At 43.5% G+C, this 576716-nt stretch overlaps 5 protein-coding genes across 7 annotated transcripts; all 5 read right to left on the reverse strand.

Moving 5' to 3' along the window:
- Positions 1-72725: 72725 nt before the first annotated feature.
- Positions 72726-222075, reverse strand: LOC140717281 (uncharacterized). The gene is made up of 17 exons (XM_073030716.1): positions 221653-222075; positions 193958-194248; positions 181901-182161; positions 180757-180873; positions 177752-177853; positions 174705-174818; positions 166339-166440; positions 165497-165601; positions 156927-157040; positions 154518-154592; positions 146742-146855; positions 130555-130647; positions 107361-107468; positions 94239-94331; positions 91201-91296; positions 74973-75019; positions 72726-74465 (listed from the first exon to the last, which is right to left on the reverse strand). Exons 1-17 carry the CDS (start codon positions 221930-221932, stop codon positions 74388-74390), a joined length of 2190 nt encoding a protein of 729 aa, XP_072886817.1. The 5' UTR covers positions 221933-222075; the 3' UTR covers positions 72726-74387.
- LOC140738393 (RLA class II histocompatibility antigen, DP alpha-1 chain-like) lies at positions 149384-150169 on the reverse strand. Its single transcript, XM_073065634.1, has one exon. It carries the CDS (start codon positions 150167-150169, stop codon positions 149384-149386), a length of 786 nt encoding a protein of 261 aa, XP_072921735.1.
- Positions 222076-242315: 20240 nt separating the features above from the next.
- LOC140717289 (uncharacterized) lies at positions 242316-408122 on the reverse strand. 3 transcript variants are annotated; one of them, XM_073030727.1, is made up of 18 exons: positions 407896-408108; positions 359827-360132; positions 354928-355218; positions 335742-335858; positions 332821-332922; positions 328892-329011; positions 317175-317276; positions 302962-303072; positions 300408-300449; positions 296600-296710; positions 291145-291219; positions 285628-285732; positions 274823-274915; positions 273476-273583; positions 268240-268323; positions 250569-250664; positions 243593-243639; positions 242316-243084 (listed from the first exon to the last, which is right to left on the reverse strand). In XM_073030727.1, exons 1-18 carry the CDS (start codon positions 407942-407944, stop codon positions 243007-243009), a joined length of 2037 nt encoding a protein of 678 aa, XP_072886828.1. In that variant the 5' UTR covers positions 407945-408108; the 3' UTR covers positions 242316-243006. The 3 variants fall into 3 exon arrangements, with proteins under 3 accessions (XP_072886828.1, XP_072886835.1, XP_072886843.1); XM_073030734.1 differs by lacking the exon at positions 302962-303072 and having other exon boundaries at positions 407896-408114; XM_073030742.1 differs by lacking the exons at positions 242316-243084; positions 243593-243639; positions 250569-250664 and adding an exon at positions 251531-253421 and having other exon boundaries at positions 407896-408122.
- Positions 408123-472047: 63925 nt separating this feature from the next.
- LOC140717301 (uncharacterized) lies at positions 472048-538823 on the reverse strand. Its single transcript, XM_073030755.1, has 12 exons — positions 538698-538823; positions 525908-526009; positions 524958-525062; positions 519234-519347; positions 511637-511708; positions 504102-504215; positions 496367-496456; positions 492682-492789; positions 486817-486909; positions 482893-482988; positions 474246-474292; positions 472048-473750 (listed from the first exon to the last, which is right to left on the reverse strand). The coding sequence occupies exons 3-12, from the start codon at positions 524989-524991 to the stop codon at positions 473673-473675; spliced, it is 846 nt and encodes a 281-aa protein (XP_072886856.1). The 5' UTR covers positions 524992-525062; positions 525908-526009; positions 538698-538823; the 3' UTR covers positions 472048-473672.
- A 3206-nt stretch (positions 538824-542029) lies between these two features.
- Positions 542030-574717, reverse strand: LOC140721234 (HEPACAM family member 2-like). Its single transcript, XM_073036090.1, has 5 exons — positions 574507-574717; positions 557980-558270; positions 548210-548470; positions 547041-547157; positions 542030-542139 (listed from the first exon to the last, which is right to left on the reverse strand). The coding sequence occupies exons 1-5, from the start codon at positions 574553-574555 to the stop codon at positions 542030-542032; spliced, it is 828 nt and encodes a 275-aa protein (XP_072892191.1). The 5' UTR covers positions 574556-574717.
- Between the last annotated feature and the right edge of the window lie 1999 nt (positions 574718-576716).

A 576716-nucleotide genomic window follows, 5' to 3' on the forward strand; every position in this document is an offset into this window, starting at 1 on the left:
AAAGCTATTGTTAGATAAGTCATCGGGACTGGACAAGATATACACCAGGCTGCTGTGAGAAGCAAGGGAGAGGATTGCTGAGCCTCTATTGATGATCTTTGCATCATCAATAGGAACAGGAGAAGTACTAGAGGATTGGAGTTTTGCAAATATTGTTCCCTTGTTCAGGAAAAGGAGTAGCGATAACCCAGGAAATTATAGACCAGTGAGTCTTACTTCAGTGGTGTGTAAGTTGTTGCAGAAGGTCCTGAGAAGCAGGATTTATGAGCATTTGGAGAGACATAATCTAATTAGGCATAGTCAGCATGGCTTTGCCAAGGGCAGGTTGTGCCTTACAAGCTTGATTGAATTCTTTGAGGATGTAACAAAGCACATTGATGAAGGTAGAGCAGTGGATGTGGTGTATATGGATTTCAGTAAGGCATTTGCTAACATTCCCCATGCAAGGCCCATTCAGAAAGGAAGGAGGCATGGGATCCAAGAATTACTTTGTGGATCCAGAACTGGCTTGCCCACAGAAGGCAAAGGGTGGTTGTAGATGGTTCATATTCTGCATGGAGGTGGTGACCAGTGGTGTTCTGGGAACCCTCCTCTTAGTGATTTTATAAATTACCTGGATGAGGAAGTAGAAGGGTTAGTAAGTTTGCTGGTGACAGAAAAGTTGGGAATGTTGTGGATAGTCTGGAATGTTGTCAAAGGTGATAATGTGGCATTGATCAAATGCAGAACTGGGCTGAGAAGTGACAAATGGAGTTCAACCCAGATAAGTTGAAGTGGTTCATTTTGGAAGGTCAAGTTTGCAGACAGTATATAATATTAATGGTAAGACATTTGGCATTGTGGAGGATCAGCGAGATCTTGGGGTCTGCATCCATAGGATGCTCAAAGCTGCTGTGCATGTTGACGGTGTTGTTAAGAAGGCGTATGGCGTGTTGGCCATCAGCAACCGTTGGACTGAGTTCAAGAGCCATAAGGCAATGTTACAGCTATAGAAGACATTAGTTCAATATCACTAGGAGTACTGTCTTCAGTTCTGGTCACCTCATTACAGGAAGGATGTGAATACTATAGAGAGAGTGCAGAGAAGATACACAAGGATATTGCCTGGATTGGAGGGCGTGCCTTATGAGAATAAGTTGAGTGAACTTGGCCTTTTCTCCTTGGAGTGACAAGGATAAGAGGTGACATGATAGAAGTGTACAAGATGATGAGGGGCATTAATCATGTGGATATCCAGAGGCATTTTTCCCAGGGCTGAAATGGCTAACATGAGGGGGCATAGTTTTACAGTGCTGGGAAGTAGGTACGTAGGAGATGTCACGATAAGCTTTTCACACAGAGAGTGGTGGGTGTGTGGAATGCCCTTCCAGCAAGGGTGGTAGAGGTGGATTCAAAAGGGTCTTTTAAGAGACTCTTAGATAGGGACATGGAGCTTAGAAAAATAGAGGGCTATATGGAAGGGTAATTTTAGCTTGTTTCTAGAGTAGGTTACATGGTCAGGTCAGCACTGTGGGCTGAAGAGCTTGTACTGTGCTGTAGATTTCTATGTTCCATATTCTATGTTTTTTTTAAAGAGTTTAGATTAATTTGTATTAAAATCTATTGACATAATTCCTCCCCATTTGCACCAACTTTCTGTGATTTATTGCTGCCCTGTTACAATAGCATTGTAAACTTGTTTGTGACTGTTTAAGATCCCATCACTGGACTCAGTCTGATGAAAAGTTGCAGTCACAACAGACTTGCCACCATCAATTCTCCAATCTGGTCAGTCGTATGCTTTCAGTTCCATCAGGTTCACCTTTGGGAGTTTATCAAGCAGCTTCTGGAAGTCCGGACACTCCCTGTATAACCTACAGTGTCTATATTGGGTCAAACCTCCAGCAGGTCTCCCAGTCCCCAGCTGTAGACTGTGGGGCTGAGGACGGCAGGTGCTGGTGTTCCATATAAAGCAGTTCACAATGTACTGACTGAGATACTCATTCCATTCCTGCACCGAGTAACATAGTGACCATTTTAATGTAATTTAAGAATATTTGTGCACATACCTTTAAGTGCAATCCAGCAAATGAGGGCAATGAGGATGAAAACAAGAGCCACAATGTTACAAATATTCAGGCGCCACCACCACTGCTTGTCTTCTAGAGTCCACAGGGAGAAATGAACAACAACATTAGAACTGTTTCAAACTGTTTCAAAACCGATCAACACAAACAGTTCTACATATGTTTCAGTGGACAAGTGTTCCAGATAACAGACATGGACTGGGATTGGTCAGGTTGGCTGCAATCATGAATGTCCTAAACATGAGACAATCCCACCAGGTTGGAAAAGGACCAGGTGTCAGAGCAATGCAGTGAGGGAGGTTCAGAGAGTTCACTCCACTGTCAGTGTGTGGAGATCCCCAGAGAGACTAGAGACCTGCAGTTAGTTCTAGAAAGAAAGGCAGGCAGAGCACCACCAAATGTGGTGCCTTATTCCTCCTTGCATGGGTTTTTTTTTATTTTTTAAATCATAAAAGAGAGATAGGGTCTAGCGGAGTGGCCATCATTGGAGCAGGGGCTAGAGTCAGAGTGGGAACTTAGAGGCTTCGAGGAAAAGAGGCTGAGGCCAAAGAATCAAGTAAGAAGGGTAGGTTTTTCCTTTCATTTTTGCTGATTTGGTCTTGGTTGCCCATTGTACAGTGCAGGTAGGATTGTAGATATGGCACTGGAATGCTCCTCCTGTAGGATGTGGGGATTCATGGAAGCTCATAGTCTCCCTAATGACTACACCTGTTGAAAGTGCAGCCAATTCCAACTCCTGAAGAACTACATTAAGGAGCTGGAGTGAGAAATGGATGAACTAAGGATCATCCGTGAAACAAATTAATTGATAGGTAAGAGTTCTGAGCAGGTGTTACACACAGAGTGCAAAATTCAGGGAGTAGATGGGTGAATACTAAGAGAGGTAAAGGGAGAAAGAAGACAGGGCAAGGTTCCCCTGTGGCCAATCCCCTCAGCAACAGGATACTCTGGATACTTCTGAGGGTGTTGACTTATCAGGGCAAGGCAGCAGCAGCAAGAACCAAAAACACTGTGGTTGGCTCTGAGCCTCAGTAGGTTACAGTGATGTCAGGCGGAGAAATAGTCAAATGGGACTCGATAGGGGAATAGATAGGAGATTCCACAGCAGCAAAAGAGACACCAGGATTTTGTGTTGCCTCCTGGGTGCTAGGGTCCAGGAAGTCTCTGAGTAGTTGTAGAATATTCTTGATGGGGAGGGTGAGCAGCCAGAGGTTGTGGTACATGTTGGTACCAATGACATAGGCAGGAGAGGGGTAGAGGTCTGCACAGTAAGTTTTGGGAGTTAGGAAGTAGCTGAAGAGCAGGACCTCCAAGTTGGTAATCTCTGGATTACTCCCAGTGTCACGAGCTAGAGAAGGTCAGAACAGGAAGATGGTGCAGATGAATGAGTGGCTGAGGAGATGGTGCAGGGGGCAGGGTTTCAAGTTCTTAGATCATTGGAACCTTTTCTGGGGAAGTTGTGACCTGCACAAGTGGGATAGTTTACATTTGAACTGGAGGGGGTTCAATATCCTGGGAGGCAGATTTGCTAATGCTATTGGGGAGGGTTTAAACTCGATTTGCAGGGGTTTGGGAACTGAAGTGAAGAGGCAGATAATGGGGCAGTTGGCGCACATTTAGAGTCAGCTTGTAGGGAGTTTATGAGGAAGAATAAGCAGATGATAGAGCAAAGATGAACTCAGCAGTTGGTTTGAGGTGCAAGGAGCATCGTAAACAAGGCACATGAACTTAGAGCCTGGATCAATACGTAGAACCATGATGTTGTGGCCATTACAAAAATTTGGATGTCTCACAGCAAGAATGGCTGCTGAGTGTGTTGGGCTTTAGATGTTTCAAAAAGGATGGAGAGAGAGGTAAAAGAGGTGGGAATGTGGCATTGCTAATCAGGGATAGTATCACCCCTACAGAAAAGGAGGGGTGATACTATCAAGGGATTGAGTACCATGTCATCGTGCGTGGAAATCAGAAACAAGAAGGGGGCAATAACTCTACTGGGAGATTTTTATAAACCCTCCAGTAGTAACAGAGACATTGAGGAGCTCAAAGGTGTCGGTGGTGAGAGGTGATGCTCTAATCCAAGGTGAAAATATGACAATATGGGGACAGGCAGGTCTGTATGAAAGATTGGGCATTTAATGGTACATGAAGGTAGAGGCTGCCCAGGAAGTTCATCACCACACCCAAGGGATACCTCTCCTTCACCAGATGTCTTTCTTCAATTCATCCAGGCTGTTGCTCTTGGGAAAACTACTTAGTGTCCAGCTTCAATTCCTCTCAAGTAAGTTGTGCTCTTGTCCATTGTGTTGCTCCCCAAACCTATTCCAACTCTCTTAAAACCCACTCCTGGACCAGATCCCTTCTCACGTCCCTTCCCACTGTATTTTCAATTCCCAAACATGAAAACTACTTCGCAAACATGAGGAAATCTGCAGATGCTGGAAATTCAAGCAACACACACAAAATGCTGGTGGAATGCAGCAGCTATAGGAAGAAGCACTGTTGATGTTTCGGGCTGAGACATAGACTGTACTTCTTCCTATAGATGCTGCCTGGCCTGCTGTGTTCCACCAGCATTTTGTGTGTGTTGCATGTCAACTATTTCTCTGTAGGTGTAGGTTAGGAACAGGAAGGGGTCAATAACTTTTATAGACCGCCCAATATTAACAGGGATATCGAGGAGCAGATAGGGAAACAGATCCTGGAAAGGTGTAATAATAACAGAATTGTCGTGATGGGAGATTTTGATTTCCCAAATATCAATTGGCATCTCCCTAGAGCAAGGGATTTAGATGGGGTGGAGTTTATTAGATGTGTTCAGGAAGGTTTCTTGACACAATATGTAGATAAGTCTACAAGAGGAGAGGCTGTACTTGATTTGGTACTGGGAAATGAAACTGTTCAGCCGCCAGATTTCTCAGTGGGAGAGTATTTTGGAGATAGTGATCATAATTCTATCTCTTTTACAATAGCATTGAAGAGAGATAGGAACAGACAAGTTAGAAAAGCGTTTAATTGGAGTAAGGGGGAATATGAGGCTATCAGACAGAAAATTGGAAGCTTGAATTGGAAAGAGATGTTCTCAGGGAAAAGTACGGAAGGAATGTGGCAAATATTCAGGGGATATTTGCATGGAGTTCTGCATAGGTATGTTCCAATGAGACAGGGAAGTTATGGTAGAGTATAGGAACCGTGGTGTACAAAGGCTATAATAAATCTCGTCAATAAGAAAAGAAAAGCTTACAGAAGGTTTAGAGAGATAGGTAATATTAGAGATCTAGAAGATTATAAGGCTAACAGAAAGGAGTTTAAGAAGGAAATTAGGAGAGCCAGAAGGGGCCGTGAGAAGGCCTTGGTGGGCAGGATTATGGAAAGTCCCAAGGCATGCTACAAGTATGTGAAGAGAAGGAGGATAAGACATGAAAGAATAGGACCTATCAAGTGTGACAGTGGGAAAGTGTGTATGTAACTGGAAGAAATAGCAGAGGTTCTTAATGAATACTTTACTTCATTATTCATTGTGGAAAAGGATCTTGGTGATTGTAATGATGACTTCAGCAGACTGAAAAGCTTCAGCATGTAGATATGAAGAGAAAGGATGTGCTGAAGCTTTTGGAAAGCATCAAGTTGGATAAGTCACCGGGACCAGATGAGGTGAGCCTCCCAGGCTGCTGTGGGAGGTGAGGGAGGAGATTGCTGAGCCTCTGGCGATGATCTTTGCATCATCAAAGGGGGTGGGAGTGGTTCTGGGGGATTTGAGAGTTGAAGATGTTGTTCCTTTATTGAAGAATCGAAGTAGACATAGCTCAGGAAATTATAGACCAGTGAGGAAAACTTAGCTCAGTGGTTCGAAAGTTGATGGAGAAAATCCTGAGAGGCAGTATTTATGTACATTTGGAGAAGTATAATATGATTAGGAATTGTTGGCATGGCTTTGTCAAGGGCAGGTCCTGTCTTACCAGCCTTATTGAATTTTTTGAGGATGTGACTAAACACATTGATGAAGGACGAGCAGTAGATGTAGTGTATATGGATTTCAGCAAGGCATTTGATAAGGTACCCCATGCAAGGCTTATTGAGTAAGTAAGGAGGCATGGGATCCAAGGGGACATTGCTTTGTGGATCCAGAACTGACTTGCCCATAGAAGGCAAAGAGTGGTTGTAGATGAGTCACAGTCTGCATGGAGGCCGGTGACCAGTGGAGTGCCTTAGGGATCTGTTCTGGGACCCTTACTCTTTGTGATTTTTATAAATTACCTTGATGAGGAAGTGGAGAGATGGGTTAGTAAGTCTGCTGATGACACAAAGGTTGGAAGTGTTGTGGATAGTGTGGAGGGCTGACGGAGGTTACAGCAGGACATTGATAGGCTGCAAAACTGGGCAGAGAAGTGGCAGATGGATGTTCTACCCAGATATGTGTGAAGTGGTTCATTTTGGTAGGTCCAATATGATGGCAGAATATAGCATTAATGGTAAGACTTGGCAGTGTGGAGGATCAGAGGGACCTTGGTGTATGAGTCCACAGGACACTCAAAGCAGCTGCGCAGGTTGACTCTGTGGTTAAGAAAGCATATGGTGTATTGGCCTTCATCAATCGTAGAATTGAATTTAGGAGCCAAGAGGTAATGTTGCAGCTATATAGGACCCTGGTCAGACCCCACTTGGAGTACTGTGCTCAGTTCTGGTTTCCTCACTACAGGAAGTATGTGGAAGCCATAGAAAGGGTGCAGAGGAGATTTACAAGGACACTGCCTGGATTGGGGACAATGCCTTATAAGAATAGGTTGAGTGAACTCAGCCTTTTCTCCTTGGAGCGATGGAGGATGAGAGGTGACCTGACAGGGGTGTATAACACGATGAGAGGCATTGATCATGTGAATAATCAGAGGCATTTTCCCAGGGCTGCAATGGTTGTCACAAGAGGACACAGTACTGGGAGTAGGTACAGAGGAGATATTAGGGGTAAGTTTTTTACTCAGAGAGTGGTGAGTGCACGGAATGGGCTACTGGCAATGGTGGTGGAGGCGGATACAATAGGGTCTTTTAAGAGACTTTTGGATAGGTACATGGAGCTTAGAAAAATAGAGGGCTATGGGTAATCCTAGTAATTTCAGCACAACTTTGTGGGCTGACGGGCCCGTACTATGCTGTAGGTTTTCTCTGTTTCTATGTTTCAGGAGTCGCTCAGCTCCTGATTCACACCTTCTGCCATATCACTGAATCTCCTGACCCAATCTAACTGCTTCATCAGTCAGTCTGCATGGTTCACCCACCATCTCAACTCCTTCAGGTCTAAGACTCTAGACATAGATATTTTTGGTTAAAAAAAACATTTAACCCACCACTGTGAAGTCCAGCTCGACCACAGGTCCGACTCTCCATCATGCAAACTGCTTATTCAAAGGTTATCCTAATGCAATTAGGGTCTAATTAATGACAGTCTCTGTATTTCACTCTCTTATAGTCTTCCAACAATAAGCAGAGAACTCCACTGACTCTATAGCTTCCCTCCCTTCCTTTTGCCCACTGCACCAACCTTTCTGAATACTCCTTGCTGTCTGGACATTGAAACTTTATTCCTCCATTGACCAGGGGTTCCATCCTTGTTCCGTGGACCCCTCAAGTCCATGACATAAAAAAAGCTTCAGAGCCCCTGCTCTAGACTCCAAAACTTTCTCTCTTCCTTCTCAACTTATTCTCAGAATTTGTTCCTGATTATTTCCAACTACCAGTGCCTAGTGTTAGTGACATTGTCAATAGTTCCATCTCAGGAATTTTCCCCGGATTTCAATCTCCCACCACTATTCCACTCTCCACAAAGAAAACCATAGTTCCAGGACATTACAGCCCCATTACCAACAGCTCCTTCACCTCCAAATCCCTGAACACTTTGATGTTTCCAAAATCCTTGGCCAACTTTCCCTCAGTTTTATGCTTCCACAATAGAACTGAAACAGACCACATCAGGGTTACAAATTATTGTGTGACCATGCCTGCAAATAACCTGCTCCTGCTAAACTCATCAACAGACTGTGATACAGGTGACTACGAATCACTCCATCAAGGTCTCGTCAATATAAATACACAGGAGGAGGGCATCCCCCTCCCCTACCCACACCTCCCCTCTCACCTGATCTTACCTATTACCTGCCAGCCTCTATTCCTTGCCCTCTCCCTACCTTCTTTTTTGGCTTCTACCCTTTCCTTTCCAGTCCTGATCAAGGACCTTGTGTTAAAACATTCACTATGTCTTCCCCGCCATAGACTCTGCCTGACCTGCTGAGTTCCTCCATCATTTCATGTGTGTTGCTCAGTTTCTGCCCAATCTGTTGTGTTGATAATACCCCCACCTGTTGCCTGTGTTGATCTTGCTCTCTCATCACCCTCAGGGTTTGCTGGCTCTCTCACACAGCAGATCAATATTAAAATGTTCATCCCTGCATTTCTCTGACCTTACACCTCATTTCCCCAGACCCAGTTCTGCAATTTCTTCATCCAAAGGCCTTCTAAATTACTGTATCTGACTTACGTCCTCCCGCAGGAAACTCCTGATTTAATCACTCCATCAATGCTGGGTGTATTTTGAGCTGCTTCTGTCTGAAACTATAAAGTTCCCCATAAACTTCTCCAACTTTTCACCTCCCTCTCCTTTATGCTGCTCCCTGAATCCAAGCTTTGTCCAAGACTGGAGTCACCTGGGCAGTTGTTGTTTTCTATGACGTGTTGACACATTTTATTTGATAATTTGTCTGTCAGTACCATGGACAAATGATGGTAGTTGTAGCTATTGCTACCATTTTTTGTACGATGATAGATTGTACGGTGAAGTTATTCTCAGAATGAACAGCCAGAAAGTTCTGGAATTAAGTAGCAAGGAAAGAGGAACAATGTCTGGAAACTGACAGTTTATAACCTGTTCTGGACTGGGACGTGGTGGTGTTCTCATGTTTTGAAAACACTGGTCAGAAAGATGTTTCTGAAGTAAAAAAATCTACAGATATTTGAAATTGCTGCCAGGGCAGTGGGAGGGAACACCCCCACCCCAAATCCTGGTCATTTAGGGAGGATTTCACCAACCTGCAGTCAGGTGTGAGGGAGCATACCCCACATATACAATTCTTTGCAGCTTTAGAGTAAGCTGTTGTCCTCTATCCCATAGTCCTCAGGATAAAGGGCATTTTTTCCTCATCCTCACCTCAAAGCTAACTTGCTGTTATATTATCATTCAACAGCATGACAGGTCAATCATGAATGAATTGACCCTCTCTCCTCAGGGTCACTTCTCCCAAAGTCCCCTCTGCAGTCGGGTCAGAGTTGACTCCAGAATGACTCCAGACATTCTATGTCACCACTTCATATCTCAACCTGTCAATCATGTAGCACAAATGCATTCTGGGTACCACAGCAATCCAGAGACTCTGTGGGGGTGGGTGGGGGTGTGGGAGGAGTTCATTTTGTCAACATGAGTCACTTGGTATTTCCGCTGAAATGCAAATTACACAATAACAGGTACCTGGAGATCCTTTCCTTGACCAGCACATGAATATAATAGCATATGCTGTAGAAAACACCAGTCCCACCATCAATGTAATGGCAACTCCTACATCCTCTGGTCTGAGGCCTGCAATTAAAAACAGTTGAATAACTGTATCTGTAACCAAATCAAGGTGATAAGAGGAGAGAATTCTGCCTCTTGAACAGAAGGCTGAATTCCAGAAGCAGGTGATTTAGTCTCTTGAACTGTCCATGGCTGACAAATGGGGATTGAGACCAGAACCCTTGGGATCCAGATAGAGATCTAGGAAATCTACACCACACTCACTCAAATGACAAAACTAAAACAGAGAGAATCAGCAGAGTCACGGGAAGGAATGGAGGGAGGGGGAAAGAAAATCAGCACCAGCAGAAAAAATGGTTGTTGTCAGGGTGTTCTGGAGCCCTGAGGGATGAAGGTCAGTAATTAATAGCTGCAGGTGTCCCAGTTCAGAGCTGCCATAGTGAATCCAATTGTTACAGGGGTGGCCAAAAACACATGATGCAGTTACCCTGCAGTTCCACTAGAGGGGACTGTTGCTCAGGGAATGACACCACATGCCACTGACATGGAAATGATCGGACTTGAGGGTGAACCACAGTGCCCAGTTACATTTGTACAGTGTGTGTTACTCCGTTTGCACTCCAGGAAAATTGATTCCCAGTTGTAAAACACTGGAACAAACCAACGTTCTGCAATTAAATTTCCTGCCCCAAGTCTCTCAGTCCCAGATGCCCTCAAGCAGCAGCAGGATTCTCTATCTCCCCTGTGACCTTTTATTAATTTTTTGTAAAATTTAACTATTTCACCCTTTATCTGTCTAAGATCCATTGAGCATAACTTTAGGTTCTGCAACTTCTGATCAGTAAATGTGCACAGGCCTCCTCAAAGACCAAATTCTCCTTCCTGTGATTTGGGACACAAATTGCTCTCTGTCTCCAAGTCCTAGCAAGGATTTATCAGAAGCCTGATGCCACATGAGCTTGTCTGGCTGTAGAGTGGCTTCTATTCCCAGTGCTCCAGTGATCTAGGCCCAAAGGTTACCAATCTTTTGATAACCTTTTACACGCTTCAGTGACATTTCATTGATCAATGACACAGTCCCCTAGGGGTATTGGATCTCCAGTGATTTGACCTAACTCCATTTAGAAAAAAAACTGATTTATAAATTTTAAGCCCCTTTTTTTAAAAAAGGTGTGCATTTGGTTGTTAAAAAAATAACTGCCACAGTTTTGACTATTCCCATCCATTAATCCCTGTTGATGATTTTATGTTGCTAACCACAAAACTGCTCCCACTTCTCCTTGCTTCATTTGGAAATGTGCTCATGCATTCTGTCACCCCTCCGTCAATCTGAGACAAGTTGTAATCCAAACACAAATCCTTGCAGGACACCATTAGTCACATTCTCCCAACATGAGCCACGTAATCTTCTGCAAATTATCCCCACACTCTGCCTTGTCCCATTGAGGCAACTGTCTGCTCAGGTCAACATTTTGCCTTCAGTTCCATGAGCATCAGTGAAATGCCATTAAAGTCTAAACCTCCAGCAGATCCCCCTGTGGGAAAGGACTTCAGCTGTGGGACTGAGGACTTCAGGTGCTGGTGGTCCTGGTAAAGCAGTTCACAACATCCTGACTGAGATACTCACTTCATTCCAACCAAACTCCAGAGAACCGAGTTAATCATTTACATGAAAATACAGAATAATATTTCAGCACATACCTTTAAACACCATCCAGGAAATTGTAGCAATGACGATGACAATGAGAAAACCAACATTATAGACATCTGTGAAATCTTTCAAAGTCTTTGGATAAATGAAAATTATTCTGGTTGAAGGCCATAGTAACTGATCTACACAGATTATTTAACATAAGCATCAATTTACAATGTGCTCTTGGTAATGAAGATGGACCCTGAGACACTCAGGCTTCTTAAACACTGGGAAACCCAACCATTTCAGAAATGGAGCAGAAATCAGAAAACTGGACTGAAGGAAGTCCCTGGATCACTCTCACACTGGAAACAAGTACAGAATTCAGTTAACAGAAAACCTCACAGATTCTCCACTTGTAGCACATGGAGTAGGTCGCATTCCTAGCGGCTCTCTCTCTTTTAATATATTTTATATCCCACTAACAGATCCCTTTTAGTTTTGATGATTCACTACTTCTACTGAAGGATTTATTATTTTTACTGATGGATTTACAACTTAATTACAATGGCCGAAAAAAGTCGTTCTGGTATTGAACTGCGTAGCGGCAAGACTTTCCCTGAAATGGAGCAAACGGAACAAACCAAGAAAACGGAGGAACCTATTACACTAGCGGGAATATTTTCTTCAATACAAGACATGAAGTCGGAATTCGGATCGCTTAATATTAAAATTGATAAGCTGGCCGGTTCAAACGCGAAGCTGGAAAAAGCTATTTCTACGATTCAAGACTCTCTGGAAAACTTGGACTCTCAACTTCAAACACTTCAGCAGACTACAACCCGAATCGAGAGCGAGCATGATTTATTCAAGCAAACTATTAAAGATCAAGGAATGAAGATATCTTCAATGGAAAAGAAAATCAATGAAATTACCTCGGAACTATCTAAAACAAAGAAAAGAATGGTTGATTTAGATAGTAGAGGGCATCGGAGGAATCTGCGTATTCTGGGACTGCCTGAAAATACTGAAGCTGACGATCTGTTAAAATTCTTTTCAGATATGCTGTACTCACTTTTCAATGAGACCCTCGAAACTAGCCCCTTAATTGACAGAGCTCACAGAATTGCATTTTTTCGGCGTTCAGCCGAATTACGTCCTCGAGCAGTTGTACTTTCTTTGCATTATTATACGACTAAAGAAGCTATTATTCGAGAAGCCAGAAAGAAACGGAAATTATTCTCAATTCAACACAAATTCGTATAGTCGAAGATTATCCACTCAAAATCTTTGCCGAAAGGAAGAAATATCGAGAAGTTATGAGTGAAATGTATAAATTAAATTTAAATCCCTCCCTTCACTTTCCAGCAAAGCTGATAATTTTTCCTGAAAAATCTCAACCATTGAGAATCTACTCTCCTCAGGAGGGATGGGAGTATATTAAAAACCTTAAAGCGAAGCCTACTGAATAAAATATTAAAAGTTACTCCGATTACTCAATAGGCAATTTTGAGGTATCTGCTGCATAAGTTGTTTATGGAGCTTTTGAGTTAAGTACATGTTATACTTTTTCATTCTCTGGTATGGGACTTGGTTGATTTAATTTTTTTAATCTTATTAATAATTAACACATATATAACTGTCTTGTAGGGAACCTTTATAGTATTGTAATTTAGTGGTCCGTGTAGGACCTGTTGTGTATTAACCTTTTTATTTATTTTATTTGCTTCAATACTTACAGTTTTAGGTCTTTATATATATATATATACTCATTTACTTCTCTTTTTCGAGAGAAAGAATTATAACATTATTTGCCCAGATTTATTCCTTCTTTTGAATATATGTTTAAGCTACTTTAGCTGATTCTAAGATGGCCATTGTTGATTATGTTTTTATTAATGTTAGACATAACATTATAGTAGTTGAATTCTGTTTGTGCCTTTTATTATGGCTATTTACCATGGGATTTTTGCTTTTTATTTATTATACGGAGCTGCAAGATGGAGACCAGCCTATCAGTTCCTTCATTTCTATCTATTGGGTGGCGGGAGGGGGTGGGGTCTATTAAAGTAGGTTCTTTTCTTGATCGGGCAGTTCTCTTGACGGATTTCTCTTTCGTAAATGTGTCACTCCTTCTGGTTGTACCCACGCCTATTGGTTTAATCTGTACTTGCGTAACATTTCTTTTATATAATATTAAGCTCAATTTTAAACATGGATGTTAATAAAATCAATATAATATCTTGGAATTGGAACGGTGTCAATCACCCCATTAAGCATAAAAAGATTTTTAAGAAATTAAAAACACTTAATGCTGATATTATTTTTGCGCAAGAAAATCATATACGAAAACAGGATGAGGAGAGGTTTTTCTGCTTCTGGAAAGGACCTTTATTTCACTCGCTGTCGGATAGTAAAACAAGAGGCGTTTCTATATTTCTTAGTCCCAAAATCCCATCTGTACACCTTAATACTACTAATGATTCGATTGGAAGATATTTAATTGTTATTGGTTTATTATGTGAGCAAAAAGGTAGCTCTGGTGTGTGTATATGCACCTAATGTAGATAATTCTGATTTTTTTAAGAAACTTTTTTCAGAGTTACCGAATCTCAATGAATATAAGCTGATCATGGGCGGTGACTTTAATTGTTGTTTAAATCCAGTGATTGACAGATCATCAACCAATCCGTCGCTTCCAAATGTTATGTACCCAGTAACTGGGTTTACAGACCCGCAGAAATAGAAGAATCCGTTGGAGTCTGGTGGTACCGAAAACTAAAGGTGTTTATTAGTAAACTACACAATACAGTATCAAGAAATGCAAATATACATATAAAACAGGTTAGCAATAATAAACATTAAAATGTAGGAATAATAATAAGCAATAATAAACAAGCTCGATCAATGTCTAGGGGTAAATGAATTGTCATAGAAGAATATAGAGTTCAGTTCAGTTCATGTGTGCTGAGGTAGTTGTGTTGCAATCATTGGAGAGAGAGAGAGAGAGAGAGAGAGAGAGAGAGAGAGAGAGAGAGAGAGAGATTGAGCAGCTGCAGGCAGCAAACCTTCTGCTGTGTTCTGATTCTGTTGTACCGTTGTGGTCACGTGGGTATGACCCTCCGTTCTCCGCTAGACCCTTCTTCTGTGGTGGACTCGTCACTCTGGCATGAGTGGACACACACAAGTCCCCACTGGCCCTGCCATCACACTGTGAGCTTTATTGACCAAACTCCTGATTCGGTCCTTGAAACCCCCACCTTCCTGTGGGTGCACAACACTCGGTCAGTGTCCACTGGTGTGTCTGAGTGGTGTCTCCTCACACCTGTCTTTTATCCCCATTGACGGGGTATCAGCCATCCATCAACTCAAAATGACCATGTCCATTAAATCAGGCCACTCCTGCTGTCTCCTTAGGAATGTTAACAAGCAAAGTAATGTCCTTGCAGCGAAAGGTAAACAATCCAGGCAAAAGCCATAATACATAAATCAAATGTCTCTCTCTCTTTTATCTGTAGCAGATGTCCCTGCCTCTGTGCTTCATCTCTCTCTCTCAGTAACAGCATAGTTATAGCAATAGTTCATAGTTCTCAAGGTGGGGTGGGGGGGAAATGGTTAACTCTTCACCCCATTTCCATCAGGTCTGTTCAGCACTCATAACACCCCCATCCATCAAGGAATTTTCACCAGGGTGAAAATTAACCAGTAAAGCACACTACAGAGTCTAATATAATACAGAAGTGGTCATTAACTACAAGAATAATACAGATATACTTTCAAATCAACACCTGGATAAACAATCAGTAATTAAATTGTCACTCCCCTTTACATGTTGTATTTTAATATTGAATTCTTGTAACAACAGACTCCACCTTAATAACAGTCTATTTTTATTCTTCATGTTAGCCAAAAATACCAAGGGGTTGTGTTCTTAGTTTAGGTGTATATTACAAAATGTGAACCAATACATGTGTGATTATAATGTAGTACATTATAGAAGTTTGTGCAAATACTAATCTATGTTTCACTTTTAAACTTAACATTCTTTCAATCTACTATGATATTGTCTTTATTATTCACATGCTTTGTCTAACAAAAAGTCAAATTCCTGTAAAACCAGATCCTGTTATTCAAAGAGGCATTTGGTCAACCTTTGCCTCTTTTCCACTTAACTCTCACGTGGTTAGCTTGCTCACCAGTGTGGAATAGGCCTTCCCAGACTCCCTTCACTGGAGCTATCTTATCACTAATGTTTTCCAAACTAAGCCCATTTGCTGAACTTCCACACCACTCATTTATTTTAAGCAGGTCATTAATTTTATCTTCAAGATCTTTACTTCTATTAGTTTCCAGTTTAACACTTGCAGGTGATCCCTCTTGGTCAAAACAACACTTCAAGTTCTGCCTTTCCAAATCACATACGTGAATAACATCAAGTTGTTTATCCTTAAATTTCAAAACAAACTGTAACAGACTAGCAGGCACCTTGTTAACAAACCATTGTTTAGGTAACGGTCCCTTCACTTTGATCAACAGTTCTGAAAACAAACCCGACTTTAAATTTTCCTTATTCAAAAGTTTAGGAACAATACTTTTCCCTTTTCCTTCAGTGCTATTCACGGTACCAGCTTTCATCTCATCATGAATCTTTAATATGAGTGACTGAGAATTCTCACTTTCCACTGGAGCCAAGGTTAACCCTTTCTTCACTGAACCAAGTCCATCAGACCCAAAAGGATTGCATTCCTTTTTAACCAAATCAGACACCTCAGACCTTTCCTGAGTCTCCACACAAGGTTCAGTACCCTGTGACTCCACATCCTTCACAACCTGAACACAGGCAAACGGGACATCTGCCTCTCCTAGGCTTTCAATACCAGTCCCCTTTTCAAATTCTAAGTTCCCCTGATCCTCCCAGTTACTCTCTGGGCAACTCCCATATGGAAAAAACTCAACCTTGCGGGTTAAAACAACCTCGTCTGCAAACCCAGCAGACTCCCTCAAGGTAGCGGCATCCTTTTCATCTAGGACTGCCCTTATATCATCGGGAACACACTTAAATTCTTCAACTACAACCAGCTTTTTTAAGCTACATAAATCACCAGCGTCCAACCCTGGACCTTCTAGCTGCCCCATCTGTTTCTCATCTTGGCTCTGTGCCTCCATAACCTCCTTCCTCACTCCAAAATGTTCACCTAGGGTTATCTTATGGGCAAGGTTCAAAACTCCGTTCCTTGACAACACTAAATCTGCTTTGTCTCCCTTACTTTCCTTAGCCCCACCATCCTTTTTCTCCTCATCCGGTAACCCCTTCTGATACAAGGTCGGTAAAAACATCTCTGCTAAATCAACCCTGGACTCATTTAAACTGGTTCCTGTCTCAGCCACCTTTCTAGACATGCTGCGAGTTATTGCGCATGCGGAATCTTGGAATCTATGGGCGGGTCTTCAGCACTCACAGGCTTGCTTGTCAGCTTCACTGCTGAATACACATCCCCAGTATCTCTCCAGATCCGCATGGGAACTGGGGTTTCTCCTTTCTTCACAGATACCATCCCTTCCAAAATAAACCTGTCACGCCCCTCTTGGCCTCTATCTAACCTCACCTTCCTCATTGTTCTTCTGACCGGCTCCATGCAGCCAGTCGGAGTTGTCGTCTTTCCCTTTCCTGTCTCCTTCTTCGGAGCAAAGCACTTAGCTGCTATATGACCAGCTTTCCTACAATTATAACACGTAAAGCTGGGAACCTTCTTGCCACCCTGCTTTTCCTCCTCCTTGCCTTTTCCGGTAGTCCCCGGCTTCTCAGATTTAGCTGGTGGGCTTTATCTACCGTTCCTACTACCCTTCTAGTAGCTCTTATTTGGGGGAAACTTTGTCTTGTGGGTTGAGGCATACTTGTCTGCTAACTTGGCAGTCGCAGACAGTGTCTCTGTCTCCTTCTCGTCCAAGTACGTCTTCATACCTTCAGGGATACAACCTTTGAACTGCTTAATCAGCATTAACTGTAGCAGTTTGTCATAATCTCCAATGACCACTTTTGAGGCACACCAACGCTCACAATACATTTGCATCTCACGGGCAAACTCTAAATACGTGCAGTCCCATGGCTTCCTCAAATTCCGGAACTTCTGCCGGTATGCCTCTGGAACCAATTCGTAACTCCTTAGTATAGCCCTTTTTACTTCATCATAATCTTTAGACTCATCCATAGACAATGCCGAATACACTTGCTGAGCCTTTCCCCAAGTACACTCTGTAACAGAACAGCCCATTTCCCCTTAGGCCTGTTCTGATTCAAAGCCACTTTCTCAAAATGGAGGAAGTACCTATCGACATCCATCTCCTTGAATGGGGGTACCAACTTAATCTCCTGACCAATCTTGAACCCCTGGTTTGGGTGTACTGCCTGGCCTCCTCCCTGCAATGCCTTAAGCTTTTCCAGCTCAAATTGCCTCTCTTTCCGTTCCTTCTTGGCCTGCAGCTCCAGCTTCCTTACTCAAAGCTTGTGCTCTCTCTTCTTTTCCTCCTCAGCCAACCTTAATTTTTCCATCTGTAACTAAAGCTCACTCTCAGTTGGTTTCCACTCAGGGAACAGTTCCAATGCCCCCGACGGGAACACACCTTGGGATACATAATACACAGCTATTGCTCTCTGTATTTCCAACTTTCTCATTGCCGGTTTCACCGCCGAGAGATTCAATTGTTTTGCAACACGCAACAATTCCACCTTTCTGGCATCCTCTAATGCCCCCGTAGTTGGTTCCTTTAAAAATTTGTCTATATCCATCTTTTCTGGTTTCCAGTCTGGTTATTCACACATCCAGAACAGATAAGGGACTTCTATCCCGATTCACCAACCCCCTATTATATTCAAATCCCGGATGAGCCCCCAATTTGTTACGTACCCCGTAACTGGGTTTACAGACCAGCAGAAATAGCACAATCCATTGGAGTCTGGTGGTACCGAAAACTAAGGTGTTTATTAGTAAACTACACAATACAGTATCAAGAAATGCAAATATACATATAAAACAGGTTAGCAATAATAAACATAAAAGTGTAGGAATAATAATAAGCAATAATAAACAAGCTCTATCAATGTCTAGAGGTAAATGACTTGTCATAGAAGAATATAGAGTTCAGTTCAGTTCATGTGTGCTGAGGTAGTTGTGGTTGCTGTGTTGCAATCATTGGAGAGAGAGTGAGAGAGCAGGAGATTGAGCAGCTGCAGCCAGCAAAAATTCTGCGGTATTCTGATTCTGTTGTACCTTTGTGGTCACGTGGGTATGACCCTCCGTTCTCCGCTAGACCGTTCTTCTGTGGTGGACTCGTCACTCTGGCATGAGTGGACACACACACAAGTCCCCACCAGCCCTGCTGTCACACTGTGAGCTTTATTGACTGATCGCCTGATTCGGTCCTCGAAGCCCCCACCTTCCTGTGGATGCACAACACTCAGTCAGTGTCCACTGGTGTGTCTGAGGGGTGTCTCCTCACACCTGTCTTTTATCCCCATTGACAGGTTATCAGCCATCCATCAACTCAAAATGACCATGTCCATTAAATCAGGCCACTCCTGCTGTCTCCTTTGGAATGTTAACAAACAAAGTAACATCCTTGCAGCGAAAGGCAAACAATCCAGGCAAAAGCCATAATACATAAATCAAATGTCTCTCTCTCTTTTATCTGTAGCAGATGTCCCTGCCTCTGTGCTTCATCTCTCTTTCTCAGTAGCAACATAGTTATAGCAATAGTTCATAGTTCTCAAGGGGTGAGGGAATGGTTAACTCTTCACCCCATTTCCATCAGGTCTGTTCAGCACTCATAACACAAATAAAGTGGCAGCTTGTATTAACTCTTTTTTATTAGAATATGGCCTTGTCGATATTTGGAGATATAAACACCCCAATGATAAACATTTCTCTTTTTTCTGACACGTCCATCATAAATATTCTCAAATTGATTACTTTTTTTTAGATACACGTCTGTTAAACTCCGTTGTTGAATGTGCGTATGACATCATTGCGCTTTCAGATCACGCACCTTTAAAGTTAACCCTTAAGCTTTCGGATAGATTTTTGAAAATCTCACAGTGGAGATTGAACCCCATATTGTTATAGGATCAGCTTTTGTTAATTTTATTAAGGAGCAAATGTCTATATTTTTTGAATTTAATACAACTGAAGGAATGTCAAATCTGGTTATATGGGACACCTTGAAATCTTTACTTAGGGGACAGATAATCTCATATTCAGCAGCCTTGAGAAAGAAAACTAAAGTGGAATTGTCAGTGCTTATTAATAATATTAAACAGATAGATAAAGCGTATTCAGTTAAACCTACTGAAGACCTTTATAAAGAAAGGGTCGAACTTCAATCACAGTATGATTTACTTCTGACCTTTCCCATTGAACAGCAAATTTTTAAATCTAAAAGTTTATTTTATATACATGGGGTAAAATCTGCTAAACTTTTAGCGTGTCAGTTAAAGGCTGGGATGGTCAGAAGACAGATTTTAAAAAATCACTGACAAGATAGAACAGAAACTTTAGATCCTTATGAAATTAATAAGATATTTATGGACTTTTATTCTAATCTTCATAAATCTGAATTCTCTGATAGTACTATGACTATGAATAAATTTTTGCAAAGGTTAAACATACCCTAAATTTTGATTCAAGATGCCGATATGTTAGATGCACCTATTAAACAAGAGGAGATAGCTGAGGAGATAGCCAAGGCTATATCCTCTATGCAATTAGGTAAAGTTCCGGGACCTGATGGTTATACGGTAGAATTTTACAAGACCTTTCATGGAATGCTTATACTACATCTTCGTCAAGCATTTACTGACTCTACATCCTCTGGGAACATTCCTAAAACGTTTTATGAAGCACTAATTTCATCGATTCCAAAAAAAGGAAAAGACCCACTGGAATGTGTCTCTAAGATTCTAGCAAATAGGCTTGAGACCATCTTGCCTAATGTTATCTCAAATGATCAAACAGGATTTATTAAAAATAGGTACTCACATTTTAATATTTGAAGATTGTTAAATATCATTGATTCCCCCTCAGCCAAAGAATCTGAATGTATTGTATCTCTGGATACAGAGAAAGCCATTGATAGGGTGGAGTGGCCTTATCTATTTCAGGTTTTGAGGAGGTTCAGTTTTGGTCCAGGATTTATTTCCTGGATTAAATTGATTTATCATGCCCTGGTAGCTGCGGTTTTAACTAATAATCAAAAGTCTCCTTACTTTAGATTATATAGAGGTACCCGTCAGGGTTGTCCCCTTAGTCCTTTATTATTTAATTTGGCTTTAGGACCACTTGCTATTGCTCTTAGGGATTCTAATTCTGTGCAGGGTATTAGGAGAGGGGATAAATTACATAAGGTTTTGATATATGCGGATGATTTGTTAGTTTACATTTCAAATCCTAAGAAATCTATTCCTTCTATGTTATATATATTTATGGAATTTGGTACTTTTTCTGGATATAATCTTAATTTACATAAAAGTGAATTATTTCCTATTAATAATTATTCTGATTATTATGATCAAATACCTTTTAATATTCCCAAAAAACATTTTACTTACCTTGGTATCAAAATTACAAAAAATCTTAAAGACCTATATAGGTATTATTTCTTCCCTTTTGTTGAATATACTCAACAAGTGCTTTCTAAATGGTCACCTATGTTGATGTCATTGATAGGTCAAATAAATGCTATAAAAATGGTTATTCTACTGAAATTTTATATATATATCAAGCAGTTCCCTCTTTGTTCCAAAAACATTTTTTGATAAAATTCTTTGATTTTATCTTATGTTTGGAATAATAAAAGCTCTAGAGTGAATAAACTTTTATTGCAAAAATCAAAAAAAGATGGAGGACTGGGTTTACCAAACTTTAGATTTTATTATTGGGTAATTAATATTCATTATATTACTTTTTGGATTTATGATATAGACGACCAAGTTCGCCTTTCATGGTTACAGTTGGAGGAAAATTCAGTAATGGGGTTTTCATTAGCTTCTTTATTAAGAGCTCCTCTTCCATTTTCACTCTCCAGAATAGGTAGATAAGCTCTTAACCCTACTGTTAAACATACTTTAAAAATTTGGTTTCAATTTCGTAGATTTTTTGAATTAAATGATTTTTTACTTTCTAGTAATATTTATTCTAATTTATTTTTAAACCATCAACTTTGGATAAGGCTTTCTTAACATGGAAAATTAAGGGAATAAAAATTTTTTAGATTTGTTTTTACAAGACTGTTTAATGTCTTTTTCACAGTTAATGGATAAATATGATATCTCTAATACACATTTTTTCAGGTATTTCCAGGTTAGGAATTTCTAACGTGACTTTTTACCAATTACCCCTTGGCCTGCTCTTCAAATTTGGCTTATGTTATTTTTCAGTTTAAACCTTTTCAAAAACGATTAATAGCTATCATTTATAAACAGTTAATGAATGCTCGCATGTTGCCTAATGATAGGGTTCAATGTACCTGGGAAGTAGAACTTCAACATTCACTTTCAGATAATCAATGGAGTAAAATTTATTATTTAGTCAATAATTCATCTATCTGCGCACGCCATATCTTAATTCATTTTAAGATAGTACAAAGGGCCCATATGTCCATAGATAAATTGGCGCATATTTTTCCGAATATGACCCTATTTGTGACAGATGTAACGCAGAAATGGCTACTCTAACTCATATGTTTTGGTCATGTGTAAGTTTAAATTATTTTTGGAGGGATGTGTTTGGAATTTTATCTAAAGTTATAGATGTGGATGTTCAACCCATTCCACTTACAGCAATTTTTGGGATTATTCCAGAGGAAGCAAGCAAAGTGTCTGCCTCGGCCCAACATGTGATAGCTTTTTCAACTTTACTGGCTTGGAGAGCGATTTTGCTACACTGGAAAGAATCTAACTCACCTACTGTTTTCTATTGGCTCTCCTCCATTATGTCATGTCTAAGCTTGGAGAAAATTAGAAGCCGGACATTTGATACATCCTTTAATTTTGAACAAGAGTGGCGACCTTTTATTCAATATTTTCACATGATTTAAGTTATTATTTTTTTTTTAATTCTCTTTGGGGAATATCCTTATCCATGAAGGTTCGGAGATGACTGGATGGATGTGTTTTTTTTCTTGCTCTCTCTGTTTTTTCTAATTTTATCCTCAATTGGACTGCCCAATCTGTCTTTTTCTTTCCTTTTTTTCTCTTTCTTTCTTTTGTTTTGTTTTTTGTTTCAGTTTAGTTACTGGGTTTTTTTTCCTTATCAATAAAATTTCCAATCTTTTTTTAATGATTGCTATGAGGAGTTGTAGTTTTTTTTATCATTGTATCTATAACAGCATAATATTTTACTTATTTGATTTTCATATTATATACTTTTTGTTTTTACAATTGCAGTTTATATGTCTTTTATATTATCTACTTGTTAAACTCCTCTTCTGATTTGTATATTCTTTATTTGGAAATCAATAAAAAAAGATTGAAAATGAAATGAGAAGTTTGAGAAATCGATGTTTATGCCATCAGGTTGCAGGCTATCCAAACGGAATATAAGGTGTTGTTCCTCCAACCTGAGTGTGACCTCATTGCGACAGTAGAGGAGGCCATGGATTGACATATCTTAATTGGAATGGGAAATTAAAATGGATGGCCACTGGGAGATCCCACGTCTGCTGGCAGACAGAGAATAGCTGCTCGGTGAAGCTATCTCCCAATCTACGTCAGGTCTCATCGATATACAGGAGACTCGGTCTGATCATGGAAGTGAACAATGTATTGAGAAACAAGGGTAGGTTATGCCATTTGTATCTGCTGTGTCAGCCCACAAGGTCATAGCTGTTGTTCTGATCATCCTCACATGAAACTGGTAAATTAGTTTATTATTGTCACAAATAAAGTGAAGAACTTGTTGCATATAATGTTCATACAGATCAATTCATTACACTGCGCACTGAGGTGTTACAATAACAGTGTCAGAGTAAAGTGTTCCAGAGAAAGTGCAATGCAGTGAATATGGTGAAAGGTCACAGCAAGGTACACTATGAGCTCAAAATTCCATCTTGTTATAAATTGGGAAATATATTATGTTTCAGTATTCACAATTTCTAATGCAATAAATATCCAGGACAGAGAATTCCAAATGTTTAAAGTCCTTGGAGTGAAGAAAATTTCCATTCTTATATGAAACAGTGTGCTCATTTTTACTGGAATGCTAGGTGTTTGATGAACAGAAAAGTAACAACATTAACCTGTGAACCTTCACTGGCATAGACCACTCCAGTATTCCAAGTCAGGCGATCTTGTTCAATTTCCTGTTCTGGGACTTCTTACACCACAACATGATTTCCCCGTCAGAAATCTCATGTCAATTCTGATTGTTTTCTAAACAATCTAATATTATATAATCTTCCAGGATTTCCCCCAAATACTGATTTCAGGTTAACAGATTTAAAACTTCCATATTTTCTATCTTGTTCCTTTGAGCCACATTTGCCTGCATCCATCCACAGAAGACATATTAGAATATATATTTACTTAAGTTGATCCCCAGAGGATCCACTGTCTCAGTTATCCAGCTCTTTCAAACCTTTGATTTTAGTTCAATGCAAGAAGCATCAGGAACAACGGTGATGAACTGAGAGCTTGGATACATACATGGAATTATGATGTAGTGGCCATTACAGAGAGTTGGCTGGCACCAGGGCAGGAATGGATTCTCAATATTCCTGGATTTCAGTGCTTTAAAAGAGATAGAGAGGGGGGAAAGGAGAGGGGGTGGCATTACTGGTTAGGAATACTACTACAGCTACAGAAAGTATGGGTAATGCAGCAGGATCCTCTTTTGAGTCAGTATGCATGGAAGTCAGGAACAGGAAGAGAGCAGTTACTCTGTTGGGAGTATTCTATATGCCCCCTGGTAGCAGCAGAGATACTGAGGAGCAGATTGGGAGGCAGATTTTGGAAAGGTGCAAAAATAACAGGGTTGTTATCATGGGTGACTTTAGCTTCCCTAATATTGATTGGCACCTGATTAGTTCCAATGGTTTAGATGTGGCAGAGTATCTTAAGTGTGTCCAGGATGGATTCCTGTCACAGTATGACAGGCCGACTGGTGGAATGCCATACTGGATCTAGTATTAGTTAACGAACTGGGTCAGGTCACAGATCTGTCAGTGGGTGAGCATCTGGGGGACAGTGGCCAGTGCTCCCAGGCCTTCAGTACTATCATGGAAAAGGATAGAATCAGAGAGGACAGGAAAATTTTTAATTGGGGAAGGGCAAATTATGAGGCTATAAGGCTAGAACTTGTGGGTGTGAATTGGGATGATGTTTTTGCAGGGAAACGTACTATGGACACGTGGTCAATGTTTAGGGATCTCTTGCAGGATGTTAGGGATAAATTTTTCCCTGTGAGGAAGATAAAGAATGGTAGGGTGAAGGAACCATGGGTGACAAGTGAGGTGGAAAATCTAGTCAGGTGGAAGAAGGCAGCATACAGTAGACAATAGACAATAGGTGCAGGAGCAGGCCATTCGGCCCTTCGAGCCAGGACCGCCATTCACTGTGATCATGGCTGATCATCCACAATCAGTACCTCATTCCTGCCTTCTCCCCATATCCCTTGTCTCCGCTATCTTTAAGAGCTCTATCTATCTCTTTCTTGAAAGCATCCAGAGAATTGGCCTCCATTGCCTTCTGAGGCAGAGCATTCCATAGATCCACAACTCTCTGGATTAAAAACTTTTTCCTCAACTCCATTCTAAATGGCCTACTCCTTATTCTTAAACTGTGGCCTCTGGTTCTGGACTCCCTGAACATCGGGTATATGTTTCCTGCCTCTAGCTTGTCCATTCCCTTAATAATCTTATATGTTTCAATCAGATCCCCTCTCAACCTTCTAAATTCCAGTGTATACAAGCACAGACGTTCCAATCTTTCAACACATGACAGTCCTGCCATCCTGGGTATTAACCTCTGAACCTATGCTGTACTCCCTCTATAGCAAGAATGTTCTTCCTCAAATTTGGAGACCAAAACTGCACACAATACTCCAGGTGTGGTCTCACCAGGGCCCTGTAGGAGCACCAGAGGGAGATGGAGAGCAGGCAAGGAGTGATTATGAGAGGGACAGAGAGAGAGAAAAGAAGAAAAAGAAAGGGGGGAAATAAATAAATATGGGATGGGGTAAGAAGGGGAGGGGGGCATTAACGGAAGTTAGAGAAATCAATGATCTTGCCACCAGGTTGGAGGCTACTTTGAAGGAATATAAGGTGTGTTTCCTCCAACCTGAGTGTGGCTTCATCTTGACAGTAGAGGAGGCCATGGATTGACATATCAGAATGGGAATGGGACGTGGAATTAAAATGTGTGACCACTGGGAGATCCTGCTTTCTCTGGTGGACAGAGCGTAGGTGTTCAGTGAAATGGTCTCCCAGTCTGCGTCGGGTCTCACCAATATATAGAAGGCTGCACCGGAAGCACCGGACGCAGTATACCACACCAACCAACTCACAGGTGAAGTGTCGCCTCACCTGGAAGGACTGTCTGGGGCCTGGGATGGTGGTGAGGGAGGAAGTGTAAGGGCAGGTGTAGCACTTGTTCCATTTACAAGGATAAGTGCCAGGAGGGAGGTCAGTGGGGAGGGATGGGGGGGATGAATGGACAAGGGAGTTGCGTAGGGAGCGATCCCTGCAGAAAGCAGAAAGAGGGGTGGAGGGAAAAATGTGCTTGGTGGTGGAGGTGGAGGTGGCGGAAGTTGGAGGTGGCGGAAGTTACGGGGAATTATATGTTGTTGGACCTGATCTAAGCTCATCCGCTTTATTCGTAATATTCCTTGCATCAAAATAGACACATTTTAAACCATCAGTCAGAGAGCGTCCCTTCTCTATCACCTGCCTATCCTCACTTTCACACTGTCTCCAAGCTTTCTCTATTTGTGAGCCAACCTCCCTTTCGTCCATCACTTCAGTTCAGTTCCCACTCCCCAGCAATTCTAGTTTAAACTCTCCCCAATAGCCTTTGCAAACCTTTTTGTACAGATCACAACTACCCCAGAAGAGGTCCCAATGATCCAGAAATCTGAATCCCTACCCCCTGCTCGAGAGAGGTGAAGAATGCTTGGAAGATTGATGTTATGGTTTCTTGGCAGTTAGTTTACGTTTCCAAGGACACTTGCCTGCTTGCAAAGTTCTTGCAGAGGGAGCAGGGTGGAGCAGGTTGATGGACAGCTGGTGTTCAGCATGCTGAAATAAATAGCAGGTCAGCTGCTGGACCCAGACACACACGGTTTTGGACACTGGACAAGCTTTGTTGTACCCACAGGAAGGTGGGGTTTTTGGAGGATCGACTCAGGGAACTCGATCAGTGGCTCTCGCAGTGCAGAAAAGGTGTGACTGGTGGGGAGTTATTTATGTGTCCAACCCTGGCCTGGGTTGATAACTCTACCACAAAAGAATGGTCACCTTGGTTATGGTCACAGTCGGTGACTTTAAAGGAAGAGAAGAGGGGAGAAGGTTTGAAACAGAAGAAACCCAGTGACATAGAGGTCACTGTTTGGACTCTCTCCTCTGTAGCCCGTAAGGGTGAGTTTGAGTTCCATTTGAATACGAAGGTGTGACTGTCCTGTAGTTAATCCACAGGAGTGGGTTCTCTGGTGAGGGGGAAACCTTTGTGATTACCACTTCTGTGTTCCCCTTGTTTGGGCGTGGTAGTTCACTGAAGAAAGATACCCCTGTGGCAAATCACTGTAGGAGTTACTTCGTATGTCGTGGAACTGGATAAGTGGCTATCACAGTTGTGTGTTTGAGGTAACCTTGTGGAATCTACCTGTGTATGATTATCCTGGTCTGGGTTGGTAGTTTTACCACTTGAAGATGGTACCTCAAGAATAAACTGCTGTTGGTGATAATCCATACGTGGATTCTGCTTGAGTACCCTGTGGCCACCACTTTGGGTGGACCCATAGCTGAACTTGGGTGTTGAAAGGAAATTCGTTGAAGATCACTGTCGGTGGTACTTTGTGTGTGGAGTGGAACAACTTCGGAAGATAAAACCTACTGTTATTGTTATTTTGGAATATCGACATAATTGCCTTCTCACAACATACACCTTTGGATTACAAATTTCTCTCTCTTCAACTCAACTAAATACCACAAACTGAACTTTACTCACCATCGTCAGACTGGATTCAGTTACCCCTAGAATTGAAGAAGCTTGGTTTTCCTATTTCCACACATATGTATATATATATCATTGCTAACGGAATCCCACGTGCGGAAGACCACGTTCTCCCAAGAAGCAGAATAAAGGCGACATTGACTATTGTCTCATGGAGACCACGTGAAAAGCCCTCGGGCAAAGTGGGCTGGTTGAGAGAGAGATCGCATTACCTGCAACCTGATTGACACCTGCGATCCCGTGAAGAAGTATAAAGGAGGGTCCGAGGGGGGGAACCCTCAGACGCACCAAGGAGACACCAAGGAAGCACGATACCGATTCCCGTGGAAGCGGGAAGCCATTTTGAAGGAAGCCACGTGCGTTAGATTCCAAATTTTGAATCTGTGGCTAGAACCAACGAAAGACTGCTTTTAACTAACAACGGGGAAGCCTGCTCCCCTGATTCCAAGGATTTGCTCTGCAAAGACAACGGGCAAGTGTTTATCCTTTCTAAATCATCTCTCTCTCTCTACAACGTGAAAACCCCAACGGTTCCCAAAAGGGAAAAGTCTGCAAACTTCTGAGTGACTCTTTATATTTCAATTGGACTCAGTATTACCCCTAGACAACTATAGAGCTTATTTCTGATTGATTATTATTACACTGGTGTTTTAGATTGAGTTTTGACGATTTATATGATCTGAATGTTTTGTATTAACCATACGTTTGTGCCCTTTTTGAATAAAACGTTTGAAAATAGTAGCATCCGACTCAGCTGATCCCGCTATCTTTGCTGGTAAGTTACCTGGTTACAGGGTTACGTAACGTTACGTATATGCAGGTGGTCACACCGGGGCCTCGGGAGACAGACAAGTGGGTCACAGTTAGGAGGGGGAAGGGGAAGAGTCAGGTACTAGAGAGTACCCCTGTGGCTGTACCACTTGACAATAAGTACTCCTGTTTGAATACTGTTGGGGGGGACAGCCTGCCTGGGGTAAGTGGCAGTGGCTGTGCCTCTGGCAGAGTCTGGCCCTGTGGCTCAGAAGCGTAGAGAAGGGAAGAGGAAGCAAGTAGTGATAGTGGACTCGATAGCCAGGGGGTCAGACAGGCGAGTCTGTGGATGCAGGAAAGAAACTCAGATGGTAGTTTGCCTCCCAGGTATCAGGGTCTGGGACGTTTTGGATCATGTACAAGATATCCTGCAGTGGGAGGGAGGACAGCCAGAGGTCGTGGTAACTTATTGGTACCAATGACATAGGTAGGAAAAGGGAAGCAGTCCTGAAAAGACTACAGGGAGTTAGGAAGGAAGTTCAGAAACAGGACCGCAAAGGTAGTAATCTCAGGATTACTGCCTGTGCCATGCGACAGTGAGAATAGGAATAGGATGAGGTGGAGGATAAATGCGTGTCTGAGGGATTGGAGCAGGGGGCAGGGATTCAGATTTCTGAATAATTGGGACCTCTTTTGGAGCAGGGTGTGACCTGTACAAAAAGGACGGGTTGCACTTGAATTCCAGGGGGACCAATCCCCAAGACATTCTTCAAAGTGACATTCTTCATTCTTCTATGTGAAGAGCAAGAGGATAAGACGTGAAAGAATAGGGAGGTATGTTTGCTGATGACACAAAGGTTGGAGGTGTTGTGGACAGAGTGGAGGGCTGTCATAGGTTACAGCAGGACATTGATAGAATTCAAAACTGAAAGCCCACCAGGAGACACTCATGGAGTGAGTACTGTTTCAGATTCGCTCCATAACCTTTACTTTTCTTAACCTATGATCATCATTATTTAACTTACTTTTACCTACACCAAAAGATTCTTGCTACTTTTTTGGACTTATCTTTAAGAGTGTACTGTGAATTTTGAAGAAATGAGTACAGAAATGGCTTTCAGATCTAAAGGGCGAGACCCTGGGAAAGATTCTAACGGCAACGGAAAGAAAAAAAAAGACCGATCCTAAGCACATTGAATTGACTTATGAAATGTTAGTGGAGCTCTTAAATGAAAAATTTGAAGAACAACGACAAATTTTCAAACAAGATATAAAGGCTTTTCAGGATTATATGGATAAGACTGATTCAGTAGTTAACCAGCAGCAAGCTCTAATCGCAACTTTGCAAGAGGACGCTCGGAAGCGAGACTTGATAATTGAAAAACTGGAGCAGAAATTATCTTCAACGATTAAACAGGTGGAAACACTTAAAGCCAAGAGCGTCAACTTTGAAAATCGGTCCAAAAGACAGAACTTACGCATACTTGGTCTCCCGGAAGGTATTGAACAAGGGGACCCCTTGAAGTATTTTGCTCAACTTTTAAAGGATGCGTTCCCTTCTGTATTCCCAGACAGTCCTCCGTTACTTGATCGCGCCCACAGAATTATGCGCCAATCATTAAGTTCTTCATCTAAATCACCCGTTGTAATTGTTCGATTTCATTATGTGCATGTCAAAGAGCAACTTATTCGTGTGGCTCGGCGTTTAGGGATGGTTAAATTCAAAGATTTCAAGTTTAGATTAGTGGAGGTTTTTAGCCCAGAAATAATGAAGGCAAGGCTTCTTTTTAAACCTCTGATGTCCGAATGTTATGAGAAAAATCTAAAACCAGCACTTTTATACCCTGCGAAGCTTAGAATCTCACCTCTGAATGCACCACGACGTGTTTTTCTCTCCACATCTGAAGCTCGAAGCTTTCTGGATGAGAACTACCCTACTGCTTCGGATTCTCGTCTCTAATAAATGAGTGATTTTGATCGTTACCAGATAGTTTTTGTTTCCAAAACCAGATTTTGTTTGTGGCTATTGGTGTAGGTTTATTCTATATTTTATATTTTAATTAAAGTTTTTTTTTCGACGTACTAATCTTTTTATTTTACTTACTTTAACCACTGTACTTTTATTTTTGGCCATTATTATTAACCCTTTGAAGGTGAATTTTTTTTAACAGTTTGATATATATCCTTTTCATTTTTTGTGTGACTAAGATGGCAGATTCTTCTCTAAAATATTTCTTGCTATTTTTTAGATTTTGCCATTTTTTTCTCTCGTCTTCTTCCTATAATGCATTTCTTATCACATTTTAACTTTTTGTTTGGGTTTTAACCCGATTTATAAGTTACTAGTGTTTATATTCTTTTTTTTACTAGCAATTATATTAAGATGTTTGTTTTAGTATAGTGATAATTACTTTTTTGGAGTTTGGGTGGATCTTTTTTTCTCTCCTTTATATATTTGGAGTTGCCTTCTGCTGACATGGGGGTAGATTTAGTATCATTCCTTTTTTTTCCCAGCCTTCTCCAGGCTAGGGATGAACTTTTTCTTTGTGGGTGGGGGGTGGGGGTCTCTTTTCTAAATCTATTGTTCTTTTTACCAGTTTTTTAAAGTTTTTTCATTTGGGCTTATTTTAAACTACTAAAATGTCCGCGATGTCATAACTTCCGGGACCGCCCCTTATTTTTGTTCCTCTTCCAGGTGCATGAGTTCATAATTTGGTTAACTCTTTATATACCAAAGGGTTGATTTTAGAAATATGGCTCAGACCATTAATTTTGTCTCTTTGAATACTAATGGCTTAAACCATCCGATTAAACTGAAAAAGATTTTCAAAGTATTCCAAAGACTGAGTGCACATATTATTTTTGTACAAGAAACTCATGTGAAGAAAGAGGATAATCAATGTTTTTTTAGGTTTTGGAGGGAATCAACAGTACATTTCGAATTTGAATGCCAAAGTAAAGGGAGTTTCAATTTTTATTGACTCCTCTATTGTATTTGTCCAACATGATATCTTTTCGGATCCGAATGGTAGATTTTTGTTAATTACTGGGTTACTTTTTAACAAAAAGGTTGCTATGGTTAATGTTTATGCTCCAAATGTGGATTATCCTGATTTTTTTAAAGTCCTTATTTACTTCTCTACCTAATCTAATTGAATATATGTTGTTAATAGGAGGTGACTTTAATTGTTGTTTAAAACCTTTGCTGGACAGATCTATATCCACTCAGACTTTACCTAATAAGTCGGCCACTTACATTAATTCTTTTTTGACTGATGATGGAATTTTCGATATTTGGAGATTTCGGCATTCTAAGGACAAAGAGTTTTCATTTTTCTCATGTTTATCATTCTTACTCGAGAATTGATTTTTTTTTATTGACTCTCATTTTATTCCATCTGTGATTGGTTGTAATTATGATATTATAGCTATCTCTGATCATGCTCCATTGAAACTTTCTATTAAATTTATGGATACAGCTTCTAGTGTTAGGCAATGGCGATTTGATTCTACCTTACTGCAAGAACCGGATTTCATTAAATTTATGAAGGAACAGATCAATTTCTTCTTTTCAACTAATTCCACGGATGATATTTCTTGCGGATGATATTTCTTGGGACACTTTTAAAGCATATATACGTGGACAGGTTATCTCCTATTCTGTTGGTTTGAGAAAACGTATTAAGAAGGAAACTCTTTTATTGGTTGATAAAATTAAAGAAACTGACAAGAAATATTCGACTGCTCCTAGTAAGGAGCTTTACAAACAAAGGGTTGAACTTCAAATGGAACACAGTTTATTACTTACATCTTTGATTGAAAATCAATTAATGAAAACCAGATCTGATTTTTATATACATAGTGATAAATCGGGTAAACTGTTAGCTAATCAATTGAAGAATGCTTTGGTTAAACGTCAAATTATTAAGATTCGTCAACAGAATGGTGAATTGACAGTTAACCATGATGAGATAAACAAATCTTTTCAAGATTTTTATACCTCCCTGTATCATTCTGAATTCCCTCATGATCATAATACCATGTATGATTTTCTTGGGAAATTGAATTTTCCAAAATTATCATCAGATGATCTTTCAATATTAGAAACTCCTATTACGGATGCAGAAACTAAAGCTGTTATTTCCTCTATGAATTCTGGGAAAGCACTAGGTCCAGATGGGTTTACAGTGGAATTTTTTAAGTGTTTTTCCTCTACTCTTTCTCCTTGGTTATACAGGGTTTTTGAAGAAGCAATTAGATTGGGTAAACTGCCACAATCTTTTTATACAGCTTCCATTTCTTTAATATTGAAAAAAGATAAATAACCTACTGACTGTGCATCCTATAGACCAATATCCTTATTGAATGTAGATTCCAAGATCTTTTCCAAGTTACTGGTGTCCAGGCTGGAGGCATTACCTCAAATTATCTCGGAAGATCAAACTGGTTTTATTAAAAATCGCTATTCTTTTTTCAATATTAGGAGATTATTGAATATTGTTTATACTCCTTCACGTAGCACCTCAGAATGTGTCATTTCATTAGATGCGGAGAAAGCATTTGATAGAGTTGAATGGCCTTACTTATTTACTTGTGCTTGAGAAGTTTAATTTTAGTCCGACATTCATTTCCTGGATTAAACTGATATATCATACTCCAGTAGCCTCGGTTTTTACTAACAATCAAAGATCTCCCTTTTTTCGTTTATTTCGGGGTACTAGACAAGGCTGTCCTCTTAGTCCATTATTATTTGATATTGCTTTAGAACCCTTGGCAATTGCTATTAGAGAATCACCGAACATTATTGGCATTACTCGTGGGATGGATATACATAAGTTATCATTATACGCAGATGATTTATTATTATTTATTTCTGATCCTGAGAAATCCATTCCTGCAGTTATATCATTTTTGGCTCAATTTAGTAATTTTTCCGGGTAGAAATTAAATCTTAATAAGAGTGAATTGTTTCCTTTAAATAGACAGGTTCCAATTTATGGAAATTTACCTTTTAAATTAGTTAATGACTCTTTTATATACTTAGGGATTAAAATTACTAAAAATTATAAGGAGTTATTTAAGGTTAATTTTTTACCCTTAATTGATCAGATTAAATGTTTGTTCACTAAATGGTCACCATTATCTTTATCTCTGATAGGTCGGATTAATGCTATTAAGATGAGTATTTTACCCAAGTTTTTATATATATTTCAAGCGATACCAATTTTTATTCCGAAATCTTTTTTTGCGAATGTTGATTCAAAAATTTCTTCATATATATGGCAGAATAAAAATCCTAGATTAGGTAAAAAAATATTTACAGAAGGCAAGGAAGGAAGGTGGATTGGCATTGCCTAATTTTAGACTTTATTATTGGGCAGTTAATATCCGATATTTGATATGTTGGTTAAACGATTGGGATTTATCTTTTAGCCCTCATTGGGTGAACCTGGAAACTAAATCTGTACAAGGATTTTCACTGGGTTCTATTTTAGGGTCTTCTCTTCCCTTTGTTCTTTCTAAATTGCAGAAATGAATTGACAATCCAATAGTTAAACATACTTTATGTATATGCTTTCAATTTCAGAAATTTTTTGGGTTGAATCAGTTTGTTTTAACTATTCCTATAGTATCCAATTTCTTTTTTTATCCTTCTATTATAGACCAAGCTTATTCAGCTTGGAAGACTAAAGGATTACTATGATTTTCCGATTTTTTTTTGGATAATTGTTTTATGTCTTTTGAACAATTATCTAATAGATATAATTTGCCAAGATTTCATGTTTTTAGATATTTACAGATTAGGAATTTCTTAAATACTGTACTTCCTACTTTTCCAAATCTTGAGTCTTCGGGTATTTTGGAGAATTTGTTAGAACTAAATCATTCTCAGAAAGGTGTAATATCACAACTCTACAATATGATTATGAAAATACGTTCAGAGCCCTTCTGTAAGATTAAAAATGATTGGGAAAGAGAACTTAATCAGAATCAGAATCAGAATCAGAATCAGACTTTAATCGCCAAGTACCTATGCACATACAAGGAATTTACTTCCGGCAGATGTTGTCTCTCTGCTCATAACAATAATAATGATAGATATAAATGAAAATATAAATTATACATACAGGTAGTGCAATCCAAGTAATAACCTTACTATCCCTATTGAGAATTGGGATAAAATTCTTCAGTTAGTCAATTTATCATCTATATGTGCTAAACATTCATTAATACAGTTTAAAATTGTGCATAGGGCTCATATGTCTAAGGATAAATTGGCTCGTTTTGATTCCTATATAAATCCTATTTGTGACAGATGTCATTCTGAGATAGCGTCTTTAACTCATATGTTTTGGTCATGTCCGCTTTTGAAAAAATATTGGAAAGACATTTTTGATATTATTGCCACAGTATTGAACATTGATTTACAACCTCATCCTATTACTGCAATTCTTGGTTTACCAATGATGGACTCAATCCATTTATCTTCTTCTGCTTGTCGAATGATTGCATTTCTTCCATTAATGGCTAGAAGATCTATTTTGTTGAATTGGAAAGAAATTAATCCCCCTACTGTATTTTATTGGCTTTCTCAAACTATGTTATGTCTAAATTTGGAGAAAATTAGAAGTGTTGTATTTGACCCTTCTATTAAATTTGAAAAGACATGGAGACCATTTATTCAATATTTTCATATGATGTAATGAGACCCTGTTCCAAACCTATTCGTTTTTCCAGTTTTGATTATACATATGTTGAGAGGATTGGAGTTGGCGACACTGATGATTTTGTATTTTTTTATAGATATTATAAACAGCCCATTTTTTAAAATTATTTTTTCTCTCTTTTTTTCTTCTTTTTTCTCTTTATTAGTTATTAGGTTGTTAGATTAGTTTTTTTCTAGCATATTTTTTTTCTTTTTCTCTTTTCTGTTTTTTTTTAATATATATTATGATATAACCTAGTTTTGCTTTGTTTATATGTTATTTGTATCATTCATGATTTGGGAAGACTTAATTATATTGTAACTATTGCTTGTGTATCCTTTCATGTTTAGCATAAATTTATAAGTTTGAATTCCCAATGTATATTGATAATAATAATAAAAAGATTGAAAAAGAATTCAAAACTGAGCTGAGAAGTGGCAGATGGAGTTCACCCAGATAACTGTGAAGTGGTTCATTTTGGTCGGTCAAATATGATGGCAGAATATAGTACTAATGGTAAGACTCTTGGTAGTGTGGAGGATCAGAGGGATCTTGGGGTCCGAGTCCATAGGACACTCAAATCAGCTGCGCAGGTTGACTCTGTGGTTAAGAAGGCATATGGTGTATTGGCCTTCATCAATCGTGGAATTGAATTTAGGAGCTGAGAGGTAATGTTGCAGCTATATAGGTCCCTGGTTAGACCCCACTTGGAGTACTGTGCTCAGTTCTGGTCGCCTCACTACAGGAAGGATGTGGAAACCATAGAAAGGGTGCAGAGGAGATTTACAAGGATGTTGCCTGGATTGGGGAGCATGCCTTGTGAGAATAGGTTGAGTGAACTCGGCCTTTTCTCCTTGGAGTGACTGAGGATGAGAGGCAACCTGATAGAGATGTACAAGCTGATGAGAGGCACTGATCACGTGAATCGTCAGAGGCTTTTTCCCAGGGCTGAAACGGTTGCCACAAGAGGACATAGATTTAAGGTACTGGGGAATAGGTACAGAGGAGATGTCAGAGGTAATTTTTTTACTCAGAGAGTGGTGAGTGCGTGGAATGGGCTGCCAGCAACGGTGGTGGAGGTGAATATGATAGGGTCTTTTAAGAGGCTTTTAGATAGGTACAGAGAGCTTAAGAGCTTAGTAAAATAGAGGGCTATAGGTGAGCCTTGTAATTTCTAAGGTAGGGACGTGTTCGGTACAACTTTATGGGCTGGAGGGCCTGTATTGTGCTGTAGATTTCTGTGTTTCTATGTTTCTAAATTTAATACTATTGGCCTGTGTTAGACCCAAAAAACTTAAACTTCTAACATTCTGAACCAAAAAGGTGATCCAGGCTTCCTCAGAGATGAAGTACAAAAGTCTCACGTCTTCTGGGATATGGGTTTCTATATAATTGTACATGTTGCCAATACCCAAAGGGTTTGTTTATTTATTGAGATTCAACATGGAATTGGCCCTTCGAGACTCACCACACAGCAATCCCCTCATTTAGTCCTCATCTAATCACAGGACAATTTACAATGACCAATTAAACTAACAATCAGCATATCTGTGGACTGTGGGAGGAAACCAGAGGACCCAGAGGAAACCCACGTAGTCACGGGTAGAACGTACAAACTCCCTACAGGCAGTGGCAGGAATTGAACCTGGGTTTCCTGTACTGTACTGCGTTGTGCTAACCACTGCTCTGTCATGCCACCCCAAGGTATATGATGTGTTTCAATTTCATCTTCAGCCTTTGGTAAATTTGATGTATATTATTATCAATAATTTGATTTGCCCATTCTATATCGAAAGACCCAAGTTCACTGTAACAACACTTTCACACATACTATGCCTCTTATTTCAGAATAGCATGCATTAGGTTAATTCCTGATAGGAGTTGGCTATCTTATCACCAATGGCTAACTACTGTATATTGCATCCATATTCTAAACATATGAGATTCTGCAGATGTTGGAAATTCTGAGAAATACTCATAAAATGTTAAGAGGAACTCAACAGGTCAGGCAGCATCTCAAAAGAGGAATGAACTGTCAACTTTTTGGGCTGAGAACTCTCATTGGGAATGAAAAGGAAGGAGGAGAAGCCAGAAGAAGAAGGTGGGGGAAGGGAAGTGTATAAGCTGAGAGGTGATATGTGAAGATGGGTGATGGGAAAGTTGGGTGGGAGGGGAAGATGAAGTGAGAAGCTGGGAGATGATAGGTGGAAATGTTAAAGGGATGAAGAAGAAGGAATCTGATAGGACAGGAGAATGGACCACAGGAGAAAGGGAAGGAGGAGGGGCGTTTGAGGGATGCAATAGGCAAACCATAAGCCATAGGATATAGGAGCAGAATTAAGCCATTTGGCCCATTGATAATCCTCCACCATTTCATCTCAGTTGATCTCCTTTTCCTCTTTGCCCCTATCTCCTGCCTTCTCTCTGTACTCCTTATACGATCAAGCATTTACATTCATAGATCAGAAATATAAGCTCAATAGTAACCTATGCATATTGACAGAAACACTCTTTCTGATTGCAGTGGTGGCTGCAGTATTCCTAGGCTATCAGAATTGTTGAGGAGAAACCACTGTAAAGACTACTTGGAAGGCTAATATAGGGTTGCGTTAATATGTAATTTGGATGTGCTGTCTAAAAACTAAGCTGAAGGTGCACTTATGCTACTCCAGGTCTGTAAAACTTCATGAACTGTGATTTGTCAGCATTTTTTTCTTTTTCAGATTTCCAGTATCTGTTGTTTTTGTTTTATAATTCCTGATTGACTGCTGGTACACTGCTGATGTTTAGGGCAGCAATGAAGGTCCTCCATTTCTGGTGGACTTCAGGGCTTCTTTAATTATGTCAATAGCTTCACCTCGTTTTTCACTACTGTCAGTCATGTAAGTCCTGGGTGGAGACGAGAAATACCAACGCACTCAGAGGTATAAAGAGTATTCATTGCCATGGTCAGATTAAATGACGGTAAGTTTCACGGACTGGATGGCCAACTACAATTTCCATTATTTTTTCTGTCCTTTACAGCTTCTGTTTCTCATGTCCTTATCAATGCTTTCAGCCATTTGCTGTTTCATATCTTCACCCACACTCTGAGCTCCCACCCATTCGACTGTCACTGTGCATGTACATCTGTGCACGGCCGCAATGAGAAACTTACTTGCAGCGTCAACACTGATACATAATATAACCCAGAGCTACAGAAACTACGAGAAGCTCCAAAGACCACATCCCTGGGAGGGGAAAAACATTTGCCTCGAAGGTTTATGATAGGCTAAAACCTGGGTACAGGTCAATGGACTCTGGTGAGCTGCTACCGGTGGTCTACACACCAGTAGGGGTGATGGGCTTAAGCCAAGCAGCAAAGAACCTTTCAGGAGATTTTAATATTGCTAGTTTGTTTAGAAGGTTTGAAAGTATGTTTCTTAAAGAGAGATCATAGGCGGCAGATTGCAGTGATAGTAGTTCAGAAGTGTAGCTAGTAGTTTTGTTACTTGCCTGCAAAATATCACCGTATGATAAAAGATGGAGAATGTACCAAGGAGAAGAACATGGAGGATAACAAGTTCAGTGTGGAGTGCACTAATATTCCAGGGCATTTTCAGATAAAGAAAAAAGTGGAACTGGGTCTCTTGAAGAACATTAAGGTTGATAAGTCCCCATGGTTTGATGTGGTGTACCCATAACCTGGAGTCAGGCAACATCTCTGGAGGGAAATGAACAGTTGACATTTCAGGTTAAGACCCCTTATTAGGAGTAGAAAGAAAGTAGGGAGAGAGCAGCTATAAATGTGGGGCGGGAGGGGTGGAGCAAAATCTGGAAGGTAAGAGGTGAATCCAGGTATGGGGGGTGAGCGATTGGCAGGTGAAGGAGGATGAAAAGTAGGAAGAGTTTAGAGATCGGCAACAACACTCATTCCAGGTCTGCACGGTAGGAGCTCTGAAGAAAGATTGAACAAATTAAATCTTTTTAGCTTACGTGGACATAGAATGAGAGGAGGTATGATAGAAGTGTTCAAAATCCTTAAGTGTAAAAGTAAAGTGGATGCCAGCTCCTACTTCAAAATTAATCAATCAGCAAAGGACACTGGACATAGGTGGAGAATGGTGAAAGGGAGATTTCATACAAACATCAGGAAGCATTTTTTGTTTTACAGTGAGCTGTGGACACATGGAACAAACGAACTAGTTGTGTAGTTGACAGTAGTGCATTCGAGACTTTCAAATCTAAACTCAATAGTTATTTCAACAAACCATGTGAATAGGAATTTGGTAAGCGGGTCAACTGGGCCTGTTCTTGTCAAAAACTTTCTAATGTTCTACTAATAAGAGGTGATGCACCATGGTCTGTGTCTAGCCTCCACAGGAGGAGGCTGCCTGGATAGCCCTTTGAGGAGATGACGGGCGGGTGCCATTTTGTCCCCAGGTGGGGCTGTAGTATTGAGTGCCGGAGTGGGAATGTCCCACCGGGATGTCAGTGTAAACCATTCCTGACTAAGTGTCTGTGAGAACCGTTCCTGTGTCCCGTCTGAGCGTATGTGTGAACCGTTCCCGTGTCCCGTCTGTGTGAACCGTTCCCGTGTCCCGTCTGAGTGTCTGTGTGAACCGTTCCCGTGTCCCGTCTGAGCGTCTGTGTGAACCGTTCCCGTGTCCCATCTGAGCGTCTGTGTGAACCGTTCCCGTGTCCTGACTGAGCGTCTGTGTGAACCGTTCCCGTGTCCCGTCTGAGCGTCTGTGTGAACCGTTCCCGTGTCCCATCTGAGCGTCTGTGTGAACCGTTCCCGTGTCCCGTCTGAGTGTCTGTGTGAACCGTTCCCGTATCCCGTCTGAGTGTCTGTGTGAGCTGTTCCCGTGTCCTGACTGAGTGTCTGTGTGAACCGTTCCCGTGTCCTGACTGAGTGTCTGTGCGAACCGTTCCCGTGTCCCGTCTGAGTGTCTGTGTGAACCGTTCCCCTGTCCTGAATGATCTGTGTCTAGCCTCCACATGACAGTACAGGAGGAGGCTGCCTGGATAGTCTGTTGAGGAGGTGACGGGCGGGTGCCATCTTGTCCCTGGGTGGGGCTGTGGTATTGAGTGCCGGAGTGGGGATGTCCCACCTGGATATCTGTCTAAACCATTCCTCTGTCCTGACTGAGCGTAAACAATCTCCTTACCTTTTGTGTTAAACACTGCCAGCGTGAAGAGAAGAGCGAGCAACAACATGTCCGAGCACCGAGCGGGAGCCGAAGTTTCCAGACAATTCAGGGAAGTTTCCAGATTCTCAGATTCCTGGACTTTGGACTCTGAACACTGAGACTGGGGGATGTGTGGAGAGTAAAATCGACAACAGCTTCCAATCATAAACATTGAACATTGAACCAGGGAGTGGTTCAGCTACCTGTGAAAATGAAAGGAAGGTAGACTCAGTCTGATTATGGAACTGAACAATGTATTGAGGAATAAGGGTAGTTTATGCCATTGGAATCTGTCATGTCAGTCCACAAGGTCATAGCTGAAGTTCCGATCACCTTCACATGAAACTGGTAAATTAGTTTATTATTGTCACAAATAAAGTAAAGGACTTGTCTCATATACTGTTCGTACCGATCAATTCATTACACTGTGCACTGAGGTGTTACAATAACAGTGTCAGAATAAAGCTTTACAGAGAAAGTGCAATGTAGATAGCAAGGTGAAAGGTCACAGCAAGGTAGATTATGAGTTCAATATTCCACCTTTTCATAAAACATCTTATGTTTCAGAATTCACAATTTCTAATGCAATAAATTTCCAGGACAGAGAATTCCAATTGTTTACAGTCCTCTGAGTGAAGAAAATTCCCATTTTTATATGAAGCAGTCTGTTCATTTTTACTGGACTGAGAGGTTTGAGAAACAAAAGCAGCATTAACCGGTGAACCTTCACTAGTATAGACCACCCCACAATTCCATGTGGGACAATCTTGTTCACTCATCTATTGAGGGACTTTTTACACCACAGCATGATTTCCTCTTCAGGAATCCCATGTCAATTCTAATTGTTTTCTAAGCAATCTAATATTGTATAATATTCTGGGTTTTTCCCCAAATACTGATTTCAGGTTAATAGATTTAGAACTTCCATATTTTCTATCTTGCTCCTTTTTGAAATGGGCCACGTTTACCTGCATCCATCTACAGAAGACATATTAGAATATGTTTATTTAAGATTATCCCCAGAGGATCCACTATCTCAATTACCCAGCACTTTCAAACTTTTGATTGTAGCTCGTGTACCCAATGGGTTTTGACTCATTAACTTCTTCAGTATTCATACCTATTACTCCATCAGATGATCCTCAGTTTGCTGTTTCTGGGACTTTTCTTTCATGTAGATGGACAGAAAGCCTTTGTTTGAATCAATGTGCCTTTTCTGCTTCCTCATGATACACTCAGTGGCCACAACATTAGATACACCTCTACGCCTACTCATTAATGTGAATATCTAATCAGCCAATCTTGTGCCAGCAACTCAATTCATAACAGACATGGTCAATCAGTTCAGTTCAAACATCAGAAAGGGGAAGAAAATATGATCAAAGTGACTTCCATCATAGAATGATCATTGGTGCCAGATGGGGTGGTTTGAGTATCTCAGCAACTGCTGATCTCCTGGGATTTTCACTCACAACAGTCTCTAGAGTTTACAGAGAATGGTGGGAAGAAAAATAAAACATCCAGTGAGCAGAGATTTTGGGTGAAATGCCTTGTTAATGAGAGAGGTCAAAGGAGAATGTCCAGACTGGTTCAAGCTGACAGGAAGGTGACAGTAACTCGAATAACCACACATTACAACAGTACTGTGCAGAAGAGCATCTCTGAATGCAGAACACATCAACCTTTGAAGTGGATGTCAATATGCAGCAGAATCCCCACCCCCAGTTCCACACCTGTACTTAATAAAGTGGCCACTGAGTGTAAGTTCTGTGTGTGTGATCATGGAGTGACTAATGTTCTGAGCTGCATATATTTCAGTGCAAGAATATTGTAAGAAAGGATGATGAGCTTAGTGCATGGAACCGACATTGTATCCATCAGTGCGGCTTGTTTGCAGGAGGGACAAGCTCAATGTTCCAGGGTTCCATTGTTTCAGATGTGACAGGAGCAGGAGGGATTAAAGGAGGAGGGGTGGCATTACCCATGAGGGAAAATGCAACTGCAGTGCTCAGTCAGGATGGACTGGAGAGCTCATCTAGTGAGGCTTTGTGGGCAGAAATGAGGAATGAAAAGGTATGACCATGATAATAAGATTATATTATAGAGCATCCAGCAGTTCACAGGATTTACAGGAGCTAATCACTTAATCAGAGCAGCCACTTGTTTGGGACAGCTCTTTTAAGAATAAAAACTAATCAAGAATTTAGCTGAGATTCCCTTCATTTTTTATGATGATCTAGCACCAGTCATGTGCACTTGCATGGCTATTAGACATTAAGCAGTGCTTAGAGTGAACAGTTTTTAAATAGCATCAATTGTGTGTGTCAGTTGCACTGGTGATTTTTGACACTGCTAGTAAGCAATTAAGACAATTCAGAACCTTTTTGCTCACTGTGGTTGCAAGCATTCAGGCCTGGAATGAAAATGAAACAATTTCACTTCTTCATTAAGTTAGGAACTATGAAGAATTTGAAGGCATCGCCAATTATCTTAAATGTTACAATGAAAATGAAGATGTGGAGGATGCAATTGTCAAAAGTATTGTATATGCACTAGATGTCTGCACTGATTTTGTTCATTGACAGTCAATCAGAAGATAATGGCAACATACTCAGGATGAATACCTCTGTTGGTAACTATTAGGAACCAATACACAGGTGTATAGTACTGTACTGGTAGTGTTCTAATTTCTTCTGTACGTTCGGAAGGTCGTGTGAGCTTTCATGTAGACCAAGGGTCCAGTGCCCGAGTTACAGATGAACTTCAACTTATGTCCACATTTGATTGTTTAAGTACAATGGGCCGGGGGCAGCAGATCACACAGCATTAACACCAACTGGCATTTGGGTGGACGCGACATCCCACCTTCACAGATTCGGCGGGATCAAAGTCGTATACAGTCTAGACATACGAAGCCTGAGAAAGGAGACTTTCTCGCCCCGGAATCCCGTGGCATTTCCAGAGGCGCCCAGTAAAACCGGCATTTCGTTGTGGGGGCTACGTCCTGGATTGAATTTGTTGAATGCTGTGTGATTACTCCAAGAATTGATTAAGTGGGTTTGTGTTTAAACTTGTGTCAAACTATTGTTCAGGAAAATGATTAAGATACGTGGTTATCGACGCCGCAGGGATTAAGCGTTGGTGCGAATTAAAGAGATTGGCCGTAACTATTGCTTGTGTTCTGAGCAGGGTGGATGTTCGCAGCCCAGATGAATGTTGATTAGGGTTTTAAGTACTGTTGGAGCATGAGGGAAAGTTACGATCGTGAAGCGGCAATTTGATCAAATGGAGGGGAAAGATGCGGTGTTAGTTCAGACCAGTGCTGACGTAACAGGAACGGATCTGCCTCTTACCATTGTTGGGGTCCCGGGAGAGGTCATCCATACTTTCAGAGAAGAGGGGAGTGGAGGTGAGGGTGCCCAATTGGAATTCATGTTTCCCATACCTGAGAGTGGGGATGTTAAAGAAAAGTTGCTCTCGTTTCTGCGGAGTGAGGGGAAGGAGTTGTCTGATGTGAGAGGTCTACTGATTCCTTCAGCTGTTGATTTAAATCCTGAGCTCATTTTGGCTATTATATCACTGGCTGATAAATGCAGAGGTGTACCTGGTGAGAGGCAAAGTTACTGCAGGCTGGGAGTGTTCTCTGGAGTCAAGCCCACACCCGATGGGGAAGAAGAATATGAGGCTTGGGCTGAGCAGACATCTCAGTTACGGGATGAATGACTGTGCTCAGATAATATGAAAAGACAGCGGCTGGTAGAGAGCTTGAAGGGTCGGCGGCTGATATAGTGAAGTTCCTCAAGGAAGGAAATCCATTAGCCATGTCAGCTCATTACCTACAAGCTCTGGAAGATACTTTTGGAAACAAGAGATGCTGGAAATCCGAGCAGCAGACTCAAAATGCTGGAGGAACTCAGCAGGCCAGGCAGCATCTATGGTAAAGAGTACAGTTGACGGTTTGGTTTCAGCCAGAAACGTCGACTGTACTCTTCCATAGATGCTGACTGGCCTGCTGAGTTCCTCCAGCATTTTGTGGAAGATGCTTCTGGCTCTGCTGGAAGTGCAGCCGATCTTTGGATGAAATTCAGGAACACATTTCAGGAGGAAGGAGGGTCGTTGTCTGTCCACATTTTCAAGCTGGAGAAGCTGCTGCCTTGTTGGTGCCGCAAAGGGAGCATTCAACTTGTCTGGGAGAAACTGTTTGATGATCGAGCAAGTTGCGAAGGGCGTGCTGTCTCATGTCATGATTGCTCGAAGTATTCGATTAACTCTGCCATCTTTTACCGAGTTACTCACAGAAGTTAGAGAGGAGGAAAACGTAATGGAGGAGCGGGAGGCTTCCGTCAGTGGGGCACAGTCCTCAATAGTAGCCTCTGTTGCTAAAGTGAACCCTGATGCCACAGACGCAGGGGTTACAGGACATTGGGAAAAATCTGAGAGCTGAGGAATTTCGGGTGATATCGGTTGGTGCTGTCACCAAGCCTGACACGGCCAATAGGAAGCTGGACTCACTGGTGGGATGTATCAAGGCGAGGGCGGCTCCTGAGTGGGGTCCCTTGACGAGAGAAGTGACCTGATACACTTGTGGAGAAGATGGACATTTCAAGTGGGAGTGCGAAGGACAGGAAGATTTTCAGAAAGTAAATCAGCGGTTATTCAAAAAGAGAAGAAAAGAATTAAAATTTCGTAGGGACCCAGTAAAGGAATGGACTAATGCTTCAGAGACTGTACATTCCTATCAATGTATCAAGGTAAATACTAAAGTATCAAACACTATTCCTGAAGGTTTAGAAACTCCAGGCTGTGATGTATCCATACTGATTGAAGGTGTTTATGCTGGAGCCATACTTGACACAGGTGCTCAAGTTACTTTGCTTTATAGGCAACACGAGTGAATCTGCAGATGCTGGAAATAAATAAAAACACAAGAACTCAGCAGACCGGACAGCCCAAAACGTCATCACTACCTCCTCCCATAGATGCTGTCTAGCCTGCTGAGTTCTGCCAGCATTTTGTGTTTTTACTTTGCTTTATAGATCCTTTTACAACCGTATTCGATGCATTTATCATTGATGCCACTCTGTGCCCTTGAGATTCGGAAGCCTAGTACTGATGAGTACCATTACGATGGTTACTTCTTTTTGAAACTGAAGTTTCCGGAAGCAGATGTTGGAGTAACTGAGATTATTGACACACCCGTGTTGGTCTGCCCGGATCTGATCGAAAAGGGTGGAGCTTCCATTCTTGTGGGGACAAATACTGTGAGAAGGCTCCTGGGAGCGTGCAAGGAGACAAATGGAGAGAACTTTTTGAAAACCTTGTCCATTCACCCTGTGTTCAGAGCCTAGGACTTGAATCTTATTAAACAGCTCACTGACTTTTAACAGGAAATGTGCAGAAATAAGGGAAATAGAATAAACACTTGGCCAACAGGGCTATTATCTAGAACTTTCAAACTAAAGTTAACAAGGGAACAGCGGCTTGGTGGTAGTAGTTTAATACTAAGTAAGAATCACATCTAACAGTGTTTCTAAATGGTTGTTTTCTTTTCCAGAAAGAGTGGGGAGCATTGATGTTGCTCTGGCTTTGATCAAGTCTCAACAAGACTGAAACAAGAGGAAGGGAGTTAACTACTGCTGCCATCAAACACTAATTGTCTGGACCACGTGTGATTGCCAGACCCATTCCCCAGACCGCCTGTGAGGGTGTGCAGACCCCGGGGCAGAGTCCTTGATTGTGATAAATCTCATGGAATGACAGAGCAGGTTCGAGTGGTGTAACCTACCCTTCATTCTGAATACACGGTTCATTTCACAAAATGAATCTATCTGGCTTTCACTTTCACCAGTAGCTGAACCGCTCCCTGGGTCAGTGTCCACGAGTAACAACCAGACTCAGGTTTAATATCACTGGCATGTGCTGTGAACTTTGTGTTTTTCAGCAGCAGTACATTGCAGTACATAGTCATAAAATTAGAAAAAATATGTGTAAAATAAGTGAATAAGTAGTGCAACATGAGAGGGAAAAACACTGTAAATGTGTTCATGGGTTCAATGTCTATTTGAAATCTGATGGCAGAGAAGAAGCTGTTCCTAAAACACTGAGTGTGTATCTTAAGGCCCCTGTACCTCCCCTTGATGGTCGTAACGAGAAGAGGGTATTTTGAGGGTTATGGTGGTTATCAATGATGGATGCCGCCTTTTTGTGGCATCACCATTTGAAAGTGCCCTGGATGCTGGAGCTGACTGAGTTTACAACTTTCTGCAGCTTTTTCTGATCCTGTGCAGCGGCCACTCCATACCAGATGGTGATGCAGCCACTTAAAATTCTCTCCAGGATGCATCTGTAGAAATTTACAATTGTCTCTGGTAATACACCAATTCTCCTCAAACTCCTAATGAAATATGGCCATTGTTGTGCCTTCTTTGTAATTGCACAATCTGTTGGGCCCGGGATAGATACTCGGAGATGTTGACACCCATGAACTTGAAACTGCTCATCCTTTCCACCTCCAATCCCTCGATGAGGACTGGTGTGTGTTCCCTTGACTTACCCTTGCTGAAGTCCACAGTCAATTCCTTGATCTTACTGACATTGAGTGCAAGGTTGTTACTGCAACACCACTCAACCAGCAGAACTATCTCACTCCAGTACGGCTTCTTGTCATCATCTGAAATTCTGACGACAATAGTTGTGTCATTGTCAAATTTATCAATGGTGTTTGAGCTGTGCCTGGCCACACAGTCACGGGTGCAGTGTGAGTAGAGCAGTGGGTGAAGTCTGTATCATTGAGGTGCGCCAGTGTTGTTGCTAGCGAGGGGGAGATGTTATTCCTGATCCACTCAGACTGTGGTCTCCCAGTGAGGAAGTTAAGGATACAGTTGCAGAGGGAGGTACAGAGGCCCAGGTTTTGGAGTTGTTTGATTAGAGCTGAGGGTATGATTGTGTTGAACACTGGTTGTGATCAACAAACAGCAGCCTGACGTAAGCATTACTATCCAGTGATCCAGGGCCGACTGGAGAGCCAGTGAGGTTGTATCTGCTGTAAACCTATTGTGGTGATAGGCAAATTGGAGTGGGCCCAGGTGCTTGGGCATGAGTTGATTCTAGCCATGACCAACTCCTCAGAGCACATCATCACAGTTGATGTGAGTGCCACTGGGCGAGAGTAACTGAGGCAGCTGGAGGTTTGATTTCAAAAGTTCCAAGATCTGCAGATTTTCTCATGTTTTGAAAACACCACAGGTCTACCCCATCAGTGAATTGCTCTTTGGTAGAGAAGCTGAAGGAGCTGGACTTGATGTGGACCATGTTGCTGCCTGCTACAGAGAGATGTCGGAGTTGGTGTGTGAAGGAGGTGTGCAGTCTAATAGTGAGTGATTGTCTTAATCACCTTTCTTGTTATTGCAGGACCTGTTGGACATTGGTAACGTGGAATGCTGCAAGTCTGGTTCACTGGTTTATTGGTGGGACTGATGGTGGGGGAGCTGTGTGACCTCAGTTGTAGTGAGAACCAGGCCTTAAGCCATCCAGGAGAGAGGCATCGGAGTTGGTTCGGAAGGCGGTGTGGTGCAGCTCCAGTGTTCGCTGGGCGAAGACAAGCTGGATTGTCTTCAACTGCAGACTGCTGCAACATTTATGGACTTAGGGACTTGGTATTGTATTTTTTTTTGAGTGACTGTACATAATGTTATATTGTATGTGCGATATGTGGCTTGTGCTTTGTGAGACTGTTGGTACTGTGTTTGGCATATTGGCCTGAAGAAACACTGTTTCGTTTGGCTGTATTTATGTGTATTCATGTATGGTTGAATGATAATTAAATTTAAACTTGGATCTCACAGGGATTCTCCAAATTCCTTCTCCTTGGATCCAGCACCAATCTGATTTTCCCTACCTAACTGGAAATTGAAATTCCCCATGCCCAAGGTAATGAAATTTTTTACATGTCTTTTCTCGCTTCCTCTGTAATTTGTACCCTACATCCTGACTGTTGTTCAGAGGCCTGTATTTATCTCCTATCTATGTATTTTTTGCCTTTGAAGTTTCTTAACTCTACTTGAGGATTCTACATTTTCTAGTCCTACGTCACATCACCTTTTAGTCTCTCCGATGTAACATTACCATCCACCCTGTTGAATATCATCTTTGGAAAACTTGCTTCTATGACTCTATCTACTCACCTGTGTCAGCATGTGGAAAGTTGCAGACCCAGAATTCCTTGCAGGACACTATTACTTACATCTTTGCAAGTTATCCTTATCCTCCGCCTCCTGCGAGTGACCTGTTCGTTCATGCATTGACCCAATTATCAATGTCTTCCATTTTGTGAAATTGAATTTACGATAGATTTATCAAATGCCTTCTATGTTCCAGTACACAATCTGATCTTTCATAAACTGCTACACTGAACCAAAGCATGTTGGTGTAGTTGTTCCAGAAAAAGCAGCCGACAATGTACTGACTGAGGTACTTATCCAGTCCAACATTCTACACTGTACAAAGTTTAGCGTTTTCATGTTAATAAGGAATATCTTTGCACTTATCTTTAAATATCCAGCAAATGAAGGCAATGAGACTGCAGACAAGAGACACAACGTTACAGATATTCAGGCACCACCCCCAGCGTTTGTCTCCTAGGTTCCATGTGGAGAAATGAACAACATTAAAGCTGTATGGAAACTGAAATAACAGATTGACACAAATGATTCAACACAGGATTAACACACAAAGTGTTGCAGGTTATGGAAATGGACCTCAGTTGGTCAGGTTGATATTGAGCCTCCTCAATACGATGCAACCCAACCATCTCACAGATGGGTCAGACGTCAGGGCACGGGGATGAAGAAGCTACGGTGAGCTCAATGACATGGGCAGGTGTGGAGTCACTGGGAGAGATAAAACTAGCTTGTTGTTGCTTCTGGAAACACATTTGATAACCTGGGGTTTTCCCTGTCTGCAGTCCAGTCTGATGTGCATGCCACTACACTGATGTTTCTTCATGTGCACATCCAGCAAATGAAATAAGAACCCATTGTCAATGATCAATTGATATGGTCTTGACAATAACTAATCCCAGCCTTGGGAGTGTAACTACATTGTTATTCTGTGAATACTGTTCAGAAGCTGAACATTGGAACATCACTACGCTGGGATGCTCCCCAGCATTGTGATTCAAACTGAAGCTTCCATATACGAGGAGCAGGCTGAAATGTAGAAATGGTTTGGCATTAGAAGTACACAGAGAGAGAGGGTTCCCAGGAAGTCCATTGATAACTGGTGAACCAGATCCAAAGAATCGATCAACACCAGGTCAAAGAGACATCTCTCTTGGAAAGGAATGAACAGTCAATGTTTCTGGCCGAGACCCTTCATCAAGACTGGAAAAAAAGATGAGAATCAGTGTGAAACACCCCGGTTTCCTGGGCTGTGTAAGTCTAAGAAAGACAACCTCTGGCCCCACCGAACTCATGAGATTGAGGCGTGCTTGATCCCACCCCAGACCTGTGTGGGTGTTGTGTCAATTACTACCCTGTTACAAATTAATGCCACAAAATAACAGACAGTACACTGCGTACGATTAAAGGAATCATATTTATGAATCTTAACTGAAGGGTTAATAAATAATAACACAAGGAGAAAAACCTATTCTAATTAAACAGTCAAATGTGCACAAGTTGGAGCTCATCTTGAACTTCTCTGTCACTCACGGGCTGGGCCCTCGGTCAACGTGAAAGGACACACACCTTCCGAACGTCGCTCGCAGTTCAACTTGAACAAACAGGTCTCCCACCAGATCGTACGCTATGGCTGGTTCTCCCCAGCATCTTCCCTCTTCATCTCCTCTTGAACAAAAAAAAACCCAAGCACAACCTTACTGTCCCTCATCAAGGAAATATCCTGGCACACATTTCACATCATCCCTTATCTTCAACAATGACCTAACCAGGCTGAAAGACGAATTGCCGAATGAAATACCTACAACAGTCACATTTTGCATCTGACTGTCCGCTATGTAAGGCGTAGACACCCAGTTATCAGCCAACTTCTGCTTCCTCCAAATAGATCAAATGCAGGACTTACAGTACTCTTCAACCTCAGGCTTCATTCGGGGCCAATAGAACCGATCTCGGACCAATCTCTAGGTCCTGTTATTAAAAAAAATTACTTATAATAATGATCAGTGAGGCACAGAGAGATCTGTATTTACTGACAAGTACCTTTATTGTTTAACAAGAACGTGAATTCATACACTAAATAACTTGTGTGCACCCCCGCTAAGTATCCCTGACTGTCCTGAACAGTCAAAGAATAGAAAAGGTATTACCCGGGCAAAGGAGTTTACACTGGCCAGGCGTTCCTCGTTGTCCCAATTCACTCACCACATGTTTCACACAGGGTTCCTCATGCTTGAATCTGCGATGGTTATTCTTCAAAGTTACCACTACCAGCACACATTTTATATCCACTTTTATATCCATTCCTTATCAATTCAAATATTGCATTCCTGTGTCATTGGCTACAAGTCATGTATCTGTCCTTTAGCAACTTGGTATTGGCTCTGCCCCAAGCCAGCATCAATTTATTGCCCTCTTCACATCAACTGACAGTCAATAATTTATAGCTCTTTGTTCTCAATCAGCAGTGAACTCGAATCACTTCAGGCAGACATCAACCTCAACATTCACAAACCTGCAAGCTATAGCCAACCAAAGAACACCTGATCTCCAGTCCAACAGATTATCTGAAGTATCATTGTGTCTTCTTTAAAACATTGATCAAGCTCAGCATGTCAAGCTCACAAAATGGAGAATAGAGTGTCTTCACAAAATGGCAGCCTCCATCCCCAAGCATGCGGCAGAAACAAAGACAAATAGTCTGTCTGCTTCCACTGTCCTTGATTCATTTGAATTGACTGATTTGTAGATTGTCATTCTTTCTGGCCAACAGTCTTGTCAAACCCCAAATAACCAGAATCATCATGAAGTGACTTCAACACAATCTTCTGATGCTTCTCAGACAAAACCAACTGGGAATGCTGAGTCCTGTGTGGAGGAGACGTGACCCTGTATAAAACCTGGTTCCTCAACTCCAGTTTGTTCCATTCCCTCATCAGTAGGGATATGGTAGGATGTTTCATCTTTTCAACTTGGACCATATCCCCTTCTGTAAAAGATGACCAAATGGCACCTATACAAGGGTTGTCTCACTGGGCTACTGCCAATTCCACAGGACTCAAGACAGGCACCTGCTTTATATCCAGAGCTGTCAAGTTGCAATAAACTTGGGGAATGGCATAACCCGAAGCTCCCAAATGGTCCACAGCTCCATCCTGCCACAGCCTTGCTGCTCATTTCCCTGTGGTAGAAAGCTGGCACATTGCTTTAACACCAGAGGCAGGAACACTCTCTCACTCTCCGTCCATTTCCAGCACCTCATGTGACCGTCGAGACGATGAATCCACATCAATGTTCTGATTCCCCAGCCGATATTTCAGGCTGAAATCATAAACAGATAATGCTGCTGACCAATGGTGACCTGTGGCACCCAACCTCACCAAGGTCAGGATTGTTGTCTGTCCTCACCTCCAACTTGGCATCATATAGATGGTCACATAACTTATTCACCACAGCCCAATTTGTGTGTAAGGTAGTTTTGTTCAGAGGGTGACAGACTCCAGATGACAAAAGCAATGGGTCTCAACCCTTTGCCCTGGTCCTGATGTAGAACACCCCCTAAACCCTCGGGGCTGGCATCGGTATGCAGGACATATGGCAACTGGGGGTTTGCAAAGGCCAACACAGGTGCTTTAGTCAGCAGCTCTTTCAGCAGCTGAAAGACTTCTTCACATTTGGCATCCCATCTTTCTCTGAAAGGCTCCAAGGGGCAGATAAACATTACCTTCTTCTCCTTTCGTTCTCCTCCCTTTATTCCCCAAGGGAGGGTAACCACACAGAAGCTAATTCAAAGGGTGGCTTACTTTGGAGTAATCCTTCACGAATCTCTGGTAGAACCCACAGAATCCAAGGGATGAGTGTAGAGCTCTCACATTCTTGGGTCTTGGCCGTGTGGTCACCGCCTCGACCTTGGACAGATACATAGATATTCCATCCTGAGAGACTATGTGCCTGACGTAATTGACTGACATCTTGCAGAACTGGCATTTGTCCAGTGACAGTTTTAACCCTTCAGTTTTCAGGTGGTCCAGCACCTTCATTAGCCTCATCTTGTGCTCCTCCAGTGTGGACTCGAACACTATGAGATCATTCATGTACACCAGTACCTCAAGCAAGTTCATGCCCCAACAGTCTTCTCCATGGCATGTTGGAAGGTAGCTGTGCTCCTGATATGTCCTGGGGCATTCTCTCAAACTGAAAGAATCCAAGTGGACATCTGAATGTTGTCTTCTCCTTGTCAGCTTCACTAATGGGGATCTGATAATACCCACTCCTTAGGTCCAGCACACTGAACCATTTTGCTGCACTCAGGCAGGCCAGAGCATCCTCGATCCGTGGAACAGTATATTGGTCAGGGACTGTACGTTGATTCAATAGACAATAGACAGTAGGTGCAGGAGTAGGCCATTCTGCTCTTCTAGCCAGCACCGCCATTCACTCTGATCATGGCTGATCATACACAATCAGTACCCCGTTCCTGCCCTCTCTCCATATCCCTTGACCCCGCTATCTATAAGAGCTCTATCTAACTCTCTCTTGAATGCATCCAGAGACTTGGCCTCCACTGCCTTCCAGGGCAGAGCATTCCACATATCCACCACTCTCTGGGTGAAAAAGTTTTTCCGCATCTCTGTTCTAAATGGCCTACCCCTTATTCTTAAACTGTGGCCTCTAGTTCTGGACTCCCCCAACATCAGGAACATGCTTCCTGCCTCCAGCGTGTCCAATCCCTTAATAATCTTATATGTCTCAATCAGATCCCCTCTCATCCTTCTAAATTCCAGTGTATACAAGCCCAGTCGCTCCAATCTTTCAACATATGACAGTCCCGCCATTCCGGGAATTAACCTTGTGAACCTACGCTGCACTCCCTCAATAGCAAGAATATCCTTCCTCAAATTTGGAGACCAAAAAAGATGAACAAGGTGAGAGGGAGACGAAGTGAAGAACTGGGAAGTTGATTAGTGAAAGAGATAAAGGGCTGCGGGAGGGGAATTTGATAGGAGAGGGCAGAAGACGATTGAATAGAAGGAATGAAGAGGTGTAGGGGCAGATGTGGCAATCGTTCTGCTTGTGAAGGGACAAGTGGACAAGGGAGTTGCACAGGGAGCAATCCTTGCGGAAAGTGGGGTGCTGGGGGTGGGTGAAGATGTGCTTGGTGCTGGGATGCCGTTGGAGGTGATGAAAGTTACGGACAATTATGTGCTGGATGCAGAGGCTAATGGCGAGTAGGTAAGAACAACAGGCCCTATCCCTGGTATTGTGGTGGGATGATGGGGTGAGGGCAGACATGCACAAAATGAAAGTGATGTGGGTGAGGGCAACATTGATGGTGGAGGAAGGAAAGCCCCTTTCTTTGAAGAAGGCGGACATCTCATTAGTTCTGAAATGAAAAGCCTCATCCTGAGAGCAGATGCCATGGAGATGGAAGAACTGAGAGAAGTGGATGACAATTTTTACGTGACAGAGTGGGAAGAGCTATAGTGCAGGTAGCAGTTGTATCAGTGAAATTATAGAACATAGAGCATAGAAATTTACAGCGCATTACAGGCCCTTGGGCCCACAATGTTGTGCCAACCATGTAACCTAGTCTAGAAATGGCCCAGAATTACCCAACCGCATAGTCCTCTACTTTTCTAAGGTCCATGTGCCTATCTAAGAGTCTCTTAAAAGACGCTATTGTATTCGTCTCCACCACTGTCAATGGTAGTGCATTCCACGTATCCACCACTTATAAAAGATCTTGATGGATAGACTGTCCCTAGAAATAGAGACAGAGAGATTGAGAAAGGGGAGAGAGAGATATTGGAAATAGATCAAATACATTTGAGGACAGGGTGGAAGTTGGAGGCAAAGTTGATGAAGTCGATGAGCTCAGCGTGGGTGCAGAAGGCACTGACCTGTTGGGTTCCTCCAGCATTTTGTGTGTTGCCTTGAATTTCCAGCATCTGCAGATTTTATCATGTTAAGGTATCCCCGCTGGTTTAAGAGTTGAAGGGTAATACACATTTTCCCCGCTATTTGAAAGTAGAGCATTCCTATGAAACATTTCATAAGCTGAAATGGAGTACAGCAAAGAAGCAATTACCATTAATTTATATGGGAAATTTTTTTGAGTGTTCCCAGACCCAAAAAATAACCTACCAAATCATACCAAAAATCGGCACGTGCACGCATGTGCACAGACCTGCCCATGCAAGGCTTCACGGTCATGATAGTCTTTCTCAGGGTAAACACAAGTTTAACATGGGCACCTTTTTTCTATATAAAGTAGAAATAATGTATGTACAGTGTAGTTTCACTGACCAGAATTGGGAAGATTTAGCCAAAAACCGATTTGTAGGAAAAAAATATGCGTGTATACGCATGCGCACACATCTGCCCGCGCAAGGCTTCACGGTCATGGTAGTCTTTCTCAGGGTGAACACAAGTTTAAAGTGGGCGCCTTTCTTAGTAAAAGCGAAAATCCTCTTCAGATTTCTTTCAGTTAGCCAAAACAGGTACAAATGTAGGTCTTTCATAAAAGCGAAGTGGTGTAAAGCGGGGGACACCTGTAACTGTTCCTGAACCTGGTGGTGTGGGTCCTGAAGCTCCGGTATCTTCTACCTGATGACAGCAGCGAGAGGAGAGCACGGCCTGGGTGGTGGAAGTCCTTGATGATGGATGCTGCTTTCCTGTGACAGCGCTCTGTGTCGATGTGCTCAACGGTGGGGATTCTGTATTACCTCCTTTCCAAGAGCAACATCAAAAAAGTCTCTGTATATCATTTATAAACACAGAACACACACACACATACACCTACCGCTACCCTCTCTACTCATTTGATTCTACCTATTTCCCTTTCAATCTCAATGTTTACTGACATTTTTAATAGTTTCTCCTTCAGGTGTTGTCATACCTGCTATTGAATCTCCATTTTCACCCCACTGTATGAAACAGATAACCACAGTCTTTGCAAGTTTCTGCTCCCATCATCATTCTCTTGCTGCTCCAAAATCCTTATTGTTTTTCAATTTTCTGATGTTCAAATCTGTCACTTTCCAACCCGACCACACGACAGTATCAGACCACATCAGGATTTCAAATTTCATTCCTCACTAAGATCCACGTACACTACATCAAAAGTGTTTTCCTCATCGATTAACTTGCATCTTTGCAATGTTAAACAAATATATTTTCAAGATCTACCCAATATATAGACAATTAAAACAATTGCTTCCCTAACCAAAAATTAACAGTGCAATGCATCTTAGCTCACAAACTGTGGAAGCCTGGAAACAGTTCTTCCCAAGTCTCACTCAAATAGAGTCCTAGGATGGCTATCCAGAAAGTTCCGGAATCCACGGGAACAGGGTACAGGTGTCTGTGAGGAAGGGTTCATAAATTCCAGAGGACAAGTGATCAGACTGGATCCATGCAGGGATAACAAGGTGACAGTCACAGAAGATTCCAGAAGTCGAGTGGTCATCACTGAAATACCAGAGTCCACGCAGGGATAACAAAGTGACACCTAAGTTCCAAGATCCACGTAGGGATATCACAAGGTGACAGTCACGGAGTATACCTTAACACAAGTGGTCGCCACGTAACACACCCGAATCCATGTATGGATCAACAAAAAGTGGTTGCCACAGAATACTCCAGAAATCCAAGTATGGATCATACAAATTGACAGTCACATATCCAATATGCACTGTATGCCACAAATTGTCACAATCTTCTGGACACAGAGAAATATTGGGAACGGCCACTGCTGTAGTGATCTCTTCAACTCTCTCCACTCAACTCACTCTCTCACCGGTAGCACAGAGTATATTGCATCGCTTAGCTGCAGAAATTTTCAGAAACCTCCCTGAACTGAATAGAAAAAGCCTACACTCGTTTTATATATGACCCTACCCCCACACCTCCTCCAGGTGCCCTCAATGATGCCCTCCCACGCCCCATTCAGGCACACCTAAATGACGCTTATGGTTAATCAAAACAACATTGTCATCTAACAACTCCCTGCAAGAAGGGAAATTTTGATCTGTAAGAGCAAAGTTTTAGCTACAAAGTACAACATGTGAAACAATACATATACAATTACCATATCTCACACTATGGATCAACATACCATATTGCAGGATCATAAATATCAGATTCCATTCAATCCTAATATTTTCCAAGTAACTCAACACGTTCAAGAGGCAATACAAGATATTATGTACATTAATCATCTCACTTCATTATCAAAAGTACATTGCAAGCTTAATACCTGGAAAGACAATCTGCAATTATATTATCTCTGCCTTTAATGTGAGTTATCGTGATATCATACTCTTGGAAAATCAAACTCCAATTCAATAACCTCCTATTTTTGTTTTTCACCTTACTCAAGAACACCAATGGATTATGATCTGTATTTACAAGTGGTTTCTGAGCTGTACAGATGTAAACATCAAAATGCTGCAAAGCCAAAACAAGTGACAATCATTCCTTCTTTATTGTGGAATAATTTCTTTGATGTTTATTGAGTTTCTTTGAAAAATATGCCACAGGATGGTCAATGTCATCATGATCATCTCTTTGTAATAACACTTCTCCTGCAGCCTCGTCACTGGCATCCACTGCTATGGAAAATGGCTTTTCAAAGTCAGGTGACCTGAGCACAGGTTGATGACACAAGATGGCCTTCAACTTGTCAAATGCCTTCTGACAAGGCTGTGTCCAAACAAATTTCTCACCCTTCTTCAGGATGTTAGTCAATGGAAGGGCAACATCAGCAAAGTTCTTACAGAGCTTGAGATAATACCTGAGGAGTCCTAGAAATCTTCTAAGAGCATTCTTACCAGATGGAATGGGAAACTCAGAGACAGCATGAACCTTTGCCTGAACAGGAGCCAACCTGCCCTGACCTACAACGTAACCAAGATAGGTCACAGTGGCATGGCCAAATTCACTCTTATCTAAGTTAACTGCAAGGTTGGCCTTTGAGAGCCTTTCAAACAGCTTTTCTACTGCAGAGATATGGGCTTCCCATGTGTCATTTCTTGTGACCAAGTCATCGATATAGGCGGCTGTGTGTTCTAACCCTTGAATTACAGAATTAATCATTCTCTGAAATGTTCCCAAAGCATTTTTCATTCCAAATGGCAGAACATTGTATTCATATAACCCAGGAGGTGTTACAAATGCAGACATTTCTCTACCTATGTCTGTTAATGAAACACACCAATACCGTTTTAACAGATTGATTTTTGTAAGAAACTTAGTTTTTCCAACCTTGTCTACACAATCATCTACTCTAGGAATTGGATAAGCATCCGTTTTCGTTATAACATTCACCTTTCTGTAATCAGTGCAAAACCTGATCCTACTATCTGGTTTAGGTAGCATGAGCTCAAATCTGAAGAAGAATGCCTAATAATACCATTTTCTAACATATACTCAATTTCTTGATCATCAAGTTTACACTTTTCAACATTCATACGATAAGGATGCTGTTTTATAGGTTTAGCATCATCAACATCTACACGATGTGAGACCACTGTTGTTCTTTTTGGAACATCAGGGAACAAATACTGAAATTTCATGATAACTGCTTCATTTGCTGTTGCTGATCTGGTTGTAAATGAGCCAGTTTTTCATCAAGGTTTTCTAAAATAATGGAATTTGGCAATCTAGCCAGAACGATGTTTGGTTTAAAGTGGCCTCAGAAGGGTCATCCAGAAAATCTTCAGAGAGCCCAGATCCGTCCTGCTTCACAGCAGCCGCTACAACTGCAGTTGGCATTTCATAGTACGGCTTAAGCATGTTAATGTGACAGAGCTGTGTTGGCCTCCTTCTATCTGGAGTTCTGACAACATAATCAACATCATTGACCTTGGAAACAATTTCATAGGGGCCATGGAATCTGGCCTGCAGAGGATTTGTTTGCACAGAGAAAAGAACGATCACCGTATCTCCTGGCTTAAGTGTCCTAGCCCTGGCTCTCTTATCATACCAGGTCTTCATCTTACTCTGAGCAGATTTTAAATTCTCCCTAGCTAGGTTACAAGCTCTCTGCAATCTGCCCTTGAATTTTAAAACATAGTCCAACAAATTTATATATAGGTCATTGCTGGTCCATTGCTCTCTTAACAATGCTAAAGGACCTCGAACCTGGTGCCCAAACACAAGCTCTAAGGGGCTAAAGCCTGGGGACACTTGCACAGAATCCCTTCCTGCAAATAGAAGCAAGTGAACTCCCTCATCCCAATCCTTCTCATTTTCAAAACAGAAGGTCCTAATCATGGTTTTGCGGGTAGAATGGAATCTTTATCAGCCCCTTGCAATTCTGGATAGTACGCAGAAAACGTAATCTGTTTGGCTCCCAGTACGTAAATTACCTACTGGAATACCCCTGACATAAAATTACTTCCTTGATCGGACTGGATTTCTTTTGGCAAACCAAATAGGGTGGAAAATTTTATGAGAGCCTTCGACACAGTTGGAGCTTTGATATTCCTGAGAGGTATTGCTTCTGGAGATCTAGATGCTGTACATATAATGGTTAGCAAATACTGATGGCCAGCTCTAGCCTTTGGCAATGGGCCAACACAATCCACAATAACTTTAGAAAAGGGTTCACCAAATGCAGGAATAGGCTGTAGTGGAGCCACTTAGGTGACCTGATTATGTTTACCACAACCTGACAAGTGTGACAAGTTCAGCAAGAGAGTCTTTACTCATTGGGGATTGCCAAGGAGTTTAGAATCAGATCAAGGGCCTCAGTTCACAGTAAAAGTGATGCAAAATCTGATGAGACTGTTTGGGGTAAAGCATAGGTTTCTTATCCCTTATTGACCCCATTCAGTGGAATTGTTGAACAGATGAACAGAACTTTAAGGAGAATGTTAGCTAAAATGGCTAAGCAACACAGGGCCACATGGGTCAATGTCTTACCCCAAGTCCTTGTGGTAATCCATACACTCAAGCTTCTTTTTACACCTTTGAAGTTGAAGAGCGGGAGAGAAATGAGAGGGTTAGAATTCTTGGTTGGGCTAGATTTATCGGAGCCTGAGTGTGATGGTATTGTAAAGGACAAGTGGGTGCAGCAATTCATCGACACTATAAAGGAAGCCCATTATGTTGCAGCTCATAACATGGGACGGACGAAACAGCAGAGTAAAGCTTATTTTGATGTGTGAACAAAACCGAGGGAGTTGGAGATAGGACAGAAGGTTATGATCTCAGTACATCAAGCAGGCCCTTTTACAACTTCGAGATTTGTGGGACCATACGATGTCGTTGACAGAGACAGTCCATCAGTTTATCAAATCCAAACTGCTCCAAGTAAGTTAGGTTAATATCATATTAACCATTTCAAATCACTTGAAGGTGGTCAATGCTCTTTAGTAGCTGAGCCCATAAGGCACATTGTCAATGAGATACTCTGGGCGGAGATGATGATACTCGTAGTTTTATTTTTCAGGCAATCAACGATGATGAGGATGGAGGAGTTGCACCCTCCATCCTCATCATCGTGAGTTTGGCGACCACTTCTGTTTGTACCCGGAGGTTAAGGTAGTCCACTTCATACTCGGTATCAAAAAAGGAGGGTTAAGGCAAAGCAATCTTTACAATTGTCTTAACCAAAGCAAAGACAATGGAGGAGAGAAGCAGATGTAAGATTGTGTTCATCCTCAGATACACTGGAAATACAACAGGGGATAAAAACCTTGAATTTAAGGGAGATATCAGATAATTACCGTAGATTCCAGACTACAGAGCGAACCTGATTAAAAGCCGCAGGTGTCCCACGTTGTAATATGAGATATTTACACAGAAAGATATTACACGTGAGGATTTTTTAACTTTTAATTAAATCCGTATGGTAACATAAACAAGTACATATTGCAAATGCTTTTTTTCGAACCGTGCCTGTAACACGGCTACTTTTAAATATACATACGTATCGGTAACACACAAATTACGTTGCGTATACTTTTTTACTGAACAGTGCACGAACAACATTCCAATATCTCCTAACGACTGGTAAAAAAATATATACTGCAGCCTACCAGGAAAAGTTATTGATCGCCTTTAACTTAAAAGCTGCATCATATGTTTGCAGCATTCTCGCGCGGGTCTAATGCGCTCACCCCCTCCTTTCCATTTATCGCAAACCGGTATTTTCCCCACAAGACGCGGCGAAACCGGATGTGACGTCATAGCATCCCGGGATGTAGTACAGAAAACAAATATACTTAAAACACTTCTAACTTTAACTAGAAAATACTAACAAATGAATTACTAAGCGAAAATATTATAAACTAAATAACTGCCATAAAGGCAGCACAATGCTTTTCTTCGAGTGTTTTCCATGTTGATGTGGGTGAGTACAAATGACTGATTTACAATAATTTAATTGTGAAAGTGCGCTTGATTTATCGTACAATTTCATTGGACCTCTGTGAACTACTCATCAATTTTATTGGTCTACTGTTACGAGGCAAAATGTTTTTGGCGGCATGAAAAAAAACCATGCATTAGCCGCACCGTAGTAAAGGCCGCAGTGTTCAAAGCTGTTCAAAGCGTGGGGAAAAAGTAGCGGCTTATAATCCGGAATCTACGGTAGGTAACTACAGAAACTGCTCTCGATGTTTTTATTTACAAGTGTTCGGAAGTGTTTGGTGTTGGAATACTACTAATGAGTGGCCTCATAATGATCGAAGACTCTATTGAAGATTGCAGGTACATGGAATGAATTTGTGAAGGACTGAGATGAGATTGTGTGAAGTAAATGAGACTGACTGTTGACATTTGTGGTTGAATAATGGGAATATTGGGAAAAGACGAGAGTACAAGGATGACAGTGGGACACCATGTGTTATTGTGAATGTAATGGCATTGCTGATGTGGACACAAATCAGAAATAAGATTATGGATTATCATGTGCCCAGGTAACTCAATCCCAGTGGATCTGGAGCTCTGAGATTTTCCATATAGACCTCACTCCATTCTGTGAATGACAACAACTGATACCACAACCATCACAATGCCAAGTGTTGCTATTGTTTTGTGTGATGAGGTTCCGACCTATAAAGAGTGTAAATTTTGTGCTTGTCATTGAAAAGGAGAATATTGGGTTTATCTGGAGGATTTAATTACAAACGAGTTTACAGACAGTGGGTTTGTTTCTTATGATTATTCTCTATCTATTCAACCTGTCAATAACCAAATATTTCATTATACCGCAGAGCGGGATTGAGTTATTTACCATAACGAAGCCGTTATTAAACAATGCAATGAGTTATCCAGGACTATTAAAGATCATGTGGGTTTAGTTAATGACGTTTAGCAGAATCTGTCCCTTTTGGGAGTGAAGTTTGGAACTGGTGTTTAAATGTTATGGGATACGTATTGCTTCACAAGTTCTTATAGTCTTTTTAATGGCAACTTTAATAACCTAAGTGTTTGCATTCCACATGCCATTCTGAATCTCTTTTTGGTGATTTTGTTTGTCTTCATACCATGAAGTTGTGTTTAAGTACCATCGATTGCTGTTAAATGCCTTGATATATGGTATGAAAGTGGGTAACTTTTTATCGTGTTTCCTCATGCTTTTAAATCTTTTCTGTATTATTTGATGTCATGAGTGCTGGTGTCCTTTTGTCCTGTATTCACTCAGACATATAAACAGTAGTGTGATCCCCGGAGTTTTCTGTGGATCAACAGGGGGAGATGGTGGATTTGAAATGCGGAAGAAAATGTCAAACACGAATGCGTCGGGGACAGATGCAGCTGACAGATCTAATGTCTTTGCTCCTGCCTTGTGCTTGGAAATGGAGCCTGTCATTTTGTGGAATTGTTTAACGTCCTCCAGTTTGCAGCAGTCACTTGGTTTGGTCAGTGTTTTAAAGAAGATATCATGATGCTTCAGGTAATCTGCTGGACTGGAGATCATTTCCAAATGAGAAGTTATTTGTGAGATGCTCTTTGGTTGGATACAACATGCAGGTTTTTGACTGTTGGAGTCAGTTTCTGTTTTGCGTGAATCAAGCTCCCTGCTGATTGAGAACAAAGATCCACGAATTACCATTGTCACTTGCTGGGAAGAGGGCATTAATGGATGCTGGCCTGGAGCAGAGCCAGTAAAAAGGTCAGACATGACGGAGGCTATGTCGACACTAGACCAGATAATTTTGAAAACACCGGTTTCGCGTAAAAATGATGGGTGTCCACACCAGGCATTTTTCAAAATACCTCCGTTCACATTAAAACGGGTATTTGGCTGAATCCGCTCCTACTGGGCACACACAGGACACATCTACATAAAACAAGCAAAGAGGAAACGGTATACTATTTCTGTTTCCATGGCGGCATTGTGCTATTTCCATTGGTCAAATACTAGAGTACCTACAATCACAGCGAAATAAAGTTTTCAACAACGTCTTCGAGGAATACAAGGAAAACCTCCACTGGAAAAAGCAGACCGGACTTCTTCGTTTGGACAAACGATGAAGTCGAGCTCCTTCTGCGAGTTGCAAACAACTACAAAGTCAGCAAAGCAGTGGACAACGTGAATCCGTCCCCCATTGTTGCTGTGGTGTTGGAGGTTGCGTTCAAGAAAACAATGAAATGCCGTGCTGCTGCCCCCATCTGTTCCGGCACATCATGACAGTGTTTTTAAAAACCTCTGGTTACCCCATACACACTACACCGCCCAGCCGGCATTTTCAGATTTACACACTCTGGAGAGCGTTTTAGAAAAGCTCCATTTTCTGGGGAGGAAAACGCCATTTCAGTGTGGACGGATGGTCAAAATGAAGAGAAAAAGCTTCGGTTATGGATTTATCTGGTCCCGTGTGGACATTGCCCAATGACACTGGAATGCTGCATTTGAATTGATAAGGAATGAATATGAAAATGGACATTTCAACTGCGTTATCGGCAATAACTCCAGCGAATAATCATCATGAGGAAGAATCTCCATTTCAGGCCTGGGAGAAGGAAGGATCGAACATCTGGCCAACAGAGATCCCTTATTTCAGTGTTATAAAATTGGAAAGGTTGTGTGAGTGAGAATTGGTGCAGAGGAAACAGTAGAATTCATGTTTTAGCCTGGGGTCAATATAGTTACATTGCTGCTTTGTGAGAGACAATAAGCTGCGAGCTTCGATTAATTACAAATTGTGTAGTGAGTTCCCTAACCTTGTTCAGTTGATGAACAGTCAACAATAGTGTGAGGCAACCTCTCCCAGTCCATCAGCGAAACAGTGAATATTCAGGATTAGGGAGATCAGGCCCCCTCAGAAATAAAACACAAGGTGAATTTTCAAATACAACAATTAGAAAAGCAAAACTATTGCTACCTTTTTCATAAGAAAGGAGGATGGAATACAAAATTAGGGTGGTCTTGCTACAAACGTGCAATGTTTTGATTGAATTGGTGAGAAGCATTACATTTATTTTGGCAAAAAGATAAACAGTGAAACAGGAAATAAACACAATGATAAAATAGCTCATTGATTTACAAATAGCATGTAATATTCACAGTGAGTAGACAATAATGAACGATTGTATGATTACACATCCCATGTCAAATTCATTCAGACATCCGCACACGGGCTAATGGACAGTTATTTTACAACTTACACTCGTTTGTCATCACACTTTATTTACTTGTGCACAAGGAGAAGAGCTCAGTCAGGGTCATTAAACTGTTCTGAAGTTTCAGCTCAAAATTGCTGATTTTGATAGAAATGTTGATGCAATAGGAGGGGTATTACCCGGAGTTTTAAAAACCTGTGGGTGGCGGTGTGGACATACGTCTCTACCAGAGGAGGTGTAAGGCACTCCTTACCCCCGCTGGCCTGCAGGTCACCCTTGGGCAAAGTGTAGCACCTGCTTCACCCCGGATCAGGGACACGTGGAGCCACGGGAGCAGGTGGTGGGTGGTCCTACGATCAGACGGTGCATATCACAAGCCCTGGTTACGCGACCACTGACGCCAGGCAGACAATCTCTGAAGAGTACTGATAATGGCTGGGGTCACCCTCTTGTAAAGACACTGCCCAGAAGATGGCAATGGCAAACCCCTTCTGTTGAAAATATTGCCATGAACAAACATGGTTGGAAAAACAAGGCCGCGAGAGAGCACGGCACATAACGAACGAACGATCTGACCCTGGGAAGTTGTTCCATCAGATCGAACTGTTAACACCAAGCTTCCCTTCTCCGTCCCCGTAGAGTCGCTGATGGATAATTCATAAATCCCACTGTCGTTGATCTGCAGGTCTCTCAGTAACAGTGAAGCGTTCTCCGGGAAAAGCAGCGCCCGGTGTTTATACGGTTCGGAGACAGTGATGAGCGATCTACCATCATTGAGGTGACATTCTTGCCCCGAGAAGCAGGTATATTCCACACATACACTAGCGTTCCCGCCTCTGGTCCATGTGATCCGCAGATACCCGTGTGGGTCCGGGACTGTGTAAGAGACGGGCAGGAGCACGGACTGGCCGGCGGTTCCATTCACTCTGTCCTGATGCACCCTCAGTGTTCGAGTGGCTGAGGGTGGAGATGGGAATTGTTGTAATATAAAGTGGCGACATTTAAGCAATAAATACAAGCATTGTTTGGGCTGCAGAGTGTAACTAACTCGAGTGTAACTAATTCTGTCCATATTTCACACATCTCACCACCGCGCTGTAATGATCTTGGACCCGCTGGGTTTAATGTGGGATCTTTCTGTTCTCCGGCCCATTGAGTCTGAGCCGTTCCCCAACAACAGTCCCAGTCCGGGACATCCAGCGTTACGATCCACCGGTCCCCGGGGAAGGACCAGCGGCGCGATAATTCTGTACCTTCCCGTCACCGTTAAACATTGACTGGTGGACAGCGCCGGGGTCGGGAGGTTGTGGAACAGGTGCGGGTCCATCCCGGGGAGAACCGGCTGCATTCCTGCCCCGGGATTACCCGGACAGTTCTGATTCAGCCGACAGCGATTCTGATTCGAATCAGACAGCACAGGAGGCCGATCGGCCCATGGAGCCTATTTGGAAAACTTTCCTGTCGCTATGTTATTGACACAAACCCAATTTCCAAACAGAACCCAAGTGCTGAACACACGGGAGTTATGGATCTGGTTCACTGAACGGGCGGATGATCCCAGATAATTCCTCAGACACGCCTACATCCCAAATAAACACTACAAGGCAGAATCACGATGGTTAACCGTGGGGATTCTCACCGGTAACAGCAGAGAGGTAAGCGAAAATAGCGAGACCGCACACTCCAGGAGCCTCTGTAAACCGCATGGTGCTGCGGGCTGTGTTAAACTGTTGAGGGACGTTGAGTTCACGGGGCGAATTTTCGGCCACTGTCAGTGAGTTTCACAACTCCACAGTGATACTCATCCAGTCTCGGGTCCCAGGAGCGGGTGGGGTCCCGGCCTCAACAACCCGACATTAACCTCCAACGGGATCCCACTACCAAGCATATCTTTCCCTCCCCCCCCCCCGCTTTCTGCTTTTTGCAGGGATCGCTCCCTACGCGACTCCCTTGTCCACTCGTCCCCCCATCCCTTCCCACCGATCTCCCTCCTGGCACTTATCCTTGTAAACGGAACAAGTGCTACACCTGCCCTTACACTTCCTCCCTCACCACCATTCAGGGCCCCAGACAGTCCTTCCAGGTGAGGCGACACTTCACCTGTGAGTCGGCTGGTGTGGTATACTGCGTCCGGTGCTCCCGGTGTGGCCTTTTATATATTGGTGAGACACGACGCAGACTGGGAGACCGTTTCGCTGAACACCTACGCTCGGTCCGCCAGAGAAAGCAGGATCTCCCAGTGGCCACACATTTTAATTCCACGTCCCATTCCCATTCTGATATGTCTATCCATGGCCTCCTCTACTGTCAAAATGAATCCAAACTCAGGTTGGAGGAACAACACCTTGTATACCGGCTGGGTAGCCTCCAACCTGATGGCATGAACATGTCAATGTTATGCCCCTCCTCCCCTTCTTACCCCATCCCTGACATATTTAGTTGTTTGCCTGTTCTCCATCTCCCTCTGGTGCTTCCCACCCCCCTTTCTTTCTGTGGTGAACTACATATACCTGTCTGGACATGCCCCCCCCCCCCCCGCTGACTGCCCCTGTGGATCCTCCCACAGACCCCTGTATAAAGGTGACTGGAGGCACTGCTCCTCACTCAGTCTCCAGGATGGTCTCTTGCTGCTGACAGTGCTTTTCTTCCAGTTAATAAAAGCCTACCTCGACTCACGTCTCCGAGAGTTATTGATGGTGCATCACTTTCTCCCGAGGCCTCCCGTCCCATGATCCTTTCCCTTCTCCAGCTCTGTATCACTTTCGCCAATCACCTTTCCAGCTCTTAGCTTCATCCCACCCCCTCCGGTCTTCTCCTATCATTTCGCATTTCCCCCTCCCCCCACTACTTCCAAATCTCTTACTATCTTTCCTTTCAGTTAGTCCTGACGAAGGGTCTCGGCCCAAAACATCGACTGTACTTCTCCTATGGATGCTGCCTGGCCTGCTGTGTTCTACCCGCATTTTGTGTGTGTTGTTGTTTAACCCTTTGATGGTTAGTGTTTTAACCTGTGGGGAGTGTCGGGACAAAACCGGCATCAGGGGGATGTCCACTTTCCGCAATCTGCGGGCCCCGCACCGCAGTCTCAGTGGAATAGTGGAAATGACCCGTGTCTGTGAGCTCCCACATCTCAGAGCGGACATTATCAACCGGGATCTGTCAACACTAACTTCCTTGGGACGGGTGCACTGATGATTCCCGATTGAAGACATGCGGTGGGTCAACATCTCAGTTCCATGGCTAAAGAAATTCCTCCTCATCTCTGTTCTAAAAGGAGGTCCTTGTATTCTGAGGCTGTGTAGACTCCCCCACTACAGGAAACCTTCTCTCCTCATCCACACTATCCACGCCTTTCAACATTACACAATGAGATCTCTCCTCGTTCTTCCAAACTCCAGTGAGTACAGGCCCAGAGGCATCAAAATAAAACGTCTGCCCAAAACGTCAGCTCCTTATTCCTCTCCATAAATGCTGCCTGGCCTGCTGAGTTCCTCCAGCATTTTGTCTGGATTTCCAGCATCTGCACAATCTCTTGTGTTTACCCTTGGCCCCGTCTACTATGATCCGGCATCGTTGGAAAAGGCTGAGACTGTGCAGTGTCCCTTGTTCCCGTCATTCACTGAATAGGTGCCGAGAGAACAGCTGACGGGGTCAGTGTGGGACAGACGTGCTCAGGTTTGTTGAAACTAAAACCATTTGTTACAACTCAGGCAATAGCTTTCCCCAAGAGTAAAATGGACGGGGCTTCGCAACTCCGCCTGTCGCTGAAAAATAGCTTCCATCAGCATGGACCCCACCATACAGGCCGTGCTCTCTTCTCGCTGCTGCCATCAGGAGGGAGGTACAGGAGCCTCAGGTCCCAGATCACCAGGTTTAGGGACAGTTATTTCCCTCAACCATCAGGCTCTCGGACCAGTGATGATGACTTCACTCAACTTCACTCACCCCAACACTGATCCTGAAACCTGTGGACTCTTCAAATCATGTTCTCGATATTTACGGCTTATTTTTATTTTGGCTTTTTTTATTTTTCTATTTCAACAATTAATTTTGTCTTTTGCACATTGGTTGTTTGTCCTGCTTTGTTGTGAGCAACTTTTCATTGATTCCATCGTGTTTCTTGGCATTTGCTGTGAATGATCACAAGAAAATGAAGCTCGGGATTGTTTACGGTGACATATATGTACTTTGATAATGAATTTACTTTGAACTTTGAATATGAAGCTCCCATAAGTGGTGGTCTCCGGGATGTTAGGGTTAATTCCCATCATGGAAAACGCCTGTGTGTGAGTTTGTTTAACATGGGGAGGCTGATGCAGAAGAACATAAGACCATAAGATATAGGAGCAGAAGTAGGCCATTCGGCCCATCGAGTCTGGTCTGCCATTCAATCAAGGGCTGATCCAATTCTTTGTCATCCCTACTCCCTTAACTTCTCTACCTACCCTTTGATGCCCTGGATAATCAAGAACCTATCTATCTCTGTCTTAAATGCACCCAATGACTTAGCCTCCACAGCCACTTGGTAACAAATTTCACAGATTTCTCCACATCTCTGTTCTAAATGGACGTCACTCAATCCTGAAGTTGTGCCCTCTTGTCCTAGAATCCCCTACCAAGGGGAAATAACTTAGCCATATCTAATCTGTCAATGCCTTTTAACATTCAGAATGCTTCTATGAGATCCCCCCTCATTCTCCTGAACTCCAGGGAATACAGCCCAAGAGAATCCAGACTCGTGAATCTTCCCTGAACCCTCTCCAATGTTGGTATATGCTTTCAAAAATAAGGAGGCCAAAACTGCACACAATACTCCAAGTGTGGTCTCATGAGTGCATTATGGAGCCTCGACATCACATCCCTGCTCTTATACAGTATTCTATATCTGTAGAAATGAATGCCAACATTGCATATGCCTTCTTCACCACCGATTCAATCTGGAGATTAACTTTCAGAGTATCCTGCACAAGGATTCCCAAGTCCCTTTGCATCTCTGCATTTTTAATTCTCTCCCCATCTAAATAATGGTCTGCCTGTTTATTTCTTCCACCAAAGTGCATGAGCATACACTTTTCAACATTATATTTCATTTGCCACTTCTTTGCCTATTCCCCTGAACAATCAAAGTCTCTCCACAGGCTCTTTGTTTCCTCATACATTGTAAAAAGCAGCAGTCCCAATACTGACCCCTGTGGAACTCCACTGGTAACTGGCAGCCAGCCAGAACAGGATCCCTTTATTTCCACTCTTTGTTTTCTACCGATTAGCCAATGCTCCACCCATGCTGGTAAATCCCCTGTAATTCCATGGGCTCTTATCTTGCTAAGCAACCTCATGTGCAGCACCTTGTCAAGGGCATTCTAAAAATCCAAGTATACTACATCTACTACATCTCCTTTGTCTACCCTGCTTGTAATTTCCTCAAAAAGTTGCAGTAGGTTAGTCAGGCAGGATTTTCCTTTCAGGAAGCCATGTTGGCTTTGGGCTATCTTGTCATATGCCTCCATGTATTCCATTATCTCAACCCTAACAATCCATTCCAACAACTTCCCAACCACTGATGTCAGGCTAACAGGTCTATAGTTTCTTTTCTGCTGCCTCCCACCCTGCTTAAATAGCGGAGTAACTTTTGCAATTTTCCAGTCATCTAGGACAACGCCAGAATCTATTGATTCTGGAAAAATCATTGTTACTGCCTCCAGAGTGTCTCTAGCTAATTCCTTCAGAACCCGAGGGTGCATTCCATCACGCCTAGGAGATTTATCCACCCTCAGACCGTTAAACTTCCTGAGCACCTTCTCAGTCATAATTTTCATTGCATATACTTCACTTCCTTGACACTCTTGAATGTCTGATATACATCAGGTGTCTTCCACTGTGAAGACTGATGCAAAATATACACTCAGTTCCTCTGCCATCTCTGCATCTCTCATTACAATATCTCCAGTGTCATTTTCTATTGGTCCTATATCCCTAAACACAATTTTACCCTTTATATACTTAATAAAGCCTTTAGTATATTAGTTCATTTCATAATTCATGTTTTTATTCCTAATAGCCTTCTTAGTTTCCTTCTGCAAGTTGTTAAAAGCTTCCCAATCCTCTATCTTCCCACTAGCTTTGGCTTCCTTGTATGCCCTCTCTTTTGCCTTTAATTTGGCTCTGACTTCACTTGTCAGCCATGGTAGTGTCCTTCTTCCATTCAAAAAATTATTTTATTTGGAATATATCTTTCTTGCACTTCCCTCATTTTTCACAGAAACTCCAGCTATTCCTGCTCTGCTGTCCTTCTTGCTAGTGTCCCTTTCCAGTCAACTTTGGCCACTTCCTTTCTCATGCCATTGTAATTTCCTTTATTCCACTGAAGTACCAACACATTGGAATTTAGTTTCTCCTCACGTTTCAAAGTGAACTTGATCATATTGTGATCACTGTTCCCTAAGGTTTCCTTAACCTTAAGCTCCTTTTTCAGCTCCCGATCACTGCACAACACCCAATCCAGCACAGCTGATCCCCTAATGGCCCCAAAACAAGCTGTTCTAAAAAGCCATCCGTAAGACATTCTACAAATTCTCTCTGCTAAGGTCCTGTACCAGCCTGGTTTTCCCAATCCAATTTCATGTTCAAATACCCAACAATAATCATGATATTGCCATTCTGACATGCCTTTTCTATCTCCTGCTCTAATTTGTAATCCACATCCCGGCTGCTGTTTAGAGGCCTGTATGAAACTGCCATTAGGGTCCTTTTACACTTGCCATTAGTTAACACAACCCACAGAGACTCTACACCTTCCGATCCTGTCATCCCTTTCTAATGATTTAATATTATTTCTCAGATACAGGGCCACAGCACCCCCTCTGCCTACAACCTATCTTTCTGATGCACTGTATATCCTTGGACATTCAACTCCAAATGGCAGCCATCCTTCAGTCAAGTTTCACAGAGGGCCACAACGTCATACTTGCCAATCTGTAGCTGAATTTCAAGATCGTCCATTTTATTTCTTATGCTGCATGCATTCAAATGCAACACTTTCAGTCCAGTATTTGTTGCTTTCTGTTTTAACTGCACCACTCCTCTATTGCCCTGTAACTCATGCCACTGGCTGTGATTGTGCCTCATCTCCTGCCTGTCCTTTCTATTATCTCTGTTGCACACTATCTTTGACTTATTTCTGTTTTCACCTTCCTCAGCCCTCTCAGTCCAGTTCCCATCCCATGCCAGATTAGTTTAAACCCTCCTTAACAGCTCTATTAAACCTGCCTGCTGGATATTGGACCCCTTTGGGTTCAGATGCACGGGCAGCTACCACAGGTTCATTGACAGATCAGGGTCAGGGCCCAGTGACTGGGACCCTTCACTGCTGCAGCTTTCACTGCCTTTGTGGAGTTTGATCTTCTGCCAGCTCCACCATTGAGGTCTTAGTTGGATCGTTCTTTATCTGGAACCTTCCCCTTGTCATCATCACTGTGGTGACCATACCAGGAGATAAATTCCAGATGGCATCGCTCTTGGGATCTCCATCACCAGCCTCTCCATGACAAGGTGACGATCCTCGGAGAAGGATGTTGTACTAACGAGCCGCTTGCCTCTCCCTCACACGTGGGACTGGCAAAGATCTCACGACCCTCTATGAACAAAGGAAGAGGTGCAAATTTCCCAGAGACTTGGCCTTCAACGCTCCTCAGAGTCCAATGAAATGGACTGCACTTATACAGCACCTTCAACACTAAGAGGATGCCCTGTTTGTAACTTGTGGGTCATTATAAATGTTCAATGAGATATAGACCTCGTGATAAAAACTCTAAATATCAACATGTTGAGTGTTCATTCCATTCCAGGAAAATGGCTAAATCCCTCCTTGTTACATGGACATGGGCCAGAATACAACGAGCTGTAGTTATAGTTTGAGCTGTTAGACTTGTTGTTTTATTTTCCTGTGTCCCACCGGGCAGGTATGCAGATTTCTGTTCAAAGTGGCCTCAGTTCAGCCCCATGAGAATAATGTGAATATTTTCCAGGATATTTGTAATATGATGTTTTATTGATCCCCACAAATGAGGGCAATGTCCGGGGACTGGGATGATTAAACTCCAACAACCACACCCACCTCCCTTTGTGTAAAGTGTGGTTCCAGCCAGTGGTTTCAATTCACTTTGTCTCAACTGTAAATGAAAATCTTCCTCCTGACCACACTGCAGCCTCCCAGACTCGATATTCAACATCAGACAGCCTGTTGTCTCTAATTCTCTCAGAACCGTCAGTTCTGCTGCAGCTCATCCATTTGTAACATTGACTCAGTTTTTCTCTCTCCATTAACAGGCCTGCTGGGCATTTCCTACGGCTCTGCATTTCACAACTTTTACATCCCTTTGTGTGTGCTCCTCTCCCTCACTGTAGAGTTTTATGTTCCTTTGTTCATGTTCCACCTCCCTAATAACTTCATTCATTACAAACCCAGTGACCTCATCTACAACGTACCCCACGAGAACTCTGACCCTTTGTTTTACCGACCCCTCCATCCTCTGTGTAATTTAAAACCAACCAGTTTTCAATCTTTCCCAGTTCTGACGTCCTCAACCTGAAACATTAATTCTGTTTCCCTTTCCACATTTCTGCCTGAACATCTGAGTGTTTCCAGCATTTTCTGTAGCATGGTAGCGTATTGGTTAGCACAACACTTTATAGTACCAGCAACCCGGATTCAATTCCCACCACTGTCTGTAAGGAGTTCGTACACACTCCCTGTGACTGTATGCATTTCCTCGGATGCTCCACTGTCCTCCCACAGTCCAAAGGTGGGAGGTTAATTGGACATTGTAAATTATCCCATAAGTAGGCTGATCCCATTAAAGAATTATCACCAACAGCAAAATAGAAGTGGTTTATTTAATCAGCAATGGTCATAAAGAGGCATCAGGCAACATGTTTAAAATATAAATGTACTCATGTACATACAGTATAGGATTAAAATATCCCAAAATCACCCTCAAATATAACATTCAAACTTATAGAGTTTTATTGCAGTTTCACTGCTCACTGTACAGAAATGGGAGGGACTTTGTGAGGAAATGCTGTACCTGGTATTGGTACTGGGGAAAATCACAATCTTTATGTGATTTCTGATGACAGCATCAGTGTAACAGCCAGAGCAGTTTTAATACTTGTACAAAATGGAAAGGATTTCTGGGCTTGGATTCACTGGTTTAGTCTGATACAACAACACAAAGGTGGGGTGGAGTCTACACACTGTCCTCAGTTTGACTGACAGCAGACAATCTGGACAGGAAAATGACAAATTTGATGTAGATCCCACAATGATTGCAAATGGGATCAGTGTAGATGGGCAACAAGGTCAGCATGGACTTGGTGGGCCGAAGGGCCTGTTTCTGTGCTGTGTGACTCTGTGACCCTTCTCAGGATGGCCCAGGAGTAATAGTTGGATGTTTGTCGATTGATGAAGAAAATGCTCATCACTGATGTGTCACTCTGAGTTGGATGATGCCGGCCTCATTATTATACTCAGGGTTAACGATCCGTGTATGAATGGGGATTATTGTCCTGAAACTGTAGCCGGGTGATCTCATTGCACAGATTCCAGTAAACAGGTGAACAGAGGAACTCCAGTTCCAACTGACTCCTGCGAGGGTACAAAGGGTAACTCCTGTAACACCGACGTGATGGAAGAGCAATGCCATGGCCGAGAGTGAAAATGGTGACATCGGGATGTTCAGTTTGATCTCTCTCAGCTGCCAGCACTTCACCTCTCTGCTACGACAGGGGAAGTCAGCCTCGATGGCACAAACAAATACAAGCAATAGGAAGTGCTGCTGCTTCACAAACAGATTGGAAATGATGGGAAAGGAGAGGGACTCAGAGAGACCTTGTCATTCTGGTGGGGAACATTAACCACAAGAGGTGCTTGTTGTACAAGGGGGCCTTGGTGACCCTCCAGGGCTCCAGCCAGGCAGCAGCAAGGAGTAAAGTGTGAGATGTGGTAGAGATCAGCAATGAATGATCCCGAGGCGAGGAATCAGAGAGGCAGTGATCTTGTCACAAAACAACAAATTTCATCTCATAACACAGTGACAATAAACCTGATTGTGGTTGTCTTCATCAGGCAAAGCAGTTCAGCTGTGTGTGGGAGCCTGCATTTGATGTCCCAGATTGCAGTCAGGACTGTCTTCTGAAGCACATATTATGTAGTTATTGCTCCTTCCAGAGATCTAAATCAGAGACAAACTCATAAGGTCTTGTGGACCGAGCCCCTCTGGGCTCCTCTTTCATGGTTCCTTAAAATGATTTCGGTGCCAGTGAGAATTTTGCCAGATGATCAAGGATTGAATTTCTCACCGGAAGCTGAGAGCTGAAATGAGTGCAGTGTTGTTCTCACTCAGGGTGAGACAAGTTACAGCTGCAGAGCACCATGTTCCCCACGGTTGGAGGGAAGGATTTTCCAGGCTCCGGTCTGCAGCAGGGACACAGAACCTGCCCTCACAGTCACCTCTGGAACTGAAGGCTGCCGTGTCCCTTCTAACTGACCGGATGATTTTCAGGTTCAGCTTCGTGATCTGGGCTGAGAGTTTGTAATTCCTGCATTTCTCCACAATCCTAAAATGGACAGAATGTGTTTGTTATACATGATGACAAATCTTCACTTTGTTCACTGAGATAAAGATGGGACAGAGTGATGGGCAGAGTGGGGGAGGGGTGAGGGACAGGACAGGGGAGGGGAGTGGTACGAGGGAGAGGCAGAGGTGACTAATTGGACATAACTGATGTTACAAAGGGGTCAGACAGAGACAACAACTTTCTGCAGAACCAGACACAGACTGGGAGAAATGGTGAATTTCCATAATTGTGTCCAAACAAGAATGTAATGAAACACTAAGGGATACTGTCCATTAAATTAAATTTAACCAGATATTATCGATAGTAACAGAGGTCATGATTCCAACTAACCCATGTGTCAATAAATGAGAGAGAGTGGCGTTATAAATACAACAGGAAGATTCCAGTGAGTTTATACATGTGTGAATTGAGAGAGGGAGAAATAACAGTGAACTTACAAACTATTTAAACACAAGAAAACTGCAGGAATTTATATGAACAAAATACCTGTTCTATTTCAGCACGGTTGTTCTCATTAGTTCCTTTGTTTCTGCCTGTAATGAATGAAATAATCCCTTATAAATTCTAATGAATGATATACATCGTTAAAGAATATTGTTGCTATTTTAACCTACCATTTATTCACGGCTGAGTCACAGATTTGTACAGCACAGAAACAGGCCCTTTGGCCCATCTCATCATGCTGTGCATTTTGCCCATCGACACCAATCCCATTTGTCCACATGAGGTCCATACCCTTCTAGGCCATGTCTATTTAAATGCCTCATCTGTCAGTGTGTTCTAGATGTCAATCACTCTCTGTTTAAAAATCCCACACATCTCCTTCAAAACTCCTTCCTCTCAGTTTAAACCCTGAAGTTGTTTTTGATACCCCTGCCATTCCACGGGAAATGATTTTCACTCTCTACCCCATCTATGCCTTTCACAACCTTGTATACTTATAAAGGTCACTCCTCAGCTGCCTTCACTCCAGGGAAACCAAGCCCAGCCGATGCGATCTCTCCCCAGAACCAAACTCCTCCAATCCAGCAACATCCTGGCGAATCTCCTCTGCACTCTCTCCAGTGCAACCACATCCTTCCTGTAGCGTATTGGAGTATAAAAGTATAAATTTTAAACTTGCTATTTGCTATGCATGTACCCAATTTAGTAGGAGAATGAAATCTTAAGAATGTAGAAGACAATGGTGTGTTAATGAGAGGTAGCTAAGAGATGTAGACTAGAACATGATTAAATCACGAAATCTTAAGAATGTAGAAGACAATGATGTGTTAATGAGAGGTAGCTAAGAGATGTAGATTAGAACATGATTAAGTCAATGGGTAGAAACAATAGTGGCAGGATGTACGTGTGATACGCAACTATAGACTATAGACTATAGATATGCTAATGCAACTGGACCAGGAGATTGCTATAAAAAATGCTATGTCCAAAGGATCGGTGGGCAATCAGTGACTAGCTCAATGACTGTCTCAGCTTTGATTTGCAAATTAAAGTTTAACCCTTCTTGAAGAATCTTCTGTGTCTCCTGGTCATTTGTGGGGCACGAGAAACCACGACAAAATTGGCAACCGCGGCAGGACCGGAAAGAGACCCGCAGAAAGGAAACGGCAGATTGGGGACGCTTCCCAGTCCTCTAGGGACCCCCACAAGGTTAACAGAATTAAGGGTGCACCCAAACAAAAGATAAGCGCTTTTTGCGACAATTTGGACTAAGAATTCTGTTGGCTTTGGGGAGGTCTTGGAGTCTCAGAAGTGTGGAACCACTGCCGAAGTGTCTCTCCGGTCCAAAGAATCTGGCAGAATTGGGGGTTAACAGGAGGCTCAGAGGATTGATCAAGAACACTGCAGTGAGGGTAAGTACAAATAAGTTAATAAGAAGTTAAGTTAAGAAAAATTCCACATGGTGTTGGTAAGTCCCTGTGGATACTGCTTCATATGAAATGAAGGTCTGAACGGGCAGGGAAAGGGAAAATAGAGTAAATCCCTGTGGATACCGCTTCATATGAAACGAAGGTCTGAATGGGCAGGGAAAGGAAAATAGACTAGGCATAGAATTAGAGTAAGTTAAGTTAAGAAAAAGTCCATGTGGTGTTGGTAAATCCCTGTGGGTACCGCTTCGTATGAAAAGAAGGGCTGAACGGGCAGGGAAAGGAAAATAGAGAAAATCCTCGTGGATACCGCCTTAAGAGATAAGGGTCTGAACAGACGAGGTGCAAAGAGAAAGTTCTGTGGGTACCGCTCTGAATAGAGGTCTGTACGGGCAGAACAGAATAGGAAACAAGGACAGTCCAATATATAGTTTAAAGCGCTGGTAGATAGATGATAGACTAGGCATAGAATTAGAGTAAATATTATCCAGTAAACGAACTGTGAATCTCTGAAATACCTTAAAAGAGAGAACAACGTGACAGGTAAAGGAACGGCAGTAGAGATTCTGAGCAAAAAATTCCCGATAAATAAATATGAGATCACAAAAACTTCAGAAAAATGGGAAAAAAGAACCAAAAACCTGGTCACAAAGTGGCCAAGAGAAGGAACGTTTGATGTAAGTTTGTGCGAAGAAATGGACTAATTAAAAATTACAAACCAAAAGATAATTCTAAGAAAAGAGGGCAAAAAAGAGAACAAGAAATGGAAGTGCTAAAACTCTTCAGAACGGAGGGAGAAAGGCTGAGGAGGACAGGTAGAATATTGATTACAAGCGAGGAAGACACTAAGGTGCTGGAGAAACTGCCTGTTAGAGAGAGAAGAAGGTACAGTGAGAAGCTGGCTTCAGATCCGTACCCAGATGTGAAAGAAGCAGAAAGACCCCCTCCCTATAATGAGGAAGGAACCCCTAAGCAGTGCCCCCTGCTGACGGGAACATTAAATATGCAGGGAGAAGTACAAGTTTGGGATAATGAGGAGGAGAAAAAACAATACGAGAAGGAAAAAGCGGCGATATGGAAGGAGATACAGGCAGAAAGGATAAAGATGGAACAGGTACAGAGAGAAATGGAAGAAGGGATTGAACGGATGAAATACTTGAGAGAGGAAAAGGAGTATGAGGAGTATCGGTTATACTATAGAAATAAACAGACTAGAGAAGAAAGTGGCTCATCAGGGCAGGAAGAGATGAGGCATTCAAGAAGAGGTGGAAAAAAGATAGGAGATGAGAGTCTTGGAGAAACACAAGAGAGAAGGGAATCAAGCACGAGTAAGGATCATGAGGAGTCCCTGCCACAGGTGTGCAGACATGGACAGGAAGAAAAAGGTGACTCATTGGAGGAGCAAGAGCTAAGTGGAGAGAGAGCGGATGTGAGAATTTGTGGGGAAGAGGTAGGAGGCAGAAGCCTAGAAGAGCAGAAGGAGGCGGTCGGGAGCGACTTGTGGAAGTAGAGAGAGAGCTAGATAAGTTACTGAGAGGGGATTGCCAGAGGAGATGCGAAAAATACTCCAGGGGCCAACCAAGTATTGAATCAGGACAGAAAGGAAGGACTCCACAGGGAGACCGAGGGAAGAAGAGGACCCTGGAGATATTTGTGTGGGAGGCAGTAAAGACATACCCTGAGACAAATGGGGAGTCAGGTGAGGAGGAGAGCCAGGACAGGTGGGAAGAAGGAGGAAGAATGATGCCGTTGTTAGTAAAAGGATCAGGATAAGTGCAGTATATCCCTTGGGGATCCCAGGACCTAGAAGGGCTGAAAAACACTCTGCCCAATCTACATGAAGGTGCAGGGAAATGGATTAGAGCCTTTGAAGAAGAAATGGCGGGACGATTATTGGCTATGGGAGATTTGAAGGCACTATTGATAAGGTTGATGGGAACCTCCAAATTTAACGAACTAATGGAAATGGCTGGCATAGTAAACTCAAATGACCCAAGAACTGATGGAGACGGGTTTGACAGAGTGAGGCAGAGGGTATGGCAGACCCTCAGAAAGCTTTATCCACCCAAAGTGGACCCCAAAGCCTTAAAAGGGGATCCACTGGGAGACACTGAAAACCCAGCAGCCTACGTAGAAAACCAGTTGAAAAGGTGGAGACTGGAGACTGAGCAAGAGGTGGAGAATAGCTTATTTATGACCTCACTGTTCCGACATAGCATTTTGGATGCAATGCCTCCACAAGTAAAATCTAAACTGGAGGAAGTGGTTGGGCTGACGTCAATGACCCCACAAGAATTTAGAGACCATGTAGTCCATGCGGTTGAGAAATACCGGAAAGACAAACAAAGGTTGGCTGAGCAGCAGGAAGAGGTGCAAAGAAAGTTAATACAAATGCAGCTCGAAGAACTCAAAAAGAAGGAAAAAGGGAAAAACAAAAAGATACTGCCAGCAACCACCGGTTCGAGTACAGCCATCGAACCGGACAAAGCACTGCTATATGGAGGGACTGATCATACTGTAAGACAAGGGCTGGAAAACCCCATGCCAATAATTGTCTTTGAGGGAGCATTCCCACAAATGCCCTATCAGGAACAGACTAAATTCAAACAGCCCAGACAGGACTGGAAGTCCCAAGGAGGGGGACAGAGGAGCTATGGGCAGAGGGGACCAGTGAGGAAACAGGGGGAAAGAGAGGTAGAGAGATTGTGCTGGGAATGTAACCAGCCAGGTCACATGAGAAGAGATTGTCTGTTTACACCATGGCCTGTCACACACCAGCAGGAACCGATAAAAAGGGAACCAAAGTTTAGCCAAGGACCAGCCCCCACAGGCCCAAGCAGACCTGTGAACCCCTATGCGAGGTATTAGGGGTGCCCCGAGAACTTGAGTGGGAAGGGACATTATCCAATGATAACAAGGGAGGCAGACGAGGAACCCATTGTTCAGGTTATGTTAGAAGGGCAACTGACACCAATGATGATAGATACTGGAGCCACGTACACTTGTGTACAGCCACAGAATGCCCTTCACCTTCCCATGTCAGGAAAGTTTATTAAGACGGTAGGGTTCTCGGGGAAAACACAGTTGACACAGTGCACGACTCCAGTGCGGTTGAGAATGGGAAATAAAGGAATTGTTTTGCCGGTGCTAGTATTTAAAGGGACTCCGATTAATTTGTTAGGCAGAGATGCCTTGTTGAAACTGGAATTAAAACTAGAATGCACCAGAAATGGGCTGAGTGTGGAAAGAGCAGGGGCTCAATTGATAGTGCAAGAAGACAAGAAGGCTAATGTCTTCTGGATAGGAGACATCACAGATCAGATTCAGGAAACCTGGGAAAAATGGAAAAAGGGCGTGCAGGTTATATTACCCAGGGCTGTAATGCCCAAATCTGAGCTACATTGTACAGTGATTTTTGATGAGACTCAGAACAGGGAGTTAGAGGAGAAATGGCACCTGGAGGCATGTACCCAACAGCACCTGGAAGGGGAGACTATGATAATTGGAAAGCAAGGGGCAGCTTTACAAGTTAAGTGGAACACCTTTTTAGAAAAATGGTACAGGATACCGGAGGCTGCGCCCCACGTAATGTTGTTGGTAAACAAGGGATATCAGTCTAAAGACTTAGGACCCTTAGTTAAGAGTGCTGAAACCGTAACAGTGTGGAGGAAAATCACCCCAGAGGTGTGGATATCAGAAGACAACAATTGCATTAAAATAATGGTAAGTGTAGATATGGTAGGGACAGTGAGAGAGGTCGAAATAACTCCCCACCCACACCTGCCCTTGCTGGGAAAGGAAAGAGGCCAGCAGAAAGATAAAAGGTTAGATGAGTTGCCGTCTATTCTGTGGTCACAGCATGACATGGAGGTAGGGAAAATAAAAACAGCTAGTCCGGTGGAAATAAGGCTGAAAAGGGGAGCAATTCCACCCAGGAGACCACAATACCCTCTAAGACCAGAAGCAGAAGAGGGAATCGCGTCGACAGTGCAGGGGTTGCTTGAAATAGGAGTGCTTAAAAGAACAAACAGTCCATGCAATACCCCGTTGCTGCCGGTCTTAAAAGCAGATAAATCTAAGTGGAGATTGGTGCATGATTTGCGAGCGGTAAATGATGTGGTAGAGGACTGGCCAGCGGTAGTCCCCAACCCACACACGCTTTTGACTAATGTTCCACCAGAAGCAAGTTACTTTTCAGTGATTGATTTGTGTTCGGCTTTCTTCAGCATTCCTCTAGCCGATCAGTCTCAGTATGTGTTTGCATTTACTTACAGAGGTGCTCAGTATACCTATACCAGAATGCCGCAAGGATTTAAACATTCACCACACATTTTTAATCAGGTATTGAAGGCAGACCTAGAGGGCATGCCATTGGAAAGTACATTGTTACAGTATGTAGATGACCTGTTGATTTGCTCCCACAGCGAGGAACAGTGTGAGCAGGACACTATAACTCTGTTAGAGAAGCTAGCGCACGGAAGACATAAAGTATCCAAAAAGAAACTGCAATTTTGCACGCAGCAAGTGGAATACTTAGGCAGGGTAATATCCAAGGGAGTGAAGGCGATAGCACCAGATCAGATTGAGGCAATAACTAAGGCCCCAAAACCCCAGACTATAGGGCAGATGATGACGTTTTTGGGAATGGCAGGGTACAGCTCAGATTGGATAGGAGAATATGCTGAGATTGTGGCACCTTTGAGAAAGATAATGAAAGAAGCAGGACATACAAATTTGAAGAATGGCTTACAGTGGAATGGAGAGGCGGAGATAGCTTTCAATACTATTAAGCAGGAATTGCAGTCAGCACCAGCATTAGCTTTGCCTGACTACAAGAAGGTTTTTCATTTGTATGTATCCAACCGACAGGAGGGTTATGTCACAGCGGTTCTAACACAGGAGACAGGCACAGGAAAAGCAAAGCAGCCGATAGCATACTACAGTATGAGACTAGATGAGGTGGCTCAGGGGTATCCACCCTGTTATCAGGGATTGGCGGCGCTGTACTATGCATATGGAAAGGCATCATCTGTAACCCTGGACTATCCTGTGACTCTGTACACACACTACAAAGTAGCAGAATTGCTGGAAAGTACCCCGTTCCTGCCCTCTCCCCATATCCCTTGACCCCGCTATCTATAAGAGCTCTATCTAACTCTCTTTTGAATGCATCCAGAGACTTGGATCCAATGCAACACCAAAAAATACAGAAGATGAAGAACACATTATTAATAATAAAAATTACAAAATAAATATAAATACACAAGACAGCTTATATAAATAGATTGATTACATGTGTATAAAGTGACACTGGGCTGTACATAATGTCAGTGATAGGAAATAATTGTTACGTACCCGTGGGTATCTTGTGACTGTCACATGACCATGATGTAATTGAGGCTTTGCTTGGCATGAAGTTATAGTCTTGTGATGGTGGAGTGATGTAATTTCCCGCCAATGTGAGGTCACATGATGTAATTTTCCCACCAGTGAGAGGTCATGTGATGGCCTGTTTCTACAGGGTGTAAAAGGAGAGCGCATTCCCTGTGACGTAGGTCAGTTCGTGGTTTAATTCGTCAGTGACTCCGTTCTGCTGCCTATTTGTTTTTATGATGCAGTTTCATTTTAAAAGTGGAATTTTTAATTTCTACTGTAAGAATCGTTGTGCCGGCAGTTCTGAAAATCACTGCCAGTTAAAGTCCAGACAGAGAGTGAAGAATTACCGAAGTTCGGGAAGCTGAAGTATCGAGGAAAGTTGATGTTGTTGGCGGTAAAACAGGTTCAACCTTATTTAATCTTCATACAAGGAGTTAGTAACCTGCAATCCAAGACAGCTCCTGCATTCTGAAAGCAGATTGAGCTGGATGCAGGGTTTCGCCAACGAAAGGTCAGTGCCTTTAAGCTGTTTTATTTCCTTCATCTTAAATCCTCTGGGCAAGGCATACTTTGGCTGGGATCAGCAGCAATGCCACGTAAGATAATTTATTACTTCAAGGAAAATATCTCCTAAGGGACTGTGTGAATCATTTGGACTTTTGCATTACTACTTTTAAAGAACTGTTCACGTTTCTCATTTTAAGAACTGTTCGGGCTGCCGTATAGCAGCCGACTTCCGGTTAAGTTAGTCGTTTGTTTACTTTTGGGTATTTTTTAGCAGTGTTTAATAAATGTTTTATTTGTTAGAAAAACCTGTTTCAATTCTATATTCATTGTTGCTGGATCATAACATAATAAACTAGTGGTGGAGTTAGCGAGTGGAGGTGTTGATCAGCCTCACTGCTTGGGGAAAGTAACTGTTTTTGAGTCTGGTGGTCCTGGTGTGGATGCTACATTAATGGACATGGACTGACATGTCGGATTGGAAATGGGAATGAGAATTAAAATGTTTGGCCACTGGGAATTTTTGCTTTAGGTGGATGGAGCAGAGGTGCTCAACGAAGGGATCCCCCAATTTACAACGGGTTTCACTGACGTAGAGGAGGTGAGGGAGGAGGTGAATGGGCAGGTGTAGTGTTGCCTCACTGGAAGGAATGGAGGTGAGGGAGGAGGTGAATGGGCAGGTGTAGTGTTGCCTCACTGGAAGGAATGGAGGTGAGGGGGGAGGTGAATGGGCAGGTGTAGTGTTGCCTCAATGGAGGGAATGGAGGTGAAGGAGGAGGTGAATGGGCAGGTGTAGTGTTGCCTCACTGGAGGGAATGGAGGTGAGGGAGGAGGTGAATGTGCAGGTGTAGTGTTACCTCACCGGGGGGAATGGAGGTGAGGGAGGAGGTGAATGGGCAGGTGTAGTGTTGCCTCACTGGAAGGAATGGAGGTGAGGGAGGAGGTGAATGGACAGGTGTAGTGTTGCCTCACTGGAAGGAATGGAGGTGAGGGAGGAGGTGAATGGGCAGGTGTAGTGTTGCCTCACTGGAGGGAATGGAGGTGAGGGAGGAGGTGAATGGGCAGGTGTAGTGTTGCCTCACTGGAAGGAATGGAGGTGAGGGAGGAGGTGAATGGGCAGGTGTAGTGTTGCCTCACTGGAAGGAATGGAGGTGAGGGAGGAGGTGAATGGGCAGGTGTAGTGTTGCCTCACTGGAAGGAATGGAGGTGAGGGAGGAGGTGAATGGACAGGTGTAGTGTTGCCTCACTGGAAGGAATGGAGGTGAGGGAGGAGGTGAATGGGCTGGTGTAGTGTTGCCTCACTGGAAGGAATGGAGATGAGGGAGGAGGTGAATGGGCAGGTGTAGTGTTGCCTCACTGGAAGGAATGGAGGTGAGGGAGGAGGTGAATGGGCAGGTGTAGTGTTGCCTCACTGGAGGGAATGGAGGTGAGGGAGGAGGTGAATGGACAAGTGTAGTGTTGCCTCACTGGAGGGAATGGAGGTGAGGGAGGAGGTGAATGGACAAGTGTAGTGTTGCCTCACTGGAGGGAATGGAGGTGAGGGAGGAGGTGAATGGACAAGTGTAGTGTTGCCTCACTGGAAGGAATGGAGGTGAGGGGAGGAGGTGAATGGGCAGGTGTAGCACTTAGGCTGCTTGCAGGGTTAAGTGCTGGGAAGGGGATTAGTGGGGAGGGATGATTTTATTTCTGGGTAGCCACCAACCTTATTTCATGAATATCAATTTCCTCTTCTGGTAATTTTTTCCCTCCCCTCCCCTCTTCACTCTGGCCTTTTACCTTCTCACCTGCCGATCACTTCTCCCTGGGTTCCCTCCTACTTCCCTTTCTCCTCTGGTCCACTTTCCTCTGCTATAAGATTCCTTCTCCTCTCATCCTTTATCGTTCCCACCGACCCAGCTTCAATTATCACCTTCGAGCTAGCCTCCGTCTCCTCCTCCTCCCCCCACTTTGTTATTCTGGCATCTTTCCCCTTTCTTCTCAACCCAGAAGAAGGCTCTCAGCCCGAAACATCGACTGTTCATTCATTTCCATAGTTACTGCCTGACGTGCTGAATTCCTCCGGAATTTTGTGTACTTTGCTGTGAATGCTAAGCAGCCTCCTCTCTGATGGGAGTTGGACAAACAGTCCATGAGCAGGGTGCGTGTGATCCTTCATGATGCTGATCCATTTCCCACACCGTACTCTACATACGATATGTCATTGATGGCAGGTAGGCTGGTGCCAGTGATGGGTTGGTCAGTTTTAACTCTCCATTGTGGAGCTTCCTGTTCACCGCAGTGCAGTTTCCGTACCAAGCAGTGATGCAGCTTGTTAGGCTGCCCTCTACTGTGCATCCGTGGAATGACATGAGTATGGATATGCAATGTCCAGTTCTCAGACTCTTCGGAAAAATGAGGCATTGGTGAGCTTTCCTGCCGTGTAGGATGTGTTCTGGGACCATGAGAGGTCGTGTGTGATGTGCACTCCCAGGAGTTTGAAATGGTGTTCTATCCATACGGCTTCACTGAACGAACCTCCAAGGTCTCACATAGTCTAGTGTAGTTTTGTGTTGTTTCATGTAGTATCAGGGTCCTGGAGGAATGTTGTTTCATTTTTACTGTGTACTGTACCAGCAGTTTATGGTCAAAATGACAATAAACTTGACTTGACTTGAAGGATGTCATTTCTAATCACTGATGCTATGTCCTCCTTGATCAAAAGGCAACATCTCCTCCTCATTTATCTGTACCTCTGTCCATAAGACCATAAAACATAGGAGCAGAACTCAGCCATCTGGCCCATTGAGTTTACTTCACCATTCAATCATGGCTGATCCTTTTTCTTCTCCTCCTCAACCCCAGCTCCCGGCTTCTCCCCGTAACATTTGATGCCATGTCCAATCAAGAACCTATCAATCTCCGCCTTAAGTACACCCAGCGACCTGGCCCCACAGCTGCATGTGGCAACAAATTCCACAAATTCACCACCCTTTGGCTTAAGAAATTTCGCTGCATCTCTGTTTTGAAAAGCTGCCCCTCTATCCTGAAGCTGTGCCCTCTTATCCTCGACTCTCCCACCATGAGAAACATCCTTTCCACGTTCACTCTGTCTAGGCCTTTCAACATTTGAAAGGTTTCATTGAGATCCCCTTTATCCTCCTGAATTCCAGTGAGTATAGGCCTGAAGCCATCAAACATTCCTCATGTGATAACCCTTCATTCCTTGAATCATCCTTGTCAAACTCCTCTGGACCCTCTCCAACACCAGCACATCTTTTCTAAGATGAGGGGCCCAAAACTCTTCACAATACTCAAGGTGAGGCCTCAGCCGTGCTTTATAAATCCTCAGCATCAAGTCCTTGCTCTTGTATTCCAGACCTCGTAAAATGAATGTGAACATGGCATTTGACTTCCTCACCACTGACTTGAACTGCAAGTTAACCTTTAGGGTGTTCTACACAATGGCTCCCAAGTCCCTTTGCATCTCAGATTTTGGGATTTTTCTCCCCATTTAGAAAATAGTCTGCACATTTATTTCTACTACCAAAGTCCATGGCCATGCATTTTCCAACATTGTATTTCATTTGCCACTTTCTTGCCCATTCTCCTAATTAGTCCAAGTCTTCTGCATTCTACCCATTTCCTCAAAATTACTTGCCTCTCCACCAATCTTCTTATCATCTGCAAATTTGGCAACAAAGCCATTTATTCTATCATCTAAATAAATTATATACAGCATAAAAATAAGTTCTCCCAATACTGACACCTGTGGAACACCACTATTCACTGATAGCCAACCAGAAAAGTATCTTTTTCTTCCCACTTGCTGCCTCCTACCAATCAGCCAATTCTTTAACCATGTTAGTATCTTTCCTGTAATACCATGGAATCTTAACTTGCTAAGCAGCCTCATGTGTGGCACCTTGTCAAAGGCCTTTTGAAAGTCCAAATGTACAACATCCACAACATTCACTTTATCTATCCTACTTGTAATCTCCTCAAAGAATTCCAACAGGCTCGTCAGGTAGGATTTTCCCTGAAGGAAATCATGCTGACTTTGTACAATCTTGTTCTGTGTTACCAGGTACTCCATCACCTCATCCTTAACAATTGACTCTAACTTCTTCCCCGACCACTGAGGTCAGGCTAACTGGTCTATAATTTCCTTTCTGCTGCCTTCCTCCATTCTTAAAGAGTGGAGTGATATTTGCAATTTTCCAGTCCTCTGGCACCATGGTAGAGTCCAATGATTTTTGAAAGATCATTTCTAATGCCACCACAATCTCTAATACTGCTTCTTTCAGAACCCTACGGTGCAGTTCATCTGGTCCGGGTGACTTATGTACCTTTAGGTCTCTCAGCTTTTTGAGCAGCTTCTCTCTTGTAATAGTAACTGCACCCACTTCTCTTCCTTCACACACTACAACATCAGGCATACTGCTCGTGTCTTCCACAGTGAAGACTGATGCACAATACTCTTTAGTTCATCAGCCATCGCCTTGTCCCCCGTTATTATTTCTCCTGCCTCATTTTCCTGCAGTCCTATATCCATTCTCTTTTCTCTTTTATTTTTACAGACGTGAAAAAACTTTTGCTATCCACTTTGATATCATTTGCTAGCTTGCTTTCATATTTCATCTTTTCCCTTCTAATTAATTTTTTTAGTTGCTTTCTCGAGGTTTTTAAAAGCTTCCCAATCCTCTATCTACTGTCATGGCTGTAGCTTCTGTATTCTGGAGCACTGAGCTGCCAATCCTGCCCTTCTCTCAGACATGTTTGTGTTATGGCTGTAACATCCCAGTCCACAGAGCCAATACACATTCTGAGTTCACTCACGTTACCTCTTCATCCTCATGCTGTGAATTAAATGCGGTTTGACTGAGTATTCTTTTCCTTCCCTTTATCCTGATATCCTGCCTATCCTGAATACAAAACTTGCTCTTGCAAATTACTGCTTTATCCCATGTGTTGCTCCTGCTCAGAGTTCCATCCCACCCCCAAACGTTCTTGCGACGATATTGGCCCCTCTCTGGTTCGAGTGTAACCTGTCCCTCTTGTACAGGTTGCTTCCAATCCAGAAGAAATCCCAAGAACCTGAACCTCTCCCCCTGCTCCAGCACCTCAGCCATGAATTCATCGGCCTATCTTTCTATTTCTGACTTTGCTTGGTGTCCCAAATTATAAAGAACAGCATGCCATGAATGTTCTTCTCCACACTATCAACCAATGTTTCTTCTTAGAGATCTGTGAACTTGGAGCTATGGTCCAACTTCCACCCTGCCTTTAAATTCACTTGGTCTATATCTGACATTTCTCTTTCTCCTTTCTTGATCTGCTTGCCTCCATGTCTGGGAATAAGCTGTCTATTGATTACTTTTGTAAACCTATCACATCCCACAGCTATATTGACTGTACCTCCTCCCAACCTGTCTCCTGTAAAAATGCCATTCTCTTCTATCAGTTCCTTTGTGCCCATGTGGTGAGGCTTTCTTTTTGGGGAAATCAGAGATGTCCTACTTCTTCAAGGAACAGGGTTTCCCTTCCTCCACAATTGACGCTTCCCTCACTAGCATCTCCTCCATTTCGCAGGCATGTGCCCTCGACACATCATCACGGTGCCTTAACACTGACCGAGTTCCTCTTGTCTTCACCTCCCACCCACGGGACTCTGTATCCTTAACACTGACCGAGTTCCTCTTTTCTAAACCTCCCACCCACGGGACTCTGTATCCTTAACACTGACCGAGTTCCTCTTGTCCTCACCTCCCACCCACGGGACTCTGTATCCTTCACACTGACCGAGTTCCTCTTCTCTTCACCTCCCACCCACGGGACTCTGTATCCTTAACACTGACCGAGTTCCTCGTCCTCACCTCCCACCCACGGGACTCTGTATCCTTCACACTGACCGAGTTCCTCTTGTCTTCACCTCCCACCCACGGAACTCTGTATCCTTAACACTGACCGAGTTCCTCTTGTCTTCACCTCCCACCCACGGGACTCGGTATCCTTAACACTGACCGAGTTCCTCTTGTCCTCACCTCCCACCCACGGGACTCTGTATCCTTAACACTGACCGAGTTCCTCTTGTCCTCACCTCCCACCCACGGGACTCTGTATCCTTAACACTGACCGAGTTCCTCTTGTCTTCACCTCCCACCCACGGGACTCTGTATCCTTAACACTGACCGAGTTCCTCTTGTCTTCACCTCCCACCCACGGGACTCTGTATCCTTCACACTGACCGAGTTCCTCTTCTCTTCACCTCCCACCCACGGGACTCTGTATCCTTAACACTGACCGAGTTCCTCTTGTCTTCACCTCCCACCCACGGGACTCTGTATCCTTCACACTGACCGAGTTCCTCTTGTCTTCACCTCCCACCCACGGGACTCTGTATCCTTAACACTGACCGAGTTCCTCTTGTCTTCACCTCCCACCCACGGGACTCAGTATCCTTAACACTGACCGAGTTCCTCTTGTCTTCACCTACCACCCACGGGACTCAGTATCCTTAACACTGACCGAGTTCCTCTTGTCTTCACCTCCCACCCACGGGACTCTGTATCCTTAACACTGACCGAGTTCCTCTTGTCTTCACCTACCACCCACGGGACTCTGTATCCTTAACACTGACCGAGTTCCTCTTGTCTTCACCTCCCACCCACGGGACTCTGTATCCTTAACACTGACCGAGTTCCTCTTGTCCTCACCTCCCACCCACGGGACTCTGTATCCTTAACACTGACCGAGTTCCTCTTGTCTTCACCTCCCACCCACGGGACTCTGTATCCTTAACACTGACCGAGTTCCTCTTGTCCTCACCTCCCACCCACGGGACTCTGTATCCTTAACACTGACCGAGTTCCTCTTGTCTTCACCTCCCACCCACGGGACTCTGTATCCTTAACACTGACCGAGTTCCTCTTGTCCTCACCTCCCACCCACGGGACTCTGTATCCTTAACACTGACCGAGTTCCTCTTGTCTTCACCTCCCACCCACGGGACTCTGTATCCTTAACACTGACCGAGTTCCTCTTGTCTTCACCTCCCACCCATGGGACTCTGTATCCTTAACACTGACTGAGTTCCTCTTGTCCTCACCTCCCACCCACTGGACTCTGCATCCAGCACATTATTCTCTGCAACATTTGCCTTCTTCAACAGGACCCTATTACCAAACAACATCTTTACCTGCTGCTCCAACTCTCTGCTTTCCACAGGATTTCTCCCTCCATTATTCCCTTGTTCATTCATCCCTCCCCTCTAGTCTCCCTCCTGGCACAGCCCTGCAAGTGGAAGAAGTGCAACCCCTGCCCATTGACCTCTGTGCTCACCTCCATTCAAGTTCTCAAGCAGTACCTCCAGGTGAGGCAGCACTTCACCTGCAAATCTGTAGGGGATGTTTACTGCATTGGTTCTCCTGATGTGGCCTCCTCCATATTGCTGAGCTCCAGTGTAGACTGAAGGACCACTTTGCTGAGTAATTTAGCTCCATCTGCAAAAGGCAGGATTTCACAGTGGCCAAACCATTTTAATTCCAGTCTCCGTTCTGACTTGTCAGTCCATGGTCTTCTCCACTGCCATGATGAGGCAACTCTCAGGTTTGAGGAGCAACACTTCATATTCCATCTGGTAGCCTCCAACTTGTATATTGATTTCTCCAACTTCCAGTAAATTTTTCCCCTCCCCTTCCTTCTTCTTCTATTTGCCACTGTGTCCCCCTCTCCTCACCTGCCCATTACTCCTCTTCTTTCCCTTTCTTCCAAATTCCATTCTCTTCTCCTGTCATATTCCTTCTCCAGCCCTTTGCCTTTTCTACCTAGCACCTCCCAGCATCTTCCTTCATCCCCCTCCTGCACTCATCTGGCTTCACATATCACCTTCGTGCTTCCCCTTCCCCTTCCCCTCTTCCTTTTCCTGGCTTCTTCCCCCTTCTTTCCAGTCCTGATTAAAGGTCTCAGCCTGAGACATCGACTGTTTATTAATTTTTATAGTTGCTGCCTGACCTGCTGAGTTCCTCCAGCATTTTGTGTGTCTTGCTATGAACTTGCAATCCTCAGTCTCTCTGCTCAACATTTTTACCATGTACTGCAGATGTCCAAGCCCTATTTCAACTCTGCAAAATGGATGACCTTGGACTTGTCAGATTTAAGTTCTATTTGCTAATGCTCTACCCAACCTTCCATCTGACCCATATACTATTGCAGACTTGGAGAGCCTTCCTGACCATCCACAACACCACCAATTTCATTCATCTGTAAACTTACTAATCATACCTCCTACATTCACAACTAAGTAATTAATATATATGAAAAGTGCAGAAGTCCTGAAACCATTCATGACTATACACAAATAGGTGCAGACATCAAATCAGGGAAAAAGAACTTTCTTCCAACGCAACCTCTGCCTTCTGTCACCAAGGTGATTTTGGATCCCTTTATCTGGATCAACTTGGATCCCAGGTGTGTTAACCTTCTGGATCAACCTCTCAAGGGGGACCATGTCAAATGACTTACTAAAGTCCACATGGAGAACATCTTTCACATTGCCTCCAGCAATCTTCTTTCCTCAGATTACAGAGGTATGGTTTTCCTGACCCTGGGCCTGACTGGTAATCTATAATCAGATCCTAACCTTCCCATGACATGAATCCTCTCCAATAATTTCCATGCAGGCGCAAATGGAAATCACTTGAACTCAAATCGAAAGTTCTGACTTATGCAATCCAGAAGGAGTCCCAAACCCCATCAGTTCACCTACTCAGAGATCCCAGCACCTCTGTGCAGAACCTCCAACAGAATCCAGCAAAATCTGAGCCAGAACTGTTCCCGACTGACATCAGCCAGCTAGGACAGATTTGATAATGTGCTGGAGATTTCCCCTCAACTGCTCCCTTTAAAAGCTTAAATGATAGTGAAACCAGGGGAAAGTTTTTGCAGTGACTGAGTTCTTTAGAAATAGCTTTGATTTTGATACTTACTGTAAACTGGAAAGAATCTGGACAATGCTATCACAACTGTGACCTCTGATACAGTCAATATGATCCAGACTGGAATGTTGATCTTGCAGCTTTGATCTGAAATGTAGAGAAATGAACCCACTGAGTAAATTCACACTGATTCTCCACCCCACTCCCAGTTTAAACAAACATTTAACACCGTCATACGTCCAATGACAGTTATGAGACAAAGCAAAGAGCAAATCATACAACAAAGTAAATTTATTATCAAAATATGAATATGTCACCATTTACTAACTTAAGATTCACTTTCTTGCAGGAATTCACAGTAGAACAGAGAAATACAATAGAAACAATGAATAACTGCACACAAACAAAGACAGACAAACAACCAAGTCAAAAAGACTGCTGAAGGGTCTCAGCAGAAACGTTGACTGTACTCTTTTCCATAGGTGCTGCCCGGCCTGCTGAGTTCCTCCAGCATTTTGTGTGTGTTGCTTGGATTTCCAGCATCTGCAGAGTTTCTCTTGTTCATTGAAGTATATTTAATTATTAAATGCAAACACAAAACTAATTCCTTGAAAGAGGTAAACATGTGAAACCCGTAAAATTCCCCATACACCAAGATCCAAGGTTATGTCATCGATTGCAGCTACACAGTCAGCACTAATTACACTGCAAAAGGAAAATGCTAACACTATCTTCTCTCTCCTCCTCCAACATTGACAGTCCTTCTCTCTCTCCTCATTCTCCATCAGTCAGATAACTCTTTCCCCTTCTCTACCCTCTCAAAAACACCCATACCACCCTGACTGGTTCCCTTCTCCCACTCCTCCATCTGCACTCCCTCCCCATTCCATTCATTCTATTCAACACACACAAAATGCTGGTGGAACACAGCAGGCCAGGCAGCATCTATAAGGAGAAGCACTGTCGATGTTTCGGGCCAAAACGTTGACAGTGCTTCTCCTTATAGATGCTGCCAGCCCTGCCATGTTCCACCAGCATTTTGTGTCTGTTGTTTGAATTTCCAACATCTGCAGATTTCCTCATGTTTGCCATTTATTCCATTTTCCACTTTTCCCTCTGATCAGATTCAATCACCTTCAGCACCTTCATCTCCACCCATCACTTTCCAGTTCTGGTGTGAACCCCACTCTCCCCTCCTATATCTGACCATTAACCCTCCTCACCTGGATCCACCCATCCCCTTCCCGTTCTGGTGTGAACCCCACTCTCCCCTCCTATATCTGACCATTATCCCTCCTCCCCTGGATCCACCCATCACCTTCCCGTTCTGGTGTGAACCCCACTCTCCCCTCCTATATCTGACCATTATCCCTCCTCACCTGGATCCACCCGTCACCTTCCCGTTCTGGTGTGAACCCCACTCTCCCCTCCTATATCTGACCATTATCCCTCCTCACCTGGATCCACCCGTCACCTTCCCGTTCTGGCGTGAACCCCACTCTCCCCTCCTATATCTGATCATTATCCCTCCTCACCTGGATCCACCCATCTCCTGTCAGAGTTTGATCTGCACCTTTTGTCTCCACCCTCTTATACCGGCCATATTCTCTCGATCTGTCAGACCAGATCCACATCTGCTTGTCCTCAGATGGTGAGGGTGAGTCTCCCTCAGGAACCTCTGCTGTTCTCATGGTAACACTGGTATGGACTCCAGGATACTGACCCAGTGACAATAAACTGCCTCCCTGTCTTCACCTGATACCTGATATCATTACTATCTGGTCATTATTGAGCTGTAACCCAGTGACAGGCATTTACAAGTCACGGAGATGGTGATTGGTGAGATTGACTCTCCATTTACTGGTGATAGCTGGACAGTGACACACACTCAGAAGGCTCTCGTGGTCAGCACATGATCACAGACCTGGAACAGGAGCAGGTGATTGAGAGCCTGAGCTGTTCAAAAGGACCAAGGTGGACCTGTGAGACAACTTCACATGGATAAAGTGACTGATATTTGTGGGGTGGGGACTGGGACTGGAATCCCAGGGTCCAGATGAAGCTCTGGGAAATCCACACCTCACTGAAATGGAGATCAGCAGAGTCAACTGAAGGAGCTGGGTGAAGGGGAACAAAACAACACCAGAAATGGTTGTTGTTGGGCTGGTTGGGTGTACTGAAGTTTCCAAGTCCTGAACACCTTGACCAGCAGAAACAGTTTCTAATCAACCTGTCAGTCATTGTTCACATCCTGAAAACTGTAATTATTTCACTCCTCAACTGTCCAGTGCACCCTGGGTTCTGTAATCTCTGCATGTAATTTAACATTCCAGCAAATTTCCACTGCCCTCCCTCAAAGACCAATATGTCCTTCCTGTGACGTGTGGCCCAGATCTGCGGACGTGGTTTCACCAGAGCTTTGATGTCTGTAGCACAACTCCTATTCCCCTGTACTCCGGTACTCTGGGTCTAAAGACCCACATTCCACTGGCTGCATTGCTGACACTGTGTACATGTCCCTAACACATTATTGTCTGATGAACACAGACCACACAGGGTTAATGGATCACCATTTAGAAATCAATTTGTCCTGTCCTTTTTAAATCCAATAAAAGACTTTGCATTCACCTGAATTAAAATCCATTGACATAATTCTTTCCCATTTGCACTAACTTTCTGTGATTTATTGCTGCCCTGTTACAATATCATTGGAAACTTTTTTGTGACTGTTTAAAATTCCATCACTGGACTCAACCTGATGAAAAGTTGCAGTCACAACAGATTTGCCACCATCAATTCCCCACTCTGGTCAGTAGTATGCTTTCAGTTCCATCAGGTTCACCTTTGGAAGTTTATCAAGCAGCTTCTGGAAGTCCGGACACACCCTGTATAACCTACAGTGTCTATATTGGGTCAAACCTCCAGCAGGTCTCCCAGTCCCCAGCTGTAGACTGTGGGACTGAGGACTGCAGGTGCTGGTGTTCCATTTAAAGCAGTTCACAATGTACTGACTGAGATACTCATTCCATTCCTGCACTGAGTAACACAGCGACCATTTTAATGTAATTTAAGAATATTTGTGCACATACCTTTAGACAAAATCCAGCAAATGAGGGCAATCAGGATGAAGACAAAAGCCACAATGTTACAAATATTCAGGCGCCACCACCACCGCTTGTCGTCTAGATTCCACAGGGAGAAATGAACAACAACATTAGAACTGTTTCAAACTGTTTCAAAGCTGATGTAACAGATCAACACAAACAGTTCTACATATGTTTCAGTGGACAAGTGTTCCAGATAACAGACATGGACTGGGATTAGTCAGGTTGGCTGTGATAATGAATGTCCTAAACATGAGACAATCCCACCAGGTTGGAAAAGGACCAGGTGTCAGAGCAATGCAGTGAGGGAGGTTCAGAGAGTTCACTCCACTGTCAGTGTGTGGAGATCCCCAGAGAGACTGAAGACCTTGTCGTTAGTTCTGGAAATATATTGTAAAACCTGGGAATCCATTATCCTCAGTTCATGAAGATGGAAATAGCAGGGAGACTGCAGTCTCTCTGTGTACACACTGAGCAAATGAGACAAGACCCCACTGTAAATAAGCTCAGTCGTATTATCCCAGTGATTAAGTGCTGCAATTGACATGGTCCTACCAGTCAGCCAATCAGGATGGTGGAATTGGTAGAAGGTTCTAGAGAAAGCTGGGCAGAGAGACATTTGTGATGGACACTGGTGGTGTTCTTAGTCTTTTGGCGGGAGATGGAGAGAGGAGAGGAGAGGGAGAGGCAGCCGCAGGATTCGATCCGACGGGAAGGCGTGATTCAAAGGAGCCCAAGATGGGAAACTCTACTGGTGATCGGTGATGAGGAGTTGATGCCATGAGTAAGGGACACACCTAGATTTTGGAAGATATGATCTCCAACACTGTGCATGTTTCAGCATCTGCTGAAAGTGAACGAAGCTGGAATTATCAAGGAGTCCTCATGTGTCAAGGCACAAATGCATGTTGACTATTGGACATTGAACTGACGTACAGTCCCTGACCAATATACAGTCCCTGAGTGGAGCAAAATGGTTTAGTGTGCTGGACCTAAGGAATGGGTATTAACAGATCCCCATTAGTGAAGCTGACAAGGAGAAGACATTATTTATATGTCCACTTGTATACTTCCAGTTTGAGAGAATGCTCCAGGACATATCAGGAGCACAGCTACTTTCCAACATGCCACGGAGAAGACTGTTGGGACATGAACTTGCTTGAGGTACTGGTGTACATGAATGATCTCATAGTGTTCGAGTTCACACTGGAGGAGCACAAGATGAGACTAATGAAGGTGCTAGACCGCCTGAAAACTGACGGGTTAAAACTGTCACTGGACAAATGCCTGTTTTGCACAATGTCAGTCAATTACGTCAGGCACATAGTCTCTCAGGAGGGAATATCTATGTTATCTGTCCAAGATCGAGGCAGTGAACACACGGCCAAGGCCCAAGAATGTGAGAGCTCTACACTCATTCCATGGATTCTGTTGGTATACCAGATATACGTGAAGGACTACTCCAAAGTAAGCCACCCTTTGAATCAGCTTCTGTGTGATTACCTTCCCTTGGGGAATAAAGGGAGGAGAACAAAAGGAGAAGGTGGTAATGTTTATCTTTGCCCTTTGGGGCCTTTTGGAGAAAATGTGAAGAGGCCTTTCAGCTACGGAAAGTGCTGCTGACTAAAGCACCTGTGTTGAGGTTTGCAAACCCCCAGTTCCCGTATGTCCTGCACACCAATCCAGCCCCATGGCTTTAGGGTGTGTTCTACATCAGGACCAGGGCAAAGGGTTGAGTCACGTTGTTTTTATCAGCTAGAGTCTATCACCATTCAAAAGAAAATACCCTAAACACAAATTGGGTTGTGGTGGATAAGTTATGTGACTATCAATATGGTGCCAAGTTGGAGGTGAGGACAGACAACAATCCTGACCTTGGTGAGGTTGGGTGCCACAGGTCACTGTTGGTCAGCAGCATTCTTTGTTTATGATTTCAGCCTGAAATATCAGCTGGGGAATCAGAACATTGATGTGGATTCATTGTCCTGATGGTCACATGAGGTTCTGGAAATGGACAGAGAGTGAGAGCAAACACGAGGAAATCTGCAGAGCATGAGAGAGTGTTCCTGCTTCTGGTGTTAAAGCAATGAGCCAGGTCTCTGCCACAGGGAAATCAGCAGCAAGGCTGTGGCAGGATAGAGCTGTGGATCATTTGGGAGCTTCGGGTTGTGCCATTCCACAAGTTTATTGCACCTTGACAGCTCTGGATACAAAGCAGTTGCCTGCCTTGAGTCCTGTGGAATTGGCAGTAGCCCAGTGAGACAACCCTTGTATAGGTGCCATTTGGTCATCTGTTACAGAAGGGGATATGGCCCAAGTTGAAAAGATGAAACACCCTACCATACCCCTACTGATGAGGGAATGGAACAAACTGGAGTTGAGGAACCAGGTTTTATACAGGGTCACGTCTCCTCCAGACAGGACTCAGCATTCTCAGTTGGTTTTACCTGAGAAGCATCGGAGGATTGTGTTGAAGTTACTTCATGATGACTCTGGCTATTTGGGGTTTGGTGGCCAGAAAGAATGACAATCTACAAATCAGTCAATTCAAAAGAATCAAGGACAGTGGAAGCAGACAGACTATTTGTCTTTGTTCCTGTCGCATGCTTGGGGATGGAGGCTGCCATTTTGTGAAGACACTCTATTCTCCATTTTGTGAGCTTGATATGCTGGGCTTGATCAATGTTTTAAAGAAGACACAACAATACTTCAGGTAATATGTTGGACTGGAGATCAGATATTCTTTGTTTGGTTATAACATGCAAGTTTGTGAATGTTGGGGTTGATGCCTGCCTGAAGTGATTCGAGCACATTGTTGATTGAGAACAAAGAGCCATAAATTATCAACTGTCACTTGATGGGAATAGGGCAATAATTTGATGCTGGCTTGGAGCAGAGCCAATAACAAGGTGTTAAATGATAGACACATGACCTGTGGCCCACTGGAATGCAATATTTGAATTGATAAGGAATTGATATAAAATTTGATGCTTTGTGTGTGCTGGTAATGGTAACTTTGAAGAATATCCACTGCAGTGTTATGAGAGACGCAGGCTTGTACTGTGAGTGTTAAAGTGCAGGCGAGTGAAGCGGGACTGTAACATTAGTCATAAGCTGCAGGAGCCTGCTTCAGACTTTCAGAGAGAGAGAGAGAGAGAGAGAGAGAGGGAGAGGGAGGGAGGGAGGGAGTGAGAGAGAGAGAGAGAGAGAGAGAGAGAGAGAGAGAGAGAGAGAGAGAGAGAGAGAGAGAGAGAGAGAGAGAGAGAGAGAGAGAGAGAGAGGGACAGGCTGTTGGAAATTCAGTTTGTCACTGCTATGGTTTGGAACTCTTCCGTGCCCAAAAGATTGGGTTGATCATCGGCACATAGTGCACAATGGTCATGTGACTGTCACTTCGTATAATCCAGATGTGTGGATTTGTTGGGAGTATCCTGTGGTATCACTTTTGTTGGCCCTTATCTGAAATCGGGGTGCTATGTGATAACAACTTGAAGATGATATTCCCGTGACTATCACCTGGTGATATTTCTAAGTGCATTTCAGAATGACTTGACAGACAGGATCTTCGATGACTGTTATTTCATTTTACCAGTGCGGAACCTGCAATTCTTTGTATCGCTCTCTCTCTACATACTTCTATGTGGATTAGAAATCTCTCTCCCATCATATGTTCCATGGATTACTGAATCTTATTAACTTGCCACATTAAGACTTTAATAACTGTTCCTAAGCTTGATAGTTTGGAACACACACACACCCCACTGTTAACTTTTGTTTATCTTGTTTCAGTTACTATATTATAAGTAGATACTATTAAAGATAGTGTTTTTAACATTAAAACCCAACTCAGTGAATGATCTCTTGCTGCTGGTACATTACAAGATTGTAACAAAATTGGGGGCTCATCCAGGATATGAACTAAATTAGAGCTTATTGATTGATTGATTATTGATCTGATCAGCAACTTCCATTTGGATCAATTTGTGTGGGGAAACCAGCAGCAATGGATATTGGGGAATTTCTGGCATTGCCAACCCCGAGACTTTAGAGAATGCCAAAAAGGATGACTTGTTGGCCATTGCTAAGAAGCTGGGACTTACTGCGGTAAAATGGGATATGAAAAAGGTACAGATTCAGAGCAGAATAGCTGAGCACTATATTACTTTGGGGAAATTTGACAACAAGGTGTTAGGGCTGTTTATATTAAGAACTGAACTGAATATATATATATATAAGAACTGAAGATTGAGGCTGAGTTGAAACAAGAATAGGTCGAGATTGAGTTATGACAAAAACAACTCGAGTCTGAGGAAGCAGGAAAACACAGGGAGTTTGAGCTAGAGAAGATAGAGAAATTTCAGCAAAGGGGTCTATCATTTGACTCTGGTGATAAGTTTGTTGCCAGTCGGGAAGTTAAATTGGTCCCTCCATTTGATGAAACTTAGGTTGATAAATACTTTCAGCATTTTGATAAAGTGGCTTAGAGCCTAAAGTGGCCGGAAGGAAGCTGGCCTCTCTTATTACAGAGTGTAATTAAAGGTAAGGCGCAGCAGGCTTATTCTGCCCTATCAATTGAAGAAGCAGCTGATTATGAGGCCGTGAAACAGGCTGTGCTTAAAGCCCATGAACTGGTTCCAGAAGCCTATAGGCAAAGGTTTAGGAATTTGAGGAAATCTGTGAACCAGACTCATGTGGAATTTACTTATGAGATGTCTGTGTGTTTTGAACGATGGTGCACATCTAAAAATGTGGATGATAATTTTGACAGACTGAAAGAGTTTATTTTAACTGAAGAGTTTAAAAGGTGCTTCCATATAATATAAAGTCATATTTAGATGAAAAGGCTGCTGCCACTTAGCATGAGTCTTCTGAGTTAGCAGATGAGTTTGCCTTAACCCACAAGTTTAAGTTTACCCTGAGTAAGACCTTCCAAAAGAGTAGCATGGATAGTCATGGTAAACCAGAAACCAAATCTGGGACTCGTGACAAAAATAAGGATGAAGGGAAGCAATTAAAGGAGAAACATTCTGGTCCTACATGTCATTATTGTAGGAAACCTGGTAATGTTATGGCTAACTGTTTCCTCTTAAAGAAGAAGAAGGAGAAGGAGGCAGTTCCAGATGCCTGTATTCAGCACTTTGAAACACCCATAAACCCACAGGGTTCTGACGAAGCTCTGTTAGGGGCTGAGATGTCTGACCAAGTTAGGAAAGAATTTGAAGAGCAAACACGAGGAAATCTGCAGATGTTGGAAATTCAAACAACACACACAAAATGCTGGTGGAACACAGCAGGCCAGGCAGCATCTAACTCAGTCCTGATGAAGGGTCTCAGCCCGAAACATTGACAGTGCTTCTCCTTATAGATGCTGCCTGGCCTGCTGTGTTCCACCAGCATTTTGTGTGTGTTGTAGGAAAGAATTCTATCTGTTTATGTCAGAGGGGTTTGTTGCAGTAAGGGAAGAGTCAACCCCAGTACCAGTGAAAATTCTTCGAGATACTGGGGCTTCTCAGTCACTCATATTAGACAGTGTTCTGAAGTTTAGTAATGAGACTGCCGCTGTTGTGGTAAATCTTATTCGAGGTATTGGGAGTGATGTTTCTGTATCTCTGTGCAAGGTAATTTTAAAATCAGATTTAATTTCAGGAAGTTAAAATAGGAATATGGGCTAGTTTACTGGTGCCAGGTGTTTCTTTGTTGTTAGGGAATGACCTAGCATGTGGCAAAGTTGTTCCTGCAGTGCAGTTGACGACTAAGCCAACCACTGATGATCCACAGATAAACACTAACATGCATCCATCCTGCACAGTGACTCGAGCTATGGCAAAGAGGCTTGCCAATGCGAATGGTTCTGTGCAGCATGGTTCTGCTACCCATGATAGCTAAAATCAGGATTCAGGTTTTGATGACTTGTCAGTGACTTTTCTGCCTTCATTGTTTCACCAGGATCCAGATACTAAATCTGACAATAAAGATTTGTCTCTGCCTAGGGAGGAGTTTATAGCAGAACAGAGCAGAGACCCTGAGATTGCGGCCTTGAGAAAAAAAAGCTCTCCTAGTTGATGAGATTGGGAAACTACCAGTTGGGTATTATCTCAAGGATGGAATGTTAATGAGGAAGTGAAGACAACCTGATATTCCTGCAAGTGAGGAATAGGCAGTTGTTCAACAAGTTGTAGTTCCTAAAGTCTATAGGAATGAGATTTTAACTTTGGCCCATAGTAAGCCCTTAGGTGGCCATCTAGGTGTGAATAAAGCTGTGAATAAGATTTTGAAACAATCTTGTCACACTTGTCAGGTTGTGGGTAAACCTAATCAGGTCACGCCAGTGGCTCCACTCCAGCCTATTCCTGCATTCTGTGAACCGTTTTCTAAAGTTATTGTTGATTGTTTAGGCCCATTGCCCAAGACTAAAGCTGGCCATCAGTATTTGCTGACCATCATGTGTACATCATTTAGTTTTCTGGAAGCAATACCTCTCGGGAATATCAAAGCTCCGACTGTTTTGAAGGCACTCATAAAGTTTTTCACTTTATTTGCTTTGCCTAAAGAAATACAGTCTGATCAAGGTAGCAATTTTATGTCAGGATTATTTCAGCAGGTAGTTTATGAACTGGGAGCCAAACAAATTTTGTCATCTGTGTACCATCCAAAATCACAAGGGGCCACAGAAAGATTTTGTTCTACCCTCAAAACAATGATAAAGACATTCTGTACTGAAAATGAGGAGAGTTGGGATGAGTGAGTTCATTTGCTTTTATCTGCAGTGAAGGAGTCAGTGCAAAAGAGTCCCTAGGATTTAGCCCAGGTCTGAGGACCTTTGGCATTATTAAAGGAACAGTGGGTTAACAAAGACCTGCATATTAATTATGTTTTGAAATTCAAGGACAGACTGAAAAGAGCTTGTGATTTAGCAGTGGAAAAGCTGTTTGATGGGTTTTCAAAGGCCAATTTTAAAGTTAACTTAGCTAAGAGTGAATTTGGACATGCTACTGTGACCCATCTTGGTTATGTTGTAGGACAGGGCAAGTTGGCCCCTGGTTCAGGCGAAAGTTCAGGCAATTTCTCAAGTTCCCAGTCCAACTGGTAAAACGGATCTCAGAAGATTTCTGGGAATGGTCAGATATTATCGCAAGTTCTGGAAGAACTTTGCTGATATTGTCCTCGCATTGAATAACCTCCTGAAGAAGGGTGAAGAGTTTGTTTGGACAGAGCCTTGTCAGGAGGCATTTGATCAACTCAACACCATCTTACATCACCTCTCTGTGCTCAGGTCACCTGACTTTGCAAAGCCAGTTTCCATAGCCGTGGATGCCAGTGATGAAGCTAAAGGAGCAGGTGGATGATTATGATGGGGTTGAACATCCTGTGGCTTACTTTTCAAAGAAATTCAATCAGCATCAACAAAACTATTCCACTATATAGAAGGAACTATTATCACTTATTTTGGCTTTGCAGCATTTTGATGTGTATGTTTGCTCAGCTCAGAAACCACTTGTGATTTATACAGATCATAAACCATTGGTGTTTTTGAGTAAGGTGAAAACAAGAACAGGAGGTTGTTAAATTGGAGTTTGATTTTTGCAGGAGTATGATACACCCTATTCTCGTTATATTCATCTTCATACTATACGGATTTACAGTTATGCGAGGAACCTATTTCTACCAGCGTCTCCTTATATGTATACAAAACTCACAGTTAGGCGAGGAACCTATTTCTACCAAAACACAAAAATACAATTGCAGATGCTGTGGATCAAAGAATACGTACACAACGCTGGTAGAACTCAGCAGGTCAGGCAGCATCTGTGAGAAAAGAGTAGCCAATGTTTCGGGCCGAGACCCTTCATCAGGAATGCCCCATTAAATTACCTTAAATTAATGAAATATAATACGAACGTTGCCTTGTGGTACTGCTTTTGTGTCATATTAGTATGGAAATGTGAATAAATTACGGATAAAACATATTTAGGAAGCCCTCTGGAACGCATCCATTTAATATTTTCTCCATTTAAATAATTATTCACATTATGAGTCAACTGCGAGGAATGTATCCCCCACATATAACAAGGATAGGGTGTATCATGATAGCTCATATTAAGGGCAAGGATCACATAATTGCCGATTGCCTTTCCAGATGTTAAGCTTGCAATTGTATATGCTTCTGCAACATGTTATATTAGTCTATGTATGTTAACCATACATATATTGTTTCACAAACTGTAGTTTGCAGTTAAAATTTTGCTCTTCCAGATCAAAATTTTCCCATTTTGGGGGTAAGGTGTTACGAGAGACGCAGGCTTGTATCGTGAGTGTTACTTTAGGTGCCTAAGTGATGCGGGACTAGTGACATCAGTCACAGGCTGCGGCAGCCTGCTTCACAGAGAGAGAGAGAGAGAGAGAGAGAGCGCTGCGCGCGAGAGAGAGAGAGAGAGAGAGAGAGAGAGAGAGAGAGAGAGAGAGAGTGAGAGAGAGAGAGAGCGCGAGAGAGAGAGAGAGATTCAGTTTGTCATTGCTATGGTTTGGAACTCTTCCATGCCCAAATGATCGGGTTGATCATCGGCACATAGTGCACAATGGTCATGTGACTGTCACCTCGTATAATCCATATGTGTGAATTTGTTGGAGTATCCTGTTGTATCACTTTTTTTGGCCCTTATCTGAAATCTGGGTGTTATGTGATAACCACTTGAAGATGATACTCCTGTGACTATCACCTGGTGATATTTCTGTTTTTGTAATTTATTTTTTATTGAAGTTCATCATCAAACAAACATTTCCATTAGATGTATTTCAGATATTGTACATATATATCATATAATCATATATATCATGAATCTCCATAAAGTATTTATCTGAGGTAAGAACTTACAGAAAAGAGTGGAAAGAAAAAACAAGCAAAAGGAAAGAACTATGTACAAGTAGGGAGTGATCTTTTTTTTACAACAGATTCATTGATTTGTGAGAATAAAATCAGGCCTATGAGGCATTATGTAGTTAAAACATTTTTCCCAGTATGAATCAAATTGTTCCAGCTTATGATTAATAGATGCTGTTATCTTCTCCATTTTGTAATTGTCCATTGTAATTTCCATCCATGCATTTAAAGTTGGGCTCTCCTGTGATAACCATTTCCTAATAAGAGTCTTTTTACCAGCCACCACCAGTATATTCATTAAATATTTATCTCTTTTCAACCATTCTTGAGGTATATATCCAAAATATATAGTTTTACTCTCTAAGGATATTTCACATTTAAAGATGTCTTGTACGGCATTGTGTATCCCCCTCCAATAGTTTTTGATAACACGGCAGTCCCAAAAAATATGATAATGATTTGCATTTTGATTTCCACAATTACTCCAGCAAACAGGGAGGTTACTATCATAATGGGAATTCTGGGAGGGTGTAATAAAATATCTTATCTAGTTTTTCCATCCAAACTCTCTCCATTTCTGTGAACTGGTACACTTCCATTGATACGTCCATATTATTGTCCATTCTTCCTCAGATATAATTATCCCTCCTTCCTTCTCCCATTTTGTTTTAATGCATGAAGTCGAATGTGCTGGTGATATTTCTAAGTGCATTTCGGAATGACTCGATGGACACAATCTTCAACGACTGTTTTACCAACATGGATCCTGCAATTCTCCGTATTGCCCTCTCTGAACATACTTCTATGCGGATTATAAATCTCTCTCCCATCATTTATTCAGTGGATTACTGAATCATATTACCTTGCCACCTTAAGACTTTAACTCTTCCTAAGCTTGATAGTTTGGAATCCACACACATGTACATAACACCGTTAACTTTTGTTTATCTTGTTTAATTACTATATTATAAGTAGCTACTGATAAAAATAATGCTTTTAACATTGAAACCCGACTCAGTGAATGATCTCTTGCTGCTGGTACGTTATGAGATTGTAACAGCAGATACAAGCGTGAGCAACCCTGTGTGAAACATGTGGCGTGTGAATCGGGACAACGAGGAACACCTGGACAGTGTAAACTCCTTTTCCTGGGTAATACCTTTGCTATTCTTTGACTGTTCAGGAGAGTCAGGAATACTTAGTGGGGGTGCACACAAGGTATTTAGTGTATGAATTCACGTACTTGTTAGTTTAAATGACAAGGGTACTTGTCAGTAAATACAGATCTCTCTGTGCCTCACTAATCATCATTATAATAAGTATTTTGTTTTACAATGAGACCTAGAGATTGGTCCAAGGTTGGCTCTATTGGCCCCGAATGAAGCCTGAGGTTGAAGAGTACCTTAAGTCCTGCATTTGATCTATTTGTAGGAAGCAGAAGTTGGCTGATAACTGGGTGTTTACACCTTACATAGTGGACAGCCAGATGCCAAATGTGCCAGTTCTCCGGGTGAAGCCAGAAGCTGGGAATGGCCCTGTCAAAATTCTTTAATGGAATCACCTTTTATCTCCAGGGTAGGATGTACATTTTAACCGAGAGCCTGACATGGACCCTACACCGAGTTGGAGAAGAGCAGAGAGGGAATTAGTGGAAAATTCTGAAAAGGACCTAACCACTGAATGCTGTACAGACTCAGAGGATGAGGAAATTGGGTGTGTTATACGTTACCATAAGCAAACTCTGAAACTTTGTTTAGAGGAACAAAGTTGCAGAGAGATCACTGAGTTTTGCAAAGAAGGTGATTTTATCTTTCCACATATTGATAGAGACTCTCATAGTGTAAAAGGATGAGATGGGATAGAGAACGTAGAAGTCCCAATGAGGGAATGTGCAATAGTTAATCTGTTGTTAGGGAATGAGACAGGACAGGTGACAGAAGTTTGTGTTGCTGAACACTTTGCATTGAGTGATCACAATGCCATTAGATTCAAATCAAATATGCAAAAGAATGGGACTGGTCCACATGTTGTGATTCTAAATTGGAGAAAGACCAACTTTGAAGGTATCAGAAACGATATGACCCCAACAATCTCAGAGGTGAAGTGTCACCTCACCTGGAAAAACTGTTTGGGGCCCTGAATAGTACTGAGAGAGGAGAGGTAAGGGCAGGTGAAGCACTTGTTCCACTTGCAAGGATAAGTGCCAAGAGGGAGATCAGTGGGGAGGGATGAACGAACAAGGAAGTTGCATAGGGACCGGTCCCTGTGGAAAGCAGAAAATGGGTGGGGGGGGGGGGGGAGAGAGAGAGAGATGTACTTGGTGATGGGATTCTGTTGGAGATGACGGAAGTTCCAGAGAATTATGTGCTGGTCTTGGAGGCTGGCTGGGTGGTAGGTGAGGACAAGAGGGACCCTATTCCTGGTAGAGTGGCATGAGGAAAGGGTAAGATGGGCTGAAGAGTGGCGGATGGAATTTGATACAGACAAGTGTGAGGTATTGCACTTCGGTTGGACCATCCAGGGTAGGTCTTACACAGTGAACGGTCGGGCACTGAGGAGTGTGGGAGAAAAAAGGGAGCTGGGAATACAGGTCCATAATCCGTTGAAAGTGGAGTCACAGGTAGATAGGGTCATAAAGACAGCTTTGGGCACTTTGGCCTTCACAAATCAAAGTGCTGAGTTCTGGAGATGGGATGCTATGTTGAAGTTGTACAAGATATTGGTGAGGCCTAATTTGGAGCATTGTGTGCAGTTTTGGTCACCTACCTACAGGAAAGATGTAAACAAGATTGAAAGAGTGCAGAGAAAATTTACACTCTGAGAGACCTGAGTTATATGGAAAGATTGATCAGGTTAGGATTATATTCCCTGGAATATAGAATATTGAGGAGAGATTTGACAGAAGCATACACAATTATCAGGGGTATAGACGGTAAATGCAAACAGGCCTTTTCCACTGATGTTGGGTGGGACTCCAATCAAGAGTTCACAGGTTAAGGTGAAAGGTGAAAAGTTTAAAGGGAACATGAAAGTCGTGAGAGCATGGAAGAAACTGTCAGCACAAGTGGAGCATGCAAGCTTGATTTCAAAGTGAAGTTTAGATCAGTATATGTACGGTGGGGTTACAGAGGGCTATGGTCCTGGTTCAGATCGATAGGAATTTAAATGGTTCAGCACAGACTAGATGGGTCAACAGGCCTGTTTCTGTGTTGTATTTTTCTATGACACTCCCTCCCCTGGGTCACTTCTCCCAAAACCCCTCTGCAGTCGGGTCAGAGTTGACTCCAGAACAACTCCAGACATTCTGTGTCACCACTTCGTATCTCAACCTGTCAATCATGTTGGATTTAGGAGATCTAGGCCTCATATGGAGCCAGTGATCATTAATGGAGAATGTGTGGAGCAGGTTAAGACCTACAAGTATCTGGGAGTACAGTTAGACGAGAAGCTAGACTGGACTGCCAACACAGATGCCTTGTGCAGGAAGGCACAGAGTCGACTGTACTTCCTAAGAAGGTTGGCGTCATTCAATGTCTGTAGTGAGATGCTGAAGATGTTCTATAGGTCAGTTGTGGAGAGCGCCCTCTTCTTTGTGGTGGCGTGTTGGGGAGGAAGCATTAAGAAGAGGGACGCCTCACGTCTTAATAAGCTGGTAAGGAAGGCGGGCTCTGTCGTGGGCAAAGTACTGGAGGGTTTAACATCGGTAGCTGAGCGAAGGGAGCTGAGTAGGCTACAGTCAATTATGGATAACTCTGAACATCCTCTACATAGCACCATCCAGAGACAGAGAAGCAGTTTCAGCGACAGGTTACTATCGATGCAATGCTCCTCAGACAGGATGAAGAGGTCAATACTCCCCAATGCCATTAGGCTTTACAATTCAACCGCCAGGACTTAAGAACTTTTTAAAAGCTATTATTAATGCTTTTTGAGATAGTGATTTAGATGCATATCATATTTTTTACTGAGTTAAGTATTGTATATAATTAGTTTTGCTACAATAAGTGTATGGGACATTGGAAAAAAGTTGAATTTCCCCATGGGGATTAATAAAGTATCTATCTATCTATCTATCTATCTATCTATCTATGTAGGACAATTGCATTCTGTGTATCACAGGAATCCAGAGACTCTGTGGGGATGGGGGTGGGGGTGTGGGAGGAGTTCATTTTGTCAACATGAGTCACTTGGTATTTCTGCTGAAATGCAAATTAGACAACTACAGGTACCTGGAGATTGTTTCCACAACCAGCATGTGAATATAATAGCATATGCTGTAGAAAACACCAGTCCCATGATCGATGTAACGGCAACTCCTACATCCTCTGGTCTGAGGCCTGCAATTAAAAACAGTTGAATAACTGTATCTGTAACCAAATCAAGGTGATAAGAGGAGAGAATGCTGCCTCTTGAACAGAAGGCTGATGCCCACATGAACTGAAAAACTCAGCTAATTTCCTGTGAAGAGGGACAGCAGTGAACTTCTCCAATTTCACACACCTTTCATCACACTCTGTTCAAGAGCAGATCTCTGCAAATGATCTCGTGCAGTCAGTGTGGGAGGGGATGTGGAACGTGGTTTATACTGAGCAAGGCTGAACAAAAAGCAGTGTGACAGAAACCGACAAGCTGATGAGTGATGCTGGTTTCATATTTCCTCATGATACAGAGGGACGTCACTGACACTTTGTCAGTTCTCAGAGCAAATCTCATCAACCCCATTCCCAACCACCCCCCTATTTCCCTGCAACCTATTTCTTGTCCGTGCTTCACCTGCTACTTGCTGAGGATTCCCAGCAGATTCAGCTTTTAATTCCAGGAGCAGGTGATTTAGTCCCTCGAACTGTTCCTGGCTGACAAATGACTCAGCTCCACACGGCCAGTGTTACAGAGGATTTGTGGGGATGGAGATTGAGATCAGAATCCCCAATATCCCGATAACCCCCAATATTCCCCGATATAGATCAGGGAATTCTACACCACACTCACTCAAATGGCAAAACTAAAACAGAGAGAATCAGCAGAGTCACGGGATGGAATGGAGGGAGGGGGAAAGAAAATCAGCATCGGCAGAATAAATAGAAACATAGAAAACCTACGGCACAATGCAGGCTCTACGGCCCACAAAGCTGTGCCAAATAATTCCTTACTATAGAAGTTACCTAGGGTTTACCATAGCCCTCTATTTTTCTCAGATCCATGTACCTATCCAGGAGTCTCTTTAAAGACCCTATCATATCTGCCTACACCACCGTCGCCGTCAGCCCATTCCACACACTCACCACTCTCTGTGTAAAAACTTACCCCTGACATCTGCTCTGTACCTACTTCCAAGCACCTTAAAACTGTGCCCTCTTGTGCTACCCATTTCACCCTGGGGAAAAAGCCTCTGACCAGCCACACAATCAATGCCTCTCATCATCTTATACACTTCTATCAGATCACCTCTCAACCTCTATCACTCTAAGGAGAAAAAGCCAAGTACACTCAACCTGCTTTCATAAGGCATGCTCCCCAATCTAGGCAATGTCCTTGTGAATCTCCTCTGCACCCTTCTTATGGTTTCCATATCCTTCTTATAGTGAGGTGACCAGAACTAAGCATAGTACTCCAAGTGGGGTCTGACCAGGGACCTATATAGCTGCAACATTACCTCTCGGCTCCTAAATTCAATCCCAAGATCGATCAAGGCCAATGAACCATCTGCCTTCTTAACCACAGAGTCAACCTGTGTAGCAGCTTTGAGTGTCCTATGGACTCGGACCCCAAGATCCCTCTGATCCTCCACACTGCCAAGAGTCTTACTGTTAATACTACTTTTGTACATTCTGCCATCTTGACTTACCAAACCGAAACACCTCACATTTATCTGGTTTGAACTCCAGCTGCCATTTCTCAGCCCAGTTTTGCATCCTATCGATGTCCTCCTGTAACCTCTGACAGCCCTCTACACTATGCAAAGCACCCCCAACCTTTGTGTCATCAGCAAATTTCTAACCCTTCCCTCCACTTCCTCATCGGTCATTTATAAAAATCAGGAAGAGTAATGGTCCCCGAACAGATCCCTAAGGCACACCACTGGACACTGACCACCATGCAGAACATGACCAGTCTACAACCACACTTTGCCTTCTGTGGGCAAGCCAATTCTGGATCCACAAAGCAATGTCCCCTTGGATCCCATGCCTCAATACTTTTTCAATAAGCCTTGCATGGGGTAACTTATCAAATGCCTTGCTAAAATCCACACACACTACATCAACTGCTCTACCCTCATCAATGTGTTTAGTCAATCCTCAATCAGGCTCGTTAGACATAACTTGCCTTTGAGAAAGCTATGATGACTATTCCTAATCATATTAAGCATCTCCAAATGTTCATAAATCATGCCTCTCAGGATCTTGTCCATCAACTTACCAACCACTGAAGTAAGGCTCACTGGACTATAATTTCCTGGGCTATCTCTTCTCCCTTTCTTGAATAATGGAACAACATATGCAACCCTCCAATCCTCTGGAAGCTCTCCCTTCCTCATTGATAATGCAAAAATCATCGCCAGAGGCTCAGCAATCTGCTCCCTCGCCTCCCAAAGTAGCCTGGGTTACATCCCATCTGGTCCCAGTGACTTATACAACTTGATGGTTTCCAAAAGCTCCAGAACATCCTCTTCCTTAATATCTACATAATCAAGCTTTTCAGTCCACTGCAAGTCATCCCTACAATCACCTTTTCCGTAGTGAATACTGAAGCAAAGTATTCATTAATTACCTCTGCTATCTCCTCCGGTTCCATACACACTTTTCCACTGTCACACTTGATTGGTCCTATTCTTTCACATCTTATCCTCTTGCTCTTCAGATACCTGAAGAATGCCTTGGCGTTTTCCTAAATCCTCTCCACCAAGGCCCTCTCATGGCCCCTTCTGGCTCTCCTAATTTCATTCTTAAGCTCCTTCCTGCTAGCCTTATAATCTTCTACAGCTCTATCACTAACTAATTTTTGAACCTTTTGTAAGCTCTTCTTTTCTTCTTGACTAGACTTACAGATGGTTCCCGTTCTCTGCCATCCTTTCCCTGTCTCATTGAAATGTACCTATGCAGAACCCCATGCAAGTATCCCCTGAACATCTGCAACATTTCTTCCATACATTTCGCAGAGAACATCTGTTTCCAGTTTATGCTTCCAGTTTATGATAGCGTCATATTTCCCCTTACTCCAGTTAAACGTTTCCCTTGTTAAACTTGTCTGTTCCTATCCCTCTCCAGTACTATGGTAAAGGAGATGAAATTGTGATCTCTATCTCGAAAATGCTCTCCCACTGAGAGACCTGACACCTGACCAGGTTCACTTCCCAATATCAGATCCTCTTGTAGGCTTATCTACATACTGTGTCAAGAAAAATTCCTAAATACACCTAACAAACTCAACCCTATCTAAACCCTTCACTCTAGGGAGATGCCAATGAATATATGGAAAATTAAAATCTCCCACCACAACAACCCTGTTATTATTTCTCCTTTGCAGAATCTGTCTCCCTATCTGCTCCTCAATGTCCCTGCCACTATTGGGTGGTCTATAAAAAACACCCAATAGAGTTATTGACCCCTTCCTATTCCTAACTTCCACCCACAGAGACTCCATAGACAACCCCTCCATGACTTCCTCCTTTTCTGCAGCCGTGGAACTATCTCTGATCAACAGTGCCATGCCCCCACTTCTTTTGCCTCCCTCCCCCATCCTTGCTGAATTATCTAAAGCCTGGCACTTGAAGTAGCCATTCCTGCCCCTGCACCATCCAAGTCTCTGTAATGGCCACAACTTCATAGCTCCAAGTGCTGATATATGCTCTAAACTCATCCGCTTTGTTCATAATACTCCTTGTACTAAAATATACACATCTCAAACCATCAGCCTGAGCGCATCCCTTCTCTATCACCTGCCTGTCCTCCCTCTCGCAGTATCTGCAGGCTTTCTCTATTTGTGAACCAACCTCCCCTTCCTCCATCACTTCAGTTCGGTTCCTACCCCCCAGCAATTCTAGTTTAAACTCTCCCCAGTAACCTTTTCCTGCCTCCCATCAGGATATTGGTCCCCCTTGGCTACAAGTGCAACCCATCCTTTTTGTACAGGTCTCACCTGCCCCGAAAGAGGCCCCAGTGAACCTGAAATCTGAATCCCTGCCCCCTGCTCCAATCCCTCAGCCATGCATTTACCCTCCACCTCATTCTGTTCCTATACTCACTGTCACGTGGCACAGGCAGTAATCCCAAGATTACTAACTTTGAGGTCCTGCATCTCAACTTCCTTCCTAATTCCCTGTAATCTGTTTTCAGGACCTCCTCCCTTTTCCTACCTATGTCGTTGATACCAATATGTACCCAGACCTCTGGCTGTTCTCCTTCCCACTTCAGGATATTGTGGATGCAGTCAGAAACATCCTGGACCCTGGCACCTGGGAGGCAAACTACCATCTGTGTTTCTTTCCTGCGCCACATAATCACCTGTCTGACCCCTTAACTATAGAACTTCAAGGAACTCATAAAGATTTGTCAAATATGACTTCCCACACACAATACCATATTAACTGCTCCTAATTTTCTAATTGGACTCTATCCATCCAAATCCTGGGAGATCGTGTCTCTCAGAAATCCTCTCCATCATTGATGTGAGGCTGATCAGCCTGTAATTCCAGAGCTTCTCCTGGAAGAGAAGAGCTTCTACTCTTCTTAAGCAATAGAATGGCATTAGCTACCTCCCAGTCCTTTTGGAAAGTCACTGGTGGCTAATAATCAAGCAGACATCTCTGTAAGGGCCTCCAAAATTTCTTCTCCTGCTTGCATAAAGTCTGAGGATATACTCAGGCAGACCGTGGGGATTTATCCCTATTAATGCACTGCAAGGCTACAAATGCCTCTTCCTTGGCAATATGAATCTTCTCAAAAAAAAATCTTCATTTTTATTCCTTGTCTCTTGAGCAATCATGATATTCTCCTCAGTAAATACCAAGGAGAAATATTGGTTAAAGATAACAAATGTCTCCTGTAGCTCGTGACATATGCAGCCCTGCTGGTCTCTAAGGACACCTATTCTTTCCCTATCCGCTCTCTTGCTCTTAATGTATCTATTGAACTTGGAGGTTTTCCTTAACCTTTCTAGCCAGATCCATCTCATAGCCTCATTTTGCCTTCCTGATTTCTATCTTAAGAGTATTTCTTAGGACCCAAGAAACTGAACCTTTACCCTGTGCTCCAGCTCCAGCCTACTTTTCTAATTTTGACCTTGCTTACATTCCCAATGCTTATATTCTATGGCCCAAATTATAAAGATCAGCATGCCATCTATGTTCTTCTCCACACTATCAACCAATGTTCCCTCTTTAAGAGAACTGTGAACTTTGCCTGTCAGGAAGCTCTCTACTGTGCATCTGTAGAACGACATTAGTATGGATGTGCAAAGTCTCACTCACTTCAGCATCCTTGGAGAGGTGAGACATTGGTGGAGATTTCCTAACTGTGTAGGATGTGTTCTGGGACCATGAGAGGTTGTGTGTGATGTTCACCCCCAGGAATTTGAAACTGCTTGCAGTTTCCACTGCTATGCCATCGTTGTAAAGGAGTAAGTGAGAGATGCGAGTTCTTTTGAGATCAATAACCATCTCCTTTCCTCGAAATATTTCACAAATTCCACCGTGCTCATATTCTTAATGCTCTTGATGACCCAGTCAATACTGTGAAAATTAAAATTCTCTTTCTTAATATCTACATGCTCAAGCTTTTCAGTCTGCTGTAAGTCATCCCTACAATCGCCAAGCTCATTTTCCACAGTGAACACTGAAGCAAAGTACTCATTAAGTACAACTGCTATCTCCTCCAGTTCCATACACACTTTACCACTGACACACGATTGGTCATATTCTCTCACATCTTATCCTCTTGCTCTTAACGTACTAGTAGAATGCCTTGGGGATTCTACAGGGGCAGTGTTGGATCTTCTGTTAGGAAATGAAATAGGTCAGGTGACGGAGGTATGTGTTGGGGAGCACTTCGGTTCCAGTGATCACAATGCCATTAGATTCAATATAATCATGGAGAAGGATAGGACTAGACCCAGGGTTGAGATTTTTGACTGGAGAAAGGCTAACTTTGAGGAGATGTGAAAGGATTTAGAAGGAGTGGATTGGGACAATTTGTTTTATGGGAAGGATGTAATACAGAAATGGTGGTCATTTAAAGGTGAGATTTTGAGGGTACAGAATCTTTATGTTCCTGTTAGGTTGAAAGGAAAGGTTAAAAGTTTGAGAGAGCCATGGTTTTCAAGGGATATTGGAAACTTGGTTAGGAAAAAGAGAGATATCTACAATAAATATATAGGCAGCATGGTGTAAATGAGATGCTCAAGGAATATAAAGAATGTAAGAAGAATCTTAAGAAAAGATAGAAAAATTAAAAGATGATATGAGGTTGCTTTGGCAAGTAAGGTGAAAATAAATCTGAAGGGTTTCTACAGTTATATTAATAGCAAAAGGATAGTGAGGGATAAACTTGGTCCCTTAGAGAATCAGAGTGGACAGCTATGTGTGGAGCCAAAAGAGATGGGGGAGATTTTGAACAATTTATTTTCTTTGGTATTCACTAAGGAGAAGGATATTGAATGGTGTAAGGTAAGGGAAACAAGTAGGGAAGTTATGAAAACTATGACAATTAAAGAGGAGGAAGTACTGGTGCTTTTAAGAAATATAAAAGTGGATAAATCTCCAGGTCCTGATAAGATATTCCCTAGGACCTTGAGGGAGGTTAGTGTAGAAATAGCAGGGGCTCTGAAAGAAATATTTCAAATGTCATTAGAACTGGGGATGGTGCCGGAGGATTGATGTATTGCTCATGTGGTTCCATTGTTTTAAAAGGGTTCTAAGAGTAAACTTAACAATTATAGGCCTGTAATTTTGATGTCAGTGGTGGGTAAATTAATGGAAACTATTCTTAGAGATGGTATATATAATTATCTGGATAGACAGGGTCTAATTAGGAACAGTCAACATGGATCTGTGCGTGGAAGGTCATGTTTGACATATCTTATTGAATTTTTTGAAGAGGTTACAAGGAAAGTTGACAATGGTAAAGCAGTGGATGTTGTCTATATGGACTTCAGTGAGGCCTTTGACAAAGTTCCGCATGGAAAGTTAGTAAGGAAGGTTCAATCGTTAGGTATTAATATTGAAGTAGTAAAATAGATTCAACGGTGGCTGGATGGGAGATGCCAGAGAGTAGAAGTGGATAACTGTTTATCAGGTTGGAGGCCGATGACTAGTGGTGTGCCTCAGGGACCTGTACTAGGTCCAATGTTGTTTGTCATATACATTAATGATCTGGATGATGGGGTGGTAAATTGGATTAGTATGTATGCAGATGATACTAAGGTAGGTGGCGTTGTGGATAATGAAGTAGGTTTTCAACGTTTGCAGAGTGATTTAGACCAGTTAGAAAAGTGGGCTGGACAATGGCAGATGGAGTTTAATACTGATAAGTGTGAGGTGCTACATTTTGGTAGGAATAATCCAAATAGGACATACATGGTAAATGGTAGGGCATTGAAGAATGCAGCAGAACAGAGTGAACTAGGAATAATGGTGCATAGTTCCCTGAAGGTGGAATCTCATGTGGATAGGGTGGTGAAGAAAGCTTTTGGTATGTTGGCCTTTATAAATCAGAGCATTGAATATAGGAGTTGGGATGTAATGTTAAAATTGTACAAGGCATTGGTAAGGGGGAATTTGGAGTATTGTGTACAGTTCTGGTCAACGAATTAGAGGAAAGATGTCAACAAAATAGAGAGAGTACAGAGAAGATTTACTAGAATGTTATCTGGGTTTCAGCACCTAAGTTACAGGGAAAGATTGAACAAGTTAGGTCTTCATTCTTTGGAGTGTAGAAGGTTGAGGGAGGACGATAGAGGTATTTAAAATTATGAGGGGGATAGATAGAGTTGACATGGATAGGCTTCTTCCATTAACAGTAGGGGAGATTCAAACAAGAGGACATGAGTTGAGAGCTATGGGGCAGAAGTTTAAGGGTCACATGAGGGGGAATTTCTTTACTCAGAGAGTGGTAGCTGTGTGGAATGAGCTTCCAGTAGAAGTGGTAGAGGCAGTTTTTGGTATTGTCATTTAAAGTAAAATTGGATAGGTATATGGACAGGAAAGAAATGGAGGGTTATGGGCTGAGTGCGGGTCAGTGGGACTAGGTGAGAGTAAGCATTCGGCACGGACTAGAAGGGCCGAGATGGCCTGTTTCTGTGCTGTAATTGTTATATGGTTATATGGTCATATGGATTTCCTTAATCCTGTCCACCAATGCCGTCTCATTGGCCCTTTTCACTCTCCTAATTTCTTTCTTGAACTCCTTTTTGCTGGCCTTATAATCTTCTAGCTCTCTATCATTACCTAGATTTTTGAACCTTTTGTAAGCTCTTCTTTTCCTCTTGACTAGATTTACAACAGCCTTTGTACACTATGACTCCTGTACCTTATCATCCTTTCCGTGTCTCATTGAAACGTACCTATGCAAAACTCCACAAAAACATCCCCTGAATATTTGCCACATTTCTGGCATACATTTCCTTGAGAACATCTGTTCCCACTTTATGCTTCCAAGTTCCTTCCTGATAGCCTCATATTTCCCCTTACTCCGTTTAAACACTTTCCTAACTTGTCTGTTTTAAAGGAGGTAGAATTGTGATCACTATCTCCAAAATGCTCTCCCACTGAGAGATCTGACACCTGACCAGGTTCATTTCTCAATACCGGATGAAGTACAGCCTCTCCTCTAGTAGGCTTAGCCACATAATAGAACTTAGAACATAGAAAAGTACAGCACATTACAGGCCCTTCAGCCCACAATGTTGTGCCGACCCTCAAACCCTGCCTCCCATATAACCGCCCACCTTAAATTCTTCCATATACCTGTCTAGTAGCCTCTTAAACTTCACTAGTGTATCTGCCTCTACCACTGACTCAGGCAGTGCATTCCACGCACCGACCACTCTCTGTGTGAAAAACCTTCCTCTAATATCCCCCTTGAACTTCCCTCCCCTTACCTTAAAACCATGTCCTCTTGTACTGAGCAGTGGTGCCCTGGGGAAGAGGCACTGGCTGTCCACTCTGTCTATTCCTCTTAATATCTTGTACACCTCTATCATGTCTCCTCTCATCCTCCTTCCCTCCAAAGAGTAAAGCCCTAGCTCCCTTAATCTCTGATCATAATCCATACTCTCTAAACCAGGCAGCATCCTGGTAAATCTCCTCTGTACCCTTTCCAATGCTTCCACATCCTTCCTATAGTGAGGTGACCAGAACTGGACACAGTACTCCAAGTGTGGCCTATCCAGAGTTTTACAGAGCTGCATCATTACATCGTGCCTCTTAAAATCTATCCCTCGACTTATTAAAGCTAACACCCCATAAGCTTTCTTAAATACCGTATCTACCTGTGAGGCAACTTTCAGGGATCTGTGGACATACACCCCCAGATCCCTCTGCTCCTCTACACTACCAAGTATCCTGCCATTTACTTTGTACTTTGCCTTGGAGTTTGTCCTTCCAAAGTGTACCACCTCACACTTCTCTGGGTTGAACTCCATCTGCCACTTCTCAGCCCACTTCTGCATCCTATCAATGTCTCTTTGCAATCTTCGACAGTCCTCTACACTATCTACAACACCACCAACCTTTGCGTCGTCTGCAAACTTGCCAACCCACCCTTCTACCCCCACATCCAGGTTGTTAATAAAAATCACAAAAAGTCACAACCCTCCAATCTGAATGTACTCCCTCCACCACGACTCTCTGCCTTCTGCAGGCAAGCCAATTCTGAATCCCCCTGGCCAAACTTCCCTGGACCCATGCCTTCTGACTTTCTGAATAAGTCTACCGTGTGGAACCTTGTCAAATGCCTTACTAAAATCCATGCTGATCACATCCACTGCACTACCTTCATCTATACACCTGGTCACCACCTCAAAGACCTCTATCAGGCTTGTTAAACACAATCTGCCCTTCACAAAACCATGCTCACTGTTCCTGATCAGACCATGATACTCTAAATGCCCATAGATCCTATCTCTAAGAATCTTTTCCAACAGCTTTCCCACCACAGACATAAAGCTCACTGGTCTATAATAACCCGGACTATCCCTACTAACTTTTTTGAACAAGGGGACAACATTCGCCTCCCTCCAATCCTCTGGTAACATTCCCATGGACAACGAGGACATAAAGATCCTAGCCAGAGGCTCAGCAATCTTTTCCCTCGCGTCGTGGAGCAGCCTGGGGAATATTTCATCAGGCCCCGGGGACTTATCCGTCCTAATTTATTTTAACAACTCCAACACCTCATCTCCCTTAATATCAACATGCTCCAGAACATCAACCTCACCGTCATCAAGTTCCCTCTCATTGGTGAATACCGAAGAGAAGTATTCATTGAGGACCTCACTCACTTCCACAGCCTTCAGGCACATCTTCCCACTTTTATCTCTAATCGGTCCTACCTTCACTCGTGTCATCCTTTTGTTCTTCACATAATTGAAGAATGCCTTGGGGTTTTCCTTTACGCTACTCACCAAGGCCTTCTCATACCCCTTTCTTGCTCTTCTCAGCTCCTTCTTAAGCTCCTTTCTTGCTACCCTATATTCCTCAATAGACCCATCTGATCCTTGCTTCCTAAACCTCATGTATGCTGCCTTCTTCTACCTGACTAGATTTTCCACTTCACTTGTCACCCATGGTTCCTTCACCCTACCATTCTTTATCTTCCTTACTAGGACAAATTTATCCCTAACATCCTGCAAGAGATCCTTAAACATCGACCACATGCCCATTGTACATTTCCCTGCAAAAACATCATCCCAATTCACACCCGCAGGTTCTAGCCTTATAGCCTCATAATTTGCCCTTCCCCAATTAAAAATTTTCATGTCCACTCTGATTCTATTCTTTTCCATGATAATGCTAAAGGCCAGGGAGCAATGATCACTGTCTCCCAGATGCTCACCCACTGACAGATCTGTGACCTGACCCAGTTCATTACCTAATACTAGATCTAGTATGGCATTCCCCCTAGTCAGTCTGTCAACATACTGTGACAGGAATCCATCCTGGACACACTTAACAAACTCTGCCCCATCTAAACCCTTGGAACTAATCAAATCCCAATCAATATTAGAGAAGTTAAAGTCACCCATGATAACAACCGATATTTTTTGCACCTTTCCAAAATCTGCCTCCCAATCTGCTCCTCAGTATCTCTGCTGCTACCAGGGGGCCTGTAGAATACCCCCAGTAGAGTAACTGCTCCCTTCCTGTTCCTGACTTCCACCCATACTGACTCAAAAGAGGATCCTGCTACATTACCCACCCTTTCTGTAGCTGTAATAGTATCCCTGACCAGTAATGCCACTCCTCCTCCCCTTCCCCCCCCCCCCCCCATCCCTTTTAAAGCACTGAAATCCAGGAATATTGTGAATCCATTCCTGCCCTGGTGCCAGCCAAGAATCCGTAATGGCCACTACATCATAATTCCATGTATGTATCCAAGCTCTCAGTTCATCACCTTTGTTTCTGATGCTTCTTGCATTGAAATACACACACTTTAGCCCTTCTACCTTACTACTTTTGCACCGTTTATCCTGCTTCCCTTTCCTCAAAGCCTCTCTATATGTTAGATCTGGCTTTACTCCACGCACTTCTTTCACTGCTGTATTTCTCTGGGTCCCACCCCCCTTGCAAATTAGTTTAAACCCTCCCGAACCATGCTAGCAAACCTACCTGCAAGGATATTGCTTCCCCTCAAGTTCAGGTGCAACCCATCCAATCTGTACAGGTCCCATCTTCCCCAGAAGAGATCCCAATGATCCAAATATCTAAAACCCTGCCCCCTGCACCAACTCCTCAGCCATGCATTCATCTGCCATCTCCTCCAATTCTTACCATCTGGCAGCACTGGCAGCAATCCTGAGAATGCCACCCTTGAGGTCCTGTTCTTTAGCCTTCTGCTTAGTTCCTGAAACTCACACTTCAGGATCTCATCCCTCTTCCTGCCAATGTCGTTGGTACCAACATGTATCATGACTTCTGGTTGCTTTCCCTCTCGTACCAGGATGTCATGCACCCGGTCAGAGACACCCCGGACCCTGGCACCCGGGAGGCAACAAACCATGCGGGTTTCCTTCTCACGTCCACAAAATCCCCTGTCTGCTCCCCTGACTATAGAGTCTCCAATGACGACAGCTCTCCTCTTCTCTGTCCCATCCTTCTGCACCACAGGGTCAGACTCAGTGCCAGAGGCCCTGCCACCGTGGGTAACACCTGGTCGGTTATCCTCACCAACAGCATCCAGGACGGTAAACTTATTATTCAGGGGAATGGCTACAGGGGTGCTCTGCACTACCTGTATACTCTCCTTCACTTTCCCCCCTCGGACTGTTACCCAACGACCTGCTTCCGACAGCCTAGTTGTGACTACCTCCCTATAGCTCTCATCTATGACTGCCTCATTTTCCCATATGAGTCGAAGGTCATCCATCTGCTGCTCCAGTTTCCTCACACAGTCTTCCAGATCGCCCAGCCACGAGCACTTCTGGCAGATGTGACCAGATGTGATGTGTCAAAAAATCTTCCTGAACACAGCTAACAAATTCCACACCATCTAAACCACTTGCCCTAGGGAGATGCCAATCAACGTTTGGGAAATTAAGATCTCCCACACACGATGACCCTTTTATTATGACACCTTTCCAAAACAGGTATCTCTATCTGCTCCTCAATGTCCCTGTTACTATTGGGTGGTCTATGAAAACGCACCCAGTACAGTTATTGACCCCTTTCTGTTCCTAACTTCCACCCACAGAGACTCCATAGACAACCCCTCCGTGACTTCCTCTTTTTCTGCAGCCATGACACTATCTCTGATCAGCAGTGCCATGCCCCCACCTCTTTTCCGAAACATCTATAGCCTGGCACTCCAAGTAACCATTCTTGTCCCTGCACCATCCAAGTCTCTGTAATGGCCACAACATCATAGCTCCAAGTACTGATGCACGTTCTAAGTTCATTCTCTTTGTTTATAACACTCCCTGTATTGGTACAGTTGGCCCTCCTTATATGTGAATTCCGCATCCTCGAATTCAACCAACCGCGAATCGCAAAAACCCGGAAGTGCTCTTCCAGCACTTGTTGTTCGAGCATTTGCAGGACTTTTTTTCTTGTCATTATTTCCTAAACAATCCAGTGTAACAACTATTTTACAGAGCATTTACATTGTATTAGGTATTTTAAGTAATCTAGAGATTATTTAAAGTAAATGGGAGGATGTGGATGGGTTATTGCGGATCGGGATTGAAAAAAATCGGAAGTTCTCTTACTAAGTAAGTCCAAACAGGTACATCCGGTATTATTTAGGGTCAATTTTTCAAATGTTTGTCTTAGTATATAGTATATATTTTACCTTTCTATGCATATAAAACACTTAAGAACATATGTTTCAGTGCCGGGTTCGGGAACTTCCTGAGTTCGATCCAGTGACAGATCACTCCCGAGTGCACTCTCCACTGTGCCGGGTTGATGTGCAGGATCAAAAACCCAAAACCCCAAAATCCAATAAGTAAACCACTGTGTTGCTTAGTAATAATTGTAGCTTTCATTGGGGCAGAGCCTTTCTCACTTTATCCTTTAACATTGTTCTGATCGTTGACTGATGTAGCCTAACACATTTCCAATGACCGATGACGTTTCACCTCTTTCCGATCGCTTTATTATTTCCACTTTATTTTCTTTTTTTTTTGTAATTTTTTTTTATTGAAGTTCATCATCAAACATTTCCATAAGATGTATTTCAGACATTGTACATACATATCATATAATCATACATATCACAAATCTTCACAAAGTAATTATCTGAGGTATACACATAGAGGAGAGTGGAAAGAAAAACAAGCAAAAGGAAAAAACTATGTACAAGTAGGGAGTGATCTTTTTTTTACAACAGATTCATTGATTTGTGAGAATAAAATCAGGCCTATGTGGCATTATGTAGTTAAACCATTTTTCCCAGTATGAATCAAATTGTTACAGCTTATGATTAACATATGCTGTTATCTTCTCCATTTTCTAATTGTCCATTGTAATTTCCATCCATGTATTTAAAGTTGGGCTCTCTTGTGATAACCATTTCCTAATAAGAGTCTTTTTACCAGCCACCACCAGTATATTCATTAAAAATTTATCTCTTTTCAACCATTCTTGAGGTATATATCCAAAATATATAGTTTTACTCTCTAAGGATATTTCACGTTTAAAGAGGTCTTGTAGGGCATTGTGTATCCCCCTCCAATAGTTTTTGATAACAGAGCAGTCCCAAAAAATATAATAATGATTTGCATTTTGATTTCCACATTTTCTCCAGCAAACAGGGAGGTTACTATCATATTGGGATTACTGAGAGGGTGTAATAAAATATCTTATCAATTTTTTCCATCCAAACTCCCTCCATTTCTGTGAACTGGTACACTTCCATTGATACCTCCATATTATTGTCCATTCTTCCTCTGATATAATTATCCCCATCCCCCCTTTCCCTTTGAGATGAACTCTAGGCCTTTTACCCTGCCAAATATACCTTGATAACATCTTGCTTCATTCATTGAATTGATTTTGGTTAATCTCTATTGGCAGGGTCTGAAAGAGATATAACAGTCTGGGCAGTATATTCATTTTAATAGACTCAATCCTTGAACTGAGACTGAAAAAAGGAATCAGGTTCCATCTTGCCATAACTTCCTTAATTTTTTATATAAATGCTGATAATTACATTTTGATAATTTTACCAAATCTTTTGGCATAATAAAGCCCAAATATTTGAAAGTCTCTGTGTGCCATGCCCAGGGATATCTACTTTCAATTTCTGTTGGTGGGCTATAGTAATATGAAAGTAATTGGGTTTTATTTATGTTGATCTTGTATCCTGATAATTGACCATATTGTTAAAAGGATTGCATCAATTTAGGTAAAGAGTATGTTGGTTGCCCTAGATAGATCAAAATGTCATCCGCTTAACAAGCTAAATTATGCTCTGTCCCTTTAATAATAATTCCCCTGATATCTTCATTTTGTCTGGTGTATTGAGCTAATGGTTCCAGATACAATGCGAAGAGTAGCGGTGACCATGCACAACCCTGTCTCATGCCCCTTTCTAGGGTAAGACTATTTGATAAATATCCATTGATTTTAAACCTAGCAGTAGGGTTGTCATATAGTGTCTGTATAGTTTTAATAATTGTGTCTTGGAAACCAAATCTATGTAAAACTCTGTAAAGAAAATTCCAATTAACTGAATCAAATGCTTTTTCAGCATCCACGCTTATCACTATTGCTTCGATTTTATTTTTTTGGTATATGATCCATAATGTGAAGTGTGCTTTGTATATTGTCTTGAGTCTGGCGTTGTCGTATAAAACCTGTCGGATCGTTACGTATCAGTATGGGTAGAAACTCCTCTAATCATTTGGCCATGATGGAGGTAAATAATCTATAATCTACATTAAGAACGGATATTGGTCTAAATGACCCGCATGCCATTTTATCCTTGCCTTCGTTCGGTATAGCTGAGATTATCACTTCCTTCCAACTGGGTGGCATTAGTGCCTTTTTTAGAGTCCAGTTCAGTGTGGGGAATAAAACAGGAATTAACTCATTTTTAAATTCTTTATACCACTCTGCCATATACCCATCTGATCCTGGTGACTTGCTTAATTTAAGCCTACTAATTGCAGCTTTTAATTCAACTTCAGTTATGCCAGCAGTCATCATTCTATTTTGTTCTTCGCTTAAAATGGGTAACTCTAGAGAATTCAAGAAGGTGTCAATTTGTGTTATACTTCCCCCTGGAATCTTGGAATATAGAGTTTTGTAAAACACTTCAAAAGCTTCTTGAATTTCACTTAGCTTATTTTTTTACCATTTTCATTCTTGGGTCCCTAATTTTATGAATTGTATTTTCTGCTATCTTTTTTTTTCATTTTCCACGCCAGTATTTTCATAGATTTCAATCCACTTTCATAATGTCGCTGTTTCGGAAACATTAAATTTTTCCTGATTTCTTGTGTAGCCAAACTATTAATTTCATTCCTAATTCTTTTAATTTCCCCTAATGTATCCTGTGCCAAATTCAATTTATGCTTTTTCCTCTAGTTCCTTCAGCCTATTTTGTAATTCCTCTAATGTTTTATTCCTTATTTCTTTTCTTATATGAAGATATCACTATAATTTTCCCTCTTAAGACTGCCTTCAGAGTATCCCATAAAATGGGAGGTGAAACCTCTCCATTATCATTAAATTCTAAGTAGAGACCAATTTCTTTTTTAATTTGTTCCTTAAAGTATGAATCATTGAGTAGACTTGAATTTAGTTTCCAAATAGTATTTTTTGGTTGTAGGTCAAAATCAACAGATAAATATATAGGTGCATGGTCACTTACATCTATTGTCCCAATTCCACAGGTGTTTATTTTGTCTTTGTCTTTTCCATATGTTATGAAATAGTCTATTGTTGTATATACAGAATGGGGAGCAGAATAATGAGTCTTTTCTTCTTTTCTTCTGTCGGGGAAAAGGTCCCTCCATATATCAATTAAACCAACATCCTCAAAAAGTGTATTAACTTTCTTATGTAAAGATTTTGTTTCATAGGTTTTACTATTGGAAGAGTCTAAGTTTGGTTGTAATTGTAAATTTAAGTCTCCCCCACATATCAGGAGACCTTCTGTTTCTGTTACCATAATATCAGTAATTTTCTGAAAGAAACCAATATCACTTCCCGGGGGTGCGTATATATTCAATAGTGTAACAGAATTTCTGTCTATATACTGTTACGAAGGATGTATATCTTGATGGGCAGAAGGGTGCAAGGTTGCCCATATCCCCCTCCCCTGGGAGAATTACAAACCATTACTGTTGCCAGGCTGCTAATGAGAGAGAAAGAGATGGAACAAAACATACTGGGACTGGAACATTTGCTTCAGACAAGGGAGAGATAACTCCGGGGGAGAGAGACCATATTATGACTCCTGTAAGACTTACGGCTCCGGAGAGGGCTGTTTACTTGGTACCATTCTGTTCATTAAAATTCCTTAGTGGACAGCCGGAGTGGGCTGGTTTGATGGGCTAAGCCATTCAAAACTGATTGACACCTGAGACCCCGTGAGTAGGGATAAAAGTGAGGTCGGGGAGACACCCCTGAGACGCACCAAGAGACACACTAGTGAGCACTGCTTAAGTGTTGGAACCCACAAGAAAGTGTGGGGCATTGGAGACCAAACAAAGGATCAGTCAATTTTAACTCACAGTGTTTATAGCGAGGCTGGTGGGGGCTTGTGTGTGTGTCCACCCTTGCCTGGGTGACGAGTCCACCATAGAAGAACGGTCTAGCTAAAGAACAGAGGGGTCATACTTGAATGGCCACAACAACACATCGACGGATCAAGAAAGTAAAGGAAGGTTTGAATGACAGTAGCTGTCACTGTTTGCTCGCCCTCTCTCTCTCTCTCTCTCTCTCTCCCTCCAATGGTTACAACAAAAGAATCAACAACTACCTCAGCCTACATGAACTGAACTGAACTTTATACTTTCCCATGATAATTCATTATCCCCTAGACAACGATAGAGTTTGTTTATTATTGATTATTATTATACCCACACTTTTAGGTTTAGTATTGCTAACGTGTATTATCTGTATATTTGCATTGTTGATATTGATTTGTATACTGTACTAATAAACACTGTTTTGCAAATAGTACCAGACTCCAACGGATACTTCTGTCTTTGCTGGTAAGACACCCAGTTACAGGGTACGTAACAATACCCCCTTACCAGAATATATCTGCCCTCTTTATCTCTCATTTCAAATACTTTTTCAAAATTTAGCTTACTTGAGATAAGAATAGCAACTCCTCTCCTATGTCCTGATTTACATGAGGAGAAAAACAAATTAGTGAAGCCCATTCTCTTTAGTTTTCTATGCTCATTATCACTTAAATGAGTTTCCTGTAAATATACTACATGGGCCTGTTCTTTTTCAATTTGGATAAAATTCTATTACGCTTGATTGGATTTAGTAGCCCATTAACATTAAAAGAAATGAATTTTACCTTGTCCTTAGCCATCTGTATTTATCTGTCAATGTACCATTGAAATTAGAATAAAACTTAATCGATCTACTCCCTGAACAAATAAGAACCAAGAAATGCAAATAATAACATACACACATATATATATTCTCATTTTGGTGGGGAAAAAGGAGTAAGTGAGTGAATAAAGAAAAACAACTAAGTAATATAAAATCCACATTATAATAAGTATTTCTCAAGATAGGTATATCACCGTCTACTTTTGCTTCGGTTTAGCTTCTCAACATTTTTAAAGTTAGCCAAACCTTATGGCTCTTCTGAAGGGCGTGAGGACTGTCTTTGGGAAACGCCCGGTCTCTTCCTAATATACTTCTCTCTGCCTCCTCCTGTCTCCTGCCTTCTCGATTTTCACACTATTTCCCAAGTGGAGTGGGATAATTCTTCTGCCAGGCTTTCTCTCGGTTTGGTCACGCTGATGGGTAACCCTCTGGCCTTCATGTCTGTAGTCACCTCTTCCACTGTCTGGTACAATTGCGTTTCTTCTTCATAAAACACTCAAAGTTTAGCAGGGTAGGGAGTTTGAAATCTAATCTTTTTTTGCTTTAGTACACACTTTACTTCAGAGTATTCTTTATGTTTCTGCAGGACCGCGGGTGGGTAATCTTGGTCAAAATATATTACTTGTTTGTCTAAAAACACCCTCTTCTTACCCCAGGCCCTTCGTAGAATCGCTGCCTTGGTGCTGTACCGAAGGAATTTAATTATTATTGAACGTGGCTCATCTTGGGTAGACTTTGGGACTAACGCACGGTGCGTTCTCTTGATTTCCAGCTCCATAGTTGAGGGAAGCTCCAGCACGTCTCGCAGCAACTTTCCGACAAACTCCATCATAGACGAGCCCTCTGCTTCTTCGGGAACGCTGTAGATTCTGATATTTTTCCGCCCTGATCTTCCCTCCAGGTCAAGCAGTTTACCTTCTTGGTGATTTAATACTTTTACCATCTTACTCAGTATTCGTTCAACGTTTTGAACACGATCTTCCACCTTCTCAATTCGAGTCTCTGCCACCACTATTTTTTGATTGACGCTGGCGAGCTCTGACTTAATATCATGTAGCTGCTGCTTTATATCTTTCTGAAACTCCCTTATCTCTTTCAGAATTGCGATCATATTCGCCGCTTCGCCTGAACGAGGCCCAGCGTCCACCTCGCTAGCACACGGTCGGGTAGGAGAGCCGCTCACTGCACTCCTCTTGGCTGCAGGCTCCACCGTGTCACTTTTTTTATTTCCATTCTTTTTCCCCATTCTTGCCCCTCTTTTCAGTTCAAATATTTTTCGAAAAATATTATATTTGATGGGTTAATACGCATTTTTCCGGAGGAGCTATTGACTTAAGCTGCCATTCTCGACGATGACATCACCAGAAAACCCCTTCCATTTTATTTTCAATTGTGATCCTGATTATTTTCATGAACAGAAACACTGCGGATTCAGATCTCTGCCACTGGGTCCTAATTTCCACCGCACTGAGGCAGGTTAAATAAGGTCTGGTGTTCTGCTGGGTCCTGAGGTTCACTACACTGAGACAAGTTGAATAAGGGATTTGAGCATCCGTGAATTTTGGTATCTGCGAGGGGCCCCGGAACCAATCCCTCGCGGATAAGGAGGGCCGACTGTAGATACATCTGAAACCATTGGTCTGATCATGTCCCTTCTCTATCACCTACCTATCCTCCGTCTCGCACTGGCTACAAGCTTTCTCTATTTGCTAAACAATCTCCATCTCTTCAGTTCAGTTCCCACCCCCCAGCAATGCTCATTTAAACTCTCCCCAACAGCTGTAGCAAAACTCCCTGCCAGGATATTGGCCCCCTTCGGATTCACATGCAACCCGTCCTTTTTGGATAGGTCACAACTGACCCAAAAGACGTCTCAATGATTGAAACATCTGAATCCCTGCCCCCTGCTCCAATCCCTCAGCCACACATTTATCCTCCACCTCATTCTATTCCTATACTCACTGCCACGTGGCACAAGCAGTAATCCCAAGGATACTCCCTTTGAGGTCCTACTTCTCAACTTCCTTCCTTACTCTCTGTAGTCTGTTTTCAGGACCTCTTCCCTTTGCTAGCTATGTGATTGGTCCCAATATGTACCATGACCAGAACAAATGGTTGTTGTCAGGGTGTTCAGGAGCCCTGAGGGATGAAGGTCAGTAATTAATAGCTGCAGGTGTCCCAGTTCAGAGCTGCCATAGTGAAACCAGTTGTTTCAGGGGTGGCCAGAAACACATGATGCAGTTACTCTGCGGTTCCACTAGAGGGGAGTGTTGCACAGGGCATGACATCACATGTCCCTGACGTGGAAATGATGGGGCATGAGGGTGACCAGCACCCACAGTGCTCAGTTACATTCGTACAGTGTGTGTTACTCCTTTTTCACCCCAAGAAAAGGGATTCCCAGTTGGAAAACACAAACAAACCAATGTTCTGCAATTAAATTTCCTGCCCCAAGTTTCCCAGTCCCAGATGCCCTCAAGCAGCAACAGGACTCAGTATATCCTCGTGACCTTTTATTCAGACCATAAGACCATAAGATAGAGGAGCAGAATTAGGCATTTGGCCCATCGAGTCTGCTCTGCCATTTCATCATGGCTGATCCAATTTTCCACTCAACCCCAATCTGATCCTTTTCCCTGTATCCCTTCATGCCCTGACCAATTAAGAATCAATCAATCTCTTCCTAAAATATGCCATACATAAAGACTTGGCCTGTACAGCTGCATGTGGCAAAGAATTCCACAGATTCACCAGTCCGTCTGAAAAAATTCCTCCTCATCTCTGTTCTAAAAGGACCTCCCTCTTTTCTGAGGCTGTGTCCTCTGGTTTTCAACTCTCCCACCATAGGAAAGATCCTCTCCATATCCACTATATCAAGGCCTTTCACCATTCGATGGGTTTCAATGAGGTAACCGCTCATTCTTCTGAATTCTAGTGAATACACGCCTGGAGCCATGAAACATTCTTCATAAGACAAGTTATTCAATCCTGGAATCATTTTCGTGAATCTTCTTTGAATCCTCTCCAGTTTCAGCACATTCTTGCTAAGATAAGGGGCCCTAATCTGCTCACAGTACTCATCAGTGCTTCATAAAGTTTCAACATTACATCCTTGTTTTTCTATTCCAGTCCTCCTGAAATAAATGCTAAACTTCCATTTGCCTTCCTCACCACAGACTCGACCTGCAAATTAACCTTTAGGGAATCCTGCACATGCATTCTCAAACCCCACTGCACCTCATTGTTTTGTATTTTCTCTTCATTTAGGAAACAGTCAGCCCTTTCACTTTTTCCAGCAGAGCATGACCATACACTTCCCAACTCAGTATTCCATCTGCTATTTCTGTGGCCATTCTCCTAATCTCTCTAAGTCTTTTCTGTATCCTCTCTACTTCCTCAAAACAACCTGCCAATCCATCTATCTTCATATCATCTGCAAACTTTGCAACAAAGCCATCAATTCCATCATCCAAATCATTGACATACAACGTAAAAAGAATCGGTCCCAACACGGACCCCTGTGGAACACTATGAGTCATCACTATTATCAGCCTTTCCTGCAATATTTCTTGCATTGAAATATATGTAGCTCAGGACACAAGTCAGACCATGCACAATCTTTTGACCTTCATCTGTGATCTTACCAACATCTGCCTCCACAACCTCTCCACTGACTGTTCTGACACTCTGGTTCCCATCTCCCTGCAACTCCAGTTTAAATCCCACCATGAAGCATCAACAAACCTTCCCTCTCCAGTTCAGGGACAAACCGTCCATTCTGTATTGGTCTCACCAAAGTGATATTCCTGTTGTTGACGGGGATGGCCACAGGGGTACTCTACCTTAACCTTAACCTCTTTCCCTTCCTAACTTTCACATGGTTTTCTGTGTCCTGCATCTTGGGTGTAACTACCTCTCGATATGTCCTATCTATCACCCCCTCAGCCTCATGAATGATCTGGAATTCATCCAGTTCCAGCTCCAATTCCTTAACACTGTTTGTTAGAAGCTGCAGCTGGATGCACTTCTCCCAGTTGTAGTCACCAGAGACACTGGAGGTCTCCCTGCCTTCCCACATCACACAAGAAAAGCATTTCACTATCCTGCCTGGCATCTCTGCTGTTCTAACTGGGAAAATATAAAGAAGAGAAGGGGAAAAACAACTTCAGGTTGTCTTTTCTTTGCTTTCTCTGAGTGAAGCCTCCCTTTGCAGAGCTAAAGCCTCGAAGAGCTAAAGTCTCAAGATTGTCATTCTGACTATGTCCACTGAGACGATGGACACTGTGCTTATCCCTGCCTTCCGTTAACTAGCTCTCGCTAATCAATCCCAAACACTGATTGGCGACTCGTCACTAAACCGTCACCTGCTGCTGCCTTTTATCCTCGAGAAATGAACCAGATTGGTGTCCCCTCTTCTCCAAACTTCTGATGTCTAGATTCTGATGCTGGTCAAAGCTCCTTTTCTGGTAAAATTTGACTTCTTGTAAAATTTAACTGCATCACCCTTTAACTGTCTCAGATCCATTCAGCACAGCCCTAGTTTCTGCAAATTCTGCTCAGTAAATGTACACCAGAATCCTTAAAGACCAATTTCTCCTTCCTGTGATTTGGGACACAAAATTCCTCTCTGTCTCCAAGACCTATGAAAGACTTGTCAGATTCCTGTGCCCACATGAATTTGTCTGGCTGTAGAGTGGCATTTATCCCTGGTTTTGCTCATTCCCATCTATTAATCCCTGTTGACCACAAAGCTGCTCCCACTTCTCCTTGCTTCATTGGGAAATGTGGTCATGCAACCTTTTAACCTGTCACCCCTCCGTCAATCTGAGACAAGTTGTAATCCAAACACAGATCCTTGCAGGACACCATCAGTCGCATTCTCCCAACATGGGCCACGTAATCTCCTGCAAATTATCCCCACACTCTGCCTTGTCCCATTGAGGCAACTGTCTGCTCAGGTCAACATTTTGCCTTCAGTTCCATGAGCATCAGTGAAATGCCATTAAAGTCTAAACCTCCAGCAGATCCCCCTGTGGGAAAGGACTTCAGCTGTGGGACTGAGGACTTCAGGTGCTGGTGGTCCTGGTAAAGCAGATCACAACATCCTGACTGAGATACTCACTTCATTCCAAACTCCAGAGAACCGAGTTCATCATTTACATGAAAATACAGAATAATATTTCAGCACATACCTTTAAACACCATCCAGGAAATTGTAGCAATGTCGATGACAATGAGAAAACCAACATTACAGACAGACATCCATCTTCTCAATCTATAATAGGCTTTGGATAAATGAAACTTAATCAGTTTGAAAGCCATAGTAACAGATCTACACAAATTATTTCACATAAGCATCAATTTACAATATGTTCTTGGTAATGAAGATGGACCCTGAGTCAGTCAGGCTTCTTAAACACAGGGAAACTCAAACAGTTCAGAAATGGAGCAGAAATCAGAACACCGGACTGAAGAAAGTCCAGGGATCTCTCTCACACTGGCAGCAAGTGGGGAGAATCCAGGAAAAAACAGAAAAACACAAACACATATATGATAACTTCTGTAATCCCTTATTGAGTGTCTGCACATGCAGAATTGTCAGATACACTGCAGTCTCCCTATGTACATATCCAGTGCATGAGGTAACAATCCACTGCAAATCAGCTTTGTATTATTCTAGGGATCGTGAAGGCTTCAGTTTAAATGAGGGGGAGAACATGTTGGACCTGGGTTTACGCAAGCATCCCGGACGCGTACTGGGCAGAGCCCCGCCCCCACCTCGGGTACTCAGACCACATCTCTGTTATGCTAATCCCAGCATACAGACCGCTCGTCAGGCGCTCCAGACCAGTTCAGAAGCAGGTGAAAACCTGGCCAGCAGGAGCCATCTCTGTTCTTCAAGACTGCTTTGAGCACACTGACTGGCACATGTTCAGGGAGGCTGCAACCGATGGCGACTCTACCAACTTAGAGGGGTACACAGCATCAGTGACCAGTTACATCAGCTAATGCATTGATGATGTTACTCTGTCCAAGACCATCACTATACGTGCCAACCAGAAGCCGCGGATGATCGCAAGGGTGTGTGCGCTGCTGAGGTCCCGCGACCCCGCCTTCAGAGCAGGCAACAAGACAGCCCTATCAACAGCGAGGGCCAAACTGGCCCAGGCCATCAGAGGGGCAAAGTGTGCACACGCCCAGCAAATCCACAGTTATTTCCAGGACAGAGGTGACACGCGGCACATGTGAAAGGGCATCCAAGACATCACCAATTACAAGACAACATCACCTGACTGTGTGGGTGATGCCTCCCTCCCAGATGCGCTGAATAATTTCTACACCCGGTTTGAGGTGAAAAATGATGTGTCGGCAAAGAAATCCACCCCCCCTACAAAAGACCAGGTGCTGTGTCTCACCGTGGTCGATGTGAGAAGAACGCTGTGCTTCTCATGGAAGGCTGCTGGACCAGACGACATTCCTGGTAGAGTGCTCAGAGGATGTGCAGACCAGCTAGCAGATGTTCTCACTGACATCTTGAACACCTCCCTGAGCAGCACCACCATTCTACCATGCTTCAAGGCTGCCACCATCGTCCCCTGTGCCAAAGAAGTCTTTAGTGTCCTGCCTAAATGACCACCGTCCCGTTGTACTTACATCCATCATCATGAAGTGTTTCGAGAGGCTCGTCATGAGGCATATCGAAATCCTGCTGCCCCCTCACTGAACCCCCTGCAGTTTGCGTACTGTCCCAACCGCACAATAGACGACACCATTACCATCGCCCTCCACCTGGCCCTAACCCACCTGGACAAAAAAGACACGTACGTTTGAATACTGTTCATAGATTTCAGTTCAGCATTCAACACAATCATCCCTCAGAAACTGATTGGAAAGCTGAGCCAACTGGGCCTGAACACCTCCCTCTGCAACTGGATCCTAGACTTCCTGACTGGGAGACCTCAGTCAGTCCGGATCGGGAGCAGCATCTCTAACACCATCACACTGAGCACGGGGGGTCCCCAGGGTTGCGTGCTCAGTCCACTGGTGTTCACTCTGCTGACCCACAACTGTGCTGCAACACACAGCTCGAACCACATCATCAAGTTCGCCGATGACACGACCGTGGTGGGTCTCATCAGCAAGAACGACGAGTCAGCTTACAGAGAGGAGGTGCAGTGGCTAACGGACTGGTGCAGAGCCAACAACCTGTCTCTGAATGTGAACAAAACAAAAGAGATGGTTGTTGACTTCAGGAGGGCACGGAGCGAACACTCCCCACTGAATATCGACGGCTCCTCGGTAGAGATCGTTAAGAGCACCAAATTTCTGGGTGCTCACCTGGCAGAGAATCTCACCTGGTCCCTCAACACCAACTCCATAGCAAAGAAAGCCCAGCAGAGTCTCTACTTTCTGCAAAGGCTGAGGAAAGTCCATCTCCCACCCCTCCATCCTCATCACATTCTACAGGGGTTGTATTGAGAGTATCCTGAGCAGCTGCATCACTGCCTGGTTTGGAAATTGCACCGTCTCGAATTGCAAGACCCTGCATCGGATAGTGAGATCAGTTGAGAAGATCATCAGGGTCTTTCTTCCCGCCATTATGGACATTCCACTACAAACTGCATCCGCAAAGCGAACGGCATTATGAAGGACCCCACACACTCCTCATACAAACTCTTCTCCCTCATGCCATCTGGGAAAAGGCTCCGAAGCATTCGGGCTCTCACGACCAGACTATGTAACAGTTTCTTCCCCCAAGCTATCAGACTCCTCAATACCAGAGCCTGGACTGACACCTTACTACCCTATTATCTTGTTTATTACTTATTGTAATGCCTGCACTGTTTTGTGCACTTTATGCAGTCCTGGGTAGGTCTGTAGTCTATTGTAGTTTTTTTCTGTGTTGTTTTTTACGTAGTTCAGTCTAGTTTTTGTACTGTGTCATGTAACACCATGGTCCTGAAAAAAAAGTCTCATTTTTACTATGTACTGTACCAGCAGTTGTGGTCGAAGTGACAATAAAAGTGAATTGACTTGACTTGATATGGTCTTGCCTGTGGTGACAATACCCAGCCCCAGCTACAGCACTGAAGTTCCACTGTGAAGCCTGTTCTGTTGTTGAGGACTGAACCATCACCACACCCAGATGCTCAAGGCTTCAAACAGTGTTCTGGTCCAAGAAAAAACTGAACTCAATGTGTGTGCAGACTAAACTGTCCAAATGCTGGGACATTTAACATGGATAAGGATAGTGGTTGACCAGGAAGCCCATCAGTAACCAGTGGTCCACCATAAGATCCAAGGAACACTTTTTTTCCTTCACCCAGATTTTTTAAATTCATTCAGACTGATGGGTTTAGAAGGCTACAAGACCATAATACATAGGAGAAGAATTAGGCTATTTGGCCCATGGAGTCTGCTCCACCATTCAATCATGGCTAATCTCTTTTTACCCCTCCTCAGTCCCACTTCCTGGCCTTCTCCCCATAACCTTTAATGCCTTAGCCAATCAGCAACCTATCAATTTCTGCCTCAAATACAACCAACGACCTGGCCTCTACAGCTGCCTGTGTTAACAAATTCTACAAATTTACCATATCCTGGCCAAAGAAATTTCTCCACGTCTCTATTTCAAATGGATGCCCCTCTATCCTGGGGTTGTGCCCACTTGTTCTAGACTTCCCAACCATGGAAAACATCCTTTCCACATCTACTCTGTCTAGGCCTTTCAAAATTCAAAATCCTTCTGAATTCTAGTGAGTACAGGCCCAGAGCCGTCAAACGTTTTTCGTATGTAACCCTTTCGTTCCTCGAATCATCCTTGTGAACCTCCTCTGAACCCTCTCAAATGCCAGCACATCTTTTCTTAGAGGAAGAGCCCAAAACTGTTCACAATACTCAAGTTGAGGCCTCACCAGTGCCTTATAAAGCCTCAGCATCACATTGCTACTCTTATTTTCTAGTCCTCCTGAAATGAATGTTAATATTGCATGTGTCTTCCTCACCACTGACTCAACCTCTAAGGTAAACTTTAGGATGTTCTGCAAAAGGATTTGCAAGTGTCTTCGCATCTCAGATTTTTGGATTTTCTCCCTGTTTGGAAAATAGTCTGCACATTTATTTCTACTGCCAAAGTGCATGACCATGCATTTTCCAACATTGTATTTCATTTGCCACTCTCTTGCCCATTCTCATCTGTCTAAATCCTTCTGCAGCCTCCCTTTTTCCTCAACACTACCAGCCCCTCCACCAATCTTTGCATCATCTGCAAACTTGGCAGCAAAGCCATCTATTCCAGGCTTTCTCAATCAGGGTTCTGTGAGAGTTTGTGATTGAAAAAATAAACGTTTTTTTGATCTTTGTGCAACGTGTGATGCTAGCACTCACAGTGGTTGGCAGTGACCGAGCAGACCTATTAGCAATCTCATTAGAGGTCTCTCAGTCCAATATGGCAGTGCAGAGTAGGGCCATGTTTTCTTGGCCATTGACAGATGTTGAGAACTGTATTGCACAGAGGAGAGGACGGTAGGCTGATAGATGGTGAGCACTGTATTGCACGGAGATGACAGTTGGCTGATAATTGGCGAGCGCTGTACTGCACAGAGGAGGGGACAGTAGGTGATGAGGAGCATGAAGTTTGTTTTCAGAACATTGAATGGACTCACCCATTTTTATATTTTACAAACTCCCTATGGTTTACAGTCATGTCTGATGTTCCAGTGTGGTGATTTTTGAATTACAATCTTTTGAGTCATTTCACTGCACCAGTGCAACAACGGACACAAAAAGTCCGTCTCTACATTGAAAGCTATTTATCAATGGGTTTTACATGGACTGGTGATCCAAGTTGTCCTATTCCATTGAGCCCAGTCTGTGACAAACAACTTACTGCGTCCTTCCTGCGTCTCCTCTTCTCTTCAGCAGTCGCTCTTCTGGATTCCTGAAAATTCCTGTCTACACCGTGGATCAGTGTTCTCCAGCGGTCTCTGTCACAAGCCAGCTGCTGCCACTCATTCACCTCGATATCTGTCTGAGAGAGCTGCTGCTTAAGTTGGTCTTTGTGCCTCTTGTGCAGGACACGGTGATCTCTCTTTCCCTGAGAGAGTTCTCTGTAGAGTACAGCTTTCGGTAACCTGGAGTTGTCCATGTGAGACGTGTCCTGGCCAGCAGAGCTGCCTGAGCAGCAAAGTGGCTTCAATGCTTGGACGTTGAGCTTCTCCGGGACCTTATTGTTGGAGACACGATCTGGTCAGCTGATACCCACGATGGAGCAGAGGCAGCACTGATGGAAGTACTTGAGCAACTGGATTTGCTTGCGGTACAAGACCCAGGCTTCGGAGCCATATAGCAGTGTTGTGATGATGGCAGCCCTGTACACCTGGATTTTGGTACAGGGTGATGTTCTTCGACATGTTTCTGGAGGTATCTGAAGGCACTGCTACCTCTGGCAAGTCAATTGTCAATGTCCCTTACTACCGTAGTGTCATTGGATCTGACACTGCTCAGGTAGGTGAACGTGGTGAGAGGGTGGTCGTCAATGATGATCCGAAATGGGTTGTAAACTCCACCAGGGGGTTTCTGATAGAGGATCATTGTTTTCTTCAGACTGACCATTAACCCCAAAGCCCTTGCAGCCTTGGTGAACTGAGTGACTGCAGCCTGTAGCATGTCCTCTGTGTGCATGAGACGAGCACAGTTGTCCATCAATAGTAGCTTGAGAATGGGCTCCAACATGGATTTTGTTCGGGCGAGAAGGCAGTCACCCTCAAACAGTTCGATAAGTCAATGTGTTGATGACAAGGCACATGATGCTGAAGAGATTTTGTGTGAGGAAGTGAAAAACAACAGCTTCTCTATCCAGGGTGATGAGTCAACAGATTTGACCAATAAATGTCATGATGTAGCATTTGTAAAATTTGCAAATGATGGTGAAATTCAAAAAAACTTTTTCTGTTGCAAAGAACTTCCCGAAACAAGCAAAGGCCAAGATATATTTAATGTTTTGTCTTCATATCTGGAAACAAAAGGTCTGTCTTGGAGGAAGTGTGTTGGCATCTGTACTGATGGTGCCCCTCGATGGCTCCATGAGAGGTTTCATTTCTCTTGTAAAAAAGAAAATCCTGATGTTGTCACAACACACTGCTTTCTTCACAGAGAGGTGCTGATGTCAAAAACTCTTGGAGATGAAATGAAAAAGTCATGGATGATGCTTCAAAAATGGTTGACTTTATTAAACAAAGACTAGGTTACTTGAGAATGTTTAAAAAAGTGTGAAAACCTGGACAAGGAGCACACCAATTTCCCCCACATACAGAAATCTGGGGGGATTATCAGAGGAAGAGTTCTCAGCAGGATGTCTGAGCTGCAAGGTGAATTGCAGGAGTACTTGCAAAAAAATAGTAGGCCAGGTTTTGCTGAGTGCTTTGACGATGAAGAATGTCTGCAGAAACTAGCCTACTTAGCAGACACTTTTCATCATATGAACCAGCTGAACAAGTTTCTGCAAGGTGCTGGAGAAAATGTTTTGACTTAAACTGACAAAACTCTTGGATTTAAAAGGAACTGAATTTTTGGAAAAATCATGTTGCCAAAGGAAATCTTGAAATGTTTCCAATGCTGCTTGGGCTTGAGAATGAGCAAGGATCAGAAAGTCTCGAGTCTTATTGAAAACCCCCTGGAATAACTGCAGAACAAAACTGAACAGTATTTTTCCTCCCTTTCAACACAAGTGTATGACTGGGTGAGAGACCCTTTCTCTGAATCTTCTGCTCAGCCTGAGAACTCGACTTTGAGAGAAGAGGAGGAACTTTGTGAGATGCTGTCTGATCGTGCACTCAAGATGGGATTTACTGACCTGCCCCTGGACAAGTTCTGGATTTCTGTGAAAGAAGAGTATCCTGCCATTCATAGGAAAGCAAGGAACATTTTGCTCCAGTTTTCAACTTTTTACATATGTAAGCAAGCTTTTTCTTGTTTAACAAGCAACACGAGCAAGAATAGAGACTGTTTCCTTTCAGATGAAGGTGAAATCTGTGTGTGCTTATCTGAAGTTTGACCCAGAATTGAGTATTTGTGCAGCAAAAAACAAGCACAGGTTTCACATGCTAGGCCTGTATTTAAGCCTGATCATGTCACTTAGTAAGAAATTTTTTTTCAAATTCTTGTATAAAATTGTGTCTTAGGCTATATTTTCATTCATATTGCACTGGCTTACAGTTTTCAGTAGCTTTACTCTTCAAAGTTGTCAATAAATTTTCATATTATAAATAGCTCTAATTAAAATCAATTTACAACCTTTATTTCTATTAAATTTACTGAGCCTTGAGTCAGTTTACTAATTTACGTCAGTTATTTAACAGAAATTTATTACCGTAGATTCCGGACTACAGAGCGCACCTGATTTTAAGCCGCTGGCACTAATTTTAGAAATAAAATCATTTTTTTAAATGTAAAGGCCGCACCGGATTTTAGGCCGCACCGGATTTTCGGCCGCAGGTGTCCCACGTTGTAATATGAGATATTTACACAGAAAGATATTACACGTGAGGATTTTTTTAACTTTTAATTAAATCCATATGGTAACAAAAACAAATACATATTGCAAATGCTTTTTTTCGAACCGTGCCCGTACGCGGCTACTTTTAAATATACGTTGCGTATACTTCTTTACTGAACAACATTCCAATATCTCCTAACGACTGGTAAAAAATATATATACTGCAGCCTACCAGGAAAAGTTATTGATACCTTTAACTTAAAAGCAGATTTCGCTCGGATCCAAAGCCGCTCGCGGAATCCGCTCCCTCCCTCCGTCCCGTTTCATCGCAAACGGCATTTTCCCACAAGACACCGCGAAACCGGGTGTGACGTCATAGCATCCCGCGATGTAGTACAGAAAACAAATATAGTTTAAACTAAGTAGGGTAGGTAGCACAATGCTTCGAGTGTTTTCCATGTTGATGAGGGTGAGTACAAATGACTGATTTACAATAATTTAATTGTGAAAGTGCGCTTGATTTATCGTACAATTTCATTGGACCTCTGTGAACTACTCATCAATTTTATTGGTCTACTGTTACGAGGCAAAATGTTTACGAGGCGGCATGAAAAAAATCATGCATTAGCCGCTTTGGATTATTGGCCGCAAAGTTCAAAGCTGTTCAAAATGTGGGAAAAAAGTAGCGGCTTAAAATCCGGAATCTACGGTATGTTTGCCTTATGAATTTTTAAAAGTTATGAAAGGGAAAGAAAGAGATTAATTTCAAGAATGGTAAACTAAGCTTAACTGCCTGCTTTTTCTACAAAGATTGGCTAAAAATTTATTCTCTACTGAAAAGAGCATTGACAATTTTTTTGGATTATTATATCTACAACTTACTGATCACACCAACGTACTGAGGCTGTAGAAATAATAATTTTTATCAGGAAATCCCTGAGACCTGAAAATTAATTCAAGGGTTCCTTCAGAGTTAAAAGTTTGAGAAAGGCTGATCTAGCCTGTGCGTGTTTGGAAGTTAAGCACTTGTCTGCCAAAGTGAATACAGATCTGAGTTAAGATGAGATGTATTTATTCAGATTTTTGACGTTGTGTATAAGGTACAGGATTGGCGGGATTCTAATGTTTGTATTTTTTTTCTAATTGCCACTACTGAATTGGTTTTGTATATTTTGTTTTATTTATTTTCATATTGCATATGTAACTAATTGATACACAAGTGTGTGGATGGAAGTTAAGCTTTTGATAGTTTCTTTCTACATTAAAATATCTCAGACATATAAAGGAATTAAAGACTTGAAAAAGTATTTGTTGTTCTGAGTGTGTGTTCTTCCCAGGCTACAAAATTTGGTAGCAGCAGTGGGGTAATTCCAAGCCAGTTTAGAGGGTTTTTGATGTTTGTATGCAGTACAATATACAATACATAATAGGGTAGTGGTGAAGGACAGGACAGTCGTTCCCGTGAGACGGTGTCATGTGGAGACCATGGTAGAGTCTTGATGCCGGGTTGGGACATCAGGGACTGAAGCCAGGATGTAGAACTGTGACAGTGATCCAGAGCAACTGCGGCCGTGAAGTCATCGTGTTTTCAGCAGGAGATGTCAGCAACCCCTTTTCCAGGCTTGTCACAGAGACCCTTTAAGGACTTGAGTTTTCATAATGTTACATTCAAAGGATGAGCAAACTAAACCTCATTTTAGTGAACAAACTAGAGAGATGCGTGGTCGGTATGAGGAAGCCATGGCAACTGTTGATAAATTAAGCAGAATTTCTTATGTATACATTCCAAAGGGAAAGACACATCGCTCCATTTACGGGGGATGCTGAGAAAGATGGGAGGTCTGTTGATGACTTTATTGAAGAAATCGATCGTGTACTTCATGCTGGAAATTAGACTGACCAGGATCAGTATGATTTTGTTATGTCACTGCTCGGTGTGCAGCTCTAGAAGAAGCACTGATGTGCAGTGATGACCAGGCTAATGACTTGATCACCTGTCTCAGGGAGGCTTTTAGAGACAAGCATAGTGCACCCCAGCTGTTGCATAGCTTCTATATCACAAACAGCACGATGAAGACAAAAAAGAGTTTTCACATGCCCCAGCCCAAGCACTTAACTTTCAACTGAACTGTTCCCCTGATGCTCCGGCCAATGAAAGGGTGGAGTTCAGAGATCAAATTATAGACGGGATCAGAGATCTTTCCCCTGGAAGGGAGCTCCACTGATCTGTGCGGAATAACCCTGGATCCTCGAAGTTAGAAGTGCGAGAGGAGGCTCATCTGGTTTTTAAGAGTCCTCAGGAAATGCAAAGACTGCAAAGTTAAAGTGTGGCAGTAGCTCAGGAATCCAAGTCTGCCACTCCAGACAATGTCCTTATAGTAGTCGCAGAGCAGGGCAAAGCCATTAGTGAGTTGACTCAAGCAGTGAAAGATCTTACTGTACAGAGAGGTGTTGCATATGCTATTCGCAGTAGACCCAAATTGCAGCCTAGAATCACAGAGGATGGGCAACCAGTATGTTTCAAGTGTCAGGTGGCGGGGGGGGGGGGGGGGTCACGTGGTCAAGAATTGCCCACAGAAGTGAAGTGCGAGTGATGTACAGCCGGCATCTTCCAGCCCTCGTTGTTGTGAGTCGGGCAATTCGGGGCAACCTCATAGATAATGTACAGCCATCCCGTGACCAGTTGCTGCAATTTGCCTTAGGACCATGTACTGTCATTGAGCTTAAGATATCAGGTGTCACTGTCCGTTGTCTGTTGGACACAGGTAGTCAAGTGAGCACCGTGACTGAGCAGTTCCTTCGAGAACACTTGAATGGAGAGGATGAGGATATGTTGTCCACTGCCGGCTGGCTTAGGTTAACAGCCACCGACAGTCTTGATATTCCTTACCTTGGGCATCTAGAGCTGGAAGTTCAAGTGATGGGCATGAAAATACCCAATTGTGGCTTTCTAGTCATCAGAGATCCTGTTAGCATTGAACAACCCATCCCATGCATTGTAGGCATGACCATTATAAGCCAATGTAGACAACTTGTCTACGCAGGATTTGACACGACTCTAGAAGGAAAGTTGGATTCTGGCTGGAGAGATGATTTCTGAAAGTGCAGATGTGAACTACTGAAAAGAAAGCCGTCGTCCGAGTATCAGGAAAAGATACTGAGCACATACCTGCTGAATCTGTAGTTACCATTGTGGCTAGGAAGGCCACTGGAGATGTTGGTTGTGACCATAAGATGTTACCTGAGCCACTTAACACCCCTCTACCGGGTGGTCTAGTAGTTATTCCCATGCTCGTTGACTCTCGTAGTCGTACAGTACCAGTTCAGGTTTTAAACCTCTCTCAAGAGGATGTATGGCTCTCACAAAGACCCGGCTGGGTATACTGTCAAAGTTAGAGTGTGTAGATAGTGATCAGCAATGTGCTGTAAGATTTCAGCGGATCTCAGCTGGCATTGAACAAGTGACTGTTGGTGTGAAGGAGGAGGGTAGTAACCACAAGTTAAAGTCAATTCTAGACAGGCTCGACATTGGGGTAGTGAAGAACAACAAGCTCAGCTAAGAGCTTTACTGGCTAAGTACCTGGATATCTTTGCAGATGAAGATGAAGACCTTGGGTACACCGACAATGTCAAGCATGAAATTCAATTAATTCTTCATGAGCCCATTTTACAGCCACACCGTCATGTTCTGCCCAATCAGTATAGTGAGGTGGAAGAGCACATCTCAAAGTTGTTGAAGAAGGGTGTGATTCAGGACAGCAATAGTGTGTATGCCTCACCTGTAGTGTTGGTACAGAAGGCTGATGGCAGCATAAGACTGTGTGTAGATTATTGGAGACTGAATCTCAAGACCAAATAGGACACGACCCCATCCCACGTATTGATGAGAGTCTTGATGCTCTGCGGGGAGTGCAATCTTTCTCAACAATAGACCTCACGAATGGTTACCACCAAGTAGTGGTAGAAGAGTGTGATAGGCATCAGACTGCTTTTCGTCCCTGTTTGCTCTATATGAATATCTTCACATGACATTTGGAGTCTGCAATGGGCCGATGACTTTTCAAAGACTCGTGCAGGCAACCATGAATGACTTAGTCTTCCAAATTATGCTTGTGTACCTGGATGATATTCTGATGCATTCACAGACTTTCCAGGGACACTTGGAGAGGCTTGACACTGCGCTTCAGCACCTCAAGGAAACTGGTCTGAAGGTGAAATTAGAAAAACGTCATTTTCTGCGGTCAGAGGTAAAGATCTTAGGACATGAGACATCAACCAAAGGGATTGACACAGATCCCGAGAAGGTCTCGGCTGTTCAGCAATGGCCAGTACCATCTACAGACAAAGACTTAAGATCATTTATCAGTGTTTGCAGTTCTTATCGACGGCTCATTCAGGGATTCTCAAAGATTGCAGGTCCGCTGCATGATGTAGTGAATTTGTGTTTTAATGCAGGGAGTCCGAGTAAAACAAACCAGCTGTTAAAACAGTCTTGGACAGAAGAATGTCAAACTGCCTTTGACTTGCTCAAAGAGAAACTAGCCATTTCACCCATCCTCAGCTCTGCCGATTTCACACACCCTTTCATTGTGGAGACTGATGGCAGCATAAGACGGTGTAGATTATTGGTGAATGGATCTTAAGACCAATAATGATGCATTCCTGCTGCTGTGTATTGATGACAGTTCCCAATCCCACGTATTGATCAGGGAGTGTAAGGAGTTACTGTGTTGTGTAGTTGAGGATGAGAAGCACGGGGAGTGTTATCAGCTTCTGCTACCTACCAGCTTGAGGGGTAAAGTGTTTGGGTATGTACATGACTCTATGGGGCATCAAGGCATAGAGCCTACTCCACACCTGTTGAGAAGCAGATGTTTTTGGGTGGGCATGCACGAGGATGTGTCATGGTGGATCAAAAATTGTCCACATTGTGTGTTAACTAAGATGTCTATAGCCTGGAGTAGGTGCTAGACAGTACATATACTGTGGAGCCTTTGGAGGGAGGGTCTATCAGGAGGGTGAATAGGGTAGACATCAGGCCCTGTGAGAACCTTCCCACCCCAGCTCCTCAAAGGAGACTATAAACTCATGTCCCTGGGATATGAATCAGATTCTGAGGATTTAGAGAATGAGGTGATATTGGTAGAAGATGTGTCAGAACAGGGTGTACAGAATCTTGACTCCAGCCTTGACAGCATATCTTCTGGAACTGTAAGAATGTCTGGAACTGAGACTGTAGCGCCAGTGACTGATGATACAGGGTCAGATGTTGGTGGCCCTCCTGTTGTAGTACCCCACAGGAGTAAAAGAGTAAATGCTGGACAGCACTCTAATCCACATCACGAACCAAGGTCAGTCCGAGATGTGGCCTCCATAAGTCCTGCAGCAGTGTCACAGATACTGGCCGGTCGAGGTTCAGTTCCATTCAGAGAAGCAGTTAAAGAGGTTAAAAATATCTTTGCAGTGAGCGAGTAATCGAGGATGCTTACCTGTTTGCGGGGAGAATGTAACCAGGTGTCTGTTGGAAATAATTTTTTATTGATAAAAGTGTATTTGTGCATTCACCCTAGTAACTTTAAAATAGCTGCCTGTGTCCTTAAGAGAAAACAGTGACATCAATATGCACATGTGGAGTAGAAAGAACAGTTACAATGTTCTGCAAAGACAAAGATTGAGTGCTGGGAGCTGCTTTTCCCAGATTTTCGCGAGTAAGGTATCGGCAGAGGATGGTGTGGTTGTGCAAGGTTCCTTATCGGCTGAGTACCGTGAGCGAGGAAAACTCGTTTCAAAGTGAGAGACATCTTAGTTATCTTATTCATATTTTCGATGTTGTATACAAGGTACAGGGTTGATGGGATTCTAATGTTGTTCGTATTGTTTTAGAAGTGCCACTTGGTTTTGTATATTTTGTTTATCTTTTATTCATACTGCATACATAACTGGTTGACACACAAGTGTGTAGACTGAAGTTGTTTTTATTTTGATACCCTCTTTCTGCATTAAAATATTTGAAACAGATAAAGTAATTAAAGACCCAAAAAGGTATTTGTTGTCCTGAGTGTGTATTTTTCCCAGGCTACAAAGTAAATCACTCTTGGGTTCCTGTTGACCTACATTCCACCTCGTTTGTTTTCATTCACCAGGATGCACACCAACATCCCCTTAGGCCCCCTTACGAGGGCCCATTCTGCATTTTGGAATGGAGGGAAAAGACTTTTATCATTGATAAGAGGGATAAACCTGAACATATTCAAGAATATCGCCTTAAACCAGCCCACTGAGATTTGGAGTATTCCACTGCCATGCCCCTGTCATCACCTCTGGACGAGCACAGGACACGAGCCGGGCTGCTGATCCGAGCTTCAGACAGGCTCACAATGCTGGTTTTAGTTAATCCCAGAGGAGCCTGTGTAGGGTAACGTGATTGGCAGAAATGTACATAATTCAGAACCATCCACATTGAGTTGGGGTTTCACTTTAAGAGGCTGGTTTGATGAGATGACATTGTTATGTAAAGAGTTTTAGCACGTTTGTGTGTTGGTTTGGGAATTCAATAAAATGTGTTATGGGTTTCATTAAACATAAAATACCTCACTTCATTTTATTTGTGATAACCTACATTAATCCCTCATCTGAGTGTCTGCTGTGGTGGAGCCTCCATCTGCACTCCCTCAAATGAGAGATGCAAGTGTGGGTGTGTCCTCAGTGAAAAATGGCTTTAAACGCCCATCGTCAGATCTGGCTGCACCCTATTCAGCATCATCAGGTCCTGCTCTCCTTCGCCAATTGTTTATTCAAAGTCTATGCAGAAACGCAAAGAGAACCCCTAATTCACCACTGTTTCCACAATTCACCATGCTGAAATATTCTAACAATGTGCACTGAACCCATGAATGGCTGGGATTCAGACTGTGCATCTGCCCCTGTAGTTTCCCTACTTCCCTTTGCCCACTGGACCAACCCTCCCAAATGTCCCTCGATGCCCTGGTGTTGAAATTGCATTGAGTCTGGATTCTATCCATTTCTTTTTCATGCTCAACCCTCCTTCTGTTAGATCCTGTTCATCACCAACCTCCTCTCCTGGTTCCAATGTTAATGCCATTGCTAATAGTTCCCTCTCCTCAGGTATTGTTCCTCACCCTTTCACATCTCCCATCACCAGCTCTGTGCACAAAACAAAAGGCAAGACCCCACTTTCCGTACCACATGGAAGGAGGCCATTCAGCCCATCTATACCAGTTCACTCAGCTCTCCATTACCGATAACTTCTTCTTGAAACCATTTCTCTCCACATCCACATCAAGTCTACCATAATTATGCTACTGCAATTGACAGAAACCAGGTAACCTAGCAACCCATCTTTCTGGGCTCTGTGCCCATGAACATTGAGAGTTGTCAGTTCCTGTTCATGCCCTCTCCAAAAACACTGCTGTAAACATTTCTAGACTGAATACCATTTCCTCCTTTGTGTATCCAAGGAGACCGGTGATATCTTCCTGTGACCCAGACCTTTCTTCTTCACTGTCAGCCAAATTGCTGATATTGTGATCAACAGGAAACTTCCTGATTGTGTTCCTCAATTCAAGTTCAGATCATTGACATGCTCCTCAAACAACAAGGGACCTGTTACTGAGCCCTGCTTAACTCACCACACATTGCCCTCCAGACACTGAAACTCCCATTGATCCTCACTGTTTGCTTCCTCCTTCTGAACCAATTTTTATTCCAACACCAACTTTTCTTGGATCCCATGGACATTTAGTTTCTTGAGTACGCCATGAGGAACTTTAACAAAACTTTGCTAAAATCCATGCCACGAGGAGGGGCTTTACCACTCTCTCACCTCCCCTTCATCAGGATTAATGAGCAACTTTCAAGTTATTGTCATTCAACCGTATACACATGTATACCATCAAATGAGACCACATTCCTCTGGATTAATGTTCACAACACAGGACATGTAACTCACGTGCATAACACAAAGTAATATCACCACAAATAAATTAACCAATAACAAGGTGCATATATAATACAACTGAAAAATAAACAGTATAACACTACTGGTGCTCCATACACGATGAGACCTGGGTGGTGACACGAAGTTCAATAGTTTTACGACCTGGAGGGAAGAAACTGTTTCTCATCCTAACAGTTCTTGTCCTAATGCTACGGTACCTCTCGCCTGATGGTAGAGGATCAAATAGATTACTGGATAGATGGGAGGGATCACTGACAATGCTAAGTGCCCCGTGTATGTAACACTCCTGATAAATATGTCTACTGGGTGAAAGAGAGACCTCAGTGATCCTCTCAGCAACACTTGTGATCCTTTGTTGGGTTTGTCTTCAGATAACTTGCCATTCCCGTCCCAGACAGAGATGCAGCCGATCAGGACACTCTCGATTGGGGTCCTGTAAAAACTGGTTGTCATGGGGGATGGGGGTGGGGGGTTAGACACAATCTCCTCAGGGAATGGAGATGCTGCTCTGCTTTCTTATCCAAAGAGGTGGTGTTGAGGGACCAGGTAAGATCATCAATTTTTTGCTCTCTCAGAAATTTGGTGCTCCTACCTCTACCCATGGAGGAGTGGTCCCTCACTCCTCACTGCCACATCATGAGTCACATCACCTTTGACAATATAATGCGTGTAACACAATTGAGTTGAGACATTTTCCCCTCAAGTACCATCTCTGACTCTGGAATCGTTCCAGCAGTGGTGTTACTGTGAAGCACCACTCCACAACTGGGCAAAAATACATGGTAATTTCATCCCTCATGTCTCAGGGACCAAGAGTTGTAGGTTGATTTTTCTTTTAAAATTAACTGCAATTTCCTTGGAGAGATGACTGAAGTTTAAACACAAGTGTAGATAATAACACTTACCTCCATACCATAATATTTTGCACCAAGGAATCACAAATGACATAAAAGCCAATGGAAACAACACGGCCATTGCGATTGACGCAGCAAATGTGACAGTGTCCTCGCTGTAAAAACCTGCAATTACAAATACATTCAAATCAGCAAACATGCAACAATACACCAGAACAATGAGCAGGAGAGCTGCCAATTGTTGCCACAACCAATTTGTTCCCCTTATCTCCTGCAGGGAAGAGATGTGCTCATCTTGTCAACCTTGACTTCTGGTCTGAACCAACTGACTCTACCTGCTGTGCTGGGTAAACAAGCCACTGATTTGTTACACTGGCCAAGAACAGACTGACTCACTCTCTCTTCCTCAGTCAGTATTTCCCTGTTACCTGCTGCCAATATTCTGCACTGGGTGCTCATTCTGGTGTTGAGACGGCCAAATCTTGATGCATTCACTATCAGAAGCCCCTGCCCCTCCTCCATCCCTTCCTCTCATCGACCACTCTCCTGTCCGATTGGATTCATTTGGCAGCCATTTGTCTTTTGCACCTATTACCTCTCAGCTTCTCACTTCACCCCTCCCCCACCCACCTACCTCCCCCTCCACATGGCTTCACCTTTCACCTTGTACTCTTTCCCCTCCCCACTATGTTCCTATTCAGGCTCTTTCCCCTTTCTTTCTGGTCCTGATGAAGGGTAGCCCGAAACATCAACTCTTTATTCCTTTCCATAGGTGTTGTCAGACCTCCTGAGTTCCTCCTGCATTTTGTGTGTGTTTCTCTGGATTTCCAGTATCTGCAGAATCTCTTGTGTTAAGGACCACAATCCATTGTTCTTTTGCAATAAATTAATAAACATAAGAAAATAAGAGGGGAGTCGGCCACTCAGCTCCTTAAACCTGCCCCACCATTCAATACAATTGGAGCTGATGTGCCCCAGGCCCCATCTCCTCTTCTGTCCCAGTCCCACACAATCCCGAATTCCCCAATCTTTCAAATATTTATCCATCTCCTCTTCTGTCCCAGTCCCACACAATCCTGAATTCCCCAATCTTTCAAATATTTATCCATCTCTTCTTTAAATACCTCCCAATGCTTGTGGTGGGAAAACCCACTGATCCCAGGTATTACTCATATGGATCACTTCTGGTCTGTTCATGGAGTCAGTGCAATTGTTCTGAAACAAGGGGACCAGAACTATACACTGTACCAACTGGACTCCCCAACACCTTGCACAACTGTAACAATACTTCCCCATTTCTAAACTCCAAATCCCTTGCAATTAAGGTTTATATGTCACCCCTGTTCCTGATTACTTGCTGCACCAGATCTTTTGTGATTCCTTTCTAAGAACATCTTGATCCCTCTGCAATTCACTCATTTACAATTCCTCACCATTTACATAACAGTCTGATTCCTCTTCCTCAAGGGTTCCGCCTCACACTTCCTTGTATTAAACTCCATGTGCTGAGTTATTACCCACTCACTGAATCTATCGATATCCTATTGTACAGTTCGAATTCCCTCATTGGAACTTGCTTTTCTTCCAGTTTTGATGATTTTCAATATCTGTTCATTACATTATATTAATCAATCATTAGAACTCTGCTCCCCCATGGGGATTGGATCACTGGTGCTTTTAGATATTTACTATTTAGAATCTATCAGCTCTGTGTTTAATAATAAATAAAAAAGTTGGAAACACACAGCAGTTTGTATAGCATCTGTGGAAGGTGAAACAGAGTTAATATTGCAGGTCCTGGACTCTCTCAGAATAGGGAGAATGACTTTTTGATAGCTGTTTCAGCAGCGCCCTATCGGAGAGACTGTGTCAGACCACTGCAGCACAGCAAAAGCTCCTTTGCCCATCTAGTCTGTGATGAACTACTATTTTGCCTCATCCCACAAAACCACACCTGTTCCACTGTCCTCCATACTCCTCCCACCCATATTTGTCCAAATTTCTCTTAAATGCTGAAACCAAACCATCATCCACCATTTCCCTTGGCAGCTTGTTCCATCTACATTCTCACCACCCTCTGTGTGAAGAACTTCACCTTAAACATCTGACTTCCACCCTTAAGCCATATCTTCTAGTTCTCAGTGGAAAAGGCCTGTTTGCATTTATATACACCCCTCATAACTTTGTACCCCTCTATCATAACTCCTTTGGTCTCCCATGCTCCAGGGAATATGATCTTAACCTATTCAACCTTACCCTCTAATTCAGGCCTGCAAATTCCAGCAACGTCCTTGTAAAGTTTCTTTGCATTATTTCAATTTTATTGATATCTTTCCTATGGGTAGGTGATCAGAACTGAACACAATACTCCAAATTAGGCCTCATCAATGTCTTGTGCAACTTCACCCAGCTCCTGTATTCAATACTTTGATTTATGAAGGTGAATGTGCCACTCGTTTTGTGACCCGACCTACCCGTGATCTTATCTATCTGAAGGAGGTTACTGTTGCTTTTAGCAGACGGTGCATTAAAATGGGCGACTGAGAGATGGAATAAAGAGTATCAAAATTAGATAGCGGAATTTGAAATCAATGCTCTAAGATGGAAGAGAATGATGCCTTACAAATCTGAGTGCACAAAACTGTGACAGAGCAAGGTACAGACCATCAGGAAACATTGCAGAGAGTATATTTTCATTGAGAAGGGGTATTGATTCGGATTATCAAAGAACCCCAGCCAGACAGTAGCAACGAGAAACATAAGTAGAGTCCAACTGCTGTGCAAAGTATTCCTATAATCAGCCCGCAGATAGAAACAGCAAGCTGGCTTGTATCCAGTTCTTCAGCACTACTTTGCTCTTCTGGTTCCCAGTAAATTACTTTTTCCTCTTTGCTGATGTTGCGGAGCACTCTACAAGGGTACATGTCACCATCTGCTGACTGGATGTATGTGTAGTGGAGCACTTGAAATCGCCTATCTTTGCCATATGAGAGGTGTGAGGAGTTAACTTCACCATTGGCAGGCTTCTTGTTCTTCTGTAACGTTACAAATAGGGCCGGTGGGAAAATGCTGCTGATGAAACAGGTCAAAGTGTTTACCTTCTCGAAGACAACTGGTTTCTCTGAGTACAGACAGAGCTGACCAATTTCGTTTGGGGGAAGCGAGTTGTTGGTTAACTCCACCACCCCATTCACCAAGTACTTTACCCATGCAAACACACTTCCTGCTAATAGCCTATCCATAGGTAAACGGAATGAGTCTAAGCTAGACAAGTGAAACTGAGCACTCGGTAATGTGGTGTCATAGTGAACAATACTTCTATCCAGCATCTTCAACTCAGCTCCGCCCTCTGGTAGGCTGGGCTCATCTCTAATGAAGAAGGTGACTGCCAACATACCTGTCTTGGCCTCCGAGTTGCGAGTCTCTGAATGAGTGATGAGGAGCAGGAGGAGTGCCCAGACTGCGGGATACCGACGCATGGTCGCGTCTGTCCCAAAAGCACAGAGCGGCGGGAGGCAGGAGGAGACGACACCACTGCCATTCTCCCCTCACACCATACCGCCCTAGCCCCAGGACTGAAAGCCCCTCCTTTTGAGGCAACGCCGACGAGAGTGAGAGAGTGGCCCGCCCGGCTGTTGGACTGGAAGCCTGAGAGAACATAGTTCACTCCCGTTCACCCATTGTGCAGAAAATGCAGTGTCTCATGGCAGTTTGGTACTTTGGGCAGCGCCCAACCAGAATTCAGGATTCATTGGCATGAACAAATTAGAATGAGGCAGTGGCTAGTGGAGCGGCCATCGTTGGAGTGGTCAGAGTTAGAGTGGAGATTTTGAGGCTTTAGCTCTTCAAGGCTTCAATGAGGAGAGGCTTCAGTCAAAGGCAGCAAAAACAAAGCTGCAGGTAGAGTTTTCATTTACCCCACATTTTATTGTTTTTCCTTCTTTATGGTTGGTCAATTAGTAACAGTAGAGATGCCAGGCAGGATAGTGGAATGTTCCTCTTGTGGGATGTGGGAAGTCAGGGAGACCTTCAGTGTCCCTGACAACTACACCTGTGAGAAATGTTTCCAGCTATAACTTCTCACATGCTGTGTTAAGGATTTGGAGCTGGAACTGGAAGAACTCTGGATCATTCGGGAGGATGAGGGGTTGATAGATAGGACATATCGAGAAGTAGTTACACCCAAGGTGGAGAACACGGGAAATTAGGTGACAATCAGGATGAGGAAAGTGATTAAACAGCCAGTGCAGAGTAACCCTGTGGCCATCCCCATCAACAACAGGTACACCACTTGGATACTGTTGGGGGGGGGGGGGGGGGGGGATGACCTAGCAGAGGAAAGTCACAGCGGTCAGGTCTCTGGTACTGAGTCTGGCTCTGTAACTCAGGAGGGAATGAGAGAGAAGGGGTGAACCGTGGTGACAGGGGATTCATTTGTTAGGGAACAGAAGGGAGGTTCTGTGGACAAGAATGAGATTCCCAGATGTTATGATGCCTCCTGGGTGCCTGGGTCCAGGACATCTTGGATTAAGTCCTCAGCATTCTTAAGTGGGAGGGTGGACAGCCAGAAGTTGTGGTCCATGTAGGTAGGAAAAGTGAAAAGGTTCTGCAAAGTAAGTTCCGGAGTTCAGTGTCAAGTTAAAGGCAGAACTTCCAAGGTTGTGATCTCAGGATTGCTAATGAGAACAGAAATAGGAAGTTTATACAGTTTAACACGTGGCTAATGATTTGGTGTAGGAGGGAGGGCATCAGATTTTTGGAACATTGGGCTCTCTTCCAGGGAAAATGGGACCTGTACAGAAGTCACAGTTTGCACCTGAACTGAAGGGGGACTGATAACCGAGAGGGTAGGTTTGCGAGTGCTGCACGGGGCTGGGGAGGAGTTGTTAAACTGGAGTTGTATCTGGATGGGAACCAGAGTGTCAGAACAGACAGTGGAGAGGTTGTGGGGACAGACGGGAATCAAAAGTTTGAGCATGGTGCGACTGATGTCCTGAGCTGTGTATAATTCAATGTCAGAAGTATCATAGGAAAGGCAGATGAGCTCACAGCATGGATCAACACCTGGGAATATGGTATTGTAGCCATTAGGGAGACTTGGTTGCAGGAGGGGCAGGACTGGCAGCTCAATATTCTGGGGTTCCGTTGTTTTAGACACAACAGAGTGGGAGGGATTAAAGGAGGAGGGGAAATTTTACTATTCAAGGATAATATCCTGGTAGTGTTCAGCCAGGCCAGACTGGAGAACTCATCTAGTGAGGCATTATGGTGGAACTGAGGAATAAGAAAAGTGTGAACACGTTAATGGGGCACATTACAGATTATACAAATGTCCGTGGGATTTAGAGGAACAAATTAATGGAGAGATCGCAGACTGTTGCAAGAAGTATTAGGTTGTTATAGCTGCTGATTTTAACTTTCAATACATTGACTTGGACTGCCATAATGTCAAAGTGGATAGTGAATAGAGTTCGTCAAATCTGTTCAGGAAATTTTCTTAATCAGTACTAGAAGTCCCAATGAAAGAGTGTGTGATCCTTGATCTGCTGTTAGGGAATGAGATAGGAAAGGTGACAGAAGTGTGTGTAGGAGAACACTGTGCATCTCGTGATCACATTGTCATTAGTTTCGAATAAATCTGCAGAAAGATAGCTCTGGTCTGCAGGTTAAGATTCTAAATTATAGAAAGGCCAATTTTGATGGTATACGAGTAGATCTAATAAGTGTGGATTCGGACAGTATGTTTTCTGGCAAATGTGCACTTGGTAAGATGGAGGCCTTCAGAAATAAAGTTTTGAGAATACAAAGCTTGTATGTGCCTGTCTGAATAAAAGGTAAAGATAACAGGTGTGGGGAACTTTGGTTTTCAAGAGATATTGTGGCCTTGTTTAAGAAAAAGAAAGAGATACATTGCAGGTACAGGCAGGTAAGAACAAATGAGATGCTCATGGAGTATAAGAAATGAGAGAACAGTTAAGAAAGAAATCAGGAGGACTAAAAGAAGGCTTGAGGTTGCTTTAGCAGACGAGGTGAAGGAGAATCCTGAGGGACTCTACAAATATGTTCAGAGCAAAAGGATTTCAAGTGACAAAATTGGGCCTCTGGAAGATCAGAATGGTAATACATGTGTGGAGCCAAAAGTAATAGAGGAGATCTTAAATGCATATTTTACATCTGTATTTACTCAGCAGACAGACACAGAGGCTATAGAAGCAAGGCAAAATGGCATCAACTTCATGGACTCTATACAGACTACAGGTAGTAGATGGTTGCCTGTCTGACCAGAGACCTGTGACCAGTGGAGTGCCGAGGAATTGGTGTTGGGTCCATTGATTGTCATCTATATCATCTATCTGGATGATAATGTGGTAAACTGGATCAGCAACTTTGTGGATGACAGCGATATTGTGTGTGTAGTGAACAGTGAGGAAAGCCATCATGGCTTGCAGTGGGATCGAGACCAGCTGGAAAAATGGGCTGAAAAATGGCAGATGGAATTTAAAGCAGACAAGTGTGAGGTATTGCACTTTGGTAGGATCAACACAGTGAATAGTTGGACACCGAGGAGTTTGGTAGATGAAAGGGATCTGGGAATACAAGTCCATAATTCATTGGAAGTGGCATCACAGATTGATAGGGTCATCAAGAAAGCTTTTGGCACATTGACCTTCATAAATCAGAGTATTGAGTGCAGGAGATGGGATGGTACGTTAAAGTTGTACAAGGCATAATATGGAGTACAGTGCGCAGTTTTAGTCTCCTACCTACAGGACAGCTGTAAATAAGGTTGAGAGAGTACAGAGAAATTTTATAAGGATGTTGCCAGGTTTGGAGGTCCTGAGTTATACAGAAAGATTGAAAAGGTTTGGACTTTATTTTTGGAGCTCAGAAGATAGAGGACATTTGATATAAGTATACAAAGTTATGAATGGTATATTTCAGGAAAGTATCAGGCTTTTTTCACTGCGGTTGGATGGAATTTCAACTAGAGGTCATGGGTTAATGGTGAAAGGAGTAAGGGGAACACAAGGGGAAACTTCTTCACTCAAAGGGTCACGAGAGTGTGGAATGAGCTGCCAGCACAAGTGACGCATGCAACCGTGATTTTGGCCTTTAAGAGAAGTTTGGAGAGGTACATGGATGGTAGGGGTACTGCGGTCTATGGACCCAGTGCTGCTTGATGGAAGTAGGTTCCTTAAATTGCTCAGTATGAACTAGATGGGCCAAAGAGCCTGTTTCTGTGCTCTATGACTATAACAGAGAAGATGGGGCAGGGATGGGTGGATCAAAGGGAATATCTCTGATACGCTGAGTTATTGTTGCAATTAAAAACATAAAGCTTCTTTGTCAGTGTCACACATCACAAATAACAGGGCTGTAGGACATGACTTGTCAATAGAGAGAGAAAAAACATGAGGCAATATCAGCTGGATGACTGGTAGAAATGGCTAGTTCTGACAAAGATAAACAGAGAAAGCAAGTTACCAAATGTTACTGAATTCAATACCGAGTCCAGAAAGGAATGACATGTCCTGAGGTTATGTCCTGAGATTATGAACAATCTGACTTTGTATAATTTGTCTATAATTGCCTGAAATTTTGTGTGGCCAGTTGTTCTGAACAGAGATTTAAACTAAAATGGACATTCAGATATTTTAAACCTGCAACAGGTTTCCCAGTCCTCAGCTGTGGGGCCAAGGACTGTATGTGTTTGTGGTCCAGATGAAGCAGCTCACAATGTTCTGACAGAGACACTTCATTCTATCTCTCTGCTCAGTACCAAGTACATCATTTCATGTAAATACAGAATTATGTTCGAGTACTTACCGGGAATCCAAGTGCTGATAGAAATGCCAAGTAAGAATACCAGGTTAAAGAAACCAGTTTGGAAGATCATCCAAGCTAAAAAAAGGAAATTAAAACCATTTGAAATTCTCAGAATCAGAATTCAGACTCAGGTTAATCATCACTGATACATGTCATGAAATTTGTTGTTTTGTGGCAACAGTACAGAGCAATAAATAAAATATACTCTAAATTACAATGAGATATATAGTTGTGTAAAAAGAGAAAAAATAATGAGGTTATCTTCATGGGTTCACAGACCATTCAGAAATCTGGTGACAGAGGGGAAGAAGCTGTTACTGAATCTTTGAATGTGTGTCTTCAGGCTCCTGTGCCTCCTCCCTGATGGTAGTAATCCCCCTGAGTTACAATCTACACAACTTATTCAAAACTTGCATCAATGAAGTGCTGCAGTGAACAGAGATGAACCTGGGCTTGGTCAGGTTCATTGTGATATTCAGTGTCCTAACATGAGGCAATCAAACAGCTCAGAACTGGACCAGACATTCAAGCATTGGACTGAAGGAGGTTCAGAGAGCTCTCACACACTGGCAACAAGTGGAGAGACCAGGGAGGGACCAAAAGCATCTTCTGGTTCCCTCTGGAAACACTACATTTGATAACTTACTGACCCACAGGTATCACATGTGGAAATGACAGGTACTCTGTAGTTTGTCCGTGTTTACATCCAGTGGATGGGATATCAGACCACTGTAAATCAGTTCTGCTGAATTATCCCAGTGACCTGGAGGACTGTAATTAAACATTTTGCCAGTGACTGAGTTCCATGTCTGACAGTACAGCCTGTTCTGATGCAGAGAATCACAACATCACTGTTTCCAGCTGTTCAATGGCATCGGACAGTGTTCTGGTTCAAATTGAAAACTGAACTCCACGAGGGTGCAGGCTGAACAGTCCACATGCTGGAACATTTTATGTAGACGTGTTGAAAGATTATCCTGAATGTAAAAATAATCCCTTAGTTCCATCCTTTAACTTTTGCAGCAACTTATCAGGATGCCATGATGGTTGTGATCGAGATCATACATCTGTCTCTGCTCCTTCAATCTGCCCACAGGATCAACCCTTCGAAATGTTACACATCACTCCAGTACTGAAAATTGTATCTGTCTCCAGATTCATCTGTCTCTATATTCTACCCCATCTCCTTGCCAAGTTTCACATCCACACATCACCCTCACCCATACTCTCCTGCCGTTTCTTGGTATCTTTGTATAAAGCAATCACGTTTGCTGTAGTCCAATTTAATGGAAACTTTTCAGAATAGGGGGAACATTTAAATTGCTGAATGAAATATGTCATTAGCTGCCTCTTTTAGATCCCATGATGAGGTCCATCTGGATATCCAACTTGTCAGATGTCAGCTCCAACAATTGGCTCAGTATTTCTTCCCTGGTGATTGTCATTTTCATAGATTTGTTGCCCGACACTGGTTCTCACTCAGATTACAGCTCAATGCTCATCAATACTTTCAGAAACCTCTTTGACTTTCCAACTCACTTCCCCTTTCCTCTCTGCAGTCTATAAACCTTTTTATTTCTGTTCTAATCCCCTCCTCCTCAGCAAGCTTGATCTTTGTGCTTTCATCAAATTGTTCTTAAACTCTGAATTTACCCCACTAAAGCTCACCACCTTTCCTTAATCCTTCAAACTTTTCTTTGACACCCCACTGTCTGACCAAGCCTGGGGTCATCTGCCCTCATCTTGCTTTACTTGGCTTGGTGACAGACTTCATTTGGTCATTTGCCTGTGAAACTGTACTGTACAAACATTGATTCTATTCTTGGACAACTTTAGTCCGTACGGTGAAGTAGATCTCAAAGTGAACTTCGCCAGGCCTTGCTTGAATTAGGCAATGAGGAAGGACTATCTGGAAGGTGCTGTTGAAAACAAAACTATTACAAATATCCAGGAAAGATTGGTGAGAAGCCTGCTAACACTGAATTCTATTGAGGGTCAGAGGGATACCTATCATGCAAACACCTCACCATCACTGGGATAAAGGGGATTCTGTCCCTCGTTACTCAGCTGATTTCATTTTGAAGTTGAACAACACCACATGTCAAACACCAGACAGCTGAGATAGCTTCCCCTCAAACTGACTTCTTCTAAAGATCCCTCTGGAGTCAGGTAAGAGATGGTATCACTGTGACCAACACTTCACAACTGGGTGAAAAATGATGCTGTTTCATCCCACAGGTCACAGTGTGTCGGGGTTGGGGTGGGGTTCTGTGATTTTGGGGGCTTTGGGTTGGGGGATGATTTTTCAAGTTTTTCATTTCATTAATGTCTTTATTAAAATTAGTCACAAATTATTTGCAGAGATAACCGGATCTTATACACAGAGGGAAATTACACAAAGTCACATACCTGTATGAAACATCTTCTTGTAGATCAAGTAAAACAGAAGCATAACATTCACCAATGGCAACATCAGGCCAATGAACCGCAAGGAATAAAATAAAGCATCCTTGATGGAATCACCTGCAAGAGAAAATAAATTCAAATAAGAAAACATGTAACAATTCCCCAGAGAAATGACCAGAACAGCTGCACAATGTTGCAAACAGCCAAACTGTTCCACTTTCACCCTACAGGGACGGGCATGTGCCAACCTCTGCCCAGTCTTATCGACTGCATGTCCTGTACGGTGGGAAACCTGGAACAGACAATTCACGACCTTGATCAGTTGTCCTCAGAGGTCTCCAGTCCAATTTTTCCAGGTCACCTCCTGCCAATATTCTGCACCAGCTGCTCCCATACTCCATCCAGTATTTGATTTTGATGTCCCAACTTCCACAACAATTGGTTATGGAGTTACCCCACAATTTCACTGGAAAGTCACTGAAACTCTCAACCTCTGACTCGATTCCACATTTTCTCACAAAAGTTCTCCCACTCATTTAGCCAGAGGAGCTCAGGCTGATATCCACAATCTGGTCAGGGGCACATTCGAGGAGAGAAAGTCTCCTTGTGAAGGGCAGGTTGATGCCCAGACAGCTGACTGACACCTGCACATCAGACTTATTGTCACCAGCTACTTTATTTCAGATATCAGGGTCTGATGTTGCATCGTGCCAGGAACAGGAGTGTGTCTGACAGCTCTTTACATTCTTCATATCGTTTCAATGACGTCACACAGGAACTGAAAAATTCAGCCAACTCCTGTGAGTGGGGGCAGAGTGAACTCCACGTGAGAAACAGAACCTGTAATCTCACAGCATCTTTTACCAGTCTCTGGTCCAGACAGTGAAGTACTTTCAGTGCAGTCACTGTTGGAGGGAATGAGACTCAGTTTGTACTGAGTAAGGCTGAACAAACAGTCATGTAAAAGCTGGCTTTGTGATGTTGGTTATCAGAATTATTTTTCCGATACTGGGGAGAAATCCTTTGTTCTTTTGGAAATAACACTGAAGGATCATTTACACCTTCCCGAAGAAGTCAGATGGGACTCTGGCTTAATGTCTTATCCAAAAGTGGAGATCTCTCAATGTACAACACTTCCTCCACACTGGTTCTGAGAATGTGGGTGATGCTGGTAAAGCCACAGATATTCCCTGTCCGTTTACCCTGACAGGGGGATGGTGAGCCTCCCACTGGAACCTCTGTTGTTCCCATGGTGATGCTGGGTGTTGGTCTGTTGTTTAAGAGGGGCAGCAAGGACAAGCCCCGGAACTACAGCCTGGTCAGCCTGACATCAGTGGTGGGGAAGTTACTGGAGGGAATTCTGAGTAATAGGATCCACCAGGATTTCATTAGACAGAATCTGATTAAGAGGAGACATCATAGCTTTATGTACAGGAAGTCATGGTTGATGAATCATTCAGAGTTTTTTTGAAGAGATAACCAAAAGGGTAGAGAGGACAATGAATGTTATCTATTTTGACCTGATCCTGACATGAACCCAGGGGTTTCCAGGAGGATTCAAAATTGGCTCTGAGATAGAAAATTGTTTTCCATTATATAAGCTGGTGGCGCGTGGTGTGATGCAGGTGTCAGTTAAGAGAGTCTTGTTTTTTATATATTTTTATCAGTAAACGCAAGGCTTGATCAGTAAGTTTGCATATTACACAAAATTAGGAGTTGTCGTTGATAGTGAGGGCGGCTATTGTGGGTTGCAGGGGGATTTTTGACCATTTAGGGAAGAGGGCTGAGTCAAATGGATTTCAAATCTAATGGAACCTTCTCCCAATCAAGAGAACTTGAGAAAATTAATACCGATCATAAATTACAACTCTAGTTTGTTCTTTTAGACCCCAGGATGAAGTCCATCTTGACCTGGGACTCGGCAGATGGAAGCTCTGACAATGTGCTCAGTACCTCTTCCCTGGTGATGGCAATGTACCCAGTTTACTGTCCCACATGGTTCTCCCTCAGACAATGGCTCAATATTAAAATGCTGATCTGTTCTTTCAGACCCCTCTGACTTTACATTTCACTCCCCGTCTCTTTCAGTCTACAATTTTCTGTATTTCTGCATCCCTTTCCTCCTGTCCACCTGAGACAACCTGATCATCATCACTTTGTGCTTTGAGCTGTCTTGTTCCTTATCTTGAATTTACTCCCAATAAAGCTCTCTATCCCTCCCTGATCCATTAAACTCTTCTTTAATGCACAACTCCCTGACCAAACCTGGGGTCATCGGCCCTTTTCCTGATTCCTGTCTCTCGGTGACAGACTTCATTTGGTAATTAGTCTGTGAATCAGCAGAGAACATTTACACTACAAACACCAGTAGCTACTGGTACTACTCTTGGATAACTATAGTCTGTGTGGGTAAGTTATTTTCAAAGTGAACTTAGCCAGGACTTGCAAAAGTTAGGCCACGAGGAAGGAATGTCAATATTTTGAACTTTGAATGGTTTATAACTTAAGGCGGAAGAGGGAGAAGGTGGTGTTCCCTTGCATTAATTGATTGGAAGGTGTTGTTGAAAACAAAAATCAGAATCACGTTTATTATCACCGACGTGACGCGAAATTTGTTAACTTAGCAGCAGCAGTTCAATGCAATATATAAAGTATAAAAACAAGTGTACTTTATCCAGTATATCTATACTGAATAGATTAAAAATCGTGTAAGAAAACCAGGAATACTATATATTAAAAATAAAGTAAGATAGTGTCCAAGGGTTCAATGTCCATTTAGGAATCAGATGGCAGAGGGGAAGAAGCTGTTCCTGAATCACTGAGTGTGCGCCTTCAGGCTTCTGTATCTCCTCCCTGATGGTAGCAGTGAGAAAGGGGCATGCCCTGGGTACTGGGGGTCCTTAATAATGGACTCTGCCTTCTGAGACACCGCTCCCTGAAAATGTCCTGGGTACTTTGTAGGCTGGTAACCAAGATGCAGCTGACTAAATTTACAAACCTTCTGCAGTTTCTTTTGGTCCTGTGCAGTAGACCACCCCACCTTCCCCCACCAATACCAGACAGTGATGCAGCCTGTCAGAATATTCTCCACAGTACTTCTATAGAAGTTTTTCAGTGTATTTGTTCACATACCAAATCTCTTCAAACTCCTAATACAGTATCAGCACTGTCTTGCTTTTTTTTATAACTGCATCAACATGTTGGGACCAGTTTAGATCCTCAGAGATCTTGACACCCAGGAACTTGAAGCTGCTCACTCTCTCCACTTCTGATCCCTCTAAGAGGATTGGTATGTGTTCCTTCGTCTTACCCTTCCTGGAGTCCACAATCAGTTCTGTCATCTTACTGATGTTGAGAGTCAGGTTGTTGCTGCGACACCACTCCACTAGTTGGCATATCTCACTCCTGTACACCCTCTCGTCACCACCTGAGATTCTACCAACAATGGTCGTATCATTAGCAAATTTATAGATGGTATTTGAGCTACGCCTAGCCACACAGTCATGGGTATATAGTGAGTAGAGCAGTGGGCTAAGCACACACCACTGAGGTGCACCAGAGCTGATTGTCAGCGAGGAGGATATGTTATCACCAATCTGTACAGATTGTGGTCTTACGGTTAGGAAGTCGAGGATTCAGTTGCACACAGAGGTACAGAAGACCAAGTTCTGCAACTTTTCAATCAGGATTGTGGGAATGATGGTATTAAATGCCGAGCTATAGTCGATGAACAGCATCCTGACATAGGTGCTTCTGTTGTCCAGCTGGTCTAAAGCCGTGTGGAGAGCCATTGAGATTGCATCAGCCGTTGACCTATTGTGGCAAAAGGAAAATTGCAACAGGTCCAGGTTCTTGCTGAGGCAGGAGTTCAGTCTCGTCATGACTAACCTCTCAAAGCATTTCATCACTGTCGATTTGAGTGCTACTGGGCGATCATCATTAAGGCAGCTCACGTTATTCTTCTAAGGCGCTGGTATAATTGTTGCCTTTTTGAAGCAAATAGGAATTTCTGCCCGTAGCAGTCAGAGATTGAAAATGTCCTTGAATACTCCCACAAGTTGGTTGGCACAGGTTTACAGGTACTCCATCAGGACCTTACAATTTGCAAGGGTTCACTCTCTTAAAGATACAGATCAGAGGGTCATCAGTTGCAGCAGGGATCTTCACAGCTGTAGTTGTGTTCCCCCTTTCAAAGCGTGCATAGAAAGCATTGAGTTCATTTGGTAATGAAGCATTGCTGCCATTCATGCTATTGGGTTTCACTTTGTAGGAAGTAATATCTTGCAAACCTTGCCAGATCTGTCGTGCATCCGATGTCACCTCCAACCTCATTCGAATTTGTCTCTTTACCCTTAAAATAACTCTCCGCAAATCATACCCGGTTTTCTGGTACAAGTCTGGATCGCCAGTCTTGAATGCCACATATCTTCAGCACATGACATACCACCTGGTTCATCCACTTCTTTTGGCTTGAGAATGTGCAGTGTCTTTGTAGGTACACACTCATCCACATAGATTTTAATGAAGTTGGTAACAACTGCAGCAAACTTATCTGGGTTCAAGGATGAATTCCTGAATACAGTCCAGATCACCAATTCAAAGCAGTCCTCTGGGTGCTCCTGTGCCTCCCTTGTCCAGACCTTCTTGGTCCTCACTACTGGTGCTGCAGTCTTCAGTCTCTGCCTATACTCAGGGAATGGAAGTACAGCCAGGTGATCAGACGTCCTGAAGTGAGGGCATGGAATAGCATGGTAGGTATTTTTGATGGTGGTGTATCAGTGGTTCAGTGTGTTTTTCCTCTGGTATTGCAAGTAATCTGTTGATGGTAATTGTTCAGTGATTTCTTTCAGACTGCCCTTGTTAAGATCTCCCAAAACAATGGTGAAGGCATTGTTTCATGCATGCTGATCCCATGCTCAGAGCATCTAAAGCCTGATTGACATTGGCCTGAGGTGGAATGTATACTGCTACCAAAATGACCCTGGAGAACTCCCGTGGTGGGTAAAAAGGACAGCACTTAACTGCTAGATATTCCAGGTCTAGCGAGCAGAATTGGGAGAGCACTGATATATTTGTGCACCAAGAAGACTTGATCATGAGGCATACTCCTCCACCTCTGCTTTTGAGAGACTCTATAGATCTATCCTGCTGGTGTACAGTAAACCCGTCGATCTGAATCGCTGCATTCGGTACAGAAGGGGTTAACCAGGATTCCATAAAACATAGGACACACACGGTCCTAATGTTCCTCTGATTCAGCACCCTGGCTCTGAGATCATCAATTTTATTCACAGGAGCCTGCACATTTGCCAGCAAGATAGTTGGTATAGGGAGTTTAAAACCCCATTTCCTTAAACGCATTTGCAACCACGAACTACAGCTGCGCTTCCTCCGAGGGCACTTCCATCCGCAATCAGCGTTGTTTCCATCAGTTTTAAGCAGCAATAGTTAGTTTAAATGCATTAAGACATCTTTGTTGACTGTACTGACCTTGGAAGTAGTTGTGCTTTTTAGCTGTATCAGTCTGAAACAAGAATATTTAATCAAATATCTAAGCAAGATGATTAACAGCCTGAAGGAGAAACCTTCCCACACTCAGTTGTATCAAGGATGAGAAAGGCCCCAAACACTCACTCACTCACCTCACCATCATTGGGATCCTTTACACCAACCTGATATGATGCTGAAATTTGACAATACCATGCATCATGAAGGGAGTAGTTACTCAACTGGGGGTATTCTATAGGCCCCCTGGTAGCAGCAGAGATACCAAAGATTGGGAGGCAGATTTTGGAAAGGTGCAAAAATAACAGGGTTGTTATCATGGGTAACTTTAACTTCCTTAATATTGATTGACACTTGATTAGTTCCAAGGGTTTAGATGGAGCGGAGTTTGTTAAGTGTGTCCAGGATGGATTCCTGTCACAGTATGTTGACAGGCCGACTAGGGGGAATGCCATACTAGATCTAGTATTAGGTAATGAACCAGGTCAGGTCACAGATCTGTCAGTGGGTGAGCATCTGGGGGACAGTGATCACCGCTCCCTGACCTTTAGCATTATCATGGAAAAGGATAGAATCAGAGAGGACAGGAAAATTTTTAATTGGGGAAGGGCAAATTTTGAGGCTATAAGGCTAGAACTTGCGGGTGTGAATTGGGATGATGTTTTTGCAGGGAAGTGTACTATGGACATGTGGTCGATGTTTACGGATATCTTGCAGGATATTACGGATAAATTTGTCCCGGTGAGGAAGATAAAGAATGGTAGGGTGACGGAACCATGTGTGACAAGTGAAGTGGAAAATCTAGTCAGGTGGAAGAAGGCAGCATACACGAGGTTTAGGAAGCAAGGATTAGATGGGTCTATTGAGGAATATAGGGTAGCAAGAAAGGAGCTTAAGAAGGAGCTGAGAAGAGCAAGAAGGGGTCATGAGAAGGCCTTGACGAGTAGGGTAAAGGAAAACCCCAAGGCATTCTTCAATTATGTGAAGAACAAAAGGATGACAGGAGTGAAGGTAGGACCGATTAGAGATAAAAGTGGGAAGATGTGCCTGGAGGCTGTGGAAGTGAGCGAGGTCCTCAATGAATACTTCTCTTCAGTATTCACCACTGAGAGGGAACTTGATGACGGTGAGGACAATATGAGTGAGGGTGATATTCTGGAGCATGTTAATATTAAGGAAGAGGAGGTGTTGGAGTTGTTAAAATATATTAGGACAGATAAGTCCCCGGGGCCTGATGGAATATTCCCCAGGCTGCTCCACAAGGCAAGGGAAAAGATTGCTGAACCTCTGGCTAGGATCTTTATGTCCTCGTTGTCCACGGGAATGGTACTGGAGGATTGGAGGGAGGCGAATGTTGTCCCCTTGTTCAAAAAAGGTAGTAGGGATAGTCCAGGTAATTATAGACCAGTGAGCCTTACGTCTGTGGTGGGAAAGCTGTTGGAAAACATTCTTAGAGATAGGATCCATGGGCATTTAGAGAATCATGGTCTGATCAGGGACAATCAGCATGGCTTTGTGAAGGGCAGATTGTGCCTAACAAGCCTGATAGAGTTCTTTGAGGAGGTGACTAGGCATGTAGATGAGAGTAGTGCAGTGGATGTGATCTACATGGATTTTAGTAAGGCATTTGACAAGGTTCCACATGGTAGGCTTATTCAGAAAGTCAGAAAGCATGGGATCCAGGGAAGTCTGGCCGTGTGGATTCAGAATTGGCTTGCCTGCAGAAGGCAGAGGGTCATGGTGGAGGGAGTACATTCAGATTGGAGAGTTGTGACTAGTGGTGTCCCACAAGGATCTGTTCTGGGACCTCTACTTTTTGTGATTTTTATTAACGACCTGGATGTGGGGGTAGAAGGGTGGGTTGGCAAGTTTGCCGATGACACAAAGGTTGGTGGTTTTGTAGATAGTGTAGAGGATTGTTCAAGATTGCAGAGAGACATTGATAGGATGCAGAAGTGGGCTGAGAAGTGGCAAATGGAGTTCAACCCAGAGAAATGTGAGGTGGTACACTTTGGAAGGACAAACTCCAAGGCAAAGTACAAAGTAAATGGCAGGATACTTGGTAGTGTGGAGCAGCAGAGGGATCTGGGGGTACATGTCCACAAATCCCTGAAAGTTGCCTCACAGGTAGATAGGGTAGTTAAGAAAGCTTATGAGGTGTTAGCTTTCATAAGTCGAGAGATAGAGTTTAAGAGTCGCGATGTAATGATGCAGCTGTATAAAACTCTAGTTAGGCCACACTTAGAGTAATGTGTCCAGTTCTGGTTGCCTCACTATAGGAAGGATGTGGAAGCATTGGAAAGGGTACAGAGGAGATTTACCAGGATGCTGCCTGGTTTAGAGAGTATGGATTATAATCAGAGATTAAGGGAGCTAGGGCTTTACTCTTTGGAGAGAAGGAGGATGAGAGGAGACATGATAGAGGTGTACAAGATATTAAGAGGAATAGACAGAGTGGACAGCCAGCGCCTCTTCCCCAGGGCACCACTGCTCAGTACAAGAGGACATGGCTTTAAGGTAAGGGGAGGGAAGTTCAAGGGGGATATTAGAGGAAGGTTTTTCACTCAGAGAGTGGTTGATGCGTGGAATGCACTGCCTGAGTCAGTGGTGGAGGCAGACACACTAGTGATGTTTAAGAGACTACTAGACAGATATATGGAGGAATTTAAGGTGGGGGGTTATATGGGAGGCAGGGTTTGAGGGTCGGCACAACATTGTGGGCTGAAGGGCCTGTAATGTGCTGTACTATTCTATGTTCCATGTTCTATCAAACACCAGTGAGCTAAGACACGTTCCTCTCCAGACTACTTTTTCTAAAGACCCTCTGGAGTCAGATCAGAGGCAACTCCAGAATCATTCCAGTGTGGTGACACTGTAAATCAGAATTTCATAACTGGGAAAAATGTCAGACAATTTCATCCCACAGGTCACAGGAATCCAGAGGGTTCGGTGGCGATGAGGATCTTTCAGCTTTTTTTCTTTTCTATCTTTTTATTAAAATGAGTCTAAAATTACTTGGAGATGTGACTGGAGTTGATACAGAAGTGGGAAAATACAATGACAGGTACCTGCGTCCAAATCCTCTTTAATGGACCGGCTCATCAGAAGTAAAATGACCACAAGTAGCAGTACAATTGACAAGATGATACTGACAGTGCCTGCAGTGGAAAGGCCTGCAATTAAAAACAAATTCAAATGAGTAAACCTGTAACAATTCATCAGGTAAATGACCATAACAGCTGCCTATTGATGCAAAGAACCAAACTATTCCACTTATCTCCACAGGGCAGGAAATGTACCAACCTCTGCCCAGACTTGCTAACTTTGTCTACATGACTGAACCAACTGACTCTGCATGGCCTCCGATGTGGGATAACAACATGCTGACCTGTTATTCCAGACCTGAATTATTCCCTGCAGTCTAATCTATCCTGGTCACTTGCTGTCAATATTCTGCACTGGCTGCATCTTCTGGTGTTCCAATGGCCACACCTTGAGGAGTGCACGACACTGCAGCCAGACATCCCACATGGTCCATGGTTTGACTCTCCTGACATCCACAACAATTGGTTATGTGGCTGTCCAACAATTTCACTGGAAAATCACGGAATCACCCAAGTTCCATCACTCAGTCCGGTTTACCTATGTGCTCTCCAGTGATTTATCGAACCTGTATGTGTTCAACTGACCTGTGCTGTGTTTCTGGTGGTTCTGAACTGTTGATGTTTGGCCATTACTGTCTGAACCTCCAGCAGGTTTCCCTGCACCCAGCTGTGGGGCTGAGGACTGCAGATGCTGGTGGTCCTGATAAAGCATCTTACAATGTACTGACTGAGATACTCAATGCATTCCAACCACCCTGCAGAGAACTGAGTTCATCATTTTCATACAAGTTTATTTGACCACATACCAAAAATCATAGTGCTGATGATCCAGGCAATGATGAAATAATTGAAGAGGAAAATATCACAGACGGCTTTCAACTTCCACCACATTGTGATCATCTGAGAACCTTTACAAAAATGAGAAGAAATTTAAAACATTTGATAACCAAACAATATAAATGATTTAACACATGCATCAATGGACAAATGTCCCGGTAACAGAGCTTGACTCAGGGTTGTTTCGATTGGTGATGATATTGCATGTCCTAGACATCAAGCAATCCAAACAATTCTGAAATGGATCAGATGTCAGAGCAACACACACAAAATGTTGGTGGAACACAGCAGGCCAGGCAGCATCTATAGGGAGAAGCACTGTCGAAGTTTCAGTCCGAGACCCTTCGTCAGAACTAACTGAAAGGAGAGATACGTTTGAGAGCGGAGTTGATGGTGGAAGAAGGGAAGCCCCTTTGGTTAAAAAAGGAACACATCTCTTTTGTCCTGGAATGAAAAGCCTCATCCTGAGAGCAGATGTGGCAGAGACGGATGAATTGCGAGAAGGGGATAGTATTTTTGCAAGAGACATGGTGGGAAGAGTAATAGTCCAGGTAGCTGTGAGAGTCTGTAGGCTTATAGTAGATATTAGTAGATAAGCCGTCTCCAGAGATGGAGACAGAAAGATCAAGGAAGGGGAGGGAGTTGTTGGAAATAGACCAGGTAAATTTGAGGTCAGGGTGAAAGTTGGAGGCAAAGTTAATAAAGTCAATGAGCTCAGCATGCGTGCAGGACGCAGCGCCAATGCAGTTGTCAATGTAGCGAAGGAAAAGAGGAGGACGGATACCCGTATAGACTTGGAACATGGACTGTTCCACAAAGCCAACAAAAAGGCAGGCATAACTGGGACCCATGCGAGTGTCCATGGCTACACCTTTGGTTTGGAGGAAGTGGGAGGAGCCAAAGGAGAAATTATTGAGAGTAAGAACTAATTCCGCTAGACGGAGGAGAGTGGTGGTAGAGGGCCACTCGTTGACTTCATTAACTTTGCCTCCTCTCGTTGAGCACTGTTTCGCTGAACACCTACGCTCGGTCCGCCAGAGAAAGCAGGATCTCCCAGTGGCCACACATTTTAATTGCACACCCCATTCCCATTCTGATATGTCTATCCATGGCCTCCTCTACTGTCAAGATGAAGCCACAATCACTTTGGAGGAACAACACCTTATATACCGGCTGGGTAGCCTCCAAACTGATGGCATGAACATTGACTTCTCCAACTTCCATTAATGCCCCTCCTTCCCTTCTTACCCCATCCCTGATATATTTAGTTTTTTTTGTTTTCTCTCTCTGCCCATCACTCTGCCTGTCCTCCATCTCCCTCTGGTGCTCCCCTCCCCCTTTCTTTATCCCTAGGCCTCCCGTCCTATGATCCTTTCCCTTCTCCAGCTCTGTATCCCTTTTACCAATCACCTTTCTGGCTCTCAGCTCCACCCCACCCCCTCCGGTCTTCTCCTATCATTTCGCATTTCCCCCTCCCCCTCCTACTTTCAAATCTCTTAATATCTTTCCTTTCAGTTAGTCCTGACGAAGGGTCTCGGCCCTGTTATGAGTGATGGACAGATCTGATGGACAATGGGGTACAGAGTTAACTGCCCCCCCCGAGAACCACGAACTATTACTGTTGCTATGCTGACCATGAGAAAGAGAGAGAAAAACAGGCAAGAACATCAGCGACAGATAAGAGAGAGAGAGAAATTTCTGATTAACTGTATTGTGACTCCTTTTTGAAATTATTTACTGTTTCGCTGCAAGGACAATAGTTTGCTCATAACATTCCTCAGTGATCTGCAGGAGTGGCCTAATTTGATGGACACAGTCATTCAGAATTGATGAATAGCTGAGACCTCGTTGGTCGGAATAAAAGACAGGTCTGGAGAGACACCCTACAGACATGCCAGTGGACACTGATCGAGTGTTGGAACCCACAAGAAAGGTGGGGGCTTCGAAGACCAAACCAGGAGGTCGGTCAGTAAGGCTATCAGTGTAAAAGCAGGGCTGGTGGGGACTTGTGTGTGTGTCCACTCATGCCAGAGTGATGAGTCCACCACAGAAGAACGGTCTAGCAGAAGGACGGAGAGGTCATAACTGAATAACCACCATAACAACAATACGACGGATTAAGAAAGCAAAGGAAGGTTTGACTGCAGTAACTGTTATAGCTCACTCACTCTCCCTCTCTCTCTCTCGAACGATTACAATACAACAACCATAACTACATTAGCACTCATGAACTGAACTGAACTTTATACTTTTCTATGACAATTCATTTACCCCTAGACATCGATAGAGCTTGTTTATTATAGATTATTATTATTCCTACACTTTTAGGTTTATTACTGCTAACTTGTTTTATATGTATATTTGCATTATTGATATGGTTTTGCTTATTTTTATTAATAAACACCTTTAGTTTGGTACCACCAGACTCAAATGGATTCTTCTTTCTCTGCTGGTTAGACACTCAGTTACGGGTTATGTAACAGCCCAAAACGTCAACAGTGCTTCTCCCTATAGATGCTACCTGGCCTGCTGCATTCCACCTGCATTTTGTGTGTGTTGTTTGAATTTCCAGCATCTGCAGATTTCCTCGTGTTTGCAGATGTCAGAGCTTTGGATTGAAGGAGGTTCAGGAGTTCACTCACCACTGCAGCAAATGGGGAGCTCAGAGAGACACAAAACACAGTTTGTGGCTACTACCAGGATTTGTTTTACATTTGATAACTTAGATAAACCCTCAGCCAGTGACTGTGCATGTGGAAACAGATAGACTGCAGCTTCCCTCTGGACATGTCCAGCAGATAAGGCAACAGCCACTGTTGATATTCTCTGCTGTATTCCCTCATGATCTCAAGGGCTGAGACTGACATCAAGTTGCCAGTGTTAACAAAAACCAACCCCAGCTGTAACACTGAGGTTCCACTGTTTGACTGTGAATCCTGTTCTGATGCCGAGGACTGGAACAGCTGCTCACAGCATCAGGCAGTGGCTTATTCCAACATTGAAACTAAACAGCTCAAGGGTACAGGCTGAACTGTCCAAATGCTGGGATATTTAATACGGATAAGGGGAGAGGTTGTCCAGGACATCCAGTGGTGAACAGTGCACACGATCCAAGGACACCTCTCTTGTAGTGGTTTTTGTTCATTTCAAATTGCTCTCAAGAAAGGGGGGGATGGAAGAGCTGGTTTATTATTTTGCACCCACCACCTAAATTCCCACCCTCTTCAGACCCCACATTACTGAAAAAGAATTTCTCTCAATTTCCTCACAAATGTTCTTTCACATTCCCAAGCTTATTGTTAACATCACAGGAGTTACTGAGGTGTTGAACGAAATACCCTCTTTATATCAACAAATCCCTTTTCGCCATTATAACTCATTCACCTGAGAGTCTGCCCATTGGCACAATTTCCATCACTATACACTCAAGATTAACAGGCCTGAACACCCTTTCTGATAAACTGGTTTAACTAATCACAAAAAAGATTCAGCTCTTGACTATTGGACTGTTTGAAGATGAACTAGAATCCAAAGTTATCCCTCAGGTCATCACCTTGATGTTTTCCAACTATATGAACCAAACCGTGAATGGTTGTGTAAAAATAAAACAAGGTGCATCAGGTCTCAACCGGAAATGTTCACAACCCCTTTACCTCAGACAAGAGAAAATCTGCAGATGCTGGAAATCCGAGGAATACACACAAAATGCTGGAGGAACTCGGCAGGCCAGGCAGAAAAAAGCAGAGTCGATGTTTCGGGCCGACACCCTTCGGCAGGACCATTTTGTGTGTGCAACCCCTTTACCTTCACAGATGCTGCTGACTCACCGAGTTTCTCCAGCAACTTGTTTTCTGATCCTGATCCCAGTGTCATCAGTCTCCTGTCTCCATGGAGACTTGTGGGTCAGACTATTCATCAGCCTCTCTCCTTTCTCTTTGTCCTTGTTGCCCATCATAGGATTTTATCTCAGTCTAGATTTTATCCCACTACCTCCGCATGTTAAACTTACCTAAGAAGCATACCTTCCATTCATTATCAATTTCCCTTCCAGCACCGAATGTTAACAATTTGACAGGACTGATCTTCCACCTATTAAACCCCCAACATTACCCCTCTCATAGACCAACCACTAACCATTACCCCATCCCACACCCAACTTCAAAATTCCCACTGTCATTGTAATTGAGTTTCTCATCACCAGCCTAACTTTCCTCATTACAAATCCTTGTTGGCATCTCCTAAATCAGTGGGAAATTTGATGTTTGACTGTCTGGGTTTCTAGCCCTGTTACAGTAGTGAAGTAGTTTTGGTCACCCTCCTACAGGAGAAATGCCATCAGCTGGAAAGTGTGCACAGGAGACTTGTGTAAGGATGTTGCCAGGGCCTATAGAGTCATAGAAAAGTACAGCACAGAAACAGGCCCTTTGTCCCATCTAGTCTATGCTGAATCATTTAAACTGCCTACTCCCATTGACCTGCATTGGACCAGAGCCCTCATACCCTCCCATCCATGTACCTATCCAAACCTCTCTTAAACATTGAAATTGACCTCTCATGCACCACTTGTGCTGGCACTTCGATGCAGAATCTCACGACCCTCTGAATGAAAAAGTTTCCTCTTAAACTTTCACCTTTCCAGTGTAAGATGGCACTACTGAAGGCATGAGACAGCTTAATGATAGTTCGAAAGCAAAGGAGTTTGATTAAAACCATTATTAATAACACTTTATTTTAACTGTGGTAAACTACCACCACAAGCAATGAAGAAGTGAGTGAAGTCAAAGTGAATTCACAGGATGTGCCCTGCTGGTGCGCTGCAAAATCAACACACTTGGAGTTGGAGCTGTGCTGTTTGGAGTGAATGATTCAGAGGGGAGAATACGGGACAGAGGAGTACCGATGTCCATCCAACTAATCGGGTATGAGGATGGATTGCTCTAAGTGAGAGAGAGCTCTCAAATTGGAGAGAGCGAGAAAGGCTTCATCGGCAGCAAAATCTGGGTCTGAACTGAATCACTGGGCAGTGTTTTCAAGTCTTTTAATATGATGTACAATCTGCTGTTTGGACCATCTAAATGCCGGCATATAGACTGGAAAGGCAGGATGTCAAGAGTCGGATGAGGTTGGGTCACTCTGGGCACTGAGCTGATTTGGAGAGGTCAAGAAAGAGCTCCTTCGGCAACTAAATCTAGGTCCGTAGTGATCCACCAGTAGCAGGGCCTGGGTTCCAGTGCGAGGTTCCAACAACATCAACCTCACTGAACATGATATCCCTACACTTGGTGTCAGCCACAAATTTACTGATCCATTGAATCACATTATCAACCAGATTGTTGACACAGATGACAAACAACAACAGACCCAGCAACAATCCCTGTGGAAATAAATTTTCAACACAGATTATAGTTCAAGAATAGTAGCAAAACCTCCAGCTTCTGGCATTAATGTAATAAAAAGTACTCTTTCAAAATTATTTACATCTTTCCTCTAGGTAGGTCACCAAATTTGCACACAGTACTCCAGATTAGACCTTACCAGAGATTTAGACTTCAACCTAAGCATCTCCTGTACTCAAAATATTGATTCATGAAGGCCAATGTGCCAAACGCTTTCTTTATGACCCTATCTACCCATGACACCACTTTCAATAATTATGGAACCTGTATTCCCAGATCCCTTTGTTCTACCACACTCCTCAGTGCCCTACCATGCATCCCTAATCCTGGTGTCATCTGCATATTTACTGATCCAGTTAACCACATTATCAACCTGATCAGTGATATTGATGAGAAACAACGGACCCAGTGTTGATCCTGTGACACTCCACTAGTCACAGGCCTCCAGTCAGAGAGGCAACCACTGTCTGGCTTCTCCCACAAAGACAATGTCTAATCAATTTATTAACTCATCCTGAAAGCCAAGTGTCTGAACCTTTCCTGGTAACTTCCTCAAGAAACGCTAAAATATTGGTTAGACACGAACTATCTTGCACAAAGCCAAGCTGACTATCCCCAATGATAAAGCAGCCTCTGATGTGAGAAATTCAGTGATAAGTTTGGAAAGATCGTCGTTGATGAAAATCTAATACCTGAACAAATTTACAATGCTGACTGTTTTATACCTTAAAATCTTAAAAAATCGAATACAAATACATTGTGCTGTGAGCTCATGATGAAATGGCGGAGCAGACTCGATGGGCCGAATGGCCGACTTCTGCTCCTTTGTTTTATAGTCTTATGAGAGGTTTGAGTGGTAGGTGAACTGGGAAAGATCTAATGCAGCTGGAAGCTGCTCAAAGCTTCATGATTGTTGAGGTCAATGCCACTGAGTGGTAATCAATTCGGCCAATTACTGTCTCTCTCGGACACTGAAATGATGGTGGCTGCCTGGAAACCTGCAGGGACAGTGAACTGTTTCAGAGAGATGTTAAAGATGTCTGTAAAGACCTGTGTTAGCTGGGTTGGACAATCCCTCTACATCCCACCAGGTCTGTTGTCTGGCCCTGCACCTTTGCATGGGTCATGAGAAACCACATTTGGTCAAATTACAGATTGATGAGCATCTGCAACCAGTCTGAGTTGGCATCGGGGACCAGGGTCAACCACGGGAAGAGTGAGGCCACGCTCTTCAGCATGGTTGTTATTCTGGGTGGGGGTCTGTGACTCGTGGTGTTTTGCAGGTATCTGTGCTGGGACCTCTGTTGTTTGTAATACAGAAGTGACTTAGATGGAAATTTAGGTGGCAACTTTTCTGATGATAAAAAAATGATATTAGCGGAGATGCAGACATTGTATGGATATTGTGTGCAGTTTTGTTTGCCCAGTTGTAGGAAGGATGTGGAGGCATTGGAGAAGGTGCAGAAAAGCTTTACCAAGATGCTGCCTGGATTAGAGGGTATGAGCTACAAGGAGAGGTTGGGCAAACAGATTGCTTTATCTGGAGTGTCAGAGGCTAAGGGGGGGATGCCTGACAGAAGTTTATAAAATTATGAGAGGAGTAAATAGGGTAGACAGTCAGTCTTTTAACCCAGGGTAGAAATGTCAAAAACTTGAGGCTGTAGCTTGAAGGTCAATGGGAAAAATTTAAAGGAGATGTGCAGGAAAAATGATTTTACAGTGTGCCAAGTGTCCTCTTTCCATTTTACATTCTCCACAATAACCTTTGATATGACACCATAATAAATGTTCACTGGAGATCTTAACACAGCAGATCCACCGTTACCCACTGCATGTTATCACTGTAAAAAGAGGCCAATAAACAGATCAAACATGATATCCCTCTCAGTAAACCATGTTGATCTTTGCTGATTCAGGGATGTTTGTTTTAAGTGTCCTGTTATTATGCCTAATGATTAAAATCTCATCTGTGCTCTCAGAACGTGCTAAATCTTTATACATCACATTCCCTGACCCAGTTCTACAACAGTTTAGTCCAGATGCATTTGAAATTTCTTCACTTCTCTATGTCTCTTCTCCTGTGAACTCCTGATCTTCATCACTCCACCACTGGTGTGTGTGCTTTGATTTACCACAAAGACCCAACTCTGAATTTCCCTGTCTGAAACTCTGCACTTGTGCTCCTCCTTTCAAACCGAACTCTATGTTCAGTCCAGGGTCACCGGCATCATTATTGTTCCCTGTGACTTGCTGACATATTATTGTGCAATTTGCCTCTGAAGCTTCACAGTACTTTTCATTATATTAATGCCAGGAGCTGGAGGTTTTGCTACTACTCTTGAACTATAATCTGTGTTGAAAGTTTATTTGTGAAGTGGGCTTGTCCAGGAAGTTCCTGAATGAGGACATGAGGAAGGAATAACAATATTTTGAACTTTGTTTTATAAGCTGGGAAGGAACTTGGGGGTAAAAGCCACAGAGCTGAAAGCTGCTGTTGAATGAAAATGCTGTTGTAAGTATCCAAGTGAGACACAAGGGAGACTCCTTTCCAACATTGTCACTGAGTGCATCATGGGGGGAACCTTTCCCTCGTTTCTCAGCTCCAAATTGATTTTGTGTTACGTTGAAGTTCAATACAATATGAAACACAAATGAATTGAGTCAGCCCCTCTCAGGGCCCGTTCTGTTAAAGACCCCTCTGGAGTCAGTTCAAAGACAATTCCCAAATATTTCCAGGTATTCTGTGTCTCTGCAAAACATCAACTTATAATTGGAATGAACAGGACAACTTCACCCAAATGTAGAGGATGGAAGAGTTGGTACAGGGTGTTGGTAATTCAGATGAGATTTAATTTGTTATGCTTTTCTTTTTGAAAATATGTCACATTTCACTTGCTTGCAAATTTACATCCAAGTGTGTATAAAACAATGAAAGATACCTCCAAGTAATTCCCAGATCGTGTTCACATACGTAAGTGCATTGATATAAAATGAAGCTAGCTGCAATCCTATGATCATCATGCCAATCACTGCAAGGTCCAACTGTGAAAGGCCTGCAATTAAAAATAAATCAAATAAGCAAACATGTAACAAAGCTCCAGAGAAATGTCAATGAAAACTTCCAGTGGTTGCAACAACCAAACTCTTACACTGATGTCCCAGTGAAGGGAACGTGCCAATTCCCACCCAGTGTGCCAACCTGTGACCCAGACCTGCACCAGCAGACCCTGTATAGATTAGCAAGACACTGAACTGCAATGCCAGGCAAGAATGAATAATTCATGGAGCCCACTCTATTTTCCACGTGGGTCTCCAGCCCAGTCTTTACATGTCACCTGCTGTCAATTTCTGCACTGGCTGCTCCTTCTGGTTCCAATGGCCAAACCTTAAGGAGTTCATTAAGGTCCGTAGTTTCTTTCTCCCAACATCCACAACAGTTTTTTTATGAAGAAACCCATAAATTTCACAGAAATTTGCTGAAATTTCCATTCCAATTCTGACCAGTTTCCATAGCATCTGCTGCTCATAACTGGAGCTCGATGCCAATTCTTCACTGGTGGAAATTCCTCACTGGCTACATTCAATGTGATTGCAACCTAATTTCCCTCATTTCATGATGTGGTCAACAGTCCATCGGAGAAGAGAAAGCTGTACATGGCATTCATCGAACACTCAGATATGTCAGTCACTGTCACCAGCTCCATCACTCCAGATGTTTGTGTTGGAATGTCAGATGGTGAACAGAGGAAGGAAACAGGAGTGTTTCTGACAGCTGCTTAGACTCTGCATATCTATTCACTGATGTACATAGATTGAAAAATTCAGACAAATTCTGTGAATGGGGGCCACAGTGAAAATCTACTTTAACTCTGCCCACCATCTTGGTGAATCTTTTCTGCACTCTTTCTAGTCTAATCACATTCTCACAGGCTGCATCACTGTCTGGTATGGGGGTGGGCATCGGCTATTGCACAGGACCAAAAGAAGCTGCAGAGGGTTGTAAATTTAGTCGGCTCCATCCTGGATACCAGCCTACAAAGTACCCAGGACAGCTTCAAGGAGCGATGGCTCAGAAAGGCAGTGTCCATTATTAAGGACCTCCGGCACCCAGGCCATGTCCTTTTCTCACTGTTACCATCAGGTAGGAGGTACAGAAGCCTGAAGGTACACACTCAGTGATTCAGGAACAGCTTCTTCCCCTCTGCCATCCGATTCCTAAATGGACATTGAGCCTTTGAACAAGACCTCACTTTTTTAATATATATTATTTCTGTCTTCTACACAATTTTTAATCTATTCAATATAGATATATTGTAATTGATTTGGTTAGTTATTTTATTATTATTATTTTCTTCTATATTATGTATTGCATTGAGCTGCCGCTGCTAAGTTAACAAATTTCACGACACATGCTGGTGTGAATAAACCTAATTCTGATTATGTAATATTCATTTATGATTACATTTATTTATGTAATATTTATTTATGTCTACAAGATTTGAACAGTATACTCCAGGTGTGGCCTGACTAAAGATTGTACAGTTGTAACGTGACGTCCCAACCTTGTACTCGATGCCCTACCGATGAAGGCAAGCACACCACACACCTTCTTTACAATCCTGTCTGTCTGTGTCAACACTTTCAGGGAACTATGTACTTGTCCTAAGTTAATTACCATCTGCCATTCCTATGCCCACTGACACAGATGATCTTGGTCTTGTACACTTTGACAACTTTCTTCACTGTCTACTATCACACCAATTTTGCTGTTGTCCATGGATCAACTGATCACGTCACCTACACTTTTGTCCAAATCCTTGACGTAAATGACAAACAACAGGGGACCGGGCACCAATCACTGCAGTACACTATTTGTCATCCATTGCCACCTCTGCCTCTGACAACCAAGCTAAATCTTCTTTAGTGATGCTGGTTGGGAGAATTATTTTCTTGGATACTGGTGAGAACTTTGTTGCTCTTTAGGAAATAGCACCAGGTGATCCGTTACATTCTCCCGGGAACATAAATGGTTTCTTGGTTTAACATCTCATCCAAAGGCAGAGGTGTACTGGAGTGTTAAATTATCAGAGATTACACAGACTAGGACTGCATTCCCTGCAGTTTACTCAGGTGTAATTGGAGTTTTCAAGATATTAATGGTAGATGGAAGCTATTTCCACACGTTGGGACTGCGAAATTTTACCAGAGAAATTCCCTTACAAAGCACCATTTTGATTCAGTATTTTACAGTTGGGATCTACATTTCCAGAGTGGAAATACCCTCCACAGAAATTCGATAGTGTGCTGTGTACAGTGGTCATCCTCACACCCTAATGGGGTTTCCACATCCGGAACGCTGGTGATGTCATTTCCTGTGCAACATCCTCCTGTCGGGAAACTGCAGTGTCATTAGACTGGAACTTGGAGATGCTCCTGACTACCTGCCATGGTCTCCTCTCAGTGAGTAAATGTAGCCTCAGTAACACCGTCTGAAGTCCCCATCACTTGTTTAAATGGCCAAGACCAGACTTCTGAAAATGCAACACTTCCCTCGCACTGGTTTGGGGGATGTGGGTCCTGTAGTTACTCCCCTCACCTTGTCCTGAGAGGCTGATATTGAGCATCCCACTGGAATCTCTCATGATGGGAACTGGGTAGAGACTCCAGGAAACTAACCCAGAGACAATAAACTACTGGTCTCTGTGTGCTGACACTGTGATATCATTGTATGAACACAATTAAACCTCAATCAAATCCAACACATCAGCAGCCCCTCAGGATTAGGGTTGATCTGTTTCCACATCAGTACCATGAGTTCTGAAGGGAGTATTATTATTATGATTATTAATATTATTAAAATATTATTTAGCTGCATCATTCCCAGAATAATAATTATTTTGTTCTCCTTAACATTTGTGTTTAAGGAAACTACATTAAACAATTTGGAATTAAACAATTGTGAATCATAAGAGTATTAGTTACGTACCTCCAACCACAAACCAATATATTAACACAATGTACATGGCAGTAAATGACAAAGTATTACAGATCCAGAAGCTTAGAAAATAAAATCTGTATCCCAGATGACCTGTGGAGAAATAAACAAGAATATGAAAGCTGTTAACAATCTATGCAGACTGATTATGACACTGGAGGCCATTCTGGAAATCAATCAATGCTAGCTCCTCAGGAACAATCACAATCCCACTCTTGACCCCACATTAACTGTTACTCTCTCACCACAGTTGTTACTAATGGCAAACCCTCCATCTCATCTCCCCCAAATGTAAAAGACATAACTGTAAATGTCCTTGGTGAGAACTGTTTTAAACCGTCAGATCCAGCTGCACCTGATTCAGCATCATCGGTCTTCCTCCCAATCACTGACTTATTTGTTCAAAGTTTAAACAAAAATGCAAGAATAATCCCTGATTTGCTCTTGTCTCTGTAATTTTGCTCCAAAAACATGTTAGATGCCCATCGATGGGTGTGACTGAGACTGTCCGCCTGTCTCTGTGGTTCCCTCCCATCCCTTTGCCCAGTGGATCAATGTTCCCAAATGTTCCTGTTGCCCTGGTGTTGAAATTGCATCTCTCTCACTGGATTCTATCCCATCTCAGTTCTAATTTCAGTTTCTCTACAAAGCCACCGTGTGTCTGTGTCAGGCTTCGTGTCTGTGGACTCACTTTCATCAACTTCAGTTCTGAATGTTATCTGTTTAATTTTATTGTTTGTATTTTTTCTACACATCGGGTGTTTGACAGTCTTCTTTTTAATGGGTTCTATTGTGTGTCTTTGTTTTGTGGCTGCCTGTAAGGAAATGGATCTCAATGTTGTCTATAGTACACATTCTTTGATAATAAATGTACTTTGAACTTTGATGTACCATCCCCATTCTAATCCTGCCCCTTCTTGTTCAATTGATCCTCTTCACTGCCAACTTCTCTTCCAGGGTAAATGTTAACGGACATTATTAATGGTTTCTTCTCCTCAGATATTGATCCTCCTACTTTGAAATCTCCCATCGTCAACTCTCTGCATTTAAATAAAAGCAAAATCCTGCAGCTCAGCCATGGCAACATCACTGTCTGGTCATTCAAATCCATCCGGTTGCCTGGTGACTGGAGCTGAACACAATGTGTCCAAAACAATATAGTGACTGGAAAACCCCATGTGTTGAGAATCTGAAATACACTCAGTGGCCACTTTATTAGGTACACCTGTACACCTGCTCGTTAATGTGAATATCTGACCAGCCAATCATGTGGCAGCAACTCAATGTATAATAACATTCAAACATCGTCATGAGGTTCAATTGTTGTTCAGACCAAACACTAGGATGGGGCAGAAATGTGATCTAAGTGACTTTGACTGTGGAATGATTGTTGGTGCCAGATGTGGTGGTTTAAGGATCTCAGAAACTGCTGATCTACTGAGATTGTCATGCACAACAGTCTCTGGAGTTCACAGAGAATGGTCCAAAAAGCAAAATAAAACATCCAGTGAGTGACAGTTCTGTGGCTGAAGATGTTTTGTCAGAGAATGGCCAGACTGTATCAAGTTGACAGGAAGGTGGCAGTAATTCAAATAACCACGTGTTACAACAGTGGTGTGCAGCAGAACATCTTTGACAGACAACATATCGAACCTTGAAGTGGATGGGCTACAGCAGCAGAAGACCAAGAACACACACTCAGTGGCCACTTTATTAGGTACAGGAGGGAGCTGATAAAGTGGTCACTGAGTGTATCAGAGAAAATGCTGGATGTACACTGCAGTAAAAACAGCATTTGTGCAGAGATTTGATGTTTCTTGTCACAGAGAAGATTGAGAGAAATCCTGAGAAATACAAGAGAAAGGAAAATGGTGTACAATAGACTGCAGTTGCTGGAAATTTTGAATTAAAAAGAATTCTAGATTTGCATTTCTGCATCTGTGGTGAGTGGAAAACAGAGTTTTGGTCACACACTCTGATCTTGTATCAGAAGTGGTCAGTTCGAACATAAACTGGAATGGCTGGTTATCTGAAATTGATGAATTCATTATTGCAGCTCCTGGGACTCAATGTGGAATAAGGGATGCTGCTCCTCAATGGGCTTTGCTGGAACTGGGGAAGAGGTTAAAGATGGGAAATCAGAGAGAAAACTAAAGTGATCGGCAACTGGAAGCTCACTGTTACCCTCGGTGTTCTGCAAAGTGGTCACACAACCTTTAATGGTTTCTCCAATGTGCAGGAAACTGCTGTGAGGACACAGAATTGGAAGTACAAGTCACTCACTGCTTTACCTGGAGGGTTATATGTGTGCCAAGAATGGGGAAAGGGAAGAGGTGATAAAGCAGGTGTTGCATCTTCTTTGGTTCTGGGAGACAGAGGTGTCCCGTGTGGAAAACTGCATTGGAAAGAGAGGTTCTTTCAAAATAAACTTTTGCAAACACCCAAGAGAAATTGCCACCAAGTCTGAAAGAAAGAGCCACATGTACTGTACGCTCACCAGCAGGTCTGAGAGACAACTGCTCAAACCCCCTGACACTAGATGGGGAGTAGAACTCCCTTCACAACTCTGTCCTCTATGTGAATGAGGCCCCTGTTTCCAAAGGCACAGACACCATCAGGATGAAAGGGCATCTTTCCCTCAGTCCCTCCTCTAAACAGACTTGGTGACACAGTGAGATGAGACAACACAACGCAGCAAACATGAGTGAATGAAGACGGCTCCTCTCATGGCCACTTCTCCCAAATATCTTCTGCAGTTTGATCAGAGGTGACTCCAGGACTGTTTCAGGTATTCTGTGTCACTGCAAAGCACATCAAAACCCGGAAAAAATGGGCAATTTCATCCCACAGGACACAGGGACAGAGGGGAAGTGGGGGGAGGGGTCGGTGGTGCAACCAATTTCCCACATTGTCCCTTGTTCATGTTAAAGTTTATTCAGGTTTACTGGGTGGTGTCTGAAAGTTCATACAAGAGCAAATTAATCAATGACAGATACCTCTGAGGGTTTTCCACCTCCACTGGTCCGGTAACATGGCTGAATGAATAGATAGTCCAGCAATCACCTGTCCTGCAGTTAATGTGGCAATCAGTATAACATCCTTGAGCAAAAGCCCTGAAATTAAAATTAAATTCAAATCATTAAACATCTCACGGGCAGCGGATGACAAATGATGCAACAACCATAATGTTCCATAATTTCTGCCGAGAAGGGAATGTTCCAACCTCCGTCTAATCTCACCAATCTGTGACCCAGGCCGACACCAACTGACTCTACTCTGAGAATCATTAATCACAATGCATCGTTATACCCGTCAAGAATGGATTATTCAGATTCATTTATTTATCAGATGTACATCACAACATACAATGAAATGTATTGTTTGCATTAACAACCAACACAAGCTGAGGATGTGCTGAGGGCAGGGCAGCCTGCAAGTGTCACCACACACTCTGGTGCTACTTTCCACCTGATGTCAGGGGCTGCTACACAAATGCACATGTGGGCAGTTTGTTCTCATTGATCGGTGAAGTGCATTATCTGCCGATTGATCCATCCCGAGAGTAGGAAGAATGAGAAGAGCATACAAACTCAAGGAGCCAATTCTAAAAGGGTTACACCAACAAGACATTTGTAGAAAGGGTTACGAAAGTAGTTTGGCAAAGTTAGGATCTTTGCCTTCATGACTAGCAGAAAGAGGAAGAAAATCATCGTGAAACTTTCTAAAACCAGTCGTGAGTGAGAATGAAGGTGATTGGGAGAAGAATAGAAAATAACTTGGGGATTTTTTTATGCACAGTAGTGGACAGGATCTAGAATTCATCATCAGGAATAGTGAAGGGATATTCAACTGTAATTTCATATGAGGGCTGGATAATTATCTGAAAGAAAGAAATTACAGAGCTGTGGGGAGAGGACAGAACAATAGGATTCAGTTGTTTGCTCAATGGTAGAACCAATCCATTCTTAAAGGGCTGAATGGCTTTCTTCTCTGCGATAACTGTTCTGGGATTCTGTGGACCCAATTAATTCAGCTTTTGCCTCTCTCTGCTGCCGCACTGATTTGCATTGGCTGCATTCAATAGCCCACCAATATGGGCTAAATGTTAACTGCAAAATGTCATTCATAAATGAAGCTCACCTTGCAACATTAAGGTGTAGTTTGTCTGGATGGAGCTGAGAGGATTAGTTGTGATACAGGTGTACACTCCACAGTCTTCAGATGAAGCGCTTGGGATAACAAGTGTTCTGTTTTCATCTGTTAGTTGGTGACGCTGGGAGATTTCCCCTCCATTCTTCTGCCACTGATACACTTTCGAATCTCCAAAGACATCACAGGTGAGCTCGACCGTGAAACCCAGTGATTCGATGTTGGTAAATATGGAACCTTCTGACAGCTCATCTAAAGGAGAGAATATGAAACCATGATATTCCTATCCTACAATGTAACATTGCACCAGATAAGCACAAGAGTACGAAAGAACAGTCAGTTCTACACACCAAATATACACACAACAATGGAAGTAAATGGTAATATGTGATGTTTGAACATTTTCCCCATTTAGATAATAGTCCGCACTATTGTTCCTTTTACCAAAATACATTATCACACATTTCCCAACACTGTATTCCATCTGTCACTTTTTTGCCCACTCTTCCAATTTGTCTAAGTCCTGCTGCAATCACATTGCTTCCTCAGCACTATCTACCCCTCCAACTATCTTTGTGTCATCTGCAAACTTTATCACAAAGCCATCAATTCCATTATTCAAATCACTGACAACAATGTGAAAAGTAGCAGTCCCAATACCGACCCCTCCCCACCCAGGAACACCATTCATCACTGGCAGCCAAGCAGAAAAGGCCCCTTTTTCCCACTCGTCTCCTGCCTGCCAGCCATTCTGCTATCCATTGCTGAATCTTTCCCGTATCACTATAGGATCATTGTGTTAAACAGTCTCATTTGTGGTACCTTATCAAAAGTCTTCTGAAAATCAAGCAAATGACATCCACTGCCTCTCCTTTGTCCACATTGCTTGTTACTTCCTCGAAGAACTCTAACAAAATTGTCAGGGAAGATTTCCCTTCACAGAAACCATGCTAACTTTCACATATTTTACCATTAGTTTCCAAATACCTTGAAACCAAATCCTTAATAATAGACTCCAACATGTTCCCGACCACTGAGGTTAGGCAAACTGGACTACGAAAACCTTTCTTTTGCCTTCTTCCTCCCTTCTTAAGGGGAACTGGCCAAAATTGACTGGAAAGGGAGATGAGCAGAAAGGACAACAGAGCAGCAATGGCTGGAGTTTCTGTGAAAAATGAGGGAAGTGCAAGGCAGATATATTCTAACTAAGACTGGACGAAGGACACTACCGTAGCTGACAAGTGAAGTCAGAGCCAAAATAAAAGCAAAAGAGAGGGCATACAAGGAAGCCAAAGCTAGTGGGAAGATAGAGGAAGCTCTTATAAAACTTGCAGAAAGAAACTAAGAAGGTCATTAGGAAGGAAAAGATGAATTATGAAAGGAAACTGGTGACTGATATCAAAGAAGATACTAAAAGCATTTTAAGTATACAAAAGGGTAAAGGGGAGTCAAGGGTAGATATAAGACCAATAGAAAATGACGTATTGCAATGATAGATGCTGAGATGGCAGAGGAACTGAATGCGTATTTTGCATCAGTCTTCACAGTGGAAGACACCTGATGTATATCAGACATTCAAGAGTGTCAGGGAAATGAAGTGTGTGCAGTGAAAATTACAACTGAGAAGGTGCTCAGGAAGCTTAATGGTCTGAGGGTGGTTAGAACTCCTGCACCTGATGGAATCGATAGATTCTGGCATTGTACTGGATGACCAGAAAATTGCAAATGTTACTCCGCTATTTAAGAAGGGTGGCGGGGGGGGACGTCACGTGATGACGTAGGATCGAGACGCTGGAACCCAGCCCTCCCGTAAAAAAGTCAATAAATTAATGTTTAAGTGAAGAAAAGTCAGTCAATACTTTCTTAAGGTTACTTATAAACTACTCCGGATTGTTTTAAGCTATGCCTCATAAACAGAGGATGAAGAAAACTACTACCGCGAAGACAGCTCAAGTTGGAACAGAATCAAGGCCTACTGTTACTGAAGAACCACGGACTCAGGTACAACACATCACCGGCAATACAGAACAGGAAACTGCGGCAGCATCGGCCATTTCTAAAGGAAAATATCAACGAGAATTGCGCAAACGTGAAGGAACGAGCATGCGCAAACGAGAGCAACCAGAACTACAAATCTCAGCTGTGACTGAAACCCAAAGTGAAAGTGAATCTGAGAGAGAGTCAGATTCTCTGGAAAAATCAGACGAAGATGGAGATGAAAGTTCCTCTGAAGATATAAAAAAGACTTTGAGGCAAATAATGCATAAATTAGAAAAATTAAATGCATTAAAAGTAATTAAAAGTAACCAAAAAGTAATTAAAGAAAAAATGAGAAATATGGAGACTATGTTTGATAAAATGACAAAGAAACAGAAAAAAATGGAAAAGAAAATTACAGATTTGGAAATTAAAATGGAAGAAATGGGTGGAAGAATGAATAAAATGGAAAATAATAATGATGCCTGGACATCACAAAGAAAACAACTCATGGAAAAAATTGATAAGCTTGAAAATTTTAGTAGACACAATAATATTAAAATTGTTGGACTTAAAGAAGATACTGAAGGAGAAGACCCAATAAATTTTTTTCAAAAATGGATCCCTGAAAAATTGGAAATGGGAGGAGAAACTTCAATTGAGATTGAAAGGGTGCACAGAGCCTTAAGGTCAAGATCTCAAGATGACCAAAATCCACGATCAATTTTGATAAGATGCTTAAGATACCAAGATAAAGAAAAGATTCTGAGGGCGGCTGTCCAAGGTGCCAAAAGAAGAAACGGACCATTGATGATAGCAGAGAAACCAGTTCTTTTTTATCCTGATATAAGTTATAACCTTTTGAAGAGAAAGAAAGAATTTAATTCAGCAAAAAATGTCTTATGGGAAAAAGGTTATAAATTTATAATGCGTCACCCAGCAACACTGATAATTTTTTTGGAGGAGGGAAAAAGATTTTTTTCCGATTATCGAGATGCGGAGGTGTTCGCACAAAAACTTCCATCTATTTGCTAATTAAATGTAGAGACTTCTAAACGTAATGGTTAAAGATGAAGACAGAGAGCAAATGAAACTGATGGACATTTAAGGATGATACAAGGGAGAAAAGTAAAATTTTAGAAATATTAATTGAGAATAATTTTTTTCTTTTCTTTTCTTATATATATACTTTTTATGTTGCGGGGAGGGCTGGGGAGCTTTGAATCGGTTACTGTGGGATTCACGTGTGTAATCATGGCAATTGCCATGACCCGTACAACAGAGGGGGGTAATGTTTTTTTTTTTCTTTCACAACATTAGTAGGGGGGTATTTTGTTTTTTTCTTTATACTCTATTTTTTTCTATTCTTTTGCCTGGATGATTGGTGGGGACACACATAGCAACATGGAGACTTCTAAAAAGATTTCCCAGGATACCACGAAAGTTGAAAGATTAGGTATTATAATAGATTGGAGTAACATAATTAAAAACAATGACTAATTTATTGAATTTTTTAAGTTTTAATGTTAATGGGCTTAATGGACCGGTAAAAAGAAAAAGAATTTTAACATATATTAAAAAAATGAAAATAGATATAGCTTTCTTACAAGAAACTCATTTAACAGACATAGAACATTAGAAATTAAAAAGAGACTGGGTTGGAAATGTTATTGCAGCTTCATTTAATTCAAAGGCGAGAGGAGTTGCAATTTTGGTTAATAAAAATTTACCAATTAAAATACAAAATGTATTAATTGATTTGGCAGGAAGATATTTAATTATACATTGTCAATTTTTTTCAGAACTATGGACTCTTATGAATATTTATGCACCAAATGAAAATGATGTTAAATTTATACAGGAGGTCTTTTTGAATTTGGCTAATGCACATGATAAAATATTAATAGGTGGAGATTTTAATTTTTGTCTAGATCCAGTTTTAGATAGATCAACAAAGGCTGTTACAAAATCAAAAGTAGTAAAATTAACTCTATCATTGATGAAAGACTTAAATTTGATTGATATATGGAGAAGAATCAATCCAAGAGAAAGAGATTATTCATTTTATTCAAATAGACATAAAACATACTCAAGGATAGATTTTTTCCTATTATCAACGAATATTCAAGATAGAGTGAAAAATGTGGAATATAAAGCAAGAATATTGTCAGATCATTCTCCTTGAATAATGACAATGATAATGATAGATAAAGAGGAATCAATTTATAGATGGAGATTTAATTCAATACTACTAAAACGTCAAGATTTTTGTGATTTTATGAAAAAGCAGATTCAGTTCCTTTTAGATATAAATTTACATTCAGTTGATGATAAATTTATATTGTGGGAAGCAATGAAGGCATATTTGAGAGGTCAGATAATAAGTTATACTTCTAAAATTAAGAAGGAATATATGATAGAAATAGATCAATTGGAAAAAGATTATAAAATTAGAAAAAGAATCTCAAAGAAATATGACAGAAGAAAAACGAAGACAACTTATTAATAAGAAGTTAAAATATAATACACTCCAGACATATCGAACAGAAAAAGCAATTATGAGAACTAAACAGAGATATTATGAACTAGGTGAAAGATCACATAAGGTCCTTGCATGGCAGTTAAAAACAGATCAGACTTCTAAAACAATAAATGCAATTTGAACAAAAGTAAATAGAATTACTTATAAGCCTCCAGAAATTAATGAAGCTTTTAAGAATTTTTATTCTGAGTTGTATAAATCAGAATTAAAAAATGATGACGTCAAGATAGAAAGATTTTTATCACAAATAACTCTTCCAAAATTAAATACGGAAGAACAGAAGGGATTAGGTATGCCTTTTATATTGAAGGAGGTTGAAGAAGCTCTGGGATCACTTCAAAGTAATAAATCTCCAGGAGAAGATGGTTTTCCGCCTGAATTTTATAAAAAGTTTAAAGATTTATTAATTCCTCCTCTTATGGAGTTAATACATCAAGCGGAAAGAACGCATAAACTTCCAGAATCTTTTTCAACAGCTATTTTAACAGCATTGCCAAAAAAAGATAGAGACCTTTTAAAACCAGCATCATATAGACCTATTTCTTCATTAAACACTGATTATAAAATAATTGCAAAAATCGTATCTAATAGATTATCTAAATGCTTACCAAAATTAGTGCATATGGATCAAACAGGATTTATTAAAAATAGACAATCGGCAGATAATGTATCTCGGTTACTTAGAATAATTCATTCAGCGCAAAAGAGGGAGGAAACGAGTGTGGCAGTTGCTTTAGATGCAGAAAAAGCATTTAATAGATTGGAATGGGATTTTTTATTAAAGGTATTGGAAAAATATGGACTAGGAACATCATTTATAAAATGGATTAAAACCTTAAATACTAATCCCAAAGCTAAAGTAGTGACAAATGGTCAAATTTCAACATCATTTCAGTTAACAAGATCAACTAGGCAAGGTTGTTCATTATCACCTGCTTTATTTGTGTTGGCAATAGAGCCATTAGCTAAATTAATTAGAATGGACCCAGATATTAAGGGTTTCAGAGTTAATCAGGAAGAATACAAGATTAACTTATTTGCTGATGATGTTCTACTTTATTTAACAGATCCATTGCATTCATTATGCAAATTATCTTATAGATTAGAAGAATATGGGAAAATATCAGGTTATAAAATAAATTGGGATAAAAGTGAAATTTTACCTCTTACTAATGGAGATTATAGTCAATGTCGATTAATAACTCAATTTAGATGGCCGGCAAATGGTATAAAATATTTAGGTATAAGAGTTGATAATGACATAAAAAACTTAGACAAATTAAATTATTTACCACTTTTGAAAAAAATTCAGGAAGATCTTGATAAATGGATGGCATTACCAATAACATTAGTAGGTAGAGTAAATACTATAAAAATGAATATATTCCCTAGACTACAATATTTATTTCAATCATTACCAATACAATTACCCCAGAAGTTTTTTCAAGAGTTAAACAAATATGTGAGGAAGTTTCTCTGGAAAGGTAAGATGTCAAGAATATCGTTGGGAAAATTGACATGGAAATTTGATCTAGGAGGGTTACAACTTCCAAATTTTAAGAATTATTATAAAGCGAATCAACTTAGATTTATTGCATCTTTTTTCGAGAAAGATAAACCGGCATGGATTAGAATAGAACTAGATAAAATAGGAGAAAACGTACCAGAAGATTTTATATATAAATGGGAATCTAAATGAATACGGGAAAAGAAAGAATCTCCTATATTAAAACATTTGATTGACTTATGGAATAAGATAAATGTTGATGATGAGACAAAAAAATCTTTATTAGCAAAGAGATCTTTAATTCAAAATAGACTTATTCCTTTTACAATGGATAATCAACTTTTATATAATTGGTTTCAAAAAGGGATTAGATATATAGGAGATTGTTTTGAAGGAGGTATACTAATGTCATTTGATCAATTAAAGAATAAATATAAAGTATCGAATGATACTATTTTTTGTTACTTTCAACTAAGGGCTTATTTAAGAGAAAAATTAGGTCAAACAATGTTATTGCCGAAATCTAATGAAATAGAAATTTTAATTCAAAAAGGAAAGATTAAAAAATTTATATCTTGTATGTATAATTTGATTCAAAAACAGGCAATTAAACAAAGAGTCCATAAGTCAAGACAAAAATGGGAAAGTGATTTGAATATTAAAATTGAAGAAACAAATTGGTCAAGGCTATGTCTTGATAGTATGACAAATACAATAAATGTTCAGTTAAGATTAGTGCAATATAATTTTCTACATCAATTATATATTACACCACAAAAAATAAATAAATTAAACCCAAATTTATCTGATCAGTGTTTCCGATGTAACCAAGAAACTGGTACTTTTTTACATTCTACATGGTCTTGTTCTAAAATTCAACCTTTTTGGATAAATTTAAGACTTTTATTGGAACAAATTACAAGAACACAACTTCCTCATAATCCAATATTACTCTTACTAGGTGATATTGAAGGGATAAAACCGAAACCCAAACTGAATAAGTATCAGAAAGAATTCATAAAAATTGCACTGGCAGTAGCCAAAAAGGTTATTGCAGTTACTTGGAAATCGGATACATTTTTAAGTATAGATTGTTGGAAGAAAGAAATTTATGGCTGTATTCCACTAGAAAAAATTACTTATAATTTAAGAGATAAATATGAAACATTTCTGAAAATTTGGTGCCCTTATTTACAAAAGACAGGACTAAATATATAGGTGCTCTGAAGATGAAACAATTGGTTACTTGGGGAAAGAAATAAATATATACACTAAAGTTATTACAAACTCCATGGAGCATGTGGAGATCTTCCAACATCCAGGCACTCTTTCTTTTTTTTCTTTCTTTCTCTTTTTTTTCTATAGGGAAGTTAGGGGGGAGGAGTTAAGGGGAGGGGGGAAGGGTTATATACATTTTTTTTCTATACTTCACTCTACAATCACTTAAAAACGCAATTTAATTTTTTTTTTTTAAAAAAAAGGGTGGCAGGCAGCAGAATGGAAACTATAGACCTGTTAGTCTGACATCAGTGGTTGGGAAGTTGTTGGAATCGAATGTTAGGGATGAGATTACAGAGTATTTGTAGGCACATGACAAGATAGGCAAAAGCCAGCATGGTTTTCTGAAAGGAAAGTCCTGCCTGACAAACATACTGCAATTTTTTGAACAAATTACAAGCAGGGTAGACAAAGGAGATAAAGCGGATGTGGTGTACTTGCATTTTCAGAAGACATTTTACAAGGTGCCACACATGAGGCTGCTTAGCAAGATAATATCCCACAGGATTACAGGGAAGTTACTAGCATGGGTGGAGCATTGTCTGATTGGCAGAAAACAGAGAGTGGGAATAAAGGGATCCTATTCTGACTGGCTGCTGGTTACCAGTGGAGTTCCACAGAGGTCAGTGTTGGGACCGCTGCTTTTAACGATGTATATCCATGATTTCAACTATGGAATAATGGACTTATGGCTAAATTTCCCAATGATACAAATATAGGTGGTGGAGCAGGTAAGGTTGAGGAAACAGAGAGCCTGCAGAGGAACTTAGATAGTTTAGGGGAATGGGCAAAGAAGTGGCAAATGAAATACAATGTTGGAAAGTGTATGATCTTCCACTTTGCTGTGATTTAAAGTTTTTATCATCTTACTTAGTATCTGTTCCACGGTTTGCACCCGATCTTCTACCTTCTCAATTCATGTTTCTACCACCATATTTTTTCATTGACATTGGCGAGCTCTTACTTGATATAATTTAGTTGCTGTTTTGTATCTTTTTGGAACTCCCGTAACTCCTCCAGAATTTTGATCATATTTGCTGCTTCACCTGAACGAGGCCCGTCATCAGCTTCACTACCACACGTTCGGGTAGGAGAGCCGCTCGCTGCACCCCTGTCGTCCACATGCTCCGCAGTGATGCTTTTTTTATCTCCATTCTTTTTCCCCGTTCGTGCCCCCCTTATCAATTCAGATATTTTCGAAAGATCTTATATTTGATGGATTAACAGGGCAAAATATGCATTTTTCTGGAGGAGCTACTGACTTAAGCTAACATTCTGGATGATGACCTCTCACCAGAATTATCACTGGGTGTATTTAAGGCAGAGATAGATAGATTATTTATTAGTCAGGGCATCAAAGGGTATGGGGAGAAGACAAGGGATTGTGGATGACTGGATGTATTGTAGCAGCACATGATTGTGTGCTCAAGGGGCAAAAGTAGCCTACTTCTGCTCCTATATCTTATGTTCTGAGAGAGTTGTGCAACATTTGCAATCTTCTGGTCCTCTGGGACCATGCCAGAATCAAGTGATTCTTGAAAGATCATGACCAATGCATCCGTTACCTCTTCAGCAACCTCTCTCAGTGCTCTGGGATATAGTCCAGTAGTCCATCTGGACCAGGTACCTTATTCTCGTTAAGACCTTTCACTTTGTCTAGTATTTGCCTTTGTATTAGCAGTGACACTCACAGACCTCTGGTACACCGCTAGTGTCTTCCACAGTGAAGACTGATACAAAGTCCCGATTAAGTTCATTTGCCATTTCCTTGTCTCCATTACTACTTTACTGGTATCACTTTCCAGTGGACCAATATCAACACTCACCTCCCTTTTACTCTTCATATAACTGAAAAAGCTTTTTGTATCCTGCTTTATATTATTGGCTAGTCTGCCCTCATATTTAATCTTTTTCCCTTCATATAGCTTTTTAGTTGTCTTTTGTCGGATTTTAAAAGCTTCCCAATCATTCATCTTCCCACTCACTCCACTTTGATTCAAGTGTCCGATGGTTGAGAGTCAAAACTTGTTTCTGAATGAGTGGTGGGGGTCCCTGATGATGGAGGCTGCTTTCCTGCAACAACTCTCCATGTAGATGTGCTCAATGGTGGGGAGGGCTTTACCCATGATGGACTGGGCCGTATCCACTACTCCTTGTAGGATTTTCTGTTGAAGGGCATTGGTGGTTCCAATGATGCAGCCAGTCAATATACTCTCCACCACACATCTACAGAAGTCTGTCAGATTTTCAGGTGTCACGCTAAATCTCCGCAAATTTCTAAGGAAGTGGAGGCACTGCTGTGCTTTCTTCATTTTGCACTTAACTGCTGCGCCCAGCACAAGTCCTCTGTAATGATACACCAAGGAATTTAAAGTTGCCGACCCTCTCCGACTCTGATCCTCTGATGGGAATGGCTCATGGACCTCTGGTTTCCTCCTGAAGTCAGTAATCAGGTCCTTGGTCTTGCTGACACTGAGGAAGAGGTTATTGCTGTGGCACCACTCAGACGGATATTCAGTCTCCCTCCTAAATGTTGATTCATCACCAACTTTCATCCCAGAATCACCACCAGCTCCAAGAACTCTTGCTGTTTTCCCAGTGGGACTGAGAAGCCTCACACATGGAAATGCTTTCCTGACTTTTGTCATGAGGAACAGACATTGAAATCAATGAAACAGGCACTGCCATGGAAACCATCAGACACAGCACCTCAGGAGGAAGGGGAAGGTGAACCTTTAAAAGGCTGTGGAATTACCCCCTCCCTCACACTCCATTAGTGCATTTTGACCCACCGGTGACCCATCTGCACAGGGAATATCGATACCCTGACATCTCAGCATTTTAAATAAGATTCTGGTCTTGTTATTTCAGAGAACATCCTCAGGTTTGTTGTCTATTTGTCAGCCAGGCTCAAAATATTTCTCATTGATCACCTTCTCCAGGGGCTGAATGGTTATGTCAGAAGCAGGGTTTAAACAACTATATTAATCTCATCATTGTCAGCCTTGTATGGCTTTTAAAACATAAAACAGAGACACCAATCTTAATTCTTAGTTCTAAAATTATCAGTATGGAGCTCCCAGGACTGGACACCATCTATTCCAGCAGACTCAGAAGGAAAGCAATCAGCATAACCAGAGACACCACACACCCCGGCCACTCCCTGTTTGACCCGCTGCCATCCAGCAAAAGGTTCAGGGCACTAAAAGCCAGAACAAATAGACTGAGGAACAGTTTCTACCCCAGAGCTATGGCCTCCATCACACCACTCCCACAGAACAATGACTGAATCTGTGAGCTCACACAAGGATTCAAATACTCGCACTAACGGCACTTTGTGCATTACTGTGACATTCTGGTGCTGCTGCAACTTATTTTCTGCTACTTATCTATTTAATACTGTTTTTCTATTACTGTCTTGTTTTTATCTACTGCTTTGTTTGATTGCCTGAGAGGAAGCCAAACAGAGTTTCATTGTATCTATGTATAATGACAATAAAGATCATTCATTCATTCATTTTCATATCCACCATCTTCCTTCCTGGTCAGTTTCCCAAAATTCTAGTCCTTATCTCAGTACCTGGAATTACCAAAGAGAATGAAAAAGTTTATTACAATAGATTGCTTACTTCACAGTGCAGAGAATTGTTTTATCACATAAATACGCCAATAAAAATTAGGTGGAGTGGAATTTGGCAGCTCTAGGAGCTTTCAGTATCTTTAAAAATTAATATTAATCTTGTCTTCCCTGTTTTAAAACTCTTAATGGTTTGTGACCAGAGTACATCACAGAATCACTTTCCTTTCGTAATCCTGCTCAGGCTCTCAGGTTTTCTGCCACCGGTCTCGTAAAAGTAAACAAAATTCTCATTCAGAAGAAAATAGGCAGGTCAGCTATTTTGAACTACGATCCTAAACAGTGGAATTCAATACCCAAAACCACAGGGGATGCAGACTTAGTTCACACTTTTAAATGAGAGTTTAAAATCTATTTATTTAACCTTGGTTTCAGTGAACATCAATTAGATTTTACTTACATTTATTTTTATTTTATTTTTCAAATTTGTACTTTTATCCCATTGCAAACAACTTTGAACTACATCATCTGTGAGAAAAGTGCTCGATAAATAAATCTCATCTTCTTTCATTTATCATTGTTATTGAAGTTTCTTTCATCATCATGTCATACCCCTTTCCCCATTTCCCACACTAATCTAATGCATTTTGTACCTCCCTCCCCTCCCATCCCTTCGCTTGCTACTTTTTCCATTTCTCCACCTTTTCCATCCATCCACACTTTCACTTCACAACCATTTCCTTCTGTTCTCTCCAACAGAAAACCCAAGCCTCAGGTTTGACAAACAGTTCTTCTTCTCTCATCCCACCAGTGCAGCAATGAGTATTGGATCAAATCCCGAACGGGCTCCTCCTTGGGATGACAGGTACTCACAGAGATGGTGTTTGAATGACAGCTGCATTCAATATCTGACACCTCAGTGTTTATTCTATCAGGTGAGTCATCCAACTTAGCCTCGACTGGAAAGTACAACCACAAAAACTATGGCGAATTCTGTACCCAAACACGTCCTGAATAAACACGGATGAAAGAAAAATGGATATCTATGAGGAAGGGAAGGGTTAGATTCTTCTTGGAATAGGTTAAAAGGTCAGCATAAAATTGTGGGCCAAATGGCCTGAACTATGTTGTACTCTTCTACGTTCTATGAAACATAAAGCTACTTACTAACAAAGCGTAGTTGTATTATTCTCAGCTCTTGTCCATCCACAACGAAGGTGTAATCTCCTTGGTCACCATGTTCTGTTCCATTCACAGTCAGAGCACCATTAGAAGTATTAAAGTGCAGACGAAACTTGAACTGGTCACTTGGTTCCACTGAGCTGTGACCTGGGACATGATGCAAAATGCTCCTGTCGATGAAGGTCCAAACTATTTCACTCTTGCTGGGATCAACTTTGAGTTCAGGATCCAGTAAAACTGCAGAGCCAAGGAGACCAACCTCTTCTTTAACTTTATCTGTTAATAAAAATATTTGTACTCATTTAAAATGTGGTGGCTGTGAAACACTTAAACAGAGAACTTTGTGAAACTACAGCAAATGAGAACATACTACTGAATAGATATTGAGCCACTCTTTACTGGGGTTACAGGAACTTGTCTTTCAGACAAGAATGTTGTGGAAATTCTTTCTGGCCCAGCCTCCCACCTCAAACCCCTCATCAACTTTGGCTGATCCGACACTCTCACACTATACCTGTTCAGGCCAGATCCCAGTGCTTCTGATCTACACTGGCTCCAAAACTGGCAATTCACTGGCTTCAAATTTCTCTATTCTCCATCTCCCAGAAAGTTGAATTGCCTCAACTTCAGATTTCTCTGGGGTTCATTCATCCCCTTTTCATGAACATCCCTCAGTTTCAACACCTTGGCAACACAGGGGACAGGCAGAACCTCAGCACGTAGTGGTACCTGGTGCCCATGTATTTAGGTTCTACACACAGCCTGATGCAGCCACTCATGAAGTTGGTCATCAGGGTGAGGGACACATTGGGTAAATTGTTGCGCCTGTTATACAGGGATTTGTGCGTTGTGATCTGTGCCTCACCTACTCCATCTCGGACCCCCAGATGAACCTGAAAACAGCCCGGGTGATTCTCAAGCTGGAGGAGCGGGACATGGGCAACACTTGCACCAAGTACAGCAGCCTGAGAGAACCTCACACTTGTTGACCAGGTTCTTCCCAGATATCGATAGGGAGCGTCCTCCCCACAGTCCCAATTTCAGTTTTATCTTCTCAGTCTAGTCCAGGCAATTATTCAAAGTTCAAAATACAAAGTAAATTTATTATCAAAGTACATATATGTAACCATATACAACAATAAGATTTATTCTCTTGCGGGCATTTACAATAACTACAAGAAACACAAATTATTCAAAGAATGACCACCCCCATCCAATGTGCAAAAGACAAGAAACAGTGGAAATATAATAATAATAATAATAATAATAATAACAATAAATAAGCAATAAATATCAAGAACATGAGATGAACGGTCTTTGAAAGCCAGTCCATTGGTTGTGGGAGCATTACAGTGATGGGGCAAGTGAAGTTGAGTGAGCAAGTTATCCCCTTTGTTTCCAGAGCCTGATGATGGTTGAGGGGTAATAACTGTTCCTGAACCAGGTGGTGTGAGTCCTGAGGCTCCTGTGATTCTTCCTGATGACAGCAGTGAGAAGAGGGCAGAGAGAGAGAAAAAAAACAAACAACTAAATATGTCAGGGATGGGGTAAGAAGGGGAAGAGGGGCATTAACGGAAGTTAGAGAAGTCAATGTTCATGTCATCAGGTTGGAGGCTACCCAGCTGGTATATAAGGTGTTGTTCCTCCAACCTGAGTGTGGCTTCATCTTGACAGTAGAGGAGGGCATGGATTGACATATCAGAATGGGAATGGGACGTGGAATTAAAATGTGTGGCCACTGGAAGATCCTGCTTTCACTGGCGGACCAAGCGTAGGTGTTCAGCAAAACGGTCTCCCAGTCTGCGTCGGGTCTCACCAATATATAAAAGGCCACACCGGGAGCACCGGATGCAGTGCTCCCGGCCACACCAGACCACCACACCAGCCGACTCACAGGTGAAGTATCGCCTCACCTGGAAGGACTGTCTGGGGCCCTGAATGGTGGTGAGGGAGGAAGTGTAAGGGCAGGTGTAGCACTTGTTCTGCTTACAAGGATAAGTGCCAAGAGTGCCTCTGTCTCCGCCGCATCAGGCTTTTCATTCCAGGACGAAGGAGATGTCTTCCTTTTATAAACAAAGGGGCTTCCCTTCGTCCACCATCAACTCTGCTCTCAAACACATCTCTCCCATTTCACGCACATCTGCCCTCACCCCATCCACCTGCCACCCCACTCGGGATAGGGAACCCCTTGTCCTCACCTACCACCCCACCAGCCTCCAGGTCCAACGTATAATTCTCCGTAACTTCCGCCACCTCCTACGGGATCCCACTACCAAGCACATCTTTCCCTCCCCCCTTTCTGCTTTCCGCAGGGATTGCTCCCTACGCAACTCCCTTGTACATTCGTCCCCCCCATCCTTTCCCATCAATCTCCCTCCTGGCACTTATCCTTGTAAGCGGAACAAGTGCTACACCTGCTCTTACACTTCCTCCCTCACGACTATCCAGGGCCCCAGACAATCCTTCCATGTGAGGCGACACTTCACCTGAGTCGGCTGGTGTGGTATACTGCGTCCAGTGCTCCCGGAGTGGCCTGTTATATATTGGTAAGACCCAACGCAGACTGGGTGACCATTTCATTGAACAGCTATGCTCTGTCTGCCAGAGAAATCAGGATTTAGTTTCTTCCCCCCCCCCTCTTTTTTTTCTCTCTCTCTGCCCATCACTCTGCCTGTTCTCCATCTCCCTCTGGTGCTCCCTTCCCCCTTTCTTTCTCCCTAGGCCTCCTGTCCCATGAATCTTTCCCTTCTCCAGCTCTGTATCCCTTTTACCAATCACCTTTCTGGCTCTCAGCTTCACCCCACCCCCTCCAGTCTTCTCCTATCATTTTGCATTTTCCCCTCCCCCTGCTACTTTCAAATCCCTTACTATCTTTCCTTTCAATTAGTCGTGACGAAGGGTCTTGGCAGGAAATGTCAACAGTGCTTCTCCCTATAGATGCTGCCTGGCCTGCTGTGTTCCACCAGCATTTTATGTGTGTTGCTTAAATTTCCAGCATCTGCAGATTTCCTCATGTTTGCAGACATCAACAGTAAAGGTGTAATCTCCCTATTAATACAATCATTCCTACAATAAGGTCTACACAATAAGGTGTAGCCTCCCTATTTCCTCAAAACTACCTGCACTCCACGTCTACATTCACCACTGTCCGCATCACTCACTGCGGAGTCCTGCGATTGAGGGAAGTACAGTTCCCATAACTAGGCAGTGATGAAGCCAGTCAGGATGCTCTCAATTGTGCCCCTGTAGAAAGTCCTGAGGTTTTGGAGATCCATACCAAACTTCTTCAAACATGGATTGAAGGAAAACGAGGAGGAATTTCTTCAGCCAGAGAGTGGTGAATCCATAGAATTCTTTGCCACAGGACACAGGAAAAAAAACAAAGATGGTAGTTTGCCTCCCAGGTGCCAGGGTCCAGGATGTTTCTGATCGCATCCACGATATCCTGAAGTGGGATGGTGAACAGTCAGAGGTCGTGGTACATATTGGTACCAACGACATAGGTAGGAAAAGGGAGGAGGTCCTGAAAACAGACTACAGGGAGTTAAGAAAGAAGCTGAGAAGCAGGACCACAAGGGTAGTAATCTCAGGATTACTGCCTGTGCCACATGACAGTGAGTATAGGAATAGAATGAGGTGGAGGATAAATGTGTGGCTGAGGGATTGGAGCAGGGGGCAGGGATTCAAATTTCTGGATCATTGGGACCTAGTTTGGGGCAGGCATGACCTGTACAAAAAGGATGGGTTGCACTTGAATCTGAATGGGACCAATATCCTGGATGGGAAGGTTTCAAAGGCTAATGGGGAGAGTTAAAAACTGGAATTGCTGGGGGGTGGGAACCAAACTGAAGAGACAGAGGAAGTGGCTCAGAAATTGAGAAAGCTTGTAGGCAGTGTGAGAGGGAGGATAGGCAGGTGATAGAGAAAGGATGCACTCAGACTGATGGTTTGAGATGTGTCTATTTTAATGCCAGGAGTATCATGAACAAAGTGGATGAGTTTAGAGCGCGGATCACTACTATGATGTTGTGGCCATTACAGAGACTTGGATGGCTCAGGGGCAGGAATGGCTACTTAGAATGACAGGCTTTAGATGTTTCAGTATGACCAGAGTGGGAGGGTAAAGAGGTGGGGACATAGCACTGCTGATCAGAGATAGTGTTATGCCTGCAGAAAAGGAGGAAGTCATGAGTGGAATTTAGAAACAGAAAGTGGTCAATAATCTACTGGGTGCTTTATATAGGCCACTCAATAGTAACAAGGACATCAAAGAGCTGATAGGGAGACAGATTCTGGAACAATCCAGTAATAATAATTTTGAATGTTAAAAGGCCGCCTGAACAGATTAGATATGGCAAAGTGATTTCCCATGGTAGGAGAGTCTAGGACACGACTTCAGGATTGAAGGACGTCCTTTTAGAATGGAGATGTGCAGAAATTACTTTAGTCAGAGGGTGGTAAATCCGTGGAATTTGTTGCCATGAGCGGCTGTGGAGGCCAAGGCAATGGGTGTATTTAAGGATGGAGAGAAGGCAGGGGAGCGGGGATGACTGGAAGAATTGGATCAGCACATGATTGAATGGCAGAGCAGACTCGATGGGACGAATGGCCTACTTCTGCTCCTATATCTTATGGTCTAACAGGGTTGTCTCATGATGGGAGATTTTAATTTCTCAGATTTTGATCGGCATTTTCCTAGAGCAAGTTTAGATGGGGTGGAGTTTGTTAGGTGTGTTCAGGAAGATTTCCTGACACAGTATGTACATCACCATACAAGAGGAGAGGCTGTACTTGATCTGCTATTGGGAAATGAACCTGGTCAGGTGTCAGGTCTCTCATTGGGAGAGCATTTTGGAGATAGTGATCACAATTCTGTCTCCTTTACCATAGTACTGGAGAAGGGTAGGAACAGACAAGTTAGGAAAGTGTTTAATTGGAGTATGGGGAAATATGAAGCTACCAGGCAGGAACTCAGAAGCATAAATTGGAAACAGATGTTCTCAGAGAAATATATGGCAGAAATGTGGCAAATGTTCAGAGGATATTTATGTGGCGTTCTGCATAGGTACATTTCAATGAGACAGGGAAAGGATGGTAGGGTATAGAAACCATGGTGTACAAAGGCTGTGAAAATCTTGTCAAGAAGAAAAGCTTATGAAATGTTCAAAAAACTAGGTAATGATAAAGATCTAGAAAATTATAAGACTAGCAGGAAGGAGCTTAAGAATTAAATTAGGAGAACAAGAAGGGGCCATGAGAAGGCTTTGGTGAGCAGGATTAAGGAAAACACCAAGATATACTACAGGTATGTGAAGAGCAAGAGGATAAGACATGAGAGAATAGGACCTATCAAGTGTAACAGTGAAAAAGTGTGTAAGGAACCGGAGGAGGTAGTGCAGGTGCTTAATGAATACCTTGCTTCAGTATTCACTACGGAAAAGGTCTTTTGGCAATTGTAGGGATGACTTACAGTGGACTGAAAAACTTGAGCATACAGACATTAAGAAAGAGGATGTGCTGAGCTTTTGGAAAGCATCAAGTTAGATAAGTCACCGGGACCAGACAAGATATACCCCAGGCTACTGTGGGAGGTGAGGGAGGAGATTGCTGAGACTCTGGCAATGATCTTTGCATCATCAATGGGGACGGGAGAGATTCCGGAGGATTGGAGGGTTGCAGATGTTGTTCCCTTAACAAGTAAGGAAGCAGAGATAGCCCAGGAAATTATAGATCAATGAGTCTTACCTCAGTGGTTGGTAAGTTGATGGAGAAGATCCTGATAAGCAGGATTTACGAACATTTGGAGAGGCATAATATGATTTGGAATAGTTAGCATTGCTTTGTCAAAGGCAGGTCGTGCCTTACAAGCCTGATTGAATTTTTTGAGATTGTGACTAAATGCATTGACGAAGGTAGAACAGTAGATGTCGTGTATATTGATTTCAGCAAGGCATAGGTACCCAATGCAAGGCTTACTGAGAAAGTAAGGAGGCATGGGATCCAAAGGGACATTGCTTTGTGGATCCAGAACAGACTTGCACACAGAAGGCAAAGTGTGGTTGTAGATGGGTCATATTCTGCATGGAGGTCGGCGACCGGCGGTATGCCTCAGGGACCTGTTCTGGGACCCCTTCTCTTTGCGATTTTTATAAATAACCTGGATGAGGAAGTGGTGGGATGGTTTAGTAAATTGGCTGATGACACAAAGCTTGGGGGTTTTGTGGATAGTGTGCAGGGCTGTGAGAGTTTACAGCAGGACTTCAATAGGATGCAAAACTGGGCTGAGAAGTGGCAGATGGAATTCACCCCATATAACTGTGAAGTGGTTCATTTTGGTAGGTCAAATACGATGGCAGAATATAGTATTAATGGTGAGACTCTTGGCAGTGTGGAGGATCAGAGGGATCTTGGGAATGAGTCTATAGGACACGCAAAGCTGCTGCGCAGGTTGACTATGTGGTTAAAAAGGCATATGGTGCATTGGCCTTCATCAGCAGTGGGATTGAGCTCAAGAGCTGAGAGGGAATGTTACAGCTACATGGGACCCTTGTCAGACCCACTTGGAGTACTATGCTCAGTTCTGATCAGCTCACTACGGGAAGGATGTGGAAACTATAGAAAGGATGCAGAATAGATTTACAAGGATGTTGCCTGGAAGTGAACTCAGCCTTTTCTTCTTGGAGCGACAGAGGATGAGAGGTGACTTGATAGACGTGTATAAGATGATGAGAGGCATTGATCGTGTGGATAGTCAGAGGCTTTTTCCCAGGGCTAAAATGGCTAACATGAGAGGGCACAAATTTAATGTGTTTGGAAGTAGCTACAGAGGAGATGTCAGGGGTAAGTTACGCAGAGAGTGATGAGTGTATGGAATGGGCTGCACCCGATGGTGGTGGAGGTAGATACAATAAGGTCTTTTAAGAGACTCCTGTATGGGTGCATGGGGCTGAGAAAAATAGAGGGCTATGGGTAACTCTGAGTAATTTCTAAATTAAGGACATGTTACGCACAGCATTATGGGCTGAAGGGCCTGTATGGTGCTGTAGGTTTTCTATGTTTCTAGAAAGCTGTGAAGGCCAAGTATTTATGTACAGTATACTTAAGGAAGAGGTTGATAGAGCCTTGATTGAAGGGATATGGGGAGAAGGCAGAGATTGGGGCTGAGAAGAAAATTGCATCAGCCATGATGAAATGGCGGAGCAGAATTGATGGGCCAAATTCTTATGGTCTAATAGTCTTATGGGAATGACCACACTGGACACAGTACTCCAAATTATGACCACCAATGGTTTATACAATTTCAATATAGAATCTCAATTCCTGTGCTCAAAATGTGCCAAAAGCTTTCTTTTCGACCATATCTACATGTCATGCCACATTCACGGAATTATGCACCTGCATACCCAGATCTCTCTGTTCTACACACACTCCTCTGTGCCCGACCCCTCATCTTGCAAGCCCTAGCCTGGATGATCCTGCCAAGTGCAACACCTCACACTTGTCTACTCTAAACTCCATCTGCCATTTTTGAGCCCATTTTTCCAGCTGCTCCAGATCCTGCTGCAAGCTTTGAAAGTCTTCCTCGCTATCCACCAGACCCTCAATCTTAGTGTTATCCACAAATCTGCTGATCCAGAATACGACATTATCATCCAGATCATTGATATAGATGACAAGCAACTAATGGACCCAGCAGTGATCCCTGTGACACACCATTAGTCACGGCTCTCCAGTCAGAGAGGTAACTATCTATTTCCACTCTTTGGCTCCTCTCTTCCCCTGTGAAGCCAATGTCCAATCCAAATTACTACCTCATTTTGAATACCAAGCAACTGAACCTTCTTGAGCAGCCTCCCATGTGGGACCATTTCAAAGGCCTTGCTAAAGTCTATGTAAACAACATCCACGCCTTGTCTTCAACGTTCCTGGTGCAACAACAGCCACGTGACTCTGCGGTGAGAAGCCACCTTTCATAAATAATATACATCTGGGGTCGATATGATTTCAGGTTCAAACCAAACAGGAATGCCATGATGGTCTCTTTAAAGAAACCTCAATTTGAGTGAATGCTTTGTAAATTCTGCCCAAACCCAATTATCAATTGGCAAGTAATAACAGATTGTACACCATATAAAATTATATGGAAAGTATATTTACCAATTTCAGCATTATCCAACTGTTATTAAAAGAAAAAGAAAGAAGAAAAAATAAAAGGTCCTGTTACAGTTAAACCTGTCTAAATATTGGAGCTCATCTTTTCCAAAGCTGGGTATAACCGTTACTCATGGTGCTGAACCCACAGTCTGCCTGAAAGCACCCACCACAGTTCTAACTTCCCTTCAGATTCAGATTCAGTTTATTGTCATTTAGAAACCACAAATGCAATGCAGTTAAAAAATGAGACAACGTTCCTCCAGAATGATATCAACAAAAGCACATGACAAAACAGACTACACCAGCAAATCCACGTAATGTTTGGCAATCCCCAATCCAGAGTCCAGAGAGGCTACTGCGTATTAATATCGCGCTTCTATCTTAGTGCGTTCCCCGGAAAGGAGATCCAAACCCACCAGACAAACAAGACCAAAAACTAAAGCTACAAGACCTGCACAAAACCACATACTTACACATATAGTTACAACAGTGCAAACAGTAGTATAATTGATAAATTATATGGGCACAGTAAAAATAGTCCAAAGATATTAAAAGACTATAAGTTCAAAAGAAACCACCACACAGTTTCCACAAGTCTGCAGGGTCCCGATAGACTCGTCATCCTACGCTGATGGCAGAAGGGAATACTCCCACTATGAACTTCCATGGTGCTGCCTGACTCAGCCTCGCAGACACAGCACACAATGAAAGCTCCATCGAACCCAGCCTCGCAGACACAGCACACAGTGAAAGCGCTCCGACCACAATGAACTCCGAGTCGGTCGAACTTCCGAGCCTCCGACCATCCTCTCCGGCACTGCTTCTCCGAGCACCATCCTCTGCCAAGCGTATTAAGACACCCCTGCCAAAAGCCATCGGCAACACGACCCTGAGGACTGGGGGCCTGTTCATCCCAGCAGAGACCCGGACATCACAGCAGCAACGAAGAAGGTCTTCCTGGAGATTTCCAAATATTCCTTCGTGCTCCCACATCCGTTTTTCATCTGATTATGATTACGCAATGCACGCGGCACCCCGCTTCACAAATAACAGATAATCAGCTCCAGAGTGGCGGCTGCAAGCTTTGTCGCACCGCCATCTTGGATTGTCAAAAATCCTTGAAGGCCATCTTCAACAAACCAGCATTCTCTCACGAGCATTGGCACTCGTCCTTGGAGATATTCATATGCACAAAGCACCTCTTGCAATGGGGACTCTCCGTCCCATGGCATTCTGTGGTATCTTCCCTTCTGTCTCTCTCTGCAGCTCTTGCTAAAATGAGCCCAAACCAGACTACTGTCCATCACAAAGCTCCATCCACTACACTCTCTTGAGAACTTTCTTCAGATCCCACCATCCTGACTGGCTGATACAATATTCCTAAGATGAACAGCAGGGCTTCTTGTCATAGCCAAAACAAAAACATTCTACCAGCAGGACACAATGCTTTTGCTAAAATGAAATACCTAAAACATAGCACTGGAAATCTTAACCAGGACACTACACTGATAACTTCCTTCAAAAATACAGTAAAAATGTTTAGACTTGACTTAGCACGCACAAAGCATGTCTTTTTTTTAGCCCCCCTGATTTCCTTCTTCATTGTTCTCTTCCATTTCTTATACTGCTCAAGTATCTCATTTGTTCCAACCTGCCTATACTATTAAGCATCTCCTTCTACTTAACCAGGGCATTAGTGTCTCTCAGAAATCAAAATTACCAAAATCTATTGTCTTAAATTCTGACAGGAATATACAGATTTTGTATTCTCAAAATTTCGCTTTTGAAGGCCTCTCACTTCCCAAGTATACCTTTCCCAGAAAACAACCTGTCCCAATCCACATTTGCCATATCCTTTCCGATACCATCAAATTTAGCCTTTCTGCAATTTAGCATCTTAACCCGACCATATCTACCCTTTTCCATAATTACCATAAAACTAATGGCGTTATGATCACATACTTTTGTCACCTGCCCTGTCTTATTCCCTAATAGGAGATGTAGTGTCACATTCTCTCTAGTTGAGATTTCTATACACTGACTAAGGAAACTTCACTGAACACATTTGACAAACTCTTTCCCATCCACCTCTTTTACAGCATGGGAATCCCTGTCAATATGTGGAAAGATAAAATTGACTATGATCACAAATTTGAGTTCCTTTTGTTACAGTCTGCAATCTCTCTGCAAATTTGCTCCTCCAAATCCTGTGGACTGCTGATGGTCGATGATATTATCCCATTAACTTGGCCACACCTTTCTCATTCCTCAGTTCCACCCAAAAAGCCTCACGAGATGATCTCTCCCATCTGTCCTGACTGAGCACGGCCATGACATTTTCCCTTACTGGTAATGCCACCCCTCCTGCTCCATCATGTCTAAAACAACGGAACCCCAGAACATTGAGCTGCCAGTCCTCCCTCCTGCAAACAAATCTCAGTAATGGCTACAATGTCATATTCCACAGGCTGATCCATGCCCCAAGCTCACCCACCTCTCCTACAATACTCCTTACATTGAAATATACACAGCTCAGGACATTTGCCCCACTATGCTCAATCTTTCAATTACCTGACTTTGTACATGGGCTGAACAACACCTTTCTCTACAACCACTCCATGATCTGTTTGGGCACTCTGGTTCACATCCCCCTGCGACTCGAGTTTAAACTCCACCACCACTCAACCCCCTCCCCCTCCCCACCTGTGCAGCACTAGTAACCCTTCCCACTAGGATATTAGTCCCCCAGTTCGGGTATAAACCATACCTTCTGTACAAGTCTCACTTTCCAGAAAAAAAGTACAATGATCAAAAAATCTGAAACCCTCCATCCTGCACCATCTCCTCAGCCACATGTTAAACTGTATGATCTTCCTATTTCTGGACTCACTAGCACATGGTATGGGTAGCAATCCTGAGATCACAGCCCTGGAGATCCTGTCCTTTAACTGGGCACCTAATTCCCTGGACTCACTTTGCTGGATCTCGTCACCTTCCTACCCATGTCATTGGTACTGACGTAGGCCACGACCTCTGGCCTCTCACCCACCCACTTAACAATACTGTGGACTTCATCTGAGATGTCCCTGATCCTGGCACCCAGGAGGCAACATATCATCTGGGAATCTCACTCTCAGCCATAGAAGCTCCTTTCTGTTACCCTCATCAATCTGACTCCCCTATTACTGCCGCTTGCCTTTTCTCCCTCTTCCCTTTTGAGGCACAGAGCCAGACTCAGTACCAGATACCCGACTGCTGTGGCTTTCCTCTGCTAGGTGATACCCCGCCTCAACAGTATCAAACACATCCTACCTGCTGTTGATGGGAAAGGCCACAGGGGTACTTTGCACTGGCTGCCTCTCAACTTCTCCACCTGACAGTCACCCATTTACCCGTGTCCTGCACAGTGTGTGGAACTACCTGACTGTGTGTGCTGTCTATCAAATGATCTCAGCCTCCTGAATGATCCAGAGTTCATCCAGTTCCAGCTCCAACTCCTTCACACAGTCTATTAGAAGCTGCAGCTGGATGCACTTCTTGTAGGTTTTGTCGTCAGGGACACTGAAGGTCTCTCTGCCTTCCCACATCCTGCAAGAAGAGAATTCCACTGCCCTGTCTGGCACCCCCACTGCTCTAAATCTTCAAAAAGAAAGAATGAAAGAATAAATGGCAAAGAAGCATCCACCTAAAAATCCTCCTCAACCCTCAAATTCCACTCTAACACTCGCCCACTCACACAATGGCCACTCTGCTGAAACCTAACTTCCAATCAGATTTTCCCAATTTAAATCCCCCATGATTATCATAACATTGCCCTTTTTACATGCATTTTCTATCACCGTCTGTAATTTGTAGACCACATTCTGGCTACTGTTTGGAGGCCTGTATATAATTCCCATCAGCATTTTTTTTACCCTTGCAGTTCCTTAACTCTACCCACAAGGATTCTATATCTTCTGATGTTGATCTCTTTCCAAGGATTTAATTGAATATTTACCAATAGAGCCACCCCAACCCCTCTGCCTACCTGCCTATCTTTTCCATACAATGTGTACATTTGGATATTAAGCTCCCAACTCTAATCAGCCACAACTCAGATGCCCACAACATCATACCTGCCAATCTCCAACTGCACCACAGGATCAACTACCTTATTCCATCTACTGTGTACATTGAAATATAACACCTTCATCACCCTTTTTTGTTTTTGACTCCATTACAATTTAACTCATTCCACACTGCAATTTTGCCCTATTGTTTGTCTGTCTGTCCTCACAGCCTCAACTGCACACTGCGACTAGTTGTATACCAACTGTCCATCCTCAGCCCTATCACTGCAGTTCCCATCCCGCTGCCAAATTACTTTAAACCCTCCCCAACAACTCTAGCAAACATGCCTGCAAGAATATTGGACCCTCAGGTTCAGGTGTAACCTGTCCTTTTGTAAAGGTGGTTCCTTCCCCAGAAGAGATCCCAGTGATCCAGAAATCTGAAACCCTGCTCCCTGCACCAATTCCTCAGACAGCGTGTGCAGCATGTGGGAAATCAGGGATACTTCCAGGGTCCCTGACGACTATGTGTGCAGGAAGTGTGTCCAACTGCAGCTTCTGGCAGACCGCATTGAGCGTCTGGAGCTGCGACTGGATTCATACTGGAGCATCCGCGATGCTGAGAAAGTCGTGAATAGCACGTTCAGTGAGTTGGCTACACTGCAGGTAAAGGCTACACAGGCAGAAAGGGAAGGGGTGGCCACTAGACAGCATAGCAGTAGGCAGGTAGTGCAGGAGTCCCCTGAGGTAATCTCCCACCGAAACAGATATACTGTTTTGGATACTGTTGGGGGAGATGTCTCATCAGGGGAAGGCAACAGCAGCTGAGTTCATTGAACCATGGGTGGCTCTGCAGCACAGGAGGAAAGGAAAAAGAGTGGGAGATCTATAGTGATAGGGGATTCGATTGTAAGGGGAATAGATAGGTGTTTCTGTGGCCGCAAACAATACTCCAGGATGGTATGTTGCCTCCCTGGTGCAAGGGTCAAGGATGTCTCTGAGCGGCTGCAGGACATTCTGGAGTGGGAGGGTGAACAGCCAGTGGTCATGGTGCACATAGGTACCAGCGATATAGGTAAAAAACAGGATGAGGTCCTACAAGGTGAATTTAGGGAGTTAGGAGATAAACTAAAAAGTAGGACCACAAAGGTAATCATCTCTGGATTACTACCAGTGCCACGTGCTAGTCAGAGTAGAAATAGGAGGATACTTCAGATGAATACGTGGCTTGAAAAATGGTGCAAAGGGGAGGGATTCAAATTTCTGGGGCATTAGAACCAGTTCTGGGGGAGGTGGGACCGGTACAAACAGGACGGTCTGCACCTGGGCTGGACTGGAACCAATGTCCTAGGTGGGAACATTTGCTACTGCTGTTCAGGAGGATTTAAACTAATGTGTCAGGGGGATGAGAACAAGTGCAGAGAGACAGAGCGGTGTAAAATTAGGGTAGAAGTAAAAAGTAGTAAGGTGAAAAGTAAAAGTGGCAGGCAGGCAAATGCAGGGCAAAAAGCAAAAAGTGCCACTTTTCAACATAATTGTATAAGGGCTAAGAGTGTTGTAAAAACAAGCCTGAAGGCTTTGTGTGTCAATCCAAGGAGCATTCGTAACAAGGTGGATGAATTGAATATGCAGATAGTTATTAATGAATACGATATAGTTGGGATCACAGAGACATGGCTCCAGGGTGAACAAGGATGGGAGCTCAACATCCAGGGATATTCAATATTCAGGAGGGATAGACAGGAAAGAAAAGGAGGTGGGGTAGCGTTGCTGGTTAGAGAGGAGATTAACATAATAGAAAGGAAGGACATTAGCCTGGAGGATGTGGAATTGATATGGGTAGAGCTCCATAACACTAAGGGGCAGAAAATGCTGGTGGGAGTTGTGTACAGGCCACCTAACAGTAGTAGTGAGGTTGGGGATGGCATTAAACAGGAAATTAGAAATGCGAGCAATAAAGGAACAGCAGTTATAATGGGTGACTTCAATCTACATATAGATTGGATGAAACAAATTGGTAAGAGTGATGAGGAAGAGGATTTCATGGAATGTATGCGGGATGATTTTCTGAACCAACATGTCGAGGAACCAACTAAAGAGCAGCCCATTCTAGATTGGGTATTGAGCAATGAGGAAGGGTTAGTTAGCAATCTTGTGGTGCGAGGCCCCTTGGGTAAGAGTGACTATAATATGGTGGAATTCTTCATTAAGATGGAGAGTGACATAGTTAATTCAGAAACAAAGGTTCTGAACATAAAGAAGGGTAACTTTGAAGGTATGAGATGTGAATTAGCTAAGATAGACTGGCAAATGATACTTAAAGGGTTGACGGTGGATATGCAATGGCAAGTATTTAATGATCACATGGATGAACTACAACAATTGTTCATCCCAGTTTGGCAAAGGAATAAACCAGGGAAGGTAGTACACCCGTGGCTGACAAGGGAAATGAGGGATAGTATCAAGTCCAAAGAACAAACATATAAATTAGCAAAAAAAAGCGGCACACCTGAGGACTGGGAGAAATTCAGAGACCAGCAGAGGAGGACAAAGGGCTTAATTAGGAAAGGGAAAAAAGATTATGAGAGAAAGCTGGCAGGAAACAAAAAAAACTGACTTTAAAAGCTTTTATAGATATGTGAAAAGAAAAAGATTGGTCAAGACAAATGTAGGTCCTTTACAGTCAGAAACAGGTGAATTGATCATAGGGAACAAAGACATGGCAGACCAATTGAATAACTACTTTGGTTCTGTCTTCACTAAGGAGGACAGAAATAATCTTCTAGAAATAGTGAGGGACCAAGGGTCTAGTGAGATGGAGGAACTGAGGGAAATACATGTTAGTTGGGAAGTGGTGTTAGGTAAATTGAAGGGATTAAAGGCAGATAAATCCCCAGGGCCAGATGGTCTGCATCCCAGAGTGCTTAAGGAAGTAGCCCATGAAATAGTGGATGCATTAGTGATAATTTTTCAAAACTCCTTAGATTCTGGATTAGTTCCTGAGGATTGGAGGGTGGCTAATGTAACCCTACTTTTTTTAAAAAGGAGGGAGAGATAAACCGGGGAATTATGGACCAGTTAGTCTGACATCGGTGGTGGGAAAAATGCTAGAGTCGGTTATCAAAGATGTGATAACAGCACATTTGGAAAGAGGTGAAATCATAGGACAAAGTCAGCATGGATTTGTGAAAGGAAAATCATGTCTGACAAATCTTATAGAATTTCTTGAAGATGTAACTAGTAGAGTGGATAGGGGAGAGCCAGTGGATGTGGTATATTTAGATTTTCAAAAGGCTTTTGACAAGGTCCCACACAGGAGATAAATGTGCAAACTTAAAGCACACGGTATTGGGGGTATGGTATTGATGTGGATAGAGAATTGGTTGGCAGACAGGAAGCAAAGAGTGGGAGTAAACGGGACCTTTTCAGAATGGCAGGCAGTAACTAGCAGGGTACCGCAAGGCTCAGTGCTGGGACCCCAGTTGTTTACAATATATATTAATGATTTAGACGAGGGAATTAAATGCTGCATCTCCAAGTCTGCAGATGATACGAAGTTGGGCGGCGGTGTTAGCTGTGAGGAGGATGCTAAGAGGATGCAGTGTGACTTGGATAGGTTAGGTGAGTGGGCAAATTCATGGCAGATGCAATTTAATGTGGATAAATGTGAGGTTATCCACTTTGGTTGCAAGAATAGGAAAACAGATTATTATCTGAATGGTGGCCGATTAGGAAAAGGGGAGGTGCAACGAGACCTGGGTGTCATTGTACACCAGTCATTGAAGGTGGGCATGCAGGTACAGCAGGCGGTGAAAAAGGCAAATGGTATGTTGGCATTCATAGCAAAAGGATTTGAGTACAGGAGCAGGGAGGTACTACTACAGTTGTACAAGGCCTTGGTGAGACCGCACCTAGAATATTGTGTGCAGTTTTGGTCCCCTAATCTGAGGAAAGACATTCTTGCCATAGAGGGAGTACAGAGAAGGTTCACCAGATTGATTCCTGGGATGGCAGGACTTTCATATGAAGAAAGACTGGATTGACTAGGCTTATACTCACTGGAATTTAGAAGATTGAGGGGGGATCTTATTGAAACATATAAAATTCTAAAGGGATTGGACAGGCTAGATGCAGGAAGATTGGTTCCGATGTTGGGGAAGTCCAGAACGAGGGGTCACAGTTTAAGGATAAAGGGGAAGCCTTTTAGGACCGAGATGAGGAAAAACTTCTTCACACAGACAGTGCTGAATCTGTGGAATTCTCTGCTACAGTAAACAGTTGAGGCTGGTTCATTGGCTATATTTAAGAAGAAGTTAGATATGGCCCCTGTGGCTAAAGGGATCGGGGGTATGGAGAGAAAGCAGGTACAGGGTTCTGAGTTGGATGATCAGCCGTGATCATACTGAATGGCGGTGCAGGCTCGAAGGGCTGAATGGCCTATTCCTGCACCTATTTTCTATGTTTCTATGACAGATCATCCTATTCTTACCCTCACTGGCACATTGTATAGGTGAATATCCAGTGATTATTACCCTGATGGTCCAGCTTTTCAGTTTACTGCCTAACTCCCTAGATACTCTCTTCAGAATCTCCTCCCTTTTCCTACCTATGTCGTTGGTACCAGTATGTACCACATCTTACAGCTGTTTACCTCCCCTTTAGAATACCATGGACTCGATCCAAGATAACCCTAAACCTGGGATCTGGGAGGCAACAGACCATCCAGATTTCTCTTTTACGTCCACAGAATCTGCTTTCTGCTCCTCTAATCATAGAATCCCCTGTCATTACGGACTCCTCTTCTCTTCATTCCCTTCGAAGCTGCAGAGCCAGACTCAGTGCCAGAGACCCAGCCGCTACTCAACAGTATCCAAAGTGTTATACTTATTATTGTGGGAAACGGCCACAGGGGTACTCTGCACTGGCTGCCTATTCCCTTCCCCTCTCCTGACAGTCACCCAGGTACCTGCATCCTGCACTTGAGGGGTGACTATCTCCCTGTATCTCCTGTCTGTCACCTCCTCATTTTCCCGTATGAGCTGAAGGTCATCCAGCTGCAGCTCCAGTTCTTTAACACAGTCTCTGCGGAGATGTAACTCGGTGCACTCCATGCAGATGTCGTTATCAGTGAGACTGCAGGTCTCCCAGAGTTCCCACATCTCTACAAGTAACAGACACTAACTCCGGACCCATTATTAGCACACTAGATATGTACTAACAGAAAAAAAATATTACCAGAAACTTCCTTGCTTACTTACTTAGAACCTCCAGATATATTTGCCCAAGACTGTTGAGCCAAATCTGGACCACTAACACTGGCCCACTCCGATAATGACCACTGTGCTTACACCTCCTTTCTTTTTATTGATCCTGAGCTGATTTCAGCCAGCAGGGAGAAGTCCGAACTCTCCTGAGCTCTTTTGGAACTTCGTGCCATGACACCAAAAGATGCAGCGAAGGTGAAGAAACAGAGAAAACGGAATATTATTTTTACAAGAGAAACGGAAGAGGTTAGTCAACATAATGTGGAAAGCGGCCAGTGAGTGAGTGGGCCAGTGAAGGAGTGGAGCTTTGAGGCCTTGACTCGAGAGGCTTCAACGAGAAGAGGTGGAGGACGAGCTTATTCCCAGTTAGTCTTTACAATGCCTCCTGAGGCAGTGATGTGCCTCTCCTGTGAGATGTGGCAGTCTTGGGGGAACTCTGCCAGAAGTGCTTGCGGCTGGGCGATCTGGAAGACTGTGCGAGGAACCTGAAGCAGCAGCTGGATGACCTTCGACTCATATGGGAGAATGAGGCAGTCACAGATGAGAGCTACAGGGAGATAGTCACACCCAGGCTGCCGGAAGCAGGTCATTGGGTGACAGTCAGAGGAGGGAAAGCGAAGGAGAGTAGACATGTAGTGCAGGGCACCCCTGTAGCCATTCCCCTGAATAATAAGTTTACCATCCTGGATATTGTTGGCAAGAACAACCGACCAGCTGTGAGCCATGGTGACAGAGACTGAGACTGACCCTGTGGTGCAGAAGGATGGGACAGAGAAGAGGAGAGCTGTCGTCATTGGAGACTTTATAGTCAGGGAGCAGACAGGAGATTTTGTGGACGTGAAAACGACACCCGCATGGTTTGTTGCCTCCCTGGTGCCAAGGTCCGGGATGTCTCTGACCGGGTGCATGACATCCTGGTACGAGAGGGAAAGTAACCAGAAGTCGTGATACATGTTGGTACCAACGACATAGGCAGGGAGAGGGAAATGTGAGTTTCGGGACCTAGGCAGAAGGCTGAAGAACAGGACCTCAAGGGTGGCGTTCTCAGGATTGCTGCCAGTGCTACGTGATAGTGATGGTAAGAATTGGAGGAGATGGCAGTTGAATGTGTGGCTGAGGAGTTGGTGCAGGGGGCAGGGTTTTAGATTTTTGGATCATTGGGATCTCTTCTGGGGAAGGTGGAACCTGTACAGATTGGATGGGTTGCACCTGAACTCGAGGGGGAGCAATATCCTTGCAGGTAGGTTTGCTAGCATGGTTCAGGATGGTTTAAATTAATTTGCAAGGGGGATGGGACCCGGAGCTATACAGCAGTGAAAGAAGTGCATGGAGTAAAGCCAGATCTAACATATAGAGAGGATTTGAGGAAAGAGAAGCAGAATAAAAGGTGTAAAGGTAGTAAGGTAGAAGGGCTAAAGTGTGTGTACTTCAATACAAGAAGCATCAGGAACAAAGGTGATGAACTGAGAGCTTGGATACATACGTGGAAATATGATGTATGGCCATTACAGAGACTTGGCTGGCACCAGGGCAGGAATGGATTCACAATATTCCTGGATTTCAGTGCTTTAAAAGGGATGGGGGGGGGGGGGAAGGGGAGGAGGAGTGGCATTACTGGTCAGGGATACTATCACAGCTACAGAAAGGGTGGGTAATGTAGCAGAATCCTCTTTTGAGTCAGTATGGGTGGAAGTCAGGAACAGGAGGGGAGCAGTTACTCTACTGGGGGTATTCTATAGGCGCCCTAGTAGCGGCAGAGATACCAAGGAGCAAATTGGGAGGCAGATTTTGGAAAGGTGCAAAAACAACAGGGTTGATATCATGGGTGACTTTAACTTCCCTAATATTGATTGGCATTTGATTAGTCCCAAGGGCTTAGATGGAGCAGAGTTTGTTAAGTGTGTCCAGGATGAATTCCTGTCACAGTATGTTGACAGGCTGACTAGGGGGAATGCCATACTAGATCTAGTATTAGGTAACGAACCAGACCAGGTTACAGATCTGTCAGTGGGTGAGCATCTGGGGGACAGTGATCACCGCTCCCTGACCTTTAGCATTATCATGGAAAAGGATAGAATCAGAGAGGACAGGAAAATTTTTAATTGGGGAAGGGCAAATTTTGAGGCTATAAGGCTAGAACTTGCGAGTGTGAATTCGGATGATGATTTTGCAGGGAAATGTACTAAGGGCATGTGGTCGATGTTTAAGGATCTCTTGCAGGGTGTTAGGGATAAATTTGTCCTAGTAAGGAAGATAAAGAATGGTAGGGTGAAGGAACCATGGGTGACAAGTGAGGTGGAAAATCTAGTCAGATGGAAGAAGGCAGCATACATGAGGTTTAGGAAGCAAGGGTCAGATGGGTCTATTGAGGAATATAGGGTAGCAAGAAAGGAGCTTAAGAAGGGGCTGAGAAGAGCAAGAAGGGGGCATGAGAAGGCCTTGGTGAGTAGGGTAAAGGAAAACCCCAAGGCATTCTTCAATTATGTGAAGAACAAAAGAATGACAGGAGTGAAGGTGGACCGATTAGAGATAAATGTGGGAAAATGTGCCTGGAGGCGGTGGAAGTGAGCGAGGTCCTCAATGAATACTTCTCTTCGGTATTCACCAATGAGAGGGAACTTGATGACGGTGAAGACAATACGAGTGAGGTTGATGTTCTGGAGCATGTTGATATTAAGGGAGAGGAGGTGTTAGAGTTGTTAAAATACATTAGGACAGATAAGTCCCCGGGCCCTGACGGAATATTCCATGAGGCGAGGGAAGAGATTGCTGAGCCTCTGGCTAGGATCTTTATGTCCTCATTGTCCATGGGAATGGTACCGGAGGATTGGAGGGAGGCGAATGTTGTCCCCTTATTCAAAATGTAGTAGGGTTAGTCCAGGTAATTATAGACCAGTGAGCCTTATGTCTGTGGTGGGAAAGCTGTTGAAAAAGATTCTTAGAGATAGAATCTATGGGCATTTAGAGAATCATGGTCTGATCAGGGACAGTCAGCATGGCTTTGTGAAGGGCAGATCATGTCTAACAAGCCTGACAGAGTTCTTTGAGGAGGTGACCGGGCATATAGATGAGGATAGTGCAGTGGATGTAATCTACATGGATTTTAGTAAGGCATTTGACAAGGTTCCACATGATAGGCTTATTCAGAAAGTCAGAAGGCATGGGATCCAGGGAAGTCTGGCCAGGTGGATTCAGAATTGGCTTGCCTGCAGAAGTCAGAGAGTCATGGTGAAGGAAGTACATTCAGATTGGAGGGTTGTGACTAGTGGTGTCCCACAAGGATCTGTTCTGGGACCTCAACTTTACGTGATTTTTATTAATGACCGGGATGTGGGGGTAGAAGGTTGGGTTGGCAAGTTTGCAGATGACACAAAAGTTGGTGGTGTTGTAGATAGTGTAGAGGATTGTCAAAGATTGCAGAGAGACATTGATAGGATGCAGAAGTGGGCTGAGAAGTGGCAGATGGAGTTTAACCCAGAGAAGTGTGAGGTGGTACACTTTGGAAGGACAAACTCCAAGGCAGTGTACTAAGTAAATGGCAGGATACTTGGTAGTGTGGAGGAGCAGAGGGATCTGGGGGTACATGTCCACAGATCCCTGAAAGTTGCCTCAGAGGTAGATAGGGTAGTTAAGAAAGCTTATGGGGTGTTAGCTTTCTTAAGTCGAGGGATAGAGTTTAAGAGACGCGATGTAATGATGCAGCTCTATAAATCTCTGGTTAGGCCACACTTGGAGTACTGTGTCCCATTCTGGTCGCCTCACTATAGAAAGGATGAGGAAACATTGGAAAGGGTACAGAGGAGATTTACTAGGATTCTGCCAGGTTTAGAGAGTATGGATTACGATCAGAGATTAAGGGAGCTAGGGCTTTACTCTTTGGAGAGAAGGAGGATGAGAGGAGATATGATAGAGGTGTACAAGATATTAACAGGAATAGATAGAGTGGATAGCCAGCACCTCTTCCCCAGGGCACCACTGCTCAGTACAAGAGGACATGGCTTTAAGATAAAGGAAGTTCAAGGGGGATATTAGAGGAAAGTTTTTTACTCAGCGAGTGGTTGGTGCATGGAATGCACTGCCTGAGTCAGTGATGGACGCAGATACACTAGTGAAGTTTAAGAGACTACTAGACAGGTATATGGAGTAATTTAAGGTGGGAGGTTAAATGGGAGACAGGGTTTGAGGGTCGGCACAACTTTGTGGGCCAAAGGGCCTGTAATGTGCTGCACCATCCTATGTTCTATGTTCTATAATCTTAGAAATCAGAGGTTTATAAAAGATGCTGGTTGACAGTTTATCTTCAGTGATGGAGACAGAGAGAATGAGAAAGGGGAAGGAGATGTCAGAGAGATGGACCAACTGAATTTAAGGGCAGAGTGGAAGTTAGTGGCATAGTTGATAAAATTGACGAGCTCAGCATGGGTGCATGAAGTAGCACCTATGCAGTTGTCATTGTTGCAGAGGTAGAGTTGGGGAGTATAAGCAGGGAAGTCCGAACATGGACTGTTCTACATAGTCAACGAAGAGGCAGGCACAGCTAGGACCCAAGCAAGTTCTTATGGCTGCGCCTTGAGTTTGGAGAAAGAGGAAGGAGCCAAAGGAAAAATTGTCAAGTGTGAGGACTAGTTCAGCCAGATGGAGAAGGATGATGGTGGAGTGGCATTGTTTGGTTCTTTGTCAAGAAAGAAGTGCAGAGCTCTGATGCCTCATTGATGGGAGATAGGAGAGGGGGAAGGGATTATCAGCACAGGATGTGGAACTCTTGCCAAAGAAGTGGAGATAGAGGTGATGGAAGAAGAGCTCTATCCTGTGATGAGCATAGAACTCATGGAGGTGAGCGTAAAGGGGTACACAGGTGAGGCCCTCACTGAGGACAGAGCCTCAAAGAGGGGAAGGTCGGAGGAAATTGAGAAGACACGGCAAGGATCAGAGCTAGGATCACAGAGGGAAAGAGAGCAGATGGTGTCACAGGAGGGATGAGGTTTGGAGTGCCCAGGGAAGGTGGAGAGGTGAGAGACACAGGGTTGCAGAGTGGTCTGGAGATGGACAATCTTTCAACCTTTGCTGGATGTGCGGAAGGCAATATCTGACGGGTGAAGTCATAAGACCATAAGACATTGGAACATAATTAGGCCATCTGTCCCATCAAGCCTGCTCTGCCATTCAATCTATCTTTGTATCATCAGCAAATTTTGCCAGGTCCATTAATCCCATTGTCCAAATCATTGACATACATCATAAAAAGCAGCGGACTCAACACAGACCCCTGTGGAACTCCACTGGTAACCGGCAGCCAGGCAGAATAGGATCCCTTTATTCCCACTCTCTGTCTTCTGCTGACCAGCCAATGCTCCACCCATGCTAGTAACTTCCCTGTAATTCCATGGGCTTTTATCTTGTTAAGCAGCCTCATGTGCAGCACCTTGTCAAAGGCCTTCTGAAAATCCAAGAACACCACATCTACTGCATCTTGTTTATCTACCCTGCTTGTAATTTCCTCAAAAAACTGCAGTAGGTTTGTCAGGCAGGATTTTTCTTTCAGGAAACCATGCTGGCTTTGGCCTATCTTGTCATGTGCCTCCAGGTACTCTGTAATCTCATCCCTAACAATCGATTCCAACAACTTCCCAACCACTGATGTCAGGCTAACCAGTCTATAGTTTCCTCTCTGCTGCCTCCCTCCCTTCGTAAATAGCGGAGTATCATTTGCAATTTTCCAGTCATCTGGTACAATGCCAGTATCTATCAATTCCTCAAATATCATTGTTAATGCCTCCGCAATCTCTCCAGCTACTTCCTTCAGAACCTGAGGGTGCATTCCATCAGGTCCAGGAGATTTATCTACCCTCAGACCATTAAGCTTCTCAGTCATAATCCTCACTACACAAACTTCACTTCCCTGACACTCTTGAATGTCTGGTATACTGCAGATGTCTTCCACTGTGAAGACTAATAAAAAAAATATGCTGCCTACCCCTCCCTGTCTCATACCCCAAATCTCTGACTTCATGAAGGCCAATGCAAAGATAATGACAATTCAGTCCTTGCTGGAATAACAGAAATTTTCCAAACTTTTCATATAATATCTTGCACACGATTCTCACACATCTTCTCTGCAGCTAGTTTACCTGTGGTGTTGCATGCAGCAAGTGCTATAGTGGTGTAGTGGTTAGCATGATGCCATTACGGCATGAGGCATTCCAACATTTGGAGTTCAATTCCTGTGCTGTTCTGTAAGGAGTCTCTGTTCATCCTCCCTGTGGAATGCGTGGGTTTTCTCCAGTTCCTCTGATTTACTCCCACAGTCCAAAGAGCTACCGGGTAGTTTCATTGGTCATTGTAAATTATCCTGTGATTAAGTTAGGAATAATCGGGTTTTTGGGGGTTGCCACGGTGATGTACCTCAAAGGGCCGGAAGGGCCTACCCCACACTGTATCACTGAATAAATAAATCCACTTGAAAGTTAATATAAACTGAGCATCAGCAAAGTAAAAATGTACATTGATCTTTGAATTTTATCAGACTATTGACAATTCCAGTCAGTTTATCTTCACCAGAGATGTGCAATTCATCTGCACTGGTGTCTCAGATCAGGAGGGTGTGAATGTCAGATTCATCCTAACATTGAACACTTTCTCCTTCAGCTGCATTCCCCAAATCAAAGGCCTCATTATGGACTCAAAACAACTGCTGCCACAAAACAACAAATTTCACAACATATGTTGGTGATATTAAACCTGATTCTGATTCTGACAGTCCAGCACCAATGTCCCGAGTGTGTCTGATTGTCAGAGTTTGACTGGATATCTTTCATACAAAATTGAATAGAATAGAATTGAATTGACTTTATTACTTACATCCTTCACCTACATCAGGAGTAAAAATCTTTATGTTATGTCTCCATCTAAATGTGCAATGTGCAATTTATAGTAATTTATAATAAATAAATAACCAACAGGACAGTCTATATAACATAGAAATACAATTGTATCAGCATGAACTAATCAGTATGATGGCCTGCTGGAAGAAGCTGTCCTGGGGCCTGTTGGTCCTGGCTTTTATGCTGTGGTATTGTTTTCTGGATGGAAACAGCTGGTAGAGTTTGTGGTTGGGATGACTCGGGTCCCCAATGATCCTTCGGGCCCTTTTTACACACCTGTCTCTGGAAATGTCCTGAATCATGGGAAGTTCACATCTACAGATGTGCTGGGCTGTCCGCACCACTCTCTGCAGAGACCTGAGACTGAGGGAAGTACAGTTCCCATACCAGGCAGTGATGCAGCCAGTCAGGATGCTCCCAATTGTGTTCCTGTTGAAAGATCTTGGGATTTGGGGACTGTACAAAAGTCAAAGGCATTCTAGTGATATAAATATGCCTGAGGCTTCTGCACAGTACTGTACATAAAAATCAAAATGAAACCTCTCGGAATTCCATCGTCAAGGACACCAGCAGTCCCAGCCAAGCCCTCATCAGGGAGGAGGTACAGGAGCCCAGAGACCGACACCTCAATGTTCAACAACAGTTTCTGAACTTTGTTTATGCTCCTCACTGCCTCTGGAAAGCAGCCAGCAAAACCAAAGACTCACCTACCCCAGATACTCTCTCCTCTCCCCTCTCCCATTGGGCAGTAGATACAAAAGCCTGAAAGCACATCCCACTGGGCTCAAGAAAAAAGTCCAACCTCATTAATAAGCAAATGCTTTGAGAGGCTGGTCAGTGACATCTGCAGGATGCTACCACCCACACTGGACCCCCTACAATTCACCCACCGACACAACCGATCGACAGACAACGCAATAGCCACAGCTCTACACACCGTCCTTACACATCTGGAGAAGAGGGATGCTTATATGAGAACGCTGTTCTTGGACTACAGTTCAGCATTCAACACCATAATTCCCTCCAGGCTCAACAAGAAGCTCAGAGACCTTGGCCTTCACCCTGCCACGTGTAGCTGGATCCTGGACTTCCTGTCAGATCACCAGCAGGTGGTAAGACTCCCTCAACTCTGTCCCTCTGACACTCAACATAGGAGCCATCAGGACTGTGTACTAAACCCTCCTTTACTCCCTGTATACCCATGACTGTGTCCCCACCCACAGCTCCAATCTGCTAATTAGATTTGCTGATGATACCCCACATTGGCCGAATCTCAAATAATAATGAGGCAGCCTACAGAGAAGAAGTCATCACCCTGACAAAGTGACGTCAAGAAAACAACCTCTCCCTCCGTGTCGCAAAAACACAGGTGCTGACTGTGAACTACAATAGGAATGGAGACAGGCTAACCCATATTGACATCAATGGATCTGGGGCTGAGAGGGTGAACAGCTTTAAGTTTCTTGGCATCTACATCATCGATGATCTCACGTCCCAGTATTCAGGACATTTACAAAGACAGGTGTGAGAAAAGGGCCCGAGGGATCATTGGGGGCCCGAGTCACCCCAACCACAAACTATTCCAGCTGCTACCATCCGGGAAACGGCACCACAGCATTAAAGCCAGGAACAACAGGCTCCGGGACAGCTTCTTCCTCCGGGATATCAGTCTGATTAATTCATGCTGATACAATTGTATTTCTATGTTATATTGACTGTCCTATTGTACATACTGTTTCTTATAAATTACTATAAATTGCACACTTAGAGACGTAACAAAGATTTTTACTCCTCATGTATATGAAGGATGTAAGTAATAGATAGATAGATAGATAGATAGATACTTTATTCATCCCCATGGGGAAATTCAACATTTTTTCCAATGTCCCATACCCTTGTTGTAGCAAAAACTCATTACATACAATACTTAACTCAGTAATAATATGATATGCATCTAAATCACTAACTCAGAAAGCATTAATAATAGCTTTAAAAAAAGTTCTTAAGTCCTGGCAGTTGAATTGTAAAGCCTAATGGCATTGGGGAGTATTGAACTCTTCATCCTGTCTGAGGAGCATTGCATCGACAGTAACCTGTCGCTGAAACTGCTTCTCTGTCTCTGGATGGTGCTATGTAGAGGATAAAGTCAATTCAATTTTACTCCATCTATTACCTCAATACTGCACTGTAAATACTTTGAATCACGTTTCTGTATGCTGTTTACATTGCGCATAGATGCTGATATTTGTGTATTTATACACATTTTCTTCCATATCCGTACCTTAACTTCTAAATTTATTTTATATAATTTTTTATAGTTATTAAATATTTCATTGCATATCATGCCAGCAGACCAACAGCAAATTCCTGGCAACACACATAAAACACTGGAGGAACTCAGCAGGTCAGGCAGTCTCTGTGGAAATGAATAAACAGTCAGCATTTCGGGCTGACACTCTTAATTGGGAAGTGATACACTATCAATAACTCTAAAAGCCTGGAAGTAGAGTGAAAACTGAAAGGCTTTTATTAACAACAAATCGGAGCACGTCTGTGCTGGGTGACTGTCGGAGGAACAATGCCACAATCACCTTTATCCTGGGGTCTATGGGAGGAGTCACTGGAGCAGTCAGCAGAGGGGCGTGTCCAGACAGGTATACATAGTTTACCACAGGACGCTTTTGCATTTACAGCAAATTCCTAACACGTGTCAATATTTATGGCGATTAGATTTTCTCCGAAATCCTCAAATGGTTCCCTAGTACGACAACATGGAGACTTGACCTCACAATTGACCTCATCATGCCCTTTCACCTCACAGTCTGCTTGCACTGAGCTTTCTGGGGAACTGGAACACTTCATACCTCATTCCGTTGTTGTACATATTCCTTTGTACCACCTCAATGTACTGATGTCGCGGGAGTTCTGCATGGCATGTAAAAGAAAAGTTTTACATGTCCCTCCAATTTACCATTACAGTCAGGGTCTGGAATTGAACTGAAAACCCCGAACACTACCTCCTTCTCTCTCTCAGCTGGCACCGGTGTGTTGTGTTTATTTGTTCACGTAAATTGTGTCTCATTTCAGTCAGGTGAACAAATGATCTTTGTCATGTTTGTAATGTACTGTGCTGTTAAAAAAGCGAATGGCCGTGTCATTTATTTATACTCTGTATACTTATGCCTCGGACAACAGACTTCAGCTTGCAAAGCTGCAGTTCCCCGAAAGAAAAAGCTTGTTCAGTCAGCAATCTGTTGTGGTGACACCACAGTCTCCGAGCGCGGAAATGGAGACTGTGGCTCTCGGATTCACATCTGAAGTCATTCCCTTACCTTCGGCACCGACCACACCAAGCTGGAGCAGAAGCGAGAAAAGGTGAACGAGTGAAAATATCCGGAGACTGAGAAGCGACATAAACTTCTCAACCCGGGGTTGACGATTCTTGGGTCCGACGCTCATCCGATCCACGCCTCTTCCCGACCGATCGGTGCCGGACCTGCTCCGGGATACTGACCCCGTTCGCTGGCGGACAGAGAGCAGAAGAGGGTCCGCACACCGGGTCACGGAGCTCCCCAGCGGGGAGTGGAGGAGAGTGATGTGGAGTGAACTCATAACAATTGGTAAACAATAAAGCTGAACACGGCAACGGTTAAACTGTCTGTTAATCAGTTTAAGTTTCAGCTTCGCTCGTTTCAGTTTCAATTTCCGGATTTGTGATCGACAAGGAGTAGGAGCAAGACTTTGCGCGGACAAGTAAAACTTGTTTGTTTTAGGAGTTTCTTTTTTAATTTCATAAATGATCTTTATTCATAATAAAATGGACACAAAAAGAGAAATAAAACATTTACATCATATTTATCATATGGCCAATATATTCAGCTGTGTTAACTCTGTTAAAAAAAAATGCCGTCCATGTGTTTCCCTCAGATAACACATTATGTCATTGTTTGAGGGTTGCCCAAGCCGATTCAGGCCCTCCCTGGCCAAGAGCAGAGGGATCCCAGACTATGGTCCTTCACTATCAATAGAGAATAGGCAATAAACAGTAGTTGCAGGAGTAGGCCATTCGGCCCTTCTAGCCAGCACCGCCATTCACTGTGATCATGGCTGACCATACACAATCAGTACTCCGTTCCTGCCCTCTCCCCATATCCCTTGACCCCGCTATCTATGAGCTCTATCTAACTCTCTCTTGAATGCATCCAGAGACTTGGCCCCTACTGCCTTCTGGGGCAGAGCATTCCGCATATCCACCACTCTCTGGGTGAAAAGGTTTTTCCGCATCTCTGTTCTAAATGGCCTACTCCTTACTCTTAAACTGTGGCCTCTAGTTCTGAACTCACTCATCATCGGGAACATGCTTCCTGCCTCCAGTGTGTCCAATCCCTTAATAATCTTATATGTTTCAATCAGATCCCCTCTCATTCTTCTAAATTCCAGTGTATACAAGCCCAGTCGCTCCAATCTTTCAACATATGACAGTCCCGCCATTCCGGGAATTAACCTTGTGAACCTACGCTGCACTCCCTCAATAGCAAGAATGTTCTTCCTCAAATTTGGAGACCAAAACTGCACACAATACTCCAGGTGGGGTCTCACCAGGCCCCTGTACAGCTGCAGAAGGACCTCTTTACTCCTATACTCAATTCCTCTTGTTAAGAAGGCCAGCATGCCATTAGCTTTCTTCACTGCCTGCTGTACCTGCATGCTTGCTTTCATTGACTGATGTACAAGAACACCTAGATCTCGTTGTACTTCCCCTTTTCCTAACTTGACTCCATTTAGATAGTAATCTGCCTTCCTGTTCTTTCCACCAAAGTGGATAACCTCACACTTATCCACATTAAACTGCATCTGCCATACATTTGCCCAATCACCTAGCCTGTCCAAGTCACCCTGCATTCTCATAACATCCTCCTGACATTTCACACTGCCACCCAGCTTTGTGTCATCGGCAAATTTGCTAATGTTACTTTTAATCCCTTCATCTAAATCATTAATGTATATTGTAAACAGCTGCAGTCCCAGCACCAAACCTTGCGGTACCCCACTGGTCACAGCCTGCCATTCCGAAAGGGACCTGTTAATCACTACTCTTTGTTTCCTGTCAGCCAGCCAATTTTCAATCCATGTCAGTATTCTGCCTCCAATACCATGTTCTCTAATTTTGCCCACTAATCTCCTATGTGGGACTTTATCAAAGGCTTTCTGAAAGTCCAGGTACACTACATCCACTGGCTCTCCCTTGTCCATTTTCATAGTTACATCCTCAAAAAATTCCAGAAGATTAGTCAAGCATGATTTTCCCTTTGTAAATCCATGCTGACTCGGACTGATCCTTCTACTGCAATCCAAATGTGATGTGATTTCCTCTTTTATAATCGACTCCAGCATCTTTCCCACCACTGACGTCAGGCTAACCGGTCTATAATTCCCTGTTTTCTCTCTCTCTCCTTTCTTGAAAAGTGGGACATTAGCCACCCTCCAGACAGCAGGAACTGTTCCTGAATCTATAGGACATTGGAAAATGATTACCAATGCATCCATGATTTCTAGAGCATCCTCTTTAATACCCTGGGATGCAGACCATCAGGTTCTGGGGACTTATCAACCTTCAGACTCAACAGTCTATCCAACACCATTTCTTGCCTAATATAAATTTCCTTCAGTTCATCCATTACCTTAGTTCCTTTGGCCACTATTACATCTGGGAGATTGTTTTGTGTCATCCCTAGTGAAGACAGATCCAAAGTACCTGTTCAACTCATTTGCCATTTCCTTGTTCCCCATAATAAATTCACGCGTTTCTGTCTTCAATGGCCTAATATTGTTCTTAATTATTTTTTTGCTATTCACATACCTAAAGAAGCTTTTACTATCCTCCTTTATATTCTTGGCTAGTTTACCTTCATACCTCATTTTTTCTTGGCGTATTGCCTTTTTTGTTATCTTCTGTTGCTCTTTAAAAGCTTCCCAGTCCTCTGGTTTCCCGCTCATCTTTGCTATGTTATACTTCTCTTTTATTTTTATACTGTCCTTTACTTCCCTCGACAGCCACTGTCACCCCTTACTCCCCTTAGGATCTTTCTTCCTCTTTGGAATGAACTGATCCTGCACCTTCTGCATTATTCCCAGAAATACCTGCCATTGATGTTCCACTGTCTTCCCTGCTAGGGTTTTGTTCCATTGAACTTTGGCCAGCTCCTCCCTCATAGCTCCATAGTTCCCTTTGTTCAACTGTAATACTGACACATCCGATTTTCTCTTCTCCTTCTCAAATTATAGGTTAAAACATATTATATTATGGTCACTACCTCCTAATAGCTCCTTTACCTCGAGGTCCCTGATCAAATCCAGTTCATTGCACAGCACTAAATCTAGAATTGCATTCTCCCTGGTAGGCTCCAGTACAAGCTGTTCTAAGAATCCATCTCAGAGGCACTCCACAAACTCCCTTTCTTGGGGTCCAATACCATTCTGATTCTCCCAGTCTACCTGTATGTTGAAATCCCCCATGACAACTATATTATTACATTTGCGACATGCCAATTTTAACTCTTCATTCAACTTACACCCTACATCCAGACTACTGTTTGGGGGCCAGTAGATAACTCCCATTAGGGTCTTTCTACCCTTAGAATTTCTCAGTTCTATCCATACTGACTCTACATCCCCTGATTCTATGTCCCCCCTCGCAAGGGACTGAAAGTCATTCCTCACCAACAGAGCCACCCCACCCCCTCTGCCCATCAATCTGTCCTTTTGAAAAGATGTATGTCCTTGAATATTCATTTCCCAGGCCCTGTCCGCTTGAAGCCACGTCTCTGTTATCCCCACAACATCGTACTTGCCAATTTCCAACTGAGCATTTAACTTTTACCGAACCTTTACACTGGCTGCACTGAGCTTCAGTGTGTCCCCGGCACAACCTCATACAGCCTGAGTGTGCCAGCAGCATTCCTTACAGGCGCCTCACTGTGCTGGAAGATCAACAGGTTTTGGACACATGTAAGGGAGTCCTTCATTGAACTGATCTCCTAGCAGCACTGGATGTCTGTCTTGCGTGTGTATGTGTCCAGAGAACAGGGCAAACCCATCAGCCACAACACGAGTGACGGGTCGAACCTCGGCACATTGACACTTGGTGTCCACGTGCTTCAGATCCACGCACAACTAGATGCAGCCACGTACAAAGGCAGTCATCAGGATGAAGGGAACATTTGGTGCAATTTTCTCTGAGGATTCGTGCACCTCGACCTGTCGGACTCGCTTCATCCTGCATATCCAGATGAATTAGTAGATAGCCCAGGTGTTTACAATGGAAGGGGAGAAACCCTGATCAAAAACTCTGTTGCTGATCACTCAGGACTTCATCTGCTGATGCAGGGTGGATCTTAATAGAAATGCTCCCCAAAATGGGTTGGGTAGTCAGGATTTGCATCAGACTGCTCCACACAGACATTTGTGGTGCAGTCCAAATCAATTGGTGGGAAACAGAGAGCTTCCCCATCAACTCTGGTGTTAGGCACAGTTGCTCACTCTCCCCTATTTGTGTGTTGTGCAGAAACCTTTGGCAAACCGTCAGGAAGAACGAAGGGAAAAGAGAGGTGGTGTTGTCAGGCGATGGAGGTACCCAGGTCTAAACCTCATTCAACATGCATGATGTCACTGTATTGTGCTCAGATCCATGGTTAGTTCACAAACTCATCGGCATCTATGACCATTTGAATCACCATCATTGGTCAGAGCGAGGTCACTGTTCCGATCTAATGTCACAATCACCATCAGGTCCGACGACCTGAAGGAGCCGGACATCTTGTTTGGAGTTGCCGAAGTATGTAACAGAAATGGCTGGAGCAGAATGTGACAGCAAAACAAAAACTGGCTTTGTGGAAATGACGTTCTCTGTCAGTAACTTGAAAGAAATTAGCCTTCAGCGTCTGATGTTCTGTCAGCTCTGTGGTACGTAACACATGTGTAACCTGTTCCCTTCTGTGGCTGCCTCAGGGTGTGTGTAGAAGCAAAGTACATGGACAGCAAGTGTCACCCTGCGCTGAGGTTTTATTTGTCCATAATGTTGCAGAGAACTGGTCTGGTCCCGTTGACGTACAACGTCACAGTCAGCTGGATGTTGCCACACAGCCTGTCCTTTGTGAAAGAGTTCTTCCAAGGAAACACTTCTGAGCACAAGTCCATCAGGCGGTGGTCAGTATGGAATGTCCTACAGACACTACAGGGCAGGGATTTGTGGGTCGGTTTCCCAAGCACCATCTCACAGAATGCGTCATCACCAGTATTCACCACGTACTGAGACACCGCTTGGCTGGTACATGTTATCTAAACCCCATGGGACACTGCCCTCAGAACAGCTGTGGTGGGGAAGAGATGGTCATCCATCTCTGTAACGACTGTGATATAGAGACGGACGCAAGGATCCTTGTCTTTGGTCTGCATGGAATACGTTGGTCTCCAGCACCGCAAAATGACACAAAATTAGCACCTATCCAATCGGTTTCTCATTGACCAGAGTACCAAAAACACCAGTAATCACGTTGCCTCTCAGACGATTAGCCCCTATCCAATCTGTGCCTCATTGATGCCATGATCTATTATTAGTTAGTACAAGGAAGTTTGACACATTCTGTTTCTTATTATGCTATCCCCATGATTCTGTTAACCCTTAGTTCCCAAGCTTAATTTTCCTCCGCAAAACTGTTAACCCAGTCAGGCAGTCCTAGTCCTAATGCTTTTGCACATCCTTCCAGACAATATTGGTTCAAAGAGATTGTGGGATGGGTGGTAGAGATCCTCAACAATGCTTCTGTAAGAGAATGCTTCTGACTGACACATACCAGGCTGTGGGAGTATGTGCTGAGGGGCACCCACCCAGCAGTTTTTCCCCCCTTTCCTCTTTGGTCCTTTGAAAAATGTGTGAAAACTTTTCATGAATTAACTGCTTATTCTAAGATTTGCAGTTACTAGCAAAGTTTCTGAGGGATGAACAGTACAAACATGGATTCCAGAGATTAGATGCCCATATTTCAGAGGGATAGGGGCATTCAGGAAAACTGTTGACGAGTGGACAGTTAAATTTGGAATTAGAATTTAACACCTTGGAAAGACTGGAATATTTGGGGAGCAATTTTATAAACAAGAGAATATTTGCAGATGCCAGAAATCAAAGTAATACACACAAAATGCTGGAGGAACTCAGCAGGTCAGGCAGCATCTATGGAAAAGAGTGCAGTCAATGTTTTGGGCAGAGACCCTATTTCAGGACTAGAAAAAAGAGATGAGAAGTCAGAGTAAGAAGGTGAGGAGAGGGGAGGAAGAAATACAAGATATTGTAGCAGGTGATGGGTAAAACAGGGAAACGGGGAAGGGTGACGTAAAGAGCTGGAAAGTCAATTGGTGAAAGAGATAAAGGGCTGGAGAAGGGGGAATGTGATGAGAGGATGGAAGACCATGGAAGAAAGAGAAAGGGGGAGGAACACCAGAGGAAGGAGATGGGGAGGTAAGGGGATAAGATGAGAGAGGGAAATTAGAATTGGAAATGTTGAAGGTAACTGTTCCCCCCTAAGCAGTTACCATAAGCTTGGGAAATCGATGTTCATGCCATAATGTTGGTGGCTACCCAGGTGGAAAACAAGTTCCTTCTCCAACCTGCGTGTTGCCTCATCACATCATTAGAGGAGGCCATGGACTGACATGTCGAAATAGGAATGGGAAGTTGAATTGAAATGGGCGGCCACTGGGAGAAACCAATTTTTCTTTCAGACGGAGCATAGGTGCTCGTCAAAGCGATCTCCCAATCTACGTCAGGTCTCACCGATATACAGGAGGCCCAACAGGTGTACCAAATACAATAAATAACACCAGCAGACTCACAGGTGAAGTGTTGCCTCATCTGGAAGGACTGTTTGGGGCCCTGAATGGTGGTGAGGGAGGTGGTGTAGGGGTAGCTGTGGCACTTGTTCCGCTTGCAAGGATAAGTGCCAGGAGATAGTTCATTGGAGAGGAATGAACTGTGAAGCGAGTCGTGTAGAAGTCCCTGTGGAAAGCAGAAAGTTGGGGAGGAGGGAAAGATGTGCTTGGTGGTGGGATCCCATTGGAGTTACTGAGAATTATGTGCTGGACTTGGAGGCTACTGGGGTGGTAAGTGAGGAAAAGAGGAACCCTATCCCTGGTAGAGTGGTTGGAGGATGGGGTGATGGTAGACCTGTGTGAAATGGAAGAGATGCAGTTGAGGGCAGTGTTGATGGTGGAGGAAGGGAAATCCCCTTCTTTGGAGAAGTAGGACATCTCATTAGTTCCTGAATGGAAAGCTTCGACCGATGAGCAGATGCCGCAGATATGGAGGAATTGAGAGAAGGGGATCTCACTTTCAAAAGTGACAGGGTGGGAAGAGATATAGTTCAGGTAGCTGAGAGAATCAGTGGGTTTATTGAAGAAATCAGCAGCTAAACTCTCTCCAGAGATAGAGACAGAGAGATTGAGAAAGGGGAAGGAGGTGTTGGAAATGGACCAGGTAAGTTTGAGGGCATGGTGGAAGTTGGGGATGAAGTGGATGAAGTTGGTGAGTAACACTGAAGATTAGGTTTTATTAACAATACAGCTTTATTTTACAGAAAACTTTTGCTGAAGACTTTTAACATATTGATTTTGAGATCCCTTTAAAGCAATCAGAACTTCATTTAACTGGGCTGGTGCAAACAGCATTTCACATTAATTTCCTCTCCATCTCAAAGCACACATTTATCCAACTACTTCTGGGTGTTTGAATTAAAATGTCTTGGTCCATCAGCCTTGGCACTACAGGGTTGAGATGTAGCTGTAAAGGGTATTAAAGTGTCTACCTCCTTGCAGATACTCTTCATTGTCATGGGGAACCAGATGGGCATCAAAATATGATAACAAATAATCCCAAGGGACCATTTCTATCAAAATAATAAGGGAGGGAGGCGTGGAAGATCAGAAAGCAATACCTGAGAACAAACAAAGGAAAACACCCTACTTTACATATCTCTTCAACATTTCAGATGGGGGAGAGGAGAACTGGGTGCAGCATATATGCAGACAATGAGCATGGCCAGGAAAGGTAGAGTATAGCTTTAAAGTTACCCAACACCATGAGTGCACAGGCAGCAGAATTGACAGCTGTGGCATTTGTGGTTAGCCACTCAGAATGTTTTCCGCCAGGGTCAGTCATACACTCTGATAGTATGAACATTTGTAACAGTCTTATGAAACATTGCCTCTGTGGGAAGCAAGAGGGTTTGGTTCAGCTGACGGAAAGCCCCTGCCATTGTGCTGCTCTGTTACGGTATACATTTGAAGAAAAAAGGAAAGAATATGGAGTTATAAAGGTGAAAGCCCACTCAAAATTATCCCGAGGGGAATAAGAAAGCTGATGAATTAGCGAAGCAAGGTGTTTTAAATGGGCAGGAAGGGCAGCCGCAGACTGGGGAGATGAGAAGGCAGTAGGAACAAAAGGTTAAGGTTAAGGATTTAACCAAGGAGCAGAAGTGGAAGGGTCTTGCACTAATTTACAGATAGATTATGTTGGATCCGTGCCACCCACCCCAGGAGGGAACAAAGATATTCTTGTAGTGATAGATACTTTCACCAAGTGGATGGAAGCTTTCATGACTAGGACAAACATGACCAATTCCACTGCAAAATCTTATTGGAAAGAGTCTTTACTCACTGGGGATTATCTCAGAGTATTGAATCGGATCAAGACACACATTCTACTGCCCTGAAAATGAAAGATGTCATGGCACTTTTAGGGATCAAGCAGAGATTTCATATACCCTGTAGACCACAGTCCAGTGGAATTATGAAAAGGATAAATAAAATCCAAAAAAAAGATTGTCAAAATAGTGCAAAACCATGGAACAACATGAGAAGTAGTTTTGCCTTGTGCACTGATGATGATAAGGAATACATCGGCATCATCGACAGGTTACACCCCCCATAAACTCATGACCAGGAGAGACATGAGAAGATTGAGGAGCTGTTTGGATTAGATTTGTCAGAACCCGAAACAGATGGGATTGTGTCTGAAAAGTGTGCACAACAGTGGGTAGAGATAGTGGAGGCCAATTATGTGGCAGTCCATCAATCCAGAAAGAGAAAACAAAAAGTCAAGCCTACTTTGAATTAAAAGTCAGTCCCATAGAATTAACTCAAGGACAAAAAGTAATGATTAGAATAAACTAACCCAACTTCATTTTTAAAATCGATGGTTTGCAGAGCACTATGAAATTATAGACAAAGCAAGTTCATGAGTGTACAGACTACTGATTTCTCTGGATAAAAGTAAATGGTACCATATAAACCAGTTGAATTTGGTGGGGGAGAAGCAGGAATGTTATCACCAATGGCTCATAACAATTGTTGTAAGTGATGGTCCTGATTCCATAGACCTGACAAGCAATGTACATGGGCGTCCTGATATAGAAGATTTGAGGTTGGAACAGATGTTCCGAGAAGATGGTGACAGATCTGACCAAGGGTGAGTTTTTCTGAACATTCAGTCTCAGAATCAGGAGAGTTTTGGCAGGAAAATAAAGCAAATTAAAAACAACTTGGTTCCTGTTCCCCTATCCTGAAACAAAATAGGGTGAAAGGAGATGGATGGCATGGAGTCCATTGAGAACCTGATTTGGATGGGCCAGAAAAACACATAGAAATTATGGACTTAAAATAGAAACTGGAAATAAGAGCAGAAACTACACTCACAGGAGAAAATCTGCAGATGCTGCAAATCCAAGCAACACACACAAAATACTGGAGGAACTCAGCAGACCAGGCAGCATCTGTGGAAAAAAAAAAGTCGACATTTTGGGCCAAGACCCATTGGCAGGACTGGAGAAAAAATGCTGAGGAGTAGATTTAAAAGGTGGGGGAGAGCAGAGAGAAACACAATGTGATAGGTGAAACCGGGAGGGGCAGTGATGAAGTTAAGAGCTGGGAAGTTGATTGGTGAAAGAGATACAGGGCTGGAGAAGGGGAAGTCCAATAAGAGAGGACAGAAACTTTGACTGTTTGCCCAGTTATTTAAACATTACACTGCCACTACATTTATGAAGTGTGAAATCACCTCGGAACTCATACATTTCTTGTACAGTTTTGCTGTGTGCTAGCAATATATAAACTGAATTTGAATTCATTTTATTACTTACATCCTTCATATACATGAGGAGAAAAATCTTTACACTACATCTCCATCTAAATGTGCAATGTGCAATTTATAGTAATTTGTAAAAAATAGTATGTACAACACGACATAAATATAACATCAAAATACCATTGTAACAGCGTGAATTAATCCATCTGACGTCCTGGTGGAAGAAGCAGCCCAGAGCCTGTTGGTCCTGACTTTTATGCTGTGGTACTGTTTCCCGGAGAGTAGCAGCAAACAGTTTGTGGTCGGGGTGACTCAGGTCCCCAACTATCCTTTGAGCCCTCTCTACACACCTTCGCACCTTTCTTTGTAAATGTCCTGAACAGTGGGAAGTTCACTTCTCCAGATGCACTGAGCCTTCTGCACCACTCTCTGCAGACTCCTGCGACTGAGGGAAGTACAGTTCCCTTACCAGGCAGTGATGGAGCCTGTCAGGATGCTCTCAGTCATACCCCTGTAGAAAGTCTTTAGGATTTGGGGGCCCATACCAAACTTCTTCAACCATCTGTTGTTTTTTATTTACCACACAGCCGGTATGTACAGACCACATGAGATCCTCAGTGATGTGTATGCTGAGGAACTTAAAGCTGTACACCCTCTCAACCCTAGATCCATTGATGTTATAGGGGTGAGCCTGTCTCCATTCCTCCTGTAGTCCACAACCAGCTTCTTTGTTTTTGTGACATTGAGGGAAATGTTGTTTTCTTGACATCACTGTGTCAGGGTGATGACTTCTTCTCTGTAGGCTGCCTTGGTATTATTGGAGATTAGGTCAAATCAGACACAAGCCTAAGGTTTACAAGTGAAATCTAAAGCACAATAATAAGGAAATTGGTGAGAATCTTTATCCACGCTTTCTCAGTCCAACTGGATTTTTGTATCTGGTTCTGGACAGCTCAATCTGGATAGATGTCCTGTCTTTGGACAGGATGGTGAGGGATTTACTGGAACGGTGCCAGGATTTGAAGACTCCAGTAATGTGGAATATTTTTGCATCTCTGCAGCGCAGGAAGCTGGGAGAGTGAAGCGTGTTCATATTGTCTCTGGAGGAGAGATTGTCCCTAATACCCGGGGACAATGTGGGGTGTGTGTCAGTAAAACTCACAGCACATTCTCATATTCTGGGATTCACTGGATGAAAATCCAATGGAAACAGATTCAGGACACACTTCCAATGTGGTTTAATGTACACTCAGCATTCACAGAACTCTGAAGAAAGAACAAGGCCACGAGACTAATTTAATATCAATAATAAACGTCCCTCACTGTTGTGATGGCCCAGTGGCCTCTTGTATATAATCAAGCTGTGATTCTATCACATTAGAACTGGGATACTAACTGGGTGAAATGGCCCAGGGAGACATGGTTTTGCGAAAACTTGTTGTTGAGTACGAGGTTCACTCTTAAAGTTGACCATCTTATTCAGTTCTTATAGGAAGCAATGCATGTTGCAAAACATTTCAAACATATTTTAAAAACCATAAATTAATATTTGGATGTCAGAGTGGAGATATGTCTCTACCATCCACTCATCTGTAGGTCACTCTTGGGCAAGATTTAGCACCTGCTTAGTCCCCAGGTCAGGGTCAGGTGAAGCCATGGGAACGGGTGGTGGGTGGTCATACAAGCAGCTGGTACAAATCACAAATCCTGGTTATTCGACCACTGACACCAAGCAGACAATCTCTGAAGTGTATTGATAATAGCTGAGGGCACCTGTGTTGTAAACGCACTGCTCAGAAGAAGGCAATAATAAAGCATTTCCATAGAAAAAATTGCCAAGAACATCATAGTCATGGAAATACCATGATCACCCTCATTGTACAACACACACGTAATGAAAAATGAATGAAAATAATATCACTGAATGAGAAGGAGGAGCTAAAGTCAGATGTATCAGTATTATCAGCATTATAGTGGAGTAAATGGATCTACAGAGGCATGAGAGAGGTGTTGGCCAGAATTGATTAGAAAAGAACACGGGTGGGGATAACTGCAGAGCAGGAATGCCTGGAATCTCTGGAAGCAATTCGGAAGGCACAGAAAATAGTCATCCCAAAAAGGAAGAAGTACGCGAAAGGAAAGCTGTCACAACTGTGGCAAACAAAAGAAGTTAAAACCAACATAAAAGCCAAAGAGAGGGCATATAATAGAGCAAAAATTAGTAGGAAGTTATGGTATTGGCAAGTTTTTAAAAACCAACAGAAGGCAACTATTAAAAGTCATTAAGAAGGTAAAAGTGGAATATGAAAGGAAGCTAGCCAATAATATTAAAGAGGATACCAAAAGTTTCTTCAGATACATGAAGTGTAAAAGGGATGCGAGAGTGGATATCAGACCATTGGAAAATGATGCTGGACAGGTAGTAATGTGGGACAAAGGATTGGCGGACAAACTGAATAAGTATTTTGCATCAATCTTCACTCGCAGTATGGTGGAAGTTCCAGGTGTCAGGGATCATGAAGTGTGTGAAGTTACCATTACTAGAGAGAAGGTTCTTGGAATACTGAAAGGACTGATAGGAAAATATGGAGTTATAAAGGTGAAAGCCCACTCAAAATTATCTCCTGAGGGGAATAAGAAAGCTGATGAATTAGCGAAGCAAGGTGTGTTAAATGGGCAGGAACGGCAGCCGCAGACTGGGGAGATGGGAAGGCAGTAGGAACAAAAGGTTAAGGTTAAGGATTTAACCAAGGAGCTGAAGTGGAAGGGTCTTGGACTAATTTACAGATCGATTATGTTGGATACATGTCATCCCACCCCAGGAGGGAACAAAGATATTCTTGTAGGGATAGATACCTTCACCAAGTGGATGGAAGCTTTCGCGACTAGGACAAACATGACCAATGCCACTGCAAAATCTTATTGGAAAGGGTCTTTACTGACTGGGGATTATCTCAGAGTATTGAATCGGATCAAGCCACACATTCTACTGCCCTGAAAATGAAAGATGTCATGGCACTTTTAGGGATCAAGCAGAGATTTCATATACCCTATAGACCACAGCTTAGTCACCTCTAAACTCATACATTTCTTGTACAGTTTTGCTGTGTGCTAGCAATATATTAACAATACTTAGAAATTCATAAACAGAAAACCCTTTACACTACATCTCCATCTAAATGTGCAATATCTATCCATGGCCTCCTCTATTGTCAAAATGAATCCAAATTCAGGTTGGAGGAACAACATCTTATATACCGGCTGGGTAGCCTCCAACCTGATGGCATGAACATTGACTTCTCTAACTTCCGTTAATGCCCCTCCTCCCCATCTTACCCCATCCCTGACATATTTAGTTGTTTGCCTGTTCTCCATCTCCCTCTGGTGCTCCCCCCCCCCCATTCTTTCTCCCGAAGCCTCCCGTCCCATGATCCTTTCCCTTCTCCAGCTCTGTATCACTTTCGCCAATCACCTTTCCAGCTCTTCCACCTAAGAGCTGTGAGAGTCTGTAGGCTTATAGTAGACATCAGTAGATAGGCTGTCTCCAGAGATGGAGACACCTTTCCAGCTCTTAGCCTGGCTGACATCCCCAGGGCCAGTGCTGCAACGGAAACATGTGAGGGGCAATAAATACTCCCCGCTGGTCGAGAGGGTTCACCTTTTACATGCGAACCCCCAGTATGCCTACGTGGTCTTACCTGATGGGCGGGAGGACACGGTCTGCAGGAGCAGCAGACCACTACCCCGAACACTCCACGGTAACTATGAACCCTGTACCCAAGGTGACACTGCGCACACTGAGCCCTACACAGACTCCTCACGACACTCCTATACCGGGCGTCTCGCACACGCATATACCAGGCGCCTCGCACACACGTGAGGGATCACTGATGCCTAGTGGGCTGACACTTCCAGTCAGGCCAGAACCAGCACAACCTCCGTCTCCGGTGCAATCACCACCGGCACCTGTGCAATCACCACCACCTGCACCTGCGCAATCACCTCCGGCACCTGTGCAATCACCACCACCGGCACCTGTGCAATCACCACCAGCACCTGTGCAATCACCACCACCAGCATCTGTGCAATCACCACCGGCACCTGTGCAATCACCACCACCGGCACCTGTGCAATCACCACCACCGGCACCTGTGCAATCACCACCGGCACCTGTGCAATCACCACCACCTGCACCTGTGCAATCACCACCGGCACCTGTGCAATCACAGCCGGTGCTACGTAGATCGCAGCAACAGATTCGACCACCTGATAGACTTAACCTGTAAATATACTTGTAAGAAACTTCGCCCCATGGGGACTCTCTTTTAAAACAAAGGGGGGGTGAATGTGGTGAACTACATATACCTGTCTGGACACGCCCCCCCCCCCCCCACTGACTGCTCCTGTGGCTCCTCCCACGGACCCCGGTATGAAGGCGATTGGAGACACCGCCCCAGCCTCAGTCTCCAGGATGTAGTGTGGTGGTCAATTGCTGCTTGTTCTTTCTTCCGCCCATATAAAAACCTATATCTCACCTCATGTCTCCAAGAGTTATTGATGGTGCATCAATTTTATTGGCTGTAAGTTTGGATTTCCAGCATCTGCAGATTTCCTCATGTTTGCCCTCAAGCCAGACTCAGCTTCCTCATCAGATACCTTGCCCCATCCCCAAAATCTTCACCAGTGGCTCGACAGTCAGGATAGCTGTCCCTGAGTGATACCACCAATGCCAACCTCCAACATGTCCCGGCAGGATGCAAGACTGTCCTGTCTGAAGAGTGCTACAGATGGCAGTGCAGCCAGGTCCTAAAGAAGCTGATGGAGATCCTAATGACCTGAAGGCAGGATGGGAGATGCAGCCTTTCCCCAGTGAGACAACAACTCATCTCATTTATTAAAGCTGGTAAGAGCGCTGAATGCACCCGCCCGAGAGCTACTTCAGGCCTTCTCTCCACAGGCATGAAGTGGAACATGAGGGCAGATCTTGGCAGACAGCTACAGTTCCCATTGGCAGTCACCACCACATCTCTCTGCCCAGACATAGTACTGTGCTCCATGGCTGTCAAGACATTTCCTCTCATTGTTTTAATCATCCCATGGGAGGAAGAAGTGGAAGCTGCCCAGGACAAAAAGAGGCTGATGTATTTAGACCTGGCAGCTGAGTGTAAGGAAACTGGCTGGAGGACCATCACTACCCTGAGGAGGTCGGATGCTGAGGCTTCATTGGTGCATTAAAACAAAATTACTCCACAATATGGTAGTGACTGGAGCAAGGCTCAGGAGGGCCACCAGAGTTGGCTGATATTGAACTCATTGAAAGCTGCAGAGGATGGCAGGGAGATAGTCTCTGTCACTGCTCTGCCACCAAGAGATGTACCAGGGCTAAGGGAGCAAAACATCAATGAATGGTTGTCCCTGGGTGATAACCCTGCAGTGCAGTTAGAGGTAAGGAAGGCAGCAATGCCACGCATGAAACATCTTCCTGTAGATCTTACTGTCTTAGTATTTCAGATGCTAACCTTTGAGTAAACAAATTAACTTCATTATTTCATTGGCGCTAGCCCTTCAATTTATCATTGATTTAAATTATAGTTTGTAATGTTAAGTGCTGTGTGTGACAATATGGTCATGGTTGAATGACAATAAACAAACTATGTTTGAAAGCATTAGGTTTGAGCTTCAGTAACACAGTTTCTGCATTTACTTTTCACATTCTTTCACTTTTGCATGACTGAGTAAGTTTTCCAATTCATTATTTATGTCCTGTTATTACAAGTAGGAATTCACCTTGGAACTCATGCATTCCTTGTACAGTTATGGAAATTGGGTGGTTTTGTACACAACACAATGAAAACATGGCATTGGATAGAGCTTTGGACAGTGAAGAACGGTTAGAAAGAAAATTTACCTTTTGCTGTTTGCTAGCAATATATCGACAGCACTCAGAAATTCATTAAAATGATCTTAAAATGACAGACACAAACCTGAGGTTTACAAATGAAATCTAAAGCACAATAATCAGGAAATCGGTGTTGAATCTTTATCCACGCTTGCTGGGTCCAACTGGATTTTTGTGTCTTGTTCTGGACAAGTCATTCTAGGATATATGTCCTGGCTTTGATGGGATATCGAGGGACTTATTTATCCTGTCTTGCTCCTGATCAGAGTTCCATCCCCCCCGCAAACATTCTTGCAAGGATATTGACTCCTCTCTGGTTTTAGTCTGCGGGTTGCCTTCATCCACAGAAGAGATCCTAATGACCCAAGAACTTGACCCTCTGCACCCTGTTCCAGCTCCTCAGCCATGAATTCATCTGGCCTATTTTTCCATTTCTTACCTTACTTGGTGTCCCAATTATCATATTCTATAGTCCAAATTATGAAGACAAGCATGGCATATACAGGCTTCTCTATGCTATCAGCCAATATTCCCTCTTTAAGAGAACTATAAACTTGGAACTTTGCCTCCAACTTCCACTCAGCCATTAAATTCACTTTCAATGTCTATTTAGGAATCAGATGGCAGAGGGGGAAGAAGCTGTTTCTGAATCGCTGAGTGTGTGCATTCAGGCTCCTGTATCTCCTACCAAATGGCAACAGCAAGAAAAGGCCTGGCTGCTGGAGGTCCTTTCCAACGGATGCTGCCCTCCTGAGACACCGCTCCTTGAAGGTGTCCTGGGTACTTTGTAGGCTGGTAACCATGATGGAGTCGATTAAATTTACAATCCTCTGCAGCTTCTTTTGGTCCTGTGCAGTAGTCTTCCCCCCTCCCCCCCATACCAGACAGTGATGCAGCCTGTCAGAATGCTCTCCACAGTACATCTGTAGAAGTTTTTGAATGTATTTGTTGACATACCAAATCTCTTCAAACTCTTAATGAAGTATAGCCGTTGTCTTTCTTTCTTCATAACTGCATTGATATGTTGGGTCTAGGTTAGATCCTCAGAGATCTTGACACCCAGGAACTTGAAACTGCTGACTCTCTCCACTTCTGATCCCTCTATGAGGATTGGTATGTGTTCTTTCATTTTACTCTTCCAGAAGTCCACAATCAGCTCTTTTGTCTTGACATTGAGTGCCACTGTATCCAGAAAGCCTTGCCTGTCAGGTGACAACACTGCCCTCAGCTGGTCGGAAGACACACCACATGCCAGTCAACATTTCACCCCTCCCAACTAATCAATGCACACTTAACCATTGGCAACCTTAAATTGATTAACCCATCTAGCACCAAGCAGTTGGCCCCCCAGTGAATCACCAGGGCTGGACTGTCCAGCCCCCTGACCTAGAAAGGGTGCTACATGTGCTTGGCTTGCTCTCTTTTTGCCATCCTTCAGGGTCCACCCTGCTTCTCTCCAGGCTGAAGACTGCAGAACAGCGCTGGATACACGTGACGAGCAGTCTATTGAATAGGATTTTGGGAGCGTTTATTGTTGTCCCTGTAGCAGGGAGCCGTGCCTGCCCATAGTCAAGGTGTGGCGGATATCGTAGTTACTTTTCCCTTGTATGTGCACCTGTACTCTGTCCCCACACCATTTTCTTGTGTATTGTACTGCCAAACCGACTTTTCCCACGCTCATCTATTCTAAGCACATTTATGCAAATATTATAGCTGCTTGTGTTGTTCCCAAGCTTTTCTCCCCTTGTAAATAAACTCCTTATTATTAAAAGTGTGTGTCTAAAGTCCTTGCCTTTGAGACCCAAAGAATCTGTCTCATTTCCATCACAACATTTGGTGCTGCAAGCAGGGTCTCCTAGATCTTGGCTGGACACAGAGCATAAGGGAGGAATGTTCTGGAACAAGGGGAAGAAAGCCAGTGCAGGCACCCAGAATAAGATCCCTGGGTGGGCTGACGAAAGGGAGGGATTTGAGAGCCTGGCCAGCCTGCTGGCAGAACACGGGAAGCCAGTGGACCGGTCGGAGCAGTTAGACCCCAGTGGTGAGAAGCTGGGTCACCACGTGGTCTCCCTCCTTAAGGAATCAGGGTTCCCCAAAGCCAAGGGGAGTCAAAGGGGTGCCTTCTGGTTGTTTGCGTCCCTGCCGAGATGCCAGGTCAGGATTACCGACCACATTCGGCACTTATGTGGTCAGAAGGACAAGGAGCTGGAAAAGTTCCGGCAGCGCTGCTGCACGCTGTGGGAGGCAGCACAAGCTGCCCGGACCCGAGCCGAGGAGCTCGGGGTCAGAGGAACTGAGGCCGCCTGCAGGCTCACACAACTGCTGCACGCTGCGGGAGGCAGCACAAGCTGCCCAGAGCCGAGCCGAGGAGCTCGGGGTCAGGGGAACTGAGGCCGCCTGCAGGCTCACACAACTGCTGCACGCTGCGGGAGGCAGCACAAGCTGCCCAGACCCGAGCCAAGGAGCTCGGGGTCAGGGGAACTGAGGCCGCCTGCAGGCTCACACAACTGCTGCACGCTGCGGGAGGCAGCACAAGCTGCCCAGAGCCGAGCCGAGGAGCTCGGGGTCAGGGGAACTGAGGCCGCCTGCAGGCTCACACAACTGCTGCACGCTGCGGGAGGCAGCACAAGCTGCCCAGAGCCGAGCCGAGGAGCTCGGGGTCAGGGGAACTGAGGCCGCCTGCAGGCTCACACAACTGCAGCAGGCGTGGGCAGCCCGTCTGTCTGGCTGGCAACCGGACCCGCTAAAGATTCGAGCCCTGGTCCAGCGCGGCGACAAGCTGGGAGATAGGGATATCTGGCTGGACAGCAATGAGGAGGGGTTGCCTGAGGAGCCTAGGTCCCAACACCACCCTTCCCCCTGCTCACCCGAGCTCCAATATGCCCGACCCGTCACCACGCGGCCCCAGGTTCACCACAGGGAGGAAAGGGGGGGGCCCTCATTACATAAGTCAAGCCTTTCCCCCAGTTCCAGGACCCTGTTCCAGACATCCCCAAGGTAAAACACTCCCCAGTTGAGGGGAACATCCCCATGTTCTATGAGACCCAAAGAATCTGTTTCATTTCCATCACAACAGGGAGTCTACATTACACTCCCTGGTGCCCGACCATTCAAAGGAGTTCCATGGAAATGATTCCGGGATTGAATGGCTTTTCATAGGAAGAGCATTTGATGGAGCCGGGCCTGTATTCATGAGAATTCAGAAGAATGAGGGGTGTCCTTATTGAAACCTATCAAATGGTGAAAGGCCTTGATAAAGTGAATGATGTGAGGATGTTTTCTTTGTTGGGGGAGTCTACGACCAGAGGACATAGCCTCAGAATAGAGGGGTGTCCTTTTAGAATGGAGGTGAGGAGGAATTTCTTTAGCCAGAGAGTGGTACATCTGTGGAATTTGGTGCCAAAGACAGCTGTGGAGGCCAAGACTTTATGTATATTTAAAACAGAGGTTGATGGATTCTTGATAGGTCAGGTCAAGAAGGGATACGGGGAGAAGGCAGGAGACTGGGGCTGAGGAAAAATGGATCAGCCAGGATGAAATGGTAGAGCAGACCCAGTTGGCCAAATGGCCTAATTCTCCTCCAATATATGTTCTTATGCTCTTTCCTGACAGAATGGCACTGACCCCAAATTCCCCTCACTCCAACCACTGACCCTCAAACCGTCGATCAGAGGCAGTGAACAAGTTTTGTTTGAGGAAATCAATTAATAAAGCCATAGCAACACACACCACTGCTATCTGTAAGGAATTTGTACCTTCACCCGTGACCACGTGGGTTTCCTCCGGATGCTCCAGAATCCTCCCACTGTCCAAAGACTTACTGGTTGGTAGGTTAATTAGCCATTGTAAATTGTCCTGTGATAAGGCTAGGGCTAAATTGGGGAGTTGCCATGTGCCAATGCCAGAAGAGATTGTTCCACACCATATCTCATTAATTTGAAATATAATTGAAATAAAAACTGCTGGAGGAACTTGGCAGAATCTATGGAAATGCACAAACTGTCCATGTTTTGGGCCAAGACTGTTCTTCAGGGTGTTTTGTTCATTTTCATAGATGCTGCCCAATCTGCTGAGTTCCTCCAGCATTTTGAGTGTATTGCTCTGGATTTCCAGCATCTTCTCTTCTGTTGAAAACAAAGCCACAGGCACTGGAAATCTAAAACAGAAATGTTGTACATACTCATCAGATATAAGGTCTTTAACCTGAAATATAACTCTGTCCCTGACCTCAGTCCATCACTCAGCAACAGTTGGCAGGTTAATTGGCCATTGTAAATTGTCCCATAGTTAGGCTAAATTGGGGGCTGCTAGGTAGCGTGGTTTGAAGGGCTGGAACGGTCAGTTCTTAATAAATAAATGATCACACTGACACTGACACTTTACTCAGGAGTGTGAGTGGACCAATGGGTGTTCATCGATCAGAATGGACTGGTCCTACTTTCAGTGAACTGGGGAATCCCAGCCATACTGCTGGCTGGATTTCAGTGCTGTAACTGCAGTGGAACAGCTTGGCTGCAGACACTGACAGTTGTGTGGTTCAAGTCTTCATTACTGTCACCCGTTGTCCTCAGATCTCAGGGCTTTCACTGTATCCAATGCATCCTGACATCACAGGCAGGGAGAGGAACTGGCTAAAGACTCGGTTCTGATTCTGGGATCTCAGGAGGAGGGTGAAACAGATCTTCCTGTGCTGGTTTATTTTATCCCTCCTTCACCACTGCTGCATTTGTCTCCTGCCTCGTGGAGACAGAGGGAAGGATCTCATTCGGTGGCTCAGCCCCACTTTCTTTCTGGTTCTCTGTGTGTGGGGGATCTGAACCCACAAACTCCTGACTCAGATACAAGTGAGCTGCTCTCGGGCCACGGCCATTGCTGTCAGACGATGGCTCAGCAAGATCCCAGATCCACTCGCTGTGACATCATCAGTCTGGATGAGTAGCTGATCCCAATAAAGAATTATCACCATCAGCAAAACAGAATTTAATCAGCAATGATTATTTAATCAACAATGGCATATAAAGAGGCATCAGTTAACATGCTTAAAATACAAATGTATACTTATATATAGAGTATAGGATTAAAATATCCCCAAATCACCCTCCAATACAACATTCAAACTCAGAGTTTTATTGCAGTTTCACAGCTCACTGTACAGAAATGGGAGGGATTTTGTGAGGAAATGCTGTACCTGGTATTAGTACTGGGGAAAATCACAATCTTTACGGGATTTCTGATGACAGCATTAGTGTAACAGTTAGAGTAGTTTTAATATTTGCAGAAAATGGAGTTGGATCTCTGTTTAATTTCTGATCGGCCAAGAATACGACCATCAAAAATTGTGCCTCTGAAAAATCCATCACCTTTATTGATAAGCTAATAAATCCCTTACATAGGATTAAACTGATTAATAGGCTACATACTTCATGTGCTAATACTTAGTCAAAGAGAACAGAAAAAGGTGATAAATCGTTAGTTTAGATGACATATCACAATCTGCCAATGAGTGGGAATGAAACAACTACTACAAAAAGTTACAGCTGCAGAGCACCATGTTCCCACTGTTGGAGGGAAGGATTTTCCAGGCTCCAGTCTACAGCAGGGACACAGAACCTGCCCTCACAGTCACCTCTGGAACTGAAGGCTGCCGTGTCCCTTCTAACTGACCGGATGATTTTCAGCTTCAGTTTCACGACCTGGTCTGAGAATTTGTAATTCTTGCATTTCTCCATGATCCTAAAATGGACAGAATGTGTTTATTATAGATGATGACAAATCTTCACTTTGTTCACTGAGATAAAGATGGGACAGAGTGATAGGCAGGGTGGGGGGAGGGGTGTGGGACAGGACAGGGGAGGGGAGTGGGACGAGGGAGAGGCAGAGGTGACTAATTGGACATAACTGATGTTACAAAGGGGTCAGACAGAGACAACCACTTTCTGCAGAACCAGACACAGACTGGGAGAAATGGTAAATATCTATAATAGTGTCCAAACACGAATGTCATGAAACACTAAGGGATACTGTCCATTAAATTAAATTTAACCAGATATTATCGACAGTAACAGAGATCATGATTCCCACTAACCCATGTGTCAATAAATGAGAGAGAGTGTCATTATAAATACAGCAGGAAGATTCCAGTGAGTTTATACATGTGTGAATTGAGAGAGGGAGAAATAACAGTGAATTTACAAACTATTTAAACACAAGAAAACTGCAGGAATTTATATGAACAAAATACCTGTTCTATTTCAGCACAGTTGTCCTCATTAGTTCCTTTGTTTCTGCCTGTAATGAATGAAATAATCCCTTATAAATTCTAGATGAATGATATACATTGTTGAAGCTTATTTGTTGCTATTTTAACCGACCATTTATTCACGGCTGAGTCACAGATTTGTACAGCACAGAAACAGGCCCTTTGGCCCATCTCATCATGCTGTGTATTTTGCCCATTGACACTAATCCCATTTGTCCATGAGGTCCATACCCTTCTAAACCATGCCTATTTAAATGCCTTTCTAAATCCTTCTTGTAATATTAAACATAACATGTCCTCCTCTGTCAGTGTGTTCCAGATGTCAATCATTCTTTGTTTAAAAATCCCACACATCTCCTTCAAAACTCCTTCCTCTCAGTTTAAACCCAAAAGTTGTTTTTGATACCCCTGCCATACCATCGGAAATGATTTTCACTCTCTACCCCATCTATGCCTTTCACAACCTTGTATACTTCTAAAGGTCACTCCTCAGCTGCCTTCACTCCAGGGAAACCAAGCCCAGCTGATGCGATCTCTCCCCAGAACCAAACTCCTCCAATCCAGCAACATCCTGGCGATTCTCCTCTGCACTCTCTCCAGTGCAACCACATCCTTCCTGTAGTGTTGTGACCAGAACTACACACAGTTCTGAGAAGAGATCGCAGGAGCATTAGCTATGATCTTCGAATCCTCTTTGGCTACAGGGGAAGTGCCGGAGGACTGGAGAATGGCAAATATAGTTCCCTTGTTTAAAAAAGGTAATAGGGAGAAACCTGGGAACTATAGACCAGTGAGTCTTACATCAGTGGTCTGCAAACTATTGGAAAGGATTCTTAAGGATAGGATCTACTAGCATTTGGAGAAGTACAGTCTACTCATGGATAGTCAACATGGCTTTGTGAAGGGAATATTGTGCCTCATGAGCCTGATTGAGTTTTTTGAAGAGGTAACAAAGAAATTGATGAGGGTAGGGCAGTGGATGTGGTCTACATGGACTTTAGCAAAGCATTTGACAGGGTCCCTCATGAGAGACTCATCCAGAAAGTCATCAGGCATGGGATAAGTGGAAGCTTGGCTGTTTGGATAAAAAATTGGCTTAAAGCAAGAAAGCAGAGGGTAGTTGTGGAAGGGAAGTATTCTGCCTGGAGGTCGGTGACTAGTATAGTTGATAGGGTAGTTAAAAAGGCCTATGGGATGCTAGGCTTCGTTAATGGGGGATTGAGTTCAAGAGTAGAGAGGTCATGTTGCAACTCTACAAATCTCTGGTGAGACCGCACTTGTGTTCAATTGTATTGTGTTCAGTTCTGGTCACCTCATTATAGGAAGCATGTGGAAGCTATGGAGAGGGTGCAGAGGAGATTTAGCAGGATGTTGCCTGGTTTGGAAAACAAGTCATTTGAAGCAAGGTTAACAGAGCTGGGACTTTTCTCTTTGGAGCGTAGAAGAATGAGAGGGGACTTAATAGAGGTATACAAGATTATGAGAGGCATAGATAGGGTGGATAGTCAGTACCTGTTTCCCAGGGCACCAATAACAAACACCAGAGGGCATATGTACAAAATTATGGGAGGGAGGTTTAGGGGAGACATCAGGGGTAAGTTTTTTATACAAAGGGCTGTGAGTGCCTGGAATGACTTGCCAGGGATGGTGGTGGAGGCTAAAACATTAGGGGTATTTAAGAACCTCTTGGACAGGCACATGGATGAAAGAAAAATGGAGGGTTATGGGGTAGTGTGGGTTTCGTACATTTTAAGGATTATATGGGTCGGCACAACATGGAGGGCTGAAGGGCCTGTACTGTGCTGTAGTGTTCTATGGTTCTATGGTCTCTGGTTTAGTACTCCCAGTGTGGCCTATCCAGTGTTTTGTAAAGTTGCAATGTAGAATCATAGAGAATACAGCACGGGTACAGGCCCTTCAGCCCAACCAGTCCATGCTGACCACATTGTTCTCCCAGCACGGAACAATTTACTGTATTTGTCCCATATCCCTCCAAGCACTGTCCCTGAATGTACCGATCCAAGTATTTCCCACATGAAAAGATTGTACTTCCCACAACCACTTCCTCTGGCAGTTCATTCCATCTACTCACCAACCTCTGTGTGAAAATGTTGCTCCTCAGATCCCTGTTAAATCTTTCCCCTCTCACCCTAAATCTCTGCCTCATGTTTTGGGCTCCCCTCCCTGGGGAAGGCTGATTCCATCCAACTTATCTATGTTTCTCATTATTTTAAAAATGTCTACAAGGCCTCATTCCCCCATGTTCCAATCCATAAAGACTTCGCCTGGCCAACCTTTCCCTATAACTCTAGTCTTGGCAATATCCTCGTAAATCTTTACTGCACATTTTAGTTTAATTACATCTTTCCTGTAACAGGCTGAACAAAACTGTACACAGTACTCCAAGTGTGGCCTTACTAATGACTTATACAACAGCAGCATAATGTCCCAACTCCTCTACTCAATGTCCTGACTGAAGATGGTCAGCATGCTAAATGCCCTTTTCACCACCCTGTCTACCTGTGACACCACTTTCAATGAACGATGTACTTGTACTCCGAGGTCTCTCTGTTCCATTACACTCCCTGGTACCCGACCATTCAGAGTTCAAGTCCTACACTGGTTTGACTTTCCAAAATGCATCCTATAACTTATACTTATGTATCCAGTACTTTATTCAATAGAGAGAATTTGCAGAAGGTCTGAGGGAAGGCTTTTTAGAACAGCTTGTTGTTGAGCCCACTAGGGAAACAGCTGCGCTGGATTGGGTGCTGTGCAATGATCCGGAGGTGATAGGAGAGCTTAGGGTTAAGAAACCCTTAGGGAACAGTGATCAAAATATGATTGAGTTCTCAATGAAATTTGACAGTGGAAAATAAAATCCAATGACTCAGTATTTCAGTGGAATAAAGAAATTAGAATGGCATGAGAGGGGAACTGTCCGAGGTTGACTGGAATGGGACATTTGCAGGAAGGACGTCAGAGCAGCAATGGCTGGAGATTCTGCGAAAAATGAGGGAAGTGCAAGGGAGATGTATTCCAAATCAGAAGAAAGTTTCAAAGGGAAGAAGGACACTACCGTGGCTGACAAGTGAAGTCAGAGCTAGTGGGAAGTTAAAGGATTGGGGAGCTTTTAAAAACTTGCAGAAGGAAACTAAGAGGGTCATTCAGAAGGATAAATTATGAGAGGAAGCTGGTGACTAATATCAAAGAAGATACTAAAAGCTTTTTTAAGTATATAAAGAGTAAAAGAGTTGAGGGTAGACATAGGACTAATACAAAATGATGCTGGAGATATTGTAATGAGAGATGCAGAGATGGCAGAGGAACTAAATGCGTATTTGCATCAGTCTTCACAGTGGAAAATGTCTGCTGTATACCGCACATTCAAGAGTGTCAGGGAAGTGAAGTTTGTGCAGTGGAAATTACGACTGAGAAGGTGCTCAGGAAGCTTAATGATCTGAGGGTGGATGAATTTCCTGGACCTGATGGAATGCACCCTTGGGTTCTGAGGGAAGTTGCTGGAGAGATTGTGGAGGCATTAATGATGATCTTTCAAGAATTGATAGATTCTGGGATTGTACTAGATGTCTGGAAAATTGCAAATGTTACTCCGCTATTTAAGAAGGGTGGGAGGCAGCGGAGAGGAAATTATAGACCTGTTAGCCTGACATCAATGGTTGGGAAGTTGTTGAAATCGATTGTTAGGGATGAGATTATGGAGTACCTTGAGGCACATGACAAGATAGGCCAAAGCTAGCATGGTTTCCCGAAAGGAAAATCCCGCCTGACAAACCTACTGCAATTATTTGAGGAAATTACAAGCAGGGTAGACAAAGGAGATGCAGTGGACGTGGTGTTTTAGAACAGCTTATTTTACTATTTTACAAAGATATACTGACATTGGAGAGGGTTCAGAGAAGATTCCAGGAATGATTTCAGGAATGAAAGGATTACCGTATGAGCGAAATTTGGCAGCTCTTGGGCTGTATTCCCTGGAGTTCAGGAGAAGGAGGGGGGGGTCTCATAGAAACATTCTGAATGTCTAAAGGCCTGAACAGATTAGATATGGTGAAGGTGTTTCCCATGGTAGCAGATTCTAGGACAAGAGGGCATGACTTCAGGATTGAACGACGTCCTTTTAGAAATGAGAGCAGAAAAGTTACTTTAGTCAGAGGGTGGTAAACCTGTGGAATTTGTTGCCATGAGCAGCTGTGTGTCATTGGGTTATTTAAAGCTGAGATAGATAGGTTCTTCATTAGCCAGGGCATCAAAGAGTATGGATTGAGAGCAAGGGAGTGGGGATGACTGGATGAATTGGATCAGCCCATGATTAAATGGTGGAGCAGACTCGATGGGCCGAATGGCCTACTTCTGCTCCTATATCTTATGGTCTTATTGTCTCTATGGAAATCTATTTGCCACTTCTCAGCCCACTTAGGATTAGGATCACTGTGTAATCAACGATAACCTTCTTCACTATCATCAACATCTCCTCATTTTGTGTCACCTTGATACTTGCTGACCAAGCCTCGTGTACTCACATCTAAATCATTCTGTAAATAACAAATAACAAATGCCCCTCCTCCCCTTCTTACCCCATCCCTGATATATCTAGTTGTTAGTTTTTTTCTCTCTCTCTGCCCATTCTCCATCTCCCTCTGGTGCTCCCCTCCCCCTTTCTTTCTCCCTAGGCCTCCCATTCCATGATCCTTCCCCTTCTCCAGCTCTGTATCACTTTCGCCAATCACCTTTCCAGCTCTTAGCTTCATCCCACCCCCTCTGGTCTTTTCCTATCATTTTGCATTTCCCCCTCCCCCTCCTACTTTCAAATCTCATAGTATCTTTCCTTTCAGTTAGTCCTGATGAAGGGTCTCGGCCCGAAACATCGACAGTGCTTCTTCCTATAGATTCTGCCTGGCCTGCTGTGTTCCACCAGCATTTTGTGTGTGTTGGTTGAAACAATGGGTCTACATGGACAAGCAGGTTTGTGGATTTTAGGTAGGAGTTTGAAACGGGAGGTGCGGGGTGTGGGAACTATGACATTGGTGGCAGTGGATAGGAGATCCCCAGCATCAATAAGGTTGGTGATGGTGTGGGAGACAATGGCCTGGTGTTCCGTTGTGGGATCCTGTTCCAGGGGTAAGTAAGAGGAGATGACTGAGAGTTTGAACACTCTCTGATTCCTACCTCCGAAAAGATTTTGAATTCACCCAGATAGTTCTCTCTGGATTCCATGGCACTCACCTTCCTGATGTGCCTACAATGTGGGACTTTGAAGGCTTTACAAAGGTCAAGGAGACAGGATCAACTGTCCTACTGTCATCGACAATTTAGGTAATGTCTTCATAGAAAACAAAACACAGAAAACCTACAGCACAATACATACACTTCAGCCCACAAAGCTGTGCCGAACATGTCCTTACCCACAGCCCTCTATTTTACTAAGCTCCATGTACCTATCCAGCAGTCTCTTAAAAGACCCTATCATTTCCATTTCCACCACCGCCGCCTATAGCCATTCCACACATTCACCACTCTCTGTGTAAAAAACCATACCCCTGACATCTCCTCTGTACCTACTTACAAGCACCTTAAAACTATGCCCTCTCGTGCTAGCCATTTCAGCCCTGGGAAAAAGCCTCTGACTATCCACATGATCAATGCCTAGTAACATGAGGAAATGAACTGAAGCAGCAGAGATGTGGATTTTGAGGAGGATACAAAGAATATCATGGAGAAAATGAATATCTAATGAGGATGTCATGAACAGAGCAAGCACAAAAAGAGAAATAATGTATGAGATCATGAAAAGGCAACGTAATTTCATTGGACATGTGATTAGGAAAGAGGAGTTAGAATGCACAGTAATTATGGGAAAGATTGAAGGGAAGAAAGCAAGAGGAAGGCAAAGACAAATGATGATGGAGACAGCAGCCAGAGAACTGGAAATGAATACCAATGAATTGATCCACTTGACCCGAAACAGGAGTGTGTGGGCCTTGGCTGTCAAAGCTCAATCTGGGCTTGGCACCTGATGATGATGATGATGACTGCAGATGCCCAACCCCAATTTCAACTCTACAAGATGCATGACCTTGTACTTGTCAGAATTAAGTTCCATTTGCTAATGCTCTATCCAACTTTCCATCTGATCCATATTCAAATGCAGACATGGATAACATACCACAACACCACTAATTCTCGTGTCATCTGTAAACTTACCAGTCATATCTCCTACACTCACAACTAAGTCATTAATATATATCACAAAGTGCAGAAGTCCTGGAACCATTCACTACTGTACACAAGTAGGTGTAGACTTCAAATCAGAAAAAAAAACATTTTTCCAACACGACCTCTGCCTTCTGTCACCAAGCTGATTTTGGATCCCTTTAGCTGCATCACCTTGGATCCCAGGTGTGTTAGCCTCCTGGATCAGCTTCTCATGTGGGACCATGTCAAATGACTTACTAAAGTCGACATGGAGAACATCTTTCACATTGCCTTCATCAATCTTTTTTGCCAACTCCCCAGATTAAAGAGATTGGGTTTCCCTGACTCTGGGCCTTACTGACAATCCACAATCAGATTCCCACATTTCCAATTATACTCAACTCCCATGACTGAGAATTCTCTCCAATGATTTCCCTGCAGGCACAGAAAGAAATCACCTGAACTCAAGCAGAGGTTCTGGACTTCCACACTCCAGCAGGAGTCTCAAACCCCTTCAGCTCACCTTTTTTGATAGTCCAACATCTCTGTGAACTTCCAACAGAATGCAGCAAAACCTGGGCCAGATCTGTTCCAATTGACAGTAGCCAGTTGGGACAGAGTTGATAACGTTCTGGGGATTCCCCACAACTGTTCCCTTTAGAAGCTGAAGTGATGGTGTGACCAGGGGAAAATTTTCACAGTGAATGAGTTCTTTAGAAAATGCTTTGATTTTGATACTTACTGCAAACTGGAAAGTATCTGGATAATGTTGTCACAACTGTGACTGCTGATAGAGTGAATATGATCCACATTGAAATGCTGGTCTTGAAGTTTTTTTCTGAAATGTACAGAAGTGAACCCACTGAGTAAATTCACACTGATTCTCCACACCCACTCCCTGTTTAAAAGTACATTTAACACCGTCATATGTCCAATGGTATTTATGAAACAAAGCAATGTTAATCAAAACTACCGTAGATGTCGGATTATAAGCCGCTACTTTTTTCCCACATTTTGAACAGCTTTGAACACTGCGGCCTTTACTACGGTGCGGCTAATGCATGGTTTTTTTTCATGCCGCCAAAAACATTTTGCCTCGTAACAGTAGACCAATAAAATTGATGAGTAGTTCACAGAGGTCCAATGAAATTGTACGATAAATCAAGCGCACTTTCACAATTAAATTATTGTAAATCAGTCATTTGTACTCACCCTCATCAACATGGAAAACACTCGAAGAAAAGCATTGTGCTGCCTTTATGGCAGTTATTTAGTTTATAATATTTTCGCTTAGTAATTCATTTGTTAGTTAAAGTTAGAAGTGTTTTAAGTATATTTGTTTTCTGTACTACATCCCGGGATGCTATGACGTCACACCCGGTTTTGCCGCGTCTTGTGGGAAAATGCCGGTTTGCGATAAACGGGAAGGCGGGGGGCGAGCGGCGGAGCCAAAACGCTGCTTTTAAGTTAAAGGCGATCAATAACTTTTCCTGGTAGGCTGCAGTATATATATTTTTTACCAGTCGTTAGGAGATATTGGAATGTTGTTCAGTAAAAAAGTATACGCAACGTATATTTAAAAGTAGCCGCATTACAGGCACGGTTCGAAAAAAAGCATTTGCAATATGTATTTGTTTATGTTACCATATGGATTTAATTAAAAGTTAAAAAATCCTCACGTGTAATATCTTTCTGTGTAAATATCTCATATTACAACGTGGGACACCTGCGGCCGAAAATCCGGTGCGGCCGAAAATCCGGTGCGGCCTGTACAAGTACAAAATTGATTTTATTTCTAAAATTAGAGCCAGCGGCTTTTAATCAGGTGCACTCTGTAGTGCGAAATCTACGGTAAGTAAATTTATTATCAAAGTTTGTATATGTCACCATTTACTAACCTAAGATTCACTTTCTTGCAGGCATTCACAGCAGAACAGAGAAATACAATAGAATCAGTGAATAACTACACAAAGACAGACAAGTAGCCAATTCAAAATAAGCACGAGTTGCAGAGTCCTTGTGAGTCCATAGTTTGTGGCATCAGTTTGGAACTGAGGTGAGTGAAGTTATCCACGCTGATTCAGGAGCCTGATGGTTGAGTGGTAATAACCTTTCCTGAAGCTGGTCATGTGGGACGTAAGTTTCCTGTACTTCCTACTCAATGGCAGCATTGAGAGGAGAGCACGGGCTTGATGGTGAGGGTTCTAGGTGATGGACGGTGGGGGCTCTATGCGATTGATGCTGCTTTCTTGTGGCAGCGCTCCTAGCTGTGCTCAGTGGTGGAGAGGGCTTTGTCTGTGACGGACCAGGCTGTGCCCATGACTTTTTTCCAGACTTCTCCATTCTTAGACATTGATGTTTCCATACCAGCCCAAGATGCAACCAGTCAGGATACTCTCTACTGTGCATCAAAGTTTTAGATGACGTGCTGAATCTTTGCAAACTCCTAAGGAAGTCAAGGAGCTGCCATGCCTTCTTTGTGATGGCACCTACATGCTGGTCCTGATGTGATAAAACCAGGAATTTAACGTTATTGACCCTCTCCACCTTTATTCCCTTAAGGGAGACTGGCACATGCACCACCAGATGATGTAATCAATAATCAGCTCTTTTCTTTTGCTGATGCTGAGTGAGAGGATGTTGTTGTGGCACAATTCAACCAAGTTTTCAATCTCCCTCCTATATGCTGATTCATTACCACCTGTAATTTGGCCAACAGCAGTGGTGTCAGGAGCAAACCTATAAATGTCATTGGAGTTGTGCTTAACCTCACAGTCATAAGTGTAAAGCGAGTAGAAAAGGGGTTAAGCACACAGCCTTGTGGTCACATGTGCTGATGGTGATGGTGGAGAAGATGTTGTTCACAATCTGTACTGACTGGGGTCAGCAAGTGAGGAAATCAAGGATCCAGTTGTGAAAGGAGGTATTGAGGTCTAGGTCTCGGAACTGCTGATTAGTTTCGAGAGGATGATAGTGATGAATGCTGAGTTGTAGTCAATGAACAGCATCCTGATGTATGCATCTTCATTGCCCAGATATTCCAGGGCTGAGTGGAGAGCCAATGAAATGGCATCTGCCTTTGACTGGCTGTGACTCTCATTGAATTGAAGTGAATTCAAGTCACTTCTCAGGCAGGAGTTGGTATGTTTCATAACCAGCCTCTCAAAGCACACCATCACAGTGGATATAAGTGCTACTGGATGATAGTCATTCAGGCAGGTCACTACGTTCTTGTTGAGCACCGGTGTGATTGAAGCATGTTTGAAACACGTGGGTACTTCAGACTGCTGAAGCGAGAGGTTGAAGATGTAAGTAAACACTCCTGCCTGTTGATCAGAACAGGTCTTCTGCACTCGGACAGGTACAGTCTGGGCCAGATGTTTTCCATGGGTTCACCCTTGTGAAGGTGCTCTCACGATGGCGACAGAGACTAAAATCACAGGGTTGTCAGAGGCTGTGGGATCTTGTGAAGGTGACTGTTGGTCAAAGTGAGCAGAGTCACCTTATGGTCATTTATGTTGCTTGGTTTTGCTTTGTAGGAGGTGATGGCCTCTAAGATCTGTCACAGCTCTCAAGCATCCTGGCCATGCAGCATCTATGGCAAAGAGCAAACAGTCGATAGGTCCTGATAGAAACATAGAAACATAGAAAATAGGTGCAGGAGTAGGCCATTCGGCCCTTCGAGTCTGCACCGCCATTCAGTATGATCATGGATCATCCAATTCAGAACCCTGTACGTGCTTTCTCTCCATACCCCCTGATCCCTTTAGCCACAAGGGCCATATCTAACTTCCTCTTAAATATAACCAATGAACTGGCCTCAACTGTTTCCTGTGGCAAAGAATTCCACAGTTTCACCACTCTCTGTGTGAAGAAGTTTTTCCTCATCTCGGTCCTAAAAGGCTTTCCCTTTATCCTTAAACTGTGACCCCTTGTTCTGGACTTCCCCAACATTGGAAACAATCTTCCTGCATCTAGCCTGTCCAATCCCTTTAGAATTTTATATGTTTCAATAAGATCCCCCCTCAATCTTCTAAATTCCAGTGAGTATAAGCCTAGTCGATCCTGTCTTTCTTCATATGAAAGTCCTGCCATCCCAGGAATCAATCTGGTGAACCTTCTTTGTATTCCCTCTATGGCATGAATGTCTTTCCTCAGATTAGGGGACCAAAACTGCACACAATACTCTAGGTGCGGTCTCACCAAGGCCTTGTACAATGGCAGGAGAACCTCCCTGCTCCTGTACTCAAATCCTTTTGCTATGAATGCCAACATACCATTTGCCTTTTTCACCATCTGCTGTACCTGCATGCCCACCTTCAATGACTGGTGTACAATGACACCCAGGTCTCGTTGCACCTCCCCTTTTCCTTATCGGCCACCGTTCAGATAATAAACTGTTTTCCTGTTCTTGCAACCAAAGTGGATAACCTAATATTTATCTACATTAAATTGCATCTGCCATGAATTTGCCCACTCACCTAACCTATCCAAGTCACCCTGCATCCTGCATCCTCTTAACATCTTCCTCACAGCTAACACTGCCGCCCAGCTTCGTGTCATTTGTCCATCACACACACACACCACCCCGACTGGTTCCCCTCTCCCACTCCTCCATCTGTCCATCACACACACACACACCACACTGACTGGTTCCCCTCTCCCACTCCTCCATCTGTCTATCACTTACACACCATCTCCATCCCTCTGGTACTAGCCATATTCTCTATTTCAGACCATTTGAAAAGTCTCAACTCAAAATAGCGATTGACCATTCCCTGCAAGATGCTGTGAGAACATCTGAGTTTCTCCAGCATCTTGTATGTGTTGGGTGAGACCTCACCCTTCTGTGTCATATAGTCCCACCAAAGAGAATGAGAACATAAGAACATACGAAATAGGAGGAGGCGTCGGCCATTTGGCCTGTCGAGCCTGCTCCGTCACTCAATAAGATCACCACTGATCTGGCCATGGATTCATCGCCACCTGCCTGACTTTTCCCCTTAACCCTTAATTCCCCTAATATGTAAAAGTCTATCTAATCTTGACTTAAATAAATTTACTGAGGTAGCCTCCACTGCTTCATTGGCAAGGAATTCCACAGATGTACCACTCTCCGGGAAAAGTCTTCCTCCTCATCTCCATCTTTGCTTCAGTTTTCAAGGGTAAAAATACCCTGGCAATTATGGGGATGACTTACAGCAGACTGAAACGTTTGAGCATATTTTCATTAAGAAAGAGGATGTGCCAGAGCTTTTGTAAAGCATTAAGTTTGATAAGTCACCGGGACCAGATCAGGTATACCCCAGGCTACTGTGGGTAGTGAGGGAGGAGATTGCTCAGCCTGTTGCGATGATCATTGTATCATTAATAGGGACGGAAGATGTACCGGAGGACTGGATGTTTACAAATGTTTTTCCCTTGTTCAAGAAAGTGAGTAGAGATAACCCAAGAAATTATAGACCAGTGAGTCTCAATTCAGTGGTGGGCAAGTTGTTGGAGAAGATCCTGAGAGGCAGGATTTGTGAGTCTTTGAAGAGACATAATCTGATTAGGGACAGTCAGCATGGCTTTGTCAAGGGCAGGTTGTGCCTTACGAGCCTGATTGAATTCTTTGAGCATTTAACAAACACATTGATGAAGATAGAGCAGTGGATGTAGTGCTTATGGATTTCATTTCAGTATTTGATAAGGTTCCCCATGCAAGGATCCTTCAGAAAGAAAGGAGGCATGGGATCCAAGGGGACATTGCTTTGTGGACACCAGAACTGGCTTGCCTCAGAAGGCAAATGGTCGTTGTAGATGGTTTGTATTCTGCATTGGGTTTCGTGACCAGTGGTGTTCTGCAAGGATCTGTTCTGTTCTCTTTGTGATTTCTATAAAGGACCTGGATGAAGAAGTAGGAGGATGGGTTAGTAAGTTTGCTGATGATACTGAAGTTGGGGGTGTTGTGAATAGTCTGGAGTGTTGTCAAATTTGAAGATAGAATATTATATTAATGGTAAGACTCTTGGCAGTGTGGAGAATCTGACAAATCTTGAGGTCCGTGTCCAGAGGACACTGAAAGCTTCTGCGCAGGTTGACAGTGTCGTTAAGAAGGCGTATGGTGTGTTGGAATTCATCACCGTGGCACTGAATTCAAAAGCCGTCACGTAACATTACGGCGATACAAGACCTTTGTCAGACCCCACTTGGAGTACTGTGTACATTTCTGGTCACCTCACCACAGGAAGGATGTGGATACTGTAGAGAGAGTGCAGAGGAGATTTACAAGGATGTTACCTGGATTGGAGGGTGTACCGTATGAGAATAGGTTGAGTGCACTTGCCCTTTTCCCCTTGGAGCGAGACGTGACCTGATAAAGGTGTATAAGATGATGAAGGGCATTAATCGTGTGGATAACCAGAGGATTTTTGCCAGGGCTGAAATGGCTAACATGAGGGGGCATAGATTGAAGATGCTTGGAAGCAGGTACCGAGGGGATGTCAGGGGTAAGTTTTCCCCACAGCGGGTGGTGGGTGCATGGAATGCACTGCCGGCTGTGATGGTGGAAGCGGATACAACAGGGTCTTTTAAGAGCCTCTTAGATAGACACATAGAGGTTAGAAAAATAGAGGGCTATGCGCTAGAGAAATTCTAGGCAGTTTCTAGAGTAGGTTACATGTTCGGCACAACTTTGTGGGCCAAAGGGCCTGTGATGTGCTGTAGGTTTCTATGTTCTATGTAAATCTACTCCCCCAAATCTTAAGGCTATGTCCAATACTTCTTGTCTCACCTACCAGTGGAAACAACTTTCCTGCCTCTAACTTATCCTTATAAGTTTCCATAAGATCTCCTCGCATTCTTCTGAATTCCAGCGAGTACAATCCCAGGCGACTCAATCTCTCCGCATAGTCTAACCTCCTCATCTCTGGAATCAACCTGGTGAACCTCCTCTGCACTGTCTCCAATGCCGGTATATCATTCTTAGAGTAAGGAGACCAGAACTGCACACAGTACTCCAGGTGCGGCCTCACCAGTACCCTGTACAGTTGCAGCATAACCTCCCTGCTCTTAAATTCAATCCCTCTAGCAATGAAGGCCAACATTCTATTTGCCTTCTTGATAGCCTACTGTACCTGCCAACCAACCTTTTGTGATTCATGCAGAAGTACTCCCAAGTCCCTCTGTACAGCAGCATGTTGCAATATTTTACAGTTTAAATAATAAAATGTTCTTTCATTTTTCCTTCTAAAGTGGTTGACCTTGAATTTACCAACATTGTATCCATCTGCAAGACCCATCCCCACTCATTTAACTTATCTATATCTCCCTCCAGACTCTCTGTATCTTCTGCACAATTTGCTTTTGCACTCAATTTAGTATCATCAGCAAACTTAGATACATTACACTCAGTCCCCTCTTCCAGATCTTTAAGATATATCATGAGCAGTTCCGGGCCCAGCCCCGACCCCTGTGGCACACCACTCACCAGTCATTGCCAACCGGAGTAACACTCATGTATCCCAACTCTCCGCTTTCTATTAGCTGACCAATTCTCAATCTATGCTAATACATCACCCCCAACTCTATGAATCCTTATCATATGACGGTCTGTTATGTGGTACCTTATCGAATGCCTTCTGGAAATCCAAGTAAATAATGTCCATCTGTTCCCCTCTATTCACTGCGTTCATTATATCCTCAAAGATCTCCAGTAAGTTTGTCAAACAGGACCTGCCTTTACTGAATCCATGCTGCATCTGCCTGATGGATTCATTTCTTTCCAGATGCCTCGCTATTTCTTCTTTAATGATAGCTTCAAGCATTTTCCCAACGACAGATGTTAAACTAACTGGCCTATAGTTACTTGACCTTTGCCTACAACCTTTTTTGAAATGTGGCGTGACATTCACCATCTTCCAATCTGCTGAGACCTGCCCAGAGTCCAGAGAATTTTGGTAAATACTTGCAAGTCCCCTCTGCCGCCTCTTCCAGCTATGCTTCTCTGGACTGGAACCAATGTCCTAGGGGGAGCTTTTGTTACTGCTGTTCAGGAGGATTTAAACTAATGTGTCAGGGGGATGGGAACAAGTGCAGAGAGACAGAGGGGTGTAAAATGAGGGTCGAAGCAAAAAGTAGTAAGGTGAAAAGTAAAAGTGGCAGGCAGGCAAATCCAGGGCAAAAATCAAAAAGGACAACTTTTCAACATAATTGTATAAGTGCTAAGAGTGTTGTAAAAGCAAGCCTGAAGGCTTTGTGTGTCAATGCGAGGAGCATTCGTAACAAGGTGAATGAATTGAATGTGCAGATGGTTATTAATGAATATGATCTAGTTGGGATCACAGAGACATGGCTACAGGGTGACCAAGGATGGGAGCTCAACATCCAGAGATGTTCAATATTCAGGAGGGATAGACAGGAAAGAAAAGCAGGTGGGGTACCGTTGCTGGTTAGAGAGGAGATTAATGCAATAGAACGGAAGGACATTAGCCTGGAGGATGTGGAATCAATATGGGTAGAGCTGCATAACACTAAGGGGCATAAAATGCTGGTGGGAGTTGTGTACAGGCCACCAAACAGTAGTAGTGAGGTTGGGGATGGCATTAAACAGGAAATTAGAAATGCGTGCAATAAAGGAACAGTAGTTATAATGGGTGACTTCAATCTACATACAGATTGGATGAACGAAATTGGTAAGGGTGCTGAGGAAGAGGATTTCTTGGAATGTATGTGGGATGGTCTTCTGAACCAACACGTCAAGGAACCAACTAGAGAGCAGGCCATTCTAACTAGAGAGCTAGACTGGGTATTGAGCAATAAGGAAGGGTTAGTTAGCAATCTTGTTGTGCGATGCCCCTTGGGTAAGAGTGACCATAATATGGTGGAATTCTTCATTAAGATGGAGCGTGACATTGTTAATTCAGAAACAAAGGTTCTGAACTTAAAGAAGGGTAACTTTGAAGGTATGAGACATGAATTAGCTAAGATAGACTGGCAAATGATACTTAAAGGGTTGACGGTGGATATGCAATGGCAAGCATTTAAAGATCGCATGGATGAACTACAACAATTGTTCATCTCAGTTTGGCAAAAGAATAAACCAGGGAAGGTAGTGCACCCATGGCTGACAAGGGAAATTAGGGATAGTATCAATTCCAAAGAAGAAACATACAAATTAGCCAGAAAAATTGGCATACCTGAGGACTGGGAGAAATTCAGAGTCCAGCAGAGGAGGACAAAGGGCTTAATTAGGAAAGGGAAAAAAGATTATGAGAGAAAGCTGGCAGGGAACATAAAAACTAATTGTAAAAGCTTTTATAGATATGTGAAAAGAAAAAGAGTGGTTAAGATAAATGTAGGTCCCTTACAGTCAGAAACAGGTGAATTGATCATGGGGAACAAGGACATGGCAGACCAATTGAATAACTACTTTGGTTCTGTCTTCGCTAAGGAGGACATAAATTATCTTCTAGAAATAGTAGGGGACTGAGGGTCTAGTGAGATGGAGGAACTGAGGAAAATACATGTTAGTAGGGAAGTGGTGTTAGGTAAATTGAAGGGATTAAAGGCAGATAAATCCCCAGGGCCAGATGGTCTGCATCCCAGAGTGCTTAAGGAAGTAGCCCAAGAAACAGTGGGTGCATTAGTGATAATTTTTCCAAACTCCTTAGATCCTGGATTAGTTCCTGAGGATTGGAGGATGGCTAATATAACCCCACTTTTTAAAAAAGGAGGGAGAGAGAAACCGGGGAATTATAGATCGGTTAGCCTGACATCGATGGTGGGGAAAATGCTAGAGTCGGTTATCAAAGATGTGATAACAGCACATTTGGAAAGAGGTGAAATCATTGGACAAAGTCAGCATGGATTTGTGAAAGGAAAATCATGTCTGATGAATCTTATAGAATTTTTTGAAGATGTAACTAGTAGAGTGGATAGGGGAGAACCAATGGATATGGTATATTTGGATTTTCAAAAGGCTTTTGACAAGGTCCCACACAGGAAATTAGTGTGCAAACTTAAAGAACACAGTATTGGGGGTATGGTATTGATGTGGATAGAGAATTGGTTGGCAGACAGGAAGTAAAGAGTGGGAATAAACGGAACCTTTTCAGAATGGCAGGCAGAGACTAGTGGGGTACCGCAAGGCTCAGTACTGGGACCCCAGTTGCTTACAATATATATTAATTTGGACGGGGGAATTAAATGCAGCATCTCCAATTTGTGGATGACACGAAGCTGGGCGGCAGTGTTAGTTGTGAGGAGGATGCTAAGAGGATGCAGGGTGTCTTGGATAGGTTAGGTGAGTGGGCAAATTCATGGCAGATGCAATTTAATGTGGATAAATGTGAAGTTATCCACTTTGGCTGCAAGAACAGGAAAATAGATTATTATCTGAATGGCGGCCGATTAGGAAAAGGGGATGTGCAATGAGACCTGGGTGTCATTGTGCACCAGTCATTGAAGGTGGGCATGCAGTTACAGCAGGCGGTGAAAAAAGCAAATGGTATGTTGGCATTCATAGCAAAAGTATTTGAGTACAGGAGCAGGGAGGTTCTACTGCAGTTGTACAAGGCCTTGGTGAGACTGCACCTAGAATATTGTGTGCAGTTTTGGTCCCCTAATCTGAGGAAAGACATTCTTGCCATAGAGGGAGTACAGAGAAGGTTCACCAGATTGATTCCTGGGATGGCAGGACTTTCATATGAAGAAAGACTGGATTGACTAAGCTTATACTCGCTGGAATTTAGAAGATTGAGGGGGGGATCTTATTGAAATGTATAAAGTTCTAAAGGGATTGGACAGGCTAGATGCAGGAAGATTGTTTCCGATGTTGGGGAAGTCCAGAACGAGGGGTCACAGTTTAAGGATAAAGGGGAAGCCTTTTAGGACCGAATGAGGAAAAACTTCTTCACACAGAGAGTGGTGAATCTGTGGAATTCTCTGCCACAGGAAACAGATGAGGCCAGTTCATTGGCTATATTTAAGAGGGAGTTAGATATGGCCCTTGTGGCTAAAGGGATCAGGGGGTATGGAGAGAAAGCAGGTACGTGGTTCTGAGTTGGATGATCAGCCATGATTATACTGAATGGCGGTGCAGGCTCAAAGGGCCGAATGGCCTACTCCTGCACCTATTTTCTATGTTTCTATGTTTCTATGTTTCTCGAGCGGTGTATTCCTAAAACAATAGAAAATAGCATCAATAACACCAGTACACAAGCGGGATTCCAGAGCTGATCCTACAAATTACTGCCCCATATCCTTACTCAGTGTCATCAGCAAGGTAACGGAAGCAACAGTCCGCAAACAAGTTCAGAACTACCTACTCCGTAACAACTTAATTTCAAGTAGGCAGTATGGATTTAGACCTGATCACGCTACAGCCGATTTCCTCACCACCTTATTGCAAACGTGGAACACCTTCTTAGACAATGGTGGAGAAGTGTGTGTCATAGCTCTGGATGTCAAAGGAGCATTTGACAAGGTCTAGCATAATGGACTCTGTGTTAAGCTGAGATCCAAAGGAATATCTGGAATGCTGCTTAGATGGCTACAGAGCTACCTTCATGGACGGACCATCAAAGTTGTTATCTCTGGTCAGGCTTCTGATTCTTCAACCATCAATGCATCTGTACCACAGGGCTCAATACTTGGGCCACTTCTGTTTTCCATCTTTATTGATGACTTGGTTGATGCATGCAGTAACAAGCTATACCTGTACGCTGATGACTCCACACTATTTGCACCAATTAGAGCAGGAGAGAGTAATACAGTGGCAACAGGCCTGAATAGGGATCTTGGCAGGATGAAAGCCCAGGCAGACTACTGGAATGTCACCCCTGAGCCTACGAAGTGCAAGGTGATGGTGATGTCTAGAAAGAGGAATCCATCTACCCCCGACCTGTATTTTGGGAACTGCAAGCTGGATTTAAAGAAGGAGCTAGTAATCCTTGGTGTTAATATTGACAGCAACTTGGTGTGGGATAAACACCTTTCCACTGTTTCAAACAAGGCTGGACAAAGGCTTGGAGCTCTGTGGAAAGTAGCATCCAAACGAGACAAAGAGGGCAGAGCCACGGTTTACAAAGCCCAGGTACGAAGTATCATGGAGTATGCCTGCTTATCATGGATGAATGTCTCACAGAGTGTCCTCAGCCAGCTTGATTCCATTCAAAGAAAGGCTCTCAGGATTATAGGTGCAGATGAAGCCATAGATCATGGGACACTAGCCATCAGTGGCTTACACCACAGACAACAGGTTGCTGCAGCTACTGTGCTGTACAAAATGCACACCAGTCACAGCCCTGCAGACCTTCGCGCCATGCTTCCTTCATCTTATGAGAGACGGCGCACCACAGGATCAAGTTTAACTGCTCATGCTGTTTCTATGCCTGATGCGAGAACCTACACACTGGATATAAACTTCCTTCACTGTGCTATCAGAATTTGTTCCAGATGCTGTGGTTGGAAACATCCGTTTCGATGGGGTCCAAGCCTTCAAGAGTCGAGTGCACAAACACCTATCATCTCTGGGAGGGAAGTCACATACTTCTTCATAAGCTATCGTGAAGGGGACCAGGATGGCAATGCTTGGTTATTGGCAGGTAGGGTTAACACCTGACTTTCAAGAGCACTTGTGAGTTATGTTCTGGTTGGACTTAGTCCTTAAACTGCTGGAGAACAGTGCGGAAAGAACAGGTGTTGTTTTCTCCCGGTAGGGAGTGGTTTTTAGTTCCAAGTGCTCCTGCCACATTTTGTCACCCTGCAACCTGATCCTTCAATCTCTCTGAATTATGGAGGACAGCATGTGTATAAACGTCTCTCTTCAGCAGACTTCATCATGACTCCAGTATTTCTGCTATTTTTTACTGTTTCTTAATTGTACATATGATTTTTTGTGTGTTCTGTCGCTGAGCAGCAGTGAACCATCTGATTGGCTTATCAGAGTTCTCTTTGGGATCGAGTTAACTTGATTAGCATTTCTGATCTGGCTATTGTTCAGGATTGCACTTAATAAATAAAAAAAAATCATCACCAAAGGCTCTACTATAATTTCTGCCATTTCTTTCTCTACACTGGGATGCATTCCATCAGGACCAGGGAACTTATCTACCTTCAGGCCCACAAGTTTACTCTTTAGTGATAGCTATTGTATCAAGGTTCTCACCTCCTTTCACATCCACAACATCTTCTCTCTTTGGCATGTTAGATGTGTCCTCCACAGTGAAGACCAACACAAAGTACTCATTCAAAGCCTCGGCCATTTCCTCAATACCCAATATCAATTCCCCCTTCTCATCCTCCAAGGGACCAACATTCACTTTACCCACCGCTTTATAGAATTGTAACAACATTTACTATACGTTTTTAAATTTTGTGCCAGTTTGTTTTCATAAACTAGCTTCCCTTTCTTTATTGTTCGCTTAGTGGTACTTTGTTGCTTTTTAAAGTTTTCCCAATATTCCATTTCCCCACTACACTTGGCAGCTTTTAGTTTGATGTCTTCTTTTATTTCCCTAGTTATCCAAGGCTGGCTCTCCCCATCCTTACTGTCCTTGCTTTTAACTGGAATATACTTTTGTTGAACACTGTGAAAAATCTCTTTGAAAGTTTTCCACTGTTCCTCAACTGTCCCACCATTTAGCCTGTGATCCCAGTCTACACTAGCCAGATTCTCCTCGTCCCCTTGTAGTCTCCATTGTTTCAGCATAATACACTGGTTTTACATCAAACTATTGCACCTTCCATTTGGATGAGAAACTCAATCATACTGTGACCACTCTTTCCAAGAGGACTACAAGATCGCTAATTTTACCTGTCTCGTTGCACAGGACCAGATCTAAGATAGCATGTTCCCTTGTTGTTTCAGTAACATGCTGTTCAAGAAAGCCATCATGGATGTATTCTATGAAGTTGTCCTCAGGACTGCCTCAGCCAACTTGATTCACCCAATCAATGTGCAAGTTAAAGTCCCCCATGATAGCTGCTGTTCCATTCTTACATGCCTCAGATATTCCTCTGTTTATTGCCTGTGCCACTGTAATGTTATTATTCGGTGGCCGATGGACAACTGCCACCTGTGTTTTTTTCCCTTTACTATTCCTATTCTCTGCTCAAATAGATTCAGCATTCTGCTCCTTAGATCTCATATCGTCTCTCACGATCACCCTGATCTCATCCTTAATTAAGAGTGCTACCCCACCCCTTACCCTCCTATCTATCCTTCCATATTACCTGATATCATTGAATATTTAATTCCCAATCCTCTCCACCCTGTAACCACGTCTCTTTAAGGGCCAATAAGTCATACCCTCTGTACTGATTTCTGCCACATGTTTACTGACCTTTTTTTGAATACTATGAGCATTCAAATAAAGTGTCCTTACACTCATTGTGCTTTTAAAATCTTGTAATCTTTTACTCTTTTGAACTTGACTTTTCTTCACTCTTACTTTTTTCTTTTTTATCTTTTGTTTTGTCTTTACTTTTATTAACATTTTTCTTTTTTACTTTATCCATACTTTTCCAATTTTTTGAACCCACCCCCTACTATTTAGTTTAAAGTTCCATTAACTGCCCTGGTTATGCAATTCACTAGGATCCAGGTCCCAACACAGTCCAGGTGGAGCCTTGTTCCATTTCCAACGAATTCAAACCCAATTGTCCCAAACCAATCCTGGAGCCACGCATTTAACTCCTTAATCTTCTTGACCCTGTGCCATTGCACGTGGCTCAGGCAGTAATCCAGAGATTACCACCTTTTTGGTTCTGCTTTTTAATTTAGTCCCTAGCTGCTCAAATTCCTTCAGCAGAAACTCTTTCCTCATTCTACCTATGTCATTGGTACCAACATGGACAACAACAACTGGATCTTTCCCCTCCCACTGCAAATTCCTCTTCAGGTCAGATAAGATGTCCTGTACCTGGCCCCCAGGCAGGTAATGCAGCCTTCGGGGTGCTCTATCCTCGTGAAAGAGAACTCTGTCTATTCCCCTGAATATACTATCCCCAATTACCACTACATTTCTCTTCTCTCCCCTCTCCTGAATGGCTCCCTGAACTACTACGGTGCCACAGTTAGGTTGCTCACCCTTCCTACAGCCCCACTCTCACTCACTCAGGGAGCAAGAATCTCAGACCTGCTGGACAAACTCAAGGGCTGAGGCTCCTCCAGCACTGTCTCTTGGATCCCACTACCTGCCTCACTCTCAGTCACACCCTCTTGTCCCTGACCACAGACCATATTTGTGGCAGCTACTCAAATAGGTCAATTAAACCTGGAGAGGAATGGGCTCCGCCAGGTTTCAGATGCCCGAGACATGCCGCATGATGAGAAATCACCAAAATAATCGGTGCAAAAAGCTTGTCATGACGGAGCCCTGGCGACTCCATCAGGAGTTAAGGGCACGCGCACACACACACACTCACACTCAAATGGGTGTGACCTCCTCCTGAAACAGAGGAGAATCCAGGTAACTCTCCCCTCCCTGATGTGCCACAGTGTTTGAGCTCAGATTCCAGGTCATCAACTTTGAGCCTGAGTTCCTCGAGCAGCCAATACTTGCTGCAGATGTGGTCAGCAGGAATGACAATGGGATCACCAGCTCCCACATCATGCTGCTACAGCACGTCACCTTTATTTATTCCTTTATTTAATTAGCTGTAATATAACGACTTTTTATTCAAACAACACAAAAGCCTTACTAGCTACTTACCTGTGCCTCCTCGCCAAAGCCTCAAGTTCCTATTTCTTCTTTTTCTTCATCTGTCCATCGATTTCGATGTTGACTGAGGCCTGGGCAAGGTTGTATGGAAGACCGGCAGTTGCCCATGCTGTACGTCTCACATCTCCATGCTACCGATGTTGCCAAAGGGAAGGGCCTAAGACAATACAGCTTGGCACCAGTGCCGTCGCAGAGCAATGGGTGGTTAAGTGCTTTGCTCAAGGACACAACACGCTCCCTCAGCTGAGGCTCGAACTAGCAAACTTCAGATCACTAGACCAACGCCTTAGCCACTTGGCCACGCGCCAACAAGTTCCTACACTGTTCCCCTCACACAGTGGTCAATCTGATTTGACCCTGCTTTACTTTTATTTGCTCCTGCCTATGAATTGCGAATCGATTGGTCCACCGCTAATACGCTGATCCCTGCAAAACACTCCTTTTTTAACTCTTGTCCCCGACATGTGTAAAGCTTTCTCTCTCTTCGAATTGATTGGTAACTCAGTGGTGTCCACTGCCCTGGTTCCTCGTAATTGACTCCAGACCAAGATATTCTCAGATCAGGTCAGATACTGACAGGGAGACCTGATTACCCTCGCTTAGATGATGTCTCAGTGCTGCTCCGCACTGAATACATGGAAGAAGCGAGTTGAGACTTCACAGTCCCATTCTGGGAGCGACAGTGTTGCAGTAGTACTGATGAACCTAACTGGGACAGCAGTAATGTACAGTTGGTCTAATTTGTGAAGAATGTTTCACTCAGTAACAACAACAAGCAAGACAGGCAGTGTGAATAATGAATATTTTTTAAATATATGATGAGTAAAAGAGTGACACAGGAAGATCTAGGACCTATTGAAAAGGATGCTGGAGAAATTATAATGGGTAACAAAGAGATGGCAGAGGAACTAAATGAGTATTTTGCATCAGTCTTCACAGTGGAAGACATTAGCAACATACCTGATAGCCAGAGGTCTCAGGGAGTAGAATTAGGTAGAGTTAAGATTACTAGAGAGAAAGTGCTTGAGAAGCTAAATGGACTAAGGATAGATAAATCTCCCGGACCGGATGAAGTGCATCCACGGGTTCTGAAGGAGGAGGCTTTGGAGATTGTGGAAGCATTGGAAATAATCTTCCAGGAATCTGTAGACTCTGGCACGGTTCCGGAGGACTGGAAAGTTGCAAATGTAGTTCTGTTGTTTAAGAAAGGGGGGAGGCAGCAAAAAGAAAATTACAGACCTATTAGTCTGACATCGGTAGTTGGAAAGTTATTGGAGTCGATCCTCAAAGATGAGATTATGAATTACTTTGAGGTGCATGACAAAATAGGCCCAAGCCAACATGGTTTCATGAAGGGAAGATCCTGCCTCACCAACCTATTGGAATTTTTTGAGGTAATCTCAAATAAGATTGACAAGGGAGAGGCTGTGGATGTTGTGTGTTTGGATTTACAAAAGGCCTTTGAAAAGGTGCCGCATAAGAGGCTGCCCATGGAATTACAGGAAGGATATTGGAATGGGTGGAGCATTGGCTGATAGGCAGAAAGCAAAGAGTGGGAATACAGGGATCCTATTCTAGTTGGTTGCCAGTTACTAGTGGTGTTCTGCAGGGGACGGTGTTGGAGCCTCTTCTTTTTACACTGTATATTGATGATTTAGATTATGGATTAAATGGTTTTGTGGCTAAGTTTGCGGATGACACAAAGATAGGTGGAGGAGCAGGAAGTGTTGAGGAAATAGAAAGGTTGCAGAGGGACTCGGTCAGTTTAGGAGAGTGGGCAAAGAAATGGCAGATGAGGTACAATGTTGAGAAATGTACGGTTGTACATTTTGGAAGAAGAAACAATCAGGCAGATTATTATTTAGATGGGGAGAAAATTCAAAAATCAGAAGTGCAAAGGGACTTGAGGGTCCTAGTGCAGGATACCCTAAAAGTTAACCACCAGGTTGGATCAGCAGTAAGGAACGCCCTCTGTAAAGACCAATATGTCCTTCCTGTGACGTGTGGCCCAGATCTGCAGACGTGGTTTCACCAGAGCTTTGATGTCTGTAGCACAACTCCTATTCCCCTGTACTCCGGTACTCTGGGTCTAAAGACCCACATTCCACTGGCTGCATTGCTGACACTGTGTACATGTCCATGACACGTTATTGTCTGATGAACACAGACCACATAGGGTTAATGGATCACCATTTCAAAACTGATCTGTTCTTTTTAAATCCAAAAAGAAAGACTTTGTATTCACCTGTGTTAAAATCTATTGACATAATTCTTCCCCATTTGCACCAGATTTCTGTGATTTATTGTTGACCTGTTACAATATCATTGTAAACTTGTTTGTGACTGTTTAAAATCCCATCACTGGACTCAACCTGATGAAAAATTGCAGTCACAACAGATTCACCACCATCAATTCCCCACTCTGCTCAGTCGTATGCTTTCAGTTCCATCAGGTTCACCTTTGGGAGTTTATCAAGCAGCTTCTGGAAGTCCGGACACTCCCTGTATAACCTACAGTGTCTATATTGGGTCAAACCTCCAGCAGGTCTCCCAGTCCCCAGCTGTAGACTGTGGGGCTGAGGACTGCAGGTGCTGGTGTTCCATATAAAGCAGTTCACAATGTACTGACTGAGATACTCATTCCATTCCTGCACTGAGTAACATGGCGACCATTTTAATGTAATTTAAAAATATTTGTGCACTTACCAGTCCAGCAAATGAGGGCAATGAGGATGAAGACAAGAGCCACAATGTTACAAATATTCAGGCGCCACCACCACCGCTTGTCTTCTAGAGTCCACAGGGAGAAATGAACAACAACATTAGAACTGTTTCAAACTGTTTCAAAACTGAAGTAACAGATCAACACAAACAGTTCTACATATGTTTCAGTGGACAACTGTTCCAGATAACAGACACGGACTGGGATTGGTCAGGTTGGCTGTGATAATGAATGTCCTAAACATGAGACAATCCCACCAGGTTGGAAAAGGACCAGGTGTCAGAGCAATGCAGTGAAGGAGGTTGTCAGTGTGTGGAGATCCCCGGAGAGACTAAAGACATTGTGGTTGGTTCTGGAAATATACTGGAAACCTGGGTAACCAACTTTGTCAAAAAAAACACTCAAAAACTTCTACAGATGTATCATGGAGAGCATTCTGACAGGTTGCATTACTGTCTGGTATGGGGGCGGTGGGGATACTGCACAGGACTGAAAGATGTTACAGAAAGTTGTAAAATTAGTCAGCTCCATCTTGGATCTCTGTAGTATCCAAGACATCTTCAAGGAGCAGTGCCTCAGAAAGATATCGTCCATTATTAAGGACCCTCATCACCCAGGGAATGCGCTTTTCTCATTGTTGCTGTCAAGAATGAGGTACAGAAGCCTGAAAGCACACACTCAGTTATTCAGGAACGACATGTTCCCCTCTGCTCTACATCTCCTATATGGTCATTAAATTCAATTGACTTTATTACTTATATCCTTCATATACATGAGGAGTAAAGATCTTTACATCACGACTCCGTCTAAATGTGCAATGTGCAACTTACAGAAATTTATAATAAATAGTATATATAACAGCAGTCAATATAACAGTACAGTCAATACTACCGTTGTATCAGCATGAATTAAGCCGTCTGATGGCCCAGTGGAAGAAGCTGTCCTGGATTTTATGCTGTGGTACAATTTCCCAGATGGTGGCAGCTGAAACAGTTTGTGGTTGGGGTGACTCGGGACCCCAATGATCCTTTGGGCCCTTTTTACACACCTATCTTTGTAAATGTCCTGAATAGTGGGAAGAACACATCTACAAATGTGCTTGGCTGTCCGCACCACTCTCTGCAGAGTCCTGCGATTGAGGGAAGTACAGTTTCCGTACCAGGCAGTGATGCAGCTAGTCAGGATGCTCTCAATTGTGTCCCTGTAGAAAGTTCTTAGGACTTGGGGGCCCATACCCAACTTCTTCAACCATCTGAAGTGAAAGAGGTGCTGTAGTGCCTTTTTCACCACACAGCTGGTATGTACAGACCACGTGAGATCCTTGGTGATGTTTATGTGGAGGAACTTAAAGCTGTTCACCCTCTCAACCACAGAGCCATTGATGTCAATAGGGGCTAGGCTGTCTGCATTCCTCCTGTAGTCCACAACCAGCTCCTTTGTTTTTGCAACTGAGGGAGAGGTTGTGAACATTTTTCAATAGATATTATTTCTGTTTTTGCACTATTTTGAATTTATTCAATATACATTTATATACTTACTGTCGTTTATTTACGTATCTACTTGTTTTTCTATATTTTCTTTCTATGCTATCATTTACTGCATTTGACTGCTGCTCCTGAGATAACAAATTTCACAGTAGATGCTGATGATAATAAAACTGATTCTGATAATCCATTATCCACCGGTTGTGAAGATGGAAATGGCAGGAAGACTTCAGTCTCTCTGTGTGCACACTGAGCCAATGAGACAAGACCCCACTGTAAGTAAGCTCAGTCGTATTATCCCAGTGATCCAGTGCTGCAATTGACATGGTCTTGCCAGTGGTGATAATAACCAGTCCCAGCTTCAGCAATGGAGTTACACTGTTTGACTGGGAACCCTGTCCCCATGGTGAATATTGGAACATTACGGCACCTCAATGCTCAAAGGTGTCGGTGGTGAGAGGTGATGCTCTAATCCAAGGTGAAAACGTGATAATATGGGGAAAGGTAGGTCTGCATGAATGATTGGGCATTTAATGGTACATGAAGTTAGAGGCTGCCCAGGAAGTTCATCACCAGATCCAAGGGATACCTTTCCTTCACTAGTTGTCTTTCTTCAATTCATCCAGGCTGTTGCTCTTGGGAACACCACTTACTGTTCATTTAGAGTTTCTCTCAAGATAGTTGTGATGTAGCCCATGGCTTTGCTCCCCAAACCTATTCCCACTCTCTGAAAACCCACCCCAGAACAGATTCCATCTCACATTCCTTCCCACTGTAAAATAATTCAGTGGTTACTCAGCTGCTGAATCACATCTTCTGCAACATCTCTGAATTTCCTGACTCAATCTAACTGCTTCCTCAGTCACTCTGCATGGTTCACCCACCAGCTCAACTCCTTCAGGTCTAAGACTCCAGGTCCCTGATGAAACAAACATGATGAAACAAACCCAACATGATCAAATCCAGCTCCACCACAGTCTGGCTGTCCAACATATAGATTGCTTATTCAACCAATATCCTGGTGCATTTATCCCAAATTCACCATCATCTCTGTATTCCACCCTCTTGAAGTTTTCCAACAATATGCACGGAACCCATTGATGGTTGATATTGAACCTGTTCATCTGACTCTATAGCTTCCCTCCCTTCACTTTGTCCATGACGCCAACCTTCCTGAATGCTCCTTGCTGACCTGGCATTGAAACTTTATCTCTCTCAATTTTCCACCACTAATTAGTCTTTTTTGGACAAAGAAAACCATCATTCAATGACATTATGACCCCAGCACCAACAACTCTTCCACCTCCAAGTCACTGAACACTTTGATCTCTCCAAATTCCTTGGCCACCTTCCCCTCAATCTGAGGCTTTAGTTTGTTATATTCAGCCCCACTGGAGAACTAAAGCAGAGCACATCAGGTTACAAATTATTATGTGACTATGTCTGTAAATAACCTGCTCCTCCTAAACTCATCGAGACACTGTGATACAGGTGACCACTATCCACTCCATCAAGGTCTCCTCAATATAAATACAAAGGGTGGGGCATCTCCTTCCCCTACCCATACGTCCCTCCTCACCTGATCTCACCTATTACCTGAAAGATTGTACTCCTTGCCCTCCCTCCACCTTCTTCTTCTGACTTTTGTCTTTTCTTTTCCAGTCCTGATGAAATGTCTTGGTTTGAAACCAAAAGTAACATTAGCAAATTTGCCGATACACAAAGCTGGGTGGCAGTGTGAAATGTCAGGAGGATGTTATGAGAATGCAGAGTGACTTGGACAGGTTGGGTGATTGGGTAAATGTATGGCAGATGCAGTTTAATGTGGATAAATGTAAGGTTATCCACTTTGGTGGCAAGAACAGGAAGGCAGATTACTATCTAAATGGATTCAAGTTAGGAAAAGGGGAAGTACAACGAGATCTAGGTGTTCTTGTACATCAGTCAATGAAAGCAAGCATGCAGGTACAGCAGGCAGTGAAGAAAGCTAATGGCATGCTGGCCTTTATAACAAGAGGAATTGAGTATAGGAGTAAAGAGGTCCTTCTGCAGCTGTACAGGGGCCTGGTGAGACCCCACCTGGAGTATTGTGTGCAGTTTTGGTCTCCAAATTTGAGGAAGGACATTCTTGCTATTGAGGGAGTGCAGCTTAGGTTCACAAGGTTAATTCCCGGAATGGCGGGACTGTCATATGTTGAAAGATTGGAGCGACTGGGCTTGTATACACTGGAATTTAGAAGGATGAGAGGGGATCTGATGGAAACATATAAGATTATTAAGGGATTGGACACACTGGAGGCAGGAAGCATGTTCCCACTGATGGGTGAGTCCAGAACTAGAGGCCACAGTTTAAGAATAAGGGGTAGGCCATTTAGAACAGAGATGCGGAAAAACTTTTTCACCCAAAGAGTGGTGGATATGTGGAATGCTCTGCCGCAGAAGGCAGTGGAGGCCAAGTCTCTGGATGCATTCAAGAGAGAGATAGATAGAGCTCTTATAGATAGTGGGGTCAAGGGATATGGGGAGAGGGCAGGAACGGGTACTGATTGTGTATGATCAGCCATGATCGCAGTGAATGGCGGTGCTGGCTAGAAGGGCCGAATGGCCTACTCCTGCACCTACTTTCTATTGTCTATCGTCTATAGAAACTTTGTCTTATTTATTCCCCTCTATGGAACTTGCCTGACCTGCTGCATTCCTTCACCATTTCATGTGTGTTGCTCAGTTTCTGTACAATCTCTTGTGCTCTCACCTATTGCCTGTGTTGATCTTGCTCACTCATCACCCCCAGGGTTTGTTGTCTCTCACGCACAGCAGATCAATATTAAAATGCTCATCCCTGCATTTCTCTGAGCTTACACCTCATTTCCCCAGACCCAGCTCTGTAATTTCCCAGTCTAAAGGGCTTCTAAATTGCTGCACCTGACTTGTGTCCTCCTCCAGGAAACTCCTGATATAATCGCTCCAGCAAATGTTGGTGAATTTTGAGCAGCTTCTATCTGAAATTCTGAATTTCCCCTTTAAACCTCTCCACCTCCCTCTCCTGCTTTATGCTGCTCCCTGAATCCAAGCTCTTTGTCCGAGACTGGAGTCACCTGGGCTCTTGTTGTTTTCTGTGATGTGCTGACAAAGTTTATTTGATAATTTGTCTGTCAGTACCATGCGACTTCTTATTACACAGGTGATGGTAATTGTAGCTATTAATAGATTGTACGGTAAAGTTATTCTGAGAATGAACAGCCAGAAAGTCCCTGTATGAAGTAACAAAGAAAGAACAACAATATCTGGAAACGGACAGTTTATAACCTGTTCAGGACTGGGAGGTGTTGGAGTTCTCAGATATTAACTCTCTGTGTTGAAAGCGCTTGTCAGAATTATCTACTGAAGAAACAAATCTGATTTGATTTGATCCTCCCTCGAAGCTAACTTGCTGTTATATTATCATTTGACAGCATGACATGTCAATCATGAATGAATTGACAATCCCTTCTCAGGGTCACTTCTCCCAAAACCTCCTCTGCAGTCAGGTCAGAGTTGACTCCAGAATGACTCCAGACATTCTGTGTCACCACTTCATATCTCAACCTGTCAATCATGTAGGACAATTGCATTCTGGGTGCCACAGGAATCTAGAGACTCTGTGGGGATGGAGGTGGGGGGTGTGAAAGGAGTTTATTTTGCCAACATGAGTCACTTGGTGTTTCTGCTGAAATGCAAATTTGACATTTACAGGTACCTGGAAATCCTTTCCATGACCAGCACATGAATATAATAGCATATGCTGTAGAAAACACCAGTCCCACCATCGATGTAATGGCAACTCCTACATCCTCTGGTCTGAGACCTGCAATTAAAAACAGTTGAATAACTGTATCTGTAACCAAATCAAGGTGATAAGAGGAGAGAATGCTGCCTCTTGAACAGAAGGCTGATGCCCACATGAACTGAAAAACTCAGCTAATTTCCTGTGAAGAGGGACAGCAGTGACCTTCTCCAATTTCACACACCTTTCATCACACTCTGTTCAAGAGCAGATCTCTGCCAATGATCTCGTGCAGTCAGTGTGGGAGGGGATGTGGAACGTGGTTTATACTGAGCAAGGCTGAACAAAAAGCAGTGTGACAGAAACCGACAAGCTGATGAGTGATGATGGTTTCATATTTCCTCATGATACAGAGGGACGTCACTGACACTTTGTCAGTTCTCAGAGCAAATCTCATCAACCCCATTCCCAATCACCCCCCATTCCCCTGCAACCTATTTCTTGTCCGTGCTTCACCTGCTACTTGCTGAGGATTCCCAGCAGATTCAGTTTTTAATTCCAGGAGCAGGTGATTTAGTCCCTCGAACTGTTCATGGCTGACAAATGACCCAGCTCCACACGGCCAGTGTTACGGAGGCTTTATGGGGATGGGGATTGAGTCCAGAACCCCCGGGATCCAGATACAGATCTGGGAAATCTACACCACACTCACTCAAATGGCAAAACTAAAACAGAGAGAATCAGCAGAGTCACGGGAAGGAATGGAGGGAGGGGGAAAGAAAATCAGCACCAGCAGAATAAATGGATGTTGTCGGGGTGTTCAGGCTCATTCCCATCTATTAATCCCTGTTGATGATTTTCTGTTGCTAACCACAAAGCTCCCACTTCTCCTTGCTTCATTGGGAAATGTGGTCATGCAACCTTTTAACCTGTCACCCCTCCGTCAATCTGAGACAAGTTGTAACCCAAACACAAATCCTTGCAGGACACCATTAGTCACATTCTCCCAACATGAGCCACGTAATCTCCTGCAAATTATCCCCACATTCTGGCTTGTCCCATTGAGGCAACTGTCTGCTCAGGTCAACATTTTGCCTTCAGTTCCATGAGCATCAGTGAAATGCCATTAAAGTCTAAACCTCCAGCAGATCCCCCTGTGGGAAAGGACTTCAGCTGTGGGACTGAGGACTTCAGGTGCTGGTGGTCCTGGTAAAGCAGTTCACAACATCCTGACTGAGATACTCACTTCATTCCAACCAAACTCCAGAGAACAGAGATCATCATTTACATGAAAATACAGAATAATATTTCAGCACATACCATCAATCGCCATCCAGGAAATTGTAGCAACGTTGATAACAATGAGAAAATGAACATTATAGACAGACGTCCATCTTCTCAGTCTATGAAAGCCTTTGGATAAATGAAAATTAATCCGTTTGAAAGCCATAGTAACAGACCTATACAGATTATTTCACATAAGCATCAATTTACAATGTGCTCTTGGTAATGAAGATGGACCCTGAGTTATTCAGGCTTCTTAAACAAGGGAAACCCAAACTGTTCAGAACTGGAGCAGAAATCAGACTGAAGAAAGTCCGGGGATCTCTCTCACACTGGCAGAAAGCAGCGGATCCAAGAAGCAACAGAAAAATACACACAAACACATATTTGATAACTTCTTTACTCCCTAATCGAGTGTCTGCACATGCAGAATTGGCAGATACACTGCAGTCTCTCTGTGTACATATCCAGCAGATGAGGTAACAATCTACTGCAAATCAGCTTTTCTAGAGATGGTGAAGGTTTCAGATGATGTGGTCCTGCCTGTGGTGACAATAACCAGCCCCAGCCACAGCACTGAAGTTACACTGTGAAGCCTGTTCTGTTGTTGAGCACTGAAGGACAGGATTGAACCCAGGTCACTGGAGTTGTGAGACACCGGCTCGATAATTGTACTCCTGACCTTTCCTTGTGGCTTATGCTTCCAGCTCCAGGTCTCATAGCAATGTATCAAAAACATTTCAATTCTTCTCTGGTCCTTTTGCCGATTAAAACAGAGTCAGAGAGCTACACAGCTATGGAAAATGGTCCTTCATCCCAATGAATTCTCTAAGTGAACTCACCCATGTTTGGTCCACATCTCTCTAAACCTTTCCTCTCCATGTAATTGTTCAAATGCCTTTTAAGCATTGTAACTTCCATACCTCCCTGAACCAATTACCTCTGACAATTCATTGTCATGTCTGTGTAAAACAAGTTGTCCATCAGGGCACTTTTAAATCTTTCTCCTTTCTCTTTAAACCTATGCCCTCTAGTACTGGGCTCTCTTATCCTGAGGAAAAGGTTTTGGCAATTTACTTATCTGCACCCCTTGTGAATTTATAAACCTCTAGCTTCTCTCATCCCTCAGCCTCTACATTGCAGGGATAAATATCCTAGAGTCACGGTCTGGTCAGCGGACTCCGAACTCCGGGTCCTCTTAATTCTCATCATCTCTCTCTGTATCCCATACTTCCTGCAACTCAGAACTACATGTTCTACTGACTCCTCTTCCTGACATTCCTCACACAGTCCTGTCTGGTGTTTCCCTATCAATTTCAGTGTTTGGTTTAGTGCACAGTGCCCCAGCCTTAACCTAGTCCACACAATTTCCTCTCTTCTGTATCTACTACCTACCCTAGTACCTGCAACACTTTTTTGTATTTGATATAAATGCCTCCCTTTCCCCTCCCTGTCCCATCTTTCTTGCCACATTTGGTTGATTTTTTCCCAGATAACACACTTAACCTCTGCTTTACTGATACTAATATGCATTTCTATATTTTCTTTCTTTAACACCATCTTTGCCAACTCATCCACCCTCTCATTCCCCTTCACCCCTACATGAGCTGGAACCCATAGAAATTTTACCTGACCTCCCTGATTTGCAACTCTTGTGACTGACTGAAAGACTTCATGAAGTACATCTTGCCAGCTGTTTGAGTGAGAAGACCTTAAACTTGCTAGAACTGAAGATGCATCTGAGCATATCAACGCTTTGACTAGTCTAGCTTTCTCCACCCAGTGCAATGCAACTAACACTGCCAGCATCTCCACTGTATACACCACTAACTTATCAGATGTTCTTCTGCTGATTGCAATTGCTTTTGCTGGTATAGCCACCCCAAACCCTGTCACTCCTGTTTCAGGTTCCTTAGCACCATCTGTATAGACCTGAGTATAATCACTATACTTTTCCATCACATGACAGTTTAATGCACTTACCAAATCAGTTTTATATTTTCCTTTCCTTTTTACCTCTAACAAATGCCAGTCTACGTCAGGCCATACAAGCTTCCATGGAGCTACAACTGGATAAACTACTGAAGGACTTATCCTTAGATCAAACACTCCACATTCTCTAGCAATATCATTCCCTACCCGACTAAAGTTTTCCCTCTGAAACCTCCCATTTTCCCAGGACTCCTGCAACACTCCTTTAGCAGGGTGAGAATCATTGTGCTCCTGCAAATTAGCCCAGTAGTTTACCATCAATTGCGTCCTTTTTAATTCCAAAGGCATTACTCCCATTTCTACCTGCAGGGCTAATACTGGTGATGTTTTAAAAGCCCCACTGCACACTCTCAAAGCCTAAGCCTGAATCACATCCAGTTTCCTTATAAGAGACCTAGCTGCTGATCCATATGCTACACTTCTATAATCCAACGCAGATCTTACTAAAGCCACATACATTCTCTTTAACGCTGAACAACTTGCTCCCCATTCCCTACCAGTCAAACATCTCATCACATTTGTTACTTTTTTACATTTCTCCTCAACTTTCCTGATATGGTCTGCTCATGTTAATCGTGAATCAAATATAACTCCCAGAAATTTAAATGATCCAACTCTTTCTAATTCAATCCCATACATCCTTAACTTCTTCGCTACCTCAATTCTTTTCCTGGTGAAAAATACAGTTTGAGCTTTTTCTACTGAAAATCTATATCCCCAATCATAACCCCATACTACCACTTCATCAATTGCTCCTTGTAGTTTCCTGATAATATGCTCCATGTTCCTGCCTCTTTTCCACAAGGCCCCATCATCCGCAAACAGTGACCTACCTATATCCACTGGTACCTTTGTGAAGACACCATTGATCATAATGATCAATGGCACTAAAATGGCACCACCCTGAGGTGTGCCATTTCCCACTATGTACTGTCTTGATAATTCTGATCCAATCCAAACTTGAATTTTTCGACCAAACAAAAAATCTTTAATCCAATTAAAAACTCTCCCCCAACCCCCATTTTGTGCAGTTTAATTAATAATCCTTACTTCCACATCATATCATAGGCTTTTTCAATGTCAAAAAATACTGCAACTACTGATTCTTTATTTGCCTGGGCCTTTCTCATTTCACTAACCTTATCACTGAGTCCATGGAATTCCTTCCCTTCCTAAAACCACTCTGATAACTTGCCAGCATTCCTCTCTTCTCAAGATCATACGATAACCTGTCTGTTACCATCCTTTCCATTATCTTGCATATATTTGATGTTAGTGCTATTGGCCCGTAGCTAGTGGGTTTTGACGGATCCTTGCCAGGATTCCTTATTGGAATTACTACTGCTTCTTTCCATGCACTTGATAATCTTCTCTCCTCCCACACTCTGTTGTAAAAATGCAGTAACTTCAAGAGTGCTCCTTCTCCTAGATTTTTTAGCATAACATAGCATATTAGATCTTTCCCTGGGGCTGTTGGTCTCGATCTCTTTATTGCTCTCACCAGTTCTGCCAAAGTAAATGGATCACCAGTTATATCATCTGTTTCTTCCCTCCTGTTTAACACACCTTGGTATTGACTCATTGTTCTTTCCCTTCTCCTTCTCCCTTCTTCAGACAAATTTTCTGAACTATGTATCTTTACAAATGACTTGGCCATGATCTCAGCCTTATCCCTGCTGGAGACTGCTGTTTCCTCCTCAGATATCATTACTGGATATTCCCATTCCCTTCTATCTCCCCCTATCCCTTTAATCATTCCCCATACCTCTCCCACAGGCATTGTTCTTCCTATTTTGTTGCAAAAACTCCTCCAACTTGCTCTTTTAGCTTGATGTATAGTTCTTCTCACCACTGCCTATGCCTTCTTATATTGAATCAAAAGCTGCATATTATGGGTTCTTTTAACTAGTCTGAATGCTCTATTTCTGTTTTTTTACAGCCTGACAACATTCCTCTGTCCACCATGGTACCAGTTTTCTATTCATCCTATTTTTACTCCTGGGTATAGATCCTTCTGCTGCCATAATAATTGCTGAAGGCACCAGACTGTTTAATTCATCTATATTTCCAGAAATGTCAATCTTTGTCAATGCTTCTTCACTTAACTTCTGGAACTTACCCCAATTTGCTTTTCCAAACACCTACTTTGGGTTTCCACCACCTGGTCTTACTTCAACTCTTTCACCCACTGAACATAAAACTGGGTAGTGATCACTGCCTACTGCTGAAGCAATCCAAACTCCCCAGTTACTAATGCCAGCCAAGACATTAGACACTAACATAATATCTAATACTGACTCAGTTCCTGTTGTTGTGTTTATCCATGTTCTTCTACCATCATTCATACATACCAAACCCCTTTCTTCCATCAAATCTTCAATTACCGTTCCATTTGAATCTGTAATCAGATCCCCCCATATTGTGCTGTGAGCATTGAAATCTGCACACCACACTACTTTATGTCTGTTTTGTCCTTGTATCCTTAATAGGCTGTCCAAATCCAACTTTTTACATGGATTGTAGTAGTTAATTATAACCACTCCCTCCCCTCTCTCCCACATTTCCACCACTATGTATTCCTGATCATCTCTTTTTTCCGGTACCCTATAAGGTATACCTTGCTTGATTAACATAGCACAACCCCCCCCCCTTCCTAGATTTCTATCTTTCCTTATCATTGTATACCCATATACCATGAAGTCTAAAGCCAATTTCAACCAAGTTTCCTGGATACACACTACATCTGGTTTTACAACCATTTCCTTAATAAAGTGCTTGAATTCTTGGCCATTGGCCAGTAAGCTCCTTGCATTCCATTGCAAAAGAATCACCATAATGAGTATTAACCAACCCATGACACTTCCTGGCTTGACTGATTAGTGAGGTTCTCCCTCACTTCTTCCCATGTCAGTCCTACTAACCCTAAATGGTTTACTGCTGCTTTGACCACCAGCTGAATTTTGTCACTTGTTGACTTTACATCAGCCGTACTATTAATCACTCCTGCAATGAATGTCACTAGAGCCTTTTTTTTCTACATAAATCCTGTCATTTGTTCTTTGCTGCATCTCTTGCATCCCTATTGCTCCCTGTTCATTAGGAGCATTATTCTGTTCTCTTGACATTCTTACAGCTTCTGCATAAGTGATCTTCCTTTTCACTCTTATTTCTTGAATTTTATTCTCCCGTCTCATAACCTCACACCCACTATATGCCACATTATGAGCTCCTCCACAATTGCAGCATTTTGGTTGCACTCCTGTTCCGCACTTTCCATATTCATGATGACCCCCACATCTCCTCTGCCTTTTACAGTTTTTAGCTATGCCAAACCTTTGACAATTATAGCACCTCAATGGCTTTGGCACATACACCCTTACTGGGTAACTCATGAAACCCAGGAACACTTTCCTTGGCACTCTTTCTTCTTCAAATTCAATCAATACTGTTTCACTTTCCTTTTTCATTCCCTCCTTTGTTGTTTTCAGTCTTAGAACATTAATTACTTTCCCCCCTTTGATATTCCTCTTCAACTCCTCCATGTTTATACTCATTGGTACACCCGTGATCACTCCTTTACAATCACCATTTCATGCTCCCACCCTCCCTGTATATTCCACCTTGCATTTTCCTATCTCTTTTAGCTTGAGTGCTTTCTCAAGTTGTTCCTTATTCGCACATCTTACCAGTAGGCTGCCATCATTAAGGACTTTTGCAAATACTATTTCCCCTATCTTATTTGTCAAAGTTGTTGTTAGTACAAACAGGTTGATTTTCTTCATGTGTCCTTGCACCTTCTCATTAAACCTAATTATGACAACACCTCCTCTCTGAACTCATTCATCTTCCTCACTTTCAGAACTCTCTCCACTGTCATTTCTTATTCTTTTATTCCCTTTGTCTTGGATTTCATTCATCTATCCCCTCACTATCTCCTCATTCCCTTTATTTCTCCCTTCACAATAATCCATCTCTCCCCAGCTGCCTACCTCTGATCCCAAATCCCTACCCCGCTCCTTCTCCACTCTCTTTCCCTCAACCACCCCCCCTCACCTTGTCCGCCATTACCGGACCTGGACGACCCCCTCCCAGCAATTCCCGCTCCTTCCCCACTCTCTTTCGCTCAACAAGTTCCAAACCACATTCACGCACGCTCCAGCCAACTCAGCCATCCTGGTGCAACTCCTAGCCAACGGGCTAATCCAGAACCGTGTGCTCGGTTTATCTGCCGCCAGCACAGGTGACCGGCCTCTGCACCATATGCTCCCGCCCCGGATTCTGGGTCCTCCAACTCTCCCTTGTTTCAGCTTGGACTCAAGCATTTGCACCTGGTGCTCATCTTGTTGGCTGGGAATATAAGTGGCTCTGGGATTGAGGGCAGTGGGGGTTGTTGTTTCCTGTCAGTCTTTGCTTGGAGTAACCCACTGGTGGAAGGTGAGTTCCTTCAAGTGGGTTATGGATTTGGCTGTTCCGAAACCGGCCGCCTCGAGTCTTGAGGTCACCCCAGACCGAGTCCCTTCCTGTCCCTTGCCTCTGTTGGGTAAGTCAGGCCGGTTGGCGTTGCCCTGCAGTTGGTTCTGTCCCTTCCCATTCCTCACCTCTGTCGGGTTTTGACCCGCGACCTGCCCAGGACTCCCACGTTCTGCCCAGGAGTTCCGTGGCCCAAAAAGGAGGCTGGCTCCAAGAACCCAAGACTCTAGCTGGTTCTGTCCCTTCCTGACCCTTGCCTCCATCGTCTAAGCAGGCCTGTTGCCGTTGCCCTGTGGTTGGTTCTGTCCCTTCCGGTTCCTTGCCTCTGTCGGGTTGTGTCCTGTGTCCTGTGTCCTGCCCAGGAGTCCCGCGTCCTGCCCAGGAGGTTAGCTTCAAGAACCAAAGAGCTCAGCCCCAAGCCGAGCCTCTAAGAACCCCAGGCCTCCACGACCTCCAAGATCTCCATGAACACCACGGACTGCGACCTGTCCCGTCCTTTAGTTTTGTTCTGCCCTGTTCCTAGTACTTCAGTGCCTGCGCCCTGCATTTGGGTCCAGCCCAATGCTCCCCCCTATGACACCTAGCCTATCCAGCCTCTCCTTACAACCCAAACCTCCAGTCCCCATAATATCATCAGAAACATTATTGCACCCTCTCCAGTTTCATGACATCCTTCCAATATCAGGGAGACCATTATTACACATAGTACTCCAAATCTGTCAAAAGCTGTTACACTTTCATACATTTCAGTCTCATTTGCTTCCCTGGACAGTCTCTCCTCATACCTAGAGTTCTCCAGCCCTGGTAACATTGTCATAACTCTCCTCTGTACCTTGTTTGGTACAATCAGATTGTTTCTGTAGAGTGGTGAACAGAACTGAATGCACTGCTCCAGATGTGGCCTAATTAACAAGCTTCATATGGTGCTGCTACATGGACATACTTTTGTATTCTACACCAGCCAACGAGAGTAAACAGTGAGGCTTCTTTACTTTTTCCACCCAACTTGCTCCCTTCTGGGATCTGTGCCCATGAACATTGAGAGTTGTCAGTTCCTCTCCATGCCATAGTCTTCTGTTTACTGTTTGTTCCTTTGCCTAGTTTACCCTCTCCAAAAGCACTGCTGTAAACATTTCCAGACTGAATTCCATTTCCTCTTTTGTGTATCCATGGAGACCAGTGATATCTTCCTGTGACCCAGACCTTTCATCTTCACTGTCAACCAAACTGCTGATATTGTGATCAACAGGAACCTTCCTGCAACACACACAAAATGCTGGTGGAATGCAGCAGGTCAGACATAATCCATAGGAAGAAGCGCTGTCGAAGTTTCGGGCCGAGACCCTTCGTCAGGACTTTTCATATTGAGAGTAAGAACTAATTCTGCTAGATGGAGGAGAGTGGTGGTAGAGGGGAATTGGTTAGGTCTGGAATCTAAAAAGAAGCGGAGAGGTTTGAGTCCTTCCTGGTGGGGGACGGAGGTATATAGGGACTGGACGTCCATGGTGAAAATAAGACGGTGGGGACCAGGGAACTTAAAATCATTGAAAAAATTCAAAGCGTGAGAAGTGTCACGAACATAGATGGGAAGGGATTGAACAAGGGGGGATAAAACAGTGTCAAGGTATGCAGAAATGAGTTCAGTGGGGCAGGAGCAAGCTGAGACAATGGGTCTACCTGGACAGGCAGGTTTGTGGATCTTGGGTAGGAGGTAGAATCAGGAAGTGCGGGGTGTGGGAACTATGAGGTTGGTGGCAGTGAATGGGAGATCGACAGAGCTGATAAGGTTGCTGATGGTATAGGAGACAGTGGCTGGTTGCTCCTTAGTGGGGTCATGATCAAGGGGTAAATAAGAGGAGGTATCAGAGAGTTGTCACTGTGCCTCAGCCAGGTAGAAGTCAGTACGCCAGACAACAACAGCTCCCCCCTTATCAGCAGGTTTTATAGTGAGGTTGGGATTGGTGCAGAGGGAGCGGAGAGCAGAGCGTTCGGAAGGAGTGAGGTTGGAATTGGAACACGGTGTGGTGAAGTCGAGACGGTTGATGTCCTGTTGGCAATTAGCAATAAAGAGATCCAGAGCAGGCAGAAGACCAGAACGGGGTGTCCATGAAGAGGAGGAGGGTTGAAGATGGGAGGAGGGGTCATCGGTGGGGGTAGGAGAGTACTTGCCAAAGAAATAAGCTCGGAGACGGAGCCGGCGGAAGAAGAGTTCAGCATCATCGCGTACGCGGAACTCGCTGAGGTATGGGTGAAGGGGGACAAAGGTGAGGCCCTTACTGAGGACAGAGCGCTCTGCCTCAGAGAGTTGAAGGTCGGAGGGAATGGTAAAGACCCGGCACAGATGAGAGATGGGATCAGAGGGGGGAGGGAGCCTGGTGGTGTCAGTGGAGCGCGGAGGGTTGGGATGAGAGGAAGATGGAGCCTCTGAGGGCCCAGGAGCTGACGATGGGATCTGAGGGAGAGGGGATTGCAGAGTGGTGGTGGGGGAAGGGGAGATGGGAGTCACAATCACAGCATGTGAAGACCCGGCCTGGAGTTCAAGGCTGGAGTCGCAGTCGGTGGTTGCGCAATCGCTTTGAAGCTGTCCATGGTCGTTGGAGCATGCATTGATGGTGCTGGAGTCTGGGTTCTGAATATGCCCTGGGTTGCTGGGCAGCAGAGGTTGACGGCCGGGCCCGGAGCCACGATATGAAGTCCATCAGAAACTTCCTGATCCTGTTCCTCAATTCAAGTTCAAATCATTGACATGAACCTTAAACAACAAGGGACCTGTTACTGAGCCCTGCTTAACTCACCACACATGGCCCTCCAGACACTGAAACTCCCATTGATCCTCACTGTTTGCTTCCTCCCTCTGAACCAATTTTTATTCCAACACCATCTTTTCTTGGATCCCATGGACATTTAGTTTCTTGGGTATGCCGTGAGGAACTTTAACAAAACCTTGCTAAGACTCGTGTCAGGAGAAGAGGCTTTAACACCCTCTCACCTCACCTGTTAAGGGGCAACTTTCAAGTTCAAGTTCACGATTAATTATATTGTCATTCAGCCAGATACATGTATAATGGCAAATGAAACATCTTTCCACTGGACTAAGGTGCACAACACAGTACATATAACTCATATCCGTAATATTACAACAAATAAATTAACAAATAACAAGGTGCACATACAAGCGAAAAGTAAACAGGATAACACCACTGGTGTTTCATACATGATCAGACCTGGGTGGTGGCAGGAAGTTCAATAGTCTGATGGCGTAGGGGGGAAAAAGCTGTTTCCCATCCTAACAGTTTTTGTCCTAATGCTACGATACTTCCTGTCTAATGTAGGGGATCAAAGAGATTAATGGACAGATGGGCGAGATCACTGGCAATGTTAAGAACCCTGTGCACACAACATTCCTGATAAATATCTCTAATGGGTGAAAGAGATACCCTGATGATCCACTCAGTAATCCTTGGTAGGGACTTGCAATCAGATGCTTTGCAATTCCCGTACCAGACAGAGATGATAGGTAGGGGTAGGGGATTCAAGGACAAGAGGGCAGGTTTGAAGGACATCCTTTTAGAACTGAGATGTGGAGAAATTACTTTAATCAGAGGGTTGTAAATCTGTGGAATTTGCTGCCACAAGTGGTATGGAGGTGAAGTCATTGGGTGTATTTAAGGCAGAGATAGATAGGTTCTTGATTAGGCAGGGCATCAAAGGGTATGGGGTGAAAGCAGGGGAGTGGGGATGACTGGAAGAATTGATATAAGCCCATGATTGAATGGCGGAGCAGACTCAATGGGCTAAATGGCCTACTTCTGCTCCTATATCTTATTGTCTTAAGGTCTTATAGATGTAGCTGATCAGGACACTCTTGACTATGCTCCTGTAAAAATTGGTTATCATGAGGGATGGGGAGGTGTTAGCCTCACTCACCTCAATCTCTCCAGGAAGTAGAGATACAACTGTCTTTTCTTGACAAAAGAGGTGGTGTTGAGGGACCAGGTAAGATCATCTGTTACTTGCACTCTCAGAAACTTGGTGCTCTTGACTGACCCCATGGAGGAACCACATGTGTGCAGTGAGGAGTGGTCCCTCACTACTCACCTCTACATCATGAGTCACATCAGCTTTGTCAACATAACGTGTGTAACACAATTCAGTTGAGACATTTCACCCTCAAGTACCATCACTGATGGCAGGTCAGAGGAGACTCCAGAATCGTTCCAACAGTGGTGTCACTGTGAAACACCTCTCCACAACTAGGCAAAAATACAGGGTAATTTCATCCCTCATGTCTCAGGGACCCAGAGTGTTGGGTGTGATGTTTTTTCAAATTAATTCAATTTCCTTGGAGTTTAAACACAACTGTAGACAATAACACTTACCTCTGTACCAAAAGATCACCAATGCAATAAAAAGCATCAGGAACAACACCTCCACTATGATTGATGCAGCAAGCATTACAGGGTAGAAAAAACCTGCAAATATAACTAAATTCAAACAAGAAAGTGTGAGACAATGCACCAGAAAAGTGACCAAGAGAACTATCAGCTGTTGCCAAAACCAGTTTGTTCCCCTTACCTCCAGCAGGGAAGGGATGTACTAATCACTGCCCAGTCTTGTCTGTGACTCCTGGTCTGCACCAACTGACTCTACCTGCTGTGCTGGGTGATCAAGCCTCTGAATTGTCACACCGGCCGAAAGTAGATTGACTCACTCACTCTTCCTCGGTCAGTATTTCCCTGTTACCTGTTGCCAATATTCTGCACTGGGTGCTCCTTCTGGTGTTGAGACAGCCAAATCTTGATGAGCACACTGTCAGAAGCTGGAGAAATTAATATTCATACTGTCTCCAACCTGATGGCATGAACATCGATTTCTCTAGCTTCTGGTAATTTCTCCATCCCCCCCTCCTTTCTTCTTCTTTGATTCTCTATTCTGGCTCCCCTCTCATCTCTTCTCCTTAGATGTCTATCACTTTCCTCTGGTGCTCCTCCTCCTTCCCTTCCTCTCATGGACCACTCTCCCCTCCAATTCAATTCTTTTGTCAGCCATTTGCCTTTTCCACCTACACCGAGTTTCCCAGCTTCTCACTTTAACCCTTCCCCCACCCAGCTACTTTCCCCCTTACGTGGCGTCACCTATCACCTTCTAACTTGTACTTCCTCCCTCCCCCCACTTTCTTATTCTGGCTCTTTCCCCCTTCCTTCTGGCCCTGATGAAGGGTTAGCTGAAACATCAACTCTTTATTCATTTCCATAGATGCTGAGTTCCTCCAGCATTTTGTGTGTGTTTCTCTGGATTTCCAGTATCTGCAGAATCTCTTAAGGACCACAATCCATTGTTCTTTTGCAATAAATTAATAAACACAAGAAAATAAGAGGGGAGTCGGTCACTCAGCTTCTTAAAACTGCCCCACCATTCAATACAATTGGAGCTAATCTGCCCCAGGCCCCATCTCTTCTTCTGTTTCACTTCCACACAATCCTGAATTTGCAAATCTTTAAAAAAAATTATCCATCACTTCTTTAAATACGTCCGAACTGCTTGTAGTGGGAAAAGCCACTGATCCCAAGAGGTACCCTTATGGATCACTTCCGGACTGCCTTCAGTGTCAGTGCAATTGTTCTTAAACAAGGACACCAGAACTGTGCAGAGTATCAAGTGGGTCTCCAACACTCTGCACAACTGTAACAGTACTTCCCCATTTCTAAACTCCAAATCCCTTGCAGTTAAGGCTAATATGTCACTCAAGTTCCTAATTACTTGCTGCACCAGATCTTTTGTGAATCTTTTATCTTGATCCCTCTGCAATTCACTCATTTACAATTCCTCTCCATTAACATAACAGTCTGATTCCTCTTACTCAAGGGCTTCACCTCACACGCTCCTGTTTTAAACTCCACGTGCTGAGATATCACCCACTCATTGACTCAATCGATATCCTATTGTACAGTCTGAATTTCCTCATTGGAACTTGCTTTTCCTCCAGTTTTGATGAATTTCAATTCTCGTTCATGACATTATCTTAATCAATAATTAGAACTCTGCTTCCCTACAGGGATCGGATCACTGGTGCTTTTGGATTTTCACTATTTAGAATCTGTCAGCTCTGTCTCTAATAAAAAATAAAAATGTTGGAAGCAGACAGCAGTTGGATGCATCTGTGGAAGGTGAAACAGAGTTGATGTTACGTATTCCAGACACTATCAGACTTTTTGATTGTCATTGAGCAACACACAGACAGAGAGATCGGAAGCCTGAGAAAACATAGTTCACTCCCATTGGATGATTGAGTAGAAAAGGCAGTGACTTACTACAATTTGGAGCTTTGAGCGGCGCCCAATCAGTGTTTGGGATTGATTGACAAGAACAAATTAAAGTAAGATGAGGTAAGCAGAGTGGCCATTGTCCACGCGGACACTGTTGGAGTGGTCAGAGTTAGAGTGGAGATTTTGAGGCCTTAGGTCTTCGAGGCTTCAGCAAGAATAGCTTTTCATCAGAGAAGGCAAAAAAAAAAGCTGCAGATAGACTTTTTTCCTGCAATGTTTATTGTTTTTCCTTCTTTATAGTTGCATATTTAGGAACAGTAGCGGCAGCTGGAACTGGATTAGCTCTGGATCATTCGGGAGGCTGAGAGTGTGACAGACAGGACATATCAAGAGTTAGTTACACCGGGTGACAGACAGGAGGGAAACAAGGTTAAAGAGCCAGTGCAGAGTATGCCTGTGGCAATGCTTGTCAACAACAGGTACACCACTTCGGATACTGTTGGGCGAATGAACTAGCAGAGGAAAGTCACAGCAGTCAGGTCTCTGTCTCTGTGATTCAGAAGGGACAGTGGGAAAAGAGGTGAGCTGTGCTGTAAGGGGATTCATTAGTTAGGGAACAGAAAGGAGGTTCTGTGGATGAGAATGGAAGCCCCAGTTGGTATGTTGCCTCCAAAGTGCCAGGGTCCAGGATATCTCAGATAAAGTCTTCAGCAATCTTAAGTCCCAAGAATGATGAGGTTCTGCAAAGTGAGTTCAGGGAGTTAGGTGCTAAGTTAAGGGGCAGGGCCTCCAGGGTATTGAACTCAGGATTGTTACGTGCCACGTGCTAGTGAGGCTAGAAATAGGAAGTCTATCCCATTTAACATGTGGCTAAGGAGTTGGTGTAGGAGGAAAAGCATCAGAATTTTGGATCATTGGTCTCTCTTCCAGGGAAGGAGAGGCCAGTACAGAAGAAACAGTTTGCACCTTAACTGGAGGGGGATGAATATCCTTGCAGCAAGGTTTGCTAGTGCTGCATGGGGTGGGGGTAGGAGTTTGGGGAGGGATTTAAACTAGAGTTGCAGGAGGATGGACTGGACCAATTCAGGATTTCTTATGGAGTTTTTTGAGGAAGTTACCAGTAGATCTTGTCTACATGGATTTCAGTTAGGCCTTTGGAAAGGCCCCGCATGGAATGGTGGTTAAGAAGGTTTAGTTACTTAGCATTCAAGATGAGGTCATAAATTGGATTAGACACTGGCTTTGTGGGAGAAGCCAGAGAGTTGCCTCTCTGACTGGAGGCTTGTGATGAGTGGAGTGCCGCAGGGATCGGTGCTGGGTTTCTTGGTGTTTGCCATGTATATCAACGATCTGAATGATAATATTGTTAACTGGATCAGCAAATTTGAGCATGATACTGAGAATTGGGGGTGTAGTGGACATCGAGGAGGACCATCATAGCTTATAGGAGGATCTGGACCAGGTGTATAAATGGACTGAAAAATGGCAGATGGAATTTAATGCAGACAAGTGTGAGGTATTCCACTTCAGTAGGATCAACCAGGGTAGGCCTTACACAGTGAATGGTACAGTACTGAGGAGTGCAGTAGAATGAAGGGATTTGGGAATACAGGTCCATAAATCACTGAACATGGTGTCGAAGGTTGATATGTCGTAAATAAAGCTTTTGGCACATTGGCCTTCATAAATCAAGTTATTGAATACAGGAGATAAAATGTTATGTTGAAGTTGTATCAGACATTAGTGAGACCTAATTTAGGTTAGTTTGTGCAGTTTTGGTCACCTACCTACAGGAAAGATGTAAATAAGTTTGAAGGAATACAGAGAAGATTTACAAGCATGTTGCTGGGTCTGGAGGGCCTGAGTTATATGTAAAGATTTAATACATTCAGTCTCTATCCTTGGAACATAGAAGATTGAGAGGAGATTTGATACAGATTTGCAAAATTATGAGGGGTATAGATGGGGTAAACGCAAACAAGCTTTATCAACTGAAGTTGGGTGGAATTTCAAATGGAGGTCATGGGTTAATTATGAAAGATGAAAAGTTTAAGGGTAACATGAAGGGAAAGGTCTTCACTCAAAGGATCATGAGAATGTGAAATGCGCTGCCAGTGTAAGCTCTATTTTAGCCTTCAAACCGAAGTTTGGATAGGTACATGAATGGTAGGGGTATGGAGGGTTATGGTCACAGTGCAGGTCGATGCAAGTAGGCAGTTTAAATGCTGTGTGTGCTGTACTTCAACATAACCTTATAACAGAGAATGTGGTGCAGGGGTGGGTGGATCAAGGGGAAAATCTCTGATTGGCTGTTATTGTTGCAATTAGAAGCACATAAAGCTTCTTTGTCAGTGTCACACATCACAAATAGCAGGGCTGTAGGACATGCCCTGTTAATAGAGAGAGAAAAAACATGAGGCAATGTCAGATGGATGACTGGCAGAAATAACTAGCTCTGACAAAGATAAACAGAGAAAGCCAGTTACCTGAAGTTAGTGAATTCAATATCGAGTCCAGAAAGCTGTGACGTGCCCTGAAATTATATTCCTCAAACCTTACATTGGGATTGTAACATTGCAAGAGGCCACAGACAGAAGGGGAAGAGTGAGAATGTGATGAAGAATTAAAATCACAGACAAGAGGGAGCTCAGGGTTGTTCCTTCGGCCTGAACACATGCGCATTGCAAACAGATTATCAAATTTGCATTTGGATTCTCTGATATAGAGGAGATCACATTGTGAACACCAAATTCAGTCCTGTTAATTAGAAGAAGTGCAAGTAAATCACTACTTCACTTGGAAGGACTGTCTGGGTCCCTGAATGGTGGGAAGGGAAGAGGTGAAAGGGCAAAGTTTGTATCTCCTCTGGTTGCATAGGAACGTGTCTGAAAAAGAGTGGGAATGGGAGGGACTGAAGAGCAGGTCAGGAAAATGTGAAGACAGCAATCCCTTCAAAATGTTGAACCTGGTGGTGGAATCTTTTTCAAGTTGTGGAAATTGTGATGCTACAATGCAATTCTTCTAATCTTGTGAACTTGAGACACTGCAAATCATCCTTACACTGTACTGTAACATACCTTCCATTCCATGAGATTCAACCTGTTTTACTAAATCCCTTCTGGAAGTCCAGAAAAACAATCTGGCTTTCCATTACTTGTCTATAATTTCTCAAAATTCTATGTGGCCAGCTAAACTGAACACACATTGAAACTAAAATGGACATTTAGATATCTTAAGCCATAAGATCATAAGACCTAGGAGCAGAATTAGGCCATTTGGCCCATCGAGTCTGCTGTGCCATTCAATCATGGCTGGTCCTTTCTTTTCTCCTCCTAAACCCCAGTTCCCAGTTTTCTCCCCATAACCTTTCATGCTATGTTCAGTCAAGAACCTATCAATCTCTGCCTTAAATATACCCAATGACCTGGCCTCCACAGCTACATGTGGGAACAAATTCCACAAATTCACCACAGTTTTCCCAGTCCTCAGCTGTGGAGCCAAGGATTGTATGTGTTTGTGGTCTAGATGAAGCAGCTCACAATGTTCTGACAGAGACACTTCATTCTATCCCTCTGCTCAGTACCAAGTACATCATTTCATGTAAATACAGAATTATGTTCAAACACTTACCTGGAATCAAAGCAAGGACAGAAATGGTCATTAAGGATATCAGGTTAAAGATAGCAGTTTCGAAGAACACCAATTCTAAAAAAAAAATTAAAAACATTAGAAATCCTCAGAATCAGAATTCAGAATCAGGTTTATTGTTACTGACATTGTTGTAAAATTTGTTTTTTTGTGGCAACTGCACAGTGCAATAAATAAAATATACTATGAACTACAATGAGAGATACAGTCATGTAAAAAGAGAGCAAAAATAGCGAGGACATCTTCATGGATTCATGGAGCATTCAGAAATCTGATGACAGAGGGGAAGAAGCTGTTCCTAAATCATTGAATGTGTGTCTTCAGGCTCCTGTGCCTCGTCCCTGATGGTAGTAATCCCCCTGAGTTACAATCTACACAACTTATTCAAAACTTGCATCAATGAAGTGCTGCAGTGAACAGAGATGAACCCGGGCTTGGTCAGGTTCATTGTGATATTCAGTGTCCTAACATGAGGCAATCAACCAGCTCAGAACTGGACCAGACATTCAAGCATTGGACTGAAGGAGGTTCAGAGAGCTCTCACACACTGGCAACAAGTGGAGAGACCAGGGAGGGACCAAAAGCATCTTCTGGTTCCCTCTAGAACACTACATTTGATAACTTACTGACCCACAGGTATCACATGTGGAAATGACAGGTACTCTGTAGTTTGTCCGTGTTTACATCCAGTGGATGGGATATCAGGCCACTGTAAATCAGTTCTGCTGAATTATCCCAGTGACCTGGAGGACTGTAATTAAACATTTTGCCAGTGACTGAGTTCCATGTCTGACAGTACAGCCTGTTCTGATGCAGAGAATCACAACATCACTGTTTCCAGCTGTTCAATGGCATCGGACAGTGTTCTGGTTCAAATTGAAAACTGAACTCCACGAGGGTGCAGGCTGAACAGTCCACATGCTGGAACATTTTATGTAGACGTGGGCAGAAGATGCCGGGGAGAATCACTGTTAATTGGTGATCAGTTCCTGCGAATTGGAGGGTGGCTAGTGTTATCCCACTTTTCAGGAAAGGAGGGAGAGAGAAAACAGGGAATTATGGACCGGTTAGCCTGACGTCAGTGGTGGGAAAGATGATGGACTCAATTATAAAAGAGGAAATTACGACAGATTTGGATAGCAGTAGAAGGATCAGTCCGAGTCAGCATGGATTTACGAAGGGAAAATCATGCTTGACTAATCTTCTGGAGTTTTTTGAGGATGTAACTATGAAAATAGACAAGGGAGAGCCAGTAGATGTAGTGTACCTGGACTTTCAGAAAGCCTTTGATAAAGTCCCACATAGGAGATTAGTGGGCAAAATTAGGGCACATGGTATTGGGGGCAGAGTACTGACATGGATTGAAAATTGGCTGGCTGACAGGAAACAAAGAGTAGCAATTAACGGGTCCCTTTCGGAATGGCAGGCTGTGACCAGTGGGGTATTGCAAGGTTTGGTGCTGGGACCGCAGCTGTTTACAATATACATTAATGATTTAGATGAAGGGATTAAAAGTAACATTAGCAAATTTGCCGATGACACAAAGCTGGGTGGCAGTGTGAAATGTCAGGAGGATGTTATGAGAATGCAGGGTGACTTGGACAGGTTGGGTGAGTGGGAAAATGTATGGCAGATGCAGTTTAATGTGGATAAATGTGAGGTTATCCACTTTGGTGGCAAGAACAGGAAGGCAGATTACTATCTAAATGGAGTCAAGTTAGGAAAAGGGGAAGTACAACGAGATCTAGGTGTTCTTGTACATCAGTCAATGAAAGCAAGCATGCAAGTATAGCAGGAAGTGAAGAAAGCTAATGGCATGCTGGCCTTTATAACAAGAGGAATTGAGTATAGGAGTAAAGAGGTCCTTCTGCAGCTGTACAGGGGCCTGGTGAGACCCCACCTGGAGTATTGTGTGCAGTTTTGGTCTCCAAATTTGAGGAAGGACATTCTTGCTATTGAGGGAGTGCAGCGTAGGTTCACAAGGTTAATTCCCGGAATGGCAGGACTGTCATATGTTGAAAGATTGGAGCGACTGGGCTTGTATACACTGGAATTTAGAAGGATGAGAGGGGATCTGATTGAAACATATAAGTTTATTAAGGGATTGGACACGCTGGCGGCAGGAAGCATGTTCCCGCTGATGGGCGAGTCCAGAACTAGAGGCCACAGTTTAAGAATAAGGGGTAGGCCATTTAGAACAGAGATGCGGAAAAACTTTTTCACCCAGAGAGTGGTGTATTAATGAGAATGCTCTGCCCCAGAAGGCAGTGGAGGCCAAGTCTCTGGATGATTTCAAGAGAGAGTTAGATAGAGCTCTTATAGATAATGGGGTCAAGGGATATGGGGAGAGGGCAGGAACGGGGTACTGATTGTGTATGGTCAGCCATGATCACAGTGAATGGCGGTGCTGGCAAGAAGGGCTGAATGGCCTACTCCTGCACCTACTGTCTATTGTCTATAGTGGTTTGGATCCTTGGGATTCCTTTCCTTCATCCAGCATCTCCTTTAATTCATTTGCCATTGTTTATTAATTTTGTAACTCAGAGCAATTTTTATGTCTTGTCCTGTACTGCTGCCACAAATCGACAAATTTCACTCAATATGTCAGTGATAATAAACCTAATTGTGATTCATTCAGGTGTTGCTGCTGGGTCCAGTATTTATTGTTCATGTTCAGTTGCTCTTGAGAAAGTGGTGTTGAGTTGACCTCTTGTTTTGCTCCATCCTCATATTCCCACCCTCTTCAAATCTCTCTCACCCAAGTCTTTCCCCATTTACACATCTTCCAGCTCCATTCACTCAAGTCTGAGAGCTCTAGTCCTGCTTGAAAAATTGGCTGTACCAACAATCAACAGATCTGGCTGTTTCCAACTTAACATCACTCTAGGTTCTAATCTCAACCAAATTGCCCGTTGAAAGATTATCGTGAATATAAAAATAATGCCTTAGTTCCAGCCTTTAACTTTTGCAGCAACTTATCAGGATGCCATGATGGTTATGATCGACATTATACATCTGTCTCTACAGCTTCCCTCCTTCAGACTACTCACTGGATCAACCCTTCGAAATGTTACCCATCACTCCGGTACTGAAAAATGTCTCTATCTGTGGATTATCTGTGGATAATCTGTCTCTCGATTAATCTGTCTTTATATTCTACCTCATCTCCTTGCCAAGTCTGACATCCACAGATGCTCCCACACATCACCCTTGCCCATACTCTCCTGTTGTTTTTTGTTTCCTTTGTATACAGCAATCTCATTTGCTGTTGTCCAATTTAATGGCAACTTTTCAGAATGGGAGAACATTTAAATTGCTGCATGAAGTATGTCATTAGCTGTCTCTTTTAGACCCCAGGATGAAGTCCATCTGGATATGCAACTTGTCAGATGGCAGCTCCAACAACTGACTGAGTATTTCTTCCCCGGTCGTAATTTTCTCAGATTTGTTGCCCTACACTGGTTCTCACTCAGATTACAGCTCAAAGCTCATCAATACTTTCAGAAATTTCTTTGACTTTACTACTCACTTCCCCCTTCCTCTCTGTAGTCTATAAACCTTTATATTTATGCTGTAAACCTCTCTTCCTCAACAAGTTTTATCTTTGTGCTTTCAGCAATTTTATGTCAATAGTTTGAACCCTGGATAGTTCCTAACTTGGAGAGGAAGAAGGAGAATATGTTCCCTTGTGCTGACTAACTGGAAAGTTCCATTGAAAACAAAAATATTGCAAATCTCTAGGCAATCTCACTGATAGTTGTCCTGATACTGATTTCTATTAGCGATTAGAGGGATACCTACCATGCAAATACGTCACCATTACTGAGACAAAGGGGATTATTTCCCTCATTCCTCAGCTGATTTCATTTTAGACCATAAAACCATGAACCATAAGACATAGGAGCAGAATTAGGCCATATGGCCCATTGAGTCATGGCTGATCTTTTTTTTCTCCTCCTCAACCCCAGTTCCTGGCCTTCTCCCCGTAACCTTTGATGCCACGTCCAATCAAGAACCTATCAATCTCTGCTGTAAATACACCCAATGACTTGACCTCCACAGCTGCATTTGGCAACAAATTCCACAAATTCACCACCCTCTGTCTGAAGAAATTCCTCCACATTTCTGTTTAGAAAGGGCACCCCTCTATTCTGAGGCTGTGCCCTCTTGTTCCAGACCCTCCCACCATGGGGAACATCCTTTCCAGCTCTACTCTGTCTAGGCCTTTCAATATTCAAAAGGTTTCAATGAGATCTCTCCATCATTCTGAATTCCAGTGAGTATAGACCCAGAGCCATCAAACATTCCTCGTATGGTAACCCTTTCATTCCTGGAATCATCCTCGTGAACCTCCTCTGGAACCTCTCAAATGCCAGCACATCTTTTCTAAGATGAAGAGCCGAAAACTGTTCACAACACTCAAGGTCTCACTAGTGCCTTATAAAGCCTCAGCATCACATCCCTGCTCTTGTATTCTAGACCTCTTGAAGTGACTGCTAACATTCCTCACCTTCCTCACCACCAACTCAACCTGCAAGTTAACCGTTAGGGTGTTCTGCACAAGAACTCCCGAGTCCCTTTGTATCTCAGGTTTTTGCATTTTCTCCTTTTTTATAAAATAGTCCACACATTTATCTCTACGACCAAAGTGCATGACCATGCATTTTCCAACATTGCATTTCATTTGCCACTTTCTTGCCCATTCTCCTAATCTGTCTCAGTCCTTCTGCATCCTACCTGTTTCCTCAACACTACCTGCCCCCCTTCGTATCTTCTGCAACCTTGGCAACAAAGCCAACTTTTCCATCATCTAAATCATTTATATACAGCATATAAAGAAGTGGTCCCAACACCAGTCCCTGCAGAACACCACTAGTCACTGGCAGCCAACCATAAAAGAATCCTTTTTTTCCCACTCTCTGTCTCCTACCAATCAGACAATACACTGACCATGTTATTAACTTCCCTGTAATACCATAGGCTCTTAACTTCATAAACAACCTCATATGTTGCACCTTGTCAAAGACCTTCTGAAAGTCCAAACATACAACATCCACTGCATCACTTTTATCTATCCTACTTGTAATCTCCTCAAAGAATTCCAATATGTTCATCAGGCAGGATTTTGAAGTTGAACAACACCATGTGTCAAACACCAGTCAGCTGAGACAGCTTCATCTCAAGCCATCTTCTTCTAAAGACCCCTCTAGAGTCAGGTAAGAAATGGTATCACTGTGAGGCAACACTTCACAACTGGGTGAAAAATGATGCAGTTTCATCCCATAGGTCACAGTGAGTCAGAGGGGTGGGTGGGGTCTGTGGGGAAAGGGGGATGATTTTTCAGGTTTTTTAGTTCATTAATGTATTTGTTAAAAATTGTTATAAAAAGAGAGATGACGAGCTTTTACACTAACGTAAATCACACAAAATCACATACCTTCATTAGGATTCCTGCAGATCACGTACAGCACACGTGTAACATTTGTGAATGGCAACATCAGGAAAACAAACCACAAGGCAGCAATTAAAATGGCCTTGAAGGAACATCCTGCAAGTAAAAAAAATGTAACAATTCACCAGAGAAATGACAATAACAGCTGCACAATGTTGCAAACACCCAAACTTTTCCACTTTCATCCTGCAGGGACGGGCATGTGCCAACCTCTGCCCAGTCTTACTGACTCTAAATCGATTGACTGCATGTCCTCTAAGTGAGAAAACAAGATGTTTAACTGTTGTTCCAACCTGCAATAGACATTTCACGAGGCCTGATCAGTTGTCTTCAGAAATCTCCAGTCCAATCTTTCCAGGTCACCTCCTGCCAATATTCTGCACCAGCTGCTTCTTCTGGTGTTTCAATGGCCACTCCTTTAGGAGTTCACTACACTGTGACCAGCACCCACATGATCCAGGATTTGACTCTCCCAACATCCACAATTGGTTATGGAGTTGTCCTCACAATTTCACTGGAAATTCACTGAAGCTCTCAATCTCAATCACATCAGTCTCTGCACAGTTACCAACTGGGGTTAGACATTAACCCCTTAATGAGGGTAAATGCTTACTGGATCCATTCTGCACTTTGCTACAAAAGTTCTCCCATGCATTTAGCTAGGGGAGCTCTGGCTGATATCCACAATCTGGTCAGGGGCACATTCAAGAAGAGAAATTCTCCTTGTGAAGGGCAGGTTGATGCCCAGACAGCTGACTGACACCTGCACATCAGAGTATTGTCACCAGCGACTTTATTTCAGATATCAGGGTCTGATGTTGCATCGTGCCAGGAACAGGAGTGTGTCTGACAGCTCTTTACATTCTTCATATCGTTTCAATGACGTCACACAGGAACTGAAAAATTCAGCCAACTCCTGTGAGCGGGGGGCTCAGTAAAGATCTCCATGTGAGAAACAGAACCTACGTCACTGGTTTAATGTCTCATCCAAAAGTGGAGATCTTTCAATGTGCTACACTTCCTCAACACTGGTTTTGAGAATGTGGGTGATTTCAGTGGAATAAAGGAAATTACAATGGCGTGAGAGGGGAACTGGCCGAAGTTGACTAGAAAGGGACATTTGCAGGAAGGACAGGAGAGCAGCAATGGCTGGAGTTTCTGTGAAAAATGAGGGAATTGCAAGACAGATATATTCCAAATAAGAGTAAATTTCAAAGGGAAGAAGGACATTACTGTGTCTGACAAGTGAAGTCAGAACCAAAGTAAATGCAAAAGAGAGAGCATACAAGGAAGTCAGAGCTAGTAGGAAGATAAAGGATTGAGGAGCATTTAAATACTTGCAGAAGGAAATTAAGAAAGTAATTCAGAAGGAAAAGATGAATCATGAGAGGAAGCTGGTGACTAATATCAAAAAAGATAATAATAATAATAATGTAGGTCGCATCCGGAATTTTTCCGGTTAGTGGAAAAACTTTCTCCCATGCCGCTTTACTGAAGTAGTTGGAATTCGCCTACGAGGCAAGTTACAGTAGTGGTTTGCCATTGCTTTCTGTTGGGTGAGTTTTTTTTTTCCCAAAGAGATCACCAGCTCTTAACCCTGAACGGATGGAAAGAGTGGGGGGAGCCGGCTGGTTTTGAACTTCGAAACTTCCGCTCCGCAGTCCAGTGCTGATGTCACTACGCTACCAGCTGGAAGATACTAAAAGATTTTTTAAGTAAATAAAGTATAAATGAGTTTCGAGGCAAGATACAGGACCAATACAAAATGATGCTGAAGAATTTGTAATGAGAGATGCACAGATGGCAGAGGAAATGAATGTGTAGTTTTCATCAGTCTTCACAGTGGAGGATGGCTGCAGTATACTGGACTTTCAAAGGTGCCGGGGAAGTGAAGTTTGTGCAGTGAAAATTACGACTGAGAAAGTGCTCAGGAAGCTTAATGGTCCGAGGGTGGATAAATCGACTGGACCTGATGGAATGCACCTTTGAGTTCTGAAGGAAGTAGCTGGAGAGTTTGCAGAGGCATTAACGATAATCTTTCAAGAATCAATAGATTCTGGCATTCTACCGGATGACTAGAAAATTGCAAATGTTACTCCGCTATTTAAGAAGGGTGCGAGGCAGCAGAAAGAAAACTATAGACCTGTTAAGCCTGACATCAGTAGTTGGGAAGTTGTTGGAGTCGATTGTTAGGGATGAGATTATGGAGTACCTTGAAGCACATGACAAGACAGCCCAAAGCCAGCATGGTTTCCTGAAAGGAAAATCCTGCCTGACAAACCTACTACATTTCTTTGAGGAAATTATAAGCAGAGTAGACAAACAAAATGCAGTAGACATAATATACTTGGATTTTCAGAAGGCCTTTGACAAGGTGCTGCACATAAGGCCGCTTAGCAAGTTAACAGCCCATGGAATTACAGAGAAGTTACTAGCGTGTGTGGAGAATTGGCTGGTCAGCAGAAAACAGAGAGTGGGAATAAAAGGATCCTATTCTGGCTGGTTGCCAGCTATCAGTGGAGTTCCACAGAGGGTGGTGTTCGGGCTGCTGCTCTTTACGATGTATGTCAATGATTTGGACTACGGTATTAATAGATCTGTGGCTAGATTTGCCTATGATACAAAGATAGGTGGAGCTGCTGGTAGTGTTGAGGAGACAGGGAGCTTGCAAAGAGGCTTAGATAGTTTTGGGGAATGGGCAAAGAAGTAGCAAATGAAATACAATGTTGGAAAGTTTATGGTCATACACTTTGGTGGAAGAAATAAATGGGCAGACTATTATTTAGATGGAAAGAGAGTTCAAAATGCAGAGATGCAAAGGGACTTGGGAGTCCTTGTGCAAGATACCCAAAAGGTTAACCCCAGGTTGAGTCGGTGGTGAAGAAGGTGAATGTAATGCTGGCATTCATTTCTAGAGGTAAAGAATATAAGAGCAGGGGTGTGATGTTGAGGCTCTATAAGACACTCGTGAGACCACATTTGGAGTATTGTGTGCAGTTTTGGACTCCTTATTTTAGAAAGGATATACTAACATTGGTGCGGGTTCAGAGAAGATTCACGAGAATGATTCCAGGAATGAGAATGTTACTGTATGAGGAATATCTGGCAGCTCTTGAGCTGTATTCCCTGGAGTTCAGGAGAATGAGGGGGGGATCTCATAGAAACATTTCAAATGTTCAAAGGCCTGAACAGATTAGATATGGGAAAGTTATTCCCCATGATACGGGATTCTAGGACAATTATGTGCAACTTCAGGATTGAAGAACGTCCATTTAGAACTGAGATGCAGAGAAATTACTTTAGTCAGAGGATGGTAAATCTGTGGAATTTGTTGCCACAAGTGGCTATGGAAGTCAAGTCATTGGGTGCATTTAAGGCAGAGATAGATAGGTTCTTGATTAGCCAGGGCATCAGAGGATATGGGGTGAAGGCAGGGGAGTGGGAAGACTGTTAGTATTGGATCAGCCCATGATTGAATGGTGGAGCAGACTCGATGGGCTGAATAGCCTACTTCTGCTCCTATATCTTACGGTCTAATGGTTAGTGAGCCTCCCACTGAAATCTCTGTTGTTCTCATGGTGATGCTGGGTCAGGATTCCAAGATACTAACCCAGTGACAATAAACTGTTGGCATATCCATGAAAAGACACTGCGACATCTCAGTGTATGGACCATTATAATATTGTAATTAAATGATGAACTCTGAGAGTCACAGATGTTACTATGTTACTGGGGCTACAATTACCAACTGTGCTTTGACCAACACCTAAATATTCTTTTGATCTCCACTTACCACGCACTTTCCTGTCGTTCCCTTGGTTCCTCTCACCTTCTCCTGCAATGAAAACATTTTCTTATTTTTAAAATTTCCAAGTCTAAACTTATCAATTACTAAAGCTTATCAATTAGAAACACTGCCCTCCACAGATGCTGCCTGACCTGGAGAACATTCCCAGCTCAGTCAGTTTTTATTAAAGCGATGCAGAACGTTGGCACGGGAGTTAGCATTTAGCTCCTCAGGACATTCAATGGGACATGTTTAACCCATGGCATAGCTCCATATGCCCGATCATACTGGTGGAGATTGCCACCAGATCATCCCAGGGTCCACATACAAGTCTGGGAAATCTACGTCACACTCACTTAAATGACAAAACTAAAACAGAGGGTCAGTTGATTCAACAGAGGGTGTGGGGGGAGGGGGGGCGAAAGAAAAATCAGCACCAGCAGAATCAGTGGTTGCTGTTGGGGCAGTTGAGATCCCTGAAAGATGAGGGTCAGTAATTGTTAGCAGCACTATTCAAGTTCAGAGCTGTGACAGTAAAACCCAATGGTTTTGTGACTGACCCAACATCAGGAACTCCCAGAACCACATAGCCATATTACCGCTGCAGTTCCTCAACCGGAGAGTTAAACAGTCTTCCATTTGTTACCTCTGATCTGACCATTTACATTCTCTCCTATCATGCTTTGTATCTAATGCCCTCACCTGCTCATCCAAAACATTACCCACATTAACTCACGCACAATGGCTCAATATTAAATTGCTCATCTGTTCTTTCAGAACACTCTGACTTTATATTTCACCTCCCCATGTTCTGCAGTCCACAAGCTTTCTTGCAAAAGGATTACCGGGGACAAAATTTGGTCCTCTGGAAGACCAGTATGGTAATCTATGCTTAGAGCCAAAAGAGATGGGTTGATTTTAAAATGAATTTCTTTACATTCTATTTACTCAGGAGACAGACACAGAATCTATAAACATGAGGCAATACAGTGATGAAGTCAAGGACCTATACAGATAACAGAGGAGGAGGTGTTTGCTATCTTGAAACAATCAGGATGTAAAAATCCCCAAGGCCTGACAAGGTCTTTCCTTGGACCCTGTGGGAGGCAAGTGCAAAAATTGCTGGGGCCCTAGCAGAGATATTTAAATCATCCTTAGCATCAGGTGAGGTATCAGAGGATTGGAGGATTGCCAATGTTTTTCTGCTGTTCAAGAAAAGATCTAAAAATAAACCACAAAATCATAGACCATTGAGTCTGGTGGCAGTTGTGGGAAAGTTATTGGGAGGTATTTTAAGGGATTGGATATACAAGTATTTGGAAAGACAGTGACTGATTAGGGATAGTCAGAATGACTTTGTGCATGGTAGGTCATGTCTAATGAATCTTATTGAGTTTTGAGGAAGTTGCTAGGAAAGCTGATGAAGGCAAGGCAGTGGATGTTGTCAATAATGGACTTTGGCAGGGCACTTGACAAGGTCCCATATGGGAGTTTAGTCATAAAGATTCAGTTGCTTGGCATTCAAGATGAGGTAGTAAATTGGATTAGACAATGGTTTTGTGGGAAAAGGCAGAGAGTGGTAGTAGAGGGTTGCCTCTAAGACTGAAGGCCTGTAACTGGTGGAGTGCTGCAGGGTCCATTGTTGCTTGCCGTCAATATCAATGATCTGGATGATCGTGTAGTTAACCAGACCAGCAAATTTGCAGATACCCAAGATTGTGTGTGGAGTGGGCAGCAAGAAAGATGATCAAAGCTTGCAGCAGGACCTGGACCAATTGGAAAAATGGGCTGAAAAATGGCAGATGGAATTTATTGTAGTCAAGTGTGAGGTGTTGCAATTCGGAAGGACCAACCAGGGTAGGTGTTACACAATGAATTGCAGGCCACTGAGGAGTGCTGTAGAGGAAAGGGATCTGGGAATACAGGTCAAATATTCATTGAAAGTGATGTCACATGTAGATAAGGTTGGAAATAAACCATTTGACACTTCGGCCTTCATAAATCAGAGTATAGGAGATGGGACGTTATATTGAAGTTGTATAAGACGTTGGTGAGGACTAATTTGGAGTATTGTAGGCAGTTTTGGTCTCCTACCTACAGGAAAGATATAAATAAGGTTGAAAGAGTACAGAGAAAATTTACAAGGATGTTGCCAAGTCTGTAGGACTTAAAATATAAGGAAAGATTGAATAGGTTAGGACTTTATTCCTTGGAATGTGGAAGATTGAGAGGAGATTTGATAGAGGTTTACAAAATTATAAGGGGTATAGACAGGGTAAATGGAAGCAGACTTTTTCCACAGAGGTTTGGTGGGACTACAACCAGAGGTCATGGGTTAAGGGTGAAAGGTGAAATGTTTAAGGGGAACATGATGAGAAACTTCTTCACTTAGAGGGTCACGAGAGTGTGGAATGAGCTGCCAGTGCAAATGGTGTACACAAGCTTGATTGCAACATCAATTTTTTCTATTTACATCTTGTTTTTGTTAAAGTGAGTCTAAAATTTCTTGGAGATGTGACTGAAGTTGATACACAAGTGTAAAAATACATTTGACAGATACCTTTATCCAAACTCTTCTTTAGGAACCGATACATCAGAATTAAAATGATCACAAATGGCAGCATGATTGACAAGGCGATACTAACAATTGCCGTGTTGGAAAGGCCTGCAACTAAAAATAAATTCAAATGTGTAAACATGCAACAATTAATCAGATAAATGACCATAACAGCTGCCTGTTGTTACAAACAACCAAACTATTCCACTTATCTCCAGAGGGCAGGAAATGTACCAACCCCTGCCCAGACTTGCTAACTTGTCTACATGACTGAACCAACTGACTCTGCATGGCCTCCGATGTGGGATAACAACACGCTGACCTGTTATTCCAGACCTGAATTATTCCCTGCAGTCTAATCTATCCTGGTCACTTGCTGTCAATATTCTGCACTGGCTGCATCTTCTGGTGTTCCAATGGCCACACCTTGAGGAGTGCACGACACTGCAGCCAGACATCCCACATGGTCCATGGTTTGACTCTCGATATCCATGACAATTGGTTATGGAGCTGTCCAAAAATTTCACTGGAAACTCACTGAATCACCCAACTTCAGTCTAATCTGTCTTTGCCTCATCGACCACTGATAATTGGGTCCAGAAGTTAGCCCTCACAGGGGTGGGTGGGTGCAATTGGTTACTAGCTCCATTCCACATTTTGTCAAGTAATTTTTCCCATTACTTTCGCAAGAGGGAGTTCTAGCTGATATCAATGTTGTGGTAGGGGTACGTTCGAGGAAACAATGCTTTTTCTTGGAGGGAACATTGATGCTCATGTGGTCATCTGATGCATACATAATGCTCATTGTCACCAGTTGCTTTTTGTCTGATATCAGAGACTCAAGTTGCAAATTGCTGCATTTCAGACTGTGTCTCTTGTCCTTAATATCTGTTCAATGATGCCGCACAAAAATATCTAAAATTCAGTTTATTCCTTTGGGGGGGGAGTCACAATGATTTATTTTTCAACTAGAACTTCCAGTATCCCTGAACCTTTCACCCCTCTCTGGTCCAGAAGCAAGTCTCAAACAGTGAAGTACTTTCAGTGCAGTCGGTGCTAGAGGGAATGAGGTATCCACTCTGCACTGAGAAAGACTGAACAAACAGTATGGGATAGAAACCAGACAGGCTGTTTTAGTGATGCTGGTTCACAGAATTAATTCTTCCAAAACTGACAAGAACTCCTTTTCTCTTATGGAAATAACACCAAGGGATCACTTCTATCTTCCCAATAAGCATAAAAGGGACCTTGGCTTAATGTCTCAACCAAAAGTGGAGGTCTCTGAGAGTGAGCTTTCAGAGTTGCTCAGCACTAGATCCTGGTAAAGGCACAGTTATTCCTCATCTGTCTGCCCTCACAGGGTGAAGGTGAGCCTCTCACTGAAACCCCTCCTATTCTCATGATGATGCTGGGTTGGGGCTTGAGGATGTGAACCCAGAAACAATAAACTTCTGCCTCATACGTGAGCTGACACTGTGACGTCATTGTGATGTCAATGTATCTGAGCCATTATAATACTGTCATTAAATGATGGACATTGAGACTCACAGAGATCACTCTGTTTCTTCACTGAATTCAGGAGGGTTTCTTGAAACAGTTTGTGACTTGCCCCAGTAGAGGAGGGACCATACTGAACATTGTCTTGGGACATGAGTCCAGACAGGTGACCAGTATTTTATAGGAGACTATTTTGGCATTTGCGATCACAACTATTTACATTTTAAGTTATAAATAATTGCACTGGACAAGAAAGATTTTGCTTCCTGAACACTTTTGGGTGTATTTTATGGACTTTGGGCTGCTGATCATGAAAATCACCGTAGAATTTTCCTATCACAATCCATTTTGTAGATATAACCTATTTTTATGATTTCCCATCATATTTTAAATCTTCTAGTATAATGCCCACAAAGCAAGCTGTTTTGGTCAGTCCAAGCATGCCTGGCCATGCACTCAGTGTAGGTGCTATGTAAATGTTGTTTTCGGCATGCCTGGACATGCTTAGTCAGGTTCAGATGCTGGCGGACAGGCTATCAAAGCTGCTCACATTTACAGGTGCTGTTTGGACGCATGTTGATGCACATGTTCTTCAAGCAATAGCATAGTGAGTGTTATTTATGCCTGGTTATCCTCATCTGATAAAACAGCCAGAATTAAATGACCTGTTTGGGGACTTAGATTTGTCAAAAGCTAAGGCAGAGCTACTTGGTTCAAGATTGGAAGGATGGGGTTTGCTGTCACTAGGTACCAAACTACACTGAGCTGCTTGACAACATGCTTAAAGCATACAAAACCATGAAGTGTAACATGTCACTGAAAATTCATTTTCTGCATTCACACTTGGACTTCTTCCCTGCTGATCTTGGTGCAGTCAGTGACGAATATGGTGAAAGGTTTCACCAGGACATTGCGACCAAGGACAAGTGGTATCATGGCAACTGGGATCATCAATGCTAGCAGACTATTGTTGGACACTTAAGCAAGAAGCCTCAGACAGTGAGGACAAATGAAAATCATTAACAAAATATTTTTAACTTAGTTGAACTATTAAAGCATCAGCACCATTATGCAATTAAACACATTATATTCAATAAAAGTTAATTTGCTGTTTCTCCAGATTCCTAAGCGATACAAGTAGTCTGAAATTATATTTGTGTTCATCTTCAAGCAGTCTATCTTAAACAAAAACAATTCTGAGGAAGCAACACTTTTGAAAACATTTGTTGTCCAGTGTTATAAGTCTGGGCCTTGTGGGAAAGTATGAACTTGGGTGAAGGCAAATTATGACATTATTGGACAGGAGCTAGGGGAAGTTAATTGCGAGCAGCTGTTATTGGACAAGTCCACATCTGACGTGGGAGTTGTTTAAAGACCAGATCATCAGAGCTCAGGACTGGCACGTTCCAGTCAGTAGAAAGGACAAGGATGGCAGGGTTATGGAACCCTGGATGACAGAGCATTATGAATTCAGTCAAAAAGAAAATAAGCTTAGTTAATATTTCTAAAGTTCAAAGTACATTTATTTTCAAAATATGTATGGAATATGCAACTTTGAGATTGTCTCCTTACAGGTAGTCACAAAACAAAGAAACCCAACAAAACACATTAAAAAAAGACCATCAAACACCCAATGTACAGAAAATAAAACAAATCACAAAAACTATAAAAGTGAGCAAATAACATTCGAAGCTCATGGAGCAACGAGCTGAACACTGGGCTGTCCCTCTCCTCTGGCCTCAGTACTTTGATCTTTTCAATCTAGCCCATGCTTAAATCAGCCAAAACAGCAAGTTGTTCCTCTCTCTTGAACTTGGGCCCTGCTGCTTTAATACTCTCTCAGGCACAGGAACACGGCCAATATTCGACCTGTACCAAACCTTTCTCATCTGGAAAGGACCAATTTAGGAAGCTAAAGCCAGACAGGGACTCTAAGAATAGAGGTAGCAGGAGAGAACTCAGCATGGGATCAGGAAGGCCAAAAGAGACCATGAAATGTCATTGGCAAGCAGGAATAAAGAGAATCCTGAGACCTTTTGTACTTACATTAAAATACAGAAACGAGGGAGTGCATGCGACCACTCAAGATTAGTGTATTTGTGCTTGGAGTCCGAGGATGTGGGTGAGGAACAGAATGAATACTTTGCATCATATTCACCAGGGAGAAGGACAGGGAGCATAGTGAGAACAGTTTGGGCATGCCAATGTACAAGGCATTTTGAGATCAGGAAGGAGGGATGATGGATTCTTTGAAGAGTTTCAAGGTGGAAAAAAATCATCAGCGACAGATGAGATATAAGAGAATAAGACAATAAGATACAGGAGCAGAAGTAGGCCATTTGGTCCATCGTGTCTGCACTATCATTTCCTTGTGGCTGATCCAATTTTCCTCTCAGCCCCAATTCTCCCATTATCCCTTCATACCTTAAGCAATCAAGAATCTATCAACCTCAGCCTTAAGTATACATAAAAAATTGGACTCCACAGCTGTAAATGGTAAAGAGTTCCACAGGTTTACCACTGTCTAGCTAAATAAATTCCTCCTGATCTCTGTTCTAAAAGAACTCCCCTCTATTCTAAGGCCGTGTCCTCTGGTCTTAGACTGTCTTGCCATAGGAGACATCATCTCCACATCCACTTTATCAAGGCTTTTATCAATAGGTTTCAACGAGATCAAACCTCACTTTTCAGAATTCTAGTGAATACAGACCATCAAACGCTCTTCATCTAATCGGCCATTCAATCCAGGAACCATTTTTGTGAAACTCCTTGGAACCCTCTCCAGTGTCAGCACACCCTCTCTATGATAAGGGGCCAAAACCGGATCACAATACTCCAAGTGAGGCCTCATGAGTGTTCCTTAAAGTTTCAATATTACATCCTTGCTTTTATATTCTGGTCTTTTTGAAATGGATGCAAACATTGCATTTGCCTTCCTCAGCGCTTACTCAATCGGCAAAATAGCTTTTAAGGAATCCTGCACAAGGACTCCTTAGTCCCGTTGCAACTCAGTTTTTAGTATTTTATCTCCATTTAGAAAACAGTGAACCCTTTCATTTACATAACAAAGTGCATGACCAGACACTTCCCTACACTGTCTTCCATCTGTCATTTCTCGGTCCATTCTGTCTATGTCCTTCTGTAGCCTCTCTATTTCTTCCACCTGTCTTCATCTCGTCTGCCAACTTTGCAACAAAGCCATCAATTCCATAACCCAAATCACTGACATATAATGTAAAATGTATCAATCCCAACACAGACACTTGCGGAACACCACTAGTCACCTGCAGCCAGGCAGAAAAGGCTCCTTTTATTCTCACTATTTGTCCCTGCATATTAGCCACTGCTTTATGCATGCTAGAATCTTTCCTGTAAGACCATGGGCTCGTAGCTTGTTAAGCTGCTTGTGGCAGCTTGTCAAAAGCCTTCTGAAAATCCAAGTACACAACATCAACCAATTCTCCTTTGTTTATCCCGCGTTATTTCTTCAAAGAATTCCAACAGGTTTGTCAGGCAAGGTTTTCCATTGAGGAAACCATGCTGATTATAGCCCATTTTATCGTGTGACTCCAAGAACCCTGAGAACTCATCCTCAATCAATTCCAACATCTTCCCAACTACTGAGGTCAGACTAACAGGCCTATAGTTTCTTTTCTTCTGCCTCTCTCCCTTCTTGAAGTGTGGAGTGACATTCGCAATTTTCTAGTCTCCTGGAGACATTCCAGAATCTTGTGATTCTTGGAAGATGATTACTAGTGCCTCCACGATCTCTTCAGCCACCTCTTTTGGAACTCTGGGGTGTACATTATCTGGTCCAGGTGACTTATTTAATTTCAGACCTTTCAGTTTCCCAAGAACCTTCTCTCCAGTTATGGTAACTTAACACAATTCATGCTCCTGACACCTGGAACTTCTGACATACTGCAAGTGTCTTCCATTGTGAAGATTGATGCAAAATAATTATTCAGTTCATCCGCCATTTCCTTGCCCCCCATTACTACCTCTCCAGCATCAATTTCCAGTGGTCCGATATCCACTTTGCCTCTCTTTTGTACCTCATGTATCTGAAGAAAATCTTGGTATCATCTTTAATAACATTGGCTAGCTTACTTTTGTATTCCATCTTTCCCTTCTTAAAATTACTTTTTTAGTTGCCTTCTGTTGGTTTTTAAAAACTTCCCACTAATTTTTGCTCTATTATATGCCCTCTCTTTGGATTTTTTTGTTGGCTTTCAATTCTCTTATTAGTCATGCTTGTGAAATTTTCCCTTTAGAACACTTCTTTCTCTCTGGGATGTATATACCATTCTTCCAGAAATTCAAGCCATTGTTGCTCTGCAGTCATCTCTGCCAGTGTTCTTTTTCAATCAATTCTGGCCAACTCCTCTCTCATGCCTCTTAATTCCCTTTACTCCATTTTATTTTGCATTAGCTTTCACTAGCAGTGCGGCAGATGTTGAAGGGTGTGAGGGAAGAGAAGTGATTGCAGTTACAAGGGAGAAGGTGTTCAAAAAGCTGAAAGACTTAAGGATACATAAGTATCATAAAGACCAGATGAACTGCACCCTGAGGTTCTGAAAGAGATCATGTTAGAGATTTTGGAAGCATCAGCAATGATCTTTCAAAGTCATTGGACTCTGGCATGGTGCCAGAGAACTGGAAAACTGCAAATGTCACTACACTATTTAAAAAAGGAGGAAAGCAGCAGAAAGAAAACTATAGACCAGTTAGCTTGACCTCAGTGGTTGGGAAGATGTTAGGATGTTAAGGATGAGGTTATGGGGTATTTGGTAACACAAGACAAGATAAGACAAAGTCAGCGTGATTTCCTTAAGGGAAATTCTTGCCTGAAGAACCTATTGGAATTATTTGAGGAGATTACAAGTAGGATAGATAAAGGGGATGCAGTGGATGTTGTATAGTTGGACTTTCAAAAGGCTTTTGACAAGGTGCCACACATGAATCTGCTTACCAAGTTAAGAGCCCATGGTATTATAGGAAAATTACTAACATGTTTAGAGCATTGCCTGATTGGAAGAAGGCAGTGAGTGGGAATAAAAGGATCCTTTTTTGGTTGGCTGCCGGTGACTAGTGGTGTTCCGCAGGGGTCGGTGTTGGGACCACTTTTTTTATGCTGTATATAAATGAATTAGATGATGGAAAAGATGGCTTTGATGCCAAGTTTGCAGATGATATGAAAATTGGTGGAGGGGCAGGTAGTATTCAGGAAACAGAAGAAAGAATTCAGCAGATTAGGAGAATGGGCAGGAAAGTGGCAAATGAAATACAATGTTGGAGAATGCATGGCCATGCACTTTGGCAGTATAAATAAAAGTGCAAACTACTTTCTAAAAGGGAAGAAAATCCAAAATCTGAGATGCAAAAGGACTTGGAAGTCCTTGTGCAGAACACCCTAAAGGTTAGCTTGCAGGTTGAGTTGGTGGCGAGGATGGCAAAGGCCATGTTAGCATTCATTTCAAGAAGTCTAGAATACAAGAGCAGGGATGTGATGCTGAGGCTTTATAAGGCACCAGTGAGGCCTTACATTGAGTGTGAACAGTTTTGGGCTCCTTATATCAGAAAAGAGGCATTGCTGGCATTGGAGAGGGTTCAGAGGAGGTTCACAAGGATGATTCTGGGAATGAAAGTGTTATCATACGAGGAACGTTTGATGGCTCTGGGTCTGTATTCGATGGAATTTAGAAAGATGAGGGGGGATCTCATTGAAACCTTTCTAATGTTAAAATGTCTAGACAGAGTAGATGTGTAAAAAATGTTTCCCAAGGTGGGAGAGTCTAGGACAAGAGGGCACAGCCTCAGAATAGAGATGCGTCTGCTCAAAACAGAGATGTGGAGCAATTTCTTTAGCCAGAGGGTGGTGAAATTGTGGAATTTGTTACCACAGGCAGCTGTGGAAGCCAGGTTGTTGGGTGCATTTAAGGCAGAAATTGATAGGTTCTTGATTGAACACAGAATCAAAGGTTGAGGGTAGAAGGCCTGGGAGGGGAACTGAGGAGGAGAAAAAAGGATCAGCCATGAGTGAATGGTGGAGCGGGCTCGAGAGGCCAGACAACCTATTTCTGCTCCTATGTCTTATGGTCTATTACGGAAATACATCCGACTTTAGCTTCTCTTCATATTTCAAGTTGAATTTGCTCATATTATGATCACTCACCCCCGAGGGATCTTTTACCTGAAACTCTGTAATCAATTGCACAACACCCAGTCCATAATAGCTGAACCTCTAGTGGGCTTAACCACAAGATGCTCTCAAAAGCCATCTGATAGCACTCTATAAATTTCCACTCCTGTAATCCAGCACCAACCTGATTTTCCCAAAGTACCTGCATGTCAAAGTCCCCAATGACTATTGTAACATGGCCCTTTTGGCATGTGTTTTCTATCTGCTGTTGCAATTTGTCAGCCACACCCTAACTACTGTTTGGGGGTCTGTATACAACTCCCATCAGGGTCTTTTCACTCTTGCAGTTTCTTAGCTCTATCCACAGTGACTCACCACACTCTGACCCTCTGCCACCTCTTTCTAATAACTTGCTTTCGTTTTTTACGAGGAGAGCAATGCCTCCCCCTCTACCATCCTGCCTGTCCTTTCGATACAATGTGTATACTTGGACATTAAACTTCCAGCTATAATCTTTCAGCCATGATTCGCTGATGACTACAACATCATACTTACCAATATGCAACTGTGCTGCAAGTTCATCTACCTTATTGTGTATATTGTCCACATTCAAATACAACACCTTCAGTCCTGTATTCACTCTTTTTGATTTTGTCCACCTTTTACGTTACAGCTCATCCTGTTGACTGCAATTTTGCCCTGTCAACATCCTCTCCTCACTACACATTGCCTCTGTTTGTACACCTGTTACTGGATCTTCAGCGCTATTATCTGCCTTTCCTACGATGCCTCTCAGATTGACATATACGCAGCTCAGGACACTAGTCGCAACGTACTCAACCTTTTGATTCTGAACTTTGTCTGAGGTCTTACTAAGGTCTTCCTTCACAACCTTTAACTGTTCCCGCACTCTGGTTCCCATCGCCTTGCAACTCTAGTTTAAACACCAACATGCAGCATTAACAAACCTGCCCACGAGGATATCAGTCCCCCTGCAGTTCAGATGCAAACTGTCCCTTCTGTAAACATCCAGGATTCCCTGGAAGACAGCCCAATGATCCAGAAAGCTTACGCCCTCCCTCCTACAAAAACTCCTTAGCCAAGTATTAAACTGTATATTCTTCTGAGTTCTTGCCTCACTAGCACATGGCACGTAGAAGCATAGAAACATAGATAATCTACAGCACATTACATGCCCTTTGACCCATAATTTTTTGCCAACCATGTGACTCTCTCTAGAAGCTGCCGAGAATTTCCCTACTGTAGACCCCTCTATTTTTCTAAGCTCCATGTACCTAACTTAGAGTCTCTTAAAAGACACCATTGGATCTGCCTCCACCACCTTCTCTGGCAGTGCATTCCATGCACCCACCACTCTCAGAGTGAAAACTTATCTCTGATATCCCCCTTGTACTTACTTCGAAGCACCTTAAAACTATGCCCTCTCATGTTAGCCATTTCAGCTCCGGGAAAAAGCCTCTGGCTATCCACCCAATCAATGGCTCTCATCAGTGTATACACTTTTATCAGTCTCATAAGGCATACTCCCCAATTCAGGCAACATCCTTGTAAATCCACTCTGCACTGAGAAGTAGAATCCATTCTACTGAGAAGGCAGGAGAAGAGGTGGACTCAGTGCAGAGACAGAGGTACTGTGACTTCCAAAATGCAAACATGAGGCAATCTGCAGATGCTGGAAATTCAAGCAACACACACAAAGTGCTGGTGGAATGCAGCAGGCCAGGCAGCATCTATAGGAAGAAGTACAGTCGACGTTTCAGGCCGAGACCCTTCGTCAGGACTGAGAAAAACTTAACCCTGACAACTCCTCTGCACCTATTTCCAAGCACCTGAAAACTATGCCCTCTTGTGCTGGCCATTTCAGCCCTGAGAAAAAGCCTCTGACTATCTACGCAATCAATCCCTCTCATCATCTAGTACACCTCTATCAGGCAACCTCTCATCCTCCATCACTCCAAAGAGAAAAGGCGGAGTTCACTCAAGCTAGTCTCATAAGGCATGCTCCAAATCCAGGAAACATCCCTGTAAATATCCACTACACCCTTTCTATGGCTTCCACATCATTCCTGTAGTGAGGCAACCAGAATTGAGCACAGTACTCCAAGTGCGATCTGACCAGGGTCCTATATAGCTACAACATTACCTCTTGGCTCATAAACTCAATTCCATGATTGAAGAAGGCCAATACACCATACGCCTTCTTAACCACAGAATCAACCTGCGCAGCAGCTTTGAGTGTCCTATGGACTCAGACCCCAAGATCTCTCTGATCCTCCACACTGCCAAGAGTCTTACCATTAATGCTATTTTCTGCCATCATATTTGACCTACCAAAATGAACCACCTCACAGTTATCTGGGTTGAACTCCATCTGCCACTTCTCAGCACACTTTTGCATCCTATCAATGTCTCACTGTAAACTCTGACAGCCCTCCACACTATCCACAACACCCCCAATCTTTGTGTCATCAGCAAATTTACTAACCCATCCCTCCACTTCCTCATCCAGGTCATTTATAAAAATCACAAAGAGTAAGGGTCCCAGAACAGATCCCTGAGGCACACTGCTGGTCACTGACCTCCATGCAGAATATGACCTGTCTACAACCACTCTTTGCTTTCTTTGAGCAAGCCAGTTCTGGGTCCACAAAACAATGTCCCCTTAGATCCCATGCCTCCTTACTTTCTCAATAGGCCTTGCATGGGGTTCCTTGCAAATGCCTTTCTGAAATCTATATACACTACATCTACAGCTCTACCTTCATCAATATGTTTAGTTCCATCCTCATAAGGCATGGCCTGCCTTTGAAAAATCCATGTTGACTATTCCTAATCATATTATACCTATCCAAATGTTCATAAATCCTACCTCTCAGGATCTTCTCCATCAATTTACCAACCACTGAAGTAAGACTCAGTGGTCTATATGGGCTATTTCTACTTCCCTTCTTGAACAAGGGAGTAACATCCGCAACCCTTCAAGCCACTGGAACCTCTGCCTTCCTCATTAATGATGCAAAGATCATTCCTAGAGGCTCAGCTATCTAGTCCCTCACTCTCCTCAGTAGCCTGGGGTACGTCCCATCCGGTCCTGGTGACTTATCCAACTTGATGCTTTCCAAAATCTCCAGCACATCCTCTTTACTAATATCTACATGCTCAAGCTTTTCAGTCCACTGCAAGTCATCACAACAATTGCCAAGATTCTTTTCCATTGTGAATACTGAAACAAAGTATTCATTAAGTACCTCTGCTATCTCCTCAGATTCCATCCACACTTTTCCATTGTCACACTTGATTGGTCCTATTCTCTCATGTCTTATCCTCTTGCTCTTCACATACTTGCAGAAGGCCTTGGCGTTTTCCTTAATCCTGTCTGCCTAGGCTTTCTCATGGCCCTTCTGGCTTTCCTAATTTCATTCTTGTATTCCTTCCTGCTAGCCTTATAATCTTCTAGATCTCTATCATTACCTAGTTTTTTGAACTTTTCATAAGCTCTTCTTTTATAGACAATAGGTGCAGAAGTAGACCATTCGGCCCTTCGAGCCTGCACCGCCATTTTGAGATCATGGCTGATCAATTACTATCAATACCCGGTTCCTGCTTTGTCCCCATATCCCTTGATTCCCTTATCCATAAGATACCTATCTAGCTCCTTCGTGAAAGCATCCAGAGAATTGGCCTCCACTACCTTCCGAGGCAGTGCATTCCAGACCCCCACAACTCTCTGGGAAAATAAGTTTTTCCTTAACTCTGTCCTAAATGACCTACCCCTTATTCTCAAACCATGCCCTCTGGTACTGGACTCTCCCAGCATCTGGAACATATTTCCTGCCTCTATCTTGTCCAATCCCTTAATAACCTTATATGTTTCAATCAGAACCCCTCTCAATCTCCTTAATTCCAGCGAGTACAAGCCCAGTCTCTCTAACCTCTCTGCGTAAGACAGTCCAGACATCCCAGGAATTAACCTCATGAATCTACGCTGCACTTCCTCTACAGCCAGGATGTCCTTCCTTAACCCTGGAGACCAAAACTGTACACAATACTCCAGGTGTGGTCTCACCAGGGCTCTGTACAAATGCAAGAGGATTTCCTTGCTCTTGTACTCAATTCCCTTTGTAATAAAGGCCAACATTCCATTAGCCTTCTTCACTGCCTGCTGCACTTGCTCATTCACCTTCAGTGACTGATGAACAAGGACTCCGAGATCTCTTTGTATTTCTCCCTTACCCAACTCTACACCATTCAGATAATAATCTGCCTTCCTGTTCTTACTCCCAAAGTGGATAACCTCACACTTATTCACATTTAACGCCATCTGCCAAGTATCTGCCCACTCACCCAGCCTATCCAAGTCACCCTGAATTCTCCTAACATCCTCATCACATGTCACACTGCCACCCAGCTTAGTATCATCAGCAAATTTGCTGATGTTATTTTTTATGCCTTCATCCAAATCGTTAACGTAAATGGTAAACAGCTGTGGTCCCAATACCAAGCCCTGTGGCACCCAACTAGTCACCACCTGCCATTCCGAGAAACATCCATTCACCGTTACCCTTTGCTTTCTATCTGCCAAACAGTTTTCTATCCATGTCAATGCCTTCCCCCCGATGCCCTGAGCTTTGATTTTACCCACCAATCTTCTATGTGGGACCTTATCAAATGCCTTCTGAAAATCGAGGTACACTACATCCACTGGATCTCCCCCGTCTAACTTCCTGGTTACATCCTCGAAAAACTCCAACAAATTAGTCAAGCATGATTTACCCTTGGTAAATCCATGCTGGCTCGGCCCAATCCTATCACTGCTATCTAAATATGCCACTATTTCATCCTTAATAATGGACGCTAGCATCTTTCCCACCACCGATGTCAGGCTGACAGGTCGATAGTTCTCTGTTTTCTCCCTCCCTCCTTTTTTAAAAAGTGGGATAACATTAGCCATTCTCCAATCCTCAGGAACTGATCCTGAATCTAAGGAACATTGGAAAATGATTACCAATGCATCTGCAATTTCCATGGCCACCTCCTTTAGTACCCTAGGGTGCAGACCATCTGGACCTGGGGATTTGTCAGCCTTCAGTCCCATCAGTTTTCTCATCACCGTTTCCTTCCGAATGTCAACCTGTTTCATTTCCTCTGTTACCCTATGTCCTTGGCCCATCCATACATCTGGGAGATTGCTTGTGTCTTCCTTAGTGAAAACAGATCTAAAGTACTCATTTAATTCTTCTGCCATTTCTCTGTTTCCCATAATAATTTCACCCAATTCATTCTTCAAGGGCCCAACATTGTTCTTAACTATCTTCCTTCTCTTCACATACCTAAAAAAGCTTTTGCTATCTTCCTTTATATTCCTGGCTAGCTTGCGTTCGTACCTCTTGACTAGATTTTCTTCTTGACTAGATTTATAACAGACTTTGTACACCTTGGTTCTCGTACCCTACCATCCTTTCCCTGTCTCATTGGAACGTACCTACGCACAACCCCATGCAAATATCTTCTGAATGTTTGCCACATTTCTTCTGTACGTTTCCCTGAGAGAACATATCTCTCCTTAGCTGCTAATTTCCAAGGAACAAACTCCAGTTTCTAAAAACTCTTTGTAATTTAACACTACAGTAATTTTTCACTTTGAAAGCCAATGCATCCTTCCAGTGGTGTGGGGCATAAAAATGCTCTCCACCCTCCTGCTGTGGTCTAACCAGGGCTTTGCCTTACTGGAGAGTAACTCCTACCCCATGTATTCCAGTGCTTTGGATTCAAAGGCTAGCATTCCATTAATTGTATTGATGATTGTCTGTGCCCATTTGTGACATTTTAATAATCAGAGAACAAGGTTATTGGACCTCCACAGCTTCTAACAATTAATCATTTAGCAACTATACTGCTCTGTCTGTTTTAGGTCCAATACAAATGATTTATTTGGCTGAAAAGAAATCTAATTGCCAGAGATTTGTTCATTCACAGCATTTATTATTTTTCTCTCTGGTTTGATGCTGTTATTATTTTGTTTGTATTGTCATCTCTCTCTGAGTCACTGGGAAACTTGATTATATGTTTCTTAATCCTGTTAACTGCATGAACTTGGTACAAAGCTGCAGCTTCAACACAGATCCTTGTGGATGCAATTGGTCACCTCCAGCCAATTCCAGCATCCACAAATTGTCCCCATACCTTCCCTGCCATGGGATTGTATGATATCAGGGATTGATATATGATATGAAAAATCAGGATTTTATTAAATGTTTTCCAGAAGTTCCATCACTCAGTCCGGTTTACCTATGTGTCCTCCAGTGATTTATCTGACCTGTATGTGTTCAACTGACCTGTGCTGTGTTTCTGGTGGTTCTCAACTGTTGATGTTTGGCCATTACTGTCTGAACCTCCAGCAGGTTTCCCTGCACCCAGTTGTGGGGCTGAAGACTGCAGATGCTGGTGGTCCTGATAAAGCATCTTACAATGTACTGACTGAGATACTCAATGCATTCCAACCACCCTGCAGAGAACTGAGTTCATCACTTTCATACAAGTTTATTTGATCACTTACCATACATCGGAATGAAAATGAAACAGAAAATGATGAAACAATCCTTGAGGACAATATCACAGACGGCTTTCAACTTCAACCAAATTCTGATTGATTGAGAACCTTTTCAAAAATAAAAAGAAATTTAGAATATTTGAAACCAAACAATATAAATGATTTAACACATGCATACAAATGTCCCGGTAACAGAGCTTGACTCAGGGTTGTTTCGATTGGTGATGATATTGCATGTCCTAAACATCAAGCAACCCAAACAACTCTGAAATGGATCAGATGTCAGAGCTTTGGATTGAAGGAGGTTCAGGAGTTCACTCACCACTGCAGCAAATGGGGAGCTCAGAGAGACACAAAACACAGTTTGTGGCTGCTACCAGGATTTGTTTTACATTTGATAACTTAGATAAACCCTCAGCCAGTGACTGTGCATGTGGAAACAGATAGACTGCAGCTTCCCTCTGGACATGTCCAGCAGATAAGGCAACAGCCCACTGTCGATATTCTCTGCTGTATTCCCTCATGATCTCAAGGGCTGAGACTGACATCAAGTTGCCAGTGTTAACAAAAACCAACCCCAGCTGTAACACTGAGGTTCCACTGTTTGACTGTGAATCCTGTTCTGATGCCGAGGACTGGAACAGCTGCTCACAGCATCAGGCAGTGGCTTATTCCAACATTGAAACTAAACAGCTCAAGGGTACAGGATTGTTTTCTGTTCCTGATCCCAGTATCAACAGTCTCCTCTCTCCATGGAGACTTGTAGTTCAGACTATTCATCAGCCTCTCTCCTTTCTCTTTGTCCTTGTTGCCCACCATGGAATTTTATTTCAGTCTGGATTTTATCCCACTACCTCCCCATGTTAAACTTACCCATGAAGCATACCTTCCATTCATTTGCAATTTCCCTTCCAGCACTGAATGTGAACAAACTTGACTGGACTGATCTTCCGACTTTTAAACCTCCTACATTACCCCACTTATAGATCAACCTGCCCCACAGCTTTAAGATTTCCACTGTCATTGTAATTTAGTTCCCCCATCACCAGCCTACCTTTGTGATTCAAAAATCATTGTGGGCATCTCCTAGATCAGTGGGAAATTTGAAGTTTGAATGTCTGGTTTCCCAGTTCTGTTACAGTACTGAAGAAGTTTTGGTCGCTCTCCTCTAGGAAAGATGCCATTAGGTGGAAATAGTACACAGGAGACTTATGAGGATGCTGCCAAGTCCTGGGGCACTGAGTTATGGAAAGAGATTCATGAGCTGGGACACTTTTCATTGAAGTTTGGGAGAATGAGGGATGTCTTATAGAGTGATTGAAATAATGAGGGAAATAGATTGGGTGAATGTCCACAGTCTATTTCCCAGGGTTGAGGAATCAAGCACTTAGAGGATATAAGATTAAAGTGAGAAATTTAATAGGAAACTGAGGGGCAATATTTTCACCCAGAGGGTGGTTAGTACAGGTTGAGTACTCTTTCTCTGAAATTCCAAAATCAGTAAAATTCTGAAATCCAAATTATTTTCACCGAAAATTCCACAAGGTGCTGGGAAGGTTCCAAGGTGATGTTCAGGTCTCTATGTATCACAGATAATGCTGACAACTGACATCACATGTAATGAAGAGAAGTTAATGAAAGAAAGAAAAAAGTTGCATAAAGTAATTGTTTATTGAAAGAAAACATTCATCAGAGTGAACATGATTTGATAAGCATGAATGCCCTGATCTCCATTTTGAAATGTTTGAATGAGTTGGGTCACCTTTGTTCTCCTGCTGGATGAGGCTGCTCTTGCTTGACTCTGGTCCTATTTTTCAAATTGTACATGGAGAATCCCCTGTGATCTTTTTCCCTCCCACTCCTTAATTCTTTGAAGCTTTTATCCTCAGACCCACATTTCTTATTTGTATATTGCCTCTTGGCTACATTACCAAAAGTAAGGAAACTAGATTACCCCTGCAGCTGATGAAATCTCTGTATTAACTCACCATTCAAAAGGAGCAAGGGCAGTCAGATTGCAACCTCAACTCCGGTAAGCTGCCCTACGATCCAAAGATTTACAAATCTCAGATTGAAATTATTGCCTCATGCAACTTGAGTGGCTGATGCCTCACAGTGACCCTTCAGTTCTATGTTCTCTTAGAAAGTGAGACATCAAATTGACATCTACTCTGTTGAGACCATTGGGATGTTCACAGAAAACAGTACAACACAGAAACAGGTCTTTAGGCTCAGAGTGTCTGTACTGAACATGATACCAAATCAAACTCATCCCTTCTGCCTGAACATGATCCAAATTCCTCCATTCCCTGCAGACTCTTCTGCCTGTCTGAATGCCTTTTAAATACCACCCCCACCCCTGACAGCCCACTCCAGACACTTGGCACTCTGCAAAATAATTTGCCCTGGACATCTCCTTTAAACTTTTACCCATTGACCTTCAAGCTACAGCCTCTAGTTTTTGACATTTCCACCCTGGGAAAAAAACTGACTGTCTACACTATCTACTCCTCTCATCATTCAATAAACTTCTGTCAGGTATTCCCCCCCCCCCCCCCCGCCACCCCCAGCCTCTGACATTCCAGATAAAACAAGCCAAGTTTGCCCAACCTCTCTTTATAACTCATGCCCTCTAATCCAGGCAACATCTTGGTAAAGTTTTACTAAACTCTCTCCAAAACCTTCACGTCCTTCCTACAACTGGGCAAACAAAACTGCACACAATATCTGTATAATGTCTGCAACTCTGCCAATATCTTGTCATCAGAAAAGTTACCATCTAAATTTCCATCCAAGCCATTTCTACATTACAAACAACAGAGGTCTCAACACAGATACCTACAAAACACCACTAGTCACAGATCTCCACCCAGACTCTTTGTATCCAAACTACTAAATTACTGTGGATCCGATGCATCTTAATCTTTTGTATGAGTGATGAGGGACCCAATCAAATGCCTCACTAATGTCTATTTATACATCAGCCTCATCAATCACGTTCATCACCTTCTCAAAAAAATTAATTATGCCTCACTAACGTCTATTTATACATCAGCCTCATCAATCACATTCATCACCTTCTCAAAAAAATTAATCATTTGTAAGGCAAAAACTGCTCACACAAAGCCATGTGGACTTCCTCGAATTAGCACATACCAGTGTATAATTCCATGAATTAACTCTATTTCCCTTCTTAAACAAAGGAACAACAATGTCTATATTCCTGTCCTCCCCCAGGACCTTACCTCTGGCTAAAGAGGTTACATAAAATTATGTCAAGGCCCCAGAAGTCTCCTCCTTTACCTTTCTCAATAACTTGGGATAGGTTCTATCAGGCCCTGGGACTTAACCATCTTAATGCTCTTCAGGAGGGGGTGACCATCTCTTCCCACTACAGCCATCCTGACAGCAATGTGTTAGGGATGATATTTTCCCTGTGCAGGAAGGACCTGCTTGGAAATGTACCAATCTCCACCATCCATCCTCTTGGTGTTTGCTAGTAACATCTGGTGATGAGATATTCTGCCAGATGATTTGAATAGTTCACTCAGGAAACTGCCCCTAAGTCCCTGTCATACAGTATCTGCAGGATGTTCAGTGCTGACTATTGCCTTGTAGTCAAAGGTGTTTGTTGTGAACAGCTCTTCCACAATGGGCAGGTAGACAGGTACATCTAGCTGACTGAGATATTCCAAAGTAATGAGTGCCAGACGCATCCTCTGATCAGGTAGAACCTCAGCATGAAGTAACACAGGCTACCCATGTACTTTGCTTCTGCACAGACAGATGCAGATGGACCTCAGGTTGAGGGCAATGTTGGGTCCACTCTTACTCCCATTCTCTCGGGACATGTTGACTGTGGCTCAGGCTCATTCTATCTTGGATGCCCAGATGAACTGGAAGGTAGTTACCAATGTGGAGGATTAGGGGAACAGGCCACACCTGTGCCAGGTACGGCAGGCCCAGAAGAACATTACACCTGATGACCAAGTTCTTCAAAGTTATTAAGAAAATGTGACATTTCCACAAACAATTTTTTGTTTGACCTATCCTATCCGTTCCATCTAATTTTAGTTACATGTTTTGGCCCCTCCAAACTGGATACCTAGAATCTTCAGGTAACCAGACCTGACGTGAAGAGGACATTGGAATCGTTGGGCCAGCATGACCTTAATCTTACTGTGATTGACACTAGTCCCTGTGGCCAACTCAGACTAGTTGCAGATGATCAATCTGCAATCTGATCATGACTCTGAGCAGAAGATAATGGCATTGTCCTTGTACATTTATCCCTTCAATACCTGGCAAAACCATCCGTCTTATACCCTTTCCTTCCTCCTGATAGATTTAACAAAGCTTTTTTATGCAACACACAGATAAGGGAGAGTGGGCAAACAATCAATTTCTCAACATTGACTTGGACTGCATTGTGATATCCATGTAGAGCAGATGGATAACATTTTTTATTCCTTCCCCAAACCCACTTTCGAGAGCATGTCCATCATGCACATGTGTGATATATTATCAAAGGTATACTTCTGCTCCAAGCTGACCATGCAGACACCATCCATCTGTCCTACACATTGTCAATGGCATCCCTGAGCAGCACAAGACCGTCAAAGACATTCCTGCCAGGTACAGAACAGGTTTGGTCTGGGTGGATTTTACCCAGTTAGTGAAGGCCTTGAAAAGGATCTATATTCAACAGTGAAGGTGGTCTCCAAATCCTGATCTTCGCCCTCTCCCCTTTCTGCCTGTTGATGAGGATAACGATGCTCTTCCTCATGCATTCTGACCTGCTGCTAGCCAGAATGAAAGCGTTGTACACATCCAGTCCCACAGAGCCGAGTTCAACTGAGCCGGTAACCTCTCACTTCTGGGAATTTTACTTCAGCAAAGGAAGAGGTGGAGGCAGTCAGTTCCTCCAGGGACGTCAGCTCATCCAGACTTTCCTGCCTGCTGTCATCAAAGACCTCTGAGGACAGGAAATTCTGGGAGGCTGTGCTCTCTGTGCCCTTTTTGTCATGGACTGAACCATTTCTAATACATTAATACAATGAGGAGACCATTGTAGATTGCAATAATGTAGATGTGGCTTCTCATGACCCTCACAAAGCTGCAGGACCAGACAACAGATCGTGCAGGAGTGCAGAGGGATTGTCTGGCACAGCTAACACAGGTCTTAACGGACATCTTTATTATCTCTCAGAAACAGTCCACTGTCCTTGCTAGCTTCAAGGCAGCCACCATGATTTTGGTGCCCAAGAGATACGGTAATTGTCTGTGAATGATTTGGATGATGGAATTGATGGCTTTGTTGCAAAGGATACAGGCAATATGAAGATAGATGGAGGTGCAGGTCGTTTTGAGGAAGCAGAGAGGCTACAGAAGGACTCAGACAGATTAGTAGAAGGGGCAAAAAAATGGCAGATGGAATACAGTGTCAGTCATGCACTTTGGAAGAGGAGATAAAAGGGTTAACTATTTTCTAAATGGGGAGAAATACAAAAAACTGAGGTGAAAAGTGACTTGGGAGTCCTTGTGCAAGATTCCCTAAAGGTTAATTTAAATGTTGAGTCTGTGGTGAGGAAGGCAAATGCATTGTTTGCATTCATTTCAAGAGGACTAGAATTTAAAAGCATGTAATATTGAGACTGTATAAGGCACTGGTGAGGCCTCACTTGGAGTATTTTGAGCAGGTCTGGGCCCCTTATCTTAGAAAGGATGACTGAAACTGGAGAGGGTTCAAAGGAGTTTCACAAAAAGGATTCACAATTGAATGGCTTATCATATGAAGAGTGTTTGATGGCTCTGGGCCTGTGTTTATAGAATTCAGAAGAATGAGGACTGACCTCATTAAAGCACAAACTAACGGAGATGGGAGTAGACTCTCACATGGTGGATTGGATAGTGGACTACTTGACAGAGAGACCTCAGTATGTGCGGTTGGGAGACTGTAGGTCTGACACGGTGGTCAGCAGCACAGGAGCGCCACAGGGAACCGTACTCTCTCCGGTCCTGTTCACCCTGTACACATCAGACTTCCAATATAACTCGGAGTCCTGCCATGTGCAGAAGTTCGCTGATGACACGGCCATAGTGGGGTGTGTCAGGAATGGACAGGAGGAGGAGTATAGGAAACTGATACAGGACTTTGTGATATGGTGCAACTCAAACTACCTGCGTCTCAATATCACCAAGACCAAGGAGATGGTGGTGGACTTTAGGAGATCTAGGCCTCATATGGAGCCAGTGATCATTAATGGAGAATGTGTGGAGCAGGTTAAGACCTACAAGTATCTGGGAGTACAGTTAGATGAGAAGCTAGACTGGACTGCCAACACAGATGCCTTGTGCAGGAAGGCACAGAGTCGACTGTACTTCCTTAGAAGGTTGGCGTCATTCAATGTCTGCAGTGAGATGCTGAAGATGTTCTATAGGTCAGTTGTTGAGAGCGCCCTCTTCTTTGTGGTGGCGTGTTGGGGAGGAAGCATTAAGAAGAAGGACGCCTCACGTCTTAATAAGCTGGTAAGGAGGGCGGGCTCTGTCGTGGGCAAAGTACTGGAGAGTTTAACATCGGTAGCTGAGTGAAGGGCGCTGAGTAGGCTACGGTCAATTATGGAAAACCCTGAACATCCTCTACATAGCACCATCCAGAGACAGAGAAGCAGTTTCAGTGACAGGTTACTGTCGATGCAATGCTCCTCAGACAGGATGAAGAGGTCAATACTCCCCAATGCCATTAGGCTTTACAATTCAACTGCCAGGACTTAAGAACTTTTTTTAAAGCTATTATTAATGCTTTTTTGAGTTAGTGATTTAGATGCATATCATATTATTACTGAGTTAAGTATTGTATGTAATGAGTTTTTGCTACAACAAGTGTATGGAACATTGGAAAAAATGTTGAATTTCCCCATGGGGATGAATAAAGTATCTATCTATCTATCTATCTATCTATCTATCTATCTATCTATCTCATGGAAACCTATTGAATGGCGGAAGGCCTTGATAGAGTGGATGTGGAGAGGATGTTTCCTATGGTGGGAGAGTCTAAGACCAGAGGACACGGCCTCAAAATAGAGGGGTGTCCTTTTAGAATGGAGATGAGGAGGAATATCTTTAGCCAGAGTGTGGTGACTCTGTGGAATTCTTTGCCACAGGCAGACGCCAAGTCTTTATGTATATTTAAGGCAGAGGTTGATAGATTCTTGACTGGTCAGGGCATGAAGGGATACAGGGAGAAGGCAGGGATTGGGGCTGAGAAGAAAATTGGATCCGGCTGACAAAATGACGGAGTAGAAATGATCGGCCAAATAGCCTAATTCTGCTCCTATACCTTATGAAGTTATGGTCCAATTGGCCTAAATGATTATTGTCCACTGGCATTGACCTCAACAATCATGAAATGTTTTGAGTAGCAGGTAATGGAACGTATGAAATTCCACCTTCCAACTTCAGTGGAAACAACACCCGAGTCTCAACATTAGATAGATAGATAGATAGATAGATAGATAGATAGATACTTTATTCATCCCCATGGGGAAATTCAACATTTTTTCCAATGTCCCATACACTTGTTGTAGCAAAAAAAACTAATTACATACATACTTCACTCAGTAATAATATGATATGCATCTAAATCACTAACTCAAAAAAAGCATTAATAATAGCTTTAAAAAAAAAAGTTCTTAAGTCCTGGCAGTTGAATTGTAAAGCCTAATGGCATTGGGGAGTATTGACCTCTTCATCCTGTCTGAGGAGCATTGCATCGACAGTAACCTGTCACTGAAACTGCTTCTCTGTCTCTGGATGGTGCTATGTAGAGGATGTTCAGGGTTTTCCATAATTGACCGTAGCCTACTCAGCGCCCTTCGCTCAGCTACCGATGTTAAACTCTCCAGTACTTTGCCCACGACAGAGCCCGCCCTCCTTACCAGCTTATTAAGACGTGAGGCGTCCTTCTTCTTAATGCTTCCACCCCAACACGCCACCACAAAAAAGAGGGCGCTCTCAACAACTGACCTATAGAACATCTTCAGCATCTCACTGCAGACATTGAATGACGCCAACCTTCTAAGGAAGTACAGTCGACTCTGTGCCTTCCTGCACAAGGCATCTGTGTTGGCAGTCCAGTCTAGCTTCTCATCTAACTGTACTCCCAGATACTTGTAGGTCTTAACCTGCTCCACACATTCTCCATTAATGATCACTGGCTCCATGTGAGGCCTAGATCTTCTAAAGTCCACCACCGTCTCCTTGGTCTTGGTGATATTGAGACGCAGGTAGTTTGAGTTGCACCATATCACAAAGTCCTGTATCAGTTTCCTATACTCCTCCTCCTGTCCATTCCTGACACACCCCACTATGGCTGTGTCATCAGCGAACTTCTGCACATGGCATGACTCCGAGTTATATTGGAAGTCTGATGTGTACAGGGTGAACAGGACCGGAGAGAGTACGGTTCCCTGTGGCGCTCCTGTGCTGCTGACCACCGTGTCAGACCTACAGTCTCCCAACCGCACATACTGAGGTCTCTCTGTCAAGTAGTCCACTATCCAATCCACCATGTGAGAGTCTACTCCCATCTCCGTTAGTTTGTGCTTAACATAACAAAAGAGGTTATTGTAGACTTCAGGAAGTTGCAGGTTGACCACTCTCCATTGTACATCAATGTCTTGCCAAGGGGACAGTGAAGACACAAAGATCCTTGGTGTGCGCATAATAGACAGTCTAACTGGACCCACAACACCTACTCATTAGTCAAGAAGTCACAGCAGCATCTACACATTCTGAGGAGACTGAGGTGTGCAAGGCTCCCCGCCCCCATTCTAGCATCTTTCTATAGGAGCACCATTGAAACTGTGGCATCATTGTGTCGCACAGAAGCTGCAAGGCTTTGGATCACAAGACCTACAAAGGATAATAAAAACCACCAAGAGGATCACTGAGGACTCCCTCCCCCTATTTGTGACACTTAACGGGGCCATTGAATATGAAGGGCCAAAAACATTGTTGAGGTTCCCTTCCATCCATCCCACAGTCTCCTTTACCCACTACCATCAGGAATGAAGTACAGGAGCATCAGCATGAGGACTGCCAGACTGTGTAACAGCTTCTTTCCTCAGGCTGTGAAACTAACGAATATCCTGCCTCCACGGAGGTCTCATCACTAGGAATCAGAATCAGAATCAGGTTTAATATCACTGGAACACTCTTTGGCATGAAATTTGTTGTTTTGCGACAGCAGTACATTGCAATACATGGTATTAAAAACTATAAATTACAACAAGTATATATACAAAATAAATTCATTAAGTAGTGCAAAAATGTACTGAGGAAGTCTTCATGGGTTCATTGTCCACTCAGATATCTCAGGGCAGAGGGCAAGAAGCTGTTACTGAAACATTGAGTGTGTGTCTTCAGGCTCCTCTACCTCTTCCTCGATGGTAGCAGAAATAAGAGGGAATGCCCTGGGTGATTAAGGAATTTAATGATGGACGCCCCTTTTCTGAGTATTGCCTTTTGTAGGTGTCCTGGATGCTGGGGAGGCTGGTACCCATGGTGGAGCTGACTGAGTTTACAACTTTCTGCAGCTTATTCTGATCCTGTACAGTGGCCCACATATCAGACACTGAAGCAACCAGTGAGAAAGCTCTTCACACTACATCCGTAGAAAGCTGTTAGTATCTTTGGTGACATCCCAGCTGTCCTCAAATTCCTCAGGAAATATAGCCGCTGTTGTGCCTTCTTTGTAATTGTATCAAGATGTTGGGCCAAGGATAGATCCTCGGAGATATTGACACCCAGCAACTTGAAACTGCTCCCCCTCAGCAAGCTGTTTACTGTTTACCTGTGCTGCACACTACATGCATTCTGAGCGATATTTTATTAACACTTTTGTGGTAATATTTTGTTTTCTGTGTTGCGAGTGATCTGTATTTCATGGGTGCTCTGGTCTGGAGGAATTTTGTTTCAGTTGGTTGTATTTGTAGTCAGATGGCAATAAACTTGAACTTGTGTCCTATTTAACTGAAGATAATTTTAACTCTTGTATAGTCAATTCACTCAACAATAAATGTGACATTCTGTTACCTTCTCTAATTACTTGCTGAAGCTGAAGTTGAGCCAGTTGCTAATGATACCCAGCGAACCCAGCTCCCTCTGCATCTGCAGCCTCTCCCCATTTCAATAATACACTCCTTCGTTTTCCCTGACAAAACGAACAATTCCAAATTCCTGATGAAGGGTTTCGGCCCGAAACGTCGTCACTACCTCCTCCCATAGATGCTGTCTGGCCTGCTGAGTTTCTGCCAGCATTTTGTGTTTTTATCCATATTCTGCCACCTTATACTCCACTTGTCAGATAATTTGCTCATTCTCATAAATCTATTCCTCTGGACCCTGCATATGTACTTATCATAATTTAATTTCCTCTTTATGCTGGAGTCAAATGTAACCACCATATCATTGGTAACTTCATCTGCCTTAGCAAGAACATTAAAGAAAATTATGACAAGTTGCATTCCCAGGACCAAACACAACGGCATCAAATTTTACATCCTGACAACCAGAAAAGATCCATTTATGCCGACTGTCTTCTTCCTGTTTGTCAGTGAACCATAATTTTACATTTTCCACAATAAGCTTTGATATGACACCATCATAAATACTCACTGGAAATCTAAACACAGTCGATCCACAATTACCCACAGCACATTATCATGGTGAAAAAGGGCCAATAGATAGGTCAAACATGATACCCCTCTCACAAAATCATGTTCACCTTCACTGATTCAGGGATGTTTGTCTTAGGTGTCCTGTCAAAATGCTTTAAATAATAGCTTCAAATATTTTCCCTACAACAGACAATTCAGGAAATAGCCTGCAGTTTCCTGCTTTAAATGAAGCAGTAACATTTACTATTTTCCAATCTAATAGAAACTTTTCTTAGTGTGGTGATTTTAGGGACATTAAAACCAATGCATGAACTGCAACAATCATCACCATTTTTAAGGTTCTCAGATCCTGGGGCAAGCCAGGTCACAGCTCCAACAATTTGCTCAGTACTTTTTGCCTCGTGAATGCAATTTCCCAGATTTTCTGACCTGCACTGAATACCACTCAGGCAGCAGCTCAATATTAAAATCTCATCTGTGCTCTCAGAACCTGATAAATCTTTTTACTGCATTTTTGCTGATCTAGTTCTGCAATGGTTTAGTCCAGATGCAATTAAAATTTCTGCATGTCTCCAACTCTCTTCTCCTGTGAACTCCTGATCTTCATCTCTCCACCACAAATGCCAGGGAGTGACACAAGGGAGACAGTCCTACTCCTTCCTAACCTTGCCACTATCAGGATTGGGGGGGAACCTTTCCCTCCGTCCTCAGCTCCAAACTTATTTTGGGTAACATTGAAGATCAGCACAATGTGAAACACAAATGAATTGAGTCAGCTCCTCTCAGGGTCCTTTCTATTAAAGATCCATCCGGAGCCAGTTCAGAGACAATTCACAAATATCTCCAGGCATTTTGTGTCACTTCAAAGCATCAGCTCATAACTGGAATGAACAGGACAACTTCACCCAAATGTAGAGGACTGGAAGGATTGGGACAGGATGTTGATAATTCAGATAAGATTTAATTTTGTTCTTTTTGAAAATATGGCACAATTCACTTGCTTTCAAATTTATATCCAAGTGTGTATTGAATAATGACAGATACCTTCAAGAATTTTCAAATTCCTGGTCACGTCCAGAAGAACTGTGATAAAAAGTGAAGAAAGCCCTTGTCCTGCGATCATCACAACAATCACTACAAAGTGCATTGTTAAAAAGCCTGAAACTAAAAATAAATCAAATAAGCAAACATGTAACAAAGCTCCAGAGAAATGTCAATGAAAACTTCCAGTGGTTGCAACAACCAAACTCTTACACTGATGTCCCAGTGAAGGGAGCATGTTAATTCCCACCCAATATGACAACCTGTGACCCAGACCTGCACGAGCAGACCCTGTATACATTAACAAGACACTGAACTGCAATGTCAGGCAAGAATGAATAATTCACGGTGTCCACTCTATTTTCCACGTGGGTCTCCAGCCCAGTCTTTACATGTCACCTGCTGCCAATTTTTCCACTGGCTGCTCCTTCTGGTTCCAATGGCCAAACCTTAAGGAGTTCATTAAGGTCTATAGTTCCTTTCTCCCAACATCCACAACAGTTGATTATGGAGAACCCTATAAATTGCACCTGCACCTACTATTCATGCCTCCACATACCAACTACTATCATCCCAATCTTCACCTCCCCCATCCATCATAGACTCACCTTCACGACTGAGCAGGTGAGAAGGGCTTTGAGGAAGCTCAGACACGGCAAAGCATTGGGACCAGATGGTGTGAACCCCAGGACCCTGAAGGAGTGTGCTGAGCAGTTGTGTGGAATTCTCCAGTGCATTTTCAATCTGAGTCTCAGCCTGGAACAGGTCTGATTGTGTGGAAAACATCATGTGTGGTCCCAGTATCCAAGAAGGGTCAACTAAAAGTCTTGAATGACTACCGTCCAGTGGCCCTGACATCACACATTATGAATACCCTAGAGAGGCTGATCCTGGCTCACGTCCGACCCCTGGACAGATCAGCCCTTGATCCCCTGCAGGAGTACCCTGGAGTCGATGATGCTGTCATCTACCTGCTGAACAGAGACTACTCCCATTTGGATAAGCAGGGCAGCACTGTGAGGATCATGTATTTTGATTTCTCAAGTGCCTTCAATACCATGCAGTCCTCATTTCTGGGGGAAGCTCCATTCAATGCAAATTGGCACTTCCATTGTATCCTGGATAATGGACTAGCTGACTGGCAGAGAACAGTTTGTGCTGCTTAAGAGCTGTGTGTTAGACATGGCTATAAGCAGCACTGGGGCTCCACAGGGGTCTGTATTGACTCCCTTCCTATTTACCCTGTGTACCTCGGACTTTAGATACAACACTGAGTCATGACATCTGCAGAAATTCTCTGATGACTCAGCAATAGCTGGGTGTATAAAGGGAGGACAGGAGGATGAATACAGAACCCTGGTTGATAAATTAATCAAATGGTGCAAGCTGAATCATCTGCAGCTCAACATCAGCAAGACAAAGGAGATGGTGATGGACTTGAGGAAGACTAAGCCTAAACCTCTCCCTGTTAATGTTGACGGTGAGGATGTGGATGTGGTGAGGACCTCCAAGTACCTGGGGGTGCACCTCGATGACAGAATTTAATGGAGAACCAACACAGAAGCCAGAGTCACCTCTAGTTTCTGAGGAGACTGAGGTCCTTTGAAGTATGCAGACCTCTCCTTCACGTGTTCAACCATTCTGTTGTCGCCAGTACAATCTCCTATACAGTGGTGTGCTGGAGCAATGGCATCAACATGGGTGATGCCAACAGGCTCAATAAACTGACAGGAAATGCTGGCCATACTGGACATACTGAAAGTTGTGGTAGAACAAAGGACCCTCTGGAAATTCCTGGCAATCTTGGACAATGTCTCTCACCCTCTGCATGCCACCCTGGCTGAACAGGGGATCACTTTCAGCAATAGACTAAGACAACTGTGCTGCCCCAAAGAGCGCTCTATAGAATTATTCTTACCATTGGCGATTAGATAGATAGATAGATAGATAGATAATTAGATAGATAGATAGATAGATAGATAGATAGATAGATAGATAGATAGATAGATAGATAGATAGATAGATAGATAGATAGATACTTTATTCATCCCCATGGGGAAATTCAACATTTTTCCAATGTCCCATACACTTATTGTAGCAAAACTAATTACATACAATACTTAACTCAGTAAAAATATGATATGCATCTAAAATCACCCTCTCAAAAAGCATTAATAATAGCTTTTAAAAAGTTCTTAAGTAGTTTACTTAAATACATTGAGTCCTAACCCCGGCACTTTAACCTATCTTACTCCTGGCGGTTGAATTGTAAAGCCAAATGGCATTGGGGAGTATTGATCTCTTCATCCTGTCTGAGGAGCATTGCATCGATAGCAACCTGTCGCTGAAACTGCTTCTCTGTCTCTGGATGGTGCTATGTAGAGGATGTTCAGGGTTTTCCATAATTGACTGTAGCCTACTCAGTGCCCTTCGCTCTGCTACCGATGTTATACTCTCCAGTACTTTGCCCACGACAGAACCCGCCTTCCTTACCAGCTTATTAAGACGTGAGGCGTCCCTCTTCTTAATGCTGCCTCCCCAACACGCCACCACAAAGAAGAGGGCGCTCTCCACAACTGACCTATAGAACATCTTCAGCATCTCACTACAAACATTGAATGACGCCAACCTTCTAAGGAAGTACAGTCGACTCTGTGCCTTCCTGCACAAGGCATCTGTGTTGGCAGTCCATAATGACTCTATAATGAGTCAACCTATAGCCGGGAAAGTGATGCCCCTCTCCTGTTTGACTGTTTGAGGTAACTTATATTTATTCTTTCTTACTTCTGCTCTAATAATTGTATTGTTGTGCACTTGTACTACTACTGTGACACTGTACTTTCCTTTGAGATCAATAAAGCATCTATTTATTTCTCTATCTATCTCTAATTCTGACCAGTTTCCACAGCGTCTGCTGTTCATAACTGGGGCTCGATGCCAATTCTTCACTGATGGAAATTCCTCACTGGCTGTATTCAATGTGATTGCAACCTCATTTCCCTCATTTCATGATGTGGTCAACAGTCCATCGGAGAAGAGAAAGCTGTACATGGCATTCATCGAACACTCAGACATGTCAGTCACTGTCACCAGCTCCATCACTCCAGATGTTTGTTGTGGAATGTCAGATGGTGAACAGAGGAAGGAAACAGGAGTGTTTCTGACAGCTGCTTTGACACTGCATATCTATTCACTGATGCACATAGATTGAACAATTCAGATAAATTCCATGAATGGCAGCCACAGTGAATGACTCCAGTGAAAAAGGAGTTTGTGATGTCAGAACACCCTTCAACAGTCAAGAAGAAAAACTTCTCATTAAGATCAACTCGTCCGTCCTAACCAAGGTGTTTCCCTAAGCTGTCCCATTTACCTGCATTTGCCCATATCCCTCATCCACATACCTGTCTAAATAACTTTTAAATGTTGTAATTGTTACTGCCTCTACCACTTCCTCTGAGCTCATTCCACATGTCCATTATCTTCTGTATGAGAGATTAACCCCTCGGAACCCCTTTTCTCTCTCCTTTAACCCTTTGAACCTGTACCTTTAGTTTCAGACTCCCTTAACCTGATAACCTACTTTAACTCTGCACATCAAGATTTTATAAACCTCTTTAAGGTCACAGCTCAGACCCCTGTGCTCCAGGGAAAACAGTCCCAGCCTACTTATTATTTAATTGCCAGTCACTTTGTGTATAGCCTAGTGCCACTTTATAAAATCAATGCATGTATAGAAGCTATTCTATGTATTTATATTTATTGTATTTCTTTTTATATTATTGTTGTGTTCTTCATCTTTTCTGTTCTTTTGTGCTGAATGGTATACAGAATATCAATTATTTTGTTCTCCTTTACACTTGTGTACAAGGAAATGAAATTAAATGATCTTGAATTAATCAATCATAAATCAGAAGAGTTGGTGCACGTACCTCCATCCATAGTCCAATAAAGTGGCATAATGTACATGGTAATAAGCAATAAAGAATTACAGATACATAGGATTGAAATATAAAATGTGTTTCCCAGAGTTCCTGTGGAGACAAAGAAGAATATGAAAACCAATAACAATCTATGCAGACTGTTTATGATACTGAAGGAGGCATCAATCAATGCTAGCTCCCCAGGGCGCAATCTCAAACTCTTGACCCCACTTTAACAGTTACTCTCTCACCCCAGTTGTTACCAATGGAAAATTCTCCATCTCATCTCCCCCAATGAAAAAGACATAATAGTAAATGTCCTTGGTGAGAACTGTTATAAACCATCAGATCCAGCTGCACCTGATTCAGCATCATCAGTTTTCCTCCCCATCACTGAAGTATTTGTTTAAAGTTTAACCTGAAGTGCAAGAATAATCCCTGATTTGCTCTTGTCTCTGTAATTTTGCTTCCAACAACATGTTAGATGCCCATCGATGGGTGTGACTGAGACTGTCCACCTGTCTCTGTGGTTCCCTCCCATCCCTTTGCTCCCTGGATCGATGTTCCCAAATGTTCCTGTTGCCCTGGTGTTGAAATTGCATCTCTCTCTCACTGGATTCTATCCCATCTCAGTTCTAATTTCAGTTTATCTACAAAGCCACCGTGTGTCTGTGTCAGGCTTTGTGTCTGTGGAGTCACTTTCATCAACTTCAGTTCGGAATGTTATCTGTTTAATTTTATTGTTTGTATTTTTTTCCTACCCATCAGGTGGTGGCAGTCTTCTTTCTTAATGGGTTCTATTGTGTGTCTTTGTTTTGTGGCTGCCTGTAATACTTTGATAATAAATGTACTTTGAACTATGATGTACCATCCCCGTTCTAATCCTGCCCCTTCTTGTTCAATTGATCCTCTTCACTGCCAACTTCTCTTCCAGGGCAAATGTTAACGGACATTGTTAATGGTTCCTTCTCCTCAGATATTGATCCTCCTACTTTGAAATTTCCCATCGTCACCTCTCTGCATTTAAATAAAAGCAAAATACTGCAGCTCAGCCATGGCAACATCACTGTCTGGTCATTCAAATCCATCCAGTTGCCTGGTGACTGGAGCTGAACACAATGTGTCCAAAACAATATAGTGACTGGAAAACCCCACGTGTTGAGAATCTGAAATACACTCAGTGGCCACTTTATTAGGTACACCTGTACACCTGCGCGTTGATGTGAATATCTAATTAGCCAATCATGTGGCAGCAACTCAATGCATAAAGGCATGTGGACAGTGTCAAGAGGTTCAAATGTTGTTCAGACCCAACATTAGAATGGGAAAAAAATGTGATCTAAGTGACTTTAACCATGAAATGATTGTTGGTGACAGAGTGGATGAGTATCTCAGAATTTACTGATCTTCTGAAACCTCCAGACTTCGCAAAAAGCAAAAAGAAAACATCTGGTGAGTAACAGTTCTGTGGCAGAAAATGTTTTGTTAATGAGAAGAGGTCAGAGGAGATTGGCCAGACTACATCAAGCTGACTGGAAGATGACAGTAACTGAAACAACTATGTGTTACAACAGTGGTGTGCAGCAGAACATCTTTGACAGACAACAAATTGAACCTTGAAGTGGATGGACTACAGCTGAAGAAGACTGTGAACACACACTCAGTGGCCACTTTATTAGTTACAGCAGGTAGCTGATAAATTGGTCACTGAGTGTATCATAGAAAATGCTGGAGATACTCAGCTGTACAAACAGCATTTGTGCGGAGATTTTCTGTTTCTAGTCACATAGAAGAGTGTGAGAAATCCTGAGAAATAAAAGAGAGAAAGAAAAACAGTTGCTGGAAATCTGGAATAAAAAAGAATTCAAGATTTCCATTTTGATATCTGTGGAGAGTGGAAAACAGAGTTATAGTTACGCATACTGATCTTGGATCCGAAACAGTCAGTTCTAACATAAACTGGAATGGCTGGTTATCTGAAATTGATGAATTCATTATTGCAGCTCCTGGGACTCAATGTGGAATAAGGGATGCTGCTCCTCAATGGGCTTTGCTGGAACTGGGGAAGAGGTTAAAGATGGGAAATCAGAGAGAAAACTAAAGTGATCGGCAACTGGAAGCTCACTGTTACCCTCGGTGTTCTGCAAAGTGGTCACACAACCTGTAATGGTTTCTCCAATGTGCAGGAAACTGCTGTGAGGACACAGAACTGGAAGTACAAGTCACTCACTGCTTTACCTGAAGGGGTTATATGTGTGCCAGGAATGGGGAAAGGGAAGAGGTAATAAAGCAGGTGTTGCATCTTCTTTGGTTCTGGGAGACAGGAGTGTCCTATGTGGAAAACTGCATTGGAAAGAGAGGTTCTTTCAAAATAAACTTTTGCAAACACCCATGATAAACTGCCATCAAGTCTGAAAGAAAGACCTATATGTACTGTACGCTCACCAGCAGGTCTGAAAGACAACTGCTCAAACCCCCTGACATTAGATGGGGAGTAGAACTCCTTTCACACCTCTGACATATATGTGAACAAGGCCTCTGTATACAAATTCACAGCCACCATCAGGATTAGAGGACATCTTTCCCTCAGTCCCACCTCCAAACAGATTTCGTGACACAGTGAGATGAGACAACTCAATGCAGCAAAAACGGGTGAATGAAGTGGCCGCTTCTCCCAAATATCTTCTGCAGTTTGGACAGAAGTGACTCCACGACTGTTTCAGGTATTCCGTGTCACTGCAAAGGACCTCAAAACTGGGAAAAATGGGCAATTGCATCCCAGAGGTCACAGGGTCAGAGGGGAAGTGGGGGGAGGGGGTTGGTGGTGAATTGATTTCCCACATTTTCCCTTGTTTATGTTAAAGTTCATTCAGGTTTACTGGGTGGTTTCTGAAAGTTCATGTAAGAGCAAATTAATCAATGACAGATACCTCCGAGGGTTTTCCACCTCCACTGGTCTGGCAACATGGCTGAATGAAGAGGTGATACAGAAATCACCTGTGCTGCAGTCGATGCAGCACTCATTATAATTTCCTTGAAAGAAAGCCCTGAAATTAAAAATAAATTCAGATCATTAAACATCTCACAGGCAGTGGATGAGAAATAATGCAACAACCATAATGTTCCATAATTTCCTTCCAAAAAGGGAATGTTCCAACCTCAACACGTCTGCTACACCAGATGCACATGTGAGAATTGATCAGTGAAGTGCATTTTCTGCCTATTGATCCATCCCAAGAGTTGGCAGAATGAGAAGAGTATATAAACTCAAGGAAACAATTCTAAAAGGGATACAAGAGAGGGGTTAAGGAAGAAGTTAAAAGCATACGGTATCTTTGTCTTCATGAATAGAGGCACGGAGAGAAAGCAGGTCATGGTGAAGCTTCCTAAAACCAGTCTTGAGTGGGAATGAAGGTGACTGAGGAACTTTTATGCAGAGTAGTTGGATGGGAATCGTCAGGAATAGAGAAGGGATATTCAACTACAATTTCAAAGGAGGCATGGATAATTATCCGAAAGAAAGAATTTACAGCTGTGGGGAGAACACAGACATTAAGACTCAGTGGTTTGCTCAGTGATAGAACTAATCCATTCTTAAAAAGTTGAATGGCTTCCTTCCCTGTTATAATTATTCTGGGATTTTGTGAACCCAATTAATTCAGCTTTTGCCTCTCTGCTCCAGCACTGTTTTGCTTCAGCTGCATTCAATAGCCCACCAATAGTAGGTGGTCACAAACGTTAACTGCAAAATGTCATTCATAAATGAAGCGCAGCTTACAATATTAAGGTGTAGTTTGTCTGGATGGAGCTGACAGGATTGGTTGTGATGCAGGTGTACACTCCACAGTCTTCAGATGAAGGTCTTGGGATAACAAGTGTTTTGTTTTCATCTGTTAGTTGGTGATGCTGGGAGATTTCCCCTCCATCCTTTTGCCACTGATACACATTAGAATCTCCAATGACATTACAGGTGAGCTCGACCGTGACACCCAGTGATTCGATGTTGGTAAATATGGAACCTTCTGACAGCTCATCTAAAGGAGAGAATACTAAACCATATACTCCTATCTTGATGTAGAATGCAATCTTACCGTGTGACATTGCACCAGATATGAACAAAGGTATGATAGTACAGTCAGTTCAACACACCAAATGTATACACAACAATGGAAATAAAAGCCATTTAACCCTTCAACCCTGCTCTGCAATTGTACAAGGTCACAGCTAACCTGATGGTAGATATTCCCATCTCCCACGATAACAGTTCACCTCTCTGCTTATCCAGGATCTATCTACCTCTGCCTCAAAAATATTCAAAGATTCCAAACTATCTTCTTCAGAGCTGTGGAAGCAAAAACTCAAAACAGTTTCATCTCTGCTTTAGATGTTCATTTGCAAGTTCATAGTCGTGCCAGTCAGAGCAGGAATCGGATGATGGTACAGATGAATGAGTGCTCAGGAGCTGGTGTAGGGGGCAGGGTTTCAGATTTCTGGATCATTGGAGTCTTTTCTGAGGATGGTAAAATCAGCACAAAAAGGACCAATTACAACTGAACCCGAGGGGGACCAATATCCTTGTGGTCAGGTTTGCTCGAACTGCTGGGGAGAGTCTAGACTCAGTCGGCAGTTGGTATACAACTAGATGCAGTGTGAGTGAAACTGTCAGGAAAGACAGGCAGATGATGGGGCAAAATTGTAGCCAGTGGGATGAGGTGAAGTGTACCATCCGGTAGGGGGAGGGGGGAGGATAAAATCGATCAGGGTGATGAACACAGGACTGATGATGATTTGAATACACTCAATGTACGGAATGAAGCAAATGATCTTGTCATGCGGTTAGATATGACGACGTGAGCATCACTGAAATGTGGCTGAATGAAGATCATAGTTGGGAGGTTAGCTTTGTAGTGCAGGGACAGGCAGGCAGGCAGAGGGGCTGGGGTGGTCCTGTTGGTAAAAATTGGAATCAAATCATTAGAAAGAGGTGACAGAGGATTGGAAGGTGCAAATCTTTATGAGTAGAGTGTAAAAGCTGCAAGGGTAAAAAGACCCTGATGGGCCTTGTACATGCTTCCATACACTAGGCAGCTTGCGGGATTTAATCTTCAATGGGAAATAGAAAAATTGAATAGAATTGATTACTTACATCCTTCACGTTCACAAGGAGTAAACATTTTTATGCTATGTCTCCACCTAAATGTGCAATGTGCAATTTATAGTATGTTATGATACCAGCCCCCTCCTTTGTGAGAATCGCAAGAGCCCTAGTGAAGGGGGGGGGGGTCAATGACCCAAGAGAGAGAGAGACGTGCTGAATAGACACAGGAAATGGGAGAGAGAGGGAGACGTGCTGAATACCACGTCCGGGATGCAGAATAAAGCGAGCCTGACCATTGTCTCATGAAGACCACGTGTAAAGCCCTTGGGCAAAGTGGGCTGGTTGAGAGAGAGATTGACACCTGCGATCCCGTGAGGAAATATAAAGGAGGGTCTGGGGGGGACGACGACCCCTTTAGACGCACCAAGGAGACACGATAGCAATCCCGTCGTAGCGGGAAGCCATTTTGAAGGAAGCCACGTGCGTTAGATTCCGAATCGGGAGTCTGTGGCTGGAATCACGGACAATCGCTTTTAACTAACAACAGGAAAGCCTGCTCTCCTGATTCCACAGCTTTGTTTCGTAAGGACCTGGGCAAGTGTTCCTTTTCTCACCAAACTCTCTCTCTCTCTCTCTCTCTCTCCAACCCGGGAAACTCAGCGGTTCCCAGAAGGCTGAAGCCTGCCGACTTTTGAATGACTGTTATCTTTTTCCAAATGGACAAGATATTATCCCCTAGACAACGATAGAGCTAATTTCCGATTGATCATTACTATACCTGCGCTTTAGATTGAGTATTGACGACTTATGGTATCTGAATGTTTGTATTAACCTTCCTTTTTGTGCCCCTTTATGAATAAAAACGTTTAAAAATGGTACCATCAGACTTCAGTGGACCTCTCTATCTTTGCTGGTAAGTGATCCAGTTACGGGATACATAACAAGTAATTTGTAATAAATAGTACGTACAACAGGACAATAAATATAACATAGAAATACAATTGTGAATTGTATTTAATTCAGTGTGAATTAATCAGCTTGATGGCCTGGTGGAAGAAGCTGTCCTGGAGCCTGTTGGTCCTGGCTTTTATGCTACACTACTGTTTCCCAGATGGTAGCAACTGGAACAGTTTGTGGTTGGGGTGAATCAGGTCCCCAGCGATCCTTCAGGCCCTTTTTACACACCTGTCTTTGTAAATGTCCTGAATAGTGGGAAGTTCACATCTTTTTTCACCACACAGCCGGTATGTACAGACCACGTGAGATCCTCGGTGATGTGGATGCTGAGAAATTTGAAGCTGTTCACCTCTCAACCCCAGATCCATTGATGTCAATAGGGGTTAGCCGTCTCCATTCCTCCTGTAGTCCACAACCAGCTCCTTTGTTTTTGCAACATTAAGGGAGAGGTTGTTTTCTTGACACCACTGTGTCAAGGTGATGACTTCTTCTCTGTAGGCTGCCTCATGATTATTTGAGATTAGTTCAACCAGTGTAGTGTCATCAGCAAATTTAATTAGCAGGTTGGAGCTGTGGGTGGTGACACAGACATGGATATACAGAGAGTAAAGTAGGGAGCTTAGGACACTGCCCTGATGCAGTTCTGGATAAAGCTGTGACCCCTTCCATGAACTCGGAGACATTTTCATCATGAATGACATTCCAGGTGGCGTCATCAAAGCAGTCCAGTAGCATGAGACCAACTGGTCCGACCAATAGTGGATGGTTTAAAAAATGGCCACCTCTTGATTCAGCTACTGCCTGTACATCAACAGAAGCAAGATGGAAGAGCGATCCAACTTTACAAATAGCAGGCAGAGGGGTGCTTTGTAAGCGTTGCGGAAGGGAGAGTAGCAGTGGTCAAGTATGCTATCTCCCCGTGTACTCACCTGAATGTGCTGATAAAACTTAGGATAAACTTTAAACAGCGATGCTCTAATCACTGGCGACAATGAAGGCAGCCTCTGGGTGTGCAGTCTCCAGGGTGCTGATGGTTTCATACAGTTCAATGAGAGTCAGGTCAGTATCAGTCTGCAGCAGATTATACACAGCTGTGATAATCCCAGCTGTAATTCCCTAAGCAGCCAGAAAGGTCTACACAGCAGCACAAGGTACTCCAGATCCGGGGAACAAAAGGATTTGAGGGCATACAAGTTCTGGGGGCTCGCACCAAACATTATTGACCATGAAGTGTAGCCCTCCTCCCTTACTCTTTCCAGAGAGGTTTTTACACCTGTCTGCCCAGATCAGGAAGAACACAAAGGGCTTGATGGCATGATCTGGTATCTCCTCCATCAGACAGGTCTCCTTGAGGCACAAAACATTACATTCCTTTGTTTCCTGCTGATAGCAAATTCTGGCTCTCAGTTCACCCAGCGTATTTTCCAGGGAATGAATGTTAGCTAGGTGTATGCTAGGGAGTGGCGGCCGATTAGCACGCAGTCTCAACCTCACCAAGACGCCGGCCCTTCTCCCTCGCCTCCGGTGCTTCTAACGAGGTAGTGGCTGTGAATCCCATGGATCGCGCAAGCAGGGGTTCCCAGTGTAGAAAAGGCAACATGTAGTGGGTAAATGCCATCTTCCCAATGTTCAGAAGAGTCAGTCTATTTATCTGATGCGACTATCAGCTGCTTGAACAAGAAATTGCAGAAATTAGCGGTATACTGTAAAGTTGGAATGGAGCTTGCAACCTGGCCATCATGCGCAGCACCGTCTTAAAATAAGCATGTAATCATAGCAATTTTAAGATTGTCATGGGCAATTGCAATATCAAAGTTTCAAAGGTTCAACTGTCCAGCTTAATGTCAGAGAAATGTATACAATATACATTCTGAAATGCTTTTTCTTCTCAAACATCCACAAAACCAGACGAGCGTCCCTAAGAATGAATGCTAGTTTAATGTTAGAACCCCAAAGACCGCCCCCCAGCTCCCCTCCCTCCCGCGTACAAGCCGCAGCCAACAACAATCCCCCTCCCCCACTGGCAAAAAAAAGTGCATCAGCACAGCCACCGAATACTCAAGCATGAGCAAATCTACAGTAAAGACACAGAGGATTCCAGTCAAGATTGTGATGGTTTAGTTGCTAAAAGCAATTGCTCTGTTTTATTTCTTATCTCTGCACTCCTTCTCTCCCTTTCTTTTCACTCCAAACTGTTAAACTGTTTATTCCCCCTTCTGCCTGTGAATACACCTGTTTTACGATGGCGTCAAAGACCACCAAATCAGGGAAGAAAGAAGTTCCTGCCGCTGGCCCCTCGGGCGAAAATATTATTTCGATTTTGGAGCAGCACCATCAGGAGATAATAGTCTTCTATCAGTTTGGTGAATTTGAAATTGGATCAAATTAAGTCCATAGACGCTTATCACATCTCAAGTCTGCCACGGATATATTTGACTGCCATTTTAAAGAGCTGGAAAGTGTTTGTTCCGATTTGAGAGATCATAACAGCAAGCTATTATCCAAAGTCACTGATTTAGAAAGTCGGAGCAGACATCAAAATCTACATACTTTTGGCTTGCCAGAGCTTATCGAACATGGATCTCCCGTCGAACTTTTCTCTATGTGAGATTTTTGGGACTGATACACTTTCAACCTCACCTGAGATAGACAGAGCTCCATAGAACCATAGAACATTACAGCACAGAAACAGGCCTTTTGGCCCTTCTTGGCTGTGCTGAACCATTTTCCTGCCTAGTCCGACTGTCCTGCACCTGGGCCATGTCCCTCCAAACCCCTCTCATCACACTTTAGGGCCAATCCCGGAGTTGGGACACAGGTCACATCCAGTAATTGTTTGTTTCCGTCACTACCAGACTAAAGATCTCATTAGGGAAGCCCATCGGAGAGGAAATTTGGAATATAAGAGTCAACCAATTCGTGTTTTCAAGGGCTATGCTCCCCAAGTTCTGAGTCTGTGAGCCGAGCTTAATGGAGTCATGAAAGAATTACATAATTGCGGATTCAGGCCTTCCCTTTGATTTCCAACGTGCCTCCGAGTAATTCTTACCAGTGAAGGCAAAAAGTGGTTTAACTTAGCTTCAGAAGCCCAGAAATTTATCGATGACCTCCCTATGGCTTCAACTCCCTCTGGTTCGATCTGATTACTTATATTGGTGAAGTACTTTTTTTTCTCTGTGTTTTTTTCCTGACCTTTCTTTCTTAAGTCAGTAAATGTTTTTAAGTTTCTCACGGGTAGGTTATTGGGTAAAATTTGTTTACTTGTTTTTATATTTTTCTTAAACACTAGTTCAATTCTTTCTTTTGGGATTATTACCTTGAGTTAAAATTAACAAATTTTGGTGGAATGGTTTTTCTTTTTATTATGTGTAACTTTAGTTTGTAGTGCTAAAAGTTTTCTTTTTTTTTTAATGATGATGATGTTCAGAAACAGGAAGTGGGATTATGGGGTGATTGTTTTTTTCAAGAGCTTTCTGCTGTTTTTTGGTAGCTTTCTTGTTGTAGGGTATGGGGGGAGGGAACCCTAATGCAAATATTATTCATAGAACCTTTAGACATTTGTATTATTCAGGACGTATTTCTGTCCTGTTTCTCTTGTTTTATACTTTTGCTCCAAAGCTGTTAACTTGAATTTCTGACAATACTTATGCCCACTATCCTCTATCTTTTTTTTTTAAAAAAGGACAATGGTTAGTCTGTTGAATTTTGTAAGCTGGAATGTTAAGGGATTGAACCATCCTGTTAAAAGAAGGAAGGTATTTTCACATCTTAAACAGCTTAACACAGTAATTGTTTTTTTGCAAGAAACACACATTCGTAGTTCTGATAACTCTCGTCTTATGTCAAGATGGGTGAAACAGCACCTCCATTCTACTTTTCAGGCGGAAGCTGGGGGGTTTCAATTGTTATAAATCAAAATGTTCCCTTTGAGCTTCATAACAAAGCATCTGATACAAATGGTCTATTATTATTGTCTCTGGAAAATTATACAACACACTGGTAGTCTTGGCTAATTTATATGCTCCCAATTCGGATTATGCAGAGTTTTTTGATCGTTTCTTCTCTTTATTGCCTGAGATGAGTTCATATTCTCTTATATTGGGTGGTGATTTTAATCGTTGATTAGATCCAGTTTTGGATCAACCGTCCTCTATTCCTAGATTACCAAGTAAATCTGCTTTATTAATTCAGTTTTTCCTTTCTAATTATGGTATCTCCAATGTATGGCATTTTCTCCATCCAAATGTGAGAGATTATTCTTTTCTTCACATGTCCATCAGGCATTCACTAGAATTGATTATTTTTTAATTAATAATCAGTTGATTCCATCTGTTCGATCTTGTGATTATCGGAGTATATTGATTTCTGATCATGACCCAGTCTCCCTGTCTACAACTCTTCCTGGTTTCCCCCAAATGAATAAACACTGGCGTTATAATCTGACCTTGTTGTCGGATAATGATTTTGTAAAATTTAAGGAGGACCAGATAACTTTTTTTCTATATGCTAGCACATAATCTGAAACCTCAAGTCAGGTTGCTTGGGTCGCTATGAAAGCATACCTAAGGGGTCAAATAATTTCATATACTCTGAGTTTGAATAGAAAGACCCATAAAGAGTGATTAGATCTGGTCAATCAAATTAAAGCAACAGTCCAACTATATGCCCAGACTAAAAATCAGGAGCTGTATAAGAAACGTGTGGAACTTCAAACTAAGTTTGACCTTATTTTGACTCACCCAATTGAATGCCAATTTTTGGAAACTAAGAGCCTTTTATAACAATGGTGATAAATCCGGTAAATTTTTAGTCAATCAACTAAGACGCTCTAAAGTTAAACAACATATTACAAAAATTCAAATGGAAAATGGGAATATTGCAATAAATCATTCTAAAATTAATGACACATTCCAGTATTACTATTCTCGACTCTATACTTCTGAATCTCTAAATGATAATATTTCTGTTGACCATTTCTTAAATAGTTTAATTATTCCTATGCTTTCCCCTGATCTTAAAGCAAAATTGAAAGAACCATTATCAGTAGAGGAAATATCATCAGCTATTTCTGTACTGCAGTCTGGGAAATCTCCTGGACCTGATGGGTTCTCTGCAGAATTTTATAAATCATTTTCCTCACTGCTTTCACCTCAACTAATGTTAGTTTTAACTGACTCATTTGAACATGGTAAATTGCCAGAATCATTTGATGAGGCATGTACCATTCTTTTAGCGAAAAAAGGCAAAGATCCAATAGAGTATTCCTCATACAGGCTGATTTCTTTGCTAAATGTTGATGTTAAAATTTTGGCTAAAGTTTTGGCCTGTAGATTGGAGAATTAAAAACCCTGAATTATTTCTGAAGAACAAACTGGTTTTATTAAAAATAATCTTCTTTTTTTAATATACAGTGTCTATTTAATATTTTATACTCACCTTCAGCTGGGATTCCTGAATGTGTAATTTCTCTAGATGTGGAGAAAGCATTTCATCGTGTGGGGTGGAATTATCTCTTTGTGGTTTTAGAAAAATTTGATTTTGGACAAAGTATTATTATGTGGATTAAACTGTTATATTCACACCCCACTGCTTCTGTCTTGACTAATTCTCAGCAATCCCAACCTTTCAATCTTAAACGTGGCACCTGGCAAGGGTGCCATTAAGTCCCTTACTTTTCGATCTGGCAATAGAGCCATTGATGATTGCATTTCGTAGTTGTGCTGAGTTGATGGGGATTTGAAGGGGGTATGTTGAGCACAAAGTCTCTCTTTATGCTGATGATCTTTTACTTTTTATATCAAACCCGACTACCTCCTTATCCCCAATGTTTTCACTCCTTAACAAATTTAGCCAGCTTTCCAGATACAAACTTAATTTACATATGAGCGGATTCTTTCCAATAAATGGAGAAGCACAATTATTAGAATTTCATAACCTCCCTTTTAAAGTAGTAAATAATCAATTTGCTTATGTTGGCATTACAGTAACAAGAAATTATAAGCATCTTTTTGGAGAAAATTTCACTAATTTTTTAAATCATACAAAACTGAGTTTAGCACAGCGGTCACCCTTATCCATGTCTCTGATAGGTCAAGTTAATGTTGTTAAAATGTATATCCTTCTTAAATTTTATAGTCAGTCTGACTGCCCAATATGGGTGGCAATGGAGTTAAACTCTAATAAGCATCTCTCCATCTCCACACTTCTGGGATCCACACTTCTTGCCATTTGCCTAAATCAATTGTTAAACCAGTTATCAGACACAATCTGAGAATATGGGCTCAGTTCAGAAAATATAATGAGCTTCATGGTTTTTCTCTCTCTATTCCTATTCTACATAATCATCTTTTTCAGCCTTTTATGCAGGATTTAACATTTCTAGGTTGGCACAGAAAGGGCATTAGATGCTTTGAAGATCTTTTCATAGATAAGCACTTTGCAACTTTTAAACAACTGTCTAAAGTTTGGCCTACCTAACACTCATTTCTTTAGATATCTCCAAATTAGACATTTTATCAACCCTTTAATATGAAACTTTCCTGAGACACCCAATAAAACTATTGTGGATTTATTTCTTCGTATAAACCCATTGGGTAAAGGTTTAATTTCTACTATTCGAGATATGTTAGCCATGTTGAGGCAAGCCCCCTTTGACAAAATTGAAACTGCCTGGGAGCATGATTTAAATTGTCCTTTGTCCGATGAGGTTTGGGATTCAATTCTCAAGTCAGTTAATACAACTTCTCTATGTGCTCGCCACTGCCTTTTACAGTTCAAGGTTGTACACACAGCTCATATGTCTAAAACTAAATTATTGCGGTTCTATCTTGATATTGGACCCTGTTGCAATAAGTGTAAAGGGGGCAAGGCTTCCCTTATTCATATGTATTTCGCTTGTCCTAGCTCGGAGAAATTCTGGAGAGTTTTTTTTAACTTTATCTCAAATACTTAATTGCTACTTGGAACCTAACCTTCTGATTGCTCTTTTCTGTATTCAGGAGAATCTGACTAAATGTCATACGTTGTTTTTTGCCTCTCTTTTGGCCAGACGTGCAGTCCTTCTTAGGTGGAGAGATGCTACCCCACCCACTCATATTCAATGGCTCAGAGACATTATGTCCTGCTCAGACCTTGAAAAGATTCATTATTCACTTCTTAATTTGGACATAAAGTTCCAAAAGGTGTGGGGACCTTTTCTTGAATATTTTCACAATTCCTGTTTAGAATAAGGGTGCATCCCTCCCTTTTTTTCTTTTGCATTTAAATCCCTTATTTCCAGCTTCTTACAGTTAAGATTTACATTTTTTTGATGTGTAAACATATTATAGTTCAGGTAGTAGGCAGTATATCTTGTTCTTATAAATACAGCTCTGTGGTGATAAAAGTTCTGATTAACTTTTATTTTTCATAAGTTTGGCTTGGAGTTGGGTAATGGGAGGGTGGGGTGCTAACTAACTTTATACGATTCTACTATGGGTGAATTTTCTTAATTGTTATGAACTGTACATTTGATATGTTTGTTTTGCACTGTATAAACTTCTTTTTAATTTTTTTTGTATTGTCACATTGTAAAAACTCATAAAAAATTAATAAAAAAAAGACACAGACATGCAGTTACCCCAAACTATTTGTGTTCCAATATGTAGGTAGATTGGAAAATCAGTTTGGTGCTGGATCCCAAGAGGGGGAATTTGTAGGATGCCTCTTGAGAGCAGCTTGTGTTTGATCCTAGATGGGGAAAGGTATGAACCAGATTTCATTAGGGAGCTTAAGTTCAAGGAACCATAGGGAAACAGTGAACATGATATGCCAATATTTAACCTGCAATCTAAAAGGGAAAAAAAATCAATATTTCAGTGGAGCAAAGAGAATTGCAGAGGCATGAGAGAGGAGCTGGACAAAGTTGATTGGAAGGGGACACTATCTCAGAAGATGGCAAAACAGCAATGGCTGGTGTTTCTGCGGGTAACTTGGATGGTGCAGGATAGATACTTCCCAAAGATGAAGAAGCATTCTAAAGGGAGGATGAGGCCACCACAGAATAAAAGCAAAAGTGAGGGAAATAATATTGCAAAAAATAATGGAAAGTTAGAGGCCTGGGAAGCTTTAAAAAAAAAACAACAGGACAACTAAAAAGAACAGATGAAATATGAAGGTAAGCTAGCCAAAATATCAAAAAAGATAACAAGTTTTTGTCAAGCATAAAAGAGTAAATGGAAAGTGAGAGTGATTATTGGCTTGCTGGAAAGTGATGCTGGAGAGTTAATAAAAGGGGACAAAAATGGCAGATGAACTTATAAGTATTCACTGTGGAAGACACTAGCAGTATGCCAGAATTTAGAGAGTGTTAGGGGGCAGAAGTGAGTGTGGTATGTGGGAAGCTGAAATGTCTTGTTTGATAAGTCACCTGGACCAGATGGATTTTACCCCTGGGTTGTGAAAGAGGTAATTGAAAAGATTACGGAGGTATTGGTATTGCTCCTTCAAGAATCACTAGATTCGGACTTCCAGGTTGAGCATTGAGTGAGTAGGTGAGTGTGAGTGTGGCTCCCGAATTTTATTGATAATCTACCTGTTTATCTTTGCCGTATGCTGGAGATAACACAATATTTAACTTTGTGAACAAACTGGGATGTTTCTGGACACTGAAATGGCAAATAAAATGCACCTTTGAAGCAAAACTGGGGAAAAAGATAGTGAAGCCTCAAGGAAGAAAGCTGATGTTACAGTAATGGCGCCGTTGCATGCTCCTGGACTTGGAGAGGCTTCATTTAGTACTTCTTATTGACATGACGCAAGCGGTGCATTCTGCCCTAAAAAGAGAACTTGAAGATGCTTTGTCTCCAGTGAATGCTACCATGGAACAAATTATGTCTTATTATGAGTCGCACGACGAACGCATTTGTGAGGTTAAAGATGGCCTGAATGATTATAGTGACCAACTGGCGGCGCCAAAGCTGCCATTGCAGTGGTGCAGAGTGAAAACGCATTTTTGAAGGGGAAGCTAAATGACCTTGAAAATCGATCGTGGAGATCCAATTTGAGAGTGGTCAGCATTCCTGAAAACTTGGAAGGTTTGGACCCTGTTAAATTTAAGACGAGTTCTGTTGACGAAGTGCTGGGGACAAATTTCTTCCCAAGGCCTCTCGTACTTTCGCGTGCTCACCAAGTCGGGCCTAAACCCTCTGGTGTCTCTGAAACCAAGCAAACGAGACCAAGAATGATGCTTGTTCTCTTTCACTTCTTTCAAGATTAGCAATGTATCATCAATAGATGGAAGCAGGAGCTATATTTCCGCGGGCATCGGGATTTTTTTCATGAAGATTTTAGCACAGAGCTGGGGAAAAAACGAGCAGCTTTCAAGGAGGTGAAATCCCTGCTTTACGGGAAAGGGGTCAGTTTCGGCCTCTTGTATCCTGCCCGGCTCCATGTCATGTTTGCAGGTAAAAAGCATTATTTCGATACACCAGAGACAGCCAGAGTTTTACTATTCACGCTGGGGAGAACAAGAACGAGAAGAGCAATGACTTTTTTTTAGGTTAAACATGCAGCATTGAAGGGACCTCTCGCCGAGGCAAACTGTTAATTTTCACAATTCACTTCTTTGTTCATTTTTTCCAGTTTAGTTTGTGGAACGTGATCAGGTTAAACTGCTATGTGGTGGAATCTGATTAACAAAAACATTCAACGAGCAAAATATAAATATTTGGGATTTGTATCTCTGCCATTTAGTTTCCTAGTTTTTTTTTTTGGTTTTAAAATGCTTTGCTTGATCTGTGTTATCTTTAGCCTATATATATTAAAGGTAGAATAAGTGATGGTATAAATTTTAAGGAGGGGAGCCACCCTAGATTAGATTGAAAGTTTGGTTGTCTGCAGAACGCTTTGGAGATTTTTTGTTTGGTAATGCCTGCGATCATCCTCATTTGGGGAGGTGTATCTAGGTTTCAGGGGTTAATTGGGTCTTTTTTTTGTTTTTGTAAAGGGGTGGGGGCAGTGTTTTGGGGGATTACCATGGCAGCTTATTCTTTTGTGTGCTATGGATTGGCCAGACTTTCTTTTCATTGTGCGTTATTGTGTGCAGCTTGTGCCCTCGCACCGTTTTGGATTGTGGGCCCTGTGTGTCTTTTGATATGAGTGCTGTTGATGGAGGCCACCCTGTGAGGTTTATTTCTTGGAATGTAAAGGGGCTCAATGGTCCTGTTAAAAGAGCTAAAGTTTTCTCTCATCTGAAACAATTAAAAGCAGATATACTATTTCTACAAGAAACACATTTAAGAGTGGAAGACCATAATAGACTCTGTAAAGCATGGATTAGTCAGGTTTTTCATTCCAGATTTAATAGTAGGTCTGGGGGGGTGGCAATATTAATCACCAAAAGAATGCAGTTTACACCATCTGATATAATCAGTGACCCTAATGGTTGCTTTATTTTAGTCTCCGGATCTCTCTTTCAGATACCTGTCATTTTGGTAAATGTTTATGCCCCTAATTGGGACAATGTCCTCTTTGCAAATAAGGTTTTGTCATTAATACCTAACCTGAATACATACCAGCTAATCTTTTCAAGAGATTTGAACTGTGCTATTGACCCACTGCTTGATAGGTCTAGCTCTAGGGGAACATCTTCTGGTATGGCAAAGACCTTCTCGATGTTTATACAACAAAATAATCATATGGATCCTTGGAGATTTTCAAATCCATCAGTTAGGCAATTATCTTTCTTTTCTCATGTTCACCACTCCTATTCCAGGCTAGACTATTTCTTTATAGATAGCTCCTTGATACCAATGATTAGACAAATTGAGTACACAACTATGGTTATATCTGATCACTCACCCATGAAACTGGACCTATATTTTCCTTTAAACATTAGAGAATGGCCTCTGTGGAGACTTAATCCCCTTTTGCTTTTCAATGAGAAATTTTGCAGTTATATATCGGCTAACATTGACACATTCTTCGAGACTTACAAAACTGAGTCGGTATCGTACTCTTTACTTTGGGAAACTTTAAAAGCTTACCTGAGGGGTCAAATAATATCTTATACTTCACATGCCAATAAAGAGTGTAGGAAGGAAATGTAAGTGTTATTGCAATCTGTTTTGGACCTGGATAAGCCATTAAAATCCTCTCAATTCACATCTAACCTGGTTGTGCTCTTCACCCTCAAAATTTTTAATCAATTTCCCTGCCACTATAAGTTCACATCAGCTTCACTTTTGGGTCCCATTCATAGTAGCCATCTATTTCTTCCCTCCACACTCAATTCAGTTTTTAGACAATGGGGTTTGAACAGTCTAATGTGCATTAAGGATTTGTACACTGATAACATATTTGATAGTTTTGATAACCTGTGCAGTAAATATGGCCTTCCGCATAATTATTTTTTTTTAATACCTGCAGATTTGCCACATTGTCAAGGAAAAAATTTCCCTCTTTCCCTGATATACCACTTGCTATGTTGTGGGAAAAACTCACTCTTATCTTTAATAATAAAGGGCTGATCTCTGTACTATACTCTCAGCTGATGTCTTTGGGAGTTCAAGATCTATACAAAACTAGGACTAGGTGGGAGGATGACCTTGGTATGGATCTGGCAGAGGAATATTGGGCAAAAGCTTTGAATAGGGTTCATTCCTCGTTATCATATGCTAGATTGGGGCTCATACAATTTAAAGGTTTACACAGAGCTCATTTAAGTAAAGCCAGGCTTGCTGACATTTATCCCGGGACAGACACTGGCTGTGACGGGTGTTCCTTCTTTCCGGCTGGTTTAGTGCCTGCATTTTGGTCTTGCCCTCGGCTTGATGGCTATTGGGCACTGGTTTTTTAAATTATCGGTGAGGTTTTGGGGGTGACACTGAGACCTTGCCGGTTTATGGCTGTATTTGGTGTGGCAGCTGATGTTTTGGGTTTAAGTGCAAACCAGTCAGATATCATTGCATTTACATCGCTATTGGCCCGTAGGAGAATCTTGCTGGTCTGGAAATCTGCCACTTCCCCATCTGCTGCTGCTTGGTTAGAGGACGTAATGTTTTTTTCTGAAATTAGAAAAGATTAAATTCGCTTTGACGGGGTCTGTGAAAAAGTTCTATTCGAAATGGGGACCTTCCTTGTCATATTTTGGGAGTCATAAGGAATTACATACTAGTTGAGGGCATGTGATTGTACTTGGGAAGTTGCCTCTCTTTTAACATGCATATGGTTTACCTCACAGGGTGGTTGGTGGATTACAATATGAGTGTATTTTGGATCATCTGACATGTTGTGGATGTGTGTGGGCCTCTGCCTTGAAGGAATGTGGGGGTATGGCTGTGAAATGCCCATACTTGTACTTGTGAATTGTTATATTGTAAATACATTAGCTGCCATGGTATGTTTGGGGAGGGCAGGTGAGGGGAGGTTTGTTTAGAGGTAAGATATAAAAGCAAAATGGAGGAAAATGTAATCAATTATGTATTCTATATTGTGTCATTCCTTCAATAAAAATATATTTTTAAAAAGAGAATCACTAGATTCTGGAATGGTTCTGGTGGAGTGGAAAATTGCAAATGTCACTCCACTTTTTATGAACAAAGGGAGAGAGAAGGAAATTATATGCCAGTTAGCCTGACCTCAGAGGTTGGGAAGATGTTGGAGTCCATTATTAAGGATGACGTTTCAGCTTACTTGGAGGCACATGATAAAGTCGGCCAAAATCATCATTGTTTCCTTAAGGGGAAACCTTGCCTCACAAATCTGTTGGAATTCTTTGAGAAAATAACAGGCAAGATAGACAAAGGAGAATCAGTGAATGTTGCTTACCTGGATTTTCAGAAGGCCTTTGACAAAGATATTCAACAGGCTGCTGAACAAGATAAGAGCCCATGGTATTACAAGAAAGATGCTAGAAGATGGATAGAAGATTGACTGATTGGCATGATGGAAAAAGCTGGATAAAGGCCTATTCTGGTTGGTTGCCAGGGACAAATGGTGTTCCACAGAGGCTGATATCGGGACCTCTTCTTTTCGTGTTTTATGTCAACAATTTGGATGATGAAATTGATGGCCTTGTGGCCAAGTTTGCTCACAACACAAAGATAGGTGGAGGGGCTGGTGGTGTTGAGTCAGCAAGGAGTTTGCTTAAGGACTTGGACCGATTGGGATAATGGGCAAAGGGGCAGATGGAATATACTGCAGGGAAGTGCGTGGTCAAGCATTTTTACAGAAGGAATAAAGGTGTAAACTATTTTCTAAATGTTGAGAAAATTCAAAAATCAGAGGTGTAAAGGGACTTGGAAGTCCTTGTGCAGGATTCCCTAAATGATATCTTGCAGGTTGAGTTGGTGGTAAGGAAGGCAAATGCAATGCTAGCATTCATTTCAAGAGGACTAGAATATAACAGCAAGGATATAATGCTGAGGCTTTGCAAGGCATTGGTCAGAATACACTTGAGTATTGTGAGCAGTTTTGGGCCTTTATCTAAGAAACAATATGCTGGCGTTGACCAGAGGGACTACAGGAGGTTCACGAAAATGATTCCAGGAATGAACAAGTTAATATATGAGGTGCATTTGATGGTTCTGGGCCTGTACTCACTGGAGTTTAGAAGAATGAGGGGGTCCTCACTGAAACCTCTAGAATATTGAAAGGACTATATAGAGTGGATGTACAGAGGATGTTTCCTATATAGGGTGGGTCTAGGACCAGAGGGCACAGCCTCAGAATAGAGATGTCCATTTAGAACAGAAAAAAGGAATTTCTTTACTCAGAGGGTGGTGAATCTGTAGAATTCATTGCCAAAGACAGCTGTGTAGACCAACTCGCTGAGTATATTTAAAGCAGAGGTTGACAGGTTCTTAGTCCCACTTGGTGGTGCAATAATATCAGCGCCGGACTCCGGAGCCGAGGTTCCCAAGTTCAAATCCAAAATTGGGTTGAGCATCGAGCTAGTAACTCGGCCTTGTTAAAACAAGAATAGCTTGCTACGGAAACCCCGGTAACTCCACTGCCAAGTTAAGGGCTATTCTCCTTCTTCTTCTTCGACAGGATCTTGGTTATTCAAAGTGTTAAAGGTTACAGGGAGAAAGAAGTAGTATGGCTTGAGAGAGATAATAAATCAGCCATGATACAATGAAGATTCAATGGGCCGAGTGGCCTAAGTCTACTCCTATGCCTTTGAATCTTATTTTGCTGCAATCAAATCCTGTTTGAGGAGTGACTTGGATTCGCTCCAATTTGCCTGCCATCACAGCAGGTCAATTGCAGATTCCATTTCATTGGCTCCTTACTCCACCCTGGAACATCTGGACATTAACGATAGATACATCAGGATGCTCTTCATTGACTACAGCTCAGTATTGTACACCATCGTCCCTTCAAAGCTAATCAATAAGCCAAGACCTGGGCCTGAAGACCTCCTCGTGCAGCTGAATTTACTCACCTGCAGAACCCAGTTATTCAGGTTTTTTAAAAAAATTGTTCACTTACGGGATGTGGGCATTGCGGACTAAGCCAGCATTTATTGCCCATCTCTAGTTGTCCTTGAGAAGTTGGTGATGAGCTGCCTTCTTGAACTGCTGCAGTCCCTAGGGTGTAGGTACACCCACAGTTTGCCAACAACATCTTCTCCACTGTCACCATCAGCACAGATGCACCACAAGGCTGTGTGCTTAGCCCCCTGCTCTACTTGTTATACACTTGTGACTGTGAGACTAAATGCAGCTCCAATGATGTATTTAAGTTTTATGATGACACCACTATCAGTGACCGAATCAAATATGGTGACAAATCAGCGTATAGGAGGGATATTGGAAATCTGGGTGAGTGACATCACAACAAAAGCCTCTCACTCAATGTCAGCAAGAACAAGGAGCTGATTATTGACTACAGGAGGGGGAAACCAGAGGTCCATGAGCCAGTCCTCAGCAACTTTAAATTTCTCAGTGTTATTATTTCAGAGGACACTGTCCAAGGTGGAGCGCACCAGCTTCAACTCCTCGCCTCTGGCGGCTGTAAACAGGCAACATCGCGGCTTGAGGCCTAGTCCTCACCAAGATTGAGGCCACACAGCTCCCCCGCTGTCCCAGACAATAAGTTTCAAGACCTTGGCCTCAATACACCCTCGATTTCCTCACTTGCCAATCCCAGGCAGTTCGGATTGGCAACAGCATCTCCCCCACAAGCTCCATGAGGGCTGTGTGCTGAGCCCCCTGCTCTACCTGCTTTACGCTTGTGACAGTGTGGCTTAGCACAGCTCCAATTCCATATTCAAGTTTTCTGATGACACCACTGCCAGAGGCAGAATCAAAGGTGGTGACGCATCAGCATATAGGAAGGAGAGTGAAAATCTGGCTGAGTTGTGCCATAGCAACAACCTCTTATGCAAGATCAAGGAGCTGATTATTGACTTCAGGAGAAGGAAACCAGAAGTATTGAGGGATGATAGTATTGAGAGCTGAGCTGTAGCTGATAAAGAGCATCTTGCTGTATGCATCTCTGCTGTCCTGATGTTTCAGGGTTGAGTGAAGAGCCAATGAGATGGCTTCTGCTGAGAGCTTGTTGCTCCCATAGGCAAATTGGAGCAGATCAAATTCACTTCTCAGGCAGGAGTTGATATGTTTCATTACCAACCTCTCAAACACTTCATCACTGTGGATGTATGTGTTCCAAAATGATAGTCTTTGAGGCAGATTACCATGTTCTTCTTTGACACCTGTATATGTGATGGCTGCTTAAAGTAGGGAGGTTATTCAGACTGCTGAAGCAAGAGGCTGAAGATGTCAGTGAACACTCTGGCCAGTTGGTCAGCACAGGTACCCAGCGTCGTGTGAGTCAAACAATAGATTAATATCATACTGTAAATATCCCACTTGCACATTGATACATATCTTAGATACTCCCTGAATAACACTGAACACTGACCTTCCTCACCAAACCCTCAAATAAAGAAAAATGGATATCTATGTGGGAGGGAAGGGTTAGATTTATCTTGGAATAGGTTAAAAGGTCAGCATAACATTGTGGGCCAAATGGCCTGAACTGTGTTGTACTGTTCTATGAAACATAAAGCTACCTACCAAAGTGGCGCTGTTGTGTTCTCCTCAGCATTTGTCCATCCACAAAGAAGGTGTCATCTTCTTGGTCACCATGTTCTGCTCCATTCACAGTCAGAGCATCATTAGAAGTATTAAAGTGCAGACGAAACTTGAACTGGTCACTCGGTTCCACTGAGCTGTGACCTGGGACATGATGCAAAATGTCCCTGCTGCTGAAATTCTGAACTATTTCACTCTTGCTGGGATCAACTTTGAGTTCAGGATCCAGTAAAACTGATGAGCCAAGGAGACCAACCTCTTCTTTAACTTTATCTGTTAATAAAAATAAATGTACATTCAACATTTTAAATAATTTAAAATGTGGTGTCTGTGAAGCGCTTAAACAGAGAACCACAGCAAATGAAAATATACTACAGAATAGATATTGTGCCACTCTTTACTGGAGTTACAGGAACTTGTCTTTTGGACTAGACTGTTGTGAAAATTCTTTCTGGCCCAGCCTTCCACCTCAAACCCCTCATCAACTTTGGCTGATCCAAGACTCTCACACTATACCTGTTCAAGCCAGATCCCAGTGCTTCTGATCTACACTGGCTCCAAAACTGGCAATTTACTGACTTCAAAATTCTCAATTTTACATCTCCCAGAAAGTTCAATTTCTGAATCTTCACATTACTCTGGGGTTCTTTCATCCCTTTTTCTGGACATCCCTCAGATTCAACACCCTCAGCTTCTGACCTCTAGAACAATCCCATTTTTCTATTTCCTGCCATTGTAACCTGCACCTTCAAGCTCTGGAATTCTCAGTGAACTCCACTGTAATATTCCTATAAACAACTTAAAACTTATTCATTAAAATATATATTTACAAGAAAAAAAAATGTACAATGCCTTTTCATTCTCTACATTTATTGTCAATGCTTTCCATACTGGCGATCAACTAGAGCTCAAGAACAGAAACAACAATCTGTGCAAAGCTATCAAGGCTGCAAAACAACAACATAGGGACAAGATTGAGTTAAGATTCACATCGAAGAACGCACATGACTTGTGGGGAGGGCTGCATATCATCGCAGACTTCAAAGACAAACTTTGTGGTGCCGCCAACATCGTGGCCTCTCTCCCAGTTGAGCTCAATCGATTTTATGCTCAGTTCAATGTCGCTAACTCTGAGCCCCGGGGGAAAGCCACCGCTACAACTTGCAACCTGGTTGTCTCTGAGGCTGAGGTGTGCAGATTCTTTCCAATGAGTGGACAGTCGTAAGGCTGCGGGACCAGATGGCATCCCAGGGCGAGTACTTAGGATGTGCACAGCACAAATCCATTTACTGACATTTTTAATCTCTCCCTCTCCCAGTGCAGAGTGCCCTCCTGCTTCAAATTATCCAGCACAGTCCCTGTACCAAAAAAGACCAAGGTAACATGCCTGAATGACTGGAGTCCTGTCCACTTATCAATAATAAGCAAATGCTTTGAGAGGCTGGTCAAGGATTACATCTGCAGCTTGCTGCCACCCAAACTGGACCCCCTACTTTTCACTTACCGATACAACCTATCGACAGGTGACGCAATAGCCACTGATCTACGTATCGTCTTCACACATCTGGAGAAGAAGGATGCTCATGTGAGAATGCTGTTCTTGGATTACAGTTCAGCATTGAACATCATAGTTCCATTCAGGCTCAACTAGAAGCTCAGAGACCTTGGCCTTGACTCTGCCTTGTGCAGCTGGAGCCTGCCCTTCCTGTCAGATCACCAACAGGTTGTAAGAGTGGGACCCCTCACCTCCAACCCTCTGGCTCTCAATACAGGAGCCCCTCAGGGCTGTGTACTGAGTCCCCTCCTTTACTCCCTGTATACCCATGACTGTGTCACCACCCACGGCTCTAATCTGCTAATTTAATTTGCCGACGACACTACATTAATTGGCCTTATTTCAAACAATAACAATGTGGCCTACAGGGAAGAAGTCATCTCTCTGACACAATGGTGTCAAGAAAACAACCTCTCCCTCAATGTCGCAAAAACAAAGGAACGGGTTGTGGATTATAGGAGGAATAGAGACGGGCTAACTCCTATCGACATCAATGGATCTGGGGTTGAGAGGATAAACAGCTACTTTTGGGCAAACCAAAGAGAGTCTTTCACTGAGTTGATGATCTGCAAGCAGCACGTGATGTTTGTCTCCGTGTGTGTCACTTGGAAGAGCCTGTAGATCTGTCACACATCTGATCAGGATGAAGCACAACACAGGCCCTTTCATCTTTCTCCACACCCTCTTCACAAACTCACAGTCCACAAAGAGGTGAGCAACAGTCTCTTCCCCACAACACTCATTCCACAGTCAGAGGGTTGTGGGCCTGATGCTCTGTGTATGCAGGAAGGATCTGACTGCGAGGGCCTCTCTCACCATCAACCAAACAAGGTGTGGGTGGCTGTAGGATAGGTCTGGCAATAAGACATTCTACCAGAAGGTCTGGACAGTCTGCTCCGGAAACAATGTCACTGTGTCCATCAAGACCCTCTCCTGCTGTGTCTGCAGTATGTTCTGTGCTGTCCACCGCCTGATGGTATTGTTGGTCCAGAAGAACTTTTCTGTGATGGATAGATAGTGCAGCATTAACCAGCTGACTGGTACATCGCAGCCAATGGGGCCAAACCCATCCCTAGCAACAACAGCAACAGCAGAACCTCAGCACATAGTTGTACCTAGTGCCCACGTGTTTGGGTTCCACACACAGCCTGATGCAGCCACACATGAAGGTGGTCATCAGGGTGAGTGTGACAATGGATACTTTTTTTTATTTCCATTATCCAGGATCCACTGTGATCTGTCTGACCCACTTTATGTTGGATCCTCAGGTAAATCTGGAAACAGTTCAGGTGATTCCCAAGCTGGAGGAGCAGGAGATGGGCAACACTTTCACCAAGTACTGCAGCCCTCAGAGCATCTCACACCTGATGACCAGGTTCTTCCCAGTTATCGATATGGAGCATCCACCCCACAGTCCCAATTTCTGTTCCACCTTCTCACTCCACTCCAGACAATTCTTCAAAGTGCAAAGTAAATTTATTATCAAAGTACAAGTATGCAACTACAAAGTACATATAACACTAAGATTCTTTGTTAGCAATACAAGAAACACATCAGAATCAAAGAATGATTTCTCCATCCAGTGTGCAAAAGACAACAAACTGCAAATACAAAACAAAAATAAGAAATAATAATAGTAATAAACAAGCAATAAATAAAGAGAACATGAGATGAACAGTCTTTGAAAGCAAGTCCATTGGTTGTGGGAACATTTTAATGATGGGGCAAGTGAAGTTGAGTGAAGTTATCTACTTCGGTTCAAGAGCCTGGTGATGGTTGAGGGGTAATAACTGTTCCTGAACCTGGTGGTGTGAATCCTGAGGCTCCTGTAATTCCTCCTGATGACAGCAGTGAGAAGAGGGCACAACCTGGGTGGTGGGAGTCCCTGATGATGAATGCTGCTTTGCTGCTACATTACTCTGTGTAGATGTGCTCAGTAGTTGGGAAGGCTTTCCTTGACGATGGACTGGACCATATCTGATACTCTTTGCAGAATTTTCCATTCAATGACATGGGTGTTTCCATACCAGGCTGTGACACAAACAGTCAATATACTGTCTATCACTCATCCATAGAGGTTTGTCAGAGTTTTTGATGTCATGCCAAATCTTTGCTAGCTCCTAAAGAAGTCGAGGTTGATTTATCACCACAATTTATTCAGCTTATGACAGTGATGTTGTCAGCAAACTTGAAACTGACATTGGAGCTGTACGTAGCCACATAGTCATCAGTGTAAAGCGAATAGAGCAGGGGGCGAAGCACACAAATCCTGTGGTGCTCCTGTGCTGATGGAGATTGTGGAGATCTTCCAGCCAGGTACAGTGCAGCACAGGTTTGGTCAGTATTCTCTATTGAGTTTGCCTTCCTGAAGTCCACAATCAATTCCTTAGCCTTACTTACGTTGAGTGTAAGGTTGTTGTTGTCACACCATTCAGCCAGCTGATCTACCTCACTCTTGTACACCTCCTTGTCACCAACTGTGGGCTAAGCATTCATTCCAGATGTGTTCCAGTGCTGATTGTCAGCAAGGTGGAGATGTTATTTCTGCTCCGCTCTGACTAGTCTCCCAGTGAGGAAGTCAAAAAGGGAGGTACAGAGGCCCAAGTTTTGAAGCTTTTGGGATACTCTGATTTGGCCTCAGGGGAAGAAAACACATCAAAGTTCATGTTGATTGGTGGTCATTTAAATCCTCAGGTTGTGATCAGGGAAGTCATTAAATGGCCATTGTCTGCAGTAGCACAATGTCAAAGTGTATTCCTGTCACAATGGGACAGGTCTGTTTCATCAGAATTTGAATCAGGTTTATTAGCACCAGCATGCAATGTGAAATTTGTTAACTTAGCAGCAGCAGTTCAGTGCTATCCATAGTTAATATTCCGGCCAGTTCTGTATTCAGAGAGCCATCCTTTAGCACTTTAACAAAAGAGATGTATTTTGGGTGTTTGGAGTTTGTGCTCTGAAGCTTTCAAGATGATTCTACTAGCTGGGATGTATGACTATTGTAAATATGTAAATCTACAAATATTCAAAATGTTAGAGGTTGGTAGGTAATTATAGTGACTGAAATTGTTTATTCATTTATCACTTTATTTGTGTTTAAAAAATGTAAGACAGTGTGTGATGAGAGGAGAATCAGATTCTGCAGAAATTCTGCTGTTTTTATATCACCAGCTTCAATGTCTCTCTGATGACTCAGTTGATGAGTCATAGCAGAGGTTATCCTACTTATACTTTGATGGAAATAAAAATCACAGATTATAGTTTCTATAGCAGATTCTGCCATTAATAAATCACACACTACATCACAAATATCTGAAACTTCTTACCAATGACAAGCAACTCCATTATTTTCAACTCTTTCCCATCAACAGTGAAGGTGTAATCTCCTTGGTCACTGGCATTTAATCTGCTTATCGTCAGTGCACCACTCAAAGCGTTGAATTGTAAACGGTCCTTGAACTGTTCACTTGGTTCCAATGTGACGACACCTGGGATGTGATCCAAAATAACATCATGGCTTTTGTTGCTGGCTTTGAAAATCCAAAGGATTTCATTCTTGCTGGAATCAACGGTGATTTCAGGATCCAGTAAAACTGATGAACCAAGGACACCAACCACTTCTTCCCTTTCAGCTGATTAGAATAAAAAGGAAAATATAATCATTTAAACTGTAGAGCAGGTGAAAGTGAGACAACTACAGCACAGGAGTAATATTACATGAACAGATGTTATTGGACATTTTACTGCAGTTTCAGGACCAAGCTGTGTAGGGCGACTTGATCCGTAGCCTTGGTCACCTGGACAATACTAATACTTACGTCAGGATGTTGTTTATTGGCCTCAGCTCAGTGTTTAATACAATCATTCCCACGGTTCTGACTGGAAACATTACAACCTTGCTTTTATATTCTAGTCCTCTCAAAATGAATGCTAACATCACATTTGCCTTCCTCACCACAGACTCAAACTGCAAATTAAACTGCAGGGAATCCTGCACAAGGTCTCTCAAATCCCTGTGTGTCTCAGTCTTTTGCATTTTATCTCCGCTTAGAAAATTGTCCACCCTTTTATTTCTTTACCAAAGAGCATGACCATATACTTCCTGACACCACATTCCATCTGCCATTTCTTTGCCCATTTTCCAAACCTGTCTAAGTCCTTCTGTAGCCTCCCCATTTCCTCAAAAAACTACCTGCCCTCCATATCTACAGATGCGCCGGGCAGTCCGCACCACTCAGTCTGGCGATTGAAGGAAGTACAGTTCCCATACCAGGCAGTGATGCAGCCAGTCAGGATGCTCTCAATTGTGCCCCTGTAGAAAGTCCTTAGGTTTTGGAGATCCATAACAAACTTCTTCAACCATGGATTGAAGAAAGATGAGGAGGAAGTTCTTTATCCAGAGAGTGGTGAATCCATAGAATTATTTGCCACAAGATGCAGGGAAAAAAAATGTTAGTTTGCCTCCTGGGTGCCAGGGTCCGGATGTTTTTGATCACATCCACGATATCCTGAAGTGAGAGGTCATGGTACATATTGGTTCCAATGACATAGGTAGGAAAAGGGAGGAAGTTCTGAAAACAGACTACAGGGATTTAAGAAATAAGCTGAAAAGCAGGACCACAAGGGTAGTAATCTTGGGATTACTGCCTGTGCCACGCAACAGTGAGTATAGGAACAGAATGAGGTGGAGGTTAAATGCATGCCTGAGGGATTGGAGCAGGCTACAGGGATCCAGATTTCTGGATCATTGGGACCTCTTTTGCGGCATGCGTGACCTGTACAAAAAGGATAGGTTGCACTTGAATCCGAAGGAGATCAATATCCTGGCTGGGAGGTTTGCTAAGGCTATTGGGGAGAGTTTAAGCTAGAATTGCTGGGGGGTGGGAACCAAACTGAAGAGATGGAGGAAGCGGCAGCGGCTCAGAAATAGAGAAAACTTGTAGGCAGCGTAAGAGGGAGGATAAGCAGGTGATAGAGAAGAGATGTGCTCAGAATGATGGTTTGAGATGTGTTTACTTTAATGCAAAGAGTTCTATAAACAAAGTGGATGAGCTTCAATCGTGGATTAGTACTTGGAGCTACGATGTTGTGGCCATTACAGAGACTTGGATGGCTCAGGGTCAGGAATGGCTAATTAGAGTGGCAGGCTTTAGATGTTTCAGAAAGAACAGGGACGGAGGCTAAAGAGGTGGAGGCGTTGCACTGCTGATCAGAGATAGTGTTACAGCTGCAGAAAAGGAGGATGTCATGGGTGGAATTTAGAAATATGAAGGGGTCAGTAATCTGCTGGGTGTTATTTATTGACCACCCAATAGTAACAGTGACATCGAAGAGCTGATAGGGAGACAGATTTTGGAATGATCCAGTAATAACATTTTCGAATGTTAAAAGGCCTGAACAAATTAGATATGGCAAATTTATTTCCCATGGTAGGGGAGTCTAGGACATGACTTCAGGGTGAAGGACGTCCATTTAGAAGAGAGATGTGGAGAAATTACTTAGTCAGAGGGTGGTTAATCTGTGGAATTTGTTGCCACGAGTGGCTGTGGAGGCCAAGTCATTGGGTGCATTTAAGGCAGAGATATGTAGTTTCTTGATTAGCCAGGGCATTTCTGAGAGATGGTGTTGTGGATAGTGTGGAGGGCTGTCAGAGATTACAGCAGGACAATGATACAATGCAGAACTGGGCTGAGAAGTGGCAGATGGTGTCAACCCAGATATGTGTGAGGTGGTTCATTTTGGTAGGTCAAATATGATTGCAGAATATAGTATTAATGATGAGACTGTTGGCAGTGTGGAAGATCAGAGGATATTCGGGTCTGAGTCCACTCAAAGGGTTGACTCTGTCATTCAAAGGGCTGCGAAGGGTTGACTCTGTCATTAAGAAGGCATATGGTACATTGGCCTTCATCAACTGGGAAAGTGAGTTCAAGAGCCAAGAGGTAATGTTACAGCTACATAGGACCTTGGTCAGATCCCACTTGGAGTATTGTGCTCACTTCTGGTCAGCTCACTACAGGAAGGATTTGGAAACTATAGAAAGGGTGAAGAATAGATTTACAAGGATGTTGCCTGGATTGTGGAAATTGCTTTATGAGAATAGGTTCAGTGAACTTGACCTTTTCTTCTTGGAGTGACAGAGGATGAGAGGTGACCTGATAGAAGTGTACAAGATGATGAGAGGCATTGATCATGTGGATAGTCAGAGGCTTTTTCCCAGGGCTGAAATGGCTAACATGAGAGGGCACAGATTTAATTTTTCTGGAAGTAGGTACAGAGATGTCAGGGGTAATTTTTTTTAGGCAGAGAGTGGTGAGTGCATGGAATGGGCTGCCGGCGATGGTGGTGGAGAGAGACCGCCTCTGTCTGTCAATGGAGTAGCACTAATTCTGTGCTGCTGTTAGTTTTCTCTCTCTCTCCCCCAGCTCAAATTTTGAATTAAAAATTTTTGATTGCTGATTCTTGAAGGGGAGTAATATGTCTATGCCTACGAGAAGTAGGAAGAATCCATATGAACCTACTGACAGAGGTAATGGAAAAGGAATGATGCCTAAGGAAAGATCTGATGAAATGCTAGCATGGGCTGAAGATATGGTTCGTACACTGAAATCAATTCAAGATCAGAGTAAGGCAGTTAAAAATCAACTGGAAAAAATTAACAATGAAATGAAGTTATTTCTGGGAAAACTTAAAGATGTGGAAATTCAAGTTACTAAACATGAAGAGGAATTGAAGTCAACTAAGCAAAAACTGTCTGAAACTACAACCTGCTTGGAAACATCTCGTAATAAGATTATTGGTTTGGAAACTAGGTCTCGCTGAAACAACATACGAATCATTGGATTGCAAGAAGTAGCTGAAAATGGAGACTTAACGGTTTACTTTGGTAAGATCTTTCATGATCTATTTCCGACTATTTTATCACAGCCGCATGCTCTTGAAAGAGCACACAGGCTGTCCACTTCGAAATTTAAAGACTCAACCAGACCAAGATTTATTTTGGTTTGTTTTCATCACTTTAAAATTAAAGATCAAATAATGCGACAGGCAAGAAAACAGAGTTTTCAGATTCAATGAGTCTGAGCTCCGTTTTTATGAAGATTATCTGAAAGAAGTAATGAAACAAAGAGCAAGATTTGCTTTGGCAATGAAACAAGCATATGATAAGAAACTATTTCCCTCTTTGAGTTACCCGACAAGAATGAAAGTTTTTCCTCCTAATTCTTCCCCACGTACTTTCTTTGACCAAAAAGTCGCACTGGATTTTATCCGAACTATCTGAAAAGCTGTTTGATTATCTGTATATTACTCACATTTCAAAAAGAAGATAAGGCTATTTGGATATTTCATTGACAGATTAATAAAAGAAGAAAAGAAAACCTGCTCATCATTACATACTTTTGGATTTTTTTTTGGAAAGATTTACGGTTCAAGTTTGACTGTTTAAATGGTTAATTACATATTTGACTGAGAAAAGAGGATAAAAGGATTTGTTCCTTTTATCTAATATTTGGTTAGATTTTTTTTGTTGTTTCTTAAATTACCAACTGGTAGTTTTTTTTTCTACCAATAGGGTTTCTTTTTATATATATCTGGGAGGGTTTAGTTACTACGATATTACTAATTAATATATTTGTAAATTTAGTTTGGTTAAATATACTAATAACCTTTTTTATCTGTTTTATTATAGCGCCCTATAACCGAATTTAAAGTTTTCTTAGGGATTTAAAGCTAAACTTGAGATGGTGCTGGTATTTCTCTCTAAGAGATTATATTACTTTGGTTCTTTTTCTGTTTAATACATGATGGAATGTAAACACTCTCATTTGTCGAGACGTTACTGTCTTTCTTGCAAGGTCATTTTATTTTTGTTTATTTACTGGCTTGGGGGAGGGAGAGACGAGACCGACAGAGCGGCCCATGGCTTCGCATCTATCTTAGTTCGCTTGCATTTTTTTCGGGCTTTTGGGAGGGTGGGTGGGTTTAGAGTTAGGAGTTTTTTCCCATTGGGTGGTTCCAGAGCATGCGTGTTTTCTATATGGCTGTATTCTTCATCACCACCATCTTTGATAATCCCGTATTGGTATGTGTTCTGTGCATGCATAAAGTAAATTGGAATAAAATTATAGTATGGCAGTTAAACGGATTAATGTAGTAAATTGGAGTGTACGTGGTTGGAAACATCCTATTAAACGAAAAAGACTTTTAAAATTATTAAGCGATTCAACCTGATATAATTTTTGCTCAGGAGATGCCTATCAAGGCGGGAGATCAAAATAGATTTTTTCGCTGGTGGAATGGAATACAACTCCATGCTACTTCTCAGAGCAAAACTACGGGCGTGTCTATCTTAATTAAATCTAATATATTTACTCAAAAGGATATTGAATCAGATTCTAATGGTAGATTTTTAATTGTTAAAGGAGTAATTTCTAATAGAAAGGTTGTTTTGGTTAATTTGTATGGTCCTAATTTAGATGATACCTCTTTTTAAAAAAAAAATTTGCTTTACTGCCAGATGTAAATGAGTATATGTTGATAATGGGTGGGGATTTTAACTGTTGTTTAAATCCTATGATTGATAAGAGCTCAACTAATCAACGACTTCCAAATCGTTCTGTGTCAGTTATTAACTCCTTTTTGACCAACTTTGGGTTGATCGAATTATGGAGGCATTTACACCCTGATAACAGAGATTTTTTTTTTCACATGTTTATAAAAATATTTGAGGATTGATTATATTATAGTTGATCCCCGTCTTTTTGCTTAATGTTAAAAACTGTGAATATGATGCTATTGCTATATCTGATCATGCGCCTTTGAGTTTGTCCTTTGAATTTGACAATGTCAGTTTTGGCCGTCCACCATGGTGCATGTCTCAGACTTTATTGCAAAACTCTGACTTTATCAGTTTTATCGAAAGCCAGATAAAAGAATTTTTTTCTTTTAATGATATAGGAGGTATGTCTAAATTAATTATATGGAATACTTTTAAAGCATTTTTACGTGGTCAGATTATTTCTTATTCAACTAAACTTAAAAAACAGACTAAAGCAGAATTAGATAAAATTTCAAAACAAATTCAAGATTTCGATAATATCTATGCAACTTCCCCTAATATTGATTTATTTTAAAAAGGGGTGGAACTTCAATCACAATATAACCTATTATTAACTCATCCAATTGAAGGTTATCTACTTAAGTTAAAGAGCCAATTTTATGTGTTTGGAGATAAAAATAATAAACTACTTGCATCGCAATTAAAATCAGCTGGAGCCAAGAGGCAAATTTTGAAAATTCGTAGAAAAGATGGTACCCTGGCTCGGGATTATGAAGAAACTAATAAGATTTTTCAAGATTTTTATAGTGAACTTTATAAATCTCAATGTCCAGTAGTCTCTTCTGAAATAAATGCTTTTTTATGAAAAATTGATTGCTTTTCCTAAAATTTCTGCTGAGGATCAAAAATCTCTTGATGCCCAAATTACTGAATCCAAAATTCATAAAGCTATTTTTTTCAATGCAATCTGGTAAGGCACCAGGACTTGATGGTTATCCTGTAGAATTTTATAAAAAAAATTGGAAAATTGCTTTCTCCATATATGTTGGAGATGTTTAAAGAATCTTTTGTGAAAAGTGATTTACCCTCTACTTTTTATGAAGCTTCTATTTCTTTAATTCTCAAAAAGGATAGAGATCCTACTGATTGTGCCTCATACAGACGTATTTCATTATTGAATGTTGATGCTAGGATTCTCTCAAAGATAATGGCCAATCGGTTGGAGAGTATTTTGGGTAAAATAATTTTTAAAGATCAAACAGGCTTTATAAAGGGTCGTTATTCTTTCTCAAATGTTCGGAGATTATTTAACATTATATATTTGCCTTCTTCTAAAACTCCACAATGATCTAGATGACAAATAACTAAAGGACCCAGAAGTGATCCCTGTGGCACACCATTAGTCATGGCTCTCCAGTCAGAGAGGTAACCATCAATTACCACTCTTTGTTTACTCCCTTCTCCTGTGGAGCCAATGTCCAATCCAAATTACTACCTCATTTTGAATGCCAAGCAACTGAACCTTCTTGAGCAGACTCCCATGTGGGACCATTTCAAAGGCCTTACTAAAGTCTACGTAAACAACAACTGTGCCTTGCCTTCAACGTTCCTGGTGCAACAACAGCCACGTGACTCAGTGGAGAGAAGGCCAACTTTCATAAACAATATACATCTAGGGTCAGTATGATTTAGGGTTCAAACCAAACAGGAATGTCATGATGTTCTGATTAAAGAAACCTCAATTTGAGTGAATGCTTTGGAACTATTGCCCAATCCCAATTATCAATTGACAAGAAATAACAGATAGTACACTGCATAAAATTATAAAATAAGTATATTTACCAATTTCAGCTTTATTATTTCTCTTATTAAAAGAAAAAAGAAAAAAAAGTGCATATTACAGTTAAAGCTGTTTAAATATTGGAGCTCAACTTTTCCAAAGCTGGGTATAACTGTTACTCACATTGCTGAAACCATGGTCTGACTGAAAGCAGCCACCAGAGTCCCAACTTCCTTTGAAGGCTATCTTCAACAAACTGGCTTTCTCTCACAAGTATTGGCAATCATCCTTGGAGATATTCATCTACACAAAGCAGCTCTTGCAATGGGGACTCTCCTTCCTACAGCATTCTGTGGTATCTTCCCTTCTGGCCCGCTCCACAGCTCCTGCTATAAAGACCCCAAGCCAGACTACTGTTCATCACAAAGCTCCATCCCTGTACTCTCTCGAGAGAACTTTCTCCAGATCCCACCATCCTGATTGGCTGATACAATATTCCTTAGTTGAACAGCAGGGCTTCTTGTCTTAGCCAAAACAAAAACATTCTACCAGCAGGACACAATGTTTTTGCTAAAATGAAATACATATGACATAGCACTGGAAATCTTAACCAGGGTATTGCACTGGTAGCTTCCTTCAAAAGTACAGTAAAAATGGTTAGACAAGACTTACCACGCACAAAGCCATGTCTTCTTTTAGCCCTCCTGATTTCCTTCTTCATTGTTCTCTTCCATTTCTTATACTGCTCAAGAATCTCATTTGTTCCTACCTGCCTATTCTGTTATGCATCTCCTTCTACTTAACCAGGGCACTATATCTCTCAAAAACCAAGATTACCAAAATTTATTATACTTTTATTAAATTCTGACAGGAATATACAAATTCTGTATTCTCTAAAGTTCGCTTTTGAAGGCCTCCCACTTCCCAAGTATACATTTCCCAGAAAACAGCATGTCCCAATCCACATTTGCCATATACTTTCTGATACCATCAAATTTAGTCTTTCTGCAATTTAGCATCTTAACCCGAACACATCTACCTTTTTCCATAATTACCATAAAACTAATGGTATTATGATCACATATTTTTATCACCTGCCCTGTCTCATTTCCTAATAGGAGATGTAGTATCACAATCTCTAGTTGAGATTTCAATGCACTGATTATGGAAACTTCACTGAACACATTTGACAAACTCTTTCACATACAGCTCTTTTACAGCATGGGAGTCCCTGTCAATATGTAGAAAGATAAAATCGACTATTATCACAACCTTGACTTTTTGTTATAGTTTGCAATCTCTCTGCAAATTGGCTCCTCTAAATCCCATGGACTGCTGATGGTTGATGATATTATCCCATTAACTTGGCCATACCTTTCTCATTCCTCAGTTCCACCCAAAAAGCCTCACGAGATGAGCTCTCCCATCTGTTCTGACTGAGCACGGCCATGACATTTTTCCTTACTGGTAATGCCACCCCTCCTGCTCCATCATGTCTAAAGCAACGGAACCCCAGAACATTGAGCTGCCAGTCCTCCCTCCTGCAAACAAATCTCAGTAATGGCTACAATGTCATATTCCACAGGCTGATCCATGCCCTAAGCTCACCCACCTCTCCTACAATACTCCTTACATTGAAATATACACAGCTCAGGACATTTGCCCCACTATGCTCAATCTTTCAATTACCTGACTTTGTACATGGGCTTAACAACACCTTTCTCTACAAAGACTCTGTATTTTCTTTGGGCACTCTGGTTCACATCCCCCTGCAACTCAAGTTTAAACTCCACCACCACTCAACCACCACCTCCACACCTGTGCAGCAGTAATAACCCTTCCCACTAGGATATTAGTCACCCAGTTCAGGTGCAAACCATACCTTCTGTACATGTCTCACTTTCCAGAAAGAAAGCACAATGATCAAAAAATCTGAAACCCTCCATCCTGCACCATCTCCTCAGCCATATGTTAAACTGTATGATCTTCCTATTTCTGGCCTCACTAGCACATGGTATGGGTAGCAATCCTGAGATCACAGCCCAGAAATCCTGTCCTTTAACTGAGCACCTAATTCCCTGGACTCACTTTGCTGGATCTCATCACCCTCCTATCCATGTCATTGGTATTGACGTAGGCCACAACCTCTGGACACTTACCCACCCACTTAAGAATACTGTGGACTTCATATGAGATGTCCCTGATCCTGGTTCTCAGGAGGCAACATAATATCTGGGAATCTCACTCTCAGCCACAGAAGCTCCTTTCTGTTACCCTAATCAATTTGAATCCCCTATCACTGTTGCTTGACTTTTCTCCCTCTTCCCTTCTGAGACACAGAGCCAGACTCAGTACCAGATACCTGACTGCTTTGGCTTTCCTCTGTTGGGTGATATTCCACTTCAACTCTATTGAACACATCCTACCTTCTGTTGAGGGGAAGGGCCACAGGGGTACTCTACAAACATGAGGAAATCTGCAGATGCTGGAAATTCAAGCAACGCACACAAAATGCTGGTGGAACACAGCAGGCCAGGCAGCATCTATAGGGAGAAAACTGTCGATGTTTCGGGCCGAGACCCTTCGTCGGGACTAATTGAAAGGAAAGATAGTAAGAGATTTGAAAGTAGGAGGGGCAGGGTTAAATGCAAAATGATAGGAGAGGACTGGAAGGGGTGGGGTGAAGCTGAGAGCCGGAAAGGTGATTGGCAAAAGGGATACAGAGCTGGAGAAGGGAAAGGATCATGGGACGGGAGGCCTAGGGAGAAAGAAAGGGGGAGGGGAGCACCAGAGGGAGATGGAGAACAGGCAGAGTGATGGGTAAAGAGAGAGAGAAAAAAACTAGATATATCAGGGATGGGATAAGAAGGGGAGGAGGGGCATTAACGGAAGTTAGAGATGTCAATGTCATGCCATCAGGTTGGAGGCTACCCAGCCAGTATATAAGGTGTTGTTCCTCCAACCTGAGTGTGTCTTCATCTTGACAGTAGAGGAGGCCATGGATAGACATATCAGAATGGGAAAGGGGTACTCTGTACTGGCTGCAGTGATGAGAGCTGAAGGATTATTCTAACGTGGACTGTTCCTTTAAAAAAAGAGAGAGGAAGCAAACTGCGCGTGTGCTATTTCAGGGAGAGCAACAGAAAGACTGTGAGTTGCCTTGAAAACTGTAAGGCGGAGCTGTATGATGGACAGCTTGTGTTCCGCACTTGTGATATATATATACAAGGTCAACTGACTTTGTAATCAGACACACGAGACACGGCAGACACCAAGGAGGACACTGGTTGAGTTTTGTGTGCCCACGACAAGGGTGGGGTTTTTGTTCACAGTGTGGACAAAGGAGTGACCAGTGGGGAGCTATTGGTGTGCTTAAACCTCACCTGGGTTGATAGCTTACCGTGGAAATCCAGCATTCCTCTTTTTGTGGTCACAAGTTAGTGATTTTGATAAGTTTTGTCAGCAGGAGGACAACATGAAGGATTCATCGGCATCGGCACTGGAAGTATAAAACAACTCTCTCTCTTGCTCTCCAACTCTACTCAATTCAAATTCCAGAACTGAACTGACTACTTGCTATACCATCGTAAGACTGTGTCATCTAATCACCTGAGCTGGGAGAAGCTTGGGAACTTTATTTACTCACTTAGATATGCATATACTTGGCTAACCTGTTTAAATTACCTTGTTTTATATTACTTTACCACCTAGTTACTAATAAAATACAGTTCATAATGGAAGACTCAGACTTTTGGTGTGTCCATTTCTGCTGGTTCTTTTTAACTCATTACAGGGTACGTAACAAAAATTGGGGGCTCATCTGGGAAATGAACAAAAATTGGTGGAAGCCATTCTAAAACTTGTTGGGGGTTTGATTGACTAGTTGATTAGATTGGGGAGATTTCCTTTCAATTTCTGTGCCTGGATTATCAGCAGAAATGAAGTTTGAGGTTACTAAGTTTGTGGCAGAACCAACTCCAGAGGCGCTGGATGATGCTAAGAGGGATGTGCTGTTGGGAATTACTCGTAAGTTAAAAGTTAAGGCAACTACTCGAATGAAGAAGGCTCAGATACAGCTGTTAATAGCACAGCATTATGTAGCCAAGGGGAAATCTGAAGAGGATGTGTTGGAAATGTTTGCTGAAGGTAAAGTGTTTACCAAGGCTGAGATTCAGCTTCAGTTAGCAAAACTGAAGAGAGAGCATCTGAAGAGAGAGGATGCATGTAGTGCATCCCCACTGCCTTCATTGGGAAAAGCTGATCACAACCTGGTTTTGTTACAGCCCAGATATAAATCAATTGTGATGAGGCATCCCACTACCACACGCTCGTTTAGAAAGTGGACTCCTGAAGCTGAACAGGCCCTGAGAGACTGCTTCGGTACTACTAACTGGGATGTACTGCAAGGGGGGCTCTGTGGGGGCGTTGAGGAGGTCACTGAATGCACAACGGACTATATTAACTTTTGTGTGGATGCCGTTGTTCCTGTTAGAACTGTTCGCTGCTATCCCAATAATAAGCCCTGGATCACTAGTCACATCAAAGGCCTCCTAAACCAGAAGAAGAGGGCCTTTAAAGATGGTGATCGGTTAGAGCTTAAAAGAGTTCAGAAGGAACTCAGAGTACAGATAAGGGGGGCAAAGGAGCAGTATAGGAGGAAGCTAGAACAAAAGCTGCAGAAAAAAAGCATGAAGGAGGTGTGGGATGGGATGAAGATCATCACCGGATGCGGTGCAAAGCGGGGGGCAAACATAAGTGGAGATGTGGAGAAAGCGAACCAGCTGAACAACTTCTTCAATAGGTTCGACAGCACAATCTCATCCTCACCGCAGAACTCCACACCAGGCTTACTTCCCTCACAGGAAAATAGCCACTCACAGGAGACCTTGCCCACGCCCAGGATTACGGCTGCACAGGTGGAAGGTCAACTGAGGAAGATCTGTACCAGCAAGGCGGCTGGACCGGATGGAGTTTCCCCACGATTACTGAGGGCCTGTGCGACTGAGCTGGGAGAACCACTACAGCGCATCTTCAACATGAGCCTGGAGCAGAGAAGAGTACCCAGACAGTGGAAAACATCCTGTATTGTCCCGGTACCGACGAAACCACAACCAAAGGAGTTGAATGACTTCAGACCTGTTGCCTTGACATCGCACGTGATGAAGACCATGGAGCGGCTGATAATACAGAATCTGAGGCCACAAACCAGGCACGCCCGGGATCCTCTTCAGTTTGCGTATAAGGAGAAGGTGGGAGTGGAGGATGCTATCACGTATCTGCTGCACAAATCACTCTCTCACCTAGATGGGGTCAGTTGTGCTGTGAGGATTACATTCCTTGACTTCTCTAGTGCCTTTAACACCATCCAGCCCAAGATCTTAAGGCATAAACTAACGGAGATGGGAGTAGACTCTCACATGGTGGATTGGATAGTGGATTACTTGACAGATAGACCTCAGTATGTGCGGTTGGGAGACTGTAAGTCTGACACGGTGGTCAGCAGCACAGGTGCGCCGCAGGGAACCGTACTCTCTCCGGTCCTGTTCACCCTGTACACATCAGACTTCCAATATAACTTGGAGTCCTGCCATGTGCAGAAGTTCGCTGATGACACGGCCATAGTGGGGTGCGTCAGGAATGGACAGGAGGAGGAGTATAGGAAACTGATACAGGACTTTGTGATATGGTGCAACTCAAACTACCTGCGTCTCAATATCACCAAGACCAAGGAGATGGTAGTGGACTTCAGGAGATCTAGGCCTCATATGGAGCCAGTGACCATTAATGGAGAATGTGTGGAGCAGGTTAAGACCTACAAGTATCTGGGAGTACAGTTAGATGAGAAGCTAGACTGGACTGCCAACACAGATGCCTTGTGCAGGAAGGCACAGAGTCGACAGTACTTCCTTAGAAGGTTGGCGTCTTTCAATGTCTGTAGTGAGATGCTGAAGATGTTCTATAGGTCAGTTGTGGAGAGCGCCCTCTTCTTTGTGGTGGCGTGTTGGGGAGGAAGCATTAAGAAGAGGGACGCCTCACGTCTTAATAAGCTGGTAAGGAAGGCGGGCTCTGTCGTGGGCAAAGTACTGGAGAGTTTAACATCGGTAGCTGAGCGAAGGGCGCTGAGTAGGCTACGGTCAATTATGGAAAACCCTGTACATCCTCTACATAGCACCATCCTGAGACAGAGAAGCAGTTTCAGCGGCAGGTTACTATCGATGCAATGCTCCTCAGACAGGATGAAGAGGTCAATACTCCCCAATGCCATTAGGCTTTACAATTCAACCGCCAGGACTTAAGAACTTTTTAAAAACTATTATTAATGCTTTTTGAGAGAGTGATTTAGATGCATATCATATTATTACTGAGTTAAGTATTGTATGTAATTAGTTTTCCTACAACAAGTGTATGGGACATTGGAAAAAAATGTTGAATTTCCCCATGGGGATGAATAAAGTATCTATCTATCTATCTATCTATCTATCTATCTATCTATCTATCTATCTGAGTTGCAGTTAAAACAGCTCGAGGCTGATGAAGCAGAAATGCGGAGGATACATGAGGCTAGGGAGGCTGAGAAACAAAGACAGTCTGAGAGGAAGAAATTTAAGTACTTCAATTGCTGGTATACTTCGGAAGGGGTAAGTGAGGGGTTGGACAGCTTGAAAGAGCTGGTCTTGACTGAAGACTTTAAGAAATCTATTCCCGATGATGTAAGGGCATACCGAGATGAAAAGGATGCCACAACCTTTGAACAAGGTCGAGTTTACTCCAGATGAGAGTTTCCCAGAGAGTAGCTGGGAGGATCAGGGTAACCTGGAATTTGAAACTGGAACTGGTATTGAAAGCCTTGAAGCTGTCCAATTGCTTGTGTTCAGATTGTGGAAGCACCTGTGAAATCCCAAGGTACTGAACCTTGTGTTGAAACTCAGTTAAGGTCTGAGTTGTTTGACTTGGTTGAAAAGGAAAGCCATCCTTTTGTGTCAGACAGACTTGGTTCAGTGAATAAAGGGCTAACCTTGGTACCAGTGGAAATTGAGGATTCTCGGTCCCTTGTTTTAGATGGTGCTCTGAAAGCTGGTGAGTTAAATGTTACTGAAAATATTGAGAAGGATGCTTTCTCTGGATTTTTGAATAAAGAACTTGTGAAGTTTGGACCGGTTTCATGACCTTTGACCCTGCTTTCAGGACAATGGCCTGTTAAGGAAGTATGTGACACTCTGTTGAATTTTGTTTTAGCATTTGGATGTAAACACCTTCAAGGTTATGGAGCTGTTTTTCACGATTGTGATGTGGAGGAAAAGGATTGTTTTGGTTTTGAGAGGCCATTTGTCTGGGTTACTATGGAGACAACTTGAGCTCAAGGTTGTAGCAATAGGATTAATGGATTGTTTGGAAGTTTTCATAATGTACACATGGTCTTCGCAAGTCTAGTGATGGTACTGAGTTTGTTAAATATTTGGGATAGGTTAGTACCTATCCAGGGTGAAATTTCTTCAGCAGTACAGCTAACAAGCAAGCCTGTGGCTGATGACCCATACACAGGTAATGATGTGTACCCCACATGCACAGTGACCCGAAGCATGTCTGAAAAGGCTGCTGATACAGATAGTTTGGGGCAGGGGAATTCTGAGACCCATGATAGCAAAGGTTCAAAATATGTGAATTTGTCAGAGACTTTTCTGCCTTCTAAGTTACATCAGGATTTGGGTAGTAAAGAGGATGAGAAAGGTTTGTTCTTGTCCAGGGGTGAATTTATAGCGGAACAAAATCGAGATTCTGAAATTGCTACGTTAAAGGAGACTGCTCTCACAGAAGAGTAGGTTCAGAGAGAGTCAGTAGGATATTATCTTAAGGATGGGGTTTTAATAAGGAAGTGGAGATCACCCACTGTGCCTGCAAGTGAGAATTGGGCCATTGAACATCAAGTTGTGGTCCCGAAGGTTTACAGGGCTGAGATTTTAAACATGGCTCATAGTATGCCTTTAGGTGGACACTTTGGAGTGAGAAAGACAGTGAATAGGATTATAAAGGAATTCTACTGGCCTAATTTAAGAAAGGATGTTGTGAATTTTTGCAAGAGTTCCATACCTGTCAGGTTGGGGGAAAACCTAACCAGTTGATTTCAGTAGTACCACTTAAACCAATACCTGCTTTTGGTGAACCTTTTTAGAGGGTCATAGTGTATTCTGTTGGCCCATTGTCAAAGACTGCAGATGGCTCTGAGTATTTGTTAACCATCATGTGTGCTGCATCTAGGTCCCCTGAAACAGTGCCTCTCAGAAATATCAGGGCCAAGATTGTGGTAGAAGCACTTATAAAATTTTTCACACTGGTAGGTCTACCTAAAGAAATCCAATCTGACCAGGGTAGTAACTTTACTTTGAAAACATTCCAGGGGATAGTTAAATAGTTGGGAGTTAAGCACATTATGTCATCTGCATATCACTCAGAGTCTTTGGGATTCAGCCTGTTTGAACTTGCTTGTGGTCACAAAGCTAGGGGACCTTTGACCCTACTCAGAGAGCAATGGTCAGATCAGAATGTGTTTATGAACATGCTTAGTTATGTTTTGGAACTCAGAGACAGACAACAAGGCTTGTGACCTTACGAAGCCGTATTTATAGCACTCTCAGATAAACATGGAACAGTGCTATGACAGGAAAGCGAGGGAGTGGAGATATCATGTCAGAGAAAGGGTCTTGGTGCTGTTCCCCCTCCTTACCAACCCCCTTCAAGCGAGATTTAGTGGACCATATGAAATAATTTAAAAAATTGTTTCTTTGAATTATGTTATTAGAACTCCTGACCAGAGGAAGGCTACACAGGTCGTACACGTAAATATGATCAAGCGTTATCATGACCCAGAACCAGCACCTGTAAGTACTGTTATGACAACAGAGGAAATTGTGGTGTCTGGTACTGGGATACCAGATAACTTTAATGAGCTCAATGTAATTTACACAAGACTCAGAAATTCTGATGACTTGAAAAATATTGACAAAGAGATTCATCATTTGCAGTCAAGGCAGCAAAAACAACTGAAGAGCTTAATTAACAAGTATAAAGATTTATTCCCTGGCATTCCAAGACCACGCACAGTTGCGGTGCATGACGTAATTGTAGATAAAGTTGATCCCATTAATCAACACTCTTGCAGAATGAGCCAAGACAAAAATAAAATGGTTGAACAAGAAATTGAATACATGCTACCAGCAAGCATAATTAGGCCATCCACTTTAGACTGGGCATCACCTTGTGTGATTGTCCCTAAGCCGGACGGGAGCCTGAGATTCTTTACTGACTACAGGAAAGTTAATGCAGTAACTAAGACAGATGCTTATCCCATCCCAAGAGTGGATGACTGTATTGACAGAGTGGGGAAGGCTAAATACCTTACAAAGATTGACCAGTTGAAAGGATACTGGTGTGTTCCTTTAACAGAAAGTGCTAAAGAAATACCTACATTTGTGACACCATCTGGACTGTATGAGTACAATGTTTTACCCTGTGGGATGAAAAATGCTCCACGGACATTCCACAGGATGATGAATTCAGTGATTCAAGGTTTAGAAAACACAGGGGCTTATATTGATGACTTGGTTGTATGGAATGACACTTGAGAAGAGCATATCTCAGCAGCAGAGAAACTGTTTAAAAGGTTGTCCAAGGTAAATCTCACTGTAAACCTTGCTAAAAGTGATTTTGGCCACACCACTGTCACATATCTTGGCTATGTAGTTGGCCAGGGACAACTGGCTCCTGTGTAGGCCAAGGTTCAGGCTATTGCTGAGGTTCCTGTTCCAATGGGCAAGAAAGCATTAAGAAGGGTTTTAGGAATGGTTGGGTATTACCGTAAGTTTTGTAAGAACTTTGCAGACATAACTCTCCCCCTAACGAAACTCCTGGGGAAGAGTTGAAGTTTTTTGTGGAATGACCTGTGCCAAGAGGCATTTGACCACCTGAAAACCATTCTGTGTTATCACCCTGTGCTCAAAGCAGCTGATTTCAATAAGTAATTCTCAATTGCAGTAGACGCTAGTGATGAAGCTGCTGGGGCAGTATTATTGCAAAAGGATGATGATGAAATTGAACATCCAGTAGCTTATTTCTCAAGGAATTTTAATGTGCATCAGTAGAATTACTCCACTGTTGAAAAAGAGTTGCTAGCACTGATTTTAGCATTGCAACATTTTGATGTCTATATATCTCCTGCGCAGAAACCACTTGTGGTTTACACGGACCATAATCCATTCGTGTTTCTGAGTAAAATGAAGGACAAAAATAGAAGGTTACTTAACTGGAATCTGATCTTGCAAGAGTATGACATGGAAATAAAGCACATGAAAGGTACTGACAATATTATAGCAGACTGTTTGTCTAGATATTAAGTTTAAAGTTTGTATTGCTTTGCTATGTTACCTGATAAATACCCATGTATTGCTTTAAGCTGTAAAATCGATAGTTAAGACAAAAATTTTGCTGTTCCTTCAAAATTTTTCTTAAAAGGAGGGAGGTGTGATGAGATCTGAAGGATTATTCTAACGTGGACTGTTCCTTTAAAAAGAGAGAGAGTGGGAACAAACAGCGTGTGTGTTGTTTCAGGGAGAGGGAGTGCAACAGAAAGTCTGTGAGTTGCCTTGGAAACTGAAAGGTGGAGCTATATGATGGACTTGTGTTCCGCACTTGTGATATATATACATGATCAGTTGACTTTGTAATCAGACACACGAGACACACCAGGCACCAAGGAAGACACTGATTGAGCTTTGTGTGCCCATGACAAGGGTGGGGATTTTGCTCACAGTGTGGACAAAGTAGTGACTGGTGGGGAGCTATCGGTGTGTTTAACCCTCGCTGGGGTTGATAGCTTACTGTGGAAAACAGGCATTCCTCTTTTTGTGATCACAAGTCGGTGACTTTGATAAATTTCCGGAGCAGTATGACAATGTGGAGGTTCATCGGCATCGGCACTGGGTGTACAAAACAATTCTCTCTCTCTCCCTCTCTCCAACTCTACTCAATTCAAATTCCAGAACTGAACTGACTACTTGCCATACCATCATAAGACTGTATCATCTAATCACCTGAGCTGGGAGAAGTTTGGGAACTTTATTTACTCATTTATATATGCATATACTTGGCTAACCTGTTTACCTTATCTTGTTTTATGTTACTTTATCACATAGTTACTAATAAAATAGAGTTTATAATGGAAGACTCAGACTCCAGGTGTATCCATTTCTGCTGGTTCTTTTTAACCCATTACAGGGTATGTAACACGCCTCTCACCTTCTCCACCTGACAGTCACCCATTTACCCGTGTCCTGCACAGTGTGTGGAACTACCTGACTGTGTGTGCTGTCTATCAAATGATCTCAGCCTCCTGAATGATCCAGAGTTCATCCAGTTCCAGCTCCAACTCCGTCACACAGTCTATTAGAAGCTGCAGCTGGATAAAGTTCTTGTAGGTTTTGTTGTCAGGGACACTGAAGGTCTCCCTGCCTTCCCACATCCTGCAAGAAGAGCATTCCACTGCCCTGTCTGGCACCCCCACTGCTCTAAATCTTCAAAAAGAAAGAATGAAAGAATAAATGGCAAAGAAAAATCTGCCTACAGACTAATCCTCCCCTAAGCCTCGATGAGCCAAACCCTCAAATTCCACTCTAACACTGGCCCACTCACACAATGGCCACTCCGCTGAAACCTAACTTGCAATTAGATTTTCCCAACCTCCCTGCATATTTAAATCCCCCATGATTATCACAACATTGCCTTTTTCTATCTCCCTTTGTAATTTGTAGACCACATTCTGGCTACTGTTTGGAGGCCTGTATATAATTCCCATCACCATGCAGTTTCTTAACTCTACCCACAAGTTTTCTACATGTTCTGATGTCGATCTCTTTCCATGGATTTAATTTAATTTTTTACCAATAGAGCCACCCCAACCCCTCTGCCGACCTGCCTATCTTTTTGATACAATGTGTATACTTGGATATTAAGCTCCCAACTCTAATCTTCTTTCAGCCACAACTCAGATGCCCACAACATCATACCTGCCAATCTCTAACTGAGCCACAGGATCAACTATCTTATTCCATCTACTGTGTACATTGAAATATAACACCTTCATCACCCTTTTTATTTCTGGCCCCCTGTTACAATGTAACTCATCCCACTGATTGCAATTTTGCCCCATCGTTTGTCTGTCTGTCCTCACAGCCACACTGCAACTAGTTGTATACCAACTGCCCATCCTCAGCGCTATCACTGCGGTTCCCATCCTGCTCCCAAATTACTTTAAACCCTCCCCAACAACTCTAGCAAACATACCTGCAAGAATATTGGACCCTCAGGTTCAGGTGTAACCTGTCCTTTTGTACAGGTGGTTCCTTCCCCAGAAGAGATCCCAATGATCCAGAAATCTGAAACCCTGCCCCCTGCACCAATTCTTCAGCCAGATCATCCTATTCTTATCCTCACTGGCCTGTGGTACAGGTGATAATCCAGTGATTACTACCCTGATGGTCCAGCTTTTCAGCTTGCTGCCTAACTCCCAAGATTCTCATTTCTGAAGCTCCTCCCTTTTCCTACCTGTGTTGTTGGTACCAATATGAGCCATAGCTAACAGCAGTTCACCCTCCCCTTTAGAATGCCGTGGACTCGATCCAAGGCACCTCTAACACTGGGATCTGAGAGGCAGCAGACCATCCGGTTTTCTCTTTCACTGTCATAATGGAGGGCACTGGGAATTGACCCAAATGCAAGATGCAGACACTGAAGTACTAGGAACTGGACTGGACTAGAGTTAGGGACGGGACAGGACACAGACTAGGAGCTGGGACAGGAACACAGACTTGGGCTAGGACTTTGGCTGGGAAAGCGGGACCAAGACAAAGAACTGGGAACTAGGAGCTTGAGCTTGGACTCCAAGCCAGAGACTGTACAAGGACCCAGAACATGAGTCTTGACTAGGGCTCGGGCCCCAGAACTAGGCAAGGACATGACGTGGCTAAAGGACTAGACATGGCTTGGGTTCTTCAAGGCTTGGCTACAGGACTAGACGAGGCTTGGGTATGGACTCTGAGCCAGAGACTGGGCAGGGACCCAGAACCTGGGTCTTGATTCAGCCTTGGACTCCAGAACTAGGCAAAGACATGACATGGCTACAGGACTGGACGTTCTCCAGTTTCCTCCCACAGTCCAAAGACCTACCGGGTAGTTTCATTGGTCATTGTAAATTGTTCAGTGATTAAGTTAGGACTAATCTGGTTTCTGGGGGGTTGCTGGGGTGATGTACCTCAAAGCGCAGGAAGGGCCTACCCTGCACTGTATCACTGAATAAGTAAATCAACTTGAAAGTAAATATAAACTGAGCATCAGCAAAGTCAAAATGTACTTTGATCTTTGAATTTTATCAGAATATTGACAATTCCGTGTTCCCAGTCAGTTTATCTTCACCATAGATGTGCAGTCCATCTGCACTGGTGTCTTAGATCTGGAGGGTCTGATGATTAGATTCATCCAAACATTGAACACTTTCTCCTTCAGCTGCATTCCCCATACCAAAGGCCTCATTACAGACACACACTTGGGCCAAAACATTCATCATCCTCTGATGTGATGTTTGGAACATCAGGATCTCACTCCCACAACACCTTCTCTGCTACATTGAAAAATCTGTTGCTGCTGCTTCCTGCACTTAGTCAACTCAGAAGTTCCATCACGTTTGTTGCCAAGTTCTACCTTCCCTTCATCTTCCCTTGGTCCATCTCTTGTCTCTTCTCTTCCCTTCCTGGATCCCTCCATCATAGTTCAGGGGATATACAGGTTTCACTCTCCCCTGACACTTAACAGATTTCAGGGAAAATTTATAATACTCGTCATATCTCAAATAAAAAGTCCGTTGGGGCATTAACACTGAATCACACCCAATACTCCTGAAGATTTGGTAATCTTCAGCTCCACCGTCAGATCCATCACTATGTACTGCAATGAACTGCTGCCACAAAACAACAAATTACATGACATATTCCAATTATATTAAACCTGATTCTGATTCTGACAGTCCAGCACCAATGTCCCGAGTGTGCCTGATTGTCAAAGTTTGACTGGACATCTTTCGTACAAAATTGAATAGAATAGAATTGAATTGAATTGAATTGAATTGACTTTATTACTTACATCCTTCACATACATCAGGAGTAAAAATCTTTATGTGGTACGTCTCCATTGAAATGTGCAATGTGCAATTTATAGTCATTTGTAATAAATTGTATATACAAGAGAACAGTCAATATAACATAGAAATACAACTGTATCAGCATGAACTAATCAGTCTGATGGCCTGGTGGAAGAAGCTGTCCTGGAGCCTGTTGGTCTTGGCTTTTATGCTGTGGTATTGTTTTCTGGATGGAAACAGCTGGTAGAGTTTGTGGTTGGGATGACTCAGGTCCCCAATGATCCTTAGGGCCCTTTTCATACACCTGTCTCTGGAAATATCCTGAATACTGGGAAGTTCACATCTACAGATGCGCTGGGCTGTCTGCACCACTCCCTGCAGAGACCTGAGATTGAGGGAAGTACAGTTCCCATACCAGGTAGTAATGCAGCCAGTCAGGATGTTCTCAATTGTGCCCCTGTCGAAAAGGTCATAGGATTTGGGGGCCCATAACAAACTTCCTCAACAGTCTGAGGTGAAAGAGGTGCTGTTGTGCTTTTTTTAACCACACAGCCGATATGTACAGACTACGTGAGATCCTCGGTGATGTGTAAGCCATGCAACTTAAAGCTGTTCACCGACTCAATCCCAGATCCATTCAATAGGGGAGTGGTTTAGTCTTTTTCTTAGACTAAATATAGAATGATCTATAAATATATGAATTATGAGTACATTCTGTTTTTTTCCATGAGATTTGCTTACAATATGTCAGTTCCACAGCTCCAAAGCATTCTGTGAGTGGTGAGTTTTAAAGGATATTGTACTGGACTCTGACAACGGACAGAGGTCTTTTCCTTCTTTGCAGTGGTGGGAATGAGCTACAGAGCCTGTTTCCCACCCGCACCTACACAACACCCACCCCCACACAGAATTACAGCACTGTGTAAAAGTCTCAGACACATATCTATTCCCCCCCACACACTCACCCAATGACTGTATTGTGCAAATGTTTCAGATGCGTATCTATTCTAGAGTGAATCAGCCTTTTGCACAGTACTGTGCACGCACGCACGCGCGCGCGCACACACACACACACACACACACACACACACACACACACACACACACACACACACACGCACACACTGACAGTACAAAAGTCTCAGACACATATCTATTCTATGGTGCCTCAGAGTTTTGCACAATACAGTTAATGTCAACGAGGAGCAAAGAATTTAAATCTGCTGGGATTAAAGGACGTTGGGAATGGCAAGGGTAGAGCACCACAGGAAGGGTATGGAACAGGTGGCAGAGAAGGCCTGCTGGGGGCAGGGATGGCATATTTACATACATACCCAGCCCTCAGACACCAGGCAAGGGCATTTCATTCCAAACAATTGGTTCACTGATTGTTACAGAATATCGCTCAGGGGCTTCCACTCCCTTCCCTCTCCCTGCCCCCATCCCACTCTCAGTCAACAAAAGAGACCCATATCAGAATCAGGTTTATCATCACTCACAAATGCCACAAAATTAGTTTTTGTTTTCGGCAGTAGTACAACGCAAAACATATTACTCCAGGACTGTCCAAAAGTCAAAGGCATTCTAGTGATATCAATATGCCTGAGGCTTCTGCACAGTACGGTACATAAAAATCAAAATGAAACTTCTGGGAATTCCATCATCAAGGACACCGACAGTCCCAGACAAGCCCTCATCAGAGAGGAGGTAAGGAGCCCAGAGACCGACACCTCAATGTTCAACAACAGTTTCTGAACTTTGTTTACGCTCCTCACTCCCTCTGGAAAGCAGCCAGCAAAACCAAAGACTCATCTACCCCGGATACTCTCTCCTCTCCCCTCTCCCATTGGGCAGTAGATACAAAAGCCTGAAAGCACATCCCACCGGGCTCAAGAAAAACTTCTAACCTCATTAATAAGCAAATGCTTTGAGAGGCTGGTCAAGGACTACAGCTGCAGGTTACTACCACCCACAATGCACTCGCTACAATTCGCCTACTGACACAACCGATCAACAGACGACACAATAGACACAGCCCTACACACCGTCCTTACACATCTGGAGAAGAGGAATGCTTATGTGAGAATGCTGTTCCTGGACTACAGTTCAGCGTTCAACACCATAATTCCCTCCAGGCTCAACAAGAAGCTCAGAGACTTCGGCCTTCACCCTGCCTCATGTAGCTGGATCCCGGCTTCCTGTCAGATCGCCAGCAGGTGGTAAGAGTGGGCTCCCTCACCTTGCCCCACTGACACTCAACATAGGAGCCCTCAGGGCTGTGTACTAAGCCCCCTCCTTTACTCTCTGTATACCCATGGCTCTGTCCGCACCCACAGTTCCAATCTGTTAATTAAATTTGCTGATGATACCACACTGATTGGCCTAATGTCGAATAATAATGAGGCAGCCTACAGAGAAAAAAAACATCACCCTGACACAGTGGTGTCAAGAAAACAACCTCTCCCTCCATGTCACAAAAAGAAAGGTGCTGGCTGTGGACTACAATAGGAATGGAGACAGGCTAACCCATATTGACATCAATGGATCTGGGGTTGAGAGGGTGAACAGCTTTAAGTTTCTTGTCATCCACAACACCGATGATCTCATGTGGTTTATACATACAGGCTGTGTGGTAAAAAAAAGCACGACAGTGCCTCTTTCACCTCAGACGGTTGAGGAAGTTCGATTTGGTCCCACAAATATCAAGAAATTTCTAAAGGGGCACCATTGAGAGCATCCTGACTGGCTGCATCACTGCCTGGTATGGGAACTGTACTTCCCTCAATCGCAGGACTCTGCAGAGAGTGGTGTGGACAGCCCAGCGCATCTGTAGAAGTGAACATCCCAGTATTCAGGACATTTACAAAGACAGGTGTGTAAAAAGGGTCCGAGGGATCATTGGAGACCTGAATCTCCCCAACCACAAACTATTCTAGCTGCTACCATCTGGGAAATGGTATCACAGCATTAAAGCCAGGACCAGCATGCTCCGGGACAGCTTCTGCCACCAGGCTATCAGTCTGATTAATTCATGCTGATACAGTTGTATTTCTATGTTATATTGACTGTCCTGTTGTACATACTGTTTCTTATAAATTACTACAAATTGCACACTTAGACAGAGATGTAAAATAAAGATTTTTGCTCCTCATGTATATGAAGGATGTAAGTAATAAAGTCATTTCAATTTGCCCACTGGTTTGAGATGATTGAAACAAAAACTTCACACCATTTTAAAAGTTCCTTCTCCCGGTAGTTAATCTGATGAATCTTTTAAATTAGCCCCAACTCCATCTATTACCTCAATACTGCATTGTAAAGACTTTGAACCACGTTTTTGAATGCTGTTTACATTGTGAATAGATGCTGGTATTTGTGTATTTATACATATTTTCTTCCGTCTCCATACATTAACTTCTAAATTAATTTTATATAATTCTTTCTAGTTATTAAATATTTAATTGCATGTCATGCCAGCACACCAACAGCAAATTCCTAGCAAAACACACAAAACATTGGAGGAACTCAGCAGGTCAGGCAGTCTCTGTGGAAATGAATAAACAGTCAACATTTCAGGCCAACACCCTTCATTAGGACGCTTTTGTGTTTACAGCAAATTCCCAACACGTGTCAATATTTATGGCGATTAGTTTTCCTCCGAGATCCTCGAATGGTTCCCTAGTACGATAACATGGAGACTTGACCTCACAATTGACCTCATCATGCCCTTTCACCTCACAGTCTGCTTGCACTGAGCTTCCTGGGGAACTGTAACACTTCATACCTAATTCCATTATTGTACATATTCCTTTGTACAATGTTTGTCCTTGGATATTAAGTTCCCAGCTATAATCTTTTTCATCAATGATTCAGTGATGCCTATGTCATACTTGCCAATCTGGAACTTTATGACAAGCTCAATGACCATATTCCATATACTATGTACAATCAAGTATAACTCCTTTAGTTCTGTGTTCACCCTTTTTGAGTTTGATTGCCTTTTACATTGCAACTCATCCTTTTGACTGCATTTTGCCAAACCTTCAGCCTCCCCTGCTGGGATCTCACTACACATTACCTCTGTTTGTAAACCAACTAGCTCTTCATCAGCACTATCTCTCCAGTTCCCATTCCCCTACCAAATTGGTTTAAACCCACCTGAACAACTCCAGCCAACCTGCCTGCTATGATATTGGACCCTGTCAGGTTCAGGTTCAGGTTCAGGTCAGATGCTCCCCAGAAGAGATTCCAATGATCCATAACTCTGCCCCCCTGCCCCCTACACCATCAACCACACATTCATCTGCCAAATCATCATACTCTTACCCTCACTGGCACGTGGCACAGGCAGCAATCCAGAGATTACTACCGTGGAGTTCCTGTTTCTCAGCTTTCTACCTAGCTCTCTAAAATCTGTACTCAAGGGTTCCTCACCTTGTCTGCTCATGTCATTGGTGCCAATATATACCAAGACTTCTGGCTGCCCACTCTTGCCCTTGAGGATGTTATGGACATGATCTGAGACATCCCTGATCCTTGCACCAGGGAGACAACGTACTGTCTAGGTGTCTCTATCGTACCCACAGAACCTCATTTCTGTTCCTTTGATGAAGGAACCTCCTTGTCAGTACTGTAGTCCTCTTCATCTCTCTGCTCTTCTGAGCCACAGCACCAGACTCAGTTCCAGAGACCCAGTCTCCGTGGCTCCCCCTGGTAGGTCTTCCCCAACCATTACGACATTAAACTTGACCTTCACTTTCCTTCTCTGCAGAGACACACGCAAACTGTAATTATGCAACTTCCCAAGAATGTTACCACAAAGCCCGAGACTGTCAGCAAACTAACCCAAACACAGAGCAGCTGAGACGACGTAGTGGGGAGTGATCATTTTAATAATAAATTGCAAAATAACAAAATACAAGGGCCCACAGAACAAGAGACAACTGAAACTCAACATAACAAGGTAACAGAGGCTATGAGTAACTGGTTGAGGCTGGGTGGATTGTATGTGTGAACAATGCTTGTGGATGAGAGCTGGGTTTAAATGGGCTGCAGGTGATGAGTTGGAAATGAGTGGCAGGTAACTCCTATTAACTGGATTGAAACAGGGAGCTGCCTATGTGTGCAGTCCTGACAGGATACCTCCCCTACAGCCGACACCCAATGGCCCAGCAACATCCAACAGGTCCAATGGAATCTTCCATGAGCGATAGAACAGATATGAAACTGGAGAGCACCCAAGACCTCTCCTTTGAGCTATACCCTTTACATTTGACCAGATGCTGCATACCCCGTCTGCAATGACAGGAATCCATGAAGCAGTAAACCATGTACAGTGAATTCAGGGCTGATCCTCACAGTACATCACAGGTCACAGGCCTCCAATCTGAATAATAACTCTTCACTACCCTCTTCTGCCTCCTTTACACTGAGCAAATTTTATATTCTAGTGAATAGTTCATCCTGAATCTCATGTGGTCCAATTTTTCCACTACCTCGTTAAACAATCCTGATCCAGACCAGCCAAACATGTAGGCCTCATTAATGTTTACATAGGCAACGCTTACTGCCCAACCATCAATTGTTTTTACCTCTTCAAAAAACACAATCAAATTTGTGAGATACTATTTCCCTCACACACAGCCATGAGAGCTATTCCACATCCATCCCTGTCTTTCCAAATGTTGGTAGTTTCCACTCTTCAAAATCTCCTCCAATAACTTTCACTGTTATTTGACTCACTGGCCTATTGTTCCTAAGTTTGATCTGGCAACCCTTTTGGAAATAAAGGCACAACATCCGCCATCCTTTAGTCTTCCAGTACCTTACCCACGGCAAAAACTGATGCAAACATTTCTGCCAGGGACCCTGGAATTTCTTCCCTGGCTTCCCACAATGTTATAGGGAACAGTTGATCATGCCCGAGTGATTTATCAGAATCTGAATCAGGTTAATTTCACTAGCATATGTCATGAAATTTGATGTTATATGGCAGAAGTACATTGCAATATACAATAATTGATACAGAAAATTACAGAAACTAGTATATAGACTCCACCGAGAGGCAAATCCCGAGTGGACAGCCAGACCTGTCATCCAGGCTGCAAAGTGGGGCCCTGGTTTTCCTTGATTTATGCCTTCCAGGTAGAGTCCAGAAAAATCTCTCTTGCCCTACTCCATTTTTGCTTGCAGCATTGGATGAAATCTTTGGCTGCAGGGACCCCAACCTCAGTCTTCTGTTCCTAAAAGAGAGGAGTAGGATAACCAAACTGGCACACAACTGGTAACATCCCATGCGCTGAAAGCTGTGAGGGGTTGTGAGCGACCTCTGCCCATATCAAATGGTCACGCCACGCATCTGGTCTTCTGACGCCAGGCATCTTAGGGTAAGTTCTATATCTTGGTTGGTGCACTCTATCTGGCCACTGGACTGCGGGTGAAAGACAGTGGAAAGACTTGCTGTTGCCCCAGTCGGCTTACAGAATGCCCTCCAGAAAATGTGATACGAACTGTGGACCACGATCCAAGACAATGTCCACAGGGAATCTGTGGATCCTGAAGATCTGGTCCAGGACAATTTTGGCCATCTCTGCCACAGACGGTAACTTCTCCAAGGCAATGAACTTGCAGGCTTTTGAAACCCAATCAACAATTAACAAGGTGACAGTCTTCCCCTTGGACAGCGGAAGACATGCGACAAAGTCCAGGGGGATATGCACCAAGCGTCTTTCCAGAAAAGATAGGGGGTGCAGGAGCCCTTGAGGATAGCTACAGGACTCCTTGCTCTGGGAACACAACTCACATGACTGCATGTACTGCCAAATCTCTTTCATCATTCTGATACCCAATACTTTCTCTTGATAAACTCGAGAGTCCTGTCGATCTGTGGGTGAGCAGTTATTCTCAATGAATGTCCCCACATGAGCACCTCGGACCGATGGAACTTAGGATGAACAGCAGACCCAGAGGACTGTTCTTAGGAACCTGCCTTTGCGCTTGGGCCTTGCAGATAAGAGCGTTGATTCCTCAGTGAATTGGTGCTGCCACCTTGGCTTAGGGCAAAATGGCGGTTCCTGCTCCTCTCATTATGGTTCGTCAAAGCATACTTGGTGCACTTGGAGGAGGCATTGAAGGTGGCAAGGGCACAGAATGTACTCGGTGGGAGACTTCAATGTCCATCACCAAAAGTGGCTCGGTAGTACCACCACAGACTGGACGTAGCTACTAGACTGGGATTACAGCAGGTGCTGATGGAAGCAACAAGAGGGCAAAACACACGATCTCATTCTCACTAATATGCTTGCCGCGGAAGCAACTGTCCATGACAGCATTGGTAGAAGTGACTACAGCACAGTATTTATAGAGACTAATTCCCCACTGAAGAAACCCTCCACCATGTTGTGTGGCACTAACACCATGCTAAATGGGATAGACTTTGAACAGATCTAGCAGCCCAAGACTGGGCACCTATGAGGCACTATGGGCCATCAATCTGTAACTTCACGGCCCAGCGTATCCTCCACCCTAACATTACCACCAGGCCAGGGGATCAACCCTGGTTCAATGAAGAGTGCAGGAAGGCATGCTGCGAAGAACACAAGGCATACGTCAATATGAGTCATCACCCTGTGAGGTCACAATACAGGACTACTTACATGCCAAACACCATAAGCAGTGAGTAATAGACAGAGCTAAGTGGTCCCACGACCAAAGGATCAGATCTGTAGTCCTGCCACATCCAGCCAGGAATGGTGGTGGACAATCAAACAACTCACTGGAGGAGGAGGAGCCACAAATATCCCCATTCTCAATAATAGAGGAACCCAGCACACCTGTGCAAAAGATAAGGCTGAGGCATTTTCAAGATTCAAGGTTCAAAAACTTTATTGTCATTCTAACCGTACATCAGCTCTGCAGGGCAGAATGAGACAGCGTTTCCCAGGGGCAAGTGCAATCATAACATAACAAACACAACACTAAATAATAAACACAACAATAAATAGTAAAACACAACAGCCACAAGTTGGTTAAAATCAAGTTATGTGTCCAGTGCAAGTTAAGAGTGTCCAAAGCAAAGTCAGGTAGAGCAGCTATTTAGCAATCTGACTGCCTGTGGGAGGAAGCTGTTTGATAGCTTTGTGGTTTTTGTTTTGATGCTCCTGCGATGTTTGCCTGATGGCAGAGATTTGCAATAATCTTTAGTCAGACGTGCCCAGTAGATGATCCAGCTCAGCCTCCTCCATAAATCCCCATCATCCCTGATGTCAGTATGCAGTCAATCAGACTCACTCCACGTGATATCAAGAAATGGCTGAAAGCACTGGATACTGCAAAGGCTATGGGCCCAGACAAAATCTCAGTAATTAACCTGAAGACTTGTGCTCCAGAACTTGGCGCGTCACTAGCCAAAGTGTTCAGGTACAGCTACAACACTGGCATTTACCTGGCAATGTAGAAAAATGCCAGGTATGTCCCGTACACAAGAAACAGGACAAGTGCAACCCAGCCAATTACCACCTTGTCAGCCTACTGTCAATCATCAGCAAGGTAATGGAAGTGGTCATCAACAGTGCTGTCATGCAGCAACTACTCGGCAATAACCTGCTTACAGATGCCCAGTTTGGGTTCCATCAAAGCCACTCAGCTCCTGACCTCATCACCTCCTTGGTCCAAATGTGGACCGAAGAGCTAAATATCAGAGGTGAACTGAGAATTATAGCCCTTGATATCAAGGCAGCATTTGACCGAGTATGGCATCAAGGTGCCCTAGCTAAAATGGAGTCAGTGGGAATTAGGAGGAAAACCCTCCACTGGTTGAAATCATACCTGACACAAAGAAAGGTGGTTGTAATGGCTGGAGGTCAATCATCTCATCCTCAGGACATCACTGCAGGAGTTCCACAAGGAAGTGCCCTGGGACCAACCGTCTTTAGCTGCTTCATCAATGATCTTCCTTCCATCACAAGGTCAGAAGTGGAGATGTTCGCAGATGACTGCACAATGTTCTGCACCATTCATGACTCCTCAGATAGTGAAGCAGTTCATACTCAAATGCAGCAGGACCTGGACAATATCCAGACTTGGGCTGACAAGTGGCAAGTAACATTCGAGCCACACAAGTGTCAGGCAATGACAATGAACATCTCCAACAAGAGAGGCTCTAACCATCATCCCTTGACATTCAGTGCCATCACCATCACTGAATCTGCTACTGTCAACATCCTCTAGGTTACCATTGACTGGAAACTGAACTGGTCTGGCCATATAAACACAGTGACTATCAGAGCAGGTCAAAGTCTAGGAATCCTGCAGTGTGTAACTCACTTCCTGACTCCCCAACGCCTGTCCATCGTTTAAAAGGCTTAGGTTAGGAGTGCAATAGGGTGATACAGCTCCATCAACACTCAAGAAGCTTGACACCATGCAGTACAAGGAAGCCCACTTGAGTGGTATCCCTTCCGCAAGCATCCGGTCTCTCCACCATCGATGAAAAGTTGCAGCAGTGTGTACTAAATACACGATTCACTACAACAACACACCAAAGTTCTGAAGGCAGCACCTTCCAGACCCATGACCACTAGCATGAGAACAGCAGATACCTGGGAACACCACCACTTGGAAATCCCCCTCCGAGTCACACCATCCTGACTTGAAAACATATCACCGTTCCTTCTTTGTCACTGGGTCAAAAAAATGGAATTCCCTCCTTAACAGCACCGTGGGTGTACCTACACCTCAGGGACTGCAGCGATTCAAGTAGGCAGCTCATCACCACCTTCTCAAGGGCAACTACAGACGGGAAATAAATGCTGACTCAGCTGGTGATGCTCACATCCCATAAATGAATAAATAAACAAAAAACTGACGGAACACAGAATCCGGCTTCTGGTCCTTTGACCCTGGCCAATAGGTCATGGTGAAATTATAGCAGGGAGAGAACAAAGACCACCTGGCCTTCCTGGAATTCAGTCTGTTGGCCTCCTGAATATAAGACAGGTTGTTCTAGTCTTTCCAAATGATAAAAGAGTTATTGGCCTCTTCTTACCAGTGACACCATTCCTCCAAGGCTAACTTAACTGCAAGAAGCTCCCAATGTCATAGTTTCTCTCTGCTGGGGATGGCCACCTGGAGAAGAATACACATGGATACAGTTTACCATCTGTAGGTGATCGTTGAGACAACAAAGTACCCAGTCTGATGCCTGAAGCGCCCACCTCCACAATGAAGGGAACGTCCAGGTTAGGAGAAACCAAGATGGGAACTGATGTGAGCCTCTGTCTGAGTCGTCCGCTTCAGTAGTCCAGACAAAATGGCCCAAGGATTTCTTAGTCAGCTCCAGCAGCAGAGCTACCACCGAGTCCTGGCGAACTTCCAGCTGAAGTTTGCAAGCCCCTGGATTCGTTGTACCTGTTTGACACCGGATGGTTGTGGCCAATTTCTGACTCCCTGGGTCTTCATAAGGTCCATCTTGATATTGCAAGTGGAGATTATGAACCCTAACAATGAGACAATCGTCATATGAAACTTGGACTTCTACAACTTGACATAATGTCCATGGTCTAGAAGCTTTTTTAAAATGTCCCTGTCATGACTGGCAAGCTCCTCCATGGACTTCAGGAGGATTAGGATATTATCCAAGTAGACAAAGGCATACTCATGGAGAGTATCCTGGAGCACATCATTTATAAAGACCCGAAAAACTGCCGGAGTGTTTGCAAGGCTGAAGGGCATAACCAGGTACTTGTAGTGCCCTGTCGGTGTAGTGAATGTAGTCTTCTACTCATCACCTTCACTTATACAGACCAGATTATACGCAATCTGTAGGTCTAGCTCAGCGAATACTCTTGCCCTTGGAGAATCTCAAGGGCAATATTCAGAAGAGGAAAGGGGGTAACGATTCTTGACTGTTATGCGGTTTAACCCTCCATAATCAATACATGGCCAAAGGCTCACATCTTCTTTTGTACAAAGAAGTTTTCACCAGCTGGTGATAAGGAGGGCTGAATGAATCCCATAGCAAGAACTTCCTTTACGTATTCTTCCATTGTGCTTCTCTCTGGATCTGAGAGCACATTTAATCGACCACGCTGAGGACAAGTACCAGGCAGAATGTCTCTCGCACAATGGTAGGGTCGGTGTGGTGGAAGAGTTGAGGCTTTTCCCTTGCTGAATACCTCTTCCAGATCCTTGTATATGGAAGGAACTTCAACCAGCCGGGGTGTTGCAAGTTCTTCTGAACACTTCTTCAAGGACAACTTCTGACGTTTCTTAGTTGACAGGGGTGGCTTTACTGATCACCGAGTCTCCTCCCTAGTTCATTAGACTTTTGTTGTATCCACAGATGGTGGCAACAAGGAGTTACAGATAGTTTTTGCACCACTGGGAACAGACTCTAAGGTGATGGGAGAGTCTGGGGGTTGGAACACCATGCCGCATACATACCCTATTATAGTAGCCAGACTGATTTTCCTCTCCCTCCTGTCCCTGGTTGAGTTACGCTGTGAAAGACAAGAGTACCCGCGAATCAAGTATATGAGTGCTGAGTCAATGATGTAGAAACTAATGTCTTCCACATGATCCCCTGACCTCATCTGCAAAACCAACAGTCTGTTGTTGGACCTGCCCAGAACCAACGGGCGGCCATCCAAGACAGTTGTGGATGTGTACTGGCTCAACTCTCGTAGCGGCATTGTTCCTCTTACACTCTGCCAGACGATTGTCAAGGCTGATGGACTGGTCGATGAGGACCTCTAAGTCCCCTGTTGGCTCTCCAAAAGTGAGAGCATCCTGCAGTTCATCCCAGAGCCGGTGGTGGTACAGAGTGGCCAAGGCTCCATAGAATGACCGATGGCCTCACCCAAGCAACTCTGGCATCCCCCTTGCGATAGCTGGCATACCATGGCCTGACGGTTGTGTATCTCCAGGTTTTGTCTGGAGACTCTGAAACCCTGCTGGATCCATTTCCATTCAGTTGTACTGTGATGAGACTCCTTGATGAGGATTGCTTGGACCCAACTGCTGGAGTATCCAAAGCAAGGAGTGAGACATGGCATCAAATTGGATTGACAACTGAGTGCAAAACAAACGCTAGGTGATATCACTAGTAGGCATACAATTGAGCACTAAACTCAGTTCTGGTGCTCTACAGATTCTCAGTTCTTGGCGCCCAAAACATGAATAGCAATTAGCTGGACTGTCAGGGATCCTACAGGGGCTGCACCAGCTATTCATACTCCGGAGAGTGTCTAAATCCAGAAGCTGGTGAGGTTGGGAACACCACATAACAGATAAATCTGACTATTGTACACCTCATCACCATCTCAAATTCTGCCAACAATAGTTGTGTCATCAGCAAATTTATAGATTTGAGTTGTACCAAGCCACACAGTCATGGGTGCAGAGAGAGTAGAGCAGTGGGATATGTGTTGATTATCAGCGAGGTGGAGATGTTATTTCCGATCTGTACAGACTGATCTTCCGATGAGGAAGTCAAGCACCCAGTTGCAGAGGGAGGTATAGAGACTCTTCTTGGGCACTGGTATGATTGTTGCCCGTTTGAAGCAGAGGGGTACTTCTGACTGTTGCAATGAGAGATTGAAGATGTCTTTGAATACAACAGTCAGTTGGTTGGCACAGGTTTTCAGAGCCATACCATGTACTCCATCAGGGACTGTCGCCTTGCGAGGGTTCACCCTCTTTGAGGACAGCCTGACATCAGCCTCTGAGATGGAAGTCATGAGGTCACAGGGTCACCGGGTGATGCAGGGATCCTCATAGCTGTAGCTTTATTTTCCCATTCAAAGCAAACATAAAAGTTGTTGAGCTCATCCAGAGTTGATTATTTATCCACCTCAATATGCCTCAAGACTGCCAGCATCTCCTTTACTGTAATGTGGATATGTTCAAAGATATTTATAGTCATTTCTTGTAATTCTGAAGCTTCAATAACCTTCTCTACAGTAAATACAGATGAGAAATATTAAGACCATAAGACAATAAGGTATAGGAGCAGAAGTAGGCCATTTGACCCATCGAGTCTGCTCCGCCATTCAATCATGGGCTGATCTAATTCTTCCTGTCATCCCCACTCCCCTGCCTTCACAACATGCCCTTTGATACCCTGGCTAATCAAGGACCTATCTATCTATAATCTATCTCTGCCTTAAATACTTCCAATGACATGGCCTCCACAACTGCTCTTGGCAACAAATTCCACAGATTTACCACCCTCTGACTAAAGTAATTTCTCCACATCTCAGTTCTAAATGGACACCCTTCAATCCTGAAGTCAGGCCCTCTTGTTCTAGAATCCCTTACCATGGGAAATAACTTTGTCATATCTAATCTGTTCAGGCCTTTTCACATTCGGAATGTTTCTATGAGATCCTCCTCATTCTCCTGAACTCCAGGGAATACAAACCAAGAACTGCTGGACATTCCTCACATGGTAACACTTTCATTCCTGGAATCATTCTTGTGAATCGTCTCTGAACCCTCTCCAATCTCAGTATATCCCTTCCAAAATAAAGAGCCCAAAAATGCACACAATACGCCATGTGGTGTCATGAGTGCCTTCTAGAGCCTCAACATTACATCCATGCTCTTATATTCTATACCTCTAGAAATCAATGCCAACACTACAGTCCACTTCTTCACAATGACTCAACCTGGAGGTTAACCTTTAGGGTATCCTACAGAAGGACACCCAAGTCACTTTGCATCTCTGCATTTTGAATTCTGTCCCCATCTAAATGTAAATTATGACTGAGAAGGTGCTCAGGAAGCTTAATGATCTGAGGGTGGATAAATCTCCTGGACCTGATGGAATGCACACTTGGGTTCTGAAGGAATTAGCTGGAGAGATTGCAGAGGCATTAGCAATGATCTTTCAAGAGTCAATAGATTCTGGCATTCTACCAGATGACTGGAAAATTGCAAATGGTACTCCGCTATTTAAGAAGGATGGGAGACAGCAGAAAGAAAACTATAGACTAGTTAGCCTGACATCAGTAGTTGGGGAAGTTGTTGGACTCGTTTGTTAGGGATGAGATTACAGAACCCAAGGGAGCATTCCATCAGGTCCAGGAGATTTATCCAACCACAGACCATTAAGCTTCCTGACAACCTTCTCAGTGGTAATTTACGCTGCACAAACCTCATTTCCCTGACACTCTTGAAATGTCTGGTATACTGCAGACGTCTTCCACTCTGAAGACTAATGCAACTACACATTCAGTTCATCTACATCTCTGCATCTTTCATTACAATATCTCCAGCGTCATTTTATTTTGGTCCTATATCTACCCTCAACTGTCTTTTACCTTTTATATACTTAAAAAAGCTTTTAGTATCTTCTTTGATATTAGTCACCTCCTTCCTTTCGTAATTCATCTTTTCCTTCTGAATGAACTCCTTAGTTTCCTTCTTCAAGTTTTTAAAAGCTTCCCAATCCTCTATCTTCCCACTAGTTCTGGCTTCCTCATATGCCCTCTCTTTTGCTTTTACTTTGGCTCTGACTTCACTTGTCAGCCACGGCAGTGTCCTTCCTCCCTTTGAAAACTTCATCTAATTTGGAATATATCTGTCTTGTACTTCCCTCACTTTTCACAGAAACTCCAGCCATTCCTGCTCTGCTGTCCTTCCAGCAAATGTCCCTTTTCTGTCAACTTCGGCCAGTTCCCCTCTCATGCCATTGTAATTTCCTTTATTCCACCAAAATACCAACAGATTGGATTTTATTTTTTCACTCTTAAATTTCAATGTGAACTCAATCATATTGTGAACACTGTTCACTAATTTTCCTTAACCTTCTTATCACCTCCAGTCATTGCACAACACCCAATCCAGCACAGCTAATCCCCTTGTTGCTCAAAAAAGCCATCCCTTAGACATTCTACAAGTTCTATCTCTTGAGGTCCAATGGTAACCTGGCATTCCCAATTCACCTTCATGTTAAAATCCACAACAATTATCATGACATTGCCTTTCTGGCATCTCTTTTCTATCTCCTGCTGTAATTTGTAATCCACATCCCGGCTGCTGTTTGGAGGCCTGTATACAACTGCCATTAGGGTCCTTTTTCCCTTGCCATTTCTTAACTCAACCCATAGAGACCCTACACCTTCCAATCCTATATCATCTCTTTCTAATGATTATTAATGATTAATCTTATTATGAGCACTCCCTCCTAAAGTTTCATTTACATTAAGCTCCCTCTGGGTTATTACACAACACCCAATCTAAGATGGCCTTTTCCCAAATAGGCTCAAGCACTAGCTGCTCTGAGAAGCCATCTTGTAGGCATTCAACAAATTCCCCCTCTTGCGATCCATCACCAACCTGACTTTCCCAATCCCCTTGCATATTGAAGTCACCCATGACAATTGTGGTATTATATGTGTTTTCCAACTCCTTTTGCAATCTCAACCCCACATCTCGGCTACTATTTGGAGGTCTCTATATGATTCCTGTAATGTTTTTTTTTACCCTTACAGTTTCTTAACTCGACCCACAAAGATTTGACAATCTCTGACCCTATCTCACCTCTTTCTAAAGATGTAATTCCATCCCTTACCAACAGAACCACACCACCAGCTATGCCTTCTTGCCTGTTCTTTGATGTTAAGCTCCCAACTATGGTCTTCTTTCAGCCGCGACCCAGAGAAGTTCACAACATCATACCGACCAATCTCTAATTGTGCCACGAGTTTGTCCACCTTATTCCGAATGCTATGTGCATTTAAATACAACACCTTCAGTCCTGCGTTCTTCACCCTTTTGAATTTTGCCGCTGTGGTACAATTGAACTCTTTGCTCTATTTGCATTTGTACCCAATCACTGGCTTGTCTTTCCTTACATTCATGTTACACCCTGTCATCTAGTTGTAATCCTGCTGGCTCATCCTCAGCTCTATCATCCTGGTTTCCATCACCCGCCTTATACGTTTAAACTACTCCCAGCAGCTCTAGTAAATCTGCCTGCAAAAGTATTGGTTCCCCTCAGACTGAAGTGCAACCTGTCACTTTTGTACAGGTCCCACCTGCCTCAGAAGAGGTGTCAATTATCCAGAAATCTGAATCCCTGTCCCCTAGTGCAACTCTTCAGCCATGCTTTTATCTGCCAGCTCATTCTACTCCTATCCTCACTGTTGTGTTGATCAGCCAGCAATCCCGAGATTATTACCCTTGTGGTCCTGCTTCTCAGCTTCCTTCCCAACTCCCTATATTCTTTTTTCACAACCTCCTCCCTTTTTCTTCCTCTGTCGTTGGTATCAATAAGTACCATGAAATCTGGCTGATCACCTTCCCTTCTCAGATACTGTGGACACGTGCAGAAACATCCTGGACCCTGACACCTGGGAGGCAAAATACCATCCGTGCTTTCTTTTGCGTCCACAGAGTCACCTGTCTGTCCAGCTGACTATAGTCCCCTATTACTGCTGCCATCCTCTTCAGTTCCCTACCCTGCTGAGCCTCAGGCCAGACTCAGTGCCAGAGTCTGCTGTTGCTTCCCCCAGGTAGGTCATCTCCCCCCCCCCCCCCCAAAGTACTCAAAATGGAGTACATTGTTGAGAGGGACAGCCACAGGGATGCTCTCCACTATCTGATGTTCCCCCTCCCCTCTCCTGACTGTCATCCATTTACCTGATCCAGAGGCCACACATTCATAATCAAGTGCTGATCTAATTAAACAGATATGAATAGTCAACAGAGATTTTCATGTAGCATCCCAAGAATACTCACATAGATGCCCAGAGATATTTAATGCTCCTTTACATTTGTAAATTATTTTACTGATGTGATGCTTCCATGTCAGTTTATTATCCAGCCACATGCCAAGAAACCTCACCACTGACACTTCTTCCAGAGTCTGACCGTATGATTTCAAATTAAGTGCAGGTATATTGCTCCTCTTCGTAAAACATAACTTGTGTTTTAGCTATGGAAAGCTTAAAACCCCATCTTTCTGCCCAGGGTTTGACCTTATTAATCATTAGTTGCATCCTATATACAGTTAAATTGAAATTTATACCTCTGATCCATAAAACGCCATCATCTGCAAAAAGTGATTTACCCACCCCAGTGCCTATCTCAGACAAAATATCATTAATCATAATATCAAACAATAATCGGCTGCAAATACTGCCTGACGGGTCCCATTCTCTATCTCATAGATGCCAGCATACATCTTTCTGTCCTGTGGGTGCGTGCCTGATTCTGACTGTCAAAAGTTGCTTCCATTGTGATTGGATAGTTTCGAAACTGCAGCTGCTTTTCCTATTGGATGCTTGGTGTCCGGTTTCAAGAATCCTAGTTTTCTAAAATTGCATGGGAAAGGGACTTTCTTCCTTTATCTAAGGCAAAGATAGACATGATGATTCAGAAGGCATATTCTACGTGAACTTTTATTTATGTTTGTTATTCAGCTTTGTAGTGTCTGTAACTTGGGAAGATGAATGTTTGGTCGAATTTTTACTGTTGGTAAAAAACTGATTAATACGTACACCTATTCAAAATCAGTGCATTTCCTGTCTCACTTGCCGGACCCGCGAACCTGAGTCAACATTACATTTGGCGCTGCTTTGAGCAGGGTCTGTTTTTTTCTGAGCGGAAATGCATCTCTTATGGTTATTTAAAAGAGAGGACCATCAGTTTGAGAGATGCAGAGTCCCAGGGTAGACAATTAATGTGAAGGCTTTGCTCACTAATTAATGATGGGTTATATGGGAAGCCGGTAGGTTGGTCAGACCAGTTAGATGACACCAGGGTTGAAATGGGACATCACATTGTTTCTATACTTACATCACTCGGTTTTCCCGAAAGACAGCCGGCGGGATGCTTCTGGGTTTTTGCAGCAATTGTTAGACATCAGTATAAAACGATAGAGAGTCTTAAGAATGAATTGTAAGACCTCAATCACCGCTGTATTATTATGAGCGGATCACTAGTAGTGCTATGAAGTTAGAAGATACGAATATACAGATAGACAGTCGGGGTAATGACAGTACAGAATTTAGAGGTCCTGTTTGGGAACTGATCTGATAAAGTTTGAGCAATGTTGAGACGGGGCAATAATCCTACAGTGGGGCTGGGAGACAGGTTATCTGGCTGGATGGTGAATATGAGGGAGAGAGAGTAGCGTGGACCCCTTGGTTTAATCCTCCAGATGATCGCCCTTGTGTGTCCAAAACAGTATGGGTTGTGCCAGGCCAGTGATTACGCGTTCCAACACCCGCCGTGGAAGGCACCTTCCGCAGCTTCTTCCGCAGAGGTGGAGGAGGCTCCGGAATGTGTGGAGGATGAAGTGATGTTCACCTTCGAGACAGCAGAGCTTAGAAAATTCTCTGCTAACAACTAGCGAGTTTAGGGGATAGGTGCGTACAAAAGGCTGGGGAGTCATTGACCGTGTGGTTATTGAGGTTATGGGATGAGGAGGAGGGGTATTAACGGAGTGATCCTATCTAACAGAGAGATCTAACAGGATACGTTAAGGAGCCTCTTGTCCCAACATGCGATCAATAATGCCCTGAGAACTCTGCTTGCTTCGCTTGAGCATCATGCATCACTATGGATTTGCGTAACGGCAGCAGTTTAACTTGGGTATCCCTCTCTTACTGAACAGAATTTAAAACCCCAAGTGGAGTGGAGCTCTCAAAACAGGTGCCCCTTAGGGCTGAGTACTGAGTCCCCTCCTTTATCGCCACCCACAGTTCCAATCTGCTAATTAAATTTGCTGACGGCACTACATTGATTGGCTTTATCTCAAACAATAACCAGATGGCCGAAAGGGAAGAATTCATCTCTCTGACACAGTGGTATCAAGAAAACAACCTTTCCCTCAGTGTCAAAAACAAAGGAGCTGGTTGTTGATTACAGGAGGAATGGAGATGGGCTAGCCCTTATTGACATGAATGGATCTGGGGTTGAGAGGATAAAAAGCTTCAAGTTCCTCGGCATCCACATCACTAAGGACCTCATGAGGTCTGTACACACCAGCTGTGTGGTGAAAAAGGCTCTTTCACCTCAGACGGTTGAGGAAGTTTGGTATGGGCCCCCAAATCCTTTCTACAGGGGCACAATTGAGAGCATCGTGACTGGCTGCATCATTGCCTGGTATGGGAACTATACCTCCCTTAATCGCAGGATTCTCCAGAGAGTGGTGGGGACAGCCCAATGCATCTGTAGTTATGAACTTCCCATGATTCAAGACATTTACAAGGACAGGTGTGTAAAAAGGATCATTGGGGACCCAAACCATCCCAACCACAATCTATACCAGCTGCTACCATCCGTGAAGTGGTACCACAGCATAAAAGGCAGGACCAACAGGCTCTGGGACAGCTTCTTCCATCAGGCCATCAGACTGATGAATTTAGGCTGATTTGAGTCTACTCTATATTACATTGACTGTTCTATTTATTATAAATTACTCTGTTTGCACATTGCACATTTAGATGGAGACGTAACGTAAAGATTTTTACTCCTTATGTATGTGAAGGATGTAAGAAATAAAGTCAATTCAATTCAATAATAATAAATCAGATTGGGGTACTAAAGTTCTACACCAGTGGGCTCTTATCACAGAAATATACTGCGATAGCGGTGTCCCACCAGGGAATGTTGAATTTATTTCTACAATGGTAGGACACGGTTATATTTCCAATAAAAGGTGTTGTACTGTCTTTAATAGCACCAACTATTGGTTATCATATGAGTATAGCGATTCAATTATTACAAGGCTCGAAGAGGGTGCGCGTAGCCAAGTAAGAAAGTTGGATAAGCAGATGAAGAGTTGGGGGGAGGGAAAGTCCCACATATCCCATAAAGAATAGTTCAGCATTGCTTAAAGTTGGAGTTCCGGACAAAAGAGCAACATCAGAAGAAGTGCCAGATACACCTATTAGCATAACAGAAATAGAAAGAGCCATTGTGAATGCACAGCCAACTTCTACTGGGAAGGATCAAGTATGGCGTATAATGCGGAAGCACTCCATCAAGAAGTGCACTTCTAGTTCTACAGAGACTGTTTAATAACATATGGGAAATAGGTAAAATACCATCCGCATGGAAACATTCTGTTATTGTTCCAATATTAAAGATTCATCAGACCCAACAAAATATAGACCAATTGCATTATCTTCACAGCTAGGTAAACTTATGGAACAAATAATAAGTGATAGGCTTACATACTTTCTAGAAAAAAAGAAGTCTTATTTCTCCCCACCATAGCGGTTTTCACAAAAGAAGATCTACAGTAGATTTAATACTTAGCTTCGAATCTGAAATTAGGAAGGCTCAAACAAATAAAGAAATGGTCCTGGCGGTATTCTTTGACATAGAAAAGACATATGATATGCTCTGGAAAGAGGGAGTGTTAATTAAATTGAAAGAATTAGGGGTGGAAGGAAAATTATATAACTGGGTTCTAGACTTTCTTTTTGATCAAACAATTCAAGTCAAGGTGGAAGAAGAGTACTCCAGAACATATTTGGTTGAAAACGGAACACCACAAGGTAGTGTCTGCAGTCCATTACTATTTACCATAATAATAAATGACATATTTGCACAAGTTGAACATAGTGTGGGGAAATCCTTACATGCAGATGACAGGGCTTTATGGGCGAGGGCAAGAAATTTAATTTATATACAAAGGAAAATGCAAGATGCAATTACTAAAGTGGAGAAGTGGGCAAATACATGGGATTTCAAATTGTCTATAAGTAAGCCGCAAGTGATATGTTTCAGAAGAAATCACAAACCAGTTTCCATGAAATTATATGAACAAAAATTAGAGCAGGTAAAGGTAATTTGGTTCCTCGGTTTGTTATTTGTTGAGAAACTTACATGGTAAAAGCAAATTGAGAAATTACAAACAAATGTAAAAAAATAAACAACTTATTGAGGTGTCTTGCTGGACAGGATTGGGGTGCGAGCAGGTTATCGCTATTAAATATTTATCAAGCTCTAATGAGGGTTACATTGGATTATGGATGTGTAGCATACATATCAGCTGCAGAAAGTAATTTAAAAATGCTGGATGTTGAGCAAGCTCAGGCCCTCAGGATATGTAGTCGTACATTCAGAACATCACCTGTATCAGCTCTTTAAGTTGAAACGGGTGAAATGCCATTAAGACTTGTAAGAATAAAGCTAATGCTACACTACTGGATTAACATCATGGGGCATAACTATTCACATCCAGCTAATGCTATATTAAAAGTCTGCTGGGAACATAATAATTCAAAGTATAATAGCTTTGGATGGGTCGGGATGCAGCAGCACAAAAGTATGGTCCACATGAGATGGAATATCACCCTACAGTTCCATTATCCGATGTTCCTCCATGGCTCTTTATCATACATGCAGTGGATATAAACCTGCAGCAACTTTTTAAAAAAAAAGTCTAACTGTGGAATCAAACTGATAGTACAAGAATATATAGACCTGCATTTTAGAACCAAATTAGTAATATTTACGGATGGATCAAAAGACCCTAGCTCTGACCACACAGGTATTGCAGTCTACATTCCTCAGTGCAAAACTAGCATTAGGAAAAGAGCATCAAACCATTTATCAGTGTATACAACAGAATTAATGGCAATATTGAGTGCATTATCTTGGATAGAAGAAAATAATGTCAAAAAGGCTGTAATTTGTTCAGACAGTTTGTCTGCATTAACCTCTATCAAATCAAGAAAATCAGAAAGTAGACAGGGTTAGGGTTAGGGAGGGTCTCGGCCCGAAACGTCGACAGCGCTTCTCCCTATAGATGCTGCCTGGCCTGCTGTGTTCCACCAGCATTTTGTGTGTGTTGTTGTGAGGATATTTTACTGGAGATTCTATGCAAGGTATATACACTGACCAAAAATGGGTAGAAGTAAGCTTCCTTTGGGTTCCTGGTCATGGTGGTGTGGAGGGTAATGAAGAAGTGGACATTATAGCTAGACAATCACTCAAGTTGTCTGTAATAGAGGTCCAGGTCCCGCTAAGCAAAGCGGAAGTTAAAAGCATTATAAAAACACGTATTGAGGAGAATTGGCAGAAGCATTGGGATGAGAGTGAAACAGGGAGACAGCTGTACAAAATACAAAGGCAAGTCAGATACCAAAGAATATCAGGTGGGATAGAAAGATAGAAGTGATCATCAGTCGTTTAATAATTGAACACACAAGTCTTAATTACACATTATATAAAATAGGGAAACATCCAACTGAGTTGTGTGAGTACTGTAATCAACAAGAAACAGTTGAACATGCACTGATAAAATGTAAGAAGTATCAAAGAGAAAGAGTGAGGATGATAGGAGCGCTTAAGATAAACAGAAAAACTGCTTTGGGTATAGAAGACATTTTAAGTGGGATTTCAAGAGAAATACAGACCTACATCATGAAGTATCTGAAAGATTCTAGTTTATTATATAGAATTTAGGGAATGCAAATTCTTTTCATTCCTCCTGTTTATCAAACGATCCACACTCCAGTCTAGTAGGTGGCGGTAATGCACCTTAAAGCTGGTTTGCCAACTGCCAGAAAACAACAGAAGAAGAAGAAGAAGAAGAAGAAGAAGAAGAAGAAGAAGAAGAAGAAGAAGAAGAAGAAGAAGAAGAAGAAGAAGAAGAAGAAGAAGAAGGTTGGAGTTCCGGAGGAGCAGGTAAGTGCGGTTCCAACCCTACCCTCTGTGCAATGTGGAAATACTGTCAGGAGGAACAAGAAAGAGAGGCTGTACAGAGGGGTGTGTCATTGTTCAAGTCCTCTGCAGATAAGGGGTTATTTTTGTTCCCTGCCGGATTCCTCCCATTCAGGATTTCCTGCAAAGGTTATCGGCTAACGTTCGGCAGCAGTGGGATTTGGCGAGTGGTTAGCGCCTCATTGTTGTAGGGGGCGAGATCATTCGACCTACATCCCTCTTCCCTGTAAACAGTGTGAATGATTTGAATGCAGAGAAATGTGAGGCGTGAACACGTGTGTGTGTGTGTGTGTGTGTGTGTGTGTGTGTGTGTGTGTGTGTGTGTGTGTGTGTGTGTGTGTGTGTGTGTGTGTGTGTGTGTGTGTGTGTGCACTTTGCCATTGCAAGACCGAAAATTTGTTGGGCCCCGCCCAGTTCTCTGACAAGTGTGCTGTTTCTCTGTGAGAAATTAACTGTTTAAAGTTTTTGCAGTTCCACAGGATGTTTTAAAGAAGCAGAGTACAGCCTAGGCTTTGTGTTTTGTGTTCTAATCTGTTACATGTTTATTGTGTCTTAGTCTGTCACTTTGTTACTTGTTTCCCCGTGGGTTTATTTTGTAATTGTTTCAGGGATAACTCGTTTTTCACAGAGGACACATGAATTTGGGCAACGTTATTCCAGATATGAGATGCCCACATTTCAGAGGAAATCAAGCATTGGAAGAGCAATTCTTGTAGTTCTATTGTTTATGTGCTTTCTAAATGTTCAGAGACCATCAGGAGCGAGTGCAATTGGATCTCCCTGCATTACAGAATGATAAAGTGTGGATGCTGATTTGTGGTGGGAGATCCTGTTATACATTCCTGGGGAGGGGTTTGAATTTGCTCACTGGACCAATGGGTCAGATTGCTGAATTTGTGTGAAGACTCTTTACTACCTTACAGAAGAAATGCCACTAATATCGATCGCTTTGACACCAAAGACAGACTGTTGGGGGAAATTATCTGGCCTCTTGGGTTTTTGCATTCTGTTTTGGGGGAGCTGGGAGGGGGTAGTCAATTCCAGCCAACCTCAGCCTAGAGTATGGTAACATCCTTCAGGGACTTGAGCCTTAATAGCCCTGGTGGAGTGAGTGCTTTAAGGGCTGGTATTTCCCTGTGTACTATTTCTATAATTGGAATTTCCTGACTCTGAAAGGGATTTTCCCAGCAGACAGGGAGTGTTGGTGCAGGTGGTGTGTTGCGTACAGCTACCATGTGCAAGGTGGATGGCAGGTGTGAGCAGGAGCAGCATCCTGGGACGGCTGTGTCCATGCCAACTGGTGTTGTGAGGCTGCACACTTGTTGGATGTTGAATGGCACTCACTGGACATACAGTTCCTAGGCCTAGCCATTGTTCCCACAGGGTGGTGCTGTATGTATGACCTGGATGAGCCTTGCCCATGCTAGTTTGTAACAGGGCTATTACAAAGGAAGGATGTTCTGGATGAGAGCCTTTCTCAGCATGGTACAGCTAGACTGTCCAGGGTACTGATCACTTGGATTACGTGCTCACAAAGGAGGGTGCCACTTGTACCATTACTGGTGAAGAATGCGACACCTACATACCTATTCAGAGTCAGTGCATTTCCTGTCTCATTTGCTGGACCCGCGAACCTAATTAAATGTTACACTTCCCTACCCTTACCTGCATAGACTGTCCAAATATAAGACTCAAAAAATGATGGCCTTCCTCTTACTCCTGATTTCCATAATTTAATCAAAATGCCATCCTCTCCATAACATATGCTTTCTCTATATCGAATAAACTATTACAACTTCTTTATTTACCTGTGTTTTCCCAATATCATCTTCCAAACATAAAACTGAATCCAATGTCATTCTAACCTTCCAAAATCTGCTCTGACAAAACGCTGTACCACCTCTTTTTTCCAAATTATATTACCATACATTCCATAAGTTTGTACAAATGGGATGTAAGTGGTATTGGTTTATAACTAAAGGATCCAGCAGGTGTTTTCCAGGTTTTAGAATAGGTATTACCACCATTTTCCATGAGGAGGGAAGATGGCCTAAATTCCAAGTAGGATTCATAATTTTTCATATTATCTTGAGAGTTGTCGGGCATAGGTTTAAACATACAATAATATATATCATCCTTTCCTGGAGCTGTCTGACCTGTACTATTAATATCTTTCTTAAATTCACACAAACAAATCACTAATACTATATTGTTATAGCTCGCTTCCAACACATCAGGGCATTCACTTAGAACCTCATCCCTACATTATTTCCCAGTTGATGAAGGCCAATGTACCATATGCTTTCTTAATGACACAGTCAACCTGTGCAGCAGCTTTGAGTGTCCTATGGACTTGGACCCCAAGATCTCTCTGATCCTCCACACTGTCAAGAGTCTTACCATTAATGTTATATTCTGCCATCATATTTGACCTACCAAAATGAATCACCTCACACTTATCTGGGTTGAACTCCATCTGCCACTTCTCAGCCCAGTTTTGCATCCTATCAATGGCCCGCTGTAACCTCTGACAGCCTTCCACACTACCCACAACACCACCAACCTTTGTGTCATCAGCAAACTTACTAACCCATCCCTCCACTTCCTCATCCAGGTAATTTATAAAAATCACGAAGAGTAAGGGTCCCAGAACAGATCCCTGAGGCACACCACTGGTCACCGACCTCCTTGCAGAATATGACCCGTCTACAACCACTCTTTGCCTTCCGTGAGCAGCCAGTTCTGGATCCACAAAGTAATGCCCCTTTGATCCCATGCCTCCTTACTTTCTCAATAAGCCTTGCATGGGGTGCCTTATAAAATGCCTTGCTGAAATCCATATACACTGAAGTGTGGACCATCAGAGGGATCTTGGGGTCTGAGTCCATAGGACACTCAAAGCAGCTGCACAGGTTGACTCTGCGGTTAAGAATTGTTGCCACGAGGAAACGGGTTTAAGGTGCTGGGGAGTAGGTACAGAGGAGATGTCAGGGATAAGTTTTTTTACGCAGAGAGTGGTGAGTGCGTGGAATGGGCTGCTGGCAACAGTGGTAGAGACAGATACCTCTTTTTAAAGAGACTTTTGGTTAAGTACATGGAGCTGAGAAAAATCGAGGGCTATGGTAAGCCAATATCAGGTGAATTTGCTAAATCAAATAAATTTCTTAAAGTCTTAACCATTCGAAATCAGGTTTCTCGCATTCCACTGCAATATTTTAAACCCATTATGTAACTTCAGGAGAGAAATACAGATACACCACCCATCAGAGCTTCATTTACAGCTTCCGGCATAACACCTGTTATCAGATATTTTCAGATAAGTTTAATTTTCTCAGTGCGACGAGATGTCTGAGCAGCACAATTCACCACATTTGTTATGAACATCACAAACTTCATTTTATCGATCAAAGTATCTTTAGTAAGAGAAGTATGATGCCGACGTATTGATTCTGACTTCACATCCTGTTCTCTGACTGGTAATACTTTATCAAAGTTTTGTTTTAACTTCTTGCAAGGCATCGGCATCTATGGAAAAGAGCAGAGTGCTACTGAACGGTTTCGGACTGGCCTGTATTCCCTTCGACCGAACTTATTAGTTAAATTTAATGGGATTGATAGAAGGCTATTCTGAGTCAAATTTAAACAATACCCTGAAGTCTTCTTTCCTTTATTTTCCAAAATATCCCGCTCTTCCTGTCCACCACTTGAAATAATTCCAATCTTATGTATCTTTTTTTCCGTTTTCCAGTTCTAAATTCAGCTTCATTCCGACCGACCCCCTTCCGCCAAACTGCCCTCAGCGAACCCTCCATTTCCGATTCCATTCAACTTCCTTTCGAACTTCTGCCGCCGACCGTCCCTCACCCGAATCCTCCATTTCCGATCCCTTTCCCCTATCCTCCCCACTACCTGAACCGACTCTATTCCCCAACATCCCCACTCCATTCACAGCCAGTCCCACATGGCCGAGACCCTCCTTCAGATGCACAACACTTTGTTTGTGTCCCGCAGACCCGGGACTGGCGCGGTCTGGAGCATGCGCACTGCGCCGGGTTCGCCGAAGCTAACAGTTCCCAGCGCTGGATCAAGGAATCTTCCTTGAATCCCGGTTTCACATGATTCTGTGAACCGTCCCGAGTCCCGGTTTCCCACCTCTCTGTGAACCGTCCCGAGTCCCGGCCCCTCACCTTCCGCGTTCACCACAACGAGCACGAACTGGAGAACGAGTGACAACATGTCCGAGTGCCGAAACTCCCAGTGTGTTGAGGGACGTTTCCAGAGTCTCAGGTTACTCCGACCGGCATCTCGAACACGCCGGGATCCTCAACCCTCCAGGACCGGGACACCGACTGACGGAGATCGAGCTGACCGGAAAACAGCAACAGGAAATGGTGAACGCCAAACTCAGGATGTGGTTCACACCAAATGTGGAGCTGAAATATTAAATTTAATCCTGACGAAGGGTCTCGGTCCGAAACGTCGCCTGTACCTCTTCCTATAGATGCCGTCTGGCCTGCTGCGTTCCACCAGCATTTTGTGTGTGTTACTAAATTCAGTCTTATTGGGACAACATGCAGTATATCCGTAATATATTAAAAAAAATCTGGACACTGCTCTGCCATTCAGTTACATCATGCCTGATCTACCTGTGGCCCACACATCGTTTAATTCCCTCTAATATCCAGAAAATTCACAATTTAACACAGGAAACAGAGAATTCCAACATGTTAGCATTGTGTACACGATATGTCCACCATTTTCCAAAATTACTGATATCAAGTTCACAATTCAAGTCTTCCTTACTTTCTGTCTCACTTAAATAATGCCACCCTAAGACATAGGAGCACAATTGGGCCATTTGGCCCATCGAGTCTGCTTCACCATTCAATCATGGCTGATCCTTGTATCCCCTCCTCAGCCTCACTCCCCGGCCTTCTCCCCCTAACATTTGATGCTGTGTTCAATCTAGAACCTATCAAGCTCGGCCTTAAATATACCCTACGACATGGTCTCCACAGCTATCTGTGGTAATAAATTCCACAAATTCCCCATCTTCTGGCTAAAGAAATTTATCTGCATCTGTTTTAAATGGACAACCCTCTATCCTGAGGCTGTGTCCTCTTGTCCTAGACTCTCCAACAAGGGAAACATTCTTTCTACATCTATTCTGTCTAGTCCTTTAAACTTTCAAAAGCTTTCAATGAGATACTCCCACCCCCATCCTTCTAAATTCCAGCAAGTACAGACCCAGAGCTATCAAACTTGTATAACTCTTTCATTCCTGGAATCATCCTTGTGAATCTCCTCTAAACCCTCTCCAATCCTAGCACATCTTTTCTTTGCCCAAAACTGTTCATAATACTCAAGGTGAGGCCTCACCAGTGCCTTACAAAGCCTCAGCATCACATCCCTGCTCTTGCATTCTGAACTTCTTGAAATGAATGGTAACATTGCATATGCCTCCCTCACCACCAACTCAACCTGCAAGTTAACCTTGAGGGTGTTCTGCACACGGACTCCCAAGTCCCTTTCAATCTCAGATTTTTGGATTTTCTCCCTGTTTAGAAAGTAGTCTGCACATTGATTTCTACTACCAAAGTGCATGACCATACATTCTGCAACAGTTTATTTCATGTGTCACTCTGTTGCCTATTCCGCTAATCTAAGTCCTTCTGCATCCTGTTTCTTCAACACTACCTGCCCCTTCACCAATCTTTGAATCATCTGCAAACTTGCTAACAAAGCTATCTATTCCATCATCTAAATCATTGATATACAGTGCATAAAGAAGCGGACCCAACACCAGCCTCTGTGGAACCCCATTGGTCACTGGCAGCCAACCAGAAAAGGATCCTTTTATTCCCACTCACTGCATCCTACCAATTAGCCAATGCTCTAACTATGCCAGTATTACTCTGTAAATAGATCATGTCTGTTTCCATCCTGTCTGCAGGAGCCATTCTAGAATATGTAATATTTTGAATATCCAGAGTATGTACATATAAAATATCAAGTCAATAGCTTTTAATAATTTCCTACACCAAATTTCTCAGTGTCCTTCAGCAGTGGTGGGAGCTACTATTGGACCTTCCGAGGCAGGACATTTCTGTACCTTATATGTGCCATAAAGAGACATCCTCCAAACACTTTTTTGACTTCAGCGATAGCATCTCAAAGTAAAATATCCAGGCCAGAAATACAACAATCTCTGCCTTATTCTGAGTTGAGGTACAGGCTCACATCTCCTCTAGGTTGTGGGTTTGACAAGGACCCCCATGGGAGGTTGGTCAAGAAGATTGTCACTTGGTATCCAAGATGAGGTAGGAAATTAGATTACCGTAGATTCCGGACTACAGAGCGCACCTGATTAAAAGCCGCTGGCTCTAATTTTAGAAATAAAATCAATTTTTTACTTGTAAAGGCCGCACCGGATTTTAGGCCGCACCGGATTTTCAGCCGCAGGTGTCCCACGTTGTAATATGAGATATTTACACAGAAAGATATTACACGTGAGGATTTTTTAACTTTTAATTAAATCCATATGGTAACAAAAACAAATACATATTGCAAATGCTTTTTTTCGAACCGTGCCCGTAACGCGGCTACTTTTAAATATACGTTGCGTATACTTCTTTACTGAACAACATTCCAATATCTCCTAACGACTGGTAAAAAATATATATACTGCAGCCTACCAGGAAAAGTTATTGATCGCCTTTAACTTAAAAGCAGCGTTTTCACTCCGCCGCTCGACCCCCTCCTTCCCGTTTATCGCAAACCGGTATCCCACAAGACGCGGCGAAACCAGGTGTGACGTCATAGCATCCCGCGATGTAGTACAGAAAACAAATATAGTTAAAACTCTTCTAACTTTAACTAGAAAATGAATTACTAAGCGAAAATATTATAAACTAAATAACTGCCATAAAGGCAGCACAATGCTTTTCTTCGAGTGTTTTCCATGTTGATGAGGGTGAGTACAAATGACTGATTTACAATAATTTAATTGTGAAAGTGCGCTTGATTTATCGTACAATTTCATTGGACCTCTGTGAACTACTCATCAATTTTCTTGGTCTACTGTTACGAGGCAAAATGTTTTCAGCGGCATGAAAAAAAATAATGCATTAGCCGCTCCGTATTAAAGGCCGCAGAGTTCAAAGCTGTTCAAAATGTGGGAAAAAAGTAGCGGCTTAAAATCCGGAATCTACGGTAGATATTAGTGTCATGGGAGAAGCCAGTGAGTGGTAGTAGATGGTTGCTTCTCTGACAGTGACTAGTAGTGTGCTGCAGGGATCGGAGCTGAATTCGTTGTTGTTCGTCATCTACATCAACGATCTGGGTGATAATGTGGTTAACTGGATCAGCAGTTTTGTGGATGACACAAAGATTGGGGGTGATGTGGACTGTATGGAAGACTATCAGAACTTGTGGCTAGATTTGGACCAGCAGGGAAATGGGCCGAAAAATGCCAGATGGAATTTAATGTAGACAAGTATGAGGTGTTGCACTTTGTCAGGACCATCCAGGACCTGCACGGTGAATGGTAGGGCTCTGAGGAGTGCAATAACCATATAACAACTACAGCACAGAAATAGGCCATCTTGGCCCTTGTAGTCCGTGCTGAATGCTTACATTCACCTAGTCCCACCGACCTGCACTCAGCCCATAACCCTCCATTCCTTTCCTGTCCATATCCCTATCCAATTTTCTTTAAATGACAATACCGAACCTGCCTCTACCACTTCTACTAGAAGCTCGTTCCACACAGCTACCACTCACTGAGTAAAGAAATTCCCCCTCGTGTTACCCTTAAACTTTTGCACCCTAACTCTCAACTCATGTCCTCTTGTTTGAATCTCCCCTACTCTCAATGGAAAAAGCCAATCCACGTCAACTCTATCTATCCCCCTCATAATTTTAAATATCTCTATCAAGTCCCCCCTCATCCTTCTACACTCCAAAGAATGAAGATCTAACTTGTTCAACCTTTCTCTGTAACTTAGGTGCTGAAACCCAGGTAACATTCTAGTAAATCTCCTCTGTACTCTCTCTAATTTGTTGACATCTTTCCTATAATTCAGTGACCAGAACTGTACACAATTCTCCATATTTGGCCTCAACAATGCCTTGTACAATTTTAACATTACATCCTAACTCCTATACACAATGTTCTGATTTATAAAGGCCAGCGTACCAAAAGCTTTCTTCACCACCCTATCCACATGAGATTCCACCTTCAGGAAACTATGCACCGTTATTCCTAGATCACTCTGTTCTACTGCATTCCTCAATGCCCTACCATTTACCATGTATGTCCTATTTTGATTAGTCCTACCAAAATCTAGCACCTCACACTTATCAGCATTAAACTCCATCTGCCATCTTTCAACCCACTCTTCTAACTGGCCTAAATCTCTCTGCAAGCTTTGAAAACTTACTTCATTATCCACAACGCCACCTACCTTAGTATCATCTGCATACTTACTAATCCAATTTACCACCCCATCATCCAGATCATTAATGTATATGAGAAACAACATTGGACCCAGTACAGATCCCTGAGGCACACCACTGGTCACCGGTCTCCAACCTGACAAACAGTTATCCACCACTATTCTCTGGCATCTCCCATCCAGCCACTGTTGAATCCATTTTACTACTTCAATATTAATACCTAACGATGGAACCTTCCTAACTATCCTTCCATGTGGAACCTTCTCAAAGGCCTTACTGAAGTCCATATAGACACCATCCACTGCTTTACCCTCGTCAGCTTTCCTAGTAACCTCTTCAAAAAATTCAATAAGATTTGTCAAACATGACCTTCCACGCACAAGCATCTATGAATACAGATCCATAATTCCTTGAAAGTGGTTGCACATGTAGACAGGATCATAAAGAAAGCTTTTGGCACATGATTTTCATAAATCAATGCAATGAGTACAGGAGTTGGGATCACAAACAAGAGAAAATCTGCAGATGCTGGAAATCCAAGTAACACATCCAATGCTGGAGGAACTCGGGTTTTGTTGAAATTGTTCAAATTTAACCATAACCTGATCATGAGACAATTTACAATGACCAGTTAACCTACCCGGGAAAACCCACTCATTCCATGGGGAGGACATATAGACCCTTTATAGATGATGACAGAATTGACCTGAGAACTCTCATGCCCCAAGCTGTAATTGCGTTACCTTGCACATGAGCTCCAGGGAGAGTGGCTCTGTTGATTTTTCAAGTTGATGAGTAACAAGAAAATACGAGCAAGAGTTAATCCTTCGGCCCATCAAGCCTGCCCCACCATTCAGTGTGATTGATGTGGTCTCCTCTTCCTTGACAGTTTTACATCACCATAAGTTCTCAGATCTTTCAAAAAAATTAACTACTTGCTCCTTGAAAGTCCTCAGTGGACTGTGGGAGACTCCAGAGCACCCAGAGGAAACCCACGCAGTCACAGGGTGAGCATATAAACACCTAATGGTCAGCATCGGCAATTGAACCCGTGTTGCACGTACTTAAACCGTTGTGCTAACCACTATGATATCGTGCTGAAGGAAAATTTTACTATAAGACATAGGAGTAGAATTAGGCCATTCAGCTCATCAAGTCTGCTGCACCATTCCATCATGGCTGATCCCAGATCCCTCTCAACCCCATGCACCTGCCTTCTCGCCATATACTATGTACCCTGACCGATCAGGAAACTGTCAACTTCGCCTTAAATATACTCATGGATGTGGCCTCCACCAGTCTGTGACAGAGCATTCCACAGATTTACTACTCTTAGGCTAAAAAAAATCCTGTTTACTTCTGTTCTAAGGGGTCAACCCTCGATTTTGAGGCTGTGCCCTCTAGTTCTGGAAACCCCCACCATAGGAAATATTCTCTCCACATCAGCCCTATCCAGTCATTTCAACATTTAGTAGGTTGCAATGAGATTCCCCTGCATTCTTCTAAACTACAGTGAGTACTGGCCCAAAGCTGCCAAACGCTCCTCATATGTTAACCTCTGCATTCCCAGAATTATCCTTGTGAACCTCCACTGGAATCTGTCCAATGACAACACATCCTTTCTGAGATATGGGGCCCAAAATTTGACAATACTTGTAAGTGTGACCACAGCCACCTTCAGGACAGCGGTGATACATGGCGCATGTGGAAGGGCATCCAGGACATCACCAATTACAAGACAACATCACCTGACTGTGCGGGTGATGCCTCCCTCCCAGATGCACTGAATAACTTCTACGCTCGTTTTTAGGTGGAAAATGACATGGCAGCGAGGAAGTCCACCCCTCCTACAAATGACCAGGTGCTGTGTATCACAGTGGCCAATGTGAGAAGAACCCTGTGCAGGGTCAACCCATGGAAGGCTGCTGGACCAGACAACATCCCTGGTAGAGTGCTCAAAGGATATGCAGACCACCTAGCAGATGTTCTCACTGACATCTTCAACATCTCCCTGAGCAGTGCCACCATTCCAACGTGCTTCAAGGCCGCCACCATCGTCCCCGTGATGAAGAAGTCTTCAGTGTCCTGCCTCAATGACTACCGTCCCGTTGCACTTACATCCATCATCATGAAGTGTTTCGAGAGGCTCGTCATGAGGCATATCAAGACCCTGCTGCCCCCCTCACTGGACCCCCTGCAGTTTCCGTACCGTCCCAACCGCTCAACAGATGACATCATTGCCATCACCCTCCACCTGGCCCTAATGCACCTGGACAAAAAAAGACATGTATGTTCGAATTCTGTTCATAGACTTCAGTTCACCGTTCAACACAATCATCCCTCAGAAATTGATTGGAAAGCTGAGCCTACTGGGCCTGAACACCTCCCTCTGCAACTGGATCCTAGACTTCTTGACTGGGAGACCTCAGTCAGTCTGGACTGGAGGCAGCATCTCCAACACCATCACAGTGAGCACGGGGGCCCCCCAGGGCTGCGTGCTCAGTCCACTGCTGTTCACTCTGCTGACCCACGACTGTGCTGCAACACACAGCTCGAACCACATCATCAAGTTCGCTGATGACACGACCCTGTTGGGTCTCATCAGCAAGAACGATGAGTCATCTTACAGAGAGGAGCTGCAGCGGTAATGGACTGGTACAGAGTCAACAACCTGTAGCGGATAGTGAGGTCAGCTAAGAAGATCATTGGGGTCTCTCTTTCCATACGGACATTTACACTACACGCTGCATCCACAAAGCAAACAGCATTATGAAGGACCCCACGCACACCTCATACAAACTCTTCTCCCTCCTGCCTTCTGGGAGAAGGCACCCAAGCATTCAGGCTCTCACGACCAGACTATGTAACAGTTTCTTCAACCAAACTATCAGACTCCTCAATTCCCAGAGCCGGGACTGACACCTTACTGCCCTATTGTCCTGTTTATTATTTATTGTAATGCCTGCACTGTTTTGTGCACTTTTTGCAGTCCTAAGTAGGTCTGTTGTCTAGTGTAGTTTTTTTCTGTGTTCTATTTTATGTAGTTCAGTCTAGTTTTTATACTGTGTCATGTCACACCATGGATCTGAAAAACATTGTCTCATTTTTACTATGTACTGTATCAGCAGTTATGGTCGAAATTACAATAAAAAACGACTTGTTCGAAATGACAATAAAAGTGACTTGACTTGACTTGATTTAGATAGTACTCCGCACTATTGTTCCTTTCACCAAACGCTTTATCCATACATTTCCCAACACTGTATTCCATCTGCCACTTTTTTGCCCATTCTTCCATTTTGTCTAAGTCCTGCTGCAATCGCATTGCTTCCTCAGCACTACCTACCCCTTCAACTATCTTTGATCAGAGGGATTAGTTGTTACATCTCTGTTTAATTTCTCATCTTAAAAATTCTTCCAGGAGTCAAGAATGGTGAGCAGCCTTAATTTTAAGATTTCAGATTATTTTAGAGTACAAGCAAACATACAAATACAAAACGAACTATATAAAGAGCTGAGAAATGATGCTAGGAGGGGAATTAATGTTAAGGAATGTAAGACAAAGGAATAAAGAATAAAGATGGCGCTTCTGAAAAATCTATCACAAAATAAAGAAAATACCTTAGACAGTAATAAATTAGTTAATAGGCTACATAATTAAAACAATTACATCACATGGGTAATATTTAGCCAATGGAAAATGAACAAGGTAATAAACCATTAATTTAGCTGCTATACCGCTTTCTGCCAGTGAGTGTGAAAAATATACAAGATTCTTAAAAAGTACAAACCTTATAAAAAGTAATATTTTAAAAAGTGGTTTGCAACATAGTGCTTGGATGTTTTTGATTGCTTTTTACCTGGATTGGCACACCATTGTGGGCTGAATGGCCTGTTTCTGTGCTATACTGTTCTATGTTTAAAGATCAAAATGCAGGTATGATTAGAGTAAGCAATAAAAGGAAAGGTATGTCGCATCCAGAATTTTCCAGTTAGTTTGCAATTTCTTTCCATGCCATTTTGACGTATTGGGAAACCATGTACGAGGCAAGTTACAGCAGTGGCTTGCCATTACCTTCTGTCAGGTGATTTTTTTTTAAGAGATCACCAGCTCTTAACCCCGTACGGATGGAGAGTAAGCAATAAAACAGTGAAATTTTTTTGGTTCCCAGGTGTCATTGCAAATGCAATAATGTGGTGAATACTAGAATTGGTGAGATATTAAGGTTTTTTATTATGTGTATTTACAAATGTCAATAGAGTTGCCTCTGTGAACAAAAAGTCAATCAGCATCACAGGAGGAATGGAGGAATAGAGACAGGCTAACCCATATTGACATCAATGGATCTGCGGTTGAGAGGGTGAACAGCTTTAAGTTCCTCAGCATCCATATCACTGAGGATCTCACATGCTCTGTGCACACCAGCTGTGTGGTGAAAAAGGCACACAGCACCTCTTTCACCTCAGATGGTTGAAGAAGTTTGGTATGGGCTCCTAAGTTCTAAGAACTTTCTACAGCAGTACAATTGAGAGCATCCTGACTGGCTGCATCACTGCCTGGTATGGGAACCGTACCTCCCTTAATCACAGGATTCTGCAGAAAATGGTGCAGACAGCCCAGTACATCTGTAGTTGTGAATTTCCTGGAATTCAGGACATTTACAAAGATAGGTGTGAAAAAAGGACCTGAAAGACCATTGGGGACCCGTCACCCCAACCACAATCTATTCCAGCTGCTACCATCCAGGAAACGGTACCGCAGCATAAAAGCGAGAACCGACAGGCCCCGGGACAGCTTCTTCCACCAAGACATCAGACTGGTTAACTCACACTGATTTGAGTGTAGTTCTAAGTTATATTGACTGTTCTATTTATTATAAGTTACTATAATTGCACATTGCATATTTAGACAGAAACATAGCAAAGATTTTTAGTCTTCATATATGTGAAGGATCCAAGTAATAAAATCAATTCAATTCAAGGTCTCACAGCTTTTTGGTCACATGATCATGTTGGGGGGCAGTCTTTGAAAAGAGGTCGACAGCTTTTAGCTGCATCCTTCCAGCTTTTTGGAAGTGTTTCTACATCATGACTGGGAGACAAAATGATGGGAAAGGAGAGCAAGATTGCCTCCAATGGCTCAGAATCTGGGCAGGCTGGTGCACAACAACACAAAGGACACACTCCTTTTGCAAGGGACTGATGCGACTCTCAGGTTCAAGGCCAAGCACTAGGCAATGACAAACTGCAAGATGAGGCAGAGATCAGCGGCTCGTGAGGACAGAAATTCAATCTCCAGAGATAAAGCAGTTCAGGCACATGTGACTGCCTCTATTGGAGTTAGAATAGTAAAGCAAAGAAGGAGGCCTTTTGGCCGACACATCCCTGCTGACCATTCTATTGCTCTGCCCTAATCCTCCAGCGCTTTGCCTATTCAGTTGCCTGCCCAGATGCTCGGTAAATATAGTTATCATATCCAACTCCACCAACTCCAATGGCAGCATGAATATCCCAAGCACAGCTCTGGGGTTTTACTCACTGGAGTTTCAAAGGATGAGGGAGGGACTTCATTGAAATCTACTAAATATTGAAAAGCCTTGACAGTGTGGATGTTTCCTGTAGTGGGGGAGTCTAGGACCAGAGGCCACATCCTCAGAATAGAAAGATGTCTCTTTAAAATAGAAATGAGGAGGAATTTCTTTAGACAGAGGGTGGTAAATCTGTGGAATTCATTATTATGCATGGCTATGGAGGCCAAGTCATTGAGTATACTTAAAGCAGTTCTTGACTGGTAAGAGTTAAATGGTATACGGAGGAGGTAAGAGTATGGGTTTGAGAGGAATATAAATCTGCCATGCTGAAATGAAAGACTCGATGGGCTGAATGGTTCCCTCTCTGTGCAAATCTTCCACTTCACCCATCCCAATGAGCTTTTGTCATCACTATCCTGGGGGAAAAAAAAGAAAGATTTGGATTGTTGATCCTATCTGTGCCTCTCTGATAATTTTGCATCCCACAGTTATGCCACTGCAGCCTGCTTCGTTCCAGCTTATTAATGTCGGTCAGGATTGTGTTGGTAAGTTCCTGAAACCTCTGGGTGAATGGAAGTTTGGGTGGGCAGAACCCCTTTATTCATGGAACCCAGACCTTGAATTCCAGCATTAAGTACAGTGTGGCTGGATTGTCAGGGTGAAAATTTCTCTCCGGAAGCCATTGGTTGCAAAGCTCCTCTCTCCCAGGATAAGCTTATTTAAAGCTTGAGAAAAGCAGTGAGGTGAACTACATATACCTGTCTGGACACGCCCCCCCGCTGACTGCTCCTGTGGCTCCTCCCACTGACCGTGGCTGCTCCCACAGACCCCGGTATAAAGGCGATTGGAGGCACTGCTCCTCCCTCAGTCTCCAGGATGTTGTATGGTGGTCTCTTGCTGCTGACTGCTCTCTTCCAGCGAATAAAAGCTTATATCTTGCCTCACGTCTCCGAGAGTTATTGATGGTGTATCAAGCAGGAAGACAGAGAATATGATGAGAATTTACCTTTAAGCTGGGATCAGCAAACGAGGCTGTCATGTCCATTCTAAATTAGCTGAAAGTTTTTGGATTCAGCTTCATGACAGCCACCTGTGGCAATGAATTCCACAGATTCCCTGCCCTTTGGCTAAATAAATCTCTGTCCTAAAGAAATTTAGGACATTGTATTCTGATACTGTGCCTTCTGGTCCTAATCTCTCTCACAATAGAAACATCCTTTCCACATCCATTCAATCCAGGCTTTTTAATATACAATATTTCAATGATATCTCCTCTCATTCTTCTAAGTACAGGCCAAGAGCCATCATATGCTTTTAATGTGTTAACCCTTTCATTTCTGGGATTATTCTTGTAAACCTCTTCTGGACCCTCTCTACTTTCAGCACGTCCTTTCTTAGATAAGGGGCTCAAAACTGTTCATTCAGTATTCCAAATGTGGTCTGACCAATGCCTTATAAAGCCTCAGAATTACTGTCTTATTTTTATATTCTAGTCCTCTCGAGATGAATGCTAACAATGCATTTACCTCCTCACCACCCGCTCAACCTTCAAGTTAACCTTTAGTGAATCCTGCACAAGGACTTCCAAGTCCCTTTGCACCTCTGATTTTTGAATTTTCTGCCTGCTTAGAAAATGGTATACAACTTAATGCCAAAGTGCATGACCATACACTTCCCAACACAGTATCCCATCTGCCCCTTCTTTGCCCACACTCCCAATCTGTTCAAGTTCTCTGCAGACTCCCTGCTTCCTCGATACCACATGCCCTTCCATCCTTATATTGTCCACAATGAGGGTGCAGATTACCTGATGATGAACCTTCAGACTCGAACCACGGTGACACAGACCATAGAGGCAGCAAGTTGGACTGAACAAATAAAGGAGGGCACCAAATCAGCCACACTGTGCAACTCCAGACTGAAGGGTAGGGGTGGGGTTGGAGTAATAAATGTCCATAATTTACGTGGAGAATATGCCCGGACATGGAGGCAATGAAGAGAAATTATAATTATGTAAATTCTAACCATGTTTTTCACAATCGCTGAAAATGGCCCCAAAGGTTTCCTCTGGGTGCAACAGTGTGTAGGAGACTGTGAGAGGATCTTATGGACAGTGTGAACATGTGAGTGTAAGAGAGAGAGAGGGTATCAGTGAATTTATCAAACCATACTTGAAACACAACACTAAAAAGCAAGAGAATTATTATAAAAATTGCCTGTTTATTGTTTTCACTCTGTGAATTGTTTAAATATGTAATGAACAAAATATCCTTTATAAATTATGAATACACAATATGACACATTTGATAAATTAGCACCAGCTGCCAGAAGGCAGGAGTTCCAGGCTTCCCGGATACTGTGGAACATGCATCGTTGATATGGGACCAATGAGTCAAGTGTGAGAAAGGTGACCTACATGTTGTGTGGCAGAATCTTGGGAATACCCTGTGGATCTGTGCCTCACCAGCTCATCAGATTTGCAAAGGTGTTCTTTTACATTCTCAAATGCATTAGAGGTCTGGTTTCCAAATACTTCAGTGACCTCCAGATGGGCTTCTCTTTTCAAAACTTTACAACGGGGTGGCAGCAGCTCGAAGTTGGCATTGCAATGGGGTGTTCCATCTCTCCCATCCTGTTCATGGCAGCCTTCGAGATCATCCTGATTGGAGCAAGGCAGGTGGCTATAGGGATAAAGCACCAATCAGCACAGAAGCTTCCCCCACTAGAGCTACATGGATGATGTCACAAGTATCCTTCAGATGGCCGCATGCACAAGAAGGCTGCCGAAGAGGCTGGACGAGCTAGTGACATCGGCAAGGATGAAGATCAAGCCCTCTAAGTCGCGAAGCCCCTCCCTCCAAGAAGGGGTCAGAAGGGACAACGTCAACTTTGATGTAGGGATGGAAGAAATCCCATTATTGGCCAGGCAGCCAATCTAGAGTCTTGGCAAGCAGTACACTGCAGAGCTGACAGGCAGATGGGAAAAGTGACACAGAAAGAGCTCACTGGGAAGAACATGCGGTAGCTGCCACTGAGATCCATCTGTCTGGTGTACGAGCAGGAGAAAACTTGACTGACGGAGTCCACCAACCTGCTGATGAGGAGGGCCAATGTCCAAATCCCTACCAGCACAAATGGAAAGCTCAAGCTGAAGTAGACCCGGCTATCAGCAGGCTGCAGCACCAAGAGGCTGTCAGCAGAGTCCAGGCTGGACATGCAGGACTTGACTGGGTGAAGGCAGCATGTTTTTGGTCCAAGGCCTTGCAGGAAGAGAGGAAAGCTATGGTAGGACAGAACAAAGAACAACAGGGTGAAGGCAGTGGCATTGGGCCTCCCGGGAAGCTGGACACATGGGAGGGCAGCATTAACAGATCATTCAGCTGCTCTGACCTGTGAAAGGCCCCTCAAGCCAGACTCAGCTTCCTCATCAGATACCTTGCCCCATCCCCAAAATCTTCACCAGTGGCTCGACAGTGAGGATAACTGCCCCCTGAGTGATACCACCAATGCCAACCTCCAACATGTCCTGGCAGGATGCAAGACTGTCCTGTCTGAAGGGTGCTACAGACAGCAACACAGCCAGGTCCTAAAGAAGCTGGTGGAGATCCTAATGACCTGAAGGCAGGGTGGGAGATGCAGCCTTTCCCCAGTGGGACAAAACTCATCTCATTTATTAAAGCTGGTAAGAGCGCAGAATGCACCCGCCCGAGAGCTACTTCAGGCCTTCTCTCCACAGGCATGAAGTGGAACATCAGGGCAGATCTTGGCAGACAGCTACAGTTCCCATTGGCAGTCACCACCACATCTCTCTGCCCAGACATAGTACTGTGCTCCATGGCTGTCAAGACATTTCCTCTCATTGTTTTAATCATCACATGGGAGGAAGAAGTGGAGGCTACCCAGGAGAAAAAGAGGCTGATGTACTTAGACCTGGCAGTTGAGTGTAAGGAAACTCAGGGAGGACAATCACTACCCTGAGGAGGTCGGATGCTGAGGCTTCATTGATGCATTAAAACAAAATTACTCCACAATATGGTAGTGACTGGAGCAATGCTCAGGAGGGCCACCAGAGTTGGCTGATATTGAACTCATTGAAAGCTGCAGAGGATGTCAGGGAGATAGACTCTGTCACTGCTCTGCCACCAAGATATGTACCAGGGCTAAGGGAGCAAAACATCAATGAATGGTGGTCCCAGGGTGATAACCCTGCAGTACAGTTGGAGGTAAGGAAGGCAGCAATGCCACGCATGAAACATCTTCCTGTAGATCTTACTGTCTTAGTATTTCAGATGCTGACCTTTGAGTAAACAAATGAACTTCATTATTTCATTGGCACTAGCCCTTCAATTATAAATTGTACTGATAAGTGTTGTGCGTGACAATATGTAATATGCTTTACATCTTGGTCCCAGAGCAATGATGTTTCATTTAGCTGCATACATGAGCATGGTTGAATGACAATAAACAAACTATGTTTGAAAGCCTTAAGTCTGAGCTTCAGCAACACAGTTTCTGTGTTTACTTTTTACATTCTTTCACTTTTGCACGACTGAATAAGGTTTCCAATTCATTATTTATGTCCTGTTGTTGCAGGTAGGAATTCACCTTGGAACTCACACATTCCTTGTACAGTTATGGAAATCGGGTGGTTTTGTACACAATGAAAACATGGCATTGGATAGAGCTTCGGTCAGTGAAGAACGGTTAGAAAGAAAATTTACCTTTTGCTGTTTGCTAGCAATATATTGATAACACTCAGAAATCCATTAAAGTTATCTTAAAATGACAGACACAAACCTGAGGTTTACAAATGAAATCTAAATCACAATAATAAGGAAATTGGTGTTGAATCTTTATCCATGCTTGCTGGCTCCAACTGGATTTTGTATCCGGTTCTGGACAAGTCACTCTAGGATGGATCTCCTGGCTTTGACGGGATGGTGAGGGATTTATTTATTGCATGTCTGGCTCCTGCTCAGAGTTCCATCACACCCACAAACATTCTTGCAATGATATTGACCCCTCTCTGGTTTTAGTCTGCGGGTTGCCTTCATCCACAGAAGAGATCCTAATGACCCAAGAACCTGACCCTCTGCACCCTGCTCCAGCTCCTCAGCCTGGCCTATTTTTCCATCTCTGACCTTACTTGCTGTCCCAATTATCATATTCTATAGTCCAAATTATGAAGACAAGCATGCCATGTACATGTTTCTCCACGCTATCAGCCAATGTTCCCTCTTTATGAGAACTATGAACTTGGAACTTTGCCTCCAACTTCCACTCAGCCGTTAAATTCACTTTAGCGTGTCCAAGGGTTCAAAGTCCATTTTGGAATCAGATGGCAGAGGGGAAGAAGCTGTTTTTGAATCGCTGAGTCTGTGCATTCAAGCTTCTGTATCTCCTGCCCAATTGCAACAGTGAGAAAAGGGCATGGCCTGGCTGCTGGAGGTCCTTAATAATGGATGCTGCCCTCCTGAGACACCGCTCCTTGAAGGTGTCCTGGGTACTTTGTAGGCTGGTAACCATGATGGAGCCGATTAAATTTACAATCCTCTGCAGCTTCTTTCAGTCCTGTGCAGTAGTTGATCATCAGTGAGGAGGAGATGTTATCAACAACTTGCATGGATTGTGGTATTCCGGTTAGGAATTCAAGGATCCAACTGCAGGTGTTGGTACAGAGGCCCAGTTTCTACAACTTCTCAATCAGGATTGTGGGAATGATGGTATTAAATGCTGAGCTATAGTCGATGAACAGCATACTGACATAGGTGTTTGTGTTGTGCAGGTGGTCTAAAGCCGTGTGAAGAGCCATTGAGATTGCATCTATCATTGACCTATTATGGCGATAGGCAAACCGCAATGGGTCCAGGTCCTTGCTGAGGCAAGAGTTCAGTCTAGTCATGACCAACCTCTCAAAGAATTTCATCATTGTAGATATGAGTGCTACCGGGTGATAATCATTAAGGCAGCTCACATTATTCTTCTTTGGCACTGGTATAATTGTTGCCTTTTTGAAGCAAGTGGGAACTTCTGCCTGTGGCAGTGAGAGGTTGAAAATGTCCTTGAATATTCCCGCCAGTTGGTTGACACAGGCTTTCAGACCCTTACTCTATTTATAAAACAGATGTCAGCTATTGATGGCAATCCCAGTTTCCCAATATATCCAGGCACTGCTGGTGACATCCAGACATAGAACTGAGATTCCAGAACAGTACAGAAGTGGAACAGACCCTTAATTAAGTTTGTGACGCTTGATTACACTTATCCTTTCCACCTCTACGTGGTCCTGATCTCTCCATTCTCTGCATATTCATATGCCCATATAGAAGTTTGTTAAATGTACCTATATTACCCATCTTCACCACCACCCTGACAGAGAACCCTAGAAATCCATCACTCTCCTTAAAATATTCCTCCACTCATTTCAAATGCTTGCACTCACAGACATTTCAACCCTGATAAAACGTCACCAGTTGTCCTTTCAATCTATATGCTCATAATTTCATAAACAAACTTCTGTCAGGCCTTCCCTCATCCTCTTCTACTCCAGAGAAAAAAATTCCAGTTTGTCCATGAGGAGTAAAAATCTTTATGTTACATCTCCGTCTAAATGTGCAACATGAAATCATAGTAATTTATAATAAATAGTATGTACAACAGAACAGTCAATGTAACACTGAAATACAATCGTATCAGTGTGAATTATTCAGTCAGATGGCCTGGTGGAAGAAGCTGTCCCAGAGCCAGTTGCGCCTGACTTTTATGTGTGGTACCATTTCCCAGGTGGTAGCAGCTGGAATAGATTGTGATTAGGGTGACTCAGGCCCCCAGTGATTCTTCAGGCCCTTTTTACACACCTGCCTTTGTAAATGTCCTGAATCATGGGAAGTTCACAACTACAGATGCGCCGGCCTGTCTGCACCACTCTCTGAAGAATCCTGCGATTGAGGGAAGTACATTTCCCATACCAGGCAGATGCAGCCAGTCAGGATGCTCTCAATTGTGCCCCTGCAGAAAGTTCTTAGATTTGGGGGGCCCATACCAAACTTCTTCAACCCTCTGACATGAAAGAGGCGCTGTTGTGCCTTTTTCAACACACAACTGGTGTGTACAGGCCACGTGAGATCCTTGGTGATGTGAATGCTGAGGAACTTAAAGCTGTTTACCCTCTCAACCCCAGATCCATTGATGTCAATAGGGGTTAGATAGATAGATAGATAGATAGATAGATAGATACTTTATTCATCCCATGGGGAAATTCAACTTTTTTTTCCAATGTCCCATACACTTGTTGTAGCAAAACTAATTACATACAATACTTAACTCAGTAAAAAATATGATATGCATCTAAATCACTATCTCAAAAAGCATTAATAATAGCTTTTAAAAAGTTCTTAAGTCCTGGCGGTTGAATTGTAAAGCCTAATGGTATTGGGGAGTATTGACCTCTTCATCCTGTCTGAGGAGCATTGCATCGATAGTAACCTGTCGCTGAAACTGCTTCTCTGTCTCTGGATGGTGCTATGTAGAGGATGTTCAGAGTTATCCATAATTGACTGTAGCCTACTCAGCTCCCTTCGCTCAGCTACCGATGTTAAACCCTCCAGTACTTTGCTCACGACAGAGCCCGCCTTCCTTACCAGCTTATTAAGACGTGAGGCGTCCCTCTTCTTAATGCTTCCTCCCCAACACGCCACCACAAAGAAGAGGGCGCTCTCCACAACTGACCTATAGAACATCTTCAGCATCTCACTACAGACATTGAATGACGCCAACCTTCTTAGGAAGTACAGTCGACTCTGTGCCTTCCTGCACAAGGCATCTGTGTTGGCAGTCCAGTCTAGCTTCTCGTCTAACTGTACTCCCAGATACTTGTAGGTCTTAACCTGCTCCACACATTCTCCATTAATGATCACTGGCTCCATATGAGGCCTAGATCTCCTAAAGTCCACCACCATCTCCTTGGTCTTGGTGATATTGAGACGCAGGTAGTTTGAGTTGCACCATATCACAAAGTCCTGTATCAGTTTCCTATACTCCTCCTCCTGTCCATTCCTGACACACCCCACTATGGCCGTGTCATCAGCGAACTTCTGCACATGGCAGGACTCCGAGTTATATTGGAAGTCTGATGTGTACAGGGTGAACAGGACCAGAGAGAGTACGGTTCCCTGCGGCGCCCCTGTGCTGCTGACCACCGTGTCAGACCTACAGTCTCCCAACCGCACATACTGAGGTCTATCTGTCAAGTAGTCCACTATCCAATCCACCATGTGAGAGTCTACTCCCATCTCCGTTAATTTGTGCCTTAAGATCTTGGGCTGGATGGTGTTAAAGGCACTAGAGAAGTCAAGGAATGTAATCCTCACAGCACAACTGACCCCCTCTAGGTGAGAGAGTGATTTGTGCAGCAAATACGTGATAGCATCCTCCACTCCCACCTTCTCCTTATACGCAAACTGAAGAGGATCCTGGGCGTGCCTGGTTTGTGGCCTCAGATTCTGTATTATCAGCCGCTCCATGGTCTTCATCACGTGCGACGTCAAGGCAACAGGTCTGAAGTCATTCAACTCCTTTGGTTGTGGTTTCTTCGGTACCGGGACAATACAGGATGTTTTCCACTGTCTGGGTACTCTTCTCTGCTCCAGGCTCATGTTGAAGATGCGCTGTAGTGGTTCTCCCAGCTCAGTCGCACAAGCCCTCAGTAATCGTGGGGAAACTCCATCCGGTCCAGCCGCCTTGCTGGTACAGATCTTCCTCAGTTGACCTTCCACCTGTGCAGCCGTAATCCTGGGCGTGGGCAAGGTCTCCTGTGAGTGGCTATTTTCCTGTGAGGGAAGTAAGCCTGGTGTGGATTTCTGCGGTGAGGATGAGATTGAGGTGTCGAACCTGTTGAAGAAGTTGTTCAGCTGGTTCGCTTTCTCCACATCTCCACTTATGTTCGCCCCCCGCTTTGCACCGCATCCGGTGATGATCTTCATCCCATCCCACACCTCCTTCATGCTTTTTTTCTGCAGCTTTTGTTCTAGCTTCCTCCTATACTGCTCCTTTGCCCCCCTTATCTGTACTCTGAGTTCCTTCTGAACTCTTTTAAGCTCCAACTGATCACCATCTTTAAAGGCCCTCTTCTTCTGGTTTAGGAGGCTTTTGATGTGACTAGTGATCCAGGGCTTATTATCCAGGGTTAGCCTGTCTCCATTCCTCCTGTAATCCACAACCAGCTCCTTTGTTTTTGCGACATTGAGGGAGATGTTGTTTTCTTGACACCACTGTGTAGAGAGATATCTTCTTCCCTGTAGGCTACCTCATTATTGTTTGAAATTAGGCCAATCATTGTAGTGTCGCCAGCAAATTTGCTTAGCAGATTACAGCTGTGGGTGGTGACACAGTCATGGGTATACAGGGATTAAAGGAGGGGACTTAATACACAGCCCTGAGGGGCTCCTGTGTTGAGAGTCAGAGGGGCAGTGGTGAGGGAGTCCACTCTTACCACCTGCCGGCGATCTGACAGGAAGTCCAGGATCCAGCTGCACAAGGCAGGTCGAGGCCAGGGTCTCTGAGGATCCTGTCAAGCCTAGAGGATAATATGGTGCTGAATGCTGAACTGTAGTCCAAGAATAGTATTCTCACACATGCATCTTTCTTCTCCAGATGTGCAAGGATGGTGTGTGGAGCAGTGGCTATTGAGTCATCTGTTGATTGGTTGTGTCTGTAGGCAAATTGTAAGGGGTCCAGTTTGGGTGGTAGCATGATGCAAATGCAGTCCCTTACCAGCCTCTCAGATTATTGAGGTGAGTGTGACAGGACGCCAGTCGTTCAGACATGTTACTTGGTCTTTTTGGTACAGGTACAATAGTGGAAGTTTTGAAGCAGGCGGGTACTCTACGTAGGGAGAGGGAGAGATTAAAAATATCTGTAAACATACCTACCAGTTGTGCCATGCGCAACCAGAGTACCCGTCCTGGAATGCCTTGCAACTGTCCACTCATTGGAAACATCTGCATACTTCAGCCTCAGAGATGACCAAGTCGCAGGTTGCATTGGCGGCTTTCCTCAGAGGCTCAGAGTTACCGACATCGAACTGAGCATAAAAAAAGATCGAGCTCATCGGGGAGAGAGGCCGAAATGTTGGTTGCACCACTGCATTTGGCTTTGAAGTCTGTGATGATATACAGTCCTTGCCACAAGCCACGTGTGTTGTTAGTCGAGAATTTTGACTCAATCTTGTCCCTGTTTTGCCGTTTCACTGCCTTGATAACTTTGCGCAGATCGTAGCTGCTTTTCTTGAGCTCCAGCTGATTACTGGCAACATAAACTCTGTGTCGCACCATAAGTGCTGCTCGCATGGAATTATTGATGCAGGGTTTCTGATTTGGGAAGACCCTGACCAATTTCTGGAGGTCAACATCGTCAATGCACTTCTGGATGAAGCACATGACTCCATCCATGAACTTGGAGACAACATTATCATGGAAGACAGTCCAGCTGACATCATCAAAGCAGTCCTGCAGCATGGGGACCGATTGGTCAGACCAACAGTGGATGGTTTTAACTATGACTGGCCCTTGTTTCAGCTTCTGCCTGTATGTCAGCAATATCAGGATCGAGGAGTGGTCTGATTTTCCAAACGCTGGATGAAGGAGCACCTTGTAAGCATTGCGGAAGGGAGTGTAGCAGTGGTTGAGTGTGTTATCTCCCCGAGTGCTCACCTGGATGTGCTGACAAAACTTTGGAGAGATTTTAATCAGCGACGTTCTATTAAAGTCACCGGCTACGATAAAGGCAGCCTCTGGGTTTGCAGTCTCCAGCGTGCTGACGGTCTCGTACAGTTCCTTAAGAGCCAGTTCAGTATCAGCCTGTGGTGGAATGCACACTGCTGTGAACTCCCTAAGTAGCTGGTAGAGTCTGCACAGCAGCACAACAGCAGATCTGCAGTATCTCGTGGCAATCTTTTCACTATCCACAACACCACACACCCGTGTCATCTGCAGACTTACTAATCCACCCATCCAAGTCATTTATATATATCAGAGGTCCCTGTACAGATTCCCCTCGAACACCAACAACCACTGCCATCTGTCTCCTATAGGCAAGCCAATTCTGAATCCGAGTGACTGTCACCACGTAATGCATCCATATCTTCCAGATCAGCCACCATGAGGGGCATCGTGAAATGTCTTCATAAATGCCATGTAGACAACATTTACAGCGGGCGGAGCTTAGGACAATGGTGCCTAACAGCAACTCCTTTGCTGGCATCTTCAGCTCTATTTCTATCTTTAATATCTCCATTTTTCCCTTTCAGGGTTCTTTTGAAGACTCTAACCTAGAGTTACACGCTGACTTCATTCTTCATGGGAATGGGACCCACTCTTGGGATCTCACGACTGGCTACTATCCGATATACCAAGGACATGGCCTAGAAGACTAGCGTACCTTCAGAGATTTGGGATCTCGTGACTCTGGAGGCAGGCGGACTCGAGGTCGGTGCCACCGCCTGGTGTGTCGTGGGAGACGGATGATCGTAAGCAGCGAGCTGGTTGCTGGTTGTGTGCCCAGAGACCCGAGTCCTTTGAGCACGGAGATCAGAAGAAGTGACACAACAGATAATAACATTGTAAATCAGTGAGTTGTTTGCTATGTCTCCACTCTTGCTGTGAAATTGACAATAAACTGGACTGGTCAAAGAACACTGAGGCTGTCTACAAGAAGGGTCAGAGCCATCTCTATTTCCTGAGGAGACTGAGGTCCTTTAACATCTGCTGGACGATGCTAAAGATATTCTACGAGGCTGTGGTGGCCAGTGCATGTTTGCTGTTGTGTGGTGGGGCAGCAGGCTGAGGGTAGCAGACACCAACAGAATCAACAAACTCATTCGTAAGGCCAGTGATGTTGTTGGGGTGGAACTGGACTCTCTGACGGTGGTGTCTGAAAAAAGGATAATGTCCAAGTTGCATGCCATTTTGGACAATGACTCCCATCCACTCCATAATGTACTGGTTAGGCACAGGAGTACATTCAGCCACAGACTCATTCCACCGAGATGTAACGCTGAGCGTCATAGGAAGTCATTCCTGCTTGTGGCCATCAAACTTTACAACTCCCTCCTCGGAGTGTCAGACACCCTGAGCCAGTAGGCTGGTCCTGGACTTATTTCCACTTGGCATAATTAACTTATTATTTATTTAATTATTTGTGGTTTTATATTGCTCTATTTCTACACTATTCTTGGTTGGTGCGGCTGTAACGAAACCCAATTTCCCCCGGGATCAATAAAGTATGTCTGTCTGTCTGAAACAGGGACACCACTTTTTCCCTTATTGGGAACAAAGATAGCCTGTGTTATGTCGAATTACTGTGTGAACGAGTAGTCTTTGGGGTACAGCATGTCTGTGCCTTTATTGATACTTTACTGCACGCTTGAGTGCTCGGTGGGGGGTGCAGATGATATTTTTGCTGGTGGGGGGATCATTGCTTTGCTGCTGGTTATGCGTGGGAGGCATTGGGGTTCCAACATTTAACTCTCACTCATCCTTTGGGGTACTCCTCCGTTTTTGTGGATGGTTGCGAAGAAAAAGAAGTTCAGGATGTATATTGTATACATTTCTCTGACATTAAATGTACCTTTGAAACCTTTGATTTACTACTCTACCTTCATTGATCAGCTTTGGCACCTCAGAGAATTCAGTCTTAGTTAGTAAAACATGTTCTGCTCCACACAAAGCCATGCTGACTGTCCCTAACTAGGACTAAGACAGAAATCTTATCCCATCTTCTCCAATACCTTCTCTGCCAGTGCTATGGAACTCAGTAGTCTACAGATTCCAGAATCATCTCGACTTACCATCTTGAGCAAAGGAAGAATATTAGCTACTGCCAGACCTCTGGGGCTTTGCCTGTGGCTAGAGAAGGCATAACAATTTCCTCTGCTTCTCTCAATAACCTGGGGACTTATCCACCTGAATGCCCTTCAAGAGACCCAATACCACTTCCTTCCTTATCTCAAAATGTCCTTACATACTAACAAGTCCCACAATGACCTCACTATCCACCACATCCTCCTCTTTGATAAAACTTGACACAACATACTCATTCAGTACCTCTCTCACATCTACTGCCTCCAGGCACTTGTTCTCTCTCTACACCCATTTCTGTGTGGCCAGGCAGAGCTCAAATGACATCTGCACATTTGCTGACAACACAACTATGATGACAAGAAGGCATACGGGAGTGAGATAGATCAGCTGGGTGAGTGGTGTCACTGCAACAACCTTGCACTCAAAGTCAGTGACACCAAAGAATTGATTGTGGACTTCAGGAAGGGCAAAACGAGGGCAAACACAGGGATTGGTAGAGGAAAAAGTAAGCAGTTTCAAGTTCCTGATCATCAGCATCTCTGAGGATCCATCCTGTGCCCAGCATATCAATGCAGTTACAAAGAAGGCACAACAGCAGCTACAGGTATATTTCATTAGGAGTTTGAGGAGATTTGTTGTTTCACCACTACGACTACTACTATGTCGACTCAGTCCTAGGGGTCCAGTGTTGGGCACGATGATGAACTCTCCACTTCTCCCTCTCCCTCATCAGTGTGTTCAGTTCATCTACATTAGCCGTGCCACTGTCTTCTATGAGCGTGTTGACCATAGTCTTGGGAGGGCACCCATTGTTTATCCTCCCATGTGATGACTAGGCTGGCAGGTAGCTTGGGGTGGTATAGACAGTGCCCCGCTAGTTGCAGTCTTCTTGTCTCAATTTTAGTGGTGAGCATCGGTAGGTTGTCGTAGAGCTCGGTGTTCGTCATGTGCTGTGCCAGCTCACGTCAAGAGCCATCTGGAGCATTCGTGTACAGCAACCATCTAGTGACATTTGCATAGTGTTGGTGAGTGTCCACTTCTCGCATCCGTACGTGAGACTGGACTATGACTGCTATGAAGATTTTCTTTTTGAGCCTCTGGTCAGGTTCAACCTCCAGATTTCCTTCATGTCGTTCATAGCCCTCCACGCCAGTGCCTTCCGTGACTCCATGTCCTTCTCCGAACTCATCATTCTTGACCTGTATCACCAGACATTCACAAATTTCTATAGATGTACCATGGAGAGCATTCTAACAGGCTGCATCACAGTTTGATATGGCAGGGGAGCAGTGCACAGGACTGAAACAAACTACAGAAAGTTATGAACTCAATCAGCTCTATCATGGGCACTAGCCTCCCCAGCATCCAGGACAACTTCAAGGAGAAATGTGTCAAAAAGGTGGCATCCAGCAATAAGGACCACCATCACTGGTGTCGGTGCGGGCAGCGGAGCGGGAGCAAGGAGCTCAAGGTTGACAGACGACTGGAGATTGGAAGATCGGAGGATCAGCCATTGTAGGTAGGCCGAGACTGTTGGACCTACCTGGACAGTACCTGAGGAGAAAGGTAAAACTGCGCAGGCGCGGGTGATGTCAGCGGCGAGCGCAGGGTTTAAAAAGTGGCCCACTTTTAGCAGCGGACAGCGGAGTGCGCCGGAGCAAAGTGCTGGGCTTTGGCTCAGCGGGCTTCGGCGCAAGGGGACTTTGGTGAGAGGAAATCAGTGAGCCTGAGTACGTGCTTGCTGAGGTAAAAAAGGTAAGGTCAGTAGGTACTTTTTTCATTTATTCTGACTAATCTGGGATCAGGTAATGGGGGAGACAGTTAGAGCAGTGGTGTGCTCCGTATGCAGTATGTGGGAGGTCAGGGTCAACACAGTTGTCCCTGATGACCACACCTGCAAAAGGTGCATCCAGCTGCAGCTCCTATCAGATTGAGTTAGGGAATTGGAGCAGGAGCTGGATGAACTGCGGATCATTCACAGTTATAGATATTCGCAGTTAGACAGAGATAGATAAGAGTTATCGGGAGGTAGTCACACCGAAAAGACAGGAGGAAGGCAAATGGGTGACAGTCAAGAGAGGCAGGGGGAGCAGACAGAGAGAGCAGAGCACCCCTGCGGCCGTTCCCATCAACAATAAGTATACCGTTTTGGATACTGTTGGTGAGGATGACCTACCAGGAACAAGATGCAGTGATCCTGTCTCTGGCACTGAGGTTGGACCCTCGACTAGGAAGAGGAGGAGGGAAGAGAAGAGAGCAGTTGTGATAGGGGATTCTATAGTCAGGGGGGCAGATAGGAGATTTTGTGGGGAAGATCAGGAGTCTCGGATGGTATTTTGCCTCCCTGGTGCCAGGGTCCGGGACATCTCAGATCGGGTGCAGGTTATTCTCGAGAGGGAGGGCAAGAACCCAGATGTTGTGGTCCATGCAGGGAACAACAACATGGGTAGGATGAGTGAGGGGGTCCTGAGTAGTGAGTTCAGGGAGTTAGGTGCAAAGCTGAAGGGCAGGACATCCAGGGTAACAATCTCAGGATTGCTACCTGTGCCACGTGCGAGTGAGGCAAGGAACAGAAGGATTATACAGATTAATACATGGCTGAGAGGATGGTGCAGGAGGGAGGGCTTCAGGTTTTTAGATAATTGGGCTTTGTTCCAGGGAAGGTGGGATCTGTTCCGATGGGACGGTTTACACCTGAACTGGAGCGGTACTGACATTCTTGCAGGAAAGTTTTCTAGTGCTTCTCGGGGTGGGGTGGGGGGTTTAAACTAAATTTGCAGGGGGCAGGGATCCAGAATGTGAGAGAGGATAGCGAGATGAAGAATAAAGGACAGGTGGGGACTACACGGTTCTGGAATATTAAGTGTGTAGTGTTACGTATTCGGGCAACAATAATATAGATGAGTTAGGCAAGGGGTTTTATAACGAATAACACGTTTATTAAACACTGATAACATACCCCCTTCAAATGTAAACAAACCCAAACAATGATCCGAGCTCAGCTGCTGACAGCTGGTCAGACAGTTCTTAATAGCTTTGCAGTCTCAAACAGTCTTTAAAGTAGTATTGAAAAAAACTCAGTTCTCTAAAGCGAATTGCCGAATGAAAACAGTTCAAAGAACGATATGCCGACAGTTCAAAAGCTCACGGTACTTTTAGAAGGAGAGACTTTTTAAAGCGATTTAAATTCTCTTCCACGTCGATGTCCTTCGATTCCCAGCGTCGAACTCCCACGTCGAATTTTATCAAATATAACAACTTAAAGTGACTGACCTCTCTTCCACACTATTCTCAAACCCTTTCTGGTCATCCCAGGGGTCAACAGCGAGAATAGTCAACGAAATCCTTCCGAATGAGGATCACACAAGGTTGAAGTCAATCCATCGAAAATCGATTTTTCTTGATCTCCAAACTTCACTCTCCATTAGAAAAAAAACCGTTGGCTCTGACCTTTTAAACTTTAGGCATTATACAAAACTTCATTTTTAACTAAACTGCGTCATCACATTAAATCACACAGTAACATGAAGTCATCTTGGCAAATCCAGCCACGAACTGCCCCACCTGACAGGGTGGGTCTTCCTTTTATACCCTGTAGAAAAAACCTGTCACATGACCTCTACTGGCGGGAAAATGACATCACTCCACCATTACCTCATGTCCAGTATAACTTCAACCCCAGTCACGTGACAAGGGTACCACTGTCACGTGTCACGGGTACGTAACACCTCCCTCCAAAAAAAACATTTTTGGTCTATCAAGAACAAAAATTTTTAACAATTACTTACAAGAAAAAAACAAATGGATAAATCATATAACATACACAATATACAATACAGTAGGAGTGTTACAATAAAAAAAAACCACTCCAAAAAAAACCATTGTACATTCAACATCGAGATAGACAATCAGCAACCACATTATCTTTACCTTTAATATGAGTTATCACAATATTGTACTCTTGTAACATCAAACTCCAATTTAATAATCTTCTGTTTTTGTTTTTCATCTTACTCAGAAAAACTAACGGATTATGATCAGTGTAAACAATAAGTGGTTTTTGAGTTGTACCAACATATACCTCAAAATATTCCAAAGCTAAAACAAGAGATAACAATTCTTTCTCTATTGTTGAATAGTTTCTTTGATGCTTATTAAATTTCTTAGAAAAGTAAGCTACTGGATGATCAACCTCATCACCCTCATTCCTTTGCATCAATACTGCTCCCGCAGCTTCATCACTAGCATCCACAGCTAATGAAAAAGGTTTTTCAAAGTCAGGTGCCTTAAGCACAGGTTGTTCACATATCATTGTTTTCAATTTTTCAAATGCTTCCTGACAAAACACTGTCCACACAAACTTAACATTCTTCTGCAGAAGGTTAGTTAATGGAAGGGCAACATTAGCAAAATTCTTACAAAATTTTCGATAATATCCTACCATTCCCAAAAACCTTCTGAGAGTTTTTTTCCCCGTCGGAGTGGGAATTTCCAAAATTGCCTGAACTTTTGCCTGAACAGGAGCTACCTTACCTTGACCCACAACATAACCAAGGTAAGTCACAGTAGCATGTCCAAATTCACTCTTGGCTAAATTAATAGTCAAGTTAGCTTCTGAAAGCTTTTCAAACAATTTCTCCACCGCAATTATGTGTGCTTCCCAAGTATCATTTCCTGTCACTAAATCATCAATATAAGCATCAGTATCTTTCAAACCCTGAATCACAGAATTAATCATCCTCTGAAAAGTACCTGGCGCATTCTTCATCCCAAATGGAAGAACATTATACTCATATAACCCAGATGGAGTTACAAATGCAGAAATCTCTCTACCTCTGTCCGTTAATGGAACACACCAATACCCTTTCAATAAATCAATCTTTGTAAGGAACTTTGCTTTTCCAACCTTATCTACACAATCATCCACTCTAGGAATTGGATATGCATCTGTTTTCGTTACAGCATTCACCTTCCTATAATCCGTACAAAACCTAATACTACCATCAGGTTTTGGCACCATAACACATGGCGAACTCCAATTCGAGTTAGAATGTCTAATAATATCATTCTCTAACATGTATTCAATTTCTTTCTCAGCAAGTTCACATTTTTCCATGTTCATCCTATATGGATGTTGTTTAATAGGTTTGGCATCTCCAACATCTACATCATGTGAAGCTATAGTAGTCCTTCTCGGAACATCTGGAAACAAATCCTTATACTTAAAAATCAATTCCTTCATCTGTTCTTTCTGCTCTAGCTGTAAATGTGCTAATTTCTCATCCATATTTTCCAAAATAGTCGAATTAGGTAACCTAACAGAAACAATGTTAGATTTAGAATGAAAGTCAGATGAATCATCTATCATGTTCCCAGTTAAATCCAACTCATTCTCACTAACCACAACAGTCACAGTATCAGATTGTTTCTCAAAATATGGTTTAATCATATTTATGTGGCAAAGTTGTGTTGACCTTCTACGATCTGGAGTTTTTATTACATAATCCACATCATTAACTCTAGACACAATTTCATAAGGTCCATGAAATCTAGCTTGTAAAGGATTTGTCTGCACTGGGAAAAGAACCAACACCTTATCTCCAGGCTTAAACATCCTCATCCTAGCTTCCTTATCATACCAAGTTTTCATTTTCTCCTGAGCCAACTTTAAATTTTCCTTAGCTAAGCTACAAGCTCTATGTAACCTGTCCTTAAATTTCAAAACATAGTCCAACAAATTAGTATGCACTTCCTTACTAATCCACTGTTCCTTCAATAAAGCTAAAGGTCCTCTAACTCTATGTCCAAACACAAGTTCAAATGGACTAAACCCTAAAGATTCCTGTACCGATTCCCTTACTGCAAATAAAAGTAAGCTTATACTCTCATCCCAGTCACTTTCATTCTCCACACAATATGTCCTAATCATATTCTTGAGAGTAGAATGAAACCTCTCCAAAGCACCTTGCGATTCTGGATGGTATGCAGACGAAGTAATTTGCTTAGCTCCCAATTTATAAACTATCTGTTGAAACAATCCAGACATAAAATTACTACCTTGATCAGTTTGTATTTCCTTAGGCAATCCAAAATAAGTAAAGAATTTTATAAGAGCCTTCGTCACAGTTTTAGCTTTTATATTCCTAAGTGGTACTGCCTCTGGAAACCTAGACGAAGTACACATGATAGTCAACAAATACTGATAACCAGTTTTTGTCTTTGGTAATGGACCAACACAATCTACAATAACTTTAGAAAACGGTTCACCGAATGCTGGAATAGGTTGTAATGGAGCTACTGGTGTAACCTGATTTGGTTTACCCACAATTTGACAAGTATGGCACGTCTTACAAAACATCACCACATCTTTTCTTAAACCAGGCCAGTAAAAATGTTTTAAAATCTTGTCCACAGTTTTCCTTACCCCTTGATGTCCACCTAAAGGCACACTATGAGCTAAAGTCAAAATCTCATTCCGATAAACTTTAGGAACAACTACCTGGTAAACAACATTCCATTCCTCACTTGCAGGAATTGTAGGCGACCTCCACTTTCTCATCAACACTCCTTTTTCCAAGTAATATCCTACTGACACCTTCTCAATTTCACTACCTAGTAAAGCTTGTTCCCTTAATTTTACAATCTCAGGATCTCTATTCTGCTCTGCTATCATCTCCTTCCGAGACAAAGATAAATCTTCATAGTCAGACTTACTCCCAGAATCTTGTTCAAACAACGAAGGTAAGAAAGTTTCTGACACATCCTCAAAACTCAAATCCTGAGTTGAACAGACATGAGTAACAACCTCATTCTGCACATCAATTTTTTTAGCCATAGCTCTAGTCACAACACAAGAAAAATCTGTGTTAGAATTCACCACTGGTTCCTCTGACTCCATTGTCAAATGCACTTCAGGAAAAACTTGTCCACCTGCCAAGTCATTACCTAACAATAAAGAAATACCCTTCACAGGTAAGCTATGCTGTAATCCTACCTTAACAAATCCTGTAACTAACCCTGACTTTAAATTTACTTCATGTAAACGTACAGGCATAAAATCACTTCCAACACCTCTTATGTAATTTACCTCACCAGTATCACTCTCTTCATTAAACTTCAACACATTATCTAACATCAGTGATTGAGAAGCTCCAGTATCCCTAAGAATTTTTATTGGCACCAGAGTAGATCCTTCTTTCAAGGATACAAACCCTTCAGTTATAAAATGATCATATCCCTTTCTAACTTTGTCAGACTCTAACAAATCCTCATTTGTGTTTACCAAACCCTGTAACTTTACAGGTGCTTCAGTATGTTGCACACAAGCATCCGGAACTGCTTCCTTCTCTTTCTTTTTCAATTTGAAACAGTTAGCTATTACATGGCCAGGCTTCTTACAATAGTTACAAATAAGACCAAACTGTCTTTCCTTCACAGGCTTTCCTTCCTCCTTACCTCTCTCATTAACCTCTAATTTAATTTCTGATTTACCTTGAGTCTCCATATTATTTTTCCTCTTAAAAATTCTACCCTGAGGAAATTTATTCTTATGGATTAAAACATACTCATCAGCTAATCTAGCACAGTCCTGCAATTTATCAGTATCCCTTTCATTTAAGTAGGTCCTTACTTCAACAGGAATGCTTCTTTTAAATTCCTCCATTAAAATCAGCTCTCTCAATGTCTCATAATCCTCATTTACATTTTTAGAAGAAACCCATCTCTCAAAACACATAGCTTTATCATAGGCAAATTCCACATAAGTCTTTTCCACAGACTTTTTCAAACTCCTGAATCTTTCCCTGTACGCTTCTGGGACCAACTCATACGATTTGAGAATATTTTCTTTCACAATATCATAATCTAATGCTTGCGCAGCAGTTAAAGCTGTGCAAACGTGTCGTGCCTTTCCTTTGATTACACTCTGTAATAACACTGACCATTTATCTTTCGGCCACTCTGACATCCGAGCAATAGTTTCAAAATGTTGAAAATATCTCTCCACTTCTGTTTCACTAAATGGAGGGAACAATTTAATTTCTTGGCTAGCAACAAACGGTTTTTTAGAATCAGCAGACTGTTCTACAGACCTTAATTTCTCCATTGCATATTCAAAATCTCTTTGCTTTTGCTCAATTTCCAATTTACACCTTTCTAACATCATTTGTTCAATTTGCAACTGCATCTCCAGATTACTTATTGGAAACGATTCTAAAATCGATTCTTCAAAATGACCCGAAGCCACAAAATGTGATGCGATCTTTCTCTGTATTACAGCTTTTGATGTAGTTGGCAAAATCCCTTTAAGATGCAACCGATTAGCGATCTCAGACACTTCAGTTTTTTTCGCCTTCGCTAACAAATCCGCGACTGGCGAATCCAGAAACTCATCAATATTCATCGTTGCCGAATACCACTCACAAGCCAAACAAACAAAAAAAAATCGAGCAATCCCCGTTACCAAAACACCGATTCAAAATTCAAAAAACTTTTTAAACTCAAAAATTCAATTCCGAACGTAGCCCCCATAATTATGTTACGTATTCGGGCAACAATAATATAGATGAGTTAGGCAAGGGGTTTTATAACGAATAACACGTTTATTAAACACTGATAACAAACCCCCTTCAAATGTAAACAAACCCAAACAATGATCCGAGCTCAGCTGCTGACAGCTGGTCAGACAGTTCTTAATAGCTTTGCAGTCTCAAACAGTCTTTAAAGTAGTATTGAAAAAAACTCAGTTCTCTAAAGCGAATTGCCGAATGAAAACAGTTCAAAGAACGATATGCCGACAGTTCAAAAGCTCACGGTACTTTTAGAAGGAGAGACTTTTTAAAGCGATTTAAATTCTCTTCCACGTCGATGTCCTTCGATTCCCAGCGTCGAACTCCCACGTCGAATTTTATCAAATATAACAACTTAAAGTGACTGACCTCTCTTCCACACTATTCTCAAACCCTTTCTGGTCATCCCAGGGGTCAACAGCGAGAATAGTCAACGAAATCCTTCCGAATGAGGATCACACAAGGTTGAAGTCAATCCATCGAAAATCGATTTTTCTTGATCTCCAAACTTCACTCTCCATTAGAAAAAAAACCGTTGGCTCTGACCTTTTAAACTTTAGGCATTATACAAAACTTCATTTTTAACTAAACTGCGTCATCACATTAAATCACACAGTAACATGAAGTCATCTTGGCAAATCCAGCCACGAACTGCCCCACCTGACAGGGTGGGTCTTCCTTTTATACCCTGTAGAAAAAACCTGTCACATGACCTCTACTGGCGGGAAAATGACATCACTCCACCATTACCTCATGTCCAGTATAACTTCAACCCCAGTCACGTGACAAGGGTACCACTGTCACGTGTCACGGGTACGTAACAGTAGTAGAGAAAGGTGAGGCGGAACAAGTGATAAGGAGGACACATGTACAGAGGGATGGTCTGACGGGACATGGAGTTAAATGTGCAGAAAGAATAAGTAAATTTAGGAAGGACAACAAAATTCAAGGGGCCCGATGGGAGTTCAGGGAGCTGGGTTAAGCACAATAGGCAGCGATTTAAACAGAGAGAGGAGAAAAGGGCTAAAAATTCTATATCTGAACGCACGAAGTGTCAGAAATAAGGCGGATGAGCTTGAAGCCCAGGTGCGAATGGGTAACTATGATGTTGTTGGGATAACGGAGACATGGCTGCAGGGAGATCAGACCTGGGAAATAAACGTACAAGGGTATACGTGCTATCGTACTGACAGAAATGTGGGCAGAGGGGGTGGGGTGGCCCTGGTGGTGAGGAATGAGATTCAGTCCTTTGCAAGGGGGGGGGGGCATAGGATCAGGAGAAGTAGAGTCTGTGTGGATAGAACTGAGAAACAGTAAGGGCAAAAAGACCCTAATGGGTGTTGTCTACAGGCCACCAAACAGTAGCATGGATATTGGGTGCAAGTTGAATAGGGAGTTAACATTGGCATGTGGCAAAGGTAATTTCGCAGTAGTTATGGGGGATTTCAACATGCAGGTGAACTGGGAGAATCAGGTTGGTGTTGGACCCCAGGATAGGGAGTTTGTGGAGTGCCTACGGGATGCAATCTTGGAACAGCTTGTACGAGAGCCGACCAGGGACAAGGCTATTCTGGATTTAGTGTTCAACAAATGAACAGGATTTGATAAGCGATCTTGAAGTAAAGGAGCCATTAGGAGGTAGTGACCATAATATGATAAGTTTTTACCTGCAATTTGAGAAGGATAAGGGCAGATCGGAGGTGTCAATGTTCCAGTTGAACAAAGGAGACTATGGAGCCATGAGGGAGGAGCTGGCCAAAGTTGACTGGATGGATAGCCTAGCAGAAAAGACAGTGGAACAGCAATGGCAGGTATTCTTGGGAATAATGCACAAGGTGCAAAATCAGTTCATCCCCTGGAGAAGGAAGGATTCGAAGGGGGGAAAGGGGCCACAGTGGTTGACAAAGGAAGTCAGAGATTGTATAGCATTAAAAAAAAGGAAGTATGACAGAGCTAAGGTGAGTGGGAGGACAGTTGATTGGGAAATTTTTAAAGAACAACAGAACTTAACTAAAAAGGCAATACGGGGAGAAAAAATGAGGTACGAACGCAAGCTAGCCAGGAATATAAAGAAGGATAGCAAAAGCTTTTTTAGGTATGTGAAGAGAAAGAAGGTAGTTAAGAACAATGTTGGGCCTTTGAAGAATGAATTGGGTGAAATTGTTATGGGAAAAAGAGAAATGGCAGAAGAATTTAATAAGTACTTCAGATCTGTCTTCACTAGGGAAGACACAAGCAACCTCCCAGATGTATGGATGGGCCAAGGACATAGGGTAACAGAGGAAGTGAAACAGATTGGCATTAGGAAGGAAACGGTGATGAGTAGACTGATGAGACTGAAGGATGACAAATCCCCAGGTCCAGATGGTCTGCATCCTAGGGTACTAAAGGAGGTGGCTCTGGAAATTGCGGATGCATTGGTAATCATTTTTCAATGTTCCTTAGATTCAGGATCAGTTCCTGAGGATTGGAGAATGGCTAATGTTATTCCACTTTTTAAGAAAGGAGGGAGGGAGAAAACAGAGAACTATCGTCCTGTCAGCCTAACATCAGTAGTGGGGAAGATGCTAGAGTCCATTATTAAAGATGAAATAGTGGCATATCTAGATAGCAGTGATAGGATTGGGCCAAGCCAGCATGGATTTACCAAGGGCAAATCATGCCTGACTAATCTATTGGAGTTTTTCGAGGATGTAACTAGGAAGTTAGACAAGGGAGATCCAGTGTAGTGTACCTCGATTTTCAGAAGGCATTTGATAAGGTCCCACATAGGAGATTGGTGGGTAAAATCAGAGCTCATGGCATTGGGGGGAAGATATTGACATGGATAGAAAACTGGTTGGCAGATAGAAAGCAAAGGGTAACGGTGAATGGGTGTTTTTCGGAATGGCAGGTGGTGACTAGTGGGGTGCCACAGGGCTCGGTATTGGGACCACAGATGTTTACAATTTACATCAATGATTTAGATAAAGGCATTGAGAATAACATCAGCAAATTTGCTGATGATACTAAGCTGGGTGGCAGTGTGACATGTGATGAGGATGTTAGGAGAATTCAGGGTGACTTGGATAGGCTGAGTGAGTGGGCAGATACTTGGCAGATGACGTTTAATATGAATAAGTGTGAGGTTATCCACTTTGGGAGTAAGAACAGGAAGGCAGATTATTATCTGAATGGTGTAGAGTTAGGTAAGGGAGAAATACAAAGAGATCTAGGAGTCCTTGTTCATCAGTCACTGAAGCTGAATGAGCAAGTGCAGCAGGCAGTGAAGAAGGCTAATGGAATGTTGACCTTTATTACAAAGGGAATTGAGTATAAGAGCAAGGATATCCTTTTGCATTTGTATAGGGCCCTGGTGAGACCACACCTGGAGTATTGTGTACAGTTTTGGTCTCCAGGGTTAAGGAAGGACATCCTGGCTGTAGAAGAAGTGCAGCATAGATTCACAAGGTTAATTCCTGGGATGTCTGGACTGTCTTATGCAGAGAGGTTAGAGAGACTGGGCTTGTACACGCTGGAATTAAGGAGATTGAGAGGGGATCTGATTGAAACATATAAGATTATTAAGGGATTGGACAAGATAGAGGCAGGAAATATGTTCCAGATGCTGGGAGAGTCCAGTACCAGAGGGCATGGTTTGAGAATAAGGGGTAGGTCATTTAGGACAAAGTTAAGGAAAAACTTCTTCTCCCAGAGAGTTGTGGGGGTCTAGAATGCACTGCCTCAGAAGGCAGTGGAGGCCAATTCTCTGGATGCTTTCAAGAAGGAGCTAGATTGGTATCTTATGGATAGGGGAATTAAGGTATATAGGGACAAGGCAGGAACCAGGTATTGATAGTAGATGAGCAGCCATGATCTCAGAATGGTGGTGCAGGCTCGAAGGGCCGAATGGTCTACTTCTGCACCTATTATCTATTGTCTATTGTCATCCAGATCGTCTTCTCATTTCTACCATCAGGGAGGAGGTACTGAACCCTGAAGGCACACTCAACAATTCAGGAAGTTTGTTACGATCTGACGTTAGATTTCTGAATGGACATTGAAACCATGAACATACCTCACTGCTCTTTTTCCCTCTTTATGCACTCTTTATTTAATCTAGCATATTTACTGTAATTTAGTTTATTATGTATTGCAATATATACTGCCGCATAACAACAAATTTCGCAACACAGGCCGGTGATATTAAAACTGATTCTAATTCCTCATTTATACTTGGTTCAGATTTGAATTTTAAATTCCGCATAATGAAGGTGACCAGAGAAGCATTTCTACACCTAAACAATATTGCAAAGGTTCATGCATTTGTCACGGAATGATTCTGAAAAACTATTTCACACATTTATATCGAATAGACTAGATTACTGCTATACACTTTTTACTGGTCTTCAAATGCAATTTATTGTCAAATTCAACTCATTCAGAATGCCACTGCTGGACTTTTAACCAAAAGCAGGATGGAGGGAACATATCACTCCCAGACTACCTGCTCTGCATTGGCGTCTTGTATCTTTGAGAATGGATTCTGAAGTTCTGTTACTTGTTTTTAAAGCGCTCAATGATCAGTGACCAGAGTACATCGCAGAATTACTTTCGTTTTGTAATCCTGCTCAACCTCTCTCATCTTCTTGTGCCACTCTTAAATTTAAACAATCGAAAGATAAATGTCAGATAATCTTTTTTTGAACTACACTCCTAAAATGTGAAATTAAATATCTAAAATGGTAAGGGGTTTAGACTCAATTGATGCTATTAAATGCCAGCTCAAAACCTACAAACCCCATTTCCAGAAAAGTTGGGATATTTTCAAAAATGCAATAAAAACAAAAATCTGTGATATGTTAATTCACATGAACCTTTATTAACTGACAAAAGTACAAAGAAAAGATTTTCAATAGTTTTACTGACCAACTTAATTGTATTTTGTAAATATACACAAATTAAATATTGGTGGCTGCAACACACTCAACAAAAGTTGGGACAGAGGCATGTTTACCATTGTGTTACATCACCTTTCCTTTTAATAACACTTTTTAATCATTTTGGAACTGGGGATATTAATTGTAGTAGATTTGCAATTGGAAATTTTGTCCATTCTTGCTTGATATAAGACTTCAGCTGCTCAACAGTCCGTGGTCTCCATTGTCTGATTCTCCTCTTCATGATGCGCCATACATTTTCAATAGGAGATAGATCTGGACTGGCAGCAGGCCAGTCAAGCACACGCACTCTGTGTCTACAGAGCCACGCTCTTGTAGCCTGTGCAGAATGTGGTCTGGCATTGTCCTGCTGAAATAAGCATGGACGTCCCGGGAAGAAACGTCGCCTTGATGGCAACATATGTCTCTCTAAAATCCTAATATACACCTCAGAGTCAATAGACAATAGACAATAGGTGCAGAAGTAGACCATTCGGCCCTTCGAGCCTGCACTGCCATTTTGAGATCATGGCTGATCAACTACTATCAATACCCGGTTCCTGCCTAGTCCCCATATCCCCTGATTCCCCTATCCATAAGATACCTATCTAGCTCCTTCTTGAAAGCATCCAGAGAATTGGCCTCCACTACCTTCCGAGGCAGTGCATTCCAGACCCCCACAACTCTCTGGGAGAAGGTTTTCCTTAAATCTGTCCTAAATGACCTACCCCTTATTTTCAAACCATGCCCTCTAGTACTGGACTCTCCCAGCATCTGGAACATATTTCCTGCCTCTATCTCGTCCAATCCCTTAATAATCTTATATGTTGCAATCAGATCCCCTCTCAATCTCCTTAATTCCAGCGTGTACAAGCCCAGTCTCTCTAACCTCTCTGCGTAAGACAGTCCAGACATCCCAGGAATTAACCTCGTGAACCTACGCTGCACTTCCTCTGCAGCCAGGATGTCCTTCCTTAACCCTGGAGACCAAAACTGTACACAATACTCCAGGTGTGGTCTCACCAGGGCTCTGTACAAATGCAAGAGGATTTCTTTGCTCTTGTACTCAATTCCCTTTGTAATAAAGGCCAACATTCCATTAGCCTTCTTCACTGCCTGCTGCACTTGCTCATTCACCTTCAGTGACTGATGAACAAGGACTCCTAGATCTCTTTGTATTTCTCCCTTACCTAACTCTACACCATTCAGATAATAATCTGCCTTCCTGTTCTTACTCCCAAAGTGGATAACCTCACACTTATTCATATTAAACGTCATCTGCCAAGTATCTGCCCACTCACCCAGCCTATCCAAGTCACCCTGAATTCTCCTAACATCCTCATCACATGTCACACTGCCACCCAGCTTAGTATCATCAGCAAATTTGCTGATGTTATTTTCAATGCCTTCATCCAAATCGTTAATGTAAATGGTAAACAGCTGTGGTCCCAATACAGAGCCCTGTGGCACCCCACTAGTCACCACCTGCCATTCCGAGAAACACCCATTCACCGCTACCCTTTGCTTTCTATCTGCCAACCAGTTTTCTATCCATGTCAATGCCTTCCCCCTGATGCCCTGAGCTTTGATTTTACGCACCAATCTCCTATGTGGGACCTTATCAAATGCCTTCTGAAAATCGAGGTACACTACTTCCACTGGATCTCCCTTGTCTAACTTCCTGGTTACATCCTCAAAAAACTCCAACAGATTAGTCAAGCATGATTTACCCTTTGTAAGTCCATGCTGGCTCGGCCCAATCCTATCACTGCTATCTAAATATGCCACTATTTCATCCTTAATAATGGACTCTAGCATCTTCCCCACCACCGATGTCAGGCTGACAGGTTGATAGTTCTCTGTTTTCTCCCTCCCTCCTTTCTTAAAAAGTGGGATAACATTAGCCATTCTCCAAACCTCAGGAACTGATCCTGAATCTAAAGAACATTGGAAAATGATTACCAATGCACCTGCAATTTTCAGGGCCACCTCCATTCGTACCCCAGGATGCAGACCATCTGGACCTGGGGATTTGTCAGCCTTCAGTCCCATTAGTCTTCTCAACACCGTTTCCTTCCTAATGTCAATCTGTTTCATTTCCTCTGTTATCCTATGTCCTTGGCCCATCCATACATCTGGGAGATTGCTTGTGTCTTCCTTACTGAAAACAGATCTAAAGTACTCATTAAATTCTTCTGCCATTTCTCTGTTTCCCATAACAATTTCACCTAATTCATTCCTCAAGAGCCCAAAATTGTTCTTAACTATCTTCTTTTTCTTCACATACCTAAAAAAGCTTTTGCTATCTTCCTTTATATTCCTGGCTAGCTTGTGTTTGTACCTCATTTTTTCTCCCCATATTGTCTTTTTAGTTAAGTTCCGTTGTTCCTTAAAAACTTCCCAATCATCTGTCCTTCCACTCACCTTAGCTCTGTCATACTTCCTATTTTTTAATGCTATGCAATCCCTGACTTCCTTTGTCAACCACTGTGGCCCCTTTCCCCCCTTTGAATTCTTCCTTCTCTGGGGGATGAACTGATTTTGCACCTTGTGCATTATTCCCAAGAATGCCTGCCATTGCTGTTCCACTGTCTTTTCTGCTAGGCTATCCATCCAGTCAACTTTGGCCAGCTCCTCCCTCATGGCTCCATATTTTCCCCTGTTCAACTGCAACACTGACACCTCCGAGCTGCCCTTATCCTTCTCAAAATGCAGATAAAAACTTATCATATTATGATCACTACCTCCTAATGGCTCCCTTACTGCAAGATCGCTTATCAAATCCTGTTCATTTGTTGAACACTAAATCCAGAATAGTCTTGTCCCTGGTCGGCTCTTGTACAAGCTGTTCCAAGAATGCATCCCGTAGGCACTCTACAAACTTCCTATCCTGTGGTCCAGCACCAACCTGATTCTCCCAGTTCACCTGCATGTTGAAATCCCCCATAACTACTGCAACATTACCTTTGCCACATGCCAATGTTAACTCCCTATTCAACTTGCACCCAATATCCATGCTACTGTTTGGTGGCCTGTAGACAACACCCATTTGGGTCCTTTTGCCCTTACTGTTCCTCAATTCTATCCACACAGACTCTACTTCTCCTGACCCTATGTCCCCCCTTGCAAAGGACTGAATCTCATTCCTCACCAACAGGGCCACCCCACCCCCTCTGCCCACATTTCTGTCCGTATGATAGCACGTATACCCTTGAACATTCATTTCCCAGGTCTGATCTCCCTGAAGCCATGTCTCCGTTATCCCAACCACATCATAGTTACCCATTTGCACCTGGGCTTCAAGCTCATCTGCCTTATTTCTGACACTTTGTGAATTCAGATATAGAATTTTTAGCCCATTTCTCCTCTCTCTGTTTGAATCACTGCCTGTTGTGCTTAACCCAGCTCCCTGAACTCCCATCGGGCTATACGCCCCTAGAATTTTGTTGTCCTTCCTAAATTTACTTATTCTTTCAACACATTTAACTCCATGTTCCGTCAGACCATCCCTCTGTACATGTGTCCTCCTTATCACTTGTTCCGCCTCACCTTTCTCTACTACACACTTAATATTCCGGAACCGTGTAGTCCCCACCTGTCCTTTATTCTTCATCTCGCTATCCTCTCTCACATTCTGGATCCCTGCCCCCTGCAAATTTAGTTTAAACCCCCCCCCCACCCCGAGAAGCACTAGCAAACTTTCCTGCAAGAATGTCAGTACCGCTCCAGTTCAGGTGTAAACCGTCCCATCGGAACAGATCCCACCTTCCCTGGAACAAAGCCCAATGATCTACAAACCTGAAGCCCTCCCTCCTGCACCATCCTCTCAGCCACGTATTAATCTTTATAATCTTTCTGTTCCTTGCCTCACTCGCATGTGGCACAGGTAGCAATCCAGAGATTATTACCCTGGGGGTCCTGCTCTTCAGCTTTGCACCTAACTCCCTGAACTCCCTACGCAGGACCCCCTCACTCATCCGACCCATGTCGTTTGTCCCTACATGGACCACAACATCTGGATTTTTGCCCTTCCTCTCGAGAATAACCTGCACCCGATCTGAGATGTCTCAGACCCCGGCACCAGGGAAGCAACATACCATCAATGGTACCTTCACATACATGCAACTCACCCATGCCGTGGGCACTGATGCATCCCCATACCATCACAGATGCTGGCTTTTGCACCTTTTGCTGATAACAATCAGGATGGGCATTTTCATCTTTGGCACTGAGAATTCGACGCCCGTTTTTTCCGAAAGCTAGCTGAAATGTGGACTCATCTGACCACAGCACATAGTTCCACAGTCTTTCAGTCCATCTGAGATGAGCTCAGGCCCAGGGAACTCGCCAGCGTTTCTGCATAGAGTTGATGTATGGCTTCATCCTTGCATGATACAGTTTCAAGTTCCATTTCCGGATGCAGCGTCGGACTGTGTTAAGTGACAATGGTTTTCCGAAGTACTCCCGAGTGCAGGTGGCTATAATTGTCACAGTAGCATGATGGTTTCTTAGGCAGTGCCACCTGAGGGCTCAAAGATCACATGCATTCAACAGTGGTTTCCAACCTTGCCCTTTACGCACTGAGATGTCTCTGAATTCTCTGAATCTTTTCACAATATTATGTACTGTAGATGTTGAAAGACTTGAATTCTCTGCAATCCTGCGTTGAGAAATGTTCCTTTTGAACTGACTAACAATTCTCTCACGAATTTTGGCACAAAGGGGTGAGCCACGACCCATCCTTGCTTGAAAAGACTGAGCCTTTGATGGACGCTACTTTTATACCCAGTCATGATACCTCACCTGCTACCAATTAGCCTGCTTAATGTGGAGTCTTCCAAATCGGTGTTACTTGAATATTCTGTGCACTTTTCAATCTTATTTTAACTCTGTCCCAACTTTTGTTGAGTGTGTTGCAGCCATCAAATTCTAAATTTGTGTATATTTACATAATACAATTAAGTTGGTCAGTAAAACTATTGAAAATCTTTTCTTTGTACTTTTGTCAGTTAATAAAGGTTCACGTGAATTAACATATCACAGATTTTTGTTCTTATTGCGTTTTGGAAAATATCCCAACTTTTCGGGAAATGGGATTTGTATTCATTTAACCTTGCTTTTAACTAACATCTTTCTTTTTACTTTCATGTTTATATTTTTATTTTCATATTTGTATCCCTCTGTAAAGCACTTACAACTATATAATCTCAATTAAAAAGTGATCTATAAAGTTATATTATTATGATTGGTCCTACCCTGTATCTAGTTGTCCTCCTACTAGTGATGAATACTTTAGGACCTCAAACCCCAAAACACAAGAGACAGGCAGACTTCACTGCTCCATAATCCTGTGACTCTGACACCAAACCTGGAGCAACTGGGGACAATATCGCGGACACCGACCTCTGTCTGACACAACTGGGATTTCAGAAGGACGGGACTCTCCACCAGATGCTTCTGTTCCACTCCTGTCATAAGGTGGGCGTTGGGAACGGACCCAAATGCAAGACACAGAAACTGAAGTACTAGGGACAGGACTAGGTGTGTCAAGAAAGCAAGGGAAGTAGGGGAGAAATGATGCTGAACAACACACAGGCCCTGGACGAGACTAGGATACAGGGACTGGGCTAGGACTAGACTAGGAAAGCGGGACCTGGAAGAGGAACTAAGAACTAGGAACCTGGACAAGGACTCCAAGCCAGAGACTGGACTGGGACCCAGAACCTGGGTCTTGACTTGGGCTCGAACTCCAGATCTTGGTGAGGACTGGACGTGGGAGCAGGACACGGGACTCCAGGGCTGGACGAGGACATGAAGCTCAGACTTGGTCTTGGTCAAGGGAGAGCAGGAATGCAGAGCCTTGGTCGAGGGAGAGCAGGAACACAGAGCCGGGACCCCTCCTTGGGAACAGGACGTAGGGCCAGGACTCATACCCAGAAAGCTGAACATGACGAGACAGTTCCCAACACTAGGTAGCAGCAACCCACCAGACCTACCTAGCAAAGGCGTGGACACAAAGAGACAGTTCCAAACAGCGCAAGGCTCCGGACACAGGTTGCAGGGTGGGCTCCAGCCAAGGGCTACAGAAAGAAGGGGAAAGGAAGGGAACAGTCCAGCTTCAGGGTAACAGAAAAGAGCCTGACTTATGCAACAGAGGCAAGGACAGGAAGGGACAGATCCAACTGCAAGGTAACAGCAAAGACAGCCTGACTTACTCCACAGAGGCAAAGACAGGATACTGACAAGACAAACCAGCACCCACTCTCAAACCCAGGGCCACTTATATTCCCAGCCACAAGACGAGCATCAGGTGCCTATGATTAAGTCCAAATGAAACAAGGGACAGCCGGAAGACCTGGAGTCCAGAGTACATGGACTGGACCATGAACCGTAATGCAGACTTCACAGACTGGACCATGACATCCCCACGTTGTCAGAGACTCGGGACTGTCGAGAACATTCCAGTTGTGGCCCAGAGGTCTGACATGATTTGGGGACCGCAGGTGGAAGGGAAATCAGATGGGGTACCCAACTCAGCGACCCAGATGTTAATGAACTCCAGAGCCATGTCGGCAGCTGTCGTCAACACTGGAGGAACAACCTCTGACCACCTGGTGGGTCGGTCCACCATGGTAAGGAGATGTGTGAAACCGCGGAGGTGGGGAGAGGAACAGCCATGTCCACATTGATATGGTTAAACCATCGCTCAGTGACCTCAGAAGGTCCCGATGGTGCCCGAACGTGACACAACACAGACAGGACTCCAGTCTCGTACTAAGGCTATGCCACACAATTTTAAAGCAACCTATTTCTATGAAGCCTCCGACCTGCAGCAACACTCCCTGACCCACCAAACCAGCCGTGAGGCGCCGACTGACCGACAGCGCCCCGGAGCATACGCACTGGCAATTTCCCGGCGGTGCCAGTTTTTCTACAGGAGCCATTTTGGCCCCAGGTGGTGCTGTGGTTCCCTGCGCTAGGCCGGGAATATCTCTGCTGTGCAGTGCCGTATCTAAGGTATGGCAGGTATGGCATGTACCCTGGGCGCCACTGAGCAGTTTCTATTAAGGTCAGACAAGCCATCCTCGGAGAGTGAAAGAAGAATTTTCTTCAGATGTATGATCGGTCTTTGATTATCATGGGTGAGAAGCATTAGGATGGCCTTATTTCAAAGCATTGTGTAAGAAGACAGTGAAACATTTCTTCATGAAGAAGAAGGTAAGTGCAGCTGAAGGATGGAAGAGACAAAAGTTGGAGGCGGAGGAAACCAAGGAGTCGAGCAAGTTCTTCATGCCCTTCTTTGAAAAGCCCGGAACAAGTAGTTTGAAATGTTCCATGGAGTCGCCTGCACCTACTACAAGTTTGTTAGAATCTGAAGGTGGATCAAGTAGAAATGCGTCACAAGCTGAGGAGGAAGTCAAGTCAGATAAATCCAAGTATGACGATGGTGGTGGTGGTGATATTGAGTTTATTGAGTTAACAGGAATGGTGAAGGTCAAGTTGAGGTCTGGAAGACCAAGAAAACTTTCCAAGAGAACGGCTCGTATGATTGCTAGAAAGGCAAATCAAAACCTCTGTTTGACTGCAAAAGACTTTCAGGAATATTTAGCAGACTCTGGAGTGCTGGTGCACTTTTCTACTGTGACCTTCATGGAAGAGTCATCAGAAGAAAACCTTTTCTGTGTCCTCACCACAAAATTCAGCATCAGAAGTTTGCTAAGGAACATCTAAACAAGCCTAATGGATTTTGGAAATAAGTCCAGTGGATTGATGAAGTTAAAATAAAACTTTTTGTCCGCAATGGGCAAAGGTATGTTTAGAGAATAAAGGGTGCAGAATTTCATGAAAAGAACACCTCTCCAACTGTTAAGCACGGAGGTGGATCGAACATGCTTTGGGCTTGTGTTGCAACCACTGGCATGGGAAACATTTAACTGGTAGAAGTGTTATGAGTGCTGAACAGACCTGATGGAAATGGGGTCCAGAGTAACCCCCCCCCCCCCTTTTGGGAACTATGCTGCTAATGAGAGAGAGAGATGAAGAACAGAGGTAAAGGCATCTGCTACAGATAAGAGAGAGAGAGAGACAGTTGATTTATGTATTATGGCTCTTCACTGATTACTTACCTTTCGCTACAAGGACGTTTCTTTGCTAGTTAACATGCCTGAGGAGACAGCAGGAGTGGCCTAGTTTGATGGGCATGAACATATTGAGTTGATGGATGGCTGATACCCCGTCAATGGGGATAAAAGATGGGTCTGGGGAGACACCCTCAGACACACCAGTGGACACTGAAAGAGTGTTGTGCACCCACAGGAAGGTGGGGGCTTAGAGGACTGAATCAGGAGATCGGTCACAAAGCTCACAGTGTGACGGGTGGGGGCTTGTGTGTGTGTCCACTCATTCCAGAGTGAGAAGCCCACCACGGAAGAACGGTCTAGCCGAGAATGGAGGGGTCATAACCGAGTGACCACAATGGCACAACAGAACAAGGAGACAATGGAAGGTTAGCCTGCTGCAGCTGCTTACATCTCGCTCGCTCTCTCTCTCTCTCCAACAATTGCAACACAACACCAACTACCTCAGCACGAACTGAACTAAACTTTATATTCTTCTGTGACAATTCATTTACCCCTAGACATTGATAGAGCTTGTTTCTTATTATTGATTATTATTCGTACACTTCTATGTTTATTATTGCTAACCTGTTTTATATGTATATTTGCATTTTTGATATTGTATTGCTTAGATTACTAATAATCACCTTTAGTTACAGTACCACCAGACTCCAACGTATTGTTCCATTTCTGCTGGTCTGTTAACCCAGTTATGGGGTACGTAACAAATTGGGGGGCCAGTGAATCGGAGTAGAATTCCTTTAATCTGATCTGGTTGTGTGAGATACCAGAGAGGCAGGCAGCAGAAATGGATGTTGACGAGTTTCTGTTAAGTCCAGACCCTGTGGGTTTACAGAAGACTAAAAAGTCTGAGTGGTGGGATATGGTGGAGACCTTGGAACTCAAGGAGGTTAAGAAAGGGATGATGAAGGCTGAGGTACAATGTAAGATAGTTAAACATTATGTCGCAAGGCAGATATTCAAGCTGGAGGTGTTAGAAAGCTTTCCTTTAGGGAAAGGGGAGGTCCAGTTATGTCTCGAAGAGATGCGGCTGGAGAGAATTCAGTTGGAGGTGGAGGAGGGAGTAAAACAGCAACAGTTTGAGAGGGAGAAATGGCAATTCATGGATAGCGGGGCAGACCGTGGGGAAAAGTGTAATGTTAGTCAAGAGATTAGGTTGGTACTTCCATTCGAGGAGATGGACATTGATTGGTACTTCTTGCATTTTGAAAAAGTGGCCGCAAACCAGAAGTGACCTAAAGATAAGTGGGTGGTGTTGTTACAAAGTGTACTTAAAGGGAAGGCTCAACAAGCATATGCGGCATTGTCTGCGGAGGTGCAAAGGATTATGAGGAAGCAAAACAGGCTATCCTTCGGGCCTATGAGCTGGTACCCGAAGCATATAGACAGAAGCTCAGGGACTTAAGGAAACAGTGGAATCAGACGTTCACAGAGTTTGCCTACGAGAAGTGTGTGTACTTTGACTGCTGGTGCGCTGCAGAAGGGGTGGAGGAGGATTTCTACCGCCTAAGAGAGTTGATTCTGATCAAAGAATTTAAAGGTTGTGTTTCAGATAATATCCGGACATACCTGAACGAGAAGAAGAATAAGTCCATATCAGAATCTGCCAAGCTATCAGATGAATACGCCTTAACCCATAAGATAAAGTTTCCCTCAAATAAGAGCTACCAGAGGGGTAATAGGGACGGTAGAGAAAGCCCACTGGCTAAGTCAGAGAATAAGCCGGGAACTAGTGGAAAAGGCAAGGAGGAGGAAAAGCAGGTTGGCAGGAAGTTTCCCAGCTTTATATGTTATAATTGTGGGAAAGCTGGTCACATAGCATCTAAGGGCATGGCTCCGAAGAAAGAGGCAGGAAAAGGAAAGATGATAACTCTGACAGGTTGCATTGAGCCGGTCAGCAGACTGATGAGGAAGGCGAGATTAGATAGAGCCCAAGAGGGGTATGAGAGGTTTATTTCGGAGGGGATGGTATCTGTGAAGGAGGGAGAAACCCCAGTTCCAGTGCAGATCTGAGAGATACTGGGGCTGGTCAGTCATTGATTCTAAGGAAGGTTGAGATTATGCAGGCAGTGGGCGAATCAGCCCTCTTGTGCTTTTTGATCTCATCACTTGAGATTCAGTTTCACGTGACCCTGCCACTTTGAACTGGCCCACGCCTTCATGAACCAGGTCCAACACTTGCCTTTGTTGAATCTTGCCCCTCTTGACATAGGACATCGGGTTTGTGGGGGTTTATCCCGCCTGCGCTATAACTCGCAGCATGTCTAGAAAAGTGGCTAAGACAGGAACCAGTTAAAATGAGTCCAGTGTTGATTTAGCAGAGACGTTTTTACCGACCTTGTATAAAAAGGGGTTACCGGATGAGGAGAAAAAGGATGGTGGGGTTAAGGAGTAAAGGAGAGGAGGTGGATTTACCATTAGCGAGGAGCGAATTTATAAAGGAGCAGAGACGTGATGAGGAGCTTGTGGCATTGAAAGAGACAGCTCTCTCTGAAGCAGAAATTGATAAGGAAACAGTGGGCTACTACCTGAAGGAGGGAGTGTTAATGAGAAAGTGGAGGCTGACCACAGTGCCAGTAGATGAGGACTGGGCGGTGGTACACCAGGTAGTGGTTCCGAAGGTTTATCGGGACGAAATTTTGAACCTGGCCCATAAGATACCCCTAGGAGGACACTTGGGAGTGAGGAAGACAGTAGATAAGGTTATGAATGATTTTTACTGACCAAATATGAGGAAGGATATTACCGACTATTGTAGAAGATGTCACACCTGTCAGGTGGTAGGAAAGCCAAACCAGGTTATCCCTAAGGCACCCCTTAGACCGATACCTGCCTTTGAGGAACCTTTTTCCCGAATCCTCGTGGATTTTGTGGGTCCCCTGCCTAGAACTGCGAGTGGGCAGCAGTACATCATGACCATGATGTGTGCTGCTACTAGATTCCCGGAGGCTGTGCCCCTGGGGAACATTAAGACACCTGCGGTGTTAAAGGCACTCATTAAATTTTTCACCATGGTAGGGTTACCTAGATAGATACAGTCAGATCAGTGGAATAACTTCACATCCCGGAAATTTCAGCAGATGTTGACTCAAATGGGAGTTAAACAAATTCTGGCCTCTGCATACCACCCGGAGTCGCAAGGGGCATTGGAGAGATTCCACGCTACTTTAAAAACCATGATTAAAACTTACTGTCAGGAAAATACTCGAGACTGGGATGATGCATTACCACTTCTGTTATTTGCAGTGAGGGTTATGGTTCAGGAATCTTTGGGGTTCAGTCCATTTGAGCTCGTTTTTGGTCATAGGCCCAGAGGACCCCTAACCTTACTCAAAGAGAAATGGTCTAGCCCGACCGTGCAAGTCAATGTGATTGACAATGTTTTGAAGTTCCGTGAAATTCTCGGCAAGGTTTGCGACCTTGCAAAGGAAAATCTTAAAGACTCCCAAACTAAAATGAAACAATGGTATGATAAACGAGCCCGAGAGCAAGAATTTAAGGTGGGCGATAAGGTTTTGGTCCTGTTTCCTGTAGTTACCAACCCCCTACAGGTGAGATTCCAAGGGCTGTACAAAGTGATCAAGAAAATAGACTCTCTGAATTATGTGATCGAAACTCCTGATAGACGATTATCAGGAGTAATTGACTCCTGAAGCCAAGCCAGTTGGTTCACGTTAATATGCTGAAGGGTTATCATGACGCTGAACCCGCGCCAGTCGGTGCTGTCACGAAAACAAATGAAGCAGCAAGGATTGATAAGGAGGGGCCCGAACGTTTTGAACAGATAAACATAGTGCCCACCAGACTAGAGAACTCTGTTATTTCGGCCAACTTTGCTGATAAAGTTAGTCATTTGGAGCCTGGACAAAGGGAGCAGCTGACAAAGCTAATTAACCAGCATGCAGATTTATGTCCAGATGTTCCAAGGAGGTGCAAAGAAACAGTGCATGATGTTATTGTTACCTCAGCCCAGCCTATTAAGCCCCTTATCGGATGAATTTGGAAAAGAGCAAGCTAGTGAAAAAGAAATTGTGCATATGCTAGCTGCTGGTATTATCTGAGAATCTTCCTCCGCATGGGCATCTCCATGCGTGGTTGTCCCAAAGCCGGACAGTAGTATAAGATTCTGTACAGATTACAGAAAGGTGAATGCCATCACACAAACAGATGCTTACCCTATCCCCAGGGTGGATGATTGTATTGATAAAGTGTGTAAGGCTAGATACATCACCAAGATTGGCTTGCTAAAGGGATACTGGTATGTTCCTTTAACTGACAGGGCTCGAGAAATTTCAGCATTTGTCACACCATCAGGACTCTATGAATACATGATTTTGCCTTTTGGAATGAAAAACGCTCCAGGGACATTTCAGAGAATGATTGACTCAGTGATTAAAGGGTTAATGAACACAGGGGCTTATATTGATGATTTAGTGGTTTGGAGTGATACGTGGGACAAGCACATTGCGGCTGTGGAGGAACTGTTTAAACAAATGTCTGCAGCCAATCTCACAGTGAACCTCGCAAAGAGTGAGTTCGGCCATGCCACAATCACGTACCTGGGGATGTGGTAGGACAGGGGCAACTGGCTCCTGTGCGGGCCAAAGTTCAGGTTATTTCCGAGGTTCCTGACCCACCAAATCAGAGAGCACTGAGAAGGTTTTTGGGAATGGTGGGGTACTACCGGAAGTTTTGTAAGAACTTTGTGGATATTGCCCCCCCCCCCCCCACTTACAAAGCTCCTGCAGAAGGATGAAAAGTTTGTGTGGAGCAATTCTTGCCAAGAAGCCTTTCAGAGGTTGAAAACCATACTGTGTTACCACCCAGTGTTAAAAGCACCGGACTTTACGAAACCCTTCTCCCTGGCAACCGACGCAAGAGACGAGGCTGCAGGGGCAGTCCTATTGCAGAAAGCTGGGGATGAAATTGAACACCCAGTGGCTTGTTTCTCTAGGAAGTTCAATGTGCGCCAGAAAAATTACTCCACTGTAGAAAAAGAATTACTGGCACTTATCCTGGCATTACAGCATTTTGAGGTCTACATTTGTTCGGCACAGAGACCATTGATAGTTTATACTAATCACAACCCCTTGGTATTTTTGACTAGCATGTAGAATAAAAATAGACGGTTATTAAGTTGGAGTCTGTTGGTACAAGAATTCGATATTAAAATACATGTAAAGGGGACTGATAATGTAATTGCTGATTGTTTATCCAGGTGTTAATTTGAGAGTATATCTGTGTTATTCTTGTCATAAATGACCACTTCTGTATTTTATTAGACTCTGTAATGTGCTTTACTAGTTAATTTTCACCCTGGTGAAAATTCCTTGAAGGATGGGGGTGTTATGAGTGCTGAACAGACCTGATGGAAATGGGGTCCAGGGTTAACCCCCCCCCCCTTTGGGAACTATGCTGCTAATGAGAGAGAGAGATGAAGAACAGAGGTAAAGACATCTGCTACAGATAAGAGAGAGAGATTTATGTATTATGGCTCTTCACTGATTATTTACCTTTCGCTACAAGGACGTTTCTTTGCTCATTAACATTCCTGAGAAGACAGCAGGGAGTGGCCTAGTTTGATGGACATGAACATATTGAGTTGATGGATGGCTGATACCCTGTCAGTGGGGATAAAACACGGGTCTGGGGAGACACCCTCAGACACACCAGTGGACACTGAAAGAGTGTTGTGTACCCACAGGAAGGTGGGGGCTTAGAGGACCGAATCAGGAGATTGGTCACAAAACTCACAGTGTGATGGGTGGGGGCTTGTGTGTGTGTCCACTCATTCCAGAGTGAGAAGCCCACCATGGAAGAACGGTCTAGCCGAGAACGGAGGGGTCATAACCGAGTGACCACAACGGCACAACAGAACAAGGAGACAATGGAAGGTTAGCCTGCTGCAGCTGCTTACATCTCGCTCGCTCTCTCTCTCTCTCTCCAACAATTGCAACACAACACCAACTACCTCAGCACGAACTGAACTGAACTTTATATTCTTCTGTGACAATTCATTTACCCCTAGACATTGATAGAGCTTGTTTCTTATTATTGATTATTATTCCTACACTTCTATGTTTATTATTGGTAACCTGTTTTATAAATATATTTGCATTTTTGATATTGTATTGCTTAGATTACTAATAAACACCTTTAGTTACAGTACCACCAGACTCCAATGTATCCTTCCATTTCTGCTGGTCTGTTAACCCAGTTACGGGGTACGTAACAGAGGGAAGAATTAATTCAATTAAATACCAGCAAATTCTGGAATCAAACATCACACCATCTGTAAAAAAGCTGAAGATGAAAACAGGATGGCTTCTACAATAGGATAATGATCCTAAACACACCTCAAAATCCACAATGGACTCCCTCAAGAGGTGCAAGCTGAAGGTTTTGCCATGGCCCTCACAGTGCACCAACCTAAATATCATCGAAAATCTGTGGATAGATCTCAAAACAGCAGTGCATGCAAGATGGCCCAAGAATCTCACAGAACTAGAAGCCTTTTGCAAGGAAGAATGGGCGAAAATCCCCTGAACAAAAATTGAAAGATTCTTAGCTGGCTACAGAAAGTGCTTACAAGCTGTGATACTTTCCAAAGGGGGTGTTACTAAGTACTGACCATGCAGGGTGCCCAAACATTTGCTTAGGGCCCTTTTCCTTTTTTGTTATTTTGGAAGTGTAAAGGATGGAAATAAAAAAGTAATCTTGCTTAAAATATTAATGAAATGTGTCATCTTTAACTTTATGCATTTTGAAAATCAGGTCATCTTTTACTCGCTTAGCTATTCACAGTAACAGAAATTATGACCAGGGATCCCAAACGTTTGCATTCCACTGTATCTCTTCAACATTTCAGATGGGTGAGAGGAGAACTGGGCGCAGCATATATGTAGTTACCCAACACCATGAGTGCACAGGTAGCAGAATTCACAGCTGTGGCATTTGTGGTTAGCCACCCAGAATGTTTTCCGCCAGAGTCAGTCATACGCTCTGATAGTATGTACGTTTGTAACAGCCTTACAGAACATAGCCACTGTGGGAAGCAAGAGGGTTTGGTTCAGCTGATGGAAAGCCCCTCCCATTGTGCTGCTCTGTTACAGTATCAATTTGAAGAAGAAAAGTGGAAAGAATATGGAGTTATAAAGGTGAAAACCCACTCAAAATTATCCCCTGAGGGGCTGATGAATTAGCGAAGCAAGGTGTGTTAAATGGGCAGGAAGGGCAGCCGCAGACTGGGGAGATGGGAAGGCAGTAGCAACAAAAGGTTGAGGTTAAGGATTTAACCAAGGAGCAGAAGTGGAAGGGTCTTGGACTAATTTACAGATAGATTATGTTGGATCCGTGCCACCCACCCCAGGAGGGTACAAAGATATTCTTGTAGTGATAGATACATTCACCAAGTGGATGGAAGCTTTCATGACTAGGACAATCATGGCCAATACCACTGCAAAATCTTATTGGAAAGGGTCTTTACAAACTGGGGATTATCTCAGAGTATTGATTTGGATCAAGGCACACATTCTACTGCCCTGATAATGCAAGATGTCATGGCACTTTTAGGGATCAAGCAGAGATTTCATATACCCTATAGACCACAGTCTAGTGGAATTATGGAAAGGATGAATCAAATGCAAAAGAAATACAATTGTCAAAATAGTGCAATACCATGCAACAACATGACAAGCAGTTTTGCCTTGTGCACTGATGATGATAAGGAATACATCGGCATCATTGACAGGTTACACCCCCCATAAACTCATGACCAGGAGAGACATGAGAGGATTGGAGGAGTTGTTAGGAATAGATTTGTCAGAACATGAAACAGATGGGATTGTGTCTGAAAAGTTGGTACAACAGTGGGTAGGGATAGTGAAGGATACTAATTATGTGGCAGTCCATCAACCTGGAAAGAAAAATACAACAGAGTCTAGCCTAATTTGAATTAAAAGTCAGTCCCTTAGAATTAATTCCAGAACAAAGAATGATGATTAGAATATACTAACCCAACCTCATTTTTAAATGCAAGCTTTTCAGAGCACTGTGAAATCATAGACAAAGCAAGTCAATGAGTGTACAGACTACTGATTTCTCTATATAAAAGTAAATGGTAACATATCAACCAGCTGAATTTCATGGGGGAGAAACAGGAATATTATCACCAATGGATCATAACAATGAATGTAAATGATAATCCTGATTTTGTAGACTTGAAAAGCAATGTACATGGGCATCCTGATATAGAAGATCTGAGGGTGGAACAGATGTTCCAAGAAGATGGCGACAGATGTGATCAAGGGCGAGTTTTTCTGAACATTCAGTCTCAGAATCAGGAGAGTTTTGTCAGGAAAATAAAGAAAATTAAAAACAATTTGGTTCCTGGTCCCCTATCCTGAAACAAAACAGGGTGAAAAAAAGATGATGGCATGGAGTCCGTTGAGAACCTGATTTGAATGGGCCAGGAAAACACATAGAAATTATGGACTTAAAATAGAAACTGGAAATAAGAGCAGAAACTACACTCACAAGAGAAAATCTGCAGATGCTGGAAATCCAAGCAACACACACAAAATACTAGAGGAACTCAGCAGACAAGGCAGCATCTTTGGGCCAAGACCCATTGGCAGGACTGGAGAAAATAAGCTGAGAAGTAGATTTAAAAGGTGGGGGAGAGGAGAGAGAAACACAAGGTTGTAGATGAAACCGGGAGGGGGAGTGGTGAAGTAAAGAGCTGGGAAGTTGATTGGTGAAAGAGATACAGGGCTGGAGAAGGGGAAGTCCGATAGGAGAGGACAGAAACTTTGACTGTTTACCCAGTTATTTAAACATTACACTGCCACTACATTAATGAAGCGTGAAATCACCTTGGAACTCATGCATTTCTTGTACAGTTTTGCTGTGTGCTAGCAGTATGCTGCCTGGCCTGCTGTGTTCCACCAGCATTTTGTGTGTGTTGTTTGAATTTCCAGCATCTGCAGATTTCCCCATGTTTGCTCTTAAAAATTCAAAAACTGAATTTGAATTTGAATTGATTTTATTACTTACATCCTTCATATACATGAGGAGAAAAATCTACACGACATCTCCATCTAAATGTGCAATGTGCAACTTAAAGTAATTTGTAATAAATAGTATGTACAACAGGACATAAATATGTAGAAATACCATTGTAGCAGTGTGAATTAATCCATCTGATGTCCTGGTGGAAGAAACTGTCCCGGAGCCTATTAGTCCTGTCTTTCATGCTGTGGTACCATTTCCCAGAGGGCAGCAGTGAATAGTTTGTGGTTCGGGTGACTCAGATCCCCAATTATCCTTTGAGCCCTTTCTACGCACCTTCGCACCTTTCTTTGTAAATGTCCTGAACCGCGGGAAGCTCACTTTTCCAGATGCACTGGGCTGTCTGCAGCACTCTCTGCTGACTCCAGTGACTGAGGGAAGTACAGTTCCCATACCAGGCAGTGATGGAGCCTGTCAGGATGCTCTCAATTGTGCCCCTGTAGAAAGTCTTTAGGATTTGGGGGCCCATACCAAACTTCTTCAACCATCTGTTGTGTTTGTTTCGCCACACAGCTGGTATATACAGACCACGTGAGATCCTCGCTGGTGTGTATGCTGAGGGTCTTAAAGCTGTTCACCCTCCCAACCCCCAGATCCATTGATGTCTATAGGGGTGAGCCTGTCTCCATTCCTCCTGTAGTCCACAACCAGCTTCTTTGTTTTTGTGACCTTGAGGGAAAGCTTGTTTTCTTGACGTCACTGTGTCAGGGTGATGACTTCTTCTCTGTTGGCTGCCTCGGTATTATTTGAAATTAGGTCAAATCAGACACAAACCTGCGGTTTACAAGTGAAAACTAAAGCACATTACTAAGGAAATTGGTGTGAATCTTTATCCACGCTTTCTGGCTCCAACTGTATTGTTGTATCTAGTCATGGACAGCTCAATCTGGATAGATGTCCTGGCTTTGGGCGGGATGGTGAGGGATTTACTGGAACGGTGCTTAACCCCCGGTCAGGGTCAGGTGAAACCATGGGAATAGGTGGTGGGTAGTCGTACGAGCAGCTGGTGCAAATCAGAAATCCTGGTTATTCGACCACTGACGCCAAGCAGACAATCTCTGAAGTGTATTGATAATGGCTGGGGGCACCTGTGTTGTAAAGACACTGCTCAGAAGAAGGCAATAATAAAGCACTTACGTAGAAAAAATTGCCGAGAACATCATAGTCATGGAAATACCATGATCACCCTCATTGTACAACACACACGTAATGAAAAATGAATGAAAATAATATCACTGAATGAGAAGGAGGAGCTAAAGTCAGATGTATCAGTATTATCAGCATTACAGTGGAATAAATGGAATTACAGAGGCATGAGAGAGGAGTTGACCAGAATTGATTAGAAAAGAACACCGGTAGGGATAACTGCAGAGCAGGAATGCCTGGAATCTCTGGAAGCAATTTGGAAGGCACAGAAAATAGTCATCCCAAAAAGGAAGAAGTACTCGGAAGGAAAGCTGTCACAACTGTGTCAAACAAGAGAAGTTAAAACCAACATAAAAGCCAAAGAGAGGGCATATAATAGAGCAAAAATTAGTAGGAAGTTATGGTATTGGCAAGTTTTTAAAAACCAACAGAAGAAAACTAAAAAGTCATTAAGAAGGTAAAAGTGGAATATGAAAGGAAGCTAGCCAATAATATTAAAGAGGATACCAAAAGTTTCTACAGACACATGAAGTGTAAAAGAGATGCGAGAGTGGATATCAGACCACTGGAAAATGATGCTGGAGAGGTAGTAATGTGGGACAAGGAATTGGCGGACAAACTGAATAAGTATTTTGCATCAATCTTCACTCGCAGTGTGGTGGAAGTTCCAGGTGTCAGGGGTCATGAAGTGTGTGAAGTTACCATTACTAGAGAGAAGGTTCTTGGAATACTGAAAGGACTGAAAGTAGATAGATCACCTGGACCATATGGTGTGCACCCCGGAGTTCTAAAAGAGGTGGCTGAGGAGATCGTGGAGGCACTGGTAATGATCTGTCAAGAATCAGTAGGTTCTGGAATCATTCCGGATGGCCAGAAAATTGCGAAAGTCACTCCACACTTCAAGAAAAGGAAAATATAGTCTAATTAGACTACTTCAGTGGTTGGGAAGGTGTTGAAGATGATTATTAAAGATGAGGTCTGAGGGTACCTGCAAACAGACAATAAAATAGAACATAGTCAGCATTGCTTCCTCAGGGGAAAATTTTGCCAACAAATCGGTTGGAACTCTTTGAAGGAATAACAAGCAGGATAGACAAAGGAGAATTGGCTAAAGCTGTGTACTTGCATTTTCAGAAGACTTTGACAAGGTACCACGCATGAGGCTGCTTAAAAAGGTACAAGCCCATGGTATTAAAGGAAGGATTCTAGCATGGATAATGCAGTGGCTGATTGGCAGGAGGCAAAGTGTTTGAATTAAAGGGGCCCTTTCTGGTTGGCTGCCTGTGATCAGTGGTGTTCCACAGGGCTCTGTGTTGGGACCAATTCTTCTTATGATATGCTATTGATTTGAATGATGGAATTGATGGCTTTTTTACAAAAGTTTGCTGAGAATACAAAGATAGGTGGAGGGGCAGGAAGTTTTGAAGAAGTAGAGAGGCTACGGAAGTACTTAGATTAGGAGAATGGGCAAAGAAATGGCAAATGGAATACAGTGTGGGAAAGTGTATGGTCATGCACTTTGGTAGAAGAAATGAATAAGTTGACTATTTTCTACATGGAGAGAAAATACAAATAAATGAGGAGTAAAGGGACTTGGGAGTCCTTGTCCATGATTCCCTGAAGGGCAACTTGCAAGTTGAGTCTGTGATGAGGAAGGCAAATGCAATGTTAGCATTCATTTCAAGAGGACTAGATTATAAAAGCAAAGATGTTATGTTGAAACTACTGAGGGATGTGCTGAAACCAGAGAGGGTTCCAAGGAGGATCACAAAAATTATTCCAAGATTGAATGGCTTGTGATATAAAGAATATTTAATGGCTCTGGGCCTGTATTCACTGGAATTCAGAATAATGAGGGGTGACCTCATTGAAACCTATCGAATGGTATAATGACTTGATAGAGTGGATGTGGAGAGGCTGTTTCCTGTGGTGGGGAAATTTAAGACCAGAGGGTACAGACTCAGAATAGAGGGGCATCCTTTGTAAATGGAGATGAGGAGGAACTTCTTCAGCCAGAGAGTGGTGAATCTCTGGAATTCTTTGGAACAGGCAGCTATGAAGGTCAAGTTTTATGTACAGTATATGAAACCCTTCTTTACCGGGTGACTCTAGAAACATGCCTCATTAGCCCCACACTAAAAGCCCCTGGACTCTGCGGTGAGAAAACCACCTTTCTCGAACTCTGTAAGTCTAGGGTCAGTATGACTTGGGTCCCACCAAACTGGGAGGTTGGGACCTTTTGATCACCCAAACCCTGATCTGAGTGAATACTGTGTAAATACTGCTCACACACAATTTTCCATTGGCAAGAAATAACAGATCGTACATAGCATACGTTTATAAAGGGTAATTTCAGCTTTATCGAATAGATAGTAGGAAAAAGAAAAAGAAAAAAATTAAATAAAAGGCCCTATTACAGTTAACCTAGTCCAATTACAGCTCATCTTGAAGTTGTCTTTAATTCATGCCCTGGACCCTTGGTCTGCGTGAAAGCACACACTACATCACCAACGTCCCTTGACATCCATCTCGAACAGATGGGCTCCCTATTGGCCCTTCCTCCTTGGAGTTTTTTATCTGCACAATCCACGTTGTGCACCAGGGACAACATCCTCAGCTATTTTCCCTCCTGTCCTAGGCCCCGCCAAAAAGTGCAGGAACCCCACCAGTATCTGTCATATTTCTATCTGTGCTCAACTTTCTCTAGAACCTTCTCCCAATTCCACCATCCTGATTGGCTGACGCAACATTCCCAAGTTGAACTTCACAGCCCTTTGTGGGCCAAATGGCCTAATTCTGCTCCTATATCTTATGGTCTTATGGAATAGCAAGCGTTGGAACTGGAAACGAATGGCTCAGCAAAATTTTAAACAATAATCCCCCCAATGAATGCTCACGCTGCCGCCAGTTCCTGTCCATGCTTTCTGCGCTGAAAGTTTCTCAGCAACCAAACAAAACTCACCCGGAACTGGGTAGAGTGGTGGTAAATCATTCGCCTCAATATTCGCTCAGAGTTTCTCACTTCGTCAGCATAGTCTGGGCTGCTGGACATGAACTACGCTACTTTTCATTACTTCTTTATTTTTTTTTACTCTCAGTCGTCAACTGTTCCCATCTCAAAAAGTTTTTGTTGCAATTTTCCTGGGTGTCTGTGACTCCACTTACAGAGGGTTTTCACCACGACCACCCTAGCCTCACTCTATCAGAGATACAGTATTTCATCTGTCCTGTCCATCTCCCCTCCACTCTCTCTCCAACTTAATACCAACGTGACATATATAAAATGCTGGAGTAATTCAGCTTGCCCGGTTGCACCTAAGGAGAGGAATAACGAGTCCCGAAGAACAGTCTTGTCCCGGAACATCGGCTGATCTTTCGTCTGCATAAATGCTGCCTGACCTACTGAGCTCCTCTACATTTTGTCTGTGTTGCTCTGAATTTCCAGATTTACTGAATGTTATTAACTCAATAGTTGTTTCAACACACCGTGTGAAGAGGAATCTGGCAAGCTTTGTTGGGCCGAATGGCCTGTTCTTGCGGTTATGTGGCTGGCAACAATGAATATAAAATTGCGTCAGGTTTTACAAACAAACATAAACACTTATTAAACTCTGCTCAGCAAAAGTGAAAAGCTTTCTAATGTTCTAATGTATTTTCTCTCTTAGTTTTGCTGAAGTGTCTTCAACCTGAAATATCAACACCGCCCCTACTTCCACAGACGCTGTCTGACATTTTTGGAGTTTCTAGAGTCTCTTCTCTTTGTCTGGACGTCCAGTATTAGCAGTTTATTTTAAATTCACTGTTGAATTCACTGTCACTTTTCTTCCAGCAATGTCGAATTGAAGATGTTCCCCTTCACTCTCCGATGGGTTTCACTGTGTCCACCCTCAGTGATTGGTCTTTCCCTTCTTGTCTTTGACCAAAACCACGTGTCTTCACCCAGTTACGTCTCTTCTCTTTGCAAATGCGTTTAGCTCTAACTGACCCCACGTGAATTCCAACTGAATTTCCACCCTTTACTTTTCAGAACCACCCCGGATCACGGGGTGATCCCAGCGACCTATGGACTACTTTCAAAGACTGTACAACTCATGGTCTCAGTATTTTTGTTTGTTCATTATCTATTTATTTATATATTTTTTGTTATCTACACAGTTTTCCTTCTTCTGCAATCAGTTGCTTGTCTTTGTGTGCAGTTTATCATTGATTCTATTGTATTTCTTTGTTCTGATATCTGTAAGGAAGCGAATCTCGGGGTAGTATCTGGTAACAACACGTCCTTTGATAACAAATTTACTTGGAACATTCTCCTTGCAGTATTCCTGTCCTATGCTGTGATCCATGCTAACTCCGCTCAGATATGCAGACCCTGACCTCTCTCTACAACAACCTGTCTCAGCGCTGTCGTGATCCACAATTCCACTTTATCCTCTGTAACATTCGGTGCTGACACAGACAACGTGTCGCTTGCTTTCTGAAGTGAACGACTGTAAACCTCAACAAAGCCGCTCCTGGGTTTCCATTGCCTCTTCACTTTCCACACTGACAAGTCCCAACTCCCCCCAAACCCCCTCCCTCCGCCGCATTCTCACCATCTATAGTCTAGATTCGAGACTAATCTTCCCCTCTCCTTTCCCGAGCGATCGGTCCTCAGCTTCTGACCTTACCCCCATCTTTTTCCATCATATTAATTTAATAATTTAGCCCAATAAGCTGCTGAACTCCTCATCTGCAGCCAGTGCATCCGTGTCCATTTCTTTCTCTGAGAGCGGTCTGTTGGAACTCTAGAACGGCCTTTGTCCCATCCAACCCACCCTCGCCTCCTCTGCGCTTAATATTGACTTCTGGCGAAGGGTCTTTGACCAGAAACATCGTCTGTTTCTATTTCCACTGATGCTGCCTAACCTGCCAAGCGTTTCCAACATTTTGTTTTTAAAACTCAATCTTACCCTGAGTAAGATTGTGCAGAAAGATCCCATCTGTCCAGAAAATGGCAATGGCAAACCCCTTCTGTTGAAGAATTTGCCAAGAACAATCATGGTCATGGAGAAATCGTGATCGCCCACGTCATACAGCACGGCACATAATGATCGAACGATCTTACCCTGGGAAGTTGTTCCATCAGATCGCACTGTTAACACCGAGCTTCCCTTCTCCGTCCCCGTAGAGTCGCTGATGGATAATTCATAAATCCCACTGTCGTTGATCTGCAGGTCTCTCAGTAACAGTGAAGCGTTCTCCGGGAAAAGCAGCGCCCGGTGTTTATACGGTTCGGAGACAGTGATGAGCGATCTACCGTCATTGAGGTGACATTCTTGCCCCGAGAAGCAGGTATATTCCACACATACACTAGCGTTCCCGCCTCTGGTCCCTGTGATCCGCAGATACCCGTGTGGGTCCGGGACTGTGTAAGAGACGGGCAGGAGCACGGACTGGCCGGCGGTTCCATTCACTCTGTCCTGATGCACCCTCAGTGTTAGAGCGGCTGAAGGTGGAGATGGGAATTGTTGTAATATAAAGTGGCGACATTTAAACAATAAACACGAGCATTGTTTGGGCTGCAGAGATTAACCAACTCGAGTGTAAATAATTCTGTCCATGTTTCACACATTTCACCACTGCGCTGTAATGTTCTCGGACCCGCTGGGTTTAATGTGGGATCGTTCTGTTCTCCAGGCCTCTAAGCTGTTCTCCCAACACTAGTCCCAGTCCATGGTATTCACTATTAACAACTCACCTGTCCCCCGGTAGGACCAACCTGCACGATAATTCTGACCCTTCTCGTCAACACTGACTGGTGGACAGCGCCAGGGTTGGGATGTTGTGGAACAGGTGCGGGTCCATCCCGGGGAGAACCGGCTGCATTCCTGCCCCGGGATTACCCGGACAGTTCTGATTCAGCCAACAGCGATTCTGATTCGAATCAGACAGCGCAGGAGGCCGATCGGCCCATGGAGCCTATTTGGAAAACTTTCCTGTGGTTATGTTATTGACACAAACCCAATTTCCAAACAGAACCCAAGTGCTGAACACGCGGGAGTTACGGATCTGGTTCACTGAACGGATGGATTATCCCAGATAATTTCCCTGACACGCCTACTGCCACGGTCCAGTCCGTTGACTCCTCATTTCAGTTAATTTCCTTTTCCCCATGTTCCACTGGGCTCTTTGATCAGGGCACCTGATCCTCATTCCAACCAGCAGCATAAAAACTCCGGCTTACATCTACTCGCTGCTGGTGTGTCACCTCAGCAGTGCGGCTACGCTCATTCTGAGCCGCCAAGAATAGGGGACCGGCTTATGGTGGCATAAACATCAGCCTGAGGACTTTAACTAACCTACAAGAGGAGAGGCTGTACTTGATTTGGTATTGGGAAATGGACCTGGTCAGGTCTCTCAGTGGGAGAGAATTTTGGAGATAGTGATCATAATTCTATCTCCTTTACAATAGCATTGGAGAGAGATAGGAACAGACAAGTTAGAAAAGTGTTTCATTGGAGTAAGGGCTTTATGAGGTGATCAGGCAGGAAATTGGAAGCTTAAATTGGAAACAGATGTTCTGAGGGAAAGGTACAGAAGAAATGTGGCAAATATTCAGGGCACATTTGTGTGGAGTTCTGCTTAGCTACATTCCAATGAAACAGGGAAGTTATGGTAGGGTACAGGAACCATGGTGCACAAAGGCAGTAATAAATCTAGTCAAGAAGAAAAGAAAAGCTTACAAAAGTTTCAGAGAGCTAGATAATGTTAGAGATCTAGAAGATTATAAGGCTAATAGGAAGGAGTTTAAGAAGGAAATTAGGAGAGCCAGAAGGGGCCATGAGAAGGCCGTGGCGGGCAGGATTAAGGAAAACCCCAAGGCATTCTACAAGTATGTGAAGTGCAAGAGGATTAGATGTGAAAGAATTGGACCTATCAAGTGTGACAGTGGGAAAGTGTGTATGGAGCCAGAGGAAATAACGGAGGTACTTAATGAATACTTTATTGCAGTATTCGCTATGGAAAAGGATCTTGGTGATTGTAGTGATGACTTACAGCAGACTGAAAAGCTTGAGCATGTAGATATTAAGAAAGAGGATGTGCTGGAGCTTTTGGAAAGCATCAAGTTGGCTAAGTCGCCAGGACCGGATGAGAGGATGAGCCTTCCCAGGCTACTGTGGGAGGTGAGGGAAGAGATTGCTGAGCCTCTGGATATGATCTTTGCATTATCAGTGGGGACGAGAGAAGTTCTGGAGGATTGGAGTGTTGCAGATGTTGTTCCTTTCCTTTATTCAAGAAAGGGAGCAGAGATAGCCCAGGAAATTATAGACCAGTGAGTCTTACTTCAGTGGTTGGTAAGTTGATGGAGAAGACCCTGAGAGTCAGTATTTATGAACATTTGGAGAGGTGTAATATGATTAGGAATAGTCAGCATAGCTTTGTCAAGGGCAGGTTGTCCCTTACAAACCTGATTGAATTTTGAGGATGTGACTAAACACATTGAAGGAAGAGCAGTCGATGTTGTGCATATGGATTTCAGCAAGGTGTTTGGTAAGGTGTCTCATGCAAGGCTTATTGAGAAATAAGGAGGCATGGGATCTGAGGGGACATTGCTTTGTGGATCAAGAACTGGTTTGCCCACAGAAGGCAGAGTGGTTGTAGATGGGTCATATTCTGCAAGGAGGTCAGTGACCAGTGTTTTTCCTCTGGGATCTGTTCTGGGACCCTTACTCTTCGTGATTTTTTTTTTTGTATAAATGACCCGGATGAGGATGTGAATGGATAGGTTAGTAAGTTTGCTGGTGACACAAAGGTCGGAGGTGTTGTGGATAGTGTGGAGGCCTGTCAGAGGTTACAGCAGGTCATTGATAAGGTGCAAAACTGGGCTGAAAAGTGGCAGATGGAGTTCAACCCAAATAAGTTCGGTAGATCAAATATGGATGGCAGAAAATAGTATTTATGGTAAGATTCTTGGCAGCATGGAGGATCAGAGGGATCTTGGGGCCCGAGTCCATAGGACGCTCAAAGCAGCTGCGCAGGTTCACTGTGGTTAAGAAAGCTTATGGTGTATTGGCCTTCATCAATTGTGGAATTGAATTTAGGAGCCAAGAGTTAATGTTGCAGTTATATAAGACTCTGGTCAGACCCCATTTGGAGTACTGTGCTCAGTTCTGGTCACCTCACTACAGGAAGGATGTGGAAGCAATAGAAAGGGTGCAGAGGAGATTTACAAGGATGTTGCCTGGATTGGGGAGCATGCTTGATGAGAATAGGCTGAGTGAACTCAGCCTTTTCTCCTTGGAGTGACAGAGGATGAGAGGTGACCTGATAGAGGTGTATAAGATGAGAGTCATTGGTTGTGTGGATAGTCAGAGGCTTTTTGCCAGGGCTGAAATGGTTGCCACAAGAGGACACAGGTTTAAAGTGCTGGGGAGTAGGTACAGAGGAGATGTCAGGGGTAAGTTTTTTACTTAAAGGGTGGTGAGTGCGTGGAATGGGCTGCCAGCAATGGTGGTGGAGGTGGATACGATAGGGTCTATTCAGAGACTTTTGGATAGGTACATGGAGCTTAAAAAAATATTGGGCTATGGGTAAGCCTAGTAATTTCTCAGGAAGGAACATGCTGGGCACAACTTTGTGGGCCGAAGGGCCTGTATTGTGCTCTTTGTTGCACAGACATGGGCCGGAATACAACAAGCTGTAGTTATAGTTTGACCTGTTAGACTTGTTGTTTTATTTTCCTGTGTCCCACTGGGCAGGTATGCAGATTTCTGTTCAAAGTGGCCTCAGTTCAGCCCCATGAGAATAATGTGAATATTTTCCGGGATATTTGTAATATGATGTTTTATTGGTCCCTGCAAATGAGAGCAATGTTCAGGGACTGGGATGATTAAACTCCAACAACCACACCCACCTCCCTTTGTGTAAAGTGTGGTTCCAGTCAGTGGGTTCAATTCACTTTGACTCAACTGTAAATGAAAATCTTCCTCCTGACCGCACTGCAGCCTCCCAGACTCGATATTCAACATCAGACAGCCTGTTGTCTCTAATTCTCTCAGAACCGTCAGTTCTGCTGCAGCTCATCCATTTGTAACATTGACTCAGTTTTTCTCTCTCCATTAACAGGCCTGCTGGGCATTTCCTACAGCTCTGCATTTCACAACTTTTACATCCCTTCGTGTGTGCTCCTCTCCCTCACTCTAAACTTTTATGTTCCTTTGTTCATGTTCCACCTACCTAATAACTTCATTCATTACAAACCCAGTGACCTCATCTACAATGTACCCCATGTGAACTCTGACCCTTTGTTTTACTGACCCCTCCATCCTCCTTGTAATTTAAAACCAACCAGTTTTCAATCTTTCCCAGTTCTGACATCCTCAATCTGAAACATTAATTCTGTTTCTCTTTCCACAGATGCTGCCTGAACATCTGAGTGTTTCCAGCATTTTCTGTAGCATGGTAGCGTATTGGTCAGCACAACGCTTTATGGTACCAGCAACCCAGGTTCAATTCCCACCACTGTCTGTAAGGAGTTCGTACACACTCCTTGTGACTGTGTGGGTTTCCGCGGATGCTCCACTGTCCTCCCACAGTCCAAAGGTGGGAGGTTAATCGGACATTGTAAATTATCCCATAATTAGGCTGATCCCATTAAAGAATTATAACCAACAGCAAAACAGAAGTGGTTTATTTAATCAGTAATGGTCATAAAGAGGCATCAGGCAACATGTTTTAAATATAAATGTACACATGTACATACAATGTAGGATTAAATTATCCCAAAATGACCCTCCAATACAACATTCAAACTCATGGAGTTTTATTGCAGTTTCACTGCTCACTGTACAGAAATGAGCAGAAAACTTTGTGAGGAATTGCTGTACCTGGTATTGGTACTGGGGAAAATCACAATCTTTATGGGATTTCTGATGACAGCATTAGTGCAACAGCCAGAGCAGTTTTAATACTTGTACAAAATGGAAAGGATTTCTGGGCTTGGATTCACTGGTTTAGTCTGATACAACAACACAAAGGTGGGGTGGAGTCTACACACTGTCCTCAGTTTGACTAACAGCAGACAATCTGGACAGGAAAATGACAAATTTGATGTAGATGGGCAACAAGATCAGCATAGACTTGGTGGGCCGAAGGGCCTGTTTCTGTGCTGTTGGACTCTGTGGCCCTTCTCAGGATGGCCCAGGAGTAATAGTTGGATGTTTGTAGATTGATGAAGAAAATGCTCATCACTGATGTGTCACTCCGAGTTGGATGATGCCGGCCTCATTATTATACTCAGGGTTAACGCTCCGTGTATGAATGGGGATTATTGTCCTGAAACTGTAGCCGGGTGATTTCATTGCACAGATTCCAGTAAACAGGTGAACAGAGGAACTCCAGTTCCAACTGACTCCTGCGAGGGTACAAAGGGTAACTCCTGTAACGTGATGGAAGAGCAATGCCATGGCCGAGAGTGAAAATGGTGACATCGGGATGTTCAGTTTGATCTCTCTCAGCTGCCAGCACTTCACCTCTCTGCTACGACAGGGGAAGTCAGCCTTGATGGCACAAACAAATACAAGCAATAGGAAGTGTTGCTGCTTCACAAACAGATTGGAAATGATGGGAAAGGAGAGGGACTCAGAGAGACCTTGTCATTCTGGTGGGGAACATTAACCACAAGAGGTGCTTGTTGTACAAGGGGGCCTTGGTGACCCTCCAGGGCTCCAGCCAGGCAGCAGCAAGGAGTAAAGTGTGAGATGTGGTAGAGATCAGCAATGAATGATCCCGAGGTGAGGAATCTGACAGGCAGTGATCTTGTCACAAAACAACAAATTTCATCTCATAACACAGTGACAATAAACCTGATTGTGGTTGTCTTCATCAGGCAAAGCAGTTCAGCTGTGTGTGGGAGCCTGCATTTGATGTCCCAGATTGCAGTCAGGACTGTCTTCTGAAGCACATATTATGTAGTTATTGCACCTTCCAGAGATCTAAATCAGAGACAAACCCATAAGGTCTTGTGGGCCGAGCCCCTCTGGGCTCCTCTTTCATCGTTCCTTAAAATGATTCCGGTGCCAGTGAGAATTTTGCCGGATTATCAAGGATTGAATTTCTCACCGGAAGCTGAGAGCTGAAATGAGTGCAGTGTTGTTCTCACTCAGGGTGAGACAAGTTACAGCTGCAGAGCACCATGTTCCCCACTGTTGGAGGGAAGGATTTTCCAGGCTCCAGTCTACAGGAGGGACACAGAACCTGCCCTCACAGTAACCTCTGGAACTGAAGGCTGTCGTGTCCCTTCTAACTGACCGGATGATTTTCAGCTTCAGCTTCGTGACCTGGGCTGAGAGTTTGTAATTCCTGCTTTTCTCCATGATCCTAAAATGGACAGAATGTGTTTGTTATACATGATGACAAATCTTCACTTTGTTCACTGAGATAAAGATCAGGCAGAGTGGGGGAGGGGAGTGGGACAGGACAGGGGAGGGGAGTGGGACGAGGGAGAGGCAGAGGTGACTAATTGGACATAACTGATGTTACAAAGGGGTCAGACAGAGACAACCACTTTCTACAGAACCAGACACAGACTGGGAGAAATGGTAAATATCTATAATCATGTCCAAACAAGAATGTCATGAAACACTAAGGGATACTGTCCATTAAATTAAATTTAACCAGATATTATCGACAGTAACAGAGGTCATGATTCCCACTGACCCATGTGTCAATAAATGAGAGAGAGTGGCGTTATAAATACAGCAGGAAGATTCCAATGAGTTTATACATGTGTGAATTGAGAGAGGGAGAAATAACAGTGAATTTACAAACTGATCAATCACAAGAAAACTGCAGGAATTTATATGAACAAAATACCTGTTCTATTTCGGCACGGTTGTTCTCATTAGTTCCTTCGTTTTTACCTGTAATGAAAGAAATAATCCTTTATAAATTCTAGATGAATGATATACATTGTTGAAGATTATTTTTTTGCTAGTTTAACCTACCATTTATTCACAGCTGAGTCACAGATTTGTACAGCACAGAAACAGGCCCTTTGGCCCATCTCATCATGCTGTGTATTTTGCCCACTAACTCCAATCCCATTTCTCCACGAGGTCCATACCTTTCTAAACCCTTTATATATAAATGCCTCCTCTGTCAGTGTGTTTCAGATGTCAATCATTCTCTGTTTAAAAATCCCACACATCTCCTTCAAAATTCCTTCCTCTTGGCTTAAACTCAAAAGTTGTTTTTGATACCCTTGCCATACCACGGGAAATGATTTTCACTCTCTACCCCATCTATGCCTTTCACAACCTTGTGTACTTATAAAGGTCACTCCTCAGCTGCCTTCACTCCAGGGAAACCAAGCCCAGCCGAGGCAATCTCTCCCCAGAACCAAACTCCTCCAATCCAGCAACATCCTGGTGAATCTCCTCTGCACTCTCTCCAGTGCAACCACATCCTCCCTGTAGTGTTGTGACCAGAACTACACACAGTACTCCCAGTGTGGCCTATCCACTTTGTAAAGTTGCAATGTAGAATCATAGAGAATACAGCAAGGGTACAGGCCCTTCAGCCCAACCAGTCCATGCTGACCACATTGTTCTCCCAGCTCGTAACAATTTACTGTATTTGTCCCATATCCCTCCAAGCATTGTCCCTGAATGTACCGATCCAAGTATTTCCCACATGGAAAGGTTGTACTTCCCATAACCACTTCCTCTGGCAGTTCATTCCATCTACTCACCAACCTCTGTGTGAAAAAGTTACTCCTCAGATCCCTGTTAAATCTTTCCTTTCTCACCCTAAATCTCTGCCCCCTAGTTTTGGGCTCCCCTCCCTGGGGAAGGCTGATTCCATCCACCTTATCCATGTTTCTCATTATTTTAAACATTTCTGCAAGGCCTCATTCCCCCATATTCCAATACGTAAAGACTTCGTCTGGCCAACCTCTCTCTATAACTCTAGTCTTGGCAATATCCTCGTAATTCTTTTCTGCATTTGTCTTAGTTTAATTACATCTTTCCTGTAACAGGCTGAACAAAACTGTACACAGTACTTCAAGTGTGGCCTTACCAATGACTTATACAACTGCAGCATAATGTCCCAACTCCTCTACTCAATGTCCTGACTGAAGATGGTCAGCATGCTAAATGCCCTTTTCACCACCCTGTCTACCTGTGACACCACTTTCAATGAACGATGTACTTGTACTCCGAGGTCTCTCTGTTACATTATACTCCCTGGTGCCCGATCATTCAGAGTACCAGTCCCACACTGGTTTGATTTTCCAAAATACATCCAATACCTTATATTTATCTGCATTGAAATCTATTTGCCACTTCTTGGCCCATTTTTGTAAGTGATCAGGATCACTGTGTGATCTACGAATACCTTCTTCACTATCATCATCATCTCATTTTATGTCATCTAGATATTTGCTGACCAAGCCTTGTGTTTTCACATCAAAATCATTCTATAAATAACAAATAACAAGGGTCCCAACACTGACCCATAGAGGACACCACTAATCACTGGTCCCCATTCTGAGAAACAACTTTTAAACACCCTCTGATTCCTACTTAAAAAATCATTTTGTATTCAACCAAATTGCTCTCCCTGGATTCCACGGGAGCTAAACTGCCATGTGGCACCTTGAACACTTTGCAAAGGTCAAAGTCGACAACATCCACTGCCCGACTCTCATCTACATTTTTAGTTACTTCAAGTAATTTGCTGGCTTCTCCTTGCTACTCTTCTTAAACAATGGGATGACAGTAGCCACTTTCCAGTCTTTGGGAATTTCACCAGTGGCTAAAAATGAAGCAAATATCTCTTCAACGGCCTCCACAATTTATTCTCCAGCCTCCCATACAGTCTGATGATAGAAACGCACATAATCCAATTCAATCCCCTGCTTGATCCTGCCTAATTCCCACAAAATCAGCCCAGCTGAGTCTTGGACCCTAACTTGGGGACCTATGCTTGCTTTAACATCAGTATCTTAAAACTAAAAGAACTGTGGTTACCAGTGCCAAAGTGCCCCCTGACTGCCCCCTCAGTTACTTTCCCTGCCTCATTCTCCAAGAGGAGGTCCGGTACTGCACCCTCTGTCTAGGTCTCTCTACTCAGGAAACTTTTCAAAGATGAGAGATTGCTCAATGTCATTTCATATTCACAAGTGGAAGGAGAACAAAATAATTGTTACTCTGGATCCAATGCTGCACCAAAAAATACAGAAGATGAAGAACACATGATTAATAATAAAAATCACAATATATATATATAAATACAGAAGACAGCTTATATACATAGTTTGATGGCATGTCCATAAAGTGACACGGGGCTGTACACATTGTCAGTGATGGGAAATAATAAAGTAGTGGTGGAGTTAGCAGGTGAAGGTGTTGATCAGCCTCACTGCTTGGGGAAAGTAACTGTTTTTGAGTCTGGTGGTCCTGGCGTGGATGCTACGTAAACACGAGAGAGTCTGTGGATGCTGAAAGTCCAAAGCAACACACACACAATGCTGGAGGAACTCAGTGGGTCAGGCAGCATCTTTGGAAATGAATAAACAGTCGATGTTTCGTGCTTGGAGCCTCCTTCAGGACTGAGAAAGAAGGGGGAAGATGCCAGAGTAAAAAGGTGGGGGGAGGGGAAGGAGGCAAGCTGGAAGTTGATAGGTGAAGCCAGGTGGGTAGGAAAGGTAAAGGGCTGGAGAAGAAGTAATCAGATAGGAGTGGAGAATGGACCACAGGAGAAAGGGAAGGAGGAGGGGAAATGGGGGAGTAGAAAAAGAGGACGGAGAGGGAAAAAATTACCAGAGGGGAAATTGATATTCCTTCCATCAGTTTGGAGGCTACCCAGCTCCTCCACCCTGAGGGTGGCCTCACCTTGGCACAAGAGGAGACCATGGACTGACACGTCGGATTGGAAATGGGAATGAGAATTAAAATGTTTGGCCACTGGGAATTTCCGCTTTAGGTGGATGGAGCAGAGTTGCTCAACAAAGGGATCCCCCAATTTACAACCGTCTCACTGATGTAGAGGAGACTTCATCGGGGGCACAGGGCACAAGAATCAACCCCAGCAGATTGACAGCTGTAGTGTTGCCTCACCGGAAGGAATGGAGGTGAGGAGGTGAATGGGCAGGTGTAGTGTTGCCTCACTGGAGGGAATGGAGGTGAGGGAGGAGGTGAATGGGCAGGTGTAGTGTTGCCTCACTGGAAGGAATGGAGGTGAGGGAGGAGGTGAATGGGCAGGTGTAGTGTTGCCTCACTGGAAGGAATGGAGGTGAGGGAGGAGGTGAATGGGCAGGTGTTGTGTTGCCTCACTGGAAGGAATGGAGGTGAGGGAGGAGGTGAATGGGCAGGTGTAGTGTTGCCTCACTGGAAGGAATGGAGGTGAGGGAGGAGGTGAACGGGCAGGTGTAGTGTTGCCTCACTGGAAGGAATGGAGGTGAGGGAGGAGGTGAATGGGCAGGTGTAGTGTTGCCTCACTGGAAGGAATGGAGGTGAGGGAGGAGGTGAATGGGCAGGTGTAGTGTTGCCTCACTGGAGGGAATGGAGGTGAGGGGGAGGTGAATGGGCAGCTGTAGTGTTGCCTCACTGGAGGGAATGGAGGTGAGGGGGAGGTGAATGGGCAGCTGTAGTGTTGCCTCACTGGAAGGAATGGAGGTGAGGGAGGATGTGAATGAGCAGGTGTAGTGTTGCCTCACTGGAAGGAATGGAGGTGAGGGAGGAGGTGAATGGGCAGGTGTAGTGTTGCCTCACTGGAAGGAATGGAGGTGAGGGAGGAGGTGAATGGGCAGGTGTAGTGTTGCCTCACTGGAAGGAATGGAGCTGAGGGAGGAGGTGAATGGACAGGTGTAGTGTTGCCTAACTGGAGGGAATCGGGCTGAGGGAGGAGGTGAATGGGCAGGTGTAGTGTTGCCTCACTGGAAGGAATGGAGGTGAGGGAGGAGGTGAATGGGCAGGTGTAGTATTGCCTCACTGGAAGGAATGGAGGTGAGGGAGGAGGTGAATGGGCAGGTGAAGCACTTAGGCTGCTTACAGGGTTAAGTGCTGGGAAGGGGATTAGTGGGGAGGGACGAATTTATATCTGGGTAGCCTCTAACCTTATGGCATGAATATCAATTTCTTCTTCTGGTAATTTTTCCCTCCCCTCCCTTCTTCACTCTGGCTTTTTACCTACTCACCTGCCGATCACTTCTCCCTGGGTCCTCTCCTCCTTCCCTTTCTCCTCTGGTCCACTTTCCTCTGCTATAAGATTCCTTCTTCTCTCATCCTTTATCGTTCTCACTGACCCAGCTTCAATTATCATCTTCGAGCCAGCCTCCGTCCCCTCCTCCTCCCCCCACTTTGTTATTCTGGCATCTTTCCCTTTCTTCTCAACCCAGAAGAAGGCTCTCAACCCGAAACGTCAACTGTTCATTCATTTCCATAGTTGCTGCCTGACCTGCTGAGTTCCTCCAGCATTTTGTGTGTTTTGCTGTGAATGCTAAGCAGCCTCCTCTCTGATGGGAGTTGGACAAACAGTCCATGAGCAGGGTGTGTGTGTATCCTTAACACTGACCGAGTTCCTCTTGTCCTCACCTCCCACTCCCGGAACTCTGTATCCTTAACACTGACCGAGTTCCTCTTGTCTTCACCTACCACCCGCGGGACTATGTATCGTTCACACTGACGGAGTTCCTCTTGTCTTCACCTCCCACCCACGGGACTCTGTATCCTTAACACTGACCGAGTTCCTCTTGTCTTCACCTACCACCCACGGGACTATGTATCGTTCACACTGACCGAGTTCTTCTTGTCTTCACCTCCCACCCACGGGACTCTGTATCCTCAACACTGACCGAGTTCCTCTTGTCTTCACCTCCCACCCATGGGACTCTGTATCCTCAACACTGACCGAGTTCCTCTTGTCTTCACCTCCCACCCACGGGACTCTGTATCCTTAACACTGACCGAGTTCCTCTTGTCTTCACCTCCCACCCGCGGGACTCTGTATCCTTAACACTGACCGAGTTCCTCTTGTCTTCACCTCCCACCCGCGGGACTCTGTATCCTTAACACTGACCGAGTTCCTCTTCTCTTCACCTCCCACCCTCGGGATTCTGTATCCTTATCACTGACCGAGTTCCTCTTGTCTTCACCTCCCACCCACGGGACTCTGTATCCTTATCCTTAACACTGACCGAGTTCCTCTTGTCTTCACCTCCCACCCACATGACTCTGTATCCTTAACACTGACCGAGTTCCTCTTGTCTTCACCTACCACCCACGGGTCTCTGCATCCAGCACATCATTCTCTGCACCATCCACCATCCCGGTGACCAACCATTCAATTCCAGTCTCCCTTCTGACTTGTCAGTCCATGGTCTCCTCTACTGCCATGATGAAGCAACTCTCAGGTTGGAGGAGCAACACCTCTTATTCCATCTGGATAGCCTCCAACTTGATGACATGAATATTGATTTCTCCAACTTCCAGTAATTTTTCTCCCTCCACTTCCTTCTTCTATTTGACACTGTGACCCCCTCCTCAGCTGCCCAAATCCCCTCTTCTTTCCCTTTCTGGAGTTGGAGTTCAACCCAGTTAAGTGTGAGGTGGTTCATTGTGGTAGGTCAAATATGATGGCAGAGTATAGTATTAATGACAAGACTCTTGACAGTGTGAAGAATCAGAGAGACCTTGGGTTCCGAGTCCATAGGACACTCAAAGCTGCTATGCAGGTTGACTCTGTGGTTAAGAATACAAATGGTGCATTGGCCTTCATCAATTGTGGAATTGATTTTAAGAGCCGAGAGGTAATGTTGCAGGACCCTGGTCAGACCCCACTTGGAGTACTGTGTTCAGATCTGGTCACCTCACTACAGGAAGGATGTGGAAACCACAGAAATGGTGCAGAGGAGACTGACAAGGATATTGCTTGGATTGGGGAGCATGCCTTATGAGAATAGATTGAGTGAACTCAGCCTTTACTCGTTAGAGCGACAGAGGATGAGAGGTGACCTGATAGACAATAGACAATAGACAATAGGTGCAGAAGTAGACCATCCGGCCCTTCGAGCCTGCACCACCATTTTGAGATCATGGCTGATCAACTACTATCAATACCCGGATCCTGCCTTGTCCCCATATCCCTTGATTCCCCTATCCATAAGATACCTATCTAGCTCCTTCTTGAAAGCATCCAGAGAATTGGCCTCCACTACCTTCCGAGGCAGTGCATTCCAGACCCCCACAACTCTCTGGGAGAAGAAGTTTTTCCTTAACTCTGTCCTAAATGACCTACCCCTTATTCTCAAACCATGCCCTCTGGTACTGGACTCTCCCAGCATCTGGAACATATTTCCTGCCTCTATCTTGTCCAATCCCTTAATAATCTTATATGTTTCAATCAGATCCCCTCTCAATCTCCTTAATTCCAGCGTGTACAAGCCCAGTTCCTCTAACCTCTCTGCGTAAGACAGTCCAGACATCCCAGGAATTAACCTCGTGAATCTACGCTGCACTTCCTCTACGGCCAGGATGTCCTTCCTTAACCCTGGAGACCAAAACTGTACACAATACTCCAGGTGTGGTCTCACCAGGGCTCTGTACAAATGCAAGAGTATTTCCTTGCTCTTGTACTCAATTCCCTTTGTAATAAAGGCCAACATTCCATTAGCCTTCTTCACTGCCTGCTGCACTTGCTCATTCACCTTCAGTGACTGATGAACAAGGACTCCGAGATCTCTTTGTATTTCTCCCTTACCTAACTCTACACCGTTCAGATAATAATCTGCCTTCCTGTTCTTACTCCCAAAGTGGATAACCTCACACTTATACAAGATAATGAGAGGCACTGATCAAGTGGGTAGTCAGCGGCTTCTTCCCCAGGGCTGAAATGGCTGCACAAGAGGGCATAGTTTTAAGGTTTTTGGCAGAAGGTATAGAGGAGATGTCAGGGGTAAGTTGTTTTTTTTTTACACAGAGAGTGGTGAGTGCGTGGAATAGGCTGCCGGCAGCAGGGGTGGAGGTGGATACGATAGGGTCTTTTAAGAGACTCCTGGTTGGATACATGGAGCTCAGAAAAATAAAGGGCTATGGGTAACCCTACGTAGTTCTAAGGACATGTTCGGCACAGCTTTGTGGGCCAAAGGGCCTGTATTGTGCTGTATGTTTTCTCTGTTTCTGCCATATTCCACTCTCTTCTCCAATCATCTTCCTTCTTCCCTTTGCCCTTTTTATCTAGCAGCTCCCAGCATCTTCCTTCATCCCCCTCCTGCACCCACCTGGCTTCATATATCACCTTCGAGCTTGTTCTCCTTTCCCTTGCCGTTATCCTTTTTCTGGCTTCTTCCCCCTTCTTTCCAGTCCTGATTAAATGTCTCAGCCTGAGACATCGACTGTTTATCAATTTTCATAGTTGCTGCCTGACCTGCTGATCTCCTCCAGTATTTTGTGTGTCTTGCTGTGAACTTGGGATCCTCAGTCTCTCTGTTCAACATTTCTACCCCGTACTGCAGATGTCCGAGTCCTATTTCAACTCGACAAAATGCATGACCTTGTACTTGTCAGAATTAACTTCCCCAATTTTCCATCTGACCCTATTGCAGACTTGGATAACTTTCCTCCCCATCCACAACACCCCCAATTGCCATGTCATCTGTAAACTTACTGATCATACTTCCTACACTCACAACTAAGTCAATATCACAAAGTGATAATCCTCTACCCAACTTTCCATCTGCTCCATATCCTATTGCAGACTTGGATAACTTTCCTCACCATCCACAACACCAATTCTCATTCATCTGTAAACTTACTGATCATACCTCCTACACTCACAACTAAGTCATTAATATATATCACAAAATGCAGAAGCCCTACAACCATTCACTACTGTACACAATTAGGTGCAGACTTCAAATCAGAAAAGAAACATTCTTCCAACACGACCTCTGCCTTCTGTCACCTTGGATCCCGGGTGTGTTAGGCTTCTGGATCAGTCTGTCATGTGGGACCGTGTCAAATGACTTACTAAACTCCACATGGAGTATATCTTTCACATTACCTCCAGCAATCTATTTTGCCATATCCTCAAATTACAGAGATACGGTTTTCCTGACTCTGGGCCTTACTAACCATCCATAATCAGATCCTGATCTCTCCAATCATACACAACTCCCATGACTTGAATTCTCTCCAATAATTTCCATGCAGGCACAGCTGGAAATCACTCCAACTCAAATCAAAAGTTCTGGACTTCCACAATCCAGCAGGAGTCCCAAACCCCATCAGCTCACCTACTCAGAGATCCCAGCACCTCTGTGCAGAACCTCCCATCAGAATCCAGCAAAATCTGAGCCAGAACTGTTCCCGACTGACAGCAGCCAGCTAGGACAGATTTGATAATGTGCTGGAGAATTCCCCTCAACTGCTCCCTTTAGAAGCTAAAGTGATGGTGAGACCAGGGGAAGGTTTTCACAGAGATTGAGTTCTTTAGAAATAGCTTTGATTTTGATACTTACTGCAAACTGGAAAGAATCTGGATAATGCTGTCACAAATATGACCCCTGATACAGTCAATATGATCCAGATTGGAATGTTGGTCTTGCAGCTTTGATCTGAAATGGACAGAAATGAACCCACTGAGTAAATTCACACTGATTCTCCACACCCACTCCCAGTTTAAACGTACATTTAACACAGTCATATGTCCAATGGCATTTATGAGACAAAGCAACAAGTTAATCATACGACAAGTAAATTTATTATCAAAGTGCATCTATGTCACTGTTTACCAACTTAAGATTCACTTTCTTGCAGGAATTCACAGTAGAACAGAGAAATACAATAGAAACAATGAATAACTACACACAAACAAAGACAGACAAACAATCAAATCGAAAAGGCTGCTGAAGGGTGTCAGCCAGAAACGTCGACTGTACTCTTTTCCATAGATGCTGCCTGGCCTGCTGAGTTCCTCTAGCATTTTGTGTGTGTTGCTTGGATTTCCAGCATCTGCAGATTTTCTCTTGTTCATTTAAATGTATTTAATTTATTAAATGCAAACACTAAACTAATTCCTTGAAAGAGGTAAACATGTGAAACCTGTAAAATTCCCCACACACCAAGATCCAAGGTTATGTCGTCCATAACAGCTACACAGTCAGCACTAATTACACTGCAAAAGGCAAATACTAACACTACCCTCTCTCTCCTCCAACACTGATAGTCCTTCCCTCTCTCCTCATTCTCCATCAGTCAGGTAACTCTTTCCCCTTCTCCACCCTGTACACCCTCCCATCACACACACACCACCCCAACTGGTTCCCCTCTCCCACTCATCCATCTATCATCACACACACACACACACACACACACACACACACACACACACACACACACACACACACACACACACACACACACACACACACACACACACACACACACACACACCCCCACCCCGACTGGTTCCCCTCTCCCACTCTTCTCCATCTGCCCTCCCCCACTCATTCCATTGATTCCATGTTCCACTTTTCCCTCCGATCAGATTCAATCACCTTCAGCCTTTGTCATCACCATCCATCACCTTCCCGTTCTGGTGTGAACCCCACTCTCCCCTCCTATATCTGACCATTATCCCTCCTCACCTGGATCCACCCATCTCCTGTCAGAGTTTGATCTGCACCTTCTGTCTCCACCCTCTTATACCGGCCATATTCTCTCGATCTGTCAGACCAGATCCACATCTGCTTGTCCTCAGATGGTGAGGGTGAGTCTCCCTCGGGAACCTCTGCTGTTCTCATGGTGACACTGGTATGGACTCCAGGATACTGACCCAGTGACAATAAACTGCCTCCCTGTCTTCACCTGATACCTGATATCATTACTATCTGGCCATTATTGAGCTGTAACCCAGTGACAGGCATTTACAAGTCACGGAGATGGTGATTGGTGAGACTGACTCTCCATTTACTGGTGATAGCTGGACAGTGACACACACTCAGAAGGCTCTCGTGGTCAGCACATGATCACAGACCTGGAACAGGAGCAGGTGATTGAGAGCCTGAGCTGTTCAAAAGGACCAAGGGGGACCTGTGAGACAACTTCACATGGATAAAGTGACTGATATTTGTGGGGTGGGGACTGGGACTGGAATCCCAGGGTCCAGATGAAGCTCTGGGAAATCCACACCTCACTGAAATGGAGATCAGCAGAGTCAACTGAAGGAGCTGGGTGAAGGGGAACAAAACAACACCAGAAATGGTTGTTGTTGGGCTGGTTGGGTGTACTGAAGTTTCCAAATCCTGAACACCTTGACCAGCAGAAACAGTTTCTAATCAACCTGTCAGTCACTGTTCACTTCCTGAAAACTGTAATTATTTCACTCCTTAACTGTCTAGTGCACCCTGGGTTCTGTAATCTCTGCATGTAATTTAACATTCCGGCAAATTTCCACGGTCCTCCCTCAAAGACCAATACATCCTTCCTGTGACGTGGGGCCCAGATCTGCAGACGTGGTTTCACCAGAGCTTTGATGTCTGTAGCACAACTCCTATTCCCCTGTACTCCGGTACTCTGGGTCTAAAGACCCACATTCCACTGACTGCAACACACACAAAATGCTGGTGGAACACAGCAGGCCAGGCAACATCTATAGAGAGAAGCGCTGTCAACGTTTCGGGCCGAGACCCTTCGTCAGGACTAACTGGCTGCATTGCTGACAATCTGTACGTGTCCATGACACATTATTGTCTGATGAACACAGACCACACAGGGTTAATGGATCACCATTTAGAAACTAATCTGTTCTGTCCTTTTTAAATCCAATAAAAGACTTTGTATTCACCTGCATTAAAATGCATTGACATAATTCTTCCCCATTTGTACCAACTTTCTGTGATTTATTGCTGCCCTGTTACAATATCATTGGAAACTTGTTTGTTACTGTTTAAAATCCCATCACTGGACCCAACCTGATAAAAAGTTGCAGTCACAACAGATTCACCACCATCAATTCTCCACTCTGGTCAGTCGTATGCTTTCAGTTCCATCAGGTTCACCTTTGGGAGTTTATCAAGCAGCTTCTGGAAGTCCGGACACTCCCTGTATAACCTACAGTGTCTATATTGGGTCAAACCTCCAGCAGGTCTCCCAGTCCCCAGCTGTAGACTGTGGGGCTGAGGACTGCAGCTGTTGTGGTCCGGTCTGTGAAGTCCGCATTCCGGTACACGGTCTGGTCTGTGGACGCAAGACTCTGGGTCTTCCGACTGTCCCTTGTTTCATTTGGGCTTAATCACAGGCACCTGATTCTCATCTTGGGGCCGGGAATATAAGCAGCCCTGGGTTTGAGTCTGGTTGCTGGTTTGTCCTGTCATTATCCTGTCCTCGCCTCTGTGGGGTTTGTCTTGTCATATCCTGTCCTCGCCTCTGTGGGGTAAGTCAGGCTGTCTTTGCCGTTACCCTGCGGTTGGATCTGTCCTCTCCTGTCCTTGTCCCTGTTGGGTAAGCCAGGCCATCTTTGCTGTTACCCTGAGGCTGGACTGTTCCCTTCCCTTCCCTTCCTTCTATAGCCCTTGCCTGGAGCCTCGCCTGCTACCTGGGGCTGTGTTGTGAATTTGGTCGTTTCCGTGACCAGCTGAGATGACTGCTGTTTGCGCCACTCCGAGCCAAAGGTATGAATTCTGCCATTTTCATGGCCAGTGGAGTTTTGCTCATTTGGTTGCTGTTTCTCCAAGCCAAGACTCTAATGGGCTGTGGTTGTTTTGTCATCTTGTATTCAGCTTAGTAGGTAGACTGTTTGCCGCTACTCGAATGGACTGTCGTTTGTCATTCCGTGTCAAAGCCCAGTCCGTGTCCAAGGCCCCGAGTCAGGTCCCGGTCCTGGTCCGTGTCCAAGGCCCTGAGTCAGGTCCTGGTCCGTGTCCCAGTCCAAGTCGTAGCCCAGGCCCTGAATCCTGGTCTCGTCCAGGGCCTGTGTCGTGTCCAGCTGTGCCTCTCCCCACTTCTACTTTGCTCTCCCTTGACCAAGACCATGTCTGAGCTTCATGTCCTCGTCCAGCCCTGGAGTCCCGCGTCCTGCCCCCATGTCCAGTCCTGTTGCCTTGCCACATTCAGTCCTCGCCTGGATCCGGAGTCCAAGCCTGAGTCAAGACCCAGGTTCTGGGTCCTTGTCCAGTCTTTGGTTCGGAGTCCTTGTCTAGGTTCCTAGTTCCTAATCATTTCTTTACGACTTCCCTTGCTTTCTTGATACACCTAGTCCTCTCCCTCGTACTTCAGTGTCTGTGTTTTGCATTTGGGTCCATTCCCAGTGCCCACCTTGACAGCAGGCACTGGTGTTCCATACAAAGCAGTTCACAATGTACTGACTGACATACTCATTCCATTCCTGCACTGAGTAACATAGCGACCATTTTAATGTAATTTAAGAATATTTGTGCACATACCTTTAGACACAATCCTGCAAATGAGGGCAATGAGGATGAAGACAAGAGCCACAATGTTACAAATATTCAGGCACCACCACCACTGCTTGTCTTCTAGAGTCCACAGGGAGAAATGAACAACAACATTAGAACTGTTTCAAAACTGATCAACACAAACAGTTCTACATATGTTTCAGTGGACAAGTGTTCCAGATAACAGACATGGACTGGGATTGGTCAGGTTGGCTGTGATAATGAATGTCCTAAACATGAGACAATCCCACCAGGTTGGAAAAGGACCAGGTGTCAGAGCAATGCAGTGAGGGAGGTTCAGAGAGTTCACTCCACTGTCAGTGTGTGCAGATCCCCGGAGAGACTAAAGACCTTGTCGTTGGTTCTGGAAATATATTGTAAAACCTGGGTATCCATTATCCTCAGGCCGTGAAGATGAAAATGGCAGGAAGACTGCAGTCTCTCTGTGTACACACTGAGCCAATGAGACAAGACCCCACTGTAAATAAGCTCAGTCATATTATCCCAGTGATCAAGTGTAGCAATTGACATGGTCCTACCAGTCAGCCAATTAGGATGGTGGAATTGGGAGAAGGTTCTGGAAAAAGCTGGGCAGAAAGATATTTGTGATGGACACTGGTGGTGTTCTTTGTCTTTTGAAGGGAGATGGAGAGAGAGGATCGGGAGAGGCAGCCGCAGGATTCGATCCGACGGGAAGGCATGATGCAAAGGAGTGCAGGATGGGAAGTTCTACTGGAGATCGCTGATGAGGAGTTGGTGCCGTGAGTAAGGGATGCACCCAAATTTTGGAAGATATGATCTCCAACACTGTGCACATTTCATGGAGAGGACTGTTGGGGCATGAACTTGCTTGAGGTACTGGTGTACAGGAATGATCTCATCGTGTTCGAGTCCACACTAGAGGAGCATAAGATGAGACTAATGAAGGTGCTAGACTGCGGGAAAACTGAAGGGTTAAAACTGTCACTGGACAAATGCCAGTTCTGCACAATGTCAGTCAATTACGTCAGGCACATAGTCTCTCAGGATGGAATATCTATGTATCTGACCACATGGCCAAGGCCCAAGAATTTGAGAACTCTACTCTCATTCCATGGATTCTGTGGGTTCTACCATAGATTTGTGAAGGATTACTCCAAAGTAAGCCACCCTTTGAATCAGCTTCTATGCGGTTACCCTCTCTTGGGGAATAAAGGGAGGAGAATGAAAGGAGAAGAAGGTAATGTTTATCTTAGTCCTTCAGAGTATTTTGTAGAAAGATGGGATGCAAAATGTGAAGAGTCTTTCAGCTACTGAAAGAGCTGCTGACTGAAGCATCTGTGTTGAGCTTTGCAAACCCCCAGTTGCCTATGTCCTGCACACCGACGCCAGCCCCGAGGGTTTCATCAGCTGGAGTCTGTCACTCTCTAAACGAAATTACCTTATTGACAAATTGGTGTTTCTGGTGACTATCTATATGGTGCCAGGTTGAAGGTGAGGACAGACAACAATCCTGGCGAAGTTGGATACCACAGGTCACCGTTGGTCAGCAGCATTGTCTGTTTATGATTTCAGCCTGAAATATCGGCTGGGGAATCAGAACATTGATGTGGATTCATTGTCCCGACAGTCACATGAGGTTCTGGAAATGGACAGAGAGTGAGAGCAAACACGAGGAAATCTGCAGAGCATGAGAGAGTGTTCCTGCTTCTGGTGTTAAAGTAATGAGCCAGGTCTCTGCCACAGGGAAATCAGCAGCAAGGCTGTGGCAGGATAGAGCTGTGGATCATTTGGGGTCTTTGGGTTGTGCCATTCCACAAGTTTATTGCAACCTGACAGCTCTGGATACAAAGCAGTTGCCTGCCTTGAGTCCTGTGGAATTGGCAGTAGCCCAGTGAGACAACCCTTGTATAGGTGCCATTTGGTCATCTGTCGCAGAAGGGGATATGGCCCAAGTTGAAAAGATGAAACACCCTACCATACCCCTACTGATGAGGGAATGGGACAAACTGGAGTTGAGGAGCCAGGTTTTATACAGGGTCACGTCTCCTCCACACAGGACTCAGCATTCCCAGTTGGTTTTGCCTGAGAAGCATCAGAGGATTGTGTTGAAGTCACTTCATGATGATTCTGGTTATTTGGGGTTTGACAAGACTGTTGGCCAGAAAGAATGACAATCTACAAATCAGTCAATTCAAATGAATCAAGGACAGTGGAAGCAGACAGACTATTTGTCTTTGTTCCTGTCGCATGCTTGGGGATGGAGGCTGCCATTTTGTGAAGACACTCTGTTCTCCATTTTGTGAGCTTGACATGCTGGGCTTGACCAATGTTTTAAAGAAGGCACAATGATACTTCAGGTAATCTGCTGGACTGGAGATAATTTCCAATAAGAAGTTATTTGTGAGATGTTGTTTGGTTGGATATAACATGCAGGTTTGTGAATGTTAGGGTAGATGCCTGCCTGAAGTGATTCGAGCTCATTGCTGATTGAGAACATAAATTATCGACCGTCACTTGATGGGAATAGGGCAATAAATTGATGCTGGCTTGGAGCAGAGCCAATAACAAGGTGTTTAAGTCCGACACATGACCTGTGGTCAATGACACTGGAATGCGATATTTGAATCGATAACAAATTGATATAAAAGTGGATGCTTTGTGTGTGCTGGTAATGGTAATTTTGAAGAATAACCATCACAGATACAAGCGTGAATGATCCTGTGTGAAACATGTGGCAAGTGAATTGGGGCAACGAGGAACGCCTGGCCAGTGTAAACTCCTTTGCCCGGGTGAATACCTTTGCTATTCTTTGACTGTTCAGGAGAGTCAGGGATACTTAGCGGGGGTGCACACAAGGTATTTAGTGTATGAATTCTTGTTAGTTCAAACAATAAAGGTACTTATCAGTAAACTCAGATCTCTCTGTGCCTCACTGATCATTATTATAAGTCGTATTTTTTTTAACAACAAGACCTACAGATTGGTCCGAGATCAGTTCTATTGGCCCCGAATGAAGCCTGAGGTTTGAGAGTACTGTAAGTCCTGCATTTGATCTATTTGGAGGAAGCAGAAGTTGGCTGATAACTGGGTGTCTACACCTTACATAGCGGACAGCCAGATACCAAATGCGCCAGTTTTCCAGGTGAAGCCAGAAGCTGGGAATGGCCCTGTCAAAATTCTCCATTGGAATCACCTTTTACCTCCAGGGCAGGAGGTACGTGTTGACTGAGAGCCTGACATGGACCCTACACCTAGTAGGAGAAGAGCAGAGAGGCAATCAGCAGAAAGAGCTGAAAAGGACCTAACCACTGAATGCTGTACGGACTCAGAGGATGAGGAAATGGGGTGTGGTATACATTACTGTATGCAAACTCTGAAACTTTGTTTAGAGGAACAAAGTTGCAGAGAGATCGCTGACATTTGCAAAGAAGGTGATTTTAACTTTCCACACATTGAGAGAGACTCCCAGAGTGTAAAAGGACTAGATGGGATAGAGTTTGTCATCTGTGTTCAGGAAAGTTTCCTTCGTCAGTACGTAGAAGTCCCAACGAGAGAATGTGCAATACTTAATCTGTTCTGAGGGAATGAGACAGGGCAGGTGACAGAAGTTTGTGTAGGTGAACACTTTGCATCGAGAGGTCACAATACCATTTGATTCAAAGCAAATTTGCCAAAAGATGGGACTGATCCACGAGTTGTGATTCTAAATTTTAGAAAGGCCAATTTTGATGGTATCAGAAAGGATCTGGCAGGCTGTTTTCTGGCAAAAGCATACTTGGTAAGTGGGAGACCTTCAAAATGAAATTTTGAAAGTGCTAACCTTGTATGTGACTGTCAGAATAAAAGGCAAAGATAACAGGTGTAGGGAACCTTGGTTTTCCAGAGATATTGAGGCCTGGTTACACAAAAAAGGTTCAAAAAGAACACACAAAATGCTGGAGGAAATCAGCAGCCAGGCAGCATCTATGGAAAAAAAGTACAGTCGACATTTCATGTCGAGACCCTTCAGCAGGACTGGAGAAAAAAAGATGAGGAGTTGATTTTAAAAGTGTGGGGGAGGGGAGAGAGAAACACAATGTGATAGGTGTAAACAGGAGGGGGAGAGATGATGTAGAGAGCTGGGAAGTTGATTGGTGAAAGAGATACAGGGCTGGAGAAGGGGGAGTCTGATAGGAGAGAACAGAAGGCCAGGGAAGAAAGAAAAGGGGTGAGGAGCACCGGAGGGAGGTGAGGGGCAGTCAGGGAGATAAGGTGAGAGAGGGAAAAGGGGATGGGGAATGGTGAAGGAGAGTGGAGGACATAACCGTAAGTTTGAGAAATCGATGTTCATGACATCAGGTTGGAGGCTATCCAGACTGAATATAAGGTGTTGTTCCTCCAGCCTGAGTGTGGCCTCAGCGTGACTAGAGGAGGCCATGGATTGACATATCAGAATGGGAATGAGAAGTGGAATTAAATGGGTGACCACTGGGGATCCCATTTCTTCTGGCAGATGAAGCGTAGATGCTCGGTGAAACAGGCTCCCAGTCTACATCCAGTCTCACTGATATAAAGGAGGCCATATTGGGAGCACCGGATACAGTATATGAACCCAACAGATTCACAGGTGAAGTGTCGCCTCACCCAGAAAGACTGTTTGGGGCCCTGAACAGTAGTGAGGGAGGAGGGGTAGGGGCAGGTGAAGCATTTGCTCCACTTGGAAAGATAAGTGCCAAGAGGGAGATCAGTGGGGAGGGATGAATGGACAAGGGAGTTGCATAGGGACCGATCCCTGTGGAAAGCAGAAAATGGGCAGGGCGTAGGAAAGATGTACTTGGTGGTGGGATCCCATTGGAGATAGCAGAAGTTCCAGAGAATTATGTGCTGGATGCAGAGGCTGGTGGGTTAGTAGGTGAGGACAAGAGGGTCCCTATCCCTCATAGGGTAGCATGAGAGAGGGGTAAGATGGGCTGAAAAATGGCAGATGGAATTTGATGCAGATAAGTGGAGTCACAGGTAGATAGGGTCATAAAGACAGCTTTTGGCACTTTGTCCTTGGTAAATCAAAGTGCTGAGTACTGGAGATGGGATGCTATGTTGAAGTTGTATAAGATGTTGGTTAGGACTAATTTGGAATATTGTGTGCAATTTTGGTCACCTACCTACAGGAAAGATGTAAACAAGGTTGAGAGAGTGCAGAAGAAATTTACACTCTGAGAGACCTGACTAATGTGGAAAGATTGATCAGGTTAGGATTATATTCCCTGGAATGTAGAATATTGAGAGGAGATTTGACAGAGGCACACACAATTATCAGGGGTAGAGACTGGGTAAATGCAAACAGGCCTTTTCTACTGATGTTGGGTGGGACTACAATCAAGAGTTCACAGGTTAAGAGTGAAAGGTGAAAAGTTTAAGGGGAACTTGAAAGTCGTGAAGGCATGGAAGAAGCTGTCAGCACAAGTGGAGCTTGCAAGCTCGATTTCAACGTTGAAGAGAAGTTTGGATCGGTACATGGATGGTGGGGGTACGGAGGCCTATAGTCCTGGTTCAGATCAATGGGAGTTTAAATGGTTTGACACGGACTGGATGGGCCAACAGGCCTGTTTGTGTGTTGTATTTTTCAATGACACTCCCTCCCCAGGGTCACTTCTCCCAAAAGCCCCTCTGCAGTCGGGTCAGAGTTGACACCAGAACAACTCCAGACATTCTGTGTCACCACTTCATATCTCAACCTGTCAATCGTCAATCATGTAGGACAATTGCATTCTGGGTACCACAGGAATCCAGAGACTCTGTGGGGATTGGGGGGGCGGGGGTGGAGGAGTTCATTTTGTCAACATGAGTCACTTGGTATTTCTGCTGAAATGCAAATTAGACAATAACAGGTACCTGGAGATTCTTTCCTTGACCAGCACATGAATATAATAGCATATACTGTAGAAAACATCAGTCCCATGATCGATGTAATGGCAACTCCTACATCCTCTGGTCTGAGGCCTGCAATTAAAAACAGTTGAATAACTGTATCTGTAACCAAATCAAGGTGATAAGAGGAAAGAATGCTGCCTCTTGAACAGAAGGCTGATGCCCACATGAACTGAAAAACTCAGCTAATTTCCTGTGAAGAGGGACAGCAGTGAACTTCTCCAATTTCACACACCTTTCATCACACTCTGTTCAAGAGCAGATCTCTGCCAATGATCTCGTGCAGTCAGTGTGGGAGGGGATGTGGAACGTGGTTTATACTGAGCAAGGCTGAACAAAAAGCAGTGTGACAGAAACCGACAAGCTGATGAGTGATGCTGGTTTCATATTTCCTCATGATACAGAGGGACGTCACTGACACTTTGTCAGTTCTCAGAGCAAATCTCATCAACCCCATTCCCAACCACTCCCCTATTTCCCTGCAACCTATTTCTTGTCCGTGCTTCACCTGCTACTTGCTGAGGATTCCCAGCAGATTCAGTTTTTAATTCCAGGAGCAGGTGATTTAGTCCCTCGAACTGTTCATGGCTGACAAATGATCCAGCTCCACACGGCCAGTGGTACGGAGGCTTTGTGGGGACGGGGATTGAGACCAGAACCCCCGGGATCCAGATACAGATCTGGGAAATCTACACCACGCTCACTCAAATGGCAAAACTAAAACGGAGAATCAGCAGAGTCACAGGAAGGAATGGAGGGAGGGGGAAAGAAAATCAGCACCGGCAGAATAAATGGTTGTTGTCGGGGTGTTCAGGAGCCCTGAGGGATGAAGGTCAGTGATTAATAGCTGCAGGTGTCCACATTCAGAGCTGCCATAGTGAATCCAATAGTTACAGGGGTGGCCAAAAACACATGATGCAGTTACCCTGCAATTCCTCTAGAGGGGAGTGTTGCACTGGAAATGACATCACATGCAACTGATAGGACATGAGGGTGACCAGCACCCACAGCGCCCGGTTACATTGGTATGGTGTGTGTTACTCCGGTTTTCACCCCAGGGAAAGGGATTCCCAGTTGGAAAACACTGGAATAAACCAATGTTCTGCAATTAAATTTCCTGCCCCAAGTTTCCCTGTCCCAGATGCCCTCAAGCAGCAGCAGGACTATCTCCCCATGACCTTTTATTAAGACCATAAGATATAGGAGCAGAATTAGGCATTTGGCCCATTGAGTCTGCTCTGCCATTTCATCATAGCTGATCCAATTTTCCCCTCAGCCCCAATCCCTGTTTCCCTTCATGCCCTGACCAATCAAGAATCTATCAGCCTCTTCCTTAAATATGCCGTACACAAAGACTTGGCCTCCACAGCTGCATGTGGCAAAGAATTTCACAGATTTACCACTCTCTGGCTCAAGAAATTCCTCCTCATCTCTATTCAGAATCAGAATCCGGTTTATTATCACCGGCATGTGACGTGAAATTTATTTATTATTGTGTTTTAATTTTTTCTCTCTGTGAGATTATGTATTGCATTGAACTGCTGCTGCTAAGTTAACAAATTCACGTCACATGCCGGTGATAATAAACCTGATTCTGATTCTATTCAAGTCCTCTTGAAATAAATGCCAACATTGCATTTGCCTTCCTCACCACAGACTCAACCTGCAAATTAACCTTTAGGGAATCTCAAGCCCCATTGCACCTCATTGTTTTGTATTTTCTCTCCATTTAGAAAATAGTCAACCCTTTCCCTTCTTCCAGCAAAGTGCATGACCACACACTTCACAACACTGTATTCCATCTGCCATTTCCTTCCCATTCTCCTAATCTGTCTAAGTCCTTCTGTAGCCTCTCTACTTGCTCAAAATGACCTGCCAACCCATCTGCATATCATCTGCAAACTTTGGAACAATAATATCAGTTCCATCATCCAAATTATTGACATATAATGTAAAAAGAATTGGTCCCAACACAGACCCCTGTGGAACACCACTCGTCACCACTATTATCTGCCTTTCTTACAATACTTCTTGCATTGAAATATTTGGAGCTCAGGACACCAGTTGCACCATGCTCAATCTTTTGATTTCTATCTTCATCTGCGGTCTTACCAACATCTGCCTCCACAACGTCTCCACTGACTGTTCTGACACTCTGGTTCCCATCTCCCTGCAACTCCAGTTTAAATCCCACCATGAAGCATTAACAAACCTTCCCTCTCCAGTTCAGGTACAAACCGTCCCTTCTGTATTGGTCTCACCAAATTGATATACCTGTTGTTGAAGAGGATGGCCACAGGGGTACTCTACACTGGTTCCCCTTCCTGACTTTCACCCAGTTTCCTGTGTCCTGCACCTTGGGTGTAACTACCTCTTAATATGTCCTATCTATCTCCCCTTAGCCTCACGAATGATCTGGAATTCATCCAGTTCCAGCTCCAATTCCTTAACACTGTTAGAAGCTGCAGCTGGATGCACTTCTCCCAGTTGTAGTCACAGAGACACTGGAGGTCTCCCTGCCTTCCCACATCACACAAGGGGAGCATTTCACTATCCTGCCTGGCATCTCTGCTGTCCTAACTGGGCAAATATATAGAAGAGAAGGGAAAAAAACTTAAAACTTAAAAACTTAAGCTTTTCTTTCCATTGCTTTCTCTGAGTGAAGCCTCCCTTTGCAGAAGCCTCAAACAGCTGAAGTCTCAAGATCACCATTCTGATTATGTCCACTGAGATGATCGACACTGTGCTTGTCCCTGCCTTCCTTTAACTTGCTCTTACCAATCAATCCCAAACACTGATTGGCGACTGGTCACTAAACCGTCACCTGCTGCTGCCTTTTATCCTCGAGAAATGAACCAGATTGGTGTCCCCTCTTCCCCACACTTCTGACATCTGGATTCTGATGCTGGTCAAAGCTCTTTTTCTTGTAAAATTTGTCTTCTTGTAAAACTTAACTACTTCACCCTTTAACTGTCTCAGATCCATTCAGCACAGCCTTTGTTTCTGCAAATTCTGCTCAGTAAATGTACACCAGAATCCTTAAAGACCAATTTCTCCTTCCTGTGATTTGGGACCCAAAATTCCTCTCTGTCTCCAAGACCTATTAAGGACTTGTCAGCATCCTGATGCCCACGTGAATTTGTCTGGCTGTAGAGTGGCATTTATCCCTGGTTTTGCTCATTCCCATCTATTAATCCCTGTTGACCACAAAGCTGCTCCCACTTCTCCTTGCTTCATTGGGAAATGTGGTCATGTAACCTGTCACCCCTCCGTCAATCTGAGACAAGTTGTAATCCAAACACAAATCCTTGCAGGACACCATTAGTCACATTCTCCCAACATGGGTCATGTGATCTCCTGCAAATTATCCCCACACTCTGCCTTGTCCCATTGAGACAACTGTCTGCTCAGGTCAACATTTTGCCTTCAGTTCCATGAGCATCAGTGAAATGACATTAAAGTCTACACCTCCAGCAGATCCCCCTGTGGGAAAGGACTTCAGCTGTGGGACAGAGGACTTCAGGTGCTGGTGTTCCTGGTAAAGCAGTTCACAACATCCTGACTGAGATACTCACTTCATTCCAAACAAACTCCAGAGAACCGCGTTCATCACTTACAAGAAAATACAGAATAATATTTCAGCACATACCTTTAATCACCATCCAGGAAATTGTAGCAATGATGACGAAAATGAGAAAGCCAACATTATAGACAGATATCCATCTTCGATATGTACTGCCTTTGGATAAATGAAAGGTAATCAGTTTGAAAGCCGTTGTAACAGATCTACACAAATTATTTCACATAAGCATCAATTTACAATGTGTTCTTGGTAATTAAGATGGACCCTGAGTCAGTCAGACTTCTTAAATACAGGGAAACCCAACTAGTTCAGAAATGGAGCAGAAATCTGAACACCGGACTGAAGAAAGTCCAGGGATCTCTCTCACACTGGCAGCAAGCAGAGAATCCAGGAAACAGCAGATAAACACAAACACATATTTGATAACTTCTGTACTCCCTTATCAAGTGTCTGCACATGCAGAATTGGCAGATACACTGCAGTCTCTCTGTGTACATATCCAGCAGATGAGGTAACAATCCACTGCAAATCAGCTTTGTATTATTCTAGAGATGGTGAAGGTTTCAGTTGATGTGGTCCTGCCTGTGGTGACAATACCCAGCCCCAGCTACAGCACTGAAGTTCCACTGTGAAACCTGTTCTGTTGTTGAGGACTGAACCATCACCACACCCAGATGCTCAAGGCTTCAAACAGTGTTCTGGTCCAAGAAAAAACTGAACTCAATGTGAGTGCAGACTAAACTGTCCAGATGCTGGGACATTTAACATGGATAAGGATAGTGGTTGTCCAGGAAGTCCATCGGTAACCAGTGATACATGTCTGAGGGATTGTCCACCATAAGATCCAAGGGACACTTTTCCTTCACCCAGGTTTTTTAATTCATTCACTCTGATGGGTTCAGTAATTATTGTTTAGAAGGCTACAAGACCATAAAACATAGGAGAAGTAGGCCATTTGGCCCACAGAGTCTGCTCTGCCATTCAGTCATGGCTAATTCTTTTTCACCCCTCCTCAGTCTCAAATTCCCTGGCCTTCTCCCCGTAACCTTTAATGCCTTGACCAAATCAACAATCTATCAATTTCCGCCTCAAATGCAACCAAAGCTGCCTGTGTTAACAAATTGCACAAATCAATACCATCTGGGCAAAGAAATTTCTCCTCATGTTTCAAATGGATGCCCCTTTATTCTAGGGTTGTGGCCGCTTGTTCTAGATTTCCTCACTATCTACTCTGTCTGGGCCTTTCAAAATTTGAAATCCTTCTAAATTCTAGTGAGTACAGGCTCAGAGCCATCAAACGTTCCTCATATGATAACCCTTTCATTCCCGGAATCATCCTTGTGAACCTCCTCTGAACCCTCTCAAATGCCAACACATCTTTTCTTAGAGAAGGGACACAAAACTGTTCACAATACTCAAGGTGAGGCCTCACCAGTGCCTTATAAAGCCTCAGCATCACATCCCTGCTCTTATATTTTCGTGCTCTTGAAATGAATGCTAACATTGCATTTGTCTTCCTCACCACCAACTCAACCTGCAAGTTAAACTTTAGGGTGTTCTGCACAAAGATTCCCAAGTGCCTTTGCCTCTCAGATTTTTGGATTTCCTCCCTGTTTAGAAAATAGTCTGCACATTTATTTCTACCACCAAAGTGCTTGACCATGCATTTTCCAACACTGTCTTTCATTTGCCACTCTCTTGCTCATTCTCCTCATCTGTCTAAGTCCTTCTGCAGCTTTCCTTTTTCCTCAACACTACCAGCCTCTCCACCAATCTTTGTATCATCTGCAAACTTGGCAGCAAAGCCATGTATTCCAGGCTTTCTCAGCCAGGGTCCCATGAGAGTTTGTGATTGAAAGAATAAACTTTGTCTATTTGAATTCCATGCAACGTGTGATGTTAGCACTCACAGTGGTTGGCAGTGACCGAGCAGACACTGCAATCTCATTAGATGTCTCTCAGCCCAGTATGGCAGTGCAGAGTGGGGCCGTGTTTACTTGGCCATTGACAGTTGTTGAGAACTGTACTGCACGGAGGGGAGGATGGTAGGCTGATAATTGGTGAGCGCTGTACTGCACGGAGGAGGGGACAGTAGGTGATGAGGAGCATGAAGTATGTTTTCAGAACACAGAATGGACTCACCCGTTTTTATATTTTACTAACCCCTGTGTTTTACAGACATGTCTGATGTTCCAGTGTGGTGATTTTTGAATTACAATCTTTTGAGTCACTTCTCTACACTAGTGCAACAATGGACACCAACAGTCCGTCTCTACAGTGAAAGCTATTTATCAATGGGTGTTTCATGGACTGGTGATCCAAGTTGTCCTATTCCATTGAGCCCAGTCTGTGACAAACAACTTACTGCATCCTTCCTGCGTCTCCTCTTCTCTTCAGCAGTCGCTCTTCTGGATTCCTGAAAATTCCTGTCTACACCGTGGATCAGTGTTCTCCAGCGGTCTCTGTCACAAGCCAGCTGCTGCCACTCATTCACCTCGATATCTGTCTGAGAGAGCTGCTGCTTAAGTTGGTCTTTGTACCTCTAACGGAGATGGGAGTAGACTCTCACATGGTGGATTGGATAGTGGACTACTTGACAGATAGACCTCAGTATGTGCGGTTGGGAGACTGTAGGTCTGACACGGTGGTCAGCAGCACAGGAGCGCCGCAGGGGACCATGCTCTCTCCGGTCCTGTTCACCCTGTACACATCAGACTTCCAATATAACTCGGAGTCCTGCCATGTGCAGAAGTTCGCTGATGACACGGCCATAGTGGGGTGTGTCAGGAATGGACAGGAGGAGGAGTATAGGAAACTGATACAGGACTTTGTGATATGGTGCAACTCAAACTACCTGCGTCTCAATATCACCAAGACCAAGGAGATGGTGGTGGACTTTAGGAGATCTAGGCCTCATATGGAGCCAGTGATCATTAATGGAGAATGTGTGGAGCAGGTTAAGACCTACAAGTATCTGGGAGTACAGTTAGACGAGAAGCTAGACTGGACTGCCAACACAGATGCCTTGTGCAGGAAGGCACAGAGTCGACTGTACTTCCTAAGAAGGTTGGCGTCATTCAATGTCTGTAGTGAGATGCTGAAGATGTTCTATAGGTCAGTTGTGGAGAGTGCCCTCTTCTTTGTGGTGGCGTGTTGGGGAGAAAGCATTAAGAAGAGGGACGCCTCACGTCTTAATAAGCTGGTAAGGAAGGCGGGCTCTGTCGTGGGCAAAGTACTGGAGAGTTTAACATCGGTAGCTGAGCGAAGGGCGCTGAGTAGGCTACGGTCAATTATGGATAACTCTGAACATCCTCTACATAGCACCATCCAGAGACAGAGAAGCAGTTTCAGCGACAGGTTACTATCGATGCAATGCTCCTCAGACAGGATGAAGAGGTCAATACTCCCCAATGCCATTAGGCTTTACAATTCTACCGCCAGGACTTAAGAACTTTTTAAAAGCTATTATTAATGCTTTTGGAGATAGTGATTTAGATGCATATCATATTTTGTTTTTACTGAGTTAAGTATTGTATGTAATTAGTTTTGCTACAACAAGTGTATGGGACATTGGAAAAAAAGTTGAATTTCCCCATGGGGATGAATAAAGTATCTATCCATCTATCTCTTGTGCAAGACACGGTGATCTCTCTTTCCCTGAGAGAGTTCTCTGTAGAGTACAGCTTTCGGTAACCTGGAGTTGTCCATGTGAGACGTGTCCTGGCCAGCAGAGCTGCCTGAGCAGCAAAGTGGCTTCAATGCTTGGACGTTGAGCTTCTCTGGGACCTCACTGTTGGAGACACGATCCGGTCAGCTGATACCCACGATGGAGCAGAGGCAGCACTGATGGAAGTACTTGAGCAACTGGATTTGCTTGCCGTACAAGACCCAGGCTTCGGAGCCGTATAGCAGTGTTGTGATGACGGCAGCCCTGTACACCTGGATTTTTGTGGACAGACTCAGCTGGTGTTCTTCCACATGTTTCTGGAGGAATCTGAAGGCACTGCTACCTCTGGCAAGTCAATTGTCAACGCCCCTTCCTACCGTAGTGTGCCCCCATGAAATAAATTTTGGGCCGCTCAAAGTTGTTGCTGCAGATTTCACTGTGCTTGAGCCGACAGCTGATGGGAGTGAGATCGTCTAAGTAGTCACAGACATTTTTACAAAATTCACCCAAGCATTCCCAACTCGGGTTCAAAATGCCGATACCACGGCAAAGGTCCTCTCGAGCGAATGGTTTATGAAGTATGGAGCTCCTGTGAGGTTGCATTCTGACCAGGACCGTAACTTCGAAAGTGAGGTCATAGCTGAACTCTGAAAACTATACGGGGTAAAGAAAAGCCGTAAAGTCCAGGATGCTTGGAAATCAACCGTCTACAGGCTGGTGTAGGTACTAGACAACACATACACTGTGGAACCTTTGGAGGGAGGGCCTATCAGGAGGGTGAACAGGGTGGACATCAGGCCCTGTGAGAACCTTCCCACCCCAGCTCCTCAAAGGAGACTATAAACTCATGTCCCTGGGACCTGAATCAGATTCTGAGGATTTAGAGAATGATGTGATATTGGTGGAAGATGTGTCAGAACAGGGTGTACAGAATCTTGACTCCAGCCTTGACAACATATCTTCTGGAACTGTAAGAATGTCTGGAACTGAGACTGTTGGACCTGTGACTGATGATACAGGGTCAGATGTTGGTGGTCCTCCTGTTGTAGTATCCCACAGGAGTAAAAGAGTAAATGCTGGACAGCACTCTAACCCACATCACGAACTAAGGTCAGTCCGAGATGTGGCCTCCATAAGTCCTGCAGCAGTGTCACAGATACTGGCCGGTCGAGGTTCAGTTCCATTCAGAGAAGCAGTTAACGAGGTTAAAAATACCTTTGCAGTGAGCAAGTAATCGAGGATGCTTACCTGTATGTAGGGGAGAATGTAACCAGGTGACTGTTCAATATTATTGTTTATTGTTAAAAGTGTATTTGTGCATTCACCCTGGTAACACTAAAATAGCTGCCTGTGCTTTTAAGAGAAAACAGTGACGTCATTATGCACATGTGGAACAGAAAGAAGAGTTACAATGTTCTGCAAAGACAAACATCGAGTGCTGGGAGCTGCTTTTCTCAGATTTTGGCGAGTAAGGTATCAGCACAGGATGGCGTGGTTGTGTAAAGTTCCGTATTGGCTGAGTAGCGTGAGCGAGGAGAATTCGTTTCAGGGTCCAGCCTGTACGTGTTTGGACGTTAAGCATGTGTGTGCCAAAGTGAGTAAGATGAGATGTATTTATTGATATTTTCAATTTTGTGTACAAGATACAGCGTTGGTGGGATTCTAATGTTGTCTGTTTTGTTTTTTATAGAATTGCCACTACTGTAGGTTTTGTATATTTTGTTTAATTTATTTTCATACTACATGTGTAATTAGTTGACACACAAGTGTGTGGACCAAAGTTAAGCTGAAATTGTAACAGCAGGAACTGTGCATTTCTTTAAATTCATCTTGATATTTTTATTTTGATACCCTCTTTCTGCATTAAAATATCTGAAACAGATAAAGGAATTAAAGACCCAAAAAGGTATTTGTTGTCCTGAGTGTTTTTTTCTCAGGCTACAAATTAAATCACTCTTGGGTTTCTGTTGACCTACATTCCACCTCATTGATGCAAACCAACATCCCCTTAGGCCCCCTTACAAGGGCCCATTCTGCACTTTGGAATGGAGGGAAAAGACTTTTATCATTGATAAGAGGGATAAACCTGAACATATTTCAGAATATCGCCTTAAACCAGCCCACCGAGATTTGGAGTATTCCACTGCCATGCCCCTGCCATCACCTCTGGACGAGCACAGGACCCGAGCCGGGCTGCTGATCCGAGCTTCAGACAGGCTCACAATGCTGGTTTTAGTTAATTCCAGAGGGGCCTGTGTAGGGTAACGTGATTGGCAGAAATGTACATAATTCAGAACCATCCACATTGAGTTGGGGTTTCACTTTAAGAGGCTGGTCTGATGAGATGACATTATTATGTAAAAAGTTTTAGCGTGTTTTTGTATGTTGGTTTGGGAGTTCAATAAAATGTGTTACGGGTTTCATTAAATATAAAATGCCTCACTTCATTTTATTTGTGAAAACCTACATTAATCCCTCATCTGAGTGTCTGCTGTGGTGGAGCCTCCATCTGCACTCCCTCAAATGAGAGATGCAAGTGTGGGTGTGTTCTCAGTGAAAAATGGCTTTAAACGCCCATCGTCAGATCTGGCTGCACCCTATTCAGCATCATCAGGTCCTGCTCTCCTTCACCAATTGTTTATTCAAAGACTATGCAGAAATGCAAAGAGAACCCCTAATTCACCACTGTTTCCACAATTCACCATGCTGAAATATTCTAACAATGTGCACTGAACCCATGAATGGCTGGGATTCAGACTGTGCATCTGCCCCTGTAGTTTCCCTACTTCCCTTTGCCCACTGGACCAACCCTCCCAAATGTCCCTCGATGCCCTGGTGTTGAAATTGCATTGAGTCTGGATTCTATCCATTTCTTTTTCATCCTCAACCCTCTTTCTGTTAGATCCTGTTCATCACCAACCTCCTCTCCTGGTTCCAATGTTAATGCCATTACTAATAGTTCCCTCTCCTCAGGTATTGTTCCTCACCCTTTCACATCTCCCATCACCAGCGCTGTGCACAAAACAGAAAGGCAAGAACCCACTTTTGTGATCAACAGGAAACTTCCTGATCGTGATCCTCAATTCAAGTTCAAATCATTGAGATGAACCGTAAACAACAAGGGACCCATTACTGAGCCCTGCTTAACTCACCACACATGGCCCTCCAGACACTGAAACTCCCATTGATCCTCACTGTTTGCTTCCTCCCTCTGAACCAATTTTTATTCCAACACCATCTTTTCTTGGATCCCGTGGACATTTAGTTTCTTGAGTATGCCATGGGGAACTTTAACAAAACTTTGCTAAAATCCATGTCATGAGGAGGGGCTTTACCACTCTCTCACCTCCCCTTCATCAGGATTAATGAGCAACTTTCAAGTTATTGTAATTCAACCTTATACATGTATACCATCAAATGAGACCACTTTCCTCTGGATTAATGTTCACAACACAGTACATGTAACTCACGTGCATAACACAAAGTAATATCACCACAAATAAATTAACCAATAACAAGGTGCATATATAATACAACTGAAAAGTAAACAGTATAACACTACTGGTGCTCCATACACGATGAGACCTGGGTGGTGGCACGAAGTTCAATAGTTTTACGACCTGGAGGGAAGAAACTGTTTCTCATCCTAACATTTCTTGTACTAATGCTATGGTACATCCTGCCTGATGGTAGGGGATCACAAAGATTTCTGGATGGTGTTTGGGGACCAGGTAAGATCATCAATTTTGTGCACTCTCAGAAACTTGGTGCTCTTAACTCTCTCCATGGAGGAGCCATGTGTGTGCAGTGAGGAGTGGGCCCTCACTCCTCACCTCTACATCACGAGTCACAGCACCTTTGACAACATAATGTGTGTAACACAACTGAGTTGAGACATTTTACCCTCAAGTACCATCTCTGACGCCAGGTCAGAGGTGACTCTGGAATCGTTCCAGCAGTGGTGTCTCTGTGAAACACCACTCCACAACTGGGCAAAAATACAGGGAAATTCACCCCTCATGTCTCAGGGACACAGAGTGGTGGGGGGGGGGGTGATTTTTCTTTTAAAATGAACTGCAATTTCCTTGGAGAGATGCCTGAAGTTTATACACAAGTGTAGACAATAACACTTACCCATATACCCAAATGTTTTCCACCAAAGAATCACAAATGAAGTAAAAGCCACTGTAAACAACACCACCATAGTGATTGAAGCAGCAAATGTGACAGTGTCCTCGCTGTAAAAACCTGCAATTACAAATACATTCAAATCAGCAAACATGCAACAATACACCAGAAAAATGAGCAGGAGAGCTGCCAATTGTTGCCACAACCAATTTGTTCCCCTTATCTCCTGCAGGGAAGAGATGTGCTCATCACTGCCCAGTCTTGTCAACCTTGACTTCTGGTCTGCACCGACTGCTTCTACCTGCTGTGCTGGGTGAACAAGCCTCTGATTTGTTACGCCGGCCAAGAACAGACTGACTCACTCTCTCTTCCTCAGCCAGTATTTCCCTGTTACCTGCTGCCAATATTCTGCACTGGGTGCTCCTTCTGGTGTTGAGACGGCCAAATCTTGATGAGTTCACTATCAGAAGCTCCTGCCCCTCCTCCATCCCTTCCTCTCATCGACCACTCTCCTGCCCGATTGGATTCATTTGTCAGCCATTTACCTTTTGCACCTATTACCTCCCAGCTTCTCACTTCACCCCTCCCCCACCCACCTACCTCCCCGTCCACATGGCTTCACCTTTCACCTTGTACTCTTTCCCCTTCCCCCACCTTCCTATTCTGGCTCTTTCCCCTTTCTTTCTGGTCCTGATGAAGGGTAGCCAGAAACATCAACTCTTTATTCCTTTCCATAGATGTTGTCAGACCTCCTGAGTTCCTCCTGCATTTTGTGTGAGTTTCTCTGGATTTCCAGTATTTGCAGAATCTCTTGTGTTAAGGACCACAATCCATTGTGTTTTGCAAGAAGATAACAAACATAAGAAAATAAGAGGGGAGTTGGTCACTCAGCTCCTTAAACCTGCCCCACCATTCAATACAATTGGAGCTGATCTGCCTCAGGCCCCATCTCCTCTTCTGTCCCAGTCCCACACAATCCCGAATTCCCCAATCTTTCAAATATTTATCCATCTCCTCTTCTGTCCCAGTCCCACACAATCCTGAATTCCCCAATCTTTCAAATATTTATCCATCTCCTCTTCTGTCCCAGTCCCACACAATCCCAAATTCCCCAATCTTTCAAATATTTATCCAGCTCTTCTTTAAATACCTCCCAACTGCTTGTGGTGGGAAAACACACTCATCCCAGGAATTACTCATATGAATCACTTTTGGACTGCCTGCAGTGGCAGTGCAGTTGTGTTTAAACAAGGGGGACACAATACCAAGTGGACTCCCCAACACTCTGCACAACTGTAAAATACTTCCCCATTTCTGATCTCCAAATCCCTTCCAATTAAGGTTTATATGTCACTCCTGTTCCTAATTACTTGCTGCACCAGATCTTTTGTGATTCCTTTACAAGAACATCTTGATCCCTCTGCAATTCACTCATTTACAATTCCTCTCCATTGACATTACAGTCTGACTCCTCTTACTCAAGGGCCCCACCTCACGCTTTCCTGTATTAAACTCCATGTACTGAGTTATCACTCACTCATTGAATCTATCAATATCCTATTGGACAGTCCGAATTTCTCCATTGGAACTTGCTTTTCCTTCAGTTTTGACCATTTTCAATGCCTGTTCATTACATTATATTAATCAATAATTAGAAACTCTGCTCTCCCATGGGGATTGGATCACTGGTGCTTTTAGATATTTACTATTTAAAATCTATCAGCTCTGTGTTTAATAATAAATAAAAATGTAGGAAACACACAGCAGTTTGTGTAGCATCTGCGGAAGCTGAAACAGAGTTAATATTGCAGGTCCTGGACACTCTCAGAATAGGGAGAATGACTTTAGATAGTCGTTTGAGCAGCGTTCTATATGAGAGATTGGACGCTTGAGGAGACATAGTTCACTCTCGTTCGCCCATTGTGCAGAAAATGCAGTGTCTCATGGCAGTTTGGTGCTTTGGGCAGCGTCCAACCAGAATTCAGGATCGATTGGCATGAACAAATTAGAGTGAGGCAGTGGCTAGTGGAGCAGCCATCGTTAGAGTGGACAGAGTTAGAGTGGAGATTTTGAGGCTTTAGCTCTTCAAGGCTTCAGTGAGGAGAGTTTTCAGACAAAGACAGCAAAAACAAAGCTACAGGTAGAGTTCCCCCCCCCCCCCACATTTTATTGTTTTTCCTTCTTTATGGTTGCTCAGTTAGGAACAGTAGAGATGCCAGGCAGGATAGTGGAATGCTCCTCTTGCGGGACGTGGGAAGTCAGGGAGAACTCCAGTGTCCCTGACAACTACACCTGTGAGAAATGCTTCCAGCTACAGCTTCACACACTTTGTGTTAAGGATTTGGAGCTGGAACTGGAAGAACTCTGGATCATTTGGGAGGCTGAGGGGTTGATAGATAGTACATAACGAGAAGTAGTTATACCCAAGGTGGAGAACACAGGAAATTGGGTGACAGTCATGACAGGAAAGGGATTAAACAGCCAGTGCAGAGTACCACTGTGGCCATCCCCATCAACAACAGGTACACCACTTGGATATTGTTGGGGGGGAATGACCTAGCAGAGGAAAGTCACAGCGGTCAGGTCTCTGGTACTGAGTCTGGCTCTGTAACTCGGGAGGGAAGGAGGGAGAAGGGGTGAGCTGTTGGAGATTCATTTGTTAGGGAACAGAAAGGAGGTTCTGTGGACAAGAATGAGATTCCCAGATGTTATGCTGCCTCCTGGGTGCCTGGGTCCAGGACATTTTGGATTAAGTCCTCAGAATTCTTAGGTGGGAGGGTGAACAGACAGAAGTCGTGGTCCATGTAGGTAGGAAGAGTGAAAAGGTTCTGCAAAGTGAGTTCAGGAGTTTGGAGCTAAGTTGAAAAGCAGAACTTCCAGGGTTGCGATCTCAGGATTGCTACTCAGGCCACGCGTGAATGCGGCCAGAAATAGGAAGATTATACAGTTTAACACATGGTGAAGGAATTGGTGTAGGAGGGAGGGCATCAGATTCTTGGAACATTGGGCTCTCTTCCAGGGAAAATGGGACCTGTTCAGAAGTCAGTTTGCACCTGAACTGGAGGGACTCTAATATCCGAGTGGAAACGTTTGTGAGTGCTGCATGGGGTTGGGGAGGAGTTGTTAAACTGGAGTTGCATCTGGATGGGAACCAGAGTGTCAGAACAGATAGTGGAAAGGTTGTGGGAACAGACGGGAATCAAAAGGTTGAGCCTTGTGTCCTGAACTATGTATACATCAATGTAAGAAGTACTGTAGAAAATGCGAATGAGCTCACAGCATGGACCAACACCTGGGAATATGGTATTGTAGCCATTAGGGAGACTTGTTTGCAGGAGGGGCAGGACTGGCAGCTCAATATTCTGGGGTTCCGTTGTTTTAGACATAACAGAGTGGGAGGGATTAAAGGAGGAGAGGGTGTTTTACTATTCAAGGATAATATCCTGGCAGTGTTCAGCCAGGCCAGACTGGAGAACTCATCTAGTGAGGCATATATTGTGGAACTGAGGAATAAGGAATGTGTGAACATGTTAATTGGACACATTACAGATTATACGAAACTCCGTGGGGTTTAGAGGAACAAATTTACAGAAAGTTTGCAGACTGTTGCAAGACATATAAGGTTGTTATAGTTGCTGATTTTAACTTTCAACATATTGAAGTGGACTCCCATAGTGTCAAAGGTTCATACTGGATAGAGATTGTCAAAGGTGTTCAGGAAATTTTCTTCATCAGTATTAGAAGTCCCAACGAAAGAATGTGTGATAATTGTCCTGCTGTTAGGAAATTAGACCACCTAATGTGCAGTGAGAATTGGAGGAGCAAATTTGGAAGGAGATAGCAGATATTTGTAATAAGCACAAGGTTGTGATAGTGGGAGATTTTAGTTTTCCACACATAGACTGGGAAGCCCATTCTGTAAAAGGGCTGGATGGTGTGGAGCTTGTAAAATGTGTGCAGGATAGTTTTTACAGCAATACTTAGAGGTACCAACTAGAGAAGGGGCAGTGTTGGATCTTCTGTTAGGGAATGAAATAGGTCAGGTGACAGACGTATGTGTTGGGGAGCACTTCGGGTCCAGTGATCACAATACCATTAGTTTCAATATAATGATGGAGAAGGATAGGTCTGGGCCCAGGGTTGAGAGTTTTGATTGGAGAAAGGTTAACTTTGAGGAGATGTGAAAGGATTTAAAAGGAGTGGATTGAGACAAGTTGTTTTATGGGAAGGATGTAATAGAGAAATGGAGGTCATTTAAAGGTGAAATTTTGAGGGTACAGAATCTTTATGTTCCTGTTAGGTTGAAAGGAAAGGTTAAAAGTTTGAGAGAGCCATGGTTTTCAAGGGATATTGGAAACTTGGTTTGGAAAAAGAGAGAGATTTACAATAAATATAGGCAGCATGGAGTAAATGAGGTGCTCCAGGAATATAAAGAATGTAAAATAATCTTAAGAAAGTAATTAGAAAAACTAAAAGAAGATAGGAGGTTGCTTTGGCAAGTAAGGTGAAAATAAATCCAAAGGGTTTCTACAGTTATATTAATAGCAAAAGGATAGTGAGGGATAAAATTGGTCACTTTGAGAATCAGAGTGGACAGCTGTGTGTGTGGAGCCGAAAGAGATGGGGGAGATTTTGAACAATTTCTTTTCTTCGGTATCCACTAAGGAGAAGGATATTGAATTGTGTAAGGTAATGGAAACAAGTAGGGAAGTTATGGAAACTTCCCGTCAATGGAACAGAAACACTATGGGCGGCGGGTCCCGAGCTCTGCCGGCTCCCGAGGTCTGCTGGGTCCTAAGGACCACTGCACTGAGACAGGTTAAATGGGACAAGTGGGGGCTGTGCTGGGTTTGGGTATTTGATCCTCCACAATATTCCGCGTAGGAATTTAAACTGGAGGTGACACTTTTTTTTAATGAGGTCGAGTTGTGAGCTCGACATCAACCTGGCACAGACGGTACGGGAGTCACTGGATTGACATCAACCCGGCACGGGAGCAGTCTGTCACTGGGTCGAACTTGGGAACTCGGGGCGGGGTCAGGGTGAATCTTACTAGGAAAATTTAAGCCAAATACAAAGTTAAACACTCAACACAGTGTCAACAGCAACGACATTAAGTGGCAGACGGCGTCACGATCCGACTTAAAATGGCGGACAGCGTCACGATCCGACTTAAAATGGCTGATAGCATTCTCCTTCCTCAGTTCGTAAGTACAAGTTATCCGTAAGTCGGACGTACGTAACTTGGGGACTACCCGTATATGCAATGAGATAGGAAAGGTGACAGAAGTGTGTGTATTAGAACACTTTGCATCTTGTGATCACAATGTCATTAGTTTTGAAGAAAATCTGCAGAAAGATAGGTCTGGTCTGCAGGTTAAGATTCTAAATTGGAGAAAGGCCAATTTTGATGGTATAGGGGAAGATCTAGTAGGTGTCGATTCGAACAGTATGTTTTCTGGCAAATGTGCACTTGGTAAGTGGGAGGCCTTCAAAAATAAAATTTTGAGAATACAAAGCTTGTATGTGCCTGTCTAAATAAAAGGTAAAGATAACAAGTGTGGGGAATTTTGGTTTTCAAGAGATATTGTGTCCTTGTTTAAGAAAAAAAAAGAGGTACATTGCAGGTACAGGCAGGTAAGAACAAATGAGGTGCTTATGGAGTATAAGAAACTCCATAAGTTAAGAAAGAAATCAGGAGGGATAAAAGAAGGCTTGAGGTTGCTTTAGCAGATGAGGTGAAGGAGAATCCTAAGGGATTCTACAGATATGTTAAGAGCAAAAGGATTTCAAGTGACAAAATTGGGCCTCTGGAAGATCAGAATGGTAATACATGTGTGGAGCCAAAAGTGATAGAGGAGATCTTAAATGCATATTTTACATCTGTATTTACTCAGCAGACAGACACAGAGGCTATAGAAGCAAGGCAAAATGGCATCAACTTCATGGACTCTATACAGACTACAGGTAGTAGATGGTTGCCTGTCTGACCAGAGACCTGTGACCAGTGGAGTGCCGAGGAATTGGTGTTGGGTCCATTGATTGTCATCTATATCATCTATCTGGATGATAATGTGGTTAACTGGATCAGCAACTTTGTGGATGACAGCAATATTGGGGGTGCAGTGAACAGTGAGGAAGACCATCATGGCTTGCAGCGGGATCGGGACCAGCTGGAAAAATGGGCTGAAAAATGGCAGATGGAATTTAAAGCAGACAAGTGTGAGGTATTGCACTTTGGTAGGATGAACACAGTGAATAGTCGGACACTGAGGAGTTTAGTAGATGAAGGGGATCTGGGGATACAAGTCCATAATTCATTGAAAGTGGTGTCACAGATTGATAGGGTCATCAAGAAAGCTTTTGGCACATTGGCCTTTATAAATCTAAGTATTGAGTGCAGGAGATGGGATGTTACGTTGAAGTTGTACTAGACACTGGGGAGGTATAATTTGGAGTACAGTGTGCAGTTCTGGTCTCCTACCTACAGGATAGTTGTAAATAAGATTGAGAGAATACAGAGAAATTTTATAAGCATGTTGCTGGGTCTGGAGCACCTGAGTTATATGGAAAGATTGAAAAGGTTTGGACTTTATTCTTTGGAGCCTAGAAGACAGAGGAGATTTGATATAAGTATACAAAGTTACGAAGGGTATACTTCAGGTTTTTTTCACTGCGGTTGGATGGAATTTCAACTGGAGGTTATGGGTTAATGGTGAAAGGAGTAAGGGGAACACGAGGGGAAACTTCACTCAAAGCGTCGCGAGAGCGTGGAACGAGCTGCCAGCACAATTGACGCATGCAACCGTGATTTCGGCCTTTAGGAGAAGTTTGGAGAGGTACATGGATGGTAGGGGTACTGAGGTCTATGGACCCAGTGCTACATGATGGAAGTAGGTAGTTTAAATGGCTCAGCATGGACTAGATGGGCCAAAGAGCTTGTTTCTGTGCTGTACTTCTCTTTCACTCTGTAACAGAGATGATGGGGCAGGAATGGGTGGATCAAAGGGAATATCTCTGATATGCTGAGTTACTGTTGCAATTAGAAGCTCATAAAGCTTCTTTGTCAGTGTCACCCATCACAAATAACGGGGCTGTAGGACATGACTTGTCAATAGAGAGAGAAAAAACATGAGGCAATGTCAGATAGATGACTGGCAGAAATGGCTGGTTCTGACAAAGATAAACAGAGAACGCAAGTTACCTAATGTTACTGAATTCAATACTGAATCCAGAAAGGAATGACAGGCCCTGAGATTATGTTCAGAAACAAAATTTGACTTTGCATAATTTGTCTATAATTGTCTGAAATTTTGTGTGGCCAGTTGTTCTGAACAGGGATTTAAACTAAAATGGACATTCAGATATTTTAAACCTCCAGCAGGTTCCCCAGGCCTCAGCTGTGGGGCCAAGGACTGTCTGTGTTTGTGGTCCAGATGAAGCAGCTCACAATGTTCTGACAGAGACACTTCATTCTATCCCTCTGCTCAGTACCAAGTACATCATTTCATGTAAATACAGAATAATGTTCGAGCACTTACCTGGAATCGAATTGCTGACAGAAATGACAAGTAAGAATACCAGGTTAAAGATAGTTTGGAAGAATATCCCACCTAAAAAAAGAAATTAAAAACATTTGAAATTCTCAGAATCAGAATTCAGACTCAGGTTAATCATCACTGACATATCTCATGAAATTCGTTGTTTTGTGGCAACAGTACAGAGCAATAAATAAGAGACTATAAATTACAATGAAATATATAGTTGTGAAAAAGAGAGCAAATATAGTGAGGCCATCTTCATGGGTTCACAGACCGTTCAGAAATCTGATGACAGAGGGGAAGAAGCTGTTCCTAAATCATTGAATGTGTGTCTTCAGGCTCCTGTGCCTCCTCCCTGATGGTAGTAATCCCCCTGAGTTACAATCTACACAACTTATTCAAAACTTGCATCAATGAAGTGCTGCAGTGAACAGAGATGAACCCGGGCTTGGTCAGGTTCATTGTGATGTTCAGTGTCCTAACATGAGGCAATCAACCAGCTCAGAACTGGACCAGACATTCAAGCATTGGACTGAAGGAGGTTCAGAGAGCTTTCACACACTGGCAACAAGTGGAGAGACCAGGGAGGGACGAAAAGCATCTTCTGGTTCCCTCTGGAAACACTACATTTGATAACTTACTGACCCACAGGCATCACATGTGGAAATGACAGGTACTCTGTAGTTTGTCTGTGTGTACATCCAGTGGATGGGATATCAGGCCACTGTAAATCAGTCCTGCTGAATTATCCCAGTGACCTGGAGGACTGCAATTAAACATTTTGCCAGTGACTGAGTTCCATGTCTGACAGTACAGCCTGTTCTGATGCAGAGAATCACAACATCACTGTTTCCAGCTGTTCAATGGCATCGGACAGTGTTCTGGTTCAAATTGAAAACTGAACTCCACGAGGGTGCAGGCTGAACAGTCCACATGCTGGAACATTTTATGTAGACGTGTTGAAAGATTATCCTGAATATAAAAATAATGCCTTAGTTCCATCCTTTAACTTTTGCAGCAACTTATCAGGATGCCATGATGGTTGTGATCGAGATCATACATCTGTCTCTGCTCCTTCAATCTGCCCACAGGATCAACCCTTCGAAATGTTACCCATCACTCCAGTACTGAAAATTGTATCTGTCTCTGGATTTATCTGTCTCCATATTCTACCCCATCTCCTTGCCAAGTTTCACATCCACACATCACCCTCACCCATACTCTCCTGCCGTTTCTTTATACCTTTGTATAAAGCAATCACGTTTGCTGTTGTCCAATTTAATGGAAACTTTTCAGAATAGTGAGAACATTTAAATTGCTGCATGAAGTATGTTATTAACTGCCTCTTTTAGACCCCAGGATGAGGTCCATCTGGATATCCAACTTGTCAGATGTCAGCTCCAACAACTGACTCAGTATTTCTTCCCTGGTGATTGTCATTTTCTCAGATTTGTTGCCCTACACTGGTTCTCACTCAGATTACAGCTCAATGCTCATCAATACTTTCAGAAACCTCTTTGACTTTACAACTCGCTTCCCCCTTCCTCTCTGCAGTCTATAAACCTTTATATTTCTGTTCTAATCCCCTCCTTCTCAGCAAGCTTGCTCTTTGTGCTTTCAGCAAATTTTTCTTTACCTCTGTATTTACCCCACTAAAGCTCACCCCCTTTCCTTAATCCTTCAAGCTTTTCTTTGACACCCCACTGTCTGACCGAGCCTGGGGTCATCTGCCCTTATTTTGTGTCATAGTTCCTGTTGGCCGTTCCTCTTTAACACTTCTTTGTCCCTGATTATGCCCCAATTTCAGTCATTTGCTGCTAGTTTACCCAATTACTGTACACCTGGTTTTCATCAGAGACTGGGAAATAAGTACGATGGCAACTCTATAACAGGTTGTCAGTTTGTTGGTCAACTTTCATGTGATACTTTGCTCCCTTGTCCGATTAGAGCCGTTAGTTCTAAGTTCCGCTCTGGTTTCTAGATAGTTCCTGTAAATCCCGGCTCCTTGTTTCCTGTTCTACGTTCAGGTCTACGCCAGCCTCCCCAACTCAGTCGACGCGCCGGTGCCCTGCACTTGGGTTCTCTTCAGTTGCCCCCTTTGCAACAGGACAAACCGGCCAGCATGAACCCAGCGGACACGAATCTCCTGCAACAAGCCCTCGCCAGCCAGGGTTCCCTACTGGGCTGGCATGATCAGCTGCTTCGGGATGTCATGGAGAACCTCCGCTCCCTGTCAGTAGACGTAAAGAAGGTCAGTGAACAGGTCGACCGAGTATCCGTCCATCTTACCCCGTCGACCCCGGGAGCTCTGTATGACCAACCCAGACAGCCTATAGTGGCGACGCCCAATGCATCCACTACACGTCCGTCAAGTGAGCCGCACGTACCCGAACCAGAACCCTACGCCAGAGATCTGGGGAAGTGCCGGGCTTTACTTCTGCAATGCTCCTTGGTGTTCGAGCAGCAGCCATCCACGTACGCCATGGACAGATCGAAAATAGCTTACATTATGGGGTTGTTGCGAGGAAATGCTTTAGCTTGGGCCACCGTGATTTGGGACAATCAGCCAGAGACCTGCTTTTTCTTCCCCACCTTCATTTCAGAAATAAGGAAGATTTTTGACCATCCCATCCGTGGTAAAGATGCCGCCAAGCGTCTGCTCACCCTTTGTCAAGGCTCACGCAGTGCTGCCGAATACTCGTGGAGTTCCGGACGCTAGCGGCCAACTCGGGTTGGAATGATGAGGCACTCCTGGAGTTACTCCAGCAAGGCCTCTGCGACAAAGTAAAGGATGAGTTAGCGGCGAGGGATGACACTAACAGCCTGGATTCAGTGATCTCCCTAACCTCTAGGTTGGACAACCGAATCCGAGAACGGCAGAGGAAGAGAACCAGTCACCCTGCTCCTTTGGCCACCCCACGCCACGCTTTACCATCTACTTCCAACCTTAACCCCTCGCATCCTCCCGTTCCTAGAATAGCACCCGGCCCGGCCGTTTCCACCACTCCAGGAGAGGACCCAACGCAGCTGGGACGGAGCCGTCTTTCTCCCACAGAGCGACCCCGGAGATTCAGAGCCGGGGATTGTTTCTATTGTAGTCAGTCGGGCCATTTTCATGCTACCTGCTCCCTTCGGCCAAAAGAGAGGGCTCACCAGTAGAAAGGGGGACCCTGGTGAATCAAACTACATTCCCTTCTGCCCCCCAATCCTGGATGCAGATCCAAGCTACTGTAACCTACAACCAACAGTCCCTGTCCTTGTCTGCCTTGATAGACTCCGGTGCTGAGGGGAATCTGTTGGATGAAGACATAGATGCCCAGACCGGAATTCCTCGGGAGCCGTTGACTACCCCTCTGGAAGCCCGGGCACTGGACGGAAGACTTCTGGCCCGAGTCACTCACCGTACTCCACCACTGTCTTTGATCCTCTCTGGGAATCCTCAGGAGCAGGTACAATTTAACCTAATTTCCTCTCCTCGAGCTTCGATGGTACTCGGGTACCCCTGGTTAAGCCACCATAATCCTTGCATTGATTGGTCCACCGGGAAGATCGTCAGCTGGAGTCCGTTTTGTCACGCCACCTGTCTACAGTCGGCCCTTTCCCCTGTTAGAACCACCACGACCTCGTTTGCCGTTGAACCCCCCCGACTTGTCCAGGGTTCCAGCGGGGTACCATGACCTGGGACAAGTGTTTAGTAAACAACGCACCTTTTCCCCACACCTCCACACCGACCTTACGATTGTGCTATCGACCTTCTCCCCAGAGCTCCTCTACCCACCAGTCGGCTGTATAACTTGTCCCGGCCAGAGAGGGAAGCAATGGAGGGTTACATCAGTGAATCTCTCGCGGCGGGCATTATCCGACCCTCATCCTCCCCGGTGGGCGCAGGGTTTTCTTTGTGGGGAAGAAGGATGGTTCTCTCCGTCCCTGCATTGACTACTAAATCATATAACCATGAAGAACAAGTACCCACTGCCTCTTATAAATTCTGCATTCGAGCCACTTCATGAAGCCACCATCTTTTTGAAGTTGGACCTCCTAAATGCCTACCATTTGGTCCGGATAAGGGAGGGGGACGAGTAGAAGACTGCTTTCAATACCCTTTTAGGCCATTTTGAGTACTTGGTCATGCCTTTTGTCTCACCAATGCCCCCGCAGTTTTACAAGCCTTGATTAACGAAGTACTGAGATACTTCATTAACCGCTTTGTGTTTGTCTGCCTGGATGACATCCTGATCTTTTTCCAGCAGTCCCCAGCAACATGTGCACCATGTCCGTCAAGTCCTGCAGAGGCTGGGGGAGAATAAATTATTCGTAAAGACGGAGAAATGCGAATTCCACGTCCCCTCGGTCAGCTTCCTAGGTTATATCATCGAGAGCGGACAGGTGAGAGCTGATCCCGAGAAGATCCGGGCTGTGGCGGAGTGGCCCAAACCCACGGATCACAAGCAACTCCAACGGTTCCTGGGGTTTGTGAACTTCTATCGCCGGTGCATCAGAAACTACAGTCAGGTGGCGGCTCCCCTTACCCGACTTACCTCACCTGCCACACCTTTCCTTTGGAACTCCGAGGCGGACTCAGCATTCGCCGAACTGAAGAGGTGTTTCACATCTGCCCCCGTTCAGATTCAACCGGACCCCTCCTGTCAGTTCATTGTGGAGGTTGACGCCTCTGACTTGGGGGTGGGAGCGGTACTGTCACAATGTTCGGGCCCAGATCAGAAACTACATCCCTGTGCCTTCTTCTCTTGCCGACTGTCTCCCGCTGAATGAAACTACGACGTGGGGAACCAGGAGTTACTAGCGTTCAAACAGACTTTGGAGGAGTGGAGGCACTGGTTGGAGGGGGCGGAACACCCGTTCATCATCTGGACAGACCACAAGAACCTTGAATATATCCAGACCACCAAATGTCTGAAATCCCGCCAGGCCCGTTGGGCATTATTTTTTGGCCGGTTCAGGTTTTCCCTCAGCTATTGTCCGGGGTCCAAGAATGGGAAGCCCGATGCCCTCTCCAGCCAATACGTTTCCGAGAAGGACCTTCACAACCCCGAGACCATTCTTCCACCATCCTGTGTAGTGGCTGCCCTCACCTGGGAGATTGAGTTCAGAGTCAAAGAGGCCCAACGGACTCAACCCAACCCAGGCACCGGACCTCCCAATCGCCTCTTTGTACCCGATGCTGTTTGATCACAGGTTCTACAGTGGGGGCACACTTCTTGTTTTGCCTGCCATCCCGGAATCAATCGGACCCTGACCCTCCTGAAGAGGCACTTCTGGTGGCCCTCCATGGACGCTGATACCCATTCCTATGTTTCCTCATATTCCGTCTGCACCTGTGGAAAAGCCTCCCATCGGCCACCGGCGGGATTACTCCATCCCCTACCTGTCCCTGGGTGTCCCTGGTCCCACATTGCTTTAGATTTTGTCACCGGTCTACCCTCTTCACATGGAAACACAGCCATACTCACTGTAGTGGATCATTTCTCCAAGTCGGTACATTTCATAGCTATCCCTAAATCACCTTCCACGCTGGAGACCGCAGACCTTCCCGTCACCCACGTTTTCCAATTTCACGGAATCCCTTTGGATATTGTCTCCGACCGGGGACCTCAATTCATTTCACAAGTTTGGAGATCCTTTTGTCGAACCCTTGGTGCCTCAGTTAGCCTGTCGTCCGGGTTTCACCCACAGCCGAATGGGCAAATGGAGTGGTCAACCAGGAGTTGGAGGTGGCGTTACGTTGTATGACAGCCAACAACCCATCTACCTGGAGCAACCAGCTCGCATGGGTAGAATACGCCCACAACTCCCTGGTCAGCACCGCTACCGGAAAATCTCCATTTGAAAGCTCTCTTGGGTATCAACCCCCGCTGTTTCCCGCCCAGGAAGAGGAAATTGCGATGCCGTCAGTCCAGGCCCATATACACAGGTGCCGAAAAATCTGTAAAGACACAGGCACGGCCCTGCTTCGCTCAGCCAACTGTAACCGAAAAATTGCCGACCGTCATCGTACCCCCTGCTCCTGAGTATCGACCTGGACAGAAGGTGTGGCTCTTGTCCAGAGACATTCCTCTCAAGAACGAGCCCAAGAATCTCGCCCCCCCCCCCCCCCCCACTTCCTGGGACCTTTCAAGATTGAGAGCATTATCAATCCCACGGCAATCTGGCTCAAACTACCTACATCTATACCGATCCATCCTACATTTCACATCTCCCAGTTAAAACCGGTTTCTGTCAGTCCCTTGTGCCCTCCGACTGAACCCCCTCCACCCCCCTGGATCATCGACGACCATCCGGCGGTTATTGGATGCCCGCCGTCGGGGCAGGGGTCTCCAGTACCTGGTTGACTGGGAAGGGTATGGTCTGGAAGAATGTTCCTGGATCCCCCACTCCTTCATCTTGAACCCCTCTCTCATCCAGGATTTCCATCGGGACCATCCAGACAAGCCTGGGGGGGTCACTTGGAGGCTCCCGTTGAGGGAGGGGTACTGTCATGGTTCCTGTTGGCCGTTCCCCTTTAACACTTCTTTCTCCCTGATCATGACACAATTTCAGTCATTTGCTGCTAGTTTACCCAATTACCGTACACCTGGTTTTCATCAGAGACTGGGAAATAAGTACGATGGCGACTCTATCACAGGTTGCCAGTTTGTTGGTCAATTCTCTTGTGATACTTCGATCGCTTATCCAATTAGAACCGTTAGTTCTAAATTCCGCTCTAGTTTCTAGATAGTCCCTGTAAATCCCGTCTCCTTGTCGAGATCTCCGGTTTGCTGTTCTACGTTCAGGTCTACGCCAGCCTCCCCAACTCAGTTGACGCGCTGGTGTCCTGTACTTGGGTTCTCTTCAGTTGCCCCCTTGCAACATTTTGCTTTACTTGGTTTGATGCCAGACTTCATTTCATCATTTGCCTGTGAATCAGCAGGGGGTATTTAATGTACAAACATCGATTCTATTCTTGGACAACTTTACTCTGTATTGTGAAGTAGATCTCAAACCGAACTTAACCAGGCTTTCCTTGAATTCGGCCATGAGGAAGGAATGTCAATATTTTGAACCCTGGATAGTTTACAACTTGGAGAGGAAGAGGGGGAATGTGTTCCCTTGTGCTGACTATCTGGAAGGTGCTGTTGAAAACAAAACTATTGCAAATATCCAGGAAAGATCGGTGAGAGGCCTCCCAACACTGAATTCTATCGAGGGTCAGAGGGATACCTATCATGCAAACACCTCATCATCACTGGGATAAAGGGGATTCTGTCCCTCCAACCTCAGCTGATTTCATTTTGAAGTTGAACAACACCACGTGTCAAATACCAGACAGCTGTGATAGCTTCCTCTCAACCCGACTTCTTCTAAAGATCCCTCTGGAGTCAGGTAAGAGATGGTATCACTGTGACCAGCACTTCACAGCTGGATGAAAAATGATGCAGTTTCATCCCACAGGTCACAGTGTGTTGGGGGGGGGGGGGTGTCTGTGGGGGAAGGGGGGTGATTTTTCAAGTTTTTCATTTCAATAATGTCTTTGTTAAAATTAGTCACAAATTACTTGGAGAGGTAACTGGAGCTTATAAACAAAGGTAAAGTCACATACCTGCATGAAACTTCTTCTTGCAGATCAAGTAAAACAGAAGCAGAACATTTACCAATGGCAAAATCAGGCCAATGAGCTGCAAGGTATAAAATAAAGTGTCCTTGATTGAATAACCTGCAAGTGAAAATAAATTCAAATAAGAAAACATGTAACAATTCACCAGAGAAATGACCACAACAGCTGCACAATGTTGCAAACAACCAAACTGTTCCACTTTCACTCTGCAGGGACAGGCATGTGCCAACCTCTGCCCAGTCTTATCGACTGCATGTCCTGTACGGTGGGAAACCTGGAACAGACAATTCACGAGCCTGATCAGTTGTCCTCAGAGGTCTCCAGTCCAATCTTTCCAGGTCACCTCCTGCCAATATTCTGCACCAGCTGCTCCTTCTGGTGTTGCAATGGCCACTCCTCTGGGAGTGCACTACACTGACCCACATGATACCTTTCACCTCCCCGTCTCTCTTAGTCTATAAGTTTCTGTATTTCTGCATCCCTTTCCTCCCGTCCACCTGAGACAACCTGATCGTCATCACTTTGTGCTTTGAGCTGTCTTGTTCCTTATCTTGAATTTACCCCCAATAAAGCTCTCTATCCCTCCCTGATCCATTAAACTCTTCTTTAATACACAACTCCCTGACCAAACCTGGGGTCATCTGCCCTTTTCATGATTCCTGTCTCTCCGTGACAAGACTTCATTTAGTAATTAGTCTGTGAATCAGCAGAGAACATTGAGGAGGAAACTTGAGGAGGAAGAGAGAGAAGGTGGTGTTCCCTTGCATTCATTGATTGGAAGGCGTTGTTGAAAACAAAAATCAGAATCAGGTTTATTTTCACCGACATGTGACATGAAATTTGTTAACTTAGCAGCAGCAGTTCAATGCAATACATAAAAATACATAAAATAGAAGAGAAATAAATAAATGATGCTTATTCAGTATAGTTTATACAGTATACGTATATTGAATAGATTAAAAATTGTGCAAAGAAAACAGAAATACTATGAATTAAAAATAAAGTGAGGTAGTGTCCAAGGGTTCAATTTCCATTTAGGAATTGGATGACAGAGGGGAAGAAGCTGTTTCTGAATCGCTGAGTGTGTGCCTTCAGGCTTCTGTACCTCCTACCTGATGGTAACAGTGAGAAAAGGGCATGCACTGGGTGCTGGGGGTCCTTAATAACAGACGCTGCCTTTCTGAGACACTGCTCCCTGAAGATGTCCTAGGTACCTTGTAGGCTAGTAACCAAGATGCAGCTGACTAAATTTACAAACCTCTGCAGCTTCTTTCGGTCCTGTGCAGTAGCTCCCTCCCCCCCCCACCCCCCCCGCAATACCAGACAGTGACGCAGCCTGTCAGAATGCTCTCCACGGCACTTCTATCGAAGTTTTTGAGTATATTTGTTCACATACCAAATATCCTCAAACTCCTAACAAAAGTATCACCACTATCTTGCTTTCTTTATAACTGCATCGATATGTTGGGACCAGGTTAGATCCTCAGAGGTCATGACACCCAGGGACTTGAAGCTGCTCACTCTCTCCACCTGATCCCTCTTTGAGGATTGGTACATGTTCCTTTGTCTTACCCTTCCGGAAGTCCACAATCAGCTCTTTTGTCTTACTGACGTTGAGTGCCAGGTTGTTGCTGCGGCACCATGCCACTAGTTGGCATATCTCACTCCTGTATGCCCACTAATCGCCACCTGAGATTCTACCAATAATGGTTGTATCATTAGCAAATTAACAGATAGTATTTGAGCTATGCCTAGCCACACAGTCCTGGGTATATAGAGAGTAGAGCAGTGGGCTAAGCACACACCCCTGAGGTGTGCCAGTGTTGATCATCAGTGAAGAGGATATGCTATTACCAATCCGTACAGATTGTGGTCTTCTGGTTAGGAAGTCGAGGATCCAATTGCAGATGAAGGTACAGAAGCCCAGGTTCTGCAACTTCTCAATCAGGATTGTGGGAATGATGGTATTAAATACTGAGTTACAGTCGATGAACAGCATCCTGACACAGGTGTTTCTGTTTTCCAGCTGGTCTAAAGCCATGTGGAGAGCCTATAAGATTGCATCCGCCGTTGACCTATTGTGGCGAATGGAAAATTGCAACAGGTCCAGGTTCTTGCTGAGGCAGGAGTTCAGTCTCGTCATGACCAACCTCTCAAAGCATTTCATCACTGTCGATGTGAGTACTACTGGGAGTAGTACTCATTAAGGCAGTTCATGTTATCCTTCTAAGGCTCTGGTATAACTGTTGCCTTTTTAAAGCAAGTGGGAACTTCTGCCCGTAGCAGTAAGAGGTTGAAAATGTCCTTGAATACTCCCGCCAGTTGGTTGGCACAGGTTTACAGAGCCTTTCCAGGTACTCTGTCAGGATCTTCCAACTTGCGAGGGTTCACTCTCTTTAAAGACAGTTTAACATCGGCCTCTGAGACAGAGATCACAGGGTCATCAGGTGCAGCAGGGATCTTCACAGCTGTAGTTGTGTTCTCCCTTTCAAAGCGGGCAGAGAAGGCGTTGAGTTCATCTGGTAGTGAAGCATCACTGTCATTCATGCTATTGGGTTTCACTTTGTAGGAAGTAATATCTTGCAAACCCTGCCAGATTTGTTGTGCATCCGATGTTGCCTCCAACCTCATTCAAAATTGTCCCTTTACCCTTGAAATAATCCTCTGCAAGTTCTCACACCCCGCACTTCCTGTTTCTACCTCCTACCCAAGATCTACAAACCTGCCTGTCCAGGTAGACCCATTGTCTCAGCTTGCTCCTGCCCCACCGAACTCATTTCTGCATAACTCGACACTATTTTATCCCCTCTTGTTCAATCCCTTCCCACCTAAGTTTGTGACACTTCTCATGCTCTGAATTTTTTTCAATGATTTTAAGTTCCTTGGCCCCCAGCGCCTTATTTTCACTATGGATGTGAAGTCCCTATATATCTCTGTCCCCCACCAGGAAGGTCTCAAAGCTCTCTGCTTCTTTTTGGATTCCAGACCCAACCTTCACTACATCGACAACTGCGTTGGTGTGCATACTGAGCTCGTTGACTTCACTAACTTTGCCTCCAACTTTCACCCTGCCCTAAAATTTACCTGGTCCATTTCTGACACTTCCCTCCCCTTTCTTGATCTTTCTGTCTCCATCTCTGGAGACGGCCTATCTACTGATGTCTACAATAAGCCTACAGACTCTCACTGCCATCTGGACTATTCCTCTTCCCATCCTGTCTCTTGCAAAAATGCCATCCCCTTCTCGCAATTCCTCCATCTCTGCTGCATTTGCTCTCAGGATGAGGTTTTCCATTCCAGGATGAAGGAGATGTCTTCCTTTTTTAAAGAAAGGGGTTTCCCTTCATCCACCATCAACTCTGCTCTTAAACACATCTCTCCCATTTCACGCACATCTGCTCTCAACCCATCCTCCCGCCACCCCACTCAGGATGGGGTTCCTCTTGTCCTCACCTACCACCCCACCAGACTCCAGGTCCAACATAAAATTCTCCGCAACTTCCGCCATCTCCAACGGGATCCCACTACCAAGCGCATCTTTCCCTCACCCCCCTTTCTGCTTTCTGCAGTGATCGCTCCTTACATGACTCCCTTGTCCATTCAATCCCCCCATCCCTTCCCACCGATCTCCCTCCTGGCACTTATCCTTGTAAGCGGAACAAGTGCTACACCTGCCCCTACACCACCTCCCTCACTACCATTCAGGGCCCCAGATAGTCCTTCCAGGTGAGACGACACTTCACCTGTGAGTCCGCTGGTGTGGTATACTGCGTCCAATTCTCCCAGTGTGGCCTTCTACATATTGGTGAGACCCAACGCAGACTGGGAGACCATTTCGCTGAACACCTACGCTCTGTTCGCCAGAAAAAGCAGGATCTCCCAGAGGCCACACATTTTAATTCCACTTCCCATTCCCATTCTGATATGTCCATTCCTGGCCTCCTCTACTGTCAAGATGAAACCACAGTCAGGTTGGAGGAACAACACCTAATATACCGGCTGGGTAGCCTCCAACCTGATGGCATGAACATTGATTTCTCTAACTTCTGTTAATGCCCCTACTTTCCTTCTACCCAATCCCTTCCTTCCTTCTTTCTTTATTTCTTATTCCCCCCTTTTTTTCCTCTTCCTTTTTTCTCTCTCTGTCCCTCTCACAATAACTCCTTGCCTGCTCTCCATCTTCCTCTTGTGCTCCCTTCCCTCTTTCTTTCTCCCTAGGCCTCCTGTCCCATGATCCTTTCCCTTCTCCTGCTCTGTATCCCTTTTGCCAATCACCTTTCCAGCTCTTAGCTTCACCCCACCCCCTCCTGTCTTCTCCTATCATTTCAGATTTCCCCCTCCCCCTCCCACTTTCAAATCTCTTACTATCTTTTCTTTCAGTTAGTCCTGACGAAGGGTCTCGGCCCGAAACATCGACTGTACTTCTTCCTATAGATGCTGCCTGGCCTGTTGCGTTCCACCAGCATTTTGTGTGTGTTACTTGAATTTCCAGCTTCTGCAGATTTCCTCGTGTCTCCGCAAATCATACATGGTTTTCTGGTACAGGTCTGGATCTGGTTAAAATCTCCCAAAACAATGGTAAAGGCATGAGGATGCGCTGTTTCGAGCATCTAAAACCTGATCGACATTGGCCTGAAGTGGAATGTATACTGCTGCCAAAATGATCCCGGAGAACTCCCGTGGTAGGTAAGAAGGACAGCACTTAACTGCTAGATATTTCAGGTCTGATTAACAGAATTGGGACAGCACTGATATATTTGTGCACCAAGAAGAGTGAGGCATACTCCTCCACCTCTGCTTTTGAGGGACCCTATAGATCTATCCTGTATAGTAAACAGGTGTACTATGACAGGTGTACAGTAAACCTGCCGATCTGAATCACTGCATCCGGTATGGAAGGGGTTAACCAGGATTCCGTGAAACAAAGGACACACGCTGTCCAAATGTCCCTCTGATTCAGCACCCTGGCTCTGAGATCATTGATTTTATTCACTGGAGACTGCACATTTGCCAGCAAGATAATCGGTATCAGGAGTTTAAAACCCCATTTACTTAAACGCACTTGTAACCCCGATCTACAGCCACGCTTCCTCCATGGGCGCTTCCATCCACAATCAGAGTCGTTTCTGTCAGTTTTAAGCAGCAATAGTTAGTTTAAATGCATTAAGACATCTTTGTTGACTGCACTGACCTTGGAAGTAGGTGTGCTTTTTAGCTGTATCAGTCTGAAACAAGAATATTTAATCAAATATCTAAGCAAGATGATTAACAGCCTGAAGGAGAGGCCTTCCCACACCAAACTGTATCAAGGATGAGAAAGGCCCCAAACACTCACTCACTCCCCTCACCATCATTGGGATCCTTTACACCAACCTGATATGATGCTGAAATTTGACAACACCATGAACATACACCAGTGAGCTGAGACACGTTCCTCTCCAGACTACTTTTTCTAAAAACCCCTCTGGAGTCAGATCAGAGGTGACTCCAGAATCATTCCAGTGTGGTGACACTGTAAATCAGAATTTCATAACTGGGAAAAATGTCAGGCAAATTCATCCCACAGGTCACAGGAATCCAGAGGGGTCAGTGGGGGTGAGGATTATTCAGCTTTTTTTCTTTTCTATCCCTTTTATTAAAATGAGTCTAAAATTACTTGGAGATGTGACTGGCATTGATACACAAGTGTGAAAATACAATGACAGATACCTTCGTCGAAATCCTCTTTTATGTTCCGACACATCAGAATTAAAATGAACACAATTGGCAGTACGATTGACAAGACGATACTGACAATTCCCGTGGTGGAAAAGCCTGTAATTAAAAATAAATTCAAAGAAGTCGACGTAAAAATGCATCAAAGAAACGACCATAACAGCCGTCTATTGTTACAACCAACCAAACTATTCCACTTATCTCCACATGGCAGGAGATTTTCCAGCCCTGCCCAACTTGCTAACTTTGTCTACATGACTGAATCAACTGACTCTGCATGGCCTCCGATGTGGGATAACAACATGCTGACCTGTTATTCCAGACCTGAATTATTCCCTGCAGTCTAATCTATCCTGGTCACTTGCTGTCAATATTCTGCACTGGCTGCATCTTCTGGTGTTCCAATGGCCACACCTTGAGGAGTGCACAACACTGCAGCCAGACATCCCACATGGTCCATGGTTTGACTCTCCTGACATCCACAACAATTGGTTATGGAGCTGTCCCAAAATTTTGCTGGAAACTCACTGAATCACCCAAGTTCAATCTCAACTCATCAGTTTCTGTTTCATCTACCACTGATAACAGGGCTCAGTCATTAACCCTCGCAGGGTTGGGTGGGTACGATTGCTTACTGGCTCCATTCCACACTTTGCCAACTAATTTTGCCCATTACTTTTGAAAGAGGGAGTTCTTGCTGATATCAGTGATGTGGTCGCATTTGAGGAGAGAATTCTGTTTTTTGAAGGGAACATTGATGTGCATGTGGTTATTTGACACATACATAATGATCATTGTCACCCAGTTGTAGGACTGAGGACTGCAGATGCTGGTGGTCCTGATAAAGCATCTTACAATGTACTGACTGAGATACTCAATGCATTCCAACCACCCTGCAGAGAACTGAGTTCTTCATTTTCATACAAGTTTATTTGACCACATACCAAAAATCGTACTGCTGATGATCCAGGCAATGATGAAACAATTGATGAAGACAATATCACAGACGGTTTTCAACTTCCACCAAATTGTGATTATCTGAGCACCTTTTCAAAAATAAAAAGAAATTTAAAACATTTGATAACCACACAATATAAATGATGTAACACATGCATCAATGGACAAATGTCCCAGTAACAGAGCTTGACTCAGGGTTGTTTCGATTGGTGATGATATTGCATGTCCTAAACATCAAGCAACCCAAACAACTCTGAAATGGATCAGATGTCAGAGCTTTGGATTGAAGGAGGTTCAGGAGTTCACTCACCACTGCAGCAAATGGGGAGCTCAGAGAGACACAAAACACAGTTTGTGGCTGCTACCAGCATTTGTTTTACATTTGATAACTTAGATAAACCCTCAGCCAGTGACTGTGCATGTGGAAACAGATAGACTGCAGCTTCCCTCTGGACATGTCCAGCAGATAAGGCAACAGCCACTGTCGATATTCTCTGCTGTATTCCCTCATGATCTCAAGGGCTGAGACTGACATCAAGTTGCCAGTGTTAACAAAAACCAACCCCAGCTGTAACACTGAGGTTCCACTGTTTGACTGTGAATCCTGTTCTGATGCCGAGGACTGGAACAGCTGCTCACAGCATCAGGCAGTGGCTTATTCCAACATTGAAACTAAACAGCTCAAGGGTACAGGCTGAACTGTCCAAATGCTGGGATATTTAATACAGATAAGGGGAGAGGTTGTCCAGGACATCCAGTGGTGAGCAGAGCACACGATCCAAGGACACCTCTCTTGTAGTGGTTTTTGTTCATTTCCAATTGCTCTCAAGAAAGGGGGGGATGGAAGAGCTGGTTGCTTATTTTGCACCCACCACCTAAATTCCCACCCTCTTCAGACCCCACATTACAGAAAAAGAATTTCTCTTAATTTCCTCACAAATGCTCTTTCACATTCCCAACCTTATTGTCCACATTGCAGGAGTTACTGAGGTGTTGAATCAAACCCTCTTCATATCACCAAATCCCCTTTCCCCATTATAACTATAACTCATTCACCTGAGACTCTGCCCATTGGCACAACTTCCATCACTATACACTCAAGATTAACAGGCCCGAACACGTTGTCTGATAAACTGGTTTAACTAATCACAAATAGATTCAGCTCTTGCCCACTGAACTGTTTGAAGATGAACTAGAATCCAAAGTTATCCCCCAGGTCATCACCTTGATGTTTTTCAACGATATGAACCAAACCGTGAATGTTTGTGTAAAAATAAAACAAGCTGCATCAGGTCTCAACCTGAAATGTTCACAACCCCTTTACCTCAGACAAGAGAAAATCTGCAGATGCTGGAAATCCGAGGAATACACACAAAATGCTGGAGGAACTCGGCAGGCCAGGCAGAAAAAAGTAGAGTCAACGTTTCGGGCCGAAACCCTTCGGCAGGACCATTTTGTGTGTGCAACCCCTTTACCTTCACAGATGCTGCTGACCCACCGAGTTCCTCCAGCAACTTGTTTTCTGTTCCTGATCCCAGTGTCATCAGTCTCCTGTCTCCATGGAGACTTGTGGGTCAGACTATTCATCAGTCTCTCTCCTTTCTCTTTGTCCTTGTTGCCCATCATGGAATTGTATCTCAGTCTAGATTTTATCCCACTACCTCAGACAGAATCAGCAGAGCACCCCTGTGGCCGTTCCCACCAATAATAACTATATCATTTTAGATACTGTTGATGGGGACGACCTACCAGGGACAAGTTGCAGTGGTTGCGTCCCTGGCTCCGAGACTGGACCCTCAGCTCTGAAGGAAAGGAAGGAAAAGAGGAGAAGAGTAGTGATAGGGGATTTGATGGTTAGGGGGACAGATAAGAGGTTCTGTGGAAGAGACTGAGAATCCCAGATGGTCTGTTGCCTCCATGGTGCCAGGGTCTGCAATATCTCGGATCGAGTTTTCAGTATTCTCAAGAGGGACGGTGAGCAGCCAGATATCGTGGTCCATGTAGGGACCAATAGCGTGGGTAGGAAGAGTGAGGAGGACCTGAACGGTGAGTTTAGGAAGTTAGGTACCAAGTTAAAGGACAAGACCTCCAGGATAGCAATCTCAGGATTGCTACCAGTGCCACGTGCAGGTGGGTTTAGAAATAGTAAGATAGTGCAGATCAGCACGTGGCTGAAGACATGGTGCAGGAGGGAGGGCTTCAGATTGATAGATAATTGGGCAGTTTTCCAGGGAAGGTGGGACCTGTTCCGGTAGGACGGTTTACATCTGAACTGGGGGGGACAAATATTCTTGCAGGTAGATTTGCTAGAGAGGCTCCAGTGGATTTAAACTAGATATGAGGGGGGAGGGGAACCAATGTGTAGGAACAGATGTATTGGAGAAGAAAGAAAAAGAAGATAGTAAAGTTGTTTGCACCATTAGAGATAAACAGAGAGTAAGAAGTGGAGAATTTCTTAAATGCATTTATTTTACTGCTAGGAGCATTGTAAGAAAGGTGGATGAGCTTAGAGGATGGATTGATACCTGGAAATATGATGTTGTAACTATTAGTGAAACATGGTTGCAGGAGGGGTGTGACTGGCAACTAAATTTTCCTGGATTTCGTTGCTTCAGGTGTGATAGAATCAGAGGGACAAGAGTGGAAGGTATTGCATTGCTTGTCAGAGAAAATATTACAGTGGCACTCTGGCAGGATAGATTAGAGGGCTCGTCTAGGGAGGCTATTTGAGTGGAACTAAGGAATAGGAAAGGTGTAGTAACACTTATAGGGGTGTATTATAGACCACCTAATGGCAAGTGAGAATTGGAGGAGCAAATTTGTAATGAGATAGCAGATATTTGTAGTAAGCACAGGGTTATTATTGTGGGAGATTTTAATTTTCCACACATAGACTGGGAAGCCCATACTGTAAAAGGGCTGGATGGTTTGGAGTTTGTAAAATGTGTGCAGGATAGTTTTTTGCAGCATTACATAGAGGCACCAACTAGAGAAGGGGCAGTGTTGGATCTCCTGTTAGGGAATGAGATAGGTCAGGTGACGGAGGTATGTGTTGGGGAGCACTTTGGGTCCAGTGATCACAATGCCATTAGTTTCAATATAATTATGGAGAAGGATAGGACTGGACCCAGTGTTGGTATTTTTGATTGGAGAAAGGCTAACTTTGAGGAGATGCAAAAGGATTTAGAAGGAGTGGATTGGGACAACTTGCTTTATGGGAAGGATATAATAGAGAAACGGAGGTACTATAAAGGTGAAATTTTGAGGGTACAGAATCTTTATGTTCCTGTTGGGTTGAAAGGAAAGGTTAAAAGTTTGAGAGAGCCATGGTTTTCAAGGGATATTGGAAATTTGGTTTGGAAAAAGAGAGATATCTACAATAAACATAGGCAGCATGGAGTAAATGAGGTGCTCGAGGAATATAAAGAATGTAAAAAGAATATTAAGAAAGAAATTAGAAAAGCTAAAAGAAGATAGGAGGTTGCTTTGGCAAGTAAGGTGAAAATAAATCCAAAGGGTTTCTACAGTTCTAATAATAGAAAAAGAAGAGTGAGGGATAAAATTGGTCCCTTAGAGAATCAGAGTGGACAGCTATGTGTGGAGCCAAAAGAGATGGGGGGAGATTTTGAACAATTTCTTTTCTTCAGTATTCACTAAGGAGAAGGATATTGAATTGTGTAAGGTAAGGGGAACAAGTAGGGAAGTAATGGAAACTATGATGATTAAAGAGGAGGAAGTCCTGGCACTTTTAAGGAGTATAAAAGTGGATAAGTCTCCAGTTCCTGACAGGATATTCCCTAGGACCTTGAGGGAAGTTAGTGTAGAAATAGCAGGGGCTCTGACAGAAATATTTCAAATGGCATTAGAAACGGGGATGGTGCCAGAGGATTGACATATTGCTCATGTGGTTCCATTGTTTAAAGAGGGTTCTAAGAGTAAACCTAGTAATTATAGGCCTGCAAGTTTGACGTCAGTGGCGGGTAAATTAATGGAAAGTATTCTTAGAGATGGTATATATAATTATCTGGATAGACAGGGTCTGATTAGGAACAGTCAACATGGATTTGTGCGTGGAAGGTCATGTTTGACAAATCTTATTGAATTTTTTGAAGAGGTTTCTAGGAAAGTTGACGAGTGTAATGTAGTGGATGTTGTCTATACGGACTTCAGTAAGGCCTTTGACAAAGTTCCACAAGGAAGGTTAGTTAGGAAGGCTCAATCGTTAGGTATTAATATTGAAATAGTAAAATGGATTCAACAGTGGCTGGATGCGAGATGCCAGAGAGTAGTGGTGGATAACTGTTTGTCAGATTGGAGGCCGGTCACTAGTGCTGTGCCTCAGGGATCTGTACTGGGTCCAATGTTGGGTCCAATGTCTGGGCACCAAGCTGATTTGGACAGCTCGAGAACAGCTCTTTCGAAAGCTAAATCTCAGCCCGTAGTGATACACCAGTAACAGGGCCCGGGTTCTGGTGCATGGTTCCAACAACTTCAACCACTGAGGTTTGGAGGGCCGAAGGTCTTTTTTTGTGTTTTAATTTATTCTTTAACTTTCTTATGGACATGTGTTTTTTTTTATTGTCTGCACTTGGGTGTTAAGATTTTTTTCAGATATATGGGGTTAGTGTTTGTGTTTCTTTGTTTCATGGCTGCCTGTTAGGAGATGAATCTCAAGGTTGTATAATGTATACATAATTTGATAATTTAATGTACTTTGTACTTTGAATTTAAACACTGGCTCGGATAGTCTGAGGGTTTCTCTGTCCATGATGCTAAGGCTGTGAGACTGCCCCCAGTTGCTGTGCTTCGTGTCTGTGAACTTTGCAACTGTTTACCCCGTTACAATGATGAAGTGAATACCGAGGCTTTGGGCCTACTCCAGGCTGCTCCAGGGATTTGGATCTAAAGATTCAGTTTGGTTCGGAATGCTGTTGTTGTTGCTCGCTTCTATTGTTTATATGATTTGTTTTGGTGTTTCTGTTTCTCTTTCTCTCTGGGCACTGGGGAGTTGGTCTCATTTTCTTCAATTGGGTTCTTTCAAGTTCCTTGCTTTGTGACTGCCTGTAAGCAAATAAATCTCAACGCTGTATAATTTCTACATTCTTTGATAATAAATGCACTTTGAAACTTTGATCTTTGAAACTCAACCTTGACCTCTATTTGTCGATCCATCCAACCTTAGTGAAAAAAGCCTGCTTGTATTTACCCTATCTATACCCTTCATAATTTTGTATACTTCTATCAAATCTCCCCCCAGACTTCTACATACGTAGGAATAAAGTCCTAACTTATTCAACATTTCCTTATAACTCTGGTCCTCCAACATCCTTGCAAATTCTGTCTGCACTCTTTCAACCTTATGAACATCTTTCCTGTTGGTAGGTGACCAAAACTGCACACAGTACTCCAAACTGGGCCTCAAAAATCTCGTATACAACTTCAACATAACACCCCACTCCTGTACTCAGTATATTGATTTAAGAGGACCAATGTGCCAAAAGGTTTCTTTATGACCCTCCCTCACTGTGACACCTCTTTCAATGAACTCTGGACCTGTATTCCCAGATGCCCTTGTTTTACCACACTCCTCAGTGCCCTACCATTCTCTGTGTAAGACCTGTCCTGGTTGGTCTGCCCAAAGTGCATCACCAAGCACTTGTCTGCGTTAAATTCCATCTGCCATTTTTCAGCCCATTTTTCCAGCTGGTCCAGATCCCCCCCACAAGCAATGATAGCCTTCCTCACTGTCCACGATACCCCTACGCTTGGTGTCAGTCACAAATTTACTGATCCAGTGAATCACATTATCAACCAGATTGTTGACATAGATGACAAACAGCAACAGACCCAGCACAGATCCCTGTGGAAATAAATTTTCAAAACTGATTGTAGGTCAAGAATAGTAGCAAGATCTCCAGCTCCTGGCATTAATATAATGAAAAGTACTTTTTCAAAATTATTTGCATCTTTCCTGTAGGTAGGTGACCAAAACTGCACACAGTACTCCAAATTAGACCTTACCAAAGTTTTAGATAAATTCAACCTAAGCATCTCCTGTACTCAATACATTGATTTATGAAGGCCAATTTGCCAAAAGCTTTCTTTATGACCCTATCTACCCATGACACCACTTCCAATAAATTATGGACCTGTATTCCCAGATCCCTTTGTCCTACCACACTCCTCAATGCCCTAACATGCACTCCTAATCCTGGTGTCATTTGCATATTTATTGATCCAGTTAACCACATTATCATCCTGATCAGTGATATTGATGAGAAACAACGGACCCAGTGTTGATCCTGTGAAACTCCACTAGTCACAGGCCTCCAGTCAGAGAGGCAACCACTGTCTGGCTTCTCCCACAAAGCCAATGTCTAATCAGTTTACTATCTCATCCTGAAAGCCAAGTGTCTGAACCTTTCTGACAACCTCCCATGTGGACCATGTCAAATGCCTTGCTAAATTCCATGTAGACAACATCCACTGCCTTGCCCTCATCAATTCTCCTGGTAACTTCCTCAAGAAACTCTAAAATATTGGTTAGACACGAACTATCACTCACAAAGCCAAGCTGACTATCCCCAATGATAAAGCATTTTCTGATCAGAGAACTTCAGTGATAAGTTGGCAAAGATTGTCGTTGATGAAAATCTAACACCAGAACAAGTTTACAACGCTGGTTGTTTTATACCTGAAATAAAACCTAAAATAAAATACAAATACAGTGTGCTGTAACATTTTTACCAAAACACGGCATCGTAACTGGAGACTGAAAGCCTGCCGTTGTTTGTTGTTCAACAGCTGACTCGGGTATTCTCTGATGCTGCTGGGCTGTTTCTGTTACCCTGCACACATTATATTTTCATTATATTAGTGCTATGTAATAATTTTTACTGTGACGTACAGATGTGTGATGAACAAGTGTAAGACAAAGTCTGCTTACCAGAGTTGGAAATGTTGGTGATCCTAAACTATCTCATTATATATTCCAAAATCTGAAGCGCTTCTGGCCCCGAGCATTTCAGAGAAGGGTTACTCAACCTGTATATTGTGTTTGAGGCAGGAACATTAACAACACTTAAAAGGTCCCGGACCATTCAGGTGTGGGGCCTTTAAGGCTCATCGCCATGTCTGAAAGTGAGGCCGGAGAGGGGAATCCAAACCAGGCTGAAACACAGGGGGGTGAGGCCTCCTCTACCCGGCATCCTGTGGCAAATGTGCCGTCACTGGAGAACAAAATCACGGATCTGAGGGCAAGACTGCTGCATCAGAGGCAGCTGAGAGTCGGCTCAATTGTATGCTTTATGGAAACGTGGCTTTCTCCAGACACGCCGGATGCAGCAGACAGACCAGAGGGATTCACGATTCACAGAATGGACCCAACTGCTGACTCGGGGAAGGCAAAAGGAGAAGGTGTGTGTTTTATGGTTAACTCTCTGACATGAGTGGTTTGAGTGGTGGGTGATCTGGGAAGGGTCCAATGTAGCTGGAAGGTGGGATTTCATACGATCCATTACCAGCTGCTCAAAGCACTTCATGATTGTTGAGGTCAATGCCACTGAGAGGTAATCAATTCGGCCAATTACTGTCTCTCTCGGACACTGAAATGATGGTGGCTGCCTGGAAACCTGCAGGGACAGTGAACTGTTTCAGAGAGATGGTAAAGATGTCTGTAAAGACCTGTGTTAGCTGGGTTGGACAATCCCTCTACATCCCACCAGGTCTGTTGTCTGGCCCTGCACCTTTGCATGGGTCATGAGAAACCACATTTGGTCAGATTACAGATTGATGAGCATCTGCAACCAGTCTGAGTTGGCATCGGGGACCAGGGTCGACCACGGGAAGAGTGAGACCACGCTCTTCAGCATGGTTGTTATTCTGGGTGGGGGTCTGTGACTCGTGGTGTTTTGTAGGTATCTGTGCTGGGACCTCTGTTGTTTGTAATCCAGAAGTGACTTGGATGGAAATTCAGATGGTAACTTTTCCGATGACAAAAAATATTGGCAGAGTTGCAGACATTGTACAGATATTGAGTGTAGTTTTGTTTGCACAGTTGTAGGAATGATGTGGTTGTTATTCTGGGTGGAAGTCTGTGACTAGAAGCTGTAGCTTCAAGCTCAATGGGTAAATTTTAAAGTAGATGTGCAGGGCAAATTATTTTACAGATTGCCAAGTGTCTGGAGTGGGCTGCCAGGGGTGGGGGAGACATTTAAAAGGCATTCAGACGGGCAGAAGAATCTGCAGGGGATGGAGGGATATGGATCGTGTTCAGGCAGAAGAATCTGCAGGGGATGGAGGGATATGGATCATGTTCATGCAGAAGAATCTGCAGGGGATGGAGGGATATGGATCGTGTTCAGACAGAAGAATCTGCAGGGGATGGAGGGATATGGATCGTGTTCAGGCAGAAGAATCTGCAGGGGATGGAGGGATATGGGTCATGTTCAGGCAGAAGAATCTGCAGGGGATGGAGGGATATGGATCGTGTTCAGGCAGAAGGGATGAGTTTGATTTGGCATCATGTTCAGCACAGACACTCTGCCTCAGGGCCAGTTCCTGTGCTGTACTGTTCTACGAGAAAAAACTGAGGGTCTTGACAGAGTGTCAATTGTTCAAAGTTCAAAGTAAACTTTATTATCAAAGTACATAAATAACACCATATACAACCCTGAGATTCACTTTCTTGTGTGCTGCCCTGCAAATCTCTAGAATAGTAATGATAACAGGATCAATGAAAGATCAACCAGAGTGCAGAAGACAACAACTGCACAAATGCAAATAAATAACAAGTACATGAGATAATGAGACAGAGTCCTTGAAAGTGAGATCATTGGTTGTGGGAACATTTCAAGGATGGGACAAGTGAGGTTGAGTGTAGTTAACCTCTTTTGATCAAGAGCCTGATGGTTGAAGGGTAGTAATTGTTCTTGAACCTGGTGGAGCGAGTCATGAGGATCTTGTACCTTCTACCTGATGGCCACAGTGAGGAGAGAGCATGACCTGGTTGGTGGGAATCCCTGATGATTGGAGCTGCCTTCCTATGACACTGTTTCATATAGATGTGCTCAATGGTTCGGAGGCCTTTACCCGTGATGTACTGGGATGATCCGTTACTTTGTGTCAGGTTTTCCATTCAAAGTCATTAGTATTTCCGTAACAGGCTATGATGCAGCCAGTCAATATACTCTCCACTACACATCGATAGAAGTGTAGAATTTAGAAACAGAAGTTTATCAAAGTTTTAGATGTCATGCCGAATCTCTGCCAACTGCTCAGAAAATGGTACAGGCACTGCCATGCTTTCTTCAGAATTGCATTTCCGTGCTGGACCCGGGACAGGTCCTCTGAAATAGTAGCACCCAGGAATTTAAAACTGCTGACCCTCTCCGCCTCTGATCCTCTGATGAGGACTGGCTCATGGACCTCTGGTTTCCTTCTCCTGAAGTCTGTAATCAACTCCTTGGTCTTTCTGACATTGAGTGAGAGGTTGTTGTTGTGACACCACTCAGACAGATTTTCAATCTCCCTCCTGTATGCTGATTCATCAACATTTTGATTTGGCCTGTGACAGTGGTGTTGTCAGCAAACCTGAATGTGGCATTGGAACTGTGCTCAGCCACACAGTCATAAGTGTAAAGCAAGTAGAGCAGGGTCTATGCTCACAGCCCTGTGGTCACCTGTGCTGATGGAGATCGTGGAGGAGATGTTGTTGTCAATCCAAACTGACTGGGGTTTACAAGTGAGAAAATTCAGGATCCAATTGCACAGGGAGGCATTGAGGCCAAGGTCTTGTAGCTTATTGATTTGATTTGATTTGAGGGGACGATGGTATTGAATTCTGAGCTGTAGTTAATAACTAACATCCTGATGTATGTGACTTTGCTGTCCAGATGTTCCAGGATTAAGTGAGGAGCCAATGAGATGGCATCTGCTGTAGACCTGTTGCTCTGGATGCAAATTGGAGTGGATCCAAGTCGCCTCTCAGGCAGGAGCTGATATGTTTCATCACCAACCTGTCAAAATACGTCATCACTGTCGATGTACCTCAGTGTAACTGGGCGATAGTCACTGAAGCAGGTCACCACGCTCTTCCTGAACACCAATATGAATGAAGCCTGCTTGATGCAGGTGGTACCCCACTCTGCCGAAGCAAGAGGTTAAAGATCTCAGTGAACACACCAGACAGTTGATCAGCATTTTAGTACGTGGCCAGTTACCCAGTCCGCTCCAGACGCTTTCCTGGGATTCACCCTCCTGAAGACAGCCCACACTTCAGATCATCGGATCATCTGGGGATGTGGGAGATTGTGATGGTTCCTCCATGTTCTGATAGTCAACGTGAGCAGAGAAAACATTGAGCTCATCTGGAAGTGAAGCTCTGCTGTCTCCTATGTCACTTGATTTAACTTTATAAGAGGTGATGGCATTCAAACCCTGCCTCAGCTGTCGAGGATCCCATCGTTGATTCAAGTTTGGTTTGGAATTTCACATCAGTGTGTTCAGATCTTCTACCTCCTCCTTGATCTTAGCAATGAGAAGAGGGCATATCCTGGGTGATGGGAGGCTTTAATGGTCAATGCCACCTTTTTGAGGCATCGCCTTTAAAAGATGTCCTGGATGCTGGGGAGGCTGGTGTCCATGATGGAGCTGACTGAGTTTACAACTTTCTGCAGCTTATTCCGATCCTGTACAGTGACCCCTCACACCAGACGGTGATGCAACCAGTTAGAAAGCTCTTCACAGTGCATCGGCAGAAAGTTGTGAGTGTCTGTGGTGACATCCCAGCTGTCCTCAAGTTCCTCAGGAAATATAGCCGCTGTCGTGCCGCTGCCACTGTAATTGTATCAAGATGTTGGGCCAGGATAGATCCTCAGAGATGTTGACACCCAGCCACTTGAAACTGCTCCCCCTCAGCAAGCTGTTTACTGTTTACCTGTGCTGCACACTACATGCACTCTGGATTATGTTTTATTAATGTATTTGTGGTAATATTTTGTTTTCTGTGCTGTGAGTGATCTGTGTTTTGTGGGTGCACCGTGGTCTGGAGGAATATTTGTTTCATTTGGTTGTATTGTTTACAGTCAGATGACAAAAAACTTGAACGTATCCTATTTAACTGAAGATAATTTTAACTGTTGTTTAGTCAGTTCACTCTACAATAAATGTGACATTCTGTTACCTTCTCTGATTACTTGCTGAAGCTGAAATTGTCCCAGTTGCAAATGATGCCCAGTGAACCCAGCTCCCTCTGCATCTGCAGCCTCTCCCCATTTCAATAATACACTCCTTCATTTTCCCTGACAAAATGAACAATTCCACATTCTGCCACCTTACACTCCATTTGTCAGATGATTTGCCCATTCTCATCACTTTGGACTCTCCATATGTCCTTATCACAATTTACTTTCCTCCTTACGCTGGTGTCAAATTTAACCACCATATCATTGGCACCTTCATCTCCCAAAGCAAGAACATTACAGAAAATTATGAAAATCTCTGTTCCCAGATCCAAACACAGCGGCATCCACTTTTACATCCAGACAACCAGAAAAGACCCATTTATGCCGACTGTCTTCTTCCTGTTTTACATTCTCCACAATAACCTTTGATATGTCACCATAGTAAATGTTCACTGGAAATCTAAACACAGCAGATCCACCTTTACCCACATCACGTTATCACTGTAAAAAGAGGCCAATAAATAGATCAAACATGATATCCCTCTCACAAAACCATGTTGATCTTTGATGATTCAGGGATGTTTGTTTTAGGTGTCCTGTTATTATGTCTAATGATTAAAATCTCATCTGTGCTCTCAGAACCTGCTAGATCTTTATACCTCACATTCCCTGACCCAGTTCTACAACAGTTTAGTCCAGATGCATTTGAAATTTCTTTGCTTCTCTAACTCTCTTCTCCTGTGAACTCCTGATCTTCATCACTCCACCACTGGTGTGTGTGCTTTGGTTTACCACAAAGACCAAACTCTGAATTTCCCTGCCTGAAACTCTGCATTTATGCTCCTCCTTTCAAACCGAACTCGATGTTCAGTCCAGGGTCACCTGTATCATTATTGTTCCCTGTGACTTGCTGACATATTATTGTGCAATTTGCCTCTGAAGCTTCACAGTACTTTTCGTTATATTAATACCAGGAGCTGAAGGTTTTGCTACTAAATCTTTAACTATAATCTGTGTTGAAATCTTATTTGGGAAGTGGACTTAGCCAGGAAGTTCCTGAATGAGGACAAGAGTAAGGAATAACAATATTTTGAACTTTGTTTTATAAGCTGGAAAGGAGCTTGGGGGTAAAAGCCACAGAGCTGAAAGCTGCTGTTGAATGAAAATGTTGTTGTAAGTATCCAAGTGACAGTCCTACCCCTTCTCAACCTTGTCACAATCAGGATCATAGGGGGAACCTTTCCCTCGGTCCTCAGCTCCAAACGGATTATGTTACATTGAAGTCCAACACAATATGAAACACAAATGAAAGAGTCAGCCCCTCTCAGGGCCCCTTCTATTAAAGACCCCTCTGGAGTCAGTTCAGAAACAATTCCCAAATATTTCCAGGCATTCTGTGTTGCTGCAAAACAACAGCTTATAATTGGAATGAACAGGACAACTTCACCTAAATGTAGAGGACTGGAAGAGTTGTGACAGGGTGTTGGTAACTCAGACGAGATTTAATTTGCTGTTTTTTTTCTTTTTGAAAATATGTCACATTTCACTTGCTTGCAAATTTATATACAGGTGTGTATTAAACAATGAAAGATACCTTCCAGTAATTCCCAGATGTCAATCACATACAGAAGAGCATTGATATAAAATGAAGAAAGCTGCAATCCTATGATCAACACACCAATCACTACAAAGTCCAACGCTGAAAAGCCTGCAATTAAAAATAAATCAAATAAGCAAACATATAACAAAGCGCCAGAGAAATGTCAATGAAAACTTCCAGTGGTTGCAACAACCAAACTCTTACACTGATGTCCCAGTGAAGGGAACGTGCTAATTCCCACCCAGTGTGCCAACCTGTGACCCAGACCTGCACCAGCAGACCCTGTATAGATTAACAAGACACTGAACTGCAATGTCAGGCAAGAATGAATAATTCATGGTGCCCACTCTATTTTCCACGTGGGTCTCCAGCCCAGTCTTTACATGTTACCTGCAGCCAATTTCTGCACTGGCTGCTCCCTCTGGTTCCAATGGCCAGACCTTAAGGAGTTCATTAAGGTCCGTAGGTTCTTTCACCCAACACCCACAACAGCTGATTATGGAGAATCCCACAGATTCACAGAAAGTTGCTGAAATTTCCATTCCAATTCTGACCAGTTTCCGTAACATCTGCTCTTCATAACTTGAGCTCAATGCCAACTATTCACTGGTGGAAATTCCTCACTGGCTGCATTCAATGTGGTTGCAACCTAATTTCCCTCATTTCATGATGTGGTCAACAGTCCATCAGAGAAGAGAAAGCTGTACATGGCATTCATCGAACACTCAGACATGTCAGTCACTGTCTCCAGCTCCATCACTCCAGATGTTTGTGTTGGAATGTCAGATGGTGAACAGTGGAAGGGAACAGGAGTGTTTCTGACAGCTGCTTTGACTCTGCATATCTATTCACTGATGTACATAGATTGAAAAATTCAGACAAGTTCTGTGAATGGGAGCCATAATGACAATCAACTTTAACTCTGCCCACCATCTTGGTGAATCTTTTCTGCACTCTTTCTAGTCTAATCACATTCTGACAGGCTGCAGCACTGTCTGGTGTGGGGGGTGGGGTTGGGGGGTGATCTACTGCACAGGACCGAAAGAAGCTGCAGAGGGTTGTAAATTTAGTCGGCTTCATCTTGGGTACAAACTTACAAAGTACCCAAGACATCTTCAAGGAACAGTGTCTCATAAAGCGTCCATTATTAAGGACCTCCAGGACCCAGGGCATGCCCTTTTCACACTGTTACCATCAGGTAGGAAGTACAGAAGCCTGAAGGTACACACTCAGTGATTCAGGAACAGCTTCTTCCCCTCTGCCATCCGATTCCTAAATAGACATTGAGCCCTTGGACACTACCTCACTTTTTTAACATATAATATTTCAGTTTTTCTTTTTTTACACAATTTTTAATCTATTCGATATACATATGCTGTAATTGATTTAGTTAGTTATTATTATTATTTTCTTCTATATTATGTATTGCATTGAACTGCCACTAAGTTAATAAATTTCAGGACACATGCCGGTGCTAATAAACCTAATTCTGATTATGTAATATTAATTTTATGATTATATTTACTTATGTAATATTTATTTTTGTCTACAAGATTGGAACAGAACACTCCAGGTGTGGCCTGAATAAAGATTGTACAGTTGTAACGTGACGTTCCAACCTTGTACTCGATGCCCTACTGATGAAGGCAAGCACACCACGCACCTTCTTTACAATCCTGTCTGTCTGTGTCACCACTTCCAGGGAACTATGTACTTGTCCTAAGTTAATTACCATCTGCCATTCCTATGCCCACTTACATAGATGATCTTGGTCTTGTTGTAAACTTAGACAACTTTCTTCACTGTCCACTATCACACCAATTTTGCTGTTGTCCATGGATTTACTGATGTCACCTACATTTTTGTCCAAATCGTTAATGTCAATGACAAACAACAGGGGACCGAGCACCAATCACTGCAGTACACTATTTGTCATCCATTGCCACCTCTGCCTCTGACAACCAAGCTAAATCTGCTTCAATGATGCTGGTTGGGAGAATTATTTTCTTGGACACTGGTGAGAACTTTGTTGCTCTTTAGGAAATAGCACCAGGTGATCCGTTACATTCTCCCAGGGAACATAAATGGTTCCTTGGTTTCATGTCTCATCCAAAGGCAGAGGTGTACTAGAGTGTTAAATTATCAGAGATTACACAGACTAGGACTGCATTCCCTGCAGTTTACTCAGGTGTAATTGGAGTTTTCAAGATATTAATGGTAGATGGAAGCTATTTCCACATGTTGGGACTGAGAAACGTTACCACAGAAATTCCCTTACAAAGCACCATTTTGATTCAGTGTTTTACAGTTGGGATTTACTTTTTCCAGAGTGGAAATGCCCTCCACAGAAATTCAATAGTGTGCTGTGTACAGTGGTCATCCTCACACCCTAATGGGGTTTCCACATCCGGAACACTGGTGATGTCATTTCCTGTGCAACATCCTCCTGTCGGGAAACTGCAGTGTCATTAGACTGGAACTTGGAGATGCTCCTGACTACCTGCCATGGTCTCCTCTCAGTGAGTAAATGTAGCCTCAGTAACACCGTCTGAAGTCCCCATCACTTGTTTAAATGGCCAAGACCAGACTTCTGAAAATGCAACACTTCCCTCGCACTGGTTTGGGGGATGTGGGTCCTGTAGTTACTCCCCTCAGCTTGTCCTGAGAGGCTGATATTGAGCATCCCACTGGAATCTCTCATGATGGGAACTGGGTAGAGACTCCAGGAAACTAACCCAGAGACAATAAACTACTGGTCTCTGTGTGCTGACACTATGATATCATTGTATAAATACAATGAAGCCTTGATCACATCCGGCACATAAGCAGCCCCTCAGGATTAGATTGACCTGTTTCCACTTCAGTACCACGGGTTCGAAAGTGAATATTATTTTGTTCTCCTTTACATTTGTGTACAAGGAAAGATTCAGCATAATGTTAGTTGGATAGCTTTCCCTGGAGCATAGGAGAATGAGCAGTAACCTTAAAGAGGTTTATAAAATATTGATGGGCATAGCGACAGGTTTTCAGTCCTTTTCTCAGGTTAAGGGAGTCTAAAACAAGAGGGTTTGGGTTCAAAGGGTTAAGGGAGAGATTTAAAGGGGGTCCTAAGGGGCTAGTTTCTAAAATACAAGATAGTAGGCATGTAGAATGAGCTCAGAGGAGCAACAATTACAACATTTAAATGTTTGCTTATTATTATAATTATTATTGTTACTACAATATTATTATTTAGCTGCATCAGATCAAGAATAATTACTTTCTTCTCTTTAACATTGGTGAACAAGGAAATTACATTAAACAATTGTGAATCATAAGAGTATTAGTCACGTACCTTCAACCACAAACCAATAAATTAACACACTGTACGCAGCTGTAAGTGACAAAGTATTACAGATCCACAGGATTAGAAAATAAAATCTGTATGCCAGACGTCCTGTGGAAATAAAAAAAAAGCATATGAAAGCCATTAACAATTTATGCAGGCTGATTATGACACTAGAGGCCATTCTGGACATCAATCAATGCTAGCTCCCCAGGGATCAATCACAATCCCACCCTTGACCCCACTTTAACTGTTACTCTCTCACCCCAGTTGTTACCAATGGCAAACCCTCCATCTCATCTCCCCAAATGTAAAAGACGTAACAGTAAATGTCCTTGGTGAGAACGGTTTTAAACCATCAGATCCAGCTGCACCTGATTCAGCATCATCGGTCTTTCTCCATGTCACTAAATTATCTGTTCAAAGATTAACCTGAAGTACAAGAAAATCCGTCATTTGTTCTTGTCTCTGTAATTTTGCTTCCAACAACATGTTAGATGCCCATCGATGGGTGTGACTGAGACTGTCCACCTGTCTCTGTGGTTCCCTCCCATCCCTTTGCCCTCTGGATCAATGTTCCCAAATGCTCTGTTCCCCTGCCCCCACCTTGGTTACTCAGATCACATCTCTGTTATGCTAATCCCAGTATACAGACCGCTCGTCAGGCGCTCCAGACCAGTTCAGAAGCAGGTGAAAACCTGGCCAGCAGGAGCCATCTCTGCTCTTCAAGACTGCTTTGAGCACACTGAATGGCACATATTTAGGGAGGCTGCAACTGATGGTGACTCTACCAACTTAGAGGGGTACACAGCATCAGTGACCAGCTACATCAGCAAGTGCATTGATGATGTTACTCTGTCCAAGACCATCACTATACATGCCAACCAGAAGCCATGGATGACCGCAGAGGTGCGTGCGCTGTTGAGGACCCGTGACTCCACCTTCAGAGCAGGCAACAAGGCAGCCCTAACAACAGCGAGGGCCAAACTGTCCCGAGCCATCAGAGGGGCAAAGCTTGCACATGCCCAGCGAATCCACAGCCACTTCCAGGACAGCGACGACATGCAGCGCATGTGGAAGGGCATTCAGGACATCACCAACTACAGGACAACATCATCTGACTGTGCTGGTGATGCCTCCCTCCCAGATGCGCTGAACAACTTCTACGCTCGTTTTGAGGCGGAAAATGATGCGGGGGTGAGGAAGTCCACCCCTCCTCCAAATGACCAGGTGCTGTGTCTCACCGTGGCCGATGTAAGAAGAACCCTGTGCAGGGTCAACCCACAGAATGTTGCTGGACCAGACAATATTCCTGGTAGAGTGCTTACAGGATGTGCAGACCAGCTAGCAGATGTCCTCACTGACATCTTCAACATCTCCCTGAGCAACACTACCATTCCAACGTGCTTCAAGGCCACCACCATCGTCCTCGTGCCGAAGATGTCTTCAGTGTCCTGTCTCAATGACTACAATCCCATTGCACTCACATCCGTCATCTTGAAGTGTTTCAAGAGGCTTGTCATGAGGCACATCAAGAACCTGCTGTCCCCCTCACTGGACCCCCTGCAGTTTGCATACCATCCCAACTGCTCAATAGACAATGCCATTTCCATCACCCTCCACCTGGCCAAAACAAGACATGTACATTTGAATGCTGTTCATAGACTTCAGTTCAGCATTCCACACAATCATCCCTCCGAAACTGATTGGAAAGCTGAGCCTACTGGGCCTGAACACCTCCCTCTGCAACTGCATCCTAGACTTCCTGACTGGGAGACCTCAGTCAGTCCGGATCGGGAGCAACATCTCCAACACCATCACACTGAGCACGGGGCCCCCCAGGGCTGTGTGCTCAGTCCACTGCTGTTCACTCTGCTGACCCATGACTATGCTGCAACACACATCTTGAACCACATCATTAAGTTCGCTGATGACACGACTGTGGTTGGTCTCATCAGCAAGAACGATGAGTCAGCTTACAGAGAAGAGGGTCAGTGGCTAACGGACTGGTGCAGAGCCAGCAACCTGTCTCTGAATGTGAACAAAACAAAAGAGATGGTTGTAGACTTCAGGAGAGCACAGAGTGACCACTCTCCACTGAACATCAATGGCTCCTCCATTAAGATCGTTAAGAGCACCAAATTTCTTGGTGTTCACCTGGCGGAGAATCTCACCTTGTCCCTCAACACCAGCTCCATAGCAAAGAAAGCCCAGCAGCGTCTCTACTTACTGTGAAGGCTGAGGAAAGTCTATCTCTCACTCCCATCCTCATCAGAAGAGGGGTTGTATTGAGAGCATCCTGTGCAGCCTCATCACTGCCTGTTTCGGAAATTGCACCATCTCGGATCGCAAGACCCTGCAGCAGATAGTGAGGTCAGCTGAGAAGATCATCGAGGTTTCTCCTCCTGCCATGATGGACATTTACACTACACGCTGCATCCACAAGGTAAACAACATTATGATGGACCCCAAGCACCCCTTATACAAACTCTTCTCCCTCCTGCCATCTGGGAAATGTCACCGAAGCATTCGGGCTCTCACGACCAGACTATGTAACAGTTTCTTTCCCCAAGCTATCAGACTCCTCAAAACCCAGAGACTGGACCGACACCAACTTATTGCCCTCTGCTGTGCCTATTGTCTTGACTATTATCTATTGTAATGCCTGCACTGTTTGTGCACTTTTTGCAGTCCTGGGTAGGTCTGTAGTCTAGTGTAGTTTTTTTTTCTCTGTGTTGTTTTCACGTAGTTCATTGTAGTTTTTGTACTGTTTCATGTAGCATTATGGTCCTGAAAAATGTTGTCTCATTTTTACTGTTTACTGTACCAGCAGTTATGGTCAAAATGAGAATAAAAAGTGATGACTTGACTTGACTTGAAATTGCATCTCTCTCTCTCTCACTGGATTCTATCCAATCTCAGTTCTAATTACAGTTTATCTATTCACTGCCAACTTCTCTTCCTGGGCAAATGTTAACTCACATTTTTAATGGTTCCTTCTTCTCAGATATTGATCCTCCTACTTTGAAATCTGCTATCGTCACCTCTCTGTATTTAAATAAAAGCAAAATCCTGCAATTCAGCCATGGCAACATCACTGTCTGGTCATTCAAATCCATCCGGTTTTCCTATCAGGTTTTCCATCCTGGTGACTGGAGCTGAACACAATGTGTCCAAAACAATATAGTGACTGGAAAACCCCATGTGTTGAGAATCTGAAATACACTCAGTGGCCACTTTATTAGGTACACCTGTACACCTGCTCGTTAATGTGAGTATCTAATCAGCCAATCATGTGGCAGCAACTCAATGCATAACAACATTCAAATACTGTAATGAGCTACAACTGTTATTCATATCAAACACTAGAATGGGGAAGAAATGTGATCTAAGTAACTTTGACTGTGGAATGATTGTTGGTGTCAGATGTGGTGGTTTGAATGTCTCAGAAACTGCGGATCTACTGAGATTGTCATGAAGAACTGTCTCTAGAGTTCACAAAGAAAGTTCCAAAAAGCAAAAAAAAACAGTGAGTGACAGTTCTGTGGCTGAAAGTGTTTTGTTAATCAGATATTTCAGAGGAGAATGGCCAGACTGTATCAAGCTGACAGGAAGGTGACAGTAATTCAAATAACCACGTGTTACAATAGTGGTGTGCAGCAGAACATCTTTGACAGACAACATATCGAACCTTGAAGTGGATGGGCTACAGCAGCAGAAGACCATGAACACACTCAGTGGCCACTTTATTAATTACAGGAGGTAGCTGATAAAGGTGTCACTGAGTGTATCATAGAAAATTCTGGAGGTACACTGCAATAGAAACAGCATTTGTGCAGAGATTTGACAGAGAAGCGTGAGAGAAATCCTGAGAAATACAAGAGAAAGTAAAACAACGGAGTATGATCCACTGCAGTTGCTGGAAATTTGGAATAAAAAAAGAATTCTAGATTTGCATTTCTGCATCTGTGGAGAGGGGAAAACAGAGATATGGTTACACACTCTGATCTTGTATCAGAAGAGGTCAGTTCTAACATGAACTGGAATGGCTGGTTATCTGAAATTGGTGAATTCATTATTGCAGCTCCTGGGACTCAATGTGGAATAAGGGATGCTGCTCCTCAATGGGCTTTGCTGGAACTGGGGAAGAGGTTAAAGATGGGAAATCAGAGAGAAAACTAAAGTGATCGGCAACTGGAAGCTCACTGTTACCCTCGGTGTTCTGCAAAGTGGTCATACAACCACCTGTAATGGTTTGACCAATGTGCAGGAAACTGATGTGAGGATACAGAATTGGAAGTACAAGTCACTCACTGCTCTAGCTGGAGGTGTGCTCATGGGGAAGGGGAAGAGGTAATAAAGCAGGTGTTGCATCTTCTTTGGTTCTGGGAGACAGAGGTGTCCCATGTGGAAAACTGCATCGGATAGAGAAGTTCTTTCAAATAAACTTCTGCAAACACCGAAGAGAAATTGCCACCAAGTCTGAAAGAAAGAGTCAAATGTACTGTACACTCACTAGAAGGTCTGACAGACAACAGTTCAAACCCCCTGACACTAGACGTGGAGTAGACCTCCTTCACAACTCTGCCCTCTATGTGATTGAGGCCCCTGTTCCCAAAGGCACAGCCACCATCAGGATGAAAGGGCATCTTTCCCTCAGTCCCACCTCTAAACAGACTTGGTGACACAGTGAGATGAGACAACACAATGCAGCAAACATGAGTGAATGAAGACGGCTCCTCTCATGGCCACTTCTCCCAAATGTCTTCCTCAGTTCGATCAGAGGTGACTCCAGGACTGTTTCAAGCATTCCGTGTCACTGCAAAGCACCTCAAAACTGGGAAAAATGGGCAATTGTACCCCACAGGTCACAGAGACAGAGGGGTAATGGGAGGATGGGTCAGTGGTGATTTGATTTCCCACATTTTCCCGTGTTTATGTTAAAGTTCATTCAGCTTTACTGGGTGGTGTCTGAAGGTTCACGCAAGAGGAAATTAATCAATGACAGATACCTCCGAGGGTTTCCCACCTCCACTGGTCCAGCAACACGGCTGAATGAAGAGATGGTGCAGAAATCACCTGTCCTGCAGTCAATACAGCAATCATTATAATGTTGTTGAAGGAAAACCCTGAAATTAAAATTAAATTCAAATCATTAAACATCTAACAGGCAGTGGATGACAAATGATGCAACAACCGTAATATTACATAATTTCCTGTCGAGAAGGGAATGTTCCAACCCCGGTCTAATCTCACCAATCTGTGACCCAGGTCGACACCAACTGACTCTACTCTGAGAATCATTAATCACAATGCATCGTTATACCCGTCAAGAATGGATTGTTCAGATTCATTTATTTATCAGATGTACATCACAACATACAATGAAATGTATTGTTTGCATTAACAACCAACACAAGCTGAGGATGTGCTGAGGGCAGGGCAGCCTGCAAGTGTCACCACACACTCTGGTGCTACTTTCCACCAGATGTCAGGGGCTGCTACACAAATGCACATGTGGGCAGTTTGTTCTCATTGATCGGTGAAGTGCATTATCTGCCGATTGATCCATCCCAAGAGTAGGAAAATTGGGAAGAGCATACAAACTCAAGGAACCAATTCTAAAAGGGTTACACCAACAAGAGATTTGCAGAAAGTGTTAAGAAAGTAGTTTAACAAAGATAGGATCTTTGCCTTCATGAATAGAGGCATAAGGTGGAAGAAAATCATAGTGAAAATTTCTAATATTCAAAGATTCTAAAACCAGTCATGAGTGTGAATGAAGGTGACTGGGAGAAGAGTAAATACTATCCTGGGGATTTTCTTTTTTTTTGCACAGTAGTGGACAGGATCTAGAATTCATTTTCAAGAAAAGTGAAGGGATATTCAACTGTAATTTCATATGAGGGATGGATAATTATGTGAAAGAAAGAATTTACAGAACTGTGGGGAGAGGACAGAGCAATAGGATGCAGTTGTTTGCTCAATGGTAGAACCACTCCATTCTTAAAGGGCCAAATGGCTTTCTTCTCTGCGATAACTGTTCTGGGACTCCATGAACCCAATTAATTCAGCTTTTGCCTCTCTCTGCTATAACACTGATTTGCATCGATTGCATTCAATAGCCCACCAATATGGTCTAAATGTTAACTGCAAAATGTCATTCAGAAATGAAGCTCACCTCGCAACATTAAGGTGTAGTTTGTCTGGATGGAGCTGACAGGATTGGTTGTGATGCAGGTGTACACTCCACAGTCTTCAGATGAAGCGCTTGGGATAACAAGTGTTCTGTTTTCATCTGTTAGTTGGTGATGCTGGGAGGTTTCCCCTCCATTCTTTTGCCACTGATACACATTCAAATCTCCAAAGACATCACAGGTGAGCTCAACCGTGAAACCCAGTGATTCGATGTTGGTCAATATGGAACCTTCTGACAGCTCATCTAAAGGAGAGAATATGAAACCATGATATTCCGATCTTGATGTAGAATGCAATCTTACCATGTGACATTGCACCAGATATGCACAGAGATACTAAAGTACAGTCGGTTCTGCAAACCAAATACATAGACAACAATGGAAATAAAAGCCACTTAAACCTCAACACTGCTCTGTCATTGCACAAGATCACAGCTAACCTGATGGTAGATGTTCCCATCTCCCACGATAACAGTTCACCTCTCTGCTTATCCAGGATCTATCTACCTCTGCCTCAAAAATATTCAAAGATTCCAAACTATCTTCTTCAGAGCTGTGGAAGCAAAAACTCAAAACTGTTTCATCTCTGTTTTAGATGTTCATTTGCAAGTTCATAGACGTGCCAGTCACAGCAGGAATAGGATGATGCTACAGATGAATGAGTGGCTCAGGAAGTGATGTTTGAACCTTTTCCTTATTCAGATAATAGTCCGCGCTATTGTTCCTTTTATCAAAATGCATTATCATATATTTCCCAACACTGTATTCCATTTGCCACTTTTTTTGCCCAATCTTCCAATCTGTCAAAGTCCTGCTGCAATCACATTTCTTCTTCAGCACCACCTACCTCTCCAACTATCTTCGTATCATCTGCAGACTTTGTCACAAAGCCATCAATTCCATTAACTAAATCACTGACAAACAATGTGAAAAGTAACGGTCCCAATACCAACAACCCCCACCCCCAGGAACACCACTCATCACCGGCAGCCAACCAGAAAAGGCCCCCTCCTTCCCATTCACTGTCTCCTGCCTGCCAGCCATTCTGCTATCCATTGCTGAATCTTTCCTGTAATCCTGTAGGATTTTATCATGTTAAACAGCCTCATTTGTGGTTGCTTATTAAATGCCTTCTGAAAATACAAGCAAATGACATCCACTGCCTCTGCTTTGTCCACATTGCTTGTTACTTCCTTGAAGAACTCTAACAAAATTGTCAGGGAAGATTTAACAGAGACCATGCTGACTTTCACTTATTTTACCATTAGTCTCCAAATACCTTGGAACCTCATCCATAATAATAGACTCCAACACATTCCCACCCACTGAGGTTTGGCAAACTGGACTACAATATCCTTTCTTTTGCCTTCCTCCCTTCCTAAGGGGAACTGGCCAAAATTGACTGGAAAGGGACACTAGCACGAAGGACAATGGCTGGAGTTTCTGTGAAAAATGAGGGAAGTGCAAGGTGGATATATTCCAAATAAGAATAAATGGAGGACACTACCAAAGCTGACAAGTGAAGTCAGAGCCAAAGTAAAAGCAAAAGAGAGGGCATACAAGGAAGCCAAAGCTAGTGGGAAGATAGAGGATTGGGAAGCTCTTAAAAAATTTGCAGACGGAAACTAAGAAGGTCATTAGGAAGGAAAAGATGATTTATGAAAGGAAGCTGGCGACTAATATCAAAGAAGATACTAAAAGCTTTTTTAAGTATATAGAAGAGTAAAGGGTAGTCGAGGGGAGATATAAGACAAGAAGAAAATGACACTGGAGGTATTGTAATGAGAGACGCTGAGATAGCAGAGGAACTGAATGCATACTTTACATCGCTCTTCACAGTGGAAGACATCTGCGGTATACCGGACATTCAAGAGCGTCAGGGAAATAAAGTATGTGCAGTGAAAATTACAACGGAGAAGGTGCTCAGGAAGTTTATGGTCTGAGGGTGGATAGAATTCCTGCACCTGATGAAATTGATAGATTCTGGCATTGTACTGGATGACTCAAAAATTGCAAATGTTACTCCACTATTTAAGAAGGGTGGCAGGCAGCAGAATGGAAACTACAGACCTGTTACTCTGACATCAGTGGTTGGGAAGTTGTTGGAATCGATCATGAGGGATGAGATTACAGAGTCTGGAGGCACATGACAAGATAGACAAAAGCCAGCATGGTTTTCTGAAAGGAAAATCCTGCCTGACAAACCTGCTGCAATTTTTTGAGGAAATTACAAGCAGGGTAGACAAAGCAGATGCAGTGGACGTGGTGTACTTGCATTTTCGGAAAGCCTTTGACAAGGTGCCACACATGAGGCTGCTGAGCAAGATAATATCCCATGGAATTACAGGGAAGTTACTAGCATGGGTGGAGCATTGGCTGATCGGTAGAAAACAGAGAGTGGGAATAAAGGGATCCTATTCTGAGTGGCTGCTGGTTACCAGTGGAGTTCCACAGGGGTTGGTGTTGGGACCGCTGCTTTTTACAATGTATGTCAATGATTTGGATTATGGGATAATGGATTTGTGACTAAATTTGCCAATGATACAAGGACAGGTGGAGGAGCAGTTAGGGTTTAGGAAACAGAGAGCCTGCAGAGAGAGTTAGATAGCTTAGGGGAATGGGCAAAGAAGAGGCCAATGAAATACAATGTTGGAAAGTGTATGATCATGCACTTTGGTGGAAGAAATAAACAGGCAGTTATTGTTTAGATGGGGAGAGAATTCAAAATGCAGAGATACAAAGTAACTTGGGAGTTCTTGCGCAGGATACCCTAAAGGTTAAACTCCAGGTTTAGTTGGTGGTGAAGAAAACGAATGCAATGTTGGCATTCATTTCTATAGGTATGGAATATAAGAGCAGGGATGTGATGTTGAGGCTCCATAAAGCACTTGTGAGACCACACTTGGAGTATTGTTTGCAGTTTTGGGCTCCTTATTTTAGAAAGCATATACTGACATTGGAGGGAGTTCAGAGAAGATTCACGAGAATGATTCCAGGAATGAAAGGGTTACTGTATGAGAAACATCTGGCAGCTCTTGAGCTGTATTCCCGGGAGTTCGGGAGAATGAAGGGGGATCTCATAGAAACATCCCCAATGTTAAAAGGCCTGAACAGATTAGGTATGGCAAAGTTATTTCCCATGGTAGGGAAGTCTAGGACAAAGAGCAGGACTTCAGGTTTGAAGGATGTCCATTTAGAACAGAGATGCGGAGAAATTACTTTAGGCAGAGAGTGGTAAATCTGTGGAATTTTGTGCCATGAGCAACTGTGGAGGTCAAGTCACTGGGTGTACTTAAGGCAGAAATAGATAGGTTCTTTATTAGCCAGGGCATCAAAGGGTATGGTGAGAAGATGGGGAGTGGGGATGACTGGATGTATTGTATCAGCACATGATTGAATGGTAAAGCAGACTCAAGGGGCCAAATGGCCTACTTCTGCTCCTATTTCTTATGGTCTTAGAGAGTGGAGTGACATTGGTAATCTTCTGGTCCTCTGGGACCATGCCAGAATCAAGTGATTCTTGAAGGATCATGCCCAATGCATCTGTTATCTCTTCAGCAACCTCTCTCAGGGTTCTGGGATGTAGTCCATCTGTCACAGGTGACTTATCCACCTTAAGACCTTTCACTTTGCCACACACTTTTTCCTTTGTAATCGCAGTGACACTCACGGACCTCTGGCACACTGCTAGTGTCTTCCACAGTGAAGACAGATACAAAGTACCGATTAAGTTCATCTGCCGTTTCTTTGTCTCCCATTACTACTTCACTGGCATCACATTCCAGTGAACCAATATCAACTCTCACCCTCCTTTTACTCTTCATATAACTGAAAAAGCTTTTGGTATCCTGCTTTATATTATTGGCTAGTCTGCCCTCATATTTCAGCTTTTCCCTTCATATAGCTTTTTAGTTGCCTTTTGCTGGATTTTAAAAGATTCCCAATCACCCATCTCCCCACTCACTCCGCTTTGATTCGTGTCTGGCGGTTGAGGGTCAAAACTTGTTTCAAGAGCCTGATGGCTGAGAGGTAAAACCTGTTTCTGAATGTGGTGGTGTGCGTCCTAAGGCTGTCATGCCTTCATCCTGATAGTAGCAATGAGAAAGGAGTATAACCTGGGTAGTGGGAGCTCCTGATGACGGAAGCTGCTTTCCTGCAACAATGCTCCGTATAAATGTGCTCAATGGTGGGGAGGGCTTTACCCACGATGGACTGGGCCGTATCCACTTCTTGTTGGATTTTCTGTTACCACCAGCTCCATGAATTCTTGCTGTTTTCCTAGTGGGACAGAGCAGCCTCACACATGGAAATGCTTTGCTGACTTTTGTCATGAGGAACAGACATTGAAATCAATGAAACGGGCACTGCCGTGGAAACCATCAGACACAGCACCTCAGAGGAAGGTGTACTTTCAATAGCCTGTGGAATTACCCCCTCCCTCATACTCCATTAGAGCATTTTGACCCACCAGTGACCCATCTGCTCAGGGAGCATCAATCCCTGACATCTCAGTCTTTTCCATAAGATTCTGGTCTTGTTATTTCTGAGAAACATAGAAAACCTACAGCACAATACAGTTGTGTTGAACATGTTCCTACCTTAGAAATTACTAAGATTACCCACAGTCCTCTATTTTTCTAAGCTCCATGTACCTATCCAGAAGTCGCTTAAAAGACCTTATCGCATTTGCGTCCAGCACCGTTGCCAGCAGCCCATTCCACACACTCACCACTCTCTGAGTAAAAAACATACCCCTGACATCTCCTCTGTACCTACCCACCAGCACCCTAAACCTGTGTCCTCTTGTGGTAACTATTTCAGCCCTGGAAAAAAGCCTCTGACTATCCACATGATCAATGCCTCTCATCATCTTATACACCTCTATCAGGTCACCTCTCATCCTCCGTCGCTCCAAGGAGAACAGGCCGAGTTCACTCAACCTATTCTCATAAGGCATGCTCCCCAATCCAGGCAACATCTTTGTAAATCTCCTCTGCACCCCTTCTGTGGCTTCCACATCCTTCCTGTAGTGACGTGAAGAGAACTGAGCACGGTACTCCAAAATGGGGTCTGACCGGGGTCCTATATTGCTGCAACAATACCTCTCTGCTCCTAAATTCAATTCCACGATTGATGAATACCAACACACCATACGCCTCCTTAACCACAGAGTCAACCTGCGCAGCTGCTTTGAGCGTCCTATGGACTCGGACCCCAAGATCCATCTGATCCTCCACACTGCTAAGAGTCTTACCATTAATACTATATTCTGCCATCATATTTGACCTACCAAAATGAACCACTTCACACTTATCTGGGATGATCTCCATCTGCCACTTCTCAATCCAGTTTTGCAACCTATCAATGTCCCGCTGTAACTTCTGACAGCCCTCCACACTATCCACACTTACAAACTTTGTGTCATCAGCAAACTTACTAACCCATCCCTCCACTTCCTCATCCAGGACATTTATAAAAATTATGAAGAGTAAGGGTCCCAGAACAGATCCCTGAGGCACTGCATTGGTGACCAAACTCCATGTAAAATATGACCCACCTACAACCACTCTTTGCCTTCTATGGGCAAGCCAGTTCTGGATCCACAAAGCAATGTCCCCTTGGATCCCATGCCTCCTTACTTTCTCAATAAGCCTTGCATGGGGTACCTTATCAAATGCCTTGCTGAAATCCATATACACTACATCTACTGCTCGTCCTTCATCAATGTGTTTAGTCACATCCTCAAAAATTCAGTCAGACTCGTAAGGCACAACCTGCCTTGACAAAGCCATGCTGACTATTCCTAATCATATTATACCTCTCCAAATGTTCATAAATCCTGCCTCTCACAATCTTCTCCTTCAACTTACCAACCACTGAGGTAAGACTCATTGGTCTATAATTCCATCGGCTATCTCTACTTCCTTTCTTGAATAAAGGAAAAACATTTGCAAACCTCCAATCCTCTGGAACCTCTCCCATCCCCATTGATGATGCAAAGATATTCGCCAGAGGCTCATCAATCTCCTCCCTCGCCTCTCACAGTAGCCTGGGGTACATCTCATCCGGTCCCGGTGATGTATCCAACTTGATGCTTTCTAAAAGCTCCAGCACATCCTCTTTCTTAATATCTACATGCTCAGGTATTTCAGTCTGCTGCAAGTCATCACTACAATCACCAAGATCCTTTTTCATAGTGAATACTGAAGTCAAGTATTCATTAAATACCTCTGCTATTTCCTCCAGTTCCATACACACTTAACCACTGTCACACTTGATTGGTCCTATTCATTCACATCTTATCCTCTTGCTCTTCACATACTTGAAGAATTCCTTGGGGTTTTCCTTAATCCTGCTTGCCAAGGCCTTCTCATGGCCCCTTCTGTCTCTCCTAATTTCCTTCTTAAGCTCTTTCCTATTAGCCTTATAATCTTCTAGATCTCTAACATTACCTAGCTCTCTAAGTGTTTTGTAAGCTTTTCTTTTCTTCTTGACTAGATTTATTACAGCCTTTGTACACCACGGTTCCTGTACTCTACCATAACTTCTCTGTCTTATTGGAATGTGCCTATGCAGAACTCCACACAAATATCCCCTGAATATTTGCCACATTTCTTCCATACTTCTCCCTGAGAAAATCTGTTTCCAATTTAAGCCTCCAGTTTCCTGCCTAATAGCCTCATAACTCCCCTTACTCCATTTAAACACTTTACTAACTTGTCTGTTTCTATCTCTCTCCAATGCTATGGTAAAGGAGATAGAATTCTGATTACTATCTCCAAAATGCCCTCCCTCTGAGAGATCTGACACCTGACCAGGTTCATTTCCCAATACCAAATCAGGTACAGCCGCTCTTCTTGTAGGCTTATCTGCATATTGTGTCAAGAAACCTTCCTGAATACACCTAACAAACTCTACCCCATCTAAACCCCTTGCAAGGGAGATGCTAATTGATACTTTGGAAATTAAAATCTCCCATCATGACATCTCTGTTATTATTACACTTTTCCAGGATCTTTTTCCCTATCTGCTCCTCGACATTACTGTTACTATTGGGCAGCCTATAAAAACACCCAGTAAAGTTATTGACCCCTTCCTGTTCCTAACCTCCACCCACAGAGACTCCATAGACAATCCCTCCATGACGTCCACCTTTTCTGCAGCCATGACACTATCTCTGATCAACAGTGCCACGTCCCCACCTCTTTTGCCTCCCTCCCTGTCCTTTCTGAAACATCTTAAACCTGGCATTTGAAGTAACCATTCCTGTCCCTGAGCCATCCAAGTCTCTGTGATGGCCACCACATCGTATCTTCAAGAACTGGTCCACACTCTAAGCTCATCCGCTTTGCTCACAACACTCCTTGCATTAAAATAGGCACATTTCAATCCTTCGGTCTGAGCGCATCCCTTCTCTATCACCTGCCTATCCTCCCTCTCGCTTCTCTACAAGCTTTCTCTATTTGTGAGCCAACCGCCTCTTCCCCAGTCTCTTCAGTTCAGTTCCCACTCCTCAACAATTCTGGTTTAAACTCTCCCCAGTAGCTTTAACAAACCATCCCACCAGAATATTGGTCCCCCTGGGATTCAAGTGCAACCTGTCCTTTTTGTACAGGTCATAGCTGCCCCAAAAGAGGTCCCAATGATCTAGAAATCTGAATCCCTGCCCCCTGCTCCAATCCCTCCTCCACCTCATTCTATTCCTATTCTCACTGTCACGTGGTTCAAGCAGTAACTCTGAGATGACTACCTTTGCGGTCCTGCTTCTCAACTTCTTTCCTAACTCCCTGTAGTCTTTTTTCAAGACCTCTTCCCTTTTCCTACCTATGTCATTGGTACCAATATGTACCATGACCTCTGGCTGTTCTGCTTCTTACTGCAGGATATCTTGGACGCAATCTGAAACATCCCGGACCCTGGCACCGAGGAGGCAAACTACCATCACAGTTTCTTTCCAACCTGTCTGACCCCCTAACTATAGAATCCTATAGTTAGAGTCCTAGTTAGGGCCAAGTGGTTAAGGCATTCATCTAGTTATATGAAGGTCGCTAGTTCGAGCCTTGGCTGAGGCTTGCATGTGTGTCCTTGAGCAAGGCACTTAACCACACATTGCTCTGGGACGACACCGGTGCCAAGCTGTATGGGTCCTAATGCCCTTCTCTTGAACAACATTGATGGTGTGGAGAGGGGAGACTTGCAGCTTGTACAACTGTTGGTCTTCCATAAAAAAAACTTTGCCCAGACTTGCGCCCTGGAAACTTTCCAAGGTGCAAATCCATGGTCTATCGAGACTAACGGAGGTCTACACACACACTCTTCCTTCCCCTACCCTTCTGAGCCACAGAGCCAGACTCTGTGCCAGAGGCACAGCCACTGTCATTTCCCCCAGGTTGGCTGTCCCCCCCCCCAATAGTACTCAAACAGGAGTACTTATTGTCAAGGGGTACAGCCATAGGGGTACTCTCTAGTACCTGACTCTTCCCCTTTCCTCTCAAGACTGTGATCCACTTGTCTTTCAGAGAACATCCTCAGGTTTGTTGCCTTTTTATATCCTCCATCTTCCTCCCTGGTCTGTTTCCCAAAATTCTAGTCCTTATCTCAGTACCTGGAATTACCAAACAGAATGGAAAAGTTTATTACAATACATTGCTGACTTCCCAGTGCAGATAATGCCAATAAAAATTAGGTGGGGTGGAATTTGACAGCTCCAGGAGCTTTCTGTATCTTTCAAAATTAATGTTAATCTTGTCTTCCCTGTTTTTAAAACTCTTTAACAGTTTGTGACCAGAATACATCACAAAATCACTTTCCTTTCATAATCCTGCTCAGCCTCTTGGATTTTCTTCCACCTGTCTCTTAAATTTAAAAACATCTCCCTCAGAAAAAAATAGGTAGGTCAGCTTTTTTAAACTATGCTCCTAAATAGTGGAATTCAATACCTAAAACTATAAGGGGCTTAGACTCAGTTGACACTTTTAAATGAGAGATTAAAATCTATTTATTTAACCTTGTTTGAATTAATATCATTTTGTCTTTTATATACATTCATTTTTACTTTATTTTTCAAATTTGTACCTTTATCCCATTGCAAATAACTTTGAACTACATCATCTGTGTGAAAAGTGCTTGATAAATACATTTCATCTTCTTTAACTTATTATCACTGTTATTGAAGTTTCTTTCATCATCATGTCATGCCCCTTTCCCCATTTCCTACACAGATCTAATGCATTTTGTAATTCCCTCCCCTCTCATCCCTTCTCCTGCTACATTTTCCATTTCTCCTCCTTCTCCATCCATCCACACTATCACTGCACAACCATATCCTTTTGTTCTCCCCAACAGAAAACCCAAGCCTCAGGTTTGGCAAACAGTTCTTCTCTCATCCCACCAGTGCAGCAATGAATGTTGGATCAAATCCCGAACGGGCTCCTCCTTGGGATGACAGGTACATCACAGTGATGGGGGTTGAATGACGGCCGCATTCAATATCTGACACCTCAGTGTTTATTCTGTCAGGTGAGTCACCCAAATTAACCTCTACTGGAAAATACAACCGGAAAAAACTATGGTGAATTCTGTACCCAATCACATCCTGATTAAACACAGGGATGAAAGAAAAATGGATGTCTATGTGGGAGGGAAGGGTTAGATTTATCTGGGAATAGGTTAAAAGGTCAGCATAACATTGTGGGCCAAATGGGCAGAGCTGTGTTGTACTGTTCTATGTTCTATGAAACATAAAGCTACCTACCAAAGAGGCGTAGTTGTATTATTCTCAGCTCTTGTCCATCCACAATGAAGGTGTAATCTCCTTGGTCACCATGCTCTGATCCATTCACAGTCAGAGCACCATTAGAAGTATTAAAGTGCAGACGAAACTTGAACTGGTCACTCGGTTTCACTAAGCTGTGACCTGGGACATGATGCAAAATGCTCCTGCCGATGAAAGTCCAAACTATTTCACTCTTGCTGGGATCAACTTTGAGTTCAGGATCCAGTAAAACTGCTGAGTCAAGGAGACCAACCTCTTCTTTAACTGTATCTGTTAATAACAATAATTGCACTCATTTAAAATGTGCTGGCTGTGAAACACTTAAACACAGAACTTAGTGAAACTACAGCAAATGAGAACATACTACTGAATAGATATTGAGCCACTCTTTACTGGGGTTACAGGAACTTGTCTTTCAGACAAGAATGTTGTGGAAATTCTTTCTGGCCCAGCCTCCCACCTCAAACCCCTCATCAACTTTGGCTGATCCAACACTCTCACACTATACCTGTTCAAGCCAGACCCCAGTGCTTCTGATCTACACTGGCTCCAAAACTGGCAATTCACTGGCTTCAGATTTCTCTATTCTCCATCTCTCAGAAAGTTGAATTGCCTCACCCTCAGATTTCTCTGGGGTTCATTCATCCCCTTTTCAGAAACATCCCTCAGTTTCAACACCTTGGCAACACAGGGAACAGGCAGAACCTCAGCACGTAGTGGTACCTGGTGCCCATGTATTTAGGTTCCACACACAGCCTGATGCAGCCACACATGAAGTTGGTTATCAGGGTGAGGGACACATTGGGTACATTTTTGTGCCCGTTATACAAGGATTTGTGCGTTGTGATCTGCACCTCACTCACTCCATCTCGGACCCCCAGATGAACCTGAAAACAGCTCGGGTGATTCTCAAGCTGGAGGAGCGGGGCATGGGCAACACTTGCACCAAGTACAGCAGCCTGAGAGAACCTCACACTTGTTGACCAGGTTCTTCCCAGATATTGATAGGGAGCGCCCTCCCCACAGTCCCAATTTCAGTTTTATCTTCTCAGTCCAGTCCAGGTAACTATTCAAAGTTCAAAATACAAAGTAAATTTATTATCAAAGTACATATATGTAACCATATACAACAATATGATTTATTCTCCTGCAGGCATTCACAGTAACAACAAGAAACACAAATGAATCAAAGAATGATCATCCCTATCCAATGTGCAAAAGACAACAAACTGTGCAAATACTGTTACGTACCCCATAACTGGGTTAACGAGCCAGCAGGAATGGAATGATACATTGGAGTCTGGTGGTACTGTAACTAAAGGTATTTATTAGTAAACTAAGTAATACAGTATCAAAAATGCAAATATACAGATAAAGCAGGTTAGCAATGATATATATATATATATATATATATTTATACAGAAGTGTGGGAATAAGAATCAAAAACCAAGCTCTATCAAAGTCTAGGGGTAAATGAGTAGTCTTAAGATAATGCAGAGTTCAGTTCAGTTCAGTTTTAAGTCGAGGTAGTTGCTGTTGTGTCGTTGGAGAGAGAGAGAGAGAGAGAGAGAGAGAGAGAGAGAGAGAGAGAGAGAGAGAGAGAGAGAGAGAGAGAGAGAGAGAGAGAGAGAGAGAGCAAGATGTGAGCAGCTGCAGAGCGCAAACCTTCCGTTGTATTCTTGTCCCATTGTACTGATGTGGTCATTGGGTTATGACCCCTCCGTTCTGGGCTAGACTGTTCTTCCATGGTGGGCTCGTCACTCTGGCATGAGTGGACACACACACAAGCCCCCACCAGTCCTGCCGTCACACTGTGAGCCTTGAGACCGATCTCCTGATTCGGTCCTCCAAGCCCCCACCTTCCTGTGGATGCACAACACTCTTGCAGTGTCTCGTGGCGTGTCTGTGGGTGTCTCCCCAGACCCGTCTTTTATCCCCACTGACGGGGTATCATCCATCTATTAACTCTATGTCTATCAAACTGACCACTCCCTGCTGTCTCCGCAGGAATGTTAATGAGCAAAGAAGTCTCCTTGTAGAAAAAGTTAAATAATCAGTGAAGAAGCCATATTACTAAATCATCTCTCTCTCTCTCTCTCTTATCTGCATCAGATGCCTCTCCCTCTGTTCTCCATCTCTCTCTCATTAGCAGCATAGTTCACGGGGGGGGGGGGGGTGTCAACTCTGGACCCCAGCACCAGCTGGTTCTCTCATCACACATAACACCCCCACCCTTCAAAGAATTTTTACCAGGTGTAAAAATTAAAACATGCATGCACATTACTGAGTCTAATATGGTATACAGATAGTCATTAACTAACAGAGTAACACAGATATACTTTCAAATCTAACACTTAGATAAGCTATCAGCAATTACATTGTCAGTCCCCTTTACGTGTTGTATTTTAATATCAAATTCTTGTAACAACAGCCTCCAACTTAATAAACGTCTATTTTTATTCTTTATGTTAGTCAAAAATACTAATGGATTGTGATCGGTATAAACTATCAAGGGCTTCTGTGCCGGTCAAAATGCTGTAATGCCAGAATAAGTGACAACAACTCTTTTTCTACAGTGGAATAATCTCTCTGGTGCACATTGAACTTCCCAGAGAAATAAGCCACTGGGTGTTCAACTTCATCCTCAGTTCTCTGCAGTAGCACTGCCCCTACAGCTTCATCGCTAGCATCTGTTGCTAGGGAGAAGGGCTTTGAAAAGTCAGGTGCTTTTAACACAGGGTGGTAACACAGGATGGTTTTCAGCCTCTTAAAGGCTTCTTAGCAAGAATTGCTCCACACAAACTTTTCATTCTTTTGCAAGTACATTGTAAGAGGAAAGGCAATATCCGCAAAGTTCTTACAAAACTTCCGATAATACCCCACCATTCCCAGAAACCTTCTCAGTGCCCTCTTATCAGTTGGGACGGGGACTTCAGAAATAGCCTGTACTTTCACCTGCACATAGGCCAGCAGCCCCTGTCCTATCACATACCCAGGTACGTGACCGTGGCATGACCGAACTCACTTTTGGTGAGGTTCACTGTGAGATTTGTTGCAGACATTCATTTAAACAGTTCCTCCACAGCCTCAATGTGCTCATCCCACGTATCACTCCAAACCACTAAATTGTCAATGTAAGCCCCTGTGTTGTCTAACCCTTTAATCACGGAATCAATCATTCTCTGAAATGTCCCTGGAGCGTTTTTCATTCCAAAAGGCAAGACATTGTACTCATATAACTCTGATGGAGTGACAAATGCTGAAATTTCTCGAGCCCTGTTAGTCAAAGGAACACACCAGTATCTTTTTAGCAAATCAATCTTGGTGATGTATCTAGCCTTACCCACTTTATCAATGCAATCATCCATCCTTGGGATAGAGTAAGCATCAGTCTTTGTGATGACATTCACCTTCCTGTAATCTGTACAAAACCTTACACTACCATCAGGCTTCGGGACAACCACGCATGGAGAAGCCCACGCTGAGGAAGATTCCCGGATAATACCAGCAGCTAGCATATTTTCAAGTTCTTTTTCCACTAGCTTGCTCTTTTCCACATTCATCCGATAGGGGGTCTGCTTAATGGGCTGGGCTGAAGTAACAATAACATCATGTGTTGTTCCCTCGCATCTCCTCGGAACGCCTGGGCATAAATCTGCATGCCGGTTAATTAGCTTTTTCAGCTGCTCCTTCTGTCCAGGCTTCAGATGCCTGACCTTACCATCAAAGTTGGCCAAAATAACAGAGTTCTCTAATCTGGTGGGTACTATGTTCATCTTTTCAAGATGTTCGGGCCCCTCATTATCAATCCTTACAGCCTTATTTGTTTTCATGACAGCACCAACTGGCGCGGCTTTTGCTTCATGATAACCTTTCAGCACATTAACGTGTACTAACTGGTTCAGTTTCCTCCTATCAGGGGTTTCGATAACATAGTTCAGAGGGTCTATTTTCTTAATTACCTTGTTTGGACCTTGGAAGCTCACCTGAAGGGGGTTGTTCACTAATAGAAACAGAACCAAGACCTTATCGCCTACTTGAAATACCTGTTCATGGGCTCGTCTATCATACCATTGTTTCATTTTGACTTGGGAGTCTTGGAGATTTTTCTTTGCAAGGTCGCAAATCTTGTTGAGCCTTTCACGGAATTTCAAAACATTGTCAAACACATTGACATGCACTGCCGAGCTCGACCACTGCTCTTTAAGTAAGGTCAGAGGCCCTCTGGGCCAATGACCAAAAACCAGCTTGAATGGGCTGAACCCCAGAGATTCCTGAACCGTGTCCCTCACTGCAAATAACAGGAGTGGTAATGCATCATCCCAGTCTCGAGTATCTTCCGGACAGTAGGTTTTAATCATAGTCTTTAAGGTCGCATGGAATCTTTCCAACGCCCCTTGAGACTCCGGGTGGTATGCGGAGGCTAAAATTTGTTTAGCTCCCATCTCAGACATCATCTGTTGGAATGTGCGGGACATGAAGGTACTCCCCTGATCTGACTGAATCTCCCTAGGCAGCCCTACTGTGGTGAAAAATTTTACAAGTGCCTTTACCACCGCGGGAGCTTTGATGTTCCCCAGGGGCACAGCCTCCAGAAATCTAGTGGCAGCACACATAATGGTCATCACGTACTGCCGCCCACTCGCAGTTCTAGGCAGGGGATCCACAAAATCCACAATGACTCGGGAAAAGGGTTCCCCAAAAGCGGGTATCAGTCGAAGGGGTGCCTTAGGGATAACCTGATTTGGTTTTCCTACCACCTGACATGTGTGACACCTTCTACAATAATTGATAATATCTTTCCTCATGTTTGACCAGTAAAAGTCTCTCATAACTCTATCTACTGTTTTCCTCTCTCCAAAGTGTCCACCTAGGGGTATCGTATGGGCCAGGTTCAAAATTTTGTCCCGATAAACCTTCGGAACCACCACCTGGTGTAACACCACCCAGTCCTCATCTGCCAGCATGGAAGTCAGCCTTCACTTTCTCATTAATACTCCCTCCTTCATATAGTAGCCCACTGGTTCCTTCTTAATTCCCTCCTCTGAGAGAGCTATCTCTTTCAATGCCACAAGTTCCTCATCACATCTCTGTTCCTTTATGTTCCTTCCTCGCTAATGGCAAATCCACGTCCTCTCCCTTACTTTCCTTAGCTCCACTATCCTTGTTCTTCTCATCCTTTAACCTCTCCTGATACGAGGTCGGTAGAAACGTCTCAGCTAAGTCAATGCCAGACTCAGTTAAATTTGTGCCTGTCTCCGCCGCTTTTCTCGACATGCTGCGAGTTACTGCGCAGGCGGGGTAAACCTTAGAATTTATGGGCAGGTCCTCAGCACTTACAGGCTTGCTCGTCAGCATCACTGCTGAGTACACATCCCCACCTGCAAGATCATTACCGAGTAAGACATCCACGCCTTCCATGGGTAATTCAGACCACACCACTATTGTGACTGGTCCGGATACCAAGTCACAGTTCACATATATCTTGTGCAAAGGTACGGCTTCAGTCCCTTGTCCGATACCTTTTATCACATTTACCTCCCTGGTCTCGGTCTCAGCACCGAATTCTAACACCTTCCTTGAGATCAATGACTAACCTCCCTTAGTATCTCTCCAGATCCGCACTGGAACTGGGGTTTCTCCCTCCTTCATGGATACCAATCTGTCCAAAATAAATTTTTCGCACCCCTCTTGGGCTCTATCTAACCTCTCCCTCCTCATCGGGCTGTTGACCGGCTCAATGCAACCAGTCGGGGTTGCCGTCTTTCCTTTTCCTGATTCTTTCTTTGGCGCCAGGCACTTGGATGCTATGTGACCAACCTTCCCACAATTATAACACGCAAAACTGGGAAACTTCCTTCTAGCCTGCTTTTCCTCCTCCTTACACTTTCCAATAGTTCCCGGCTTATTCTCTGACTTAGCCGGTGGGCTTTCTTTACCATCCCTACTCCCTCTCTGGTAGTTCTTATTTGGGGAAAATTTTATCTTGTGTGTTAAGGCATACTCGACTGCTAACTTGGCATTCGCAGACAGAGTCTCTGCCTCCTTCTTGTCTAAGTAGGTCCTCATACCCTCAGGGACACAACTTTTAAACTGCTTGATCAGCATCAGCTATTGCAGTCTATCAAAATCTCCATTGACCCCTTTTGAGACACATAACGATCCCAATACATTTGCATCTCATGGGCAAACTCTAAATACGTGCAGTTCCATGGCCTCCTCAAATTCCGGAACTTCTGCCTGTACGCCTCTGGAACCAATTCATAACTCCTCAGTACTTTTTACTTCATCATAATCTTTAGCCTCATCCACAGACAATGCCAAATAGGCTTGCTGAGCCTTCCCCTTAAGTACACTCTGTAACAGAACAGCCTACTTCTCCTTACGCCAGTCCTGATGCATAGCAACTTTCTCAAAATGGAGGAAGTACCTATCGACATCCATTTCCTCGAATGGGGGTACCAACTTAACCTCCTGACCAACCCTGAACCCCTTGTTTGGGTCTACTGCCTGAACCCCTACCTGCAATGCCTTAAGTTTTTCCAGCTCAAACTACCTTCCTTCCCATTCCTTCTCGGCCTCCAGCTCCAGCCTTACTCAAAGCTCATGCTCCCTCTTCTTTTTCTCCTCCCTTTCCTCTTTCTGACTCTCTGCTTCCAACTGTTTCATTCGGTACTCATGTTCGCACTTTATTTTATCTGCCTGAAGCTGAACCTCAGCCTCAGTAAGTGGTTTACCCTCAACAAACAACTCTAATGCCTCCTCTTCGAATTTCCCCTCAGCTACGTAATGATGTGCTATTAACAGCTGAACCTGAACTTTCTTCATGCGAGTGGTCACATTAATCTCTAACTTCCGAGCAATTCCCAGCAGTGCATCCCTTTTAGCCTTGCACAGCCCCTCAAGGGTTGGATCCGCCACAAACTTATTAACCTCCATTTTTAATGTTGCCTCTTTGATTTCCCACACAACCAAAGCAGATAAGAGAATGCACCCCAAACAATTCACTGGCCCCAATTTTGGTATCAAATCCCGGACGAGCCCCCAATTTGTAATGTACCCCGTAACTGGGTTAACGAGCCAGCAGAAATGGAATGATACGGTGGAGTCTGGTGGTACTGTAGCTAAAGGTGTTTATTAGTAAACTAAGTAATACAGTATCAAAAATGCAAATATACAGATAAAGCAGGTTAGCAATGATACAGGACTTTGTGATATGGTGCAACTCAAACTACCTGCGTCTCAATATCACCAAGACCAAGGAGATGGTAGTGGACTTTAGGAGATCTAGGCCTCATATGGAGCCAGTGATCATTAATGGAGAATGTGTGGAGCAGGTTAAGACCTACAAGTATCTGGGAGTACAGTTAGACGAGAAGCTAGACTGGACTGCCAACACAGATGCCTTGTGCAGGAAGGCACAGAGTCGAATGTACTTCCTAAGAAGGTTGGCGTCATTCAATGTCTGTAGTGAGATGCTAAAGATGTTCTATAGGTCAGTTGTGGAGAGCACCCTCTTCTTTGTGGTGGCGTGTTGGGGAGGAAGCATTAAGAAGAGCGACGCCTCACATCTTAATAAGCTGGTAAGGAAGGCGGGCTCTGTCGTGGGCAAAGTACTGGAGAGTTTAACATCGGTAGCTGAGCGAAGGGCGCTGAGTAGGCTACGGTCAATTATGGAAAACTCTGAACATCCTCTACATAGCACCATCCAGAGACAGAGAAGCAGTTTCAGCGACAGGTTACTATCGATGCAATGCTCCTCAGACAGGATGAAGAGGTCAATACTCCCCAATGCCATTAGGCTTTACAATTCTACCGCCAGGACTTAAGAACTTTTTAAAGCTATTATTAATGCTTTTTGAGATGGTGATTTAGATGCATATCACTTTTTTTTTTACTGAGTTAAGTATTGTATGTAATTAGTTTTGCTACAACAAGTGTATGGGACATTGGAAAAAAGTTGAATTTCCCCATGGGGATGAATAAAGTATCTATCTATCTATCTACATATATATACTTATACAGAAGTGTGGGAATAAGAATCAAAAACCAAGCTCTATCAAAGTCTAGGGGTAAATGAGTAGTCTTAAGATAATGCAGAGTTCAGTTCAGTTCAGTTTTAAGTCGAGGTAGTTGCTGTTGTGACGTTGGGGGGGGGGAGAGAGAGAGAGAGAGAGAGAGAGAGAGAGAGAGAGAGCGAGAGAGAGAGAGATGTGAGCAGCTGCAAAGCGCAAACATTCCATTGTATTCTTGTCCCTTTGTACTGATGTGGTCATTCAGTTATGACCCCTCCGTTCTCGGCTAGACTGTTCTTCCATGGTGGGCTCGTCACTCTGGCGTGAGTGGACATACACACAAGCCCCCACCGATCCTGCCATCACACTGTGAGCCTTGAGACCGATCTCCTGATTCAGTCCTCCAAGCCCCCACTTTCCTGTGGGTGCACAACACTCTTGCAGTGTCTCGTGGTGTGTCTGTGGGTGTCTCTGCAGACCCGTCTTTTATCCCCACTGATGGGGTATCAGCCATCCATCAACTCTATGTCCATCAAACTGACCTCTCCCTGCTGTCTCCGCAGGAATGTTAATGAGCCAAGAAGTGTCCTTGTAGCAAAAGGTAAATAATCCATGAAGAAGCCATAATACTAAATCATGTGTCTCTCTCTCTCTCATCTGCATCAGATGCCTCTCCCTCTGTTCTCCATCTCTCTCTCTCATTAGCAGCATAGTTGACGGTGGGGGGGGGGGTCATCTCTGGACCCCAGCTCCATCTGGTTCTCTCATCACACATAACAATACAAAAAATAATAATAGTAATAAATATCAAGAACATGAGATGAACCGTCTTTGAAAGCAAGTCCATCAGTTGTGGGAACATTTCAATGATGGGGCAAGTGATGTTGAGTGAAGTTATCCCCTTTGCTTCAAGAGCCTGATGGTGGTTGAGGGGTAATAACTGTTCCTGAACCTGGTGGTGTGAGTCCTTAGGCTCCTGCAATTATTCCTGATGGCAGCAGTGAGAAGAGGGCACAACCTGGGTGGTGGGAGTCCCTGATGATGAATGCTACTTTGCTGCTACATTACTCTGTGTAGATGTGCTCAGTGGTTGGGAGTGCTGTCCTTGATGATGGACTGGACCATATCTAATACTTTTTGGAGGATTTACCATTCAAAGGCATTGGTGTTTCCATACCAGGCTGTGATACAACCAGTCAATACACCCTCCGCCACACATCTATAGAGGTTTGTCAGAGTTTTAGATGTCATGCTGAGTCTTAGCAAACTCCTGAGGAAGTAGAGGTTGATTTATCATACTTGACTCAGCCTCCAACTGTGGTGTTATCAACAAACTTGAATGTGGCATTGGAGCTGTGCTTAGCCATTCAGTGATCAGTGTAAAGTGAGTCTAAGCACACAGATTCTGTGGTGCTCCTGTGCTGATGGAGATTGTGGAAATCTTCCTACCAGGTACAGCATTGGTTTGGTCAGGTGAATCGGAACAAACTTGTTTCAATTGGTGATGGCCTCGGACAGGATCTTATATTTTACATTCAACAATAAAATGGTTCTCCAGTTTCTGATGTCAGCCCTTTGCCCCTTTTGCTTGTATGAGGGGAATTATGCCCTTCCTCATGGACTCTGACATGCTGCCGCCTGGAAGTATTGCATTGTACACTCCCAGCAGGTTAGGGCCCATCAGTCCCACGTAGCCGAGTACAACTCAGTCAGTGAACCATCACCATCCTTCTGAAGGGGTGCTGAAGGCATTGTGCAGCTTGTCTATTTTAACTGTTTCCATCAGGAATCTGGAGGTGCTGTCCAGCCTGTTGTCGGCACTACCAGCTGCATTGATGATGTCACCGACCAGAATGACCAGCTGTGACGTCACCGGCAGTGGTGGGAGCGGCTCGAGGATGGCCAGCCGCTCGCTCCGCACGGGTGAGGTGTCCGTGTTAATTAACCAGAGCAGAGTGTTTCAGTGCAGGAATGGCTAAAGTTTCTGGGAATAGGTCACAAAGCACAGGATGGATACTGTATGTCCTGCAGAAGGAGTTCTCAAATGGCAGGGGTAGGCAACCGTTGCTGACAAAGGAAGTTAAGGACTACATAAAAGCCAAGGAAAGGTAGCGAAAGTGATTGGGAAATTGGCTGATTGGGAATCTTTTAAACTCCAGCAAAAGGCAACTAAAATTACTATAAGAAAGGAAAAGATGAAATATGAGGGCAGACTAGCCAATAATATAAATCAGGATACCAAAAGTTTTTTCAGTTATATAGAGAGAAAAAGGGAGGTGAGAGTTGATATTAGACCACAGGAAAATGATGCTGGTAAGGTATTAATGGGGGAGAAAGAAATGGCAGATGAACATAATGGGTACTGTGGAAGATACTAGCAGTGTGCTAGAGGTCCATGAGTGTTAGGGAGAAGGAGTGACTGCCATTGCTATTATAAAGCACGAGGTGCTTGGTGAACATAAAGGTCTTAGGTGGATAAGTCACCTGGACCAGATGGACTACATCACAGAGTCCTGAGAGAGATTGCTGAGAAGATAACTGATGCATTAATAATGATCTTTCAAAATCACTTGATTCTGGCATGGTCCTGGAGAAATGGAAGATTGCAAATGTCACTCCATTCTTTCAGAAGGGAGGAAGGCAAAAGAAAGGAAATTATAAGCCAGTTAGCCAAATCTTAGTGGTTGGGAAAGTGTTGGAGTCTATTGTGAATGGTGAAGTTTCGAGGTACTTGGAGACTAATGATTAAATAAGTCAAAGTCAGCATGGTTTCTGTCAAGGGAAATCTTGCCTGACAAATTCAGTAAAGTGATTCAAGGAAGTAATCAGCAAGGTGGGCAAAGGAGAGGAAATGGATGTCATTTACTTGAACTTTCAAATGGCATTTGATAAGGTGCCACACATGAGGCTGCTTAACAAGATAAAATCCTATGGCCTCACAGAAAAGTTACTGGAATGGATAGAGGGATGGCTGACAGGTAGGAGGCAGTGAGTGGGAATAAAAGGGGCCCTTTCTGGTTGACTGCCGGTGACTAGTGGCATTCCTCAGGGGTCAGTATTGGGATTGCTACTTTTTATATTGTTTGTCAATGATTTGGATAATTGAATTGACAGTGTTGTGACAAAGTTTGTGGATGCTACAAAGATAGGTGGAAGGGTAGGTAGTGCTGAGGAAGAAATGCGATTACAGCAGGACTTAAGACAAATTGGAAGAATGGGTAAAAACTTGGTAGGTGGAATACAATGTTGGGAAATGTATGATAATGCATTTTGGTTAAAGGAACAATAGTGCAGACTATTATCTAAATGGGGAGAAGGTTCAAACATCTTAGGACATAGGAGACCTCATGCAAGACTCCCTGAAAGTTAATTTACAGGCTGAGTCTGTGGTAAAGAAGGCAAATGCAATGTTGGCATTTATTTCAAAGGGAATAGAATATGAAAGCAAGGAGATAATGTTGAGCCTTTATAAGACACTAGTCAGGCCACACTGGGATATTGTCAACAGGTTTGGTGAGACCGCACCTAGAATATTGTGTGCAGTTTTGGTCCCCTAATCTGAGGAAAGACATTCTTGCCATAGTGGGAGTACAGAGAAGGTTCACCAGATTGATTCCTTGTATGGCAGGACTTTCATATGAAGAAAGACTGGATCAACTAGACTTATACTCACTGGAATCTAGAAGATTGAGGGGGGATCTTATTGAAACGTATAAAATTCTAAAGGGATTGGACAGGCTAGATGCAGGAAGATTGTTTCTGATGTTGGGGGAGTCCAGAACGAGGGGTCACAGTGTAAGGATAATGGGGAAGCCTTTTAGGACCAAGATGAGGAAAAACTTCTTCACACAAAGAGTGGTGAATCTGTGGAATTCTCTGCCACAGGAAACAGTTGAGGCTGGTTCATTGGCTATATATAAGGGGAAGTTAGATATGGCCCTTGTGGCTAAGGGATCAGGGGTATGGAGAGAAAGCAGGTACAGGGTTCAGAGTTGGACGATCAGCCGTGATCATACTGAATGGCGGTGCAGGCTCGAAGGGCTGAATGGCCTACTCCTGCACCTATTTTCTATGTTTCTATGTTTGGGTTGTTATTGGAGAGAGTCCAGAGGAGGTTTTATGAGGATGATTCCAGGAATGAAGGGGATTACATATGAGGAGCGTTTGGCAGCTTTGGGTCTGTACTCAATGGAATTTAGAAGAATGCAGGGGGATCTCACTGGAACCTACCGAATGTTGAAAGGACTAGATAGAGTGGATGTGGAGAGAATGTTTTCTATGGTGGGGTTACCCAAAACTAGAGGACACAGCCTCAAAATTGAAGGTAACTGGGAGGTAAGGAGGAATTTTTTTAGCCAGAGAGTAGTAAATCTGTAGAATGCTCTGTCACAGACTGCAGTGAAGGCCAAGTCCATAGGTATATTTAAGGCGGAAGTTGATCGTTTCCTGATTGGTCAGGGTATCAAAGGATAAGGCAAGAAGGCAGGTGTATGGGGTTGAGTGGGATCCGGGATCAGCCATGATGGAATGGCAGAGCATACTCGATGGGCTGAATGTTTTCATTCTGCTCCTGTCTTATGGTCTTTTGTACTGATCCAAATTTCTCTCAAATGTTGAAATCATTCCCACATACACCACTTGTGCTACCAGTTTGTTCCACCGCCCTCTGAATGAAGAAGTTCCCCTTCATGTCCCCTCAAACTTCTAAATTCCAGGGAATGAAGTCCTAACCAACACCACCTTCCCCTATAACTCAAGTCCTCAACTCCTGGAAACATCCTTGAAATTTTCTCTGCACTCTTTCAATTTTATTTACTAGATCATAGAATGTAGGGCATAGAAGAGTACAGCACAGGACAGGCCATTCAGCCCACAATGTTGTGCCGACCCAGCTAAAAAGTGAATCAAAAAACCCCAAAAACTAATCCCTCAAAAACTAATCTATCCTACCTACACAATGTCCATAGCTCACCATCTTCCTTACATCCATGTGCCTATCTAAACATCTCTTTAAAGCCTCTAATGTATTTGCCTCTGCCACCATACCAGGAAATGCACTATAGGCATCCACCACTCTCTGAGTAAAAAACTTACCCCCCACATCCACTTTGAACCTACCCCCTCTCACCCTCAATGCATGCCCTCCCGTATTAGACATTTCTATCCTGGGAAAAAGATACTCCCTGTCTACTCTATCTATGCCTCTCATAATCTTATAAATCACTATCAGATCTCCCCTCAGCCTCCACCACTCCAAAGAAAACCAAAGTTTGTCCAGCCTCTCATGATTGTACATGACTGCCTCTAAACCAGGCAGCATTCTAGTAAAACTCTCTACACACTTTCCAAAGCCTCAACACCCTTCCTGTAGACCAGAACTGTATGCAATCCTCCAGATGTGGTCCAACCAGAGTTTTATAGGTTGCAACATAACCTCTTGACTTTTGAACTAAGTGCCTTGACTAATGAAAGCAAGCATTCCACAGCTCTTCTTAACCACCCCATTGACTGGACTTGCCCTTGCATTTGCCCTACTAAGGAGCAACACCTCACATTTATCTGGGTTAAACTCCATCTGTAATTTCTCTGCATATACAGTATATGCAATTTATCTATATTGTGCTGTATTCTTTCCAAGACTACACTATACACAAATCCTCCAATCTTGGTATCATCAGCAAGCTTGCCAACTTATCCATCTACATTTTCATCTTGGTCATTTATACATATATCACAAATAGCAGAAGTCCCATTACAGACCCCTACAGGACACCACTAATTACAGATCTCCAGCTTGAGTATCTCCCTTCAACCACTCCCTCTGCCTTCTCTACACAAACCAGTTCTGAAACCAAACAGCCAGTTTGCCGCAGTCCTCCCAAAGGGTCTCAGCCCGAAACATTGACTGCACACTTTTCCATAGATGCTACTTGGCCTGCTGAGTTCCTCCAGCATTTTGTGGGTGTTGCTTCAGTGTCATCCAGATCATTAATATAGATGACAAACAACTAATGGACCCAACACCAATCACTGTGACATAGTACAATGAAAGAACTTGGATCCTCTCTAATTTCCCTACTGTCACAAAGGTCCACAGCAGATGCTATTTCATTTCCTCTTCATTCAACCCTGGAACATGGACAGCAAAAGTCCATACATCAGGATGCTCTTTATCAACCATACCTCAGTATTTAATACTTTCATCCTCTCAAAACTAATCAATAAACTTCCAGACCTCGGCTTCAATACCTCCTTGCGCACCTGGATCCTTGATTTCCTCACTTGCAGACCCCAGTCAGTTCGGATTGGCAACAACGTTTTCTCCATGATATCAGTCAGCACCGGTGCTCCACAGGCTGTGTGCTTTGACCCCTGCTAAACTTACTTTACACTCTGGCTGTGAGGCCAATTACAACTCCAATGCCATATTTAACTTTGCTGACAACTCCACTGTCATTAGCAGGATCAAAGGTGGTGATGAATCAGGAATTCTGAAAGAGATTAAAAATCTGGCTGTCTGACCCAGTGGTCCCACAACAACAACCTCTCACTCAATGTCAGCAAGATCGAGGAGCTGATTATTGACCTCAGGAGGAGGAAACCGGAGATCCGTGAGCCAGTCCTCATGGGGGGGGGGGGTCAGTGGTGGATTGAATCAGCAGCTTTAAATTCTTCACAGTTATCATTTCCAAGGACCTGTCCTGGGCCCAGCACACAAGTGTAATTATGAAGAAAGCACAACAGCGCTTCCATTTCCTTAGAAGTTTGTGAAGATTTGGCATGACATCTAAAACTCCGACAAACTTACGTGTGGTGGAGAGTATATTGATTGGTTTCACCACAGCCTTGTATAGAAACACCGAAGCCCTTGAATGGAAAATCCTACAAAAAATGGATACAGCCCAATTCATCACTGGAAAAGTCCCATGACTGAACACATCTACACAGAGTGCTGAGCAGGAAAGCAGGCTCCCTCTTACCCCTTATCTGCTCCTCACCTGCCCATTACCTCCCTCTGGTGCTCTTCCTCATTCTCTTTCTCCCATGGTCCACTGTCCTCTCACATTCCTTCCTCTTCAGTCTTTTACCACTTCCACCTATCACCTCCCAGCTTCTCACTTGATCCCCCTTCCTGTTCACGTGGCTTCACCAATCACCTGCCAGCTTCTGCTCTTTCCCCTCGCCCCTCTTTCTTATTCTGGCTTCTTTCCCCTTCCTTTCCAGTCCTGATTAAGGATCTTGGCCTGAAATGTCAGCTGTCTAATCCTGCCATAGATGGCTGAGATGCTGAGTTCCTCCAGCATTTCCAGTGTATACTGAATAACAGGGCAAGCCTGAAGGGCTGAGTGGCCAATTCCAACTCCCTTTTCTTTTCATGTCCTCGTGAATGTTTTCAGCTTTTGCGGTTTCTTATCTTCATCCACACACTCAGCTCCCACCCATTCCTTCTCTGCAGACACACCCTCAATCTATACACACAAGAGATTCTGCAGAGGCTGGAAATCCAGAGCAACACACACGAAATGCTGGAGGAATGCCACAGCCGTGGAAAAGAATAAAGAGTCACCGTCTCAGGCTGAGACTCTTCTTCAGGGCTGGAAAGGAAGGGGAAACATACCAGAATTATAAGGGGGGGAGGGGAAGGAGGACTACCTAGAAGGTGACAGGTGAAACCAGGTGTGTGGGAAAGGTAAAATGCTGAAGAAGAAGGAAACTGATAGGAAAGGAGAGTGGACCATGGGAGAAAGGGGAGAAGCAGGCGACTATCCAGACAGAATATGAGGTTTATTCTCGACCCTGAATGGCCTCATTGTGGCAAAAGAGGAGGCCAAAGACCAACATGTCAGATTGGGAATGATGATCAGAATTAAAATGTTTGATCACTGGGAAATTTGGCTTTTGGCAGATGGAGTGGAGGGGCTCGAGCTCACTCTCAACCTACAGTTGGGTAACCACCACAAAACTGCTACCACAGCTCCCCCGACCTCACTGAAACATCAGAGTTCTCCAGCTCCAAGATCTGGACTTCAAACTGCTTGAAGCTGCTTCTGTAGATGAGTGAAGTGTGTACAGTTCCCCTTCTGGTACAAGAGGCACCTCTCACAGGCATGCTTTCCATTCACAACTTATACTTTAAGAGGCATCAAACAATGCTGTCAATTCCACAGTCCCAAAGGGGCTCCCCAATAAATCTAGTGACACCCACACCCCAAAGTAATAAACCCTGATGACGGGCAGAGAGGCCTCGTTTACTGCTCCATCATCCTGTGACTCTGATCTAAACAATATCACGGAGACCAACCCCCCTCTCTCTCTGACACAGCCGGAGTTCAGAAAGACCACGTCCTCCACAAGACGTTTCTGCTCCACCCAACATCGTCAAGGACTCCAGGAAAGCAGAGAACATTCCCGAAGTCACGTGACTTCTGACTTTCCATGTCTCTGTGAACCACCCCGCATCCCGGCCCCGGCCCCGGCCCCAGCCCCTCACCTTTCACGTGAGCCACAACAAGCATGAACTGGAGAACGAGTGACAACATGTCCAGGTGCCGAGCGGGAGCTGAAACTCCCAGACTATTGAGGGACGTTTCCCAAGTCTCAGGTTACTCCGACCGGCACCTCAAACTCGCCGAGATCCTCAGCCCGCCCGGACCGGGACACTGACTGGCGAGCACAGAGCGGACTGGACCCCGGAGAGAGGAACAAACAGTAACAGGAAATGGAGAACATCAGACTCGAGGTGTGGTTCACAAATGTAAAACTGAAAGTTACTGAATTCACTCCAATTGGGACAACATATGGTACATTTGAGATAAATAATATTTCGATGTTGCTCTGTCATTCCGTTAGATCATGCCTGATGTACCCGTGGCCCACAACCACTTGGTTGCCTTTAATATCGAGCAAATTCACAATTTTTAATGCAAGAAACAGCGAATTCCACATCTAACCCTCCGGTTCAGCCAGCTCGGTTAGTCTGGGGGGGGGGGCAGGGGTGGGGGAGACAGCCTCCGGCCTGGCCAAACTTGAGAAATGTTGTTTGGGTAGATGCTACGTAGTGTGTAATCTATCACTTTTATAGATAAGAGAAAGAGAAATCCTTAGATAGTAATAAATTAGTTAATAGACTATATAATTAAAACAATTACATCATGTGGGTAATACTTAGCCAATGAAAAATGAGAAAGGTGATACACTGTTAGCTTAGCTTGCTGTCAGTGAGTGTGCCATGAGTTTCTTCAAAAGTACAGGTCTTATAAAAAGTAATATGAAAAAATATGGTTTCCAACATAATGTTTGGCTATTTTTGATTTGCTTTTCAGCTGGTTTGGCATAACATTATGGGCTGCATGGCCTGTTCCTGTGCTGTACTTTCCTGTTTTATGTTTAAAGATCAAAATACACCTGCATGATTAGAGTAAACAGCAAACAACAAAATAAAGTTCTTTCAAACTAAGTTTCAAGTGAGCAGGGTTCAAAGCAACCACGTAGAGTTTGAAATCTTTTTGTTCCGTTCCTTGGTTCCCAGGTGTCATTGCAAATGCAACAATGTGGCCTAAAACCCATGAGATGATAATGTTTTTTTATTATGTATATTTACAAATGTCAATAAAGTGGCCTCTATGAACAAAAAAAAATTCAAAAATTTCTTCCAAGATCTTATAGCTGACTGGTAACATGGTTATGTTTTGGAGCCAGTCCTTGAAAAGAGGTTGACAGATTCAAGCTGCACTCTTTCAACCGCTGGGAAGTGTTTCTACTTTATGACTGGAAGCCAAAATGGTGGGAAAGGGGAGTGAGACTGCCCCCAGTGGCTCGGAGGGACCTGGACAGGCTGGTGCACAACAACACACAAGGAGGATACATGTTTTGCAAATAAATTGATGTGACCCTCAGGATTAAGGCCAAGCACTGGGCAACAACAAACTGTGAGAGGAGGCAGAGAGATCAGTGGCTTCTGAGGACAGAAATTCAGCTTCCAGTTCAGGCATGCATGACTCTCTCTATTGGAGTTAGAATAGTATAGCAGAGAGGCAAGCCCTTTGGCCAACACATCCTGCTGACCGTTTACCACTCTGCCTTACTCCCTCTATGCCTTGCCTATTTAGGTAACTCCTTAGAAGCTCTGTAAATATAGTTATCATGTCTGACTCCACCACCTCCAATGGCAGCATGTACGTCCCAAGCACAGTTCTGGGCTGGAGTTCAGAAGAATGAGGGAGGGACCTCACTGAAACCTATCGAATATTGAAAGGCGTAGACAGAGTGGATGTGCAGTGGATGTTTCTGTTGGTGGGCAAATCTGGAACCAGAAAGTGCAACCTCGCAATAGAAGAAGGTCCCTTTAAAATAAAGACCCATCCACCCTCACTGTGAAAATTTTCCCCTCCACCCATCCCATCTTGCATTTGACATCACTATCCTGAGAAAAAGAGATTTGGATTGTTGATCCTATCTATGCCTCTCTGATAATTTTATATCCCACCGTTATGTCACCTCAGCCTCCTTCGTTGCAGCTCACGATGTCGGTCAGGGTTGTGTTGGTGAGTCCCTGTACCCTCTGGGTGAATGGGATGCTGGGGTGGGTGAGCCCCTTTATTCCTTCATGGAACCCAGACCTTTAATTCCAGCATTAAGGACAGTGGTGCTGGATTGTCGGGGTGAAAATTTATCTCCAAAAAGCAAGGAAAGAGGGATTGG

This window comes from Hemitrygon akajei, chromosome 2 (assembly GCF_048418815.1).
Source record: "Hemitrygon akajei chromosome 2, sHemAka1.3, whole genome shotgun sequence".
Lineage (NCBI taxonomy): Eukaryota > Metazoa > Chordata > Chondrichthyes > Myliobatiformes > Dasyatidae > Hemitrygon > Hemitrygon akajei.

Bases quoted from the DNA above. Each gene is read 5' to 3' on its own strand.
- LOC140721234 (XM_073036090.1), bottom strand. From the start codon at position 574,555: ATGTTGTCACTCGTTCTCCAGTTCATGCTTGTTGTGGCTCACGTGAAA. The intron at 558,271-574,506 runs GTGAGGGGCTGG...TGTTATTAACAG, and splicing joins TGTTGTGGCTCACGTGAAAG to ATACAGTTAAAGAAGAGGTT. The intron at 542,140-547,040 runs GTATCTGTCATT...TTATTTCCACAG, and splicing joins GAGGTGGGAAACCCTCGGAG to GACGTCTGGCATACAGATTT.
- LOC140717301 (XM_073030755.1), bottom strand. From the start codon at position 524,991: ATGTGTCGGAACATAAAAGAGGATTTCGACGAAG. The intron at 511,709-519,233 runs GTATGTGACTTT...TTCTTTTTTTAG, and splicing joins CAAGAAGAAGTTTCATGCAG to GTGGGATATTCTTCCAAACT. The intron at 496,457-504,101 runs GTAAGTGTTATT...ATTTATCCAAAG, and splicing joins GAAAACATTTGGGTATATGG to GCAGTACATATCGAAGATGG.
- LOC140717281 (XM_073030716.1), bottom strand. From the start codon at position 221,932: ATGAGTTCACTCCACATCACTCTCCTCCACTCCCCGCTGGGGAGCTCC. The intron at 165,602-166,338 runs GTATGTGGTCAA...TTTTAATTGCAG, and splicing joins CATCAGCACTATGATTTTTG to GCCTTTCCACTGCAGGCACT. The intron at 154,593-156,926 runs GTATGTGACTTT...TCCTTTTTTTAG, and splicing joins CAAGAAGATGTTTCATACAG to CTTGGATGATCTTCCAAACT.
- LOC140717289 (XM_073030727.1), bottom strand. From the start codon at position 407,944: ATGTTGTCACTCGTTCTCCAGTTCGTGCTCGTTGTGGTGAACGCGGAA. The intron at 273,584-274,822 runs GTATGTGCTGAA...TTTTAATTGCAG, and splicing joins TTCCTGGATGGCGATTGATG to GTCTCAGACCAGAGGATGTA. The intron at 243,085-243,592 runs GTATTTTGTTCA...TGTCCATTTTAG, and splicing joins ACTGTGCTGAAATAGAACAG to GATCATGGAGAAATGCAAGA.
- LOC140738393 (XM_073065634.1), bottom strand. From the start codon at position 150,169: ATGCGTCGGTATCCCGCAGTCTGGGCACTCCTCCTGCTCCTCATCACT.